General features: G+C 43.9%; 1 protein-coding gene and 1 non-coding gene across 9 annotated transcripts; one reads left to right on the top strand and one right to left on the bottom strand.

Annotated features, from left to right (window-relative positions):
• Positions 1–96557: 96557 nt before the first annotated feature.
• On the bottom strand, positions 96558–96659 carry LOC133240809 (U6 spliceosomal RNA). The gene has a single exon (XR_009734405.1). It is a non-coding gene; the product is annotated as a U6 spliceosomal RNA (small nuclear RNA).
• Positions 96660–187103: 90444 nt separating this feature from the next.
• SIPA1L2 (signal induced proliferation associated 1 like 2) lies at positions 187104–434400 on the top strand. Of its 8 annotated transcripts, none has more exons than XM_061404830.1 (23): positions 187104–187364; positions 252791–252836; positions 315908–317623; positions 336456–336589; positions 338363–338551; positions 346258–346432; positions 351325–351428; positions 361820–361977; positions 365284–365860; positions 369825–370099; positions 384861–385118; positions 387179–387262; positions 388921–389021; positions 389378–389481; positions 391158–391543; positions 399764–399988; positions 405181–405334; positions 407535–407754; positions 415553–415684; positions 428015–428068; positions 428589–428712; positions 429854–429935; positions 433149–434400. In XM_061404830.1, the coding sequence occupies exons 3-23, from the start codon at positions 316147–316149 to the stop codon at positions 433293–433295; spliced, it is 5160 nt and encodes a 1719-aa protein (XP_061260814.1). In that variant the 5' UTR covers positions 187104–187364; positions 252791–252836; positions 315908–316146; the 3' UTR covers positions 433296–434400. The 8 variants fall into 8 exon arrangements, with proteins under 8 accessions (XP_061260814.1, XP_061260820.1, XP_061260813.1 ...); XM_061404836.1 differs by lacking the exon at positions 187104–187364 and adding an exon at positions 189045–189325 and having other exon boundaries at positions 387182–387262; XM_061404829.1 differs by lacking the exon at positions 187104–187364 and adding an exon at positions 189045–189325.
• The last annotated feature ends 142316 nt before the right edge of the window (positions 434401–576716 follow it).

Genomic DNA, 576716 nt, shown 5'->3' with positions numbered 1-576716 from the left:
TGTGCTTTGCTGGAGCAGCCGTGAAGAGATACTCCAGGTCCAAGGAAAAAGAAACCCAAGTAAGACAGTAGGTGTTGTGAGAGGGTCTCAGAGGGCAGACACACTGAACCCATAATCACAGAAAACTAGTCAATCTACTCACATGGACAACAGCCTTGTCTAACTCAGTGAAACTAAGCCATGTCGTGTGGTGCCACCCAAGACGAGCGGGTCATGGTGGAGAGATCTGATAGAATGTGGTCCACTGGAGAAGGGAATAGCAAATCACTTCAGTATTCTTGCCTTGAGAACCCCATGAACAGTATGAAAAGGCAAAATGATAGGATACTGAAAGAGGAACTCCCTAGGTCAGTAGGTGCCCAATATGCTATGGAACAGTGGAGAAATAACTCCAGAAAGAATGAAAGGATGGAGCCAAGGCAAAAACAATACCCAGCTGTGGATGTGACTGGTGATAGAAGCAAGATCCGATGTTGTAAAGAGCAATATTGCATAGGAACCTGGAATGTCAGGTCCATGATTCAAGGCAAATAGGAAGTGGTCAAACAGGAGATAGCAAGAGTGAACGTCCATATTCTAGGAATCAGCAAACTAAAATGGACTGGCAGGGGTGAATTTAACTCAGATGACCATTATATCTACTACTGTGGGCAGGAATCCCTTAGAAGAAATGGAGTAGCCATCATGGTCAACAAAAGAGTTCGAAATGCAGTACTTGGATGCAATCTCAAAAACAAAAGAATGATCTCTGTTTGTTTCCAAGGCAAACCATTCAATAGCACAGTAATCCAACCAAGTCTATGCCCCAACCAGTAATGCTGAAGAAGCTGAAGTTGAATGGTTCTATGAAGACCTACAAGAACTTTTAGAACTAACACCCATAAAAGATGTCCTTTTCATTATAGAGAACTGGAATGCAAAAATAGGAAGTCAAGAAACACCTGGAGTAACAGGCAAATTTGGCCTTGGAATATGGAATGAAGCAGGGCAAAGGCTAATAGAGTTTTGCCAAGAAAATGCACTGGTCATAGCAAACACCCTCTTCCAACAACACAAGAGAAGACTCTACACATGGACATCACCAGATGGTCAACATACAAATCAGATTGATTATATTCTTTGCAGCCAAAGATGGAGAAGCTCTATACAGTCAACAAGAACAAGACCAGGAGCTGACTGTGGATCAGATCATGAACTCCTTCTTGCCAGATTCAGACTTAAATTAAAGAAAGTAGTGAAAATCACTAGACCATTCTGGTATGACCTAAATCAAATCCCTTATGATTATACAGTGGAAGTGAGAAATAGATTTAAGGGACTAGATCTGATAGATAGAGTGCCTGATGAACTGTGGACGGAGGTTCGTGGCATTGTACAGGAGACAGGGACCAAGACCATCCCCATGGAAAAGAAATGCAAAAAGCAAAATGGCTGTCTGAGGAGGCCTTACAAATAGCTGTGAAAAGAGGAGAAGTGAAAAGCAAAGGAGAAAAGGAAAGATATAAGCATCTGAATGCAGAGTTCCAAAGAATAGCAAGGAGAGATAAGAAAGCCTTCCTCACTGATCAATGCAAAGAAATAGAGGAAAACAACAGAATGGGAAAGACTAGAGATCTCTTCAAGAAAATTATAGATACCAAGGGAACATTTCATGCAAAGATGGGCTCGATAAAGGGCAGAAATGGTATGGACCTAACAGAAGCAGAAGATATTAAGAAGAGGTGGCAGGAATACACAGAAGAACTGTATAAAAAAGATCATGACAACCAAGATAATCATGATGGTATGATCACTCACCTAGAGCCACACATCCTGGAATGTGAAGTCAAGTGGGCTTTAGAAAGAATCACTATGAACAAAGCTAGTGGAGGTGATTGAATACCAGTTGAGCTATTTCAAATCCTGGAAGATGATGCTGTGAAAGTGTTGCACACAATATGCCAGCACATTTGGAAAACTCAGCAATAGCCACAGGACTGGAAAAGATCAGTTTTCATTCCAATATCAAAGAAAGGCAATGCCAAAGAATGCTCACAGTATGCACAATTGCACTCATCTCACACGCTAGTAAATTAATGCTCAAAATTCTCCATGCCAGGCTTCAGCAATACGTGAATCGTGAACTTCCAGATGTTCAAGCTGGTTTTAGAAAGGCAGAGGAACCAGAGATCAAATTGCCAACATCCGCTGGATCATGGAAAAAGCAAGAGAGTTCCAGAAAAACATCTATTTCTGCTTTATTGACTATGCCAAAGTCTTTGACTGTGTGGATCACAATAAACTGTGGAAAATTCTGAAAGAGATGGGAATACCAGGCCACCTGACCTGCCTCTTGAGAAACCTGTATGCAGGTCAGGATAGACAGTTAGAACTGGACATGGAACAACAGACTGGTTTCAAACAGGAAAAGGAGTATGTCAAGGCTGTATATTGTCACCCTGCTTCTTTAACTTCTATGCAGAGTACATCATGAGAAACGCTGGGCTGGAAGAAGCACAAGCTGGAATCAAGATTGCCGGGAGAAATATCAATAATCTCAGATATGCAGATGACACCACCCTTATGGCAGAAAGTGAAGAGGAACTGAAAAGCCTCTTGATGAAAGTGAAAGAGGAGAGTGAAAAAGTTGGCTTAAAGCTTAGCATTCAGAAAACTAAGATCATGGCATCTGGTCCCATCGCTTCATGGGAAATAGATGGGGAAACAGTGGAAACAGTGTCAGACTTTATTTTTCTGGGCTCCAAAATCACTGCAGATGGTGACTGCAGCCATGAAATTAAAAGACACTTACTCCTTGGAAGAGAAGTTATGAGCAGCCTAGATAGCATATTGAAAAGCAGAGACATTACTTTGCCAACAAAGGTCCGTCTAGTCAAGGCTATGGTTTTTCCAGTGGTCATGTATGGATGTGAGAGTTTGACTGTGAAGAAAGCTGAGCGCTGAAGAATTGATGCTTTTGAACTGTGGTGCTGGAGGAGACTGTTGAGAGTCCCTTGGACTACAAGGAGATCCAATCAGTCCATTCTGAAGGAGATCAGCCCTGGGATTTCTTTGGAAGGACTGATGCTAAAGCTGAAACTCCAGTACTTTGGCCACGTCATGGGAAGAGTTGACTCATTGGAAAAGACTCTGATGCTGGGAGGGATAGGGGGCAGGAGAAGAAGGGGACGACAGAAGATGAGGTGGCTGGATGGCATCACTGACTTGAAGGACGCGAGTCTGAGTGAACTCCGGGAGTTGGTGATGGACAGGGAGGCCTGCCGTGCTGCGATTCATGGGGTCGCAAAGAGTTGGACACGACTGAGCGACTGACCTGAACTTAACTGAACTTAACACGACTGAGCGACTGACCTGAACATTATCGGCCAATATGTTCCTGTATTCTTGCCTGGAAAACCCCCTAACAGAAGCCTGGCAGGCCACAGACTACAGGGTCACAGAGTTGGACACGACTGAAGTGACCCTGCCCACATAGACGCAAGTCTTTTTCTGCCTGTGGCAGCTCTGCCCCAGTTAGGGTTGAGCATGAATGTGGTGCAGCTGCTTGGCTTGCAGGGACCCTGGTGGCGCCAAGTGTGCAGGGACATGGACTGCCTCCACAGCAGGAGTTATGGCCATATCATAGTCTTTTTTGAGCCTCTTGTAGCTGGCAATCAGAAGACCTCTTTGGCCAGTCTTTCTCCGTAGCTCCACCCAATTTGGCACTTAGGGGGCTCCCTTGCCTGGGGTCCTTCTCTGTTGTTTGGTGCATCAGGCCCATAGAGGGCCTCCCCTGGGTGGGGTCCTACTCTGTAGTTCAGTGCGTAAGACGTTTGATGGGCCATCCTCTCTATTGTTCAGCTGCTTGATGCTGGCATAAGGAGAGAGAGAGGCTATGGTGGTAGCTCCACCCGCTATGGGTGACTCAGCAGTATCGCTTTGCTCCCATGGCTGCCTGGCTTTCCTCCTCCAGCATTTCCCACCACAATCTCCTCCCTTACATCCCTCAAACCATGTCTCCACAGTCAATAGCAGCCCTCACCCTGGGATCGCTCCGCAATCTCTAAACTCCAGCTCCCAGCCGCTGTGCCTTCCAGAGGACCTGTGTCCCTGTCCAAGGTATGTATGGCTGCAGCAAGGACTGTCTGATTCTCATTCCATTTAGGCTGCCACAGACCGGCTGTTTCAGTCCTAGCCTTAAATGTTTCTCCTCTGACTCAGAGAATTGCCCTGATGTGCGGGATCAGACCCCTGCTTCAGTTCCCCCACCCACCGAGGGCAGGTCCAGTCCTACTAACACTCCTGTTTTTTCCCCCTAGTTCCATCTTCCTACTGAGTTTTGCATGGTTCTATATATTCTTTCCACTGGTCAGGTACTCCTGTCTGCTCTCAGCTGGTGTTCTGCGTGCACTCCTGTGTCTGAAGGTGTATTCCTGATGTATATCCATGGAGAGATGTACTCCACATCCACCTACTCCTCTGCTATCTTCAGCAAACCCACTCTTAATCAGACTGTGATGTGTGATGAAAAGTGGACTTTCTAGACAACCTGGAATGACTAGCTCAGTGGTTGTACCAAGAAGAAGCCCCAGAATACTTCCCAAAGCCAAGCTTGCACCAGAAAAAGTCATGTTCACTGTTTGTTGGTCAGCTGCCGGTCTGATCCACTATAGCTTTCTGAATTCTGGTGAAACCATGACATCTGAGAAGTATGCTCAGTAAATCAATGAGATGCACTGAAAATGCAATGCCTGCAGCCAGCATTGGTCAACAGGAAGGGCCCAGTTCTTCTGCACAACAATGCCTGACTGCATATCGCACAACCAGTGCTTCAAAAGTTGAACGAAATGGGCTATGAAGTTTTGCCTCATCTGCCATATTCACCTAACCTCTCACCAATCGACTACCACTTCTTCAGGCATCTCGACAACTTTTTTCAGGGAAAACGATTCCACAACCAGAAGAAGGCAGAAAATGTTTTCCAAAAGTTCATCGAATCCCAAAGGATGGATTTTCTTGCCACAGAAATAAACAAACTTACTTCTTGTTGGCAAAAATATGTTGATTGTAATGGTTCCTATTTTGATTAATAAAGATGTTTGAACTTAGTTATAATGGTTTAAAATTGATGGTCTGAAACTCCAATTACTTTTTCACCAACCTAATAGTTCCCTGTGTCCTATACAGTAGGTCTTTTCTTTTTAATATAAATTTATTTATTTTAATCGGAGGCTAATTACTTTACATTATAGTATTGGTTTTGCCATACATCAACATGAATCCACCACGGGTGTACACGTGTTCCCCATCCTGAACCCCCCTCCCACCTCCCTCACCGTACCATCCCTCTGGGTCATCCCAGTGCACCAGCCCCAAGCATCCTGCATCCTGCATCAAACCTGGACTGGTAATTCGTTTCATATATGATATTATACATGTTTCAATGCCATTCTCCCAAATCATCACACCCTCTCCCTCTCCCACAGAGTCCAAAAGACCGTTCTATACATCTGTGTCTCTTTTGCTGTCTCGCATACAGGGTTGTCATTACCATCTTTCTAAATTCCATATATATGCGTTAGTATACTGCATTGGTGTTTTTCCTTCTGGCTTACTTCACTATGTATAATAGGCTCCAGTTTCATCCACCTCATTAGAACTGATTCAAATGTATTCTTTTTAATGGCTGAGTAATACTCCATTGTGTATATGTACCACAGCTTTCTTTATCCATTCATCTGCTGATGGACATCTAGGTTGCTTCCATGTCCTGGCTATTATAAACAGTGCTGCAATGAACATCCATTTATGATAAAAACTCTCAAGAAAGCAGGAATAGAAGGAACATACCTCAACATAATAAAAGCTACATATGACAAACCCACAGCAAACATTATCCTCAATGGTGAAAAATTGAAAGCATTTCCTCTAAAGTCAGGAACAAGACAAGGGTGCCCACTTTCACCACTACTATTCAACATAGTTTTGGAAGTTTTGGCCACAGCAATCAGAGCAGAAAAAGATGTAAAAGGAATCCAAATTGGAAAAGAAGAAGTAAAACTCTCACTGTTTGTAGATGACATGATCCTCTACATAGAAAACCCTAAAGACTCCACCAGAAAATTACTAGAGCTAATCAATGAATATAGTCAAGTTGCAGGATATAAAATCAACACACAGAAATCCTTTGCGTTCCTATATACTAATAATGAGAATTTAGAAAGAGAAATTAAGGAAACAATCCCATTCACCATTGCAACAAAAAGCATAAAATACTTAGGAATATATCTACCTAAAGAAACTACAGTAGGTCTTTATTTATTTTGTAGATAGTAGTGTATATCTCTTAATCCCAAACTCCTAATTTACCTCTCTCTTCCTTTTTCCCTTTGAAAGAAAGTGAAAGCAAAAGTTGCTCAATCATGTTCAACTTTTTGCTACCCCATAAACTGTAGCCTGCCAGGCTCTTCTGTCCATGGAATTCTCCAGGTAGGAATACTAGAGTGGATAGCTGTCCTCTTCTTCAAGGGATCTTCCCAACCCAGGGATCAAACCCAGGTCTCCCGCATTGCAGGTAGATTCTTTACCAGCTGAGCTATGAGGGAAGCCATAAATTGGCTTTCTCTATCTATGAATCTACTTCAGGTTTGTAAATAATATAATCTTTTAAAGAAATATGCCAGAATTATTATTCAAAAGGGCCTAATCAATTTACACTCTCACCAACTTCAGATAGTATCAGTATTTTTATTTTTTCAAAATTAGAGATACCAAGGGAACATTTCATGTGCAGATAGTCTCAATAAAGGACAGAAATGGTATGGACCTAACAGAAGCAGATTATATTAAGAAGAGGTGGCGCGAATACACGGAAGAACTATACAAAAAAGATCTTCATGACCAAGATAATCATGATGGTGTGATCACCCACCTAGAGCAAGACATCCTAGAATGTGAAGTCAAGTGGGCCTTAGAAAGTATCACCATGAACAAAGCTAATGGAGGTGATGGAATTCCAGTTGAGCTATTTCAAATCCTGAAAGATGATGTTGTGAAAGTGCTGCACTCAATATGCCAGCAAATTTGGAAAACTCAGCAGTGGCCACACGACTGGAAAAAGTCAGTATTCATTCCAATCCCAAAGAAAGGCAATGCCAAAGAATACTCAAACTACTGCACAATTGCACTCATCTCACACACTAGTAAAGTAATGCTCAAAGTTCTCCAAGCCAGGCTTCAGCAATATGCGAACCGTGAACTTCCTGATGTTCAAGCTGGTTTTAGAAAAGGCAGAGGAACCAGAGATCAAATGGCCAACATCTGCTGGATCATGGAAAAAGCAAGAGAGTTCCAGAAAAACATCTATTTCTGCTTTATTGACTATGCCAAAGCCTTTGACTGTGTGGATCACAATAAACTGTGGAAAATTCTGAAAGAGATGGGAATACCAGACCACCTGACGTGCCTCTTGAGAAAACTGTATGCAGGTCAGGAAGCATCAGTTAGAACTGGACATGGAACAACAGACTGGTTCCAAATAGGAAAAGGAGTTCATCAAGGCTGTATATTGTCACCCTGCTTCTTTAACTTCTATGCAGAGTACATCATGAGAAATGCTGGACTGGAAGAAGCACAAACTGGAATCAAGATTGCTGGGAGAAATATCAATAACCTCAGATATGCAGATGACACCACCGTTATGGCAGAAAGTGAAGAGGAACTAAAAAGCCTCTTGATGAAAGTGAAAGAGGAGAGTGAAAAAGTTGGCTTAAAGCTCAACATTCAGAAAACTAAGATCATGGCATCTGGTCCCATCACTTCATGGGAAATAGATGGGGAAACAGTGGAAACAGTGTCAGACTTTATTTTTTTGGGCTCCAAAATCACTGCAGACGGTGACTGTAGCCATGAAACTAAAAGACGCTTACTCTTTGGAAGAAAAGTTATGACCAACCTAGATAGCATATTGGAAAGCAGAGACATTACTTTGCCAACAAAGGTCCGTCTAGTCAAGGCTATGGTTTTTCCAGTGGTCATGTATGGATGTGAGAGTTGGACTGTGAAGAAAACTGAGTGCTGAAGATGCTTTTGAACTGTAGTGTTGGAGAAGACTCTTGCAAGTCCCTGGGACTGCAGGGAGATCCAACCAGTCCATTCTGAAGGAGATCAGCCCTGGGATTTCTTTGGAAGGAATGATGCTGGGGCTGAAACTCCAGTACTTTGGCCACCTCATGCGAAGAGTTGACTCATTGGAAAAGACTCTGATGCTGGGAGGGATAGAGGGCAGGAGGAGAAGGGGACGACAGAGGATGAGATGACTGGATGGCATCACCGACTCGATGGACATGAGTCTGAGTGAACTCCGGGAGTTGGTGATGGACAGGGAGGCCTGGCGTGCTGCGATTCATGGGGTCGCAAAGAGTTGGACACGACTGAGCAACTTAACTGATAGATAAAAAATGGTATCCCGTTTGTTTCTAATTTGCATTTTTATGATTACTTAAGGAAGCTAACAACTTGTGGTTTGTTTATTATCTTTGTCTACCCTTTTGACTATCTTCCTGCAGGTTTTCTTTTTCCTATTAATTTATGGTTGTTTTTTATAAACATATATGTGTTTATGTGTATGTCTGCATGTGTGTGTTTGTAATATTTTCAGTTTGCAGATTATGTTTTAACTTTCTTTATAGCAAACTTTTATGGACATCTGTTCTCAATTAAAATATAATCACATTTATCATTCCTTATGTTTTTATTAGTGATTTCTGTGTCATGTATAATAAATCTCTACTCTGAGGTCATAGATATTTTATGCTGTATTTTCTTTTTAAATGTTTTAAATTTTGACTTTTACACATGGTTATACCTAGAAGTGATTTTTGTGTTTAGCGTAAAATAGGGATCAAATTTTATTTCCTTATAGCTGGTTGTTCTAGTGCTGTTTATTTAAAAGTCTTTCTTTCCCCCCAAAACTTGTAATGCTGTCTCTGACATATATCATTTTATTGCACTCAAAGTTCTGTTTCTTAATTTTCTACTCTGTTTTGTAATTTATTTTGATCTGTTGTGTTGGTACCAATACTGTCTTAATTACTAAAACTTCCTAAAATTTTTTTTACTATCTAATAGGGAAAATTACATTTTTTTTCTTCTTAATAGAATGCTTTCTTCAGATTTCCCTGGTGGTCCAGTGGCTAAGACTCCACACTCCCAATTCAGGGGGCCCAGGTTCAATCCTTGGTCAGGGAACTAGAGGCCATGTGGTGAACTAAGAGTTTATATGCCTCAACTAAGACTCAGTGCAGCTAAATAAATAAATAAATGCTTCTTTAAATGCTTTCTCTGATTTTGGGCTTCTCTCTTGCACAAATATTTCAGAGTGGATTTAAGTCCCTGGAAAAGCATTATGGAGATTTTTATTGGAGTCTCTGCACCAGCTTGGGAAGAAGTCATGACATCTCAACTTTACAGAATCTTTCCATTTAATAGCATGCATTATCTCTCCATTTATGTAGGCTTTCTTTAATGTCTCAATGATTGTCCATAAGAACCTTTCACAGCTTTTCTCAAATTTATTTCTAGGCCCCCTATTTATTTGTTTTTATTATAAATATTAACACTTTCTTTTAATAAATTGTGCTTTTGACTGTTGCTGATATGTAGAAATCCAACTGGTTTTTGAATATTGATTTTATATCCAACAAGACTTGCTAAACTCTCTTACGAATTCTAATAATTTATTTTTTATTACTATAAAATAATATCATCTACAAAATAATATTTTTGTTACTCCCTTTCTAAGCCTTGTACTTTTTACTTTTTCTTATCTTACTGGACTTGATAAACCTCCAATAAAATGAGAGATAAATAAACAATTGTAGGTATATAACAATAGTTCTTACGAGATTATAGTCTTTTTAAAAAGGCAAAGATATTCCATCTGCCCACAAGCTAAGTAAAAAAAAATAGTAATATTACAATACCATGAATGCATGTGTCTTCCCCCTTTTTACTTCCTCACAGTTCTCTCTTAACCTGGAATATTACTTCTCAGAGGCTATAAATTACAGAACCCTGTAGAGGGCAAAGTAGAGCTCCCCCGCTGGGATTTGAGGTACATGCAACAGATTTCCTGTCTAGAATCATGGGAGAGCCAAACATATTAATTTTTTTAACTGTCCTATAGAATTTTTTTTCTTTTTAAAAAAAGTAAAATTAGAGATAAGTATTTTACCATGAAAACCTAGGAAAGATAATTCTCTAGAGATAGAAAATTGTCTGGCAGAGTAAGAGTCCAAGATTGCATTTTACTTGTGGTTCCAATATAGTTTTGCCTGGAGGCAGTGCTGACTCTCTGGTCCTTAGCTTTCTGGGGTACACACAGGACATAATAGCACACAAGATCATCTTACTTATGAATATGATGTGAAAACCAGTGACCTAAAGTTTGGAAAGGATTTCAATTCCCCAAGAAAGTGAGTATAAAAAAAAAAAATAGTGGTTATTATTACAGCAGTTATAATGATATATAATATGGCAAAGGCTATGCCATAGACTCGTGGATACTTACTAAATATTAATTGAATGAATTATTGAACAAATACAAGATTCACATTTAAAAAACAATCTATCACATCACCTTATTGTTTCCAAGGTTCAAAAGTATCACATTTATGTTGCTGTTTTTAAAATAGATGTGCTTTCACACAATCTGCTTAGCAAAATTTCTGAAATACTACCTTTGGGATTATGCTGTGAATATGAGGGCCTTACCATTGGCTAAGCTAATAATAGCTGTTCTCCCTTTTTTAAAAAAGTCTAAGTCTAAGCACACTTCAGTATATTATCCTTTATGTATCCATTCTAGGCTCCAATTAATAACCAAGGAAAGCAACACTGGGTTTGTAGTCAGGATCCTGTCGCCATAGGTACTTGACCACATATGGGTAACAGAGTCAAGCCTGGCTCAGAGAAGATGAGAAATGCATGATACTGGAGAAGCCATGACAAGATTATCTAGCTGGTGTTCTGCAAGCTTATCAAATTTGGAAACTCTTGTTTATCATGTGGAAAGATGTACTATACCCCTAGTGACAGCAGTTGTTATTTCACTTAAGAGGTCATATCATGAAGCGCAGTGGAGTCCCTGAACATCATCAGCATCATCACCTGGAAACTTGCTGGAGACGCAAATATTCCAGTCCCATCTGAGATCTGCCACATCAAGAGTCATACGAGGGGCAGTCCTCTGTATGATACTGGTGCACCTCAGAGATGGGAACACTGACATGGTGATCAGTATTGTGGACTCTGAGGTAAGACTGCCTAAATTTAAACCCTAGCTCTACCAACTCACTGTCTGGTTACTTTTTATGCCTCAGTTTCCTCACCTAAAAGAACTGGAGTAATAATAGTATTAACAATAGGGTTGTGATGAATTAATTCACATGTGTGTGTGCTCAGTTCTTCCGTCATGTCTGACTCTATGACCCCATGGATTGTAGCCTGTCAGGCTCCTCCCTGCATGGGATTCTCCAGGCAAGAATACTGGAGTGGGTTGCCATTTCCTTCTCCGGGGGATCTTCCCAACCTAGGGATCAAACCTGAGTCTCTTGAGTCTCCTGCATTGGCAGACGGATTCTTTACCACTGAGCCAGGAAAGCCCCGTTAATTCACAAATAGTGTAAATTTAAAACAGTACTCACCTCATAATAAGCACTCCATGCTGCTGCTGCTGCTAAGTCGCTTCAGTTGTGTCCGACTCTGTGCGACCCCAGAGACGGCAGCCCACCAGGCTCCCCCGTCCATGAGATTCTCCAGGCAAGAACGCTGGAGTGGGTTGCCATTTCCTTCTCCAATGCATGAAAGTGAAAAGTGAAAGTGAAGTCTCTCAGTCGTGTCCGACTCTTAGCGACCCCATGGACTGCAGCCCACCAGGCTCCTCCATCCACGGGATTTTCCAGGCAAAAGGACTCCATAGATGTAGGGTATTATAAGTTTTTGAGGAGAAGCACAGTACTTATAAGTCTACTCATCTGAAAATGCTTCTTGCTCTCTCTGTATCCCAGAGATCGCATCTGGGAATCCTTGAGCAGAGTATCTCAACGAGGCACATTGGACTGAGGAGGAAGTAGCAGGGCTGTCTAGGTGGCCAGGCAGGGTCAGCACACAGTGAGTGAGGCAGCCAGGAGAGCATAGGCAGTCTCCAGGAGCAGGCACTGAGGGGGAGTTAGGGGTGCAAAGTGTTTAATATGACATCAAACATGTGAGAGGAAGGGGGCACGTCAATTCTGCTACCATTGCTAAAACAGAACACAAGAAACTGGGTGGCTTATGAACATTCATTTCTTACGGTTCTGGAGGCTGGAAGTCCAAGGTCAAGCTGCCAAAAGATTCATTGTCTGGTGAAAATCCCCTTCCTGGTTCATACATGGCTGTCATCTCCCTGTGTCTTCACGTGGTGGCAGAGGTGGGGGAGCTCTCTGGGGTCTCTTTTATGAGAACACTAATCCCATTCCTGAGGACTTTGCCTTCATGACCCAAAACTTCCCAAAGGCCCACCTCCTAAGACGACCCCGCTGGGAATGAGGTTTCAACATAAAAATGGAGAGAGGACACAAACAGTCCATAACAAAGGAAGCTGGCAGGGGCAGAGGAAGGTGTGAACTGTGATGCAGATCCAGTGAATCTTATTTAAATTAATTTTGATTGGAGTATAGTTGCTTTACAGTGTTGTATTAGTTTCTTCTGTACAGCAAAGTGAATCAGCTATACATATACATATATCCTCTCTTTTTTGGATTTCCTTTGGCTGACTTGCCAGGGAGCTCCCATCACAGTGTCTCTGGCTGGTCAAAATGGTCACTAAGGGCAGGATATCCTAGGAAAGCCATAGTCCTCGGGCCAGACAGGCTCTTCGACAGACTCTACATGAGCTGGCTGCTGGGCAGCAAGTCCTTCCTTCTAGGAACATCTGGACAACCCACTCCCTGTCCACCATGGTCAATATCTGGAGATTCAGAGTGAATGGAGAGACAGAACTGAGAACCAGGGATACAATGAGTAAAACTAGGTTCAACTCAAGTGCTTTTCTGCCTTCTAGCAACTAGACCATACATAGACCATTGTGTTCAGTTCTGGGAGCTATATGTAGGGGGGTTGGCATTCAAAAGCCAAGATACTTGCCCTGCTTTCCATCCTGGTACTCTTGAGGAACATCAGATAGTTCACTGAATGCAGATTACTGTGGCAGTGGTTCTCAACATCCTTTTGGAGAATGTGTCTCCTAAAAGGCCATTTCAGAATGCTAGGGGCATCTTCAGGGATGGACAAGGCCCCTTGGATGATTCTAATATACCTCCAAAGAGCACCACCCCCCATTTGGGAATCCTGAGTCCAAAGAAACTCAGAAATCTGATCATATGAAAGAAGATTGAGAGAATTATAGTGTTTAGCTTTGAAAAAGAGAGTGGATCTCAGATGAAATGGATAAGTTAGCAAGGCTTCTCGAAACTAAATATTGTATGGATTCTCTTATATAGAAAGAATAGTCAGGCATAGTATTGGTTAAAATTATTTTTACTATAATGTTGGCAAAATACATAAGCCATAAACCGAGTATGCAATTGCCTATGAAAGAAAGTGAAATTGTCAGTCACTCAGTTGTGTCTGAGGAGAAGGCAATGGCACCCCGCTCCAGTACTCTTGCCTGGAAAATCCCATGGAGGGAGGAGCCTGGTGGGCTGCAGTCCATGGGGTCGCTAAGAGTCGGACACAACTGAGCAACTTCACTTTCACTTTTCACTTTCATGCATTGGAGAAGGAAATGACAACCCACTCCAGTGTTCTTGCCTGGAGAATCCCAGGGACGGGGAAGCCTGGTGGGCTGCTGTTTATGGGTCACACAGAGTTGGACATGACTGAAGTGACTTAGCAGCAGCAGCAGTTGTATCTGACTCATTGCAACTCTATGGACTGTAGCCTATCAGGCTCCTCTGTCCATGGGATTCTCCAGGCAAGAATAGTGGGGTGGGTAGCCATGCAATTACCTAAGAAATATATTAATAAATCAAAATGTTTACTTATTAAATACAGAAAGATCCAGTAAAAACCAACAAATCAACAAATAAATTGAGCAAACATTAATTTAACGTGGTGCTGATAGACTTTTAGTGGAACTACTAAAAGTCACGTTAGCAGTATGATTATATTGTGGTACTGATGCTGTAAAGGCGTTGTTTTTAAAGCTGGCATGCTAACATGTGCCATGAGATCATAGTTTTACCACCACTTCTTTTTATTCAAACTACTGCGAAACCTTTAATTATATACCATGCTGCAATGCCATCTGGCATTCATTTAGCTCAAATGCATCACTTCTGATTTGTCTGCTCTGGTTTCCTTTGCCTGTGGTACAGACCAATGGCTGATTCTTTTCTGAGTATCCCTTCTTTTACATAACTCTCATTGCCCACCTCTGCCCAAGGATAAGCAGCAAAGCTCAGTGACTCAGCCTTCAAAGGAAAGCCCATGTGATCTGGATTTCGATCCTAGTACTCGACTTTCTGGCCCTGTGGATGGAAAATGACCCAAGCAGGTTAGAGCCCTACCCAGTATCACTGTCGTTTAGTTGCTAAATCATTACCAACTCTTTTCGACCCCATGGACTGTAGCCCACCAGGCTCCTCTGTCCCTGGGATTTCTAGGCAAGAATACCAGAGTGAGTAGCCATTCCCTTCTCCAGGCAATCTTCGTGACCCAGGGATCAAACCCACATCTCCTGCATTGGCAAGTGGAGTCTTTACCACCGAGCCACCAGGGAAGCCCCACCCTGGTATCATACATGGATTCTCAAGGGACAGGCTCTTTCCTTCTTCTGAGGTGGCTTCAGGTGGCTGTGATAAGTCTTCTGCTATTTTTTTTTTAAATTATTGAAGTAAAATTGATTTACAATGTTGTGTTTAATTTCTGCTATACAGCAAAATGGCTCAGTTAAACACACACACACAAACACACACACACTCTTAGCTGCAGTCATAAATCCAAAGGCAAATCCAGGCACATGGATGTGTGCACTCATGCTAAATCACTCAGTCATGTCCGACTCTTTGTGATCCCGTGGACTGTAGCCCACTAGGCTCCTCTGTCCCTGGGATTATCCCAGCAAGGATCCTGGAATGGGTTGCATTTCCTTCTCCAGGGATCTTCCTGACCCAGGGGTCAAACCCATGTCTCCTGCATTGGCCAGGGATTTCTTTACCATTGAACCACCTGGGAAGCTGGTGATATTTAAGTTTAAGATGACCATTCAGATGGTCCAGAATATGCAGAGCTCACAAATATGGTTCTGATTACCTGCTGTGAAAGCATGAACAAACACCAACAAATACACATAGAGCTCAGAGCCCTACGACTCTAACTATATGCCTGGTTTGAGAAATCCTGGGCTAGAAGGAAGAGAACACACTGTGCCTGGAGTTCTAATGAAAACATTCAGTCACACTCACCCAAATGTCAAGATAATCATGGTCCATGCACTTACACCTTGTTGCTTTTTTTTTTCCCCCCTTAGCTCATTTTCAAGTATAAATGCTTTCATTTTAGAGCATTCAGTTTAGGAGAATTCTGGTCGTATCAAGCTAGATAGATCTCAAAAGTTCACTTTATGAGACGGTAAAGTTATTTGCAACTGTAGGGGGATTTGGATTAGGAAAATTCATTTTTTCTTTTTCAAGGGCAAGAAGACAAAAGTTATGTTCTGAAAGAAATGTCTCTGTGTTATAATTTTAGGATTTTAAAAGTTGCCTTGTGTCTGGGTAGGAAGTGCTTTCTAAGAATAAACTGCAGGTTTAAGCCAAAGTTGGACAAGACTGGCAGGAAATTAATAATCTGAAACTTTCCCTTTGACATAACCTTAAAGTCAGTTTGGGGGAATTTTAGGTTAGCACCAATGTACCTTTAATATTAGCCTGAAATCTAAAGTTCAGTTATTTGTAGAAACAAGATATTTCTAAGTATAGAGTTTACAAGAGTAGAAGCTATTAACCTAGTCAATCCTGGCCCAATTCTAACTTGAGGATATATTTGGAAGGAAAAGGTCAATGTAGCAGCAGTAAATGCAACTTGGAGTTAGAAAACCACAATTATATTCCTCTTTCACCTCACACGACTGTGGACAAGTCAATTAAATTATTAAGCTGATTATTTCAAAGTGGGGTTATTTATGTGTCCTTGGGATGATGTTTTGGGGTGAGGAAGAACAATATCAGTATCTCTAGTTAGATCCAATTCCATTGCATCATTTGAAAGTTTAATATGTGTGCTGTGTTTTATAAAATACATTAACTTTAATAAGTAGAACATGAATATGATTCAGAAATATTATATACATACCCATTTTTATTAAGATTGTGAAATAAAAAAATATTTAGAGACTATAGTCCTAGCCTCAATTTCTTCCTTTGTAAATTAAGGGTGTTTCATTAAGGATCTTTAATATTTGGAAAACACACACACACATAGTCATATAATAGTATATTTATAAAATACACTTATATATTCTACTCTTTTGTCTTTTTAAAAAATTTTTGGCTGTATTGAGCCTCCACTGCTGTACGTGGGCCTTTTCTGGCTATGGTACCCAGGCTTCTCACTGCACTGGCTTCTCTTTTTGCGGAGCACGATCTCTAGGAATGCAGGCTCAGCAGTAGTGGCCCACGGGCTTAGCTGCCCTGTGCATGTGGAATCGTCCTGGATCAGGACAAATCCATGTCCCCTGCATTGGCAGGCAGATTTCTTGACCACTGGACAGCCAGGGAAGCCTTACATTCTACTCTTTTCATTAGCAAGAGAACCAGGGATTCTGTGGTCATAATATAATGTACCACATAACCGAAGTTACTTTATGGTTCACCCACAACCATATTCTCACCAGTAAAAACTGATTTTACTTCACGATTTTGTAGCTGACAAGAAATATAACTTTAAGATGAAGCTATTGATACTGAAATTAAAAAACAAGTGGAGCAGCATTGTTTTATATATATATTTTCTCACTTGAAAGGCTAAAACCCAGGACTTCTTCATATGTCTGAACTTCCTAGATTTCAGTATTTTGAGAAAATAGTTTCCAAATGATGAAAAAAAATTTGCCCTTGTGGTTTCAGTTAAGCCTGGGCTTAAGGAAATATACTCATTTTTTGTGCTTTTGATAAATTCTGTAAACTAATTTAATTCTACTTCTTCCTACAATTTTAAACTTGAATTGAAAACCTTGATTGCCCAGACTTGCTTGTGTATCCTTATCCACACGGCAAGAGGCCCTGGTACAACAGACAACTTAGAAACATAAAGTTGACCTATAGCAAACACCCAATAAACTGTATATAGATTAAAGGTGAAGCCATAAAAGTATTAGTATTTGACTATGCAAGAATTTTGCAGTTTTTTAAAATATATTCTGACAAGTCCATTGGGAAAATGAGCAAAATACAAAACAATTCCCCAAAGAAGCAATAATAAGTGATATTTTATGATATATGAACATGTTCAATCTCATGGTAATTAAAGAAACAAAAATTAAAACAAGATTCCATATTTGCCAATATAAATGACCAATTTTAAGAAGCTCTAACTTATCCAAAGTTGGTAAAGAAAGGGAGTAAAAGCTATCTCACATATCTCAGGCAAAAGTGTCTGTGCTATATTGTTAATATCCCTTGATGAAACCTTAGAAATACCTAACACACTTTTATGTATATACCTTTGATTCAGCTACTTTGTCTTTAAAATTTTATTTTAATCAGGACATCATAAATGCACACAAAAATTTATCTACAGGTATGTTCACACCAATATATTGAATAAAATTAGCTACCGTTGATTCTTGGAGAAGGAAATGGCAACCCACTCCAGTGTTCTTGCCTGGAGAATCCCATGGACAGAGGAGCCTGGTGGGCTACAGTCCATGGGGTCACAAAGAGTTGGACACGTCGAAGCGACTAAACAAACAAACAAACAAACCATTCATTCAGGACTTACCATGTGCCCAAGTGTTATGCTAAGACTTTTATATACATCATCTCATTTGAAGCCTGGTAAAAACTTCATGAGGTGCTCTGTATAACTTCCATTTGACAAAAGAACACTTAGTTTTCAAGGTTAAGTGAGTTAGCCAAGAATGCACTGGTAGTAAGTATGCAAATTCAAGCCATGAATCTCAAGAGCCTGACATAACAACAAAGAACAACCGGAAGAGGGACTTCGCTAAAGGAATTCTGGCATATCCAGCAACGGATGACTAGGAAGCACTGACAAATGATAATGCAAAAAAGCAATTGGGAACATTGGAAAAACATTGACAGTGTGTCATAAATGTGTTACAATGTGAAAAAGGATGATTCAAAATAATATATACTCTGTAACCTTGTTGTGCTCATTCATGTTCTACTCTTTGGGGCCCCATGGACTGTAGCCTACCAGGCTCCTCAGCCTATGGAATTTTCCAGGCAAGAATACTGGAGTGGGCTCCCACTCCCTTCTGCAGGGGATCTTCCCTACGCAGGGATGGAACCTGCGTCTCTTGTGTCTCCTGCATTGGCAGGTGGATTCTTTACCACTAGCGCCCCCTGGGAAGTGTTGCTAAAATATGCTACTCCAGATGTGCTACTCCAAATGTTCTAGCTCCAAAAATGTTTATAGGGAATTTTACTATTTTCTGTACAGTTTTCTGTATTTCACATTTGCTACAATTATACTTTGGTTTTTATAATTAGATACAGTGTTACTAAAAATAAGATGAATGAACTTGTAAATAAAGTACAAAGAGCATTTATTCCCATGGACTTTCTCCTGGGATACCTTCTAAAGTGGCACATACTAATGCAAAATGTGGAATGCTGAAGTTCAAAATCTTCATACCCAGACTTTTCTTCATATTTGACTTGTGCCTTTTTAAAGGGATATTCAAATCTTTCTTGGCTTCTTAAAAATGTGTATAATTTTTTGTTATTTGAAAAGAAATAGATACACATCCTAAAATTTTGACAGAAGGGGGCAAAATCAGGTTAGAAATTGTCCCTTCAATCTCACTACTGATCCATCTGTTTTCACTTCTCTGGTTTGTTACCTGCACAGCCCAGATAATATGCTCCTGTGTCTTTGAAGCATTTTACCACCTTCAAATAGGTGATAATTCTTTTGATTCTCTAATGTGAAAGATGAGGAAAATGGCTGATCCAAAATAACCTATGCTTTGTAATCTTAGTTTTTGTAAAATATACAACACAGTTTTCATAAGTGCTGTCTCCAGAGGTGGAAATTTACTTTTTCTTTGGATACTGCTCTCTATTTCCATTTTTTTCTATGATAACCAGGCCCAGACAGTTTTATAGGTATATTTCCAAATTGGAAAAACTATAGTTGATGTTGAAGAAGTTATTGTAAGTTATCTGAGCTAAACTGCATAAAAACACACAAAAACAAAACTAATTCCCACCCCCCATCTATCTATCTGGAACCAAAACTGCCACAAATTAAAATAGAAACACAATTACTATAGAAATAAAACAAAATAGAAATACACAAAATAAAATAGAAACACAGTTCATCATATTGATATATCAAGTAGATTTTAAAAAACAGGATGTTGAATATTTCAACATATTACTATAACATTAATTATATATATTTGAGGTAAAAGCCTGAATACTTAATGACTGATGAACATTGGCTAATCAACACAGAAGCCAGTCCAATTGAAATGATGCCAGCCAGGACGTCTTCACCAGGTAGGCCAATTAGAATTTCGGTTTGAGTTTGGCTATAGGTCCCACTCCAGTGTTCTTGCTTGGAGAATTCCAGGGACGGGGGAGCCTGGTGGGCTGCCGTCTATGGGATCGCACAGAGTCGGACACGACTGAAGTGACTTAGCAGTAGCAGCAGTTAGAGGGGCTTCCCTGGTGGCTCAGATGGTAAAGAATCTGCCTGCAATGCGGGAGACCTGAGTTTGATCCCTGGGCAGGGAAGGTCCCCTGGGGAAGAGCATGGCAACCCACTCCAGTATTCCTCCGTGGAGAATTTCATGGACAGAGGAGCCTGGTGGGTTACAGTCCACAGGGTTACAAAGAGTTGGACACCACTGAGCGACTAAGCAGACATAGGTCTAGAGACAGTGAAAGGTGGTGGAGGCAGTCCTGAGGAAGTTTACCCCTCCTCTCCTCAAGGCAGCTGTCTCCAAGGCGGTCATTATGCATTCCTCAGGGAAAGAGAGCCTAACCTCTTTAAAGGGTAATCATAACCTCCTACTGTTACTCATTAAGAAGACTTGGCAGAGTTTAGAGGTTCAAGAAGGATGGAAACCAGAGAGTGTAGCACCTGCTTTGGGTGCAAATTTTAAGAGGGCACCAATAATTCAATAATAAAAATAAAGAACATTTTAATGTAATATTTAAAATACCAAAGCTGATGCAGAATATCTATGATGAACAAAATATCAAAAATTTTAATAAAGACAGAATCAATATAAATGACTTTATCCTTTTGCTTTAAGCTTCAAAATAGCTCAGCATGGCACTAGATTCAAGGTCTCCAGGTGCATAAAATTGTCCGTATTATCCCAAACCAATATTCAGTATACCACATCTTCCCAAACAATACTCTGACTTGGAAATAAGAGATCCTGCTAGATTAGGAAATGAATGTGAGTTGTAATTCAGCCACCTGATAGATTAGTCTTCAGGTTTGGTTTTCAGAAATGATAGACCACTGGCTATAGGAGAAGGGCTTCCTTTAGGGCACTCATGAAACGTGCAGGGTCCCCACAGAGTCCTTAAAGTACAAAGTTAAAGCCCTGACATCATTATTTCCTTCCCCTAAGTTCTCCACAATACTTTGGACCAACCAAGCAGCCCCATTATCCTCCTGTTTTCACCACAGTGCTCTATGGCAGCAATTACTTGATGCTCAGAGTCTTATCTTTTCTAGGCACCTGATTTCCAGTCCAACAGCCAATAATTTACATAAGTGTTTTGTCACCCCATGCCATGGCCACCAATGTCCTCTTCCCATTGGAATAAGGGTCAATAATAACTTTAATTCAGATCAGAAGATGAATTCCACAGAACCCAGAATTAATTCCATTAACCCAGAGAACTCATCCTTAAGGTTCTATTCTTCTGGAACTACATATGTGCCAAGTTGCTTCAGTGGTGTCTGACTCTGTGTGACCCTATGGACCATAGATTTTCAGCCAATAAAGGAAAATAATACAGAGAAATTAGTAATGAGAAAAAAAATTAGCCTCTCCATCTGTGGGAGAGGTGTCTCCAGTCCTGGAAGGCTCAGTCAGATAACCTGAACTTTCAGCTATCATTAATGGATACTTCTGCTGGTTTCTCATATTTTCTTTTTCCAAAATCACCTACCTATGTTTACCTGCTTGTGTTTTCTGATAGACTTTAAACAAACAGTTTTACATTTCAGTTCAGTTCAGTTCAGTCGCTCAGTCGTGTCCAACTCTTTGCAACCCCATGAATCGCAGCACGCCAGGCCTCTCTGTCCATCACCAACTCCTGGAGTTCACTCAGACTCACATCCATCGAGTCAGTGATGCCATCCAGCCATCTCATCCTCTGTTGTCCCCTTCTCCTCCTGCCCCCAATCTGTCCCAGCATCAGAGTCTTTTCCAATGAGTCAACTCTTCGCATGAGGTGGCCAAAGTACTGGAGTTTCAGCTTTAGCATCATTCCTTCCAAAGAAATCCCAGGGCTGATCTCCTTCAGAATGGACTGGTTGGATCTCCTTGCAGTCCAAGGGACTCTCAAGAGTCTTCTCCAACACCTCAGTTCAAAAGCATCAATTCTTTGGCGCTCAGACTTCACAGTCCAACTCTCACATCCATATATGACCAATGGAAAAACCATAGCCTTGACTAGATGGACCTTTGTTGGCAAAGTAATGTCTCTGCTTTTCAATATGCTATCTAGGTTGGTCATAACTTTTCTTCCAAGGAGTAAGCATCTTTTAATTTCATGGCTGCAGTCACCATCTGCATTGATTTTGGAGCCCCCCAAAATAAAGTCTGACACTGTTTCCACTGTTTCCCCATCTATTTCCCATGAAGTGATGGGACTAGATGTTTTCTGAATGTTGAGCTTTAAGCCAACTTTTTCACTGTCCTCTTAGCTATTTAACCAAGACCTTAAAACATTCATACCTTGGAGTAATAGGCAAATATATCTATATCAATGGATGATATAAGGAATTCAGTACTAGAGCCATGTGTGAGAATTATATTAATAAGTGCTAACATTTATTAAAGGTCTACTTTGAACCAAGATTATTGCTATGTCCTCTACTTACATTACCTAATTTAATTCTAGAACCTGGTTTTGAGGTACTGCTATAGTATCCCATTTTATTGATGTGGATATGAACTCGGAGAGGTTAGGTAACTTGTCTGAAATCACAGAGGTAGTAGATATTTGAATTGTGATTCAAATCACAATCCAGGTCTTTCTAACATCAGAGCCCTAGCTGTTGATAAAGTTCAGTTCAATTCAGTCACTCATTCGTGTCTGACTCTTTGTGACCCCGTGGACTGCAGCACGCCAGGCCTCCCTGTCCATCACCAACTCCCGGAACTCACTCAAACTCATGTCCATTGAGTTGGTGATGCCATCCAACCATCTCATCCTCTGTCGTCCCCTTCTCCTCCTCCTTTCAATCTTTTCCAGTGTCAGGGTCTTTTCAAAGGAGTCAGTTCTTCACATCAGGTAGCCAAAGTATTGGAGTTTCAGCTTCAGCATCAGTCATTCCAATGAATATTCAGGACTGATTTCCTTTAGGATGGACTGGTTGGATCTCCTTGCAGTCCAAGGGACTCGCAAGAGTCTTCTCCAACACCACAGTTCAAAAGCATCAATTCTTTGGCACTCAGCTTTCTTTATGGTACAGCTCTCACATCCGTACATTACTACTGGAAGAACCATAGCTTTGACTACATGGACCTTTGTTGTCAAAGTAATGTCTCTGCTTTTTAATATGCTGTCTAGGTTGGTCATAACTTTTGATAAAGTTAACATTTTACATTACTGGGGAAAGGATGGGTTTTTAATGCATAGTGTTAGGAAAACTGACATTTCATTTAGAATAAAATTACCTCTTACACCAATGATTTGTAATAATTTTCAGTTCATGAACCACTTTAAGCATCTGATGAGAGATTGAAACTTTTCTCTCTTTCACATACATGCATACACACACCACAAACAAACACATCTATATACAAAGACATGTATGTATATACAGATTCTTCTATGTAGTTCCAATTGGTTTTAGAACCAGGAAGCCATGAACTTGAAAAGAACTCCTATCAAATGGTAATGTGAATTCCAGATGGATTGAAATTTTAAAACTAAAATTAAACATAAAAATAGCCTTGTGTGCATGAAGAGATAAGGCACCTAAATCTCCAGCCTTGGTTCCTTAACATGCAAAAACTCGAATGAAATTTTTGGCCAATGCAATATGTATTCTATAAATATTTCCAAATAGACATATGCATTGGTGAAAATAACTTCATACATTTGGAGTTATTAATGAATTTCTATTCATAACACCAAAACAGACACCATGGGGAAAAGGTGAATAGATGTAACTATTTTAATTGTTTATTTGTTTTAATTTTAAAATTATTTTTGTAGATGAATAAGTATACATTGTGTTGAATTTCTCATTACTTAATGTGACTAATTACCTAACTGTGTGATTAATGGAATTATTTTTAAATGTACATTTTTGTTGTTGTTGTTAACAACATAGCACCCCAGCATGTCTACTTTTCTCCTTTGCTGCTGCTAAGTCGCTTCAGTCGTGTCCGACTCTGTGCGACCCCATAGACGGCAGCCCACTAGGCTCCTCTGTCCCTGGGATTCTCCAGGCAAGAACACTGGAGTGGGTTGCATTTCCTTCTCCAATGCATGAAAGTGAAAAGTGAAAGTGAAGTTGCTCAGTCGTGCCCAACTCTTAGCGACCCCATGGACTGGAGCCTACCAGGCTCCTCCATTCATGGGACTTTCCAGGCAAGAGTACTGGAGTGGGGTGCCATTGTGAGCATTGACTATCTTCTGAGCTGCATTCTAGACATGATGGTCAATAAGCTCAGGTCAACCTGGGGTAGACAGGCACACATCGGATGGCCGAGCCTGAAACCTGCCCTGTGCCCAGTGAGTGCAGCGAGGATACCTGCCGATGATTCAGACCGGGCAGAGGACGGCTCTTGGGTTTGTCTCTCGAGGGTGCTGAGGGGTGAGTCCCCACAGGGAGAGCAGCAGAGAGAATTGAAACACAGAGGAGACAGAGTTGCAAAGTGAGGCAGGCACAAGCCAGTGGGGTGGTGGGGGCTGACTGTAGGGTCTGTGCTGTGTGCACAGAAGCAGACAGTAGGCAGGCCCAGCTCTCAGAAGCACCTGCTTCCTGAAAGAGGTTTATGGAACGTTCTGCTCAGAGGAGGGAGGTGTGGGGTTAGAGTAAAGCCATCTGCTGCTGCTGCTGCTGCTGCTAAGTCGCTTCAGTCGTGTCTAACTCTGTGCGACCCCATAGACGGCAGCCCACCAGGCTCCCCCATCCCTGGGATTCTCCAGGCAAGAACACTGGAGTGGGTTAGTCCTGGGTAATAAACTCGGATTTCAGATGTGAATGTGCTTGGGGACTGAAATTTACTTGTTACAGGAGTTGTGTCCTTGGAAGAAGGTGGGAAAAGCTTTATGTGAGCCTTAATGAGTTTGGTTATATAGGAGTTTGATTTCCATCTCATAAATAATAAACAGCCCTCAATATGCTAATTTCAACTTCCTTTCAATTGCTCGTGTTCATCTTGCAAAAAAAGTAATCAAGAAAAATATGGGAAATGCCATCTCCCTGTTGGAATGAAGCATCTCTTGGTTGGTACAATATGTTTGCTCCAAGGCTTCTAGAAGCTTATTAACTGTCTCTGCCTCATTGGTTTTTCTATTTAGACAATTCCTCCCCCATAATCTAATCAATGTTAAAGTGAAACATGACTTTAATTGAACAACACATAATAAGATTTGTTAAATTTGAAGTAGAATAATATGAGTAAGTTCGAAAGTGAGAAACAAACTGAGAAATTATTTCTCCATATTTCCTTTGCATGCCTGTGCTCAGTCAGTCAGTCGAGTCTGATTCTTTGCAGTCCCATGGACTGTACCAGGCTCCTCAGTTCATGGGATTTTCCAGGCAAGAATATTGTAGTGGGTTGCCATTTCCTACTCCAGGGGATCTTCCCAACCCAGGGACCGAACTCGGGTCTCCTGTGTCTCTTGCAGGAGGATTTCTTAGCACTGAACCACCTAGGAAGCCCCTATAGTTAGTCACATATCTTTATTGATAATTTTTTAAACATTTCAAGCATTTTTACAATTGAAGTAGAGTTCATTTATAATGTGTTAGTGTCAGATGTACAGTAACGTGATTCAGTTATACATGTATATATTCTTTTTCAGATTCTTTCCTTTTATAGATTATTACAAAATATTGACTATAGTTCCCTGTGCTATACAGTAGATCCTTGTTGTTTAGCTATTTTATACATAATATAGTGTGTATCTGTTAATTCCAAACTCCTAATTTATCCCCCATATCCTCTATGGTAACCATAAGTTTGTTCTCTATGTCTGTGAGTCTATTTCTGTTTTATAAGTAAGTTCATTTGTCTCTTTCGATCATTTTTACCGTGGTATCTTTTATAAGAAAGATATTCAATGTGTACAAGGGATAGATTAACTTTATCATGTCACTTGGGAATACAATGGAGATGGAGAAACAGGAAACCACTAGGTTTTATTTATTTTTTATTTCCACAGTGTTTGACTTGGTCCTTTTCTCTTCATCCCATTTTAACTGCCCAAGGTCAAATCTATTGTAAAACTCCCAAGCTGGTTTTCTGTTCAAGTCCTTGTGATGTGACCCCATCCTTCTTGCTGGTCATGTTGTCCACAGTTAATTCACCTGGACTCTTGCTGAGCTATAGGGCTTATCTGGTGGCTCAGTGGTGAAGAATTCAACTGCCAAAATCAGAAGATTCCCTGGAGGAGGAAGTGGCAACCCACTCCAGTATTCTTGCCTGGGAAATCCCATGGACAGAGGAGCCTGGCGGGCTACAGTCCATGGGGCAACAAAAGACTCAGACACAACTTAGTGACTAAACAAAAACAACAGCTGTGGGTTCATGGAATACTCACAGCTCCTCAAGCAGGATTTGCTCTGGTATCCTGTTTGTCTCTGCATGTACTTTTTTTTGTTTTTTTTTTTAAGGCTTTATTGAATTTGTTGCAACTTTGCTTCTGTTTCATGTTTTGGTTTTTGGTTTTTGACTGTGAGGCATGTGAGATCTTGGCTCCTCAAACAGGAATCAAACCCCCAACCCCTGCACTGGAAGGCGAAGTCTTAACCACTGGGCCACCAAGGAAGTCCCACACTATTTCTGCTATCTGAAATTCTCACCTGTCTCCTCTCTGTCCGTCTCATAGTGTAAGAATTAAGAAGATGTTAATTTTGCAGCTGACGGTCATTATTCAAATCCCTGGACTGCCACTGCTGAGCTCTGGATGCTTGCTGCTGCTAAGTCACTTCAGTCGTGTCCGACTCTGTGCGACCCCATAAACAGCAGCCCACCAGGCTCCCCCGTCCCTGGGATTCTCCAGGCAAGAACACTGGAGTGGGTTGCCATTTCCCTCTCCAATGCATGAAAGTGAAAAGTGAAAGTGAAGTCGCTCAGTCGTGTCCGACCCCCAGCGACCCCATGGACTGCAGCCCACCAGGCTCCTCTGTCCATGGGATTCTCCAGGCAAGAGTGCTGGAGTGGGGTGCCATTGTGGATGCTTAGGCACGTTCATCTCTCTGGGTCTCATTTTCTTCATCTGAAATTGGAATAATGAAAAGATTCACTTCACAGAATTATTTTGAAAGTGATATTAGACAATGCATGTGATTGGGTCAGTGCATAATGCATTCTAAATAGCCAATACTGTTTCACTCTTAGAATAATTACAATTATTATTGCTATATTTAAAAATTAATTTTTTGTCAGAATATAGTTGATTTACAATGTTGTGCTAGATTCTGCTGTACAGCAAAATGAATCAGTTATATAATATATATATATATATATATATATATATAAATATATATCCACTCTTCTTTAGATTCTTTTCCCATATAGGTCACCACAGAGTATTGAGTAGAGTTCCCTGTACTATATAACAGGTTCTTATTAGTTACCTATTTTATAATAGTAGTGTGTATATGTCAATCTCAATTTCTCAATTTATTGCCATTTATCAATGATCATTTTATTTCTCCTGTGTATCCATTTTGTTCCCTAGGTGTGCTCAATCGCTCAGGCATGTCCAACTCTTTGGGACCCCATGGACTGTAACCCACAAGGCTCCTCTGTCCATGGTATTTTTCAGGCAAGAATACTGGACCGAGTTGTCATTTCCTATTCCAGGGGATCTTCCCAACCCAGGGATCAGTGGTAATAGACTCAGGAAGAAGGGAGATAAGATGTCTTTGGAAGGTTGGTTCATCCCTGTTCAGTCCCTACAGCAGCCCTGAAATTCCTAGAGGTGCAGAGACCATTTTGGTGGTAGGGATGACGGCTGATATCGTATCATATCATTTATGTCTCTCATAGCATTTCTCTGGGGCTTGGGTTCTCACACTTGTCTTAAATTCAAACAAGCAACATCCTGCAGTGATGGAAAGCTTCCATACTGAAGGAAAGGAAATTTGACCACAAGCTTTAACTCATCAAAAATCAGGTGATATCCTTGGACAAATGACTTCATCTCCCTGAGCTCAGCTCCTGATTTATTAAAAAAAAAAAAAAGAAAGCAAAAAACAAGAGGATTACCTTATGTGGTCTCTAAGTATCTTTCCAGTCCTAGGGTTCTGTGGTTCTACATGGGGAAACTCACTGTTTCTGCTGTCTGCATACTCAGGCGGCTTCATGGTGTGTGCTGAGTCAGACCTACTCCATCTGGGGGCACACTGAGGCCACTGGTATCACTTCAGCTCAGCAGAGGACAGTGGCTTCAGAGTCTGTGGGAGAGAAGGCCTCAAGCTTTCTAAGAGGCTGTCTTTCAGATGTCTGTGTGTACAGACATATATAATATACCTGTTTTAAAATACAGTTCAGAGCCTAAGAGGACGTCGCGGTTGAGCCATTGAGAAGAAAAACTGCCATGTCCACTGCTTTGGCAAAACCTCAGATGTGTAACCTCCTGGCCAAACGTCTGCAATTTCATATTGTTGGAGCATTCATGGTCTCCCTGGGGTTTGCAACTTTCTATAAGTTTTCTGTGGCTGAAAAAAGAAAGAAGGCATATGCAGACTTCTACAGAAATTATGATTCCATGAAAGATTTTGAGGAGATGAGGAAGGCTGGTATCTTTCAGAGTGCAAAGTGATTTGGAATATAAATAATTTCTTTGGGTTGAGTTCCCTGGAAGTTTGTCACTTTCCTGTGTTCCTGAACTAAGAAACTATGACTATCTGGGGTGAGAAATAGTCGCTCAATAAATAAACAATTAACAAATACTGTGGACAAAAAAATAATAATAATGAAATACAGTTCAATACTATTTAACTAAGGTTGAATATTTATCCTCTATAGAAGTTTCCAGAATCTTTTTTTTTTTTTTAAAGGAGACTCTTGAGAGTCCCTTGGACTGCAAGGAGATCAAACCAATCATTCCTAAAGGAAATCAATCCTGAATATTTGTCGCAAGTACTGATGCTGAAGCTCCAACACTCTGGCCACCTGATATGAAGAGCTGATTCTTTGGAAAATACCTTGATGCTGGGAAAGACTGAAGGCAAAAGAAGAGAGGGGGCAGAGGATGCGATGGTTAGATAGCACCACTGATTCAATGGACAGGAGTTCGAGCAAACTGCAGGAGACAGTGAAGGACAGCTGCAGTCCATGGGGTCACAAAGGGTGTCACACAGCTTAGATACTGAACAACAATAACGCAATACAGGAGAACACCAATATCTTTTATATTTAATTCAATTTTTATTTTACTCTGTACTTACTTGGCAGTCCCTCCTCAGAAGAGACAATAGAAATGTTTTATCATGCTATTTAAGACATAAGGAATCAAAATAAATGAACACAAACATATAAGAATAACAAACAACTTCTAGACACACTTTTAAGCATCCAGTAAACTACGTTTCTTGAAGGGTACAGAAGCTTTAGGAGGTGTGAATTTCCCATCAGAGTTCCTTGATGTTGGTTTTCTTGATTCTAATAAAGAAGAGTGAAAAGCCTGAAATACAAAACCACTTTGAAGACGCTCAGGGGTCCTAAGTGCTGGTTCCCTCTTAAGACGTCTTTATTAACACTCAAAATCCTCCCAGGTCCCTCTCCTACAGACCTGACAGATGCCTTTGACCGTCTCCTCACAGTGGGGAGACTTCTGTAGATTTCTTTCTGCACTTCGTGGAGTTCACAGAAATGACACAAGTAGCTTCCACTGTATTTATCAAGCAAAAAGTAATTGAAAACAGCGGGTAGTGCCTTAGTCCCTGAAAGAAGTCTGTTTGCCAATTGATCCATGGAGTGCTGAGGCTGGGAGCTTCCATTATATCTCCTGGGTGGTTATTCAGGTTCAGTAAACCCCAGTGTGTCTGGGTAACTGGATTCCTAAATCTTAAAACTATTTTCATTTGCTAACGAAAGAATTGAAGTAGAATGGAATCTACTTAGAAAATGTGTTTTGCTTCTAAACATTTGTGAAATTGAACATTATTGGTGTGATTCTCAAAGGTCTTACTTAACTTTACATAAAAAAAAAAAATCCTCTTTCTTCCTTAGGTAGTAAGATTCGAAATGAAACACTCCAACTAAAAATCTTAATTTATCTACTTAAAACAAGCAATTGTAATATATAGTAGAACTGTAACTTGGGTCTATATTTTCCAAGTCACCTGTAAATGTGTTATCATATTTTCATACTTTAAAAAAGAAAAAAACCCAAAATGAAACATAGCAAAATGCAGCAATTAGGTTCAGAAACACAGCTGGAGTAACATGTCTAAAATTTCCTGGCCAGTCCTATTTCCATTTACAGGATTGGATATTGAAGTCTCACAAATTCTTATAATAGCCAAGGAATTCTAATATAACAGCATCTAGACTGATTTTGGCTGCCTCTTACATACAAATATGATATATAAATTCCTTGTTTAACCTTCTTCTCTGATATGAGAGTCAGAAAAATATGGTCACCACAATGGGAGGCCAAGAAAATGACTTTGGCTAGTCCGCTAAAGGTACTGACCAGGAGAACTAAACCTTATCCCTTTGAGAGAGAATGGATACATATGTATGGCTGAGTCCCTTTGCTGTTCACCCAAAACTATCATGACATTGTTAATCAGCTATACTTCAACACAAAATAAAAAGTTAAAAAAAAAAAAAAAAACACCTTAGTCCTTATGGGTCATCAGTTCAGTTCAGTTCAGTTCAGTTGCTCGGTCATGTGTGACTCTTTTCAACCCCATGAATTGCAGCACGCCAGGCCTCCCTGTCCATCACCAACTCCCGGAGTTCACTGGGACTCACATCCATCGAGTCAGTGATGCCATCCAGCCATCTCATCCTCTGTCATCCCCTTCTCCTCCTGCCCCCAATCCCTCCCAGCATCAGAGTCTTTTCCACTGAGTCAACTCTTCACATGAGGTGGCCAAAGTACTGGAGTTTCAGCTTTAACATCAGTCCTTCCAAAGAAATCCCAGGGCTGATCTCCTTCAGAATGAACTGGTTGGATCTCCTTGCAGTCCAAGGGACTCTCAAGAGTCTTCTCCAACACCACAGTTCAAAAGCATCAATTCTACTTAAAGTAAGGAAGAGGCAAAACTAAAAAAATTTGAAAGATGATTCTAAGCAGAAAACATCTTTGGGATATTTAATCTAGAAAAGAGGATATTTTTAAAGATATGTAATAATTTCCATAAACAAATATTGTTGACAATGAAACCTGTTATATTGATTATTAGCTTGATGTTTGGTTGGCAACATTAACACAGTGATGGATTCATGCAAATTCATACTCACGCGCTCAAGCTGGTTGCTTTACGACTATCCATTTACCATAAGGGTTTAGCTGAGGGGTAGGGGCTCTAACTCTGGAGCAGAGGTACTGGCCCTTCAGATGCTGGCTTCCAGCCTTACAGACAGCATCCTAATCACACAGGCAGTGGATCTTCATTCACATGTAAGTATAGGGAGAGAAGTTACGGGATTCACTACAGCAGAGAAAAGTAGTGTAAGTGTTAGGAAGAAATTCTTGGCCATAATGATAGCAAAGTGCAGTTCCAAATGTGACGGGGGATTTCTCACAGAGTACTTGTCCATCACACAGGAGGAGGGAACATACGGTGCTGGGGTAACCTCTAGCCTTATGTGCTGTGATATTTTGAGGAAGAATAATACAACTTGGGACAAAGGTCACTTAACAAACAGCAGTTCTTGATAATATTGCCTTATCTGTGGCCGATTTTGTGGAGAAAGGACAATTAGAATCGAGCTCAAGAGAACAGGATTGGGACTTCCCTGGTGGCCCAGTGATCAAGATGTCACCTTCCAATGCAGGGGGTGCTTGCTCCATCCTTGGTCAGAGAGCTAAGACCTGCAAGCCTCGGGGCCAAAAAACCAAAACGTAAAACAGAAACCACATTGTGACAAATTCAATAAAGACTTAAAAATAGCCCACATCAAAAAAAAAAAAAAATCTTTTAAAAGAAAAGAGAGAGAGAAGAGGGTCATGGGAGAAATATAGCCTTAACGCCTGACAGAGCTGAAGAATCAGGCTTGCCTGGACTAGAGGAATTTGAAGAGCAAATACTGCTAAGAGTCCAAATCTGAATAGCCCATATCATTAGGGCTGTGAACCAATATTGACAGTCTGGTGCCAGAAATGCCCATGGGAATACATAGGCACTTATACTCCATACATTAAACATAAACAGTGTTTTTAAGCAAGGTTACTAACCTTTTCAGGTGGGACATGCATTTTTTTAAAAGACACATATGTAAAAACTTAACTTCAATTCCTGATGTTTGCTTTTCTTCAAAACCACCTGATTTTGGAAAGTTCTCCCCAGCCTTTAGCCTGTCCCAAAGCCTGGTGCCTACTTTTTATGGCTCCTGCCTTTCCTAAAACTTCTAAGACTTATGACTTGGGGCTGTGCCTGGGGTGTTCTTACTTCCTGCTGGTGATAAATGCTCCCTGAAGATCACAGAACCATCTTCACAAAGGGGCAGACAGACTCCCAGGACCTTGCTGCTCTTGCCCTGGGGCTGAGCTGACGGCCCTGCGGCTCAGAGAGTGCTTTGCAAACAGCTATTGCAACCTGCTTAGCTGCTGGCACTTTAAACCACACAGTAAACCAAGCAAAGAATAAGTGATTTTAAAAACTTTAATTTCACTAAACTTCTTTACAGATATAGGTATGGGGACATTTTAGAAACTTTTGGGAAGGAAGAATAGAAACTAACTCCATTAAATGTGTCAAGGAAAAACTAGGTGAAACCTTTGCTGCAGACCCATTGGCGGTGACCCTTTTTTTGCCTTTTGGATCTGTGTATTGCTTGAAACTCAACATTCAAAAAACTAAGATCATGGCATCCAGTCCCATCATTTCATGGCAAATAGATGGACAAACAATGGAAACAATGATAGACTTTATTTTCTCGGGCTCCAAAGTCACTGCAGATGGTTACAGCAGCCATGAAATTAAAAGATGCTTGCTCCTTGGGAAGAAAAACTATGACCAACCTAGACAGCATATTAAAAAGCAGAGACATTACTTTGCCAACAAAGATCCTTCTAGTTAAAGCTATGGTTTTTCCAGTGGTCATGTATGGATGTGAGAGTTGGACTGTGAAGAAAGCTGAGTACCAAAGAATTGATGCTTTTGAACTGTGGTGTTGGAGAAGACTCTTGAGAGTCCCTTGGACTGCAAGGAGATCCAACCAGTCCATCCTAAAGGAAATAAGTCCTGAATATTCATTGGAAGGACTGATGCTGCAGCTGAAGCTCCAATACTTTGGCCACCTGATTCGAAGGACTGACTCATTGGAAAAGACCCTGATGCTGGAAAAGTTGAAGGCAGGAGGAGAAGGGGATGACAGAGGGGGAGATGGTTGGATGGCATCACTTGATGGACTTGAGGGACATGAGTTTGAGCAAGATCTGAAAGTTGACGATGGACAGGGAAGCCTGGTGTGTTGCAGTCCATGGGGTCGCAAAGAGTGGGACACGGCTAAGCAACTGAACTGAACTGAAGACCTGTGTTACTGACCAAGGAAATGAAACCATTCTGGACCCCTCCAAAGGTGGACTTTTCTTTTCTGCCCCCTCTTGCTCCTCTACCAGGCCCTCTGACATCTTGCCCAGCCTGACACACAGATCTGACTGGACTTCTAGACCATCTGGGCAGCCACCTCTTCCCCAGCTCTCACCAGTCGTAAGTCCTTAACTGGTCCTTTGAATTCCAACAGCTTTCTAGCTGGGTCTTTCTGTCTTGCTTTACAATGAGTCTAATAACTCCCCTTGGAGACATTCACTCCTTGAGGCTCTGGTCTGGATTCTGTTTGATTCATTCTGTACCTTCTCAGCTTCCCAGGGCTCCATGAAATATTTGTCATGCAAATTAATGTGCCTGTGATATCCTACTTGTGGATGTCCTTAAAATAAACTGTTGGGGATAAGCAAAATGAAAAAGAATGCATTTCACTCTAGCAGGGACCCCATTTGTCCAGAGGATGTTTTGTTTTCTCTTGTTCAGAAGATTTATTTTCATTTAAGAGCCAAGGTATGTTTTCTTTCCTGGGTAAATTATGTGTATGGTTCCTGCAGCAACAGCTCCAGTGGATGTTGACTTACTGCTGAGAGCAGGAGAGGAGGAAGGGGGACAAGCCCAGAGGAATGTCACAGTCAGCTGGGTGCCCAGAATCTGCCACTGCCCCATGGGGTGGGGGGTGGGGTGGGGATGTGACCAAAGGCTGAGATCACCAGTTGAACCACACAGGAGAGGGCTGATTTGGGTCAAATAATACTCTAGTGGAAACATGAGCCAGAAATGCATGGTGTTTTAAAACAGCACCATGGGAATTCCCTGGTAGACCAGTTGGTTAGGGGCTTTCCTGGTGGCCCAGATGGTAAAGAATCTGTCTGTAATGCAGGAGCCCTGGGCTTGTTCCCTGTGTTGAGATGATCCCCTGGAGAGGGGAATGGCAACCCACTCCAGTATTCTTGTCTGGAGAATTCCGTGGACAGAGCCTAACAGGTTACAGTCCCTGGGGTCACAAACACTGGCACACGACTGAGCACCTTTAACTCTCCAGTGGTTAGGGTCCTGGGCTTTACTGCTGTGGGCCAGGGTTCTGTCCTTGTTTGGGGAACTAAGACCCCGCAACCTGCATAGTCAAAAAAAAAAAAAAAAAAAAAAGGAGGAAAACTTCAGCACCACCACATCTGGTAAATGATGAAGCTCCCTGAAAACTCAAGAGTTTTTCTCCACAGTGATTCCAACACAGGCCTTTTCCATTCAAATCTCTTCATATTGAATAGTAAATACAAAAGAACTCAGCACAAACAAGGAGTCAGAACAGATCTGTATAGGAGGGAAAGGGAGAAAGATTTTTAACAAAGAAAGATAAAGGGACTTCGAGCTATGACTGGAGCCTGAGATTTGCTTCTGGCCCCATCCCCTATTTCTTGTTTGTTTCTAGAAGCTCTGCTTCCTGAAAACAAGGTTCTTTATTATTATATTATCATCTGTGACTCAGGCTATAGACTGGACGACTTTTAATATCCCATGAAGGAAGTGGGCTGGTAAAATCTGCCACTTACCCATGTCACGGAGGTAAGGAAGTGGCTTAGAACTCTTCCAGGCCTCAGGGTGCCTGTTTGTGAGTGACTTAAAAGTACTTAATGGCATCCTAGCAACCTGCTCATTTTCCAAAATAGGAAATGCATTCTTGAGAAAATCCTTCACATTCAGTTTTCTTGGGGAGAAAAAAATTCCTCTAAAAATGTTCAGTTTCAGCATGAGACTCGCTGCTTTCCCTGACAGCTGGAGGTCACTCTAGTGATTCATTGGGTGCATTAAGTTAATATGTAACTTGAATAGCAAATGATGCCCAATGGCTGAGGTCAAAATGTTCTGTTTGCATGAGCTAATTTGCTGTAAGTTAATAGTTAAATCATTAGAAAATTGATACCCACTAAGAGACCTGAAAGAGAAGGTCCCGTTTCCAAAAGGTCACATTATTTCTCCAAGTCTAGAGTGCACACTGGAGAAACCCGCAATCTCAGAGGAACAGGAAATGCTGTGGGCTTTCAGCTTTCTGCTTCAGTAGGTTTTACAGCAGACACTCAGGAGTTAACTGTGAGGGTGCTCGAGCTAGCTGAAAGCAAAGCATGGCTTGTTCCAAAAAGACACAGTGGATGATGCTGAGGCTGGGTGATGTGAGGGCAGAATGAACACCATTCGGCAATATGGTATTGCTGCAATGATGATAACCCGTTTGTCTGTACAAGTGCCTTCTGTTGCTATGAGATCATTAAGCTTAACTGTATCGGTATGTTCCCAATCATGTAACTAGTAGAACTGAAGAATATCCTGCCACCGAGAAACATGCTGGAGGTTCACACCTGAGAGGTTCTTCGGGAAAGCTCCAATCCTAATAACCCAGTCTCAATGCTTACAACCACCCAAGGTGCTGTAAAGAGAGCTGGAGGGAAGGCTGAGAAACCCACAATTAATAAAATAGAAACTAAACAAGGAACTCAGCACTCAGATCTTGCCAGACTAAGCCTCAAAGTCAACATCCAATCACATATATTTGAATAATTAAAAAGCAAAAATAAACCTCATAGAAAAACAGCTGAAACTGCCAAATAAGAACCCTGAACAAACTTCCTCGTACTCGGTTCCCATACCAAATTGGGAATTTTCCCCAGAATTTTTTTCAAAGCCAAGATTGGTGAGGGTAAGCCAACCTTTTAACATAGGTAATTTTTACCTGGTTTTGGTTGACATTGCTGCAATAACATACAAATGGTATCTGGCAAACTGGCAACACATGTTTAAAAATTAGCTTTCCAAAGAACAGCCTGGATAATTGTTAAATACTTCATTATATAATTGAAAGGGGACAGTCTGGGGGTGTAACTGTCTCTGCCTGCATGGATAAGGGAATTAGACATCGACAGAAATGGACCAGGTAGGAAAATTAAATGGCAATGCAATTTAATATGTTTTTTTTTCTTTTTCTTAAATGTTGCAACAATATGAAAAGCCTTTTGGTGTTAGGGTTCTTTCCTTGTTCTTGAACTTTCTGCCTTCCAACTTCCTAGAACAGAAAGGAGGAGATGCAGGAGGAGCAGCATGATGTGAACATGGATCTGTGATCTTCTGAAGATCCTACTTCCCCACAACTGGCTCTGTGTCTATTGATGATGCAAATACACTCTGAACTTCAGTTTTTACATCTTGAAAAATCTCAGAGATTAGATGAGGTGATCCAAATCCTTTCTTTTTGTAAATTTCTCCCAGCGCTGTCTTTAAGAACATTGATGGACAAGCAGGCAAGTTCTCAGACAGAAACCAAGGTCTCATCCTAAATCATCCTTTCTCAAGTTACAACTTCCTCCACTTCTTTGTTATTTAATTCAGGAATAGAGAGTCTAACTTGTGATTTCAGGATCAGCTAAGAATTTTTGAAGAAGCTTGGGGTAAAAAGAGGCTGTCTGCACTGAGAATGACCTCACCTTAGGAAATGGTGATTAAAGAGATCACTCTTTATGTATATGTACATATATACAATGGAATATTACTCAGCCATTAAAAAGAATACATTTGAATCAGTTCTAATGAGGTGGATGAAATTGGAGCCTATTATACAGAGTCAAGTAAGCCAGAAAGAAAAACACCAATACAGTATACTAACACATAATATGAAATTTAGAAAGATGGTAACAATAATCCTGTATGCGAGACAGCATAAGAGACACAGATGTATAGAACAGTCTTTTGAACTCTGTGGGAGAAGGCAAGGGTGGGAAGATCTGAGAGAATAGCATTGAAACATGTATATTATCATATATGAAACAGATCGCCAGTCCAGGTTCGATATATGAGACAGGGTGCTCAGGACTGGTGCACTGGGATGACCCAGAGGGATGGGATGGGGAGGGAGGTGGGAGGGGGGTTCACGATGGGGGACACATGTACACCTGTGGCGGATTCATGTCAATGTATGGCAAAAACCACTACAATATTGTAAAGTAATTAGCCTCCAACTAAAATAAATAAATTTTAAAAAAAGAGAGAGAGAGATTACTCTCACTTGAGCACTTTAGTAAATTCTTTAAAATTTTTTTCCCTAGAAATATCTTGTTGGTTTGCTGGTAAAACAAGAAGAGGTACTAAAGTCTGCAGAGAAAAAACAAAAGGGAAAAGATGTCAGGGAACTTAGTCTTATGGTTGAGGTTTAGTTTTGAATCTACCTGATGGCTTTAGGAGAATAGGCTTGCAGCCTGGAGATATTCTGGGAGTTAATGATTTACCTTTTTAATTTCATCTCTGCCAGCAAAATGAGGAGGTTAGTTTCAGATTGGGAGCCTAGGGGTAGCAGAGTTATTCCATCTGAGAGTTATCCTTACTGAGATACCAGTAAGGAATGAGCCTGATGATTGGTTTGTCCAATATGTACATTAGTTAAGTTTTGTATCAATAGTTTTCTTCAAGTATATACTGTACATTTTTACTTAAGACTCTAGGTCTCTTATAGATTGCTAATATGAATGGCATCCATCTAAATGATAATTTCTTTGTTCTCAGCTATTTTTTGGCTTTGCCACTGGATTGGAGGACAGAGGGCAATGAAGCAAGAAGAAAATAGCAACAAAGAAAATGCCATATGATCATTTCCATCTTTTATCTTCTTTATAATTTAATATTTCCTCCTAAATTTTGTATCCCATTTTTTATTCTTGATGCAGTGTATTTATTTTTTCTCTCTTTTCATTGATGAGTCCTTAGAACTTATGAGTGTTATACTTTTAAAAATTAATGGAAAGAGTTTTTTTTCATACTTAAAAAATTAGAAAGTTATTCTTTTGTTTTGGGGGTTTTGTTTGTTTGCTTGTTTTTGGCTGCATTATATGGCTTGTGGAATATTAGTTCCCTGACTGAGGATTGAATGGGGGCCCTTGGCAGTGGAGTCCTAACCACTGGACCACCAGGGAATTCCTGAAAGTTATTCTTTTACATTCTCATTGATTTTCTTGCCAACCAGTATATATAATGTTACTCATTGACTGTATGTCCATGATCTTAAATCTAATTCATAGAAGGAAAGGAAAAGAGAAGAGTTCTTGAATTTCCACAAAATTCTTTCAGGAGCTGGCTGGAAAGGTGAATGGAATGGAGTAAAAACGGTTAAGTAAATATGTAAATGTGGTTTAAGCTAACATAGCTTTGGGTCCCAAATTCTTGTTTATGGACAAGAACCCACCTGTAGTGAAATTCTGTCAGCACCATTGCCAAGTAAGAATAAGGATATTATGATGAGTTTTTAATAAATGTAAATGTATTTGCATTAAAGAACTGTCCTTTTAAAGTATCTTTGTATTTTAAAAAAGTCCTTTTTATATGAACTAGTGATAATAAATGATAGTTTTTTTTTTTTTTCATGTCATTTTGGGAATAAAAATCGAACAACCCAGTGTCAGATCATTTAAAAATGACTTAAAATGTTAGATAATTTTTTGAAATTTCACTCAGGGATAATCCAGAATCTGGAGACCACTGCCACAGCCACAGATAGGGGGATTACATGGGTTTATGTAGTATGTATTCATCTACGGTAGAGGTTAGAGGTGTTGTATCACACACTTCCGTGGCTGCTGTAACAAATGACCATAAAGTTGGTGGCCTAAAGCAGAACTGTATTCTTTTGTAGTTCTGGAGGCCAGAAGTCTGAGATGGAGGTGCCAAAGGGCCATGCTCCCTCCAGAGGCCCTGGAGGGGAACACTTGCTTGCCTCTCCCAGTGATACAATGCAGGGCTCTGTGGGGCTCTTGGACACAGAGACTTTCTGTGTCCCCATTTCTTTGATTATGGGTAACAGCCTTCATTCATCCTCCATGACCTTCCCTGAGTTCCAATGGGCAGATTCAAGTAGTTGTTAATTAGGGAAGGAAGGGGATGGGAGACTAAGGAGAAGCAAACAGTCAAGAACAGCCTTGGGGCAAGGTCCTGTTTCCCCATCAAAGGATACACACAATGATATCTTTGAGTTATTTTGCAAATATTGAAAGCCCCTCCAGGTGGGAGACGTTAATGATTAACAGTGGTATGCTGCCCACAAGACTGTAGACCCCAGACCAGGTGGGTCTGAAGTTTGATGATGTTGATCTCTGCTTGCCTCATCACCAACCCATGAGAAAAATGTCAACGGAATGATCAGTCCCTCTTTGAACAATTACTATAAAACTTCTCACTACCCTCCCCAGGATTTTGAGGGCATGAACCCTCTGTATCCCCCTTTGCCTGAGAAAGCAATAAAACTATCCTTTCCTTCTTCACCCAAAACTCTGTCTCCTAGATTTGATTCAGCAGCAGTGTACAGAGAAGCTGAGCTTTAGGCATCACCAGCTGCTGGGGGTCACCGTATGCTAGACTTCCTCCGTGTTCTTCATCCTCTGCCTCCATCTTTACACTGTTGCCTCTTCTGTGTGTCCCCTTGGGTCCAATCTCCCTCTACTTTTTTTTTTTTTTTTTAATTTTTTAAGTTTCCACATGTGCCATGTGGCAGGTAGAATCTTTTTTCCCGGACCAGGGATTGAACCCACACTCGTTGCATTGGAAGTACCAAATCTTAACCTTTGGACCAGGGAAGTCCTAACTCTCCCTTTTTCTTACATGGCTAATCTTTCTGCGTCTAATCTCCACTCTCTCATAGGGATACTTTCCATGATTTCCCTTGTCTTAAGATCCTTAACTTAATCACAACTGCATAGATCCTTTCTCCAAACAATATTTATACATTCCAGGGATTAGGGTGTGAACATAGTTTGGGGAACAACTTTCAGCCTACCTCAGGCATCCAACTTGACTTATTCTAGCCAAGCTCACTCCCAGGTCACCTGGATGTGGCCTGGACTAGAGAGAGGCAGATTTAAGTGCTAGGATGGAAATGTCTTCAGGTGGTACCATAACCGGTTTTTTAAAGGTCAAGTTATGAATTTTCTATTTTGGTTATTTCTGGATGATAAAATTATAGAGGGTTTCTTTTCCCTTTCTCAAAATATTTTTATTTAATATTTTAAAATATTAAAATCAAATAAATACTATTAACAATATTTATTATTGACTATTATTAGTAAACAAATATTTAATAAATATTATTAAATAAATAATATTTTAAAATTAAAAGTTTTTCTGTCACTTAAAATTTTAACCTGGGTCTCCTTCATTGTAGGCAGATTCTTTACTGTCTGAGCTACCAGGGAAGCATCATTAAATATTATTAAGTAAATAGTATTTACATTATATTGTTAAATAAAATTAAATACAAACACTATATTAGCAATAATATACTACAATTAATGTATTTTTTTGTTTGTTTTTTTAATTTTATTTTATTTTTAAACTTTACAATATTGTATTAGTTTTGCCAAATATCAAAATGAATCCGCCACAGGTATACATGTGTTCCCCATCCTGAACCCTCCTCCCTCCCCATACCATCCCTCTGGGTCGTCCCAGTGCACTAGCCCCAAGCATCCAGTATCCTGCATCGAACCTGGACTGACGACTCATTTCATACATGATATTATACATGTTTCAATGCCATTCTCCCAAATCTCCCCACCCTCTCCCTCTCCCACAGAGTCCATAAGTCTGTTCTATACTTCAGTGTCTCTTTTGCTGTCTTGTACACAGGGTTATTGTTACCATCTTTCTAAATTCCATATATATGCGTTAGTATACTGTATTGGTGTTTTTCTTTCTGGCTTACTTCACTCTGTATAATAGGCTCCAAAGAACTAAATAGACATTTCTCCAAAGAAGACATACAGATGGCTAACAAACACATGAAAAGATGCTCAACATCACTCATTATCAGAGAAATGCAAATCAAAACCACTATGAGGTACCATTTCACGCCAGTCAGAATGGCTGCGATCCAAAAGTCTACAAGCAATAAATGCTGGAGAGGGTGTGGAGAAAAGGGAACCCTCTTACACTGTTGGTGGGAATGCAAACTAGTACAGCCACTATGGAGAACAGTGTGGAGATTCCTTAAGAATCTGGAAATAGAACTGCCTTATGATCCAGCAATCCCACTGCTGGGCATACACACCGAGGAAACCAGAAGGGAAAGAGACACGTGTACCCCAATGTTCATCGCAGCACTGTTTATAATAGCCAGGACATGGAAGCAACCTAGATGCCCATCAGCAGATGAATGGATAAGAAAGCTGTGGTACATATACACAATGGAGTATTACTCAGCCATTAAAAAGAATACATTTGAATCAGTTCTAATGAGGTAGATGAAACTGGAGCCTATTATATAATGTATATTTGTGATAGCAGCAGTTGATCATTTTAAAGATTATGTTTGAAACATGCTCCAAATAGTCACCATACTAACTTCAGTTTGTGGATGAAAATGGTAAATTAACCAGATATGAAGCAGAAAGAACTCTGTGTTTGTCTAGGCTAAGGGAATATGCAGGAGATGAGGGTGGAGCTAAGCTGGCTTAAAACTCAACATTCAAAAACTGAAGATCATGGCATCCCATCCCATCACTTTGTGGCAAATAGATAGGGAAACAGTGGAAACAGTGAAAGACTTTATTTTCTTGGGCTCCAAAATCACTGCAGATGGTGACTGCAGTCAGGATATTAAAAGATGCTTGCTCCTTGGAAGAAAAACTATGACAAACCTAGACACCATATTAAAAAGCAGAGATGTTACGTTGCCTACAAAGATCCATCTATTCAAAGCTATGGTTTTTCCAGTAGTCAAGTATGGATGTGAGAGTTGGACCATGAATAAAGCTAAGTTCTGAAGAACTAATGCTTTTGAACTGTGGTGTTGGAGAAGACTCTTGAGAATCTGTTGGACTGCAAGGAGATCCAACCAGTCCATCCTAAAGGAAATCAGTCCTGAATATTCATTGGAAGGACTGATCTTGAAGCTGAAACTGCAATACTTTGGCCACCTGATTCGAAGAACTGACTCATTCGAAAAGACCCTGATGCTGGGAAAGTTGAAGGCAGGAGAAGGGGATGACAGAGGATGAGATGATTGGATGGCATCACCGACTTGATGGATATGCGTTTGAGCAAGCTCTGGGAGTTGATGATGGACAGGGAAGCCTGGTGTGCTGCAGTCCATGGGGTTGCAAAGAGTCAGACACGACTGAGCAACTGACCTCACTGAGGGTGGAGGTGGAGAGAGGTGGAGAGAAATAAGCTGTTTATGAGCCATACAATGGTTGTACGCTAACATTCCTCAATTTTAAAAAAAATATAAAATAGATGACTGTGGTCCCCATGTGTAAAATGCAACATTACAAAAGTCCCTGTCAACTTTTAACCCCTAGCTTTCATTCCTATGCCCTCTGATTTCCAAAGATACTCTCTATAAATAGCCCACTCTAACGTTTCAAAAATTTTCAAGGCTTTACACATGTACAAAATTTGAAAATGTTTGACATTTAGCCTATCTACCTTTATTATAATTTCTAATTTGTCATCTTATTTTATATTAGTTTTTACACCATGATTTCTTATTTAATTTCCCTTTTCCTCCTTTTGTTAGATGGCTAAAACTGTGGTACTATTTTTTTTTTTTCCCTCTAGGAGGTTTAAAAGTTATTCCATCTTTTTTCTATTGTGTTAGTTATTATTCTTACATTTTTATCATGCCCATTTCAACACATATTAATCTAAATTAAGTTTTATCTCTTTCTTTACTAAAAGGACAAATTCTTAGCACACCATTATTTTCCCTTTCTCTCCCATTACTTTCTATGTCATATCACTCAAGACTTTAGTTTTAGATTTGTGAACTTTATTATTTACTACATATTTCAATTTATCTATATTTTCCTGGGTTCTTTGCTTACTATTTTTTAGCTTACATTATATGTGGGTTCTTCCTTGGGTTGAATTTTTATTCCATTGTAAATAATCCTTGAACAAGCAACTCTAGAGCAGGTTTATTTCTGAGGGCTTTCATGTCTACAAGCTTTGAGAAATCACTATTCTACAGCTCTGATTATTCATAAAGATACATCTTGGCAATTTATATTTCTCTTACATGATACTAGTGACCCATCCTATGTAAAAATCTGTGTCTTTCTTCAGTTAAGATAAATTTTCATTTATTTTTCTTCATATTTTCCTCCATTCAGTCTTCTCTGTTTCTGGAATTCCTATTAGAACCCACAATAGAACTCTTGAAATGTTTCAACTCTTTTCTTTAACTCTTTTGACTCTTAACTTTCAACTCTTTAAACCCTTTTAACTCAACTTTCAACTTTTTCCTCAGTCTGACCTTTTATGGAAAACCTTTGCTAGCCTGCATTTTAGATCATTAATTTGTCCATCACTGTGCTCATTTCTCCATTGACTCCTTCCATTATATCTCCTGTCTTTATAATTTTAGAACCTCCAGAATTATTACTTGCTGTTTGGTTGTTTTTCCTAACAGCATATTCTAGTTATACTGTGCAAGATCATCTCTCTGATGACATGAATTTTAATGCTTATAAGTTCATTTCTTTTTCACAGATTTTCCCTTGAGTCAAGGTTCTGTCTCTTCTTTTTGTATTTTAATGGTTTTCTCCTGAACTTCTGGTGTTCTGACTCCCTCTAATTACACCTAAGGAGGAAGAACTAGATGAACCAGTGCCCCACGAATAGCTAGTTTGGATTTGCTGTTCCGCCTGGAGAATCCCAGGGACAGGGGAGCCTGGTGGGCTGCCATCTATGGGGTCACACAGAGTGGAACACGACTGAAGCGACTTAGCAGCAGCAGCAGCAGAGGAGAGAGTAGCTATAACTGACCAGAGTAGTTCTTTAATTACCCTGATGGTCACCGAAGAACCCTCTGCTCCAATTGCTTACAGTGAGCTTGGGTTTCTCTGTCTGCTCTTATCTTCCTGCTCTTCTCTCTGTGCGTAAGCTGGGCTGTGGTTTCATTAATTCTTGACAATTTAATCCATGTGCTTTCTATCTTTTAGAAATTCCTCACAATTTCAGGACCCCTTCGTGTTACTCTCTAGTCTCCCAGTGCTGTCATGAATTTAGTCTTTAAAAGATTTATTTTTCCTGTCTTAAAAGGATTTGCGGGGGAGGTGTGGGTCGATAGACAGGCGCAGTCAGCCCTTCCTCTTCACCCACTCCACCATATCTGCAAGATGCAGATAAAAAACATTATATGGCATAAGCTCTTTTATTCTTCAGTTTTAGGAAATGTTACTTTCCATCAAAGAATTTTATAACTAATTAAATTATACTATCCAAAAGTCAAAGCTTTAACAATTGAACCACGTGGTTGTAAATTGCATTGAAACACACATTCCTTTCTCTGGTTTGGTAATTGAGGGAACTTCCACGGAACCAACCACGTGTTTACACGGATGGCTGTGGAATGTGTCCTACTTTCTGGGTGGCTCTTTTCGGGCCTCCTGTTGTTTCTGTTGCTTGGTCCCTTTGGCCACATCAAGCAGTGTTCCGCTCTTAGTTTATGACTGCTAGCACGTTTGCTCTTCTTTCGACTTCCCTCTCAGTTTTCTGCGGTATGGAAAACCATATGACAAAGCATCTTCCAAAAGCACATGCTGTAGATAATGGCCTTTAGGGCCAGGTGCTGAAGAAAAGGTGGCTTTTTGTACACCATTTCAGAGATGCACAAAAGTTTTGCTTGTTTCTAGACCCAGGATTTTTCTCCAACTACATTGTTTACTAGGAGTATGACTTACAGAGATATTTGTGTGAATAGCCTTGTCATTAAACAAAAAGATCACCGTATATATGTGAAAGTGTTAGCCTCTCAGTCATGTGCAATTCTTTGAGATCCCATGGACTTAGCCCACCAGGCTCCTCTGTCCATGGAGTTCTCCAGGCAGGAATACTGGAGTGAGTTGCTATTTCCTTCTCCAAGGGATCTTCCTTAACTGGGGATCAAACCCAGGTCTGCTTCATTGCAGGCAGATTCTTTGCCAACTGGGCCACTAGGGAAGCCTCTAGTGGCTCAGTTACAATAAGTGCCCATTTACAATTCTGAAAAGACTTAAAACAAAAGGGCTTATGGGATGAGCCAGTGGCGGGAGGCAGCAGTTGGGCTTGAAACCGTAATTAATATTCATCCACTCCTTTTTCTCCCATCCATATGTTGGATTCTTCTCACCCTCCAGACTTTCCTACTGGACTAAGTTGACTTGTCCAGTGGGACCCAGACCTGATCCCTGAGGAGTCTGAACTCAGGTCACCTCATTCCTGTGTCAGGCTCTTGTTGCCATGGTTATCAGCAGACATGGAAACTGCAGGAAGTACCCCAGTGTGTCTCTTGAGCTCCAGACACACTCCTCCCTGTTTGTTTGTGTGTCAGCATTTCTAGTTTCTCATGATAACCATGGCCATCACTAACATGAGAGAGTAACTGTTTTCTTTGCTGCTGTGAGCACAGAGGTCCAAATTAACCAGGCCACAGTGCATCTTGGAGCTCAGTAAGACCCTTACTGGTTTGCCTAGTGGAAACATTCCAATTTCTAACACAACAGACCTTAAAGTTGTGGGGGCTGATGCACAAAGTCTGAGAATGGTGATAGGACCCCACCCTACTTCTACTCCTTGATTTCCGGACTGCGGATTCTTGCTGTTGGGGACATGGCATCTTATGATTTTTGTTGGGTCAAAGTATACCATGTCTTGGAGGAGGGTGCTCCAATCCCATCTGAGGTCATCCCAGCTGGTCCTTTAGCTGAGCCTCTTGGAAGTCATTCCAATATTCCATCAGGTGGACGACTTCTGAGGTAACAGAGTTCTTGATAGTACCAGTGGATTCCATGGTGATGTGCCCATTGTCAAACCTCCTTCTGTGTAAAGTGGATCCTTGGGTACCAGGCAGTGTTACTTGAGATTCCCACATTGGGAAATGACCCTGCAATCCTCAATTAATGGTACTGAAAGAAGTAGGGCAGGCCATGAAGCCTAGCCCATGCCTGGGATAGAGCTGAACATCAAGGACAAAATACAGCCCCCTTCACTAAGGGTGGAAGTAAATTTGGGGGATAGTGCCAGACTGTACTGTGAGTGCCTGACATGAAGCTTTCAATTGCTGAGGCACCTATTCAAAGACACCCATCTCAATTATAGGCATTGCCAGCTGCACAGCTAGGTAAAAAGCCAGGTGGCCTCATCCTTAAAGTTCCCCTTTCGAAAAGCCCTAAATAACTGACCACTTGACTGACACCACCTCACTTCCTGGGCTTTAATTCCCACTCTTAAACTCATCCACAAATGGTGAACCTATGGCATAGGCATCTCAACCTCAGCCCTAATCAAGGCAGAAGCCCAGGTAAGGGTGCTCTCTCTCCCTCCAAACTCACCATGTGGTCCTGACTGTGCCGTGCACCCTTCAGTAACTGTGAGTAATAAATCTTGATCCTTCAAGTTCCCTGATAGTTGTTGCTGAGGTTCATCCTGCCATTATACTAAAAACCACAAGGGCAGGTCCAATCACAATATTGACTCTGAAAGGAGAAATGTCCATAGTGGGCGGGGGTTGGCGGGGATGGAGGCAGGTGAATACTTCAGGCATTGCTAGCTGATAGCATTACTATCAATAGGCTGGAACTGTTGCAGTCACAGACCTAGGGCTCACCTGGGCTGAATAAGAACAAGGTCTTTGGTGACATTAGAAGCAAAACTCTAACAGTGACCTGGAGGGTACAGAAGCCAGAGTACAGAGTGCAAGAGTGGTCAGATGAAGGTGGCAGAGGGCAGACAATTCTGCATGATGGCGAAGGAAATGGGAGAGGTACTGAGAGTGTCTCATGAGGAGAGTGACGTGCTTGAATTTTTTTTTAAGACAAGTGTGCCCAGAACACATTTAAGTATTGATGAAAGTAGTTTAGAGCCTTGAGGGAAACTGAGCATTCAAGAGAAGAGGAAGATAGATGGAAAGATATCATTGAGGAAGTACACAAGATCTAGAGTGCGGCGGAAGGACTCAACTTAGATGGAAGAGAGACCTAGGTTGCAGGTGATAGAGACACTAAGTGGGTGCAGATATAGAGGAACTTGTGGGGAGACAGTTATGGACACAGCCTTAATTGAGCCTGTAGGATGTGAGGATTCAGGCCTCAATAGGAATCGTGAAGTAAAGAAGTTCTTGAAGATTCCTTTAAATTCATGAATACAAGAGCAATAGGTGTCTTGTTAGCTCAGTAGTAGGGACTTACCTGGTGGCTCAGATGGTAAAGCATCTGTCTACAATGTGGGAGACCCAGGTAATAGTAGATTTTTTTTTTCAGCTTAGCAGAAGTCAGTTAATTATAATAATAGGCACCATTTACTGTGCTTACTGTATGCCAGGCACTGTACTCTGCATTTTGTATTTTTATTCCTTTCATCCTCACCGTAACTCTAGGAAGTAAGCTTGTAGACGTTATTATCATCACTGACAGACAAGAAAATTCACAGAGCCGTTGTCATCCCACCACACCAAGCCCACGGACCGTCTCTCACTTGGACTGTTCTCTGTCCCCTTGGTTTTGTTCTTTACTCCCTGACTCCTATTCTGCACGCAAAAAAAAAAAAAAAATATATATATATATATATATATATATATATATATATATAAAATTTATCTCCCACACTGTGAAATCCTCTAGAAAGCTACCACTGATGACTGAATAAAATTGAATTTCCAACAAGACCCTACTTGACCTGGCCTGCTTATTGCTTCGATTTCATCTCATTTCCTGCTGCTCAGCTCAACATGCTCCAGTGTCCAGGCCTCTGGTGTTCCTCAGACTCCTTGAGTTTATTCTTGCATTGTGGAATTTGCACTTAATGTTTTCTCTGCCTGAAATGTTCTTTCCCTAGGTTTTTGCAAAGCTGGCTCTCTCTTGTCATTCCAATCCAGCTCAAATGGCATCTCTTTGAAGAGGCTTACCCTGCTTGGGAAGAGAGAAACCAAGGATAATTCCCAATCAGCAACCTAAGCTGTCTCCCTAACATTGCTCTGTTTTAATTTTATTAAAGCTGTCACTCACAGCTATTTTTTTGTCATTTATTAACTGCTTTTCTCTTACTAGAGTTAAAGCTCTGTAAGAACAAATGCAAAAAAGCAAGACTTTCTTACTTTCTGCTATATAATGTTGGCCTTCCCTGGTGAGTCAGATGGTAAAGAATCCACCTGCAATGTGGGAGACCTGGATTTGATCCCTGGATTGGGAAGATTCCTGTAGGAGGGCATGGCAACCCACTCCAGTATTGGAGATGGAAGAATCTCTTGCCTGGAGAATCGCCATGTTCAGAGGAGCCTGGCGGTCTAACATCCATGGAGTTGTAAAGAGTCAGACTCGACTGAGCAACTAAGCATAGCATACAACACAGCTATACATTATCATTAGAAGCTGGCCTGACACATAACAGGCACTGGGTAACTGTTGCTGAATGAATGAAAGAATGAACTCAGTGAATGAATGAATCAAGTTGCATATTCTGCGTATCTTTTGATGTCAGCACACCTTTCATAAATGACAAAACTAGATCCCCTCCCCTTTTTAAAATTTTTTTTTATGAGAACCATTTTTAAAGTCTATATTGAATTTGCTACAATATTGCTTCTATTCCATAATTTGGCCTTTTGACCATGAGACATGTAGGATCCTAACTCCCTAACTAGGGCTGGAACCTGCACCCCCTGCATTGGAAGGCGAAGTCTTAACCGCTGGACCGCCAGAGAAGCCCACTAGAGCCCTTTTTCACTCCATGACTTTAGTGTCACGTGCCTCTAGTCAGGGCAAGTTCCACCTCTGTTATATTAGGAAGATCTGCAGAGTCCACTGATTGCCTACCAGTCACACTAAGGCTCGTTTACAGCAGATATTATCCTTGGAACAAGCCGCCTTCACGGGTGGTATTTTGTCAAGGTCTGCTGGGAGTCAAAACAATGGAGTGGCAGCACGTAGAGAATACCTCTGTCATGCCCTGAGAGACTGATGTCATTACTTCCACGCCACAGACTTTCACTAGCCACATAGCTGGTTCCAGCTCCTGTGGGTCTCTCTTTCACAGGCACGAACTTGACTGTAAGAAAATAAAGATTTCTGCTGAGAGAAAAATAAAAGAAATTCTTTGAAGAAAAAAAAATAGTATGCAGGAGACGTCATGGAGGCCAAGGGAATTAGAAATGGTCCAAGTTCTTTTTTGATTTCTTGATATATTTCTTATCTGATGAAGCCAAGTGATTGATAACTGCTGAACACTTCTTTATGATCTGAGATGGATATCGTATCTGCTTAGAATTTTAAAAGAACAGTTAACAATGATTATTTCCTCATATTAGTGGGCCCGAGGATTTTTCTAAAGTGAATGGATGCCCTTTAGCAGCTCTTGTTTTGGAGGGGCAAAACATCTGTTCTGATTCTTTAGCTGGAAAGACTCAACACTACCTTCTTTTCCTCTTTAAATTAGTATCTATAAGGAAGGAATCAGATCAGATCGGATCAGTCGCTCAGTCGTGTCCAACTCTTTGCGACCCCATGAATTGCAACACACCAGGCCTCCCTGTCCATCACCAACTCCTGGAGTTCACTGAGACTCATGTCCATCGAGTCAGTGATGCCATCCAGCCATCTCTTCTTCTGTTGTCCCCTTCTCCTGCCCCCAATCCCTCCCAGCATCAGAGTCTTTTCCAATGAGTCAACTCTTCGCATCAGGTGGCCAAAGTACTGGAGTTTCAGCTTTAGCATCATTCCTTCCAAAGAAATCCCAGGGCTGATCTCCTTCAGAATGGACTGGTTGGATCTCCTTGCAGTCCAAGGGACCCTCAAGAGTCTTCTCCAATACCACAGTTCAAAACCATCAATTCTTCGGTGCTCAGCCTTCTTCACAGTCCAACTCTCACATCCATACATGACCACTGGAAAAACCACAGCCTTGACTAGACGAACCTTTGTTGGCAAAGTAATGTCTCTGCTTTTGAATATGCTATCTAGGTTGGTCATAACTTTCCTTCCAAGGAGTAAGCGTCTTTTAATTTCATGGCTGCAGTCACCATCTGCAGTGATTTTGGAGCCCAGAAAAATAAAGCCTGACACTGTTTCCACTGTTTCCCCATCTATTTCCCATGAAGTGGTGGGGCCGGATGCCATGATCTTCGTTTTCTGAATGTTGAGTTTCAAGCCAACTTTTTCACTCTCCACTTTCACTTTCATCAAGAGGCTTTTGAGTTCCTCTTCACTTTCTGCCATAAGGGTGGTGTCATCTGCATATCTGAGGTTATTGATATCTCTCCCAGCAATCTTGATTCCAGCTTGTGTTTCTTCCAGTCCAGCATTTCTCATGATGTACTCTGCATAGAAGTTAAATAAACAGGGTGACAATATACAGCCTTGACGAACTCCTTTTCCTATTTGGACCCAGTCTGTTGTTCCATGTCCGGTTCTAACTGTTGCTTCCTGACCTGCATACAAATTTCTCAAGAGGCAGATCAGGTGGTCTGGTATTCCCATCTCTTTCAGAATTTTCCACAGTTTATTGTGATCCAAACAGTCAAAGGCTTTGGCATAGTCAATAAAGCAGAAGTAGATGTTTTTCTGGAACTCTCTTGCTTTTTCCATGATCCAGTGGATGTTGGCAATTTGATCTCTGATTCCTCTGCCTTTTCTAAAACCAGCTTGAACATCAGGAAGTTCATGGTTCACATATTGCTGAAGCCTGGCTTGGAGAATTTTGAGCATTACTTTACTAGCGTGTGAGATGAGTGCAATTGTGCGGTAGTTTGAGCATTCTTTGGCATTGCCTTTCTTTGGGATTGGAATGAAAACTGACCTTTTCCAGTCCTGTGGCCACTGCTGAGTTTTCCAAATTTGCTGGCATATTGAGTGCAGCACTCTCACAGCATCATCTTTCAGGATTTGGAATAGCTCAACTGGAATTCCATCACCTCCACTAGCTTTGTTTGCAGTGATGCTTTCTAAGGGCCACTTGACTTCACATTCCAGGATGTCTGGCTCTAGGTCAGTGATCACACCATCGTGATTATCTGGGTCGTGAAGATCTTTTTTGTACAGTTCTTCTGTGTATTCTTGCCATCTCTTCTTAATATAATCTGCTTCTGTTAGGTCCATACCATTTCTGTCCTTTATCGAGCTCATCTTTGCATGAAATGTTCCTTTGGTATCTCTGATTTTCTTGAAGAGATCCCTAGTCTTTCCCATTCTGTTGTTTTCCTCTATTTGTTTGCATTGATTGCTGAAGAAGGCTTTCTTATCTCTTCTTGCTATTCTTTGGAACTCTGCATTCATATCTTTCCTTTTCTCCTTTGCTTTTCACTTCTCTTCTCTTCACAGCTATTTGTAAGGCCTCCCCAGACAGCCATTTTGCTTTTTTGCATTTCTTTTCTATGGGAATGGTCTTGATCCCTGTCTCCTGTACAATGTCACGAACCTCCGTCCATAGTTCATCAGACACTCTATCAGATCTAAGCCCTAAATCTATTTCTCACTTCCACTGTATAATCAGAAGGATTTGATTTAGGTCATACCTGAATGGTCTAGTGGTTTTCCCCACTTTCTTCAATTTAAGTCTGAATTTGTCAATAAGGAGTTCATGGTCTGAGCCACAGTCAGCTCCTGGTCTTGTTTTTGCTGACTGTATAGAGCTTCTCCATCTTTGGCTGCAAAGAATATAATCAATCTGATTTCAGTGTTGACCATCTGGTGTCATTCATGTATAGAGTCTTCTCTTGTGTTGTTGGAAGAGGGTGCTTGTTATGACCAGTGCATTTTCTTGGCAAAACTCTATTAGTCTTTGCCCTGCTTCATTCCATATTCCAAGGCCACATTTGCCTGTTACTCCAGGTGTTTCTTGACTTCCTACTTTTTCATTCCAGTCCCCTATAATGAAAAGGACATCTTTTTTTGGTGTTAGTTCTAAAAGGTCTTGTAGGTCTTCATAGAACCATTCAACTTCAGCTTCTTCAGTGTTACTGGTTGGGGCATAGACTTGGATTACTGTGATATTGAATGGTTTGCCTTGGAAACGAACTGAGATCATTCTGTCATTTTTGAGATTGCATCCAAGTACTGCATTTCGGACTCTTTTGTTGACCATGATGGCCACTCCATTTCTAATAGGAATATTTTAAAAACAAAGAAACAAACAAAGATACATGCCTCTTCTCTCAGTATATCATCTAGGTTTGATCAAGAAAACAGTGCACAACCCAGGGAACTCAATGGAAAAAATTTAATACAGGGAACTAGTTAAGAAGGTGCTGGAAGAGCAGAAATGGCCAACAGGGGACAGTAAAGGAACACAGAAATAGAAACAGCTGTTGGCTACCACCACAAAGGAAGAAGAGTGTTATGGATTCAACTGTGTTTCCCCAAAATGATATGTGAAGTCCTAACCTGCAGAACTTTCAGTTCAGTTCAGCCGCTCAGTCGTGTCTGACTCTTTGCGACCCCATGAATCGCAGCACGCCAGGCCTCCCTGTCCATCACCAACTCCTGGAGTTCACTGAGACTCATGTCCATCGAGTCAGTGATGCCATCCAGCCATCTCATCCTCTGTCATCCCCTTTTCCTCCTGCCCCCAATCCCTCCCAGCATCAGAGTCTTTTCCAATGAGTCAACTCTTCGCATCAGGTGGCCAAAGTACTGGAGTTTCAGCTTTAGCATCATTCCTTCCAAAGAAATCCCTGGGCTGATCTCCTTTAGAATGGACTGGTTGGATCTCCTTGCAGTCCAAGGGACCCTCAAGAGTCTTCTCCAACACCACAGTTCAAAAGCCTCAATTCTTCGGTGCTCAGCCTTCTTCACAGTCCAACTCTCACATCCATACATGACCACTGGAAAAACCATAGCCTTGACTAGATGGACCTTTGTTGGCAAAGTAATGGCTCTGCTTTTCAATATGCTATGTAGGTTGGTCAGAACTTTCCTTCCAAGGAGTAAGTGTCTTTTAATTTCATGGCTGCAGTCACCATCTGTAGTGATTTTGGAGCCCAAAAAAATAAAGTCTGACACTGTTTCCACTGTTTCCCCATCTATTTCCCATGAAGTGATGGGACCAGATCCATGATCTTTAGAAAGGAATCATACCTACGTGTAGGGTTATTGAAGATATGACTAGTTAAGATGAAGTCATCTTGGAGGAGAGATCTGAAGTTCTTATAAGATGAGGAGAGACCCAGAGACACACCCAGAAGGAAGGAGCCATATGATTGCAGCAACAGAAACTAGAATGATGCAAATAAAGGAAGGCACAGGATTATGGCTAGCCCCAGAGGCTAGAAGATAAGAAGGATTCCATCCAGAGTCTCAGGGAGAGAGTGTCTCTAATAACCAACACCTCGATCTCAAGTGTCCAACCTTCAGAACTGTGAAAGAAAAAGGTTTTATAGTTTTAAGTCACTCAGTTTGTGGTTCTTCCCTAACAAAGTTAAAGGAACTAATATAAGGGGCTTCCCTGGTGCTCCAGGGGTTATGAATCCACCTTGCATGCAGGGGACACATGTTTGATCCCTGGTCTGGGAAGCTTCCACATGCTGCAGGGCAACTAAGCCCACGTGCCACAGCTACTGAGCCTGCACCGAGAGCCTGTGAGCTGCTGCAAGATAAGCAGCTGCAACGAGCAGTCCACACTGCAACTGGAGAGTAGCTCAAGCGCTCCACAAGTAGAGAAGCCCGTGCAGCGACAGAGACCCAACACAGCCAAAGATAAACAGATAAATAAAAACTTAAAAACAAACAAACAAAAATAAATCAGTGTAGAGATCAAATGTAAGAAATCACACCACGGACAAACCAATATGGGCTTAGCAAATATTAAGGCTCAGGAGGAAGCCTTTGACATGCATGGAATCTTAGTGAGTTCACAGTCACTACATCTAATGGGTTTTGGCCTTCCTGACTGAAGGGCAGATTAGAGGTTATTATAAATAGAGTTCTCTGTTGTGAATGCTTGAGTTGCTTGAACAAATTCAGCTGTGCCCTATTCAAACCACAACAAAGTAAACGTGAAACATGGAAACTTGCAAAGAGGCCTTGAAAGACCCTACAGGCCTGCGTGGAAATGATGCTAATCACAGCTCCAAACAGCCCAGCTCTGCACAGAGCACAGCAGGACACACAGTTGGCCTCTGTGCATGAGAAAAACCACTCTATGTCTACACTGCTTACTTGTAAACTAAGAGAAGGGAGAAAAAGACAATCTGAACTGGTAGTGGCCCTCAGGAACAGAGTGTCAGGAATACAGTCTTGAACGGAACCTTCAAAAAGATCGGGAATCTAAGAGGAGGAGAATAAATAAATGTGGTTGCAAATACAACAAATGTAAGCCAAGAGAGCAGACTTGATTTTTAGGTATAATAAGGAAAATGTGTATTTCTCCCTGGATGTCTGTAACTGTTTCCCCTGGAGAGTGCTATGGACACTTGCTTACACACCCCTGTAAGCTACGTAGCAGGCAGTGTATTTTAGTGGTCAGATCAGCATAAGGTAGGTAAGTGTTTTCCCCAAAACAACCCAACAGGTTAGCCACGGAGCTAAGACGAGCCTTCTCAGGACTTTGATCATCTGTTTGAGCCACGCTGCAGCTCTCGAGGGGCCCAGAGCATGTTATCAGCCTCATGAGGGATGCTGCCAAAACACAGAGACTACGTGTGTGCAGCCCCTGTTCCTCAGGGTCCCTGTACAACTATCATACATTTTTATTGCTAAGAGATGGAAAGGGAAGAATTGACACACATGAAAAATCAAGTTGTCAGAGCACTGCCTAGGTACTTAAAAACATATATATTCCTAGCATTTAATATCTAAATGCCTTACTGCATTTGTCTCTTGAGAAAACATTTGAGTATAAAAGCCACATAAAAGATATCCTGGAGATCCTTATATAAAATAAGAAGTCACAGTTACCATCTCTTAGAAAATACAGAAGCAGAGGCACTTCTATTGGGCGGCATGCTCCCCACTTAACTAGAAGGATAGTGAACTCATTTACGATTTCCAAAGGGTATGGAGCAGATACATCCTACAGACAAACTCATGAAATCTGAAGACCAAATACTGTGATAAAATAAAGGCAGTATTAACCTTTATTATTAACCTAATAACCAATATTAGGTTTCATGTGAAATAAAGTTTGAGCAACAGGGTGGAGTTATCCTGTGGACTGGTAGAAGACCCTGTAAATGTTTGTTGACTATTTAGAAGGGAGACCAATGGAAAATGGTTACCTATTTTTTAGTACATCTGAGAGTTTCGTTAGAAAACTCACTGGTAATTCATTGACATTCTCCCACAGTTGTGGCGGAGAAGGCAATGGCACCCCACTCCAGTACTCTTGCCTGGAAAATCCATGGACGGAGGAGCCTGGTAGGCTGCAGTCCATGGGGTCACTAAGAGTCAGACACGACTGAGCGACTTCACTTTCACTTTTCACTTTCATGCATTGGAGAAGGAAATGGCAACCCACTCCAGTGTTCTTGCCAGGAGAATCCCAGGGACGGGGGACCCTGGTGGGCTGCCGTCTATGGGGTCCCACAGAGTCGGACACGACTGAAGGGACTTAGCGGCAGCAGCAGCAGCAGCACAGTTGTGGCCGTTGTGCTGTAGTCACTGCTGGGGAGTGGCCTGGAAACAGGAAGTGAAATCAGACACCTGTTGTCAGGTTCCATTTGTACTACATAATCCAACTAACCGTCCCACTCTGTGTACATTTTTTCCCATTTTTAACACAATAGGATGTTACTTTTCCCATCTCTACATTCTTGGAATGTTACTACTGTCATGCCCTTTGTAGGGCTTCCCTGGTGGCTCAGGGATAAATAATCTGCCTGCCAATGCAGGAGATGTGGGTTTGATCCCTAGTCCAGGAAGATCCCATATGCCATGGAGTAACTAAGTCTGTCCTCTCTGCTTCTTAATGAGGAATCCCTAAACACATAATATGCTCCCATGAAGAAAAAAAAAAAAAAAAAAAACCTTTGCAGTTATGTGAAAACATAGGATTATGTAAACAAAAAATAAATCTTTTTGGAGTGTTTAAAATAGTTACTTAGCTATATAAAGGTAAATTATTTCAAGTGATTCTAAAATAAAGTAATTTTGACTGATATTCCCTAGCAAGATATATACTAAAAGTGAAAAGAAACCCCAAAGAAATTAACTGTATTGAGTACTTATTTTGTTACTAGTAACATTGGCATTGTTTTTTTGAAACAGACACACATAAAATGAAATAAAAAAGTAATTATGTTAACATCACTAGGAACAAGATTTTCATCAAAAGTGATAAGAGTTACAAATATAAAATCATGAAGTAAAAACTCCTTAACTTCTATTTCACTATGCTATACCATTATGCTCATGGAGTAGTCTTTTTTTATTTTAAAAATGCTTATTTTCTAGTTCTGTCTATTGAAAGAGCCAAATAAATACACCTAGGAGCAATGAGTAGCTATGATCTCTAGGTTTTCCTCTTGCAAATCTCATTGGAGAAACAGCTACTTCCCATCTGGTCTAGGAAATAGACAAGATGAGCCTGGAACAACTTATCTCTTCAGGAAATACAAGAATCTAAGACCACTGAGGTTGGGTCTGCGGGGCTTAAGATTCAACCCGACAAGATCCCCACTCACCAAGGATGGGCCACTTTGTTTTCAAAATGAATAATGCTTTAAAAAAAGGTAAATGTATCACATATCTTATTATTCATGAATTCAAAATGATACTGAAAATAAAAACCACCATTGGTTGTTGCTGAGAGGTGCTAGGAAATTGACTCACCCTTTTAAAAGTTTAAGAGTCTAACATGTATCTTGTTTTTCCTGTATGGTCCTGATCTTTCAAGACAAGACTGGGACAGGAAAAGATCAGGATCAGGGCAGCATTTAGTAAGGTCTGTAGACAGTCTCCAGGAACCAAACAGATCTTTCGTCTTTCTCAAGGAAGACTCTGATCATGGCAGTTATTGTGAAAAGTAAAAAATGATCTATATGTGCATGCTAAGTCACTCAGTTGTGTCCGACTCTTTAGGATCCTATGGACTGTAGCCTCCTAAGCTCCTCTGTTCATGAGATTCTCTGGGCAAGGATACTGGAGTGGGTTGCCATGCCCTCCTCCAGGGGATCTTCCTGACCCAGGTATTGAACCCTGTCTCTTAAGTCTTCTATATCCGCTGGAGGGTTCTTTACCACTAGTTCCACCTGGGAAGCCCAGAAAACAATCTATGGTTCTACCATTAAGCCTCAAAAATATCTAGAAATTATAATCCTGGAGACCCCAGTTTGATTCCTGGGTAGGGAAGATCCGCTGGAGGAAGGATAGGCTAGCCACTCCTGTATTCTTGGGCTTCCCTTGTGGCTCAGCTAATAAAGAATCTGCCTACAATGAGGGAGGCCTGGGTTCAATCCCTGGGTTGGAAAGATCTCCTGGAGAAGGGAACAGATAACCAGTCCAGTACTCTGGCCTGGAGAATTCCATGGACTGTGTGGTCCATGAGGTTGCAAAGAGTCAGACATGATTGAGTGACTTTCACCAGGATGAGGGAGAGCCCTGCTCTCTCCAGGACTTCTAGTGTTTTTTTCAGCATCCACTGATGTATCCCAGAAATTCCACTCTGACAATGTTACATTCTCAGATAAATATTTTTTTTTAGGTTTGGGTTTGGTGGTAAAGCTACAATCATGATCAAAGTCCCATAAAATGTCAGGATGAGAAAAGTGGCCCAAGCAAGCATCTGTTTCAAATCATTTTAGCACTGCAGAACTCTTTGAATACATGATGGACACTGTGGAAAATAAAAACACATAGAGAACAAATCAGACACAGTTTTAAGGGGTTTGAAGAATCCTTGCTATCCATGGATCTATTTGGGGGTCAATGGATTTCCGACCAGGACTTTCAGGTCCAGGAAGTCATGTAAGATGTGCTTTAACTAGCGAGGCCATCTGAGGATGAACAGCATCTTTCATGCATCACCTTCCAAGATATCCTGATCATGGACAAAATTACAGGAAGGGGTGTTCATATGGAGCAGTTCCAGGAGCTCAAAGATCCTCAGGAGAGAGTAATCATCTAGCTCAGGTGGAGATGGTAGGGAAAGAATCAGAGTCACCTTCTTTAAAATCCTGAAGGTCCCCAGGAGCCTTAAGGAAGAAGGTGAAGCATGAGCAAGGTCCCACGTACTAATGTGCTCAGAGTTGCTAGGCATCAGCTGGGTACATAAAGAGAGCACCCACCTGGAAGGGATTCACGCTTTGGCTTTGTGTAAGTTCTCTGGCTTTCTGTAGCGCCTCTCTCCATCTGAGAATTTGCCTGAGTGATGTTCTTGCCAGGACCCCATGGCACAGAGGCTGGAGGGTCCTAGGAAGTGCTGCTGACAAAAATCCAAAGTGAAGCTGAAAGGGACTTCGGTGGTTCCCTGCTGATGGTCATGGACTGGACTTGGCAATGAGCAGGACATCTTTGCACTCTTGGGGATGAACCAAAATACAAGACCAAGTAAAGGAGAGTGGAATGCAGAAGAAAAAAAAGGCTTTTATCAAGATGTACAGGAAGGAGCCAGTAAGGGCTCCAAACCCCCCTTTTCAGAAGAGGAACAGGATTGTACTTCCTTCTCACCCAGCGATGCCAGGAAACCCATGAGGTCATGCCAGAGAGAAGAAAGTGAACTCTTTCTAAGGATTACTTCTGAAAGCCTTTCACAGTGCCAGTGAACTAAGACTGACCCTGGTGGTTAAATCATTTCAAGCTTTATGACTTACTTCCAGGTAAACCTGCTCACTACTTTCTCTGTGCATTTCCCAGGGAAGGAGCATCCTAGAAAAGTTCAAGCTATTTACAAATAGTGTGCACATGCTTTGTTGTTTCCCAATCCTTTAAGGAGCACACAGAACTACAGAACACATGACTTAGATGTTCACGAAGCAACACGGATCTTGCAGGTGTAAAATGCAGGATAGGATAACTTTTTACTGAACTTTAAGGAGAGCTAGTTAATTTTTTGAAATAGTTGCCTTTGATGAATGAGAAAATGGAAACTCGGGCCTGGGTAGGATGGGATTCTAAATTGAACTTCCTTGGACAATGAGAAGTTGTCTGTGGTGAAGATGCATTGTGATGGTACAATTTGGCCTCTGTGAGTGAAACTAATGTACAGGACTTTGGATCACTCTGATTTACTACTGAAATGAATCTGGACCATCTTTCTTATGCCCAATCCTTCAGTTAAATGCACATTGAAAATACCTTTCCTCCTCTTGGCCAGGGAATTTAGGAAGACATTGTCTGAGGAACTCATTCACAGCTTCACAGCCAGGAGAGGTAGCAGATAATATAGGGGTGAAAGTGTAGGCTGCAACAGGCAATGCTAGGGTTATGTTGAAACCAATGGGAAAAAAGGTTTTCTGTAGCAAAAATGAAACATCATTTTATTTTACTGCTCTGTTGAGGCCCCTTCCTGAGAAAACAAGCCAGGTCTGTGATTCTGGAACTGGGTAGTTCCTGAGAAATGTGTTCATCCGGGGCCTGAAGGAGGAGGTGAAGAGCAGAGGGTGTTGCCAACTCACATGCTTTGTTGTTTAGAGCTGCCTGGGGAGCAATTACAAACATACACCTGCAGATTACAAGGCGAGAACTCCCCCAAGTGATGTGTGGTGGCACGCAGGACCTGCGTTCTCAAGAGTCTGCTTCCTAGGAATACTTCCAGGTAGAACATTGCCTCCCTGGGAGGCCCATGACTCCAGCTTAGAGAGTTGGTCCACAGAGTGTGTATGACTCACCTTAAGGACTAGAGACATTTAGAGGCAAGAACAATGAGCCTGTGAGTGTGAGAGAAAGAGCCAGGTCATCTGCAAATCTGGATCCCATGCTTCCTACAAGTCCGAGAGCTTCTGACAGTTCAAAGCCTTCCTTTCAACAGCTCAGGATGGAAGGCATACTATGTGTGGAACCACTCTGTTCTCAGGCCGGGAGAGGCAACAGAAAGTTCTGTGTATCCCAGCAACACAGATTGTCTTCAGTTCTTCCTCCAGATTTGTATAAAATGCATACATTCAAGGGAACAACTTTGAGTGTCCACCATGTCTGAGGCGATGTGCCAGGTGTAGGTGAATTGGTGGCCCATGAAGACAGCCCGAGTGGCCACAAGAAGGCACGTGGATGTAGCTAAGCTGCTTCTTCTCCCCAGCCATGGCCCTTTATAGCCCTGCAATTCTGACCTTGGAGAAAACTAATGCTCAAGAAGGAAGGTGGGGACCAAGGTCGCCCTCTGACTGTCCCCAGGACAGTTCATGGAGAGCCATCTTGAGCCATCACTACAGGAAACCTCCACTCAGGAGGGCAAAGCACACTTGTCACAAACATTTTGATAATCAGCTTCAAAGAACCAATGACCTTAGGGGAAGCCACATGATGAGAACCTTGCAGACTTGGGTGAACTTGATTCCCTGGCTGCCTTTCCACTCTGCTGCCTTGGCGGTCACTGAATGCCTCCCCATCACCACCACTCTTGCTCCAGGGGGCTGTCTTCATGTCCTCGACACCATTGCAGGGGGCCCTGTAACCATCTGACAGGACCCGTTTTTCCAGACCTCTTGTCAGAGTCGGTCAGCTGTGAACAGGGCTGGCTGAGCAGAAGAAAGGAGAGTGAAAAAAGTTTTGGAATTGCTGATTTCCTCAGAAGTCATCCAAAATTCTGTCTGGTTTCTTAAGAGGATTTCAGTGACTACACACATTTATTTTAAGCACTTTTTTTTCAAGTTTATTTTTGCAGATCAGCATATTATCTTAAGATCTCATTTTTACACAGTGACAGAAAGTAGTAAATGGAAAAATGACCATAAAATCAGAGAAAACAGAGGATGCCAAAATTCACCACTTTCTTTTGCTAGTGTTTGTCCAGTTCATATGATATCTTGACATCATTATAGAGTCTATAATTTCAAGAAATGCATGACACACGGTCTTTCATTGCTGATTATTATTTTTATTCATTTCGTTTAAATGTTTAAAGACAATATATAATAGTAATATGAGGTAAATAGATAATCAATAAGAACCTACTATACAGTAAAGGAAACTCTACTCAGTATTCTATCTTATCCTATATGGGAAAAGAATCTGAAAAAGAATGGATATATGTATGTGTATACTGAATTCCTGTGCTGTTGTAAATCTACTTCAATATAAAGTAAAAATTAAATTAAAAGTAAGTACAGAATTTTTTAAAAAAAGAAGATGGGAGATAATCTAAAATCCCACCAACTGTGCTCTACAATTTCCAATCTTTGTCTTTCTTTCCACATATGTTATTTAGACACAACTGTAGGCTATGCTTGGTGCTTCACTGGTGGCTCAGATGGTGAAAAATCCACCTGCAATACAGTAGACACAAGTTCGATCCCTGGGTTGGGAAGATCCCTTGTAGAAAGGAGTGCCTACCCATGCCAGTATCCTTGCCTAGAGAATCCCATGGACAGAGGAGGCTCGTGGGCTGCAGTCCATGGGGTCACAAAGAGTAGGACACAACTGAGTGACTGACACAAACACAAAAGTTATGCTGGACATTGTAATCGTTTATTATTTACTTAATATTGTAACAAATTACACTACAAAAAGTCCTATATTGCCTCATCAGTTCAGTTCAGTTCAGTCGTTCAGTCATGTCTGACTCTTTGCAACCCCATGAATCGCAGCACGCCAGGCCTCCCTGTCCATCACCAACTCCCAGAGTTCACCCAAACTCATGTCCATCAAGTCAGTGATGCCATCCAGCCATCTCATCCTCTGTTGTCCCCTTCTCCTCCTGCCCCTAATCCCTCCCAGCATCAGGGTCTTTTCCAATGAGTCAACTCTTCACATCAGGTGGCCACAGTATTGGAGTTTCAGCCTCAGCATCAGTCCTTCCAATGAATACCCAGAACTGGTCTCCATCCTAGGACTGGTTGGATCTCCTTGCAGTCCAAGGGACTCTCAAGAGTCTTCTCCAACACCACAGTTCAAAAGCATCAATTCTTCAGTGCTCAGCTTTCTTCACAGTCCAACTCTCACATCCACTGAAATCCATAGCCTTGACTAGGTGGACCTTTGTTGGCAAAGTAATATCTCTGCTTTTTTATATTTAATATGCTATCTAGGTTGGTCATAAATTTCCTTCCAAGGAGTAAGCACCTTTTAATTTCATGGGTGTGATCACCATCTCCAGTGACTTTGGAGCCCATCCCCAAAAAGTCTGACACTGTTTCCATTGTTTCCCAATCTATTTCCCATGAAATGATGGGACCAGATGCCATGATCTTTGTTTTCTGAATGTTGAGCTTTAAGCCAACTTTTTCACTCTCCACTTTCACTTTCATCAAGAGGCTTTTTAGTTCTTCTTCACTTTCTGCCATAAGGGTGGTGTTATCTGCATATCTGAGGTTATTGATGTCTCTTCCGGCAATCTTGATTCCAGCTTGTGCTTCTTCCAGCCCAGCGTTTCTCATGATGTACTCTGCATAGAAGTTATATAATTAGGGTGACAATATACAGCCTTGACGTACTCCTTTTCCGATTTGGAACCAGTCTGTTTTTCCATGTCCAGTTCTAACTGTTGCTGCCTGACCTGCATACAGGTTTCTCAAGAGGCAGGTCAGGTGGTCTAGTATTCCCATCTCTTTCAGAATTTTCCACAGTTTATTGTGATCCACACAGTCAAAGGCTTTGGCATAATCAATAAAGCAGAAATAGATGTTTTTCTGGAACTCTCTTGCTTTTTCCATGATCCAGCGGATGTTGGCAATTTGATCTCTGGTTCCTCTGCCTTTTCTAAAACCAGCTTGAACATCAGGAAGTTCACGTTTCATGTATTGCTGAAGTCTGGCTTGGAGAATTTTGAGCATTATTTTACTAGCGTGTGAGATGAGTGCAATTGAGCGGTAGTTTGAGCATTCTTTGGCATTGCCTTTCTTTGGGATTGGAATGAAAACTGACCTTTTCCAGTCCTGTGGCCACTGCTGAGTTTTCCAAATTTGCTGGCATATTGAGTGCAGCACTTTCACAGCATCATCTTTCAGGATTTGAAATAGCTCAACTGGAATTCCATCACCTCCACTAGCTTTGTTTGCAGTGATGCTTTCTAAGGGCCACTTGACTTCACATTCCAGGATGTCTGGCTCTAGGTGAGTGATCACACCAGTGTGATTATCTAGGTCATGAAGATCTTTTTTGTACGGTTCTTCTGTGTGTTCTTGCCACTTCTTCTTAATATCTTCTGCTTCTGTTAGGTCCATACTATTTCTGTCCTTTATCGAGCCCAACTTTACATGAAATGTTCCCTTGGTATCTTTAATTTTCTTGAAGAGATCTCTAGTCTTTCCCATTCTGTTGTTTTCCTCTATTTCTTTACACTGATAGCTAAGGAAGGCTTTCTTATCTCTCCTTGCTATTCTTTGGAACTCTGCATTCAAATGGGAATATCTTTCCTGTTCTCCTTTGCTTTTTGCTTCTCTTCTTTTCACAGCTATTTGTAAGGCCTCCTCAGACAGCCATTTTTCTTTTTTGCATTTCTTTTCCATGGGGATGGTCTTGATCACTGTCTCCTGTACAATGTCACGAACCTCTGTCCATAGTTCATCAGGTACTCTATCTAGTCCCTTAAATCTATTTCTCACTTCCACTGTATAATCATAAGGGATTTGATTTAGGTCATACCTGAATGGTCTAGTGGTTTTCCCCACTTTCTTCAATTTAAGTCTGAATTTGGCAATAAGGAGTTCATGGTCTGAGCCACAGTCAGCTCCTGGTCTTGGTTTTGCTGACTGTATAGAGCTTCTGCATCTTTGGCTGCAAAGAATATAATCAATCTGATTTTGGTGTTGAGCATCTGGTGATGTCCATGTGTAGAGTCTTCTCTTGTGTTGTTGGAAGAGGGTGTTTGCTATGACCAGTGCATTCTTTTGGCAAAACTCTATTAGCCTTTGCCCTGCTTCATTCTGTACTCCAAGGCCAAATTTGCCTGTTACTCCAGGTGCTTCTTGACTTCCTACTTTTGCATTACAGTCCCCTATAATGAAAAGGACATCTTTTTTTGGTGTTAGTTCTAAAAGGTCTTGTAGGTCTTCATAGAACCATTCAACTTCAGCTTCTTCAGTGTTACTGGCTGGGGCATGGGCTTGGATCACCATGATATTGAATGGTTTGCCTTGGAAACGAACTGAGATCATTCTGTCATTTTTGAGATTGCATCCAAGTACTGCATTTCAGACTCTTTTGTTGACCATGATGGCTACTCCACTTACTCTATGGGATTTCTCCCCACCGCAGTCGATATAATGGTTATCTGAGTTAAATTCACCCATTCCAGTCCATTTTAGTTCACTGATTGTTATAGAATGTCGACGTTCACTCTTGCCATCTCCTGTTTGACTGCGTCCAATTTGCCTTGATTCATGGACCTAACATTCCAGGTTCCTATGCAATATTGCTCTTTACAGCATTGGACCTTGCTTCTATCACCAGTCACACACACAACTGGTTTTTGCTTTGGCTGCATCCATTCATTGTTTCTGGAGTTATTTCTCCACTAATCTCCTGTAGCATATTGGGCACCTACCAACCTGGGGAGTTCCTCTTTCAGTATCCTATCATTTTGCCTTTTCATATTGTTCATGGGGTTCTCAAGGCAAGAATACTGAAGTGGTTTGCCAATTCCTTCTCCAGTGGACCACATTCTGTCAGACCTCTCCACCATGACCCGTCCATCTTGGGTGGCCCCACATGGCATGGCCTAGTTTAATAGAGTTAGACAAGGCTGTGGTCTGTGTGATCAGATTGGCTAGTTTTCTGTGATTATGGTTTCAGTGTGTCTGCCCTCTGATGCTCTCTGGCAACACCTACAGTCTCACTTGGGTTTCTCTTACCTTGGACGTGGGGTATCTCTTCACGGCTGCTCCAGCAAAGTGCAGCCGCTGCTCCTTACCTTAGATGAGGTCGCCCCTCCTGACCTTGAACATGGAGTAGCTCCTCTTGGCTCTCCTGCACCCGCGCAGCCGCCGCTCCTCATAGTAATTCTTAATTCTATATTGACTCATAGTAATTTCTTAATTCTAATTTTATTTACACTCACCTGTGTTGCTCATGTGTCATTTTCCTCTAATGGGATGATGATGCACATGCAGGGTGTTCTGAAAGCTGACTTTCACCTTCTCTTTTCTTCTCCTCCTCTTCCTGTCTTTGTCCAACTGCTGACCCAGTGACTTGCTTCAAATTTAGCTTTCTTACCAACATGATGTGCATTCCTCCCTGCTTTCCTCCAGGCTCATAAAATATAATTGTACTCACACATAGTCCTCTGGCTTTGTTTTACAAAAATAGAACCATATTTCTTTGCATCTTTTCCTGCTCAGTAGAGCTCTAATTCATTATTTGTGATGGCTTTCTAGAACTCCACGGACAGGGTGTCTCATAAATTATTCAACAATTTCTCTACTCATAGTTGTACTGTTCATGTTTATATTTTTTAACTCTACAAACACCTTATACAAGCATTCTATACATCTAGCCTTATGATACATTGATACTTTTTTCCAGTGGAAAATATTGCCATTGGTGGGATTGCAATTTATTTTATTTTTAAATAGGTATTGCCAACTGCTTTCCCCAAAAGGCTATAAACATTCACATTTCCACTATCAAGTTGGAGAGTATGCTCTTTTCTTCGTTCCTGTCAGCAAAAGGCTCCTCTTTAAACCTAGCATTGTGGATGTAAGTCATATGTCACTGCTAATTTAACTTGCAATTTTCACGCTAGTGAGTTTGAAAGTTTGTATAACTTACACATCTAAAATATTTGGAGTTGCTTTCCTGTGAATTGCTTGTTCATACACTTTGCCCATTTTCTATTGAGTTGTAGGTCTTTTCCTGTCAATGTGTAAGAACTGTTTGTATAGTATAATTTTTATTTTGCCATCAGATTTCAAGTATAATTTCTCTTTACCTACATTCTATCTTTTCCTGCATAAACTTTCATGTAAATATATCTGTTTTTCCTTAACAGCTTCTGAACTTCCTGCCTTGGTTAAGAAGGAACTCTCAGTTTTGAACGTGATCTCTTAGATTTTTTTCTGAAGGTTTTTATGGTTATATATTTATAGTTCAGTCTTTGGTCCTTTTGGAATTTCGATGTCCATATGATTTGAGCGGGGGTGCAGTTTTACTTTTTTTCATGTAGGTAGGCAGTTGTTGCAGTTCATTGACTAAGTCAAACATTTTCCACATGTAACTAAAAAAAGTGACATTTGCTTATTTTGCATTCTTATGTAAACTTGCTTTTCTAGCTTAACTACATTGTTTCACTGATCTGTTTCTATCCCCAAACCATTGCCATATTTATTTAATCAGATGCTTTATATACCTTTTCAGTTTCTTTTCTTCTTTAAAAAAACAAAAAAGGTTTTTCTACTTTTCTATTGGTATTTATTTTCCCGTTTAAACTTGCATACGATCTTATGTAATGACTTGAAAAATCATTGAGATTTGCTTGCTGTAATTAAGAGCAAAAGTAACTGTGACTTAAACAAGATAGGAGGTTTAGTTTTGTCTGTGCTTTTCTTACCAAACATGAAAATATAAGCAATCTAGGGTTGGTGTCTCAGATTTAAGTGTAAAAGACCAAGTTTTTTTTTTTTTTACCATCTTTCATTTTACTACTTTGTATACAAGATGTTGTGCTACTCGCCTACCTTCCAGCAGAAAAGACAAAATGGGAAAGAAGAGGTCAAGCCACGCCACCCGCTTTTAAGAATGGAGGCTGCGCAAGCTGTAGTTCCACATTACCCAGAGGGGATATGTTTCAAGACCTCAGCGGATGCCTCAAATTGCACCAAGTACTGAACCGTATACATACCATGTTTGTCTCTGTACATACATGCCTATGACAAAGCTTAATTCATAAATCAGGCACTGTAAGAGATGAGCAACAGTAGCTAATAGTAAAGTAGAATGATAACAACGTACTGTAGTAAAAATTATGTGAATGTGTACTCTCTCAGAGTACTGTACAAATTTAATGCCTTTTCTATCTTAACCAAGCACTCATCAAGCACCGTGGCTGTAACTTTTGTGGTTTGAGTATGACAGCAAGCCTAACACTAATTTCTTCTTCCTTCTTCACAATTTCATAGAAGTTTCATTCTTACTGTCGATCTTAGCCACTTCAGCATATGATTGTTTTGTTCCTTTTCTTATTAAGGCAGGAACTTCCACTTTTTCACTTAAAGGAAGCTTTCTATAGCTTCTCTTTGGCATATCTGAATTGCCTCCATCATCACACGTGCACTTTGGAGCCACTATTAACTAAAATAAGGGTCACTTAAACACAAGCCCTGTGATAAGGTGACACTCAATCTGATAACCCAGACGGCTACTCAGAGTCTAATGGGTAGGGTCCACCAGGCAAAAGGACAGTCCACATCAAAATGGTGAGAAATGTAAAACTTATGACTTGTTTATTTCTGGAATTTTCAATTTATTTTCAGACCTCAGTTGACAGTGAGTAACTGAAACCATGGAAGATGAAACCACAGGTAAGGGAGGACTACTGCATAACTTCTGTCTGCACCCCACTGGCCTCAGCTTGATCACAGAAGAGTGTCCTGTTGCAAAGGAAGAAAAAGATACTATAATACTGTGATTTGTAATAAGAAATATATATTTGATCTCTGTCCCCAGTCCCTGACACAAGGCTTCTAAAACTCTTGTAGGCTCCTAAGTTCTAAGAGCACTAGGAGCATTGTTCATTGCTTGAGGTGACTCTGGGTGGGCTCCTAGTTGGCTCCTGGAAGGGGGCTGGCCACCAGCAGACAAAGCCAGAATTATAAGCTTGGAATTTTCAGCCCCAACCACTTACTAGAGAGAGAAGATGGGATGGAAAAAGCGTTAATGTTTGCTCATGCCTTCGTGAGGAAGCCTCCACAAATCCCAACAGTATGGGGTTGGGGAAGATTTCATGGGGTGAACACAGGCATCTACCAGGAGATGTTCCATGTTCCCGGAGGGTAGTGCACCCCAACTCCATGGGAACAGAAGCTCCTGTAGTCAGGATCCATCTAGACCTCACCCTATGTATCTCTTCATCTGGCCGTTCATCTGTATTTTTTGGCAGATCCCTTAATAAACTGGTAAATGTGTTTCCCTGAGTTCTGAGAATTGTTCTAGCAATCAACCAAATCCAAGGGCAGAAGAAGTCAAGGGAACCTCAGATTTGTAGCAGGTAGGACAGAAGTTGTGAGTAACCTGGGGACGTACTACTTGGGGTGACATCTGAAATGGGGGGCAGTCTTGTGGCACTGAGCCCTTAACCTGCGGGATCTGATACCACCCCCAGGTAGATCACGTTAGAATGGAGTTAATTGTAGCACACCCAGTGAGTGTCACAGAGAATCACTAACTGGTGATTCTAATCACTAACTAATCACCCTTAGTATGGGAAAAGTTCCTATACTTTTAGTGACCCAGAGGTGTCAGAAGGGAAGTGTTCTCTGTGAAGGTAGAGGAGAAAGAGGAGAGAATCATGGGTTTTTCCAGAATACTGGCAAATACAGTGTTGTTACAAATAGCCCTGGGTACTTATTAAGACAGGAAGAAGCATGCATACTAGAGAATGAATTCCTCTCTACCAGAGGATTTTTTTTGTTTGTTTGTTTTTTGAATGTTGAGTTTTTTATTTTATTTTATTTTTAAACTTTACATAATTGTATTAGTTTTGCCAAATATCGAAATGAATCCGCCACAGGTATACATGTGCTCCCCATCCTGAACCCTCCTCCCTCCTCCCTCCCCATACCATCCCTCTGGGTCATCCCAGTGCTCTAGCCCCAAGCATCCAGTATTGTGCATCGAACCTGGACTGGCATCTCGTTTCATACATGATATTTTACATGTTTCAATGCCATTCTCCCAAATCTTTCCACCCTCTCCCTCTCCCACAGAGTCCAAAAGACTGTTCTATACATCAGTGTCTCTTTTGCTGTCTCATACACAGGGTTATTGTTACCATCTTTCTAAATTCCATATATATGCATTAGTATACTGTATTGGTGTTTTTCCTTCTGGCTTACTTCACTCTGTATAATAGGCTCCAGTTTCATCCACCTCATTAGAACTGATTCAAATGTATTCTTTTTAATGGCTGAGTAATACTCCATTGTGTATATGTACCACAGCTTTCTTATCCATTCATCTGCTGATGGATATCTAGGTTGCTTCCATGTCCTGGCTATTATAAACAGTGCTGCGATGAACATTGGGGTACATGTGTCTCTTTCCCTTCTGGTTTCCTCAGTGTGTATGCCCAGCAGTGGGATTGCTGGATCATAAGGCAGTTCTATTTCCAGATTCTTAAGGAATCTCCACACTGTTCTCCATAGTGGCTGTACTAGTTTGCATTCCCACCAACAGTGTAAGAGGGTTCCCTTTTCTCCACACCCTCTCCAGCATTTATTATTTGTAGACTTTTGGATCGCAGGCATTCTGACTGGTGTGAAATGGTACCTCATAGTGGTTTTGATTTGCATTTCTCTGATAATGAGTGATTTTGAGCATCTTTTCATGTGTTTGTTAGCCATCTGTATGTCTTCTTTGGAGAAATGTCTATTTAGTTCGTTGGCCCATTTTTTGATTGGGTCATTTATTTTTCTGGAGTTGAGCTGTAGGAGTTGCTTGTATATTTTTGAGATTAGTTGTTTGTCAGTTGCTTCATTTGCTATTATTTTCTCCCATTCTGAAGGCTGTCTTTTCACCTTGCTGATAGTTTCCTTTGATGTGCAGAAGCTTTTAAGGTTAATTAGGTCCCATTTGTTTATTTTTGCTTTTATTTCCAATATTCTGGGAGGTGGGTCATAGAGGATCCTGCTGTGATGTATGTCAGAGAGTGTTTTGCCTATGTTCTCCTCCAGGAGTTTTATAGTTTCTGGTCTTACGTTTAGATCTTTAATCCATTTTGAGTTTATTTTTGTGTATGGTGTTAGAAAGTGGTCTAGTTTCATTCTTTTACAAGTGGTTGACCAGTTTTCCCAGCACCACTTGTTAAAGAGATTGTCTTTAATCCATTGTATACTCTTGCCTCCTTTGTCAAAGATAAGGTGTCCATATGTGCATGGATTTATCTCTGGGCTTTCTATTTTGTTCCATTGATCTATATTTCTGTCTTTGTGCCAGTACCATACTGTCTTGATAACTGTGGCTTTGTAGTAGAGCCTGAAGTCAGGTAGGTTGATTCCTCCAGTTCCATTCTTCTTCCTCAAGATTGCTTTGGCTATTCGAGGTTTTTTGTATTTCCATACAAATTGTGAAATTATTTGTTCTAGCTCTGTGAAGAATACTGTTGGTAGCTTGATAGGGATTGCATTGAATCTATAAATTGCTTTGGGTAGTATACTCATTTTCACTATATTGATTCTTCCAATCCATGAACATGGTATATTTCTCCATCTATTAGTGTCCTCTTTGATTTCTTTCACCAGTGTTTTATAGTTTTCTAAATATAGGTCTTTAGTTTCTTTAGGTAGATATATTCCTAAGTATTTTATTCTTTCCATTGCAATGGTGAATGGAATTGTTTCCTTAATTTCTCTTTCTGTTTTCTCATTATTAGTGTATAGGAATGCAAGGGATTTCTGTGTGTTGATTTTATATCCTGCAACTTTACTATAGTCATTGATTAGCTCTAGTAATTTCCTGGTGGAGTCTTATCAGAATCCAACAACACATTAAAAAGATCATACACCATGACCAAGTGGGCTTTATCCCAGGGATGCAAGGATTCTTCAATATCCGCAAATCAATCAATGTAATACACCACATTAACAAATTGAAAAATAAAAACCACATGATTATCTCAATAGATGCAGAGAAAGCCTTTGACAAAATTCAATACCCATTTATGATAAAAACTCTCCAGAAAGCAGGAATAGAAGGAACATACCTCAACATAATAAAAGCCATATATGACAAACCCACAGCAAACATTATCCTCAATGGTGAAAAATTGAAAGCATTTCCTCTAAAGTCAGGAACAAGACAAGGGTGCCCACTTTCACCATTACTATTCAACATAGTTTTAGAAGTTTTGGCCACAGCAATCAGAGCAGAAAAAGAAATAAAAGGAATCCAAATTGGAAAAGAAGAAGTAAAACTCTCACTATTTGCAGATGACATGATCCTCTACATAGAAAACCCTAAAGACTCTACCAGAGGATTTTAACTGTAATTGCACATCACTTCATGGCAAAGAGATGGGGAAACAATGGAAACAGTGACAGGCTTTATTCTCTTGGGCTCCAAAATCACTGAAGATGGTGACTGCAGCCATGAAAATAAAAGACCCTTGCTCTTGGAAGAAAAGCTATGACCAACCTAGACAGCATATTAAAATGCAGAAACATTATTTTGCCAGCAAAGGTCCATCTAGTCAAAGCTATGGCTTGTGTAAGTGAGATGTGAGAGCTAGACCATAAAGAAGGCTGAGCACTGAAGAATTGATGCTTTTGAGCTCTGGTGTTGGAGAAGACTCTTGAGAGTCCCTTGGACTGCAAGGAGATCAAATCAGTCAATCCTAAAGGAAACCAGTCCTGATTATTCATTGGAAGGACTGATGCTGAAGTTGAAGCTCCAATACTTTGGACACTTGATGCAAAGAGCTGACTCATTAGAAAAGACCCTGATGCTGGGAAAGACTGAAGGCAGGAGGAGAAAGGGATGACAAAGGATGAGATGGTTGGATGGCATCACCGACTCAATGGACATGAGTTTGAGCAAGCTCTGGGACATGGTGAAGGACACGGAAGCCTGGGGTGCTGCAGTCCATGGTGTCACAAAGAGTTGGACATGACTGAGTGACAGGGGAGCAAAAAATGCAGTATAGTAGTAACACAGAACTGCAAAGATGTACTTCATATGGAATTATGTTTTTCTAATTCAAAAAGTTTATGCCTTCTCATTACTCAGCATTTATCTTCTCCAACTGGTTTTATAAGTTTCTTTATTTAGACCTCTGTCTTTCATTTTACATTTATTCCTAGCTCATGCAAATTTTGGGGAACTATTGTAAATAAAATAATCTTTTTTTTTCTATTTTCATATGCAGGTCTTCATTGCTAATATAAAGAAAAGCTGTTGAATTTTGTATTTTTAACATCCATCCAATTTTCCAATTTTTCTCTTTTATTAAAGCAATTTCTTAAGGGATCTTTTGGGTTTTCTAGGTATGAAATTCAGTGAATAGAGATATTATTATTGTTCCTTTTCTAAGTTCTTGTGAATTATTCTATTGCCTTGTTACTGCACTTACTAGAACCTACATCATATTGATTAATAACATAGATAGAGGGGATTCTAGTATATTTATGATTTTAACTGAAATGGTTTTCTTTCATTATTTGAAATATTTTCTGTTGGTTTTGATAGGTCAGTTTTTCAAATCATCATCAAGTGGTCACCATTTATTCTTACTTTATTCAAAGCTTTTACTAAGAATGCCTATTAGATTTTCTAAATGCCTTTTTAGGATTTATTAATGTGATCATATTTTCCCTTAATTTATCAATGTTATGAATTTTGTTGATAGATTTTGTAGCATTGAAGCACCCATATAAGGCATGTATAAATCCCAATTGGCCATAGCATATTAATCTCTGGAAACATGGAAGATATTGAAGTGTGTTTGGTGTATTTTGGTTATAATTTTTGCCTCCATAGTTGTATATGATATTGGTTGAGATTTTGAAAATATTAGTTAACATATTTAAAAATACTTATCTTTACCAGAATTTGGTACTGAAATTATGTCAGCTTCATAACTATAGTCATGACAGCCTTTCCATTCTTTTCTTATGGTTTAGAGTTAGAAGTTTAAGGAGCAGTAAAAACATCTGGACATGGAAACTTTAGCGATGGTAACTCTCTTTAAACACTTTTCCAAGTCTTCTGTGGCAATTACTCTGTTCTCTATCTTGGGTCAATTTTGGAAATTTATGGGAATGCCAGACCCCCTGACCTGCCTCTTAAGAAACCTATATGCAGGTCAGGAAGCAACAGTTAGAACTGGACATGGAACAACAGACTGGTTCCAAATAGGAAAAGGAGTACATGAAGGCTGCATATTGTCACCCTGTTTATTTAACTTATATGCAGAGTACATCATGAGAAATGCTGGGCAGGAAGAAGCACAAGCTGGAATCAAGATTGCCAGGAGAAATCTCAATAACCTCAGATATGCAGATGACACCACCCTTATGGCAGAAAGTGAAGAGGAACTACAAAGCCTCTTGATGAAAGTGAAAGAGGAGAGTGAAAAAGTTGGCTTAAAGCTCAACATTCAGAAAACAAAGATCATGGCATCTGGCCCCATCACTTTATGGGAAATAGATGGGGAAACAGTGGAAACAGTGACAGACTTTACTGTTTTGGGCTCCAAAATAACTGTAGATGATTATTGCAGCCATGAAATTAAAAGATGTTTACTCCTTGGAAGGAAAGTTATGAACAACCTAGACAGCATATTAAAAAGCAGAGACATTACTTTGCCAACAAAGGTCTGTCTAGTCAAGGCCATGGTTTTTCCAGTGGTCATGTATGGATGTGAGAGTTGGACTGTGAAGAAAGCTGAACGCTGAAGAATTGATGCTTTTGAACTGTGGTGCTGGAGAAGATTCTTGAGAGTCCCTTGGACTGTGAGGAAATCCAACCAGTCCATCCAAAAGGAGATCAGGCCTTCAAGGACTGATGCTGAGGCTGAAACTCCAATACTTTGGCCACGTCATGCGAAGAGTTGACTCATTGGAAAAGACCCTGATGCTGGGAGGGATTGGGAGGAGAGGGGACAACAGAGGATGAGATGGCTGGATGGCATTACCGACTCGATGGACATAAATTTGGGTAAACTCCGGGAGTTGCTGATGGACAGGGAGGCCTGACGTGCTGCGATTCATGGGGTTGCAAAGAGTCAGACACAACTGAGCGACTAAACTGAACTGAACAGATGGTATATAGGAAGTATTTCCTCTAGATTTTCAAATTTGTTACTGAGAAGTGGTATGAGGTATTACATTGCTGCTCTTTTTAAAAGTTTCTTCTCTGTCTATGGTTGTTATTTTTTTCCCCCTTATTCCTAATCAAGTATACTTTTCAGTCATTTTTATTTCAACATTAAAATTTTTATCATGATTACATCCAAAAGTGTTTGTTTGATATTTTCACAAAACTAGCCCTTGGGTTTAGTTACTCTTCAGTTATTTAGTTATTCTCCTATTTTTTATTGTTTATGGTTATTTTTATTTTCACTTTTATCTTTATTAATATCCTCCTCATATTTTCCTTTGGTTGCTTTTATTGTTATTCTAATCTTCTGTAATACAGAATAAGCTCATTCCTTTTAATCTTTCTTTTTAAATAAAACATTTAGGTATTTAACATTTCATTTAGTACAACTGGGAGAAGGCAATGGCAACCCACTCCAGTACTCTTGCCTGGAAATCCCATGGCCGGGGGAGTCTGGTAGGCTGCAGTCCATGGGGTCGCTGAGAGTCGGGCACGACTGAGCGACTTCACTCATTTTTCACCTTAGTAGAACGGGGCTTCCCTTGTGGCTCAGCTGGTAAAGAATCCACCTGCAATGCGGGAGACCTGGGTTTGATCCCTGGTTTGGGAAGATCCCCTGGAGAAGGGAAAGGCAGCCCACTCCAGTAGTCTGGCCTGGAGAATTCCATGGACGGTATGGTCTATGGGGTCGCAGAGTCGGACACACTGAGCGACTTTCACTCACTTAGTACAACTTACGCTATCTTCAGTTTTGATTGTCTCTTTGTTCTAAAATTTGTCTGAGATCATATTCCTTCATTTCTAGGTAATAATTGTGTCATATTTTATTATTTATTCTAACTCTGTTGAATAGTGATAAGAAACATGGACTTTAAAAATCTCTTCTTTCTTTGTTCCATTAATTTAGAAAATACTTTTTATTATCTATATGCAGAGCTATGGATTCATAAATTTCTTTATGTTTTCAATTTTTTTCTGTCACTTATGACTGATTTTTAAAGGGTTGGATTAAAATCTCTCACAAATATTACTGTTTTATATAAATCCTCTTCTAATAGGTTTTGCTTCATAGATTTAGCTGCTATTTTTGTGTGTGTGCACAGAGGTTTATGAGTTATTATAAGCTTTTTAACAGTTTGTCTGGGTTATCTGAGAAGCAGACACCAAGACAGAATTAAATATGGCAGAATTCTATTAGGGGAAATGCCTGGGAGAGAAAGTGGGAGGGAGCTGGGAAAGCCTGGAAGAGCCATCAGATCCTGCAAGTCTGACCCCCAGTACAGGAGAGACTGAGGAACCTTCTAGACTGCCTGAGTCTGAATTATCAGCTCAGCAAGCCTGTCTGAGGAAATCCCTGAGACAACGTTGTCAGTCAGGAGAGTCTTGTGTTTTCCAATAATGAGCCTACCTCAGACCCTGTTCTCTGGGTCAAGGTCACTGTCTGGGTGCCGCCTTGGGGACAACGGGCCTCATCACACGCGGAGGATAGCTGTGAAGGGCAGCAGTGCAGGCTCGTGGTCAGTTATGCTCTCTGTAGTTGGAGGTCAGCTAGGTGTATTCTAACAACACCCAGTTTTAAGAAGTACATTTATTTAAGAAATACATTTAACTTTTTATTAACTGAGTGTTTTATTATTTTCTAAATCTATTTGCTCATAGAATCATGTTTTCCCCACCAAGCCCATGAAGCATACTCCGGGAGATGTTCTTCCAATTGCATGTCTTTACGCGTCGTCCTTGGTCATGTCTAAAATATCTTACCAGTGATATTTATGAAGGCAGAGAAAGCATTTATATCAAGTTTGCAGCCAATATAGAAAAAATGGAAAACAAATTCAATCGATTCACAGATGTTCCTCTTCCTATGCACCAATCCCATTCTAAAAGGCATTTTGAAAAGCTCTTTGCTCATAAATTCACAGGGAGGGAGGCTGTTTTAAATTTTAAATCCCTGGATCCATCCCTACCGAAACAGGCAAGGAACATGCCTCTGAAGCATTATAATTAGGCATCTGTTTTCTCCTAGCTGATATTTGCTGTGGGCATTAAAAGTTTTAGAGGCAGTTAATATCCATTCTAATCCCTGAGGATCTTTGAAAGTGGTTCTGTTAACTCCTTAGATGCCACACAACATGTATCTGCCATGGCTGTCATTGCACACCTTGCTTTTGTGCAGATTCAAGGGGCTCTTAACTCCCCCAACCATCCATGGCTTGTGGCAGAAGTTTTCTTGGCAGCATCCCCACCGTGCTTTCCCTTTAAGTCCTTTAACTTTGGACAATTTAGTCAAATACAGTAAAGCTAAAAAGCCTACTCGGTCGACTAATAGCATCTGATCTTTCAACAACATCCATCTCTTTTCTTCATCTTGCCTGTTACCGCCAGTGACTCACTTCATCCCCGAGAATCATTTCTCCTGTCGATGACTCACCCCAGGTGCCTGTGTTCTGCGTTTGTCATTTCCTCACCACTTTCCATTTCTAAAAGTCACTTCCTCTGTTTTCCTTGTAATTGTGAGTCTCTGTTATGAACGCTTTTGATATTTTCTCAGTGATGCTTTAAAAATATTATGGTTTTAATGATGTTCTTAAAAGAGCTCAATAAGAAACAGACTGTTGAACAGCATGGTGTCCGAGTTGAAAAAGAGTATGCAGATAACTAATGTTGTTTGTTGGTGGCACCGGGACCTGAAAAACTAAATAAAGAGAGGTGATTCTGTATTCATTTATATGGCTAAAGGATATATATAGAGAACGTCACATATGGCTATCTGGTCCCTCTGAGAAACAGATCCTTTTAGAACAAAAAAAGGGGAAATGACACCTATGGACTTCAGACAACAAACTGGTTCACCCTTAAAGTCTCTTTTAAAACACCTTTAGTCTGCTGGTCCTGGTTAATTGGTAACCTGGATCTTATTTCTAACTTGATTCAGGTAGCTTTAGCCTTTAACTGAAGGGCACCAATTCACTACTGCTGGTCTGACATTGATACATGCAATTCCTGATTTTATTGTGGACAAATCATAAATCCTAACCTCAACTGGGTTGGTGATATCTAGCCTGAGGTCCCGGATCTTCCTTACTAAAAGGCAAGAATTTCATGAACAGATAATAATCTTAACCTGGGTTCCTAGTTCTTCCAAGACCTATATTTGGTTGTATGGTTCTTTCAAAAAATAATAAGAAGAAGAAATATTTATTTAACTGCATTTTGTCATAGTGGTTTGTAGCAGACTCAGTAGTTGTGTGTGGGCTTAGTTGCTCCATGGCATGTGGGATCTTAGTTCTCAGACCAGGGATCAAACCTGTATCCTCTGCATTGGAAGGCAGATTCTCAACAACTGGAGCACGAGGGAAGTCCCAAACTGTATGATTCTTAGGTGTCTCCTTGAGTACCTGGTGGGATTATCCCAGATACTTCTTACCACTTGAATAGTGGTTCAAACCTCTTAGAGAAGAAATGAAACTAACTTTTGGTCTTCTATATATGACTCAATAAAAGAGGCTTAAATAAGTCTCAGTTCTGGTGTCCCTCCTTTTTCTATTCCTGGGATCAGCTGTGTGTGTGTGGATGTTCAGTCATGTCTTCTCTCTGCGACCTTATGGACTGCAGCCCACTGGGCTCCTCTGTCCATGGGATTCTCCAGGCAAGCATACTGGAATGGGTTGTATTGGGGAAGGGAACGGATCTTCCCAACCCAGGAATTGAACTCTCATCTCCTGCGTTGGCAGGCAGATTCTTTACCACTGAGCCCCCTGGGACTCCCCCCTGGGATCACTTGACCGCCACCTATTGGCTTATGCCTATCTCAGTCTCTATGACAAATAAGTACTCTAAGCAGGAAAACATTAAGTGTCTCCATTCCCACAACATTCCCCTACCCTGGGGCTCAGCATCCACCCCCTGATACAATCCTTGGCCCTGTGTGTCTGTTCCGATAACTGGGCTCTGGTTCTTTTGCCATGACTCCACCTATGCTTTGCATCACTTCTGTAAATAATCCTCTAAAGAGACCATTCAAAATAGTGTCAGGAGTCATAGGACACTGTGATCAGAGTTAAAGAACGACCTAAGGAATGGGAGAAAATATTTGCAAATCATGTATCTGTTGAGGATTAATATCCAAATATATAATCTCATTACAATAAAAAATCACACAATCAATTAGAAAGCGGGCAAATGACTTGGATAAACAGTTCACCAAAGAAGATATGAAAATGACCAAGAAGCACATGACAAGATGTTTCATACTACTAATCATTAAGGAAATGAAAATCAAAGCTACAGTGAATACTACCTCACACCCATTAAGATAGCTACTATCAAAAAGTAGAACAGTGTTGGCTAGAATGTGGAGAGATTAGCTCTATTGTGTACTGTTGGTGGGAATGTGAACTGGTACAGCTGCTATGGGAAAAGTATGGTAATTCTTTAAAAAATTAAAAATATGATGACCACGTGATTCAGCAGCTCCACTTCTGGATATATACCCCAAAGAATTGAAAACAGGGACTCAAAGAGATATTTGCACACTCATGTTCACAGCAGCATTATTCACATTAGCCAAATGATAGACCCAAGCAAGTGTCCATCAACAGATGAATGGATAAACAACATTTGATGTATACTTATGATTGTAATAGATACAGATGATTGACTATATACACAGCAAAAGGGAAGGAAGTTCTGATATACGTTACGACTTGAATGAAACTTGAAGACATTATGCTAAATGAAGTCAATAACAAGAAGAAAAATAGTGTCTCATTCAACTTACATAAGATACTCAGAGTAGTGAAATTCATTAAAATACAAAGTGGAACAGTGGTTGTAAGAGGCTGGGGGGCAGAGGGAATGAAGAGTCATTTAATTGGTATGGAGTTTCCATTTTGTAAAGTGAAAAGAGTTTTGGGGATTGGTTGCATGACAATGTGAACTTATGTAAGGCAACTGTACACTTAAAAAACAGTTAAAATGATAAGTTGTATGCCATGTATATTTGCCACAATTTTAAAAAAGTACCAAATTGAATAAAAAAACCTAAATAGATGAACTGACTCTGGTCTTATTGTGCATTTCACTAAATTCTTCAGAACTTAAGTGCTTTATTATAGAATGGGGAGCCAAATTTATTCCTAATCATATCCCAGGAACATGGAGAGAGTTAAATGAGACAGTCTATGAAAATTACCTTGTAAACAATTTAGGATTATTTTAGTGTGAGATATCAGTTAGTAAAGTATAAAGTTTGGGATGTTTAGGATGTCTCTAAGAAGCCAATGGAATTTGAAAGAAATGTATAGAGTTAAAAGAATCCAAGGGACCGGAAGTACAGCATGGATGTGCAGCTTGAGTCAATATATTTCACCGAGGACTTACCCTACATCCGGCTCATCCTAGACACTACTTGGAACAGCCTCTGTCTTTGCTGAGAGTATTGAATTAAAGATGAAAACCCAAACATTCATAACACACCATGTTAAGGAGGAAACAGTGCGGTAGGGGCAGGCAGGGGAGCTTGAGAGAATGCTGGCTTCCAAAGGAGGCAGACAGACTTCTCAGAGGAAACATCTGAACAGAGGTCAGATGTTTGTTTGTTTCAGAAAGTTGAGCAAAGAGAAAGGAAAACATGTTCCAGGAAGAAAAAATAACTTGTGAAAATGTGTGAAAGTAAGACAACACCTGATGACAACACCTGAGGTGCTAGAAGAAATTCCTCAAGGAGTTTGGGACGGGAAAAGCTAAGGGTCAGCAGGGATCAGATCACCTGCGAACTGGTGAGCCATGTTAAGGCATCAACATTTAATCCAAAGGGTGATTAAATGCCACTGAAGAGTTTTAAGTAGGTAGTGGCATCATCAGATATCCATTTTATGAAGATCACAGGTTATAGGGTAGAAAAGTGTACTGGGGTGAGGGTGGAGGAGATGCTCAGACAGGGCGTAGAAAAATCATGCAAGAATCCAGATAAGGATGGTAGAAAACAACACAGACCTTCAAGGCAAATTTAGGAAGTAAATTTGACAGAACACCACTTTACATTGGAAGCTGGGGAAGAAAGAGGAGCGTCAAGGTGATAGGCTGGCAACTGTGAGGTTGGTGATACCATTCCTGAAGCAGGGAAACACAGAGCAGATGTTCAGTTTAGGGTACACTGGGTTTGAAATGACCAAAGGGCATGCAGATGGGAGGTCTGGGTCAGCTGAATGCAGAGGTGTATGATCAGGACAGGAATTAGAGCCAGAGATAAGGATGCGGCAGTCTATATATACGGAGAGTAGTGGGAGCCACGGATGTATAAAAAGACCGTGGAGAAGTGAAGATGATATAGGAAGGTCAAAAACGAGGTATGTGATATGGAAACTATATAATGGGAATCAAAATACACATAACCGTTCATGAGCAATAATACAAAATATGTATAAAAGGGAATGAAGAAGAAACAGAAATACTGGGAAAAGGGAAGGACATGGTTTCTTAAGAAGTTAGGTGCAAATAATTGCTTATGTTTTTAGTTGGGAGAAAATGCTGCATAGCTAGTATAAAATAGGAAATAAAGGAAAAATATTAAAGGTATAGTAAATGGGAAAATGTTAAATATGGTGACAGGAATATGTTCTAATATAGTTCAAATACATAGAGTGAATGTAAATGGATAGAAAACATCTACTAAAATTGACTCTGGATTTTAAAAACTAAAATCTAATTTGTTGTTAGCAATAGACAAACTTGAAATAAAAGCAAACAAATGTTTGAAACACAGTGGGTTTTTTTTTTCTATAGCTTCTTACTTCTGCAGCACTTACTATGTGCCAGGCACTGTCCTAAGCACATGGCAAGAATTAACTCATTTAATCCTCATAATGATGTTATGAGAGAGTTGTTATACTATTAATATCCTCACTAATGGATCATTAAATCGTGGAGGTTAAATAATCAATCCAAGTTGAAATAACCAGCAAGTGTCAGAGCTGGGATTCAAACCAAGTGATAAAGCAAGATCAAGAAAGTTATGCAGATAAGGATGGAAAGAAAACAGTGTTCAAATTTTAATATCTGACAAAATAGAATTCAAGACAAAAAATATCATACTAGCCAAAAAGGAACATCAGATACAAGTGAAAAGAAAAACGATTATATGTATCTTCAAAATAAGAGCTCAAAGACAAATAAACAAGCATATAAAGATACGTTTAAATATCACTTTCTCAGAAAGATCTTCCTGACCCACCCGTTATGGATTAACTCTTGTCTTGTACACCCTAAATTCTCTATCACCCTCCTGCTTTATTTTTCTCCAAAGCATTTATCACTACTCTGTGGGTGTGTATAAGTTGTTATTGTTTATTTATTATTAGCTACCCTAGAATATAAAGTCCATGAAAGGCAGGGATTTTGTTTTGTTTAACACGGTATTTCTAATGCCTAGAAGTGTGTCCAGCAAATAATAAGGTGTGGAATAAATGTTCACTGAAAATATAAACAAGCAAATGAATGTAAATAACACAATTAATAAGATTGAAGTACTGCATATATAGGGGCTTCCCAGGTGGCACATTGGTAGAGAATTTGCCTGCCAATACAGAAGATGCAAGAGATGTGGGTTCTATCCCTGGGTGGGGAAGATCCCTTGAAGTAGGAAATGGCAACCCTCTCCAGTATTCTTGCCTGGAAAATTCCACGACAGAGGGGCTTGGCAGAGTACAACCAATGGGGTTGCTGAGAGTCAGACATGACTGAGCACACACACACACACACACACACCCTGTGTATACAGCTTACTATGTGTACATGTCCATACCCAAAGGATGCAGAGTAGATACTCTTCTGAATCAAAATGGAATAGTCACAAAAATTGACCGTATGTGAAGTCATAATGAAAGTTTCAAAGAAAATTTCAAAGAAATACATGATGTTTTATAAAACTAATGTAATAGTAACAAAAACAATCATTATAAGTCAATATAAAGAATATTCAAACATTTAAGCAATGTACTAAAAAATGACACTAAAATAAACTAAATAATCTTAAAATCTAAATAACTAAAAAACTGAATAAAATAAAAAGTAAATTGGTAACCAACTAAGAAGTAATCTCTGGAGCAGGAACTGGCAACCCACTCCAGTATTCTTGCCTGGAGAATTTCATGGACAGAGGCGCCTGACAGGCTATAGTCCATGGGGTTGCCAAGAGTTGGGCACGACTGAGAGACTAACACACACACAAGAAGTAATAGTTAAACTATACTAACAAACTAAATGAATATACTACATGAAAAGAAATTAAACAAAGCTAAATGACTTGCCTAATAATAATGATGTAATCATATGTTAGCCATCTGAATGTAAACCTTCAATCTTGATTTGAACAAAGTAAGACTATAATTGGGTGCAGGGACAGTAGGGTGTGTGTGTATGTATGGGTGTGTGTATGCGTGTATATATGTATTGGGGTGTGTGTGTGTGTGTGTGTATGTATGTGTGTTTGGGGGACATGAGAGAGACTCAAGCCCCATTTTTGTAATAGAAGGTTAATAGGCAATGTCTAAACTTGAAAATAAAAAGAAAACTTTTTCTTATAGGATGCTGTTTTGAAATAGCGAGATATAAACCAGAAGAAACAGCCAAGAGAGTATAAAGTGAGTCCATCTGGGGAGTGGGAACTAGGAAAAAAACAATCATGGTAAGGGGACTGCTCTTTTATGATAAGCCTTATGGTACTGTTTGACTTGCTGAGCTGCTTCTGGGTTACTTTGATAAAAAATTAAAATTTAATTACAATTAGATGAAATTGTGGACTTACTGATAATGAATCATAGTCATACTCCTAAAAGATCTACCCTAATTGGTTCCAACTTCTCGAATGAAGAAAATAAAATAAGCCTTAACAGTGAAGTAATATGTGACATATTCGGAGAGAGTGATGAACTAGGTCTTGAAAAAGAACAGCTAGGCAACTCTGTCGTGTTCTCCACCCACACAGGGACTAGCCAGTCATTACACATGTCCTGTTTTCCTAAGAAATATTGGCAGAGGAAACATTGATTTATCACTATTTTATGAGGAGATAAATTGGCAAAGGCTATGGAGCAAAGAGGATACAGAATATAGGTCTGAAACTGGAAATTTTCCAGCTGGATTTAAAGAGAATTGTTGTAGCTAAAGGGGATAGTTATGCATTCAATAAGAACGTAAGAGTACCTAAGTAAGCATAAAGCACTGGGCTAGACTTTGGGTGGGGAGGTGTTTGTAGAGATGGATGGGTTGCAAACTCAAGTCACTTAACAACCTACTGAGGATGATCAGAACACATGAAAATTAAATAAGATGTCACAGTCAGTATATCAAGTCACTTTGGCAGGGTCTCAGGAGCAGCTTAGTGGGATATATTACACAGTGATGCGTTTTTACATTTTCAATATGTAGGTCTCAAGGAAAACACAGTGGGAAAGAGTGAAGATACATTCTGTAAAGTTGAACTGAACTGCTTGCATGGAAGAAAAGAGAAAGAAAGTCGAAATCTAAAACATGGAAGAGGAAGAGGAATCAAAGGGAGAGAGAGACCTTTAAGACAAGAATAAGAACCCTGAGCCCTAAGGTTGATAAACCAGTGGTTACAACCCACAGAACCAGTTTTAGGAAGTAAGTGGATGGAGGGGCTGGACTGCCATGCCTGTGTGTGTTGATATTTATTTCTACAAAGCATCACAATGCACCACAAATAAAGTCCTGGCATGATGGACAGCTGCCAGGGTGATTTCTCCATACCCTGAAATCTTCATGTACTGACTTTTTGCTTAAAATAAACAGGCTGTATATGATGCTAGCGTGGGATTGCTAGGAACACATACCAAACAGGCTGTATATGACCTAGCAATCCCACCTAGCGTGGAACCTAGGAATACATACCAAGTAAACCAGAATTGAAAGAGACACAAGTACACCAGTGTTCACTGCAGCACTGTTTACATCAGCCAGGACATGCAAGCAACCTAGATGTCCATCGGCAGATGAATGGATAAGGAAGTTGTGGTACAGATACACAATGGAATATTACTCAGCTATGAAAAAGAACACATTTGAGTCAGTTCTAATGAGGTGGATGAAACTGGAGCCTATTATACAGAGTGAAGCAAGTCAGAAAGAGAAACATCAATACAATATATTAATGCGTATATATGGAATTTAGAAAGACGGTAATGATGATCCTTTTGAGAAATCTGTATGCAGGTCAGGAAGCAACAGTTAGAACTGGACATAGAACAACAGACTGGTTCCAAATAGGGAAAGGAGCACGGCAAGGCTGTACATTGTCACCCTGCTTATTTAACTTCTGTGCAGAGTACATCATGAGAAACGCTGGGCTGGAGGAAGCACAGGCTGGAGTCAAGATTGCCGGGTGAAATATCAGTAACCTCAGATATGCAAATGACACCACTTTTATGGCAGAAAGTGAAGAAGAAATAAAGAGCCTCTTGATGAAAATAAAAGAGGAAAGCGAAAAAGTTGACTGAAAACTCAGCTTTCAGAAAACTAAGATCAAGGCATCTGGTCCCATCACTGCATAGCAAATAGATAGGGAAACAGTGCAAACAGTGTCAGACTTTAATTTTTTGGGCTCCAAAATCACGGAAAATGGTGACATCAGCCATGAAATTAAAAGACGCTTGCTCCTTGGAAGAAAAGTTATGACCAACCTAGACAGCATATTAAAAAGCAGAGACATTACTTTGCCAACTAAGGTCCATCTAGTCAAGACTATGGCTTTTCCAGTAGTCATGCATGGATGTGAGAGTTGGACTTTAAAGAAAGCTGAGCACTGAAGAATTGATGCTTTAGAACTATGGTATTGGAGAAGACTCTTCAGAGTCCCTTGGACTGCAAGGAGATCCAACCAGTCCATCCTAAAGGAAATCAGTCCTGAATATTCATTGGAAGGACTGATGCTGAAGCTGAAACTCCATCAGGTGGCTGAAACTTTGCCACAGACTTATTTGAAAAGATCCTGATGCTGGGAACGATTGAAGGTGGGAGGAGAAGGGGATGACAGAGGATGAGATGGTTGGATTGTATTAGCAACTCAATGGACATGAGTTTGGGTAAACTCCGGGAGTTGGTGATGGACAGGAAAGCCTGACGTGCTGCAGTCCATGGGGTCTCAAAGAGTCGGACATGACTGAGCTACTGAACTGAACTGAACTGAATGATGATCCTGTATGCAAGGCAGCAAAAGAGACACAGATGTAAAGAACAGACTTTTGGACTATGTGGTAGAAGGCAAGGGTAGGATGATATGAGAGAATACCACTGAAACATGTATATTACCATATGTGGAATAGATGACCAGGGCAAGTTCAATGAACGAAGCTGCTGCTGCTGCTGCTGCTAAGTCACTTCAGTCGTGTGCGACTCTGTGCAACCCCCTAGAAGGCAGCCCACCAGGCTCCCCGTCCCTGGGATTCTCCAGGCAAGAACAGTGGAGTGGGTTGCCATTTCCTTCTCCAATGCATGAAAGTAAAAAGTGAAAGTGAAGTCACTCAGCCGTGTCCGACTCTTCAAGACCCCATCGACTGCAGCCTACCAGGCTCCTCCGTCCATGGGATTTGCCAGGCAAGAGTACTGGAGTGGGGTGCCATTGCCTTCTCCGCAATGAATGAAGCAGGACACTCAAATCCAGTGCGCTGGGACAACCCAGAGGGATGATGTGGGGAGGGAGGAGGGAGGGGGCTTCAGGATGGGAGGACACATGTACACCCATGGCTGATTCATGCTGATGTATGGCAAAAACCAACACAATATTGTCAAAGTAATTATGCTCCAATTAAAGTAAATAAATTAACATAATAAACAGGCTGTAAATGGGTGCTTGCCCGCTTTGATGTTACTTTCATATTTTTGTTGCCACAGATATTTTAATCTGGATTTTCTTTAATATTTGAGTTGTATTTGGAAAAAAAATTTTCAGTTTTTTACTTAAGTAAAAAGATAAGTTAAATGTGGCTTTCGGCAAAGGAGAGAAGACTCTTAAAATTGTAGCTTTAAAATCACAACGTCTGAAGATAAAAAATGGTAATCAAGATGACAATCTTTAAAAAGGAAAAACAAATGTAACCACATTTGTGGGACTGGGTAAGAAGTAGTGCTGGAAAGCCTTGAGAATTTGGGAAAATATTTGTTTGACCAAGAAGTATCTTGGTTTGGGGGTGAGAGAAAAAGCCAGGCTAACAGGGTGACTCAGAAAAGGGTCACAGAATGTGGCTCCAGGAAGGAAAGATTTGGTCAAAATACCAGGGAATTTCTAACATAGATTAGAAAAAGGCACCTGACAACTATTTAGCTAAAGACTTTATTCAGCAACAACAATACAAGCATGTATACAGCAATTTCAAGAAAGAAATGCTGTTAACTTCAAAAATCTAAATAGCACTCTTTCCTGGTGGCTCAGATGGTAAAGAATCTGCCTGTAATGTGGGAAACCCAGATTTGATCCCTGGGTCAGGAAGATCCCCTGGAGAAGCACTCCAGTACTCTCGCCTGGAGAATTCCATGGACAGAGAGAGGAGCCTGGCAAGCTGCAGAATCGCAGGGAGTCAGACACGACTGACAGACTAACATGTATACACCCACATCTCTCAAGGATAACTGGAATTACAGAGCTTTTAAAAGTCACAGCCACAGGGGCCATCAGTTTACCCAAAGTCAGAAATGAATTAAGAAAAACAATAAACTTGTCAATCAGTACAAACCAAGCAGTCATGATAGTAAGAAAAAAAAAAAAAAGGCAGTGTTGGGAAAGTGCTTCGTGTTATTGTTTTTGTTTTGTTTTCCTGTTGTAGCACTTCAGCTTTTCTCTGTGGTGTAGAGAATCTCAGAACAAAAATATGTGGTCATTGGAATCAATATAAAATTCATATCACACTGATAGGGACTAAGTCACTTTGAAGAGTAGTGTAGGGTTACAGGTGCCTCAGTGGTAAAGAGTCTGCCTGGAATTCAGGAGATGAAAGAGACACAGGTTTGATCCCTGGGTCAGTAAGATGCCCTGGAGGAGGGCATGGCAACCCACTCCAGTATTCTTGCCTGGAGAATCCCACAGACAGAGGGGCCTAGTGGGCTATAGTCCATGGGGCCGCAAAGAGTCAGACACGACTGAAGCGACTTAGCACGCATGCATAGCACGCTGTTAACCTGATTTGAACCATCATTTTATGACTACGTTTAAAGGCCTGATCGATTAACAAAATCCAGTTTCGTGGGCTCCTCCAGTGGAGCAGCTGAGTGGGCACCGGATGTGAGGTCAGGCTGGACCAGCAGATTCTACTTTAACATCAGAGCCTTGGAAATCAGGCACATAGTTGGACTAGGATGCAAAAGCTCCAGGAAGAGCCCAAAGTAACCACTGCTGATGGCCTGAGAGAAGGGAAATCATCTCTCGGTTTCTCAGTGTCCTTGCTTGGCTTCCAGGGCTTTCTGCTTGCTTCTGTCTCTACCCTCTTCTCCCCGCACCTCATCCCCTGATCTGGAAGCTCCCATCCTCACTGTGGAACTGATTCAGGGTGCAGCTGCGCCTCCCAGGGCCGCCGTTGCCCCGGGATGCACCTGGTTGCAGTTATCCAACAGTCTTCCTGGAAGAGGTCCCTAATGTTTCTCTCACTCCCCCAACTGTGAATTTGTCCAGGAAGCCAGGAAATGCCCTGTGGAACTTGAACTGAACGATCAGATGAAGCAGGTCGCACAGGTCAAGTGATGACTCATGCTTTGGACCTCATTTCATCCCAAAGGGAAAATCCATACTCTTGTCCTGAATGCTCTAAGATAAATTGCAAAGGTTTAGAAAGGCTAAAAATAAATGCTTCCCTGGTGCAGAGTTGTCGCAAGGAGCAAATCCCTAGATTGGTTTTAATTTCCTGTCTTGTAACACTTTCTAAATTTGTGAAACCCTCTGCCATGGTCTTCAAAAGCTGCCAACAAACCTTGCTTTGTGTTTAATGAAGAGACTGAGTCATAACAGGTCAACTGATGTTTCCAGGGTCACACTTACATAAGAAAAGGGACTGGAATTTTTGCTCAGGTCTCTCTGCCTCTTTCCTCCTTCTTCAAGCCACCTTCCCCTGATTTCTATCTGCATTATCCTTTGGTTCTTAGAATGACTAGACACTTACAGCTCATACCACCCAATCTGGCTTCCAGTGTCTGTGGGTCTATGCTTTTTCTTTTGTTTGACTTTGGTTTTCGCATCCTTGCCATGGGGGATCAAGAAGGATGCAGCCTGAGGCCTTAACCAGAACCTAAGTTAGATGCAGTTGACGGGTCTGAGACATTACCTGGCCCAAATCCAAAAGAAGAAGCAGACTAGGGGCAAGTGACTGTCTCTGATCACTTGAACCCTAGTCCCCTCAAGGGCAAGAATCACCGCTTTCTCTGCCACTAGACTCTACTTGGTATACATTGCAGTGCCTGGCTCAATGGGCTCAGGTGGCTCACTGGTCAAGAAGCCACCTGCCAGTGCAGAAGACAGGTTCGATCCCTGAGTCAGGAAGATCCCCTGGAGGATGGCGTGGAGACCCATTCCAGTATTCTTGCCTAATGAATCCCATGGACAGAGGAGCCTGGCAAGCTACCATCCACAGAGTCACAAAGAGTCAGACACAATTACTATTCTAATTGCTTTACTACTGTAAATACAAATACAGTAAAGTGACCTACATATGAACAAGTTCTGTTCCAAGAGCATGTTCATAAGCCCAATTTGTTCATAAGTCCAATGAAGTTAGCCAAGGCATCCAACTAACACAATCAGCTTTATACTACTGTACTGTAATAGGTTTATAATACTTGTCACTCAAATAATACATAAAAAGCAAACACAAAAAGTAAAGGAAATGTTTTTAATCTTACAGTACAGTATCTTGAAAAGCACAGTACAACAGCTGGCATATAGGGGCTGGCCCTGAGTGAACAGGCAAGAAGAGTTACAAACTGGAGGAGGGAGAAGAGGCGGAAGATGGTAGAGAAGGATCGCCAGCAATAGGAGACGGAGGGCAAGCTGCAACGTCATTCACACCTGATAGAACGCATCACATCTTGATAGAATGGACATCCGCACTTTTGAAAGTTCACAACTTGAAGTTTCGTGTGTAGGGGACTTACTGTAAATTCCATTATTGCTCTAATTTCAAATACACTTTGACTATTTTAAAAAATGGTTGTTCTGTTCAAGATGCTGAACTCCTTGAGGAGCTGTGTTTCAGAACGCGGGCTGCTGTCTCGTAGAAGGCACTGGGGTCTGTTTCTCTGCCGGCAGACAGAACACGGGAATGCTGGTGGGCTTGGTGCTGGCTGGTGTGCTGAGTGCATCACACCACCAGCTACGTACACATTATTTGCAGGATTCCCGGAGTGAGAGCCCCCTGGAAGCTCTGCTTGCCTGGCCTGGTTCACCAGATAGGGCTGTGGGAGAGAGAATGCCCAGAAAACGATAAAAGTTTCAATCAAACTTTGAAAACTCTGTCCCAAATATTGGCAATTATATTTCCTTTTATGTATTTTTAAAAATTTATAGTAATTTTTATATTTCCTTTTAAATGGCAATGGAAACTTTTCTTTTTCACGGTGCTACCAATAATTCTTTCAATAGGACAATGTGCAGATCCTTTTCTGCTTCCTACTTTCATCATTCAGAGCAGACGTGTGAGGCATTTGATGGTCAACAGACTTCATTGCTTTTTAACGCTCTAGAACTGTCAAATCACAGTCTGATTGAGGGCAAGTGCTGACCGTGGCAACTGGCTACAGACTTCTGATCATCAGTGTACTAAATCTGTGATGGCCCTAAGCTGCTGTGCTTTCCAGCACCCCCCAGGAACCATCAGCAGGCCTTCAGCATAGTTCTGATACTCTGTTCTGTCTCCTGTAGGGGTCATTACATTTTTTTGCAGACATTTGATTTTGGAAAGGCTTGAGATCTCTGTCTTAGTTCCTCACCCATAGGTGCTTTTTTTTCTTTTCTTTCCCTGGCTTGTTGGTATCCCCACTTCAGTTTCCAAGAATGTTCTCACTTTCCACGTCTCTTTCTTTTCATATAAACTTTGCTCTTACAAGAGATGGGGCACTGCATAAGGAAAACTGGATTTTAAGTGACAGCTTGCCACTTGCCAGCCAGTGCGTCTAGCCAAGTCAGCTCACATTTCTGAGTCTTGATTTCCTTGTCTACAAAGTAAAGATCAAAATATGTTTCTGAGAATACATTAGCTCCAGTTCAGTTCAGTTCAGTTGCTCAGTTATGTCTGACTCTTTGCAACCCCATGGACTGCAGCACTCCAGGCTTCCCTGTCCATCACCAACTCCCAGAGTTTACTCAAACTCATGTCCATTGAGTCGGTGATGCCATCCAACCATCTCATCCTCTGTCATCCCCTTCTCCTCCTGCCTTAAATCTTTCCCAGCATCAGGGTCTTTTCCAATGAGTCAGTTCTTCACATCAGGTGGCCAAAGTATTGGAGTTTCAGCTTCAACATCAGTCCTTCCAATGAATATTCAGGACTGATGTCCTTTAGGATGGACTTGTTGGGTCTCCTAGTAGTCCAAGGGACTCTCAAGAGTCTCCTCCAACACCACAGTTCAAAAGCATCAATTCTCTGGTGCTCAGCTTTCTTTATAGTCCAACTCTCACATCCATACATGACTACTGGAAAAACCATAGCTTTGACTAGATGGACCTTTGTTCCAGTGATGTACTATTTGAGAGTGTGTGTGTGTGTGTGTGTGTGTGTGTATGTGTTAGTTGCCCAGTCATACCTGACTCTGAGATTACATGGACTATAGCCCTCCAGGCTCCTCTGTCCATAGAATTCTCCAGCCAAGAATACTGGAGTGAGTAAGCCATTCCCTTCTCCAGGGTATCTTCCCTATCAGGGATCAAATCCAGGTCTCCTGCATTGCAGTCAGATTTGTTACCATCTGAGCCATCAGGGAAGCCCCACTATATATGAATACCTTTAAAAATTATAGAGTGACCTACAGATGGCATGAAACATAACTTTATAAGATCTTATCCTCTGTGTGTGTGTTAGTCGCTCAGTCGTGTCCGACTCTTTGCGACCCCATGGATTGTAGCCCGCCAGGCTCCTCTGTCGGGTTGCCTTTCCTTCTCCATACTTACCCTGCATGAATTCTTATTAACAACAGTCTCCATGAGGGTCGTCGGTGAGACCCTATTGGGCGTGTTAGGGATGAGAAAATTCCTCTGCTTTTCTTGTTTCCTCTTTCACTTCAACTGTTAATCGTATCCTCTTCAACCATATTCATTTTTGTGAGCTACCACAAATCTTTTGTCTGTTGGGGGTGATAAATTACTTAATAAATAAGTAATTAGTAACATAAATACAATTAGTTAATGATAGAAGGCACAATCCCTGCTTGTAAGTGGTATATATAGGGTTGGCCAAAACGTTTATTCAAATTTTACCATAACATCGTATGGAATAATCCAAACAAACTTTTTGGCCAATCCAATATATCATAATGGAGAGACATCTAATGACTCTAGCGATGTTTTTTGAGGCTCTGAGTGAGTGGGAGAGATGGCAGGTGATAAGGGTGGGATGTGAGAGATCCCCAGGCATGGGGAAAGAGAGAAGAAAGGGCGGCAGGAAGACCTCCCTTGAAGAAGTCTTGAGGCCAAAGGGAAAGAGTGAAGAGGGGCTTTGGGGCCAGGGAAGGAGATGAATGAAGTTGCAAACACAGGAACTGGGGAACATGTTTGGGAGAAAACAAGGTAGCTTGGTCTGGCTGGAATTGAGAAAAAGAAAACTGAAGTACAAGACAAGGAAGTGACTTTTTAAAATTTTTGATTTATTTTTAATTGAAGGATAATTGCTTTACAATATTGGTCTCATTTCTGCCATATATCCACATGAATTAGTCATAGGTGTACATATGTACACTCCCTCCTGAATCTCCCTCCCACCTCCAACTCTTTCTCACACCTCTAGGTTGTAACAGAGCCCTGCTTTGAGTTCCTTGGAGTCACACAGCGAATTTCCATTGGCTATCTATTTTACATACTGTGCATTAACACATGTACGTGGAACCAAGACAGATGGTACTGATGAGCCTATCTGCAAGGCGGCAATGGAAATGCAGACATAGAGAACAAAGGCGTGGACACGGGCAGAGGGGAGGAAGGAGAGATGGTGAGATGAAGGCAGAGAACGTCATGGAAGCATATAGACCACCGTATGTAAAAGAAAGGGACTTTTCAGAGTCGGAGCTTCTTGAAACCGACGTGCTGCTGGTCCCTGTGTCTGTGTAAAATCCGTGGTGCTTGGAGACAAGACACTCAGGTTGGAGTCAGCAAGTCTGCTTTCCTTTCTAGCTCTGAGTCATAAAGCATCCTTGAACTTCAGTTGCTTTTTTTTCCCCAGAAAAAGAGTTCTCACTCAACATCAGTGTTGCAACACATCAGAGGGCTGTATAAGTAACTGGTGGCTATGGTGATGGTTTAAAGTTTGTGGATACTTTTATTTCATTAGAAATCGCTTGTTCCAGTATTTCTTGGGTGAAAGGAAAGGGATGACCCACAGACAGAGAACAGATTTTGGTTGCCAGCAGGGAAGAGAGGTTGGGGAAGGATGGATTGGGAATTGAAGATTATCAGATGCAAACTATTACATAAAGAATGGATAAACAACAAAGCCCTACTATATAGCACAAGGAACCATATTCAATATCCTGTAATAAACCATAATGGAAAAGAATATAAAAAAGAATGTAAATATATGTATAACTGAGTCACTTTGTTGTACAGCAGAAATTAACACATATTGTAGGTCAAACTATCCTTTAATGAAATATTTTTTTAACACTGTGCTTGACATCATTTAAAGGGACCCTTTTACCATGTAAAGCATCTTATTGGTGATAAGATTAACCTTTTGCTAACTTAATAGTTGTGTGTACCACATTGAATTTTCTTTGAGAGCAACATGTCAGAAACTGCTTAGCATCCATTACATAGTAAGATTTCCACCAATGCTGACTGTTCAGCTATTCCTGACTTTTTTATCCCACCATTGGGGTCCCGTGTGTGGCTGTGGGTAAGTCCACAGCCCCAGCTTACCCAAGCCTAGCCATCTTCTGTGTCTTTTACCAATGGAAGGCAATACACAATGACACATTTTACACAAGAAGGAAAATGAGACTTTTCAAGTTCACCAGACAAAATCCAGGTGTGAGCATTGTGAAGTGAGGAAAAAAGAAAAACAAACACCAAGAACTTTGACCATTCCTCTTGGTTTCATAGTAGTCAACTACCAAAGACAACGACTCTACTAAAGTAGACTGAGTTCTTTTTTTTTTCCCCAGCTTAATTGAGATATTTTTGATCTGTGCATATGTACATTTAAGGTACATATGCACCACATATGTGTGTAGCTCATATGCACACTGTGGTGAGCTACACACATATTGATTGTGAAATGATCACCAAAACAGTATTAACACCTTCATTCCTTCACATAATTATCATTGTGTGTGTGTGGTGATGACATTTAAGATCTATTGTCTTAACAGGTTTAAAGTATGTAATAAGCTAATTTTAGTCACCATTCTGCCCATTAAGCCCCTAGAATTTGTTCACCTCTTGAGGGAAGGTGTGCATTGCTTCATTTCCCCACTCTACTCCCCAGACCTCAGCAACCCCTATCCTACTGCCTATTCCTCTGAGTTCAACTTTTTTAAATTTATTATTATAAATATTTTATCTTGAAGAAATTTACAGGAAAGCTAGGAAGAGCACAGACTTCCTTATATCCTTCACCCAGATTCCCCCAAGTTTAATACCTTATGTAACCATGGAACATATATCAAAAGCAAGAAATTAACATTGGTGCAGTACTATTTGCTGAACTACAAACTACTTAGACTGCACTAATTTTTCCACTAATGTCCTTTTTCTGTTCCAGAACTCAATCCAGAATACATATTGCGTTTATGACACATGCACACACACACACACACACACACACACACACTTTTACTGTATCTCTCCATTTCTTTCAAAGAAACCCAAATCCAAACCTTTCTCTCTCTTCATCTCCATATCCCTCTATTTCTCTACTTAAATTGATTTCATCTTTTATTTTCTATTGGAGTAGAGTTGATTAACAATATTGTGTTAGGCTCAGGTGTGCAGCACTGTGATTCAGTTATACATGCGTGTGTCCCTTCTTTTTCCAATTCTCTTCCCATGTAAGTCATTACATAATATGAGCAGAGTTCCCTGTGCTATACAGAACGTCCTTGTTGCTAATCTGTTTTAAATACAGTAGAGCATACGTGTCAATCCCAAACCCCCAATTTGTCCCTCCCAAGTTCAGCTTTTTTAGACTTCACAGACATGTGAGATCAGGCAGTATTTGTCTTTTCCTGTCTGACTTACTTCACTTAGCACAACACCCTTAAAGCCCAACCAGGCTGTTGCAGGAGGGAGGTTCTTGAAGGTGGGATGCTTTGCACAGTGCGCTAGGTCACGAGGTCTCAGCAGGAACCAAAAGGGACAAACCCTCAAACCATGGCATCATTTTCCTCCAGCAGATTCAGAGAGGAGTGGGTCTGTCTTCTGACTGGAGCAATGCTGAGTCACTGAGAGGCTGACCCATGTGCAGCCATGAGCCAACCCAGGCCTTCAGAGAATGAGGACAATTGTACAACCTTCAGAGAAAAGAACTTATAAATTAGGATTGGCAGCCAACCTGACAGACCTAGGACTATTATGAAACAGAAAGACCTTCTGCCTGCTGACTGTTTAGGAGACTTGAACCCAGCAACGTGAGTGTTTACACCCAAGAAGCTATTGGTCACCATGGATGGTCAAACACGTCTCCTTTAAATTGATGTTTCTTTGTCTCTTTCTCTGTTTGCGCCTCATGTGAGACTATGCAATTATATACATGTGCTAGGCAGACAGTTGATGTTATTTCGCTCTGATTTCATTTGGCCTCTTAAACAACAGCCTATATACCAATAGGATGATTTTAGTGCACATCGACTCTCTGTGTGTCATGTCAAAACATCAAAAGCCGTGGGAGACACCAGGCTGAGCACACATGGCCGGGTAGGATCCCAGAAGGATGTCTTTCATCAGGGGGCAGTAAATGAGAGCCACAAAGCCAGCTTAAGTTCCGTCTGACCCTTGCTTTTGAAAGCCTGAAGTCCTAGCCTGAGAATCCCTAACTCTTCATTCTTCTCTCTCTGGGGCCAGCTTTTACTTGATCCATGCCTTCCCTCATGTTGGAACTTTGCTGGCAATTAGTCGGTTAGATTTCTGGCCAGTTCTGCCCCTACCTTGGTACCCCCTCTCCCCCAGCATCTGCTTTCCTGTCTGGTCGCTTGGGAGCTCGTCTGCCTGGCTTTGATCCTGACCCATCTCTTATCAGTCTTCCCTGGTAGCTCAGTGGTAAAGAATCCACCTGCCAATGCAGGAGATTTGGATTTGATCCCTGGGTCAGGAAGATCCCCTGGAGAAGGGAATGGCTACCCACTCTAGTATTCTTGCCTGGAGAATTCCATGGACAGAGGAGACTGGCAGGCTACAGTCCACAGGATTATAAAGAGTTGGACACGACTCAGTGACTAAACAACAACAACGTCTCTTATCAGCCAAATGACCTTGGACCAGTCAACCTCTTTAAGGCTTTGTTTCTTCATCTGTCCAGTGGAGAGACTACTAACTGCATCAGTGTTGTTGTAAGGGGTGAGCAAGTTACCACGTCTGCACTGATGGGCCCAATGATACTTGCCAACCATTACTCAAAGTGTTATAGTTATTGGGCAGTCGGCATCTGCCTTTCTATAGTACAGCCTGTGACTGCAAGACAGATGTCTGCTCCAGCTATGTTTTAACCAGCACCCTGACTTTTTTTGTAATGATAATAACACATTTTATTTAATTGAATATATCCAAAATATTATCAGCTTAACGTGATACTTTTATTGTGGTAAAATACATATCACACAAAATTTACCATTTTCACCACTAAGTATACAACTCAGTGGCATTAAGTATAATTCACACTGTTGGGCAGCTGCCACCATCATCCATTCATAGAACTTTATTCCTCTTTTCCTCAAAATATAGAATGCTTCACAACTTTGAGTGTCGTCCTTGAGAAGAGTCCATGCTAATTTTCTCCACATCATTTTCAATTATCCCCTGCTACCCAAAACAGCGCAGCACATGGAGGTTTGCTGATGACCTGAAAGTGACCAATGTGTGCGAAAGCACCTTCCAGAGTAACTACATTTAAACATAATGCAATTCCTTTGCGACAACACACCTCTTCAGAAATGCTGCCCTGTGAATTCTGTGGCCACCCATTTTAGAGAGACAACTGCAGCTGCTAAGTCGAGTCAGTCATGTCTGACTCTGTGCGACCCCATAGACGGCAGCTCACCAGGCTCCGCCGTCCCTGGGATTCTCCAGGCAAGAACACTGGAGTGGGTTGCCATTTCCTTCTCCAATGTGCGAAAGTGAAGTCACTCAGTCGTGTCCGACTCTTAGCGACCCCGTGGACTGCACACTACCAGGCTCCTTCACCCAAGGAATTCTCTAGGCAAGAGTACTGGAGTGGGGTACCATTGCCTTCTAGAGCCTGAATATTTTAAATGTGCTTTATCACCAAGTAAATTCTTGGTTAGTTGGAGGCACTGGTTAATAAATTCTTCCCAAACAAAATAATGCCATTTGCATCCTCGTGGATAGACCTAGAGATTATCATACTAAGTGAAGTAAGTCAGAGAAAGACAAATACCAAATGACATCACTTATATGTGGAATATAAAACAATGATACAAATGAACTTACTTACAAAACAGAAATAGACTTACAGACATAAAAAATAAACTTATGGTTACCAAATGGGAAAGGGGGAGGAATAAATTAGGCGTTTGGGATTCATTTATATATACTGCTGCTGCTGCTAAGTCGCTTCAGTCGTGTCCAACTCTGTGTCCGACCCCATAGACGGCAGCCCACCACGCACTCCCATCCCTGGGATTCTCCAGGCAAGAACACTGGAGTGGGTTGCCATTTCCTTCTCCACATATACATACTACTATATATAAAATAGATAACCTACAAGGATCTACTTATAGCACCGGGAACTCTACTCAGCATTTTGTAATAACCTAAAAGGGAAAAGAATCTGAAAAAGTATATCTGTATCTATGTGCGTGCATGCTCAGTCACTTTAGTCGTGTCTGACTCTTTGCAACCCTATGGACTGTAGCCCTCCAGGCTCCTCTGTCCATGGGATTCTCCAGGTAAGAATACTGGAGTGGGTTGCCATGCCCTCCTCCAGTGGATATTTCTGATCCAAGGATCAAATCCATATCTCTTATGTCTCCTGCATTGGCAGGCGGGTTCTTTACCACTTATGCCACCTATCTATATCTATATCTACATCTATATTTATATCTGTATCTGTACCTATATCTGTCTGAATCAGTGTACTGTGATTCACCTAAAACTAACATGACATTTTAAATTAACTATATTCAGATACATAAATAAATAAATTCTTTTTCAAACAAGCATATTCTTTCCATAGATTTTAGACATGTGTCTTTTGTAGAGGACACTTTAACTCTGTAGTGTAAATATGGTTGTTCAGCTTCAGGTCAGATTTAAAAAATGGTTATTTAATGCCATTCTTCCAAATCTTTCCCTCCTCCCTCTCCCACAGAGTCCAAAAGACTGTTATATACATCTGTATCTCTTTTGCTGTCTCACATAATATCATATAAGAAATGAATTGCCAGTCCAGGTTTGATGCAGGATACAGGATGCTTGGGGCTGGTGCACTGGGATAACCCAGAGGGATGGTATGGGGAGGGAGGTGGGAGGAGGGGTTCAGGATTGGGAACACGTGTACACCCATGGCAGATTCATGTTGATGTATGGCAAAACCAATACAATATTGTAAAGTAATTAGCCTCTAATTAAAATAAATAAATTTAGAAAAAAAATAAATAAATGCATTAGACTTTTAAAAAAATGGTTATTTAGATGAAGTGCAGAAACCTTTGGTTTTGTTTCTTTCTATGCCACATGACTATTTGGAACTCATCTCAGGATAGAAAAGAATGCAGACATCCTTTGGATGCAGACAGGATTTGGGGATTAAATACCACCCAAGGTATCCCTGCCTCTCTTGATGCTGAGTTTGGCCACGTGACTTTCTGTAGCTGAAAGGAATGCAAACAGAAATGACCTCGCTCCAGCCAACTCTGAAAATTGTGTGAAGCTGGCATTTTCAGGAAATGATGAAGCCCCCACCAGCCTGGGTCCTTTGGCAATTCTGAAGATCAGAGACCCCTTCTAGTCAGTGGTAACTGTAGTATAAGCAGAAATACACTTTTATGGCTTCAAACCGTTGCAATTTGGGAATTATTCATTACAGCAGCACAACCCTATCCTGACTAGTACTCATTTTAAGTAACAAATATGAAAAATTCACTAAATCACTGAAGGTTTTCTTCCCTTCCTCCTGTATCTCCAAATTCTCCCCTAGCCATCACCAGAAACAACTGAAAAAAAAAAAAAAAAAAAAAACCAACAACCTTTGGAGCATAATTCTAATATTACTAGTTCTTTCATTTGTTTCCCAGCTCAGAATCTGTGAGGTAATGAGCATTTTAAAGTGACTATTTTAGTGATCCTCCAAGGTAATATAGTTACGGTGGGGATTATTATATGGGAGCATCTGTCTTTCAATAGTCTTCATGACATTCCCTGTCATTCTCACTTGACAGATATATTTTAGGGCTGAAAAGTGATTTTCTTTTTTTTTTTTCAAGTTAGAGAAAATGCACTCCTAAGTGAGTCAATTCTCCTGATTTGAAAGTACAGGTTAGACACCTTCCAAAGGTGGAGATGTGAACACAAGGAGGTCTTGGGCATTCTATCCATTCAGAAGAGAGGGAAGGAGACTCATTTGAGACCCAGGGAGCCTCTCCCTAGAATATGTACATGCACAAAATATGCATTCAACTTCTAAAGACTCACGGTACTCCTGAACTCAGCTGGCACATTTCCACTTGCCCGAGAAAGATGTCCTGTGGCACAACCACATCATGTAAAGAAAGTCACACCCAATTAGAAAACCTGAGCCCGGGCTCCAGTGCCACCACTCACTAGTCATGAGATCAGAGCCCCACGCTCTTTTAGAGAGGAGAAACCTCTCCTGAGGGCACCGTGTGTCACACAGCCGTCAAACGGGGCCGAGGCTACAGAGGTGCTTAAGACTCCAGGCTGCCCTCGGCACCCTTCTGGGTTAGTGTACAGATTTCCCATCTCCCTCTCCCCAGTTCTAGTCCCAGGGGGCCCGTTTCCAGGACACTGACCGGGCCTCCTTTGCCAGTGGGTAGGGCCACCGGGTTTTAGAAAGTCCCATATGGGCTGCCCTCTGATCCTTCCTGATCCAAACTCATTCTGCCTCGCTGAGTGAGAAGGAGCTGAGAAAGAAAGGCAGAGCCCGCCCTGCTAGGGTGGAGTCTCTTATTCTCTTTTGTCTTCTTCACCAATCAACGGGCTTTTTGCTTGGAGTTAAACACTAGGTTTATGTTAGGAAGTAGAAGAGGTCCTCTCTTCATGCTGCAGGTTCATCCGTGTGCTGGAGCTCCACAGGAGCTCAGCTGAAAATAGAGGGGGCCTGGAGTCCCTCATCTGTTACATCTTATCTCTACTTCTCCCTCCGGGGATCAGGAAGGAGGAAGGGTGCTTGGGGATCCATGTTAGGTATTCCCGAGTTCTCCAGCCAAGCGTCAACATGCCCCAGCCCCACATGAGTGCTTTAGGAAAAGTAGCCAGAGCACAACCTGGGCACTGCTCTGGAGGCAGCGATGGGGGAACCATTCACTGTGGGATTATGGTGAACCAGCCTGGTTCACCTCCCTGCTGTGTGAGGAGGGCATGAAAGAAGCTGTGCGCAAGTGTTTTACAAACTGTAAAGACAAAAGGGAGACAGTGCTGTCATGCTCCAATGATGGCGGTGGTCACCCCAACTTATCCCAAGAAGGATGGGGCTGTCTTGGGTGCCTGCTCCATTCCCTCCCCACATCTGAGGTTCTGCACGGCCTACCCTCTGTCTGTGAGGACTGTTCTTCTGTGCAGGGAAATAATTCCCTGATCTCCAATATGCTTTCCAGGCCCCTTTGAGATTTTGCTTCTTTCTTTTCTTTTGGGAGTTAAGAATCTAGGTCAGAACATCTTCTAAATTTAAAGAACTTACTTGAAGAACGTCTTCTTTCTTTGCTCAGGCTAAAAGCAGGCCCGAACACCAGTGCTGGGTCATGTTTGGAAACTTCCCCTGAGTGGGTGGGATAGGAGGGACTAACTTAACTGGAAGTAGATTTTGCTCAAATGGTATGCAAACTCTTTAAGGCAATGTGTAACTCAACCACAAGTTTTCCTCATCTTTTCTCCCTTCCTTGTCTGTTCTCCTACAGATTCCCTGGGCTGTTGGGTTATATGACATTGGAAAAAGTCACATCACGTCACAAACCAAGATATGCCTTCTCTTTAGTCACTTGTGACCCAGCCAGCACTCCCTGACTCTCACCCCCTGCTCCACAGAGACCAAGGAATTTGCACCTCCTCTCAGCTCTTTATCTTTGGCATGGCTTCTAGGATTCACTAGCCTCTGATTTCTCAGATCAAGGGGTTCATCATTTAAATGCTTGCATGTTCTTGCCTGGAGAATCCCAGGAATGGGGGTGGAGGGGGGGAGTTGGGGAGCCTGGTAGGCTGCCGTCTATGGGGTCGCACAGAGTCGGACACGACTGAAACGACTTAGCAGCAGCGTGCATGCTAAGTCATTTCAGTCATGTCCGACTCTTTGTGACTATATGGACTGTAGCCCACCAGGCTCCTCTGTCTATGGGGATTCTCCCAGCAAGAACACTGGAGTAGGTTGCTATGCCCTTCTCCAGGGGAAATTCCCGATCCAGGGATTGAACCCATGTCTCTTGTGGCTCCCGCATGGCAGGTGGGCTCTTTAGCACTGAACCACTGGGGAAGCCTCATGCTTTACATACTTGGCCTTCTATTAATACTCTCTAAAGAGTTCTTATGCGTCAGTGAGAAGCAGCCCTGTTTATTCATGTGTCAGTCTGGAAACCTAACCGCAAATAATTTTAGCACGTGTGCAGAATTCTCTGAAGCCTGTATGTGAGCCTAAAGACTCCTCGGATGATTTTCTAGTACAGTCTGCACTTTTGCTTCCAGCAATGGAAGCCCTAATTTCAGGGCCCAGCCGGGTGGCATTGCATTCTGCCCAGAGCTGATGGCACAGGGAGAAGAGGAAACAGCTTTGTGTTTTTTTGTTTGTTTGTTTTTTCATCTCATTCTGCAAAACAGGACTATGTCTGTTCCTGTCCTTTTAAAATTAGAGAATTTGAAAATTTACATTGGTTTGCAAATTGATTGTCCAGAATGTAAATAGAAAGCTATATATATTAGGCATTTCTGAGGGTGGACACAGAAGTTTTGTGAGTATGAACACAGCTTAGGAGGGTATGAACTCCCTTGTGTGAAAAATGATTAAGACCAAAAGCCATCTTGGCTCAACTGAGAACCTTAGTGCAAGCCCAAGACCCCCCTGTATCATATCAAACATGGTGTCCATTCCTTCATTCATTCAACTGAAACTTTAGCACTGACTTGTGCATGCCAAACTGGTAACAGAGTACTGCCAAGACGTTCAGTCACCTGGAAGATCTAGAAATGTGGATAGAAAATCACAGTATAGGATATTGTGATTATATTGTGATTTATATTGTGATTTATCTTATTGTGAGATAAGAATCAGATGATGAGCAATCAAGAAGGACAACAATTTTGAGACAGGAACAACACTACTCATTTTTATAATTAGAAAAATTCCAAGGCAAAGAATCCATAGACTGCTTATAGAATCCATGAAGTTAAATGTATATCTGTTCACACATGTGATGTATAGATATCTGTTTCTCATAGATTATTACTTATGTGTTTATCAAAATGTTCATAAAAGCAAATGTTAAAAAGCAGATGCTAAAACAGACTTTTGAGGTTCAGAGCGGTGCTCTGCTTACTACTAGTGACATCATCTCCCATTTATTCAACACTATCAACAATCCTGCCCCACCCAGGCATTTCCAACCAAGTATCTGTAATAACATGCAGGAGGCTTGAGTGGGGATTAGCAAAAGTGGAGCCTTAACTGGAGGAAGAAGAGATTGCCAAGTGGATTTGACCACACACTCCAACCACTATGTGGTTGGTCCTATAAAATGTTCCATGTTCACTTGAAAGGAATGTGTATTCTGTTTTTTTGTTTTGCATGTGATGTCCTGAAAATATCAATTAAGTCTAATTGTTCCATTGTATCATTTAGGATCTCTGTTGCCTTATTGATTTTTTTGTCTGATCTGTCCCTTCATGTCAGTGGGATATATAGTATTCTACTATTATTGTATTCCCATCAATTTCTCCCTTTATGTCTGTTAGTATTTGTTTTACATATTTGGGTGTTCCTATTTTGGGGGCATGGGGTTTTCCAGGTGGCACTATTGGTAAAGAATCTGCCTGCCAATGCAGGGGATGGGGGTTCAACCTCAGGGTCAGGAAGATCCCCTGGAGGAAGAAATGGCATCCTACTCCAGTATTCTTGCCTGGAAGATTCTGTGCACAGACTATAATCCCCTGGTGGACTATAGTCTATGGAGCCACAAAGAGTCGGACACAACTGAGCGACTGACAACGCATACACCCATATTGGGGGCATACTTGTTGATGAGTATAATAGCCTCTTCTCTAATTGATCCTTTCATTGTTACACAGTGTCTTTCTTTATCTTTCTTTATGTCCTTTGTTTTAGAGTCTATTTGGTCTCATACGAAGTTTGTGAGCCCTGATTTTTCGTCATTTCTGTTTTACACCCAACCACTATGGACGGTCATATATTTGAGTCTCTGTTGCCTGCTGGGAGAGAGATGATCCCTGATTGGGCAATGTGCCGTCCAACACACCAAAGTGAACACTAGAGCCCGTGGGCTCTGGCCAGGGCAGGGTGTCCCTCTGCCCCTAGGTCTCCCCAGAGTCCGCCCCACAGCTCCCTAGTTGATGTGATCATGGTCACATGGTGGATTTTCATATTTCCTCAACACCTCCTGTTCCTTGGAAGAAAAGCTATGATAAACCTATACAGTGTATTAAAAAGCTGAGACATTACTTTGACAATAAAAATCCGTATAGTCAAAGCTATGGTTTTTCCAGTAGTCATGGATGTGAGAGTTGGACCATAAAGAAGGCTGAGCACTGAAGAATTGATGCTTTTGAACTGTGGTGTTAGAGAAGACTCTTGAGAGTCCCATGGACTGTGAGGAAATCAAACCAGTCAATCCTAAAGGAAGTCAATCCTGAATATTCATTGGAAGGACTGATGCTGAAACTGTAGCTTGAACACTTTGGCCACCTAATGTGAAGAGCTGACTCACTGGGAAAGATCCTGATGCTGGGAAAGATTGAGGGCAAAAGGAAAAGGGAGCAACAGAGGATGAGATGGTTGGATGGCATCACTGACTCAATGGACATGAGTATGAGCAAGCTCTGGGAGATGATGAAGGACAGGGAAGCCTGGTGTGCTACAGTCCATGGGGTTGCAAAGAGTTGGACACAACTGAGCAACTGAATAACAGCACCTCCTGGGAGTACTACGGGGTCTGAAAGCTATACTCTAGCACTTTTTTCTTTACTGGGTCGTGGTGAGGAGCTCCTGTTTGAAGAGGTAAACTCTCTTCGCGTTTACCTACGAAACGCTTTGGCCCGCTTCCTGCTGGTTGGTCCTCTGAGCACCCCTGAGGTCTCTCCATAACGCTCCTACTCGGCACAGAAGCAGGCTGCCTTTGCACTTACAGTTCAACTGCAGGCAGGTGATTCTGCTCAGCGACAACACGGAGAGTGAGAGAACAAAGGCGGGATTAGTTTTTCTCTTCTGGGGCTTCAAATCTAGTTTTAGACACCAAATATTTCCAAATTAAAGAAAGGCAAAAATGCAAAACCAGTTCCAACTCATAAGGAACGGAGTCATCTTCTCTGCTGCCATGGCTCTTTCTGCTGCCCTGAGACCCTGGTGGTAATGTTGTCACCCTGGAAGGCTTAGCTCTTCTGTCTTGACTGTAGATTCTCTCCATGAGATTAGGAACCAGGTATTTTCTTAAAGATTTTTTTTTTTTAATGTGGATCATTTTCAAAGTCTGTATTGACTTTGTTACAATATTGCTTCTGTTTTATGCTTGGCTGTGAGGCTTTAAGGATCATAGTTTCCCGCCCAGGGATCAAATCTGCACCCCCTGCACTGGAGGGTGAAGTCTTAACTACTGGATGGCCAGGGAAGTCCCCAGAACTAGGTCTTTTCAATTTCGCATCCCCAAGGCCTGTCATGGTATTTCCTACTGCTGGGTGCTCCATATGTGTTTGAGTGCACACATGCTAAGTCGCTTCAGTTGTGTCTGACTTTTTGTGACCCCATGGACTGTAGCCCGCCAGGCTCCTCTGTCCACGGGGTTCCCCTGGACACCACGGGGTTCTCCTGAGTTGCCAGGCCCTTTTCCAGGGATCTTCCTGACACAGGGATTGAACTCACATCTCTTGAATTTCCTGCATTTACCACTAGTGCCATCTGGGAAACCCTCTTTATGTGTTTGCTGCTGCTAAGTCACTTCAATCGTGTCCGACTCTGTGCAACCCCATAGACGGCTGCCCACCAAGCTTCCCTGTCCCTGGGATTCTCCGGGCAAGAATACTGGAGTGGGTTGCTATTTCCTTGTCCACTATATGTGTTTACTGGGTGCTAAATTTTCTAAGGGCTAAATTGGTGGAGCCATCTTCTTCACATTAACTGCCATGGAGCAGTCAGGGTTTCACGATTCAGTTACCTAATGATTCAGAAGTCCCTGGCATGATGTTAATAAAGCAGAATCATATGAGCATCACAAAGTGAACGTCAGCCAAGATTCCCTCACTCTCCAGAAAGCATCACTTGTTCAGGGTAGCAAGATGGCAAGGACAGTTCTCCTCATTAACCATGAGGTGGCATATGTATTATGCACATTTGTGTGTGTGCCTGTGTGCAGAGATTACTGTGCCAAAGTACAGTCAAACATATGCACATGTATAGTGTGATTTTGGGGAAATACTGAGACAACCAGTCATAAGAACACATTTTGTGTGTTTTAAATATAATTTACCTCCCCGCAGTCAAGGGGTAAATGTAAGGAGTGGTTCATATGAGGAAGAGAGGTTGATATAGAGAGCCAGGAGATGGATGCTCAGGAGTGAAGACACCATTCTAGGAAAGAAGAACAGGGAGGAAGGGACTCCCAGTAAGGACAAATCCTCGATCTCTTGCCCTATATTCTAGGGATCCAGTGGTGAGGGCTGCCAGAAGTTCTGTGTCTGTAGAGGTTCTTTGAAGAAGAGAGTCAGAGCGGACCCCTCTGTGGGCCACTGAGGGGCTCAGGGGCCTCCTGCATCTGCTCACCATCAGCTCCCGCTGCTGGGTGAGAACCACAGCTACCCAACCAGGCTGGGCTCTCAGCAGAAAGCAGGCAGAACCATCAAAAGCCTGTGGTCTGGCCCTCTGTTTCTGTGAAACCAGCTCTGCCATCCATCCACGGGGGGGAGTTAACCACTCTCAGACTTCCCCCTTCATTTCCAAGATGGAGCTACTAACAGGATTTCCCTGGCAGTCCAGTGGTTATGGCTCCTCCTCCCAGTGCAGCGGGTATGGGTTTGGCCCCTGGTTAGGGAACCAAGATCTCACATGCCATGCAGCATGGCCAAAGTAAAAACAATAAAATGGAGCTACTATTTGATGTCATGGTCTTCAAGAGAATGCACGCAGTGCAGTGCCTCCCATGCAGACAGAAAAGTGATCCGCGGCCGTCCTTGCTAGAAGTTATCACTGCAGGGAGAGGCTGGATTCTCACTGAAAACAGCTGAGATGGGGGTAGGCCTGGGCCAGGCAGAAAATTTCAGGAGATGAAAATTTCAGGAGAATTTCAGACACTTGTTCACATTCAGACTCCTAGGAAGAATAACGTGCAAAACTTAACATCTTGGTTGGGAAGGACCTGAAAGCTGTTTTGTGTTGTTGTTTCAGATTTTGCTTAATTGAAGTATAGTCGATTTACAATGTGGTGATCATTTCTGCTGTATGGCAAAGTGTCTTGGTTATGCATATATATATATTCTTTTTCTTTAATATGTATATATATTCTTTTTCTTTTCTTGTTCATTGTGGTTCACCCCAGGACATTGAATATAGTTCCTTATGCTACAGCAGGATTTTGTTGTCCATCCATTCTGTAGATGGGACATGAAGTATGAGAGGTGCTGGTCACTGGAGGGGGTGACATCATAGGAGAAGGGTTAAAGTACAGGATGTGAAGGGTGGTCAGAAGAAAAAGTAAGCTGCAAATGAGCTCCTCCTCCCTGATCATTTAGGGGTGGAGGAGAGGGGGGCTAGCCAGTGCCTCCCCTGCCTCCATCCCACTGCAGTCTGCCCAGTAAACAACTCAAAGCAAGACTTATTCTTGTGAGGCCCATACCATCAGTGCCTGGATGGCTTGGTTAAACCCACCCTCTGCTGTCTTCTGTGCCCAGATGTGATGCAGAATACCTCAATTCCCCCTCACTCTCCTGTCCCAGGCTGGAATTAGGACTGAACAGATGGAATGCAACCAATTTGAATCTCTGCCAACTTGGAGGTCAAATCTTATGATATTTTCTTGGAAACGGTGTGAAAAACCCAAAATACTCAAAAGACAGTTTTTCTTGGGATATTTCTGATTTATCTGGAGCCAGAAAGTTGAAGACATTTACAAAAGGCAGATTTCTATGAGGAAAAAAGAAAAGACTTTTATTTTCTTCATCATGGCTTTACCTGAAAGCCAGACTCTTTTCAGAATGTGCAAATTGGAAGCAGATTGGGTAAGTGCTGCTGTTTACCGCTTGGGCCTTTTGAAGTTGAGAAAAAGCCCAAATATGAACCAATCGATTTGTCTGCTCTTAGGAGGCTTATCTGTCAGGAGCCATTATCTTATATTGTAGTAATAAACGCGCCTTGCCTACTGATGAGAGAGGAGTGGAGCTCTGCACGCTTCCAAGAGGATATACATCAGGGCAACATTGCCCAACAGATGTATTAAGAGAAACCAGTTCCCTGAGATGAAAGTACATTATCTGTGATAACCAAGCTTGGACACAAACCAGATTAAACAAAATCAACTTGGTCTCTTTTCCTTGGGGAAATTCAGTTTTTGGTATAAGCTTAATATTATATATATGCTGCTGCTGCTGCTAAGTCGCTTCAGTCGTGTCCGACTGTGTGCCACCCCATAGACGGCAGCCCACCAGGCTCTGCCATCCCTGGGATTCTCCAGGCAAGAACACTGGAGTGGGTTGCCATTTCCTTATATATATATATATTCCATATCTTTCACTATGGTTTTTCAAGGGTGAGAAGTCAATACTTAGCATTTCCTAAACTTATCTGATGACATTTTTCTCTGAAAATAATTTTCACAGAACACATATTGGGAAATATTGCACAAAAAATCACTCATCAATTTACTGACAATTGATGCATGGTCAGATATTTAAAATAATAAATTTGGTAGCCTTCTGTAACCTTTAACCTTCAAACTCTTTGGGAGACAAAAGCCCATCACTAATTCTAACCAAATTAGCTGCCATTTATTGAAGCTGTGTGTGTGTGTGTGTGAGCTTAGTCACTCAGTTATGTCTGACTCTTTGTAACCCTATGGACTGTATAGCCCGCCAGGCTCCTTTGTCCATGGGATTTTATAGGCCAGAATGCTGGAGAATACTGCCATTTTCTTCTTCAAGGGATCTTCCTTCGTATCAATCCAGGGATTGAACCCTTATCTCTTGTGTCTCCTGCATTAGCATGTGGATTTTTTGCCACTGTGCCACCTGGGAAGCCCCTTATTGAGGCTAATAAATATTAGCCTCAAATATTAAGGAAATATAAAACCAACATGATTTCTGCATGGAAGAGATATAAAATAAATACATGAAATATACAAGGTATATAAAATAAAATAGAAACAACTCTTGTTTTGGTCTGTGGACGGGCTGTGTTAACCAGGCAGTTATGAACTGAGCAGTTGTAGATGATTTCATCCTGTAGAGACATACGATGTGCCTGTGCTTAGTCACTCGGTCATGTCCGACTCTTTGCGACCCCACGGACTGTAGCCCACCAGTCTCCTCTGTCCATGCGGATGCTCCAGGCAAAAATACTGGAGTGGGTTGACATATGATAGATAACTTAAAATCCAAAAGGCAGGAATTTTTTTTTATATCGATTAACATTCATTTCAACTCTAAAGGAGAAATGGAGGGTAATGTCTATTCCTGATTGAACCAAGAAGTATACAGACTTACAAGTCTCCAAGATGACAGTTGTTGGAATAACACTGCTCAAAGATAAAATGCTCTCAGATCACCATTGTATAGTGGGAAACAGTGAGCAAATGCACAGATGGGCACACATGCATGCAAGTGCACGCGTGTGCACACACACAGACACACACACACACATGCGCCATTCCAGGCTGAGAAAAGTAAAACTTAAACATCCTGGCCATTGGAGTAGAAAGAGATGGGATTTTAAGCTCAGTACATCTGATTCTCATTCCAATGAACGCAGAGTGTTTCTCTTAGAGATAGCCATCTCACAACAAGTTAGAAACATTAAAAGCGAGAAAACCTCAGTGTTTTTCTTTCTTTCCTGCTCAGTGGATTGCTCTGCTCCAACTCTGTTGTCAGATTCCAGGAGATGCCACTGGAGGAAGAGAAATGGATAAAGTTTGCTCTCAATGAGATCCACACCCCGAGGTAAGTTATGTGCAGGACTAAATCATGTCATAGAAACAAACCAATCCCTGGTCTGGAGGAGAGAGGGAGCAAGCCAGCTATGGACAGCGAGTTTGTCTTGAAAGTTGGGTTGAGTACAAGATGTGAGAGAAGAGGGTGCTAGTTTGGCAGCTGCCCAGAAGGGCACTAAGTCAGAAAAGAAGTGTTTTCTGCATTTAGGCTTGGAACATCACTAGGGACTGACCAAACTAGCCTGAGAGGTGAAAGGAGGTGCTCTGTCCATCCCCGGGCACTTAAGTGAAAGCTAAGAGCTCGTGTCGGGGCGGGAACAACCTTGATGCCTTGGGAGTGAATCCCAAGTTACAAATGGCTTAAGAGCCGGGAGGCAGAGAAGACGAGTACATGGGCAGGAAGGTGATGAGTGCCTGGGGGTGGATAGCTGAAGAGATCAGAGAAAGAGAAAGCCACCCAGCTGGGTTCCTGGCTTGGTCTTGACTTTAAGGAACTGGCTGCTCATTCCCTCTCTCTAAGGCTCCTTCAAGCCAGCCCTGGGGAACTTCTGGGACAAAGGTATATTCAGAGATCTAGGAGTAAACTACCAGGCTGGGTCCTCCTCTGCTCTAGAAACAAACAAACAAGCGGCATATGTCTCTAAGAGAAAATAGTGAAATTACAGACTAGAACCAGCCTCTGCCGAGAGAACGACCCTCTCAGACCTCAGACCTCTCTGACTCTAAGCCAGGCGACCCCAAATACCTTCTCCCCGACGAGCCTGCACCAGAAGCCAGCTGCCTTCATGGTGCCATGGATGACCATCACACCTGGGCTCTGACTCATTTTGGAGAAGTGAATGCCATTATTTAGAGTAAGAAAGTCCTGAGGGAAATTAAGAACCCCTACCCGGCCACATGGGTGTGAGAAGCCTTGGAGAACAAGCCCAGTCTGCCCCAGCTGTCATCTCTCCCAGCAGAAAAGACGTGACCAGTGGACTCACCGTGAAATACTGGTCGTGGCTTAGGAGAGCCTCCTCTCAGCACTTAGTGTGGAAAGAGAGCAGGAAGAATTCAAAGGATGAGTAAAGAGACTTCAGACATCTGACTCAGGGGTAGGAGTGGACTGATGGGGTCAGAGTCATTCCAGTTGCCCAGTGAGAGCTCGGCCAGCCTCAGGACAGTCCTGCTCCCCCAACACTTGGGCACAGGGGCCAGGTGCCCTGGACTCTGCACACAGGCTCAAAGAACGGGGAAGAGGTGATGATCAGAGTTTAGCTAATGTTGCCTTTGAGCCACAGTGGAGGCTGCTGAGCTGAGTCACAGCCCTGAAAGGAGCATGGGGCTGACAAGAATGGTCTTCAGGACAGAACTCCTCCCCAGGTCTGCATTTCCCTGTCAGCACTGATTCGGGGACAGGTGGCCCCTGGGGAGGCCTGGAACATCAGGACCACAGTTTCCTCTTTGCTCTCAATTATTGTGGATAACTCTTATTGAGTGTGCTCAGTGTGCACAGAACAGCACCAGTCAGCCCAGATCAGCTTCCTAAGGGAAGAATTCAGGCTTAGAGGAGAACATGGGGATCCAGACTCAGCACTCTGCCTACCAGCCAAGAAAAGTGTTCTGGGTCTCTGGGCTCTGTGGGTTCCTATTCTATAGAGATAATGTGTTTCAGTCATGTCTTAACCAAGAGACACGACCATCAAAAAGACTTGCAACCAGGCCACCTGGACACATGGTTTCCTTGAGGTTTGTTAATGAAAGGAGGCTGGAAAAATCAGCACGTGGCTGGGACATCTGGCCGCCACTCTAGAGTCTTGAAAAGGACAGCCTGTAATGACTAGTTGTTCCTTGCAATTACAGTCACGTCTCTGCCAAGAAACACCTCTCCTTTCTGGAACGTGTCATGTCCAGAGCCATTTTCCAAGGCAGTCAAGTTCTTTCTTATGAATGCCTATTGTGTTCTATTTGGGGGCACAGTGGCCTGGGGTCCACATGGGAGAGCTTCCACAGTCCCCTGATGACATCATATGGATGTGAAGCACTTGCACCCACCTTTGCCTATTGATTCTAGGTCTTGGACCAGATGGAGGCTTTCTACGCATTGCTACCTTGACAAAAGGGAACCCCTTAGAGGGGGCCCTGGAAATCCCATGGGCGGCCGAGTACCCTGCAACACCGATTTCTGTGTCCGATTTCTTCATTCATTCACTCAACATACACGTGGCAAGCACCCACTGTGTGGGTAACTGTTCTGGGTGGTAGGAACTCAACAATAAATAGAACATAGTCTGTCTTGAAACAGCTTGCACTTGTATACTTTAAAAAGGTAGTGAAGTCTTTCCAGTGAAGAAGGTATTTGATGATGCCAACCAGGGCTGGATTTAGAAACTGAGAAGCATGTTATTCACCCTGCAACCAGCATAAACTCCCAGGGTTAGGAGCCAGCTCTTTCCTTTTTCAAAACAAGGTCACTGGACTATACGTGATCTCCCTCAGACCTTCAGTCTCTTCAGTCCCACCTGTGCCCCTGGGAAGGCTACTGCCAAGGAGGGACTGTCACCCCTTCAGGAGGAAGACCCCGGGGTGGCACTGGAGTTTCCTGTCATCTCAGGAGTCTGGCTGGGCACCTGCCCTCTCCTTACATGAAGAGAGACTCATGGGTGCCAAGCAGGCCTCAGACACCTGAGGGGCTGGCTCCTTAGGAAATGAAGAAGTTTATTGAACCCCTCCTATGTGCCAACCAAATTCCTTCTTCCCTTGGCTTATTTACATGAACATCAGAGACAAGAAAGCTGAGGCCAGAGGGGTTAAGTCACCTGCAGAGAGTCAGGCAGAGCTGTGAAGCCCTGGAGACGGGGATGGGCTTCAACCACTGCAAGGGAATGAGTGAAAATTTCATTAGTGAATGAATGAGTGAGCTGTGGGTGACGGGACAGACTGCGGACTGCTGGGCTGCAGCTACTGCCATGGAGTCCAGCAACGCATCTGCTCTGGGTGAGGGTAGAGATGACAGGTGTTACAACACCAGGTTGGAAAAGCAGATGAGGCTAGGCTGAGACACCAGGTTGGTTTTGAGTTTCTCCATGATCGTTGGGAGCTGCGGAGGGTTGTGAGTGTGGGAGCCGCAGTGGTGGTTAGGTCACTGTAGGGTCTAAGAAGCTCACCTGGCAGCACTGGGTGTGAGGGAGGTGGAGAGACGGGGAGAACGCTTCTGAAGCTGGAAAAGAGGGGCTGAGTCAGGGACAGAAGGGTGGCCAGAGAAGAAGCATCCAAAGCCAGACATGTTATGGGTCATTCATTCAGAATTCATACTTGCTGTGTGCGTGCCTGCTCAGTCGTCCCCAACTCTTTGTGACTCCTTGGACTGTAGCCCGCCAGCCTCCTCTGTCCATGCAATTTCCCAGCTAAGAATACTGGAGTGGATTTCCATTTCCTACTCCAGGGGATCTTCCTGACCCAGGGATCAAAGTCACGTCTCTTGTATCTCCTGCATTGGCAGGCAGATTCTTTACCACTGCACCACCTAGGAAGTCCTTTCTTCTGTATGTCCTGAGCAAGTAGGAAATACAGGGGAGAAAGTGATCAAACCTAGCTGGGTGGTTATTTCTTTCTTCTTTTTTAAAGGTTAATTAATTTATTTTATCTGGAGGATAATTACAATATTGTGATGGCTTTTGCCATGCATCAGCATGAATCGGCCAAAGGTATACATGTGTCCCCCTCATCCTAAATCCCCCTCCCACCTCCCTCCCCACCCCATCCCTCTGGGTTGTCCCAGAGCACCGGCTTTGGGTACCCTGCTTCACGCATCAAACTTGCTCTGGTCATTTATTTTACATATGGCAATATACATGCTTCAGTGCTATTCTCTCAAATCATCCCACCCTTGGCTTCTCCCTCTGAGTCCAAAAGTCTGTTCTTCACATCTGTGTCTCCTTTGCTGCCCTGCATGTAGGATTGTCAGTACCATCTTTCTAAATTCCATACATATGTTAGTACACAGTATTTGTATTTCTCTGACTTACTTCACTCTGTATAATAGGCTCCAGGTTCATCCGCCTCATTAGAACGGACTCAAATTCATTCCTTTTTATAGCTGAATAATATTCCATCAATATACCACAGCTTTCTTATCCATTCATCTGCTGAGGGACATCTAGGTTGTTTCCATGTCCTAGCTGTTGTAAATAATGTGGCGACAAACTCTGGTGTACACGTGTCTCTTTCGATTCTGGTTTCCTCGGTGTGTATGCCCAGCAGTGGGATTGCTGGGTCATATGGCAGTTCTAGTCCCAGTTTTTAAAGCAGTCTCTGCACTGTTCTCCATGTTGGCTGTACCAGTTTGCATTCCCACAAACAGTGTAAAAGGCTTCCCTTTTCTCTACACCGTCTCCAGCGTTTATTGTTTGTAGACTTTTTGGTGGCCATTCTGACCAGTGTGAGATGATACCTCATTGCGGTTTTGATTTGCATTTCTCTAATAATGGGTGGTGTTGAGCATCTTTTCATTTATTTATTAGCCATCTGTATGTATTCTTTGGAGAAATGTCTGTTTAGGTCTTTTGCCCACTTTTTGACTGAGTTGTTTATTTTTCTGGAATTGAGCTGCATGAGCTGCTTGTATATTTTGGAGATTAATTCTTTGTCAGTTGCTTCGTTTGCTATTATTTCTCCCATTCTGAGGGCTGTCTTTTCACCTTGCTTATAGTTTCCTTCATTATGCAAAAGCTTTTAAGTTTAATTAGGTCCCATTTATTTACATTTGTTTTTATTTCCATTACCCTGGGATGTGGGTCATAGAGGACCTTGCTGTGATTTATGTCGGAGAGTGTTCTGCCTATGTTTTCCCCTAAGAGTTTTATAGTTTCTGGTCTTACATTTAGGCCTTTAATTCATTTTGAGTTCATTTTTGTGTATGGTGTTAGAAAGTGTTCTAGTTTCATTCTTTTACACACAATTGACCAGATTTCCCAGCACAACTTGTTGAAGAGACTGTGTTTCCTCCATTGTATATTTTTGCCCCCCTTTTCAAAGAAACGGTGTCCATAGGTGTGTGGATTTATCTCCGGATTTTCTATTTTGTTCCAATGATCTATACTTATGTCACCACCGGGGGGCCTGCCTCTCACCCCCAACACTTCAGGAGCTAAATTCTCCATTGCCCCGCCCCTGCTCCGCCTCTTCGTTTCCCTGTTTGAATTAACACCGTCGTCATGGCCAGAGCCCAGGAGCAATGAGCTCGGAAGAAATGTGCCAGGCGTGTCCTGTCATTGTGTGTCTCTGAGTCAGGCACTGTGTTAGGTGCCAGGGATACAAGTGTGAAAGGTGTTCTCCTGGCCTTCAAGACGGGATGCTGGGGGACAGCGGACGAGTGTGCCCAGTCCACTGTGGGGAAGAGACGGGGCAGGTGAGTTTCCAAAGGGGAGCCGGTGCTCCCTATGCTTCTTCTCTGCACTCTGCCCCTTGATCACAATGGTGCCATGCAGATAAGCTCAGCATTTTCCACCTGCCCAACTCTACCTCCAGTTTCAACTCCTGAAGCAAATACCACTAGAGGTTCAAAAGAAACCTGCTGCTGCTGCTAAGTCACTTCAGTCGTGTCCAACTCTGTGTGACCCCATAGACGGCAGCCCACCAGGCTCCCCCATCCCCGGGATTCTCCAGGTAAGAACACTGGAGTGGGTTGCCATTTCCTTCTCCAATGCAGGAAAGTGAAAAGTGAAAACTGAAGTCGCTCAGTCGTGTCCGACCCTCAGCGACCCCATGGACTGCAGCCTTCCAGGCTCCTCCGTCCATGGGATTTTCCAGGCAGGAGTACTGGAGTGGGGTGTCATGGCTTTTTAAAGCCTTGAGCAATTCAGTTCCTGCAAAAGTGTTCAAAGAGAGCCACAAATTTGATGAATAGGCAGCTCGGGTTTTAATGCCTTCATCACTGTAGTGCCTCTGAGAGGCATTCATTTATTTTCCACTGATGCCCTGCCTACTTCCAAAAATGTTAAAAGCACAAGTACAATAAAACTCTTTAAATGACATGTGTGGATTAAGCTCTGAGTAATGGAGTAGGGAGGATGGGAATCTCAGAAATCTAGAACTAAAAGGAAACTACTGAGCAGAGGCCTTAGCTCCAACCTTTCCGGCGGCCAAGAGGAAAAGAAGAAAAAGGAAGTTTAAAAGAATCAACTAGGGCTTCTCTGATGGCCCAGTGGTTAGGACTCGCCTGCTGAAGCAGGGGACACAGATTTGATGCCTGGTGGGGGGAAGATCTGCCAGGCACCAGGACGACGAACGCCACAACTGCTGAGCCTGAGTGCTGCAACTCCCGAAGCCAGTGCACGTAGAGCCCAGGCTCTGCAACCACGGAAGCCGCTGCAGTGAGGAGCCAGACCAGCACAGCTAGAGAGCAGCCCCTGCTCGCCACGATGAGAGAAAACGTGTGCGCAGCAGTAGAGACCCAGGACAGGCAGAAATAAGTACATAAATACTTTTTTAAGATAAAAATTAACTAACAGTTTAAAACATTTTTATTATAGTATTCTGGTTCCATCACTTCATGGCAAATAGATGGGGAAACAGTGGAAACAGTGACAGACTTTATTTTTTTGGGCCCCAAAATCACTGCAGATGCTGACTGCAGCCATGAAATTAAAAGACGCTTGCTCCTTGGAAGAAAAACTATGACCAAGCTAGACAGCATATTAAAAAACAGAGACATTACTTTGCCAACAAAGGTCCATCTAGTCAAGGCTATGGTTTTTCCGATAGTCGTGTATGGATGTGAGAGTTGGACTATAAAGAAAGCTGCTGCTGCTGCTGCAGTCACTTCAGTCGTGTCTGACTCTGTGCGACCCCATAGACGGCAGCCCCGCCAGGCTCCCCCGTCCCTGGGATTCTCCAGGCAAGAACACTGGAGTGGGTAAAGAAAGCTGAGTGTCAGAGAATTGATGCTTTTGAACTGTGGTGTTGGAGAAGACTCTTGAGAGTCCCTTGGACTGCAAGGAGATCCAACCAGTCCATCCTAAAGGAAATCAGTCCTGGATGTTCATTGGAAGGACTGATGCTGAAGCTGAAACTCCAATACTTTGGCCACCTGATGTGAAGAACTGACTCATTGGAAAAGATCCTGATGCTGGGAAAGAATGAAGGCAGAAAGAAGGGGATGATAGAGGATAACATGGTTGGATGGCATCACTGACGTGATGGACATGAGTTTGAGTGATCTTCAGGAGTTGGTGATGGATAGGGAAGCCTGGCATGCTGCAGTCCATGGGGTCGCAAAGAGTCAGACACGACTGAGCGACTGAACTGAACTCAACTGAAGAATTCTTAACATGAGGTGTACCCTCCTAAAAATTTTTAATGTATTTTATTGAAGTATACTTGATTTGCAACATTGTGTTAATGTATGCTGTACAGCAAAGTGAATCAGTTATACATGTATACATTCCTTTTTAAAATTATTTTCCATTATGGCTTATCACAGGATATTGAATATAGTTCCCTGTGCTATACTGCGGGACCTTGTTGTTTATCCAGCCTGTATATACTAGTTTGTGTCTGCTAATCCCAAACTCCCAACCCTCCCCTCCCCTATCCCCCGATTCCTCGGCAAACACAAGTCTGATCTCTATGCCTGTGATTCTGTTTTTTTCTCATAGATAAGCTCATTTGTGTTGTATTTTGTTTTTTAAGATTTTTTTTTGATGTGGATTATTTTTAAAGTCTTTATTGAACTTGTTACAATATTCTGTCTGTTTCATGATTTGGTTTTTTGGTTGAGAGGCATATGGGGTCTTAGCACCCCGACCAGGGGTTGAGCCTGCATCCCCTGCATTTGAAGGCAAAGTCTTAACCACTGGACCACCAGGGAGCTCCCTGTGTTGTAGTTTAAGTTCCACATACTAGTGCTATCATATGGTATTGATCTTTCTCTTTCTGACTTACTTCACCTAGTATCATAACCAGGCTGCTGCAAATGGAATTATTTCATTCTTTTCTGTGGCTGAGTCATATTTCACCTCCTAACAAAAATTTTAATGCATAGTACAGTATTGTTAACATGGATACAATGTCATACAGCAGATTTCTAGAGCTTATCTTATTCATGTTACGTAACTCAAGCTTTGTGCCCATCGATTAGTAACTCCCCATTTTCCTTTCTTCCCAGTCCCTGGCAATCACCATCCTGCTTGGATTCTATGATCCTGACTATTGAAATACCTCGTACAAGTGGAATCAGGCAGTATTTGTCTTTCCAAGATTGGCTTATTTCACTTAGCATTATGTCCTCAAGATTCATTCATGTTGCCACATGTGGCAGAATTCCCTTTTTTTAAGCCTGATACTAATTCCATTGCACTTATTTAACCACATTTTCTTTAGCCATTCATCTGTTGGTAGACATTTATGGCTGTTATGAATCATCATACTGCTAAGACTATGGAAGTACAGATATCTCTCTGATATCGTGATTGCATACTTTTGGATAAATATCCAGACGTGACATTGCTGGATCAGATGGCATTTCTAGTTTTAATATTTTGAGGAACTTCAATACCCTTTTGCATAGTGGCTGCACCGTTTTGCATTTCTACCAACAGTGTACAGGGCTTTTGATTTCTTCACATTCTTACCAACACCTATTGTCTTTTGTTGGTGACATCCAACCTGACAGGTGTGAGGTAATATCTCATTGTGGTTTTGATTTTCATTTCCATGATTAGCGATGCTGAGCATTTTTTTCATGTACCTATGGGCCATTTGCATGTCTCCTTTGGCAAAATGCCTGTTTAAATCCTTAGCCCTTTTTAAAATCAATTTATTAGATTTTTACTGTTGAATTGTGAGAGTCACTTATTTTTCTAGATATTAACCCTGATCAGATATGTAATTTACAAATATTTTCTCCTGTTCCTTAGGTTGTCTTTTCATTCTGTTAATTGCTTTCTTCGCTGTGCAGAAACGTTTTAGTTCAACGTAATTCCACTTGCTTGTTTTTGTTGTCTGTGCTTTTAGTGTCTTCCTCATGAAATCATTGCCAAGACAAACGTTATGAAGTTTTTTCCCTGTTTTCATCTAGGAGTTTTATAGTTTCAGGTCTTACCTTCACATCTTACCCACTTTGAGTTGATAGTTGAATATGATGTAAGGTTAGGGTTCATTTCAGTCTTTTGCATGTAGCTATCCAGTTTTCCCAAATGGAAACAAGTCTTTGAATCGGTAGAAGCGAATCTTTTCCCAGCTCTGAATCTTAGGACACGCTGTCTCCTTCACTGGTTTTACACCAGCAAAGATGTCTGTTCACGTGCCATCTCCTGCCAGACGGGGAACCCCCTGAGGACAAAGACTGTGCCTTAGTTCCTTTTTTCCTCCAGATATTAGTGCATAATAGACATTTGATAGATACTCTGATGAATAACTGAACATATACATTTTTGTATGAGGGTCTTTAAACAGCAAAGGATAGAAATTTAGGTAAGAAATGTTTGGGGAGCTTCCTGGGTGACTCATTGGTAAAGAATTCGTCTGTCAATGTTAGGTCCCTGGGTCAGGAAGATCCCCTGGAGCAGGAAATGGCAACCCACTCCAGTAGTCTCGCCTGGAAAACTCCATGAACAGAGGAGCCTGGTGGCTTACAATCCATGGGGTCACAAAAGAGTCGGACACGACTGAGCACAAAAGAAATATTTAAAAATAGGGACATTGTTAATTTGGCCATATCTGATGTGGATTCTCACTCGACAGCTGAGGGATAACATTAACTCCTAGGTCTTTAATCCCTTTCACTGAAGCCATTGAATTTGATATGCAAAGAGTTATGTTATGCAACTAGATTTTAGTTATGTAACTAAAGAGTTACATATGTCTCAGAAGCTACTTTTGCCAATTATTTTAAAGATTTTTGAATGGCTTTCTCTTCTAGTATGGTGCTTAACCCCATTTTTTCAAAAGAAGAGCCATAAAATTTAGTACCATTTCTGTAGCTAATGCTAAAAAGAAATATTGAATAAATGAAGGAGCATGAGAGTGGTTAGATGAACAACATGCTTTCTTACTTCTCTGGGTATTAGAAAAAAAAACTATTAAAGCTGCCTGAGTAAATTTGTATCCCCTTTGAGAATAAGCCAACCAGACACATGCATATGAAACTGTTATTTATAGTTCCCTATGTGTAAATATATATATATATATATATATATATATATATATATATTCCTTTTCCCTATATATTTCCATAGAGCCTGCAGTTGCCCCAGCCTTCCAATAACCCCTTTTCCACGATCAGCCTGGCCCATCCTCTCATTCTGCTTTTTGGGTTTTTTTTGGCCACGCCTCTCAGTATGCAAGATCTTAGTTCCCCAAGCAGGGATCGAGCCCTGCCTTGGAAGCTCAGAGTCCTAACCAATGGACCACCGGGGAAATCCCCATTCTGCAACAGATATGTATTAAACATCTCTTATGTGCCTGGCCCTGTTCTAGATATTTGGTATACATCAATGGGGAAAATGTGGAGCTTATCTCCTATTCTTTCTGAATATTTTCCTGTATGCATGACCACAGTATCCTGAGGCTTTTCAACCTGATCTGCCCCTAGAAGCTGAGCACATGTTGGCCTGGTCCTAGGATGCATGGAGAACTTCAAGATGCTCCAGCCATCTGGGGCATCTGCAGAGCAGGTCAAGTAAAAAATATTCTCTACTGACCATGTGCATCCCCAGATTCTGGTCCAGTCTCTGACCAACTCATGCTAACTTCGAGCAATTTACTGACCTGAGTTGGATTAGATAAGACTTGAATTTTTAACTTGGATTCATGGTTTCTCTGGAATCATACAGGATGTTTTTCTGCAGCTTTTTCCCAGTGGAACAGGGCTAATAAGTGAGGGGAGAATGAAAAGAGTCCAGATTGACTTGATCTGATGCACACTGAAAACATCAAAGGGTTTTTACAGTGGAAGAGAGTTGAATAGAGCTGATTGGAAGATGGTGGGAGTAAGAAGAAAGGTGGGGCAAATTGAGTGGGTGGACAGCAAATTTGGGGAAGTCTGAGAGAGAAGGGAGATTTTGGTTGGCATTACTGTCTGTGTGAGAAATAAAGAGGCAGTCCAGTAGTTCGTTAAGACTCCATGCTTTCATTGCAGAAGGCACAATCTCAATCCCTGGTCTGGGGACTAAGATTCCACAGGCTGTGCAGCATGCCCCCCAACCCCGCAAAAAAAGAAAGAAAGAAAGGGAAAGAGAGATGGTGAAAGGAGATTACTAGATGTTTTCTTGAGTAAAAGGAAATTTCTTTTAATATTTGGTGAGAAACCAATAATGAATTGAACTTATTTATAAAATCTTTGTTTTCTCAAAGCTTTTATTCCTCAGGTTGAGATTTTACATCAATTCTGGATCAATATATGTGCATCAGACAGGATTCTTGGTTGAAGATAACAGACCTCAACTCACACTGATCAAGCACAAAAAGGGTTTAATGAAAGCATTTGGGATTCTCATGAAACTGCTGGGAAGACCAGATAACCTGACTTAGGCTAAAATTCCAGGAACATTGGTCACAATTATGCTGTAGGCTTGATGAGAAACCTTTACAACCTCTGCCCCACTGAATGCCAAAGGATGTTACAGTTGTCATCCATGGTACTACTTCTGACAAAAGTCACAATCTTACAAATAATTCCACCTTTGAAAGCTGATGGTTCTGCCTCTGCACTTACAAAACTCATTGACAGTGTACTATTTCTCTGGCGTCCAATAAAGTCTACTAGAAGTAGGTCTGATGGGTGAAGAAGAGGTCTCACACTATACCTTAGCTTTAAAGAAGTAGATGCAAGGTCTGTAAAACTGGATATTCTCCAAACGTAGCTTCTAGGCAGCCTACAAATGCCAAGACCCACTAGTCTCATTGGGGTTTCCCTGGTGGCTCAGTGGTAAAGAATCTGCCTGCCAGGCAGGAAACCCAGGTTTGATCCCTTGGTTGGGAAGATCCCCTGGAGGAGGGCATAGCAACCCACTCAGTATTCTTGCCAGGAGAATCCCATGGGCAGAGGAGCCTGACGGGCTACAGTCCACAGGGTTGCAAAGAATCAGATACAGCCGATGAGCAACTGAGCACACGCTAGCTTCATTGATCCCTGAAATCCTCTATGGAGAGTGTTACCCTAGACAGATAGTGCGGATGCTTGCATTAGACTCATAGCTACTGAGGATGCTTAACAGCTGTGTCTGGGCTGAGAAGGCACCAACCCAAAGCAATCTGTGATGGGAATCCCCTGGTGGCACAGTGCAAAGAGTCAGACATGACTTAGCAACTAACCAATAACTATATAACAGGGGAAAGGGCAGCTCTTCTCAGTTCGGCCACTGACCTCTAAGCTTAGACCTGAGGTGAGGTTTTAGGAAGTGAGAATGAAGCAGAAGGAAAGAAAGCTCCGGGTGGAGGTCTGGGCTCTGTGAGGCAGTAACAGCCTCTGCTCAGAACTCACCTCCCCCATTGAGAACAGCCTCCTGACCACACTGAGACTCCATCCCTGGGTGCCTTTGACCTTGACACACATCCCTAGAACTACAGAAATGATTTTCCTCATGGTACTGAGACAGGCACCTGCTATTCTTTGATAAGTTTTTTCCCATCACTAAAAGAAAAGGGGCAAAAAGCACTTACCCGCCTTGATTTTCTCCCCAACTGTTTTCTTCCCATCTTTGTGTGCCCAAAAAACTCATTTTTGTTTTGCAAAACCCACTCCCTCAGAATAAAAACCATTACCAACATTCAAAGCAGTTTTTAAAGGGAAACTTTTCCACAAATAGTTTCTGATGACTTTAGCCAGAATTAATTACTGGCTTCCTCTATGCCATCTTAGTACTTTTTTTTTTTAACCTTTGATCATAGCACATTTCAGCATTCTGGCACTTACTGCACTGTCTTAGCTCTTCTCACTGTAGTTCAGGCGTCCCAGGCTAGATAAGCATGGGGGACTGTGTTTACCATCGACGTTACTTTGCAACTCATTAACCTCGGGTCAGAGTCTAACTCCATTATAAATGGTCAAAGAAGGTGACATGGATTTTAATGGCCATTCCACACAAGGAGTTCCAAATTATATTTAGAAAAAGGTCAGCAGTTTGAGATTAACTGGAGAACTCCTCAAGGAGACTCTCTTGGGAGACCCGACATTTGTTGGAATATACAAATTTGGGGTGTGTTTGTCTGAAAAGAAAGAGGTCTTCGTACCTAAGGTCCTTACTGTCATTGGACTCTGTTCAATGACAAGTGTGAGGAAGGCCAAAATTCTGACTTTCCTGCTAAAGCATCCATGAGAGACCCCTGAGTGCTTTCTCCACTCCAAGGGGTGGATGGGAGCAGACCACAGATGCACTGAGATCTCAGAGACCACTCTTTTCCTGTTCCCCAAGCACTCCACACCACTTAGCCAGGAGTGAAGGGCAGACAGCCCTCCCGTCTCATTTCTGCTTTCTTCCAAGATAGGAATTCTTCTTAAGCAATGGGTAAATGAAAGGGCAGACCACCTGGGCAGCTCCCCACGGGCAAATCAGAAGAGGACATAGAGCATCACTAAGATAAATTTAAACCGTAGTGCTTATTAACTCAGGTCTCTCTGCACAGCTTCTCCTCCAGCTGGTGAAATAGAAGTTGGTCCTTTGTCACTGAACTCTGACAGAGCCTTAGGGGAGAAAAATTTTAAAACAGCTTTTTCCGATGCTCCCATGACTACTGAGAATTTTGAGATGAACTCGGGACAAATCGGCTTAAGTTTTGCAGTGAGCTGAAACCCTGAAACCAAGTAATGCATGGCTTAGCACTGTTTTGGAGAGGGACTGTCTACACATTCAATCATTGTGTCTCTCCAGAAGTACTCAGATCAGAAGAAATCTGAGAATAGATTTTTTTTTAGAAAAAATGGAAGAAGACTTGACAACCATTTTGAGACTGTTGATTCAGCTTGGGGCATTCAGAGAGTGTTGATTAGTAAACTAACATGTTTCTATATATATTTAAAAAAAAAAATTTGGCCATGCCACGTGACTTGTGGGATGTTAGTTACCCAACCAGAGATGGAGCTCGTGTCCCTTGCCACAGAAGCATGGAGTCCTCACCACTGGACCACCAGACAATTCCCTAAAAGTTTTACTAACGGAAAACGAGTTTCTTTCTGTTTCCCATTCATGAACATTGAAGATAACTTTTACAAATATCAGGCTCCAAATTGCACACTCTGGCTGGGGTCTCAGTACACCTCCACCCTCTAATCCACAGCCAGGGCCATTCACGTGTGCAAGTGAGAGACGCCCCCTCTGGCAGAGCTGCAGAGCCCAACTCCATCCTGCCAGGCCTTTCCTGTCCCTCATAAAGCCCGCGGGCCTGCCTGTCTGATGCCCACAGACCCTCACCTCTGTCCAGCGTGGCCCTATGGGGACTTGGTCATCCCACCTCAGAGCCCCTCCTTGTCTGCTGTTACTCACCTGTGTCCGTGTCCTCCTGCCTTTGCCCATCCCAGCTTTTTGAGGACAGGGAGGCTTTATTACTTTTCTGTATTCTCCCCAAAATCTAGCACACTGCCAAAAACAGGGTAGACATGTGTATTTTGAATTTAAAAAATAAGCAGATGAATTAGTGGTATAGGTTTCGACCTCTGCCTTCTGACACTTGTAGCACCTGCCAAACCCTCCTACATCTCAGTGACTTCAGTTCTGCTTCCCAGCTACCTACCTGCCTGGCCTTGTCGCCGTCTACACCCTGGATAAACATAGCCTTCAACCGAAGGGAGTGGTGGGCCTCCAGTCATGCCTTCACAGATGGTGAAGATTTGGATGGGATGGGAATGGGGGTAGGGAAGGGAAGTGGGGACAAGCTCCCAGGGTCCTTGACAGGCTTTCTTGGCATTGTTTCCTCTGCTTCTAATGCATTTTCCGTCTCCTCCCATTACCTCTCTGCTTCTTTCCCAACCACCACCAAAAAAAGCCCCCAATAGTATTGTTCTTCATAGCTTTTATCAAGTGACAACTCTTTCATGAAGCTTCCCTGATCCCCCAGACAAACTTAGGACTAACCTCCTTCCTTAGCCACCTAAGTATCTTTTCTGAACTTTCCAGCTCTGATCTCAGGGCCTGAATTGTCTGTGTTCATGTCTCAGCTCCACAGCAAGATCACGGCCTTCCTACAAATGGATATTTTTTTTTTATCTTTTTCTTCCATAAGTGCCCAGCACAGTTGATATTCAATAAATATTTCTTGGATTCAATTTAGATTTAGATTTCAATTTAGATTCAGCTAAACCTTCCAGATTGACTATTTTAAGGGACAACCCTTGACTGGACACTGATGTGTTGTTGAAACCCATCTTGATTTGTATACCATGATTTGTTACCCCACTGTTGGGTTATTCATGCTCTAGTTACACCGTCTATCAACTAGCTTCTAGTTACCCCATCTTTCAAGTTTCAAAGAATCTTAAGTATTTTAATGACTTTGCACATTGCATTAGACTTACAAGTGAAACGACTTCTTCCTTTCAAATGCCGAAATGGGTACCTGGCAGCATCAGGAACCCAGGACCCCTGAGTGAACTTCCCAAGCCCTCCCCCCTCCCACCTCCTCTGACAACTGCAGCTCAAGAGGAGTAATAATATCCTCCACTTAGATAGCACCTTGCCCCATCGGCTTTTCACTGAGTTTCATAAACAGTAATTAATGCAGTTTAGACGTTAGTCTCAACTGTTTACCCTGGCTCTCAATTAATTACCTAATTGCCAAGCTAGGAAGACATGGTTTGCATATAATTTTATCAGCATGTGCACACACATGGGTGACTCAGATTCACGGAGCTGCCCTTTAGTGAAGCAGGAGATACACACACGCTGTGGCAACAGAAACAATGGAAGGGCCAGCCTAGCCTCTCAGGGCCTCGGAAGGCAGGTGCTGTTTATTATAAACTCCCCACTTCACAGTGGGCTGAATGAGTCACCCCGAGGCCAGACAGCTTTTCCAAGGTGTGAGGAAACCTGGCTCTAACTTTGTTTAAAAACTTGTGTTTGTGCAAATGTGCTTGAAAGCTTTCAGAGGAAAGGGCTTGTCCTCTTAAAACAACCTGTTTTAACAGAAAACAAACTGTCCGTTCCGTTCCCTGTGTGGCTGGACGGTGTCCATGGAGCATTCATAAAGGAGGAGGAGTGAGGGGTTGCTAGCTGAGACACCTTAGTCTCAGGGGAGCTGAGACTCCATGGGGTCTGAGGATGTTGGTGTGGGTGGGGGATGTTGGGAGGGCGGGACAGAATGTCAATCAGAGTGCCCAATGGGCTCCAGAACTCATTAGCCAGACCAGAAGGCAAGGCTCTGCCTGAGAACTCTTTTATTTTATTTGTTTATTTTTGGCTGGGCTGGGTCTTCGTTGCTGCCTGGGCTTTCTCTGGTTGCAGGCTTCTCATTGTGGTGGCTTTTCTTGCTATGGATCACGGGCTCTAAAACTTGGAGGCTTTGTTTTTTTGTGGCTTAGTTGCTCCATGGCATGTGGGATCTTCTTGGACCAGAGGTAGAACCCATGTCCCCTGCACTGGCATGCAGATTCTTAACCACTGGCCCACCGGGGAAGTCCCCTGAAGAGTCTTTTAAAGTGGGGCTGTGCTGAGTGTGTGGGGCAGAGCAGAAGGCTCTGGGCAGGTTGACAATGGGAATCGGGGCCAGTGGAGTGAAAATCAGGGGTGAGGGTGTGGTGACTTTAAATCTTAGCCCTGCATCTGTGTTCTTTTACCATGAGTATTTCATTCACAGTACCAGCGATGACATCAAGCTGATTTTAATATTAATATATTTCACATTGAGCATTTCAGTGCTAACCATTATGAGAAACAAATTATAGATATAAATATAGATGTAGATACAAATACAGATATAAACCGAGAGGAGATGATGAGGATTCTATTATCTTACTGAATTCTTGATTATTGTCTCTAGCTCTTGACAGCATTCTGCCTACAGATTTCGTTCGGTATCATGCTGTTTCCTTTTCAGAATCAAGCACAGAGAAACCTTCTCAGCTCCTCACTCTTCTGGATCTTACTTCTGAATTGATGGGAGGGATGTTGCTATGGTAAGGACATGTTATTTCATAAATGTTGACAAATCATCTCCCTAATACCCCATTGCATCATCTTCTAGGAGATTTTCATAGCTTTGGCGAGCTCGGCTGTGCTTCAGGGTGCCACCTCACAGGCCTGAGTGGGTAGAGACACAGAGGGAGACAGGGCAGGACTCAACTGTGACGGCAGAATCAAGCCAGCTGTGGGCTTGGCCCTTTAGCTGGAGTCAGTCTAATCTCCATGCCTGAAGCACGGGCGCTTGGGCCTGCTTACACTCGCACAGCATTTAGGGCCGTTCAAGTTAGGGGAGGATCTGGGCAGCACCGGTGGGGTACATGGCCCTCCATCTCAGGCAGGAAGCACTCTTAGGGTTCTGAGTAAGAAATCTGCCAAGAGCAGGACCTCAGCGGGTGGCCCTGGGTTCAGAGCATGGAACTACGCTGCCCGAGATGGGAGGCTGGCCAGAGTTAGGCCAACTATCGAGAGTCTCATCAAACAGGTTATGGGTCTCAGGGAGACTCATTTGAATCAGAAGCTATGTATACACATGTCGAAGGCTCACCTTCTGGGTCCTGGAGACCAGCTCCTGGGCTCAGAATCTCAACCCACTCACTTCTTTTTTCCTTTCTTTTTTGGCAATGTTACTGTTTTTATTTGGAAATTGAGGTCTTATGGTGCTCTGTGACTCTTCTCTGGTGGCTCAGTTGGTAAAGTATCTGCCTACTGTGCAGGAGACTTGGCTTTGATCCCTGGGTCAGGAAGACCCCCTGGAGAAGAGAATGGCAACACTGTCCAGTATTCTTGCTGGAGAATCCCATGGACAGAGGAGCCTGGCAGGCTACAATCCATGGGTTGCAAAGAGTCGGACACGACTGAATGATTAACACTTTCACTCTCATGGTGCTCTGTATTTTTTTTTTTTTGAAATATAGTTGATTTACAATGTTGTGTTAATTACACATGTTACACATGTTAGTTTCATGTGTACAGCAAAGTGATTCAGTTATACACACACACACACACACACACACATATACATATATATTCTTTTACAGATTCTTTTCCCTTATAGGTTATTATAAGCTATTGAGTAGAGTTCCCTGTGCTGTACAGTAGGTCCGTATTGGTTATCTATTTTTATATAGTAGTGTGTATGTCAGTCCCAACTTCCTAATTTATGTGCACCCCCTCCCCCCTTTGGTAACCTTAAGTGTATTTTCTATGTCTAAATTGGCACACTCACTTCTGATGTCCTGGTCAGAGCTGATAGGGGGTGGAGAGGGCTAGTGGAAGCAGAGGCTGGCAGTGATTCATATCAAGCCTAAATTCTCTGCCCTTTCACTTCCTTGAGAATCCAAACAATATTTAACCTTGCGCAAATCTAATTTTCAGCTGCATCTTTCTTTAACAGTTGTTAAACAAAGACAGCTATTAGTGTTTAGTTAGTGATGTGATCTTAGTGAAGGGTTATATTTTAATAGAGATAGTCATAGTGGTTGAATCAGAGACCACTATTGCTTGCCTCTGTGAATTGCACATGAAGAAAACAGATTTGCTGGGTAGATGCATCTGTTAACAGTCCCCACTGGCTGTTCACCTGGGTGACACTCTTCAGAAATGGAATTCCCCAAATTAAACGTGTTTAGAGACAGCAAGTTTGAGTGTTGAGCGTGCCCTTCTTGCTTTTCTCTTCGTTTATGCTTTGCTTCTCGTCTTTCATTCTTTCCCTCTCTCCTTTCCTCCCTTACCCTGCCCTCCCTCCCTTCTGTCCTTCCTTTCTTCCTTCCACTTCCTTTCCTTCTTTCAGTGACTCACTTATGAAAACCAGGCACGATGACTTGCCTAATCAAAGCTGATGTAGGGAGCCATTCCCTAAGTAAGACTAGAAAAGGAACAAAGATATCTGTCTCAGTCTGGGGGGTCAACATAGGCTGATTCTAGGAGAGCTGAACTGTTCGAAGGTGTAGGATTTAGCCAGGTGGAGAAGGGTGTTCCAAGTAGCAGGCATCACAGATGTGGAGACCCAGCAGCGTGAGAGAGCCGAATGCATTCGAAGACCATCAGGTGTGGGCAAGATCTGGCACAAAACAGTGCGAGGGAGTTGCTCTGGCCATCCAACCTATGATGCGGGGGATCTTAAATCCAGCCCTGACTGAGGCCCCCTCTCTTCCTGCTAGTCTCTGAGTATTAGCCTCTGTGATCAATAATATCTTCTCTGTGTCACATTTACTCATGAACGACACAAGGAAAACGTTCCCAGGACGGAGGACAACTTCTCTCAAGTCCGGAGTTATCCTTATCTGAACAGGGAGCTCTCTGACAAACCTGGTGCGTCTTATGGACTTTGGGTATGATCAAGACACAGTGAGTCAGCAACTTCTTTCCCATGACATGCAGCAACCTGGCCGCACACTGCTTTCGTGTTGATGAATACTTTCTGCAGGTCGGGGAAGAACAGGCTTGAACTTAAAGAGCACGCTGAGCTCCTAAGGGTCAGGAGTGCCTGGCAGTATTGGCACCTTTAGTCCTGTTGGGTGGTATTCCTGATCTCCAGATGCCAACGGCCCACAAGTGGATAAAGGGAAACCCAGAGGGGAGCACTGAAGTGAACAACCAAATGATGTTGTCTATTATCTCTCTAGACAATAGCCCCCACTCTGTAACTGGGAGTGAGACGTGCTGTGGGCAGGAAACTATGGATTAAGAGGGAATTGCAAGTAACATTATGATGTGGACAAAGATGTCATCTGTAAAATCTCTGTGCAATTTTCCTTCTTCTCAGGTGTGCCTGAGCTGCTGCTGCAATGTCTGCTCTTTTGATGTTACCTGGCTCTGAAGATCTTTTCAGTTTCCCATAATTTACCCTCAAGACGTAACAGAAGCGAGGACCACTGAACAGAGGAGACTGACATCACTTACAGAAGGTTTTGGAGCAGGGGTTGGAGCTGGAACGTCATAGATGATTCATTAGGAGACACAGGCAGGGACCAGATCTAGAAGAAGGATTTCTTCTTCTCTGAAAGATTTTTCTTTCTTTCTTTGGTATCATCACAGTTTCAGACTGCTTATAACAAGAAAGAGAATTTGGAGTAGGGATGAAGAGGTTCATTTCCGGGATAGCATTCCAAGGACAATGAGAAAAGAGTAGTTACTGGGATTCATTAAGGTATAATCCCCTCAACATTAATGACCTGTTACTTTGGCCTAATATTTCTTCAGATTATTATGTTAACTTGCTTTTCAAAAAGAAAAACCAAAAAATAAAACTATAGGTTTAGGTTTACTACTCCAATATTTGGAGAAGGCTATGGCACCCCACTCCAGTACTTTTGCCTAAAAAATCCCATGGATGGAGGAGCCCCATAGGCTGCAGTCCATGGGGTCGCTAGAGTCAGACACGACTGAGCGACTTCACTTTCACTTTTCACTTTCATGCACTGGAGAAGGAAATGGCAACCCACTCCAGTGTTCTTGCCTGGAGAATCCCAGGGATGGGGAAGCCTGGTGGGCTGCTGTCTAGGGGGTTGTACAGAGTCGGACACGACTGAAGAGACTTAGCAGCAGCAGCAGCAACTCCAATATTTTATTTGAGAAACAAGAAGATTTTGAGAATAATTAGTCTTCCATCGGCCATCTTTGCATTTTCTATAAATTTTCAGAGAAATATTGAAAAGAACAATACAAGATAATGCCACTTTTCATGACTTTTTGTCATCTTTTGGCTCTGATACCAGGAAAAGGGTGTTTATTTTTAAGCTAGTATAAATCAAAATTTTAATGGCATTGCAAATGTCAGGGTTGGCAAGAACAGATTTATGTTACCAGTGGCAGAAAACAAGGCTAAGTTCAACTCCTTTCTGTTTTACTTCCTTTTTAATGATACGAAAGCCTTCCATGGTGGCTCAGATGGTAATAAATCCACCTGCAATGCAGGAGACCTGGGTTCAATCCCTGGGTCCAGAAAATCCCCTGGAGAAGAGAATGACTACTCATTCCAGTATTCTTGCCTGGAGAATCCCATGGACAGAGGAGCCTGGAAAGCTACAGTTCATGGGGTCATGAAGAGTCAGACATGACTGAGCAACTAACACTAATGATATGAAATCACTCTCAGATTAACTGGACACATAGCCTCTGTCACAGAGAAATGGAAACAATATCTTCCCATCTGCCCATGGAACTTCAGAAATGTGTCTCAGGAGGCTCCGAGGAGCTAGGGGTCTTTATGTCTTGGAGCAGAAATAATTTGGTGAGAGGCAAACTGATAGATAAAAAGTGATTTATTAGAATAGGATGCTTGTGAAGCTTACAGGCAGGTGAGTGAGAGGGTTCTGCACCCAGAAAATTTGGTGGACTAGAGTCTTACAGTCAAAGGAGAAGTGGAGATGGGAAGAAGACCACCTTCTTCCTAGTTCTTGAGTAGATGTCAAGCTTCCATCGTGAGCTCCCCCTCCACGTTGGGCAGGGGAGTTTTCTTGCCCCTATGTGGTCAAGCCAGGAGTTCTTATAGCACAATGGAAATAAACAAGAATGTGGTGGTAACATGGGAAAACGGTAAATCATCTCAGGTTTCAGCATAATGTCTTTCCCTTATTTTTTTGCTTTTAGTGTGCCCAGAGAGCACGTCTTAGGAATCATTAACTTGCTGAGCTCACTGGGCAGGATGTGAGTCTTATTCCACCATTGTTTTATTGTTTGGGGGCATGTCATATGCTTCTATTGCATGGCTTTGTTGCTAAGCAAGCCTGCTTGGTTTCATGATTAAGCAAACCTGCTTTCTTGAGTGATCATTAACTTATGAGGGTCTCCCATACTTTTTTCTCTCCTTACAATCCCCCAGTGGGATTAACTATTTAATTACCTACTTTGTCTTTTTACTCTGTCTGTATCACTCAGGTTAACCAAGAGCAGAAGATATGGATTCTGATAACTAACTTTTTCATAAAGCTGGCTTGAAACCCATCATCCTTTAATATAAGCATGATTAAGGAGAGGTTTTGAGAACTGTTAGTTTTAATCAACTAACTTCCTGAACACTGTTGTTGGGTGGGTTGCCTGGTGGCACATTTTACAGCTAATCGAGGCTGATAGATTCACGACAGACATTTCACAGAAACATTTTTAAAGATTTTCCCAGAGCCCTGGAAGGGACTGATGAGTAAAAATCCATTTTGAACATTTTCCAATACAATGTCATCTGAGCCTTGCTCAGCACCACAGCCCTACAGAGACACAATCAAACTCTTGTTCATTTGCTAAAACAGACTCAAGACTGCTTCCTGAAGAAAACTGTGGCCTTACCTGCAGAAAGAAAGGGTAAAGGCATTTGGGGGCAGAAAGCCAGAAGCTCAGAATAGATCATAAATATCAGGGTTGCTAAGAAGTTTAGAGCAGTTAGAGTTTTAAGATACATTTCTCAGAGGAAGAGGTTAGTATTCTGTACTAGGTTTAACACTTAGAGAGTTAGTCAGTCACAGGTGGTAATGGGATTCTTGGTGGTAGATGAGACAGCCTGGAGCAGGACAGATTATAAAATTTGTGGGATCCAGTGCAAAATGAAAAGGCAGAGGCCCTTGTTCAAAAATTAGGAATTTTAAGATGGCAACCCCAGAGTGTCTGTCTAAGGCAGGACTCTTCTGAGTACAAGTAACTGCACAGGTTGAATGCCCATCAGGAGCCTGCAGGGAGGAGATAGAGTGAAATCAAGCCTTAATGATGGGATCCTAGGGGAAATCAACTGTTAAAGAGAAGAGACAGACATTGAGACAGGGAGGTCAAGGAGGTAGAAAAAGAGGCAAGGGCAAATAGATTCTCAGAAGCCAAGAGAAGTCATACAGAAACCACATGAACCTTCTTCCTTGTCCTGGTACTTCCAGAATGCTGGCAGAAAACACATATCCAATTGCTGTGGGATGTAGTCACCTGTCTAAAGTTCTAATGCTATAAGGATTCAAAAGCACCCTTGGCATTTTGCAGACAAGAGGTCATCATTGACCCGATTAATAAAATTGAAACAGCCAGATGCCAGATTCTCCTGAGAATGGACAGGGAGGTGAAATAGTGGAGGCAACTCCAAGGACTGTCTGCTGAGCAAGAGGAGAGGATTGAAAAGATGACAGTACTTCCCTGGTGTTTCAGAGAGTAAAGAATTTACCTACAATGCTGGAGACATGGGTTTGATCCCTGGGTCAGGAAGATCCCTTGGAGAAGGGAATGACAACCCACTCCAGTATTCTTGCCTGGAGAATTCCATGGACAGAGGAGCCTGGTGTGCTACAGGCCATGGGGTCAGGAAGACTTGGACACAACAGAGTGACTGATGAACACACCTGTTGGAGATGCTCAGCTATGAGAGGTGGTGGTGGTGGTGGTGTTTTATGTTCTTTTTAAAGATGGGAGGCAAACCATTCAATATCACAGTAATCCAAGTCTATGCCCCAACCAGTAATGCTGAAGAAGTTAAAGTTGAACAGTTCTAATAAGACATTTTAGAACTAATACCCAAAAAAGGTGTCCTTTTCATGATAGGGGACTGGAATACAAAAGTAGAGTCAAGAGATACCTGGGGTAACAGTCAAATCTGGCCTTGAAGTATAAAACAAAGCCAGGCAAAGGCTAATAGAGTTTTGCAAAGAGAACACACTGGTCATAGCAAACACCCTCTTCCAACAACACAAGAGAAGACTCTACACATGGAAATCACCAGATGGTCAACACCGAAATCAGATTGATTATATTCTTTGCAGGAAAAAATGGAGAAGATCTATACAGTCAGCAAAAACAAGACTGGGAGCTGACTGTGGCTCAGATCATGAACTCCTTATTGCCAAATTTGGACTTAAATTGAAGAAAGTAGGGAAAACCACTAGACCATTCAGGTATGACCTAAATCAAATCCCTTATGATATACAGGGGAGTGAATAGATTCAAGAAACTAGATTTGATAGACAGAGTGCCTGAAGAACTATGGACAGAGGTTCATGACATTGTACAGGAGGCAGTGATCAAGACCATCCCCAAGAAAAAGAAATGCAAAATGGCAAAATGGTTGTCTCAGGAGGCCTTACAAATAGCTGAGAAAAGAAGAGAAGATAAAGGCAAAGGAGAATGATAAACCCATTTGAATGCACAGTTCCAAAGAATAGCAGGGAGAGAATAAGACAGCCTTCTTCAGTGATCAGTGCAAAGAAATAGAGGAAAACAATAGAATGAGAAAGACTAGAGATCTCTTCAAGAAAATTAGAGATACCAAGGGAGCATTTCATGCAAAGATGGGCACAATAAAGGACAGAAATGGTATGGACCTAACAGAAGCAGAAGATATTAAGAAGAGGTGGCAAGAATACACAGAAGAACTGTACAAAAAAGATCTTCATGAGCCAGATAACCACAATGGTGTGATGACCACCTAGGGCCAGACATCCTGGAATGTGAAGTCAAGTTGGCCTTAGGAAGCATCACTATGAATAAAGCTAGTGGAGGTGACGGAATTCCAGTTGAGCTATTTCAAATCCCAAAAGATGATGCTGTGAAAGTGCTGTGCTCAATATGCCAGCAAATTTGGAAAACTCAGCAGTGGCCACAGGACTGGAAAAGGTCAGTTTTCATTCCAGTTCCAAAGAAAGGAGATGCCAAAGAATGTTCAAACTACCACACAGTTGCACTCATCTCACATGCTAGCAAAGTGATGTTCAAAATTCTCCAAGTCAGGCTTCAACTGTATGTGAATTGTGGATTTCCAGATGTTCAAGCTGGATTTAGAAAAGGCAGAGGAACCAGAGATCAAATTGCCAACATCCATTGGATCATAGAAAAAGCACGAAAATTCCAGAGAAACGTCTATTTCTGCTTTATTGACCATGCCAAAGCCTTTCACTGTGTGGATCACAACAAAATGTGGAAAATTCTTAAAGGGATGGGAATACCATACCACCTGATCTGCCTCCTGAGAAATCTGTGTGCAAATCAAGAAGCAACAGTTTGAACTGGACATGGAACAACAGACTGGTTCCAAATTTAGAAAGGAGTGCATAAAGACTGTATACTGCCACCATGCTTATCATGTGAAATGCTGGGCTGGATGAAGTACAAGCTGGAATCAAGATTGCTGGGAGAAATATCAGTAACCTCAGATACGCATATGATACCACCCTTATGGCAGAAAATGAAGAAGAACTAAAGAACCTCCTGATGAAAGTCAAAGAGGAGAGTGAAAAAGTTGGCTTAAAACTCAACTTCCATAAAACTAAGATCATGGCATCTGGTCCCATCACTTCATGGCAAATAGATGGGGAAACTATGGAAAGAGAGAGATTTTATTTTTCTGGGCTCCAAAATCACTGCAGACGGTGATTGCAGCCATGAAATTAAAAGATGCTTGCTCCTTGGAAGAAAAGTTATGACCAACTTAGACAGCATATTAAAAAGCACAGAGACATTATTTTGCCAACCAAGGTCCATCTAGTCAAAGCTATGGCTTTTCCAGTTGTCATGTATGGATGTGAGAGTTGGACTATAAAGAAAGCTGAGCACTGAAGAATTGATGCTTTTGAACTGTGGTGTTGGAGAGAAGACTCTTGAGAGTCCCTTGGACTGCAAGGAGATCAAACCATCAATTGTAAATGAAATCAGTCCTGAATATACATTGAATGCACTGATGCTGAAGCTCCAATACTTTGGCCACCTGATGTTAAGAACTGACTCTTTGAAAAGATCCTGATGCTGGGAAAGGTTGTAGGCAGGAGGAGAAAGGGATGACAGAGGATGAGATGGCTGGATTGCATCACTGACTCAATGGACATGAGTTTGAGCAAGCTCTGAAATTTGATGATGGACAGGGAAGCCTCTTGTGTTGCAGTCCTTGGGGTTGCAAAAATCCAACATGACTGAGCGACTGAACTGAACTGAACTGAAGATGGGAGAGAATTACACGTTTTCACGCAGAAGGAAAGGAGCCAATGGTACAAAGTAAAACGTTGGAGAAAGAGAGGAGAAAGAAAAATGAAGAGGGGACAGGAAATGACCAAAGCTTAGAGGAGAACACTCCTATGGGTTGAATGGCATAGGATTCTGAGATCTGGCGAGGCTATTCACTTTGGGAATAAAGGGATAGTGTATTGAGGAAAAATAAAGTAGAAATGGAGGTGGGTATAGATACATTTTCAGGGGGATAGACTTGGAGATGGGAACATTCCTCCAAAAAGGAAGCTTTTTGCTTCCTTTATCTTCTGTATGAGGTAGGAGACCAGGTCATTTGTGGAGGTTAAATACTGAAATCCTTGCCTGGTAATAAAAAGTTGACTTTGATTTCTATAGTTCCTTACTGCAGACACTTCAAAGTCCTTTAGTAACTGCTACTCTTAAGCAACCTCTTCTGGTATTTTGATAGACCTTTTCATTGTGGTATTAATTTCTTTTCCAACTAATTATTTCTTTATATCAAAGAAAAACTTAGAAACTTGAAATATTTCTCCAAAGTCTTAACCAATATCAGAAAGAGATTTTCTTTCTATAGCATTTTATAGGGTAATCGTTTCAGAGCATAGAGAACAGAATCAGAGCACGATGGCTGAAAATATAAGACTACTGGGGCAAACCCTTTGCAATGCTAGTTTTCTTGAAAAAAAATATTCTGTTTGAAGTATAACTCTGGTGTGGGGATTATTCTGTTAATTTTCCTCCCATAAAACAATATTTTCAGTTTCTTTCTGGCAGAAGGACTGTATCTTAGTCCAAATGGCAGCTCAACCACGCCGGTTTAACATGTAAAGTATGCAAAGTAAAAATTGCAGCCTAAAAGGTTACCCTGTCAGCATTTCTTATTGAGTCTTTGTTATTATCTGATTGAAGTAACACCTTTTATAGGCTCAGAAATGTTTGTAAGTTTGTTGTTGTTAAGTTGCTAAGTGTTTCTGACTCTTTTGCAACCCCACAGACTATGATCCGCCAGGCTCCTCTGTTCATGGGATTTCCCAGGCAGAATATTGGAGTGGGTTACCATTTACTTCTCCAGGGAATCTTCCCGACCCAGAGATTGAACCCTCATCTCCTGCCTTGGCAGGCAGGTTCTTTACCACTGAGTCATCAAGGAAAGGAGAAGGCAATGGCAACCCACTCTGGTACTCTTGCCTGGAAAACCCCACGGATGGAGGAGTCTGGTAGGCTGCAGTCCATGGGGTCCCTAGGAGTCAGACACGACTGAGCGACTTCACTTTCCCTTTTCCCTCTCATGGATTGGAGAAGGAAATGGCAACCCACTCCAGTGTTCTTGCCTGGAGAATCCCAGGGACGGGGGAGCCTGGTGGGCTGCTGTCTATGGGACTGCACAGAGTCGGACACAACTGATATGACTTAGCAGCAGCAGCATCAAAGAAGCCCTAATGCTATCACACAGAATAGCATTAGTTATAATCTATAGTCAGACATTGCTCAAAGTGACACGAAACAGTTTTGAGCAATGACTGTATCCAGGTTTTCAGAGGAGGAGTAAATGCCTCTTTGCGACTAGAGGGAGATAAACTGAAGTCAGCTCTACCATTGGAGACGCTGATAACATCTGCAGCACTGGGCTTCTTGGGTGGCTCAGCTGGCAAAGAATATTGCCAATGCAGGTGACGCAAGAGACAAGGGTTTGATCCCAGAGTTGGGAAGATCCCCTGGAGAAGGAAATGGTAATCCACTCCAATATTCTTGCCTGGAGAATTCCATGGACAGAGGAAGCTGGCGAGCTACAGTCCATGGGGTCACAAAGCATTGGACATGACTGAGCACGCACGCACACACACACAATATCTACCTTGGGTAATATCTATAGAGTGAGCTGAGGGGGATCCTTTTTTTCTGACTTCATTTCTACAACTGCTATGGTAGGTTTCTTTACTCTGGTTTTTACTTTTCAAGATGATGTTGGAATATCAGCCATTACTGTTACAGGGTGTGGCTGATTTACATGACTCCAGCACGTAGCATGGAATCACTATTACTTTGGGTTTGTCCTGAAAGAATTGCCATAAGAATTAGATGACTTTCCAGGGTACCTGAAAAAGTAGGCATTTCCCAGCTTAGGCTGAACAAATACTGCTGATTATAAGGAGACAGTGTAGTAATGGAATATTGAGTTTAGAATCCATTTTTGTATTTTTTTTTTTTTTTTGGCATGAAAGTCAGTTTGTGTTCTTATTGCCTTTAACTCATTCCATTACTTTCGGTCCCTGTGACCTGGACTTAGGAGATAGAGAATTTAATCTGAGATATGGTCCTTTTTAAAGAGTGCTATGATGACCTTGATAAACTGGTTTTCCATAGATTTGTAACATATAAGCCTTGTCCTGGACCATTGTGGTTGCTTTCAGAAACCCTTCTTTTCTCTCTTTCTGTAAGCTTGTATCTAGTTATGGGTGGATTTCCAAAGTGCTCCTCTTTTTTTTTTTTTTTTGAGAATGTTTTTGAGAATGCTTTCTTGGAATTAGAGTTGTTTTCAGCTTTATCTTATGTGTTTGTTTTAATATCTTTATTCATGTTTTGAGCTCTCTTGGTCCTTTGATTCTTCTGATCAAATCTCTTCCGTTCATAATCTTTTCTTGCCAGTTCACCTCAAATATCTGCAGAAACAGCTTTAATCCTGTCGTTTAGTGTTTTTCTCGTCTGAATCTCCTCTGACGTCTGTCGGTAGATAAAACATTGAAAAACCAATATATGGCAGCTCCATTCTTTAACTTCCAGGTTTTCTTATGCACCTTTTTATACTTTGTACTCGGCTCAAAATCTTCTCAGCATCTTTCAATACAGATCTCATATTGGTTATTTTAAGCTTAATGGAATTCTATGGAAGATCAGGGAGGCCCGACATCCGAGATTCTTTCAACTGAAGTACGTCCTTTGTATCTTTTCTCTTTTGGCCAGTGATGAATATCATCAGACTTCTGTGCAGTTGCTTTAGCCGTTCCTTGTCCTTCACAGGTAGAACATTTTTGAGTGGACAGTGTGTCAAGGCTGTTTCTCCTCTGAGGATTCCATCTGATTTTTTATCTAGTTAGTGAGTTTTTGTCTGAAGATTCACTTATTCTTTTCAGAGAATCATGGTTATTCAAAATTTGTTCCAAGAGTCCTACATTTCCTGTATGACATGACAGCTCCATTATTTTTTTTTTTCAGGAGCAAATCTGCAAGTTACCAACATATATAACATTCATTCATTCAGCACTCGCAATCCCTTAATTGTGCTATTTTACAGACTTATCACCTTTTAATGTATATACATATATGTATATATATATATAAAACTTGTATATGAGCTTTCCTGGTGGCTCAGATAATAAAGAAACTGACTGCAATGTGGGAGACCTGGATTAAATTCTTAGGTTGGGAAGATCCCCTGGAGAAGGAAATGGGTATCCACTCCAGTATTCTTGCCTGGAGAATCCCATGGACAGGGGAGCCTGGCAAGCTACAGTCCCTGGGGTTGCAAAGAGTCAAACATGAATGAGCAATTAACACTTCATTTTATAACTTGAATACAGATTAAGTTCTCTGTCCTCAATACCCGAAGGATTTCTGGTTACCTTAGGTAGCAGTGAATATTTGTTGAATGAATATAAAAAATACACAAGGAATGTTTTCTATTTCAGTGTATCACATCCACTTGCATATGGATAACATGCAGGATAGTTCTCCATTCTGATCCAATTTTTCTTTGCTGAAATCTATGACTGTCAGCCTTTATAAAAAAATTTTAAAATACTTATGCTGTTTATGGCCATGCTGGGTCTTCGTTGCTGCATGTAGGTTTTCTCTAGTTACAGCGAGCAGGGGCTACTCCTTAGCTGCAGTGCACAGGCTTGTTATTGCAGTGGCTTCTCTTGCTGTGGAGCACGGCCTCTAAGGCACATGAGCTTCTGTAGCTGCAGCTCTTGGGCTATAAAGCACGGGCTCAGTAGCTATAATGCACAGGCTTAGTTGCCTTGAGGTATGGGGGGTCTTCCTGGACCAGGGATTGAACCCACGTTCTCCGCATTGGCAGGCAGATTCTTTACCACTGGACCACCAGAGAAGTCCTGATAGCCAGCGTTTTGAAAAACTCTGGGCTAAGAGGTAGTTATCCCAATTGGTTCGCCACCTCCAAGTCACAAGCGATAGAGGAGGTTCAACTTGGAAAGGGACCCTTATGTTTGTTACGTCCATTATTTTTTTCTCCCAATAGCACGATGAGTTAATGATTATTTCCATCTTATTGGAGGTAAAAAGTGGAACCCTAAGAGGTTAAAGTTAGAAAATTAAAAAGGAAAAACCTGATTTTGAGCACGAACTTGTTCCCAAACCAGAACTCTTCCCAAAAATGTTTTAAAAATTATTCAGTGACTCATGTTGTGTTGAGAAAGAAAGAAATAGAACAAACAAGATGCATTTCACCTTTAAAACAGAAAAGGAGGTGGGGAGAAACCAATGTCTGCAGTTTTCATCAGTAATTCCAACACGGGAAACAAATCTATTTCCAATTTGGCAAAATATCCAGCTCTCTTAGAGAACTGATATCTTGGCTGGGATCTGAGAAGCCGTATAAATACAATTTAAAAATCATGAGCAATTGAGAAATAATTTCTAGATACAAAAAAGTCTCAGGCAATCTTCCATTTCCTCTCAGTACAACGAAGGTCATTCCTCTTTGTTTGGGGCTAAGTTCCAAAATGTATGAGCTCTTTAACTTTACCTTCTCATAATGATTCACACCGACTCATCCCCACAGACTCTGAGGAGATAGAGGATGCAAATTGGTGTTATTGTTCAGTCGCTAAGTACTGTCCAACCCTTTGCAACCCCATGAATTGCTGCATGCCAGGCTCCTCTGTCCTCTACAATCTCCTGGAGTTTGCTCAGATTCAAGTCCATTGAGTTGGTGATGCTATCTAATCATTGCTACGTCTTAAGTCCCTGCTCACTCTGTGACCCTTTTTTCTTTTTCTTGGTTTCTGTTTGGCTTTTATTTATAAACCACCAAAACATCTGGCCAATTTACTTATTATCCAGATGTTTTGGTCTAATTTACATTGCCTTTTTTTTTTTTTTTTTTTTTTACTGAACGTATTGACTTTTTGGGTAAATATAGCCTGAGTGAAAGTGCATGAAGGTTGCCAGCTGATGGAAAAAGGAACTAGCTGGCAATCAACAATCAACATCTGCTCCTCATTTCTCTATTGCTTCCTGGCTCAATCAAAAATAACGTGCCTAATCTTTGAAGAAATTCTTAGAGAAGTGAAAAAAATCTTTTGACATCTTTACCTTATCAGTGTCACAATCATAGAGAAGCTAGACACAGCCAGAGGCAAAAACAGGATCCCTATCTGGGAAATTGCCTGAGGAGCTGCACTCATTGCACCATGGGGATAAAAGTAAGATGAGAATTCAGATCCCAAATGGTCAAAATCATTTGTCACGCCAACCCCACCATTCATGTTTCCTTCCCAATGTATCCCATCATGTTCATGATAAACGTCTTTAAGTGTCTTGGTAAAATGCCATCCTGGGGGAACCACAGACAAGTGCTTCTCTCCTCTCTTGACCGTGACTTGAAGCATCACTCCATCCTTCAGGTCCCATGTTGTAATGAACATCCTGTCCTGCGTTCTATGGTGATATTAGTCCTTGACCCCAGAGCCTGGCCCAGGCAGACAATATGGCAGCTGGATTGAGTACCAAGGTCCAAACTACATCATACTTCATGCCCTTCCACACAGTGTAAAGGCGGTAATTAGATTGACATAGGTGTGACCCTTCCTATTGCCATCAAGGTAATGGATTTCTGGTTGATAGATCACAAATCAAAACTCATTTCCTATATAAATAATGTTATCATTATAGTTCTGTTTCTAGAATCACATTTAATGACACAAATACACCAAGCTGTACCAAAGAAAGTCAAAAAGGGAAAATAACATACATGATTTTACAACTATTTATTAATATTGTAAAATGAAATTTATCTATTTACTTTCTGTGAACTTTGTATGTAGATCAGATCAGATCAGTCGCTCAGTCATGTCCGACTCTTTGCGACCCCATGAATTGCAGCATGCCAGGCCTCCCTGTCCATCACCAACTCCTGGAGTTCACTCAGACTCATGTACATCGAGTCAGTGATGCCATCCAGCCATCTCATCCTCTGTCGTCCCCTTCTCCTCCTGCCCCCAATCCCTCCCAGCATCAGAGTCTTTTCCAGTGAGTCAACTCTTCGCAGGAGGTGGCCCAAGTACTGGAGTTTCAGCTTTAGCATCATTCCTTCCAAAGAAATCCCAGGGCTGATCTCCTTCGGAATGGACTGGTTGGATCTCCTTGCAGTCCAAAGGACTCTCAAGAGTCTTCTCCAACACCACAGTTCAAAACCATCAATTCTTCGGTGCTCAGCCCTCTTCACAGTCCAACTCTCACATCCATACATGACCACTGGAAAAACCATAGCCTTGACTAGACGAACCTTTGTTGGCAAAGTAATGTCTCTGCTTTTGAATATGCTATCTAGGTTGGTCATAACTTTCCTTCCAAGGAGTAAGCATCTTTTAATTTCATGGCTGCAGTAAGTACAACATAAAAAACAGAAAAATGTAAAAATCATATATTTGCCACTTGAATTTCATAGTTGAATATGCCTGAGTCACTACCACCGAGGTCAAGAAGTAGAAGCCCCTCAAAAGAACCCTCTCCATTGTCCATATTGTCTATCCTTCATTTCTCTCAATAATGTTTTATGGTTTCTGTATATAGGCCTTTCATATCTCTCTTTTATTTATTACTGTTTGATGTTTTTGTTTTTTCTTTAAATTGGAGTATAACTGCTTTACAATGTTGTGTTAATTTCTAAGTTAATTTTGTCTAAGAATGTGTCCAATTAACTAAATTGCCAAATACACTAGCATTGGATTGTTCATTATATTCTCTTAAAATTACTTTAATATCTGTATTATAGGTGGTTTTGTTCTGATATGGGTTAGTTGTGGGTGTTTGTTTTTTTTTTTTTTTCATTCTTTTATCTGTGTTTTGAGGGTCTGGAATTTATGAAATTTTATTTTCTTTCCAAAGCTCTCCTCCTTGGCTTTCTGATTCTTTGTATGGTGTGTTTATTTTCTTCTTAAATTCTATCCTTATCTTTATTATTTCCTCCCTCAAACTTTCTTTGAGGTTTTCTAACTTCTTCAGATAGATGGCAACTTGTTTGTTTTTTAGTTTCTCTTCTTTAATAATTCTAAATCTTAATTTTTCCTTGACGTGTGGTTTTAGTTCCATCCTAAAAGTTTTGCCACGTAGGAATTTCTTAATCATTTGATTCAAAATATTTTCTAATTTCCATTGTGATTCCTTATTCTACCAATGTGTTCTTTAGACATTAATGCTTAATTTTTGTACATATAGAGATTTTTCTAGTTTACTAACATCCTGCAGAGATCAGAGGACAAAATCTGTAGGACAGACCATCATAATTTGTTGAGATTGTGTTAGGCCCTCAGTTGTGCCCAACTCTTTGCGACCCCATGGACTGTAGCCTGCCAGGCTCCTCTGTCCATGGAATTCTCCAGGCCAGAATACTGGAGTGGGTAAGCCATTCCCTTTTCCAGGGGATCTTCCCCACCCAGGGATCGAACCCAGATCTTCCGCATTGCAGGCATATTCTTTACCATCTGAGCCACCAGGGATTGCTTTATATCTAAACTCATAGTTGATATTGGTATTGTTACATGTAAACTTGAAAAGGAAGTATAGTTTTCAGTTGCTGGGATCAGTGTTCTATATATGTTATAAGGTCAAGTCTGTTAATCACATCGTTCAGATTTTCCATATCCTTACAGATTTTTGTATGTGCATTCTATCAGGTATTGAAAAGTGTTAAAATCTTTTAAAATCTTCTACTATGATTTCAAGTATTCTATTTCTATTTTTAGTTCTGTCAATTTTTGCTTTATAGATTGAGACTTATTATTGGGTAGATATGACTGTCAAACTTTTATAACTTCCACATCATCTCTTTCCCTTTGGTAATTCTTCTTGCCTTTAAAGTCTGTTATGTCTGATAATAAAATAGTTACCGTATCTTTCATTTGCTTGGAGTTTGCAGTTTATCTTTCTCCATCCTCTTACTTTCAATCTCCCATGTCTTTATTAAGTTTGTACTGTCCCTTGTAGTGAGTATGTTGGTCGCTTGGTAGTGTCTGACTTTGCGACCCCATGGATTGGTACCCGCCAGGCTCCTCTGTCCATGGGATTTTCCAGGCAAGAATACCGGAGTAGGTTGCCATTCCCTTCTCAAGGGGGTCTTCCTGACCCAGAGATCGAACTCGGGTCTCCCACATTGCAGGCAGATTCTTTACAGTCTGAGCCACTAGGGAAGACTTACAAGCAGACTAGTGTCCCTTGTAAGCAGAATATAGTTGTTTTTATCCAGCCTCAGTACTTTGGTTTTTCAACTGAAGCATATGCTGTATTTAAATTTAGTGTAATTACTCTGTTTTCTATCTGTCCCAGCACTTTTCTGTTCTTAGTTTCTTCTTTATTATGTACTTTTGTATTAAATGCTTTTATTATATCTATCCCCTATCATCTCCTTGTTTTACTAGGAGTCCGACACGACTGAGTGACTGAGCACGCACACCGGAAGTGACCATGCTCTCATGGTAACTTCCGGTGTGCGTGCCCAGTCACTCAGTCGTGTCGGACTCGTTGCAACCCCACAGATTGCAGTCCTCCAGGCTTCATTGCCCTTGGGATTTTCCAGTCAAAATAGTAGAATGGAGTGCCATTTCTTTCTCCATCCCAGACGACTATCTAAAGATTAGAACATCCCTCCTTGGCTCATTAAAACTAATTATAAATAAGTCCTTTTCCCACTTCCTAAACAATATAAGGAATTTAGGATTCTGTAACATCTTTTACCCCATCCCAATTTGTATGCTATTGTTCTCAAATCTTCCATATATTTTAAACCATATATCACTGCTGTTGATTTTTATAGCCAATATTCAGTTAGATTTGCCATTTAGATTTATTTACTTACCATTTAGATTGTTCTTCACTCTTCCTGAATCTCTAAGCTATCACGTAAAATCATTTTCTTCAGAATTGCTTCCTTTAATATTTACTCTATTAGGAGTCTACTGGTGATGAATTCCCTCAAATTTTTGTTTATCTCAAATTATGTTATTAGCTTAATTTTTGAAGAATTTTCACTGGCTATTTTCTTCCAGCACTTTGAAAATATAATTATTTTACTGACCCAACAACTGATTGAATAAAGAAATACTAAATGAACAAATAAATGGATAAAGCAGTGAAAGCATAGGATTATATAGGTGACAATGAGTAATCCCACTTGTCTGGAGTGTAAGGAATTCAGAAAAGGAGGCCACAATATGGAGAAGTATACACACACACACACACACACACACACGTGTACAGGAGCAAGGTCTCATATCTAATGCATTCATCAATGAAAAAGTCAAAGTGTTAGTTGCTCAAGTTGTGTCCAACTCTTTGTGATCCCATGGACTGTAGTCCACAAGGCTCCTCTGTCCACGGGGATTCTCCAGGCAAGAATACTGGAGTGAGTAGCCATTCCCTTTGCCAGGGGATCTTCCCAATCTGGGGATGGAACACAAGTCTCTTGCATTGCAGGCAGATTCCTTACCATCTGAACCACCATAAATGTTCATTAATTTATTACATAATTTATTTTTGTAATTAAAATCTTATTATAATAGATTCTGGCTATACAAAATGCATAAAATGTTTCTTTAATTGTTCTGAGGGGGGTTTATAATCTAGCAGATAAGTAAATATTTGCTTATTTAAAAGGTAACTTTATGCTACTTTGAATCTTTCTTAAGGACCAACCACACTTTCATAACTTTCAGAAAAGTCACTATATGTATTTACATAGACCTATATGGCAAATCTACAGACTAAACCAGGACAAATATCCCCCTAATTGTGCAAGGAAAAAGACAAGTAATTTAGTATCTAGCTTACATGAGACAGTCTGCTACTTGGAAACATAATAATACAAGAAGGAAATAAAACAAATAGAATGAAACTAAATATGTTCTAGAAATGAAAAATATAATGTATTTATTTACTTTTGAATTTTACTATGCTTTTATTTATGCAGGTCAGGAAGCAACAGTTAGAACTGGACATGGAACAACAGACTGGTTCCAAATAGGAAAAGGAGTACGTCAAGGCTGTATATTGTCACCCTGCTTATTTAACTTATATGCAGAGTACATCATGAGAAACGCTGGACTGGAAGAAACACAAGCTGGAATCAAGATTGCCGGGAGAAATATCAATAACCTCAGATATGCAGATGACACCACCCTTATGGCAGAAAGTGAAGAGGAACTCAAAAGCCTCTTGATGAAAGTGAAAGTGGAGAGTGAAAAAGTTGGCTTAAAGCTCAACATTCAGAAAACGAAGATCATGGCATCTGGTCCCATCACTTCATGGGAAATCGATGGGGAAACAGTGGAAACAGTGTCAGACTTTATTTTCCTGGGCTCCAAAATCACTGCAGATGATGACTGCAGCCATGAAATTAAAAGACGCTTACTCCTTGGAAGGAAAGTTATGACCAACCTAGATAGCATATTCAAAAGCAGAGACATTACTTTGCCAACAAAGGTTTGTCTAGTCAAGGCTATGGTTTTCCCAGTGGTCATGTATGGATGTGAGAGTTGGACTGTGAAGAGGGCTGAGCGCCGAAGAATTGATGGTTTTGAACTGTGGTGTTGGAGAAGACTCTTGAGAGTTCCTTGGACTGCAAGGAGATCCAACCAGTCCATTCTGAAGGAGATCAGCCCTGGGATTTCTTTGGAAGGAATGATGCTAAAGCTGAAACTCCAGTACTTTGGCCACCTCCTGCGAAGAGTTGACTCATTGGAAAAGACTCTGATGCTGGGAGGGATTGGGGGCAGGAGGAGAAGGGGACGACAGAGGATGAGATGGCGGGATGGCATCACTGACTCGAAGGATGTGAGTCCCAGTGAACTCCAGGAGTTGATGATGGACAGGGAGGCCTGGCGTGCTGCAATTCATGGGGTCGCAAAGAGTTGGACATGACTGAGCGACTGATCTGATCTGATGCTTTTATTCAGAAAGATAGTTTTTACAAATGCTTCTCTTTGGATAAAGAGAAGACAATGTGGAAAAAGCTACATGGAATATCTATGTTCAATAGTTAACTCATACTTGCCCAGATAAACATTGAGCAAAAATGTGGTGGATACATACTAGATATATTGATGTTGGAGAGACAAAGAAAGAATATTCAGACAAGATGAAAGAGAGCTAATGAAAAAAGCCCTCGCAGAGGGAATGTGTTCAGAGCAGGCCTTTCCTTATGAGAGGCGCACTGCTGGCCTAGTAGAAGATGCTGCTGCTGCTGCTAAGTCACTTCAGTCGTGTCTGACTCTGCACGACCCCATAGACGGCAGCCCACCTGGCTCCCCTGTCCCTGGGATTCTCCAGGCAAGAACACTGGAGTGGGTTGCCATTTCCTTCTCCAATACATGAAAGTGAAAAGTGAAAGTGAAGTCACTCAGTCGTGTCCGACTCTTTGAGACCCCATGGACTGCAGCCTACCAGGTTCCTCTGTCCATGGGATTTTCCAGGAAGAGTACTGGAGTGGGGTGCCATTGCCTTCTCCGAGTAGAAGATGAGAGGCTTCCAAGTAGAGGGCTTCCATCCTGTTTTCTTTCTGTGGATGACTGGCTGCAAGGGGACACATCAGTGGTCTTGAGCATTACACAATGGCCCCTTGGTTCTCACCTGCCTAGTGCACAAGTCTTTGTCTCTGTTCTCAGTTTATCTCCAACCCTTTGACCCTGTGCTCTAGTTTTTCCAAACCAGCACACACCCTTGCTTTTCGTTCCTCATTTTGGGCGCTCCTCTAGCACTGACTGTCGACATTCTGTCTTGGACACAATTTGGTATTTGTTCCCTGGCTTCACGTACTGTGGATACAGCTAAAGATACACATCTGCCTTCCCTCCTACCCACATATGCTTCATGGGGAGATGGCTTGGAAAGTCGGGGTATGTGTTTACAAAAGACTTTTCCTAACGCGATAGCTTGGATATGGGAAAAATTAACACAGATTTCATCTTTTGCTTATTTTTTCCAGGTCTATGAAACTAATATCCTTTTTCTGGGCCTTACTATCAATAAAAACATATGTTAGACTCATGTAATCCTACTGTCAAAGATATGAAAACAACTGAATATAAAATCCAGTAAAGAAAAAAGAAGACTTTAATGATGGAGTTGTATTTTCTTTACAAGTAAAAATTCACATGAAGAAGACAGAACAGGCTTTAAAACTAATCATCTTTTTTTCTTCTACCCTGTATTTAGGTTTTAGTGAGCTCTTTCAAAAATAAAGGATAAGAATCTACAAGCCCTACCTCACATTGTTTTAATAGCCTGGATTCTTCTGTTTCCTCTTCTCCACAGTTTTACGGCTCTCTCCAGGCCCATAAATTACATGGTAGTAATAGGCCCTTCCAGAAGAAAGGGACAAAATGAGATAATTGACATCTCCCCCAATCTTGCTGCACTTGGGTTCAATTATTCTCCTCTTTAATGGCCCTTTCCCCCAGTCCCCCTTCCCCTAACATAAATCATATACTCTATGAATTTTCAATTAGCTGTTGGTGGCCAGCTTCTGGATCTGTAGGAGACGAGCAGAAGGAGAGCTGATTCCTAGGCTGCCGTTCAGAACATGCCTTTAACAGGTATCTGATAAACCTGCTCTGTGTCCACCAGCCTCACGTCAGATGTGCTTTCTGTTTGGTGCGTTGGGAAGCTTCCCCTTGCACCCTGGGCAAATAGCATGACACCATTGATAGAGGCCCTTGATTATCTTCCCAAGCATTAGTGCACAGGCACACAGAAATGTCAAGGATTATTCATTACAAGGGCTTCCCAGGTGGTACTAGTGGTAAAGAATCTGCCTGTCAATGCGGGAGATGCAAAAGAGACTCTGTTTGGATCCCTGGATCAGAAAGACACCCTGGGGAAGGAAATGGCAACCCACTCCAGTATTTTTGCCTGGAAAAATTCATGGACAGAGGAGCCTGGTGGGCTATACAGTCCATGGGGTTGCGAAAAAGTCAGACATGATGGAGGACACACAGTTCATTATAAGGAACTCCAATCAATTGGGATGGATATTGCAGCTCAACAATAACCATTTTTCAAGTGGCATGTTAGGTTCTTTTTTTCTTTAGTGGAATATAATTGCTTTGCAGTGTTGTGTTAGTTTCTGCTGTACAACAAATTGAATCAGCTATGCATACATACATCCCCTCCCTCGGGAGCCTCCTTCCCACCTTACCCCCCATTCCACCCCTCTAGGTCATCACAGAGCCCTGAGCTGAGCTCTCTGTGCATGCCACATGCAGTCTAAATAGATAGCTAGGTTCCCACTAGCTGTTTTACACATGGTGCATGTATGTCATATATGCGTATGTGCATATATGTCAGTGCTGCTCCTCAATTCGTCCCTCCCTCCCCTTCCTCCTCTGTGTTCCCATGTCCACTCTCTGTGTCTATGTCTATTCCTGCTCTGCAAACAGGTTTCACATAGACTGTTTCAAAGTTCAGGTTTCTCCCTTGAGTATCTTACGCTACAGGGGGAGAGGATGGGGGCAATCCACTCTTCTGTTATTATTACTGCAATGTGACATCGCTTGTGCCTGAGTTTAGGAAGGTAAATATCTCTGACTTGAGGTCATTCACATATTAGGTGGTTTTGTCTATTATAATGAATAATAGCTATTGGCCAAGCAGCACTTTGGTTATTTAAAATATTCTTCAACTCAATAGTAGTTGCACTACAGAAACCCCTTAGGATACTTGAGCAGTAGAGTCAAGTCAGGTAGATAATCCCTTTACTATCAATTATTAATGAGCTTATATCAATGCAATGGTCCAGGGGATAATGGCTTACAGTCTGAGACATTACTGGTTACTAAATCATCTATGTTCACCGTCTGAGAGCTCAGTCTAATATATGTCACAAAAAAAAAAACTACCCAAAGCCGAGGTCTTAAAGTTACAAAATGGCAGTTAATACTTTAAGTGATAAGGTTTCCCATCTAAGCCTACACTTACAGTTGCTTTTAAAAATGAAGAGTTCCCGTGGCATTAGGCAATGTAGCCTCCACCAGCAGAAGGAAGGAAGACACCATCTCCTCCAGACAGGCTTGGGCTGAGGCCACATGCCCGGCTTCCCTGGACACATGAGGTTGTGATTGCCATAACTCCCTTCCTGAAGTCCAAGTACCAAGGATGAACTTGACTGCATAGAATCAGGGTTTCTGATAGTGTATAGGAATGGACAGACAGGCATTAAATCCTTTACATATGTGTGTGTGTGTGTGTGTGTGTGTGTGTGTATAAAATACATGCTTTTTTTTTTTCTTGGCTGCTCTGGGTCTTCGCTGCAGCGAGTGGGCTTTCTCTAGTTGTTACATGATGGCTTCTTTGGTTGCAGACCTGGGCTTCCCTGGTGGCTCAGACAGTAAAGAATCCTCCTGCAATGCAGGAGACCTGGGTTCAATCTCTGGGTCAGGAAGATCCCCTGGAGAAGGGAATGGCAACCCACTCCAGTATTCTTGCCTAGAGAATTCTACAAACAACGGAGTCCTCCTTGGGGTCACAAAGAATCGGACATGACAGAGTGACTAACACTTTCATGGGTTCTAGAGCACCTGGGCTCTCTAGCTGTGCTCTACAAGCTTAGTTGTCCTGTGGCATATGGGATCTTAGTTCCCAGACCAGGGATTGAACTCACGTCCCCTGCATTGGAAGGTGGATTCTTAAGCACTGGACCACCACGGATGTCCGTGGGCATTAAATCTTGAACTTTGTCTCAGGTTCTACCCATAGGATTTGACCCATTGTGACTGAATCCTCTAAATTCTCTAATGGAATTACAGAATCACAGAGTTCATTTAAATCTCCCCATCCCTCTTCCACATGTGGTATCGAACCTCACTTTGATTCTCTGCCATAGGATTGGATCCTCTGCTTCTTTTCCAGGTTATTCGTGCATGCTAGCTTTGCTGTTTTTGACAGAAATACAAATTGAGGGGGTTAGAAACTGTATCAGACAGTTCCTTTGTAACTCTCATATTCCTTTGTTCATTTTAAATGTTCACTAGTTTTTGAATGGGTTGATTTAAGACAAGTGACTTTAGTTTTCAATGTCTCAGTTTATTTGCTCACAAAAGAGAATGTTACCTTTCAGCCTCCTGAATATTATTTAAATCACTGAACTTATGAGCGACGCAGCAAGAGATTATTTTATAGAAATTGCCTCTTTACTGAGTTGCTTCATACATGCAATACGTTGTATTAAAAATAAAATCTGGTATTTCAGTAATAATCTCTGGTCTAAAGGCTCTGGTGTTTAGAATGAATCTTAAACGTGGAGGGAAAACGTGATTTTTGTGTTCATTTTGAAAAAGAGTCAATCATCCTAGAGGAAATAAATTGAAATAATGGGGGAAAGTACCCCCCTAGATATTTAGAAGATTTTAAGTGTGGGTTGTAAGAAGCTTTTCGGAGGGAAGAAGAAATGGATGGGGTGAAAGATTCACCAAAATTTGGTGAACAAGGCTTTTGTATGCCTTCTTTGCCAAAGCTCAGTTCTTTCTGGGTCTAGCCTGGATGATGGCTATAAACTTCAGTGTACAGATTTAGATTCTTCTTCTGTGTTTCAAAGTGTAAGGTCAAAAGCTTAGACCTGAGTGGGAAATCTCATGTCACTTAGTAGTTCTCCCCCAAATAAGCTGGACTGTTACTCTGCAATTATTGTCAAGTTGATGTGGAAGCCTGTAAAAATCATCAGTTACCACAGGGGAAAGCGGGCTCACTGAGCCAGCAGCTGATCTGAAACATCTCCCCTGTGTTAAGTGAAGCCATTTTTCTTCTTTTCATTCAAAGCATGTGGTTTTCACTGAATTAATAAATCAAAGTTTATTTCATTTGTTAACAAGGTTGTAGTGGTTAGAGGTTGGAGACAAAATGGAGAAAGGATACATTTCCCCTGCTCTCATCATAAGCGGCTATAGTCATCAGCCTGTTGCTCAGTTCAGTTATGGGGAGATGTCTCTTTGTGCCTGAGTAAGTCACTCTCCCTTCTCTCTGAAAGTGAGCAAAGGATCAACTCAAAGCAAAAGAGTAGGGGAGGGATAAATTAGGAGTCTGGAATTAACACAAACACATTCCTTTATTAAAAAATAGATGACTAACAAGGGCATACTACATAGCACAGGGAACTATACTCAGTATTTTGTAATAACTTATAAGAGAAAAGAATCTGGAAATATATATGTGCATATATGTATAATATGCATATATATTTTATATCTGAACCACTTTGCTGTATACCTGAAACTAATACAACATTGCAAAACCACTCTACTTTAACTTTTTAAAAAGTCAGTATTGAATCTATTCTACTTAATGGTGCTGTTCAGTCACTAAGTCCAGGGGACTCTTTGCGAGCCTGTGAACAGCTGCACGCCAGGCTTCCCAGTCCTTCACTATCTCCTGGAGTTCTACTCAATATGTATTAACTATTTGACTTACATCCCAGAAAAACTCCCTTTGAAATTGCCTTAAAGAAGACAAAAGTCCTGGTTAACCACCAAACGAAGTTTTCTGAAGCGTGAAATTGGTCAGGCTAATCGAATCCTTTTCTCTGACAATAATCAGCCAGAGAGAGAACCAGGGAAAACCACAGGTATTTTATTTTAAACACAGACTTTTATCCTGAACTATGTACTATACTAAATAGTAGGACTACATGAGCTAAGTTACATAGCTATTATGTGACCCTACACTTGATGAGAAATTCATACATGAAAGTGATTTTTTCAAGATGGCAATGCTAACTTAAAATTGCATAACAACTGTGTCCCAGGCTGTTGGTTCTAGACTCAGTACTGCATAACCCCTGAATACTGGATGAGACCACCTTTCACTCATTTTCCAGTTAACACTGAGACAGATGGGACAGAGGCCTTGGAATGTAGGGACTCAATGTGTGCTTGGTAAATTTGCAACATGAACTGAGAAAAGTACCACAAGGACAGAGGAAAGTGCGTATGTGTATTAATGGCAAAAACATGAAGAGGTTAAAATAGATAAGGAGCTGACACTGTCAGTAGTGTAAGAAGGCTGAGAGGATCACAGGTTGGAAACAAGAAGTGCTACAGCCGGACAAGAACTGAATTCCCACTCGTGGAATCCTAGGACCAGGAGAAGACGTCCTGGAGAAACTGGAGGGGGTCTGACATGTATCTACAGGCACGATTGTAGAAATGGAGTTTTGACAACATTCTGTCTCTAAAATGGTTAAGAAGTGACTCTACAAGCTGCATGAACATAGAAGCCATAAATTACATGGTAACTTCCCTGTCTTTAGATGAGAAGAAAAGAATAAAGACAAGTTATGATGTGAAGGATTTGAACTGCACATATTTGGAATGTTACCAGAAACTTTCTATTGCAGCTCCTTTTCTGAACTTGGTTGACTCAGTCCATGAAAACTACGATGTGATTCTGCTGAGAGCTGGAAGGGTGGCTAAGATGATTTTCCATAGTCTTTTTTAGAGCAATATTTGCATATTATTTTCAAGGCCTTGGAACCTTTAATCCTCACGACATCTCCATTGTATAGGGATTATTAGTCTCTAGGTATAAATGTGGATGCCAAGTCTCAGAAAGATTAATTTCTTACTTAGCCTTGAATCCAAGTTTAGTGAGTGCAGTTCTCATGCATTTCCAACTGTGTCAAGTTGCTTACAATTATGTGAAAATATATGTGTCTCTTTCTCTTTTTATAAGCCCATGCAAAGAAGATATAAACTGTAGTATATTTCAAGGGAGAAATTGCACCCATTGGTTTCTTTCTCTAAGGCAGGGAGTGAGATAACATGAGCAAGTGGATAGCCTTCTGGTTTAGCAGAAGTGCTAATGGAATGTGGGCTTTAGAAATATGCTATTTATTTCTGCTTATTTGTTCTCCAGCACAATCTTTTATTGGAGCAATCATATTTTCTATTCTTGGAGGACATTCAGGAATGAGATGTGTAGTGCCTATACCTGACTGAGGGGTGTATTTACCCTCTCAATTTGTATTGCAGTTTTGTTTTTTTAAGTATTTTCCTCCATTTCTAAAATTTAGTGATCCAGGTTCTGTCTAAACTATGTGACCTCATGATGTTAAGTATGCCTTGCATGGCACATGGCTGTGCCAAAATTGCCACATCCTATTTGTTTACTTGGAATTGATCAGAAGATATTAAAACAGTTTTAAAAATTATCTCCACAATTACTTTCTGGAGAATTCAAAGTGTCCTATCATCTATTTTGGGAAAATACCAGTTGAAAAGGAAGTTTTTGCTTTTGGCAGAGAGAGCAGCACAACTTGAAATGCCATCTTGTTACATTTAAGGAAAGATTATATGATGGCCATTTCCCTATCTCCAGTATGCAGGGGAATCGATTTTCCTTTCACAGCTTTCCTTTCTAATACACATACTGCAAATATTCTAAATTGACAATAGGCTGCCCGCTTAAAATCAGACCTTGCATAATTCATATTATTATAAAATCTTTCTTTTTAAAAAAAATTGTTTATTTTGACTGCACTGGGTCTTAGTTGCAGCACTTGGGATGTTTCGTCATGGCATGTAGGCTCTAGATCCCTGATCAGGGATCAAACCCACACCCCCTGCCTTGGGAGCTCAAAGTCTTAGCCACTGGACCATCTGGGAAGTTTTGATATAAAACCTTTCTGAATAATTATGTTTTGCTGCTAGCCTTTTTTTGTGCCTGGAAAGTGACCATTGTGAATGATAATATAGTTGACTTTCCCTATCCATGGATTCTGCATCCATAAATTCAACCAACCATGGATGGAGAATGTTGGGGGAAAAATCCAGGAAGTTCTGAAAAGCAAAACTTGAATTTGCCAGTCACTGGCGACTATTTAGGAAGCATTTACTTTGTGTTAGGTATTATAAGTAATCTAGAGATGATTTACGGAGAAGGCAATGGCACCCTACTCCAGTACTCTTGCCTAGAAAATCCCATGGATGGAGGAGCCTGGTGGGCTGCAGTCCATGGGGTCGCATAGAGTCGGACACGACTGAAGCGACTTAGCAGCAGCAGCAGAGATGATTTAAAGTATATGGGAGGATGTGCATGGATTATATGCAAGCACTATGCCATTTATGTAGAGACTTGAGTATCCTCTGATTTTGGTATTCCCAAGACAAGAGGTGCGGTGTGGGGTCTTAGAACCACTCCCTCTCGGATACTGAGGGAAGACTGTACTTTAGAACACTGACAGTTTTGGGGCATGAATGTCCACAGAGGTGGGCTCCGGTTCCTGAGCTCACATCAGCTTCTTTGGTAAAGGACCATCCTTTACCCTGGATCTGGGCTTGGCCTCTAGTAAGTACACAGTTGCCTAGGAAGTTAAAACTGGAGATTGACTCATCCCGGTATGATACATCGTGGTTGGAAGTTTATGGGGAAAAAAAAAGCCACCAACAATGAATATGCCTTTTTGGATGTTTTCCAATTCTGGGAATCTATCATGCTTCACAGAATTTGTTAGGAACAGAAGGTAGAAATAAATTGAACAGCTTCCTCCAATCTTCCTCAGTTTGGGGTCAAATAAGAGACTGTCTCCTCATTTTATCTTAAGATTTTGTTCCATAGTAACATGCATATCTCTTGAGTAATGTCACAGTTCATTTCCTTGGAGGGAGTTGGCTCAATATCACCATTACATATTTACGTGGTTTTGTGGGGAAGTGAAGATCAATAGAGGTCTTTCCAGCCACGTGACCACAATGAGGGATTTCTTTTCCTGCTCTATTTATTATTTATGAATACCTCCTTGTGAGCAACACTGTCCTCAATGTTGAATAGGAGAGAATGAGAGGACTGTGTATAAGCTTAACCCAGAGCAGTGATATTACTGTGAAACTTGGTATTTTACTGAAATGTGCCTAAAATTATGGAAGCTATTCTCATGAAAAACATTTTATCAGTCACTATCATGTTTCAAGATAACATCCAGACCCAAATTTAATGCAGTACATCTCATCTGTATATATTCTTTGGAAAGAAACCAATATTATTTTGAAACATTCAAGCCTTTTCTAAGGTCATCATGAAATTCTGACTGGCATGAAGTGGTACCTCATTGTAGTTTGATTTGCATTTCTCCAATAATTAGTGATGTTGAGCATCTTTTCGCATGTCCACTGGCCATCTGTATGTCTTCTTTGGAGAAATGTCTATTGAGTCTTCTGCCCAGGTTTTGACTGGGTTGTAATCAAACAATCTCACTCTTGGGCATGAGCCTGGACAAAACTATAACTCAAAAAGATACAAGCACTCCTATGTTGATAGAAGCACTATTAACAATAGCCAAGACATGAAAACAACCTAAGTGTTCACTGATGGATGAATGGATAAAGAAAATGTGGTACATATATACAGTGGAATACAACTCAGCCATAGAAAGAATGAAATCATGCCATTTGCAGCACCAAGGAGGCAAATAGAAAGTATCATACTGAATGAAACAAGTCAGAAAGAGAAAGACAAATAGCATACGATGTCACTAAAATGTGGAATCTAAAATATGGCACAAATGAGCCTATCTACAAAACAGACTCACAGAATTAAGAACAGACCTGTGGTTCCCAAGGAGAGGGGAGGGAGAGGTATGGAGTGGGAATTTGAGGTTCAGTTCAGTTCAGTCGCTCAGTCGTGTCTGACTCTTTGCGACCCCATGAATTGCAGCACACCAGGCCTCCCTGTCCATCACCAACTCCCGGAGTTCACTCAGACTCATGTCCATCGAGTCAGTGATGCCATCCAGCCATCTCATCCTCTGTCGTCCCCTTCTCTTTCTGCCCCCAATCCCTCCCAGCATCAGAGTCTTTTCCAATGAGTCAACTCTTCGCATGAGGTGGCCAAAGAACTGGAGTTTCAGCTTTAGCATCATTCCTTCCAAAGAAATCCCAGGGCTGATCTCCTTGCAAACTACTACATTTAGAATGGATAAACAAGGTCCGACTGTATAGCACAGGGAACTATATCCAATCTGGGATAAACTGTAACAGAAAAGAATATTTGAAAACTGTATATATACATATATATATATATATGTGTGTGTGTGTGTGTGTATAACTGATTTACTTTGCTGGTACAGCAGAGATCAGCACATTGTAAATCAACTATAGTTCAATTAAAAAAAAGAAAGAAAGAAAAAAGGGGGAAGAAAGTACACAGGCAGAGAAATAGTAAATGCCCAAGACTGAGCTAAAAGATGTCTCGTGTCTTTGGACCAGACTTCTCGTCAAAGGTATACACTGGATTCATTCAGTGTAGGTTTTACTCCAACAAGCATAAGGGAGAGGGTCACATTTTCACCAGAAGTTGGGGAAAGAAGGACATGGTGGTGGGCCTGACATGAGAAGGTGGGAAAGCTTAGATTTACAAACACCCTAGGCACACACAGCGTGACCTAGTATAAATCACTCACTGGGTCCCCTGGGGTTGGAGAACTAGACAGAGAAATTCAGGAACTGGAAAGTTTCCTAAATGGGCTCCAGCCTTCCCCCAAGAGTAAATGGAAGAGTTTGCATGGGGAAAGAGCCATGAGTGAAGTCAAAATGAGAGAGCTTTTCACCAGGTACTATGGCTCTGGTAGCCACCCTGGCTTCTCTGGGGCTGGTGCATCCCTGGGACGGTGGTCACCCTTACACCTGCTCTTTCAGGGCAAGATCTCTTTTGATCTCACCCTTGCTGAGGTGATGGAGCCACTCATCAGTGGAAGCCTAAGAGTCATTTCCCCTCCAGGGCTACGCGCACTGAAGTTTCACAAAGGGCTGGACTTAACAAACATGACATACAATCAGATCTCCAAGTCAGACGTGACTTGTTTGGCTTTATTTACATGTTGTATTGGTGCTGCGGGGGGAGGAGGAAAGGAAGGGAGGGGAAGACAGTTTTACAAAGATGATCTCATCAGTCCCTGACAGCCCGAGTGGAGGCGAGTCCCGCTGCTTCCGAGTTTATTCTCTCCTGGTGATGGCTTGCTGCTGACAGGGACACGTCCAGCTTGCCCGCACTTTCCCCTGGACATGAAAGGCCTCTCTCTGGTGCTCTGTGCCTGTCCCTGTGGCTGTCTCTGCAGGTCCTCCCAGGTCCCTCTGTTGCCATGGTTGCTCCCCAGCGCACACAAGATGCTAAAAATAAATGCCAAGTGAAACTTTCCAGCTGCCTGGGAAAAGAGAGTTTTCTGTTCTCTTTGTACTTATATCCAATTGGCTCACAGCTGATGTGCTCTGAGAAGCTGGGTCGAATACAGATGCCATGCCCAGATCAGCAGATGGGCTGGGGGTGGAGAGCAGCTTTATGGGTTAAAAGCTGCCAGGGAAGTCAAGAGCCTAAGTTCCATGACCTTGTCTCCACTGTGCGCTTCTGAACAAATCAAGTCATTGCTCAGGGTCTTAGTTTCTTCGACTGGAAAAGGCAAAGAGCATCCAAGGAGCATTCTCACTTTATGAGTGTGCATATGCTTTCTGATTTTGAGTTTGAAACATTTCTGCGTAGCAGACCCAACTCCTACGTCGACTGTGTGAGCTTTGGCAGCTGATCATGGTTGCCTCGAATCGTTATCAAATAGAACTTAAAAAGTAAGTCTTGTGTGACCTGATGTTATAATTCGTATGACCAAATTACACGCAGACTCTAGTCTATTTTTGTGTTAATGTTGTTGCTTTTGTTTTCATTCACTTTTTTCTTCATTCAACAAATTATGACCAAGTTCTCACTGGGCATTTGGCTTTAATACAGCCAACACTGAGCTCATTGCTGTTATGAGAAGGAAGCGCTGGAAAGCCTTGTTGTTTAGTCACTAAGTTGTATCCAACTCTTTTGTGACCCCGTGGACTGTAGCCCGCCAGGCTTCTCTGTTCATGGGATTTCTCAGGCAAGAATACTAGAGTGGGTTGCCATGTCCTTCTCCAGGGGATCTTCCCAACCCAGGGATCGAATCTGTATCTCCTGCATTAGCAGGGGGATTCTTTACCACTGAGCCACCTGGAAACCCCTGGAGAGCCTTGCTGCTGCTGCTGCTGCTAAGTCACTTCAGTCGTGTCTGACTCTGTGTGACCCCATAGATGGCAGCCCACCAGGCTCACCCGTTCCTGGGATTCTCCAGGCAAGAACACTGGAGTGGGTTGCCATTTCCTTCTCCAATGCATGAAAGTGAAAAGTGAAAGTGAAGTCACTCAGTCGTGTCCAACTCCTAGCGACCCCATGGACTGCAGCCTACAAGGCCCCTCCGTCCATGGGATTTTCCAGGCAAGAGTACTGGAGTGGGGTGCCATTGCCTTCTCTGTGGAGAGCCTTAGATATCAAATAAATAGAACATGGGATTAGGAATAAGATGAAATTAACATCACAAGGATAAAATACAAACATACAACATTAAGATGTTTCCTGATTATAAAAGACATCTGTGTCTGGAAAACCTCAACATTATTTAATTTTCTGCTGGTAGTGTTCTGACATTATGACATTTAATATCTGAGTTATAGTAATTATATTAGCCTGAACTATAAGAAAAAATGTTTTTTAAAAAAGCACAAAACAAAACAAAGTATAATGAGAAACACATTCATGAACTATTGCAGAGACCATGTCGTATAACTGATTCGTACCAATAATATTTAATACACACCAAATGGGAATTAGTCAATGATAAAAGTAAAATCAACCTTGTAATCTGTAGCAGTGCCTTTCAGGGAAGTGGCTACTAGAATTCTCTAGTTACAAAACAGAAACAGAGGCAGAAATAGGATAACTAAGGTTTCTTCCATTACCTGGTATTGTCTTTTGCTTTTATATGCTCTGTATCCTTATGAGGAGGAATGATTGCCATCTTTTAGAGACAGTGCAAGGGATGTTCTTCTGTATTTAGCTGTATGCAAAGTAATTTTAACACGGTAAGCTGGCAGCCTTTGTGTTCTGATATTAACTCCTCTGGGCTTGGAAAACTTTTCTAAATTGTGAGGACCCAAGACAGTATAAAAATCTCAAGAGGATGCAGTGTATAGACCTTGTACAGGATAGAGCCTGGAGACCTCATGGATTTGCAAGAAAATTTAAAAGTAGGGAATTCCTTAAGAACTTTGAAAAATATTCAAATGCAAAGTCATGCTTCTAAACAGGGAGAAGCTGGAGTCTTCTGTGAGCTGCTGATATGGGGCAGAGGAGCTGCAGAGAATGAAGGTTGGCATCTCCTATATCTCAAACCACAAATAAGCCCAAGTTGCCACTGTGCCTAGTTGAAAACCAGAGCAGAATAAGCTGAATTAATTTAGGGGTTGTATCCACTTTATGAACTAGCTAGTGAATCTGCTTCAGTCATGAAACAGGTTAGGGCCAAGGCAGGAACTCAGAGGAGCCTCGTGCAGAGGCCCTGCATGCAGGAGGCATCTGGATATGTAAGTGACTTCCCTCCAAAGTTCCCATGACTTGACTTCTGTTGCGGTATTAGGGCAAATCCTAGAGGAGGTGCCGAGGTATGAATATGCTTGATGTTTGTAGTAGTGGGGAAATGCGCAGCACAGGAATGAGTGGTGATCACCTTGTAAAGCACAGAAATATCAATCACTATATTTTGCACCTGGAATGAACAGTGTTGGAGGCCAATCACACTTCATTTTTAAAATCGATATGAATGACCCGTGTGTGATTGGTCAGTAGTCTATGTCAGTGCAAGCACCATGAATTGTGATGCAGGACAAATGCCTGTGTACAAAGTGGTGGCGGCAGCATCACCGACTACAGAGAACAATTCGTTAATCAGGCAATCACTGCGAAGGCACGTGTGCTCAGTCGTGTCCGACTCTTTGAGACCCCATGGACTGTAGCCCGCCAGGCCCTTTTATCCATGGAATTCTCCAGGCAAGAATACTGGAGTGGGTTGTTGTACCTTTCTCCAAGGGATCTTCCTGACCCGGGGATCAAATCCATGTCTCCTGCATTGCAGGCAGATTCTTTACTGCTGAGCCACAGGGGAAGCCCAGTCACTGTGAACATCTTGTAAATCAGAACCTGTTTGGGAAATAGCTGATAGATAAAGGACCTTAAATTAACTTTTTCCAGCAAATATTCACTGAGTACCAAACTTAAACAAGACATGATGATAAAACTCAGAAAGAAGTGGTTTCTTCCCTTATAAATTATTTAGATAAATGAATAACACTTCCATGACCTCACACTTCTTTTGCACTGAATTTTGTTAAGTGGGAGGAAAGTGGCTGAAACGGAAGAAGCAGTCTGTGAAAACCACTGGCACACTGCCTTGGAGGGGTGAGGGTAGGCGGGTGGAGAGAGACGAGAGTGGAGATGAGGAGAAGGTGAGACCGGAGAAGGCGTGCCACCGGAGATTTGTGAGCAGAAAAGGGGCAAGGATGAGCTGGACTCAAACTTAACCTGAGAAAGTTGTATATCAAGTAAATTTCTTCAAGTCTTTCAAGTTGAAAAAATGGAGGGAAGAGGGGGTAAAAACGATTCACCAGGTTCCCAGACTGAAGTAGACATAAGGGTTATTTTTGGACACTTCAACCATAAATGTACATCTGAATAAGACTCCCCCACTAATATGGGAGAAGATAACTTAGAGAAAAGTCAGGCATTCCCTTTCTCATGTGAAAGATCATGCTATCGGTATGTGTTAGCTAGGATAGAATTCCTTAGTTGGGAAGGCATTTCAGTAGTAGATTTACTTCGCCTCTCTGCATCCATGTTTTTGAGGTAGGAAAGGTAACTCCACTGTTGCACCCTTAAGACCTGGCCTGAGACCTCTTGATGAGTAAATGATGTGTTTACTTACAAAAGGGCAGATGATGTGGCTGGAGAAGCCACTCATATAGCCCACATTATCTTCCTAGGAAATTACAAAACTATATCAAACCATATAAAAGTCATTCCTAATATCCCAAATGAGTATAGGATAAATTAGAAGAAGGAGAGAGAGCAGGGGTGAAAAAGCCAAGGGGTTTATTTCACTAGTTCTAGATAAAATTAGTAGAACCTAATCTAAGTTGGTGACAGAGAAGACAGAGAGGCAGAGATTTCTCATAAAGTTATAAAAAAGGGAAAATAGGGGTAAGAGGGCTTAAAGATGGCTAAAGTTTCACATTAATGGGGGAGACAGATGAGGAGGGATTTAGTGGGTGGTGATGTCAGTTAGATGACACCTCTTTAAGGCAGAAAGTGAAGAGGAACTTAAAAGCCTCTTGATGAAAGTGAAAGAGGAGAGTGAAAAAGTTGGCTTAAAGCTCAACATTCAGAAAATGAAGATTATGGCATCTGGTCCCATCACTTCATGGCAAATAGATGGGGAAACAGTGGGAACAGTGTCAGACTTTATTTTTTTCGGCTCCAAAATCACTGCAGATGGTGATTGCAGCCATGAAATTAAAAGGTGCTTACTCCTTGGAAGTAAAGTTATGACCAACCTAGATAGCATATTCAAAAGCAGAGCCATTACTTTGCCAACAAAGGTCCATCTAGTCAAGGCTATGGTTTTTCCAGTGGTCATGTATGGATATGAGAGCTGGATGGTGAAAAAGCTGAGCACCAAAGAACTGATGCTTTTGAACTGTGCTGTTGGAGAAGACTCTTCAGAGTCCCTTGGATTGCAAGAAGATCCAACCAGTCCATCCTAAAAGAGATCAGTCCTGGGTGTTCATTGGAAGGACTGATGTTGAAGCTGAAACTCTAATACTTTGGCCACCACATGTGAAGAGTTGACTCATTGGAAAAGACCCTGATGCTGGAAGGGATTGGGGGCAAGAAGAGAAGGGGACGACAGAGGATGAGATGGGTTGGATGGCATCACCGACTCAATGGACATAAGTTTGGGTGAACTCCTGGAGTTGGTGATGGATAGGGAGGCCTGGCGTGCTGCGATTCATGGGGTCACAAAGAGTCAGACACGGCTGAGTGACTGAACTGAAGTGAACTGAACTGATGTCAGTTAGAGGCATTGGTTTGGAAGTGGTTGGGAGGCCAACCACCTTGAGACTCTGACAAATAGGGAATTAGAATTCAGGGAGAGGCTGGGCGGTGGAGAGAAATTTGCGAAAGATTTGCAAAGATATATTTGAAAAATTGGAGGAAAATGGATATTGCTCAAATGGATATGGAGTTTTACCAATTTTTGAAAATATTAAATATTTACCAACAAAATCTAAATTGTATTTTTCCTTGAGTGATAAAACTGGTCTGGCTTCCCATTTAATTTGGCTTTTGTTTTCGGAGCCTCCTTGCAGCTCAGCTGAGGTCTCCTCATCTCATGCTGGGACCTCTTGCAAAGTCCTGGGCCAAACACTTTGTTTCATGTGCCAGAGATTAACCCAATTCCCTCTCCTTTGTCCCCTTCTCTGTACCGGGCTTCCCTGGTGGCTCAGATGGTAAAGACTCTACCTGTAAAGTAAGAGATCCAGGTTCAATCTCTGGGTTAGGAAGAGTCCCTGGAGAAGGAAATGACAACCCACTCCAGTATTCTTGCCTGGAAAATCCCATGGACAGAGGAGCCTGGTGGGCTACAGTCCTTTGGGCCGCACAGTCTGTCACAACTGAGCGATTCACACTTTCACTAGCACTCTACAGGGTGCAAAGGCAGAAGCTCATTATTTCTGCCTCTATTCCAGCTAGAGATGCACCAAAATGAAACAAATGCATTTATTTCTGAGCAGAAATAGGCTCACAGGCATAGAAAACAAGATATGGTTACCAAGGAGAGAGGTGGGTAAATTAAGAGCTCAGGATTAATATATACATACTACTGTATATAAATTAGAATAACAAGGACCTACTGTATAGCACAGGGACCTAAACTCAATATCTTGTAATAACCTATAAGGGAAAAGAATATTAAAAAGAATATATGTTTATGTATAACCGAATCACTTTGCTGTACACCCGAAACAAATACAACATTGTAAATCAACTACATTTCAATAAGAAGTTTTAAAAATAAACAAACAAAATTGGGGACAAAAAGATCCATAGGCAGAGAGAGCTGGAGGAGAAGGTTAAAGCAGCAAATGGGCTAACGTGGCCTCTTTCCCTTCTGTTTCATCCTGCCTTGTACATGGACATGGCACCTGGAGCCAGGACCAGTTACAGTGAGGCAACAAGCATGAGAGAAAGGGCAGGAGAATTCCAGAGGTGACAGCTGTGGTGGAGCTGATCCTCCAAACCAAGGCCAGCAGCATTCTACCTCCAGTTTTCCCTCCATGTGAGCAAAGCAATCCTTGCCTGGGTAAGCCAGTCAAGTCAGGGCTGCTGTCCTTCCGGCCAAGCCCATTGCTAATTGATGGACTCTACCTCAGCTTTGGGGGAATTCCCCAAAAGCTGTGCTCAGGTTTTCTATTGCTGCGTAACAAGCCACCTCAAAGCCTAGAGGCTTAAGCAGCAACAACACCATTTATATTGCTCACAAATCTATAATTTGGACAGGGCTCAGAGTGGATGGTTTGTTTCCATTCCAAGTGGGGTCAGCTAGAAAGGCTCAGCGGGAGACTGGAGAATACATTTTAAGATGGTGCACTCATGTAGCTGTTGGTTGGTCTTGGCTCTAGGTCTTGGTCTTGGCTGTTGGCTGGGAAAAATTTGGGTTTGGAAACAGTGGCCCCTGTTCCCCTCTCTGTGGGCCTCTCTGCAGCTGTCTGGGCTTCCTTACAACATGGTGGCTGGATTCCAAGAGTGAGCATAAAGAAAGAACGCGGTGCACATGTGCAACATTTTTATGATCTAGCCTTAGGTGGCAACCTGCTTAAAATTGCATTTTCCAAAGGCAGCTGTAGCAGAATCTTTCATTCATCATGCTCTAGGCACTTGTCGCGTCCCTATTAAGCCCTGTTCATGTCCACTCCCCTTGAACCTGGGCAAGTGGTAGTAACTGCCTCAACCAATAGAGTGTGGTGGAAGTGACACTATATGACACGTGTGGAGAAAAGGGAACCCTCTTACACTGTTGGTGGGAATGCAAACTAGTACAGCCACTATGGAGAACAGTGTGGAGATTCCTTAAAAAACTGGAAATAGAACTGCCTTATGATCCAGCAACCCCACTGCTGGGCATACACACTGAGGAAACCAGAAGGGAAAGAGACACATGTACCCCAATGTTCATCGCAGCACTGTTTATAATAGCTGAGACATGGAAGCAACCTAGATGCCCATCAGCAGATGAATGGATAAGAAAGCTGTGGTACATATACACAATGGAGTATTACTCAGACATTAAAAAGAATACATTTGAATCAGTTCTAATGAGGTGGATGAAACTGGAGCCTATTATACAGAGTGAAGTAAGCCAGAAGGAAAAACATAAATACAGTATACTAACGCATATATATATGGAATTTAGAAAGATGGTAACAATAACCCGGTGTACAAGACAGCAAAAGAGACACTGATGTATAGAACAGTCTTATGGACTCTGTGGGAGAGGGAGAGGGTGGGAAGATTTGGGAGAATGGCAATGAAACATGTAAAATATCATGTAGGAAAACGAGTTGCCAGTCCAGGTTTGATGCACGATGCTGGATGCTTGGGGCTGGTGCACTGGGACGGCCCAGAGGGATGGTATGGGGAGGGAGGAGGAAGGAGGGTTCGGGATGGGGAACACATGTATACCTGTGGCGGATTCATTTTGATATTTGGCAAAACTAATACAATTATGTAAAGTTTAAAAATAAAATAAAATTAGAAAAAAAAAATGCAGTTAGCAATGGGCTTGGCTAGAAGGACAGCAACACTGGCTTGACTGGCTTACACAGGCAAGGACTGCTTTGCTCACATGGAGGGAAAACTGGAGGTAGAATGCTGCTGGCCTTGGTTAGAACATCAGATGGTCATTGCTTACTGTTACTTTCCTAGTTGCAGTCTAGAGATTAATAATTTGCCATTTATATTATGGGCTTCCCAGGTGGCTCAGTGGTAAAGAATCTGCCTGTCAAGCAGGACACATGGGTTCAGTCCCTGGATCAAAAGATCTCCTGGAGAAGGAACTGGCAACCCACTCCAGTGTTCTTGCTTGAGAAATCCCATGGACAGAGGAGCCTGGTGGACTTTATCTATAAGGTCACAAAGAATTGGATATGACTTAGTGACTAAACAACAATATTTATATTATAGAAAAGAGGAATAAGTAAATATCAGAGTATTGATTTATTGCAAAAATTCTGCTAAAGTTTTTGAGCAAAAGAAGTCACAATGGCTTCACAGACTTCCCAATTTATCAGTGAGGTATTTTTTAAATTGACAGTATTTTGAGGTATTTCTTTGCATTAATTACTGAGGAAGGCTTTCTTATCTCTCCTTGCTATTCTTTGGAACTCTGCATACAAATAATGTATATCTTTCCTTTTCTACTTTGCCTTTAGCTTCTCTTCTTTGCAATGAAATAGAGGAAAACAATAGAATGGGAAAAACTAGAGATCTCTTCAAGAAAATTAGAGATACCAAGGGAACATTTCATGCAAAGATGGGCTCGATAAACGACAGAAATGGTAGGGACCTAACAGAGGCAGAAGATATTAAGAAGAGGCAGCAAGAATACACAGAAGAACTGTACAAAAAAGATCTTCATGACCCAGATAATCACGATGGTGTGATCACTGACCTAGAGCCAGACATCCTGGAATGTGAAGTCAAGTGGCCCTTAGGAAGCATCACTATGATTTAAGCTAGTGGAGGTGATAGAATTCCATTTGAGCTATTTCAAATCCTGAAAGATGATGCTGTGAAAATGCTGCACTCAATATGCCAGCAAATTTGGAAAACTCAGCAGTGGCCACAAGACTGGAAAATGTCAGTTTTCATTCCAATCCCAAATAAAGGCAATGCCAAAGAATGTTCAAACTACTGAAAAAATTCACTAATCTCATATGCTAGCAAAGTAATGCTCAAAATTCTCCAAGCCAGGCATGAACCATGAACTTCCAGATATTCAAGCTGGGTTTAGAAAAGGCAGAGGAACCAGAGATCAAATTGCCAACATCTGCTGGATCATCAAAAAAGCAAGAGAATTCCAGATAAACATCTATTTCTGCTTTATTGACTATGCCAAAGGCTTTGACTGTGTGGATCACAACAAACTGTGGAAAATTCTGAAAGAAATGGGAATATCAGACCACCTGACCTGCCTCCTGAGAAATCTGTCTGCAGGTCAGGAAGCAACAGTTAGAATTGGGCATGGAACAACAGACTGATTCCAAACTGGGAAAGGAGTAATCAAGGCTGTATATTGGCACCTGCTTATTTAACTTATATACAGAGTATATCATGAGAAGTGCTGGACTGGATAAAGCACAAGCTGGAATCAAGATTGCTGGGTGAAGTATCAATAACCTCAGATATGCAGATGACACCACCCTTATGGCAGAAAGTGAAGAAGAATTAAAGAGCCTCTTGATGAAAATGAAAGAGGAGAGTGAAAAAGTTGGCTTAAAACTCAACACTCAGAAAACTAAGATCATGGCATCTGGTCCCATTACTTCATGGCAAATAGATAGGGAAACAATGGAAACAGTGTCAGACTTTACTTTGGGAGGCTCCAAAATCACTGCTGATGGTGATTGCAGCCATGGAATTAAAAAACGCTTGCTCCTTGGAAGAAAAGCTATGACCAACCTAGACAGCATATTAAAAAGCAGAGACATTACTTTGTCAACAAAAGTCCATCTAGTGAAGGCTATGGTTTTTCCAGTAGTCATGTATGGATATGAGAGTTGGACTATAAAGAAAGCTAAGAGCTGAAAAATTGATGCTTTTGAACTGTGGTGTTGGAGAAGACTCTTGAGAGTCCCTTGGACTGCAAGAAGATCCAACCAGTCCATCCTAAAGGAAATCAGTTCTGAATATTCATTGGAAGGACTGATGCTGAAGCTAAAACTCCAATACTTTGGCCACCTGATGCTGAGAACTAACTCATTGGAAAAGACCCTGATGCTGGGAAAGATTGAAGGTGGAAGGAGAAGGGGATGACAGAGGGTAAGATGGTTGGATGGCATCACTGACCTGATGGACATGAGTTTGAGCAAGACCTGAGAGTTGCTGAAGGACAGGGAAGTCTGGCATGCTGCAGTCTATGGGGTTGCAAAGAGTCGGAAAAGACTGAGTGACTGAACTGATACTTGATATGGACACGACTAAGGGACCGAATTGATATTTGATGTATAATATTATATAAGTTACAGGTGTACAATACAGTGATCCACAATTTTTATGGTAATACTCCATTTATTGTTATTGTTTTATTCTTTGTTTTATACAGTGTATCCTTGTTACTTTGTTATTTAGTGGCTAAGTCATGTCTGACTCTTTGCAACCCCATGGACAGTAAGTCTGTGGGGTTTTCCAGGTAAGAACACTGGAGTAGGTGGACATTTCCTTCTCTGGGGATCTTCCTGACCCAGGGATCAAATCTGTGTCTCCTGCATTGGCAGGTGGATTCTTTACCACTGAGCCACAAGGGAAGTGCATATCTTTGTAGCTTATTTTATAACTAATAATTTGTTATTTTTTAATCCCCTACCCTTTTTATCCCCTCGCTCCTTTCTTCTCCCCACCGGTAACCACAGGTTCGTCATCTATATCTGCGAGTGCTCCCTTTTTTGTTATAGTCACTAGTTTGTTGCATTTTTTAGGGTCCACATGTGAACTGATACCAGACAGTATTTTTCTTTCTCTATCTGACTTATTTCACTCAGCATAATGCCCTCCAAGTATATCCATGTTGCTGCAAATGGCATAAGTTCATTCTTTTTTGTAGCTGGGTAGTATTCCATGCATCGGAGAAGGAAATGGCAACCCACTCCAGTGTTCTTGCCTGGAGAATCCCAGGGACGGGGAGCCTGGTGGGCTGCCGTCTATGGGGTCGCAGAGTTGGACACGACTGAAGCGACTTAGCAGCAATAGCAGTATTCCATTATATGTGTGTGTGTGTGTGTGTGTGTGTGTGTGTGTGTACACATATATTGGGGATTCCCAGATGGCTCAGTGGGTAAAGAGTTCCCCTGCCAGCACAGGAGATGCTGGTTCAATCCCTGAGTCAGGAAGATCCCTTGAAAGAGGGCATAGCAACCTACTCCAGTGTTCTTGCCTGGAGAATCCCATGGACAGAGGAGCCTGATAGGCTACAGTCCATAGGGTCTCACAAAGAGCTGGACATGACTGAGCAACTGAGTGTACATTTTCTTTACCCATTTACCTGTTTCTGTGAAAGGTATCTATATCCTAAGACTTGTCTTGATGATCTAATGCAGTTTGGGAGTCAAAGCTGGATCGTTATTTAGTTAAAGTCATCCTCTCTGAGGCACAGCTGTATAGGTGCTTGGTTTGTCTTGCCTGCTCCCAAACGTGTAAGAATAATCTATTGTGAGGGCAAAAACTGAAGGCTGTGTGTATATGCATGTGTGGGTGTTGGGGGATCTTTGATCAGAAGAAAGGTATTACAGCATAGGGCCACCTTACAAGAGAGCAAAAATAATACCCTTTGGTTTCATAAAGAGCCACATTTATCCTTAAATAGTCCTCTTTAGGATAGACTGGGGACTTCCCTGATGGTTCAGTGGTTAAGAATCCGCCTGCCAATGCAGGGGACATGGGTTCGATCCCTGGTCCAGGAAGATCCTACGTACCATAGGGCAACTAAGCCTGTGCACCAGAACTACTGAGCCTGCACTCTAGAGCCAGTGCACCGCAGCAGGAGAAGCCAGCATAGTGAGAAGCCAGTGCACCGCAGCAGGAGAAGCCAGCACAGTGAGGAGCCTGGGCACCGCAGCAGGAGAAGCCAGCACAGTGAGGAGCCTGGGCACCGCAGCAGGAGAAGCCAGCACAGTGAGAAGCCTGGTCACCGCAATGGAGAGTAACTTTAGCTGATGCTCACTGCAACTAGAGAAAGCCCATGCACAGCAATAAAGACCCAGAGCAGCCAAAAATAAATACGCAAACTTTTTTTTTAAAGATAAACTATGTGTCCAATTACCTCGGAAAATATGAAAGGATACTATGCCAGCCAGTAGCCAGTCTGCTCTGAGACCCATTCCTGCCCTTGCCCTGCTCCACGGTATGTAGCACTCAGAACTGCATTTCCATGACGCTCCTGTCTGTTGCAGGCCTATGAGAAGGTGAGAGAAAGGATGAGCTAGGATGGTTTCCCCTGCTCTGCTTTCTCTGCTGTCATCAGCAGGGGCTGTACCTCCCTGCACCATAGGCAGCTTCTGCTATGGCCTCCCAAGAAGCCCTCCCTCCTTGCAGTCACACTCCTGTATGATTCCTCATCCTTGAGTGTGAGCTGGACATTTCTAAGGGGCAGAGCACGGCAAGAATGACAAGATGTCACTTCCAAGACTAGGTGAGGATAAAAAGACTGATTTCTGTCTTGTTCACCGCCATTTGCTCTCATGTTGTAAGTTGCTCTGTGTGGCAAGAAGCAGACAGAGACCTACGGGCAACAGCCTGGGAGGAGCTGTGTCCTGCCAGCAACTGCTTACATTGGGTATTCAGGTGATGGCAGCCCTGGCCAATCCCTAGATAACAGACTTGACGGAGCCACAGCCTGGAGACTCTGCTAGGACCCTGCCTGGATTCCTCACCCTGGGAAACTGTGAGATAACACATGATTTTTAAACCACAGTGAGTTTGGGGTGATTTGTTTTGCAGCCACAGGTAACTGATACATATGTCTCCAGTTCCCAACAGCAGCTTCTTCCTTTGCTATTAGCAGACTTGATAAGGCCTGGGCTCTGGATTCTTTAACCCTTGTCACTCCTTCCCTGGGGACAGAAGTGGTGTCTGCTCTTGTTAATTACTATGCCGCCTCCCTCTGCTCTGTTTAGGTTTTCAGATCACTGCTGGGAGGGATTGCGGGCAGGAGGACAAGGGGACGACAGAGGATGAGATGGCTGGATGGCATCACTGACTCGATGGATGTGAGTCTAAGTGAACTCCGGGAGTTGGTGATGGACAGGGAGGCCTGGCGTGCTGCCATTCATGGGGTTGCAAAGAGTCGGACACGACTGAGCAACTGAACTGAACTGAACTGAATCTCGGGTATAGTGTCCCACCCTGGATAGTCTTTGTCTTTCTAGGTGAATCCTGACTAAAAAGGGTACAGCTCCCATGTGTGGAGAAATGACTCCCTTTTGCATCCACGAGGCTACTTTTTTTTTTTTTTTAATGTATGCATTTATTTATTTTGGGGCTGTGATGGCTCTTGGTTGCTATGCAGGGTTTTCTCCAGTTGTAGAGGGCGGAGGCTGCTCTTCCTTGCAGTGTGAAGGCTGTTCACAGCAGTGGCTTCTCTTGCTGTAGAGCATGAGCTCGGGGCCATGTGGGCTCAGTAGCTGTGGTGCATGGGCTTAGTTGCTCCATGGCATGTGGGATCTTCCTGGACCAAGGATTGAACCCGTGTCTCCTCCACTGGCAGGAGGATTCTTTACCACTGAACTACGAGGGAAGCCAATCCATGAGGCCTTTTCTCTTTCCATTAAAATCAGAGGCTTGAAGGGGCTGGGCTAGGCTTTGTATCCTTGTAGGATTGAGTCCCATGGTGTTCAGCACCAAAAGCAGGTAGGTAGTGGCAGAAAAACTAGGTACTCTTTCATACCTACTTTCCTGTTTATAATTTCATGATCTTTCTGTTAAAGGGAGCACCCAAATTTATTTAAGCTTTCATCTGCCAATCTGAGTCTGCCCCACTGCTTCAAATACATTGGATACCAAAACTGTTGAAGGCCTAAAGAAACTATTTAATCCAATTAAAACAGCACTTTAATCAAGAAAAAAACCTAGAATAATTGTTTTACTGTCACTTCCCAAAATCTTTCAGTCTTTTTTCATTTTCCTCTTTTCACCACGGCTTTCAGTGTCTATTTTCATGTGAGTTGGTCTTAAAAAGAAGCACATCACAACATAAAAATCAATAGGATTAACCTTTGTTGTAAGGGATAAACTCATATACTTAGTCATTTTCTTTGGATGACCAAAATTATAGGCTTTTGCTCAGAGAAGCAGATTGATAAACCTTCTTACTTGTCATTTAGCAAGTCTGATTTGCAGTTAAAGTCTCTTTCCTTTAGGGATAGGTGGGTAACTAATAAAATAAGAAAGAGTGAGAGTCAACCCCGCTCCCTGGAAAAAATAGGAGTCACTGTAGGAGAAATTTCCCTGTGACAATTACTTTCTTAGTGACAGACTAGGCCAGGAGATACTGTAAGTATTGAGTCCAGTACTTTGACAGAGAAGATTTTTGCAGGCACAGGCCAGCAGCAGATTGACACAGATCAATACTTATGAAAATAATAATGAAAACATACCACATTAAAATTTATTAAGAAAAAATAGTATTTTAAATTACCAAAAAAGAAAATGACTATAAAGTTTCTTGTCAGTCTTGAAATTGTTTCCTGGAGCAACCAGGAAACCTTTGTAGTTTTCATTTAGACTTTCAGATTCTGTAATCTATGACTCCTTTGCTCAGAAATAGCTTCCTCTCCACCCAATCATTAAAATGAAATAAAAATGATTGCATAATCTATCTGCAACTGTTTTAATTTGTAGAAAATAAAGTCTCAAGGAGGCAAACTCAACTGTTTTGAATCTTTGGTTTTTAGAAATGTCCTGCCTTCAATATGCTTTAGCAGAATAAATGCAGAAGCACAAACTAATTGTATTTAGAAAGTGGCATTATGTTGAAGAATCAGGAATATTCCCCTTCTGTAATTGAGCAGAAACCACTCAGAGCAGAGTAGCTTCTGCTAAACTGGAAGGATTGCTTAAATCCTATCCCTTCCTTATAGACTCGTACAAAGTAAGAGCCAGGAGGAATCTTAGAGATTATTAATTCCCCCTGCATTGTTGGCAGCCTCCTGGCTCAGTGCTCAAACCTCCTGGCTCCCAGTTCAATGAGAGAAGTAATTTCATTGCCTGCAAATGTGGTTATAGGCAAGGTTGACTCAGTGGCTGTTATTTTCCCTTGGAGGCAAATTGGAGACTCCAGGTAGGAGAGCCTCCGTTTTCAATGTTTGGGTAGTAGGACCTGTCTTACTTGAATGATAGAAGCTCTGCCATGAAGAACAATAATCGTGGGAGTGAAAATGGTCACAGATGAATCATTGGATTGCAACAAAGATGAAAAATATTGTCATATTCTCTACGATGTCCAAACAATTCCTAAGCTGGAAGCCAGATTGCAGTCTCTTTCTTTGATGTGCTTTATTGTCTTTTTAATGAGCCATATCTATTTTCCTACTTATAATGGGATAAACTTTAAGAGCAACTACAAAAAGAAAAAGACATCATATCCTAGGTCTTATTTCCTTTAGAAAGAACCAAAAAAGCTTAGTTATCCAAGTTGTATGTTCTTAAGGATGGTGGAAAATCAGGTTGCTATTGTTGTTGAGTTGCTAAGTTGTGTCTAATTCTTTGTGATCCCATGGATGTAGCCCACCAGGCTTCTCTGTCCTCCACTATCTCTCAGAATTTGCTCAAAAGCATATCCATAGAATTGGTGATGCTATCTAACCATCTCGTCCTCTGCCGCCCCCTTCTCCTTTTGCCTGAGATCTTTCCTAGCATCAGGATCTTTTCCAGTGAGTTGGCTCTTTGCATCAGATGGCCAAAGTATTAAAGATTCAGCTTCAGAATCAGTCTCTCTAATGAATATTCAGGGCTGATTTTCTTTAGAGGTGACTGGTTTGATCCCCTTGCAGTCCAGGGGACTCTCAATCGTCTTCTCCAGTGCCACAATTTGAAAGCATCAGTTCTTTGGCACTCATGCTTTCTTATGGTTCAACTCTCACGTCTGTACACGACTACTGGGAAAACCCATAGCTTTGACTATATGGACCCTTATTGGCAAAGTGGTGTCTCTGCTTTTTAACACGTCTAGGTTTGTCGTAGCTTTCCTTCTAAGGAGCAAGCAAACGTGGAAAAGCAGGTTAAATTTCTATAAATACAAAACAGTACAATCTGCAAACAGCAGTAGAAATAAAATATAGATTCTCTTAAACTAAAATAGGGCTTCCCTATAAAGTTCAATAACTCTGTTAGTAGAAACCCTGACTGAAAATTTTAAGAACAAGAGGTTATGCTAAGGTTTCTAGGTTTATTTCTGTTTGTTTGTTTAAAAAAGTACTCATTCAGATTGAAATCACTGAATGGATTTATGGTATTTAAATTTAAGGAGGGTTGAAAATTATAGCCATGCCATATAGATGGGGTTATACAGGACTCAGAGAATTAAGACTAAAAACATTTTCTCATCTCTGTCAATTAAATTTGACTTTTCTCGCTTTCTTTCCAGCCAGAGTGCAAAAATGGATGAAATGATAAAAAAGAAAAGAAAAATATATAATCTTAGTGTAACAACAATTTCAGATAGAAAACCAACTTAAAATCTTTAGGTAGTAAATGTCAATTCAGGTTCAGGAGATGTCATCTTAAAGAGTATAAGATTTCTTTTTACATTATCTCAAAACTGGAAAATATTTCCCTGGATTTGGTTTAAGAATAACCTTGATATATTATAACCTTGAGTGGAAGCTGGTGGTAAAGTTAAAATACAGGAAACTGTTGCCTTGATCAGAGTTAAGGAGTGAATAGGCGGTGAATCAGTGAAAACTGGAGAAAAGTGACAGCTAAAAAGAACTGGGAAAGGCATCTTAATCCAAAACAGGCTTCTTCCCCACCTGGTTAAGTATCTGGTATTTTAGGGAGCTGACTTTCACATGTGTCTCTTCCTGACTGCTGGAGTAGATTCAAATTCCAGAAAGTATCCTATTTAAAATAAATATTAATATACTTATTTTCTCTTCCACTAGTGACTGAGCTCTAGCTAATTTCTCTTTGGAACCACAGTACCTGGCACCATGCTTGGCATAGAATAACACACCAAGACTGCTTGATGGATGGATGAGTGGGTGGATAAATGGGGAAAATGAGTGAATAGACATTTATTCAAGGGACCTTGTCATATGCCCTATCCTCTTGGGGTTTTACAGACCCAAACTAGATACGAGCCAATTTCACCTGTGAAATGGACCTGTGGCATGGCACCTCTCCCCCCAGGAAGGTCCTCAAGGTATAACAAGAGTTCAATACATACTGACTTGATCAGTGACAATGCTAAGGAGCGATTCTCTCATCTCCAAAAAAACAAATAAGAAACCAGAGCACTGATATTTCTTTACAGGGAAGAGGGGAAACAGACAGTTTGTAATGACTGATCTCAGTGACTTAACTATGTGTTTACAATCGCTACAGATGCCCTTTTCTTGCTGGTGTCTCCCCCCTGTACACAGTGACATCCCCTCTACCGGATCCGCTCTTTGTAACCATGAATTGGGACTAAAGTGCCAGCAAATTTGATTTTATTGTTCTGCATGAACACCAGTCAATTTTCCAAGTGGGGCTACTAAAGATGATAATTGTATGTTGTCTAATCTTGTCTGGATGTGTCCCCTCTAGTGGTTTCCCGCTGGTAAACCACTGAAAACATCAAAGGATCAGAACAAGAGCAAATGAAATGTAATGCCGTCTGTTCTTTGAGCCAATGTGAGCCTCCTGTTTGAAAAGATCACTAATGTGTATACAGACGTATGGACAGGCATACATAGAGGTATAATTTTTTCCCTCTAGGGCAGGATTTACTCAGGGAGTATACTGAGTAATAGCCAATAGAAGGTATGGTAATAAATGATCAGATTGCACTTTTGGGGCACTTGACTGATTATCTGGATTGTTAGATGTTGTATTTTACCTGTCCTGGTGCTGAAAGGTTTGAGGAATTCCTTCCTTTCCAGGGGAACCCAGGCTACCAGAGCTGGTCATTAGTGGGTAATTACCAGAAATCAGAAACCATCTTGAACAACACATTAATGTAAAAAGTCTCATCTGAGACTTGTTTTTGTGCTTTATCTCATATAACTTGTCTTTTGGGAGGAAACAATCATAGTTTATTATTGATGACTTGTGCTGTTGCATGGAGAAGAGATGAGGAAAATGAACCTAATATGTGACCCTATGGAGAAGGCAATGACACCCCACTCCAGTACTCTTGCCTGGAAAATCCCATGGATGGAGGAGCCTGGTAGGCTGCAGTCCATGGGGTCGCTAAGAGTTGGACACGGCTGAGCGACTTCACTTTCACTTTTCACTTTCATGCATTGGAGAAGGAAATGGCAACCCACTCCAGTGTTCTTGCCTGGAGAATCCCAGGGACGGGGGAGCCCGGTGGGCTGTCATCTCTGGGGTCGCACAGAATCGGACATGACTGAGGCGACTTAGCAGCAGCATGTGACCCTAAAGCAATTGCTTTCTGTTATGAGAATGGAGTTAGAGAGCACATTTTATCATAATTACTCGCCCACATACACCTTCAACGCTCGCTCTTCACATCCTGCTCCTCTCATTGCCTATGGGAAACAGTCAAGTAGATAATGGAGAGAAATGACCATGTTTAAAACATAGCAAGATCATGCAAAAAGTGGGGTTCTGGCCCTAAGTACTCAAAAGACAGAAAGCTCACTTACAGACATAGCTTATTTTACCAGGGTTCACTTTACTGTGCTTCTCAGATGCTGTGTTTTTCGCAAACTGAGGGTTGGCGGCAGCTCTGTGTCCTGCACGCCTGTCAGCACTATTTTCCCAGCAGCAGTTGTTCACTTCGTGGTTTGGTAATTATTGCACCATTCCAAACTTGTTCATTATTATTCTCCTTGTTATAGTGACCTGTGATCAGGGATCTCTGATGCTGTTCAGAAGATGGTTAGTGTTTTTAGCAACAAAGTATTTTTTCCTTAAGGTGTGGACCTTGTTGTTTTAGACATAATGCTATTGCACACTTAATAGACTCTGTAGAGGGTAAATGTAAATTTTACATAAAAAAACTGGGAAATCAAAAAAGTCATGTGACTTGCTTTATTGCCCTATTTGCTTTATTACCATGGTTGGGAATGAAACCTACAGTGTCTCCAAGGCGTGACTGTACATTTTCAAGGTTTTACACCCTCAGAGGGGCAAAAACATATGAGTCCTGCCTCCCTCTGTATTGTATTCTCAAAGCAATACCATACGCTCATCGCATTCTTCAAAGCTCCCTGAACAGAGGCCAAGTTATAAGACTGATTTATCTCCATCACTTATCAAATGCAGTTAGAGACACAAGACATAGATTGTACCTGTTACAATAATAACCAAGAGTTTGAGATAATATCTACAAAATCCAGTGACACACACACTCAATTTGGACATGACTGAAGATTCCCTAGATTGGGTTCAGGTATGAAAAGGGCCATGTTCACAGCGATCATTTGTCTTCCTTGGGTTTTCACTCCCATCTGCTAATACAGAATACCACCTCTGCTAAATTACCGGCTGACTCACATGTTTCTGAGCATCTTTGAGGTTGAGTCTTAAGTACATATGACTGATTCTATCTTGTATCTTCCACCAAGTGTACTGTGGCTTCCCTTACCGGGTAAAGCCACACAGCCAGACACCGCCACCTGAATGAGTCCTTTTCATCCTCTTCCTCCCGGCCCAGCCCTTGGTACCCTGTTGCTGCTTCTGTCACCTCCTGCAGGGCACTGCTTCAGATGTGCCACTGCTGTTTGCCTTTTTTTGTTTTGTTTTGCTTTTGGGTTTTTTTGCTTGTTTGTTTTTGGTCATGTTGGGTCTTTGTTGCAGCGTGGAGGCTTCTCTTGCTGTGCTGCAGGGACTTCTCTTTGCAGTACTCAGGCTCAGCAGTTGTGGCACATGAGCTGAGTTGCTCTGCAGCAAGTGGGATCTTAGTTCCCTGACCAGGGATTGAACCTGAGTCCCTTGCATTGGGATGCAGTCTCTTAACCACTGGACCACCAGGGAAGTCCCACCAGTGCTGTTTGGAGACCAGGGATGAATCTAGGGACAATCTTAGTGTGTTGGGTCACAGTGTAATAGAAGAAAACAAGTGCAGCTTGCTTGTGCCACATTGGATTTCAAATGATAATTTTAAAGTGTAATGCTATTTCTCCCTAGAATACACTATGGATATATGGAGGTGGGTTCCAAGATAAATTGATATGGGTGATAGCCATCATTTTATCCTAAAATACACTCTTCCCTTGGACTCTGAGGTTCTATAAGTGGCTAAATGTGTCATTTTCCCTTGGATGAACTAGTTCCCAGCAGGCACATACAAACCTCTGGAGAGTCAATACATCCCCCTTGGGGCTATCTTCTCATTCAACAGATGCACCACTAGAGACCTGTATGGGGCTCCGGCTGGGATCTTTGGTAACAGCTCTTAGGAATTCAGATGTAGATCAGGCCGTGACAGAGCATTCCATGGAGGAGATGATCAAGGCCCTAGACACTCATTGCATGCACAGAGTTTCCATTCTAGGGGGGAAGAGAAAGGCCACGAACACAAGGATGCAGGGGGAGGTTTGTGATGGGCCAGCTTGGGAGGCCACAGGAGACACAATGTGACCTGACCTTACCTAATTCAGGATCAAGGAGGGTCTTCCTGAGGGAGTGCTTTCTGAGACCTGAAGGATAGATAGCCGTTAACTAGACAAAGGCAGCACGAAAAGCCTGCTGGGGGCTCTGAGGTCAAGTGTGAGGAGCAGAATGAACTGAGAGGTGCTTGGTAGAGAACAAGGCGAGAGGGGGCCAGATCAAGGAAGTAAGGTTTTATTTTAGTTTAATTTTGAAAATTATTGAAATACAGTTGATTCGCAATGTTGTGTTAGTTTCAGGTATATAGCAAAGTGATTCAGATATATTTATATTATACTTGTAAATATCTATATATAAATATATAGATATATACACACATATTATGCGTGCATGCTCAGTCACTCAGTCACATCTGACTTTTTGTGGCCCTATGAACTGCAGCCCACCAGTAGAGTCTGTCCATGGAATTTTCCAGGCACAAATACTGGAATGTGTTGCCATTTCCTTCTCTAGGATATGTACACATATATATTTTTTTCTTTTTTAATATTTATTTCTTTTTTTATTGAGAGGAGTTAAAGTTGTGTCTTGGGGGCAGTAGGAAGCCTCTAAATCTTTTTTTTTTTAAGTTTTATTTTATATTGGAGTATAGTTGATTAGCAATGTTGTGTTAGTTTCAGGTGTACAGCAAATTTTTCCAAGTTCTTTCTCCATGTAGGTTATTACGGAATATTGAGCAGAGTTTCCTGTGCTATGCAGTAGGTCCTTGTTGGTTATCTGTTCTATATATCACAGTGTGTATGAGCAGGAAGGGGAGTGATGTGACTCGTGTGGATGAAAAACTGCAGCGGGGCAGATGGACTGGAGAAGAGGGACACAGGAGACAGGAAGACAGACTGCATAAGAGACTGTTGCTAGGGCCTTGGCAAGATATGATGGTGCAGAGGACAGGAGGGGCACATAGATGAGGGAGAGACTCAGGGGTAGAGTCGAAGACCAAGTCATTGGCTGGATGAATGCATGAGACCGAAGAAGGAGTTCAGGGGAAGTCCCAGGTTTCTGACATGACAAATATGTGGGTGGAAGTGGCATTACTAAACAGCGTCACAGGAAATAAGTGGTTGGTCATATGATGGTCATATTGGGAGTGTATTCTGTTTGAGGCCTATTTGATTTGGGGCCACCTTTGAGGCATGCAGACAGATGTTGACTTAGAGCTGAGGTTCATAAACCGCAGGAGGAGGGTAACTATAAACACTGTAAGGATGGGATTTCCTAGGCAGAGGGGAAGGGTAGGAAGTAACCCCATGGAGCATCAAACAGGAAGAGAATAGGAGCTTCAGAGGGTGTGAGGAGTGGGCAGAGGGAAGAGGGGTTTCAGGAGCAGGCGGCAAAGGTAAGCGTGTGAGAAAACATTGCCATGAGGGCCAGAAGCTCATGTTGGAGCCAGACTGTGGAAGATCTAAGTGTTAGTGAGGTGAGGGGTGGTGGCTCAGATGGTAAAGAATCCTCCTGTAATGTGGGAGACCCGGGTTCGATCCCTGGGTCCGGAAGATCCCCTGGAGAAGGGATTAGCAACCTAATCCAGTGTTCTTCATGGCTTAGCTGGTAAAGAATCTGCCTGCCATGCAGGAGACCTGGGTTCGATCCCTGGGTTGGCAAGATCCCCTGGAGAAGGGAAAGGCTACCCACTCCAGTATTCTGGCCTGGAGAATTCCGTGGATTGTATAGTCCATGGGGTCACAAAGAGTCGGACACAACTGAGCGGCTTTCACTTTCACTTTCCAGTATGCTTGCTTGAAGAATCCCATGCACAGAGGACCCTGACAGGCTAGAGTCCATGAGGTTGCAAAGAAGTCAGCCACAACTGAGTGACTAAGCACGTGTGTACGCGCACACACACACACACACTGTGAGGGGAACTTGGACTTTATCCAGTAGGCACCACGTAGCTCAGGAAGGACTAGGGCCTGGAAATCTACATACTTAAAGTAATGTACATCCAGTGGTTAGAAAGTTGAGGGGTAGGAAACAAAGATCTCATTTAGGAGAGTTGTCTTGTGGAGAAAAGCACCTGGGGGAGGGGGTTACCCAGGGGGAAGGGTGACCAAGGAGCCTGGTGTGAGAGATCTTGGGGGAAACCAGAGTACTTCCACGTTGCAGGGAAGGGCAGAGATAGAGAGTGGTCCAAGGAGACCCTCCTGCGTCTGCTGTTTCACGGACTGTCAGCACTGTTGTCACAGATGTGAGGGCACAGCAGCCAGCCTTGGGGGAGACTGATGGACTTGGCTTTAGGTGTGTTGAGATGTGGGCAATGTTGCAAAATGCTGATGGAGGTTATCTGTAGGTGAATGAAAATGGTGCTGCTACTGGCCCTCTGCTCCATCACATCTCTGCCATTCTAGAAAGAAGTAAAATTTCACACTAGTCTAAGTTCATTCTCCACTCCCGATTTTACAATTTCTGGAAACATTGGATTTAGAAATACTATGGTGTTTTGATTTGGTTTTATTGTCTTTTGGGCCTTACTTTTTTATCTTAAAATATGGTCTTATTCTCTCCACATCAAAGATTGAAGGTTCAGATTTTGTGGCAAGAATTTACACGGTTTATTCTTGGCCACTCTTCTCATATTTCCCTCCGTTGTCTCCTCACCCATTGTTCCCTTTATGTTCCTGTCTCTCTTCCCTTATTCTTTCTCTGTCTGCTTAGGTCTCTCCCAAGGATGTTCAAGTGCAGCTATTCTTGGCCTAAATGCCACAGAGAACTGAAGGTCAGAATGGAGAAGCACACCTTTTTAATTTCCTGGGAAGCAGAAAGCAGAAACTCTCTGGTCTTGATCAGAAACATTTGGAATTTACCTCTATTTCTCTGTTAGAACTCCTAACAGTTTCTGAGAAACAACTGTCACCTTATATGATATAAATGTCATTTTATAAACATCTGTCTCTAAAATTCTGATAGTTTTTCTTTATGGGAGAACAAGTAAGTCTCAAAAGTGAGTCTTATTTACCATTATACCTCAGTGCTTTATACAGTTCTGGAGCCCAGTCCCCAGTTGTTCAATAAATAAAGGGACAATAAAGACAGGCAGAAGACCTTTTTATTTTCTCACTAAGCTTTCAGCTTTTTCTAATCTTTTCCCCAGGGGGTAAGTTGTTCCACCAACATGACAGAAAGACTTGGACAGCAGTCACCAGGTACCTTGAAATGTCTTGCACATTGAGGCTGCTTAGAGTTTAACAATTAAAAATGTTATAGGAGACTGTTGAAATTAGGAAAGCAAGAGTTTGCCAAACTGCAGGCAGCTTTAAGTGTTTTCTGGGTGGCACTAGTGGTAATAAACCTGCCTGCCAATGCAGGAGATGTAAGAGACGTGGGTTCGATCCCTGGGTTGGGAGATCCCCTGGAGGAGGGCATGGCAACCCACTCCAGTATTGTTGCCTGGAGAATCCCACTGACAGAGGAGCCTGGCGGGCTATAGTCCACGACTGAAGTGACTTAGCACGCCGGCAGCTCTGAATTCATAACCAATATGAGAAAGAAATTGTATGTAAAAACTAAATATATTTGCAAATGTGCGTGTGCTTATATACCTTTTCTGTATTCAGTTCTTATTACCTAACAGCAGAGTGTGCCTGGCGCTTTTTGGTGTGATTATTGGTAGACGCCATCTAGTGGTGGAGAGTAGCAGCTGTTCTTAGAGCCATTCAACTTCTATGTTAATTATCATTACTTTTTTATTTCCTAAAGGTAGAATCCAAAACACTGCTTAAAGTCTAAAGTTAAGTCTCAAGTAGGAATAAAATTTGGAGGATTAGGTATAAACTTTGGGGACTTCTCCGACAGTCCAGTGCTTAAGACTCTGCTTGCCAATGTGAGGGGTGTGAGTTCTCTCCCTGGTGGGGGATCTAAGATCCCACAACCCACAAAAAATCAAAAACATAAAACAGAAGCAAAATTGTAACAAATTAAACAAAGCTTAAAAGAACTGTGTGATCCATTCACCTGCTCCTTTATTCATTCATCAGATATTCATCAAGCCCTTCCCCTGTGCTAGCTTTGGTATGAAGGACTCGAAGTAAAATCCCAGTGCCGACCTTAAACAGTAAGAGGAAATGGTAAACGTTGGTGATCCACTGTGTTTTTGGCACTCAGTAATGCCCCACATCATATGGAATCATCACCATGGCCCTCTGAGGTATGACTATCTCCGTTTTTCAGATGAGGAAAACGGAACTTTGAGATATCACTTATCTATAGTTCTGTATCTAAGAAGCTTGCGAATTAGATTTAGAGCCTGCGTTTTCTGACATCAAAGTGGGTGAGCTCCTAAAAAATCAACAGTTCAGGCTACAAAAGACAGCACAAAGTGGGAGAGGTTTGTGAGTTACATACAGTTTAGGCCTTTTTTTGTTTCTTTTTTCTTGAAGTGAGATGAAGCAAAAAGGCAGAAGACCATTTTAAGGGTGGTAATGTTTGTGCAAGTCATTTAGCTGTGGGTCTGGACTAGAGAAGATAAGGGTAGAAATATGAAGAGATGTGGCCAAGAGTTTGAATCATCAGAAAAGAAATAATCCATCTGTCTTGGACGATTCTTGGAGATACACTGGATTGGGAACATTACAACAGAGACCAACATATAGGAAGGATATTGGTCCCTAATCTTTGATCACTCCAGCCAGTATTGCTTTTCCAGATATCTATAGCACCTGTCTATACAACATGACATTTTTTAATGTGTTGCCTTTCCACTGTTCTTCAAATTGTTTCCTGTGTAAAAATCCCAGCTCAGCTCTCTCTTGAGGACAGTCTCATTTCTATGTAATGATCTTGTGTTGGAGAAGGAAATGGCAACCCATTCCAATATTCTTGCTGGACAATTCCATGGACAGAGGAGCCTGGCAGGCTGCAGTCCATGGGATCACAAAGAGTGGGACACGACTGAGCGACTAACACTACTAGTACAGGGCGGAACACAGTAGGCCTCGAAATACACTTGCAGAAATGAGGGTTCTTTTTTTTTCCTAATTATTAGATGGGTTTCTTCTTAGCTCCTGGGGATAATATGTGGCAACAGCACACTGTTTAATGACTCTTACTTTATTCTCCTGGGTTCCACTTGAAGAGGAACATGTGCTGTATTTTTATCAGCACTATTGGCATAGTCATGACCAGGATCAGTAACCCAGCTTTTTGAACTGCAGCTTAACTTTTCTGAAATTGCTGCAGAACTTGGCACTTCTTATTTTGCTTCACAAGGCCATATCCTACCAAGTTTCTGTTTCCATTTGGAAAGAAAGGAGAAGCATGCCCAGTGCGCGTCCACATGGGAGGGCTTCTCCTCTAAGAAAACAGGACTTGACGCGGACGAGGCACCCAATAAGTGTTTGTTACCGAAGTGAGTCAGCCTGTGCTAGACTTCAGGGCGCAGCTGTCTTCACAGCGTGCCTCGCATAGCCGTTTCCGGTGGGCTTGTCCTCCGTGCTTCCTCTTGCTGGGAGTGCACCCTTCTCCCCTCCTGGCTCAGCCAGTCTGACGGCGCGTGGTGGCCCAAGCTTTGTTACCTGCAGACAGTTGGCTCTCTTACCCTGCCTCTAGGTGCCTCTCATCGGTGGTCCTGGAGCAACCTCTCATGAACTTCACATGCTCCAGTGTACAGCCCTTTGGAGCCTTCCAGTCTAACATAATGGACTGAATGTAGCATGGAATTAATATATATTTGTTGCAAATTACGAATATTCATTTGACTTAAAAGAAATACTTAAAAAAGAGAGTTGACTTTAAAAGAAATACTTTTAAAAAAGTAGGGAAGGGAAAAAGAAATGAGGGTGGGACCCGAAAGCTTTACTTAACTTAGACTTAGGTATTCAGGTTTATTACAGAACATGCATATCATCTGTAAGTAGAATCTTTCTGGAGTGTGTCAAGGAAGTCAAACTCCCGTTCTGCTCAGTTCAAAGGTAAATAGATCCAAGTACCAGCCAAGGTCAGCCAACAAACTCACAATCTTGGAATGGGGTAGACAGCTGGTATGTCTTTGAACTCTGGGCTTCTTTACACCTTTTAGAGGAAGATAGGTAAGACTGATGTTGGAATTATTTCAGAGGGAGTTGATGTGCTAATTCAGAATTGTAAAGAGCACTACTCCCTTGAGTTTGTTGCTGTAGGTACTCTTAGGATATTATGAATTCATAGGAGAAAAAAGACTTGAAAGACAGAAGTGAGGCTTAGAGAACAGGGAATCTTGACCTGAGGGAAGGTGGAGGTGAAGAGATGAAATTCAGGATTGTTCACTCTGGCTTTTATGCAAATACATTTTCATACTTCAGAGTTTATATTCTTCTTTAAAACTTCAGGGAAGTTTATAGCTTTAATAGAAAAAAGAGTTTTTTTCAGTAAGATATTCTAAGGCCAAAATGATGAGCTGATGTATTAATGCATGCATGCATGCAGGCTAAGTTGCTTCAGTCCTGTCTGACTCTTTGCGACCCTATGGACCATAGTCTGCCAGGCTCCTCTGTCCATGGCATGAATACTAGAGAGGGTTACCATGCCCTCCTCCAGGGGATCTTCCCAACCCAGGGATCAAACCCGCATCTCCTTGCAGCTCCTGTATTGCAGGCAGGTTCTTTACTGCTGAGCAAATGGGGAAGCCCCGATATATTGAAAGATGCTATAGTTCCACAGGCTTTAGCCTAAGTTTCCTTTCCCTGAAAAAGCAAGAAACAGATGGGCTGCAGGAAAGAAGACCAGGGAGGGGAGACACACACATTACATCCAGTAGGATTTCCAGAATATGTTCTTTGGTGAAGAAGATCCCAAATCATCCCTAGGCTTGGTCTCTTGAAGATCTCAAGGTCTGCCAGAAGGCGAACACCTTGTAGGTCTGGCCTTGGGTGGGATCACTGCCATCCAGAATTGGCCAGGCCCGGCCAAGGGACTTTGTCATATTTGCTACGGCCTAGAATGTTCTGGAAGGCTGCATGTGACCTTGGTTCTGGGAATGCAAGAAACTCTGAAGGACTTTCATAAATGCTCACAACAGTTTACTGTCAACCATAAGCATTTTAAAAAATGCTGCCAAATTTGATAGTGGCCCAAGGGCTTGTGAAAGTGAAGTGAAAGTCGCTCAGTTGTGTCTGACTCTCTGCAACCCCATGGACTGTATAGTCCATGGAATTCTCCAGGCCAGAATACTGGAGTGGATAGCCTTTCCTTTCTCCAGGGGATCGTCCCAACCCAGGGATCGAATCCAGGTCTCCTGTATTGCTGGCAGATTCTTTACCAGCTGAGCCACAAGGGAAGCCCAAGAATACTGGAGTGGGTAGCCTATCCCTTCTCCAGCAGATCTTTCTGACCTAGGAATTGAACCAGGGTCTCCTGCATTGCAGGCAGATTCTTTACCAACTGAGCTATGAGGGAAGCCCACTTAGGCTTTTTCAATTTGAGTTTGCAAGACTAATGACCAAATCACTTTGCTGTATACCTGAAACTAACACAACATTGTTAATCAACTATACTCCAATATATTAAAAAAACGTTAAAAACCAAACTAGCCTATGGCTAAGGTTTATATATATATATATGAAATTAACCACTGATGTCCTCTCGTAAGATTTTGGACACTCCTGGATTTCATATCTTTAATAGTTTAGTTATGCTTGATGCACTAATAAATTTTGTCTGTAGGCACTTTTCTTTAAACTTTCTGTAGACATCTTTTAAACTAATGTATGTCAGAGCAGTCACCTCATCACTGGTTATATTTATAGCTTTTTCATAAGCATTGTTTATTTTCTATCAAAATATGTTTTGGTTGTTGATCAAAACTACAATAAAGGCTTCCTTATTAGATCATTATGGACATTCAGGAGTAAGTCAAGGCTTCTTCTTCATCTATCAGACAGTGGACAGTGCAGCCTCAGCACCAAGAGCCACCTTGGTGACAATCCATCGACTCACGCAGTCACTGCCTTAGGAGTCCAAAGGCTGAGGGGGGCATGGCTCTTTTCCTCAAGGCCCTTAGAACAGTGGGAAAAATGACAACGCGAGCAGTTCTGTGAAGAGTGAGGAGAACTATGGTGTGAAGGGGGGGGGGTCTGTTCTCCCTTGGCTCCTGCAGGAAGCGTCCGTCCATGGCTGCTCCTGTGTCCACATCTCTAGTAGAATATCTGCCATGTGTGGGGATGGGCACAGGTGAGATGGAGAGATGATGAAGAGCAGGGCCTAGTCCTCTGAATGTTTATCCCCAGCACCTGTTGGAACATCACAGGGTCTCCACACGTTTGTTAATAAACTGCAAACTTGGTATATACTGCTAATGAGGTGGCAGGAGAACACAGAAGTTTGGTCATGTCACAATATTGCTCTCTGGCATGTTTTATTAAACGCATTCCCATATTGTATAGCCCTCTTTTACAGAGATATAAAAGGCTGTACAATGTTTACATGCTGTAGATCACAGAGAAATATAGCATGGGAGGGACCGCCCCTAACTTTTAAGAGGGTTATGTTCTAGGGTGTGTTTGGGATGGGGAAGTACTGAGAACATTATCTCTCCAGGAAGAACCTCCAGAAAAGGAGGAACTGAAAAGAAAACTCTGAATTCAGTCTCAGGAAACACAATCCCAGCGGCTGGGCCACAGTGAAGCCGGCTCAGGAAACCCAGCGGTGGGACTGGAAGGTACGGTATCGTCTACATAGCAGTCTATTCCTGTTACTGAACCTTTAGGCACAGTCAACTCCAATATAGCTTCAAAAGTCCTCAGAGATCCTTTAATCTTTTAGCAACCAATTCAAGTGTCGAGCAAATTACAGTTTCAAGATAGTTTCAGGTAAAGCTTCCTGGGTGATCAACATGTCCTAACAAAGTAGAAAAGGTGGGTAAAAAAAGTTCATTTTCTCTCCATCGAGATCAGGATCTAAGAGCAGTTCTCCTCTGGGTGGAGGGCGGCCTGGAGGCGGAGTGGGCGGGCCCGGGGGCTGGGCTGGGGCTCCCGGACCGCACGCCTTTCCCAGCCCCCTTCCAGACTCGGAACGCTCTGTTCGCAGCATTCCTGCGCGCTGGCATCGCCCCACCTCTTGCATGTTTCTCAGTGCATCCCCCCACTCCAGCTCCTGGGGGCAGAGGGCCGCCGGGGACGTCCGGGGAGCCCTGGGAGTGGGCACACAGTAGAGTTCGCCCCTCCTGCCGTCTTCCCGTGAACCAGCGATGCGGCAATCCTGGAGCAGGTGCCTGCGTAGCACCCGGCAGCTGTGTCGTCGGCCGGCGACGCTCAGGCTCTCCTGGGAGGTGTGTGTGTGGAGGGGGGTGGGGGGCGGGGACCCGGCGCTGTGGGGGTGGGGCAGGGTGGGGCGCGATTCCGGAGAGTGTAGGCCCGGCAGGGACACTGCCAGGGGGCGGCGCGGAGCCAGATTCGAGGGTGTGTATGCGTGTGTTTCTCCCTGACTCTTTGGTCAGGTCTTTATTCAAAATGAGCTGTCCAAAATGAGTTGACCTTCAGGGGATAAACAGACAAGTTTGTGCAGCAGGATTCTTCTCTTCCGTGGTGGGTTTTCTGCGGGGCTTCCCAGTGGCCGGTTTCTTGGTTTCTGCAGCCTCCCCCACCCCCACGCCTCCGCCGACCTCCTCCCCCTCCACCCCCCACCCCGCCAAAGACTTCTTCAGTTTCTTTACAAATACAGCCTCCTTTCCTTTCTTCCCTACTAAAGGCTTCTTGCCTGGAACCCCTCCCCATCTGACCTGGCTTCTAGATCCACTGCTGCCCTATCCTCCTGGAGGTTTGATTCTTAGCCTGCCCAGGTGCATGGCCTTTGCACGTGGGTTTAGTTAGATTCAACATAATTCTCAGGCTTCTCAGTGGATTCTTTTTCAGGACCCTGCGATAACTCTCCTTGCTTGGTGCTCTGGGACTTTTAAGAATTCTCCCAAGGTCTGTGTTGAGCATCTCGTGCATGGGAAGGTTGTAGTTACTCTTGAAAGAGGTGCCATACAGATCATCTCACTTGCTGAAAGCAAATTCGAAACGGTGCCCACCAGGAGCAAGTTTCAAAATGTTCAGTTTGTCTACATTAAGCAGAGTAATTCCTTTTAAGGGGAAGGGAGAATTAGGGAGCCAGCGATGTTCCTCAAGGCCTTGCTACCATCTTCCCAATGATACGAGATAAGGAGTCCCCTGCCGTGCGCACAGCCCACGCTCATCTGCTCAAAGGCGGAGACCTGCTGATATTATTCCAGGCCTTACGTTTCTGAAGAAGCCAAAGAGCCCCCTTGTTCCTCTCATCGCCTTCAACATCATCTTCAATCAACAAATGAAGTTCAGGACTTCCTCAATACGGTGACCTTTAGCCGTGACCAGCCCGGTAAGGCCGAGGCAGCCAGGGCAAAGCAGATGGCACACCACTGCGGGGCCAACGTGCCAGGTTTGGTTGGCTCAACGTGCGGGCCCCACGACGCGTCAATTTCCCCAGTTAAGAATCACATTTCTCAAATTGTAGGAATTAAAAAAAGATTATGTCTTGCTCAGTAAGAATTTTCGGCAACTGTCGCTGAGAACCCAGTAAGACGCCAATTACGACATCACTGCAACAGATTTCGGGATTTTTAACTTATCGCTGCCAGAGGGGCGAAAACGAATCCCAAGGAGGACGGAGACAGCGTTCCCGCACCGCGGGTGCAGGTAGGCTGCCCCTCGCCTGAGGTCGCGGGCGCCGCGCCGCTCGCAGCCCCCTCCCCTCAGGAGGAGCGCCGAGCCCCTCTGGGCCGCGCCGCGCCAGTGCACCGCGGGGCCTGGGAACCGCGCACCGGCTGCGCGCGGAGTCCCGCGGGGCGGCGGGACGGACGGCGCCCGCTCCCAATCGCGGGGCGGGGCCGAGGGGGCCGGCGGGCGGTGGCCAATGGGAGGCGGCGGAGCGGACGGGGGGCGGGGCCGCCGGGCGGGCGGGCCGCGGCGTCGGGAGCCGGCGCTGCAGAGTGGGAGCCCGGGAGGAGCCGGCGGAGCCGGAGGAGGACGGAGGAGGAGGAGCAGCGCCGCGCCCCCGCCCCGACCGCTCGCCCGCCCGCTCTCTCAAGCGCAGGCCGATCGCTCCAGCCGCAGCCGGCGGGTCCCGGCCGCCTCCCGCCGGAGCCCGGCGCGGGCAGGGTCCGGGCCGATGGGCAGCCCCGGGCAGCGGCGGGTGGCGAGAAGGCGGCCCCGGTAGGCGCCGCCGCGAGCTCGCGGGCTGCAGCAGGTCGCGGCGGACTGCGTCTCCGAGGTGCGTTCGGGGCGACGAGCGACGGGAGGCGAGGCGGGGTCCGCTCGGGAGTCTCCGGGTCGTGTCCCGGGACCGTCTCGAAGTGAGGGGCTGCCCTTGGGGGCACCTCAGGGGGCCGACCGCGCGGCCGGGGCGCGGGGCGGGGGTCCGACTGGCAGATGCGACCGTGCTCCGGAGTCCGGGGTGAAAGAGGAGCCGTCGCCGTTCGTTCTCAAAGTTATCGATCGGCTGAAAGGTTATCCCGGTCTCTTTGACGCGAGCACTAAACGAGGACTCTCCGGGCGCGCAGCGACTCCTCCGTGACTAACCCGAGAAAAGAGAGAAAGGTTGCCCGGCGCGGCTCCCCGGCGCGCCGGGCGGGGTTACTTGCTGAACTTGCTGCAGGGTTTATTCCCCGGGAAGACGGTGTGCCCGGGGCGCGAGCCCTCGCAGCTCCCGCCGGTCTTTGTAAGGTCCCAAGCGGCCAGCGAGCTTCCTTCCTTGTGGCCCGACGGCTCCCCGGCTCCCCTGGGTCCGCAGCTCGCTCCATCCTCCGCTCCCGGTCCTGCTTGGGGGCCCGCGTATCCTTGAAGCTAGTTTGGCCAGGTCCTGGGAGTATCCCCTTGAGCACCTATAGATTAATTTCAACCGCGCCGCAAACCCAAAGAATCAATCTCGGTTCATCATCTGTGAGCGAGAGCCGATGCTTCTCGGGAAGAGAAAACAAGTTGGCATGGCCCCTCTGGGAGATATTTGTCATCATTAACCTGCTTCAGTTAAATTAATTCAGCCCAAGATGACTCCAGCGTGAGTACTGGAAACATCAAGTGCATTGGCCACGGAATTGTGGTCACCAAACAATCTGATTTTGGTCAAAACGCAATTGTAGACTTTTTGAATTTTGTTTAGACTTAGACATGGTTTTTGATAAGGATGGCCTTTTTTAAACAAAGAATTTTGGTGATTCTCATAGGTTTGCTCAGTAAGTTCCAAATAGTCACTTAGATTTTTCTTTTCTTTGCCTCTTTTGTCTGCAGTTTTCATTTCTAAATGTTAACACTAGATGGCTTTCTTATGACAGGCATTTAGTAAACTGCGCTTTTGAGTTGGCTGTCTGCAATCCAGGTTGTAATTTTTCCGGTTTTACAGTCAGTAATGGGAGAAAAAAAAATCCCCAAAACTGTTGCTTTCTTTGAAATATATTATTTCCCTGTAAAACTAATATTTATGTAGGTGTCATAAAGTGGTCTGTTACTTCTGGTGTTTCTAAAGATGTATTTCAGGAGACAACTTGGTTACTGTTTTTAGTCACAAATTTAAAGATGTCTGTTTTTACTTGAAAAATTTAAAGTTCTACCATGAGACTTAAAAAAAAATTCTATTTATATAACATTTCTACTAAGGATGTTTTCTGCTTACCTTAGAAGCTAGTTGCTTGATTCAAAACAGTATAAAAGAATGTAATTCATGAGAAAGTGCAATCTTTCTTGAGTTTTTGGTACGCATAATATTGATTCTTTCTAAAGACTCTGTGGATGCATTTTGGGGAAGAGATGTTGTTGAAATATACATGTATGAGTCAAACATTGTGTTGGGGCCATTTTTATTTCCGCAACTGATATTGGATTGGGTGTTTCATTTCTAAGCACAACCCTTTTTTTCAAAAGTACCATGACTTGTAGTTGGCCATTTAGGTAGCAGCAGGTTCTTAATTTTGTGTTTTCAGGACTTTTTCTCTAAAGTAAGACCATGGCAGCCTGTCCAAATCTTGCCTAGGCAGGCAGACTCATTGAGAAGCTGGAGAAATACCTCAGCATTTCTCATAGCTGTTACTTATTGTGTGTGTGTCTTACCCAGCTTAAAATATGATATGTTAAATTTGTTGGTTCTAAATTAGAGCATATTCACAAATAGCTGGGGGAAAAAAAATAGACCTCTCTCGCAAACATCTGGGAAGTATGGAATGAAATGAAATCAGAAACAGCTTTTATCAGTACCCACATGCTACCTATAGATGGGGTGAAATGAACTTGGATAAGAAGCAGTGTAAGCATTTGGTGTAGAAAATAAACCAGGAGATAAATTGCAGGTGTGGAAGTGGAGCTTCTGGCTTTATAGTATGGGCTGCACATTTTCTGTAGTTGATTTAAGTGTAAATTTTCCATCAAGTGCTTTTGATGTGTTTAAATCTTAGCCTTTCTCAAAGAGCTATAATTTTCTGGAATGAAAGAAGGAAATTGTCAGCATCATGATTTGACTTTTATGGTACTTATTGTAGTTAAAGCTGTGTAATACCGTTTGTGAGTTTTATTTTCTTTTGAGACTGGAATGGTATTTAGAAGGCTTCCCTGATACCTGAGCTTGATCAGCACCTGTCCACCTTGAGGCATCTCTTTACCTGAGGTCAAAGGGTTATTGGGTTATTCTTTTTGGAAATCTATCTATTCTTCAAAGTGAGGAAATAATAGTGAGGTATCTTGAAAGGGCAATGGGCTGGTAACTGAAACTGGTTTTAGAGTTCTGTGTTTGGTCATCAAAACTCATTTAAAGGGGTGCGTTTCCTGCATACTTTCCAGAGAACTGTGTGTTTATGTAGATACAGCCCCCTCGTCCCCAGTCGTAATTGATAGATGAAAAGGGTTTTTGTGTGTGTGGTTTTTTTTTTGAGATTGAGGAAGGCATTGTGTCTTTGAACTTATGATCTGCTTAAGGTGGTGGTTTAGAATTACAAATCCCTTCAAAGACATGATGAATTTGAAGAAAATTTAGACTATTATTGTCAACTGAAAAGCAAAGTTTTTTTTTTCCTGTTTTGAACTTGAATGAAATATGAAATACATGCCTAAAGAATATAGGGAACCATATTCCAGATTTTCTCCTTCTATTAATGAACCTGTTCCCTTACAGGGTGATGTGACAGGAACCTCTGGCTTCCTGCTTCTAGGGCCTGGCACAGACGAGCTTGGAAAAAGTTTTTTCATGATCCCTTTCAGCACCAAATTTTAGGTTTCTTTAATGTTTTAAATAAATGTATATATAGAGTAATGAACATGACTGATTGGGTTAGCTTATGTTTTTTCATGATTGTCTTTTCTTTCTTTGATTTATAATAAGTTGGTATGGTGGTTTAGTGCCTGCCAAGCAGGAGACCTAGGTTCGATCCCCCAGTTGGGATGACCCCCTGGAGAAGGAAATGGCAACCCACTCCAGTATTCTTGCCTGGGAAATACCAGGGACAGAGGAGCCTGGTGGGCTACAGTCCATGGGGTCACAAAGACATACCTGACTTAGCATCTAAACAGCAAAGCTGGCACGTGAACATTCATGAGAGTTACACCTGACTTAGTTTACACCTGGAAATCTGGGATTCAGAAATTGCTTTTCTGTTACAGTGACATTTAGCTGTGACCCCCTTTTGAAGGGAGGATAACAGTGCGATAGGAATTAAATACCTCGTACATTCAGAGATAAATTATTTTGATCCTTTGTGAACTTGATTCATAAACTTTGGTTCCAAAGAGTGGTCCAAGGAAGCCAGATCTTACAGGAGAGGTTCTGCTTCTTGAGAGGTTTCACATTTAGTGTGACCCACTTCTTTTATATACATGTGTATGTGCGCGTGCATGTGTGCTAAGTCGCCTCAGTCGTGTCTGACTTTTTCTGATGCTATGGACTGTAGCCCACCAGGCTCCTCTGTCTATGGGATTCTCCAGGCAAGAGCACTGGAGTGGGTTGCCATTCCCTTCTCCAGGGGATTTTCCCAACCCAGGGATCGAACCAGCCTCTCTTATGTCTCCTGCATTGGCAGCAGGTGGGAAGCCTCTGTGTGTGTGTGTGTGTGTGTGTGTGTGTGTAGTAGTAGTAGTAGTAGTAGTAGTAGTAGTAGTAGTAGTAGTTGCTCAGTGTGTCCCAGCCCAGGGATCAGGCGAATTCTTTACTGTCTGAACCACCAGGCAAGCCCCACGTGTGTTATGTGTGTGTATGTGTGTGTGTGTGTGTGTGTGTGTGTGTGTATATAAAATCTCCCCCCCCCCCGACCATACAACATTGTATAGCTAATTTGGGTGATAGCAAAGAAGAAGATGTGCAGAAAGTTGAGTTTAGTTGTCATAGCATCTCTTTACCACATAAATCCATAAGGTTATCCTTTCATGTCATTCCTATACTTTTTGTTTCTGTCTACTTCTAAAATTAAAAATCAGAGACAAAAATTAAATTTTATAGGTTGTCAGATTTGCCACTTTTTATGTTGCTACGTACATATATTGAAAATTAACAGCAGCAATTCCTGTCTATTGTCAAGGTTTTACATCAAGATACACTGATATACCAAGAAGAAATGAACAAAAAAAGGGAGGACATGTATGTATGTTTTCATTACTGATGTAGGGAAAGTTCTTCGTTCAGAGAGGGCATAGGTTAAAATTACTCCCACAGGTGTATATACCACCATACGCAGACACTTTTCCTTTTGCATAGATCAGTGAAAACTTCACTATGGACCAGGGTTTGGAAATCACTGACCAACTCAACTAACCCTTCTTTGATGTTGGGATCCCTTTATATATCCACACGTGGCCTAGTAAGGTATAGAGAGTTCTACCCTTCTGATGTTTTGACCAGAAGGTGGTTTTCTCTCTGTCGAGTTGAAATCTAATTTTACCTGTTAATAGGAATTCTATCCCCTTGGTGGCCTCCAGAACTAAACCTTCTATAGAGGTGTTCTAGTTGCTCACTGGACAGTACCTGTCCAGGTACGGCCTGGAGCTGAAGTCTTCCTTCTCACGACCTGTGCAGAGTAGAGTAGGGGTGACCTTCCTTCAACTTGCAGGTCCTGTCAAGTTCACATTCACCTTTTTACTCAAACTCAGAGAGTTTCCTGTTCACGCGAACCTCTAGTTCTTAGTCACATGCTGTCTTGAAGCCATGTCTTCCTGTCCTATGCTCATGCAAGACCTAGCATTCATTGGACTTTTTCTAATTTTATTTTGGCTGATTCTTCCCATAGTGCTTTTGAGAATTTGATGCTATTATCAAAGCACCTTTGCCAGCCTTCCCAAATAAATGCTGTCTGCACATTAGATATCTTACCTAAGTTGCTGGCTACACTGTGAATGGTGTCTCTGGAAGTTTCCTTCTAGGATTGGTTGTGAAGTAAAAGTTGCTCAGTCGTGTCTTACTCTTTGTGACCCCATGGACTCTTCATGGAATTCTCCAGGCTAGAATACTGGAGTGGACAGATACCCTGAAAGATCATGTCAGGCCTTCTTTGTGGGTCCTGCTGACCAAGTTACTCCAAGAACTGAGTTCATTTCCAGTGTGTCCCTAGTAACTTGAACCATGCTCTGCATGGTGGGGAATTGAGAAATAGATGTTCAAAGATGACTGAGGGAGGGACTGAGAAGCTAGGGCTGTACTGTGACCTGTGACCTCTGGAGGTCTTAAACACTAAAAAGATGGTGGGAAAAAGCAGAATGTTGTGGACTTGCTTAAACACATCTTGCAGTCTGGTACTGTCTCATTTTGAATGGCTTTCAGATATTTGGGGACAGGCACCATCTTTTCCCAATTCCCTGTGTCTTAATTAGTTGATACTCTTTTCTTCCTGTTTCATAAATAATCATTTAGCCGTAAGGGGTGTCTTGAGTGCTACCAATTGGATTACCCTATGCGTTTCACTTTTGTGTAGTTGCTAAATCTTCCAGGAGAAGCTCCCAGTTAGTTGAGCTGTTTAAGAAATCAGAGTAGTCTAAAGTAGGCTATTTAGTAATGTGTTCAAGTACTTTGAAGTGAAAGGAAAAAAAAAATCCAGGTAAAGAGCCAGTGTTAAAAATGGTTACTGTGGAAAGTAATTATGCTTGGGTGAACACAAAATTATGTATGCTAAGATGAACCATCATGAAGACATTAAAAAAAATCTCTGACTGTAATGCTTAGGGCACAGTAGCAGGTGTGGTCTGCATGATTGCTTTCACTGTCTTCAGGGGACTTTGATAATTGTTGTACCCTTTGGAAGGACTTCCCTGGTGGCTCAGATGGTAAAGCATCTGTCTACAATGCGGGAGACCCGGGTTCAATCCCTGGGTTGGGAAGATCCTCTGGAGAAGGAAATGGCAATCCACTCCAGTACTATTGCCTGGAAAATCCCATGGACAGAGGAGCCTGGTAGGCTACAGTCCACGGGGTTGCAAAGAGTCAGACATGACTGAGCAACTTCATTTTCTTTGGAACAGTGGATATTCACATGGTTCAGAAATAGGGTAGGGGTACAGTCCTCTTTGTATTGAAGTTTCTAATAAGTAATTTTAGGAATTATGCTTCTTCATACAGGGCACATGCTGTTGTTTAGAGTATTTAATGATTTAATCTAAAGAAGAATGATTTCTTTGTAGTAGGGTCTCTAAACTTTTTCCAGTGTGCATCCCAACTATACAGAATTTCCTGTGCTTAATATACATATGTGCACATACACGTTTGTCTATATGTGCTTGTGTGTGTGTATGTTTAATATAGTGTGTGTAAAGAAGTGAAAGTGTTAGTTGCTCAGTCGTGTCTGACTCTTTGCGACGTCATGGACTTTAGCTCACCAGGCTCCTCTGTCCGTGGAATTCTCCAGGCAAGAATACTGGAATGAACTGCCATGCCCTCCTCCAGAGGATCTTCCTGACCAAGGGATCACATCCATGTCTCCTGCCAATATATATATGTATATATATACATATATATGTATATATATAGCGCAAACAGTAAAGAATCTGCCTGCAATGCAGGAGACCAGGGTTCAATCCCTGGGTTGGGAAATTCCTCTGGAGAAGGGAATGGTAATCCACTCCAGTATTCTTGCCTGGAGGATTCCATGGACAGAGAAACCTGGTGGGCTGTAGTCCGTGGGGTCGCAAAGAGTTGGACACGACTGAGCGACTCACACACACACACGTGTGTGTGTGTGTGTGTGTGTGTGTGTATATATATAAAACTTTACATGTTAAATATAGACATTGTAAGTGTGTGCTCTGTTGCTCAGTCATGTTGACTCTTGCAACCCCATGGGCTATAGCCCACCAGGCTCCTCGATCCTTGGGATTTTCCCAGCAAGAATATTGAAGTGGGTTGCCATTTCCTCCTCCAGGGGATGGACATTATAAAACATAATAATATACATTTTAAGAAGTCTGATAATAAACCTAAATGAATATTGGAGTGTTTTGATTCTTAAGAGTCTGCTTGTTACCCTTTGAAATGTGTGGCCCGGGTCCTGAGACCACTGCTGTCTCACCCTCTCTGTTTATAGTTCAAGGTTGTTTGGAAACAGTTTCTCTGGGGCCTGCAGGGTCTTGTGAATGGAAGCATAAGACAGACTCTACCTTTCATAGGTCTTCTGTTTACTGTAATTGTTGTTTATTCTGAGGACAGTTTTTACTTTGGTCAGTTTTCTTCCAGAATTGGTTGTGGGTTGCTTAGTGAAGTCGTGAGCCATGTCCGACTCTTTGTGACTCCATGGACTACCGCCTACCAGACTCCTTTGTCCATGGAACTTTCCAGGCAAGGATACTGGAGTGGCTTGCCATTTCTTTTTCCAAGAGATCTTCCCAACCCAGGGATTGAATCTGGGTCTCCCTCCTTGCAGGCAGATTCTTCACTGTTTGAGCCACCAGGGAAGCACAATGGGTTGCTTAGCTTGAGGTTTCAACTTAGGAGTGGGGTGGGAGAGTGATGACATGGTGGAAGACACCATTCTCCTTGCAGAGTTTCTGGTTGAACTCAGCTGTCTGGGGAGCATCATATTATTGAAGCATAGAGGACACAGACCCGGAATGAGGATAGAAGGAAGTCACTAATCACGTGGTCATCTAGAAACTTCTAACTCAGAGAAAACCATAGTTCAGAAAGATACATCCACCCCAATATCTATTGCAGCACTGTTTACAATAGCCAAGATAAAAAAACAACCTAGATGTGTATCAACAGAGGAATGGATAAAGAGGAGGTATAACATAAATAAAAGTGGAATATTACTCAGCCATGTAAAGGAACAAAATTGGGTCATTTATAGAGACGTGGATGGACCTGGAGACAGTCATACAGAGTGAAGTAAGTTGGAAAGAGAAAAACAAATGTTGTATATTAACATGTGTGTAATCTGGAAAAATGGTGTAGATCATCTTATTTGGAAAGCAGAAATAGACACAGGTTTAGAGAACAGATGTATGGGCACCAAGGGGGAAAGGGAGGGGTGGGGGGAATTGGGAGTGGCACATGTACAGTATTGATGTATAAAACAGGTAGCTAATGAGAATACACTGCACGGCGCCAGGAACCAAAGCGTTGTGGTGACCTGAATCGGAAGGAATTCCTAAAGGGAGGGTACACATGTGTGTGTATAGCCGATTCACTTTGCTGTACAGTAGAAACCAATACAGCGTTGTAAAGCAACTATGCAAAGTGAAGAAGTGAGAAGCAACCATACTGCAATAAAAATTAATGGGAAAAAAAAAGAGCAAGAACAGTTTTGAAAGTGTAGGTTAATATTGGCTAGGACAGTCACCCCAGGTGCACGACGGGCCAGGGTCCTAGCTTCTGGAGAGCATGTGGGCTGGAGCGGAGGAGGGGAGGGCCTGGTAGCCGCCAGCTCCGCCTGCACTGCCTACCCCACCCCGCCTCCCCGTGTGCTGAGCCATTTTACTCCATAGCGTTTACTCTATAGCCTGACATGATGTTGTACATTGGTTTTCCTGTGTTTATCTTCTGCCTCCCCTCCACAGAATGTAAGTGCCCTATGAGTAGGGACATTTCTGGTCATTACTGCTGTATTCCGTGTACCGCCCTGGTTTCTGGCACATAACAGCCTCTTAGCAAACAAATGTTTGATAAAGGCGGGATTGAAAGCCCCGGGTTTAAACACGAAAGCACTGTGTGTCTTGGCTTTTGTTGAACTAAGGAAGTGTTGCCTTGAGGTTCTCATTATTTCTATTGTAAATGATCTACCCAAACAGCCTTTTATGCCTCATTTTATATCTTTTCTGGGTCACTTGAAATGACCTGAATTGAACTCTGATATCAAAGTGCTGAAAATGGAGAAGTCGTTTCTGAAGAGGGTGACAGCGGAACTCCACCTGTTATACCATTATTGCCCCATTCCAAGGGGTGTGGTTCGGGGAGGGTGGGCACCCCAGGGTGAGAGGGTGTGCTTTACACCTTTCCCAGGTTTCAAAGTCTGATACCACCTCATAACCGCATGGCCTTGGCCTTACTGGGATCAGATGAAGCTGCAATTCACTTACAAGTCTGGTTTGGACTCCTTAATAAAGATAACTGGAAAGAGAGGATTTCTGAATTGTTCCGCATTATCTTTTCTCTCTCAATTGATGATAATTTCTACAGGAAATAAGGATTTTGTAAAACCGATCAGTAGTGTATGTATACCTTCTGCTAACGTCGTCCTTTTACTTGAGAATTGCAGAGTGTGTTGGAATATTACTTGTGCCTTACGGGCAGTAGGTGCTTCCTAAGCATAGGTAGAAGCCTTCTATCTTAATATCCTGACCTGGTCCTAATTCCTATAGTGCATGAGTTCAGGGGGATGCCATTGTAACTCCTGCTTGTTTAGATGTGTGTATTAAGGTTTGCTATAAGAGCTGAGGGCGAGGCTGAGAGATTAAATAATAGTAAAATCACCTAATCTGTCAGCAACTTTGTTATTTGAAGATCATTGGAAGTCATTTGCTTGGGATAATGGATCTGTTTAAAAGGTTTACTTTTTTTATTAAAAAAAAAATTTTATTGGAGTTAAGTTGATTTCCAGTGTTGTGTTAGTTTCAGGTATATAGCCACGTGAATCAGTTTTATATATACATATATCCGCTCTTTTTTAGAAGAAGTTTTAAGTGAGAGGAAGGAGCGAGGGAAGTTAATGCTTTTGACTTAGGAACAGGATAAAGAACTGGGGAGAGAGATTCCTGAAGGTAGATTTCAAAACAGCCATTGTGCTTGAACTTTTATTTGTGGTCTCCTGCAGACTGGAGAACCTTACAAGGCTGATGCGATTTATAACCCCCTGCCTGCTGCCCCACCAACGATGTGAAAACTGAGATTTCAGACAAGAACACACGTGATTTTCTGAATCTTAGCTCTTAAGAGTTTAAACTTGCCTTTCTGCTCCCATGTGGGACCCTAGGTACCTTGTGGGGTCCTATTGATCTCAATAAATCATAAAAAGAATGGGGGACATGGGCAAAGAAACTGTATTCAGAGGAGAAAGCCAGAATTATGTCACTGCTGCCCCTGTAAGAGGGAAGTGGTAGCCAGGAACAGGCTGCAAAGCCATTGTTCTAGCCTAAAATCCTTCTATCAGCCAGTGGATCCTCTGTTATTCATGAGAAATTTTGTAGTTTAACAGTTCTGCTGATTGAACCAGGCTCTCTCCTCTCTGCTGGGAAGCGAGAGGGCTCTCCTGCGATCCTGCGGAGAACATTTCTTTCTCTCCGGAGTCTTTGCCAGGATGAAAAGAAGGATCAGAGGAAACCGATTTTCGTTTTGCATTTATACTTCGCTTGATTTGCATCATCTTTGTTTAAGTCAGTTGAATGTGAAGCCCTAAATAAATTTCAGGCATTTAAATATTTAAAAGGATTCCTCCACCATACTAAAGTACTCATTCAAAGAATGAGTACTTGCAACAAAGAAAATAACCCCCTTACAGACGTAGCCCATACAGGCTCTGCTCACCTTGTCACTGAATTATAAAACATTAATAGTGGAGTGAGAATGGAAACAGCCGCAGAAATGCTTGGCTGGCTCTGTTCCAAAATATTGTTTCCCTGGTAGAGAAAGCAGGACGATTTGTTTAAAACTGGCAGTCGGCCAGTCAGAAGAGCTCTGACGCCATCCGTGCAGTAACTACTCTGCTCCGACTGCTAATTTTAGGCTAGTTAAATCTGGGTGATGTCTGATGGCTGTTGTCGCTGTGTGTCTGGCTATGTGGAGCTTTCTAAATCTATCCTCTAGGCCTGGCATCACAGCATCACAGCTCACACTTCTTTCCCAGACGCACCGTAGCACAGAGGGGATGTTGAGTTGGCCCAGGATATGTGGACAGAGTGAGGAGCAGGCCCTGGGAGGGTGTCAGGAGGCACTGCCTTTCATCTTACGATTTCCTTTGCTGCTTGGTCCACAAACGCTTATCGTGCTTGCCTTCTGCTGTGGGAAGCGTGGAGGAGGATGCAGAGAGGCCCAGCCTCCAGGCAGCAGTCTAGGGACAACATTTGCTTGTTTTCTACCTATTCCTGCAAGCTTTGGGGCTTTTCTGGTGGCTCAGATGGTAAAGAATCTGCCTGCAATATGGAAGACCCAGGTTCGGTCCGTGGGTCCAGAAGATTCCCTGGAGAAGGGAATGGCAACCCACTCCATTATTATTGCCTGGAGAATTCCATGGACAGAGGAGCCTGGTGGACTAGAGTCCATGGGGTCGCAGAGTCAGACACGACTGAGTGACTAGCAGTTTCACTTCCACTGCAAGCTTCCACCTGTTTACCACGGACCTTTCTGGGGAATTTGCTGATGGTCCAGTGGTTAAGACGTGGCACTTTCACTGCCATGGGCCTTGAGTTCAATCCCTGGTCAGGGAACTAAGATCCTACAAGCTATGTGGCGTGGCCAAAAAAAAAAAAAAAAACAACGAACAAAAAACCTAAAAGCCCCCAACTGGACTTTCTGGAAAAGGTAAAACTAAGGAGAAAGATGAGAATTTTTAAAAAAGCATTTGGGACCTCCCTTGGAAGAGCAAAGTAGCATTTTTTTGCTACTGCAGAAGACGGAGGTGGGATGAGGGCTTGGTGGAGTGGTTCAGTGTTGCTGGTTGCGCCTGATTCTTCTGAAGCCGTGGAGCCTGGCAGGCTCCTCTGTCCATGAATTTCTCCATTATCATGACTGGAGTAGGTTGCCATTCTCTTCTCCAGGGGGATTTTCCTGACCCAGGGATTGAACCACATTGTAGCTCAGATTCTTTACCACCTGAGCCACCAGGGCAGGCTGGAGTGGTTCGGTGTCTGTGTCTGGCTTACTTTGCTTCCAGGGCAGTGAGTAGGAGCCAGTTTTCAAATGGGGATGGCCACACAATCTTAGGTTCTCTTTAAACTCTGGCATCTGAGATTTCCAGGTTACCAGGGGGTGTCCTGGGGGTGAGGCCTTGAGAGCAGGGATCTGATAACTCCATCCCAGGCTTCTGGCCCAGGGAAGTGCATGGCACAGTCAGCAAATGACCAGACTCAGCGTTTCAGGCCACAGGGGAACCTTGAGGTTATCTTGGAATCAGTCTTCCTCTTGGTACCAATTTATAAATAAGAGAATGTGAAGAGAGTGGTTTGCCACCTAGGCCCACTGTTTTTGGTAGAACAGGCTGCCCTGTTAGGTGACCTGGCCTGGCTGATGGCCATTCATCACATATATTAGAAGATTCCTATGTAAGAGGGACTCTTGGGTTGATGGGCACTGCAGCTTCTTTCAGAGTGAAGACTCTGGGTGATGGAGTGCATGGTGTTTGGGCATATAGTCAGGAGAACATTCAAGGAAAAGGTAGGATCCGGATTAGGCTTTGGAAAATGGTCAGGTTTGAATTTTTGTTGAAGGGCTCTTATATGCAAAGCCACTCATAGCTCTGTATGGAACAGCAGATACAAATTAAACCCTGTCTCTGTTAGCAGTTTCTCAGATCATAATACTGTCTCCATCAACTTACTCTGCCTAGGACCAAACTTAGATCCCAGCCTGGTTTGGGTTTTGCAACCTCTCGGAGAAGGCAATGGCAACCCACTCCCATACTCTTGCCTGGAAAATCCCATGGGCAAAGGAGCCTGGTGGGCTGCAGTCCATGGGGTCGCTAAGAGTCGGACACGACTGAGCTACTTCACTTTCACTTTTCACTTTCATGCATTGGAGAAGGAAATGGCAACCCACTCCAGTGTTCTTGCCTGGAGAATCCCAGGGACGGGGGAGCCTGGTGGGCTGCCGTCTATGGGGTCGCACAGAGTCGGACACGACTGATGCGACTTAGCAGCAGCAGCAGCAGCAGCAACTGGATTTTATTAACAAAAACAGCTTTAAGAAAAGTGATGGACAGTATTTTCAGAGTGATTGATTAACTTATCTGTCATGTAAGATGGTCAATCTGATTCCCCTCCCCCATTGTAATTTGCTAAAGATTATAGAATGTATCTGTAAACCTAAAGCAGGAAATACTCTGGACTCATCAGAGATGAAAAGCCAACATTTTAAAACAAATTGAGATGTAATTGACATATAACATGATTCTAGTTTCAGGTATAGAACATGATTCAATACTTTTATGTATTGTCAAATGATTATCACAGTAAGTCTAGTTAACATAATCTATTGCCACATAGAGAGATACTGATTTTTTGGTCTTGGCGTTATAACTTTTTATTTATTTTTTTTGGTTATTTATTTGGCCATGCTGGGTGTTTGTTGTGGCACTTAGGATCTTCGGTTGCGGCATGTGGGATCTGGTTTCCTGACCAGGGATTGATTGGACCCGGGCCCCGTGCATTGGGTGTGCAGAGTGTTAACCACCAGACCACCAAGGAAGTCCCAGAATTTTAAGATCTACTCCCTTGGCAATTTTCAAATACACCTTACACTGTTACCAACTACAGGTGCCATGCCGTACATTAATCACATCCCCTGGATGTAGCCATCTCACTGACTGAAAATGTGCACCTTTAGCCACATCATTTTGGTGTGAGGTCACTGACTTTGTTTCAGTTGTTTGTTCGAAGAATACCGCACAAGTATTATATTTGAAATTCAAGGTCATGTTGTTTTAAGACTTTATATTTAGAAACATGACTTTTGGTAATTCATGTACCAAAGTGATTTACTTTAAAATAGTTTTGAGCAATCAGTGTTCAACTGAGGCAGCCTTAGGAAGCATGGCAGTGGACAGTGAGAGCTTCGGTTGCTCAAACACCTCGTCCACCACTCCGGCATCCCTGGGACCAGCGTTCAGTTGCTATCCACGAGCTCTTTTTACATCCTGTGAAGTAGTAGTAAGTGCTGAGTAAGATTCGCATACTCCTTTACGCTCTAAAACAAGAGATATCAGCATAATTAGCATATACTTTCCCTCAGCCTATTTTCATGCCAAATTTCACATAGGTGAGGTTGGACTGTGAAGAAGGCTGAGCACTGAAGAATTGATGCTTTTAAACTGTTGGAAAAGACTGTTGAGAGTCCCTTGGACTGCAAGGAGATCCAACCAGTCCATTCTGAAGGAGATCAGCCCTGGGATTTCTTTGGAGGCAATGATGCTGAAGCTGAAACTCCAGTACTTTGGCCACCTCATGCGAAGAGTTGACTCATTGGAAAAGACTCTGATGCTGGGAGGGATTGGGGGCAGGAGGAGAAGGGGATGACAGAGGATGAGATGGCTGGATGGCATCACGGACTCGATGGACGTGAGTCTGAGTGAACTCCGGGAGTTGGTGATGGATAGGGAGGCCTGGCGTGCTGCAATTCATGGGGTTGCAAAGAGTCGGACACGACTGAGTGACTGAACTGAACTGAACTGAAGATTAAAGAAAGAATTATATAGTATCCTGGACACGTATACTCACCACTTAGATTCTGCAGAATGTTAGCATTTTATTGTATTTGCTTTGTATATTCCTATCCATCTCTGTCTACCCATCAATGCTTTTTTTTGTGTGTGTGTGTGGAAGTGTTTGAAAATAAGTGGCACACGTCAGTATACTTCACTGCTAAGCACTTCAGCACACATGTCATAATTGAGTCTAAAACTTTAAAATTTTTTTGAGGCAAAGTTTATACAGGGAAATGCATTGTATAAGTGCATTTTGAGTGTATCATTCTAGGAGTTTAGGCAAATGCATGTAGCTAGTAGGGCTTCCCTGGTGGCTCAGATGGTAAAGAATCCATCTGCGATGCAGGAGACCCAGTAGTGGTAAAGAACATGCCTCCCAGTGCAGGAGACATAAGGGATGTGAGTTTGATCCCTGGGTCGATCCCAGGAAGATCCCCTGGAGGAGGGCCAGTATTCTTGCCTGGAGAATCCCATGGACAGAGGAGCCTGGAGGACTATGGTCCATAGGGTCGCAAAGAGCTGGACACGATTGAAGCAGCTTAGCATGCACTACACAGGTATCTGTGTAACCCATACTTCTTTTAAGATATACCTACCACCCCAGAAAGTTATCTCAGGTCTCTTCCCAGTGTTCCCTCCCTATACCCAGCCTAGGCAACCACTGTCCCTTTTTTCTGTTTGTTTTGAGTAAGTTTCGCCAGTTCTTGAACTTCGTATAAAGGGAATCCAGCCATATATACTCTTTTGTGTAAGGCTTCTGTCTCTCAGCAAAATAATTTCTGCTTTCCCACCCACTTTTAAGTATATTATACCAGGCTGGCTTACCTCGGCCTTGGTCACATGGTCACATGCTCTTTTCAAGGATCCTATTGTCAAGTGATATCAGGAACAAGTTTCTCTTAGGTATTTGTATATTTTTCGTAAGTCTCATCTTTCCCAACAGTGGTGTGGTTTTCACATCTGAGATGGCCGTTTTCTGAGTGGGGCTCTTGAAAACCCAGCGCTGCTTCTTTCGGTTTGCCGGCGTGTGCTGCAGGGCTGCAGGCCAGCTCCAGGCATTCAGCCGGGCTCTCTGGCTTCTGAAGAGATGGACCCAGACCCTCCATATGCATCATCCCATTTATTGTGTTTGCTACTTGGAAACCTTTAGGTAAAAGAGAGCACGTCTCTTTATTTTTGCAAACCTATTCTTAGATTTGTGATAAACTTCTTAAAGAAGTTTGAAATAGAAAATAAGTTTTTGTAAGGCATCTTTGAGGAACAGAGTTGATCTTCTGTATTCATAGGGATTGTTTTCAGGACAATGCCCCCCACTCAGAAACCAAAACCCAGGGATGCTCAAGTGTTTTATATGAAATGGTATAGTATTTGCATATAATTTACACACATCCTTCCATATACTTTAAATCATCTCTAATTTACTTATACTACCTCACACAATGTAAATGCTATGTAAATATTTGCAGGTGTGTGGCAAATTCATGTTTTGATTCTTTGGAAATTTAAAAATATGTTCAATCTGCGATTGGTTGAATCTGCACTTGTAGAGCCTGGGGAATGCAGAGGGCCATCTGTAATTTCTAGTTCAAATGCAAGAATTCTGAAGCCTAAAATTTCCTGACTTTTGTTTTATGACACTGTATAGAGGAAACTAACCAAGTAAGGCTGAAATATTAGGAGATTTTAAAATCATCTGTGCTGAGGAGATATTTGCTGGCAAAATAAAATCCTAGTTGACTTAAGAATAAAATGCCAGGATTAACTGCCCCCATTGCTCTGCCCACTGTTATTGGCGTTTCAAGTTGCTAAACCTCTCCAGCTATGATCAAAACCAAGAAAAAAGTTCTCCTCAGTAGTACTGGTCTAATATTTATACAGAGTGTACACACATCCCCCCACACGGTGCTGTCAGTGTATGAAGACTTTTCTTTAAGGCTGTGTTGGGTAGGGTAGTTCTCCCTGCTCTAAAAGAGACTCCAGAATGCAGTATCAAACGAGAGAGAGGCTGGCTCCTTTCTTGAGTGACAGCTCGAGGTCTGAGCAGGTGGGCTGCTGACACTCAGGGACCCGGGTTCCTTCCATCTTGTTTCTCTGCTTCCAGTCTTTGTCCTCACTGATTGGTGGGAATCCACTGGGCACGTCTGCCCTCAGGCTGGCCGAAGGGGAGGGGGCACTCAGGAAGTGGTCATCCGAAGACCCCAGAAAGAATCTGTATCACTTCTGACCTTGTCCTCCGGAGAACTCAGTGACCTGATCATGGCTCACACTCGGGTTGCTGAGCAGTGTCCCCTTGATGCTGCAGAAGTGGCCTTGCCTTTGACATAGAGCATGCTCATGCAGAGTGACTTACTTGTCAGATACTTCCTGCCTACTCTGTCCTGCCAGGCACCATCCTAGGGAGGGACTCAGGTTCTAGGGTGGGTAGGCAGAGGGGGGTGTTGCTGTTACGGCTTATTCGTTCTGGAAGTAGAGTCGGTCTCCTGGTAGTATTTGCTTTTGGTGGAATTCTCTTTAAATTGGAGCCAGTGCTGTCTTCTTTTTTTATTTTCCACTTCTCAGGCAGTTATCTTTTTTTATATATAATTTATTTTTTAATGGAGTATCATTGCTTTACAATGTTGTGTTAGTTTTCCCCCTACAATGACATGAATCAGCCATGTGTATACATGTGTCCCCTCCCTCTCGAGCCTCCTTCACATCCCTGCATCCCACCACTCTGGGTTGTCCCAGAGCACTGGACTGAGCTCCCTGTGCTATACAGCAGCTCAGTACTGGTCTTCTTGAAGTGCAGTCCTGGGTGGAGGATGGGAGGGATTAAGTCTGATAATAATGAGGTTGCAGGCAGATTCTGTAACTTGGAAAGAAATGTTCCTGGGGACATGGATTAGGGAATGTAATAAAGGACTAGTTCCCCGTTTAAAATTCAATCTCATAATAGAAGGCTTAAGAGACACTTGATGAATGGAACCCTGGTAATCATTTATTCAGGAGCCCGAGAGCTTCTGGGGAGCAGAAACCTCCCCAGCGAGTGCAGGAGCTCTGGCTTATGTGTCATTCAGAAGGCGGTTGCATGGGGTCCTGGGGCGTCTCCAACTCAGAGAGGAGCTGTGGGGTCTCGGGTGCAGCCTAAGGACGTGGCTGTGCGTGTGATTCCCCCTCTTCTAAGGAGCTAACATCACACTGTGTGTGTGCGTGCACATGTTAGTTGCTCAGTCGTGTCCCAACTCTTTGAGACCCCATGGACTGCATTCCTCCAGGCTCCTCTGTCCATGGAATTCTCCAGGCAAGAATACTCCAGGCAAGAATACAAGAATTCCCTTCTCGGGGGGATCTTCCCAACCCAGGTATCGAACATGGGTCTGCTGTATTGCAGGCAGATTCTTTATCGTCTGAGCCACCAGGGAAGCCCTAACATCACACTAGTGAAGTGAAGTCACTCAGTAGTGTCTGACTCTTTGAGACACTGTGGACCGTAGCCCCACCGCTCCTCCATCCATGGGATTCTCCAGGCAAGAATACTGGAGTGGGTTGCCATTCTCTTCTCCAGGAGATCTTCCTGACCCAGGGATTGAACCTGGGTCTCCCACATTGTAGGCAGACGCTTTACCATCTGAGCCACCAGCGAAGTCTTAATATCACACTGCTTTCCCCTAAAATAGCTGGTAGACTCTGCGAGCACCTTGAAAGGCTCTTGAAGTGATAATCTGATCGATGGGAATGGCAGTCTGAGGGACCCAGGGGAGCAGATGTGAGTCTGTCTGGACTCCAGGGGCCAAGGTCACTGCCCCCTAGGTGCCAAGGGTGGTGATGGCGGGGAGTGGTCACCCTACATGGGCTCTGACTTCTGTGTTCTCTGGCCGTCCTGTGGGTTTCCAAGGATGTGCAGAGTGAGCCTGGTGGTACCAAACATGGCTGTTCCTTCCATGCGGTCACCTGGGACTGTGAGAAGTTCAGGGACTGCATCCAGCTTTGAGTTTATTCAAACTTCTGTTCTTTTCCTGGAAGTTGGAGTGTTCATGTTCTTGAATGACAATCTGAGTGATAGAATTGCCTGCGTCATTTTCCAGTAACCAATGAAAGGCGGGGAAGTGAAACTCCTGAAATAAATGATGCTTGACTTTTTAAGGCTGGAGAGGCTGAGCAGTTTATTCTTTCAGCAGGAACATCAGGGCCTCTTGACAATCTGGGAGTCGCCTCGGTTTCCTTTCACTGGCTGCTGTCTGTTCAGGCTGCGGTGCAGATGGCTTGTGCTGAGTTTGCTAGTTTTTGCCAATAACTTAAGCGTGGAAGGAATCAGGGAACCTCCCGAGCGATGAGAACACAGCTGCTGAGGATAACGTGGAGCGAAGGGGAGCGCTCCTCAAGCCTTTCACTGGCTTTGCGGGCAGTAGCTGTGGCTGAGCAGCTACAGATGGTGTGTTTGCAGCTCGCACTGTGGCAAGTTTGGGGTTTTTTTTTTAACATCTTTTTATTTGTAGTGAACAAAAGAGCCCCATGTGGAGCCTAATCAGCTAGATCAAGTGTATATAACTTCAGAGGACGGTGCCTCTCTCTTGACTGAAATATTAAACTCCTGTGTAAAGGAGGAAAACTAGCCTGGTGATTTATTGGCATCTGGCTAAACCTGACATGCCTCCAAAATGTGTGCACTTTGACTTTCAGTTAATGGGTAAACATTTGCATCTTTGCTCTTATAAGTCATTATTCTATCCGCCCAAATCCTTCATTTTTTTTCAGCCTGCGCTGTTGCACGAAGTATTTGGCAGCTCCTGTGGGGAGTGTGGGCCTGTATCTCATGTATTGAGTGAGTTTAATTTGTAGGCAGAATGATGTGAAGGAAAAGGGAATGCTTCTGGAGAGGGTGCTGGTGTCTCAGGGGTTATGTCTTTCATGGGAAGAGTGGGAGAAGATGCCAAAAAAATGGCAAATATCCTAATAATTCTCACAGAAGTGGCTTTTTTTTACCTACCACCTCCCACTTAGTTTCTTCTGTTATCTTTGGACTCAAAATAAAGACCTGTCATGCCCTGCTTTGAACCTGGGGACAGTTCTTAGGTTGTTGTGTCCCAAACCATCCTGGCTTCCTGGTGTTCACCTGCTGTGGATTGAACAGGCACACAGCACCTGAAAGATCCTATTCAGTGCACCCTTACTGGAAATGAACCAATTTGATCCCCATCAAGAATTATTTTTGCCATTATGTCTTTTCTGTTCTCGAAGTATAACTTCATTTGGAGGTGTTCAGATCCTTCTAATATTGTCTCTAAAGTGGTATCTTGGTTTTGTTCACAGTTTTAAATCCTTGTTGCTTTCTTCTGAATGTTTATTTTTTATTTTATTTAAATTGTTTTTAAATCTTACTAATTTCTTAATATTTGATGACTTGTTAAAATTTTGGATGTATTAGGTTAAAATGACTATATTATTAAAATCAATTTGATCTTTTAATTTAAATAAGCAGGGTGACAATATACAGCCTTGACGTACTCCTTTTCCTGTTTGGAAGCAGTCTGTTGTTCCATGTCCAGTTCTAACTGTTGCTTCCTGACCTGCATATAGGTTTCTCAAGAGGCAGGTCAGGTGGTCTGTTATTCCTATCTCTTTCAGAATTTTCCACAGTTTATTGTGATCCACACAGTCAAAGGCTTTGGCATAGTTGATAAAGCAGAAATAGATGTTTTTCTGGAACTGTCTTGCTTTTTTGATGATCCAGCGGATGTTGGCAATTTGATCTTTGGTTCCTCTGCCTTTTCTAAGACCAGCTTGAACATCTGGAAGTTCACGGTTCATGTATTGCTAAAGCCTGGCTTGGAGAATTTTGAGCATTACTTTACTAGCGTGTGAGATGAATGCAATTGTGTGGTAGTTCGAGCATTCTTTGGCACTGCCTTTCTTTGGGATTGGAATGAAAACTGACCTTTTCCAGTCCTGTGGCCACTGCTGAGTTTTCCAAATTTGCTGGCATATTGAGTGTAGCACTTTCACAGCATCATCTTTCAGGATTTGAAATAGCTCAACTGGAATTCCATCACCTCCCCTAGCTTTGTTTATAGTGGTGCTTCTTAAGGCTCATTTGACTTCACATTCCAGGATGTCTGGCTCTAGGTGAGTGATCACACCATCGTGATTATCTGGGTCGTGAAGATCTTTTTTGTACAGTTCTTCTGTGTATTCTTCTATATTCTTGTATATTGTGTGTATACTTGCATATTCTTATATGCAGAATACATCATGAGAAACGCTGGGCTGGAGGAAGCACAAGCTGGAATCAAGATTGCCGGGAGAACTATCAATAACCTCAGATATGTAGATGACACCACCCTTATGGCAGAAAGTGAAGAGGAACTAAAAAGCCTCTTGATGAAAATGAAGAAGGAGAATGAAAAAGTTGGCTTAAAGCTCAACATTCAGAAAACTAAGATCATTGGCATCTGATTCCATCACTTCATGGGAAATAGGTGGGGAAACAGTGGAAACGGTGTCAGACTTTATTTTTTTGGGCTCCAAGATGGTGCAGATGGTGATTGTAGCCATGAAATTAAAAGATGCTTACTCCTTGGAAGGAAAGTTATGACCAACCTAGATAGCTTATTTAAAAGCAGAGACATTACTTTGCCAACAAAGGTCCATCTAGTCAAGGCTATGGTTTTTCCAGTGGTCGTGTATGGATGTGAGAGTTGGACTATAAAGAAAGCTGAGCACCGAAGAATTGATGCTTTTGAACTGTGGTGTTGGAGAAGACTCTTGAGAGTCCCTTGGACTGCAAGGAGACCTAACCAGTCCATCCTAAAAGAGATCAGTCCTGGGTGTTCATTGGAAGGACTGATGCTGAAGCTGAAACTCCAATACTTTGGCCACCTCATACAAAGAGTTGACTCACTGGAAAAGACCTTAATGCTGGGAAGGATTGAGGGCAGGAGGAGAAGGGGACGACAGAGGATCAGACGACTGAATCGCATCATCAACTCAATGGACATGGGTTTGGGTAGACTCCGGGAGTTGGTGATGGACAGGGAGGCCTGGCTTGCTGCGATTCATGGGGTTGCAAAGAGACGGACACGACTGAGTGACTGAACTGAACTGATCTTTTAATTTACTTAAAAATTAGTAAAATTTTAAACTTGGTCACACATTAGGGTCACACTGTATTTTTATGGACAGTGCAAGGCTAGGCCTGGTCATGATCAACAGTCGTGTCATCTCTGAATGTTTAGATTACAGGTAATTTCCAGAATTGTTGGAAGACAGTTCTATATTTGATGCCTCTGGAGAACATATAGACCCCTGTTAGACTTGGAGGTCATCCCCTTGACTCCATTGGTGGCGTGTGTGACTGCTAGAGACCACCTGAAACTTTGCTTTTTGCCTCTGATCTGGGACTTCTGAAGCCTTGATCAGCATACCTGTGAAAAAAATCTAGTATGAAGTCTTATAAAAATGATATATTTTCAGTATAATACCTTTTGGAATAGAGACCTTGTCAAGTTTATTGGAAAAGTACTGCTTACCATCCTGCTCATTCAGCTTCTCAGCTGAAGTTTAAGCTGAAGGTCAGAGAGCATCCTTGGCCCTCTGTGTTTTGGGTCTTATTTGTTAGCACATATAGCTTTTTTAAAAAACTCATTTTAGAAGTGTGAGTCAAAGTTGCTTTCTGGACAGAGGTGCTTCCTCCAGTTGTATTGCCTTTATTTCTCTTTATGTATTCACTTTATTCTGCTTTTATCAGACACTTGCCCTGGTGTTGTGATGAGTTCAAGCTTGTAGAGACTGGTGTTGGAGGTGGGGGGCTCCCATGCTGAGGGGGCCTGAGCCCTGAGCTGATCCTGGGACCTGGGATCCCATCCAGGTGCCAGGGGTGGTCCTTGTCAGGGTTGTGTGTGGAGTTGTGTGTGTGTGTGAGATTTGAAGGCAGACCCCAGAGAGCTTATAAATATTTTATTGTTTATTAAACTCAGTAGAATTTCTCATGTGTTTCATTTTAAAAAATCTGTAGATATAAGCAAATCTCTCTCCTTCCTGTCATCTTTGATAGTCCTTAGACTTAACCCAGAAAACGACACTCCTATGAATGCAATCATAATACACGTAGGAAGAAAGAAAGTCATTTAAAGAATTGTGCAGTTCATTCACTGAAACTGAGCATTAGGGGATTAAAATGATGAGTCACAGTTACACACGCAACATTGTCTTGTTCTGTAACTATGACCAAACAAAAGTAATGCAAAAAGGAGCAGTTTCCCATGTTAAGTGCAACTAATTTCAAACAAATACCACTCGTATCAGTATTTAAAGGTTGTAATGTGGTAAGTGAGCTTGCTTGCTTCTTGCTTATTAATTTATCTAGTCAGAGTCAGATTGATGACATGCTGTTTGCAGGAGATAATATATATCTAAATAGTTTCTGCTTTAAAAAAAAAGATTTATCTACTTACTTATTTTTGTCTACACCGGGTCTTCCTTGCTGTGCGTGGACCTTCTTTAGTTGTACTGCACGGGCTTCTCATTGCGGTGGCTTCTCCTGTTGCAGAGGCAGGCTCTGGGTGCTCCGGCTTCAGTAGTTGTGGCTTTTGGGCTCTAGAGTGAGGGCTTAGTAGTTGCAGTGGATGGACTTAGTTGCCTGTGGCATGTGAAATCTTCCCCAGCCAGGGATTGAACCTGTGTCCCCTGTATTGGCAGGTGGATTTTCAACCTCTAGACCACTAGGGAAGCCCTCTGTTTTGTTATAGAGAGACCCTCTCATGGAAGACATGCATTTTTGCATTGATAGAAATGGAAGAAGAGATTTTAAAGCACTTTCAGTAAATTCAGTTTATTCACTTTAAACTTTTATGCAAAAAGTAAGCAAATTATGTATTTCACAGTTTATCTTTGAATCTGTCACTGGTGGCCAGTTTATTCTCTAAACTTATCGTACATTTGTCTTTTGGTGAACAAAACGGATTCTGGATTTTGTGTACTTCTATGTCACAGTTGACAACTAACTATAAAATATCACAGTCCTAGTACTCGTAATGGTCGTGATTAGTCATGAGTCTCACCATACCAGTCCAACAGCTTCCAAACTGCACTGCAGGTAGTTGATGTGGGTCATTACCCTGAGTTAGCTTTCAGAGAAGCGAAGTTAAATTGTGAAATACAAGCCATTAGAAAAGGGATCACTTTAAAATCAGCTTCCTCTTCTTAAAAGTGGGGGAATAGCATTAGGTAACATCTGACTTCATGAAGACAGATCTATAGTTGGTGGAGGGAGTAGTTGGTGGATAGGATGATCTTTGGAAGAGTTCTTTTTTTTTATTAAAAAAATTAAAAAAAAAAATTTAGCTGTGGCTGCACTGTGTCTTCATTGCTGCACTGGGCTTTCTCTAGTTGCGGTGAGTGGGACTACTCTGCATCGCAGTGCAAGCGCTTCTAATTGTAGTGATTTCTCTTGTTGCGGGGCGTGGCTTCTGGAGCATATGGGCTTCAGTAATTGTGGTGCACGGGCTTAGTTTTCCTGTGGCATGTGGGATCTTCCCCGACCAGGGGTTAAACCCCTGTCCCTTGCACTGGTGGGCGGGTTGTTAACTGAAGCACCAGGAAAGTCCTGGAAGAGTTCTTTTGTGCTGGGAAATGAAGGCAGGGCAGAGGACGTCACAGCGCCTCTGGCCAGGTTGGCCTGCCTGGCCCGCCTGGCACTTGGTGGGTGTTTCTGCCTCGAGGGCTTGTCTTAACCAGGAGTGCTGGTCAACCCCTAACTCTACATGGACCTCCTCCTGTTTGCGATCTGTGCATGGAGATACAAATGTGCAGCAAATACAGAAAACTTTTATTAACTTGAGTCTTCTGACAGTACCTAAATGCAAAGATAATGTTTTAAGTAAGAGAAGGATCATATATAATTGGCTGAGGTTGTGTTAAGAGGGTAGGACAAGAGAGAGAATATTGAAAGCAGTGGACAGCCCATTTGTTTGCTTTCCAGGTGGTCTGTCCTCTGCGCCATCTCTTGCTGGACCTTTGTCCCCTTGTGAGAATCTGTACCTGAGATTCTCTGTCTGTTCCTCTCCAGAGATGAAAGGTGGGGTCTGGGTGGGAGATGGAAACTTTACCAGGTAACCCTACACCTGTGCTGGAAGACTTCAAACAAAGCTGCTCCTCCAGGGCTCTGGGTCAAATGTTAACAGGCCAGAGGAAAAAAGGGACGATGTAGATTTCCTGTATATTCCAGTCACGCCAGTCTGCTAGGCCAAGCTCTGTGCAGTTTCTAGTGAAGTAGGAGATTAATAATTGTGCAGGGATTTGAGGTGGGGAATTTACCCCAATGACATAATCACAGTTGCTCTAAAAGACATGTAGAAAGATGCTCATGCAGTATTAGTTATAGCGTACGAAACTGAAAAAATATTGGCAGTAAGACATTAAATTATGATTCTCCATATGATCAAGTAATTTAAATCAATTAAATAGCTTGTTTTATAAGGCCGCTTAATGACATGGGAAAGTGTGCATAGAATATTAAATGAAAAAATTTATTGCTAAGCAGTATATATAATAGATCCCCATTTCACAGGAAAATTAAGTATGCATATGCATTAACAGAATAGGATACATTAAAAAATTTACGGTGGTTATTACTTATGATTGTGTTATGTCTAATTATCATTTTTTCTCTTTTGCACTTTTTCCAAGTTTTTTCTAAAACGAACATACTAATTTTATAACAGGAAAAACATAATATTAAAATATTTGAATTATAGAGACAGGTATGGTGGTGGTGGTTTAGTTGCTAAGTCGTGTCTGACTCTTGTTAACCCATGGACTATAGCCCACCAGGCTTCTCTGTCCATCGAATTTTCCAGACAAGAATACTGGAGTGGTTGTTATTACCTTCTCCAGAGGATCTTCCTTATCCATGGATTGAACCCAGGTCTCCTGCATTGTGGGTGGTCTTCTGCATTGATGGTGGATTCTTTACTGACTGAGCCACTTGGGAAGCCCTCTGACAGATATATGTGTCCTTTACAACTATTAGTATGTTTCTGTATAGTTTTTTGGCTTAATATGTAAATTTGGTTTTATTTTATTAGGAATCTTTTTTGATTTGTATTTTTGAGTTATGTTTAACAGAAGTTTTCGAGACAAGTAATTAGCAAACATTTATTAGATACTTCTATGTCTAATAAATATGTTTTTAGTACATGTTCTTTACCATAAAGGCATTTATAATCTAAGTTAATATCATGTAGGTAGATGTCCTTTGCAAATTATTTGATCTTGTATGTTAGAGTTTAAGCATTAGATTCATTTAACCCTTTGACTGCCTTCTTTCATTTAAACTTGTTGCATGGGAAAAAATATGTATACTTTAAAGGCATTAAATTCATTCATGGAATTTACTTTTTAATATTAATAATGTAATTTATTTGTATGGCACTGAATGACTTGCGTTTATATACATTATTTAGTTCTCACAGCTATCTTTCCGTGGTTGTGGAGACATTTTCCCCAGTTGTTATTAAGAGTTAAATTAGAGAGTTTGGTGTTTACTTTAAAAATACCATTCATACTCTGCCTATTTTTGAGAGGGAGGCTCAGGAGGGAGGGGATATAAGTATACCTATGACTGATTCATGTTGATGTATGGCAGAAACCAACACAATATTGTAAAGCAATTATCCTTCAGTTAAAAATAAATTTAAAAAAAGCTCTGCCTATTTTTGAGAGTAGTGATACCTTGACTCAGATAACATGCATGTCTTTTTTAGCATTATATTAGTAATTACTGGCCCTTTGATATTATGCTTTTTGACATTTACATTAAAAATAAAAATTAGCTAATTTGTAAGTTATAAGGTCTCAAAAAAAATAGTTCATTCTTCTTGCATGCCTGTTAGTGCTCCTATTAAAATTCTGAAATGACTTATTAAATTAAGTGCAGTGTCAAAGGCTAATTGTCTCTCTGTGAATTAGTCTACATGACTTATGAGAGAATGATTTAAGAATTATGTTTGAATAGCAACTCTGGAGTCAGCTTTTAGTATCTATCAAATTGTAATGATTGTAGATGAAGAGTATTAATCAGTTATGAAGTCCATTCTCGTGCTGTTATGAAAGATGCCTCTAAAATACATGCAGTGTTAGTGTCCTTGAATTTATTTCAGTTGTGAGCATCCCACATCTGTGCCACAGATGTGTGGTCTGAACACGCTGTGTCTAGAGCAGCCTTCCCCAGCGGTCAGAACGCAGTGACCGTCTCTGGCTCTGAGAACGGTCAGTGCGTGTTTGTGTGTGTGGGTTGGGGGAGGTGATGGATTAGTAGAGAATCAGAGATCCTATATCTAAATTTTGTTTATAGTTTGTGAAATTGTATTTCATATGTCAGTGCGATCTTAGTGGGGTGAGTGTGAAGTGTGGCGCCGCCTTTCTTCAGCCTGTCTCTTGAGCACCTGCCACGGTGGTTTGGGCACTGTGGCAACCCTGAGTTCGAATCAGTGTTCACTGCCACCTTGGTAAGTTGCAACTTGCTTTACACGTCTCCTAATGTTTTTCTATGATTTTTGACCATGGCCTTGGCATGTGGTCTTAGAGCTCCCTGACCAGGGAGTGAACCTGTGCCTCTTGTGTTGGGAGCATGCAGTCTTGACCACTGGACCGCCATGTCTCTAAATGTGATGGAACGTGGTGCCTGTTGGGAAAGCTGGTTGTGAGATCACTGAGGATGCTTGTGCAAGTGCTTTGCCTGGCACATGGTGGGTGCCCAGTGACTTCAAGTCACTGTTCCTCATTGGCATTACTGAGCACCTAGTGTGAGCTGAGGCAGCTACCTCATGTGTGGGCATGCTAAAAGCACAGGAGAGGATGTTCTGGTGAGGAAACATACTACTGCCTGCCAGCTTAAGCCAAAACCCAAAAAATCAAGGATCTCTTCAAGGATTACTATTCCTTTCATGAGTGATTGGGTTCGATCCCTAGGTCAGGAAGCCCCTGGAGGAGGGCATGGCAACGCACTCCAGTATTCTTGCCTGGATAATCCCATGGACAGAGGAGCCTGGTGGGCTACAGTCCATAGGGTCTCAAAGAGTCCGACACAGCTGAATGACTTAGCACACATGAGTGATTGGAGGGTTGGAGACAAAGTTGATTGGAAGAAACTTGGCTGGAATCTTGCAGGGGAGGCTCCCTCAAGCTGAACAGCCTTCTGGAATCCTTTGAAGAATCCTGAACTTGGCTGAGGAAGCATAGTGCGCTGTGTTCTGCTGGCTGGAATTAAGCCCTGTATGGAGTCAAGTCAGTTTGCTTGAGGAGTACCATTTCTCAGATGTAAAGAGAGAGTATGTAGCTGACAGGTATAGGATGACCAGAGACATTTTGTGGATGGAGTTTCATGTTCATTCCTGTTTAACTTCCTGGTCACTTAACTTCTTGGATTTCAAAGGTGTCTTTTGCCAGATACCCTTTTACTTCATGGGAAACAGGTAGCTACCTACCTTTCTGAATGCTTCTCTTAGGACCTAGAAAAGGAAGTTGTGCTGATAAGAGTGGTGAGGTAGTCTTGTGGCTGGTGTTAGGGTGGGCCTGAGGGCCTGGCTGCATCTGAATGTCACTGTGACCTCCCGTGTGACTGGCCGCGCTCCTGGCCTGCACGAGCGCTCCCATCCTTCTGGTCCTTCCCATCCAGCATCTGTCCTCCCCCCACACTCTGCAGTTCCTGGCCTCACGAGCAGTCCCCAGCTTACCCTCAGGCCTGTCCTTGTGCTTCCACTGCTTGACGCCGATGGACACGCCCACGTGTTGGAACACCTTCATCTCCCTCCCCGCAGCTTCCTTGGGACCCCTTTCTTCCCTTGCTCCTCTGGGTGCGTCTGGTCATTTTCCCTCTGCCATCCATGCGCTCTCCTGCCCTCGGTACCTTTGAAGTGTTGGGAGTCCTTTGGTCTTCTCCCTCTGGGTGACCCCACCTTCCTGGTAGCCTGTCTTACTGTCTCTGTGATAGAGACCTCTACAGAGTTACCTGTCTGACGTTTTTCTTGCCACCTTCTTGCCATCTTCCCTGGATAATCTTGATACATTTCAAAGTAGATGAGCCCATTCTGGAGCTTTTATCTTCCCCATAAATCCCTTGTATACTCTCTTCTTCCCAGTATGATGCTATCAGCACCAGCCTAGTCTTCTGGTTAGACCAACCTTGCTGTCCACTCTAACTTAGTCCTCACTCCAGTCAGTCCAGTCGGTCACCATCATCTTCTGCTTCAGAAATAATTCTTGAATCTCTTTCACCTCCAGTGCTCCTGCCTTACTTCTGGATGAATTTTCCTTCTTAGAAATAGCTCCTTAGCCTCTGTGTCTGTGTGGTACTCAGTAGTCACATGTCCCCTTTTACACTGAAATTAGTTAAAATTGAAAATGGAAATTCAGCTCCCCAGCCTCACGAGCCGTATGTCAGGTGTTGGGGAGCCTCGTGTGGCTGGTGGCTGCCGTGCTGGAGAGCACAGCAGGACACTCCCAGCTGTGTTGGACGTCACTGCCCAGCTGATGGATGGTTCTCTTGGACATCACTGTCCAACAACTGACCTCTCTGTTGTGAGTTCTCTCCTTCTTCATCTCATCCTTCTTATGGTTGCCCGGTGCTTGCTTTGTAGAAACAGGGAGTCAGTTACGACACACTCCTGCTTGAAAATGTCTGCTGGATACTGACATGTGGTCTGTGCCCCTCAGCACAGCACATGAGTCCTTCACTGCTCACTCCCCCACTCCGCCCTGACCTGCCCTCCAAGCTCAGAGACCCCTGCTTCTCTCCCTTGCCTCATCCCTCTCTGCTTGCAGTAGCCCCCTTCATCTCCTTCAGACTTACAGGCTTATCATCTTTTTCTGGAAGTGACACTTCCCCACTGCCCTGCAACCTGTGTTTGCTGCCCTGACCCCCTCATTTGGGGGGTGTCTCTAGGGCACCATCTTCCAATGTTCTTATCCATGTACCTTCTGAAATAATCTTTTATAAACTATGCACTCCTTCCCTTGGGAGTGCATATGTGCCTTACATTTTATGTAAGGTGATGTCAACTTACATTTTCAGTTGATTTCTGACCTTTTTTTAAAAATCAAAAGTTCAAGTGATTTATTTTTGTGAACAAGAAATAGAAAACATTAAATATCAAATAAGATGAAAATAATATGAGAGTTGACTTAGTTGGGATACATCTTTGGCAGTATGACTTGAAAGAATTTTTGCATTTTGATTTTAACCACCTTATATAGGTGATTGGAGAAGGCAATGGCACCCCACTCCAGTACTCTTGCCTGGCAAATCCCATGGATGGAGGAGCCTGGTGGGCTGCAGTCCATGGGGTCTCGAAGAGTCGGACATGACTGAATGACTTTGCTTTCACTTTTCACTTTTATGCATTGGAGAAGGACATGGCAACCCACTCCAGTGTTCTTGCCTGGAGAATCCCAGGGACGGGGGAGCCTGGTGGGCTGCCGTCTATGGGGTCTCGAAGAGTCGGACATGACTGAGTGACTTCACTATCACTTTTCACTTTCATGCATTGGAGAAGGACATGGCAACCCACTCCAGTGTTCTTGCCTGGAGAATCCCAGGGACGGGGGAGCCTGGTGGGCTGCCGTCTATGGGGTCGCACAGAGTCGGACACGACTGAAGCGACTTAGTAGTAGTAGTAGTATACAGGTGATTAACCACCACTTGCATATAGTTCACGTATGTTTGTTATCTGTGCTGTATCTCTAGCTTGGCTTGAACAGCTTATGCTTAGGCATAAAATTGGAAACCTTTCTGAGTTTAAGCAGTTGTGGTTAATCAATAAGGAGACTCCCTGATAATCATTATTTTGAATTACCCCCTTTGTTTGGTGTCTCAGAGGTTTCCGAACTTTGGAACAATGCATCAGGGTAAGATTTCAGTGAAAGGGGAGCTTTTGGGAAGATAGGCATGTCCTTTCATTGGCAGGTGGAGATCTGGAAATTGATTCCTTAAATCAGCTTTCAGTTTAGTTCAGTTCAGTCACTCAGTCATGTCTGACTCTTTGCGACCCCATGAACCACAGCATGCCAGGCCTCCCTGTCCATCACCAACTCCTGGAGTCCATCCAAACCCATGTCCGTTGAGTTGATGATGCCATCCAACCATCTCATCCTCTGTCGTCCCCGTCTCCTCCTGCCCTCAATCTTTCCCAGCATCAGGGTCTTTTCCAATGAGTCAGCTCTTTGCATCAGGTGGCCAAAGTATTGTTGGAATTTCAACTTCAACATCAGTCCTTCCAATGAACACCCAGGACTGATCTCTTTTAGGATGGACTGGTTAGGTCTCCTTGCAGTCCAAGGGACTCTCAAGAGTCTTCTCCAACACCACAGTTCAAAAGCATCAATTCTTCGGTGCTCAGCTTTCTTCACCATCCAGCTCTCACATCCGTACACGACCACTGGAAAAACCATAGCGTTGACTAGATGGACCTTTGTTGGCAAAGTAATGTTTCTGCTTTTGAATATGCTATCTAGGTTGGTCATAAGTTTCCTTCCAAGGAGTAAGCGTCTTTTAATTTCATGGCTGCAGTCACCATCTGCAGTGATTTTGGAGCCCAGGAAAATAAAGTCAGCCACTGTTTCCACTGTTTCCCCATCTATTTCCCATGAAGTGATGGGACCGTATGCCATGATCTTAGTTTTCTGAATGTTGAGCTTTAAGCCAACTTTTTCACTCTCCTCTTTGACTTTCATCAAGAGGCTCTTTAGTTCTTCTTCACTTCTGCCATAAGGGTGGTATCATCTGCATATCTGAGGTTATTGATATTTCTGCCAGCAATCTTGATACCAGCTTGTGTTTCCTCCAGCCCAGTGTTTCTTATGATGTACTCTGCATATAAGTTAAATAAGCAGGGTGACAATATACAGCCTTGATGTACTCCTTTTCCTATTTGGAACCAGTCTGTTGTCCCATGTCCAGTTCTTACTGTTGCTTCCTGACCTGTATACAGGTTTCTCAAGAGGCAGGTCAGGTGGTCTGGTATTCCCATCTCTTTCAGAATTTTCCAGTTTATTGTGGTTCACACAGTCAAAGGCTTTGGAAAAGTCAATAAAGCAGAAATAGATGTTTTCCTGGAACTCTCTTGCTTTTTCGATGATCCATCAGATGTTGGCAATTTGATCTCTGGTTGCTCTGCCTTTTCTAAAACCAGCTTGAACATCTGGAACTTCACGGTTCACGTATTGCTGAAGCCTGGATGGAGAATTTTAAGCATTGCTTTACTAGTGTGTGAGATGAGTGCAACTGTGTGGTAGTTTGAGCATTCTTTGGCATTGCCTTTCTTTGTGATTGGAATGAAAACTGACCTTTTCCAGTCCTGTGGCCACTGCTGAGTTTTCCATATTTGCTGGTATATTGAGTGCAGCACTTTCACAGCATCATGTTTCAGGATTTGAAATCACCCTTCAAGCTACTCCTTGAACTTTGCTCATGGACTCCTGAGAGTCTCTGGGGCCCTTGGGGCTTTGCACCTTGCTTGGAAGACCGCAGCCACGGGGCAGGCTGGTCTCCATCATGCCTGGCCTTGGCAGGGCAGCCTGGTGTTCAGATGTGGCTGAATCCCATTTTCACTGGCTTTGGCCTGCCCTGGGCTCTGCTGTTTTCCTTGGAGGTGCTGCTGGGGACCGCAGCTGAAGCCCTCTTACTCCTTGTGGGTTTGTCTCGGCCACCGCCAGCCACAGGAAGCAGGTTCCTTGCCTTATGCTCAGGGAGGAGTGGAAGTATTTTGGTCGTTGAAAACAACTGTTTTTATAGAGGCCTACACGATTCTGTGGAACATTACATAACCAGCCTGAGAGGCCTGGGAGGATGATCGTGTTCCCTCTGGCTGGCTGCAGGGCTGTGGCGTGTCCTGAGGCTTCTGTTCCTTCCTGATGTGACCCTGGGCCTCCTGTTCTGGCACCAGCAGGAGTCCAGGACCAGCCTCTGCTTGCTGCCTGGCCAGCTCAAACCTTGCCGTGTCAGCCAGCAGTCTCTCTTGTTAACATAGATTGTCATCTCTTTTAGGAAATTATATAAACACACACCCCCAGGCGATAGAGAAAAAGAAAAAGTCAGTTTCAGGCAGTGAGAGTTTGATGCCGTCATCCTAGCAACTCACCCCCTCACCCCTTCCCACCCACAGCTTCCACCTCACCAGGGGTCGGGCATGTGCCAGGATGAGGCGGTCTTGCCCTTACAAGCATGAAGTAACCAGAATACGTTAGAAATGCCTGATTGAAAATAAAAGGGCGTGTTGATTTTGGCCCTACCTTATTAGGGAGGGTAAACTTAATTGTATGCTTTGTGTTTTCAGATTGTGCCTTCTAATTCTGATTAATACAGCACCTCACAGATAGGCAAAGAGATGTTGACTTTTTTTGAGGTGGGGGATAACCATCACCAACACTGAAAACTCAAAGTCGCTTTCCTGCTTATAGTTCCTTCCAGAGCTGAGCTTAAAGTTCTCAGCATCCCTGGCAAGGCTGATGAGGGATTATTGTCTTGCTTTCAGAGTCAGTGTAGGCCAGGAGAGGCAATAAACTCTGGCCTGGATTATTGCCATGGTTCAGGCAAGAGCCTTGCACAGATGCAAGCAAAGCCCAAGCGTTTGCTTTCTAATGCCTAGTGCAGTTTGTTGTTAAATTTTTCATCCAATACATCTAACATACCTTCAGGAAGGTGCTTCTCATCTCAGACCGGAGGTGCCAGTGTAAAGATGGGATTACTGCATGGTTTGGGGAGGACTTGGGGTGCATTTCTGCAGAGCCTGCTGAGCTTGTGCTGTGGCCTCCCTCCAGCCCTGGTGCATGTGGTGACATTCATTTTCGTGGGACACTTAGGCCTGGCACAAAGAAAGCTGTTTTGCCTGGATCTGCTGGGAGTCCAAGAGGGGGTTTATGTTAGAGCCCAAAGGGATCAGTGCAGCCACCCTTACCAAACAAAAAGCCATCAAGGCTACTTCTTGCTAGGGAGCCACTCAGGGTGGGCACCCAGGGGCGCACACCATGGATTGTGGGTCCCCCCAGACCTGCCAGCACGTTGTGATCTGATAATGTACAGAAGGGCTTCCCTGGTGGCTCAGTGGGTAAAGAATCTGCCTGCAATGCAGGAGACTCAGGTTCGATCCCTGGATTGGGAATATCCCCTGAAGGAGGAAATAGCAACCCACTACAGTATTCTTGCCTGGAGCTTCCCATGGACAGAGGAGCCTGGTGGGCTACAATCCAAGGGGTCGCAAAGAGTCGGACACAGCTGAGCACACACACGTTCATTCAGTGTACAGAAGGTGATGCAACTTCCAGCAACAGGTAAAATTTGCCCTTGGCTAGAATTCTTCTTGGCAGAGTTTTGCTGAAAAACTGTCTGCAATTCTGTTGTCCTGAATCCTCCTGCCAAGTGGTGCAGTTCGTGGGAGATACAAGGTGTCAGGAAACAGCCATTGGATGAGGTCCACCATGGAACGTGGAGCTCTTACTGGCTTTGGCAGAACAGGTACCTTTGCAGCCTGCTGTGTTCCAGGCGACCAATCGCAGCTCCCTGGGTATTTTAAAAAAGAATGTATCTGTAATCCAGGTCCGGAACCCCTACCCCACCCGCATTCTGTTGCAGTCCAGGTATTAAAGCCTGTGACCTTGTGCTGTTCGCCCAGCGGACAGCTTGTACCTCTTGTTTGTTCAGGGAAGTGACGTTATAGGATCTGATAGACTTCAGGTCATCCAGGAAATTGCCCAATCAGCAATTGTTGAATTAAATTTAAATGAGTGTATTAAAAAGCAGAGATATTACTTTGCCAACAAAGGTCTACCTAGTCAAGGCTATGGTTTTTCCAGTGGTCATGTATGGATGTGAGAGTTGGACTGTGAAGAAAGCTATGCGCTGAAAAATTGGTGCTTTTGAACTGTGGTGCTGGAGAACTCTTGAGAGTCCCTTGGACTGCAAGAAGATTCAACCAGTCTATCCTAAAGGAGCCCAGTCCTGGGTGTTCATTGGAAGGACTGATGCTGAGGCTGAAACTCCAATACTTTGGCCACCTCATGCGAAGAGTTGACTCGTTGAAAAGACCCTGATGCTGGGAGGGATTGGGGGCAGGAGGAGAAGGGGACGACAGAGGATGAGATGGCTGGATGGCACCACCGGCTCGATGCACATGAGTTTGAGTGAACTCCGGGAGTTGGTGATGGACAGGGAGGCCTGGCGTGCTGCGATTCATGGGGTCGAAAAGAGTCGGACACGAGTGAGTGATTGCACTGAACTGAACTGAGCAGGCTAAAAATCCCAAGGCTGAGAAGTCTTTTATTTGGGGTGGGCATGTCACGTGGTCATGTCAGGGACCAGCTTCTAGCCAGAGAATAAACTTGTTTTACTGAATGCATCACACTGACCACCTTTGTCCCAAGAGGTCAGGGACAGTTTCAGGGTTGAGATGCTTCTGAGGCCTGATTGTCTTGGTTCATCTCTGAGTCTGGCTCACCGGTCTCTACTGATGCCTTCTGGATGAACCAAAGAACAACAGATGTCTTTCAGTTGGGCGCAAGTTGTCTTTTAAAGGGACAGTGACACAAAAGAGCAGCAGGTCTCTTACCCTTTGAGAGCTAGGAAAGGACAGCTGGGAGTTCAGGGCCAGGCTGAGGATGAAGGGGCAGTGATCAGAAAGCCTCGTCAATTTTAGGACCAGCTGCAGTGCAGAGGCTATGGGTCTGGCTTTAAGAAAATGGAGGGGACTTCCTTGTCCTTCCAGTGGTTAAGATTTGACCTTCCTATGCAGGGGATGCGGGTTCAGTCCCTGGCTGGGGAGTAAGATCCTACATGTCTGCAAAAAACATCCCACATCCCATGTGTCTCCAGAAAACCCAAACATAAAACAGAAACATATTGCGACATATTCAATAAAAAACTTTTACAGTGGTCCATAAAAAACAAACAAAAAAACCCCAAGAAAATAGAGATGTGAAGATCTTATTGCAGAGAACAGTTTTGTGAAATGAGGTGTTTATTTGCCTTACAAAAGTTTTCTTTCAGATACCCCAGATGTAGCCTGTCTAGAGGGAATTCAGTTTGGGGTTCTCCTCTGAAATTTCTAAAGTCTTCACTGCTGCTACAAAGCCAAGAGGTTATCTCCCTTGACTGGATGGCTGTATCGGTATCCTGAATTCTTTTGACTCCCAGATCAACTCTTGAAGTCCAGACCCCTCCAGGCCAACACAGAGGCTGTTGTCACCTGGCTTCTGCTGAATCCACCATCCGTACTTGCACCTTCTCACCCAGACCGTTTGTCCTGCAGCACTTCTCCCTGGGGGTGGCCACTTCCCTGACTTTTCACTCTATGCTTGCTTGCTTGGTCATCTCTGCTCATCCTTCAGTTCTCCAGTGACACCAGTGCCGAGCACACTTTCCTGACCACGCTTTTCTGATCCCCTTCCATCCTGCCCTAACTGCAGCTCACTGTGCCTGCCTGGGCTTGCCTCTCTTCCCAGGTGGGCAGCAGCACCTGCAGAGACCACGTGACCTCCTTCTGGCCTGGTTGTCAGTACAGTTCTTAGACCTCACAGTCAGGTTTGTGGAATGAATGAGGATATAAGTATGTCTTTAAAATTGTAACCTTTTCTAATATATTTTAAAGCCAACTTGCAAATAAACCAACTGTGATGCAAATTCAGTTATCCTGATGGAGGGGTGTGCGTGTGTATAGATACCACATGTTAATTTTAGCTGTGTTCCAAGACTCAAGAATGTTAGATCGCAGTGTCCTTTATGGAAAGTGGACTTGATGCTGTCACACATTCACAGATGTCGGGGTCTTTGACAGACTCAGTAAGTGGTGCCCTCTTGTCCTGCCCAGGCTTTGATGGAATTGGGAGCTATACACAAAGTAATAGTACAGGCCAAAATACTCATTTGTCACTGATGGAGGTTAAGTTGGAGGGCTCAGCTTGGGGTGAAAAGCGAGCGGTTCTGCTGAGAGAGTCTCAGGGTTAGGCCATGTCCCCGCAGAGCATGGGGCCCACGTGGGGCCCTGGGTCTGGGGAAGCTGCTGCCCCATCTGATCAGCTGCTCCATCTCAGGAGGGGAACAATTCCAGACCCATATGGGAGACACCCTCCTCACTAACAGTGGGCTCCTTCCAAACTCTCCTTCCCTCTATCGATTGTTTTAATATCTTGAAAGAAAATGTTAGTCTCTGAGTTGTGTCCTACTCTTTAAAACCCCATGGACTGTAGCCCTCCAGGCTCCTCTGTCCATGGGATTCTCCAGGCAAGAATACTGGAGTGGGTTGCCCTGCCCTCCTCCAGGGGATCTTCCTGACCCAGGGATCGAACCCAGGTCTCCTGCATTGCAGGCAGATTTTTACCATCTGAGCCACCAGAGAAGCTCTTTGATATCATGTTTTTCCAAACAGATAAACTGTGTTTCATAGGTGTTTGTTGAAGTCAAATAGTAAAGCAGCATTCCCTTTCTCCGTATGAACATAGCTACTTGTAGTTGACCCCAAAAAGAGGAAACAAGCGATGGTTTTTATTTATTTGTTTTTGGCTGTGCTGGGTCTCCGTTGCTGCACGCAGGCTTTCTCTGGTTGGAGAGGCTTCTCTTGTAGGGCGGGAGCTCTAGGCACACCGGCTTAGTTGCTCCTCAGCATCTGAGATCTTCCCAGACCAGGGATCGAACCCATGTCCCCTGCATTTGCTCTCATATTCTTAACCATTCAACCACCAAGGAAGACCAACAAGCAATGCTTTAACAGTTTATTTTTCTGGGGCCAATTTTAAATGTTTCATGTTAGCATGAATAAGTTCAGTGACCAAAGAATTATGTTAGGGTCCTTCCTGGTTTGCGATTTGGGACCCAGCCGTAGTCTGCTTAGGTCCAGTGCTGAGTTTGAGTTACTGTTAGCAAACCAGGCAGCAGTGGCTGTGGAAATATAGAGTTCATTTCACGTAGTAAACACGTGGGGCAGTTTTCCTGGGGCCATGAGAATGTAGGAAGACTGTTCCCAGGAATGCTGTTCATGTTTGGTGCTCTGTCATTAGGGAAGGCAGGTGAGTAAGACAGAGAGAGGTGAACTCAGAACATTGCGCTGTGTTCTGAGGTTGTCTGAACGGAGCATGAGTAGATCTGCTTCCAGACTCGCCCCTTGACTGGCTGGAATCTGGTTGGTGTTAAGGAAGACCTTTCTGGCTTTTCTCCCCCGCTGCTTCTGTGTACAGGCACCTCCCTCACCCCCCACCCCCAGCTTAAGACCTGGCTGGTGTTATAAATAACTTTTCTTCATAAAGGTGGCCCTCTGAGGGCATCATTAGGGAATCAGAGCAGTTGTAAAGGAGCAGTGAAAGTTGCAGGTCGTGGGATGTGCCAGCCCCCACGGAAGGCAGCGTGCACATTTACACTGACTGAGTCAGTGCTGAGGTTGCTGGTATTTGTGGATCCATTCATAATGAAACTAGGATTTTTCCTTTGAATTTTTAAAAAGAATACAACTCAAATTTCAAATGTCTCTGAAAGTCAGATGTTCCTCTTTTATTTTGAGAGCATGTTATTTGAGGGGGGAAAAGGTCGTTGCTACACAAACTCTAGTCCGATGGATGGAAATATATATGAACATAGTCCCTCCCCATCCCCCAGCCCCTCATGGAAAACTTAGACAGTGTATATGAAAGTCAGGATTCTGACAGCCCCTATTGTGGTGGGAGCACAATAGATTACTCTGGAAACCTCAAGTCCAGTTTGAGTTGGAGAGAATGAGATTAGTTAGCTTGCAGGGAAAGTGTCCAGGCCACCCGCCCTCTCTCCTTTATGAGGAAGGTGACAGCTGAAAAGAGCCAGGATCCGCCCTGTGGCAGCAGTGACAGTTGAGCACAAAGAGGGTGTGCTCCTGACCTCTGCCTGTCCTTGGTCCCTGCTCCTCCACGCGGTGGGGGTGGGGCTGGAGCAGTAGGGGGTGGGGGTAGGGACGTGGGGGTGGGGGTGGGGGTAGGGAGGTGGGGGTGGGGGTGGGGGGTGGTTGTTGCAGGTTGAAACTTTTCACTACGTCTTCAGTTGTGCTTAGGGACCCAGACTTGGGCATTTTTCTCTTGGATGGTTTAATGTTCTTAGCCAGTTGATCAGAGGAAGTCTTTTGCTGCCCCAAGGCTTTGTGTTCTCTGGAAATTAAATGCAGGCGGGGTAGTAGTCTTTGTATGAATGAAAGGGAAGGACCCTGAGATCCAGCCTGACCCCTCCCTAGCCGGTCAAGCAGTGATTTCCACCAGCAGGGTGGATTTATACGAAGTGAAAAGTGGTCAGTGAGGTGACGCAGTGATGGACAGTGTGAGCGCCCAGCAGGAACCTGTTGCTTTCAGGTCGGAACTGGGCTTTGCTCATGTTTCTTTCGTGGGATCACACTTGGCCGCACACTGGAAGCATGAGTGGGGTGCCCAGGCCCTGCCCCAGAGACTTTGATTAAATGGGATGAACCCCGTTCTGGCCCCAAGGGCCGCACCGCACCAGGACTGCCTGCGGGAGCTCTGGGCTGTCTTGTTCTGAGCATCCTGGCTCATTGCCTCTCTTCCTGGTTTTCAGACTTGAAGGTTTTCTAAAAGTTAAATGCTATTAGGTAATTTCAGGAAGCATTCTGACTAGCTCTGACAGAGAGCTTATTTGGGACTGTCCTGGTGACCCAGTGGTTAAGGATCCATGCTTAACAGAGCCCACTCCAGTACTCTTGCCTGGCAAATCCCATGGATGGAGGAGCCTGGTCGGCTGCAGTCCATGGGGTTGCTAAGGGTCAGGCACGACTGAGTGACTTCACTTTCACTTTCATGCATTGGAGAAGGAAATGGCAACCCACTCCAGTATTCTTGCCTGGAGAATCCCAGGGACGGGGGAGCCTGGTGGGCTGCAGTCCATGGGGTCGCTAAGAGTCAGACACAACTGAGCGACTTCACTTTCACTTTTCACTTTCATGCATTGGAGAAGGAAATGGCAACTCGCTTCAGTGTTCTTGCCTGGAGAATCTCAGGGACAGAGGAGCCTGGTGGGCTGCTGTCTATGGGGTCGCACAGAGTCGGACACAACTGAAGCGACTTAGCAGCAGAAGCAGCTTAACAGAGCAATCTGTTTGGCAGAGGGCACAGGTTCAATCCATGGTCTGGGAACTAAGATCCCACATGCTGTGCAATGTGGTTAAAAAAAAAAAAAAGAGGGCGCCTATTAAATTGAGGTGACTTAGGGCGTTTAGGGTTGTCAGCCTGGGAGGAACTGGGGCTGTTGATACAGTGGGCTTGATGTCCATGGGCTCTGTGCGTGTGGGGCTCAGTGGGTATGGGGCACTGTCTGTGAGGGCCTTGAGCATCCATGGATTTGGGCATTCTGGGCAGGGGACGTCCTTGAACCTGCACCCCATGGTATGAGGGGTGACTCGTTAGAGCAAAGCTGGGAAACGGGGATTTGAACTCCACTCCCTTCAGCACTGCTCCAAGGTGGTTCGTCCTGGAGGAGACTGAGGATGGAATCTGGGGGAGCAGCAGTTAGTTATACTGCGCCGTCTCCAGACAGAGCTGTTGGGGTGTGTGGCCCTGGAGCTCAGCGTGGGGTTGCCGTGGGAATCCCTGCCCTGCTCCTCCGAGTGCTGGCCAGTGTTTCCCCCGATCTGTGATCTTGGACGCCAGCTCTGCACTCAGCTTCATGTGTTTTCATTCTCTTCTGAGACCAGCTACTCAGTTTTATTCATTCACTTTACCCCTGTGGCCCACTTCACGGACTTTGCCGCTTTGGGCTCTGGCTATGATTTCCTTTTCCGTCTCCTTTGGTTCATGTTTTATACTCTTTTTTGTGTAGGTACGGGGAGGTCGTGGGAGGGGGCGATGGAGTGAGAGGGTTGGAAAACCAGAGGGGAGTGGGGTATTGAGAAATAACGGGACTGGAACCAGGCCGGTGCTTGATGGGAGGCTGGGGCCAGAGGGCAGAGGTCCCGCCCTTGGGCAGAGGGTCAGTCAGGGCAGCAGCTGAGCAGGGTTGACAGAGGGGCCTGAGTTTGCCTGTGTACGCTGGCACTGACCATTCCCATGAGCTCAATGTGCCTGCCTAGGCAGGGTCTCTGCCCTTGAAGTATCCACAGAGAGAAGACACCCCTTGGGTCAGGTGGTCCAGATATTTGCTTGCTGAAAGTCAAGTTTTCTAAAGCTCATCCTTCTAGCTCTGTGAATATTGCTTATTTCATGGGGAGGAGTCTTTTTTTTTTTTTCTTTAATGAGATATCTTTATGTTGTTCTCTGTTTGGCTGAGAATTTCTATCTTTTCCTTTTATTTTGACAACTCGTTGGAAAATTCTTACCACTCTGCTAACTTTCAAGATGCCTAGAAACATTTTATAGACAGTATGGAACGTTGCTGTCTGATCAGTTTAGTGAAACCATAAGAAATCACTTTATGAAAAGCACCCTAGAGACAGTAAATCTTTCCTAAGAGTTATTTCAGAATTCCTTAGTTTGCAGAGCTACTTTTTTAAAAACTATAATGTAGTCTGTGGGTCAGACCTTGAAAAGAACACCCCTAGTTAACGTCCTGCTGATGCTCAGAATATCTCAAAAGGAGGGCTGACGTTTTAGCCATAGGCTGAATGCATAGTCTGCCTGGCTCAGGCCACAGCAAGGACCCGGTGTACTCAGCCATCATTAGTGCTGCCATTAAGCAAACGTGCATTTCTTGACTGTCATATGGGAGTTTGACCAGATAATTCAGCGTGGCATTTTACAGACATCTTAATGAGAGAGTGGAATGTTTGATTTTAAACTTTTTAGAAAGCCATCACCTTGTTTTTCTTAAACAAGGTGCTTTTGTATTTGTTATGAGTGTGTGAGATGAAATGTGATCATCTAAGTAGCCCCAGAGAAGACACGTCTTCAGAGTCATTTTGGAACTGGTGTCTGATTTTCTGAAGTCAATTTAGATTTACCTGTGTAAGTTCAGGCCTAGGATTGGGCCACTATCCTGAAAGTCTGAAGTCTTCAAGAAACTGAAAGTCTCTTGGCATTAATAGAATTAAATTAATAATAGAATTAAAAGGACTTGGGTCTTTCCCCGTGGTCCAGTGGTTAAAACTTTGCCTTCTGAAGCAGAGATGTAGGTTCGATCCCTGGTCAGGGAGCTAAGATCCACATGCCTCATAGCCAAAAATCCAAAACATAAAACAGAGACAATATTACAACACGTTCAATTTAAAAATGGTCCACATTAAAAAAAAAATCTTAAAAATATTACAAGAAACTTATTTTATTAGTAACTGTCTTTGTCTTCTCTTCTGTTTTTCTAGTTGTAAAACAACAGAGAAGTCTGAAATACATGATTTAAGGAGAGAGGCATTTTCATTTCAGTTTTTTTTTTCCCTTCTTTTGCTCAGAACATATGGAAAGGATAAACTCAAGTTTGAAATATTAGTGCTCATTTTTATTTTATATCAGAAATTAGTTGTTGCTAGTTTCCTAAGGTTCTTTAAGGAATAGTTGGAAAGGTTCTGAAAAATAACATTTTTTCCCTAAATTCTAGAAGACTTATCAATTGACCAAGCTTTCGGTCAACAATAAACATTCCTTTCTTTGATGATTCAGAGTTTTTCTTAGTCTTCTGATGCCATAGGGCCAGAAGTGCCGAGACAGCTTGCTGAACCAGCTTTTGTTTTACTTTCACATATAAACCAAAGGCTATTTTGATTTCAGGTCAGCAGTCTCGATTTATAATAGAATATGACTTACTTTTTAGACGTGAGCATTTTAGGTGGCCCACAGTTGTTTTGGAAAACAAGTGGCAGGTGGTCCCATTCAGCTTTACCCGTTGAGATGCATTTACCTCCCCGAGATGGAGCGAAAGTAATTGTATCTGGCAGAGAGCAGAGTCAGATTGTCTTCACTGCTAATTATTCACCGACTTCCATCTCTGCAGCTTCCCATTTTAATTCAGACAGTAAGTGTCTGCAAATGTCTGTGCTAAATATTCTCTTGCTATCAGACAGCCTCGAAGAGTGTGTGTGCACGTCTGTGTCTAAGAATTGATAATTTTCCTTCTTTTCCTTCTCTTTCTCTGCTGGTTTATTTGTAGTAAGTTAGTGGAAATAGATAATCACGTCATCTTTTCCCCCCAATTCTGGTGGCCACTTTCCAGCACTGATTAGTCCACTGAATTAGGAGGATGTCCCTCTTCCAGAAGCACCCATGGAAGGCGGGGCTTGGAGACCTCAGCTGTTACCATTTCAACTGTGTTTATTTTCTCAAAGAAGAGTCTCACTTAATATATTCTAGAAATGAAATTCTCATGTGACTTTGGATCCTCTGGAGTAAGGATCATTTAGATTTGTAGCCCAGGCCCATCGGTTGTTTAAATAGAAATCACCTCCGTCACTGACTTCCTGGTCAGCTTGGAGTCTTGGTGCAAGGATCCTGAAGCATTTGCTCATCTCATGTCTATCAGGGACCATCCCTTTTTGACTTTCTTAGACTCAGTCCTGTTGTGGCCTCACTGGGGAGACTTGAAGGCTGAGAGAGAGCCACGCCAGTGGATAAACTGCACTGAGACGGCTTAAGGCCAAAAGGCAGAGGTGCTAGACAGCCAGGCAGGGCCAGGTTAAAGGTTAAGCTGGTGTCTGTCTGGAGACCCAGCTGGAGGCAGCCACAGCCTTGTGGGCTGGGAGCGCCTTCGTGGCAGGTCCCTGCATGCCTTGCTGTCCTGTCTGGGCCAGTGGGAGCCCCTGGCCCCCACCCGTCCCCCGGTCCCCTGTGCCTGGGCAGACTTGGGGTAGAGAAAGAGGTGACAGGCAGCGCAAGGCCAACTTGTCCCCTTGCTTAGGACTGATTCCAGCCCCATGCTGACCAGCATGGAAAATTTCAGCTCTTCTTTTTTCCTTTTTTTTTAAACCACCTCCCTGAAATGTAAACAGTTGAATTATTTTCCAGTTTGGTCAGGGAAGCAGAGAATCACGTGTGTAATATTTTTGTAATAGGCAGAGTTACTCATTTTTGTTTTACTAAGTCTTTCCCTTCAAATAACCCTTGGCTGTTTTCTCATCCTTCCCGTTTGGGCTGAAACCTTCACACAGGACACCGGAGGGGCCAGCACGTCCAGGAGAGATGGAGACCACTCTGCCACCAGCTCTGAAAACAACCCCAGTCCTTTAAGTACCATGTTCTGACTCACCGGCTTTGCCTTTAAGTAGACTTTCGGCTTGTTCAAGGGTTAGTACCTCTTGTTTGTGAACTATATTGAGGACACAACAGCACAGCTGTTCCTGTTTGTATTGTTGTGGTTTAAATGATGCATTTCAGTTCTCTCTTTCAGGGGTTACTTCTCTCTCTACTCTGCTTCCTCTAGTGCCTGGTAATGAATTTGCTGTTTGATACTGTGATTTTGGTATGCTGTTATTTGGAAGAGAGTTTTTCCTCTTTTGTGATGGTGCACGTGTAGGAGGGAAGGCAGCCATGACCTTGTGTGTGACAACTTCTGTGACCTGGGCCCAACCCTGCCAGCTTCGGGGAGCCAGGCTCCTTTTCAGGAAGTTGGTAGGGCTGGGCTCTGAATTAGCATCTGACATCAAATCCATTGTGTTTTTTCTCTATACCTTCCTCTTTCTAGAAAGGAATGTGTATGAACTCAAAATGTCCCTCTTCCTCCAGCAGTTTCGTTGATACTGATGCTTTCGCTGAGTTGTGTTTCTTTTCCTTCTTCTTTCTCTTTCTTTAGGTTTTGAACTGTGGCTTAAATCATTTACACTCTCCACCCTCCTCTTGGGCACAAAAGTAAATCGAGCCTTATGGAATCTCACTGCTCAAACTGGTGACAGCCACATTTTAGAGAACTCAAGAAGAGCCACGATGGGCATTCTTGAGATAAATTGTTGGGGCTGTGAGTAGCAGGCCTGATGGAACCCCTGAGATGGGGGTGGGCGAGTGTCAGGCCATGAGGACAGCGTCGTGTCCCACTGTGTGGTCCCATAAGGTGTCAGGGGACCTTATTTCCTTGGCGTGAGGGGATGGAGAGGTGATGTCCCAGGCATGCACGGGGCTGGCATCCCTGGATTGCAGATGCTTTCACGTGGGCTTTAGAGACCTGCAGAGGAAGCCTCTGCCTGTGCAGTGATGACCTTACTGTATTGCTTGAGGTGCTCATTCCTAAAGTAGTGAGTCTTGAGCTGCTGCAAGAATGTCCACTTAGCTGTGCAAGTATTTCAAGAATGCTTTCCTGTGTGTGTGTGTGTGTTCAGTCGCTCAGTCGTGTCCGACTCTTTGTGACCCCATGGACTGGAGCCCATTAGACTCCTCTGTCCGTGGGATTCTCTAGGCAAGAATACTGGAGTGGGTTGCCATTTCCTTCTCCAGAGTATCTTCCTGATCCCCCCACCAGGGATTGAACCCGAATCTCCTACACTGGCAGGAGGATTCTTTACCATTGAGCCACCAGGGAAGCCATGCTTTCCTAAGATAATGAATGTTCTTTGTTAATCTTCATGGACTTAAAGCATTCCACTTTTACCAGTGAAAATATAGGAATATGCTTGTAGTCTTGGGCTGAGTTTAGTACAGCGGATTCATTCTAAGATCCCATAGTGATGTTGTTGAATTGTCAGAGAACTGGGAAAAGACCTAAGTGAAAAACAGCCAAGTCTGAAATCCAGTGGAAAATAGATTCTTTGCCCAGTTAAGTATCTGATAACTGAGTTATTTGTTAGTTATATCAACGGTATTTTTAGGAGTCAGTATCTATCTCATCCTTAGGTTTCCAGTTATTTTGATTCTTCAACAGACGCTAAAGGATACAAGGACCATGGGACTGGAAAAAAATTTTTTTCTACAGAGATTAGACTAACTGAATCTTACTATGGTAATTAATTGGCAGAAAATCAATAATTCATCAAGAAGTCTCTCAGCCAGTGGTGGCAAAAGACAGTGCAGTGAATGCTGGTGAATTTAGGAGAATGTACAAGTGTCAGTGAGCTAATTGGGTGAATTTACATACAGTGTACTGTATTGTCAGACAAGACTAGTCATTTGGGAAATTTGTAGGAGGTTACTGGAGACCGAAATGTTAAAATACTTTAACTATTTGTCTGTCCCTAAAGAGAAGCTTGGACTGCAAGGAGATCCAACCAGTCCATTCTGAAGGAGATCAGCCCTGGGATTTCTTTGGAAGGAATGATGCTAAAGCTGAAACTCCAGTACTTTGGCCACCTCATGTGAAGAGTTGACTCATTGGAAAAGACTCTGATGCTGGGAGGGATTGGGGGCAGGAGGAGAAGGGGACGACAGAGGATGAGATGGCTGGATGGCATCACTGACTCGATGGATGTGAGTCTGAGTGAACTCTGGGAGATGGTGATGGACAGGGAGGCCTGGCTTGCTGCGATTCATGGGGTCGCAAAGAGTCGGACATGACTGAGCGACTGAACTGAACTGAAAGAGAAGCCTCAAGATGTGCGTATTTGGCTAAATGAGTAAAGTGAAACTGCCGTTTTTGCATTGTCCTCTGATTAAGAAATGTTAGTTTATTTGTTTTAAAGAAAGCAAGTAAATTTTTTTCTCAAATTTGTTTTCTTGTGTGAGTTGCCATCTAAAAGTTACTTTTTTTTTTTTAAGAAAATTTAAAGAATCATTTATTTTTGGTGGCACTGGGTCTTCTTTGCTATGTGCAGGTTTTCTCTAGTTGCAGCCACTGGGGCTCCTCTTCACTGCAGTGCGCGGGCTTCTCAATGCCGGGGCTTCTCTTCCTGCAGAACTCAGGCTCTGGGCGCGTGAGCTTCAGTAGAGGTGGCTCTTGGGCTCTAGAGGGTGGGCTCAGTAGTTGTGACACACAGGCCTAGTTGCTTCGAGACATGAGGAATCTTTCTGGACCAGGGGTAGAACCCGTGTCCCTAGCACTGGCAGGTGGATTCTTATCCACTATGCTGCCAGGGAAGTCTTAAAAGTTCTTTTTAAAATGTTTTAGTCTTAGAATCTTTTTATACTCTTAAAAATTATTGAGAGCTTTAAGGAGCTTTTATGTATGTAACAAATATCTTTTGATATTTATTCTGTTAGGAATAAAATCCAAGAAAAAATTTAAAAGGTCATTATTAAATTTAAAAAATAACAAACCAACTGCTTGTTAACGTAAATACCAGTTTTATGAGAAGTAACCATTTTCTGAAACGAAAGAAACCTGGTTGAGAAGAGTGCTTTATAATTTTTTGCAAACATTGCTAATATCTGGCTTAACGGAAGACAGCTGCATTATCTCATCTTATACCTACATTCATTCTGATATAATGATTGTTTTGGTTTTCATGTATGAAGAAAATCCAGCCCCACACAATAATGTAGATGCACAGGGGGAGTGTTTTAATACCTTTTTAGAGTAATGTGGATTCTTTAATGCTGTGCTAAACGAGTGATACTTTCTTAAAGGTTGGTTGAGATATAAATTTTGAAACCTGATCTATGAACTTTTAAAACCCTATTCCATATATGATTGTGAATATCATGCGTTGGTCATTTGGAAAATCTCCCAAATGTTGATATATATAATTTTTCATAAATTTGCAAAAATATCATTTTGCAAAAGTTATCTCACCAGTGAGAAAATATATATAGGGAAGTTGTCAGTTCAGTTCAGTTCAGTTTTTCAGTTGTGTCCGACTCTTTATGACCCCATGATCCACAGCACGCCAGGCCTCCCTGTCCATCACCAACTCCCGGAGTCCACCCAAACCCATGTCCATCGAGTTGGTGATGCCATCCAACCATCTCATCCTCTGTCATCCCCTTCTCCTCCTGCCCTCAATCCCTCCCAGCATCAGGGTCTTTTCCAATGAGTCAGCTCTTCGCATGAGGTGGCCGAAGGATTGGAGTTTCAGCTTCAACATCAGTCCTTCCAATGAACACCCAGGACTGATCTCCTTCAGAATGGACTGGTTGGATCTGCTTGCAGCCCAAGGGACTCTCAAGAGTCTTCTCCAACACCACAGTTCAAAAGCATCAATTCTTCGGTGCTCAGCTTTCTTTGTAGTCCAGCTGTCACATCCATACATGACCACTGGAAAAACCATAGCCTTAACTAGACGGACCTTTGTTGGCAAAGTAATGTCTCTGTTTTTTAATATGCTGTCTAGGTTGGTCATAGCTTTGCTTCCAAGGAGTAAGCGTCTTTTAATTTAATGGCTGCAATCACCATCTGCAGTGATTTTGGAGCCCAGAAAGATAAAGTCAGCTACTGTTTCCACTGTTTCCCCATCTATTTGCCGTGAAGTGATGGGACCGGATGCCATGATCTTCGTTTTTTGAATGTTGAGCTTTAAGCCAACTTTTTCACTCTCCTCTTTCACTTTCATCAAGAGGTTTTTTAGTTCCTCTTCACTTTCTGCCATAAGGGTGATGTCATCTGCATATCTGAGGTTATTGATATTTCTCCCGGCAATCTTTATTCCAGCTGGTGCTTCCTCCACCTCCATGTTTTTTTACCTTTTGGCTGTACACACGGAATGTGGGATCTTAGTTCGCAGACCAGGGATCAAACCTGTGCCCCATGCATTGGCAGCAAGGAGTCTTAACCACTGGACCACCAGGGAAGTCCCCCTGGTTTGGTTTCTTTTCTATAAAATGTCTTCCAAAGAGCCATGTCTGAATCACCCCGGTTTGTATATCATGCCTTCAAGTAAAAGTGGATGTTTCATGAAAAAGTGGCTCATTTGCCCCTCCGCGTGGTCTCCCAGGTGTTTTTCCTGGAAACCCCTGCTGCCTGTGGCATGTAGCTTTTGCTGTGTGCTGCCCTTTCATGCACAGAATGTTGAAAAGCTTGCACTCCAGGACTGAGCTTTGATAAAATTATTTTTCTTCTTTATCAAGGAGACCCTCCTTTTACCTGATCATTTTAGCTGCCGCTGTGCAGCACAGTTACCGGCACAGTTTGGACCACTGCCTTGTGCTAACATGCCGGCAGTTTTACATACGGTTACTTCTGTACTGTGGATGCAGCCAAACAGGCAAATAGTGTCTGAGGGTCATCATGAAAGTATTTTGACCTCACAGATCTCTTGGACGAGCCTGTAGGATGCCAGCAGGGCCATGCTGCTGCTGCTAAGTCGCTTCAGTCGTGTCCGACTCTGTGCGACCCCATAGACGGCAGCCCACCAGGCTCCCCCGTCCCTGGGATTCTCCAGGCAAGAACACTGGAGTGGGTTGCCATTTCCTTCTCCAATGCATGAAAGTGAAAAGTGAAAGTGAAGTCGCTCTGTCGTGCCCGACTCTTAGCAACCCCATGGACTGCAGCCTTCCAGGCTCCTCCATCCATGGGATTTTCCAGGCAAGAGTACTGGAGTGGGGTGCCATTGCCTTCTCCGAGCAGGGCCATAGTTTACACTTTTGAAGGTTGTTGCTTTAAGACCTTTGGGGAAATTGCCAAAGGCAGCAGGAGCTAGACCTGGCTTGTCCTAATTGAGGATTCCAGAAATGAGATGGATCACATACAGTGTGCTGGGTGGTGTAGGGGCAGGCGAGGCGTGCAGATTGCTGGAAAGTGGAGCTTTTGTTGCGGACATCACTTCATGCACCCTGAATATCTAAGTCAGTGCCTGGTATGTTATGCAAGAAATATAGGTAGTCCTTTGATAATTAGACTAAGAGTGAATAGTAGCTGACTTTATTTTCTGGGCTCCAAAATCACTGCAGATGGTGACTGCAGCCATGACATTAAAAGACACTTACTCCTTGGAAGCAAAGTTATGACCAACCTAGACAGCATATTAAAAAGCAGAGATGTTACTTTGCCAATAAAGGTCCGTGTAGTCAAGGCTATGGTTTTTTCAGTAGTCATGTATGGATGTGAGAGTTGGACTATAAAGAAAGCTGAGCACTGAAGAATTGATGCTTTTAAACTTTGGTCTTGGAGAAGACTCTTGAGAGTCCCTTGGACTGCAAGGAAATCCAACCAGTCCATTTTGAAGGAGATCAGCCCTGAGTGTTCACTGGAAGGACTGATGTTGAAGCTGAAACTGCAGTACTCTGGCTACCTGATGCGAAGAGCTGACTCATTGAAAAAGACCCTGATGCTGGGAGGGATTGAAGGCAGGAAGAGAAGGGGATGACAGAGTATGAGATGGCTGGATTGCATCACTGACTCAATGGACATGAGTTTGAGTAAACTCCGGGAGTTGGTGATGGACAGGGAGGCCTTGCGTGCTGTGGTCCATGGGGTCGCAAAGAGTCGGACATGACTGAGTGACTGAACTGAAATTGAATGGAATCATAAATTCAGTGTTTTTTTTTAAATCAAGTTTATTAAAGTATGCACATACATGCTAAGTTGCTTCAGTCGTGTCCAACTCTTTGCAACCCTAAGAACTGTAGCCCACCAATCTCATCTGTCCATGGGATTCTCCAGGCAAGAATTCTAGAGTGGGTAGCTGTTCCCTTCTCCAGGTCATCTTCCCAACTCAGGTATTGAACCCATGTCTCTTACATGTCCTGCCTTGGCAGGCAGGTTCTTTACCACTAGCACCACCTGGGAAGCCCTATCAAAGTACATCTTTTACTTGTATATTTTATAGGTAACAAAAAAGTTGAGAAATATTAGTTGCACGCCCTTCCCATCCCAGGCTCTGCTGTGATACCATAATCTTACTTCGTCCTCTGGCCTTTGCGGTCTGTCTCCTGCTCCATGGAGGTCCCCATCCCAGCTGTGCAGACCCACCTCAGCAGTGATAACTGCAGCCCTGGTCGGTTTTACCTAAAAGAGCTGACAGTGGTTTTTCCCGATTGGGGGATGCACCCCAGCGTAAAGGCTGGGTCAGGTTGCTCGTGAAGTCGGTTTTGCTGTGTGGCAGTGCCCTTCACGCCTGTGTTCCCGGTGTTCTTGCTCTGTGGCTAGGTGGTTTGGCAGTTTCCTTTGTTTTCTATGTGTGAGGTATCAGAGGTTTGTTGTTCCTGGGTGTTTCCAGAAGAGAGGGATTTCCCTGCCCAGAAGAATGCCTTGTTGTGTCTGTCAATGCTTTTCTTTGTTCTCCCTTTAAGGAAGTTTATCTTGGTGATAGTGAGGACTAATTTATACTCACGTGGGTTAGAATTACTGCCTTTGGAAGGTTATGTGTGTATGCATGCATGTGTGCTAAGTCGCTGCATGAAGCGAAGTGAAGTGAAGTCACTCAGTCATGTCCAACTCTTCGCAACCCCATGGACTGTAGTCCACCAGGCTCCTTGGTCCATGGGATTTTCCAGGCGTGAATACTGGAGTGGGTTGCCATTTCCTTCTCTAGGGGATCTTCCCAACCCAGGGATTGAACCCAGGTCTCCCACATTGTAGGCAGACGCTTTACCATCTGAGCTACCAGGGAAGCCCGCTAAGTCACTCCAGTCGTGTCTAACTCTTTGTGACCCGGTGGACTGTAGCCTGCCAGGCTCCTCTGTCTGTGGGATTCTCCAGGCAAGAATGCTGGAGTGGGTAGCCATGCCCTCCTCCAGGGGATCTTCCTGACACGGACTGAACATGTCTCCTGCATTGGCAAACAGGTTCTTTACCCAGTGAGCCACCTGAGAAGCCCTGTGTGTGATTATATACATAAACACACATATATGTATGCATATGTATATATGTATGTTGTTGTTTAGTCGCTAAGTCATGTTTGAATCTTTAGGACCCCCTGGACTGTAGCCTGCCAGACTCCTCTGTGCATGGGATTTTCCAGGCATTCTTGGAATGGGTTGCCATTTCCTTCTCCAAGGGATCTTCCCAACACAGGGATTGAACCTGTGTCTCATGCATTGGCAGGTGGATTCTTTACCTCTGAATCACTTGGGAAGCCCAATGTATGTATGTATATATAAACAAATAAATTTAAATTATCCAGGATAGCTGGTTATTAGTGAGTTGGTATTTTGCTCCATTTTATTTTTCTCTCCAGTTTTCTGATTTTGTGTGATGATTTGGGGTGCTCTTCCTGTGAACCAGGAATGCTCAGGTTGGAGTGAGTCTTTTAGAGCCTGTTGAGATAAGGCCCCATTTCCGTCTGCTCTTCCTATTAGGAATCCCCAGTCAGAGAGGCATCATGAGGTGATGCAGTTGTCTAGATAAAATTAAAATATCCAATGAAATATGAATGAGTACCTTATGGGACATCTGCTCCTGAAGATGTGTACAAGAGAAACCTAGAGACATGCTGTGTTATGACTGTCTTTTTGGTTGATTTCACTGTGATAAAGACAGGACCCAAGTGATGGAGAAAGTAGCAGAGGACAGTGTGGACAGAACTGCATCCATCCCCACTGTCCTGTCTCCTCATTGTCCTAAGCAAACAGACAAGGTTTTCAGGAGGAATCAACTCTTGTGTTTTTCTTTCCTGTGAAATTTTTCTGAATTAGCTGATGAAGCCAAGCTCAGTAAATATTATCTTCATTTTGGGTTGTTCTTTTGTTTTGAAATGTCATTCCAACTCTATTCCCTATGTAGTTTTCTCTTTATTACTATTATTATTTTTATAGATTAGAGGTACTACCTTTTTCAGTCTTGCTTACCACATTTTTCTTCCTTTGATCCCATAAAATGTTTCATTCAGTTCAGCGGACCTATGTGAAGTGTGTACAAGTCAATAGCTATGTATGACCAAGCCTCACATCTTTGTGTTCCACTGCAAGCCCTGAGATTTGCATGTTCAGTACCAGCACCCCTTTGTCTGTGCTTTTTTCCCTCATTTGGTTATTGGGATGAAGGGAACCTTGTTGTAGAGAATGAATCTCTGAGGACAGTTTCTTCCTGCTTGTCTCTTTGTATTGTTTCATTGTTGTAGTTATTTACTCTTTTGTTTGTGCACAGGGTCTCAGGTATCAAGTTGTTGGCTCCTTTGGAGTAGAAAGACATTTTGGAGGTGAGAGAAATAGTACAGAAGGGAGAGGAGGAGAAGGGATATTAGAGAAAAAAGATTATTCCTCCTTGATCAGTTTCCATTTATGCAAAATTCTCAACCTTTGGCCTGTCTCTCCCCAGCCCCCATCCCACTTAACTTAGAAACTGTACCTCTTCATCTCTGCTTGTATAATAAAGCCTATATTGTTCTGTGATGATATATAATATCATTATGACTTTCCTAGATACGCTTGTAAAATAACTCCTTTATTGGAGAAAATAGAGACTTAGCTAGAAAATAAGCATTAGCCTCTAGAAAAGCACAGTTTGCTGACTGTTCTAGAACTGTCACCTAAATATCTGATATATTGGACTGAGAAAACTGATAGATGTTAGGTTTTCTTGAAACCAGGGGATAAACTAAGTGGATGGTTAGAGGGTAGTCGCTTTTGTTACATTTCAAGTGGTTTCATTGGATGTTTTTCTCGAAATTGTGTATCAGTTACAGGAGTTAGCTTTGCATTTTCTGTTTTTATGTATATAAAATAAAGATCTATATCTTGGTTGAATAGATACATAATTGTTTAAAATCTGGACAATTTGAAGTAATGGGGCTTTAAGGAAATACATCCTTATCACTTAGTAAATATTTGATACATATCAGCTATAATACCTTCCTTTTCTCTCCCAAACATGACAGCATAGTTATTATGTAACTTAGCACTGACAGATTTATTTCTTCTGCCCTAGATGTGGCCAAACCTGTAACAGATACATCCATACCAATTTATTTTCCCTCCCTCATTTTCCTTCTGTCTGGCTTGCCCAGCTCATCATAGATTTCCATCTTGTGTATTGTGTTAGTAACAATTTAAATGTGATTCAAGAAATTTATCTGAGAATGGGTTCTGTCCCTTTCAGTGTAGGAGAATAGAGACAACACTCCTAGCAAAGTTACCATTTGGGACATTTTTATCTTTTATGGATGCCTGTAGTCTTTTGTTTGAATGTAGACTTTCTTAGCTTATTAATGCTTGCTAACTGTATCTGTTTTCAAAAATAGAGGATGTACTTGAATTGTACAGATTTGTTTAATCCTTTCCTCCTGGCTTCACAGGTGGTGCAGTGGTAGAGAACCTGCCTGCCAGTGCAGGAGATGCAGGAGACGCAGGTTTGATCCCTGGGTTAGGAAGATCTCCTGGAGAAGGAAATGGCAGCCCACTCCAGTATTCTTGCTTGGAGAATTCCATGGACGGAGGAGCCTGGCGGGCTACAGTCGATGGGGGCTCACTGAGCTGGACACAACGGAGCACACAAGAGTGTGCTTTACCAAGACACCAAGTGTTCATAATAGAGGATCCCCCAGTCTTAAAATCACATCCTAACATCATTAATGAGAACTGTGTTCTACCTGTAGAGAGTGTGGGAAGTCACGGGACTGTGAGTAGGCTTCATTTGGTAATGGGTGCTCCTAAAATTGGATCAATCTTTAACTCCTAAAATAACTAACATAATTCATAGCAGCACTATTCACAATAGCAAGACAGGGAAGCAACCTGAATGTTCATCAACAGATGTATGGAGATGTGGTAAGGGCTTTCTGGAGGTCCAGAGTTAAGACTGTGCCTTCCAATGCAGGGGGTGCAGGTTTGATCCCTGGACAGGGAGCTAAGACCCCACAAATCTTGAGGCCCAAGTGAAACATAAAACAGAAGCAGTACTGTAACAGACTCAGTAAAGACTTTAAAAGTAGTCCGTGTTAAAAAAAAATCTTAAAAAAAGATGTGATATGTATGTATGTATATATGTGTATACACAAGAGAATATTCAGTTCAGTTCAGTTGAGTCTCTCAGTCATGTCGGACTCTTTGCGACCCCATGAATCACAGCACGCCAGGCCTCCCTGTCCATCACCAACTCCCGGAGTTCACTCAAACTCATGTCCATCGAATTGGTGATGCCATCCCGCCATCTCATCCTCTGTCGTCCCCTTCTCCTCCTGCCCCCAATCCCTCCCAGCATCAGGGTCTTTTCCAGTGAGTCAACTCTTGGCATGAGGTGGCCAAAGTATTGGAGTTTCAGCTTTAGCATCATTCCTTCCAATGAACACTCAGGGCTGATCTCCTTTAGGATGGACTGGTTGGATCTCCTTGCAGTCCAAGGGACTCTCAAGAGTCTTCTCCAACACCACAGTTCAAAACCATCAATTCTTTAGCGCTCAGCTTTCTTCACAGTCCAACTCTCACATCCATACATGACTACTGGAAAAACCATAGCCTTGACTAGACGGACCTTTGTTGGCAAAGTAATGTCTCTGCTTTTCAATATGCTATCTAGGTTGATCATAACTTTCCTTCCAAGGAGTAAGTGTCTTTTAATTTCATGGCTGCAATCACCATCTGCAGAGAATATTACTCAGCCATAAAAAACAATGAAATAATGCCATTTTTAGCAACATGAACGGACCTAGAGATTATCATACTAAGCAAAATAAGCTAGACAGCCTAATACCTTATGATATAAAGTATATCTAAGTTATCTATAAGTGCAATCTAAGTTATGTTAGAAATAAATGTATCTACAAAACAAAAATAGACTCACAGATATAGAGAATAGACTGTGGTTGGTGATGGGGAAGGGATGGATTTGGAGTTAGGGATTAGCATATGCAAACTACTATGTATAGGATGTATAAACAAGATCCTGCTGTATAGCCCAGGGAACTATATTCAGTATCCTGTGATAAACAATAATGGAAAAGAATATGAAAATTTATATATATTTACAACTGAATCACTTTGCTGTCCTGCAGAAATTAAACAACACTGTACATTATACTTCTGTAAAATTAAGTTTAACAAAAAGATAATGAACATAAAACACCACCTTAAGAAATGATGTTTTCTTATTTGTAATGTCTTGCTTGTCTTCATGCAGATGATACTGCATACTAGCCAGTGATGGAACAAGAATCTGTTTCAGTTGAACATACCGAGTTCAGTGTCCTGTTTTCCTGAATAGGTATCCTTATGGGGATGCACATGAATTCATCATGTACGTCTTTCTGATAGTAAAATTGTTGCTGGTTCCCATGTTAATATTATCTTATTATTCATTATGTTTTACACACTGGGTAAAGGAGAGCAGTGTTCACCGAAAAGTGTCAGGACTTTCCGCTGCTCCACCCTCTACCTAAGCAATCGGAAAACAATTCTCTGGGTGTATGAGCAAGGGTGGAAGTGCAGGGACCTGGAAGGCTGGCTGGAGAGATTGTTGGTGGCTTGGTTGCCTTGGCTGAGAGTTTGGACTTTGTGGTGCTGGAGCAGTTCAAGCTTTTTAGCTTTAATTAGCAGGAGGTATATTGGCTCCCAGGCATCTTCGTTATTTATCTTATTTGTGAGAAATATTGAAAGATCCCAGAGTATTTCCTCCACCATATCAAGGCCATTCTAATAGTCATGGTAATTTTTTCTTCAGCGTTACAGAAAAATTAATGTAATAAATGTATGGCAAGGGATACAGACTTTGAATTAATTGTACCATCATCCTCAGCAAATGTAAGCTTATCCACTTTTGAGTATTCATTTCACCAACTGTTCATTGATTACCTGCTGTGCCTAAGGCTTCTGCTCATTAAATTGACTTTTTTGTAAATAAATCACATATGAGACAGACTGAAAAATGTTAAGAGCAAAAGCAGAAGCTACAAGTAATGATCTTCTGGGGGCATAGAGAGGAAGCATTGTCTAGAAAGTTTTCTTGGAAACTTTCCCCCCTAGAGATGTCTGAAGAAGTTCTATGAGAGTGAAGGCTGCTGGTAGTTTGGGTGATGGGAACAGTTTGATAAAAGGGGCAGAAACAAGAGACCTCAGGACATATTTGTTTGGGAAAGGTCATTTACTGCAGGCTATGACTGTCAGATCAAAGGTGCTTGGGTCCACCTTATATAATTATTTGAAGGTTATTTTGAGGTTGAAGTTATGCATGGTGCAGTTGTGAGCAGGTACACTCATCTGGACTATTGGTTATGAATGACAGAAACCCAGTTTATACCATCTTAGGCAGAAAAGGAAAGGTTTTACTCAAGTGATTGGGATGGTTTGGGAGCAGCATACTTTAGATGCTGCTGGATCCAGGGGTCCAGCATTGGCCTGGAAACTCTCTCTCTGTTGTATCTTGACTCCCCTCCTCTGTTTTGCCGGGTCTTGAGTGCTTTCCATGGGATCAGCAGGATGGCGGCCAGTAACTCACATCCTCCTGGCTTAGCTTCCTCAGTGGAAACTGACTTCCATGTCCCAAGATCTCTGCATTATCCCAGAAAACATGTAGACAGCTTGCTTTGGTTCTCCACCCTGATCTAGCCACTGAGGTGAAGGGGAGAGCTTGTTCCCTGAGTGGCCCAGGGGCAGGGGTCCCTTTCGGTGCTAGAAGATGGGGTGCTGGGCAGACAGAGCCTGCGAGCCTAGTGTCGGTGGTGCGGGCAGGCATGTGAGGGACAGTAGGCTGATACCCAGGTTGTGAGCAGGGATGGAGCAAGGGCTTGTGGGAAGGGTGTGAGCTCTTTTCTAAGTAGAGTTAGGGGTACCGGTGGGTCTTCCATGTGGCAGCTGACTGATGGGGCTCAGAGAGACGGGAATGGCTGGTGTGGTCCCCAAATAAGCCACTGATGAAAGACATAGATGTAGAGTAGGCAAGCCCACTGGGGAGGAGCAGATACTAGGTAGAATCATGTGCAGCCTTTTCAGGCTGCCGTGTTGGTGATTTCCTGTGGCTTAGCCTGTCCTGTGGGAATTCCATTTGAAAATGCCAAGTGTTTTCCCTAGGCACACACCTACCCCTGTTCTTACTCTCCCTGGCGCTCAAGCCAGTAACTTTTTCCTTTCCTCTTTCCTGCTTCTTCTCTTCTTTACCCCTTCTACTCCTCTTCCCTTCTTTCTTCTCTTTCTGGAAAATATTTACCAGGTGCTTCTAAAGTGAAAAATACGGTGCTTAGTACTGCCTATGCTGTCACGAACCAGACCTGGTCCCTGCCCTCCTGAGGGCTTCCCAGACGGCGCTAGTGGTAAAGAACCTGCTTGCCAATGGGGGAGACCTAAGAGACTCAGGTTTGACCCCTGGGGAGGAAATGGCAACCCACTCCAGTTTTTTTTTTTTGCCTGGAGAATCCTATGGACAGAGAAGCTTGCTAGGCTATGGTCCATTGGGTTGAAAAGAGTCAGATACGACTGAAGTGACTTAGCACGTATGCCAGTCTCCTGAAGTCTAGACTCAGAAGCGAGTGTTTAGGGCTTGATGGAGTTCTCTGTGAGCAGTGGTGTTGGTGTTGTGGGGTTTGTTTGGGATTTTCCATGAGGTTTGCAGAGGCATCCAAGTCCTAAATTCTTCCTCACTCACCCTTGGGCTGGGATGGGGGGGAGGAGAAAGCCTGCATGGATGTTGGATACACGTGTACAAATTTTCCTGACAAAATGAGGGAGGGGACAGAGCTCCCCTGACTCCCCACACCCTTGCTGTGTTCCAGCTGCTCCAGTGTTAGCTACTTTCTCCACGTCTCTCCTCCCAGCTGAAGTTTGGCCTCCTCCTCAGTCCTCTCACAGTACCTCCCAGAGACTCTTCCATTATATTCTGTTGACACTTGGTCCCTGTCTTCTATGGAGTGGTTGGCTTGCTCCATCAGGCAGAAAGCTTCATGTGGCAACAGCTCCTAATAGTGCTGAGGAAAGGGTTTGAGTGCTGAGGTGTTAAAGGAATAGTGTTAAATGTTAGAGTAACTGCAAAGGGATTCTGTTTCCAGTTTCTTTCTCTGTTCTTATCTCTACCCAACTTAGAAAAAAACCCAAAAAACTGGGGTAAATATGCAGTGGAATATTATTCAGCCTTAAAAAATGAGGTCATCCTGTCCTGTGACCACATGGATGAGCCTAGAGGACATCATGCTCCCGGAGGACAAGAACTGCGTGAATCCACTTAAAATAATCAGACTCAGAGAAGCAGAGCAGGATGGTGGTTGCCAGGGGCTGGGTAGGAGAGGAAACAGGCAGTTACAGTCCAGTGGGTCTAACGTTTCAGTCACATACATACAAGGAATAAGTTCTAGAGTCTGCTGTGCAGTGTTACGCTTGTAATTCAGTATTGAACTGTGCACTTAAATGTGTTATGATGGTGGATCTCATGTTAAGTCTTCTTTTGTTGTTTAGTCGCCAAGTCGTGTCCAACTCTTTGTGACTCCATGGACTGCAGCACACCAGACGTCCTTGTCATTTGGTAATACCATCCAACCATCTAATCCTCTGTCAACCTCTTCTCCTGCCTTTAATCTTTCCCAGCATCGGGGTCTTTTCCAATGAGTCGGCATTCTTAGCACAGTTAGAAAAAAAAAATGTGTGTGTGTGTGTGTGTGTGTGTGTGTATAAGCAGCCACCAAAGGGGGAAAATAAGAACAGTCCCTGAGCGACAGCAGTGCTTTGTGTTGGGCACACTGAAATCACAGTGTGACTTGAGGGGTGAGGAAATGTCTCGGGTTGAGAGTCTCATTGCACTGACCTGATTCACAGTGAAAACAGACTCCTCTGACTGGCAAGTCATTTGCTCAAAGTTTGTAGCATATGTTTTAACACTGAGCTGACATCGTGTTCGTGATTTAGACATCGCTGTGGCCTGGACACTGGTGTTAGAGAGCACTGGGGCTGTGTGTGTGTGTGTGTACAAATATTGAGACAGGCCTGGTTACTGGTGCTGCTGAGTGGTCACTAGTGTTGAATGCTGGACACTGACAGGTGAGCTGATGTCCAGAATGCATTTCCGGGAGCAAGTGGCATCATCTGACATTTATCTACAGAATCCCCCATGATTCAGAAGTTCTCTCCCTGTGTGATTGGCTGTTTGAATCTGGGCCTGGGTGCATATCCATGTGGACTGTGCTTCTGGAGTGGGTGAGGTTTGGGTTTGGGTTCTTGGCCTACTGATGATGGGGAGGTGCGACCGTGGCTCATGGCCTTGGCAGAGGTTCACCGACTGGCCCCCGGGCCCTGATGCAGGGCAGTAAGAGGCGGGAACCCTGCTGCTCAAGACCAAAGGTCGCAGGTGCATGGATAGAAATCCGCGTTGATGACTTGGACCCTCGAAGGCATCTCATTATTTTGAGAGGAGTTTTTATTTTTAAGTTAAAAATGCAAGAATAAAACTTGGCCATTCTCTGATGCTGGCTGGCTTGCTTGCCCTGGAGTACTAACAAGCATGTCCTTATAGTCAATGGAGAAATGGTGATTTTTGAGCCGGAGGGAATATTTGTATTCTTCACAGTGGAAAGAAAATATTTGCCTTCACTTTCTCAGAACCTGGTTTCACTAGGGAAACAGCTGAAGAACCTGCTGGTGGAGACAAAGGGCCGGGCTGCCCTGCGCCTGCAGACACAGTTTTCTGGCAGAGCTTCTGGCTGAGGTGTGAGGGGCCTCTCTGGGCAGCGGGTGGAGGAGGAAGGTCCCTCTTCCTGATCCTCTGTGACGGCCCCTGCCGAGGTCTGCGGCTTGGGAAGGCCGCGCTGCAAGAAAAATGTCCTTCTTTTTTTCTCCAGAGCCAAAACAATAGCTAGTTCCCTCATATAAACCACCTGCTTGGTAGGAAATGGAGCACAACTCTCAAGTCCCCAGTGCCACTCAGAGGATTTGTGGTTTCCCTTCCTGTCTGTAAACAAAAGCAGCTGGTTACAAGAGCCGGGCATTAATTGTTTACAGGATGTTTGCTGTACCAAAGGAAGGAAAAGTGCCTTTTACAGAGTTGCAGTCATTGTGTGTGGGGTATTAGCACATAATTTAAGGGTGAAGAGAAATTAACTACATGATACTTAGTCATGAAACACAGATGGTTTAATCAGGAGGATTTTTGAAGACTTATTTTGTACACTAAAGTTGAGGGTTTTATAGTGAATCAGCATAAAAAATGTAGAGCCTCTGTAGAGGAAAAAAAAAGATTCTTAAAAGTTTGAAAAATCGTGAGGCTTGGAGACTTGAAAATTTTTGCTGTTGTACAAGTTCGTGCTTTGTTAGCAAGAAATTGTTAGCTTTTGTAGTTCAATTGTGTCTCCCACGTAGGCTGCCTTTGGGTACTTTGTGGTATAAGGACTGCTGTGCCTGGGTGCCCTGGTGTGTGTGTGTGTGTGTGTGTGTGTGTGTGTGTGTGTGTGTGCGTGCGCGCGCGCGCATGCATGTGTGCAAGGGGTAGACTGACTGTCTCCTTCTCCAGCTCCTACCTAGCATGGGAACTCATAACCAGGAGATGGGTGGTTGAACATTTGCTGAGTGGATGAATGCATGGATGGGTTTAATACATTAGTGAAGATCGAAACCATGTGATACCCATGAATACATTGTTTTCTGATTATCTGGTGTGAGGAAGCCTTTTTGATGAATGCTATTTTTGTTTTAAATTTATATGTATAAATTCCTTTATTTATTTAGGCTGTGCTGGGTCTTTGTTGCTGTGCACGCATTCTCCAGTTGCGGGGAGTGGGGGCTACTCTTTACTTGCAGGGCTCCGGCTTCTCATTGCGGTGGCTTCTGTTGCTGTGGATCATGGGCTCTAGGGAGCACGAGCAGCCGTATTTTCTGCACGTGGGCTCAGTAATTGCAGCTCCCGGGCTCTGGAGCACAAGCTCAGTAGCTGTGGTGCATGGATTTAGTTGCTCCTTGGCACGTGGGATTTTCCTCAATCAGAGATTGAAACTGTGTCTTCTGCGTTGGCAGGTGGATTCTTCACCACTGAGCCACCAGGGAAGCCTGACAAATGGTATTTTTTGGATTGTGGTGAAATAGATATGATATTTTACCATTTTAAGTGTACAATTCAGTGGCATTAATTTATATTCACCTTGTTGTACAACCATCACCACCATCCGTCTTTGGAGCATTTTCACCTTACCAAACAGAAAATTTGTATTTATTAAACACGAACTCCCCATCCTCCGTCCCCAGCTTCTGGCAACCACCGTTCTCCTTCCTGAGTCTGGAAATTTGACTCCTGGTTACCTCGTATAAGTGAAATCATACAGTACTTGTCCTTTTGTGCCTGGTTTATTTTATTTAACAGAATGTCCTCAAAATTCATCCATATTTTGGTGTATGTCTCAATTCCCTTCCTTTAAAAGGCTGAATAATGCTCTGTTGTATGGATAAAGCATAGTCTGATGGTCACTTGGATTGTTTTTACTTTTTAGCTGTTGTGAATAGTATTGCAATGAACCTGGGGAATAAATATCTGTTTTAGTCTCTGTTTTCAATTCTTTTGCGTACATATCCATATATGTCCAGAAGTGGAATTGCTGGATCATATGGTAATTCTATTCTTTTTTTTTTTTTAAGAAACTTTCCATACCGTGCTTTAGATTTTTAAACTCAGAATTGGCTATATTGGCTGCATAAGTTATGTCAATGAGAATTTCTTTCCTCCCTCTTCCTCTTGCACATAATCTTAAATTCAGCTGCAACTGAAGGACAAGTAATAGTACCTCTTCACCCACTGTTTCAATTCTTCATGCAAATTGAGGCAGATTAGAAAAGGAGGCTTTCAGAAGCCGAGACCTATCATAGCCTTTTTGATAGGTGACCCTAAAATGTGTTAGGGGCGCCATTCATACTGAATGGGGACAACAGATGTAAAGCTGGCGTGGAGCGGGCATCTTGCCAGCAGCAGCGAAGCCCGGTCAGTAGTGCTTCATCCAGGCTGTGCTCACCTCATTGCACATGGAGTCCGTTCAGTGTCATGTGGGAGAGTGGGCCCCAGCCACTTTGCTCCAGTTTAGTTTGCAGAAATTCTCATGCTTCCTTTTTAAAAAAAAAAATTATGTATAATAAGAGATCATGGTCTTAGCAGCCAGGCTGACTTGAGTTCGTACCCTGTTCTTTGTGACTTGCTTTGGGTGCTTTGGGCAAGTAGCCAGTCTTTAGAGCACCAGTCTCCACTCCAGGGCTGAGGCGGGAAGGCTGGGGTTTTTTTTTCTTTTTTAATTAAAGTGTATTTGATTAACAATGTTGTGTTAATTCCTGCTGTACAGCCACATATCTCAGCTATACATATATATTTATTCTTTTTTATATTCTTTTCCATTATGGTGTAACACAGAATATTAAATATGGTTCTCTTGGGTTTTTTTTTAAGATGATTGTGAATTTGTAAGTGACACATATTTAGTAGGGTGCCTGGCACATAGTGCTGTGTACTGACCACTGCTGTTCTTCAAAGCAGATACTATTTAATAGAAAGTGCAAAAAGTGAAAATGTTAGTTGCTCAGTTGTGTCTGACTCTGTGACCCCTAGGACTGTAGTCCACCAGGCTCCTCTGTCCATGGAGTTCTCCAGGCAACAATACTGGAGTGGGTTTCCACCTCCTTCCTCAGGGGATCTTCCTGACCCAGAGATCGAACTGGGGTCTCCTGCATTGCAGGCATCCGAGCCACTAGGGAAACCTGTTGTTTAATGGAAGTTGGCACCAAAATAGCCACCTGGAGCAGCAGTTCTCAAAGTTTTGGTCTTAGGCCCCCTTTACCCTTAAAAATGACTCAGGATCCCAAGGAGCTTTTGATTACACAATCAAAATCTTATCTCTATTTATACTTATCTCTACTGATACTCACAGTATTGGAACTAAAGTCAAGACATTTAAAAATATTTCTTAATTTATTTGAAATGGCAATAAGCCCTGTACTTTTTATTATAAATAATGTGTCTCATGAAATCACTGTTTTCCAAAACAAGAGACATCAGTGAGCAGATGACCTTTAAATTTTTTGCAAATCTCATATATATCTGGCATCAGAAAATAAGCCAAATACCCCTCTCTTTACACCATGATGTGTCTGCCTCTAGGAGACTGCACTATATTTTGTGTCCTGGTTTTGGTTTGGCTCTGAATTTGGCTTTTGGATTTGGATTTGAAAATGGCTTTGACCTGCAAACCTCTGGAAGGGTCTTGGGAAGCCCAGGGTCCTCAGATCACACTCTGAAAACTTCAGAGCAGGAGTTTCTCTGTGAGTCTGAGCTGGGTCTCTTTCTTCTCTTGCAGGATCTTGCTCTTGGCTGTGTGAGCAGGAGCCCACCACCCCAGCCAGGTAAGCCTGCCAGCAGGCCAGACCTGCGAAGCCATCCTTACGTCCACAGCTGCTTCCGGTTTGAAAGTGTGCTTTTCAAAAAAGATGCTTTCTGTTCCCCTTGGCTTGCAGATTGAATGTTCTGATTTGTCCCTCCTCCTGGGCGGGCAGACAGGACTGCCCAGGTGGCTCAGTGGTAAAGAACCCACCAGCCATTGAAGGAGACATAGGAGACATGAGACTCGGGTTCAGTCCCTGGGTCTGGAAGATCCCCTGGAGGAGGGCATGGCAACCCACTCCAGTATTCCTGCCTGGAGAATTCCATGAACAGAGGAGCCTGGTGGGCTATAGTCCAAGGGGTAGCAAAGACTCAGACATGACTGAAGCGACTTAGCACACACGTACAGCAGACAGGGGTGAGCATTCCTCTGAGAAGCCTCTTTGGTTTGGAGTTGCCTACATTGGGGGCCTCAGGAGGAGTCGCTTGCAAGTTCCAATTATTAGTTTTCTTTCCTTCCTTCTTCACTTCTTCTTTCCTTTTCCTTCCTTCCTTTCTTTCTTTCTTTCAGCTATTCAGCTATCATGTGGATGCAGTTAGAAAAGTCTGTGTTGAAATCCTCATAGGGTTGTTTTAACATGGGTTATCATTATACCCAATTCAAGGCAACATCAAAATCTATTCAACAAACCTGTTGTTTAAAAAAAATATGAGTGGAGTTCATTTGTTTTGATTCTTTCTTTTCTCTTCTGCAAAGCCTTTTATTCTCACACATTTATGTGTAATGAGAACATTGTAATTGATGAGCTGCTTTGCTGTTGTTCTGTTGCTAAGTCGTGTCTAACTCTTTTGCAACCCCATGGACTGTAGCCTGCCAAGCTTCTCTGTCCATGGAATTTTCCAGGCTAGAATATTAGAGTGGGTTGCCGTTTCCTTCTCCAGGGGATCTTCCCGACCCAGGGATAGAACCTGCATCTCCTGCATTGCAGGCAGACTCTTTACTGCTGAGCCACAAGGGAAGGGTTGCATAATCCTGTATAGATCATTTTATCATTCCATGTCCTCGTTTCGCATTGATGAAGTTAGGACTTATTTAACCCTCATCCAGGCTTAGAAGCCTGTTTATCAGAGGATTAGAAGACTTGTTATGTGGGATAAGTCAATTATGATCATTAAGGGATTACTTAGAAAAATTTGGGCTGAGCTCCAAATTGTTATTCTTACGAAGATGAATAAAATTCTCCGAGACAGCCGGTACCATGGTGTGATAGTGGTGTGCATTTCATTCGTCCTTCAGATTTCTAGTAAAAAATTTTTAACTCCTTTGGCGTCTTCTTATCAGAAAGCAGCTGTTTTGATGCCTGGACTATTATCTTGTTCTTCCTTTCTCTGCTCTCAGCTTCACATTCAACCTCCTGCCTTTCTGGAAGGAAAATAAATATTGTCAGGGTGGTGCTAGGCTTCCTTGTGAGCCTGTCCTTTTTTCTTTTTGGCCAGTTTTGTTAAGGTCAATAGAATTCTAGGACTCCATGGACGTCCAGAGCGACCATCATTTGTTTCCATTTACTTAAAATATTCTCAGACTGTTAAGTTCCTCATGGTCTTGCCCAAGTTTCTGAGTCAAAAGCCTAGTTTCTGAATTTGATCTATTAGGAAACAGCACCATTGAGTGTGGGGTGTGGGGGCGGGGGTCATTTGCTTGCTGACGGCAGCAACAATACCATATGTTGTCAGGACCCAGATGTCAAGAGTGAGGTGGAGACTGTGCTGCTTGGGCATCAGGAAATGCATTAGCTTATATGGAAGACTAATCTCATCCTCAGGTTCGTCTTTTTTGCTCCTATATTCATGAAAGTTAAAGGGGCATTAACATTTTCCAGATTATGTTTAAAAACATTTATATGCCACTAGCAGCCAGACTTAGAAAGGCTGACCCACCTCAGGGAGACAGTCTTAAAATCTGAAGACCTAAGGGGAGAGAAACCCTGGATCCTCCGGTTATACGTGTCCTGGAGCGGGGTTGGGTTCAGTAATTGCTTATTAGATACTTTCTATAAGTGGAACCCTCTGGTAAGTGCCAAGGGGAAGAAGATGATTAAAATGCAGCCCTTCCCTTTCAAGAGTTTACAATCTTAACGGGAAGGAAAAAAGTATATACAAGTAGCTCTAATACAGGGCTCACATCCTGTAGGCATCAGATGCTGAGATAATGCTAGTGAGCTGAGATGACCCCTCCACGATGCCTGGCATGTCCTGGGCACTTAATACACACATTTCAGTGGACAAATGAATGCATTTAGACATGTCCATTTTGGTGTACTTTATTCACAGCAAAGAAAAAAAAGGATGTGCAGAAAGAGAGGATTTGAGAGATTTCATGGGACCCAGAGATTATGAGAATTTGGTGAGGTCTCCAAGGGCTTAGGGCAGGCGAGTCAAAGTCCCTCACATAAGATGCCTTTCTGCTGTGTCCCAGGACAGTCCTACTGGTTCCTGGCCTCCTCTTCCCAAGCCTGGGAGAACGCTTATTAGTTTTCTGTTTTCCCTGAACCCATCACTTGTTTTCAAGTGATGGCTTGACCAGAATAGGATTTGGTCCTTAATTTGATAGGTCTAGTACCTTGGTTTCTCATGGACTGGTTCAGTGTAATCAGATTTAAAACACAAAACCAATCCTGCTTTGTACTAGGAATTCTTTTTCTTAAAAAAAAAAAATCAGTCAATTAAGTAAGTAATTTCTGGCTGTGGTGGGTCTTTGTTGCTGCCTGGGTTTTTCTGCAGTTGCTGCAGCGTGGGGGCACTCACTAGTCAGTGTGCGGGCCGCTCAGTGGTGGGTTCTCCTGCTGTGCAGCACAGACTCTAGGGTGTGTGGACTTGAGCAGTTGCGGCACACGTACATGGGCTCAGTCGTGGCAGCCCCCCGGCTCTGGAGCACAAGCTCGGTAGTGGTGGTTGCTCTGCAGCATGTGGGATCTTCCCGGAGCGGGGATCAAACCCACGTCTCCTGCCTTGGCAGGCACCACTGAGCCACCAGGGAAGCCCCTTGGAACTATTTTTTTTAACGGACGAAGTGACACAACTAGGGATTTCTTTCTTTTCCCTCTTTTCCAGTTTCTTGTTCTTCCCATTAATTTCTGTCTGGTTGACTACGTGACAGTGTGCTCATTATATTACAAATGATTTTTTCCCCCCTAAAATTTAATTCTGATCAATTTGATCACATGAGGGGGACTTCATGATCAAATAGTCTTACTGTATCTGCAGCCCATTCCCTTTTTCTTCTAATAATTATGGTTGTACATTATTGCAGCTTTATCTGCTTTCTCTTTACTGTATGGTAGGTACTGTTGAGTACTCATTTCATGTTCCAACAGCACTGAAGTAGGTATTACCATTCCCCTTGTAGAAATAAGGGAACTGGGTCCAAGGGAGCAAAATGGTTTGTTCAAGGTCACAGAACTAGCCATTTATGGAGCCCTGAGGACCTGGGCTGTCCCAACTCACTATGACCGTGGCCCCAGGGAAGGGTGTCCAGTTGAAGGCTGAGTCATCCCATTAGTCTTATAGAGATGTCTCAATGTGATCTCTTCTGCAAGCAGCTATGAGAAGAACAGAAAGAAGAGTTTGTACAATCAGATTGATAAGATGGCCATATATTGATCATCCATAAAGATAAGCCTACTGATACTGTGTAAAACCGCATGGAATCCTAACATCACTTTAAGGATGTGTGGTGGGATGACATTGAACAATTACTGCATATTCTCAAACTGCAGTGAATGCTGAGTGAATGACCCACCCACAGCCTGAAGACCTACTTGTATCAAGCCTCTTAAAACACACTTGTCCTTAAGGGTTATGAGTAGTAGATCTTTGACAGCTTTGTGGGTGTTTTGGTGGCTTCTCAGTTTAAATGATAATTTGGCACGATTTCTGAAGGGTGAATGTGACCATTATGAATATCAGCGTATTAGGGATTATCATTGGGAAATATTTAAAATGCGTTATGTCAGACATTGTGTATGCTATCTGCAGCGTTACCATTCATAAAACGCCCACAGTTCTGTGCTGTAAAGACTGCATTCCCTTGGTGACAGGCTGCTCACACCCATCTTGGTTCAGGAACCTGAGAGTCAACACAGCTTTTTTAGAGAACATGTAGTTTTGTAAGTTTTCTTTCCGTTGTTTATTAAAAAAAATTTTTTTAAATTTATTTATTTGGCTGTGTCTGGTCTTGTTTGTGGCACACAAGCTTCTCTCTAGCTGTGGCTCACAGGCTAGGTGTGGGATCTTAGTTCCCTGACCAGGGATCGAACTCACATCCCCTGCATCGTAAGGTGAATTCTTGACCACTGGACCACCTCCTTTGTTTTCATTAAACATTACTCTTTGGAGAAAATATCAGTGGAAGATTTCAATGGAAGCGTTCCACATTGGAACAGTGGATGGTGTTAAGATCCGGATTCTGAGGTAAAATATTGTTTTTCCTTGATAAAAACAACTTTCCCTGGGAATTAGTTGAGTGTCTGATAGAAGCAGAGAAGCAAAGCAAGTGTCCCCTCTGAGAATCACTCCAAATTCTGCAGTCCTCCTGCCCTGCATTTTCTATGACCTAGGAGGCTGTAGATGAGGCTCCTTTGTCCCCTTTACACCTTGAGACACAGTAGGAGTCAAGGCATGGCAGCCTTCCCTTCTGGAAGGTTGTTTAGAGAAAGGAGTAGAGTCCACCCGTTTGGTGAAATGTCCCAAGTATCTGTATTTAATAACCTGCTAACAAATGTGAACATGTTTTTTTTTTTTGGCTGCTGTGGCACTGAAGCTTCTCTCTAGTTGTGATGCTCTGGCTTCTCTAGTTGTGGCGTGCAGGCTTAGCTGCCCTGTGTGGCATATGGGATCTTGATTCCCTGACCAGGGATTGAACCTATGTCCCTTGCAATGGAAGGTGGATTCTTAAACACTGGACCACCGGAGAAGCCCCTAAACACATTGTAAAAATCAGATTCCTCGATTCTGTCTTCTCCTCAATGTATAGAGGCAGCTGCCAACCCTTTCTGTTTCAAGCTTCTCTTTCCTTCAGTGGGAACAGCTCTGAGGTCGTCTTCCCACCGTGCCGCTGAGAGTACTCCAAGGACAGAGGTGACCCAGACACTTCAGGAGAGTCGAGCTCTCAGTTGCCTGAGCCAACTCCCAGGTATTTGCAGACAAACATCTGGAAAATGGAAAAACATAGTTTAGTGACAAGAACATTAAAGAACCTTCATTTTAAGGTTGGACAATAACAGGGTTTACTCTCCAGGTGGTGAGATTATTAACTTAATGTCACTGTTGCTGAAAAGAAAGTGGGTCAGGAGGATGGTCAGGTCCCAGGCCATGTCAGAGTCCCTGGGACGGCTGCCAAGTGTGGTTTCTTGGCTTTGTGCAGGAACAAATTCAAGAGTGAGCTGTATTAACGTGAAAGAAGATTTATTCAGGGAGGAAACACACTGCATAGACAAAGGTGGGCCACCTCAGAAGGTGAGAGTGGCGTGGGGTTGTCAGTTTTTATAGGGGTGGCTGATTTCATAGGCTAATGAATGGGGGAAGTATTCCTGCTATTTTGAGGAAGGGGTGGGGATTTCCAGCAGTTGGGTCACTACTCACTTTTTGCTGTTTTATGGCAGGCCTTAGAGCTGTCATGGCACCGATGGGGTGTCCCTCAGCTTGCTGATGGGTTACAGAAAGCATGTACTGAGGCTCTAGGTCTAGTGGGAGTCAGCTCATCTGCCATCTTGGACCTGCTTGGTTCTAATCAGTTTGTGTTTCCTTGGGTTAGGTCATTCTTTTAAAGGTTGTGCCCTGCTCTTTCCTGTCTTATTACCTTGGGCAATTCACTTAACCTTTTATGTGTCACAGTTTGGATATTGGCAAAATGGAGATGATAACTTATCATAAAATTTTTATTTGAATTCAAAGAGGCAGTGTTTGTTATAACCGATCTAGCTATTTTATTAATTTCATTTTGATTTTACCTGATAAATGTACTTAAGTCCCTTTGTAAAACACTATTATTTATTTTCCCCCTCTCAGCTTTATCATCCCCACAATAAAACTCTATGGTTGTTGTTGCTCAGTGTGAGACCCCATGGATCGTAGCCCGCCAGGCTCCTCTGTCCATGAGATTTTCCAGGCAAGAATACCGGAGTGGGTTGCCATGCCCTCCTCCAGGAGATCTTCCAGACCTAGGGATTGAACCTTCGTTTCCTTCACTGCAAGTGGATTCTTTATGGTGTGAGCCACAAGGAAGCCCTTGTAGAATCCCCTTTTTATAAATATATTGAGAGAAAGGAAGAAGAAAGCAAATGCCAAATTAAAATCGGAGATTAAGGAGAATTAAAATTTGGATTTTAGTTTTTTCATTTTCTCACGATCTTACCGGAGTTTTTGGAAGCTGCCTGTGGTGCCTTGATTTTTATTCTGTCCAGCAGTGGTTTCTGGAAGAGCAGCACTCATGACCTCTGGGTGGCCCATCCTTTGCAGGCTTCATCCCTGGTGCTCATGTAAGCAGATGGGTTAGGGGTCCCTGGAGAAAGAGTTCTTGACATGAGTACCCCTTTTTGCCTAACCTATTTTGTGATCTAAGCCTGGCCACAATGCTTGCCCTTGAACAGGCCTCAGTGATTAAGGGAGGAGATGCAGAAACTAGGGAGGAGCAGTCAGAAAACAATCGTGTAGGACTTCCCTCTTGGTCCAGTGTTCAAGGATTTGCCTCACAATGCAGGGGACATGGGTTCCACTCCTGGTCCTGGAGGATCCCACATGCCGTGGAGCCACTCAGTGTGCCCAAACCACCGAGGCCGCCCGCTTAAGAGCCCGTGCTCGGCAACCAGAGAAGCCACCACGATGAGGAGCCCGCTTGTCACAACCAGGGAAAGCCTGCACGCAGCAGTGCAGACCCAGCGCAGCCCAAAACAAATACATAAAATTTTTTAAAAAGAAAAGAAACAGTCGTCCTCCCCGGGGCAGGGTCCTGGTTCCTTACACCTTTGAGTTCTGCAGAAACTAAGGCCCATCCAGTTGGAGGGTGGAATGCTGATGCTGACCCTTCAGACTTCAGTCAGTTAAAGCTTGGACTCTGTTGACTTTTGCCCCCAATTCTATGCTGAATTCTCCTCTACTCAAGCCCCTTCATGAACTTGCATGTACCCTTGGCTTAAAATTTCTCAAATTTTCTGTTCAGGGAGACACTGGTTTGGGAAGGATCCCAGTGTTCTCTTTACTTCTTGTGAGTAATTATAAATCCTTCCTTCTCCCATGCTTTGACTTGATTGTGTCTGTACCCACCAAGAGGTGAGCCCAGTTTGGGGATCACACTTACCCCCACCCTCTAGGTTTCTGTTGGCTTCCCCTCACCTTGACTGGCTTCCCTGGTGTCTCAGTGGTAGAGAATATGCCTGCTAATGCAGGAGACACGGGTTCAATCCCTGGGTTGGGAAGATCCCCTGGAGAAGAAAATGGCAACCCACTCCAGTATTCTTGCCTGGGAAATCCCATGGACAGAGGAGCCTGGCGGGCAATGGACCTGACTTGGCATAAAAACTTTGTTGTCTTAAGCAGTGGTTCTTAGCCTCATCAGAGAAGCTTTTAAAATTGTGAGGTATATAACACTGATACTTAAAAACTGAGTTGGAAACTAAATTTCTGCTATCTATATCTTTCAGAACTTCCCCAGGGGAAGACTGAGAACTCTGCTTTAGTGTAAGGGACTGTGAAAGCAGTACAAGCAATAATCGCTATGATGTGGTCCTCACTTTCCTATTTATGTGGGGGAAAAAAGATCTCCGAAAGGTGACAGGTGGTGCAGTGGTAAAGAATCTGCCTTCCAGCGTAGGAAATGCAGAGAGACACAGGTTGAATCACTGGGTCGGAAAGATGCCCTGGAGTAGGAAATGGCAACCCACCTCAGTATTCCTGCCTGGAAAATCCTATGAACAGAGGAACCTGCCTGGCTACAGTCCATGGGGTCACAGAGCCAGACACGACTGAGCGACTGCACACACGTAAAGGTGACAGTGAATATTAGAGAAATGGGGGCCTCAGCACCACCCCCCCACCACCACGAAAGGTGACAGTGAATATTAGAGAAATGGGGGCCTCAGCACCCCCCCCCACCACCATTTTCCTGTAAAGGCTGTTGGGCTAAATTGGCTTGCTGGGTGTTCAGCCGAGGTGGGGAACCCAGGGAGGGGGGCAGCCGCGGGGACTTGTACTGCCCCCGAGTGCATTTGGTGTTCTTTCCACCGCTTTGTCTATTGTTTGGAAGTTGAATGTGTAGAGGTGATTCCTCCGTGTGATCTGCTTGCTGAACTGTACTATTTTTAGGCACTAACCCACACAATAGCTTTATAAAAAGGCTATTGAACCTTTTGAGGCTGCTGGATTTTGTCTGACAAGGGCTGAGTTACAAGTAGGCTCTCCCGCCTCCCAGTTCAGGCATGTTGGATTTTTTTTTTTGGTTTCTTCTTTAGAAAGCTGCTGAATAGCTTCAGAATACAGTGGTTTGGCAGCCTGACAGGTGAGGCCAGATGTCTGTGCAGTTCTCCTCCCTGCCCCTGCTCTCCAGACATAGAGTTTCATAGGTGTGTGTTGGGTTGCTAATTTTTATTTTGTCTCCTTTTCCTTTTAAAATGTGCTAAAATATGCATAGTTCATAGTGCTGGGGGGAAAAGTGAACTCATGAAGCATTTTCTTATTTTTGAGCCTCTGCCCTCCGTCTAAAAAGATGTGTTTTCCTCCGTCGAGGGGATCCCCTTGTCTGGGTCTGCTTAACAAGTGGGATTAAACAGCAAGCCAGTATGATGTTATTGTAAATTCGTTTTAAAAATGATAGTCAGACCTTACTGGTTCCTAATCCAGGCTCAGTCTATGCATCCATCCGTTAGGAGGCAGAAGCAAGAGTTACTAGTAGTTGTAGTGGAAAAACAATTGCTCGTTGTGAAATAATGTGATCCCCTTAATGTGTCCACATAATAGAGTGGATATTGTTTGTGATTCTCTTCTTCCTTTTCTCTATCTCTCTTCATTGAAGTCCTGTAATAGGCAGTGTATTAGAGTTGCCCCTAGATGGCTTTGACTTTTTAAAGTATGTGTCTTCATAAAGTTCACTCCCATACTCAGTTTCCACCAGGCGGTTAGCCAAGTGAAGATTCCCTTCCCTGGTGCTTGGTGATGGGTAGACTCCAGCTTATCTATGACAACATGCATGATTAATAGGGATGGTGTTAACTCCTTTGTGTCAGTGTTATAAATGTGTGATTCTCCTTGGCTCTTGAACTGTGCTGTTAGGATCCATGTCCTAGGTCCTGTCCATGTCCTATCCGTAGGGATATGCCTGGCCTGTCTTGATAAGGGGAACATTTTGGTTTTCCCCAGATACATGTGGGTCACTTCCCCTATTGCGTCTCATTAGTATTTCTCTAGGATCTGATACCCTTCAAACCGCCCTTGGGGGTTGTTGCCGATTTGGGCAGCTCATCCCTGTTGCTGCCATGGTTATTCTGTCAGAGTCTCTGGAGAAGTAGGAACACTGGGACCTCTGCAGGGGCTGACTTTCTGGCGCCCTTTCACCTCCATCCCTGAAGGAGCCTGCCCGCATGCTAAGTCACTTCAGTCATGTTGACTCTCTGCAACCCTGTGGACCATAGTCCACCAGGCTCCTTTGTCCATGGGATTCTTCAGGTGAGAATCCTGGGGTGGGTTGCCATGCCCTCCTCTAGGGGATATTCCTGAACCAGGGATTGAATCCATGACTCTTAGGTCTCCTGCATTGGCAGGCAAATTCTTTAGCACGAGTGCCACCTGGGAAGCCCCTGAAGGAGTCTAGTCATTTCCAAACCTGCTCACTACTTGAAGTCTTTTTTTGGTCTGTGACATGCAGGGTCTTAGTTCCTGACCAGGGATTGAACCCGTGCGTGCCCCCTGCAGTGGAAGTGCAGAGTCTTAACCCCTGGACCCTGGGGAAGTCCCATCTGACATCTGTTTTGAACTAGCCATTCCCAGGCCCCCTCCACACACTTCCCCATGTCCCTTTATCTCCTGACCCTGGATTCTGGTTGAGAAGGTTAAGATGGAGGCTCCTGTTGTAAATAGGATCCTTCTCCTGCAGTTGTCCGAGTGGAGCTTGCATGTTTGGGAATCGTCTTGTCATTCAGAGTGCCATTGTATAGTCGAGGCCTTCCAAACCCAGCATGATAAGGAACCTAGTCAGGGTCCCATCTAAGATGTGCCAGTCACGGGTGAGGACTGTCCTCTGTGTCTGTGTCATATTGTAAATACGGCAGAAATAACCAGCAGGATCACTGGGCCGTTTCTCCTGGATGCACGCAAATTGCCTTCCTGCTCATTTTCCATCTCTGACAGATGGGGCCGTGGGATGACTATGTGATCTCTGTATTCAGCCAACCTAGGGCCAAACTCAAAGGTAACCAGTGTAAGATCCAGCTTGGATTCCTTGTACAATGAGACTTACTGTTAAGCGTATCACTTTGTCATTGTTGTGGTCTCATGTTTGTGTTGAGTGGGGATTTCGGTTACTTTGCATGCTGATGGGTTCATTTGCTAAGTCGTGTCCAACTCTTTGTGATTCCCGTGGACTACAGCACACCAGGCTTCCCTGTCCTTCACCATCTCTCAGAGGTCATTAGCAAGTTTTATACAACAAAGCAGGATCATAACAGGGGCCCTTCGGAGTCCAGCCAGTCAAGGCCTAAATGTAGTCCTTATTCTGATGACATAGTGACAGACCAGTGCATATTTAGAAATTCACTTAAAATAAGCAAAGCTCACTTCTTGAAATTTATGTGAAATTTCTATTTCCTTTACCCTGATAGACTATGATGTGGAGTTGGGAAGACAGTCTAGGAGGACAAGGTGGTCATTTATGTTATTAAAAGGTGAAAGAAAGGTCCAGGAACTTGTATTTGCCTGACTTGACCTTGGTAACAAGGAGATTGCGATGTAGCTCCTAGAGACTTGGTCCATATAGGAAATGTCTGTATCAGCTGACTCCTTATACGTGTGAGCAAACGTGTAAGACTCACAAGGTATTTTTTATTTTATTTTCGCTGCACTGGGTCTTCATTGTGGTGGGCTTCTTTCGTTGTGGAACAGGGGTTCTGGAGTGCACAGGCTGTCTAGTTGCGGCTCAGGCTCAGTAATTGTGGTGCGTGGGCTTGGTTGCTCCACTGCATGTAGGATCTTAGTTCTTTGACTGGGGATTGAACCTGTGGCTCCTGCAGTGGATGTGCAGAGTCTTAAATGCTAGGCCACCAGGAATGTCCCAGGGTTGTACTTCCTACCAGGCTTGTGCATTTGGCTGTGGAATGCAAAGCACTCTGCACCTATTGCATCCGGCTGAGCTGAGTTTATCTCATTATTTGCCTGTATCTGGAACATCCCTTTTGTATGAAGATGTTGAGGAAAAGTTTATCAAATGAGATGCTGGTGCCCCGTGATGGTGCTCTGCATAATGAAGTACTTTTCCTCACTGGGCTGATTTCTGTGTCACCTTTTCATCCCCTGTGGGCTGGCAGGAGGGAAGCTGGGCTCTGACTCCCTGTGGGGCTTGGACAGCTGATGTTGCAGATGTCCAGAAATTTGTGTGAATTCAGGTACTCCCCTACTTTGCATACTGGAGATCACCAACATCCCTCTCCTCTCGCCTCCCCTCTCCAGCCCCTGCCCCCCACTGGTAGGATGAAGACTCTAGAGTGTGAAATTAACACATCAAGGGAATTTATATCATGGTAGCCTTGGGCTGGGTTTTGCAAATTAAATTTTTTGCAGACATTAGCCTCAGCTCAGCCCCAGCCACTATTAATTTCATACTGGAGAAGCCAAACTTGTTTCAGTGACGTTTCTACCCTGAGAGGTGAAGAATCTGGTTTACATTAGGATGCTGAGTCTTGCTGAGTAGATTGTTGTCTCTTTTGTAAAAACTACTGTTCACCGAGAGAGTGATTACCCTCAGTAAAACTCCTATGACACGGTGTGGCACTTTGAGGAGAACATGCGTAAATATCCAGAATGGTGCGTCAGCCAGCCAAAGTGCCAGCCAACTTTTTCAGAAGACTCTTGTGGGTAATATTCATTATTTGGCATTCAGGAAAAAGAAAAACAATTTTCCCAGCACACTCTCAGACCCAGTTTTTTCATTATCTCTGAGACCCATAATCACATTAACCGTGTTCACTAAGCTGAGTATGCACCAGAGATGCCCGATTAGTAATTTACAAAAATAAATATAACCAGCATAGGATCCTGAACACTGACCTCTTCTCGGTCCCCATGTTCACTGCCTCCAGGTAGGCAGAGGTCAGAAGGTTGCTGGGCACCTTTGCAGTGGGAAAAGGGGAGAGGGGTGAATTGAAGGATTGCTGGATCCTGTAGTAACAATTAAGAGGAGATACCCTGCCTAGTGGGCTTCCCTGGTGTCTCAGATGGTAAAGAATCTGCCTGCATGTAGGAGAGCTATGTTTGATCTCTGGGTCGGAAAGACCCCCTGGAGAAGGGAATGGCAACCCACTCCAGTATTCTTGCCTGGAGAATCCCATGGACAGAAGAGTCTGGTGGGATACAGTCCATGGGGTCGCAAAGAGTCAGACACCACTGAGCGCCTAACCCTTTCCACCCTGGTTAGGGGTCCTTTGCCCAGGGATGCTTGAATTTGCTATAGGTTTCTTCTTTCGCCATACCTCCATTCCCTGACCAAAATGCTTTCTTTAATTATATTTTGACATTATTTAGACCTTTAACGGAGAAGGCAATGGCACCCCATTCCAGTACTCTTGCCTGGAAAATCACATGGACGGAGGAGCCTGGTAGGCTGCAGTCCATGGGGTGCTAAGAGTCGGACACGGCTGAGCGACTTCACTTTCACTTTTCACTTTCATGCATTGGAGAAGGAGATGGCAACCCACTCCAGTGTTCTTGCCTGGAGAATCCCAGGGACGAGGGAGCCTGGTGGGCTGCCGTCTGTGGGGTCGCATAGAGTCGGACATGACTGAAGCGACTTAGCAGCAGCAGCAGACCTTTAACAGTTAAATTTTACAGGCCTCCAGGCTTCTTGTTCTTTTAAATTTGAATCTTGGTGGTGGTGGTGGTGGTGGGGTGATGGATCCCCTTGCTTCTCATGTCCCTGGGGAAGGTTCTCTGTTCCAGATGAAAGCCCATGACCGCCAGTTTCCAGGTAGGGTTCTGTTTGAACAACATTGTTACGACGTGCCACTTTTTCCAGTAGGGCTGTGTCTTTGTTTTGGCTTACTCTCTATACCAACATTGCTTCATTGATGTGGATGGAACAGTTTATATAAAACCATTCTGCCTGAACGTTTTAAATGTGGGGTTTATCTGTCATCTGGTCACGTGGCACTTGGTCTCATGCTGGTACAGGGTGTTGGGCATGGTGACACTTGCTAGCTCTGGGCTGCCTGGCATTGTTTCATTTAGCTGACAGTTTTTTGTTTGTTGGTTGGTTTTTGTTTTGCATTTTCACTGTGCCAGGTACCTTGTTAGGCACAGTGAGAGAATATGAAATTGAATAACTTTCTCTGCTTTTTGGATTCTTAGTCTAGCAGGAGGACAGAGAACATGTAAATAAATAAGTAATGATATTGGGTAGTGTTTGCCAGGATACAAAGCGGGTGAGAGCCATGGTCCCAGAGGTGGTAAGAACACAGGAAAGACTCATTGCCTGGAGAGAAACTGTTCTTGCCGAATTTAGGGAAGTCTGTAGTGCCTAGGGTTTGGGATAACCAGGGCTCAGTGGTAGCAAATGGAAATTCTTTTTAAAAAAAAATATTTATACTTATTTATTTACTTGGCTGTGCCAGGCCTTAGTTGCAGCATGCGAGATCTTTAGTTGTGGCACGTGGGATCTAGTTCCCTGACCAGGGATCGAACTCGGGCCCCCTGCATTGGACATTCAGAGTCCTAACCACTGGACAACCAGGGAAATCCCTGGGATTGGAACTTCTGGTTGAAGTCATCGTCTTGTAGGGTCTAGCATCCTGTGGGGTTAGGAGAGTCAATGGCATGCATATTAAAGAAACACACAGGAAGAATTTTATAGACCCTAGACTAAAATTAAACACCTACCCCTGGAGTATAGTATGTTGCTTCCACAGCTGAAAAGCTGACTAAACTCTCTGAGTCCCGTATCTCACATTTAACAGGGATGTTGATAACCACGTCATTGGTCGTCCTACCCTAAGTTGAATGCCTCAAGTGGAGCCTGGCCCGAAGCTGGCATTCAGTGTGCTGTGTCCTCCTGTCCATCTGTAAGCCTCCTGAGTCTGTTCAGTGCACTTTTCCACCAGCACCTCTGGTGGACTTGACAGGCACTGACCTTGCCAGCCTCTCACCTCCTTCTGCCCTTTTTCTTTATTTAGCGGTCGTCTTTAGTATTTGTTCATCTTTTGCTGATGGAGCACAGGTGAAAATTTACGTTTGTTGGATGTAGGATTTTCTCTCCATTCTTGTCTGTGGTCCCAGAATGGTCATAAGTGTCTCTCTTGTATCTCTCTTGGCTATTCTGATTTCCTCCATTCTGTACTCTTTGAAATTTGGTATCTGGATCTAAACAATGGAAATGAAGTGGACTTAAAAAAAAATTATTTGTTAATTTTATTTGGAGGATAATCACTTTGCAATACTGTGGTGGTTTTTGCCATAACATCCGTATGAATTGGCCATGAGGTACATATGTGTCCCCTCCATCCTGAATCCTTCTCCCCTGAAATGAACTTTTAAAAAGAAGCGTACTTTGAGTTTTTTGGGTAGATCATCTTATTTGTTGCTTTGCAGACCAGAGTCTGAGCTTCGTGTTCATTAGCTCGGAGCCTCTCAGTCTTCTTCTATTTTTAAAACACTGTTTGTAGAAGAGATGGTAAAATGTTTTACAAAGCAGAAGTTCAAGATTCTCAAGTGTGATTGAAAATAGCTCCTGGTGACACATCCTTTCTCTGGACTTTATCTTGTTCTGTCTCTGAACTATACGCTTACCTGTCCAGTTTTTCCATATCTGCATGAAGTTTGTGTCCCATTTATAGCTGCCTCCTCAGTGTCAGGGGTCATATTCCTGTTAGGGTCTGCAGCACATTTACAGAATTTATTTTCACCGGGTGCCGTTAAAACTGCACTGTGGCCCTACCTATCACTGAAGGGAGGGAAGGGAAGTTTTGGATTTCAGTCTTTCTTTTAAAATGTAAGCGGAGGAACTTCCTAGTGGTCCAGTGATGCAGACTCCACACTGCCTTTGCAGAGGGCCTGGGTTTGATCCCTGGTTGGGGGAACTAAAGATCCCACATGCCATGGGGATGGCCAAAAAAGTAAAACTAAATTAAAAACAAAAGTGAGTGATGTTCACCAATTGGATATCTCTACTTGAGCAGCAGTGGCAGCCCCACCACCTCCAAAAAGCCCTGCGGCCCCGACACTGACATGGGGCCGACACTGAAATCGATTTGGAGGAGTTAGGTGGGTCTACCAGCATAAGCCTTGATGACAGAGACTGGGTTTGGTTTAGTTCAGTTCATTCTTTTGTTGGTACAGTGGTAAAGAATCCGCCTGCCAGGGCAGGAGATACAGGAGATGTGAGTTTGATCCCTGGTTTGGGAAAATCCTCTGGAGAGGAAATGGCAGCCCATTCCAGTATTCTTACCTGAAAAAATGCCATGGACAGAGAAGTCTGGCAGGCTGCAGTCCACGGGGTCACAAAGAGTTGGACACGACCGAGTGACTGAGCACACACACATTCCTTTGTTAGTTTCTAGAACAGGCAAAGTTATCAGCTTTAATCACAGTCTGCGCACGAAACATCGTTGAACAGCGCAGCGGACCCTGAATTCCTGAGGCCAGCACTTCAGACTGAGCGCTTGAGCTATCTTTGGTTGGAATGTCGTGTCTCAGAAATCCCATGTTAGCTCCTCAGGGACTCTCACCATGTGGAGGCGATCCTTGACCTGTTGACAGTCCTCTGCTCTTACTTGGGCTAGTCTCTGCTTCAGAATGCTGTTCAAGGACATCGTTGCCAGGGAAGCAGGTTTTCAATTAATACCCTTGTGATGGATGAACACACCCCCCCGCCCCCACCCCAACTCTTCTACAATGGAGAATTCACAGAATGGCTTCATTTAGAAATGGTTTTTGGTGTTTTCTAGGACTGAGACCGTGGTTCAAAATCTCTCCTGCTGTTTCGTCCTTTTCATCCATTCATTTATTTGGAATTCCCAAAGACCCAGTGGGCTAGTTGGTGCTTTTCGAATCTGCTGATTTTCTGTGAGGCTGATGTCATGGTCTAGAGCTTTACCCTTACATATGCTAATTATTAGATTACATTGGCAGTTGGGGGGCTTTGTTGGAGGGCCTTGAAAAAGGTGGATTATATGTGGCTGTCTTCTCTGTCTTGGAGATATTTCCATGAGAGCCTGTGTATGGCAGAGCAGCGGTGGGATCTGCGGACTGTGGCATGTGGTTAGAGCCAGTCTTTAGGATGTGGGCTGAGTGGGGGTCTCTGTGTCACCCTCGTTGGGGTGTTAAGTTTGGAGAGTGTTCTGTGGCTTCTCTAGCCCCAGGTTAGCGCCAGGTTAGGGTTAGGGTCAGGGTCACTGTGAGTCAGGTTACCTCCAGACTTGCCTCCAGGAATGCCTGCTTTCCAGATCTGGCCTACACACTGTAGGGGTGTGTTTTTCAGTCTAAACACTTTCCTGTTTAACTCTGTCTTGGGGCTACCACAACCACAAGACAACACAACACATTTCTCTGGACAATTTCCTTTGTTCAGTGCAAGTGTTGCCTGTTTCCCTAGTCCTAATGAGCACATGCTCTGTGATTTAGAGTCTTGAGTAGAGTTTGTGTTATATCTGACTTGCAAGTAAAAGCCTCGGCCAGAATTGACTAATGAGTATACATCCATTTGTTTTGTTTTGGGCCACACCTTGGGGCATGTGGGGTCTTAGATCCTCCATCAGTGACTGAACCCTCACCCACTGCATTGGAAGCCCAGAGTCTTAATCACTGGACTGCCAGGGAAGTCCCTGTGCATCCGTTTGTAAATGCAGTTTCTGGTTTAACCTGTGTGCTTTTCTTTCATAGGCACTTATTATAAGGATGCAAGTCAAATCCTTAATAGGGAGAGAAGAGAGGAGTTTTGGTTTTGTTAATTACAGACACTCGCGGACGGTTCGCAGCCTCGCTCACATAGACACTCATTGTTGGAAATTATTTCCCCACTGTTAGTTTAATAAAAATAAGTGAAACTTTTTTAGTCTGTTAGTTAAAATTAAACCGATGAACCCTGTGGAATTCCTGGGAACATTGTCCAGCTCGCTGTGACAGCTGCGGGGCCAGGGTGCACCTCAAACACGCCTGGCTGCAGATCCCGTTTCTAGAAAGAAAAACATCCCTTCGTGTGCCATAGTGTCAAAATATGTCTGCGTTACATAAATGGCACACTCCTTGAAATAAGGAATCCTTTCATTCTTCCTTAGACTAGCCTTCTTGCAAAAGCAAACTGCAGGGAACTCGAAACAGTATCCTGAGAAAGAATAAAGGAAACGGATTTGAGGTAAGCTTTGTGGCAAGGGTTTTCCTATTGAAGTCTTCCTTATTTGAGAGGTTGGATTAAGGTAAATTTGTTAAAAATAGAACTTTGTAAATATTCTATTTCATAATCCCTTCTTTTAGCAAAACTCCTTCCTGTGACTTTTCCTATGTGAGCCAGTCTCTCACTGGAACATATTTGTCTTGTTACTGAAGTTCCAAAGCAATCTTGCCACTGATGTGCTTTATTTCACTTAAGAGATTTCTCCTTCTTTTCTGACTTTCTCTGATAACTGCATTTAAATAATTTTTGCATTTGTTAACATCTGTCACCCAGAAGTACAGACTGATAATCAAGATAGAAATTTAAAATCGAATGTATCCATTTTGATCCTCAATAGTTACTCTGTTGGGGAAAAAAAATAAAAACAAAAACAAACCCATATTCTCTAGAGAAGAAATTGAAAGCAGTGTTGTGGGAAGATTCCTTTGTTCATTTGCCTGCTTGAGTGGATTTTAAGTTTCCTTAAGTCAGAGCTTTTGGTTTATGTATCTTTCACTGCTTGCCATGGGGCCTTGCCCATTAGTAAATGCTTAATGAATGCCTGATTCAGGAATGAAGAGGTTAGTGGAAGTTTGGCTTTGTTGATGCCTTATCTGTTCTTAATCAGAAAATTTTTATTGCGGTCACTCATTGATGGCTCCAGCTCCATAGTCAATGGAAATGTTACGTGTATGCTAGGAATTCAGAGTCTGGTAACAGAGAGAGGAGATATTCACAAAAGTCAAATTTTAAAATGAGTTTTATAGTTGAAGAGGATTTAAACGTATATATTCTCTAATATTCAAGAAAATTAGAGATACCAAGGGGCCATTTCATGCAAAGATGGGCATAATAAAGGAAAGAAATGGTATGGACCTAACAGAAGCAGAAGATATTAAGACGAGGTGTCAATAATACACAGAAGAACTAAACAAAAAAGATCTTCATGACCCAGATAATCACAATGGTGTGATCACTCACCTAGAGCCAGACATCTTGGAATGGGAAGTCAAGTGGGCCTTAGGAAGCATCACTATGAACAAAGCTAGTGGAGGTGATGGAATTCCAGTTGAGCTATTTCAGATCCTAAAAGATGATGCTGTGAAAGTGCTTCACTCGATATGCTAGCAAATTTGGAAGACTCAGCAGTGGCCACAGGACTGGAAAAGGTCAGTTTTCATTCCAATCCCAAAGAAAGGCAATGCCAAAGAATGCTCAAACTGCTGCACAATTGCACTCATCTCACATGCTAGCAAAGTGATGCTCAAAATTCTCTAAGCCAGGCTTCAACAGTACGTGAACTGTGAACTTCCAGATGTTGAAGCTGGATTTAGAAAAGGCAAAGGAACCAGAGATCAAATTGCCAACATCCTCTGCATCATCAAAAAAGCAAGAGAGTTCCAGAAAAAACACCTACTTCTGCTTTATTGACTAAGATCACAACAAACTGTGGAAAGTTCTCCCAGAGATGAGAACACCAGACTATCTGACCTGCCTCTGAGAAATCTGTAGGCAGGTCAAGAAGCAACAGAACTGTACATGGAACAACAAACTGGTTCCAAATCAGGAAAGGAGTACGCCAAGACTGTATATTGTCACCATGCTTATTTAACTTCTATGCAGAGTACATCATGCAAAATGCTGGGCTGGATGAAGCACAAGCTTGAATCAAGATTGCCAGGAGAAATGTCAATAACCTCAGATATGCAGATGACACCACCCTTATGACAGAAAGTGAAGAAGAACTAAAGAGCCTCTTGATGAAAGTGAAAGAGGAGAGTGAAAAATTTGGCTTAAAACCCAACATTCAGAAAACTAAGATCATGGCATCTGGTCCCATCACTTCATGGCAAATCAATGGGGAAACAATGGAAACAGTGAGAGACTTTCTTTTGGGGGGCTCCAAAATCACTGTAGATGGTGACTGCAGCCATGAAATTAAAAGACGCTTGCTCCTTCGAAGAAAATCTGTGACCAACCTAGATAGCATATTTAAAAGCAGAGACATTACTTTGCCAACAAAGGTTCATCTAATCAAAGCTATGGTTTCTCCAGTAGTCAAGTATAGATGTGAGAGTTGGACTGTAAAGAAAACTGAGCACTGAAGAATTGATGCTTTTAACTGTGATGTTGGAGAAGACTCTTTAGAGTCCCTTGGACTGCAAGGAGATCCAACCAGTCCATTCTAAAGGAAATCAGTCCTGAATCTTCATTGGAAGGACTGATGCTGAAGCTGAAACTCCAATACTTTAGCCACCTGATGCAAAGAACTGACTCATTGGAAAAGACCCTGATGCTGGGAAAGATTGAAGGTGGGAGGAGAAGGGGATGAGAAAGGATGAGATGGTTGGATGGCATCACCAAGTCAATGGACATGAGTCTGAGTAAGCTCCGGGAGTTGGTGATGCACATGGAAGCCTGCCGTGCTGCAGTCCAGGGGTTCGCAAAGAGTCAGACTTGACTGAGCGACTGAACTGAACTGATAAGTATGTATATTATATACATTTGTAAGGGGAGGAAATGGCTTACCAGGTGGTGCTAGTGGTAAAGAACCCACTTGCTCATGCAGAAGACTTAAGAGACATGATTTGATCCCTGGGTCTGAAAGATTCCCTGGAGAAGGGCATGACAACCCACTCCAGTATTTTTGCCTGGAGAATCCCAAGGACATAAGAGCCTGGCAGGCTGCAGTCTGTGAAGTCGCAGAGTCCGACTCAACTGAAGTGAGTTAGCATGTATGCGTGCATGCTTGCAAGAAGAGGAAAACACCTGGTAATTGCCAGAGAGGGGAAGAATGTAAATATAGTAACCAGTAGGGCCCTGCCTGTGCCACTGTCTGGGTGGCCCCGGGCAGTGCGGCCACCTCCCATCTGGAGCTGGGCCTGGGGTGAGGGGTGGGCCCCGGGCGGTGCGGCCACCTCCCATATGGAGCTGGGCCTGGGGTGAGGCCTTGTGCTCTTGTGTCGCCTGGAGCGTGTCACTTCCAGGAATTCACTTTCGATTTCATTGGTCCTGCCTCTTCCCCTCTTCTTTGTCCTGTTTTCTTCCCCTGACACCATTTCCTGAGGTAACCCATGTATTTATGCATTCTTTTATACAGCAAATGCTTATGAAGTCAGTGAGAGCCACCCTGTCTTGGTTTCAGCTTTGTTCCTCAAGAGTCAAGAGAAACGTGATGTTATTTATAGGCATGTTGTTACTGATACTGATGAAAGCTTTTTTTTTTTTTTGATGTGGACCATTTTTAAAGTCTATTGAATTTGTTACAATATTGCTTCCGTTTTATGTTTTGGTTTTTTGGCCTCCAGGCATGTGGTACCTTAGCTCCCTGAACAGGGATCTAACCTATACCCCCTGTGCTGGAAGGTGAAGTCTTAACTACTGGACCACCAGGGAAGACCTTGAAAGCTATCTTTTAATCACTGATTCCTCTTTGTCAGGCACAGGGCTAAATACTGTTTATAATCAGAACCCTTCTCTGACTTGAAAACCTGGGCTTTCAAGATAAAGTTACAATTCCTTGACTTTGCGCTTAATGCTCAGTGCTTCTGCTAAATAGTCTTTCTAGCCATAGCTTTTACTGTTCGCTTAAACATGGATTGATTGCTCTGGCCAGACCTGTTTATGCATCACCCTCTGTGAGGCTTTGCCCAGCCTGGAGAGCGCGGCCCTTCTCTCTTTGAAGATAGAGTAGAACCATTATTTGAGGCACCCTCGCATCTCCCCTGCGCCCTGGGCCCTGAGCCTCTTTCCTCTCACAGCTCGTGTGTGAGGACTGCCCACCTCTCCAGTCTGGCACAGGGCCTGGTCTCCACCACTCACTCAGGTGCCTGCTGCTCGGCCCCCTCGGTTTGAGGTATGCCCCCAGTGCCTCGTGGGGCAGTCAGCACACAACAGCCATGCTCAGTGTCCCTCTAGTCTTTGGATATTAAAGTTCTGAGCGACCCTCAATTGTGTAGTGTTTTAGACCTCACCTTTTCATCTTGTAGGTGGAGAAAAATTTGTTCTGGGTCATTTAAAAAGCAGAACATATTCAAGGGGAGAATGAGAGAAGAAATCAACTTAATTGTTTCTTTGGAGGGCCAAACACAGGCATCATATTATCTCATTGAATCTTCTTGCCTGTCATACTACATCTTTTATTATTCCTTTATGAATGGGGAGGCTGGCTCAAAGATTCAGGGTAGTTTCTCCAAGGCCACCCAGATAGTAGGTGGAGGGAAGAGGATTCCCCTTCCTTTCAGGATGCTTGTTCTCTGAAGTCCTTGCAGTTTCCACTGTCTTTGCCTGTCTCTCAGTTTTGTGCTTTTGTTTAGCTGTTCCTCATCTACACCTGCTACTGTAAGCTGGAGCCTGATAAATTGGTTTAACACCATCTCTTCCATGTTGCCCTTTCCCCCCAATTTCCTTTTCCTTCCTATTTCCATATTCTTGAATTTTTTCCCCTGAAATATATATATACATATACATATACATATACATATTATTATTATTATTATTATTATTATTTTGGCCATACTGGGTCTTCGTTGCAGTGTGCAGGCTTTTCTCCAGTTGAGGCACACGGAGTTCTCGTGTTACAGCACAGGGGCTTCCCAGTGTGGTGTGCAGGCTTCTCTACTTGCGGACCGTGGGCTCTAGAGCATGCAGGCTTTGCTGTACCATGGCATGTGGGAGGGATCTTGTTTCCCTGACTGGGGATTGAGTCTGAGTTCCCTGCATTAGAAAAGTGAAGTAAAATGTAAACGTGTTAGTCGCTCAGTGGTGCCTGACTGTTTCAACCCCATGGACTGTAGCCCGCCAGGCTCCTCTGTCCTTGAAATTCTCCAGGCAAGAATACTGGAGCGGGTAGCTGTCCACCTTTCCAGGGTATCTTCCTGAACCAGGGATTGAACCCTGGTCTCCTGCTTTGCAGGCAGATTCTTTACCATCTCAGCCACCAGGGAAGCCCTCCCTGCATTGGAAGGCAGACTCCTAACCACTGGACCCTCAGGGAAGTCCCATCCATGTTTTTTAATATTGTAAAGGACGTTTTGAATACAAGCCCTTTTGTTTGTTGTCGTTTGTCTGTTTTAACCCACGTACCTCTTGAGTTTTCTTGCCTGGATCACTTGCCCAGGTGGCAAAGAGTTTGCCCAGCAGTGCGTCCTGTTATCTGCATTACTGAGATGACAGGGGTGTTGGATTCCTTGAGATGAGACCGGCAGAGCTGTGACGGCAACTGATTTTGCTTGTAGCGGCAGCAACAATGACCGCAATTATTAATGCTCAGAAAGGCAGAGTCAGCTGTTTTGCCAAAATGTTTTTGTGCTTTGTGTAATACTGGTGAACTGCTTTTCTGCTTGAAGATACTGCTGCTTGTTGGGATTATTTCTTGTCTAAATGAAGGTGCTGCACAGACTTGTGGCTGGCAATCCTGTTTGCCTGAGTGAAAGCTACCCTTGCCATTTCTATATTAGTTTGAAAATACAGAGGATAAAAATAACAAAAGAAAAGAAAGAAAAGGCATAGTAATTAAGACTGACTTGTGGTAGATGGCGGGGTAGGAATGTTCATATTTAAAATACTGAGAAATGTAAATATTTGACTTGATATAATGTGACCATACATTCTTCACTAGATTGTGATTATTTAAACCTTCTGTTGAGCTCTTAGACAGATGGTCTTTTGAGTAATGAACAGGCTTTTGAATACAGCAAGATGCCATTTGGTAAACTGATGAAGTGGCATTATTAATATTTTATGCAACAAAAAACCCAATGTGAGAGTAGGTAGCTGCAGATTAGAAAAACCCCAAACTCCATCTTATACATAGCTAAGAGTTTTCTGGCATTTCAACAGCTATTCTGTTTTTGTGAAGGAATGAAAAAAAGACTCATTGTCACAGTTACCGTTATCCAACTGTGTTTACTAAGAGTCTGTGTGTGGCTGGGCTTTGCAGTGACCCAGTCTGCCTTCCTCCTTGCAGGTTATTATGATAAGACAACAGGATGTAGTGAGTTAGGGACATAGGGAAACAAAATTAAAATGATCAAGAAGAACAACAATACTGAAGAACAACAAGAACAATCAAGAAGAACAACAAAATAATTATTTTCGTACATTTCAAGCTGAACATGTAAGCTTGATCTTTAGCTTTAAAAAAAAAAAAAAAAGGCTTAGTTTTTCTTCCCACGTTTGTGCCCAAGCCCCTTCCCTTTATCCCCTAGAATTTTAGACACATGCAGGACCTCAGTGTTTTGTAATCATTAGGAAAAAGTGTCCTGTTTGAGTTTCCCAGATAATAGAAGCTCTCATCAAATACCACGTGCATCTTAATCACTTGGCATAGTTTTTTAAATGAACATCGTCATGTTTATATAATTTACAAATACATTAGAAATTGACGTGGATCCCTTTACTCAGATATCTGGGCTCTCAAGGGCATCTGCTTTATTTTTTAGAAATAGTTTTATTTTGACTGTGCTGGGTCTTTGTTTCAGCCCACAGGCTCTCTAGTTGTGGCACATGGGCTTCGTTGCCCCGTGGCACGTGGGGTCTTAGTTCCCTGACCAGGGATTGAATCCTCATCACCTATATTGGAAGGTGAATTCTCAACCATCGGACCACCAGGGAAGTCCTCGGCATCATCTCTCCATTGTTGTGTAGGTAGAGAATCCACTGCTTACTTGAGAAGGATTTAAAAAGGCCAAGTCCTATCTTAGTATCATTATGAGAAGTTTTCACCTCGTAGGAAACCTGGAAGGGTCTCCAGGCCTTCCTGGTCAAGAAACTATGAGGTTCTCAGAGACCTGCCCACACTCGGGTGCCTTCTGTGATTCCTTATAAACTGCATTGGGCACGTGGCTAGCAGAGTGTTCTGTTCCTCTGCTGACACTTAAGGTGCAGTTCCAGGGTTAAACACTGTGCCCAAACTAAACATTTTCATACTGTCCAGGCTTATCTTCCAAAAATAGTGTATTACTTTACCATGCTTCTGCCCAAGTAAAGAACCAAAAGCACTAAGTGTTAGCTGCCAAGATGTTAGATGAGGCTCCTCTTCTCTCCCCATGTCAGCTTACTTGCAATCCCGAGCAAATGCTATAAAATGAGGCAAGTAAGAGCTTAATCCAGTAGTGCAGCAAAACTGATTAAAGCACACTTCCATTCACGTTGGACCAACCTGGATCCCAGGAGATCCAGCCCCTGCATGGACTCTGCCCCCTTTCCTGCCTCTGCACACTCCACTGCAGCCGACGCCCTTGCTTATTTAGCACCTGGCCCAGGTGTCGTGAGAGGCCCCGCGAGGACCTGGCTGGGTTGCAGTCCAGACCAGTTCAGGGAGCTGGAATCCCGTGGGACAGTGCGTTCCTGTCATCACCAGACCAGACAGAGGCCTGTCTGCGTCCCTCGCCCCGCTGCCCCTGTGGGGCTTAGCTACACCTGCCCTGCGCTAGATGCAGAGTGAATGGCGGATTCATTTTGATATTTGGCAAAACTACTACAATTATGTAAATTTAAAAAAAAAAAAAAAATTATAAAAAAAAAAAAAAAAAAAAAAGAATACATGGATAAAGTATGTCAGTTGAGCTGATCACTCTTGGGGGTTATGAAACAATGTTTTGTCCTCCATAAGTCTTAATATCGTAGAAAGGCAAATGCCAAACAATACAGCTATTCCGGCTTTCGTCCTGATTATGAGTTGAGGAAAGCATACACAGGGTAGGAAGCAAATGGAGGTGGTGAGTGGGGTTGTTTGTTGTGTCTCTGAGAATATTTCCCGGGGAGGTGGGGGTGGCTCTTCAGCTGTGTTTGCTTATTCTACCAAACCCCAATCTTGTGAGCCTGCTGACAGGGCAGCTGCAGAAGGAAACCATCCAGTTTTCGAATCTGTGGTTTATAGACTCTGTGAGCACCCTTGTGATTCAGGCTCTACTTCCAGTGTATGCATGATTATTAATAGCAATATTCATACTAATATTTATTTTCCTTTGCTCGAGTAATTGCTCTGTAGAAAAGCTTGTCTGTAAAACATGTATTGCGTAATTACTTCTCTAGAAAATTGGCTTCTTACTTACTCTTGGGAGGATTGAAAAGAAGAGGAATCACATTTGGGGACCACCAGTCAAGTGTCAGGACTTCCAGGTGGCACTAAAGAACCTGCCTGCCGGTGCAGGGGACGTAGGAGGTGTGGGTTTGATCCCTGGGTTGGGAAGATGCCCTGGAGGAGGGTATGGCTAGCTACTCCGACATTCTTGCCTGGAAAATCCCGGGACAGAGGAACCTGGCAGGCTACAGTGGGTCACAAAGAGTCGGACACGACTAAGCGAGTAACAACACACAGTTTGTGTCAGGCCCAGTGCAGGCCATTCTGTGTGGCCTTTGCACAGCACAGATGTTAAACCAGCCACCAGCAGAGTAGTTTGTGCCTTCATCTGATTGACAATCAGCCACAGCCCTACAGGCAAGAGATCTCGGCCAGATCTGTAGCATTTGGGAGAAAACTGCATGAAGACTGAGGAATTTGAAAATGAAATGTGGACTGTTGGTTCATCACTTATCAATAGGAATTGTTTCAATAAACACTGTAGAAGGCCTCCAAGAAAATCTTGGTAATAATGTGGTTCAGATGATGGAGGTGCTGACACTCTTAGATTGATCTTTTTCATGGATTTTACTTTTCATCACTCTGCTCTGTCCACCCTCACCAAAGTGATCCTCAGAACACATTTTGAAAACGAGGTTCTAGACACACATGACTAGAAAGAGACCTGTGATTCTGTCCCTTGCAGTGACTGATGGTCATGCACTGACCCCTCATCCAGAAAGGCCTTGTGTCTGACAGGGGCTGTGTTCCCACACTGGGGTCACCTGATGACTCAGAGAAGCTAGCTTCTTGCTAATGTAGATACTAATCTCCTGTTGTTATTTATTCCAGCGGTGGATCCTGCATACAAAAATCTGTTTTCTTTTAGGCGAGGCAAGGCAAGGTTTGGGGCAAGAGTTTGTTTTATTTATTACTTATTTATTTAGCATTTTATTTATTTGGAGAGATGTACTCCCATGGTCCCAAAGCACATTTGGTGAGATGTTTTTCTCTCACTTCCCTTCCTTGCAGCATCTGGTGCCGTCAGCCTCTCACCCGTCCTTCCAGAGATATGTCACGCACATTCATGCAGATACTAATATTCTTTATGTCTAGTCCTAAAATGGTAGCCTGTGAACAGTACCTTGCATCTCTGTTTCTTAAATTCCTTAGCTATATATAGAAGTTAAGTTGATTTGGAAAAAGGCATTTGTTGATTTCTGTTTAAATAGTTCTGGAAGTCCAGGTGAGAGAGTGACTGCTCTCTTGGCAGTATACCTGGCACTCCTGGGGGTGAGACAGACCTGGTGCCTGATGTGGCAACAAACCCTCAAGTCCAGGAAACATTTCTTGACTAACCAGCATTCTTACTCTCTCCTTGCCCATTTCCTCAGACACTGTATGATTCATTGGCACACTGACAGAAAGTTCCAGACCATTCTTCCCTCTTGCCCCTGCTCCTTGCCCCGGAGAACACACCTCACCCAGTGTGTGCTTGCCAGTGCTGACTCCCCACTCATCTCTGACCATGCTAGCCTTATACGGTCTGTTGGCCCAAACTTACCATGTAACTTTATATGGTCCTTTATCGTCACTGGACTCATCAAAGTTAGACTGTGAGTTTGAGGACAGACACCCCAGCTTACGCATTTTAGAGTTGGGTGATTTGGGGGTAAGTGGTAGTTTATCAGTAAACCTGTGCTGGAATCTAGAATCCTGTCTCTGAGTCCCTATAGAAGACTCTTCCTGAATATTTCTTGGGTCCCTGTATGACGTCTCCAGCCCCCAGCTTCCATGACCCCTTCGCCTCCAGCACACCCCTCCCTCTCCTGAGGTGCCCTGGTGGCTTCCTCTTTCTGGTCCCTCATCTCTGGCCTCTTTCTGCCTCCTGTGCTTCACTCAGCCACGTGTTCATTCATTTGTTCAGCAGATAGCACATACCTTGTGGTGGTCAGTTTAATATGTTGCCCTGGCTAGACTGTGATGCCTGGTTATCCAGTCAAGGGTGCTGGCCCAGTGCTGCCGAGTAGGTATTCTGTAGACGTGACCCACTTCTAAGGTCTTAACTAAAAGAGACTTTAAGTAAAGAAGGTGATCTGGGCGGGCCCCATCCCACAGGTTCCAAAGCTTTCGGAGCCAACCCAAGGCTTTCTGGAGGAAGAATGCATTCTGTGTGTGGACTGCAGTCTCCACTTGGCTCTTGCCTCCAGTTTCGAGCCCATCCTTGGAATTCACACTTGCCAGGACCCAACCCCCCCCACCCCCCACCAGTTGTGTAAACCAGCTCCTCCCCTTCCCTGTATGTGTCTGCACAGGCACTGCTCATTTTTCTTTCCCTGGTGGAACCCTGACTGATCTGCTGCTGGAGGCCTCCTTCAAGGAAATATCCAGTCCTCCTGTTTTCCTAAGAGTCAGTCTGCATGGATTCACCATTGCCTGTGAAAGCACACAGCACAGACGTGAGATACAGCCCTGGGCCATATGGCTTCTTTTTAAAGGATTTTGTTTGTTTGTTTTGGCTGCACCACAAGCCGTGTGAACTCTTAAACTCCAGTTCCCCAAGCAGGGGTCGAACCTGTGCTCCCTACGTCGGAAGGCAGACTCGTACCACTTGACTGTCACTGAAGTCCAGTCCTCTCTCTTGAGAGCCCTGGTCCTGTCGGTGGCAGCCAGCCCCCAGCCCTGGCCACGGCTCTGCTGCTCTGTCCTGCCTCAGGGCTGTCACCCGCTCCTGCCGCCCAGAAGGCACATCCTTTGCCTCCTGCTCATCCTCTGTGTGAAGGAGGTTTCACTGCTCTGAGCATCTGTCCTGACCAGCCCCATCTCTGTTTTCTTGTGGCAGTTTTCTTCCTGATGCTTCCTTAGTGCCGTGCAATACCCACAGCAATACTGTAGAACTCTTTGCCTGCCTCTCCCTTTCCTGGACTGCATACTGTTTTGTGGAGCTGAGTTTTGTCTTCCAGAATGCCCACTGCCTGGCATAGTCCCTGGCACAGACTGAGTGGAGTGACTTGTGGTCATTAGAGTGTCATGCTTGGGGCTTTCCGTTACCCCATGAGGAGCAGGTTGAAGTGTGTTGGGTCACACCTGGTCATACGTGGCACCTTCCTGAGAGCCAGGCGTGGGGCTGTGCGGGGCCACGTGACCAGTCCTGTCACTGACTGCTGGTTGGGCAGCCTCTGCCTTCCACATCTCTCACCAGACAAAGCAGCAGGTTCATAAAGTCACTGACTCTAACCAAGGAGGAGTGGGCCATGAAACTCTTTTGTTAAAGTAGATGAGAAGTGATAAGTCGATGAGGGAGGAAATCTCAGAGTGACCTTTTAGACTTTCTCTCTTCTCAGGGCAGTGGGAAAGGAAAGTCTTGTATCAAGAGTTGAGATACTTTTTGAGATGAGAGGGACATCTTCACAGGCAAAAGTGAGATCATGTTGTGGATCAGCTGGCGGCAGGGAGCCTGGGAGCCGCACCCTGCACTTTTCTGGTCTTCAGGAGCATGGGACTACTCCATGCTCCTTGTCTGAATCCCTCCAGCTTCTGTGAGCCCTGGGATTTAGACCTGGCTCTGGGTCTGCTGGCAGATCAGAAGGATTTTTTCATTTTTGTGATCTGAGAGTTCCTAACCGACCTGCAGTTGGCCACATAAGGACAGCGTGGCTGCTGGTCTTCCTCTATCAGTGATACCAGAAAAAGGAGGGAAGACTGGAAGCCCCACTCAGCCTGTAAATAGTTTATGTTCTGAAACATTATCTGACACTTTGGCATCATAACTTTAGCTCTTAAAGGAAGCCAACAATCACTTATTAAAAGAAGTAATATGGCTGTTGATTGACATGGAAAGAAGTCATGGAGATACTAATTGAAAAGAGAACACTATTGTGTCTATAGTATTTATATAATACTGCATCTGCAGTGTGGTGAGATTCTATTATTGTTACATTGTGAACATGTAAATCATTATTAGAAAACTAGAAAGACATCTTAATAATAGTTTTTCCTTTTTCTGGACAGTTTAAATTTTTTTAGAAATAATTCTCATGCTTTATCAGAGTCAAAAGGAATTATGACTTCTCAATTTTGGGGCGAGGGAAGCAAGCGATTAGAAGAAAATGGACAAAAATAAAAAGCCACAGCTTCTGTGAGAGTGGTGATCTTATGTATGATTACTGATTTTTCTTGTGTTCCCATTTTTTTTTTTTTTAAGGTAAGCAGATTACTCATGAAAAACCAAAGTCAACTGTGATTCTCCTAGGGTACGTAGCTCCCACCTGAGCCTGTTACATATATGAGCTTTAATTTAAACTTTTGAATCACATGCCAAAATTAAATGAGCAATGTGTATGAGAAGTGAGAAGTTGGAAATCAGTTACACTGTTTGAGGCCCCAGATTCTCAGTGTTCCCCTGCAGGGAGCTTTGTACCAGTGCGTGCTTCCTGAATCCCTGGGTTGCCTGCTCAATATCCCTGGGCTTAACAATTGCTCCAGCCTTCTTGTGATTGTAATACATGCTTGCAAGTGGAACTACCGTGGTTTTTTTTTTCCTTTTTTAAGATTTATGTATTTAATTTTTTGGCTGTGGTGGATTTCTGTCACTGTGCAGGCCTTCTCTAGTTGTGATAAGCATGGCTACTCTGGTTGTGGTGCGCAGGGTTCTCGTTGCAGTGGCTTCTCTGGTTGCAGAGCACAGGCTCGAGGCACACTGGCTTCAGGAGCTGGGGCTGACAGGCTCCAGAGAGTGGGCTCAGGAGTGGTGGCTCACAGGTGTAGTTGCTCCACGGCGTATGAGATCTTCCTGGACCAGGGATTGAACCCGTGCAAAGTTGATTCTTAACCATTGGACCACCAGGGAAGCCTGGAACTACCTTGTTGTAAAGTAGAGTTTGAAAAGGAGCACACAGCCTTGTTGCTGGGCCTGGCCTGTGTACAGATGTGTGAGTGCTGATAATTCCTTTAAAAAGAATGCACATGCTTACCCAGAGTGCAGAGGGGTCCATGCTCACATGCAAGGAGTGCGTACACTACAGCCTGAGAGAAAGGGGGCCTGTTTTAGGAACTTTTTTTGATTGAGATAAGAGCCTGAGAATATTCCAGGCACTGGGGTGCTTTTGTCTCTTTTCCTTTAGGAAGACTTGGTACCATTGCTGTGGTTGTTATTAGGCGCCTTTTGATAGTGAAATAGGCTGACTCAACAGGTGGTGATGTTTGCGCTGTTGTTATGATTCCCACCATCATACTTCTTAACTGCATTGACCAAGCTTGTTTTATGTATGTCAGGGTAGATATTATTTTGGAAAGGTTAAGGTCGTTATTGTCATTTAAGCACTTTTATATTTAGAAAATAAATCATGTAAAACATTAAATCATGTAAAACATTCCCTGTGTCCCAAGATGTCCCAATACGTGGAAACAGTTCAATGCCTTTTCCATGTAGATGAGGATAAAAATATAATTTTTATAGCAGAAAGAAGGAAGATTTGTGATGGGGGCTGGGTTTACATAAATAAATGCATATGCTTTTCTGTATCCCTCTACGTGGATGGTGGTGGTTTAGTTGCTAAGTCATGTCTGACTTTTGTGACCCCATGGATTGTAGCCCACCAGGCGCCTCTCTCCATGGGATTTCCCAGGCAAGAATTCTGAAGTGGGTAGCCATTCCCTTGTCCAGGGGATCTTCCTCACCCAGGGATTGAACCCAGGTCTCCTGCATGCAGGTGGTCTCTTTACTTACTGAGCCACCAGGGAAGCCTATGAGGTGAAATGAAGTGAAGTCGCTTAGTCATGTCCAACTCTTTGCGATCCCATGGACTGTAGCCTACAAGGCTCTTCTGTCCATGGAATTTTCCAGGCAAGAGTACTAGAGTGGGTTGCCATTTCCTCCTCCAGGGGATCTTTCTGACCCAGCGATTGAACCCGGGTCTCCCACGTTGCAGGCAGACACTTTACCGTCTGAGCCACCAGGGAAGCCCTATGGCCATATGTAAAACATTTGTTAGGAAAATATTAATGGCAAAGTTAGAAATTCCAATCTTCTGAAGCTTCAATTTTTTTATATCATGATAAAAAATATCTTTCAGGAAATCATTCAAGTTATGCTTATTTATATACGGTACATTTTTCTCTTGTTAATTGGATAGATGAAAATGGAAGAGGGCTGCTGTGGCTTTACCGTGGTCTCTCGAATCTGGTCGCCCAGCAGCCGACTGTGGGCCAGCCTTCGGACACAGTGGCGGTCGGCCGGTGCTGGACAGAGATCCTGGGAAGGGCTGCTGCAAGCCAAGCAAGCGTCCTGGAGGAGCACACGTTTATGAAATGTACTTAAAATAGCTTCTTGCAGATTCTTGGAAAACATAGCTGTTTTGCTGTCGCCAAGGGAATTAGTAGGTGGCAAAGCCTGATTTTTGTCATGTGCAAATGCCAGTGTGTACAAACAAGTCTGTTCTGTTCTCAGCCCTGGGCGGTTTGCGTAGACTTTGGGAGGACTACTTGTGAGTAGGAGAAAGGGGCAGTTCTGGGGGGCCTTCAGTGGCTTCCTGGATATGAGGTGGCTATGCCCAGACCACCAGACACTGGCTTGATCATTTCCTAGTCGTGTGATCTTAGCTACTTTTTTGCTTTTTATCTATTTCTTCCTTTGTACACATGATGTTAATTCTTTCTGCATTAGATTGCTGTGTGAATTAAATGAGACACCTTGATAGGACTTACCATAGATGGGAGGTAACTGTGTCTTTTTCCCCATCCCTCTGTGCAGTTTGGCTTAAGTTCCTTTGACTGATACTCTGGCTTCTTGGATAGCCAGGAATGCTGTAGGTTGGGGTTGGGTTGTTGGGGATACCGATAGCCATGCTGAGAAATTTTCGTTCGATCTGTGGCAAAGGGAAACAACCAGAGGTTTTAATAAGTTGTGAAGGACTGTGGTGATCAGACATGTGCTTCATGAAGGTTATTCTGGTCCTGTGTTTATTATCAGAGGTTGATGCATTTTAGAACTTTATGACAAAATAATTCTGAACTTCTTTAAAGGTGAACTTCTTTATAGAAGAACTTTTTATAAGAGAACTTCTTTAAAGGTGCACTTTGCTTCCAATCATCATATGATTGGACCTACTAGAGATGAATAATTTTTAGTGGATGAAATGCCCACACTTTCAAGCATGTTCAGTTCAGTTCAGTTGCTCAGTCATGTCCGACTCTTTGCGACCCCATGAATCGCAGAACGCCAGGCTGCTCTGTTCACCAACTCCCGGAGTTACTCAAACTCATGTCCATTGAGTCGGTAATGCCATCCAGCCATCTCATCCTCTGTTATCCTCTTCTCCTCCTGCCTCCAATACCTCCCAGCATCAGGGCCTTTTCCAATGAGTCAACTCTTCGCATGAGGTGGCCAAAGTATTGGAGTTTCAGCTTTAGCATCATTCCTTCCAATGAACTCCGAGGACTGATCTCCTTTAGGATGGACTGGTTGGATCTCCTTGCAGTCCAAGGGACTCTCAAGAGTCTTCTCCAACACCACAGTTCAAAAGCATCAATTCTTCGGCACTCAGCTTTCTTCACAGTCCAACTCTCACATCCATACATGACCACTGGAAAAACCATAGCCTTGACTAGACAGACCAAGCATGACATAGGTTTAAATTTGAATTAGTTAACTGCAGGATCTGTATTTACATTGTGTATCTTTGAAATGATCTGATTGCAGCTTAACTCGCTATCAAATGAAATTTACCCTTTTTAAGCAGTAGAAAAGTAAAAGTGTTAGTTGCTCAGTCATATTCTATTCTTCGCGACGCCATGGACTATAGCCCACCAGACTCCTCTGTCCATGGAATTCTCCAGGCAGGACCACTGGAGTGGATAGCCATTCCCTTCTCCAGGGGATCTTCCCAACCCAGGAAGTGAACCCAGGTCTCCTGCATTTCAGGCAGATTCTTTACAGTCTGAGCCACTTTCCCAGGATGATGTAAGTAAGTGGTAGCAGTGCTATTTATATTTATCATAATAGCTTTAAATTATCACATCTTTGTTTTTTGGGTTTTTTTTGGCTGTGTCATTCAGTACACAGTATCTGCGTTCCCCAACCAGGGCCCCCTGAATTGGAAGTGCTGAATTCTAACCACTGGACTGCTGGGAAATTCCCAAATTACTACATCTTTAACTACAAATGCTAAATATTCAGAGGGTATTTTCTTAGATTCAACATGATTTAAAAAAAGGAATGACGGCATTTTGTGTTGTCTGGTATGGGTTTGAGTAGGTGTTTTTTAAACAATAAACAGAAATAGAGATTAGAGGCTCAGCTGAAGCCTGCACATTCCTTCCCTGCCCCGTTTCCTTCTTGTTTATCTGTAGTATCAAGGTTGTCTTTCCTCCAGGTCAAGCAGATGGACTGTTCTTAGATAGGAAGTGATCCTGGTGATAGCTTGTTTGTGAGGTATGCTGAAGACTGGTTTCTCAAAGTGTTAATGTAATTTTCTTTCACAATTTCTTTGGTTTTTGAAATTTTCCTCTTCCCTTCTACATTCTTTTGGTTGGTCTAATAATCAAATTGACATAAGAGAGATTAACAGCAGAAAAACAAATTTAATTTCATACACAGAGGCCCCATAGGTATGGGACCTAACAAGTAACCAAAACATGCTGTTTACATGTCTTTTTATTTTATTGTTTTAAATTGTATTGGGGTATAGTTTATTTACAATGTTGTGATAATTTCTACTGTACAGCAAAGTGACTCAGTTATATACGTATAAATACATTCCTTTTCATATTCTTTTCCATTATAGCTTATCACAGGATACTGAATATAGTTCCCTATGCTATACAGTGGGATCTTGTTGTTTATCCAGCCTATATATAATAGTTTGCTTCTGCTCACTCCAAACTACCAATCCTTTCTTCCTCCACTCCCTTCCCACTTGGCAAAGTCTGTTCTCTGTGTTTGTGAGTCTGTGTTTCATGGACATGTTGATTTGTGTAGTAATTTAGATTCCACATATAAGTGATATCATATAGTATTTGTCTTTGACTGACTTCGCTTAGTATGATAATCTCTAGGGCCATTTATATTGCTGCAAATGTACATGCCTTTTTAGACAAACAATTATTTGTGAAGGTTTGACAGAACAAAAAGAGTCTAGGCTTGGAGTAGCAGATTAATGAAGAAGTAACGTGGTTGTTTATGCAGCTTCCTCTGCCCGAGTTCCCGCTCTCCCGCGATAAGGATGCCCTCCATCCTCCGGGCACAGGGAGGATGTTTCCCATGGAAGCTTTGTTTCTTGCTTTCCGGGGGACAAAGGAGGGTCAGAGTGTCCTTCTTGCACTGGCTGTTTCTCAAATAACTTTAATTCAAAATAATACAATGCTGAAGTGGTATTTTGGGGGGCAGCCTGCCCTAAACTTCATCAGTGTCAATTAGAAGCATCAAAGGAGCAGGTAAGTTGATGGAGGAATAAAGACTGAATCCTGCTGAACACTTTCATTGTCTAAGAGTTATCGTGTTAACTTACTACTTTAATTCGTAGATTCAGATACGGGCAAGAAAATAATTTAGGGGTTGTCCACTGTCAGTAAACTTGATAGTGTTTTAGATGAAGAAAAACAATCAATTCTTGATATCATTTCTTAAAGAAACTCTTATTGGCCCTGGGATCTTAGAATGCAGGAAACTGTTAGGGGTTTTACATGTTCAGATGTGTTTTGGTTAAGCTTATCTGGTACGCTCCAGAGCTGTTTTCTTGGAACTCTTCTGGGTATCAGCGGAGACACCTGGCTGGCTTCTGTCCTTATATTTCTTTTCCTATTCACTTCAGGGTCCTTGGCCTGTGGGGTTTCTGTCTGCAGGGAGGGAACAGGTGGTGTCTGAAGCAGCAGTGCAGGGGTGCAGCCGGGCAAATGAAAGTGGGGAAAAGAATTCAAGGGAATTTAGACTCCTATGCATTTCATTGCTCTTTGGCTCTCCCAGTGGGTGCTGTTGATATGACCTTGTGCATTATAGGGAGAAAAGAGGCTGATGCCATGGACTGCCCAGCTCCAGCCTTGGCACTGGGGCTTGGCTGGGCTTTTTCTGCCATGGCTCACCCAGGGAGCACATGCAGGCCTTCAGGTGCACCACGGGTCTCCAAGTCGGTCCTCCTTGGGCCTTCCCCTCTGCACAGAAATAGCAGTTCATCTCAGAACCGGGTAGAATCAAGGCAGTTCTGGTTGCCAGGTCACTGGGGCCTTCGATGCCTGAGCACCATCCTCAGGCTCCTGGTGGGTGGACACGGAGCCCCAGGGTGCAGCTCCTGGCCTCCAGCTCTATTTCCAGAAGGCTGGGGATGGGGCATGCAGAGCTAAGGAAGAGCAGCTCCCTCAGTCCTTTCAGTTTCTCTCTCGCACGTAGAGGGAGAGTGTTCTGCTCTCCGTCCAGCTCAGGGTTGAGCGCAGTGATGCACAGGCTTTCTAAGGTTATGGTTCAAGGCTAAGGCCATCTGGGCCCTGATTCCCTCCGTGGGGTACTGAATCACCCAAGAAGTTCCTTTCTAAGTAGTACAGAAGGGAAATCTCTTCTTCGGCCCTCACCGCTCCTCATAAAAGGGCTTTCTGGGTTCAGCGTGACTAAGGAATCCACTTCATTTCCACCTCGTCTATCAAATGAGGAAGTTAAACTGAGATTGACTATTCTGGCCTCACCTTTGACGAGACCCTCAACCTCAGCATCTTTACCCCTGGACAGAGTACTGGGAGGGACTCTTTTTGAACCCTCAAGGCCTTGCTTGAGAAGTCAGCTGGTCACCCTGAACCAAGAGCTATGATTCATAGCTGGGACCTTTGTCCAGGGCTTCTGCTGCTTTCCTTACAGTGACAAACACAGTAGAGGGCTGGAGACTGCAAACCAAAGATGCCAAAAGGATGAGCTGCGTGTCTGCTCTGCAGAGGAGCCCAGGGGGGCGGCTCCTTCCAGGGTGCCATAGACAGAACTGCGTAGCTAGCACTCGCATCCAAGGTCAGACAGGTTTAGGATGCCTTGAAAGCAATGCAGACAAAACTCGTATCCCTGGAGTATCTGTCACTGGTCTGAGTAGATGAGAAAACTCGAAAAATTACTTCATATTCTACACGTTGCAGATTTAAACACCAAGGTCAGATTTTGTCTTTCTCATGCCTGGTGAGTCAGCCCGCCCACTGTGGCATTCTTAGTGGACTGGTAAAGTAAGTCAGGGAGAGGTTGAGCTCTCTCCCCCAAATTTAGGCAACCCCTGGGTCTCATTCTTTTGTGACCCCATGGACTGGAGCCCACCAGGCTCCTCTGTTTATGGGGTTTCCCAGGCAAGAATACTGCAGTGAGTTGCCATTTCCTTCTCCAGGGGATCTTCTCAACCCAGGGATCGAACCCACATCTCCTGTGTCTCCTATATTGGCAGGCAGATGTTTTACCACTGAGCCACAGCCCCTCTAAGGGTCACAGAGGTCTGGAAATAGCTTTTTCTTCTCAGTTGTGTGTGTGATATGAGTGTATGTGTACATTCTGGGGTTTATGTGCAGTGGCAGCACACTAAACGTAGGGGATTTCAAGTTTATACAGAGTAGATACGGGCCTAAGGAAAGCTCTGACAGATTTTCTAGACTGATTCTCTGTGTCTGGGCAGCTTGACACCAGCAAGATTAGATACTGAGTTTTAGGTTATACTGGTTGAGTACCGTTGGAGGAAAGTGGCTGTGGGTTTTTTTGAAAGGCGGTCTGTGCTTCCCAGAGGTGTGTTCTCCTGGAAGAAGGTGCTTTGAAAGGAGCAGAAATCACTGTGACAGCAGCGCTCCTCTTCTGAGTCATTCTCTAGGTGTGAGCCCTTACTCAGGTCAGTTCCTCCCCTCCGCCACCTTTGACAAGGGGGTGTCAGGGTGTGGGGTTCAGAGATGGTCCCGGGCCACACTAGGCTGGCTGCGCTAGAAACAGCCAGAACCTCCTCTGGGCCCCTTCCTCTTCCGCCTCACCTGTGGAGTCTGTCCTGATACCCTCATATCAGACAGGTATGCCAAGCCCTTCCTGGTGACCAGTGCTGGAGTGGAGTGTTTAAGCTTGTGCTGTTGCGCATGACATTACTGAGGCTTTTCGTGATTCATATTTGGCAAGTGTTAATGGGGGCTTCCCTGGTGGCTCAGTTGGTAAAGAATCTGCCTGCCATGCAGGAGACCAATGGGTTTGGTCCCTGGGTCAGTAAGATCCCCTGGAGAAGGAAATGGCAACCCACTCCAGTATTCTTGCCTGGAAAGTCCCATGGACAGAGGAGCCTGACGGGCTACAGTCCATGGGATTGCAAGTGTCAGATATGACTAAACTAACGTCTGCAATGGGGATTGAACCCAGCATTTAGTCATGATGGGGATGCAGGAGACTGTCACAAGTAACTTCAGTGATACTTTACTAAAAAGGGTCACACCCAGAATATTTTTGCCCTATTTTTGCCAGGGTGACTTGAATGAAACCACTTCTTTTAGAGGTAGCTTGTCACATGTTAGGTGAGTGTAAGGCTCAGGAGGAAACTGAACTGAGGACTGTTGAACTCATTGCTCAGGGGAAGCACTGTTCTGAGCTCCATTTGCATCACCAGGTTTAATCCTCAGGTCAATTTTGTCATTACCTCCATTTTACAGATGAGAAAAGTGAAAGTGAAAGTGAAGTCTCTCAGTCGTGTCCGACTCTTAGCGACCCCATCGACTGCAGCCCACCAGGCTCCTCCGTCCATGGGATTTTAAACTGAAGCTCAAAAACTTCAGTTACTTGCCTAAGTCACACAGTCAGTGACTGCAGAGCTGGGGGTCTAACCTCTGCTGACTCCACAGCCATTCTTACACAAAATCTCCTGTCAAACAAGGATGGTGGGCGGAAATGTTAAGTTTTAGGAATTTTTAAGTCAGGAAAATTAAAAATGTTCCTAGTTCAGGAAGTATCCTGTTTTACTTCATGTTTTATATCTGGGAATGTCAGTGTATATTTAATATAGGAACTATAAAAAGAAGGATGAGGGCTTCCCAGGTGGCACTAGTGGTAAAGAGCCTGCCTGCCAGTGCTGGAGACACAAGAGACTCGGGTTTGATCCCTGGGTCAGGAAGATCCCCTGCAGGAGGCGTGACAGCCCACTCCAGTATACTTGCCCAGAAAATCCCATGGAAAGAGGAGCCTCGAGGGCTGGAGTCCATGGGGTCACAAAGGGTTGTACACCACTGAAGCGACTTAGCATGAACACAAAGGCCAGTGGATTGCTACTTTTGTTCTTTTTAAGCAACTCAAGGGTTTTTCTTGTTATATTATTGGTTTCATCTTGTGTTTGTCTATGCATGGATATTTCTTAATTTTATTGATCAAAATAGGATTTGCTCCAAGAAACAGGAGCTTCTAAAATTACAAATTGCTCGGTACCACCATATTAACCTCCAGTTAATATTAAAGCACAGTCTTTATAATGCTAACATTTAAGCCGTTAGATCTTTAGAGCTTTGCACACAAGAGAGATTGGTTTTTAATGTTTTCATCTATGTCACTTTAACTATTGCTTCTGTCAGTCAGCTCAGGTGTTTTTTTTTTTTTTTTTTTTTTTTAGGCAAAAGAGCTTTTTATTTCATTTGTTAAAGTGCAGTCACTCACAGGAATATTGCAGTTATGAGAGAAGGGACTTAGAACTTAGGTTTTGGGGTTTGTTTTGATAACTTTTCACTAGTCTGCATACAGATTTTTATCAGTGTTGTGAGCTACCAGTCAAATGACTTGTTTATTTTGTAGCCCAATTCCTCTTAGGTTTGACTTTTGCTTTCAGTCTCTGGGTTTTTGTGACTGGCATTGAGTACCATTCGAAGTAGAGTGCAGGGAGTGTTTCTTTACAAGCTGTGACAGAGACATGGTGGGGAGGGGCTTTGTTTTGGTTCCTTAGATCTAGTTCATGGTGTTGACCATCGTGAACTCCTTGCTGTTAAGTTGGATTCCCTTCAGTTTTCCTTAAAGAATCTTCTGTATGTGGAAACCATCCTTGTGTGTAAGGAACTGGTAAGGACACCTTACTTAATGAGTATTGAGGCAGAGCTGTGAAAACCATCCTCATATGTAAGGAACTGGTAAGGACGTCTTACTTCCTGAGTATTGAGGCAGAGCTGTGAAAACCATCCTCATGTGTAAGGAACTGGTAAGGACACCTTACTTCCCGAGTACTGACTCAGAGCGGTGAAACCATCCTCGGGTATAAGGAACTGGTAAGGACGTCTTACTTCCCGAGTACTGAGGCAGAGCTGTGGAAACCATCCTCGGGTGTAAGGAACTGGTAAGGACACCCTACTTCCCAAGTACTGGGGCAGAGCTGTGTTGCCAGTGCGGGATGGGGGTGATGGTGGGAAGCCTGGCAACAGGAGCTAGACGGTGGCACCTGGTTCCTGGGTCCCATCATCGGTTTCCTCCCCTTTCCAGCCCCCATCTCTCCGATGGAGGGCTGTCTCTGGGTCTTGAGAGCGCCGGCCTCATCCGCAGGTCCAGGCAGCATGTGTGTGCCCTTAGCCTTGGCTCCCATCACACGCTGGGTGTGAGTGTCAGAGCGTTCTCTCCTGCTGGAGCTGCAGGACGTGTCCCTCGGGGAAGACTTTCAACACTGTGGTATTTGTAACTCTGACTGAATGTTAAATCGCTTTTATGTGGAGTGTGCCTCACTTATTTTTCTGCTTTAATGTGTGTACAACTAGGGCTTCCCAGGGGGTGCTAGTAGTAAAGAAGCCATCTGCCAATGCAGGAGATGTTAAGAGATTCGGGTTTGATCCCTGGGTTGGGAAGATCTCTAGAGGAGGGCATGGCAACCTGCTCTAGTATTCCTGCCTGGAGAATCCCATGGACAGAGGAGCCTGGCAGGCTCTGGTCCATGCAGTTCCAAGGAATCAGACATGACTGAAGTGACTTAGCATGCACACATGTGTAAAACTGGTAACCCTGATAAAAATGACTAGTAGAGGTTTTGTTACTGTTGCTTTTCAACATTTGTAATGCACACAGTACAGAGTACTTGTGAAAAGAACTGTCACGATGATGTGGTGCTGAATTCCTTACTACTAGGGGTGTGTTTGGTGCCAAGCGTCATGACTGGCATCTGGCAGCACTGGGCCACTGTTTCATGGTGCGGTATATACCTAGCAGAAGTTTTTTTTTTTTTTTTAAGAGTGAGAAAATTTGCAATTGAAGAATACGTTAAAGAATTTTATTTTTTGTTTTGCTTTAGACTAACTTTCAGACATTTGGTTTGCAGAAAACTGTGATTTTGGTTTTGTAGTAAAACTGTTTTGCCAGTGAAGAGCATTAACATGCAGGCTTCTGCTCATGTCATATTTCAGACTAAAGACGTTTTACAATCAAACCAGAAAAATGTGAAAATAGAGATTTATAATAGAAATGTTGATTCGATTTGAGCTGAAGCCAAACGTGCATGAAGGAAAATTAGATTAAACAGTAGATGTTTAGAGAGACTTTAAATTATGACAGCTTTAACAAAACACATGCTGTGGATGTTTCCCAGCCTCTGGGAGTCCTCTCTCTGGCAGTTTTGGAACCTAGCTTCTTGATGTTACAGCCATTTATTAAATTCTTTTATCTTTCTTTGGACTCACAGACTCACAACTTACAGCTTAGAGTCTGGTGATCAGGAACTCTTATTGGACACATTCCTGTTGGATCAAACCCTGGTGTTGTCAGTGGAAATAATTCCCTCCTGTCATATCATATTATATTTTTAAGGGTCAATTGCCATTTTAGACTATGGGTATAAAGCTACCAGTTACAATTGATTTATTCCATTTGTCAAAGCTCAGCAGATACTCTATGCAACTAATTTATTTTCATATACTATTCAGATGTGGGGAAGTTCTTGACATTGTAAAAAGGTGGAAGCTGGGTTGGGGAGCATGTGATGGGAGGGTTCATTGAGTGGTTGCATGTAGATGCTGGAACAGAGGGTCTTCTTTCTGAAAGATCCACAGCCCTGGACTCTGCCCTGCAGATGAGCAGGACCCCTCTGTGGTGGTGATAGCCAAGGCTCATGCCAGCCTCTGGGGTCAGTGCGGATGTTGCGTGCTGTTGGCTCTTCCTCATCAGATGTATGATTTGCAAATACTTTCTCTCATTCCTGGATTGCCTTTTCCCATCAGTCTGCCGGTAGTGTCCTTTGATGCCCAAGCATTTTTGGTTTTGATAAAGTCCAACTTTCATAGTTTTGCTTTCATTGCCTCTTTTGATGTCCTATCCAAGAAATGGCTACATCTAGTGCCGTGAAAATGTTGACCTGTGTTTCCTTTAAAATTCTGTGAATTTTGTAGCTCTGACTCTTAATGTTTCTGTCTCTCATCCGCGCTGAGTTAATCCGGGTGTATGGTGTGAGGTAAGGATGTGCATTCCTTTGCCTGTGGGTGTCCAGTTGTCCCAGCACCGTTTGCTGAGGAGACTCTGCTTTCCCTCTTGAAAGTCTTCCTCTTGAGAGGTCGTTGGACCCGTACATGCGGGTTTATTTCTGGGCTCTGTATCTGGTCTGTGGATCTACATGTTTTTCTACCAGAACCACACTCTGTTGATTATTGTAGCTTTGTAGTAAGTTTTGAAATTGTATCAATATGAGAGCCCTCCAGCTTTCTTTTTCTTCAGGAAGAAAAAGAGGCTATTTGAGGTCCCTTGAGATGCTCTATGAATTTCAGGATGGATTTTTCTAGTCACAGAGCACATCATGGGGATTTAGGTAGGGGACTGAATTATGTCACATTGGGTAGAATTCATATTTTAACAATATTCAGTATTCCAGTCTGTGCACATGGCATGTCTATTTATTTCAGTCATATACTTTTAAATATGTATTTTTTGGCAGTAGTGCAGATTTGGGTATAGCCAGGCAGACATGGTTAGACTCTTGCTCTGCCACACTTAACACGTTGATGTCAGATGGATCTCTTTGGGGTCTCAGAGCTGTGGCTTCCTCGTCTTTAGGTGTAAGTTGTGTAAATATTTGTGTATTGGGATCAAGGTCTAGCAGAATGTGTGTGACATCGTTTCCCTCTCTCTGCGCCTCTCTGCCCACCGTGGCCATCTGTATGTGCACCAGCTTTGTCCTCTCTTCTACCTACCACTTTGCCTGTTCCTTCTCTTGTTTTAGGCTGGACACTGACCCCTGGACACCTAACTCTGGTTTAAACCTGCTTTCAGTCTTCAGCTTTCTGTCGAGGTCATTCCCTGCCACACTGTTTGGTGTGTAGGCGTGGACCAGCCAGGATCCAGCCCTTGGAGAAGTATGGACTTGGGTGAATGGTGAATGTCATCACTGTGGAGAGTGTGTGGGTGGCTTTAAAAGGCAGCCATTAACACTGCTTTTGAATTAATGGTTTAATAACACGATATGCTTGTGTCATGTTTTAGATTTTGCAAAGTGCTTTCCTACCCCATGGATCTCAGAGACGAATCAATGTGAAACAGCTGAGGAACTTGTTAAAAACAGTCTAGGGGCCCCACGCCCAGCTGCATGAGTCACAGTTCTAGGAGAGTGGCTGAAGGATTTGGGATTTTAACAGACTCTCCTCAGCCAGTTTTCCAGCAACTGGTCTGGGGCAGGTCCACAGACAGCCTTTTGGGAAGCCCTGCCTGTCCTCTCTGCCAGTTCTGAAATCTCCAGTTCAGAATCTGACAGGCCAGACCTGGGCACAGACAGAGCCCTGTCCCCAAAGGCAGGGTTGGCCCTAATCAGGCTCATCTCCTGTTTTTTACTCTCAGGACCTTGCTTCCAAAGTCCTTCCTAGTGTTCCTCTGTGAGGAAAACAGAAAACCCTAACTTGAAGGAAAAAAAAAAGATACACTCCAGTTGTAAAATTTGTTGAGTGCTTTTTAAGTACCAGGCGCAGACATGAAACCTGGGTATTTGTTGAGAGTATAGCAGCTAAGCCTCAGAATCTTTTTTTGCAGAATATACACCCCAGTTCTCTAGACACTGCAGTTCATTTTAACAAGTATTATGGGCTGTGCTTTATCACCCTCAAGAAGTGTGTGAACAATTTTGGAGGCTGAATTTACTTTTCATCCCCTTCCCCGCCATCCCCAGGAAAACTGCACAAAAATTGCATGGCAGGGCAGTGTGTATCATGTGCCCAGGTGAGTGGGACATGTAATGGTTCACAGTTAAGGAGGGACCGGCCTGAGCTGGGTGGGCAGGGTTTGAAGCTTGGCCTGCAATGTTGAAGACAGACACAAAAATCACTGTTGGTGTGGATCAGGTTCTCAGTGTGTCTCAGGCCTGTGCTGCTAAGAATTCTGCGCACATGATCGCATTTGACCCTAGAATCCCTGCTCCTCTGATGATCGTCTCCATCTTAATAACTTGTTGCCTTCCTGTTAATCAGGGGCCCACATCTCAGAGTCGTCCTTGACCTTTCTTGCTGAGTCCATTTATCAGCCTGTGCTGCTAGGTCTGAGTTCTCATTCCAGATTTCCCCTCCCAGAGTCTGCCATTCTTAGCAGACACTCTTGCCCCGTCACCCTGTTGTGCCTGATGATCGCAGTGGCCTGACCTTTGTCTGCTGGAGCCTGTTCTTACTGGAACAGGTTACCTTCACTCGTCTGCTCAGAACCTTCTGGAATAAAATCCCCTCTTAGTCCAGCTACCTTCCTAGCTCCTTTTCCAGGCTCCTTGGTCTTGGAGTCTGCCCTCAGCTCCAGTCTTGCTGTCCCTGATAGGAGACCCTCTCCCTGGCCTCCTCCTGTCCTCCTGTGTGGGCCAGGCCCTCCTCCTTCCCTCCAGCTCTTCCTGCAGCCACCTGACCCTTCTGGTAACATCACACCCGCACCTAAACACCCCAGCCATTTTAATCCTGCCCTTATGGCACTCACTGCTGACAAGTTAAGTGTTTATTTGTCCTCTTTATTATGTGACTTCCGAGACTAGATATTCTGTGGAAGCAGGGCCTTTTCTGGTCCATCCATCCTACAGCAGTGCCCAGAATGGAGCAGGCCCTCAACTCTCTGTGCAATAGGTACAGTAAACCTTTTACATATGATAGACCCGAGATTGTAGGGGTTTCGGGAACTTGCCCAAGGGAGACACTGTAAGTGACTCAGCCAGGCTGAACTTTAGTCTAATGTCAGCGTCTAAGTTCTTAATGGGAGGGAACTCCCAACAGGAAAGCATGGCGGTGGGAATGGGACGGTGTTTTGGGGAGACGGAGGGGATTCTAAGGGTTGTCTTGGTCAAATGCAGCTCAGTTTGGGAAGAGTTTTAAATGCCGTATTTGGGGGCTTGAACAGTTTTGTTTTAAATTGGGGATAAAAGTGATTCCTACCACATAAAGTTATTGGAGGTAATACTTGATAAGAATGTGCTTGGCACTTAAAAAGTCCTCAATATATATTGTGATTAGAATATATCTTTTTAAAAAATGTGACATGGTATCTTTCTTGGTGCTTCCCAGGTGGCTTAGTGGTAAAGAATCTGCCTGGCAGTGCAGGGGACATAGATGTGGGTTCCATCCCTGGGTTGGGAAGATCCCCTGGAAAAGGAAATGGCAAACCATTCCAGTATTATTGCCTGAAAAATCCTATGGTTAGAGAAGCCTGGTTGGCTGTAGTTTCATAGGGTTGCAAAGAATCAGACACTCCTGAGTGACTGAGCACACATACGCTATATCTTTATTATTTTGTATTGAACTGTAGTTAATTTATAATGGGTTAGTTTTAAGTGTACAGCAAAGCAATGCAGTTTTATATAAGTATATATATAGCTGTATATATATGTGCGTGTGGGTGTATATATATTCTTTTTTAGATTCTTATCCATTGTAGGTTATTACAACATATTGAGTGTAGTTCCCTCTGCTATACAGTAGGTCCTTATTGTTTACCTACTTTATATGTAGTAGTGTATATCTGTTAATTCCAGACTCTTAATCCCCCCCACCCCACCCCCTTCCACACACACACATACACCCCAACCCGAATATATCTTGTCAGCAGAGCAGACTTGGACTCTGGTCACCAGAGTAGAAAACTTCTAGTGCTTTGAACTTATGTAAATGGTTTCTAGAGTTTTCTCAATTTTAATTTCATTTATCCTCCTTAAACCTAACTAAAAAATATTGTGAGTAAATAAATTGCCAGCTGTTATATCTGAGTAAGATATTAGTACTTGAGAAAGGGGAACATAGAAACATTTGAGAATTATGCATTTAGCTTTATTTTTCATCCTTTAGAATTGTGTTTAAGCCAGTAACTTCTGATCCTAATTGTGTTTGAGAATCACCTTTTCAAGCTACAGACTGAGGGTTCCCCCAAGGCCCTCTGAACCAGGATCTTGGGGCAAGAGAATCCAGGTATCAGTCTCTCTTAGGTAATTTTGAAAAGTAGGAACCGCACTCACAATGTATTCTTAGAGAGAAGGAATATTTTGCCCAGAAAGAGGTTCTGAAGTTTGAAGAAACCTTTCTAGTAACACTGCATCTTTACAGAGGGACTTAGGCCTGAGCCTAAAAAAAAGAATGTGTGGCTAAAATAAGACTGGATCTACTGGCAAGTAGAATCAGTGGTGATTCATGTTGAGAGTTCTGGTTCAACAGGACAGAATGCAGGAAAAACAGGTTGGTTCCCCTTCGGTGATCAAGAGGTCAGAGGAGTTCTGCTTTAATCACCATGACGACTCATCCCTGAGTCTGGGAACCAGTGCAGCTTCCCCAGGTCACCCAGCCTGATGGTGCAATGCGGCCTCCGACACATGGCCCCGTGAGAGCAGAGGCTGGGCTGCCCTCAAGATGTGACGTGGGCCCCTAGGGCTCACTCTTGCCTTGTGTTGGCCAGAATTGGCAACACCTACGTTTTTTTCCCATGAGAAAAAATGTAAAATTTGCAACTCTTTACTCCCTGTCTCTGAGGTGAGAGAGAAAGGTGATGCTTTGCCCACCATTCTTACCTGTGTCCTCTGCTGCTTCCCAGTTTTAGCGATGGGTGGGCTTGTAAGCCTAGTGACTGAAATAGGGAAGGTGCACAGCTCTGAACATGATTTTAGGTCATCTGAACCAGGAGCCAAAGCAGGAAGCCCTCAGTGGGGGAGTCTCTTGGCTGTTCTCCTGAACCCTGGCTCAGCAGTTGCTTTCCCTGGAAGTTTTCATTGGTCTTCTCCCAGCCAAGAGCTGTGTCATCCATCCTTCCGTGCCCAGCTTGGTGTTTAGTAGGTAGATAGGTGGGTGTTTGTCACATGGATGAATCTGATGGAGACTATGATACAATGAAGGAACGGAGCGTCCTTTCAAAGTAAAGTTTCAGGGTAAACAAGAGTGAGTTACAGGCAGATGGAGTCCTAGGTGGTAGCTTTGAATGCGCTAGATTTTGTTCACATCTGATGGAAGAAGAGAGACTTTGCAAGCAAGGGGATTTCATAAGCAAAAACGTAGTGTGGGGAGGGCCCAGGGGGGTGATTGTGCAGAACCTAGCCTTAGTGAGATGCATGAACCAAAATTGATCATTTCCATTAATATCACATTCAACTAAAAAAGGAAAAAGAGCAGCTGCTAGCAATGAGTGTTTGGGGACCCCAGTAGAAGATCCGTTTTGCTCCGAACTAGTTGTGTGGCCTTTGGCAAATCGGTTAACTTCTGGGTTTATAGAATGGGGGTGTCAGAATAGATTCTACGTCTCCCTTAAGATCTAATGTTGTGACTGAGTGGGTGGTTGATGTTGAAAGCACTGGACAGTGGTCTTTGGTATAAAGGGAGAGAGGATGTTTATTTGCAGCAAAACCTAAAGGACCAGTAAAAATGCTGTTGGTGGTGGTGTGGAAATTTTGAGGTTATTATTTGATGGTATTGTGGCTAGATTATGTGGAATCTGCCCTAAGAAACACTGCAGACTCCCTCAGGATATTTAGTAATGGGCAGGATGAGATGGTTGGATGGCATCATCAACTCAATGGACGTGAGTTTGAGCAGACTCCAGGAGATAGTGAGGGCCAGGGAGGCCTGGTGTGCTGCAGTCCACGGAGTTGCAAAGAGTCGGACACGACTGAGAGACTGAACAACAAAAGAACCAAGTAGGACCACTAGCTTACGAGCTGGGCCCATGCACAGGTATCCTTAGTACAGCTGGGCCGGGGGCACTGCCACCTTCCTCAAGGCCTCTCGCCCGTACCCCCTTCCCGTCAACCATACCTTCCCGTAGGCTGCAGAGCAGGGAAGAGAGGTACTTTCATTGTGCTTGAAGTTAGCAAATTTGCCTTAGGTTGACTTCTTTTGTATAAAGCCAGTCATTTTTTTTATTGCTTTTTATTAAGACCATTTGTAACTTTGAGAGACTACCAGCGATGGTGGGAAGAATGGAGCCACCTGGATTCTAGTTCTGATCTCCGTGACAGTCTTTTGATTATACTATATTAGCTGACCTAAGATTTCCTTATCTGTGAAATGGGAGGGCAGTCTCTCTCTTTTGTCTTTCACAGGTCTTCCTAGGATCAAATGAACAGAAAAGGATTTTGGAAATGGTAAATCCTTAAATAAATGTAATGCATTCCTATTGACATTTTACGATAAAGGATATTGGTTAGTCAAACAAGTTCTCGGGGCCCACCCAGGATTTTTAGGGAGCCTCTGATGATACAGACGATTGCCTTACCAGCTGACGTGAGGTCAGTTTTCCATGGCTGTTGTTCTGTATAGGTCTCAGAACAGCTGGTCATCAGACCTGCCTGTCTTCATCTCTCTCTTACTTGTTAACCTGGAGATTCAAAAAAAGTAATGATTTCTGTGACCATCATTTTTATAAGGAAATAGGCTTCCTAGTATTCTTTCTGTTATTTTAATAAACTGTTATATATTATATTAGGTGGTCATTCTTTCTTTTAAAAACTACTTTATTTACTAATTTTAAATTAATTTTTATTGGCGTATAGTTGCTTTGCCATGCTGTGTTAGTTTCTGCTGTACAGTGAAGTGAATCTGTTATGCCTATAGCTACATTGCTTCTTTTTTAGATTATTTTCCCTTACCGGTCATTATAGAGTATTGAGTAGAGTTCCCTGTGCTGTACAGTAGGGCCTTAATTGTTGTTTGTTGCTGTTGGTCAGCCGCTCAGTCCGGTTCAACTCTTTGGAAACCATGGACTGCAGCACACACACCAGGCTTCCATGTCCTTCACTATCTCCCAAAGTTTGCTCAAATTTGTGTCTGTTGAGTCAGTGATGCTGTCTAACCATCTCATCCCCTACTGCCCCCTTCTCCTCCTGCCTTCAGTCTTTCCCAGCATCAGGGTCTTTGGTAGTGTCGGCTCTTTGCATCAGGTAGCCAAAGTATTGGAGCTTTAGCTTTAGCATCAGCCCTTCCAATAAATATTCAAGGTTGATTTCCTTTAGGATTGACTGGTTTTATCTCCTTGCAGTCCAAGGAACTCTCAAGAGTGTTCTCCAGCTCCACAGTTTGAAAGCATCAATTCTTCGGCACTCAGCTTTCTTTATGGTCCAACTCACATCCATACATGACTACTGGAAAAACCATAGCTTTGACTATACAGACCTTTGTTGACCAAGTCCTTATTATTTACCTATTTTATATATAGTAGTGTGTATATGTTAGGTGGTCATTGTTTTACTTTTTTCTTCAGGTAAAGATCTTGGGTCTTAGGTACTTTATTAAATAAATAATCAGCCCAAGTTAATTATTATGCATCTGTAATTGGAAGTGGTTTATAGACTTGGCATTCACTTCATACTTTTGAAATTCCAAATGAAGTATGTTGAGGGAGTGTTTCCTCTTCAGTGCACTGGAATCCATTCTCTGTGACTAGTGAAATGAAAATGTGTCACCCTGGAAGCGAATGCCTTATTAAAGAAGTATGTGATGGGGAACAACTTCCTGAAGGAGTCATCGTAGCATCACCCCTGACTTTGAGTTTGCAGGAATCTTCGTGGTCTAGAGTGTTTTTCTTTACATTTTACTTATTCATTTTTGGCTCTGCTGGGTCTTTGTGGTCTGTTTGCTTTTTTCTCTAGTTGTGGAGAGCCGGGGCTACTTTCTAGCTGGCTTCTCATTGTGGTTGCTGCCCTTGTTTTGAAACACAGGCTCTAGGGCATGCAGGCTTCAGTAGCTGTGGCACGTGGGCTCACTAGGTGCGGCCCCTGGGCTCCGCTGCACAGGCTAAATAGTTGTGGTGCATGGACTTAGTTGCTCCGTGATGTGTGGGATCTTCCCGGATCAGGGATCGAACCCGTGTGTCCTGCATTGGCAGGCGGATTCTTCACCACTGAGCCACCAGGGAAGCCCTAGAGTTTTGAGTGCACTTCGTAACTTCGAGGCAATGACATTAGGACACTTTGGGGTGAAATCAGACAGTGAGAGGGCGTGAAGGAAGCCTCCTCTGTGGCCCTCCCCTCCTCTGTTTCGCTGATACCAATATCTGTGCTGCAGGGTTCCTGTTTTCTCTTAGGATAAGTGTATTGACACATAGAGATGGAGAATTCGGACTAGACACTGGTATTAGCAGTATTTTTCCTTACCTGCTAGGTCCTGGGTTTATCATGGCCCGGGCTTTTGGAAGCTGAGCTGTTTTCTGTTTCTCCCCCTCCCCCAGTAGGTTGGCTTCATCCCTCATCCTAATCCTCCAGCCCCAGAGCCTGCCGCCCTGCAGGAGAATCAAACAAGCAGCATGAGCTTTTCCCTCCGCTTCCTTCCCGCACGGCATGCGGTAATACTCATGTCTTGCCTTTATGTGGTTCAGTATCTTATGTAAGCTCTCACTTGGTCTCCCGGTGCCTGTCTGAGGTGTGCAGAGCAGACCTGATCCCCATCATATACATGATGTCAGTGGATGCGTGGATGATTGAAGGGCCCACAGTTGATCCTGTCCTCAGAAGTGGACACCGCTCTCTTAATCCTGAGCCCTTTATACTGTCTTGCAGTGTACCCAGGGTCACAGGAGGTTGTAGGGATATGAAAAGAGATGCAAATGTAAGCCATTATTTTTCTAACCAGAGTAATTTCCAGTGTGTGAGAATGGAAGGCACCATCTTTGTGAATATTTGCTATTAAAAAAGCCATATGCTCTTTAAGTTAAACAACAATAGGCATTGCTCATCTAACATTAATATCTGTTTCCGTGTTTAAATATCTTACTGTGAGACTTGAAGGAAAGGAAGTTGATGGTCACCTCTGCTTATGTAATAGAGTAATATGCTCTCTGTAACTTAAACATGCATTGATATTATGGGGGATTGTTTTTAAAATATTCTATTTATGGAGTTTAGGGCTTCCCAGATGGTGCTAGTGGTAAAGAATCCTCCTGCCAATGCAGGAGACCCAAGAGACATGGGTTCGATCCCTGGGTTGGGAAGATCCCCTGGAGTAGGAAATGGAAACACACTCCAATATTCTTGCCTGGAAAAATTCCATAGACAGAGGAGCCTGGCGGGCTACAGTCCATAGGGTCACAAAGAGTCAGACATGGCTGAGCACACGATGATGATTTATGGAATTTAAATTGTATATACTTGGATTTACATATTTATATATAGTTATGAAGTTTGGAACTTCAGGAAAAAATGCAAAGAAGAAAGCAAAACCCAGCTATTAGCCTACCTATAATAGATGCTCACTATCATAATATGGGGATTCTCTGGTGGCTCTAGTGGTAAAGAACCTGCCTGCTAATGCAGGAGACATAAGAGATGCAGTTTTGATCCCTGGGTTGGGAAGATCCCCTGGAGTAGGAAATGGCAACCGGCTCCAGTATTCTTGCTTGGAAAATTACACGGGCAGAGGAGCCTGGTGGGCTGCAGGCCACATGGTCTCGAAGGGTCGGACATGACTGAAGCAACTTAGCATGCACGGCTCAGTGGTAAAGAATCTGCCTGCGATGCGGGAGATGCGGTTCAATGCCTGGGTCGGGAAGATCCCCTGGAGAAGAGAATGGCTAACCCATTCCAGTATTCTTGCTTGGGAAATCCCATGGACAGAGGAGCCTGGCAGGCTATAGTCCATGGGGTCACAAAAGAGTTGGACATGACTTAGCAACTAAACAACAGAATTTCATTATAATATGGGGGTGTTTCTTTGCAGTATTTCTATGTCTATAGGTTTTTAACACAAAGTTTTGTATTTGACCCCTTTCACATATTGTAAATTCCCAAAGCCATCCTTGTTTTTCAGAACTTTGGGGATTGTGTAATATTTCATTGTACCATATTAACTGTATTTACCCCTGAAACTTCCCTGGTGGCTCAGATGGTAAAGCGGCTGTCTACAATGTGGGAGACCTGGGTTCGATCCCTGGGTCGGGAAGATCCCCTGGAGAAGGAAATGGCAATCCACTCCAGTACTATTACCTGGAGAATCCCAGGGACAGAGGAGCCTGGTAGGCTACAGTCCATGGGGTCGCAGAGTCAGACATGACTGAGCGACTTCACTTTCTTTCACTTTTCACTGACTGCTAGGCTTCTCAGGTGGCTCAGTGGTTAAGACTCCACCTGCCCGTGCAGGAGACACAAAAGGTATAGGTTCAGTGTCTGGGTCAGGAAGGAAGGAAATGGCAACTAACTCCAATATTCTTGCCTGGCAAATTCCATGACAGAGAAGCCTAGAGGGCCACAGTCCATAGGGTCACAAAGAGTAGGACAAAACGTAGGGGTTGGGTATGCATGCACACACTGGCTGTTAAACTTGTGTCATAATTTTCTGTCTTAAAGTTCTGGAGTGAATATCTCTCTATACATGTTTTCTCCCACATCTCTTATTTCTTAGGGAGATTTTTCAGGTGATGAGTATGAGTCAAATGTATTGTACAGTTGTCTTTAATGGTGTTCAGAGAGGGTGCCTTCTGCAAATAGTGTCAGAAGTGGGGTCCTGTTTTTTTAGCTGCTTTTCTCCTATTACTTGTAATGCATGTGCATTTCTCACCCAGCTAAAAAGCTTCTTGAGGATTAAGAAGCTCTGTCATTCATGTTTAATGCTCCCTCAGGCCCCCCAGCATCCAGTCCAGGGCCTAATAAAACTGAATACATTTATTTACTGGAGTAACAAAAGGGTTTTTGTATCACACAATAAACCTCATAAAGCTGTTCAGCAAAACTCAGTATCCTGTAATTCAGATAAACGAGCACAATGAGAAGATAGCTTGGAGAGTGTGTGATTAGTGAATGGAGTTTGTTGTGTATTTGCTGCTAAAATTACTATTTCTGAAAAATCAAATACTACACTATTGTCTAGGTTGGTGCAGTTTTCTTTTCATGTTCTTTATGTTCAATTGAAAGGAAGCATCCTCAGATTGAATGGTTTTCTGGTCTACTTGTTGGGTTTTAACAAAGAACGCATTGAAGGTAGCAGCTTTGTACACTTAGTTCAGTTTTCAATAGTATTGGTTGATTTTAGTTTTGTTGAGCGAGGTGAGACAGATCCTTTGCTCTACAAGAGTTTTCACTGTGGATTCATTAGAAAATACCAGGAGTGAGAAGAAAGTGAGAAGATTGCTTCTCTTTCAGGTAAACAATAGGAAAGATCCCTAAATGTAGTTTTTAAGGCTCCAGCCTCCCAGGTTTTTATTATAAAATGCTCAGGTCCCTGTCTTGGTCACCTAGTGTCATTAAACCTTCATTTAGATAATAGAACAGATTATTTTCTATGATATTTAAATGCAGATAACAGAGGTACAGTCTAAATCACTTGGCACCAAATAGGAATTCTTTTCTTCTTTTCCTATGTTTTCCTAAGACACAAATGCCTCAGCTTAAATTATTAATTGGACCGTCTGATTTCCTACTGTGTCATCTGTAAGTCAGGGGCCACATGACTGAAAAAATGCCATAACTAATAACCTCCTGAGGGAAAGAGGTGCAGAGCCATCTCTTTTTATCTCTTTCTGATTTAAAAGATTTAATGGGAAATAGTCAATACCCACAGCTGTTCATCTGTCTCCTTGGAAAAATTCCATGATCAAAATATTCCATTTCAGAAAATGGGTCTTTGTTTATTCTCTCTTGACATACACATGCGTGGATGGAGGGATGGCTGAAAGTTGCTTACTATACCAGGAGTGAGTTACTATTTTTTATTGACACACTGGAAGTTCCAACTCCAGAATAATCTTGTTGTAATACAGTTGTGAATCTTCCCAGATGGTAAAGAGTCTGCCTGCAATCCAGGAGACCTGTGTCCGGTCCCTGGGTTGGAAAGATCCCCTGGAGAAGGGAATGGCAACGCACTCCAGTGCTCTTGCCTGGAGAATTCCATGGACAGAGGAGCCTGGTGGGCTTCAGTTGTGGTCTCTAAAATAACTTTTTAAATATGTGTTTATCATTTATTTGGCTGGTCCGGGTCTTAGTTGAGGCACCCCAGAATCTTTGATCTTTACTGTGGCGTGCGAAATCTTTCATGTGGCGTGTGGACCCGTAGTTGTGGCATGTGGAATCTAGTTCCCTGACCAGGGATCGAACCCAGGCACCCTCACAGGGAACATGGAGTCTTAGCTACTGCACCACCAGTGAAGTCCCCCTAACATTGTTTTAATTAGCAGTTGTAGTTGGGAAGCAATTGGCACATGACTGAAGATTGAGATCATCTTCCAGAAGCTTCTGTTTGCCTCTTGGAGAATCAGCTTAGCTATTGCAGTTCAGTTTCTGCTTTGTGTTCTGTTAGTCTTTGCACGTAAATCTGTTAACAGTAGCTGTGTTAGGTTTATAACCATGACTGTACTCTTTGGGGACAGTGATGTGTTGAACTCGTTTTAGCTGCTTGATTTGAAGTCAGTTTATCAATAAATATTCATTGAGATATAGATCGATTCTTCCCACTAATATTCTTTCAGACTTTGAATTTAGGAAACATAGAGACAAGCACTTGGCATTTGGATCTAATCAAATCTTTAGGCTGATACTTTGATATCAAAGGATTATTCCCATTATACAGATAGGAAACTGAGGGTCAGAAAGGATAAGTCACTTTGCTGTGGTCTCAGCTAGCCTGTGGTAGAGCCTGGCTGCTTGCTGAGCATCGCGTACAAAGCAGTCTCTCTGCCTGCCTAGAACTGAGGGTCTAGAGGGGGTTTGTGACATGTGAGCAGGCTGGTGTAAAATAGTGTGTGTGGTGTTAATATAGGGTGAGAAAGGAGGCAGGTTGCTAGGGGAGCCTGCATTGAGATAACTTTTGAATCAGCGGTAAAATTTGAGAAGGCTTCCAGAGAACTAATCTATGAACTGAGCTCTCACTTCTGACACCTATTAGTAGAGTGGAGGGAAGAAGTCTTGCAGAGGGTTTGGGCAGGGGCCACCCTGTGCAGATCCCCCTGAGCAAAGTCAAATGAAGGGCTGCATGCGTGGGCCTGGGGTGGGGTTCGAGCCGCAGGACAAGGGGCTGGATAGCTACTCATGGGCCAGACCCTGCGTGACCTGTGTTGAGGAATTAGTGATGCATTTTAGGATAATCTAGGAAAAATAAGAGTGGTGGTGGCAGTTGAGACGGCATGGTCTGCGTGGATTTGAGAACAGTCAGAAAGTCAAGCCGACAGGTCGCAGTTTACACGCAGACTGTGAGCAGAGGGCTGGGTGAGTCCTGGCTGCTTGGCGTGGGCCTTGGTGGCTGGCAGTGCCATCCCTGAGCTGGGCATGGGGCGATGGGGGAGCAGATGCTTAGGGGCTGTGCGGGAGGGTGTGAGCTGTCACAGCTCAGCGTGGCCCTGTGGTCATGGAGACATCCCTCAGCATAGAAATTTGCATGAAACTGCTAGAGTTGCCAAGAAAAATGGACAAAATTAAAAGAGAAGGCAGCCTCGAATAATCCCTGAGGAGCATCAACTCTTGAAGAAAATCAGAGGAGGGGCCAGCCAAGAAACCAAAAAAAGAGAAGAATCCAGAATCACTGTGCCCTGATAGATGTGTCATGATAGTATGTTGAGTCAGTACTTTGGGGTAGTTTGATTTGCAACCATTACAGTTTAGATGGATGGATGAAGCTAATCATGAGTGCCAGCTAAGTGCCAGGCCCTGTTCAGCGGTGAACAGAGTGGGCCAGAACCCTTCTCTGGTGGAGCATGTGACCACTTCACTTGGAAAGTCACATAAGAGCTCCACCTAAGAAACCTTTGGTTTGACCCTTTTATGGAGCGCAGATTTTTTTTTTTAATCATTAAAAGTCATTTTTATTGATTAAAGAATTTGAGGAATTAGAATAATTACAATTGATATAATCTTATTGAAGCATAGTATATTTACAAAATTATGTTAGTTTCAGGTATATAACATAGAGATTGAGTGTTTTTACAGATTATAATCTATTAAATTTATTATAAAATAATGGCTGTAATTCCCCCTACTATGCAATATAGCCTTGTTTCTTAACTAGTACATAGTAGTTTGTGTCTCATACCCCTGATATGCCCCTCTCCCTTCCTCTTCTCCATTGGTAACCGCTAGTTTGTTTTCTCGGAGAAGGCAATGGCACCCCACTCCAGTACTCTTGCCTGGAAAATCCCATGGACACAGGAGCCTGGTAGGCTACAGTCCATGAGGTTGCTAAGAGTCGGACATGACCGAGTGACTTCATTTTCACTTTTCATTTTTAATGCATTGGAGAAGGAAATGGCAACCCACTCCAGTGTTCTTGCCTGGAGAATCCCAGGGACGGGGGAGCCTGGTGGGCTGCCGTCTATGGGGTCGCACAGAGTCGGACATGACTGAAGCGACTTAGCAGCAGCAGCAGCAGCAGCAGCAGCAGTGTTTTCTATGTCTGTGAGTCTGTTCCTGTTTTGTCACGTACGTTCATTTGTGTTACTTTTTATTCCATATTATATGTGAAACATGGATTCTGATTCAGCATCAGGTAGAGTCACAGTACAGAGATCCAGTGGAGACTGAATCCTTCAGACATTTTTTACTTTACTTTGATGAAGAAGTCCTTAACTACACCAAAGGTATTGCTTTTCTAAGGCCATCACTTGAGAAAGTCTTCCAAATAGCAACATGGAGTGCTTTGAAAAGTTGTTTGACATCAGTGTGAAAAGTACCCCTTCCAAAAGAATTATTCTCCACAAATTGTAGGGTACTCCTATGTTATGAAGCCTCAGGAGATGAATTTTTCTCTTTTTTAATATTCTTATTTCCCCAAATATTTATCTTTTGTACCATCCCAATGTTTAATTCAGTGGAAAACAGTGGAAACAGTGGCAGACTTTATTTTGGGGGCTCCAAAATCACTGCAGATGGTGACTGCAGCCATAAAATTAAAAGACGCTTACTCCTTGGAAGAAAAGTCTTGACCAACCTAGACAGCATATTAAAAAGCAGAGACATTACTTTGTCGACAAAGGTCCATCTAGTCAAGGCTATGGTTTTTCCAGTAGTCATGTATGGATGTGAGACTTGGACTATAAAGAAAGCTGAGCGCCAAAGGATAGATGCTTTTGAACTGTGGTGTTGGGGAAGACTCTTGAGAGTCCCTTGGAGTGCAAGGAGATCCAACCAGTCCATCCTAAAGGAAATCGGTCCTGAATATTCATTGGAAGGACTGATGTTGAAGCTGAAACTCCAGTACTTTGTCCACCTGATGGGAAGAGCTGACTCACTGGAAAAGACCCTGATGCTGGGAAAAATTGAAGGCGGGAGGAGAAGGGGTCGACAGAGGATGAGATGGTTGGATGGCATCACTGACTCAGTGGACATGAGTTTGAGCAAGCTCCAAGAGTTGGTCATGGACAGGGAAGCCTGGCGTGCTGCAGTCCGTGGGGTCACAAAGAGTCGGACACGACTGAGAGACTGAACTGAACTGAATGTTTAATTCAAGATAAATGGCTAAGAATGAATTTTCATGTCCGTACGTGCTGTGTGTTGCTAAGTTACTCAGTTGTGTCTGACTCTTTGCGACCCCATGGACTGCAGCCTGCCAGGCTTCTCTGTCCATAGGATTCTCCAGGCAAGAATATTGGAGTGGGCTGCTATGCCCTTCTCCAGGTCGACCAAAATATGGTTATTATGAACTGTCTATATCCATTTATGATCATCATTATGGGATAGTAGCCCATTTGTCAAATTTTTTTCATGTCCTTGATGTTCTTGGTCTACTATGATAAAGATTCAGGTTAATGGATTGTTTTATAGCTCCTTAGTCATGGCTTCACTGATACCAGGCTGAATGTGCTTGAACATAGTGATATGAGATGTGTGCTTCAGGTGCTTAGACCTTGTGCATGAACTCACCTCACCTCTGTCGTCTTCCTGGTCACAGAGAGGATGGACTACTCAGATATACATGTTAGTGTTAGAATCCATAGAATATGAGCATGAAAGATGCATGTTTTTATGGTAGTTATATTTTATTATAAATCTGTCATATAATTTTAACCGTTTTTTCCCCGAATGAGGCTTGCAATTTGAGTATTTTGTGGTTTTCAATCCATTTGCTACAGATGCAGTCCTGGTAAGTGGCTCAAATGTAACTATATTATTGCTCTTGAAGACTCACTGATGTCTCATGGAAAACTTGGAAAAACATTCTATTTAAACACAACTATGCTTAAATATCACATTTTCTCCATTTCTGTCCTTGAAAAATTATTACCAAGACCATTAGAATGAGAATACCTTGGTCCTTCTGGCTCTGAAATTCTTTAGTTTCTCTGAGTGGCCTTTTGCTGGGTCTTCAGCCCTCTCTCTCAAGGCTGCCCCACCACCTGTGAAGTCAGACAGCTTTGCATGTAGATTTTAAAACGCTCACAGAGTACTGGTTACACCTTCTGATTTTTTTTCCCCCCTCAAGAGTAAAATCCATAGAATTTAATGTCATGTAAGAATAATTGGAAACTATTAGGGGAGGATGTCCTTGACATTAAAAATGCACTCAAGGAAAGGGAGCGTGCTGTCTGGGGAAACAGGGTCAGAAGAGGGTAAGTTCATTAAGTGATGACAGAAGTCAAAAGAAATGGGTTGGCTTCTTTGTCATCTAAGAAGTAAGAAGCTGCAGTTTTTGCTGAGATGCTGGGGCAAGAAGGTCTTTCAGCGGCTGCTACGGGGAATGGGACAGGGGATGACAAGGACAGGACCAACCTTGATAATTGGCTTGTATTTCACACTAGTGTCACAGACTAAACACCCCGCTGCACGACTTTGGGTAAAGAGAGTTCGGTGCTTTGTGGGTTGCATTTTCCCAGTTCTGAAGTGGTGCTGGCCTGTGACTTTGTGCTCTCTGCTTTGTCTGGAGGCCAGTCAGAGCCCTCGCATTTCTGCAGGCTACCGTTTCAAGACTCTTCTCTGAAATGTCATCCTTTTCCTATCCCTTCCATCATTTTGGGAATCATGACAGTCAGCTGCATGGCACGCTGCCCTACTCTTGAAATTCATTGTAGATTTGAGCACTGCTGCTGCTGCTGCTGCTGCTGCTACTACGTCGCTTCAGTCGTGTCCGACTCTGTGCGACCCCAGAGACGGCAGCCCACCAGACTCCCCCGTCCCTGGGATTCTCCAGGCAAGAACACTGGAGTGGGTTGCCATTTCCTTCTCCAATGCATGAAAGTGAAAAGTGAAAGTGAAGTCGCTCAGTCGTGTCCGACTCTTAGCGACCAGGCAAGAGTACCGGAGTGGGTTACCATTGCCTTCTCTGAGATTTGAGCACAGAGAATTATAAATATTTGATCAGTACAAAGAACAGAGTTGCGTGCAGGTGTTTCCAGGATGCTTCCTGGATCACACCTTCATGGCTTTCAGGTACTTGCTACTAAGAGTGTGAATCCCTGTCTTTTAGAAACGTCTGAACTGCATGCTCTATGAAAACAGGAAGAAGGCTAGAACTAGGGAAAAAGCTAAAAATAATGAGAAACAGAGAGGTCTTGTGTTTCAGGCTCCTATCTATAAGCCAGACAGCTTGATCCGGGACCCTTCCTTTCTCATCTGTGGGGTAAAAGACACGCAGGGCTGGTTCCCTGGTATAGCGTGTCCTGTGTATGTGCACACACTTGTGCCTGGCTCTGTCTCCCTCTCACCCAGAGTGAGAAATCCAGATTCTGGACTGTTCCAGAGGTCACTCCAGCTCATGCTTTGGCTTTTCATTCTCTCCATTGTTTTCTCTCTGCTCTTCACCCGCTTCAGTGCCTTTGCCATTCTGTCTGTCTTGACATCTGCTTTTCAAAGACACTGGTTTCAGTTCTTCCCCATGAACCACAGTACTTTTGTAATTACATGATATAACGATTTCTCACTTAGCTTACTGAAAAACAAATGCTGTCATTGTTTTGAGGTGTTTTATTTTTATCACAGTGTTAAAATATATGACTATTTTAGTAATACTCTTAAAAGAAAGGTGCCCTCTATAGTTCTGTCATTAGAGATTCATTTGGGGAACTACGGCAAGCTGGAAAAGGTGGCCAGGAGTACAAGGTGGCAGGAAGGGATTGGCAGGAGTTCTGCTGCAGCTTTAGATTAAGTGCATTATTCAGTTACTATGTCAAGAACTGTCTGACTTTGAGCACTTTGAGTTGTTAGTGGAAAACGTGAAACGTGGTGTGTGTGCTGTGTGTGTGCTCACTCACTCAGTCGTGTTCAGCTCTTTGCCGAGCCGTGGACTGTAACCCGCCAGGCTCCTCTGTTCATGGAATTCTTCAGGCAGGAATACTGGAGTGGGTTGCCATTCCCTGCTCCAGGGGAATCTTCCCAACTGAGGGATTAAACCTGTGTTTCCTGCGTTACAGGTGGGTTCTTTACCACTGAGCCACCAGGGAAGCCCAAATGGGAGAATAAAGGGGTGGTGATATTTCTGTCCTCTTCAGTGTAATCGCGTTGTTTAAAATTTCCATTCTTGGATCAGTTTAGGGAGTTTGTATTTTGCCAGGAAATCTTAGTTTCTTCTGTGTTTCTGAATTTGTTACTGTAGAGTTGTTTGTGGTACAGTTCTTTTTCATTTAGTTTTATTTCACTTAGACATGTGTGTGTGTGATCATGTCTCCTCTCTCATTTCCAAACTTGTGTAAGATTATTCTTTCTTTCCCTTATTTCAGATTTGGGAAGGAGTGTATCCATTTTCTTACTCTTCAAAAAAAGCTTGGGGGAGAACGGATACATGTATACGTATGGCTGAGTCCCTTCGATGTTCACCTGAAACTACCACAAAATTGTTAATTGGCTGGACCCCAATACAAAATGTTTTCGGTGTTAAAAAAATTAAAATTAAAAAGAAAATAAAGACTAAAAAAATCCCCCTTTTGGATGTGTCTGTTTTTTCTATCCCCATCCCATTAATTTCAACTTTTATCTTTTTTCATTCCTTTTTTCCTGGTTTCTTTTGGTGCATTTTGTTATTGTTGAGGTGGTGAGCACTTAGTTCCTGATTGTATTTCTAGAAACATCACAGTTCAGTGCTTGGAACTGGATCCTTAGTAGGGCATGGTTCTTTATTCTGTAGCAGGGATACAGATTAGTAGTAGATACTGAAAAGGAGGGTCACATTAATGCCTCTAGAATTCACATAGCTCTGTGCCAACCGTTAGACGTCATTCTTACCTTTTCAGGTTGTGTTGAGTGTTCAGGAAGCCGCGGACTTATCAATAGAATGCATACCTCACGTAGACACCTGCTACAGTAAATCAAGTACCATTTCAGCAGAGACCTAACAGGCCAGAAGTTGTTTTCTTTGATTTCTCAGTTGTCATTTTTTTCAGTTTCCAGGAAAGGATTTGGTGATAATATAAATCATAGAGGGCATAACTATAATTCAGAATCATCTGTGGTTCTTTGAAATATAATACTTGTAAGTGAAATAGAAAAGATGCTTTCAGCTCTGGTCCCTCTCTGAGCACCCTGGGCAGACCCCGGGCTGTTGAGTCCATGGAAAGCATCTGTCTGCTCACTACCCCTCGGTTTCCCCATTCTAGAATATCATTATTCCCTCAGTTATGAAGCTGCCCTGGGTGCAGACAGCATGTTGTCATGCCCACTCTAAGTTATTATTATTTTTCTCCAATGGAGAAGAAAGCAAGCTGCCATCATAATATCTGCTATTTCTGGAGATCACCACATGGTCATCAGAAAGTCATTAAGAACCCATTGGAATGAGTCCTTACACTGTTTAGCTATTCAGAATTTTAACATTACTCCTGACTGAACTGCAGTTGTTTTTTATGCTTTGGTGAAGGCTGAGGGAAAGCAGCTAGCTATATTATGCCTTTATTCTCGTCACTGTTTTCAGAAGAAGTAAAATCATTCTGTTTTTTTATTCCTTATCCAGCAGTAAGATACCTTGACAGCCATGAGTTCAGGAAATATGTAATACCTGGAAAATATTTTTGTTTAATTAAAAACAGAATAAATTGAAAAATTATTTATAATTAAAGAGGAGAGTTAATGAGGTCAAGTTTTCTACCGGCCACAAAGGTAAATCATGTTTTAAGTCTCTAAGCTTCTATTTTCCCCCACACATTTGTCAAGTTGCTATTGGCATAATGAACTAGAAAGCTGTACTTGTTTAGGCACCAGATTCTTTTTTTCTTCCTTAACATTTTATTTTTTACTGCAGTAGAGTTGATCAACAGTGTTGTGATAGTTTCAGATGGGCAGCAAATACCGTTTTCGCAGAGAACTATCAGGCCAGAAGTTGTTTTCTTTCATTTCTCAGTGGTCATTTTTTCTGTTTCTAGGAACAGATTTGATGATAATCTAAATTATAGAGAAATTAATACATGTATTGCATCACATGTATTACATACATGCCATATATATATGTGTATCCATTCTCCCCTAAACTCCCCGCCCAGCCATGCTGTCACTTGACATGGAGCAGAGTTCTCTGTACTATCCAGTAGATTAAGAATCTGACACCAGATTCTTAGAAACTCCTCACAGTCAGGAGAGTGTGAGTTCCTATCTGCTTGCAAGAAAACATTCTGAAAACTCATTGTTAATGCCTGATACAGACCTTTTTGCTGCTGGACATTTTGAGTTTACCTGTTTCAGTTTAAGAGTACTCAAACAATGGCATTAAGATTGTGTTACTCTTGTAACTAATTGAAATGTTGCTTGGTTAACTGAGTTAAGCCCAGCTACATCATTAGATAATGTTGATATGGAGATGAAGGGCGTGGCTCCTGGCTTAGGGGAGTTTCCAGTTCACTAGTGGAGGAGACTGATGGGTAAACCAGAAGAGTATAAGAGAAGCTGCTGTGGCAGTGTGAATGCGGGTGTTATGGAAACAGAGGAAGCACTCTTTGCTCAGATGTGGGCCCATGGTGGGAGGGTGCTGCTTGACTGTGTGATGTAAATTCTAGGCTGCCAAGTAGAGTGAGAGGGCAGAGTGTTTGGAGAAAAGAGGAGCATGATATGGAACCGTGCAACTTCCTGACAGTTTGGGGGGAATTGGAGAGAAGGGCAGATAAGAAGCTGTATGGGGAATGGGTTGAACTTGAGCTGCAGTGATTGTTAATGGCTATTTTCTGTTTTTTAATTCAGGTGAAGGAAGCACTCCTGGCCAGTTGTCTTAAGGGATGCTGTTGGAGAGGATGGAGGTGTACAAAATTATTACAGACTGAGAAGCAAGTTGGTTTTGGGGGAACCATACTCTGAGGATGTTGTTTGCTTTTGGTTAACAAGAGGAAATACAACTCTAGAAGAAGCCTTTGTAAATAACAATGTAATTAGATCTACAGCAGTCTTTCTGGTGGGACTTGGAGCTCCTTGCTTTGGCAGACATGAGTGACCCCAGGCAGTCACAAGAAGAAAAGCACAAGCTCGGCAGGGCCTGTTCGAAGTTCAAGGATCCTCCCAGAATCATGCAGTCAGATGATTATTTTGGTCGAAAATTTAAAGCCATCAATGGCAACATGGGACCCACCACTTCTTTAACTGCCTCCAGTTCCAATGAGAGTGGTGGTCCAGCTAATGGTACCCCGGCCGTGCCCAAGATGGGTGTGAGAGCAAGGGTGTCTGAGTGGCCTCCTAAAAAGGACTGCTCCAAGGAGCTGACCTGCAAGACCTTGTGGGAAAGCCGGTCCCAGACCAGCTATGAAAGTGTCACGTCCATTATACACAATGGGCAGAATGATGGGAGTGAGGGCCAGCAGGAGGAGCCGCTCGACCTGGACTTCGTGGAGGCAAAGTATACCATTGGGGACATCTTTGTGCACTCCCCACAAAGAGGACTGCACCCCATAAGACAGAGAAGCAATAGTGATGTTACCATCAGTGACATCGACGCAGAAGACGTCTTAGACCAAAATGCAGTGAACCCCAATACAGGGGCTGCCCTGCACAGGGAGTACGGAAGCACGTCGTCCATCGACCGGCAGGGCTTGTCAGGGGAGAACTTTTTTGCTATGCTTCGAGGGTATCGGCTGGAGAACTATGACCACAAGGCCATGGCCCCTTTTGGGTTCCCTGAGTTCTTCCCCTGCGACCCAGCGATCTCCCCCAGCCTTCACGCCGCAGCACAGATTTCTAGAGGCGAGTTCGTACGCATCTCAGGATTAGATTATATGGACAGCGCCCTCCTCCTGGGGAGAGACAGGGACAAGCCTTTCAAACGGAGGTTGAAGTCAGAGTCAGTGGAAACGTCCCTCTTCCGCAAGCTGCGGGCTGTGAAAAGTGAACATGAGACATTCAAGTTCGCCTGTGAGCTGGAAGATGGGCGTCTTGAGAGGGGGGTCCGCCCTTGGAACTGCCAGCGCTGTTTTGCACACTATGATGTCCAGAGCATCTTGTTCAATATCAACGAAGCCATGGCCACGAGGGCGAACGTGGGCAAGAGGAAAAACATCACCACCGGGGCCTCGGCGGCATCCCAAACTCAGATGCCAGCCGGCCCGCCGGGCAGCTGCGACTCCCCGCTGGGGAGCAAGGAGGACCTCAACTCCAAAGAGAACCTCGATGCCGATGAGGGTGACGGGAAGAGCAACGACTTGGTCCTCAGCTGCCCTTACTTCCGGAATGAGACAGGCGGGGAAGGCGACCGGAGGATCGCCCTGTCCAGGGCCAACTCGTCATCCTTCAGTTCTGGGGAGAGCTGCTCCTTCGAGTCTTCGCTCAGCTCTCACTGTACCAACGCAGGCGTCTCAGTCCTGGAGGTGCCCAGGGAGAACCAGCCCATCCACAGGGAGAAGGTGAAGCGCTATGTCATTGAGCACATCGACCTGGGGGCCTACTACTACCGAAAGTTCTTCTATGGCAAAGGTAAGACACACCCCCGTGTGTCCCAGGGTCCCTCCCTGGGGCCACTTGGAACCTGTGACTTTGTGTCAGATCATCACCGTCAGGGGGTCTGAGGCCGTTGTCCCCTGGGCTTGAGCTTCTTCTGTATCATGGGGCCTCCACCGTTGTTGGAATGATCCTTCCTTATTAAAAAAAAAAAAAATTTAAACCTTTTGGCCACACTGTGCAGCATGCTGGATCTTAGTTTGCCAACCAGGAATTAAACCAGTGCCCCTTGCAGTGGAGACTCAGAAGTCCTAACCACTTATTGTTTGTTGTTCAGTCACTAAGTCATGTATGACTCTTTTGTGACCCCATGGACTGTAGCCCTCCAGGCTTCTCTGTCCATGGGATTTCCCAGGCAAGAGTACTGGAGTGGGTTGTCATTTCCTTCTCCAGGGCATCTTCCTGACCCAGGGATCGAACCTGCATCTCCTGCATTGGCAGGTGGGTTCTTTATCAACTGAGCCACCAGGGAAGCCCCCTAGTCACTTGACTGTCAGGGAATTCCCTTATCTCTTCTTTAGAGATCCCCAGTTCCCTTCCTTCACTGATTCCTGGTCCCTGATATGGAAACACCTACTCTTTCCTTCTCGCAGCCAATTTGTGAACATCACAGACCCCAGACTCCATTTAAGTTTACTCCGTTTAGGGTGCCTTCATTGATGGAGTCTATTGCTCTTTCATCCTCTGCATAGTCTTTCATACTGTGAACAATGAATAATTCTTGTTCTTTTGCCTCTAGCTTTTTCTGTATGTTTCTCCTGTGCCTTGGCTTCATCTTTTAAATTTTATGTCTTCACAGCTCCTGCTGCATTGTTTTGCATATTGGAAGTGTTGAGCAAATCTTGTTGAAAGAATGTATGAATGTATAAATCAGTAGGACGGGCAGATTTAGGTTTCTTGTGTTTTTACAAATAGGCTTAAAGGTTAAGATACAAATAATTCTTTGCTATTGTTATTTTAGAAATTCTTTACGTACATGTAATATCTGACAATTCGTGTTTGCTTTTGTTTGTATGTCCTTGAAGGATACGTCCCTCAGAAGTCACGTAGTTGAGGACTTCCCTGGTGGTCCAGCGGTTAGCGCCCCATGTTTCCAATGCCAGGGGCATGGGTTCGATCCCTGGTCAGGGCATTAAAATACCATGTGATATTTTAGGATGTGTGGCATGGCCAAAAAAAAAAGTACAAGAAATTATGTGATTCAGTCTTCAGCCTTTCAATGTGTCCTCAATTATTCCAGAGACATGAGAATCCACTCTGTGTCAGAGACCTACAGAGAAACATGTTTTAAACACACACAAGTAAAACATGTGGAGTCAAACACCCAGGGACTCTCACCCCACCTTCTTAGTGGGTGTGACTGCCTTCCTTTCCCCTTCCTTCACGACATACTGTCTGGGGCTTCTTTTTCTGTACGAGGTTCCCTTGCCACCCCCTCCACCCTGACATTCCCCTTAGAGCGCTGAGGTGGTGGAGGTGGCCCAGCCAGCTGGGGGAGGCTCTCCTCCTGTTCCTTCATGAGGAAACCATCCTGCCACTGGCATGAATAAGTTCGGGCTGACTACACTCTGAATTTGTTTAGTATCGGTTTCTATCTTCAGAATGCTTGTCTGCAGTCTGACTCCAGCTATTTTGGGGTTAGGTTTGGGGTTAGGTCAGTGAATACTTACTGCCAGCATTTCATTTGCATTCCTTTGCATATCTTAAGTGTAGTAAGCCTACACAATGTATACAGAGTAAAGAGCCGATGTTTTCTGTGCCCAGGCTTGCCACCTTCTCATCCATTTAATGTCCTTAGGATCTGTTCCATGAGATGATGTAATTCTGACCTCAGAAGGTCACTCCATCCACATAGTCCCTGGGGCCTTCTTAGGGACTACATGCTTACATTTATTAAATGAATAAATGAATAATTATTAAATGAATAAATTTCCCCTAATTTTGCATCAATCTAAATTTAACCAATCCATAATCACAATATTATGAAGTCATATAAATTAATGAAGTGAATGTAATGTTGATAAGTACCCATAGCTAAATAAGCAGACACTGAAATGGTGACTGGTCATATACTTTGAGTTGTTCTTGTACTGATGACGTGGTATGACTGAAATAATTCTGTCAACATGTTGGTTCCCTGGCTATGTCCCCTGCAGTCCCATCTCAGCCCTGGTCCCTCAGTATCACCAATGTGAGCTGTTGCCTTAGAGCCATTGAACTCACAGGACCCTGGACCTTCTCTTTAGTCTATGCCAGAAATAAATCATGGCCCTCAGGGGCAATGCATTATAAAACTCTGCTCATGGATGCTCTCAAGGTAGAAGTGTAGTTGTTTTTGGAAAGGGATAATAGACTGGTTCCAAATAGGAAAAGGAGTACGTCAAGGCTGTATATTGTCACCCTGCTTATTTAGCTTCTATGCAGAGTACATCATGAGAAATGCTGGGCTGGAAGAAGCACAAGCTGGAATCAAGATTGCTGGGAAAAATATCAATAACCTCAGATATGCAGATGACACCACCCTTATGGCAGAAAGTGAAGAGGAACTAAAAAGCCTCTTGATGAAAGTGAAAGAGGAGAGTGAAAAAGTTGGCTTAAAGCTCAACATTCAGAAAACTAAGATCATGGCATCTGGTCCCATCACTTCATGGCAAATAGATGGGGAAACAGTGAAAACAGTGTCAGACTTCATTTTTGGGGGCTCTAAAATCACTGCAGATGGTGATTGCAGCCATGAAATTAAAAGACTCTTACTCCTTGGAAGGAAAGTTATGACCAACCTAGATAGCATATGCAAAAGCAGAGACGTTACTTTGGCAACAAATGTCCATCTAGTCAAGGCTATGGTTTTTCCAGTGAGAGCTGGACTGTGAAGAAAGTTGAACGCCAAAGAATTGATGCTTTTGAACTGTGGTGTTGGAGAAGACTCTTGAGAGTCCCTTGGACTGCAGGGAGATCCAACCAGTCCATTCTAAAGGATATCAGCCCTGGGTGTTCTTTGGATGCTAAAGCTGAAACTCCAGTACTTTGGCCACCTCATGTGAAGAGTTGACTCTTTGGAAAAGACTCTGATGCTGGGAGGGATTGGGGGCAGGACGAGAAGGGGACAACAGACGATGAGATGGCTGGATGGCATCACTGACTCGATGGACATGAGTTTGGGTGAACTCCGGGAGTTGGTGATGGACAGGGAGGCTTGGCGTGCTGCAGTTCATGGGGTCGCAAAGAGTCGGACATGACTGAACAACTGAACTGAACTGAACCATGGAGAAACAGACTTCCTGCTTAAGCTCTTTTTTTTTTTTTTTTTTAATTGATGAAGCTATGGCTGTCGATGCTAGTGATAAAATAGTCTCTTAGAATTATTACACCCTGAAATCCTTAGGCAGTGAGTCATGCTGGCAAATTGAGTTTAGTAAGTAGTTTTTGTGATTCACCCTTTAAAACATCAGAATGTAAAAAAAAGGATATATATGTGTTTATGTATGATGCATATTTATACAGATACTTACTGCTGGCATCTCATTTGCATTCCTTTGCATATCTTAGTGTAGTAAGTCTACAGAGTGTATACAGGATAAAAAACCAATGTTTTCTGCACCCAAGGTTGCCACCCTCTGATCCATTTAATGTCCTTAGGGTCTATTCCAAGAGATGATTTAAGTTTGCCAGATTCTGTTAATCCTCTTAACTGCTTTTTGTAGTTTTTCTCTTGAACTCTTACTGTCACTTCCCTGATGATTAGAAAGAGCTGTCTGTGAGTGGCTTATTTTCTCCACTTTTTCTGATTTGCTTCTCAGGATTTTCTTGGACTTTAGAAATGACACCATTAAACTTGGTGGATTTGAGTGTGAAATAAAACATAAAAAAGAAAAAAATCTGAGCACAGAGGACCTGTGGGTGAGTTGTAGGTCAGCGTAGACGTGTGGCTTGAAAGCTCGGGCTTGCTGGGCTCCCCCTGGGTCTGCGAATGAGCCAGACAGCTAAATCCTAGACTACTCAGCAAAGCCTGCACAGTGAGGGTGCCGGGCAGCTATCGCCAAGGCCCTTTGTCTTGTGTGCTGCAGTTCTGTACTGGGCACTCTGTTTACAACTAATGGGACCTGGGGCCAGGAGGGAGCAGGAGGAGACAGAATCAGAGCCTGCCCAGCCCTGGTGCTCAGCTCGCTCCTGTAGCCATGGATGGTGCTTGCTTCCTCCTATATTTAGCTCTTTCCTGTGGGCCCATGAGACTTCAAATTGCAGTCAGTAACAGTAGCTGCTGATGCTCTGGCTGGTCTCTCTATCTAGCCATTAAGGATTAAAGGCAGAGGCAGCAGCCCGGGTTTCTGGTGGCCAGGTGGCTAAGGCTTCCTCTGTGTGGGAATGGAGCCAGGCTTTTTCCAAGGACCACATGCTTAAAAGCATATGTCTGCCAGATAAAGTGCAATGATTGAATTAATGATTTCCCCTCATTTTTGCATCAAGCCAGATTCATACCAGCTTCAACCATTGGAATAACCCCCAACATGTCACACATTAGAGGAACAGCATTGTTCAGGAGCAGGGGCTCCGGGCAGACTGGCCCAGAGAGGGAGGGTGTTTTTGTAGGTAGCTTTTTTCTTACCCCTTTCTCTTTTCCCTTTGCTCAGTTCTCTTTGGAAGAGGGCTGTCACGGAATCTTTTGACACTTTCCAGAATGCCTTTTATTTTCCTTCATGATTCTTCATTGTTCTCTGTGAAACTTCATTTTCAAAAGAATGACATGGCTCCCAGTCTCTGGGAAAGGTTTAAAGACCCAACCTCTAATAAGGTGGTGGACTGTCTACTGAGCAGTTAACAGGAAATGGCTGTGTTTTGTGCCGACGTGTATTCCTGTGACACAGAGTCACCGAACGGCTTTGAATAACTTTGCAAAAGGATTTACGTAGGGGAGTGGCCTGCCATGGTGCCCTGTGGGTAGCATTGTTTGTCTGGGCAAATCCGTCTGTAGCCTTCAGTGAAGCAGCTTTTGGAAAGAGCATGGGGATTGTAGCCAGCCTGGTGAATGCTCCCTAATGTCCCTTCCTTCTACTGGTGATGACCGGGGTGCTTTGGGCTAGGCTGCTGTTCACATCATGGAACACTAGTGAACTTATGGTTTCCTCCTGGGAACTAAGGCCCCCTGGATGGAGGGAGATTCCTGCTGTGGACTTGGTGGGAATTCCCTTTAGCTTTCCTTGGAACACGGCAGACCCCTGGGGGCTTTGAGCCACGTAGAGCCGCTACTGAGCAACTGGCTGTCCCCAGTGTGGCTGGAGCCACAGCCACTCGCACAGCACAGAGAGGCTGTGGATTTCTGTATGTCCTGTGCTTTTTAGGTAGTTGTACACCGGAGAGTTGCTCCGATGAGTTCTAAAGCTGTTCAGTGCTTTAATTCAGGTCACACACACAAGAATGACTCCAGAAGGTGAAATAAGTCACTTCGTGGTGAACAGAGGCCAAATAGAAGGATAAAACCGCACTTCTTTGATGACTCAGGAGTGAAGTGAGAAATGACAGAATTGTGTCTGAGCCTTTAGGAGCATTGTCTTGGGAGGCCACTTGTCTGGTTTAGGAACGTGTGTTTCTATGAATGTGGGGGAAAAATACTAAGATTGACAATATTTATTCTTTTTTTTGGTGGGGGTGGTTTGTTGTTGTTGTTCAGTCATTAAGTCGTGTCTGAGTCTCTGCGACCCCATGGACTGCATGGACTGCAGCACACCAGGCTCCCTGTCCTTCACTATCTCGCGTAGTTTGCTCAGATTCCTGTCCATTGAATCAGTGATAGTGTCTAACCATCTCATCCTCTGCCGCCTCCTCCCTTTGCCTTCAGTCTTTCCCAGCATCAGGTGTTTCACAGTGAGTTGTCTCTTGGCTTCAGGTGGCCCAAGTATTGGAGCTTCAGCTTCAGCATCAGTTCTTCCAATGAATATTCAGGGTTGATTTCCTTTAGACTTGACTGGTTTGATCTCCTTGCAGTCCAAGGGACTCTCAAGAGTCTTATCCAGTACCACAATTTGAAAGCATCAAGTCTTGGGTGCTCAGCCTTTTTTATGGTCCAACTCTCACATCTACACACGGAAAAACCATAGCTTTGATTGTACGGACCTTTGTCAGCAAAGTGATATCTTCGCTTTTTAATATGCTCTTTTGGTTTATAATTTTTAAATGGCATATAAATGTTGTATGATCACTGTGGGAAAATAAGAAGTGGTAGAGAAGCAAAGAAAAAAGAAGGAAAACTACTCCAGTCCATGAGAGCGAATTCCCGGGAACAGTTCCTCTTTATCCTGCTAGGCCTTTTCCTTTGCAGATAAACGTGTGTAAAGGTATCCTTCTCCGCTGGGTGCCGTGGAGCTTGCCTTGGGTGCCCATGCTTCTTCGTGGACACTTCTGTCATTGTGTACAGAGCTGCATTAGCATGCTGAGTCATGGTCAGTGATCATAGTCCCCTGTGGGCGCATGGGGAGATGCCAGGTGTTTGCCAGCCATGCCCTGGGCAGGAGAGTTAATGACTGTATTTGCTTTACTTTAAACAAAAAAGACCTATGAACTTGCCAGGAGCACAGAAATAGACATTTATGTCTCATATCTATAAACCTACTCATGTAAAACATATTGATGAATATTCATGTTAATAATAGATCTTTACTTGAAAAGCAAGTTATTATAAAAATGTTTACATTTTATAAAATTTGGAACATTATAAAAATTTAAGTCATAGCTTTCCCCTTCTCTACTTAAATGTGGGCTGTGCTCACTCACCTGTAAAGGGCAGGGTGTGTGAAGAGGAAACGAGTCTGACACACACTACCCCAGCAGGTGATCCAGGTCAGCATCAACAGCAGTAAACCGTGTGGGTGGTTTATACCCTTGATGCAATGGGAGTGGCATTTCTGTGATGTTCCTCTCCAAACACATAACCTCAGTCAGTTTAAGGAAAAACGTTAAACAGATCACAGCTGAGGTACATTCTAGAAAAATCCCTGCCCAGTACTTCTCAAAACTGCCATGGTCATCAAAAAAAGGGACGTCTGAGAAACCGTTACTCTAGAGGAGCCTAAAGAGACAGGATGACAATGTCATGTGGTGTCCTAGGTGGGATCCTCAAACAGGAAAAGGACATCAGGTAAACAGTAAGAAAATCTGAGCAAACTATGGACTTCGGTTAATAATGATATATCACTGTTGGTTCATTAATTGAACAAATAAACCAAAGTTTGTAAGGTGTTAACAGCTTGAAAGCTGGGTGAGTGGTATAAGAGAACTCTCCTATCTTTTCAACTTTTCTGTAAATCAAAAAATTTTTAAATCGTTTACCTAATTTAAAAAAAATTTTGTTATAAATTCTCATGATATATTTACAATCAGAATCTTTAAAATAAGAAAGAAGAAACAAATATGGTTCTTGAGTAGCAACCCTACAGGTTTTTGTTACTTTATCCAACTGCCATAGGATTCTGCAAACTGCTGACTCCACTGTTTAAAATAGAGTGAAAACTAATAAGGTGTCCGTTCTGTACAGCCCTTCCTGTACATACTTGCCATGAGTATCTTCCTCAGACTTGAGAGGCAGGAGGATTGTCAAGCTGTAGGATTTCCTATTTCTGCTATCTGTATTGAAATGCACAAGACGTCCCCTTTAAATCTCCCCCCACCCCTTGAAATCTTCATGTTAAGGTGAGGGACTATTTGGGATGTCCTTGGTGCTGTGGCCCCCACATCTTCACTGAACTCTCTGAAGGAGGCTTTTGTGCCCTACTCATTTTTTTCTTGTGATTTTTGGTGACAAGTACAATGAAAGAAATATGTATCTTGTAGAAGTCCTTCATGAGGAACTGGGTGGGTTTTACAGGGCAGACTCTGTAGTGAATATGAAAGAGTCTTAGTTGTCCTCATTTTCTCCCCTCTTCCCTTCCCCTTTTTCTCCCCTCCTTCCTATAGTAGGAGAAAACACTATAAAACCTAAAGAACCTATAGAACTTATAGAACCCCTAAACACTTAGGGGTCCTAGTGTTTATAGTTCCATCATGTGCTCCTGAGTATGACAGAGAATTTCTTTGATTTCCCCTTCCCATCTTAGATTTACAAGAGTTCTTAGGTGTAGGCAGATTGAAATTCTTTTCAAAAAGGTTGGAACTTTCCAAAAAACAGTGTTCAGCTGTTTCCAAGTGCACCGGGTATCCGACAAAAGCTGTATCCATACAACAATGTAGGGTATTTCCTGGCTTTTCCAAGGTCCATTTCTGCCCATTGTAGAGTCCAAGCTCGTACAGCTTACCGCACAACAGGCTAACAAATCGAGACAAATTGTTAGGGCAAGGAATAGTGACTTTATTCAGAAACCAGCAGGCTGAGAAGACGGACTAGTGTCCTAAAGATCCATCTTAACTGGAGTTGGAATTCCGGGTGTTTTAATACTAAAAGGTGAGGGAGGGGTGTTTGGCTGTTGTAAACTTCTTGCTGGGAATCCTTTGTCCTTGCGCCCGTCCAGGTTTGTCAGGTCGTGACATTCCTGTAACCCTCCAACAAGATAAATGTTATTCTCTCTAATCTCTGTACGAATGGGGAAGTGTTATATCCTTAAATGTCAGAGCCTTGAGCCTGGGCTGCCCTGTATATGTCCGGCTGTAGGCAACATTCTTAACTTGTAGCAAAAGCAATAGGATACAAAGGTTAAAGTAAAAGAAACAGTACCAATATGAAATCAGATTTACTCTCACCTATTACACCTTAAGATACCAGCTCTTCAGCTTTGAAGGCCCTTCCTATGTCTGGCCCATCCCTGGCCAGCAGATCTGTCATACCTCCAGCTGATCTTTCTAGGGTCTCTTTTCTATAAAAATCTTTAAGTTCCCTTATTTTTTTAACTGCTCTTACCCTGATCTATGTAAATTTACCCTTTTCTCTGATGCCAGTCTTTGTCATTGATGTTTTAACTGAAGAGTCATACTTGTTTTGTACATCTGCTGAATGAGCACATAGTAGGAAAGGATTCTTCTGGAATATGTGTGACTGCTAACTCACTCCTCTTGATATCAGCTAATGGTTTTATGGCATTGGGAGTGTCTTTTTGCCAGTGGGCAGAGGCATCTGTCCACTCTTGTAGTTGGGGCCTATGACTGGTGGGCGGAAGTGCTGTATCTTTTTTTAAAAGACTTTTTATTTTGTATTGGGGTTTAGCCGATTAGCGATGTTGTGATAGTGTCAGGTGAACAGCAAAGGGATTCAGCCATAGATATATGTGTATCCATTCTCCCCCAAACTCCCTTCCCTTCTAGGCTGCGAGTTGGCCTATCTTGATGGAAAGAGCATAGACTGAAATCAGGCTCTTGGGTTTACATCCCAACTCAGTTTGGGGCAAATTCTTGAACTTCATTGTACCTCAGTTAATCATCTACAAAATGGGATCATTAAAAAAAACTATCTCCTATAAAGAAAGGGCTTAGAACAGTGCCTGTTACATTCTGTGCATTCTTGTCCTCCCAAGAGTTCTTAAATGTAGGAGACTTTCCTCTAAAAAGGAGCTATTATCCCTACCTCCGGTACAGCAGTTAAAGGGCCGTATTTTATTTTAATTGTTAAAAGATGGGAAAAAAGTAGAGCGAACCAGATGGGAGAGTGGGCCCCAGGGAAAGGTATCTGGTGAAGTCTGCCACTCCATTCCAAACACATTCACTTAAGTTTCACTAATGTGGCAGTTGTGGGCATGAGGATAATTTTACATATGAAATGAACCCCATGCCTTAGTGATGCATGGTTGCATTTGCTTTGAATTTCATGCCTGGTGGCTTCTTTTTTTTCCCCCCCCCTTCTGGTTTTATACAGTCACTGAGGAGAATTAATAGGGAATTGGACACTATTATATTCATAAGGGTGAACTGAGTACCACCTAACAATACTACTATTCTAAGATGCAAATTCCTCCTTTAGTGGACACAATCACCTCAGTTCTTAACTTCAGTGCCTGGCCAGTGCCTCCACAAACAGAGTTCCCACTGAGGTCCAGAGGGGCTCTTAGCAGGGAAGAATCACCCAGCTACAGCCGAGATTCAGCCTGTGGGTTACGGTCATACGGGTTCCATGTGGCAGATGGGGTGGGGGGCGTGGCTGGAGAAACATGCATGCCGTGCTGGGGAGGTCACAGCTCCCACCCACCGCAGCATCTTAGAACTATATGCTAGTTCATGTATCCATCCTCTGGCCTCAGGAGTGTTCTCAGTCAGCTACTGAGGAGTAACGCTCTCATATTTCTCTTGGATGAGGTATTAATACTCTAATATTTCTGCATAGCTTGACCAATGTGGCAGTTAACTGGGAAATCTTCCTTACATTTTGCTACTGGTGTAACAGGGAAGAATAAATCTGCCCCCATATTAGATTTGTTTCTTTTACTTTAACCTTTGTATCCTATTGCTTTTGCTACAAATTAAGAATGTTACCTAAAGCCTGAAATATACAGGAGAGCCCATTCTGGAGGTGCTAATCTTTAAGGGTATAATACTTTCTTATTCCTATGAAGATAAAAAGTTGCAGAAGAGAGAATAGCACTTATCAGACATGACTGAGCGACTTCACTTTCACTTTTCACTTTCATGCATTGGAGAAGGAAATGGCAACCCACTCCAGTGTTCTTGCCTGGAGAATCCCGGGGACAGGGGAGCCTGGTGGGCTGCCATCTATGGGGTCGCACAGCGTCGGACACGACTGAAGTGACTTAGCAGTACTGGAAGTCTACAGGAACATCATGATCTGACCTATGTGGACAGCTGTAAGAATGAAGGATTCTGAACCCCGAGAAGTTTACAACTAACCACACCTCTCCCTCACCTTGCATTTAGAAGTGCTTTTCTAAACCCCTTTGGGGGCGTTTAGGACTTTTTGAGCACAAGCCTCCCGTCTCCTTATGGCACTGCTGCTGCTGCTAAGTGGCTTCAGTCGTGTCCGACTCTGTACGACCCCATAGACGGCAGCCCACCCCTGGGATTCTCCAGGCAAGAACACTGGAGTGGGTTGCCGTTTCCTTCTCCAATGCATGAAAGTGAAAAGTGAAAGTGAAGTCACTCAGTCTTGTCCGACTCTTAGCGACCCTATGGACTACAACCCACCAGGCTTCTCTGTCCATGGGATTTTCCAGGCAAGAGTACTAGAGTGGGGTGCCATTGCCTTCTCTGTATGGCACTGCAGTAAACCTCTACTCCAAACTCAGGGTTTTGGTTTGTTTGGCCGCACTGTGCTTAGGTCACTTGAACTTATTTGTGGTAACACTGATACAGTAAAGTTGGAAATTAGGGTCTTTGGAAATTAGGTCTCAGAGCATCTGCTGCTGCTGCTGCTACTGCTAAGTCGATTCAGTCGTGTCCAACTGCATGCGACCCCGTAGACAGCAGCCCACCAGACTCCTCCGGCCATGGGATTCTCCAGGCAAGAACACTGGAGTGGGTTGCCATTGCCTTCTCCACCTAGAAGCTTATTAAAACCCACCAACCCTGTGTTTGTTTAGATCCAAAATTTATTTCATTCTTTGCCCCACTTAAAAAAATTAAAGGAAAGCTGGACAACTACTCCCCTCAGCAGTGGCTGGCCCTCTCAGCTTTTATGCAGAAACCTTTCTTGCTCTTGTAGTATTTTCTTTCTCCTTCCCATTCTCATAGCAGATAATACTAAAATTTATACCTTAATTTTATACCAATGAGGAACTCATTGGTAGCTACCTTACTTCGCAAGTTACACTTTTTATTCAAGGCTTTCTTAAAATTGTGTCTCCTAAGATACCATCCTTACATTCAGGAGAGTTTTGCTGTCTCATCTTTAAGTTGTGTTCATTTTACTGTGTATGAGTTGATTTTTACAATTTAAATCTTTACAGTAATGTCATCACCCTTGAGTTGCCTTATTTTTTTTCACTTTTTATGTTGTATTAAAGTATAGCTAGTTAACAGCACTGTGATAGTTTCAGGTGGACAAAAAGGGACTCAGCCATACACATACATGCATTCTTTCTCCCCCAAACTCCCCGCCCATCCAGGCTGCCACGTAACACTGAGCAGAGTTCCCTGTGCTATACAGTAGGTGCTTGTTGGTTATCCATGTTAAATATAGCAGCATGTACATGTCCATCCCAAGCTCCCTAACTATCCCTGCTCCCCATCCTCCCTGCTGGCAACCATAAGTTTGTTCACACTTGAGTTGATTGACATGAAGGAGCTCTAAAGCCAGACTGCCTAGCTGTGCATCCTGACTCAGTCATCACGGGCTTCTGACTTTGAGCATGTCATCAACCTCTCAGCTTCAGTATTGCTTTCTGTGAAATGGGAATACCTGCTCACAGGCATGGAGATGAATGAGTTAATTTATGTAAGGTATCCTTAATACTGTTATTTTCACTGTAATACACTGGATTTTTTAAGCTTCACTGATGCTTTGGTTAAATTTTGGTCAGAAGAGCCTTCATATAACCAAAAAGCATCATTTTCCTCATCAAATTTCGTAATTTAATCCATGAAACATTAGCAGGGAGTTTGAGGTTCCTTGAGGTTCTCTAATGACTCTTAATGTTATTATCTGTGAAAGCAGATCCTATTGTTTTCTTCATTCATTTATGAATTTGTCATTCCTTATTTATATCTGTATAACTCCTGGAACAGAGGAGGTGATTAAACAGTGGTTTGGAGGGGAAGATGACAGAAGATAGGAGTTTAGGTAGGAGTTTAGACAGCAGTCACCTGCAGCCATGGGTTTAACCCAGATAGGCAGTGAGCTGACAGTGAAATCAACAGCTGATTGTTGAAAGAACATGGAACCATTAAAGGAAAGCTTTGCTGTGTGTACTGACCAATGCAGAGGGAAGGGGCCCGACCCAGTCACTGGTGGTTCTGGTGGATTTGCTGATGGCACCATGGCCAGGGTGAGAAACCTCATGAGGGAGAGGCACAGGGCTTCTCTTACGTGCTGGCCTCCACAGCCTGGAGCGTTGGGATCCTTGCCTCTTCAGTCCATGAGATGAGCCCAGTACATCTACCGTCCAAGATTTGACAGTGCCTGGAAACAGCCTTTGGACTAAGCTTCCACATAGCCCTTAAAAAAAAAAAAAACTTCCAAATTAGAATCTTTTCTTTGCTTTACTGAACAAAGTGCACCAGAGCTATGTGCTGAATCTCATTTCCTACATTGAAATCTTGTTAATCGATTTAAAAAAAAAATCTAGCCTTTTATTTGCATGATATATGGATTTTCATTCAGCTTTCCCACAGTCTTTTCACAGCTTCTGTTCTGCCAAGGAAGGATTTTATTTGATTCTCTGTTGCAGCAGTTTTATGGAAATCGGGTGCTTGGGATGAAGATGGGCCCCTTGGGTGAGGGGCTCATTGTCCTGTCCCCCAGAGGGCAAGGCTCTTGTGATGCACATGAACAGGCTGAGCTGTCCTGAAAGGGACCAGGTGTCATCTGAGGGTTACCTCGGCTCCCCCCTGGAGACATAGGGAGCACCTTTCCTGCGCTTATCTTCATGATATGTGGAACACCCTATATAAAAGCTAGACGGAGTGCTCCAGTGTGCAGCAGAAGATAATCTTATTTCCTTAGAAACACATCCAGGTAACCTGCTTTATTCCTTGGTGAAACTGAAAGCACAGAGAGATTCCTTAGAAAATAGCTGCAGGGACTCAGAACTGGTGAGTCCAAAGGTCGAGTCGTGGTTGTACCTAGCCGAAAAGTCACCTCTGCTTGCGTTCAGAAGCGTGTGTCTGCACTGCTGTATTCAAAATGGATAACCGACAGTATAAGTATCGCACAAGGAACCCTCCTCAGTGTTATGTGCCAGCCTGGATGGGATGGGGGTTTGGGGGAGAATGGATGTATGTGCACTTATGGCTGAGACCATTTGCTCTTCACCGGAAACAACCACAGCGTTGTTAATCGGCTGTACCCCGATACAAAATAAAAAGTTTGAGGTCTGGGAAGAAAAAGATAGTGTGTGTCTGTGAGAGATGGAGACAAGAGTCAAAAACAAGTGTGGCGCATGGCTTGGAAAGATAGACCCAAAGGAAAAAAATGGTTTTCTTACTAATTTGCCATCTTTGGTGGAAAGGGTAATATACACATTAAAAAAAAAAAAAAAAGAATTCTTGATAGAAATTACTCAGTAAAATATTATATATGCCACTGCTTTCTTCAAAAGACTATCCTGAATATAATATAATCTCTGATTACAGATTAACTTTTTGAGATTAAAAGTATGAATCTTGTTCAGTTTGACTCTTAAGCTGTGTTGGGCTCAAAAATCAAAATGCCCATAATGCTGTTCATTTGATTTTTTGTTTCTCATTGAGTTTTTTGTCAGTAGGATTCCTGCCTTCAACTATAATGCTTTTCTCAGGTTATTGATGATACATGTATTATATTTTTATATATATATATATATTTTGTAGTGGGGCGTTGGTGCTGAGGTTAAGAACTACCCAAGGTTATTAAGTAGGTAATAAGTAGGAAAGCTCAGATTCAGAAACTGATTATCAGGCTCATTAGACTTATAGATGCTTATGCTAAGTCGCTTCGGTCATGTCTGACTCTGGGTGTCCCATGGACTGTAGCATGCCAGGCTCCTGTGCCCATGGAATTCTCCAGGCAAGAATACTGGAGAGAATTATAGATATTTAACAGTAAATGAATTTAGGGATGCTAGTTAAACTTGGTCATTTTTACATACATGTTCTCTCTCTCCCTTCCAAACAACACTAAAAAACTGATGGTGAAGGAGTACAAAAAGGGCATAAAGCCACAGAGGAACAAACTAGGAAGGTGCCACATAAGGCAAGGTATGCCGGAGTTAACTGATGAGCAGGGCGGTTCTGCAGCTTGGAGGATGACTCTTCCCCCAGCGCTGGAGGGCAGTGTGTGGCGGGGACAGGCCATCAGAAGATAGTCTACTCCACAGAGCAGGTTGGTGGAGTGAGCTGCAGTGGAGCAGCCTGTAGAGAGCTTTGGGCTGCTTCTAAGATGCTACTTGAGTAAATGCCAGCAGTGACTGCTGCTGTCCCACCCAGGCTCTGGGATTGGGTCATCACTGTATCCCATAGCCAAAGCTTCTCCCCAGTCATGGCCTCCCCACATCCACCTAAAAATATTAGAACTAATAAGTGAAATCAGCAAAGCTTCAGAATACAAGATTAATATACAGAGATCAGTTGCTTTTCCATAGATTAGTAATGAACTACTGAAAGAGAGAGTTAAAAAAAAACAATGCTATCTAAAATTTCATCTGAAAGAATAAAATATTTAGGAGTAAACTTAACTCTGAAAACTATAAAATATTGATGAAGGAAATTGAAGATGATACAAAGAAATGGAAAGATATCCTGTGCTCTTGGATTGGAAGGGTTTTATTAAAATGGTCCTACTCTCCAAAGCAGTCTACAGATCCAATGCAGTCTTTATCAGGATACCCATGATGTTTGTTTTTTGTAGAACTAGAACAGATAATTTTAAAATTCCTATGGATCCACAAAAACCAAAACAATTTTGAGGGAGAAGAACAAAGCTGGAGGTATCACCTCCCAGACGTCAGATTATACTACAAAGTGATAGTCGTCAAAACAGCATGGTACTGGCACAAAAACAGACATGGATCAATGGGACAGAACAGAGAGCTGAGGAATAAGCCCACACATTTATGGTCAAATAATCTATGATAAAGGAGGCAATATACAGTGGAGAAAAGACAGCTTTATCAATAATTGGTGCTTGGAAGACTGGACAGCTGCATGTGAAAGAGTGAGATGAGAATGTTTCCTTATACCATCTGCAGAAATAATTCAAAATGGATTAAAGATCTAAATCTTGCAGACCATAAAGCTCACTGAAAAGAATACAAGCTGAACACTCTTTGACATAAGTCATAGCAGTATTTTTTTAAACCTGTCTCCTGAGGCAAAAGAAATGATAGCAAATATAATCAAATGGAGCCTCATTAAACTTAAAAGCTTTTGCAAAATAATCCATTGACAAAACAGAAAGACATTCTACCATATGTGAGAAAGTATCTGTAAATGATGACCAATAAGGGGTTAATAATGAAAACATATAAATATCTCATCCAACTCAATATCACAAACCAAACAGCCCAGTCAGAAAATGGGCAGAAGACCTGAACAGACATTTTTCCAAAGAAGAAATACAGATGGGTAATCAGCACATGAAGGAATGCTCAACATCACTAATTATTAGAGAAATCAGAGTAACAATGATAGATCACCAGACACTAGTCAGAATGGCCATCACCTCAAAGTCCACAAATGGGATATGTTGGTGAGGATGTGGATTAAAAGGGAACCCTCCTACACTGTTGGTGGGAATGTAAATTGATACAGCCAGTACGGAGAATAGTATAGAGGTTCCTCAAAAACTGAACGTAGAGTTGTCATGGGATCCTGCAATCCCAGTCCTGGGCATATGCCTGAAGAAAACTATAATTCAAAAAGATACATGCACCCCTGTGGTCATAGTAACACTGTTCACAATAGCCAAGACATGGAAACAACCTGATGAATGGATGAATTGAATGAATCCATTCAGTAGATGAATGGATAAAGAATTGGTACAGTCCTTTTGGTCCTGACTGGTTCAAAAGGAAATTATGTCAGTATTTATCTTTATTATTCAGCCATAAAAAAGAATGAAACACTGCCATTTGTAGCAATGTGGTTGTACTTGAAGAATATTATGTTTAGTGAAATAAGTCAGAGAGAGACAAGTAATTACTGATTGGTATGTAGAATCTAAAAAATAAAACAACTGAATATATATAGCAGAACAGAAACAGGCTCGCAGATATAGAAAGCAAACTAGTGGGAACCAGTGAGGGAAGGAAGGGTAGAGGGTTAGGGTAGGGATGAAGAGATGCAGATTGTTTTGTATGAAATAGATAAGCAACAAGGATATATTGTACAGCACAGGGAATTATAGTCATTACTTTGTATATAACTTTTAATAGAATAAAATCTATAAAAATACTGAATCACTATGCTGTATGCCTGAAATGAACATAATATTGTAAATTAGCTATACTTAAAAAAAAAAAAAAAAAGAAGTTGAAAGCATATAGAATCTTCCTAGACCAGGGATTGAACCTATGTCCCCTGCATTGGCAGGTGAATTCTTAACCACTGGACCACCAGGGAAGCCCTTGACTTTCTTTTGATTTGTATCACAGGTTTTATCAAAAGCCTACCAAGAAACTGATTTGAGCATTTTTGCAAGTCACTTCTTGAAATATGTTCTTAATGCAGCAGGCTGTTAATAAATAACTCGTTGGTAAATAATTCATTTTTTGCAATGTATTTTTAATTTATTATTTATTTTTAATTTCACTGGAGTTGTGCATGTTTGTAACAGTTAAGCAGACTATTATCAGTACATAATTTACAAGGATGAGGGATCCATGAAAAACGAAGACTCACTTCCTATTGTATAAGCCCAGGACTGAGGCAATAATTCACCTTTTTAGTCCCTAAAATAGGGGACTTGCTGCTTCTAGTCCTGACTGGTTCAAAAGGAAATTATGTCAGTATTTATCTCATTTGGTTACAAGTAAAAAGTAAATGATCTGCCTTTGAAGATGTAGTCAGTGTTCATTAGTGGCTTTGGATAATGTTTTCCTTGAGTGATACAAGTACTGTTTTTCTTTGTTGACCTTAACCTATTTTCTACTTTATGAATAACATTCCTTATTCCTTCAGAAATTACTGTGGCAGGAGATGTTAGCATAGCCCAAAGCCTTTGGAATACCTATGGCTTTTTTCAAGCTTACAAACATGTGATGGAGCATGTTTCTCTTTAACTGAAAACTATACATCAGAAAGATTGGCCCAAACTACTAAGGTGACATTGAAAAGGGATAAAAGTGAAAAAGGAGGAGGTTGTTAAAGTGATTTTGCATACAGGGTGAAAAAAACCAGCTTTGTAAGTGCGCACCTTGGAGAATGGACTGGGCAGCAGTTCATTAAGAAGTAAATGAATAACACCTGGGGCTTTGTGTGGCTCGCTCGCTTAGCGTGGATTATTGGTATGAAGGTTTGCTAAAATCGAGAAGCAGCATGAATAAACATTTGTGTATTTGCACCGTCCGTGTTGTATGGGTTGGACCACATCTGAGTGTTGTGTTAAGTCTGGGTCCTTGCAGAAGAAGACACTTAAAAAGTGTGGTTGGAGTGAAGCTTTTATACTTCTTTCAGCAGAGCTCACTTACGCATCCAGAAGGGCTTCTCCCAGAGCTGAGCTTGCTGTCACTGGCAGCGTTCAGACTGGAATATATGCTTCATGACGGGGAAGTTTTTCTGGGTTGTGACTCCATGGCCAAGACCATGTCTGGCACACAAGTGTTCTGTGAGTAAGAGACTAGTGATCATGTCTTAGGAAGAATGTCCTTGCAGATCCCTATGCTAGCTGCCTCATAGTCACCTACCAGGTGGGCACTCAACCCAGTGCTCTGTGCCGTTCTAGAGCACTGCCTGGGGGGATGGGGCGGGAGATGGGAGTGGGGTTCAGGAGGGGGCAAACATATGTATACCTGTGGCTGATTCATGTTGAGGTATGGCAGAAACCAACGCAATATTGTGAAGCAAGTGTCCTCTTGCAATAAAAAAGAAAAGTGTGTCTAAGTTGGAGATAAAAAAATTGATCATGTTTGTGGGAAATCCTGCACCAGAGACGCTGGTGCATCTTCTGGACTAGATAGATACACAAGTTGCAGGATCCCCATCCTCTTCCTGCTTCCTTCTTCTCATGCCTCCACTTTCTCCATCACAGAGCATCAGAACTATTTTGGAATCGATGAGAACCTCGGCCCTGTGGCAGTCAGCGTGCGGAGGGAGAAGGTGGAAGACCCCAAGGAGAAGGAAGGGTCCCAGTTCAACTACCGGGTGGTTTTCAGGACAAGTGAGGTACTGGGCGCGTGTGGCGTCTGCCCCGGGCTGGGCCTCGGGTCACTGCTTGGGTTGTTGCCTACAATGTGTGGCTTTTATTGTCAGTGTTGCTCACACCAGTTAAGATGACTGAAAGGGCTTACACTATTTGGTTCCGAGTGAAATATCTGCAAACTTGTGATGGGTGTTAAGTGGCAGCGATTTTACCGTCACCTTACAAGACAGAAAGGATAAAATCAGCAGAATGCAAGGTTCTTGGGCATAGGGCAGAGGACAAATCTGAACTATATGATTCATGTCAAAATTGAAAAACAACTTTAGAATCAAATGCAGAAAACCAGGAAGCCACCCATGAGGTGAGTGTTGGCTTAGTGTGTCTGTGGGTCCAGGAGCTCCGTGGACCCACACATCCTCCCACCAGCAACCAGGTTACTCCCCCACTGGTCTTGCTCTGAGTGAAAAGTGCGGCTATAACACAGATGGCTGATGCACGTAGATGGGAATGTTGATTTACATAAAGACCCAGATCTGATTTGCACTTTAGTTTTTATCCTCTTGACCATTGTAATTAGATGGGAATGTGTTGGTCACACAGTCCTGAATGTGTATTTTGGTGACTCCTGGGTCTGAGTTCAGAGAGCCCCTCAAAGGCTTTGCCCAAGCCTAGTGCTCAGTGTCTACTTGCCTGTGCATTGGTATCTTATGGCCCAGGTTCTGTGCCATAAGTAGGAGAAACAAGCCCTCTCTGAAGATGGCATATTTTAAGCTGTGGACCTGTGCCATCCAGTTCAGTAGCTGCTAACTACAGGCGGCTATTTGAGTTTAAGGGAATTGAATAAGAAATAAGTTTCCACTGTCACACCTGTAACAGGTCACGTGCTCCACAGCCACTTGGGGATGATGGCTCCTGGGCCAGCCAGTGCAGCAGGAGGACGACCTCATCACTGCAGAAAGTCTTGTTGGACAGCGTGCCCTGCAGAAAGTCTTGTTGGACAGCGTGCCCTGGGCACTGTCAAATGCTAGGCGCCACTGTGACCTCCATCACTACGGCTGCTTTGTAGCCAGAGTGGAGGGTAGGGGGTGGGGTGGGATGAGAGCCAGCCCTCTAGGCTGGCAGTGCTGCTGGGTTTCCTTTCTCGGCACATTAGACCTGGGGTTAGATTTGCTGTGTCAGAACAGTGACTCCATGAGGACATATCACAGATGGGGAGGAAGAACCTCCTTGGACCTGAGTCACTTGCCTCTAGAGGTCTCAGAGTGGCCCCACCCAGCCTTGGGAATTGTCAGCAGTGGGAAGTTAAATAGAAGAACATGAAGAGTAGAAGAGAGAAAAAAATAAGAAAACAAATGAAAAGGAAAAATACAAAAAGAAACAAACAAAACAAAAAGAGTAGAAGGAAAGAAGATGATGGTCCATGGGAGAACGGAAAGGGAAGGACGGAGGAGATGGCTACGACTGGCCCAGCCCTGTGGCTCCTGGCTAGTCAGCACTGTTGGCTCTGATTGCGGTGGGTGTGTCTTTATGTCTGCTTGGTGGGGCATTGCCCCCTCCTCCTCATGCCTTGGGCACATCTGGTTACATCAGCTCCACCCAGCTCCTTCCTGACTTCTGTATACCTCTGTGTAAAGACTGATGAAGGTTGAATCTGCTTCTTCAGATTGAGAACTGTAGTCTCTTGTACTCACTTAGAAAAGAGCTTTCTCTTTCTTGCTCTTTTTTTTTAAGGCAGTTGAAACATTATGCTTTAAAGAGTCAAGGTTAACTGAAGTGTGTGCTATTTTGCCCCACAGCTGACAACGCTGAGAGGAGCAATTTTGGAGGATGCCATACCCTCTACCGCCAGGCATGGGACTGCACGTGGGCTCCCGCTCAAAGAAGTTCTGGAATACGTCATTCCTGAGCTCAGCATCCAGTGCCTGAGGCAAGCCTCCAGCTCACCCAAGGTCTCAGAGCAGCTGCTCAAGCTCGATGAGCAAGGGGTGTGTATCACGTATGAGACTGAAGTGTGTGACGCTTGGTGTCCATGGTCCTGAATGTTTCAGTGTTTTCCCATCCATCTTCCTTTTAAGACTATTTATTTTTAACGCCTTAAAAGCATTTTCTCTCCAGTTTTTCTCAAATGTGCCTGTATTACTAGTTAAGATGCCTTTATTATTAAGTAATGCATCTCCTGCTGAGTTGTGACTTGCATTGTTTTTTTAAAGATGATTGTGTACTTGTTTTATTTTTAAAATTATTTATTTATTTTTGGCTGTGTTGGGTCTTTGTTGCTACACGGGTTTTCTCTTGTGGCCAGCAGGGACTACTCTCTGGCTGTGGTGTGATGACTTCTCATTTTGGTGGCTTCTCTGGTTGCATGCAGAGCACAGGCTCTAGGCGCAAGGGCTTCAGTAGTTAACGTATGTGGGCTCAGTAGCTGTGGCTTGCAAGCTCTGGAGCACAGGCTCAGTAGCTGTGGCTCAAAGGCTCAGTTGCTCTGCAGCATGTGGAATCTTAGTTCCTAGACTAGGGACTAAACCCCTATCCTCTGCATTGGTAGGTGGATTCTTAATCACTCGACCACCAGGGAAGTCTGTGACTTGCATTATTTTTGTCAAGGTCTGGTATGTCCCAGCCAGCAGGAGCAGATCTGATTCATGACTGTTAGGGATCGCTGGTGTCTTTCCCCAGGGTTTTTGTAGTTGCTGTTGTTGTTTTTAAATTTATTCATTTCATCTGTTTATTTGGCTATGCCTGGTCTTAGTTACAGAATGTGGGTCTGTGATGTGGCATGTGGGATCTAGCTCCCTGACCAGGGGTCAAACCTAGGCCCTCTGTGTTGAGAGCATGGAGTCCTAGCTGCTGGGCCACCGGGGAAGTCCATCCCCTGAGTTTAAAGAACTCACATTGGACCTTTCCCTGAACTATTTCCCTGAATTTATTGTTGTTTACTGTGTGTAAAACATCAGGTTTACGGATGGCAGTGAACAGCATGCATCAGGAAAATCAAGATGCTAAGACCTGGTCCTTACTCTTGGGGAGATCACTATGACAGAGCACAAAGGCCCTTGCAAGGCAGAATGTGGCCGTGGTGGGTTTGAAGAGGCAGAAGTGCAGTGTGTTCTGGGGAAAGAGATTTGAGTAGAATTCCAACAGGGAGATATGAGTACTTAGCTCTTTTAGAAACTATGACTCTTTTCTTTTCAAGGAAGGGGCACACGCAGGGAAGCTGAGAGTTAAAACAACGACAATAAGCATAGAAGAATGAATGCTGGGCTAAGGCTTGTGCACTTGATATGGAAGGCAGGAGGAAGCATTGAAGGTTTTCGAGTGGGACAGGACATGATGGTAGCTGTGCTTTAGGAAGATTATCTCGTAGAAGGGAATTGGACAGTCAGGTGAAGGTAGAGCTTCATAGTGGCCTGGAGCTCAATTATGTGATTATTGACATCATCCGGGAGAGAATGATGGACAGGATGTACCCAGAAGATGGAAAGAGGTCTTTTAACTTCAGATGCAAGATAATTTGTAGGCAAAACTGAGAGGTAGGTGCCCAAGAGTATGCAGTTTGTTTTAAATGAGTGGATTTGTGTTTAAGTCCCTCATGGCTTACACAGTTAAGAATCTGCCTGGAATCCCAGAGACCTGGGTCAGGAAGATTCCCTGGAGAAGGACATGGCAACCCACTTCAGTGTCCTTGCCTGGAGAATCCCATGAACTGAGGAGCCTGGCAGGCTACAGTCCATGGGGTCGCAAAGAGTTGGACACAACTCAGCGGCTGGCACTTTTCACTTTTCTTTCACCTGGTTTAAACAAAAGAAAAAGACAATTGTGATGTGGTTCCAGAATTTTCCAAGGAAAATATTTTGGCACATTTTGGAGGGAAGATATGGTACTTCCTGGTTGACCTAGTAACACTCATTATGTTGTATTGGTAGAGTGTTTGATACTTGGATGGCTGGAATTCTAAAAGAGATGAAGTTGTAATTTTTCTAGCAAATTAACACTGCATTCTCATCCAGAGGAAGCAGACACCATGATATTCGGAATGGATAATCCTGAGATCTGCCTTTCTCAACATTGAGGCCTGACATATTCAAACCAACAACTAAACCTGAGTAGTTGACTTCTAAAATTGCACAGAAGCATTCACCATGGTTATCACTAGTAAAGTGTGTGGTATGTAATGGCCATGAGGCAGCTGAGAAAATCCTGTTGTCATGGAGGGGCAGAGCAGGTGTGTTGCTGCTGGTCTGGGGACTCAGGGTTCAGGTGGGCTTGGTGTGAAGCATTTGTCACTGAGCCAGACTTGGGTCCGCTTGCCTGCACAGAGTCAAGCCAGGTTGTGGTGAGGGTGAGTGCAGTGTTTATTTTAAGGAAACCAGTCCATCCTATAGCCCCAATTATATGTTTCCAGTGCTTTTTCTTTTGAATTATATTTACTTGACTCTGCTATACTTTAATAGTGTACAATATGATGTCTTGACTTCCCACAACTCTTAATGATATCTAAAGGTATCTTAGTGGTGTCTTATCTCATATTCTAGTTTCTAAAGGGTCTTAAAAGTTACACTCATCGGTTGGGGTGTTTGAGAGTTTCTTTCAGTTAGTGCTGTTTTTATCCACTTTCCTAATAGAAAGCTGCCCAGGGAGGGAATGGGCCAATTTTATGTTACTATTCTTAAGGGGTTTTAATATCAAAAAATTATTTAAAAAGGATAGATTGTTGTTTCCTGCTTTCTTGGAGTTTGGAATCTATTCATGGTTTGACACTGAGTTTATCTGCTCTGTACAAGAGATGCTGTAATAGAGGTATAGTAGGTCCCAGATCATTCATTCCATTCTTTACGTTTGGTGAGATGTGTTGAGCAGGAAGACTCCATGCCATGGAGAATAATAAAGAAAGTAATCCTGAGTAGTACTTGAAAGTTTTGTTACTTTATCTACATAAATTCATCAACTTCTAAGATCCCATTTTTTTTTAAGACTATCCTAGTTTTTCTAACAAGTGAGTTCATAAGATTATATAGATTGACTTTTTTTAAAAAATTGGAGTATAGTTACAATGTTGTGTTAGTTTCAGATGTACAGTAGAGTGATTCAGTTATGCATATATATGTATATATATTCTTTTTACTGTAGATTATTATGGGATATTGAGTAGAGCTCCCTGGCTATACAGTAGGTCCTTGTTATCTTTTTTATATAGTGTGTGTGTGCTTCGTCACTTCAGTTGTGTCCAGCTCTTTGTGATGCTATGGACTATAGCCCTCCAGGCTTCTTTGTCCACGGTATTTTCCAGACAAGAGTACTGGAGTGTGTTGCCGTGCCCTCCTCCAGGGGATCTTCCTGACCCAGAGATTGAACCCATGTGTCTGATGTCTCCTATATGGATGGGCAGGTGGATTCTTTACCACTTTTGCCACCTGAGAAGCCCATATATAGCACTGTGCTATGTTAATCCAAAAATGTTAATTTGTACCTCCCCACTAAGTTGACTTTGTAAAAAAAATAATTCAGGTTGGTAATGACAGCAGCAACCCACTCCGGTATTCTTTCCTGGAGAATCCCATGGACTGAGGAGCCTGGTGGGCACAGTCCACGGGGTCGCAAAGAGTCGGACATGACTGAGTGACTTCACTTTCACTTTCATGACGGCTTACTGACTTAGAATATTATGGCATCTTTGGATTCGTTTGTTCTTAAGCCAACTACCCCTCCAGATATATGTTCACTCATGCACCAGTTTGCTTGAAAGGAAATCAGAGAGGTCTGAACACATGCGACTACACACAGCACAGGTGGCTGAGTTTAGAGAGGGCAGTGGCAGGACTTTCCTGCACACTTGAATTTATTTTCAAGGCCATTCTGAGACTTTGTCTTTTGCTGCCTTCCTTTAAATTTAAATTTTCTGCTCAATAATTACAGAGTTTCTGGCCTTGGGTACAGAGCGTGCGGTCTTGATCCATTCTCAGGAGGCTGGGGATCGTCTGCCTGTCTATGCAGGGTCTGTGTGTTCAGCCCTGGACACAGAAGCAGTATAGAGTTTTGACAAGTGGGTGTTTTTAGTTTTTGACTGTGGTGATGCCCAAGGTTCCTGGTTCCCTGAGGTTCCCCCCAGGACTGTGAGCCTGGTGTAATTTGCATCAGAACAGTTAAGGAGGGTCAGTGGGAGTGGAGGTATGGTTAAAGGTGACCTCAGGTTTAGGTGTAGAGGCCTTAGAGACGAAGCTTGTTCCAAGAGAATTGGGGATTTTCGTTCATGGAGACCTGGGGGTCTGTCCTCCCCTTGGAATCGTGCCAGCTTTCTGATAAACCGTGGGTGGGAGGGGTCAGCCTCAGTATATTGCATTGCTGTTGATTTCATGAGGTTTCTAAGAGACCGAGAGCTGTGTCTTCCTCCACACAACGTCCCATTCTCTTCTTTTATTGGAATTGTGCTACACTGGCCACAGCGGTTAGTTCTCAGTTGCTGGAGATGGTTCTGTCCCAAGTCCCATCTCATGTCCTCTCCCACTGGCACCACAGGTCACAGAGGCCAAGCTGCTGAGTGTGTTGGGGGGCGGCCCAAGTGGTGTGTGTGTAAGAGGGCATCTCCACTGGAGCAGAGTTCTGGGGCTGGGAAGGACACCTGGGGGCTTTGAAGTCTCTCCTAGTCGCATCCATGGGCCCAGGGCTTCTTGGATGAAAGGCGAGTCCTCTTCCCAGTTGGGATGTAGACTCACTGGTTTGTCTGGAAGCTGGAAGAAAGGATATGTGAGCGAATAGCCCTGCACTCAGCACAGAAGCCCCAAGGGGGTTTCAGTTATCTGGGTATTTGGCCTCTGCCTGGGCTTCCCTCATGGCTCAGCTGGTGAAGAATCTGCCTGCAGTGCAGGAGACCTGGGTTTGATCCCTGGGTTGGAAGATACCCTGGAGAAGGGAATGGCTACCCACTCCACCCCAGTATTCTGGCCTGGAGAATTCCATGAACTGTATAGTCCATGGGGTCACAAAGAGTCAGACAGAACTCAGCAACTTTCACTATTCACTATTCTTGAGTCACAAAAGCATCATGTCCACAAGGGTAGGGACTGGAGAGAAACTATGTGTGTCCAGAGAGGGCCCTGCTTCAGCCACCGGGGCCACCCCAGCCGCAACCCTGGGGCCAGAGATGGCTTTGCCCTGGACTTGCTCCCCAGAGGTTGCTGCTGGGGATGGTGGGGCACCCTGGGACAAGCCACAGCTGTAGGAGGCACAGAGAAGGCAGGGTGGTGCTGGAGGAGGTGACAGGGCTCCAGGGGAGTAGCGAGCAGGGTCCCTGGAACAGTGAGCTCCTAGGATGCGGTTGATGGTGCAGCCACCCCTGCTGGGTGCAGAGGAGATAGGGGTGCGGGAGTGTGTGGTCCTGGGGATGCTGGGTATGCGTGCCTGCTGATCACACCGCGGAATTTCAGGGGGACTCGCTGTAAGGCTGGGGCCAGACAACTGGAGAGGGTAGAAGAGAGGTCAGAACATCACAGCTCTGAGGAGGTGGAGAGTCATCCAGGGGTCACGCTAGAGAACTAACCCAGATTCTGACCGTCACCAATGTCATCACATTGGCAGTGTCAATCCCAAGTGTTTCCTAAAGTACTTTAAGTCCTGCAGTGTCTTCCGGATCACTCAGAACAATGAGTGTTTATAGTGAAATGATGAGGCATTTGTCTTATACTTACTTTTTTTTTTTAAGATGATGGTCCCTTTGCAATAAATGTGGTGTCTCATTTGTTTCTTTACTTGAGTTGATCAGAAATGTTTATTCCTCAGTCCCTGGGTGCATGGAAATGTTTTTTGTCTTAATGTTACTAAAGACCCAGTAAGTAAATGTTAGTCGCTCAGTCATGTCTGACTCTCTGCCAGGGTCCTCTGTCCATGGGATTCTCTAGGCAAGGGTACTGGAGTGGGGAGCCATTCCCTCCTCCAGGGGGTCTTCCCGACCCAGGGGTTGAACCTGTGTCTCCTGCATTGCAGGCAGATTCTTCCCCACTGAGCCACCAGGGAATCAGCACAATTCATAATACTAATAGCTTAAACCCAGCATCTCACAGGCCCACACTCGGCGCCTGGAACCTTGTCCTCACAGTGTGATTTGGGTGATTCAGGCTCAGACAGGAACATCAGGCCTGTGTGCTGTCTCCGCCTCCCTTCCCCGAGCCCTAGGAGCCATCGCTATAGGTGGCGCATCGGGTCAGATGGTGAACAGGGAATCATCTCTTTGGTCCCTCCCCTCCCCTGTAGCTCTTAGGGTGCAGCATGTGTACTGGTGCTCTGCTGCCTGCTCAGCTCTGAGCTTCCCCAGCATCTCCACTGAAATGCATAGCAGGCGGATCCCTCCCTTTCTTGGATTGTAAGTGTCATAGGTCACTCGGATGAGACTGCTGTCATCACTTTGCTACTCAAGAGAAATTAGTACCATTTTGCCTTATTTTACTGATACAGTCATCTCTGAGTTTTGATTAAAGGCTCTGTTTTACAGTTTGGTAATAAAAGTGAACAGTGTTGTGGACAGCTGTCTTTAGGGAATTGGGGAGGGCTGATAATCTGTCAGTCTTTGAGGCTCAGATTGCTGCTATAGCAGGAAAAAGTGCCCTGCTTTTGTGATTGATGGGTACTTCCTCTTTGGGGAAAATAAAAAAGCTGTCTCCCCTGCCTTAGGAGGAAGTAGTGTGATACCTTCCATCATGGCATGGATGGACAGAGAGACAGAATTATAGCCGGAACCCTTCAGTTGCTATTAAAGTTCTTTATGGTCTATTGTATATTTAGCAGATGTTTTCAAGATAGTCAGAAGTGTAGAAATGACTGTAATGGCTCAGCCAGAGTTACTTTTATGGAAATAAGACATTGTTCTGTCAATGTACATGGATCACAATTTGCAGTGGGAGTCTTTCCTCCCCAGACCGTAATTTGATTTGTTTTTTCCATTACAGTCTTTCATATTTCCATGAATGTTCAAATAATGACAACAAAAAAGCATTAAGAACCAGAGAGGGAAAACTTCTGAAAATATACAGCTCTTTTTTTCTTTCTAACTTCGAAGATAATGCTATTTACTATATAGAGGGTATAAGATGTTTGCACAGCTCTATTTTTAAATAAATGCTTGAACCTAGCTGTCTGTTTTGGAAACCTGCAAACTCCCATGTAGGCAAGGCCATTCACTGTATTTTTTAGGTTGTCTGACATTTCTCCAGCTGTTATTTTCAGGTCTCTGGGTTTGTTATGATTTTGTAGGGTTTTGCAGAATGACAGTTGATTACTTTTTTTAGCTTCTGGAAGTTGTCCTGGCATGCTTTCCTGTGAACAGAATTCTCAGCTCCTGTAATTTTAATTTTACTGAAGTTAGCTTGTGTGATGCTTTTTAATTTTTTTAATTAATTTTATGTTTTACATTGAAGTTCCCTGGTGGCTCAGACGGTAAAGAATCTACCTGCAATGCGGGAGACCCAGGTTCATTCCATGGGTCAGGAAGATCCCCTGGAGAAGGGAATAGTACCCACTTCAGTATTCTTGCCTGAAAAATCCCATGGACAGAGGAGCCTGGCGGGCTGCAGTTCATGGAGTCACAAAGTGTCAGACATGACTGAGCGACTAACAACATAGTTGATTTACAATATTGTGTTAGTTTCAGGTGTACTTGTCTGATACTTTTTGCCAAGTAATTTACCTTTCTCCCTCGTTTCAGCTGAGCTTTCAGCACAAGATTGGGATTCTGTACTGCAAAGCTGGCCAGAGTACCGAAGAGGAAATGTATAACAACGAGACGGCAGGTCCAGCTTTTGAAGAATTCCTTGATCTGCTGGGCCAGAGAGTGCGGCTGAAAGGATTTAGTAAATATCGAGCTCAGCTGGACAATAAAAGTAAGCTTCAGACTTGGGTGTCTGCACAAATTTAATTCCCCAAAGGTAGGCACACCGCAGACATCTAAGTGAGTAGTCCTGCGCCCTCCTGTTCCTGACCCCAGCAGCGGCTGAGCCAGCTTATTGGGGATGGAGTTGCGATTTCCTCAGATGAGCAGGGGGCTTCCCTGGTAGCTCAGGTGGTAAAGTATCCGTCTGCAATGCAGGAGACCTGGGTTCGATCCCTGGGTCAGGAAAATCCCCTGGAGAAGGGAATGGCTACCCACTGCAGTATTCTTGCCTGGAGAATTCCATGGACAGAGGAGCGGGTGGGCTACAGTTCATGGGGTCCCAAAGTCGGACACGACTGAGCAACTAAGCACACCCATGCACTCAGATGAGCAAGGAAAGCGCATTTCCCAAGGGCATTGTGTCTGACATACTCTCAAAAGGTCAGTTCTTCTTCCTTTGTAACAAGAGCAGAGATCCCCCCAGTATTCTGTGAAGAATCTTTTAGTATGTTCTTTTTTCTTTTCGCCTCACCTCTGTGTTCCATCCTGTCCCACTGCAGCTTGACCAAACCTTGCATTCATTTCTGAAATGTCTAAATATTTCCACATCCATGCAGGCCATGCTTGCAGCCTTATCTTGTTCATAGCCTATTTCATGGTATTACCCGGGGAGCTGAAGCTCTGATTAAAAAGCTGATACATCCTGTTTTCCAAGGACCTTGGTCAGATTCTCTCAAGTGGGGCACCTGTGGGTTCCCTCCTGTGTGTGAATTTGTCTTGTCCCTTCATTTCGATAATCCTGTTCCTTATGGTCCTCATAGACTAAATATTCAACCTTTGTATCTGTGTTGTTACTTAGTTGCTCTCAACACACCTGAAAACACCAGGTAGGGTAATTTTGTGTATTTGGGGAAATTCTGCTTATTGTCAAGCAGTGATTTGCTTCTTGCCCTTTTACTGAAGAGTGAGTAAAAGATGGATCTGTGAGGGCATCCAGCCCTCTAGGAGGGGTCAGTGGGAACCTGTCCCGGGGAGCATCAGCCAGGGTTGGAACCAAGGCCCTGTGGCCCCAGGTCTGCTCACCTTGCGACCATCAGTGATACTTGCCTACAACAGAGTGGTGCCACTCTCCCTGTGCCTGGCTTGTCATCAGTTCTGGGGTTTCGGTCTTTGTTTACCTGGAAGATAATTGCTTTACCACATTGTGTTGGTTTCTGCCATGCAACAGTGTGAGTCAGCCATAAGTATACTTATCTTGAGCCTCCCTCCCTCGTGAGCCCCCCTCCCATCCCACCTTTCTAGGTCATCACAGAGTACAGGCTTGAGCTCCCTGTGCTGTACGACAGCTTCCCAGCGGCTATCTGTTTTACACGTGTGCTCTGTTGCCTCAGTCGATCTGACTCATTTTTGACTCCATGGACTGTAGCCCGCCAGGCTCCTCTGCACATGGGATTCTCCAGGCAAGAATGCTGGAGTGGGTTGCCGTTTCCTCCTCCAGGGGATCTTCCTGACCCAGGGACTGAACCTGAGTTTCCTGCTTGGCAGGCAGATTCTTTACCACACATCATTGTATATATTTGACAGTGCTACTTTATCAGTTCCTCCTCACCTCTCCTCTCACTGCGTCCAGTCCATTCTCTATATCCATGTCTCCGTTCCTTCCCTGCAGATAGATTCATCAGTACTGTTCTGCTAGATTCCATTTGTAAGTGCTTATATGCAATATTTGTTTTTCTGTTTTTGAAAGTGACACTTAGAGGATAGATCACAAGATCTGGAGAAAAGTTGGCTCACGTACAGGCCCTGTGTGTCTTCCACTGATGTCAAGGTTGGGGCTTGACTATTAAGTTGAATGTGCATTGCTCATGCCTCAGAAATGTAAAGGTTAGAAAGTAATATATGATACCTATTGTGAGTGTCCACTTCTTTTAAGAAAGATCATTGAGGCCTTTTCTGAATTTTCTTTCTTTTTTCTCTGCCAAACTCCCCTTACCTACAGACTACCATACAACCGCCAGCAGTGCTAGCAAGCTGCCCTTAGGGACGCCTTCCTGCAGAATGAGCTCATTCTTCATGGGCTCATTGCTGCTCTGCATGTCTGCTGTCCTTCTGCTGTGGGAGGGATGAGGGAACATTTTAAAAGCTCCTGGTGTATACATTCTATAAAACTACAGCGTAGGTAGTGCAAATACTTTTTTTCCTTCTGTACAGAATTGACATCAGCTTTGAGTTTTTATGACCTAGGAGATATCTTTTATACATTACAGATGTCATGCTAATCATGTTAGCTCAAGGAAATAAGAACAAAATTTTGACATGTTGATTCATATTGTTATGAGCAAGATGTTCTATGAGAGACAAAGAAATCATGGCACGTCTTCCCTTTAGAGGAACTTTCTAAGAGTTGTGTTTCATAGAATGGTCGGATGAAAGTTATGCCTTTTATGCAGTAGGCAAGAAAACCTTAAGTTCAGGAGAATTGTGTTTAATTTTTTAATGTTTATTTATTTATTTTTGTCTGCAATGGGTCTTAGTTGTTGCATGTGGGGTTGGCATATGAGCATCTCCAGTTGTTGCCAGTGGGCTTAGTGGCCCAGAGGCAGGTGGGGTCTTAGTTCTCCAACCAGGAATTGAACCCACGTCCCCTGCATTGGAAGGTGGATTCCTAACCACTGGACCACCAGGGAAGGCCCCCTCTGTTTCAGTTTTAATTCTGCCTGCTGCAGGACCTTGGTAAAATCTGGGCCATATTTTATTCACAAAGAAAATTCAGAGTATTTGGGCTAGAGTATATGAGATGTCCCCTCCAGCTTTAAAATGAGCCGTTTCTCTCTTAAGTACAGAATGACGTGGGGTAGGCACAGAAGGGCCATGAGCCGCTAAGTTGCTTTGCTGAGCTGTAGAAAACAGACGCAAGGCTGTGGCCACTTTCTTTAGTTAGGTGCAGAGATAAAACCGAAGACTGCCATAGATGACCCTGTATCTCTTTTTTAGTAGAAATATTTGCAGCAAACCCCACCAAGCTTGTGAGTTTACCTTTCCCGTTGCCATGCTGATAGTTGAGATGAAAACTTTAAAAATGCTTAATTTCTAAAATTCATCCTTCAGTATGGGCTTGGGATAGACAAGCTATGACCACATTTTTTAAAGTGTTTCTCCCCCTTCCCCTCAGAATTGCACTTTTCTTTTTTCACTGCAATTTCCTGAATCTGAAGCCCGCTAACCAGACTCTTAAGCATCTGTCAGCATTTCTCGTACTGAGTTTTAAACATCTGAGGAAGTGTTATGATGGGAGTCCTTGAACCTGCGGGTTAGTTCATCCTCTGACCTTCACTGTTATTTCTTCATGGAGAGAACAGTCATCGTTCCTTCGTGACTGGTCTGCTCACTTCCAAAGCCACTTTTACTGTCAAGATCCTAAGAGAAGACAGTTGAAATGGAGGATTACTCCCTAGAAAGTCCTATGAAAAAATAACAAATATGCGTTTAATGAATAGTTAGAAGAGAAAATGTCTTTATTTGGGGACTAGATAGTATACAGCTTATTAGATGAACATCCTCTCTGACCATCTGCGAGTTGATCTACCAGTATCCATAGATAAACATTCTACATACTCCCCTTACTCATGAAATTGCCTTCTATGACTGCCTTTTCGGTGCAAAACTGTATATTTTTTTTCTAAAGTATTTTCAGGACTATTTCTGAATTGGATATAAATGCTGGAAATAAAAAAAATATTACATGATTTAGAAAGAAAATAATAAATGCTCATGAAGATTAAGTGTTTTAATATTTTTAAAGTAAAAAGTTTTAAATTTCAGATTAAAAAAAAAAGAGTTAGCCCTAGGTAACTATTTAGAGTTTTCCCAATAAACCCAATAGAATAAACTTCATTTTAAATAATATTGAATGGTATTGTTCCTTGTTCTTTAAAAGGTGGAAAAATAGATATAGATTAAGGATTGTGAAAGACAGTAAGAATTGTTTACCTCTTAATTTCTGTTTATCTTTTTATCTTTATCCGTATGCAGGGTGGTTCAAAACCCCATCCTAAAATCATTACTTAGGTGTTTTATAGTCGCCATGTTGACTTGGGGTCTGAAATTCTCAGTGAGGTAATCTGTTGATGATACAGATGGGTCTTGAATTTGCAAAGAATCATTCTGCTTTTGAAAAGATGAATAGCTGTATGATTAACAGGGATTCAGATGTCATAGTTTTTTAACATGTGTCAGTGCATAATATACAGTAAGAGATCTCATTCATTCTCCTTGGTCTTAATCATATGACTGCATCGTCGCATTGCCTGTTGAAAAGAAAAGAAAATTAGTTCCATGATTCAGGAAAGAAATCCTTAGTATCTTTTGTCCTCATTTCCATACGAAGTCAATCCTGTTTCATTTTTCTGAGTTCTGGAGGGTCAAGTGCCCAAGAATAAGAATTAACTGTAAACACACACACACACTCGCGTGCGTGCAACATGGGGCAAGGACAGCTTCTGACTAGCTCAGCCCCATTTAATCATTGCACCCAGACCTGCGCCAGACCATACCTCCTCCTCTTCTCTTCATCTGTATCCCTCGTGGCTGAAGCATCTCTCCCATGCGGGTCATCAGCCCTGGGAAGGCAAGAATGCAGAAGAGCAGAGAGGGGAAACCATGTGTTCAGTAGAAAGCACGTGTGCGAGCAAATGAAGAAAACCCAGGCAGCTGCCACGGGCTGGAAAGTGGTAGAAACAGTGCCTGTGAGCGCAGCAGGGCCGCCACCGAGACACTGCTCCTTTATACTTGGGCCGTCTGTTCCTTTCAGTTGAATTGCCTTTTGTGATAATGACCTTCTAAGTGTTGAATTGCTAATCTGCAGTGGCCTGACTTGTTCTTGTAATTAATCTTTGTTTTCAGCTGATTCTACAGGAACGCACTCCCTGTACACGACATACAAAGACTACGAGCTCATGTTCCACGTGTGCACCATGCTCCCCCACACGCCGAACAACAGGCAGCAGGTACAGCCTCCCCGCCACTTCCACAGCACGTGCCAACCCACGGGCAGCTCTTTGATGGTATTAGTGTATTCAGAGTTTGCAAAGAATTGCTGGGGTTTTTTTTTTTTTCCTTAAATGGCATTAATAATCTTTGACTCTTATCATTGGGAAGCATTTGGGCTTTAAAGTGATTATTACTGCACAAGTTTCATTGCACTTTTTTCTTACAAAACTTAAATACTCTCCCACACTCACCTGAATTGCTTGCCAAGCAAAACTTTAATGGGAACCAGTGTCAACCTTATTAATTACAGATCGCAAAAAAAGTCGGCAGATGTAACCTGAGCTTTGATTTCTGCATGTGGGTAGATAAGAAGAAAGTATGTTATAACTCACTTGTGGCATTCTTTAATTTTAGGAGTTTGATTATATTTGGGGGCAAACCCAGAGTTAAAGCAAAGTTTGTTTTCATGTTTAAGAAAACTGTGTTTTCCTGATGTCACTTAACTGCAATCCTTTGCTCTAAATTAAAGCACCAAAGACTACATAGTAGCTGTTCAGTAAGTATCTGTCAAATGAATGAAACTTAATTGTTGCAGAGAACTGGCCTTTTTTTTTTTTTATGTGTTTTCTGAGTGCTCATGAAATTCCATGAAGGTTGTCAAAGGATGCTTCTTTCCGAAGAGGCTACTTGTCCTGTCCCCAGGCGGCAAGAACCACCTTAGATCTCACAGCCAGGAAGAGAAGGAGGTCCCCGGCCCCCAGCCTCATTTGTCCTGTTCGGGGCTGCAGCTCCTCTGTTTATTCATCTTCTTGGAGTAATTGCTAGATGGGTTTTTTCTTCCTAACACTTGACCTCAGCCCCTTGTCCATCTTGTATATTCTACAGGGTTTTCTAGTAATCCGAGCTCTGCCCACTACCTTCAGAGGATCTATCTTTTGATCACATGTCTATGTTTTTTATGAGATGGAGATACAATCCCTAGATCACGTGTATGAATTTGTATACATATATTGTAAACTAAGGGATTTCCAGCTCTTAAAACATTTATTTGGAATAATGCCATGTGGACTCACTAGATATTCAGTTCAGTTCAGTTCAGTCGCTCAGTCACGTCCGACTCTTTGCGACCCCATGAATCACAGCATGCCAGGCCTCCCTGTCCATCACCAACTCCCGGAGTTCACTCAAACTCAAGTCCATCAAGTCTGTGATGCCATCCAGCCATCTCATCCTCTGTCGTCCCCTTCTCCTCTTGCCCCCAATCCCTCCCAGCATCGGGGCCTTTTCCAATGAGTCAACTCTTCGCATGAGGTGGCCAAAGTACTGGAGTTTCAGCTTTAGCATCATTCCTTCCAAAGAACACCCAGGACTGATCTCCTTTAGAATGAACTAGTTGGATCTCCTTGCAGTCCATGGGACTCTTATTAAGAAGCTCAATTTAGACCATGCAGTTGTCCTGCAGATACTTAACGAATCATCCAATAATTAAATTCGAGGTGAGTTGCTGCTCAGAAATCTCGCAGGGCTTAACTCAAACCCAGAGAACTTGTCAACACATTAGTAGAAATAGAACGAGTGCCTTTGGACCCCACTTACGGAGCGTTTGAACCCCAGGGTCCTGCCACTCCCCAATTACCTGAGTCACTTAAAAAAAATGATTTATCTACTTGGCTGTGTCAGTTCCTACTTCCAGCACCCTCGACCTTCTGTTGCGCACTGGCTCTCTAGTTGCGGCATGCAGGCTCAGCAGTTACGGCCTGCGGGCTTAGTTGCCCCGTTGCATGTGGGATCTTAGTTCCCGGATCGAGGATCCAGCCCCCATCCCTGCATTAACCATGGGACCGCCGGGGAAGCCCCTGGTGGACTCCAAACTGAATCCACTCCATTGTTTCTCAGGTGGCAGCCTCTGGAATTCCAAAGCTCATTTCACTTTGCTCTTATCAGAGCTCAATACTAGATTCCTCTACCCCCTTTTTATTGAACTGTAATTAAAATGGTGGTTTTTTGAGTTCTTTATACCTGACTTTCTTTCACTGAAACTATCCCTGAAAGGTCCTACACACAAAAATGTGGATGGAATACATGAATGCTTTCAGTTTCCCAAATGGGAGATTTAAAAAAAATAATCCCTTGCATTGAGACAGTACATCACACACTGTATAGCCTAAAGACTTATTTGGTTCCATTTTCATTTATCTTTTTTAACTTGAGTGAGAATCCATGGCATTGAATAAGTTATGCTGATAGATTAGAGTTAGAGAATTGTTTAAAAAAAAAAAGTTATGCTTTTTTCAGTTGCTTTTATATATATGGAATATGTATGGTCTTATATGTGGTTCATTGGGAAATTTACGTATTCAACATAGGTAATCACGTAAAAAGGATGAGAATGTAGGGTGTGGGATAAAAATCACTGGACTTGCATTCTGAACTTAACCGTGGCCAGTTACTTGCCTTGTGGCCTTGGCAAAGATTCTTAGTCTCTCAAGAAATGTGATAACTATATAATGAGGATGGAGAAGGAAATGGCAACCCACTCCAGTACTCTTGCCTGGAGAATCCTGTGGACGGAGGAGCCTGATGGGCTGCTGTCCATAGGGTCACACACAGTCAGACACGACTGAAGCGACTTAGCCGCAGCAGCAGTGTATAATGAGGATGTGGTCTAGGTAGCCAGTCGTGGGTGCTTGGAACCTTGTGCCGAGAAGGAAGGAGTCTGTACCCGGGCTCAAACAGACAGGATGCGGTATGTTTGTGATACCTTCCAAAGGTCTGGACCTGAGGAGATTTGACGCACATGAGTATATCTGGACAAAATGATACATAACATCTTCCTCTTGGTGTTAGAATTCTGTGATTCTAGGGCTTTCTTTGAGGCTTCCTCCTTCTAGGTTGGATAAAATCTTCAACAGAAAAATACAGTCGTAAAGAGCAGGAATTCTAGAACCGCATTTCCTAGCTACTATCTTTGTGACCTTGGGTCACAAAAAAAATTTTTCTATGCTTTATTTTCCTTTATTGCTGAAGACAGAGACTTTTACCTCTTCTCTTTTCCCGAGTATTGTATGCATACAGAGACATGCCCGGAATGCAGAGAGCAGTGTTACCATTTGTGAATGAATTAATGGACGTTTCTTAGTTGACAGAATCAGAGGAGTTAATGTGTATAAAGCACTTAAAGTAGTGCCTGGCACAGAGTGTGCTCAATAAATTTGGGGGGTTATTACAATTTATAACTTATGAGATATAGAGGACAAGTATTGTAGATGACTTAATTTGCATTTCATCATCCTGTTCCCAATCCTAAAGATTTATTAGGAAAGGCTAAGGCCTGAATAGCTAAGAAAATAAGGGACTAATTTATCAACAATTTCAGAAAACTATTTTAACTTTGATACTTAATATTTTGCTAATTGTGAGTTGTCATCAGAATATTCTGGTCATAGATCAGTGATGGCTCTTCGCAGTCTTGGAACATCGACTTTTCAGCTTTCTTGTGGGTTGTGCTGCTTTGCCAAATCCTCACCCACCCACCCTGTGCCCATGGATTGTGTTAATACCAAGGGCGTAAGTGTCTGAAATGACCATCTGGGCTCATGACTGCTCTTTGAGGCCACAGCTTAGCACAGTTAACTGTACATGAATTGTGCCTCTGACATCAGCCTCATCAACACCATGATATCTGTGACTGTTTAACTGGTCCAGATGCGTCCACATCACATAGAATTTCTTGTGTTTGTTCTTATAATAAATCAAGCTGAAAGCTTATTCCAAAATGTAGTAAAAAGTACGTAGAGAGTTCACCACAGTTGCAGAAGAGTTCAATCTTTGGAGTGTCTGACTCTTACAAAGAAAACCTCGCCAGACCTGGGGAGTGATGAGGAAGCCCGTTCCTGAATGTTTTCCCTCTTCAGTGAAGTCCCCCAGGTCTGTTTGGCAGGCAGTCCGCTTTTCCCAGGGCTGTTTCCCCTGGGTGCTTGTTCCTCTCCCACTTGTCCTGTAGACAAACCATAGTTAAGCTATCCTGGGGTGTTATCAGTGGAAAGATCCCCACAGGTTAGCTTCAAACATCACGTTGGCAGAGAAACCTTTTTCTTCAAGCTAAGTATATAAAACAGATAAAGGTAGCATGGTCCTGGCACAGAGTAAACCTCCTTTAAAAAAAAAAAAATGCTTTCATGTTAGAACTGCTCTGTTTGCAAGGGGTATCTGAGATCCATGGAGGTCCCTAAGGAAAAAGACCGAACCCCTGGGTTTCTGAGATTCCATCTGAAGAATCCTGGTCTTTTTCCAGGGATGGGCTTGACATGTACAGCAGTAATAGTGACAGAGCTTCTTAGGCTGGAACCCTTCACCATGTAACTTAGGCAAGTGGCCAGCCCTGCCTCAGAAGGCGTGTGTACGTACTTCTCAGTCCCTCGTTGGTATTGCTGAGGAACTGAAGTGAAAGTCTTAGTCGCTCCGTCATGTCCTGCTCTTTTGTGACCCCACGGTCTATAGCCCGCCAGGCTCCTCTGTCCATGGAATTCTCCAGGCAAGAATGCTGGAGTGAGTTGCCATTTCCTCCTCCAGGGATCTTCCCAACCCAGGGATTGAACCTAGGTCTCCTGCATTGCAGGCAGATTTCTTTACTGTCTGAGCCACCAGGGAAGCTGAGGAACCATTCAGCTTCATTAAGTTCTTCATTAAGTTCCACTGCATTAAGTTCTATACAAGCAGGTCCTGACTGCTGTTGGATTCACCTATAAATAGGCATCTAGACTATTTTGGAAGCATAAGGTGCTTATTCAGCTTTTCATGATTAGCTCTATTCCCAGGCCAGAAAAGGGGATATATACTTATACAGTAAGAATTATTGCTTTTTGAGTAGGCTGGCACTACTCATTTTCAGAAGAGAAATACTTGTATCTTCATAATCCTTTCTTATCTTCACTTTGTTATTAAATCATTAAACATCCACATTCATGGTTTGTTTCTCCATTTCCAAAATATTCAGCTTTGCTGAACTGGTTTGTACATTTATTCTTGTCGTTGGTAAAATATTGTATGTAATATTTTTACATTCGTTATATGGTGAATCAGCAAATGCATCTTTGGAGTGGCGATTAAATTTGGTATCTTCTTGCTGATCTGAGATCAGAGTGGTTAATTGTGGTCACTTTTTTATGAAAGTGAAGAGGCAAGGTTTTCCTTCTCTAAGTATAGATCCTCTGTATTTATGTGGTAACTTGTGTGGGTTTTCCCTCTCTTTCTTATTACTCAGACTACTATTTCGTGTTCACTTTTTCCATTTCATTATACAGGAAGCTCTATAGATGTCTCTTAAAAACGACAGTGAAATTCTACCCACTGGTGTATGCGTTTCTGAGTATAGAGTATATGGGCGGGGGCAGTGTGTTGTTTGCATGCATGTGTATCGTGTGTGTTCTGTGTGCATTGTGCAAAATTAGGGGAGTCTCTGAAGGAGGGGAAGCTAGCCTTGCAGGTAAAGAGCAGACACTTCTAAAAAAAAAAATTGGTGGCACTGGGTCTGCGTTGCAGCATGAGGAATCTTCAGTTTCATTACAGCATGTGGGATCTCTAGTTGCAGCATGTGGGATCTAGTTTACGACTAGGGGTTGAAACGTCCCCCCACCCGCAACTGCACTGGAAATGCGGAGTCTTAGCCACTGGACTGCCAGGGAAGTCCAAGGGCAGACACTTTCTAAGCAAAGTTAGCAGACACAAGGTGCCTACTGCAGTGACTAGCAACAGGCGGCTCTCTAGAAGGGGGTTGTGACCAGTCAGACTGTCTGATCAGTCTGGAAGGATCAGGCCAGATCAGTCTTTATCAGCCCTGCTCATCCTGCCAGACTTTCCGATGACACCTGAAGGACTGAGATCCAGAATTTATGATTATTCTTTTGAACGGGAACACATTTCATATTTTGCTCACTTCTGCACTCATCTCTTTGAATTTCAGAACTTGTGATTGTTAAACAATGCAGTTTTCTCTTTGAAATCATGCTCATTTTCACCTGTTTGCTTTTTAAGACAAGAAACTCTATCTGGAGATCTGCCTTCTCCAGTTTCAAATTAAGCTTTCACATCACTGACATTTAGAGGCGTTTTCTGAACCACATCTCACCTACTTTCTTATGTATGTGTAGCCTCTTCTCCCCTTTCTTCCAAAATTAGGTGTAACGTGTTTTGTTTTGTTTTCCTATCTTGCTAGGCTTTTTAAAAAAGAATGTAACAAATGAACCTATTTGCATAGAGGCTAGTAGATCTAACCAGGTTCAACTTTATGCCATTTTTGATGCATACGAGACTGCCTGGAGATTGTTTTCACTTGCTTCTGGTTGTTGCACCAAGTTAAAACTGGACCTGTGAAACTCTGAAATTTGTTGAAGGAATTGAAAATTTAAACCCACATGTTGCTATTTCTGTAGCATCTGTATGCTTTTCCGTCATGGAATTGGGTGAAGAATCACATTTTCACTTCCCTTGTCATAACAAGAGCTTATTCCTGTCTCACAGCTTGAATCCAGTGTTGGGAATTTAGCAGAACCGACTATGTAAATCTAATATAATATTTATTAACTCACTCTTTCAGTTGAAGACACTGAGTTGGCAGTCTTGGTGCCGAGCAAGTGTTAGGAGCTTCTTATGTCTAGAAGGGCCTAGAAGACGTCATCATTCCTTAATTCCTGAAATAGTACCAGGGACCTCTAGTGAACAGCAACCTGCCTTCCTGTGTGGACCACTGTGGTCTATGTAGGCTGCCACGCCCTTTCCCTTTCACTTCTGGAGTCCATTCTACAGAGTTTCATTGACCAGTTACAACAGGATATAACTAACTACAAAAGAGAACCCTTACCTTTGTATAAGAAGCCCAAGAATTGCTTAGGTTATTTAATGTCCGACAATGAGTAATGTTTCTGAGAATTTGCCAGATGTATTACTTTAGTCTCTGAAGAGACTCAAGTATCCTGTTAATGGGCCAGGTGTTCATTTTCTTGGGCTGTTCTCTACAAAGAGCTTGAGATGTTATTTTCCTCTTCTTAATGAATCTGCATGTTTCCCACCCCCACTTTTTCTACAGAATGCATTCTGTGATCATGGTTAAATTAACCAGAATTTTTAAAATATTTCTAGCCCGTTTTACAAAGCAAAAGAATACATTTTTAGTGGTAACAAATCCACCTACCATTGCAGGAGATGTAAGAGGTCAGGGTTCCATCCCTGGGTCGGGAAGATCCCCTGGAGGAGGACATGGCAACCTACTCCAATATTCCTAGGAGAATCCCATGGACAGAGGAGCCTGGCGGGCTACAGTCCACGGGGTCATAAAGAGTCAGGCACAACTCTAAGCGTCTGAGCGCAGCCCATTTTACAAAGCAAAAGAATATGTTTAAAAAGAGATAAAAGCAGACCGGCATGTTATCAAAATAAGTACCCTTAAATTTTCCTTTAACTTGGGCTTTAAATATTGCGCTTCCCTAAGTGAAGTGTGGGATCAGACCCAACATCTTCCTTCAGGAGGGAGAGAAATGGGGAGGAATAGCTACCTACACTTCACTGAGTAATGCGCCAGACCACCCTGCAAGATTGGCCAGGAGGGTGGTCACTGGGGAAGAGGGGCCCAGAGTCCCCTGTGTGCCTTGGCCACCATGAGCCCTGTCTTCTCACCAGTCTGAGAATTCCTGTGTTTCGAGTAAAGTACAGCATAAGCCACTGTATCTGCGCTCAGCAAATACACTGAAGACATTGTGAGATATTTTTGTTTATTTTTTTAAACTTTTCATTTGTTCCTGAATTTTCTTGTCCTATTACAGTACATGTAAATCATATGTTTCAGTTTATTGGGGATATGAAGGAAGACTATCTTAGCCTTGTACCATTTTCAGCTTGTCGTGGTGTTTGTTTTGTTTTATTAATTTAAAAAGTTTTAAAATATTTCTTTATCTGCTTGCTTATTTGGCTACTTCGGGTCTTAGCTGTGGCTCGAGGATTCATTGTCGCAGCATGAGGCTTCATCATGGCATCTTTCGGGATCTCTCGTCGGGGTGCTTGAACTCTCTCTAGCTGTGGCACGAGGGCTTAGTTGCTCTGCGGCATCATGTGGGGTCTTAGTTCCCCAACCAGGGGTGAAACCCATGTCCCCTGCACTGCAAGGCGGATTCTTAACCAATGGACCACCGCAGAAGTCCTCATTTTATTTATTGTATTTTATTTCTTTGGCTGCACCACTTAGCATGTGGAATCTTAATTCTGCGACCAGGGATGGAACCCGAGCCCCCTGCAGTGGAAACACAGAGTCCTAACCACTGGACTGCCAGGGCATCCCATGGTGCTTGTTTTAGATATATGTCCCTGCCTTCTTTTCTTTTCTTTCCGTGAAATGTTTACTGTAGCTAACATCTGTGTCCACGAATGAATGGGTAAATAACACAGTGAATATATGACTAGTTTGCTACTGATTTTTTTACATGTTTCTGAAGTGGCACCTCATACTTAAATATCCAACAAACATTTTTGAAACAACAGATGGCTCATTAATGGATATTAATATATCTTTCAAAACTTCACTTGGGCAGTAAAACAATTTTCGTGTGTTTATAACTTTAACCGTGGGGATTTAAATAGGAATTTTCCAGCATATGAATCAGCAATTTAACTGGCAAGCAGTGAATTCTGGAAGAATGGACATTTCGTTCCCACTTTTCCAGGCCTTTTATCATGCTAAATCACAAGTCAGGGGCCTGACAATGAAATCCTTTTTGTATATGGGTTTAAAAGGTTTTAAAAGTCGAACTTAATGCTCTTTACACTGAAGTATGTTCTGTAGGTGCCACATAAATTTGAACACAAGCTTGTTGCCTTTGTTATTGCTCGTAAAGAGAGATTTACTACCTGAGATTACCCTGTTCCTGCAGTGACATCACCGACTCCTGTAAAGATTACTGTCTCTATGAAAGCCGAGGATCACAGACTCTGAGCACAGATCCAGTGGCTTTAGGTGCATCAGCTTATGGGGTGTATGGGTTTATCAGCATGGATTCAGAGGTGTTCAGTGTTTTATTGTGCAGTGTTGTGTGGCTGTGATTGTGTATTTGTATCTTTGGTTATTCATATTGGGTAGGGGGTGTCTGCTGTGTCCTGGGCAGGCCGTTAGAACCCAGGAGACCAGAACTCAGTCAGACACGTCTCCTGCCCTCCTGATGATTATGACCTGACACAGGAGAAGGAAGCCAAGACTTAAAGAGGACAAGACAGCCAGTGTTGTTGCCTTGAGCTTGGAGTGTGGCTGCAGGGCATGCGCAGTGTTGCCAAGAACATTTTTCCTGGTGTTGTGGTAGCTCAGACCTGAGTGGTCTAGGAGAGACTTGGGGTGAAGGGAGTGTTCTTGGCAGAAGGAACATCTCAAGTGAAAACATTCAGTGTTACCACTATGGGGTTCTGTCTCTTCTGCATTTGTCATTTATTGGGCTTTCCAGCTCTTAATCTGGTGGATTCTGTGTTTCCAACATACATTTTAAAAAGGCCAGATTTCAGTTAATTAGTTTGAAAATATTAGCCACCAAAATAACAGCCTCCTGTACTGTTTTTAAATTTGTATATATGCATTTATGGCTGAGCAGGGTCTGTGCTGCTGCACGGGCTTTTCTCTAGTTGTGCTGAGCGGGCTCTGCTCTCTGGTTGCAGTACACGGGCTTCTCATCGTGAGGGCTTCTCTTGTGCAGCATGGGCTCTTGGGCCACGTGCTTCTGCAGTTGCAGCACGTGGGCTCAGTAGCTGTGGCTCCCGGGCTCTAGAGCACAGGCTCAATAACTGTGGCATGTGGGCTTAGTTGTCGCACAGCATGTGGGATCCTCCTGGATCAGAGATTGAACCTGTGTCTCCTGCACTGGCAGGCAGATTCTCTGCCATGGAGCCACCAAGGAAGCCCCCAGCCTTCTGTATTTTTGTCGCAGAAATGCACGTGTCTGTGGACGCACGGACGGAACGAAGCCCCTGATGCACTAAGTGAGGACTTGGAACTGCTGTGCCTTCGCTTGGATGCCATGCCATCTCCTGCCTTTCCGTTGGAGAGCTTAACCTACAAATCTCCTTAGAGCGATCTTAGCTCTAATGGGCTATTATTTCAGGGTTAAAAAAAAATGATACAGATGAAAAGGAGGGAGAATGACATTTTAAAGTTACATTTTAAAGTAAAAGATGAACTTAAGTATTGAGGCTTTTCTCTTCGTCGGTCTTTTAGCGTGGCCACATCGAGGAACCTGACCTTCCTAAGAACAGCTCTGCTTCTCTAAAACAAACTCCTTGAAATTGAAAGCTGAGTGCACTGTATATATTTACATATCTTGTTTTTACAGAAAACCTTGTCTGTAACTCTGTGTGTGTGTGTTCACTTCCCTGACCGCAGCTCCTGAGGAAAAGGCATATAGGAAATGACATCGTGACCATTGTCTTCCAAGAGCCTGGAGCACTTCCTTTTACTCCAAAAAGCATCCGGTCCCACTTTCAACACGTCTTCGTCATCGTCAAAGTGCATAATCCATGTACGGAAAACGTGTGCTACAGGTGAGTCGGCCGCCCCTGGCGCTCCGTGCTCCCAGAGTTGTTCCAACAGGTCCTCCTTTCCCAAAATATCTTTGTTTTCCAATTATTCTTTCTCAGCCCCTAATTATACTTTGATTTGTTTTTTCTCCCTAATTACATTTCCCATGGTCATCATTCAGGTACTTTCTGTAAGGAGTAATTGCCTTCTTCCCATTTTGAAAGAGTGCAGTTCCTAGCAGTTCATGAGCGTAGGTGGCGCCTTTCCTCAGCACTCAGGACGTCATCCAGCCCTGCCAGCGCCAGCGCTTGGTTGTTGGCAGCCCCAGACGTGGATGATGCGGCCACATCAGTGCTTCCCTGAAAGAAACATATGGTGATGGCCCAGTATCTCTTCTTGTCCAAGGTCTTGGAGACACTCACACTTGTGGGGCTCTCAAGACGGGCGTCTGATGCTTTGGTGCTCTCAAAAGGCCAGCCAGGTACCCAAGAATCCCAGGACAGGCTGGCAGGGCCTGCCTTTCCTCCACCCCTGCTCTTCTTCAGGCAGCAGCTGTCATGAGGCGACTGTCTAGTGGGGTGTTGTTGAAAGAGCGGTTCCCTGACCTGAGTGAGGTCCAGGTCTCCTGCCGTGTCTACAGCTTGGCTTATTTTTGTGTGTTAGTTGCTCAGTCGTGTGACCCCATGGACTGTATAGCCCACCAGGCTCCTCTGTCCACGGGAATCTCCAGGCAAGAATACTGGAGTGGGTTGCCATTTTCTTCTCCAGGGGATCTTCCCAACCCAGGGATCGAACCCAGGTCTCCTGCATTGCAGGCAGGTTCTTTGCCATCTGAGCCACCAAGGAAGTCCTTACTTTGGGGGCCCTTCAATTCCTTCTCTGAAAACTAAGGATAACAGTATTGACTTCAGTGTGTAGTTAAGAATGAATGAATGTTCAGAACGACTTTTATTTAAAAAAGTGATATTTGAAAAAAAAGACATCTAGCCTGTATAAAGGATATGTGCTTAGTTGCTCAGACATGTCCCATTCTTTGTGACCCCGTGGACTGTAGCCCGCCAGGCTCCTCTGTCCTTGGGGATTCTCTAGGCAAGAATACTGGAGTGGGAAGCCAGGCTCTCCTCTAGGGGATCTTCCCAACCCAGGGATTGAACCTATGTCTCCTGCACTGCAGATGGATTCTTTACCGTCTGAGCCACCAGGGACGATATGCCTAAATCCAATAACGTTAGTGCAAACATGCTCATTTGGCTTATTCTTCTGGGATCTCCCCCATGAATGGTAATTATGAAGAATCATCTTAAATGAACTTCCCTAATGGATTGGAAACATGAGCCTAGGGCGTTCTTGTATTTGGTGTTATTTTATCTGCTGCTATTTTTAGGTCAAATTGGGTATTTTTAATTACTTTCTATTTTTAGTTTATTCTTCTATCATGAGGTGGTTGATTAGCACAAAAAAAATCTTAAAAGATAAGTAATACCTTTTCGTTTTTATTTCTTTAGAGCTTTCTGGGTTTAATGAGATTACTGAGGGGGATGCCTTTGATATAGATCTTGCTTATAAACAAAGCGGCTTGCATTATGTTTTCTGTGGTAAAAGACAGTGTATACAAATGGTTCAAAGACAGGGTCATTGCCTTTTGAGAAACCACATGTTATTGCTAAGTTATCATTTACTAATGAGGTTCAAGTGTAAAGCAGCAGAGTGCTTCAAGGTTTTAAAAGTGCCTCATAAACATTCATGGGCTTCCCATGTGGCTCAGTGGTAAAGAACCTGCCTGCCAATGCAGGAGACGTGGGTTCGATCCCTGGGTCGGGAAGATCCCCTGGAGGAGGAAATGGCAACCCACTCCAGTATTCTTGCTTGGAAAATCCCATGGACAGAGGAGCCTGGTGGGCTACAGTCCTTGGGGTCACACAGAGTCGAACATGACTGAGCATACACACACGTGACAGAGTTTGCTTATCTGTCCCAAAGACAGGCAGTCCTTCCCTGTCCTTTCACACTAGCTGAGGCCCCGCCCAGACTGTCTTCTGGCTTATAGCTCATTTTCCCAGAAACAATTAACTCTGTTAAAGGGTGTGCAGGTTACAGCAAAGGTGGGAGATCCCTGGGGACTATGATCTATTTAGAGTCCCACCAGCTACATCCCAGAAGATTTCACACCTGTTTTCATTTCTTAACTCACTTCTTCCAGGATTTTCTACAGTGAAGAAAGTGAAGCATAGATGACTTCCTTTATTTATCTTGACACAGAAAATATCAGTCTGGGCAGATGTGGGATTGGTTCTCATTCTCGGTCTGCAGAAGCTGCTCAGTAGTTGGGGAGTAGATATTGGAGGGTTCATTCATTCACTCACTCCAGCCTTTCATCTGCTAATTTATTAATTCACTCTTATTCCAAAACAGATTTGAGACAGTGAAAGCTTCTGTCTGATACAAGGGAGCATTATTGGTTTTGCCATATTAAAATGATTGCTATCACTCTATGTTTGAAATATCGTAAAACTTCGGTTTCCATAAAATCTTCATTTAGGCTTCCAAAATGTGATCAAGTGAGCATTTCCTTGAAAAAAAAGGGACATTCAAAAATGTTGGCTCTGTAGGGATGGTCTCTGTGCCCAGTAGCTCGCCATGAGGGCAGATCTCACTGTCAGCTGTTGGAGGGTCACTGCCTCTCAGTGGTGACTAGCCACGGAATCGAAAGAGCACCAACCTGGCTGCACATCCATCGCCCCTGCCTTAGCTCGCACAGTCATGGTGCAAACCAAAGAACTGGTAGTTGATACGGCAGACATTGATTTCTCACAGTTCTGGAGGCTGGAAGTCCAAGATCATGGTGTTGACAGGTTTGGTGCCCCCTGAGGCCTCTCTCTCGCCTTGAGGATGGGCATCTTCCTGCTGTGTGTTCACGTGGTCTCTGTTCTGTGTGTCTGCATCTCTGGTTACCTTTCTGTGTGTTCATGTTTCACTTTATAAGGACACTTGTTAGACTGGATTAGGGCCCACTTTCATGATTTCATTGACTTAACTATCTCTTCAAAGAAAAGACCCAGTCTCCAAACACAGCCACTTTCCCAGTTACTGGGGTTTTGGACCTCAGCATACAAATTTTGAAGGGAGGCTACTCAGCCTGTAACTTCCCTTCCCTGCACCAACTAAATTTGAAAGTTTTGCTTAAAAACAAACACTTGATATCCAGAGGCGTGGAAAAGAAGAGGCAGTGAAGTAGACAGCTTCAGTTGGAAGTGTGCTCTGCAGTTACATTTCTGAAGGTAACTATTATGGCATCGCAGTTCAACTTGTTTCTCCTTTTCCTCCCTCAGCGTTGGAGTTTCTAGGTCGAAAGATGTGCCACCATTTGGTCCACCAATTCCCAAAGGTGTCACTTTCCCCAAGTCAGCAGTATTTCGGGACTTCCTTTTAGCCAAAGTCATCAACGCAGAAAACGCAGCCCACAAATCGGAGAAGTTTCGAGCGATGGCCACTCGGACGAGGCAGGAGTACTTGAAGGACCTGGCGGAGAACTTTGTCACGACTGCCACCGTGGATACCTCCGCGAAATTCAGCTTCATCACTCTGGGCGCCAAGAAGAAGGAGAAGGTGAAGCCCAGGAAGGATGCCCACCTGTTCAGTGTGGGGGCCATCATGTGGCACGTCGTGGCGAGAGACTTTGGCCAGTCCGCGGACATCGAGTGTCTCCTTGGGGTTTCCAATGAGTTCATAATGCTGATCGAGAAGGATTCCAAGAATGTGGTCTTTAACTGTTCCTGCAGGGATGTCATTGGGTGGACATCTGGGTTAATGAGTATCAAGGTGTTTTATGAACGAGGAGAATGCATCCTTCTGTCCTCAGTGGACAGCTGTGCTGAAGACGTCAGGGAGATCGTCCAGCGTCTGGGCGTAAGTACAGGTTTTGTTTATCCCCCCGCCTTTAGGCCTTCAACTTCATATTCATAGCTTCCGCTGTGGAAGTTCCACCCCAGATGTGTTACCTGGGGAATGAAATACTTTTCCTCATGGGTAGAACTGATTTTAGTCCTTGTGAGCGGTTACTGAAGCCATGAATGGTGGAGAAGCATCCATTAACAATTGATTAGAAATGAAAAGTGAAGCCAGCTTTCCAAAGGGAACATTGGGACTTATTTTTATAGTGGTTGAAGGAGGGACAGAAGAATTGACTAGACGTTGTGTGTGTTTGTAGAGACTTGCATGACAGCACCTTACCAGGAGGAGGTTAATAGGCACAGAATCACCGTTGACCATATTGATGGTCAGTGTAATCGTATTTGCCCCTTCAACTCTGTGCGTTTTTATGCAGTATTTCTGTTTAGTCTCCCAGGTTAAATATGTTATTAATCTTGCAGCCAGTTTCTTGCAGAGGTTTTATAGAATTACCTAGTAAGTTAGAAAGATTTAAAAGAAAAAGTCATGAAAGAGATTGTTATTTGTGGTACAAAGCAAAATCCTTCAGTGATGCCCATGGTATTTAGCAGTTGTATTTATAAGTCTTAGTATAACAAGGGAAGATACACATTTTAGTTTGAGTATATACAATAAAATTATAAGAATAAATCAAATGAACAAAATATGATTTGACAAAAGAATTTTTCAGTGTAAATCTTCCCCCAAGGGGATGTGTATTTGATTCATTAGAAAAGATTTAGTCAGTTATGGATCATGAGAAAAAGGAGAAATTATACCCATTTCCTTCCCCCTTTCCTGCCACCACATATAAATCTTTTGTTATTCCAGACCACATAGAAGAGACAATGCAATCAAGGCAGTGTCTGCTGGCTTTGGAGAAATAATGTTGTTATTTGCAGGCACTCTTTACAGGAAGGGCCTCAGAGTGTTCAGCAGTATTGAGGGCGTATGTGCACAAACCACGATGTGATTTGGGGATGATTAAGTGTGTGATCAGATTATGTATCTGGAGAATTGAGTTATCTGGTGAGTCTCAGGACACGTGCTTTCGGTAATCCTGGAAGTACTTCTTTTTCAGAGACCCACTGAGTCATTATAATCTGTGCTCTGGAAAATACAACACAAACACATGTCCCTTCACCAACCAGCAAAAATGCATGTCCCAAAGGGTGTGATACATTCACTATTCCAAGGACCCCATTCTACCATCTTTCTAGAAAAGTGACTGTGTGACTAAGCTGCCTGATAGCTGGAATATATTTGAGGAAATATTGAGTTAACCAAAAAGTTCCTTCGGGTTTTTCCATTAGATAGAGCAGAAAAACCTGAATGAACTTTTTGGCCAGTCCAATATGCTGTATCTAGGATGACTTATAACGGGAGATGGTAGAAATAAACCAACCCAAAGACCACTGGGGGCTTAAGGCTGGTGCCAGGCAGGAGAAGTAGAAGTGGAAAGGAAGAGGATGAGGCTGTCATAGTAGAGAGGTTGGGAAGGGGCACTGTTGGACAGATGCTGAACTCTGCATTTTCTAGTGGTGAAAACAGAAGTGCCTATTATGCAGGTAAAGACACAGGTGGGACATGAGAACTCCTGCCTAAAGGGACAAGCAGGGCGGTCACTTTCTGAAGAGCCCAGGCTTGGTTGAATGCTCTGCTGTTGCCATCTTGAAACTCAGAAAGTTTTGTCTAAGGGGCCATACATTTTTATTTTGTACCGGATTTCACAAATTATGTAGCCAGTCCCAGGTGCAGAGGTAGGAGGCCACCATGTGATTATTGATCATGTAATTATGTGAGGAACTCCAAGTCAGTGGAGAGCATGATCCTTCAGCCTTTGTAAATGTTAACGAGCAAGGAACAGAAGGGAGAAAGAAACTGTAAAAAGTGGGGGATGTGACGGGTGGTTGGAAGAAATAAGAGGAAGAGACAGAACATGTGGGACTCAGGAAAAGCTTGACGGTTCACTCCTCAATCTGATATATGGATGTTAAATTTCAACTGAGAATTATGTTCCTCTTGTAAAGAAGGCCAGGCACATGTCCTCTGTGGTCTTTTGGTCAGCGAGCTTAGTTGAAACAAAGCTGAAAAAAAGAAGTGAAAGAAAAATGTATTCATGTTGTATAGATTACAAAAGTACTTGTTCAACAATTTTGAATTAGTTCAGTTCAAAACTTTGGAAACTTCAGTCTTTCAAAACTTCACCACTAAGACCAGCAATCCCTTTCCCCATTTTCCTAAGCCCCAGACTGTCCCTGCACCTACGAGAAACTGATTGGCAGTGTGAGCACTGGGGTGGTAACCGTGGCAACGTTAGCCACGCGGGTGAGACACTGCACCAGTCTGGGCCCCACAGCTGTGTATACAGTCATAGGTCTTATTAAATAGGAATCTGTGTATTCAGAGCACGTTTCACGGAGAATTTATTTTTAAAACTGAAACTTCACACATGAGCTCTGTGCTTTGGAGGATACGGGTATGATACCTCCTGGTTTTAAAGTACCCACAAGTAAGTGATGCCATGGTCACCAAAGAGCTCCTTTGGTGGCTCAGTGGTGAGGAATCCGCCTGCCAATCCAAGGGACACAAATTAGATCCGGTTGGGAAGATCCCCTGGAGAAGGAAATGGCTACCACTGCAGTATTCTTGCCTGGGATGTCCTACGGACAAAGGAGCCTGGCGGGCTACAGTCTGTGGGGTCGCAAATAGTCCAACACGACCTAGCAGCTAAACAACAATGACAATATGTCATCAAATTATATCTTCAGTGACCCCGTGTTTCTCTTCCCGTTCACGTGGGCTATTCTCAGTAGGAACTTCTGAGGGTGGCGCTAACGAAGTGCTGCTGCTTTAGTGTACCTAGTGAGATGCTTCCTGCAGGAGGGCCTTTCTGCATGCTGCCCTCGTCTGGAGACAGTGAGGAGGCTGGCTGGCTGGCCCACGTTTGATCTGGATGGTCCTCACCACCCAGGCAAGCGCGGGCAGGCAGTCCCAGGAGAGGGGTCCCAGGGTTTAGAATAGGATGTCCACAGGTTGCTACAGAGGACACTTCCGGTTTCTTAACCTTTGGACTTCCTGCTGCTGCCCATCCTCGGGGGCAGGTCACTAAGTGTTAGCTTGGAAAGGCATGGGGCCATTTTTCTTTCATTGTTTGTATATGCCACACTTTGTGTATCCATTCTTCCATCCATAGGCACTTGAGTTACTTCCACATTTTGATTATTGTAAATAACACTGCTAAGAACATGTGTGTATGCATACCTCTTTGAGACCCTACTTTCAATTCTTTTGGGTATATACCCAGAAGTAGAATTGCTGAGTCACATGGTAATTCTATTTTATATTTTTGAGGAACTGCCATACTGTTTTTCATAGCTGATGCACCACTGGGCCATTTTATAAGTTGAATTACATTGTCTAATAGGGAATTTCCTGGCATCTAGTGGTTAGGACTTGGTGCTATGACTGCTGGGGTCCTGGGTTCGACCCTTGGTTGAGAAGTAGGATCCTGCAAGCTGCACAGTTGGGCCAAAAATAATAATAATAATAATTGCCTAGTGGGCTTTATTGCTTTGATGGGTGACAGGCTTCATGTTTTTTCAGTTGCTTCAGTCTCTTTGAAACAATGGAATTTAGATGCTTGAGCACCAAGTCAGGTGACATAGCAAGGGGAGGGGAAAGTTTTTAGAGCCCATCTTAAGCTCTCAGGCTCTGGATCATTGGCTTCTAGGAAAAAGCAGGACACCTGTATCCGATTTGGCTTTGAAGAATGAAACCATCATTCTTATGTTATTTTCTCTGCGGCGGATGCCAAGGATAATTACGATAAAGTTTGGGTTGAACCGTGTCCCTGCCTTGTTTTCTTGTCACTGGGGTAGCTGGAGGGCAGGGCCTTGGTGCCTCCCGTAGCCCTGCCTCTCATCGTCCCCTTCCCCCTTAGATCGTGACCAGAGGCTGTGAGACGGTGGAAATGACCCTGAGGAGGAACGGGCTGGGCCAGCTGGGCTTCCACGTGAACTTCGAGGGAATTGTGGCAGACGTGGAACCTTTCGGTTTTGCGTGGAAGGCCGGCCTTCGCCAGGGTAGCCGCCTCGTGGAGATCTGCAAGGTGGCCGTGGCCACGCTGACCCATGAGCAGATGATCGACCTTCTCCGGACCTCGGTGACTGTGAAGGTGGTCATCATCCAGCCCCATGATGACGGCTCGCCTCGGAGGTAAGGCTCTCGTGCATGAGCGCTCCTCCTTGGCCTCTACGGCAGGTGCTGTCCTGTAAGACCCTCAGAATACAAGGTCATATGCATCTTCCACCGAAGTTGTTCGGACATCCATCATTAGCACAACTTAAAAGATCTATTAAAAAATCATTAGTATATAATAATGATCCACTCTCATTTTCTAAGCTCTCCTTTGGTACACTGAAGCCATTGGGTTCAGAATATTTACTTGCATGTGTGATGGAATACTGGGAAATCAGATACACTGTTTGGTGACCACTCCATTCTGGTTGAACTGGTTCAGGGCTTTCTCATAAGCTATCATGGGAAACATAGAAGAAGTGACTGGACTTGGCAAGCTCAGAGATGGATGGGTGTGAGGAATAGGAACAAGAGTGGAATTAGAAAAGGATACTGTGGCATTGTAAATAGAAAGTTCTCAGGCTCAACATCAGAGGGGTATTAGGCCAAAAGGAGAAGGAACAAGCCACCCACCTGGCTGTGGCCCGCCTGTACGGTAGGTAGTATGAATAGTGGCATCTGGAGCATCCTTTCTCTGCCTCCATCTCAAGTGGAGGTCCTACTGGCCCCCCCAGAGCTCTGGCTTAGGAGGGATCGGCGTGCTTGAAATCCAGGCCAGGCACTAGCTATGTGACTTTGTCACCTGCCAGTTCTTATTTTCAGTCCCTCAATCGTGTCTGACTCTTTGCAACCCCATGGATTGCAGCACGCATGCCAGGCTTCCTTATCCTTCACTATCTCTTGGAATTTACTCAAACTCATGTCCATCAAGTCAGTGATGCCCTCCAAATATCTCATCCTCTCTTGTGGCCTTCTCCTCCTGCCCTCAGTCTTTCCCAGCATCAGGGTCTTGCTCTCTCTAAGCCTCACTTAATGTCTGTAAGGTGGGATTATTATATTGCCTACTTCTTACTGTTGATGAAAGTTAAAGAAGGTGATAATATGTAAAGCAATCTGCACCTCTGGCATAGTCAAAACCCCACACATTTAGTGAGAAACAAACACACAAAAGACTAAACCTTTAGGATAGTCATTTGAATTTTTTCATGCTGTAAAAGAAATTCTTACTCAAAGATAGCAGAATGACTGTGTCCACTCCCTGATCTTGTTTCTGTGGTAACCGAGGTCCCTCTCTGTACTCTGTCCATTTCCTTTCTCCCAACCTCCAAATCAGCACCATCGAATAGCACTTTCTCTGAGGACATGTTCTACATCTGTACTGTCTAAACAGTAGCCACTAGCCACATGGGTAGCTTGAAATGTGGCTAACGCAGCTGCGAAAATGGAGTTTTTATTTTAATAAATGAACTAAGACTGTGTTAGCCACATCTGGCTTGTGGCTGCCATATTGATTGGATGGTGTGTGTGCCTGTATGCTCCGTCATGTCTGACTCTGTGACCCCCTGGAGTGTAGCCTACCTCATGGAGTTTTCCAGGCAGGAATACTGAAGTGGGTTGCCATTTCCTACCCCAGGGGGTCTTCCCACCCCAGGGACCGAACTCGAGTCCCCTTCATTGGGAGGCTGATTCTTTACCACTGAGCTACCTGGGGATACACCAGCTCTAAACCATGATCTTTTTTTAGAAAATACACCAGTGGTAAACCACCTTCCTCTCTGGTTAATGTACAGAATTTTACAAAACTGTGTTTCTGTTGGTTATCTTACCTTTTGCTCCCTGCTTAACTTTCTACGGTCTGATTTCCTATATCTGCCTAGTAAGGTTATAGAGTAAAAGTTAATGAGCTGAAATTTTTGAGAGTAGCAGCCACATGTCACAGGAAATAACAAAGTTATTTCTTGTTGCCTTGCCAGATTCTGTCCCATTAAATTCATTTACTCCCCAAGAATCCTGTGAATCACTCCTTGGGGTATGAGTACAAGGAAATCAGATAGAAAAATTACTTTCCTAGAAACAAGACTTGGACATAACAGAAAGCAAATCCTTTAATCTTTGAAGCTAAAATATTTGTAAGTGAAAGTTTTTTTAATAGATTTTATTTATTATAAGTAAATTATACCCACTTATTAGAAATTTTACCACATGGTAAGATTTTTTTCTTCATTGACTGGAGGTATAGATTTATAAATTTTGTGGTGAGAATCAAATTTTGTGCTGTCTTCAAGGTTGATTACTTCTGTTGAATTTGATATAACTGTTACCATGTTCTCCCCAAATTAAAAAAAAGCAAAACATTTTTCTCCTATTTTTAGTTTTGGTCTGATGTTACTCAGTAAGACATTTTTTTTAAGCTTTCAAGAGATATCGTTAATAAAAATGTTAGAGTTATCATTATATTTGGTATTTAAAACATATGATTTAGAAAAGTAGAATTTCTTAAGTAATACCAAATTGTTTTTCAGCTAAAGCGAATAAACAAAAGCTACCACTTAAAAGTTCTGCCTGCTATTTTTCTATCCAAGGACTTGTTATCTGCTTTGGTCTGCACATAATTCTTTCTTTGTTTTAAATGTAAATTCTCTTACTGAAACTGTTCAAGATATTTAGAGATTTTGCTTTTGTCTCCTCAGAATCTCCTTAATGTTATTCCCTGAAGATACAAATTTTTCTCCTGATTAATCTGAAATAGCTATCTTCTATATTTTTAACCTTAGCCAGGATGAGAATAAGCTGTTTACCTGGTAGTGACTCTCCAGAAGTGGTCCACCTATCATCCACATTTCCACAAGTCAGGAAGCTTTTAAGCCTAGCATGTATCATTTAAGATGCTTGCGGTTCAGGCCTCCAATTTTCTGTGAATTTGAATCCGTAAATTTGCAGATCTACATTGTTGTTAGTTTTGGATTCATGTTCTGTGCCAGCAGCTCCCTGGACACCCTGATAAAAGGACTCATCATGATCTGGCAGCCTTACGTCACTGGAAATTATCCTTGAAGTGACAACCCTTTGCTTTAGACTCTCTTGCTGAGTATGAGGGCTTCCCAGGTGGCAGTAGTGGTAAAGAATCCACCTGAAATGCAGGGAACACATAAGATGCAGTTCGATCCCTGGGTTGGGAAGATCCCCTGGAAAAGGGCATGGCGGCACACTCCAGTATTCTTGCCTGGAGAATTCCATAGACGGGAACCTGGCAGGCTACTGTCCATAGGCTCACAAAGAGTCAGACATGACTAAAGTGACTGAGCATGTACACATGCATGCTGAATATGAAATGTCTTACATTTCATCCCCACCCTAAGCAAGCCTGGGCTTCCCTGGTGGCTCAGAGGGTAAAGAATCTGCACGCAATGTGGGAGACCTGAGTTCGATCCCTGTGTTGAAAAGATCCCCTGGAGGAGGGCATGGCAGCCCACTCCAGTATACTTGCCTGGAGAATCCCCAGGACAGGAGCCTGGCAGGTTACAGTCCATGGGGTTGCAAAGAGTCAGACTCAACTGTAAGTAAGCAAGTAAGCACAGCACAGCTGAGCACCATCAGCCTTCTGTGCTATTAGATTTTATTAATGACACTGTGGAGGAGGGTATAGAAGGAGAAATGAGCAACACTTCACTCATTTTGAAAATTAAAGTGCAAACCTTTTTTAAATTTAGTTTTTATTTTATATTGGATCATAGTTGATGTATTAAATACAATGTTGTGTTAAGTTTCAAGTGTACAGCTAAGTGATTCAGTTATCCATATACATATATCCAGATTCTTTTCCCGTTTAGGTTATTACAGATCTCTACAGAGTAGAGTTCCTTGTGCTGTACAGTAGATCCTTGTTGATAAAGTACAAACCTCTTAAATGAAATATCACTTAGTACCTTTATTCCTGCAGCAAAGTATATAAAGATGGCCCTTTAGGTAAAACTACTCTTTTGATTTGTGGCGTGGAAAAAGGCGCCATCTTTCACAAATCGGCTCTTACTTGTCAGTGAAATGGCCAAATGAAAATATTAATTTAAATGGATGTGTGTGTAATTTTTCCTTTTAAGTTGTCTTTAGTGTAAGAGCCATAAGGACTACTAAAATGGCCAAGTTCATGAGTTGCAAGATATTTCAGCCTTTATAAACATCATGAATAATAGAGTGAAAAATGCTTCAGTTAATTTTTGCCATTTGTCAGCTTTTTTTTTTTTTTTTTTGCCCTGCACAATATCAAGGAGAAGAAATTCTCCCCGGAGCCCATCTGCTTCTGTCAGGAGTGGGAGAGGCCTGTCATTTAATAGACTCGCTCCTAGTCGTCTGTAGGTCAGAAGGTATTTGCTTATGACTCAGAAGCTGCTGGATTAAATGAAGTCTTTAGTTGGGAAAGTATTTATGTTGAATCAAAAGGCATCCCACATTTTGAAGTCCTTTTCTCAAGCCTCGGGGTGATGATAACTCAGCTGTCCCCAGGCTTGAAAGGAAGGCAGAGCCCAATTTTATTTTCCTTGTGGAGTTCCAGCAGGCATGGAGCAGAAAGCTTCCCTCTGGGAATGCTTATTAGCTGATCTCCTGCTGCGACTGGATCTGGGAGAGGCTTCATAGCGATTGGGAATGAGTGGCCAGGAGCAGTTAGGGACTAGTGCTCTTCAAATGGAAATGAGGTTTTCAAGGGAGTGAGGGCTTTTCCCAAGCAGACAGTCTCTGTGGCAAAAATGAAGAAGAGTTTCCAAGACGCTTAATTAAGCATTTCTTGGTTTTCTGAAAGGCAGGGCATGGCCTCAGTCCCTAGCCTTCAGAGGTGACTGACATTCTATCAATGTCACTTTAAGGAAGGTGCATCAACTTAAAAGGCTGATATAAAGGAAATAACAGCTCATCAGAATTATGCATGAGTTGTGATACAATGTGAGTGATTTAGTAAATATGTCCAATAAAAATGGAAATGAAATTCCATGCTGTGGTGCATCTGTTTTGTGTGATTTTTCATACTTCATTGACATACTGTGCAAGACGTATTTTTCTATATAATGCAAAACAGTGGGAATTATCTCATGTTGTCACGAATCTAAATTCTTGTTCTCTGATCATTCTGTACAATTGAAGCCATAGCCGCCAGGACCTTGACCATTCAACTCCCGGAAGTACACAGAGTGGGGCATAGAAATAGAAATGGAGAAGAAAACTCAATTTTGTCAGGTTAGCAATTGATAGGTAGGTATAAATAGATGAATAATAGAAGGTAGAAACATCGACTATAGGTAGATAGGGAGACAGAAAGAGATGATAGATAGATAGATAGGTGGTGAGTTGAAGTCTGGATTAGAGCGAGGGTTTAGATTAGGGTTCCTTGTATTTGTTTGGATAAGTAAAACCAGTTCTACCTGATATTGTCTCATAGACTCTGATGAGTCTATGAGAATGTGACTATAATGAATATAGAATATTCATTACAATAATGAATTGTAATGTGAACTGTTAAAGTATGAAACTTAAGGTTCTCACAGTAAGCTGAAGCGCAGTCACTATTCCGTGTCCTCTGCGTCCTCTGATACAACGTTTAGATTATCTTCTCCCTCCTAGGAGTAAGAACACTGGATTATAGAACGAATATAAGTTAGGTTATGTACTAGTCATTCATTCTGTCACTCTGAACCAGCTTGTCCAGGGCTATTAAACATGGAAAGAACAGACATAACCTTTGCATTCTTGGGCTCCTTTTCATCTTGTGGCATTCGGTAGTACTTCCGGGACCTCCCTGGTGGCCCATTGGTTAAGACTCCACACTCCCAATGCAGGGGACGTGGGTTTGAGCCCTGATTGAGAGACTAAGATCCTGAATGCCACAGTGCGGCCAAAAATAAATAAAATACTTCCCGTTTATATTTTGTCCTGATCATTGTCCAGTGATGCTGGGCAATGGTGATGAACAGCCAGTGAATACAGTCTCTCAGGGAAATTTATGTGTCAGAAACCAGGTGTTATGTAGCTATTGAGTCTTCTGTTGATCTTTGGAATAGAATGCTTTTCCTCAGGAAGCTTTCTCAGGAGGAAAAAAAAAAAAGGAAATGGTTGGCTTCATGAAGAACTTTTTGGCCCCCCCTTTTTTTTTTAATATTTTAAAAAATGTATTTATTTTTAATTGGAAGGTAATTACTTTATAATATTGTGTTGGTTTCTGCCTTACATCAACATGAATCAGGTTCAAAAGTCATCTCCCTTTTGAACCTCCCTCCCACCTCCCACCTCATCCCATCCCTCTAGTTTGTCCCAGAGCACCAGATTTGAGCTCCCTGCATCATACAGCAAATTCCCACTGGCCCTGTTTTATGTTGAATGCTGTGTTTGGTCTGGGGTGCAGTGGGTGAAGACACACTCCACCCCATGTCTGGTGAGAACGAAACACAGGAAGCTGATGACTTAGTACGAGCCAGCCTCACTTCCTGTGTAATAGACACGTACCTTGTCAATTCAAAGACCTTATTCAGAGGGCTTGGTCAAGTAGGTTTCTGGATCTCTTTTACTGTAGTCTCAGGGTCTCTCTGTTTCTATCTATAAATTAAAGAAAAGTGAATTACTATTTCATCAAGTGCCTACCTATTTCAGATGTGACACTGCCTTTACCTTTACAGTCAGTTACACTGTGTGGTTATCTCCCTATTGGAAGCGTTTGATTTTTTTATGCAACAGAAGGAGTTTGTGATTCGAGTGAATGAGCACCAATTATCCCTGTCACCTTGTTGGATAATTTGGAAAGAGTCTTTTAGCTATTAGCAGGCTATTAGCATAACAGACATTAAAATGATGAAAATATCGGTGATTACTTCAATCCCTCAGGCTATAAGGTCTCTTTGACAAAGTGCATAATGTAAAAGAAGCAGATATTTTGTTTGAGGGGATCTATCTGCCTTTGTTGCCAAAGAGAATCTTTCAGCTCCTAGTGGGCTCATTAAATGTCCTTTGATAGTTTCTGAAGGAGACGGGTGAGTGTGTTGGAAAGAGTGCTGAGCTAGGAGTCAGCTTCCGTGTTCTAGGGTGAAAGCTGTCTCACCTTTCCAAGTCTGTGAGCCTTCTGCAAATTGTCGATGTCCTTTGTACTACTGCAGACATTTCTGTGAAATTGAAATGGTGTAGTGTAGGTGGAAACCTGCAAAGGGCCGTACAAGGGAAGTGTGGGTCAGAAGTAAAGGACTGCATTGCAGTATGTTGGAAGGCTTCATGAGATTTGTGGCTTGAGGTCAAGGTTCACTGAGATTCTCCCAACAAAGTGAAGCCAACAGGCAATTTCAGAGTAAATGCAAGTTGTAATTACGTGATTTAGCTGCGCTGTGGCTCCATGGTTTACCCAGTCCACACCTTGCCAATTTGTTCAACTCTTTTTTTTTTTTTTCCTGGTAAGAATGCATCTCATTCCTTTAAACTTTCCCAGTTCTCTTTCTCAGTTCTTTGGGAGTTTGTTATTGCGCCTCAACGGTATTTATCCCTATGTAGTATCCCTAGGATTTCTCCTACTTCTTCATTTTTGAAAGTCATACGTCCAACTTTGGTATGAGAGTAAAGAACAAAGTATCAAAATAATGATTCATTGTTCTATCGATGAATGTGCACAGGGAATTTTACAGCTCTGAAATTTTCTGTGCTTCTGGTTATTACATCAAGTTAAACTTCCCCGTTCTATAGTTCTGTAAATATATATTACCTAGAAAGAACTTTCAGCAAAGTATATGAGCCGTTTGCTGTTTTATATTGTCTTTCTTTACAGAAGCGAAAAGTCATATTATCAGTTTGAAACTAATTTCTTTCCTTGACGCCTCCGCTTTGGGAAGCTCGCATACCTCCATAATTAATCTTGACACGCCCTCCACTGTTGCTGGTCCACTGGCAAGACGTAAAACACGGGTCCAAAGAGTCTCTCCCCTCTCTGAGCTGCGTATTGGCAGATCCTTTCTGAGCTGCGCATTGGCAGATCCTTTCTGAGCTGCGCATTGGCAGATCCTTTCTGAGCTGCGCATTGGCAGATCCTTTCTGAGCTGCGCATTGGCAGATCCTTTCTGAGCTGCGCATTGGCAGATCCTTTCTGAGCTGCGCATTGGCAGATCCTTTCTGAGCTGCGCATTGGCAGATCCATTCTGAGCTGCGCATTGGCAGATCTGGGTGTTGAGCGCAGGGCACTGACTTCTCTCCCTTCGGTGGAAAACGGTTTGACTGCTGTAGAGCATTTCTACTGATAATAAAGAAAACTGTGCAGCTTGGCTGGGCTCCAACAGTGAGAGTCCTGATGGTCAGGCGGTCCAAGTTGAAGCTCCTTTAGAGCTGAGATTACAGCCTGGCCAGCAGTGATTCTGGTTTCAAGCACCCATTTATTAGTGGTAAAGGGAGGGTCCTCTTCCAGAAAACCGGACATGTCACTTGGAAGGGATGATGTTGCCATCTTGGCGACCTTCCCGGTTGTCTCTGAAGTCCTGGGTCCATGCTACAGTGCTGAACAGTGATCGTGAGTGCCTGTCAGCTGTGAGCCAGAGGGCACACAACCTCTGCGCTGCTGAGCCTAGAAGCTGGAAAGTGGGAGCAGCCACAGACTGGAAATTTACAGGCGGGAACCCCTGGTGTAGGCAGCTTCTGGAAGCAGGGAGAACATCGAAGAGTGTGGATGTAAGGAAGTTACTCAGTGTCCCTGGTAGAGGAGTAAGCTGTCGCACGGAGTCCACAATGCCAAGTGCAGAGGAGTAAGTGGGGTTGTTTGTCAGAATAAAGCAGTCAAACCTAAGATGCTCTGAGGGCTCCAACTAAGGGAGCCACTTGTTATTCTGATAGTTTTGTAGCATCACATTTTTAAACCAGCACGTTGTTTTTGATGCTCTTGGTCTACAGAATGTTTTCCCTTCCAGGCCAGATGACTGGGAGAGATTATGAGACTCAGAAAAGTCATTCTCTAGACAATCAATGTTAAAAATTAAATTCGTTTTGATCCCTGAAGCTGAGTTTGTTTTGATCCCTACCTAGCATGGCAATTAGAAGCATAAGTAGATGATGTTTGTTACGAAGCAAAGACGTAGTCGTGTAAGTGCTCACGTGCTAGTGATACCCCAGCCTTATCTATGCCTTCGAGTGCCTTCTTTTGGCAGGCACACCATGAAAACAGTGCCAGAAACTAGAAATACAGTTCAAATCCACTGACTCAGTTTGGTGTATTGAAAGGAGATGGAGCACGTTTATCAGTGAGGTCTGTGATTTCTCCACTAATGTAGGAAAGTAAAAGATGGAAGTCTTTTCTTCAACAACAGCTCAGTTACACACGAGATTAGCAGCTCACTTGTTCAGAAGTGGGCTTTCCTAGTAGCAGTTGGTAAAGAATCTGCCTGCAATGCAAGAGACCCAGGTTCAATCTCTGGGTCAGGAATAGCCCCTGGAGAAGGAAATGGCAACTCACTCCAGTACTCTTGCCTGGAGAATTCCATGGACAGAGGAGTCTGGCAGGCAACAGTCCATGGGATCACAAAGAGTTAGACATGACTGTGCGACTATGTTCAGAAATGACTTCTTGGATCTTTTTTGCATTTCGTCAGTTTGGGTCTGAATTGTCCTTTATTCACTGGCCAGAAATGTGTGCCAAGTGCCCTTCACCAGTGCTGGATATTCCGATGAGTGGGGCTCTTGCCTGGCATCCTGTGCTCAGACCACACAAGGTGGACAGAGCAGTGTGCCCAAGGGCAGGGACAGTTTCTGCTACCTCTTGCACCCTGGGCACCTCTGAAGGCTCATTTGTAATTTTATTTTACACCTCTTCCCATTTCCCTAAAAATCGGCTGAATTTCCATATGTATCCTTCAAGGATTTCCTCATACATATGGAACAGAACTGAATTTGACTAGGTTTGATGATATGTTATAGTCATATTTATTTGATGTCTTGGTCATAAAAAGTAAACAAAGCAAATATCTAGTTTGTGAGAGTAGTTACCATAAAAGTGTCATGGCAGAATTAATTTTGATTTTAAAATAAAGTCATACTTTAAGCTTATTTTCATGAGGGCAAAAGAATGCCTGTGTTTAGTATTAAAAGATCATTTACATATGACCTTGTGCAAGAGGATGGAAATGAAATATTCAACCCCCATTCTCTCTTCAACCTAATATGTGGCACAAATTTTTGTCAGTGGTCTCTCAAATATTAGTCATGATTATGCATTTATATAGCTTTTTTTACCCAAGATTGAAGCTAAATTACAGCCTCTTACTAAAGACTATAGTCTGTGAGCATGAATTAAAGACGCTGTACCCAGCAGCCTGTCTTTTCTTTTTTTCTTTTTCTTTTTATACCAAACCCAATAAACTGGAAACACAGAGCAACCTCTGGAAATGCAAGGTGTCCTTTCTTCCCTGAGATTCAAGGTTCACATGCGTTTCATTCAAAACACAATTACAGGACTTTTCACTGTTAAGAGATTCCTTGACTTGGATGATGCAGGCAGCTTTAGCCTTTGAGACCCGAAAGCCTGAGGTTCACCTGAACGTCCAGTGACTTGCTTACAACATAGGTTAGGGTGGAAGACAGGATTCTGTGTTCTTGATGTTTTCATGTATGCTAATATCCCACCTTTATGATTTTTGATTAGGTCATTGGCCATATGCATGAATCAGTAGTCCCAGGGGATGTTGTATCTAATTAAATAGAAAGACACTTGGAAACAGTATAAATCCATGGGCAAAAACGTGTAGCGTCTTAGCACTTTATTTTGAAAAATGCAACCCAGTGTAAATCTCAGCTTAGCAGGTTTGGCCAGTTATTTAGCACATTCATGAAATCCAGAGTAATTTAAACTTGCCTAGGTAAAAGAGCACATTTGGAAAACTCAGCAGTGGCCACAGGACTGGAAAAGATCAGTTTTCATTCCAATCCCAAAGAAAGGCAATGCCAAAGAATGCTCAAACTACCACACAATTGCACTCATCTCACATGCTAATAAAGTAATGCTCAAAATTCTCCAAGCCAGGCTTTAGCAATACCTGAACCGTGAACTTCCAGATGTCCAAGCTGGTTTTAGAAAAGGCAGAGGAACCAGAGATCAAATTGCCAACATCCGCTGGATCATCGAAAAAGCAAGAGAGTTCCAGAGAAACATCTATTTCTGCTTTATTGACTATGCCAAAGCCTTTGACTGTGTGGATCACAATAAACTGTGGAAAATTCTGAAAGAGATGGGAATACCAGACCACCTGACCTGCCTCTTAAGAAACCTATATGCATGTCAGGAAGCAAGAGTTAGAACTGGACATGGAACAACAGACTGGTTCCAAATAGAAAAAGGAGTAGGTCAAGGCTGTATATTATCACCCTGCTTCAGTTCAGTTCAGTTCAGTTCAGTCACTCAGTCATGTCCAACTCTTTGCGACCCCATGAATCGCAGCACGCCAGGCCTCTCTGTCCATCACCAACTCCCATCTGAATGCAGAGTTCCAAAGAATAGCAAGAAGAGATAAGAAAGCCTTCCTCAGTGATCACCCTGCTTATTTAACTTATATGCAGAGTACATCATGAGAAACGCTGGGTTGGAAGAAGCACAAGCTGGAATCAAGATTCCTGGGAGAAATATCAATAACTTCAGATATGCAGATGACACCACCCTTATGGCAGAAAGTGAACAGAAACTAAAAAGCCTGTTGATGAAAGTGAAAGTGGAGAATGAAAAAGTTGGCTTAAAGCTCAACATTCAGAAAACGAAGATCATGGCATCTGGTCCCATCACTTCATGGCAAATAGATGGGGAAACAGTGGAAACAGTGTCAGACTTTATTTTGGGGGGCTCCAAAATCACTGCAGATGGTGATTGCAGCCATGAAATTAAAAGAGTCTTATTCCTTGGAAGGAAAGTTACGACCAACCCAAATAGCATATTGAAAAGCAGAGACATTACTTTGCCAACAAAGGTCTGTCTAGTCAAGGCTATGGTTTTTCCTGTGGTCATGTATGGATGTGAGAGTTGGACTGTGAAGAAGGCTGAGCGCCAAAGAATTGATGCTTTTGTACTGTGGTGTTGGAGAAGACTCTTGAGAGTCCCTTGGACTGCAAGGAGGTCCAGCCAGTCCATTCTGAAGGAGATCAGCCCTGGGATTTCTTTGGAAGGAATGATGCTGAAGCTGAAACTCCAGTACTTTGGCCACCTCATGCGAAGAGTTGACTCACTGGAAAAGACTCTGATGCTGGGAGGGATTGGGGGCAGGAGGAGAAGGGGATGACAGAGGATGAGATGGCTGGATGGCATCACCGACTTGATGGACATGAGTGTGAGTGAACTCCGGGAGTTGGTGATGGACAGGGAGGCCTGGCGTGCTGCAATTCATGGGGTCGCAAAGAGTCGGACACGACTGAGCGACTGAACTTGAACTGAGGTAAAAGAGGTGAATTTTGCTTTGGGGGAAAGAGAGTTAAAAGATAAGTCAAGTTTACTAATAAAGAGATAACCCCTACTCATTCTCTACAACAGACATCTTATCTTTTTATGATGCTTCCTTTAGTTCATTCCTTCTGTTCTCAAAGGGTAGCTAGCACCACCATTCATTTGGCTTCCGGATCCAAAAAGCAGAACACTGTTTTTGATTTCTCTCTCTTTCTTCATCCCAAGCTCCAAGCACTGTTGATTTGACAGATTAGAACTTCTACCCCACTTTGCTGTTGCGAAGAATGAACTTTTCTGTGTCCTGCCTCTGTGTGGGGCCTGTGCCCTCCCTTGCCTTCTCCCCTCCGGACACTCAGGATCTCTGCTTTAACCCAGGAGTCTGAATTCTACCGTAATATGTCTTGACACACCTTTTTTTCCCTTTAGTTCTGGAAATTTTTGTGTATTATTTGTTGATCATTTCCTCCCCACCTTTTCCTCTCCTCTTTCTCTGTTAGGTGAATTTAGACTTCATAGATTGAACTTGGATTTTCTGGCTTTTAAGGAAAAGCTCCTCTGTTTACCTTCCATCTGTCCTACTGGATTTTTTATTTTGAATTTCAGTCATCCTCGTTTTAAATTTCGGGCTTCCTTGGTGGCTCAGTGATAAAGAATGTGCCTGCAATTCAGGAGACCTGGGTTTGATCCCTGGATTGAGAACATCCCCTGGAGAAGGGAATGGCAACCCATTCCACTATTCTTGCCTGGAGAATTCCATGGACAGAGGAGCCTGGTGGGCTGCTGTCCAGGGGGTTGCAAAGATTGGACATGACTGAGTGACTAACACATTCAGAGGTTCCTCCTCTTTCTCTGAGGGTGGTGAGCCTCGTGGCAGGGTGATTGGGTGGCTTGCACCTGCTGGTCTTCATTGTGGAGAAAGATCCCTGTTCTTTGCAGGGTGATCCTGAAGCTGGGTGTGAAGAACAAGGACTAACCTGGGGATCTTGTTTCCAGCAAGGCTTTCCCTTCACTTTTTGCTTTCATCTCTGCTCTTCTGGGTCCCTCCTGGCTTTGAGTTCCGCCTTTCATGTTGTGTTCCCTTGACCATTGCTGCTGCCCCTTAGAGGTGGCGGTGGGTATTGCCTGAGGGGCCCAGTGCTGGCTGGGGGCTCACTGTTCACTCCTTCCCTTTCTCTTCCACCCTCTGTGGCGCCTGATGCTTCCTGTTCCTGCACCTGCTCAGGTGTGCAAGGGGATGGACGTGCTTCTCCTTGTCTTTCTCTTTGCACATCCTTGGGTTTGCCTTTCCCTGCTCCACTACTGGCGTTCCACCATTTGCCTCCTATCCTTATGTACTGTGTTTTGGTGTCTCCAAGCTTTGTTGATGATCAAGTTTGTTTATGGTTTTTCTTGTCTTTGTTCCTTTGTAATGATTCTGAAAAGTTCTACTCCACTGTCTTGAGGATGCAATTCTCCTTTTTAAAGAGTGACACCTTATTGCCCTGATAGATTTCTTAGAGGGTGAATATGAGAGTTTTTCTGTTGACTACAGAATGTCTAGGGAGAGGCAAGTCTTCATCCACATGCTAAATTGGGACAGTTTACCCCGACACTCAAATTTGAGACTCACCCAGTCTTCCTGTGTCCTGGCCAAACACCAGTTGGCTTTGCAGGTCACTTTAGTCAAGTCAGTAGTATCAGTAATGTGTACACAATGTAACTTGAGGGATATCTGACTTAGATCACATTTTTCAGGCTAAAGGGTCTTACATCCCTGACCGGTCATTTGAGCCTGTGGGAGATAATTTGTGGGGAGCTGTGACACTAGTTCAAGGAAGTGACCATGGCAACTAAGTGACTGACTAAGTAGTGACTAAGTAAGTGATAACTAAGTAACTAACTAATGTGACTTCAACAGGATGGGCATTCAGGCTTTTCCTTGACTTGTGACAGCTTTTGTTGAATTTGTTTTTTACTTTTCTCGGATTCAGGAGAAACAAGTGACATGTGACTCAAATTCCTGATTATATGACTGTACTTTCATGTATCTGTTCAGATTATATATGAGGTGTTTTTAATCTATTAACGTGTATTTATCACCCAGTTTCAATGCAGATAATTCCGTGTATGCAGATTGGTTAAAGATCAATCCCAATCTGCCCAGGGATTGATTTTGCAATCAGTAGTAGTTTGCAGACTACTTGGAGAGACAGAGCCTATGCATGAAACCCTGGACAGCCAAGGTTAACCAGACAGAGCCTATGCATGAAACCCTGGACAGCCAAGGTTAACCAGAGCCACAGGCTTGAGACCAGATCCTCCTGGTCTGTGCTGTGTGACACACAGATGAGGTCACTGTCAGCCAGGTCTACTGCTGAGGGTGGATGGCCTCGCACCATCATCCTTGAGTCCCGAGAAGCACATGCGAGGCTGTGCGTGAGTCGAGCTAGTGGCTCAGTGCTGAGCACCCCCTAACCATCTCTTCTTGGCTCACAGAGGGTGTTCGGAGCTCTGCCGGATCCCCATGGTGGAGTACAAGCTCGACAGCGAGGGAGCCCCCTGCGAGTACAAGACCCCTTTCCGGAGGAACACCACGTGGCACCGCGTGCCCACGCCCGCCCTGCAGCCCCTGCCCAGGGTCTCCCCGGTGCCCGGCACGCCTGACCGGCTGCAGTGCCAGCCCCTTCTCCCGCAGAGCCAGGCCGCCATCCCCCGCAGCACCTCCTTCGACCGGAAGCTGCCCGATGGTACCAGGTAAGTTGGTGGCCCTGGTAAAGCCCTGGCTTGGAACTTCGCGTGGTTGGGGGACTTGTGTGTGTCTTAGTCATTTCTGAAGTAGCGTGTTCTGACCACGTGGGCAGCAGGGCCGCCGGGCAGGCCCCGAATGCGGGGGCACTCGTGGTCCCAGCCAGCGACGGTGCTGATGGCGCACAGGTCTCCCCCATGGACACCACCCCCAGGGCCGCCACTGTACCTCTCCACAGTAATCCTCCTGTCAACTCACTCTCCAAACCACGTTGGGAAACCATTCTGCAGGAGCCTCTAGATAAGCATGAACAGTTTTGAGTATAAAGAAAACAAAGCCACAAAAATCATTGATGAAATCCCGTCATCCTAATGGTCACAGTATTTTCAGAGGTCCTAAGATCATTGGCATCTCTTTGCTTTTCTCTCTCATTTTAAGCAGAAGGAGTTGAATTTAAAATTAAGTTTTTCCCTGAAAGGGTGCACCTGTTTAAGAGTGAAATCCAATAACATTAGAAGCTGCTGAGAATTTAGAGACGTGACCTGGAGAAGTAGTTTTAAGTGAACAGCATAGTAGATCTGTTGTTGCTATTGATTTTTACTCCCTTTGTTTTAACTTTCACATAACTTATGGGCTGTGGAGACACCAAGAGCTTCCTCAAAACTCCTTGTTAGGCTTTCATCTAATAGAGCATATGTTGTAAGCAGTCACTGAGCCAGGCTGCCCGCTGAACGTGTCATCACCTTGTCCTGTTCCTTGGCCTCTCCCATTCTCCAGTTTCCTCCTCTGAAAAGTAAACTTAGCTATAATAGAGACCTCCACAGGGCCTTATGATGACTGAATCAGTCCACAGAGGTTAACTGCTTAGAACACTCCTGGCCCGTAGGTGTAAGTCTCTATAGGTGTTAATAATAATTACTAGGATTAAAACATGTGGGCTTCCTCTGACTTCTCCAGTCTGTTTTTCCATGAATGAGCGCAGGAATGGTGTTAACTAACTTGACAGTAGATCATCTGGGCTCTGGCTCTCCCTTCTCAAAGGTCTGCTGAGTTTATAGTATTCAGAGAGATGCATACAGTAGGTAGCCTGGGTGTAAAGGGGTGACATCGGAAGGGAAGGGGTCTATAGAACCTCCCTTGCCGCTGCTGCTGCTAAGTCGCTTCAGTTGTGTCCGACTCTGTGCAACCCCATAGACGGCAGCCCACCAGGCTCCCCCATCCCTGGGATTCTCCAGGCAAGAACACTGGAGTGGGTTGCCATTTCCTTCTCCTAGAACCTCCCTTATTAACGTATAATTTAGTAAATTATAAGGAATTCTTCTGGGCTTCCCAGATGGCGCTAGTGTTAAAGAACCCACCTGCCAGTGTAGGATACGTAAAGAGACCTGGGTTCAATCCCTGGATTGGGAAGATCCCCTGGAGGAGGGCATGGAAACCCACCCTAGTATTCTTGCCTGGAGAATCCCTTGGACAGAGGAACCAGTCCATAGGGTTGGCAAGAGTTGGACAGGACAGAAGCAACTTCGCATGCACACGCACACTCAAGGAAGGCTTCTAATAGCAAAATGAAAAGTTGGCAAGCACGTCTTCATCAAACGAGTTCTCACAAGCGTCACTCATTTTTGTGTGTCTGAAATAAATAGGATTACATTCAATACATGTGCAGAAATAAATGGTTTTGCCAAATTTAGAGTTTTCTCTCTGCCTCGGTTTTAAATATAGAACCACAACGTCCCTTGCATTGTCTCATAGACCAAGTAGTAGTGATGTTTTCTGTGTATTCTATTGTTGTCCCCCATGTTTAACTGGGATCTTTAGCTGTGCTTTCAAATTTTAGATGGTAAAGCCTTGTTCCTGCCACATCTCCTCCTATAATAAATTACCAACCATAATACCCCTGAAATCGCATGGCATCACCAATTCTCAGTTTATTTGTCCATGATCACAATGTGTGTTTCCCCTTTTCTTCGTCACTGAAAAATGAATTCATTTGTAAGTCAAAACAAGCCAGGTCTGGATGCTGGCAGCCCACCTCCGTGCCTGTTACTGATTGTAGTCAACCTTTCAGAAGTTCGCCCAGCAATCAGTCATCGTCCAGCGACCCCGGACCGGGCAGCAGCGGACCCTGGAGACCGCAAGTTGGATACGACGGGTACCACTCCTTTTCCCCTTCTGTGGGCTCCTGGGGGGACGTGTCTCCAGGGCACATTCAGAAGCGCTTACTGTGCACAGGACCACTGGGGACAGAGAGACTCAGATAGCACTGTCTTAGGACAGTGCTTCCAGACTGGGTAGCTCATCATTTCTGTGAAAGTGGACTCATTTGTGTGTATTCTGAACTTGTCTGTTTTCTTTTTTTTTTTTTTTAATAAGGGAGAATCTTTTTGAACACATGAAAATTAAGGATTTGGAGACTCTGTGGGTGATGGCCCTTGGGAGTTTCCCTTCACTTACATTGCTGACGAGGAATAAATTCACAGCCTTTCTTGAAAGTGTTTTTCTCTCCAAAACACAGCCCAGAGTCTGAGGAGGCAGATTTAGCATGGGACACATTTCCTCTGCCTCCTGTGAGAGCAAATGGAAGCTGGGTGCAGGGCCGTACACACGGCGCCCAGGGGCCTGAGGGCACCTATGGACAGGACCCAGGATGGACGGACGCAGTAACAAATAGCCGTACACTCTTGGGAAGAGGAGGGCCGCCCCAGGGATGTGGCTGTATTTTTGCAAGGAAATGCAGGCGTTGCCCCCGGCAGCAGTGCTTCTGTGCATTGCTGCAAGCCAGCGTCGCCTCTGCCGCTTGAAGGAGCTGGGCGCACTGCTGAGACGATGGACCGACCAGGCAGCCAGAGGGGCTTGCACCAGATGAGAGATACTTCAGTTCCTCCTCTCACATGTGCCCAGGGAAACCCTCTCCCCGCACCCTCTCTCCTTCTGATTTGGGCTGAGAAGTAGAGATTTATAGTCTGAGTAACATGCATTCCCTGCCTTAGATGCTGGATGGGGTTCTTAAAAGTTGTACTTTTTTTTTTTTTTTAATTTTTGAGATGGTTAGATAGCATCACAGATTCAATGGACATGAATTTGAGCAAACTGTGGGAGATAGTGAAGGACAGGGGAGCCTGGTGTGCTGCAGTCTATGGGGTCACAAAGAATTTGATATAACTTAGAGACTGAAAAACGATAACAAAAAAGTTGTACCTAAAGAAATCTTTCTCTTTTGAGTTGCATTTTTAAAGTGGATGGGGGAGGCTTTATGTCAATGGAAAAACCATGTCTTGGCTTTTTCTGCAGATCAGGATTTAGAACTGGGATTCTAGAAGAAAGGGTCCCTTGGTAACATAAGTAAGTTTTCTGCAGTTTCCTTTGGAAGAGTGAATTGTCCTATTTGAGGATTTTCATAAAACAAAAGTCCAGCCAGATATAGTCTAGCAGCAAATGGATCTGATTTTCTTTTTCCTTAAAAAATTTGATATGAAGAAGCATCAGTACATGTATGCTGGGCCCAGGAGAAACAGTGACAGCAAAAGCAGCGAGCTCGTGCTCAGCCCATCAGGGACCCCACAGTCCTTTCAGCCCCTGGTGGTGGCCTCCTCCTTTATCTGTAAATGGTGTCATCCAGGTGCCTCTTTGGACCCAGGCGTGACAGGAGAGCCCCCAGGTCCAGATGCTTTAAGCTGCTCTGTTGGGCAGGGCTGCGGCAGCAGAGAGTCTCTGACTAGGGATCCCTGGGATTGCCCCTTGGAACCAGCACCCACGGGGGACACTGGCGGGACAGCATGCGGGCAAGCCTCAGCTCTGTGCTCTCTCCAGGTGCCAGTCTCCCCTGCTGCTGGAGCACCAGGGCTCCGGCCCCTTGGAATGTGACGGGGCCAGGGAGCGGGAGGACACCGTGGAAGGAAGCAGACACGCCGGTAATACGGACCCCCGCCCCTCCGCATGCCTCTCTCCTGCCCCTTCCTCCCCCTTCACTGGTTCATTCATCCATTCCTGTCTGGTCAGCGCCATCCTGCCGTGTACAGGGTGGCTGCTGGGCCCCTCAAGGTCATCCGGGATGTGCTCATAGCTGGTGGTGCCTGGGAAACAGACCGTGAGCATCATGGGGTGGTTCTGTCTGCTCTGAGGGCCTCTCTATGGGTAGGACCAGAAGGTCCTACAACCGCAGTCCTAATCATGGTCACTGAACCATGTGTTTGGCCCCTGATTTTCTCTGCTCCTTTGTTAACACTAGAAATTAGATCTTTAAGGCTTCTCTTTCTGTGTGTGACAGAAACCAAATGGCATGGCCCACCTTCCAAAGTCCTGAGCTCCTATAAAGAAAGAGGCCTGCAGAAAGATGGAGGTTGCAAGGATTCTCCCAATAAGCTTTCTCACGTGAGTCTTGTCATCATGAACTAATGCTTCTGTTCATCTCAGCACTCGTGATTTATTAGCATTGTTGCCAGGGATTCTCAGTGGCATCACTTATCTCATAAGGGTCTTGGGTGAAGTTAAAAAGAAAAAAAAAAAGGTTTTCTTTTTATCTCTCTCTGCTTTTATAAAGAAATACAGAGAAAAGTCATCCAGTGAATTATTGGCAAAGCCAGGATTGTAACCTCAGCCTTTGATCCTTGGTAGTTTTAATCTGTTGACTGTTATCCACGTGTGGACAAAATACAAAATCAGAACCTGTGCAGCAGGGTGTGTGGTGGGTGCTGCTGTGCCTGGTGCTGGCCGCTCAGGGAGCAGCTGCAGACGGCACGCAGGAACACCGGCGGCAGCCAGCTGACAGGCTTCCCATGGTCCCACAGCGCCCATGTGGTTCTGTTTACTTTTTGCAGAAATGAAAAGGAGCCATGTAGGTGACTGTAGCTCAGTGAAATGAAACTACCAGTGAAATGTGCAAACAGGAATTTTAGTTGTTGCCAGATGAAGCCAACCTTATAAAGTAGCTCATTTTTCAAAATTTGCAGACGTCTTATCAGGTCCTGACCCAAGTTGTTCCTTTTCTTCTCCTCCTCCATGTGTCATTGGCCAGCCTCAGAGCTGTTACCTGCACACATGTGGCCTCCATCTCTCAGCTGTATCCTAACCTTGTCTCGAGCCGACCTCATGGAGCCAACTGATGGCACCAGCACAGGGAGAGTGGGGGAGGGGAGGGGTGAACTTGAGAAGATCCACTCGTGATAACAAAGGGCATCGGGATTTGCTTAAGGATCTGATAGGGTGGAGGGAAAGAAGGAAGAAGAGAGGGATGGAGGGAAGAAAGGGAAAACGGAAAGAAGGAAGGGCCAAACCACTTGAAAATCACAGGTGGCTGGATCTCATGACTCCACAGCCCTTGGCTGACCATCCAGGCTGAGAGGAGGGGTCGTGTCTGTCCCATCATCAGATGGGACATTTAGTCTGCTCTCTTGGTTTCATCTTCTAGGGACCTCAGTGCACCCCCAAGAGCACCCCATCTCATCATCCCAGGTCTTTCCTGACTGGGGCTCTGGGGGGTGGGTGTGGCTCACGCTTACACAGTGCCTCTGCACACGTGAGCTGGTTGGGTCTGCACAGTAATCCCTGTGCTCAGCGTAATAAGTGCAGACAGGAGCTGAGTGACTGGCCAGGGTCCCCCCACTGAGATTCAAACCCAGGTCTTCTACCCCACACCCAGGACTGGCCCTGTCCCTTGTCACAGGATCATTCTCTGAAGAAAGGCCGCTTTCCTCCTCTTAATTCCCCATGTACTTCCCCAGCTTCTAGAACCTTCGTTAACTACTTTCCGATTAGTGACAGGGTGGCAATACTTTTGTGTTCATGTACAGATAATTGAACAAAGACTTGAAAAGATACCCATTTAACTTAAGATGAATGATGGGAGGAATTATGACTCAGGGACTTTTGCATGAAACCAAGATGTTTTTGAAAAGTAAATTCTTGCCTTGCTTCCCGCTGACAAGCGAGTAGAAAGGGTTCGGGGAAATCATCAGGTCTGTATTCGTGAATCTGGGGAGAATAATCGCCTTCGTGTAGAAGCAGAGTGTGGGGTTTGTCTGAAGCCTCCCCGTTTCTCTCTTCTCAAGATCGGAGATAAAAGCTGCTCCAGCCACTCCAGCAGCAACACGCTATCCAGCAACACCTCCAGCAACAGCGACGACAAGCACTTTGGGTCTGGGGACCTCATGGATCCCGAGTTGCTGGGGCTGACGTACATCAAGGGGGCCTCCACGGACAGTGGCATCGACACGGCCCCATGCATGCCCGCTGCAGTCCTGGGCCCCGTGCACCTGGCGGGCAGCCGGTCCCTGGTCCATGGGCGGGCAGAGCAGTGGGCCGACTCCGACATCCCGGGGCCCGATGATGAGCAGGCCAAGATGTATGCGGTCCATGGCTATGCGCCTGGCATCTCCACCAGTGGGGCTGCTGACGGCAGCCTGGGCGACCTCAGTGAGATTTCGTCCCACTCCAGGTAAGGACCTCCCCACGCTGTGACCAGCAGCTACTTGGGGCACCCTGGGCACCATCATCTGCTGCTGGGGTGGGGGCAGGGGCCTGAAATAGGACCAGAAGGTGCCTGAGATCATTGTCTCCTGTGGGCCAAACTGCCTGACTTCAGATGGAGGGCTTGTGTCCAGCGGCTCATTTGAAATGTGCATGTGAACAAGTTTGTGATTACATCTTCTTTTCTCTTTAAATTGGAGAGAAAACGAAACAGAGGTGCTCACGGCTGTCATCAGGCCACTCATGTTTCTCTGTCAGTTCAATTTGTTGTCCCTGGGACTTCCCTGGTGGTTCAGTGGTTAAGACTCCATGCTCTCACTACAGCAGGCATGGGTTTGACCCCTGGTTGGGAAACTAAGATCTCATGTGCCCCCCAAAAAGTGTAAAGTTCAGTTTGTTGTCCCAGATTTTCAGGAGGTGTGGTAACAGCTGGACGGTACTCAGATGATGACGGACGGTAACAAGGGGTGGTCTCTGTGTTGTCCGCCTGAAAGCCTGTGCCCCATTCTCCTGTTCCACGACCCCCTTATACAACTGTGTACTGGAAATGTGTTCAGATTGATGATCCACTTTCTTTTTCAATATAATGACTAGTTACATTTAAAGGAATTACGTTCTAACTGTAGGTGTGTATATTTTTATGAGTAGTTTTCAATTCCCATATGACAAAAGTGTACAGTGACTTTAAAACACCTCACTGGTGATTCCTCCCTTCAAAGACCAAGCAAAGAACTGCAATGATACAGGTTTGGCCGTGGCTAGAATTTCCTGCACACCAATGACCCCTGTCATTTTCCTTCTTGTCTGCAAGGCCTTCCCTCCTTCAGCTCTGAGTCATCGTCTAACTTTCCCCCAAGTCTTCCAGCTGCTGGAGGGTAGCCAGATGAACAGTGACAGGACTGTCCCTCCAGGCATCCAGGGCCATGGCCAGTGACGATGCTCAAGGCCGGCATTGGGTTCAACACACGGGCCTCTGTGCTCCTTGGCCCTGCCCTTCACTCTACCTGCCCCTCATCCTCACATGGTCTCTGCTGAGCCTGGAGGGATGAACCGATGGACCATAGCGAGGCTCTCTGTGACCTCACACAGACACGTGAATTGCTTCAGCCATCCTCTCAGTTGAGGCAGAGACTTCATCAGCAGTGCCTTGATTTTCATGACTGATATCATGGGATATGTCTCATCTTGTTGAAAAAAGTTTTAGACTTCTTAGTCCTGGAAATTAACATAAGTTAATTTTTTTACATAAATTGAAAGCACGAAGATGCCTGTAACACACACATGCTCGCTGCTGCCTCCTGCTTTTCTTTTCCTGTCACTAACATCATCATCTGTGTCTTAGTAGCACAAATGATCATTTTGTAACCTTCTAATGTTTGTTCAAAGTGTAGAAGATTTGTACAGCGGCTGGTTTTCTGATAACCTTGCTGGACAAGTGTAAATGGCATCACAAACAGAATTTTATATTACTGTTGAGGAAAATTTCTGTGAAAACTGCTTTCAGAGCACCTTCATTTATGAGTCGAGTCGGGATATTAACAGGGATTTGAAGTAGATTTTCTGGAGTACCGTAAGCATCCATTAATGTGATGGGTCAGATGAGTAGAAAGCACTGGGAGGTGCTAGATTGCGTTTCTGATCGATGTTTCTCCTTCCCCGCCCATGCTTCACACTGAACATGTGCACAGTGGTTGTAGAAGGGCCATGGGCTGAGTGAGGGTCTTCTTTGCCATCCAGAAGCCTTTTTCTTGCCATTCTTAGTGGACAGTGACTTTAAAGCCACATTTCAACTTCAGTTGCAGCTTTGGTTCGTGTGGAATTTGTCAGTAAATTAAATCTTTTGAGCACGTCCTCCTCCTGTCTGTCCCCTGCAGAAGGGCTAGAGAAAGTAATAATTTAAATACTCTAATTTTTTAGTTTTAAATTTTTTTAATGATTTTTAACTTTAAAATGTTTTTAAGTATTTTAAGTACTATCTATATTAATATTTTATATTTAAAATAAGATTTGAAATGTTGGTACGTCGAGGCAAAAGGAACTTGGCTCATTAGAGCATAACGGACCTAGCTACTGCAGCAGTGATGAGACTTGGCAGATCCAGAAATGCTGGGGCCCAGCCTGGGGCACCCATTCTCCGTGGTGATGAGTGTCGTCAGCTGTGCACTGTCCTCGTCTGCTTGTGTGGTCAGCTCAGAGCTGAGGCCCACCGCCCAGGGTCTCAGTTGTGACCAGGAGTGGTCCAGGGAGCAAAAGAGGAGAAGAGGCTCTTAGGGGCTGGCATCGGCACTGAGCATCCTGGCTAGTCACCCCCAGCCCTGCACAGTCTATCTCACCATGTCTCAGCTGCTTCTCAGCACTCCCGCCCTGGGTGATGTCGACCAAATAAAGGAACTCTCTGCTTTCAGCTTGTGACAATCCTTTTGTTGTTCGGGGAGCCCTCGTTCACCTCTGGAGGCCAGAAACCGCTGATGGCTGTGACGTTTCTTGCCCACCGACGTGGCAGCAGATCTTTTCATTCCACAGTGAGGTGGTCTGTGCTCACAGCTTATCCTGTCCCGTCCACATCGCCCCCCTCCCCGGCTGCAGTCTTCCCTTCACTCAAAAGCCTGGACCTGTCTGCTTCCTTGTACCTGCAGCACTTAGCACAGGCTCTTAAACGTGGTAGGCGTTGCAGTGTTTGTTGAATGCAGGAAGGAAGTCTAAGAAGACTGTTGATACGCATTTGTTGATTGAGTTAGTCAACCAGTGCGTGGTAGCCTAGGGAAGTCGGAGGTGCAGAGGTTAACTGTTCCCAGTGTCAGGAGCCCAGACCTGTATGTGGAACACCCTTCACGCTCTGATTCTGGATTTTCATCACCAACGACCACTACCATCCCCACCAGCCCCGCCACACACGCGCGTGCTCCGAACAGCCATCCAGGAATAAAGCAAGTGTGAGTTGTGTATGTGGTATTTTTCTGGGATTGTACTGAGAACAGGGAAGAGATTTACAACTCATGAAGACAAGCTGCACTGGTGTGAGCGGGGAACAGGGTACACTGTGGGTGTGCAGGAATCACCACCCATTAAGCAGCACCAGCATATTCCCAGCCTGTTCTCTCCTGCTTCTCCGGGCTTCTAATTCAGCAAACCCGTTTGGGTTGGTTTGTTTTTTTTTTCCTGCAACGGCAGGGCACTTAGATAAGAGCTCAGAATACAAAGCTGTATTCATCTGAGCCTAACCAAGCTTTTGCAAAGTGAAATAAATCAACTGCCAAAAAAACAAGACAAAAAAACCCATGTTCTGTATTCTCCTGTAAATGGCTCATGTGATTATCTGTTGCTTACCCTTATTCATGTCATCACACTCTTAGTACAAAGGATGGGAAGTTGGCAATAAAACTCGAAAAATAATAACTTGAGTCTAGAAGGAAAAGATTCCCCAAAATTTTATTGCTAATAGTCTAGGATGTTTACCAGCTTCAGAGAAAAACGATGCTACTGCTGCTAAACACAAGTTTTTGCCATATTGCTTGTCCAATGGATTCAGTACCTTTGTTCTTAGAGTTTAACTTTAAAATTTCTTACTATTGGGGTAAAAGACATTTTTAATCAAGCCTAAGAATTGATGCTTTTAAACTGTGGTGTTGGAGAAGACTCTTGAGAGTCCCTTGGACTGCAAGGAGATCCAACCAGTCCATTCTGAAGGAGGTCAGTCCTGGGATTTCTTTGGAAGGAATGATGCTAAAGCTGAAACTCCGGTACTTTGGCCACCTCAAGCAAACAGTTGACTCATTGGAAAAGACTCTGATGCTGGGAGGGATTGGGGGCAGGAGGAGAAGGGGACGACAGAGGATGAGATGGCTGGATGGCATCACTGACTCGATGGACGTGAGTCTGAGTGAACTCCGGGAGTTGGTGATGGACAGGGAGGCCTGGTGTGCTGTGATTCATGGGGTCGCAAAGAGTCGGACACGACTGAGTGACTGAACTGAACTGAACTGAAGTGAGGAAAATCTATTTTATAAACAAATGGAAAAACACATCAGGCTTGGACCATACTATTGTTATTCACAACACATTCTCCACAAGCGTTCCATTTGGTGATTTCAGAAGATAAATTTGGGTGTTCCATGCATCATATTAATTACATTAGACTAGGGATGCCCTGGGCTTCCCAGGTGGCATTAGTGGTAAAGAACACACCTGCAGTGCAGGAGACATAAGAGCCACGGGTTCAGTCCCTGGGTCTGGAAGATCCCTTGGAGGAGGGCATGGAAATCTGCTCTAGTATTCTTGCCTGGAGGAGCCCCGTGGACAAAGGAGGGCTACAGTCCATAGGGTCACCAAGAGTCTGAGATGACTGAAGCGACTTAGCACACATGCATGCATGGATACCCTAGACTTTAAAATATCTCAGGGATAATCAAAGGCTTTGAAATGCATGATAACTGAAGGCAATGCACAGTCCTGCCCGAGTTCTGAATGGGGAAACTGAAGCCATAAGCCATGTTGGACAGCTGAGAAATGAGACTGTGGAGTGGGTATTAGGTAATAATAGTGCCTTAATGCCTGATTTGTGATTATCACATTGGTCCTCTGTGGGAGAGTATCTTTATTATTAGGACATATGTATGGAAATATGAAAGTATGATGTCATAAAGTCTACAGCTACTTCTAGATGGTTCAGAGAAAAATGATGCAGCTGTAGCCAGAGAGTAACAACTATTACATCTCGATGATGGGTATCTCCTGTCTTTATACCGTTTCTGTAGATCTGGAGTTTTTCAAAATAAGGTTAGGAGAAAGACATACAGGCCTTCAGAGCCCATTGCCAACAGAAGGAGTTTTCCTGTTGGGGGATTACTAACTGGTATACACCCAGGAAGTGGAGAGAGTTCATTATCATAGCACCACCTCTTCAGTTCAGTTCAGTCACTCAGTCCTGTCCGACTCTTTGCAACCCCATGAATCGCAGCACGCCAGGCCTCCCTGTCCATCACCAACGCCCAGAGTTCACTCAGACTCACGTCCATTGAGTCAGTGATGCCATCCAGCCATCTCATCCTCCGTCATCCCCTTCTCCTCCTGCCCCCAATCCCTCCCAACATCAGAGTCTTTTCCAGTGAGTCAGCTCTTCTCATGAGGTGGCCAAAGTACCGGAGTTTCAGCTTCAGCATCATTCCCTCCAAAGAAATCCCAGGACTGACCTCCTTCAGAATGGACTGGTTGGATCTCCTTGCAGTCCAAGGAGTCTTCTCCAACACCACAGTTCAAAAGCATCAATTCTTCAGCACTCAGCCTTCTTCACAGTCCAACTCTCACATCCATACATGACCACAGGAAAAACCATAGCCTTGATTAGACGGACATTTGTTGGCAAAGCAATGTCTCTGCTTTTGAATATGCTATCTAGGTTGGTCGTAACTTTTCTTCCAAGGAGTAAGCGTCTTTTAATTTCATGGCTGCAGTCACCATCTGCAGTGATTTTGGAGCCCCCAAAAATAAAGTCTGACACTGTTTCCACTGTTTCCCCATCTATTTCCCATGAAGTGATGGGACCGGATGCCATGATCTTCGTTTTCTGAATGTTGAGCTTTAAGCCAACTTTTTCACTCTCCACTTTCACTTTCATCAAGAGGCTTTTTAGTTCTCTTCACTTTCTGCCATAAGGGTGGTGTCATCTGCATATCTGAGGTTATTGATATTTCTCCCGGCAATCTTGATTCCAGCTTGTGTTTCTTCCAGTCCAGCGTTTCTCATGATGTACTCTGCATATAAGTTAAATAAGCAGGGTGACAATATGCAACCTTCCTTGCCTGTTGCTTAGGTTACCTTGGGTCAGGGGACGGCAGTACAACATCTTTCCCAGGGCACAGACCTGGACCCCAAATTGAGGGAGCCTCGGGGGCTTCCCTTATAGCTCAGGTGGTAAAGAATCTGCCTGCAATGCAGGAGACCGGGGTTCGATTCCTGGGTCAGGAAGATCCCCTGGAGGAGGAAATGCCAACCCACTCCAGTATTCTTGCCTGGAGAATCCCATGGACAGAGGAACCTGGCAGACTGTAATCCATGGGGTCACAAAGAGTTGGACATGACTGAGTGACTACACCACCGCCGCCACCACCACCATCCTACTGAGGGACACCAGACTTACCACCAGGAACCAAGTGATTCAGAGGAGCAAATAGATGCAGTGTTTTATTTGTTTTGTTTTGTGTGATAATTTTTCAAATGCCACCATGTCTCCAACATACAAAGACCCAAAGATGGGTTATTTTATTGAGTTTTGTTTTACCTTCAGAGCCTTTATAAAAAGTCCATTTCAAAATCATTTTTAATATTAGACTTTTTTTTAGCTTGCGTCATTGAATGATCGTTGCTTTATATACAGGTTTGATTTCAGAATAAGATTTTATTTTATCTAGGGGCTATCATGTGAGGAACCCTGTGGTAAATTCTCCCAATGGCAAGAACTTGTGAATAATTCTTTGATGCACCACTCTAAAAAGCAAATTAACGGCATTTACTTCACTAATATTAATTCAGAAAAATCTTTGGAGCAATTCTGAGGTCAAGAGTATTTATCAGGTTTTTTTGTTTTGTTTTGCTTTTAAAGTTTTTATTTTTTTGATGCGGACCATTTAAAAAGTTTTTATTGAATTTGCTACAATATTGCTTCTGTGTTATGTTTTATTTTCTTGGCCCCAAGATGCGTGAGATCATAGCACCCCAACCAAGGATCAACCCACACCCCCTGCATTGGAAGGTGAAGTCTTAACCACTGGACAGGCCTTGTATGCGTTTTACACATCAGAAAGCTGAGCTTAGTAAACGAGTCCAGGGTCTCCCTGTTGTGACAGCAGTCTGGCTCCAGAACCCTTGAGGCACACCTGTGTGTCAGGGTTTCCGAAAGCGATGCTCACCTGCCTTCCCAAACTCTGATGTTAGAACTGTAACTGAAACATTTACGACTTCATAAAATGATTCCTGATCTCTGTTCTTACTTATTTTTCATAAAACATTAGAATCTTGATTTTCCTGAATTTAAAAAAAAAGATCTTTAGGTTTTTATATTTCTAGGGATGGTCATACAGCCCATGGGAGTCATTAGTCCTTCTGGCTTCAGCTGACCTTTAAGTTGTTTTTAGGGATTTTGTCTTTTGAATATTATTTCATATCACACAGTAATACAGCAAGCATCCATATACCCACACTGGATTGAGGAATCGACTCTACTGTGTCAGGATCCCCGAGTATTGTCCGGTCACAAGCCCTTCTCTTCCCCCTCAAGGTGGCCCCTGGCCTGGCTTTGGCAATGACCATCCCCCTCGCTTTTCTCTACATTTCACTACGGATTCGTACATTCCTGAACAACATATCCTTCAGTTTCACCTGTTTATGAACTCACTTTAAAAATGGAGCCATGCTTGATCCTTTCTGTGTGACCTGCTCCTTTTTCCACTTTGTTTGGGAAGTTCACCCCAATTGTCCACAGCCTCTGCCCAGTCCTTCCTGGTGTTTCCCTGGAGTTTTTCGTTTCCTCACCCATGTTTGCTAATTAACCCTCCGTTCAGTGCCGATGCCTCTATGGGGGAGCTGTTCGAATCAGTGCTTCTGTCAGCACTTCCGTTGCCTGTTTCCAGCCACACCCATGCAGAGGCTTGGCCCGGGTGTGCACTTAGGAGAAGAACTGCTGGCTCATAGGCTAAGCAGCTGCCCACCTTTACAGGTAATGCCTAGACTGCTTTCCAAACTGTCTGCCACTCTCACTCCCACCAGCAGTGGGAGGAGTCGCTGCCCCACATCCTGGTGAACACTGGGCACTCATCATCAGACTGTCCCATTTTTGCCAATCTGGAGAACATGCCTGATACCCTGCTATGGTTTGCATGGGCGTTTCCCTGGGTTGAGCCCCTTCTCTTATGTTTATTTACCATTGGAGTTTCTTTTCTTTGGAGGCATCGGTGTGGCGCCCATTTTTCTATTAGATTTCTCCTAATTGTGCTTGGAACATCCTTCTGGCCACAGGCGTATAGTTTTGCACATGAACATCCTCAGCCTGTGGAAAGAAAGGCTCAGTAGACAGACAGCCACGCCTGCCCAGTTTTGCTCACAGAGGACAGGAGTCATGGTGGCTCCAAGGTTGGTAACGTGCCCACTGCTGAGATCCGATCGTATCACAGCTTCGGTCTGTCTGTCTCCCCAGTGGCTCACACCATTCAGGAAGCCCCTCGGCTCACTGTTCGAAAAGCAGCGGGTCTCTGGATACGTCCAAAGTCTACATCGTGTCTCACGGCAGTGGTCAGCAGGCCCCGGGGTCCATGTCCAAGGCCTACCTCAGGCAGGGGGCAGTGAACAAATACATCATCGGCTGGAAGAAGTCGGAAGACAGCCCACCACCTGAGGAGCCTGAAGTGGCTGAGTGTCAGGGGTAAGGTGGTATCCGGTGGCAGCCTTGGGTGTCTGGGGCGTGGACTAAGCTAATGTATTTTTTCCCCAGTAGAAACAAATCTTCTCAAACAGAATAATTGAGAAATGTCTTTCTAAAACTCTTTAAATGTTGGCATTTATGTTTGCCTTGAAAAGTCCTCTCTTTCCTTGATATTCTCATGTAATTTTAAAACAGATCTCTATTCCTCGTTTTTATATTCAAAAAGCTGTCTGCAATAGAAAAATCAGGGTTGTGTGCTAGTGATGGTGTGAATATGCTTGCTAAATTGTTTCAGTCGTGTCTGACTCTTTTGTGACCCCACGGACTGCAGTCTGCCAGGCTACTCTGTCCATGGGATTCCCCAGGCAAGAATACTAGAGTTGGTTGCCATGCCCTTCTCCAGGGAGTCTTCCCAACCCAGGGACTCAACTCAGGTCTCCTGCATTGCAGGCAGGTTCTTTACCATCTGAGCCACCAGAGAAGCCCGTGGTGTGAGTATAGATCCTGTAAATAACTACGGTCAAGGACAGTGTGAATTCCCACAAAGCCTGTGTGTTTCCTAAAGGTGTTGTGGCTGCTGCTGCTAAGTCACTTCAGTAGTGTCCGACTCTGGGCGACCCCATAGACGGCAGCCCACCAGGCTCCTCTGTCCCTGAGATTCTCCAGGCAGGAACACTGGAGTGGGTTGCCATTTCCTTCTCCAATGCATGAAAGTGAAAAGTGAAAGTGAAGTCGCTCAGTTGTGCCCAACTCTTAGCAACCCCATGGACTGCAGCCTACCAGGCTCCTCCATCCATGGGATTTTCCAGACAAGAGTACTGGAGTGGGTTGCCATTACCGTCTCCAAAGATGTTGTGTGATAGCACGAAAGAAAAAAATCCCACCTAATTTTTTAAAAGTTAATTAATCAAGTGACTGATTTGGCTGCATCGGGTCTTAGCTGAGCGCCCGGGATCTTTCGTTGAGACGCGTGGACTCTCCAGTTGGAGCATGCAGGGTCAGTTTTGCTGCCCTCAGGCTTGGTTGCCCTGAGGCATGTGGGATCTTAAGTTTCCCAGTCAGGGATAGAACCCATGTCCCCTGAATTGCAAGGTGCATTCTTAACCCTAGCCTTACAGAAAAGTCTCTATTCCCCCGAATTTTAACATGACTTTGATTTCCCTTTCAGCTGTCACATTTGTGGGGGCAAGTAGGGAGGGCTGTTTTGTATCTGTTGGAAAAAAGAAAAGATAAAAAATACTAATAACCAGTTCCGTAACATGTGTGAAAACTTCCATGTCTTTGAAGAGACAAAGCAATCACATTTTGAGAATGCAAGTCAAGGCTGGTCAGGGCCATTTATAGTAGCTGGTGATTTGCTTATTCTTTGATGTGAAAAAAGTGGAAGTTGCTCAGTCGTGTCCAACTCCTTGGGACCCCATGGACTATACAGTCCATGGAATTCTTCAGTCCAAAATACTGGAGTGGGTAGCCTTTCCCTTCTCCAGGGGATTTTCGAACCCAGGTCTCCCACGTTGCAGGCAGATTCTTTACCAGCTGAGCCACAAGGGAAGCCCAAGAACACTGGAGTGGGTAGCCTATCCCTTTTCTAGCGGATCTTCCCAACCCAGGAATCGAACCAAGGTCTGCTGCATTGTAGGTGGATTCTTTATCAACTGAGCTATCAGGGAAGCTCACATTTTTAAAGGACAGCCTTAAAAATTAACCTTCACATGCACTAAATGATGACATCAGTCTTTTGCTATGTCGGCTTGTGGCATCAGCGTGAACAGTGCACGAGACCTACAGCTATCTTCAGAGAGCTCTTCTAGATCTTAAGTTTAGCCCATGAGCTAGGATCACTATTTCCCTTAAGAAATGACCCCACTTTTTAAATATGTCTAGCATGATATTGCCTTCTAAATTAAAATTAATTTTAATGCTAAACTTGAACATAGAGGACTTCCCTGGTGGTCCGGAAGTTAAGATTCCACGCTACCAATGCAAGAGGTACAGGTTGATCCCTGGTTGGAGAATCTCACATGCCATGCATCAAAACATAGATAAGTAAAAGATCATCATATCACTCATTTTTTAAAAAATAATAGGAATTTAAAATAAAATGAAAATTGAATATGCAGTCTTTTTCTTTCTTTCTTTTTTTTTTTTTTCAGGAAAAACCCATCATGCCAGTAATTGCAAAGAAGTTGTTTAGAAAGAAATTTTTTAGAGATGACCACATTTTATGAACACATGTTCCTGGGGTCACATTGGTACTTCTGTCTGATACTCTTCCGGTGCTTCACAGGGGTCCGTTCTGAGGCTCCTGTGTTCCACCAGTTATTTGTAGAAGTTCTCTGCACATCATTGAGGGGCTGTATCTTCCCTAAGGGTCTCCTTGAAGAGCCAGGAAAGGGTGAAGGAACCCACTTGGACATTTCTCCCTAGAGAGCCTCAGCATTGGTGCATTGTAACACTCGTTTAGCAGCACTGACTTCGTAAAATAGAGCCAGCATGGGGAGTATTGTGAGTGAGGGGTTCGTGTCTCTGGAGGGCAGAGGGGTTATTTCTCCTCATCACACCAGCTGGGTGCTGGGACTCGAACCCAGGCCTCCCCAAGGCTTTTCTCATGGGCCCTGCTCATCCTGTCAGATGTACCGTCCATCTCACGCAGACATGGTAATGTATCATGACTGTGGCCCTCCAGGACTTGCCAACTGTATTGAGATTTGTCAAAATAATGTGTTACCAAATCACTGAAAGATATACTTTAAAAAAGATCAGCCAGCATCATGTGTGTCCCTCTGAGAACTAGCAAATATTCGTGTCTCAGTGTACACAAAATATAAATAAGTTGTGCCCCCTTGAAGTTTCTCATGATGCAGAAATTGCCCATAAAGTTATATTCTGGGGCTTCCCTGGTGGCTCAGTGGTAAAGAACACACCTACCAATGCAGGAGACACAGGAAACTCAGGTTCAATTCTTGCGTTGGCAAGATCTCCTAGAGAAGGAAATAGCAACCCACTCCAGTATTCTTGCCTGGAGAATCCCACAGACAGAGGAGCCCGGCGGGCTATAGTCCATAGGGTCACAAAAGAGTTGGACGTGACTTAGCAGCTAAATAACAAAATCATATTACAGGTAGACCCTTGTTGATTATTTTTGTTAATATGGCACCCCACTCCAGTACTCTTGCCTGGAAAATCCCATGGACGGAGGAGCCTGGTAGGCTGCAGTCCATGGGGTCGCTAAGAGTCAGACACGACTGAGCGATTTCACTTTCACTTTTCACTTTTATGCATTGGAGAAGGAAACGGCAACCCACTCCAGTGTTCTTGCCTGGAGAATCCCAGGGACGGTGGGGCCTGGTGGGCTGCCGTCTATGGGGTCGCAGAGTCGGACTGAAGCAACGTAGCAGCAGCAGCATGTTTTAAAGTGCAGCAAACGAGAGCTGCTTCCTGGCTCATTATTAAGCAGCCGTGAACGTGTGCCTTGAGCACAGTGCAGCTCATACCATCTGCAGACCCTCAATGTCCCGAGAATACTCTAGATACTTGGTAGTGGTCACCACCATGCTGGGTTTACCCACGTGGAGAATTACACTAGGCATTAGAGATACAAAGCTAATTACATCCAACGTCCCATTTTCAAGAATACCCCATCTCAGGGAGGAGAGAAAGTGTAGCAGTTACTAACGGCAGTATTTCATAGGCAGTTCACAGATGTGTTATTTCACTGCAGCACCTGGGAAGCCCACTCTCTGACATATCGTTTGGTAATTTTAATAAAGGCACTTAAGTTAGCAGAAAACGCTAGCAATTTTATTCAAAAACATGGGGAAACTGGGAGAGTACATGTATCAGCAACTCTAGGTATTACATTTTCATTTAGCAGTTACTGGGAAGACCTGGGTTTGGGTTTTTCTCCCCTGTGTCTTTCCCAGAGTAAATAGGGCCTGGAGCTCTTGCATGCCTCCACCCCAAATCTTAGGGCCCACAGCTGCGCACATCTGAAGCCCTCTTCACAAAAACTCTAGGGTCTGTTTTCCCACATGGCTTTTGCGCAGAACCCCTATCCCCCCGGGTCTTGGGTTCTTTTTTAGCTCCATCTTCATGCCCTGCCATCCTGCAAGCCAACCAGATCTTCAGTCACATTTAGAGATTTTTATAGTTTCTGCCCCAGTCGCTATATGCATGTCATCAGCATTGCTGGTGCTTCCAGAGCCAAAAAGTTTGGGACGCCGCACCTAACTCGAGAACAAAGCAAGAGCTGTAGCAATTTCAGATAAATAGTTCTTAATTTTGAGCATGTCTGTGTGTGTCATATCCTGATAACTTCTCAGCAAGCCATTCCCCTGTGACGCAATAGCCTTGCGTTAGAAATAGGGTCACCTCTGTGACACAGGACGGTGACACAGGTCATCCTCTGTGGCCTGCCTCCCTGGACCAGCATCACATTTCTGGGTCACGTGGCCCATCCATCTCTGCTGACAGTCCAGCCCCTGGTTCTATACTCACCATGTCTTCAGCAATGTTTCAGACCAAAGCTTTTAAAAAATAACTCCCCAGTTTTTCCCCTGGAAAAGCAGCAAAAACAGTAATTCAGCTAGATAGTCTTTTGTTGTCCATAAATACATTTCTATACACTGATAAGGGAGACAGCTTCTTTAGTTATTGAAGCGGCTCTGTGAAATTGCTGATAATAAAAATGCTTGGCATGTGCCCAGATCGATTACTCTTCAGTGTCAAGTTCCCCAGAGTCCTGCTCTCTGTGTTGCTGGATGGGCGGTGGGGTGTGTTTGTCCAGCCACAAGAGAAAGGCTCTCTCAATTTCCTGAGAAGCATCAGGCTTCCTTCAAAGAACACAGGATAATCTCTGATGAATTATTGAAACTGTGTTTTCTGATACAGATTAGGAAAGGGAACACACAGCCTTGTTTGAAAAGTTGACTCTGTTTTCTCATTCAGGGCTTTGGGGATCTGATTTGTCTCTGAATTATTCAGAACCCTAACTCTGCTGTTGAGCTCATTTCATACATGTGAGATAGCATGGGGATCCAGAGGAGATGTGGCTAAAGTGAACTCGCTCAATAATTAAGAGCTGGGTGTGTGTGTGTGTGTGAATGTGGTGGTTGAAGGTGGAGACTGGATTTTAGTTCGTAAGGGTACAGGCGCTTTACATGTGCCGATGACCCATCTTAATTTCCTCCCAGGCTGTACAGCGAGATGGACCTGCTGTCCTCGGCAGCTCAGCAGCAAGCAGTGGTGGGAGATGCTGTCTCAGAAACTCAGCACGTGCTCTCGAAAGAAGACTTTCTGAAACTGATGCTTCCCGACAGCCCCTCGGTGGAGGAGGGGAGGAGGAAGGTCAGTGACTTTTGTGTAGCTTTGAAGTTACCAGAAACACTAAGGAAATGCCTAAAGAGACGCCAGGACTCCCAAGGCCATTTTCACACTGTTATTCCACCAGGAAGCGGAGTAAGGCTGCGAGAGGTCAGGAAGGGAGACTTCTGGACGGATAGAGGGAGCTCCAAACAGGCAGGCATGGCCTCACCTCTTAGCAGCGAGGACAGTCGGCCATGTGGCATGTCTTTTTTCATTTTTCTTTTTCCTTTTCACCATGTCATTTTGTACATTGGCTCTGTGATTTGCTTTTTTATTTTTTAGCCATGTGATTTTGTACATGTGACTTAACTTCTTGGCCGAGTGTCGTCCTCTGCAAAAAGGAGGCAATGATAAGTGTACTGCAGAATTTACAGGCTTATAGCGGACATAAGAACCAGCCTAGCACGGGACCCGTCTGTGACGGGTAGTCAGAAACAGGAGCTGTTAAAACACACCGTCTGACTTTTTTGCTCCAGAACTGTACCAAGGGTGGGTTGTCTAAGCCATCCTGCTGCGTTGTCATCCTGTCCCACAAATGGGCAGGAGTTACGTACTCTGCCGCCTGTTGCTACCATCAGATCACTTAGTATCCTTACTCGCTTTAGCGTTGTCACTCATTGTTACAGTCCCTCAAGCCTCTTGGTTAATGTGTGGAAGGTACGAAAAGGAGCTCACAGGCAGTCTAGCCCAGTCTCCTCTTTTGGCAAGTACCTGAGGGCCCGAATGGTGATATGTGATGTGCCCATAAGTATTTGGCGGCAGTGAGCAATGGAGTGCAGCCTTCTCCCTGCTAATTCAGCACTCTCTTGTCCAAATGAAAAGAAAAACGTCAGGCACTGCCATCTTGACTGTGATCAGGATAAACAGCAAGTCTTCGTGCTCCCTCTCTTCCCTATAATAAAACAGTGCTGCAATTAACCTAATTGTGTTCTGAGAGTAACAGTCTAATGAGATGCTACCTCAAAGCTGCTTTAATCTAATGGGTCTGTAATCGAGTTCTGAAGAGCCTACTGGTCGTGTGTGAAGAGGGAATCCCAGCAGAATTCAACAGAATGAGTCTTTTTTTTCTTTTAACTTGTATCCAATCACGTATATGGTACTGTATGAGCTTGGGTGCAGGCTGTTGTACCAAAAATGCGAATGCCTTTTCTTTTAATAGGAACGAACTTCTCCTTGACATTTTTCTTTTTTTCTTCTAAGACAAACTGCCTTCTTTTCATGGTGTAAACTTTGTAGTTCATACACACTCTGGTTCCCATTCATCAGTTGGACAGCGTCGACAGAATGGAAGGAACACATACAATAGAAATATTTTTAGCCTTGTGGCTGCATTGACACACGTAAATAGCCGTTTCTATATTTGCTTGATGCAAACTTTCTGGCTTTTACTAGTATTGATGCAAAAGGAATAAGGAATGTGGTTCAGAATATGAGTTAGAAACTCAGATTTGATTAAATTTTTCTTGAGTTTTTGACTGCTTGCTTCACTAGTATGAATTTTCCTTACTCCATCTATGATTTAACAATACTTTTAATGGTTTCTTTAAATCCAATTATGATTGATTACTATAACTCAATTTTCAGTAACAGTAATAAACTTTTATGAGTGTTACTTTAAAGTGCATAGACAATAAGATTTTCCTGGACTGATACTGTCTTTCTTGAACCTTTTTGTTCGATGTAGAAAGCTGCTCTGCTCAAAAAATTGATGTTATTACCTAGATTAGATTGAAGCTCACATGTAGGTGATTGGTACAGAAATCACCTAATATTAAAATGCAGTCATTTCTAATTAAAATCAAGCCAGCAGTCGGTGTGGTTTCAAATAACTATTGCCTTGAATGGCAACCTTCTGTATTTCCAGAAGCTGCCGTGGCTATATGGTAATGGAGCTGCCATTTAACATTTCAGAATTAATAAAGCTGTGCATGTCTAATTCCTGGTAATATTTCACAGAACGTCAGAGGAGGAAAACATTCAAATCCAGTAACTGCAGGAAGCCTTTGTTTGCGTCTGTGACCCAAGTGCCTGGTGTAACATCGCTGAGCTGCAGCCCTGCGCCTTCCTGGGGACAGCTCAGAGATGCCCACAGGGCAGGTTCGGGACCCACCCGAGTTAGGTGAGCTCCACGCTTCCAGCTTTCTGATGTCTGTTCTCCTCTCTCCCCCGTGTGAACCCCTAGTTCTCGTTCTATGGGAACCTGTCTCCACGGCGCTCACTGTACCGCACCCTCTCGGACGAGAGCATCTGCAGCCATCGCAGGGGCTCTTCCTTTGGCAGCTCCCGCAGTTCCATCCTTGACCAGGCACTGCCCAACGATATCCTGTTCAGCACCACCCCTCCCTACCACAGCACATTGCCACCCCGGACCCAGCCTGTGCCCAGTGTGGGGAGCCTACGCAGTGAGTGCCCGGGGCGGACCGCGCCAGCCTCGCGGGCTCTCTGGGGTGGGTTTCTTACAGAGGCTGGGGGGACTTGCTTATTCTTTAATCTATATATATCATTTGGTTGGGTGTTTGGGTTTTTTTAGTAATTTTTAAAGGTGTAAAGACCCTGATGCTGGGAAAGATTGAGGGCAGGAGGAGAAGGGGACGACAGAGAATGAGATGGTTGGATGGCATCACCAATTCAATGGACATGGGTTTGGGTGGACTCTGGGAGTTGGTGATGGACAGGGAGGCCTGGCGTGCTGCAGTCCATGGGGTTGCAAAGAGTCAGAAACGATTGAGTGACTGAACTGAACTGAACTGAAAGGTGATAAAGCCCCAAAGTGGACTTTTTTCAAAAGTTAAGCACTACTGCCAATTTTGCAGAAAATTGAAAATCCCACATTAAACATTTTTATCAAGGCAAAAACTAACCTCTCTACTATAACTGGGCCATTATGTCTATAAAGAAAAAAATGTCTAAAACTCGATTTTATAAAGAAAAAATGGTGGCATGGGGCAGATTTCCTGGTGGTCAGCATGCAGGGATGAAGGTTGATTTCCTCACCTTCTGTGTCTGCTGCTTCCTAATCTTTGAGACCTGCTAATGGTGATGGTGAAGGTGGCGCCGGGACATCAGGATGCATGGGCCCAAGCCCCACCACTTAAATTCTCTGTGTCCAGTTCACTCTTTATATATTAGCCACAGTTGACTCGATACTTTCTAAATGATTTTCCTTCAGATCCTAAAATCTTTCCTTTTTATGTAGTGTTAGTTCCTTATTAACATGTCAGTGTTGAAGGGTGATTTTTTTTTTAACATTAGTTAGCTTTATTTTCTTTGTTCATAGTTAATTTCTGTTGTACAGAAAGAATGAGGATCTAATCAAATATATCTGTCATCAGGGGTTTTTTGGTTGTTTTTTGAATTTCATCATAGAAAGCATTATCTTTAGAATCCTTTAGAACCAATTTGAACTTCATATGTAAATCCCAGGCTAAATGACATAAAAGCTCTAATAATCTTTCTAATGTTTAACATAATTAGGAATGAACCTGGTCTCATAAAATTCTTAATCTATTTCTTTAAGTAACATAATATCCTGCTTGTTACGAAAAGTCCTTTTGCCCAAACTGGAGAAACCTTTATACTCTTTCTTGATAAGGATATGAAGGTCAGACAGACATATTCTAATACCCTAATATTTCTGCAAATGTGTGTCCTTTTTTGTAAATAGATGACTTTAATGGCCTCTTGAAAGCTCTCCTGAAACCAGTGAAACTATTTTCTTGCAAATGTTATATCTTCCACTTAAAATGCTTGTGGTGTGATGGTGAAATCTACAGAATAAATGTTAATATAGTTCTCACATTCTTACATTCATTTGCTTCCACGTGGAGAACGCACAATTGGCCCTTAAACATCACAGATTTGAACTGCAGGCATCCACTTACACACAAATTTTTTTCCAGTGTAAATATCACAGTCGTGTATGCTCCACGGTTGGTGGAATCAGGGGATGTGGCACCTCGGATGTGGGAGCCAACTATACAGTTATACACAGATTTTCTATTGCATGGGAAGTCCACACACCTAACCACCACATTGCTCAAGGGTCAACTGTATATGCTCTTTTTTGTTTAACTTTTTTTCTTAATGAACATTACTTACTTAGAGCCATCTTAGTGTCACAGCAAAAGCGAGCAGAAGGCACATAGATTCCCACATACACACCCCCGTCCCCACAGGCACAGTCTCCCCATTATCAACACCGCTCATCGTGGGGGTGCGTTACGGAATATTGACACATCCTCATTACCCATAGTGCATAGTTTTCGTTAGGGTTCACTCTTGTCGTTCATTCCATGAGTTTGAACAAATGCATGACGACACGTATCTTCCGTTATGGTACTATACAGGATACTTTCATCTCCCTAAAATTCCTTTGTGCTCGCCCTGTTCATCCCTGTCTCCTAACTTCTGGTAATCTCCATAGTTGTATCCTTTCCAGATTGTCGTATAGTTGGGATCGTGCAGGAGGTAGCCTTTCCAGATTGGCTTCTTTAGCATCTCACTTAGTAAAATGCACCCAGTGTTCCTCCATGGCTTTCCACGGCCTGATAGCTCACTTCCGTTTAGTGCTGACTACTGTTCTATTATCTAGATATGCCGATTTATCTCTCCACTTACCTCCTACAGAACTGTATTCTTTTTTTACTATGTTCAAAGGCACAGTTGAAAACAGGCAGGAGAGACTGTTCGCTATGCAAGTTTAAAACTGCCTGACTTGAATTCATTGTCTACTCCCCTAGGAAAAGCAGTGAGAATGGCCCTTGCTGTTTGCTCTTCTCAAGGGAAATCTTATCTGGCCGTGTTGTTGTTGTTTTTTAGTCGCTAAGTTGAGTTCAACTCTTTGTGACCCCATGGACGAGAGCCCGCCAGGCTCCTCTGTCCATGGGGTTTCCCAGGCAAGCATACTGGAATGGGTAGCCATTTCCTTCTCGAGGGTATCTTCCAGATCCAGAGATCTAACCCATGTCTCCTGCATTGGCAGGCAGCTTCTTTACCATTGAACCATCAGGGCATGTGATTCCTCCAGTTTCTAAACTTAGCAACCTACTCAGAAAAATATTCTGTCAGTTTGATGGATAGAATGACAAAATGTCAGTAAGGTAGCTGGGAGTAATTTGAATTAGTTTGTCTTCCCCCCAAAATTTGGGACTCTCTCCTCCCTTCCCACCAAGAGACGCAGCTCTAAGGACCTGGTCGTTCTTGGGAAGATGCTCACCCCTGGGGTCTCTGACTCTCACTGGTTACTGCAGTGTGGGATGACCTGTGTGGTTATCTCTGTTGTGTCTACTCAAGGCAGATGTCCATCATCCTTTGCCTTCTGTGATTTCTAATCACTCAGCAGAGCCTGGCCCAGTAGGCAGATCTGTCTCTGAGAATAGTTCCAACAGGCTGACCCTGGAACACACTAGAGAGTGGACACATGAAATCTTGTGCCCAGCAGACATCTTGAGCGAGAAATGAGGACTACTTGGGGTTGCCTAGGTGTTTCACTTAGCTTCATGTCTTGGACTGGAAGTTAGGTTAGTGCTGCCAAAGCGGGTAGCACCAGATATTTAAATAGCAACAGAGGTGGAACTAGAATATGCAGAAGGCATGTGTATTCTCCTGAAGTTTCACCATCATTATTCCTGCAAGCATCTGACCTTCTGTTCACAGACTCATTTGGATCTGGTTCCTAATTTGGACCAAGGACAGTGCGAGGAAGGGTTGGCAAGCCTATCTTTTCACAGTGAATCTCGTGAGACCTCATCACTGCCCCTTTTCTCCATGTAATTACCAGTCACAGGCTTCTCCTTCTGATAGCTTTAGCTTCTCCATGTCTCAAAATTGGGCCTGTCTCAGAATCTTTCTTCTCCTGAGACCAGAATCTTAATCCAGCCTTGGGAGACAGATGACACTTAATAGGCACATTTTAGGTGTGATTCATGTCACAATTCATATATATTTCCTAGATCGGGGAGGACCCTGAATGTGCTGCATCGTTCTGTCTTCAACTTGGAGGTACAAAAAAATGACTTGCTCGAACAATTGAAAAAAATCTGAGATGTTTCTGCATTACATTTAGGGCCTTTGTTTCCATCACTGGTTTCAGAGTAAAATTCCTTTAGTGGGCCAGGTAGAAAAAAAAGTGGGAGATTTTGACACACAGTTCACAGGTCCCCAAACCAAAGATACCGAAAGGTGCTCATAGCATCTTTCTCCTCCGAGACCACGTGGTCACCTGGCTTCACTCAGCGCAGTCCCAAGCGTTGGCAGGTTTAGAGCATGTTTAAAGAGAACTCGTGATTTTTTTATGGAATATATAAAACCCTCCAGGGAATGGTAGCAATCTTCATAGGTAGGTAGACAAATAAGAATTCTTAAATTTTGGAAAATAAAAAGAGTATTAGGTTCTGTGTGTTCCCACATCCTCTAGTTGTGACACCTAAGCGCCTCACAAAGGATGATCCTTGAAGTTTAAAAGGCCTGAGGAAGATTTAATACAAGTAAAAGAAATCAGTAATTTGCTTCTAATTTAGTAGCCACTCAAGATGCCGTAGACCCCAGCAGGAGACTCGGTGTGTGTGGGCTTTCGCTCGCCCCACAGACAGTGTCCACAGACATTAAAGGCAGGGTGTTCTCTGACCCCATGGGGCATTTGTTTCTCTATTTTAAATGTTCTCAGTCTCCCCCGTAATGAAGAGCCCTCGGTTTCTGGAGAGTAATTGTGAAACCACAGCTGTTTGACCACCAGGAAATGCTGTCAGGAAGGCTCCTCAGCATTTATAACAGTAGCAGTAAAGTCAGATTTAATAGATGGTCCCCGAGATTTCAGGGTCTGGATGAACAAACAGGAAGCCACATGATCAATGTCCAGGCCAGAGAGTGGAGGCTCAGGCAGCACTGCCTGCACTTCAGCCGTCTTTCGGAAATCATGACTCCCTTCGTGGGTTGGCCAGAAGAGCAGCAGGGACTCCAGAGTAGCACTGGCTTGAGAGAACTGGCCCAGAAGTAGCAGGCTTTGGCACCTAAGTCATGTCTCGTCCTCCCCACCTGGAAAGCTCAGGGAACAACCTGTGATACCTGCTGTGGTTCACCGAGCGCCGGGGCTAGCTCCTGCATGTACTTCCCCAGACTGCAGAGCAGCAGCTGCACGACTCATCTGCTCCTTGATGGCTCCTCAAGGGCAGAACCCGCATCTTGCGGATATTCCATCCCTGGGTGCTGGTGATAGGGTACCTGCCGGGACCTGGAATACAGCAGGTGCAGAGTAAACATCACTGGGGTGAGCCTAATGTCAGTTACAAATATTGTAAAGAACTTTTGGGGGTTTGAAGCCTTACCCAATTATATGATTTTCCAAGCATTAGAAAAAAATAGGTATTTTTTAAAATTGTTTTATATATATTTTTATTTATTTTTTACAGTAGGTCCTTGTTGATTATTTTAAATACACCAATGTGTACGGTGCTTTTCAGACTTCCCTGGTGGCTCAGTGATAAAGAATCCGCCTGCCAATGCAGGAGACAGATGTGGGTTCGATCTCTGGGTAAGAAGATCCCCTGGAGGAGGGGCATAGCAACCCACTCCAGTATTCTTGCCTGGAGAATCCCATGGACTGAGGAGCCTGGCAGGCTACAGTCCATAGGATCACAAAGAGTTGGATGCTACCGAAGCAACTTAGCATGCGCACATCCCTTCTTTCCTGGTTCTCCGTCAGAGTTGGAGGAGGTTCAAAGGATGTCCTGGCTTTGCCTGTTGCTGTGACGAGCCCTGCTGTGGGATTGTGGGGCCCACTCACCCACACCTCACTCACTCTGGGCAGAAGCTTCTGACCACAAGCTTCAGATCTGTGCCGCATAAAATCAGAGCCTAATCTTTAGCCCAGGACAACCAGGTCTCCTTTGTCAGTTACCCCGTTGGGCTTTTGGGAAAGATGCTCTTTGAGCCCACAGAGCGATAGGGACAGGACGAGGGTACGATGGACTCTAGCCCAGCACTGCTCTCTCCCTGCGTTTGCCCCTTTTTCTGTCTCTGCTGTTTTTTCCTTTCTGCCTGGCTCCAATTAGAACAGCAGTCCCCGGCCTTAATGGCACCAGGGACTGGTTTCGTGGAAGACAGTTTTTCCACGGACCAGTGGCGGGGGTTTGGGTGGATGGTTTCAGCATGGTTCAAGCACGTTACATGTCCTGTGCACTGTATTTCTATTATTGTTACATCAGCTCCACCTCAGGTCACCAGGCATTCGATCCTGAAGGTCGGGGACCCCTGGGTGAGAGCCGGTCGGCATCGTCTGGTGGCCCCGAGGAGAAAGCACACAGAGTGTATTGCGTCTGATTTTAGGCTCTAAGATGCTAAACGCTCAGGTGAAGGACTGTTTCTTTACTAAGGCAAAGAAGATCCTCAGCTTGACATTTCTTAGCAAAACGTGACCAAGAGAGTATACTTTCTGTAGAAATGTTCATTCGCCTGAATAATTTTTCACTCCCTGATGTTTTCCTCTCCAGTGAGGGAAGGAGAGGCAGCGGGTGAGGGGGTGCCTCATGCACGTTGGGTTCCGGCCAGCCCTGGGGCACCCTTCCCAGAGCTGCCACATGCATGTAAATATATATATATATATATCCGTGACACACTCAGCTGCAGGGAAATCAGTTGCGAGAGTAATTGCCACCAGGTCAAATAATTTTTTTACACTTGGTGCAGAAAACCTATTTCAGCTGCTGTCTCTAGATAAAGGAAGTGATTGGCAAATGACTGAAGGTCCCCAGGCTTCCTGATCTTTCTCCCTGGGGGGTTGAACCTTAAACTCTGGGTAAAGATGGGACCTGGGTGGAGTCCGTCCAGCCTCTGCCCTGTGGTGCCTCCATGGGTTCAGAGGGGCCATCAGGAGAGGAGCAGACAAGGACAGAGAACCTCATGCACAGAACACGCTGAAAGGGTTGTTCGTGCAAAGCACGAGCAAGTGGAGGGGAGGGTGGCAGGAGCGACCTTGATAAAGTACCTGTCACTGGGTTCCCTGCAAAATGGACTGGGCAGGGCTTCCCTAGCGGTCCAGTGGTTAAGCCTTCACCTTTCAATCCAGAGGGTGTGGGTTCTGTCCCTGTTTGGGGAGCAAAGATCCCACATGCCTCACAGCCAAAAAACCAAATCATGCCACAGAAGCAATATTGTAACAAACTGAATAAAGACTTTTAAAAAATGGCCCACATCAAAAAAATCTTTAAAAGTAATAAGTGGAGGGGATGATGGTTTCACATCTGAGTGGGGTGGTATTAAGAGCAGAGTGGCTCCATTGTTAACTGCAGCTGCTGGAGTTAGGCTAAGAGCTCATGTGGAAGGTGCTGGAGAGGGAGTGTTCGTGTCTTTCAAGGGCAAATCCCAGGCTCCCTCCATCCTGGTCCAGATGCCAGCACTTCACAGCCACCCCATAGGATGTGGGAGCTGAAATTACAGGTGCACTTGGTTAATTACGGCCCCCCCCCCATAACTTAATTGCGGGCTCAGACAACCAGGTGGTCATTATTTTGATTGGTCTAATTAGTCAGATGTGTCCGTGAGCAGCTGTGTGCCATGGTTCTGGGCAGGTCCAGAAGAGGCGTGTTAGAGGAGCTCTAGCCTTCAGGAAGCGTGTCTGCAGATGCATAATGACTTCTTAACAGCCAGTATTACTGGTGACGTAAGTGCTTCACGTCCTGTGATGAGAGTTCAGGAGAAGTGTACAGGGTGTCTTTGTACAGAAGACTAGCAAATACTCAGTGCAGGATGGGGAGCGGGTTCTGGTTTAGCCACTGATCAGACCATCTCATTGAGTCACAAGCAAAATTCAATCACCACTTTTATACATAGCGAAATGTACAAGAGAGATTGTACCAAACCGTTTTTACGGTAGAGGCTTGCAACACTCTTCCCATGGGGAAGTCATCCCGAGGAAAACAGGACGTGATCTTCAGGGTGGTCAGACCCAGGTAATGTCCTTCAGAGGAGCCCACCCAGGAGGAGCTCACCTCTGCTTTTCTGGTTTGTGGGAACCTCAGCCCTGATCTTGCACCGGCCCCTGCCTATTGGCGACCCCTAAGTGAGCCTGGCAGTTGTGGCTCTTTCACAAACAGCGGTGGGATGTGTGTTTCTTACCTGGGACAAGAACCCCCCTGGGCCCTTCTGAAGGCCCGGCCAGTACCCACACTGCTATCTGACTGACGCTCTGGGTTTTTTCCTGTCTAGATGAGTTCTGGTTCTCCGATGGGTCCTTATCGGATAAGTCCAAGTGCGCAGATCCTGGCCTGATGCCCCTCCCAGACACGGCCACAGGGTTAGATTGGACCCACCTCGTGGATGCTGCCCGGGCATTTGAAGGTAAAGACATTCAGCCTCCGGGGCTAGGGATGGCAATGCAGGGGTCGTCTGGGTTAGCCTTTGGATGCTCTGCACATCTTCCAGGAGGGAAACGAGGGGGTGGCTTGGGCTGAGACTCGGGGCATTTCCTTAGGGAGACCCAGGCATGTGGTGAAGTGAGCCCTAGGCAAAGAGACCCCAAACCTGCCAGGTCAGGTACCAGCTGTGGTCTGGCATGAGCCACTTTTCCTTTTCCACCTGTTTTTCATACATGGAATGTCAAGGTGATGACCTAGGACGCAGACTGTATGTTTCCGCCCAGCTTGATGAGGTGAGACAGGATGGGAAGGCCCTGCAGAGGTCCGGGCTGCCCAGTTTAGCAGGACAGGTGCAGGCCTGGGAGTCCAGTGGCTCAGAGTCCATGCAGACTCTGGTGGGGCCTCCTTGACCCAGAGAGTCTCTCCCTGTCTGGCCCTGGCTTCCCCCTCTAACCCTGTGGTTGGGGACAGTCCTGAGCTGGCTGATCTCTGGGGCCCTCCAACTGCCTCACTGCCTCCCACCATCTCTGGTGAATATTTCAGTGAACTTCAGAGGGGAAGCTGCTCCATAGCAAGCATGTTTTCTCCAACCTAAAGATAAAGGGGCCACAGACAGGGGGCATGCCTGTCTCCCAGGCATCCTCAGGACCTTGCTTGTGGACCCAGGGGCCCCCAGTGACAGGGTTCCTGACTTTCTTCCATTTGCTGCCAAACTCTTTCCATGACTACAGCCTTGGCTCCTGGGTAACAAGCAGGATCTGCAGAGGGCAGACCATTCTGGGGGCCTGTATGAGGATCTCCCGTGTATCTGAGTTATAGCAACGGTGTTCACTGCCACCACCCCCCACCCCCATAGAGGGGCAAGGCCGCCTGATCGGCTCTTCTCACCCCCACCCTTTCGCTGCCTGCTCGGGTAGTCAGTCCTCATCACCTGTGATGTGCAGGCTTCAGGAAAGGAATCCACATTCTTTTCCCAGGAGGGACAGGTACACTTTGCAGTCAGACTGCTTCCAGTGGAGTCTGCTGCCTTGACTGCCTCTCTTAACAAGCTGCTCTGCTAGTCAGTTTCACTCATCAGCTGGGATCAGTGCCTCTGGTCCTAAGCACCTTTTAGGGTGGGGTCTAAGGAGAAAGTGAGTTAGTCTGGGCTCTGGGATATTTAGCTGTGATAGATGAGAGGGGGAAACTTAGAAAGAAATTCCTGCAAAACACATGGGCTGTTCCTGCTCCCTTGATGGGGAGAGGACAACTGTTTTGGACCTGCCAAGTACTAATGGAGTTTGCATTTGGATTTACAAAGTAGTTGTTCCGTGTGAAAACTTGAGAATGCTCCTGTCTGCTTGGTAACGCAGCCTTCATTTCTTTCAACCAGAAGTTGATTAGAGTGGGCTATGAAAGCTCTAGTGATTTCTCAGGCTCCCAAGACTAGCCTGGTGGGACAGAGCCCCAGAGGCATGCCAGGTCTCACCTCTGTCCAGAGCAGCCTAGACAGGAGGGAGCTGCATTTTCTCTAGCATATCCTCTGTACGCTCTTGTCTCACTGCCCACTGAGAATCTAAGAACTTCTATTCTGTCTTCTCTGTTCCCCCACCGCATAAATATTTGCGTAGTACCTACCACTCCCTTCTGCATTATTCATATCTCTGTCACTTCTTATTGAGTGATGAGTTTCTTAAGGGAAAACTGTTTCTTAAATTTATCTTATCTTTATTTATCAAGCGCACAGCAAGGTAACCAGATGAGGAGAGCTAGTACAGAGCAGCCAGTAGGTATAAGATGCACAAGCTCCCTGCACCTTTGAGCTGCTGCAGCTCACGGCATAGATTTTAACCTCTGAGATCCTTTTGCATTTTGTATTCATTATTCTGATTTACAGCAGTATGTGTGTGGGAATATATGGGAATCCCTTGTGGCTCAGCAGTAAAGAATACACCTGCCAATGCAGAAGATGCAGATTCGATTTCTGAGTCAGAAAGATCCCCTGGAGAAGGAAATGGCAACCCACTCCAGTATTCTTGCCTGGAGAATTCCATGGACAGAGGAGCCTGGCGGGCTAAAGTCCATGGGGTTGCAAGAGTTGGACACATGGACACAGCTTAGCGACTAAACCACGACGACCATATATATATACTTCATGTTGGTCTCCACCGTCATTTGTCTCTTTGCTTGGTTCCCTTCTACCTCTGCAGAATAAAATCACTGCTATGAAGTGGGACTTTCCGGGGAGCTGGTCTGTGGGTGGGAGGTCCAGATAGCACAGTGGCACAGACAGCAGTGGCTGGATTATCCATCCATGGACTGTGATTGTAATTGCAGCCCTACTGATGGGCTGCGGGCCTTTGGACAAGTCAGCTACGTGCTTTATTGCAACACTGAAGGTTGATCTCCAGTCCTCTGAGGTACACACTTGTGCTGGGCTTCAGCCTGCTCATCTATGAAATGAAAACCTTTCCAGAGACCTGGCAAGCTCCTCTCTCAGCCCTACCCTCACATTTCTTTCATCAGGGTGTTTCTGAGCTGATGTTCGAGGCCAGCTGGGCATTGGCACTGTCAGACAAGGGAGGAAAAAGCAGGGACATCCCAGCTAGCCAGTGACTCAGGGCAGGGGTGCCTAAGTTGAACAGATAGAACATGAGATTCTCTTTGCTAGGGGAGCGGACTTTGGTTCCCTGCCCTTTCTAAACTTTCCAAACAACATTCTACAGAAAATACGGAGGGAGTTGAGGTCATGTTTAAAAGTTCCAGTCACTTTTCAGTGCCAATCCATAGGGCAGTATGCCATCTTGAGACAATAGTCAGTTCAGGAAGATTCAAAAATCTGCAACTCCAGACCTTTGGCTAATCAGATTCTTTAGTATCAGCGTCAGCTCCACTGTGATGTAAATGGACACGGTGGTGACCAGATGCAATCCATCCCCTTGACCACTTTTTTTCTATTAATTAGTTTTATTGAAGCATAGTTGATTTAGAATGTTGTATTAATTTCTGCTGTATAGCAAAGTGGTTCGGTTATATGCATATACACACATGCTGTCTCATATTCCTTCTCTCCATTGTGGTTTATAGTTCTCTGCTCTGTACAGCAGGGCCTTGTGTTTTATCCGTCCTATATATAATATAGTTTGCATCTGCTGACCCCAGCCTCCCAGTCCAGCCCTCCCCTGACCTTCCCCCCACCTTGGCAATTCCTAGTCTGTTCTCTATGTCTGTGAGTCTGTTTCTATTTCATAGATAAGTTCCTTTTGTCATATTTTAGGTTCCACATATAAGTGATACCATATATTTGTCTTTCCCATTCTGACTTACTTTACTTAGTATGATAGTCTCTAGGTGCAGGCACATGGCATTACTTCCTTCTCTTTTATGGCTGAGTAGTATTCCATTGTATCTATGTACCCTATCTGCTTTATCCATTCATCTGTTGATGGATATTTAGGTTGTTTCCATCTCAGTTGTCATGAATAGTGCTGATGTGAGCATAGGCATCCCTCAGCACTTTAAAAAGAAAGGTCTTTACCAGGATGACCAGTTGCCCTGCTTGTGACTTTATCTTTCTGTGCCAATTCTCAAAGCTATTCCTGAGCTAGACTCAACATCATGAAGAAAAGATAGTCCAGAAAGCTCCCATGTGCCTATTTAATCATTACAGAGTAATCAAGGCAGCTTAAGATGCCTTACTGAAGTCAGACCCCTCTGGAAAAAGTCTGGGCCCACATATGATTAGTCAGCACGTTTGAAGACAGGCTTTAAAAAATAGAATGTATCTGTTGGGTTGAGATACCATGAGCCTTGTATCATGCCATACTGTCATTTATCCCTAGCAGGCATGACTCTTCCCTGCTGTTCTGCCTCATTTATGTCCCATGCCTTTATCTAAGAGCTAAAATTGACACTGGACACACGGGTTTAAGAATTTGGTTTTACTATCCTGTGCCGATTCCTATTTCCTCTGGTGTTTTAAGTGAGAACTAACATAAGTGAACATTGTCTACAAGTAGTGCAGACGTGGGCTTCCCTGGGAGCTCAGCTGGCAAAGAATCCACCTGCAGTGCAGGAGACCCTGGTTCGATCCTGGGTTGGGAAGATCCCCTGGAGAAGGAATAGGCTACCTACGCCAGTGTTCATGGGCTTCCCTGGTGGTTCAGATGGTAAAGAATCTGCCTGTAATGCGGGAAACCTGGGTTCAGTCCCTGGGTTGGGAAGATACCCTGGAAGAAGGCATGACAACCCACTCCAGTATTCTTTCCTAGAGAATCCCCATGGACAGAAGAACCTGGCGAGCTACAGTCCATGGGGTCACAAAGAATCAAACATGACTGAGTGACTAAGCATAGCACAGCACAGTGCAGAAGAACCTATACATTGGCCTGATCCAATCTGTTGTGACCGTATCGGTTGGAATTGGAATTGCACCATTTTGTAGATAAAGGGAAACTAAGTATATTCCTGAACTTCTCAGTTTTCAAAATAGTGTTGAAAAATTGCCTTTTTTTTTTTTTTTAACGCAGTTAAAAGGAACTAAAACAGTCTTTCAAAAGAGGCATCTAAAGCGTTCCTAATTTTGTATATGGGCTTGGGTTTTGTAACCAAGGGAAAAGCTCCTATCAAATATGAAAAAAAAAAACAATACAGCAGCATTACCAAATTAATCAGCCCCCCAAATTAAGCAGTCTTGATTGCTTAAACATGTTTGAGCTCTCCAGGTACACAGTGTACTCTTGGGGTACACAGAAGGTATCATTCACAGTGTTGTAAGAATACAAGATTCTCCAATGCTAAGATTCAGTGCTGTGCTATCCTGAGCATAGCATTCCCCAGGGGTCACTAAGAGAAGGCACCTTTCCCCACACTGCCTCCACAGGCATGAAATGGGAATTAAATCAGAAAATAGGAGCAAAACATAAACCAAAAACTTTAACATTTCAGACAGTTACTAAATATTAGTCTAGTGATAATTTTGCCTCCCAGGTGGCTTAGCAGGTAAAGAATCTACCCACAGTGCAGGAGATGCAGGAGACGTGGGTTCAGTCCCTGGGTTGGGAAGATCCCCTGGAGAAGGGAATGGCAACCCACTCCAGTATTCTTGCCTGGAGAACCCCATGGACAGAGGAGCCTGGCAGGCTACAGTTCATAGGGTTGCAGAGAGTTGGACATGACTGAAGCAAGGAAGAATTAAGGACTATGATAAGAGCATCTTTTTCTTTTCTAGTAAGTGAAGATGAAGAAGAGGTTACCTAGAAAAGTCTTTGGACTACAGCAGGGAGTAGGCCTTAAACAAAAAGACTGCTTCAGAAACTTATATTTAAATGGAAAAACAAAGTGAAAATTAAGTAACTGTACTTTAAAAACATTCTACAAAGGTTGTGAAAGAAAACAAAAAAAAAAAAAAAGTAAAGAAAGAAATCAAATGATTTTCTTAAAAAACTTGCAATTGTAATTTCTGTGCAATTTGTAAATTTAATTAATGATCATTTTTTCTTTGAATATTGGTAAGCCAATATAAATTGGTTCAGAAAATGAACACACAAGTGAACAAAATTAGAAATGAGGAAGGAAATTAATATTAAATAGATGAGAGATGATAGCATGATTAAGGAATGTCACTTTATTCCTATGTTGGGATAAATCTGATGAATAAGATAATTGGATATTTCCTGCAAGAAAGTGGGGAGGGGGGACGGGAAGAGCATGAGAAACAGTAAGTAGAAGTCAGAGTGTGGAGGCATTGAAAAAATTAAGCAAGAATATTTACAAATCCCAAATATCACCCAAAACTAATGTTTACAGTTCATTACTTTCAAAGTTTCAAAGAGCGATAATGCCCTTGCATAAATTTTTCTTGAAATGTATTAGCAGCCTCATTGCATAATAGGATTCTTTCCTCATAGCACATAGAAAAGAAAAATTGTAAGACAATCTTAGTCATTAATGTTGATGTGAGACAGCTTAGATGAAGCTCAGTCATAAATTGAAAAGATATTCATTGGTATTAGCAAGAAGTTAGCTGGTTTAATAAAAGAAAACCTTTAATCATAATAAGTTATAATAGATGAAGTCATTAAAAGTTGTCATATCAATTTCTCAGAAAGGGTATGTATAATAGAATTAAGACCTATTTCTAATAACAATTAAGAATTGAGAGATACCTTCAAACCCTAACAAAGAATATCAGCTTTATTCCATAATACTTTTAAAAGTTCAAGTGTAGTTGATTTACAATGTTATGTTACTTTCAGCTGTACAACAAAGTGATTCAGATATATATATTATATATACAAACGTGTATAAATATTTTTTTCTTTTTCATACTCCTTTCCCTTATATAATATTATAGATGTTGAATATAGTTATATGATATTATACCAAATAACACTTAGTGGAAAAAAATTTTTTTTAATGTTGAAAGTGTATCACTCAAGTCTAGAGACTAAACAAGGATATCCTCAAAGATCATGTCCTGTAATTTTGTACTGGGATCCAGTATTCAAAAGAGTAAATTTTGAAAGTAAGGAAATATTTGTGGATATAATTCTACATCTAGAAAATATAAATCAAAAAGAAATTATTTGATATTATAAAGTAGGTATTCTAAAGTATAGTTCATATTTTTATAATGCATATTTTTCAAAGCATTGTTAGCCTTTTCAGTTGTCTATTTCTGTATAACAACCCACCCTAAAATCTATGGCTAAAGACTATAGTTTGTCATGTCTCATGATTCCATGGGTTGGCCAGGCTCAGCTGAGTGGTTCTTCTGTTCCCTGTGTTTTCAGTTGATGTCAGTCATGCAGCTGTATTCAGCCGGAGCCCAACTGGGTCTGGAGCATTAAGGTGACTCCTCCTATATGCCTGTACCTGGAACACTGGGATCTGGCTGGAGTCAGTCTTGTCTCCAGCAAAGTAATTGTACTGCTTCACATGTGACTTAAGGAGTCAGGAGAGCATAAGCAGCAGATATGTGATGTTTCAAGACCCAGAATATTATATCCACCACATCCTATTGAGTAGAAGAAGTCCAGGGCCAGCCCAGACCCCAGGATGGAAGTAGGCTCTTCCTCCTGGTGTGAGGAGTGGCCTGTGCAGCAGTCATAAAGGACACCTTGGCAAGATCAAAATAAATTCCTTGGGAGTTCACCTATCATTAGAATCGTAAGGAGAGAAAGCACTGGGCCCTTTGATACCTGAAAAGTCCCGATATATGGAAGGATAGGAATGGAGAGAAAGCACACAGGAAAGATGAGAGCACTTCCTGAGTTAATTCACAGATTTTGTACCATTTCATTTCAAATATCTGTAGGATACTTGCATCCATTTGGAAAAGAGATGAATAATGGTCAACAATAAAAGTTTACTGTAAGTAATAATTAAAACAACGTAGTAATGATACAAAGAATAGAAATTAGTCCTTTTGAAGGAAAATAAAAAGAGCCTAGACCAAAATCTGTGTATATTTAAGGGTTAAATGGGAGTGAGGTGGGATTTCCATACTCCATTTGGATTTAGGGACTTGGAAAAGTTGATTCTAGAAAAAGTAAAGACAAAGGTGAATGTTTTAGAAGCATGCCTGGACCATAACTATGGATTTGTGAGAGAACATGCAAAATGTAATGGGACCAGATAAAAGTATTTAAATCTTTGATGAACCTGGAAGAGAACGTTAAAGGGGGAACTGGGGAACATGGGTAAGATTTATAATAAATTTGACAGGTGAAACCTAAGTGTCTCCAGTGAATGAAGGAACATGACCACCAAAAACTACCAAATGCCTGAGAAACAAATGGTCAGGACATATGACACACGGTCTAAGAGAAGGATCACACAGTAAGTAAGGACTTGAAAGTGTTCAGCCACACATGTAAATGTAGACAATAATGAGCTACTTTGCGAGTATGAAAAACCGCACAGCAGCTCTGAATAGTTATGAACACTCTCATCTGATATCGTTACAAAGATTATAAAACAATCCATCTTTGTGTTCAAGCAGTGTGACAGCATATAACTAGAGCCAGAAAATGTACCCACCCTTTGACCAGAAATCTCACTCCTGAGAACTTGCTTACTGGCAGTGATTCAAAAGAATAGAAACCGTTCAATACAGAAATGCTATGCAGCATTGTTAAACATTACTTAATAAGTGAATAGATGTGTTATGCAGCTCTGCTCCAAAACCAGTGTCTAAAAATTGAGAACTCCTTCATAAACTTGTGAGAGAGAAGGTGAGTCAAGTGCAGAGTGCCTTTCTCACCAGGGTCCGTGCCTGCCACTCCCTTCTCCTGTGATAGTTTGAAAACTGGCTGGGTCCCAGTCCTGGCTTGCTGCCGTGTGGGGGATTGTTCTGTTTTCAGGGAAAGGGGTGAGATGTGACCCTCTGCCCATCAGAACTCCTACACAGCACCTCTCATCAGTGTTATTATACACTGAGACCATCATCTGTCACCCTTGCATACTTTTCACTTCCTTTGTATAAAGTGAAAGGAATAATATCGGGTAGAGAGGGACCAAATGATAGAGACAGAGATCCTATCCCCCCAGTATGGTCAAGTGAACAAACCCAACTAGCAAAGCTGGCTGTGGGTTGGACAATGAAACAGGAGAAGGAGAGTGGAGTCTTTTTAAAAGTCCTAGGATTTAAGGTAGTTCTCATTTGTCAGAATATCAGGGGTGGCCAATCGGTGTGTTCTTGGGCATTTGTTAAGTGGATGATGTTGTCTTAAGTGGAATGAAGCGTTAAAGGCTGCTTTATATACTGATGATCAGAGACTAGATGTCAGTATCCCACACAGCTCCCTGCAGGCCTTTCCTCCCCTCGGGATTTCAGCTCTTCCCCACTGGTGGTAATTATTGCAAGCGGATGTGTGAGCTAGTGGCATGTGCAGAATTAACTCATTTATCAGACACCACTGTGGAAATGAAATAGTTCATGTACGTGTATTTTCCGGAAAAGTACAAGTTTACACTTTTATTAGGTTACCTATGCCCTTGGTTTCTTGAACAGAGCATGAAAAGCATACATTTTAAACAAATTTTTAATTGGAGGATAATTGCTTTATAATTTTGTGTTGGTTTCTGCCATACAGTGACTCAAATCAGCCATAAGAGTATGTGTGTATATATGTATATCCCTTCCCTCTTTAGCCTCCTTCAAACCCACCCCAACCCACTCCTCTGGGTCATCACAGAGTGCCGGGCTGGGTTCCCTGTATTATATAGCAATGTGTGCGTGCTTACGTGTAGCTAGAGAGCCCCAACTTTTCTATAATGGGTAGTGTAGCAAAGACATTAGAACAGCTCTGTTTGTGGAAATGGGTTTCATTTAATTTAGCCTCCCGCATGCGTGTCCTGTATGGCATGCATCTGGGGCGTATCTGTTCTCCTGTTCCTGGCCCTCAGCAGACATGGCTAGTTGATCAAGCACTCGTCCCTCACGAAGCAGGCTTGGCCTTATGGGGTTCGTTGCTCCACACAGCTGGCCTGGGGTCATGGGGATTATTTGCAGGCAAATGTTAGGTCAGCCATCTCAGCTCAACACTGATATGGAGTAGCCTACAGACTGTGCATCCTCTTGCTCAGTGCTAAATGCACTGAGATGAGAAACTGACAATAAACAAGGTCCTACTGTGTAGCACAGGGAGCTATATTCAATATCCTGTAATAAGCCATAATGGAAAAGAATATCTCTATCTATATATAACTGAATTGCTTTGCTCTACAGCAGAACTCAACACAACATTATAAATCAACTATGCTTCAATAAAATAAACTTTAAAAACAAGAAACTGACATTGCAATCAGGTTTTTTAAAGATGATTTCAAGGGAAAACATGTACAGTGTGGGTAATTGGATCCTCGCTGAGCTCACCATTTACATGAAGTTCATACTCTGAGCCTCCCTTTTTCTTATAGTCTTGTCTGTGCCTTTCGGTTCAATGTCAGTAATTTCTTGGTTACTAAATATTTTATTATTACCGAAATAAGCTCTGGAGGAATAAAGCTTCTACTGGAAACTGTCACTAAATTAGCCATTTTACAAAGTAGTTTAGTGTCTGTACTTAATCAAGTAGCATTCTAGTTGCATTTCAGCCTCCCAAGCTTTTTGGATTCAAAGTGAAATCTTCTTTGTGAAATTACATTGTTGGCAAAACTCTATTTTTGGCTTCTAGCCTCCTGACTGGTAGGACCTTGTTTCTCCCCAAGGAATGTTTGAATGGCTGCCAGTAGTAAGTTCTATTTCTTCAAATATGTGGCTATTTTATCAATTCAGGTAAAAATAGAGGAATCAAGCCAAGATGTTTTCATTGAGATATTTAGACTTGATGATCAGAACCAACTATATTAAGAAAGATAGAAACTAACTGAATTATCACTGGGTTGCATAAAATGTGGATGAGTCAACAAAACTTTTAAAAAGTGAGAAAAATAAATTCTTTCTTTCATTCACTTTGTTCAGTAGTTAAATTCGCTATGAAATAAAAAATGTGTCTGCTGTTTTTTTTTTGTTTTTTTTTAAGTGGTAATTGTTTCCTGATACAGGGCTGTCACAGGACAGAAGGTTATCTTGGCACCCTGGCAGCCCAGACCCCCCACCCTTCCCCAAAGCCACTCGCCCCCAGCCTGTGCGCCCGTCCTTCCTGCCCCATCTCTGCTGGTCACATCTCATCAGGCGTCAAAGCAGGCAATGCCCAAATTATGCTGTTAATCTATTTTCAAAAGCTTCTTTATTTTATATTGGAGCATAGCCGATTAACAGTGTTGTAATAGTTTCAGGTAGACAGCAAAGGGACTCAGCCATACATAGACATGTATCCATCCTCCCCCCAACTCCCCTCCCATCCAGGCTGCCACGTGACATGGAGAAGGGTTCCCTGTGCCATACAATAGGACCTTGGTGGTTATCCATTTTTAATATAGCAGTGTGTACATGTCCATCCCAAACTCCCTAACTATCCCTACCCCCCAATCCTTCCCTCCCCAGCAACCATAGATTCATTCTCTGTATGCTGTTAATCATAATTAAATTACAAATTATTTCATCAGATGTATAAATCCTACTAGTCTATCAAACTGGGAACATGGTCATCTCTTGGGAATGTATAGTTATAGAAGGTCTGTCATCCTATAGAAGGTGCTAAGTGTGGAGCGGGCCCCTAAGCCTTTCTGGAATGTTGACTGAAGGACACCTGAGTGCCTGTCAGCAGGCATTGAGAGTCATGATGGAGGAAAGGGATGTGCGGCTGGGAACCTGCTGTATGCTCCTTCAGGTGGGGTGCTCAGCATGGCACCCTGGCCCTGCAGCCTGGCTCCTTCCAGGGCTCCTGGCAGCTCCGCCATCCTCTCTAATTAACGGGCTGTGTGGGACCTTCCAGAAACCACCAGCTGAGCAGGTAGCTTCATTAGGAGATGCAGCCAGCAGCCAGGGAGAGACATAATAGGTTAAATTAAGCACAGAGCACCCATGACACGGACCCCAGTGTGGTTTCTCAGCCATTAATCAAATCGTGTGAAAAAGCGGCTGCAGCGCTAACGCACCTGCTGCATCCCTCGGGCACGGCGTGTAGAGGGGGAGCCAGCGTGGGTGATGAGATGCATCCCCGGTCCTCACCTCCACCTTGCTGAAAAGCAGGGTTTTCTCTGCATGCCTTTTGGCATTTCTGGGCCAGTGTTCTTGTGTTCAGCCCTCAGAGCTGGGTCAGTCTGGTGCCCATTTCGAAGAATATCACATTCCCTTTCCTGTCCAGCTCCAGACATTGAATGTGAAGTCACTGGTGCCGGGAACAGAAATGGCCCTCTGCTGTTTGGGGGCGAGGACAGGGGAGGGAAGGTAGTCACACTGATCATTGCTCCCCGTGCTGCAGATCTTCCTCTAAGGGTTTTAGTGAAAATATTTGCTAATCTCTCTTGTTACCACCATCTTCACCTTCAGGGAGCGGGTCATTCAAGCAGACCCAAAATGCTCACACCTTCCTGCAGCTGGATTGGCATGTGTGTGGCATGCAACTTAACTGCTGTACATGACAGCTGTGTGTCCAGCCAGGACCATCACATGTGAAACGGACAGTCTGACCACATTCTTTGGCATTGTATTACAGTCTCTCAGGGCAGTTCTTGGCTTCACACAACATATACACACTGGCAGACACGCACAGACACTTATCACACGTCTGCAGATATGCACACACGTGTACACATGTGGCCCTCTCACACCCACACATCTGTTTTTCATAGGACCCGTCACCTGAGCCTTACATGTACCCCAGAGGCACTCCAGTGAGGAGAGATATTACTGTTCAAAGGAAAATTCTAAATCTTATTTCAGGTCTTGACTCAGATGAAGAACTTGGGCTGCTCTGTCATCACACATCCTATCTAGGTGACTGTTCGGGGTGATTGTGGGTGTTCCATCCTCCATGACCTTTCCTTTCTGTTTCGTTATCTGCACGTGTGCATGGTTATAGGCGCGCGGAGGGTTGGGGATGCACAGGGTGACATGTTCGGGCCATCGGGTCTCAAGGATGCTCTCCAGGTTTGGAGAGAGGTGCCTCTCCTGAGTTCTGTTCATCACCCAACACCGTTCTTTCACACCCAGTGACAGCTTTGGCATTTCTTGGGATGTGCACAGAAGAAAGATTGGCTGTAGCAAGTCCAGTGTCTGCTTGTTTCCCCATGGCTGTGGTGTCTGTGTGCTATGCAGCCCAGCAGGACGGCCAATCTGAATGCTTGCTGATTGTCAGCAGCTTGCCTGAGTTTGTTTTTCTTTGTTTTCTTTAAAACAGGGCAATAAGTGGTGGGGGAGAGGGGCAGATTTTATTTAGAAACTATTCGTTTCCACAGGGAGCCAGTGCCTTGCAGCTATTCCTAACCTTCTGTCTGTGTGTGTCTCCCCTTCCCAGACCAGAGAGTGGCGTCCTTCTGTACCCTGACGGACATGCACCCCGAGCAGGACCTGGAAGGGGCCCAGGAGCTGCCTTTGTGTGTCGATCCTGGCAGCGGCAAAGATTTCATGGACCCAGCTGGGTATGTGACCCCTGTGGTGTGCCTCCTTCCCATGTCCCAGGCCCCAGCAATTACCAGAAGCTCAGCCCAGAGCAGCCAGGAAACCATCTCCCCTGTCTTCACCTCGTCCTAAAGGACCCAGAAAAGGGACTGAGCGGACCTGACTCTGCTTCCTGCCCTGCTGGGCTGGATGGAGCTTGTGCTCCACGGGCAAGTCCTGCCTCCAAGATGCGTAGACCTCCTGGATGGTGAGGTTGAGTTCCCGCATGGGAGGGGGTGGCCCCAGTCAGTGTCTGCCACCTGATCACAGCAGCAGCACTGGACAGGACACCTTGCTGACCACCCTCCCTCTGCCAGGCTGCACGCACTCAACTCCTGAGCACACATACTCCCCTCAACCCTGGGCCTCCAGCCAACCCCTCACCTCCCAGCTGTCTCTACCCCTGTGTTCTTCTTTTTTCTTTTTTTTTTAAATACTTTTTGCTGCACCGCACAGCATGTGGGATCTTAGTTCCCCAACTAGGGATTGATCCCGTGCCCCTTGCATGGGCAACACAGAGTCCTAACCACTGGAGCACCAGGGAAGTCCCTCTGTCCCTGTGTTCTTGATGTGTTCGTCACCCACAGGGTGTTACTTTCTTTCTCAGTGCCATCCACTCCTAATTCCCACTCTTCTATCAACTTGAGTGATCAATGACTTGCATGATCATCTTGGTGATGAATTTCTTGATACGAGGCTCCTCCATCCATGGGATTCTCCAGGCAAGAGTGCTGGAGTGGGGTGCCATTGCCTTCTCCTCTTTCTTGATAGAGAAAGGCAAATTGGGGAAGTTGAGTCTCTCTCTGGTTCCCAGGACTTGATTCTGGTCTGCCTAATCTTGGCTGCCTAAACACATTTAGGTCATCTATCTTTTGTTTTCTTACCAACGTATATGCCAATAGAGATTCTGAAGTCCCTTTTAAGTCAAAAGCAACCCAGGAGGGATTTTCCACCGAAGCACTGACCTGCTGACCTTCAACATCTGACACAATCTTATTTATTTCCTTGCTGTGCTCTCAGCACATGATAGAATGTCTCCCATGAAAACATTGCCAACTTTCTGGATGCCCTGGCCTGACTTGAGCACCCTTGAGTTGTTCTAAGTCATTCCTTCCTTGCTAGGGAGCGCTCTCCATCCACACTGACTGGGAAAGTCAACCAGCTGGAGCTGATTCTTCGGCAGCTGCAGACAGACCTTCGGAAGGTAAAACAATCAATTGGAAGTTGCTGCTCAGAACTCTTTCTCTTATGCAATCAACCCCTTTTAACTACTAGGAATAAAAAGAAAGACCCTTGAGAATGCTAAGTGCCTTAATCAAAGCCCAGCAGTAAATGGGAATGGAGATGCCCAAGGTCTGACTCCATCTCTTGCCCACAGCTACTATATTTTATTGTAGGAGACACAAGATCCGGTAGATCTGACTGAACGACAATGAGCCTTTGGGTGGCCGGTCTTCAGAGTGAGGTAGACACGCAGCATAGTAGCATTTGTCAATTCAGTGGATTATCAGTTATGAGTTGACCTAACAGGAGTTAGTTGGTGCCAGGAAGCCTAGTCTCCCCAAGCTATGTCCCCTCAGTGAGTCAGAGTCTTCTCTACCCGTCAACCTGTGTGTGCTCAGTCCTCAAAAGACATGACGTTGTTTATTCCATGGACGTTTGCTGAGCTCTTGTTGAATTACCAGTGCCGTGCTGGGTAGCTGCTTCACTCTCCAGGAAAGTGAAATGGGGCACAGTAGCTGGAGGGTGATAGCTGCGTGGGGAGGGTTTTGCTGGTGAAAGAAGGGAGAAGTAACAGCTGACACAAGTGCTGGTGGAGATGACCCAGTTGGGAGGGAAGTAACAGTGGGAGTGAAGAGTGTAACATCCTCAGCCTAACAAGGCGAGTGTAGCCCCAGAGCAGGGACTGTTCTCAACACTTACCAGAGCAGAGTGTGTATGAGTGATCCACGCACGAGTGCAAGTCTACCTCAGAGATACTGCAGGTTTGGTTCCAGACTACTGCAATAAAGCTAATATCATTGTAAATTGAGTCACATGAATATTTTGGTTTCTCAGTTCATATAAAAATTATGTTTACACTGTACTGTACTGTAGTCTATTAAGTGTGCAATAGCATTATGTCTACAAAAACAATGTACATACCTTAATTAAAAAATACTTTATGATAAAAAATGCCAAAACAATTAGAGTAGTAATACTGAAGATCAGACATCTCCATAACAAATGTAATAACAATGGAACAGTTTGGAATATTGGGAGAATTACCAGCTGTGACACAGAAACATGAAGTGAGCAAATGCAGTTGGCTAAATGGTACTGAGAGACTTGCTTAATGCAGGGTTGCCGCAAACCTACAAATTGTAAAACATCAGTCTCTGCAAAGCCTAGTGAAGTGAGGTACGGCTGTAGTCCAAACAGAGAGAGGTTGACAAAGTTCTCCTCTAGTTTATTTCTTTATTCCAGAACTGAGAGTGAGCAATGGGAAAGAGGGTGAGAGATAAGGATGGAGGGAAGGTGTAGAATGGAGGGTAATTGGGTATTTAGTGGGATTGTAGCATAAATTAGGTGTTTCCGCCAGCATGGATGACCAGCTATCCTAGTTTACCTGATGGGTTTAGAGCTGGCACCGGGAACATCTCAGACCAACTGGGATGGCTGGTAACTCTGTTTCACAATAGGTGTAGGATAATTGGAGAGTTGAATTTAACCAGTATTAGAGTTATGCAGTTTGTAAAGGATATGATTAAACTGAGAGACTCAGAGTCTAAGCTGGGTGAGGAGGAATAATGTCCCTGCAGTGGGTGTCAATGGACATTGACCATAAGGCAAGATTGCTGGATTAAGATCATTTTTGAGGGGTGGATACTAGATAAATTATTTTAAAAAGACAACAGGCAGTGATCAGGCAGTCAGGGCTTGAAACATTTAGGAACATGTGCAGTTATCAATTATAGCTTGAAGGTCCAGGATATGGCTGAGGCGGGGTGAGGGGTAGTGAGGAGGATGGGCTTAAGATCACAGAAAGGCTGAATCATATGGATTGTCTGTTGGGTCTTGAAATCATTAACAGACATGATGAATGGAGAAGGAAAGAAGAAAAGTGAACCATGCTCTAGAATCTTCTGGAGATATAGTTGACCATGGCAGAGAGCAGGGCTCTGTCATGCTCTCACAGGAGCTGGGATTTTAGGGGAGAGTAGTTACCTGCCCTGGGCAGCAGGGGCGAGGTGTTGGCCTGCCTCGCCTCTAACCAACGTGCTCTTCAAAACAAGCCCTCACCATTCTGAGCTGCTGGGAAAGCAGCATCCCCGAGAGAGAGCCAAGACTCATTTACAGCTGAAATTAAAGGAACAGTCATGGAAGAAGGTGTTGAGAGTATAGAAGGTTTTAGTGACAGGACACACTCCGTGGGTAGAGGAGAAGGACTGAGGGTCATGAGAGGCTGGCAGCTGGGCTACAGCAGGGTTGTCTGAGCTGTGTTGGGAATGAGAGCCCCAGAGCTAGGGGAGAACAGGAGCTTGAGCCTCTTGTAGTGACCAAGAGAAAACCAGACTTGAGTGGGCTGAGTTAGCAACCAGTCCTCATCCAAGCCTCCTCTTGAGACTGGCGTCTTTGTTCATTAGATGAGGCAAGTGGTGTTGGGAACAGGTTGTGGAGGGACAGGAAAAAGGAGCAAACATCAAGGACAGGACGAGACATGCTGAGGGGGCCAGTGTCCTGAAGAGCCTGAGCTCCCAGCTGCAGGTGTGTCTGTGGTGTTGACAATCAAGTCACCTCCCTTTAAAAATAGCGCTCACCGTGAGGATGACCTCCTCTTTCTCTCTTGGTCAAGACATCCCTTTCAGCATTTGGGAGCTCAAATTTGTGTCTATTGGACACAAATTACTGTCTATTGGAAACTCTGTGATTCTTCTGAAAAATCTTGATTATTTAAACAGTTTTAGTAGCACACTTTGAAGGTTATTATGGAAATACACCTTCCCAAGAAAGCTTTCAGATGAGAAGAGATGGTGAAAACCAAACCCACAATCAGCAGCTCTGCGGATTCTGACTTGTCCAGGAAGAAGGCATGCCCTGGAAGCTCTGTCCTCCTATCCAAGGCAACACCTCTTCCCAGGCCCCCTTTTTCAGAGAGAAGATGATCAAAACTGCTTTATCATCTTCCCATGTAACAGCTGTCTTGGCTCCTACTGGGAACAAAGTGGGAAGACAGGAAAGAATATTCTTGTTACTTACTCTCACCCTCGTTCTTAGGGAAGCCAGAACAGGCAGTCAGATCCCCTCTGCCCCCAAGAAATAAACAAACACATATGTAAACTACATAAATAGGGATAGAAGCGCTCAGACTGCAGCTGGGAGGAGAGCCTGTGCCTAGCAAGTGCATGACTGTTTGTCTCCATTCCCCCTCTCCCAGGAGAAGCAGGACAAGGCAGTGCTGCAGGCGGAGGTACAGCACCTGCGGCAGGACAACCTGCGGCTGCAGGAGGAGTCGCAGACGGCTGCGGCCCAGCTGCGCAAGTTCACAGAGTGGTTCTTCAACACCATCGACAAGAAGCCGTAACCAGGCCACCACCCAGCCGGGGACCCTGGGGAAGCCCAGAGTCCCTTCATAGTCGCCAACGTGTGGTTTCTTGCTGTGCTTCTGGCCCATCGTAGCTGTGTTCGCTGTCCCACTCTGTCTAGCACCATGCCCCCAGCAGGACAGGGAGCCACTGTGTGACCGCAGAGAGCAACACCCGTGAAGATGAATGTAACGCTGGTGTCGAGATGAATGTAACGCTGGTGTCAATGTGGACCTTTCAGGCTCTGCTGAAACGGAGCTCTGTGTGGGCTTACCTCACGAGGAACGATGGTCGGGCTTTATGTATCAGGTGACCTGGTAGAGATATTAAAGCAGTTTACCATAGTTTGGGCTTTAGAATTGTAAAATAAACATGAGAACAAATAATCAGACATATACTTTAATGTTAAAGGTGCTCTATTTTTTTGGATGTACAGTAGTTTTATTTCCACAGCCACATTACCATAGCAATAAGAAAGAAGCAGATGAAATAGTTGGAAAAGCCGTGTCGGGGCAGGGGGTGCAGAAAAAACACTGATGTGTCTAACACGAGTTCAAATGCAGTTCCTTTAGAGACTTATTTATTTGCAGGAGCAAACGGTGCCTGAATATTAACAGTGTTCTGATTCAGAAAAAAGATTCATATGCCTTGTAAATGGCTCACTGAGTAGTCACTTCAACTCTTAGTTCACTTTTGTATAGTTAATGCTCTGTTGAAAAAAAGCATCAACCTGCTTACTTACGAGAGCTCTCCTGTGTGCCATGAGCCAGCAGAATCACTTGTACAATGCCAAATTTGTTTATCTTTGTACAGAAGCTTTGATGAAGTGTCTTGTATTTAACACCCTTATTTAAGCTTATTTAACCTTAAACTGTTAATTTTATAAACTTTGGTTTCACCTGCACTATGACGGAGGGCGGTGTAGGTGGCAGAGGGCTCAGAAGAGGCTGAGCTTGCCAGAGCAGAGTGAGGAGTGGGGCCGGACCTTCTAACAACTGGATGCTGCTAGTAACAAGTTGTTTGTATTGCTTTACCATTTTTAACTGTTCTATTTGAGATGAACGTACATTTTGCTTTTTTTAATAAATGTTTAAAATGAGTCCACACGAGGAACAGTGTTGTCAGGTGAATGTAGACTTTGATGCTCTGATACGTCAACAATCTGAGTGTATGAGAATTTATTCTGGGTCATTTAGGACCGTAATCTGTACTGAGTACTACTTAGCCTTCTTACAGAATCCCAACCTGATTTAAAGAGTTACTAGTAGCAGTTAATGGTTGCCACGTGCCAGACCCTGTTCTTTGCACTTTTCATCCATCTCACTGAACCCTAGCATTACCCTTCCTAGTTGGGTGCTGGGATTCCCATCTTACAGCTCAGTAAACTAAGGCTGAAGCCATGCAGATGCTTTTGCTTTACAGGGTAACCAAGCAGATACAAAAGTTGATGTTATTTAGAGAAAACAAAGGAACCTGATCTAACCTCCCTGAATGGACAGTCTTCCCGCCTTCCTAAGCCATACCTATAGATGAGACCAGAAGGGTTCTGTTTGTTTTTTGGTCAGGCCACATGGCATGTGAGATCTTGGTGTTCTGGCCAGGGGTGGAACCCATCACTCGTACTAAGCACAGAGTCTTAACCACTGGCCTGCCAGAGAAGTCCCACCAGAAGGTTTCTGTTTTGTTTTTGAAGAAATACTTCTCTGTCTATACTAGGGCTTCCCTGGTGGTTCAGTCACTAAATAATTCACCTGCAATGCACAAGACCTGGGTTCAGTCTCTGGGTTGCAAAGATCCCCTGGAAGAGGAAATGGCTATTCACTCCAGTATTCTTGCCTGATACTAGCAAAGAATGAATCATCTCTCAAGTCTTCCCCCAAAGGCCGTGCCAGAGAACATGACCATGTGTTGGCCTATAGGACTTTTGTCAAATGAATGTTTCCAGGCAGCAGCCAAGCTGTAGAAAATCACTGTCCTCCCATAGCGCGTGTGGTTTTGAGCAACTTGATGTCCTCATGGACATGTGTTAATTACAAAATGTGCCCTTAGCAGCTCAGCACAGTTTTCTGTATGGACTTACTGTGTATAAACTAAATATTAGACTGTATCCACTATAAGTCATTTTTATTTCAGAATAAGTAATATCAAGCAGGTTTTTCCCTAACCATATGCAGTGATCTATTATGTGTTAAGGCCATTTTCACATATGACAAAGTTAATTTGTATTTCATAGGCTTTATCCCACTATTCTCAGTCTTAAGGAGCAGATTTATCATTAAAAATATAAATTACTTGGCATGGACAGAGAATATAACAGTACAGTCCTGCCTTCATTGATATCACAGTTAGCTTTGAAATGCCAGGAATCGTCTGTCCTGCTAACCCATTAAAATGCAGAAATGATGACATGTCATTAACTGAGTCTCCTTCAAACTATGAAACCATAAACCATAGTGCTCGTCTGCAGAGCCAAAGATCAAAGAGATATCTATAAAAAACAGTAAGAAGCATGCTCTTCATAGATTTCTTCATGAAGAACTGTGACAATGGTCAGTAGTGGAGAACATGGATATTAACATCACTTGTTCCTTGTGTAAAATGTGGGCCTGGGAAGCCTGGATTGCGGTTTAAGAAGAGAACAGACATGAAATTTAGACTGACCAAAGAACTCTGGTGGTAGAGAAGCCGTGAATATGATCTTTTGAACAGTTGACCCTACTCTTTTTCCCACAAGGAAGGTGAATCACTAGAACAAGCACCATCTATGGCAAAGCCACTGTCTCTGCCATAGTCCCTGTGAACTAGACTCACGCAAACCTTTCTGAGAGACAAAGGCCCACCACTTCTAGTCCCAGCCCCTGAAAGTTATTGATTCATCTCACATCCTCTGAAATCAAGCCAATGTTTGCTCTTCAGAATTTCCAAGTTGGGGGATGGAGCAGAGGAAGGGAGGGTTGCAGGAGGAGGTGCTTTGTCCTTTTGGGTGACTGGTTAGTAAGAATCAGTTCCAGTTCACTTGAGCATTTGTGGATTTGTTGCTTACAAATTTAAAACCACTCCCCTAGTTCTAGCCAATGCAGTTTATGCATATTACACACTAGCAGAAAGGAAAGTAGATAGAGTTGACTGGGTTTAATTCAACACGCGCTTAAAGGCAGGTGGGAGGGAAATGTGTTTGTTGATGCTCCTCAGAACATGGTCAGAGACATGCAAAAATCCAAGGAATGCATTGGGTTTCTGACCTATGACCTCCAAGTTAACCTAAAGACCTAACTTCCTCAGTTCAGTTCAGTCTCTCAGTCACGTCCAGCTCTTTGCCACCCCATAGATTGCAGCACTCCAGGCTTCCCTGTCCATCACCAACTCCCAGAGCTCACTCAAACTCATGTCCATCGAGTCAGTGATGCCATCCAACTATCTCATCCTCTGTTGTCCCCTTCACTTCCTGCCTTCAATCTTTTCCAGCATCAGGGTCTTTTCAAATGAGTCAGTTCTTTGCATCTGGTGGCCAAAATATTGGAGTTTCAGCTTCAGCATCAGTCCTTCCAATGAGTATTCAGGACTGATTTCCTTTAGAATTGACTGGTTGGATCTCCTTGCAGTCCAAGAGACTCTCAAGAGTCTTCTCCAACACCACAATTCAAAAGCATTCATTCTTTGGCACTCAACCTTATAGTCCAACTCTCACATCCATACCCTAACTTCCTGACTGCCAATAATAAGACTTACACACAAAAGCTTAAGCCCAAAGAAAGTCTTCTAGTGAATTTTATAAAAGGTTTAAATGAGCATCACTTCCAAAAGTGACATTCTTATATTTTGACTTGTAAGATTCAGGAACTGTTACTTAAAAATATATATATTTTTTGTTCCCTCTAGTTCATCTTAATATCAGAAAATTCAACTATTCAATTAGCAGACTCTGAAACATACCACCCTCTGTTTTCCATCCCTAATATCCGACCTACTGAAAATTCGCAGAGCAGCTTGATTTTCACAAGTGCAGATAAGAAAATCATCAACCCCTTTGACATGTAAATACCATTTGGCCACTTATTAGAGAACAGGATTAAGGGTTAGACTACCCATGTCTTGGCCATCAGCATCCATCAATCAGTCCCTTGGGTGCTGATGTAAAGGAACTTTTGTTGTTTAAATATCAGCTTCTCCCCTCGCCTTTCCCTGTGCACTGAAATGGGGAGGAAGGCCATGTACAGGAGGGGATTCAGAGTCATAGCATTTCGGTAAATCATCTGCCTCGCCTAAATTGGTGCTGACTTGGAGAAAATGGCTATAAATACACACCTGCAGCTGGACATGTCAGCCCCTGGGAGAGCTTCTCCATCGTCGTGCAGAGCGTCAATGTTGGCCCGGGCGTCTGGATCCTCGCCTCTCTTCCCCATGACCGTAATCATTGATCGCAAACCAAGTGGGATCTCGCTGAATGCTCCATTAAACCGCAATAATTAAACATGGCAGTCGTGGACTCTTCTAGGATCTGATTAAACACCTTGCAGAAAGTCATTACTGAACCCCATCTGGGCTGAGGGCTTGCCAAACAGCAGGCTAAAACCCACAATTCCCGTTGCCATGAATAGAGAATTCTGAGACTGGGCTTTCTGTATCTCTGTAAATTAAGCACTTGAGAACTCAGCACTGTTCAGGGAAAAAAGGGACATCAGGGTGCAGGGGTCTGAGGGTTTAACTCCTCAACTCCTAGAATCTTTTTTATCACTGCTCTTTAACTATTCAAAGACCACCATTCAGTCAACATCATCCTAAAACCATTTCATCTGTTAAGTTGCTGAGCTCTAAATAGAAGGAGGCATGGTGGTAACCTAGTTAAAGAGAACAGCATATGGGGGACATTCTGCTTATACTAACTTCATTGTGGAGATGAACTCTGAAATCCAGTGTTTCTTCCTAACTGAACAGGTTCTTGTTCTATTCTTTCAAAGCAGGAGCCTCTTAAGAGATTTGCCCTGAAATGTAAAATTTAACTAAATTTGGCTACCCTAATGGTCTGATGTCTCAGTGTCTGTATGAGGATTCTTCCTGTCAGTGACACTGATTTCCAAATGAGAAATTATATTGTTTAAATGTTCTCTAATAATGTAGCCATGTGCAGAAAGATGCCTAAAAAATCCCACCTTCACTCATTCAAAGAACAGCTTGGGTGAATGAGCTTAGTTCTACCATATAAATACATTACATTAATGGATGCTAACATCTAACTTATAGATGCACATTGTATTTATAAAAACATTTGCCAATATATATGACCATTTTCAATACCTTGTTTGGAAATTTTGACACCGCCAGTCCTTCTGCGATAACCATTGCCTCTTATAGAAACCTGTTACCTTTATTCTTCTCTGAGATTTCATCATGCATGGCCTTGTCTCCTCTTGAGTTATACCTTGTGATGAATTGTATCATAAATGAAAAGGATAGGGCTGGGACAAGTGTTGGCAAGGATGTGGAGAACCTGGAACCCTGATGCATAGTTGATGGGAATGTGAAGTGGTGCAGCCACTATGGAAAACTGTATGAGGGGTCCTCAAAAAATTAAACAGAAATACCATGTGATCCAGCAATTTCATTCTGGTCATTACTCCCCGAAAATTAAAAGCAGGAACTCAGATATTTACAGATTCATGTTCACAGTAGCCCGGATTCAACAGAACCAAAAGGAGGAAGCAATCCACGTGCCCATTGAGGGTGAATGGACAAACAATGCGGTTTATACCAACTAAGGGGCTTTATTCAATCTAAAAAATGAATGACTTTCTGGCACAGGGTACAACATGGATGAACCTGAGGACATCACACTAGATGAAATAAGCCAGCAAAAAAGGACAACCTCCACTTACAGGAGGTACCCAGAGTACTTAGATTCATAGACACAGAAAGTCGAATGATGGTTGCCAGAGGCTGGGGGAGGAGAATGAGGTGGTGTTCATGGACACGGACTTTTGGTTTGGGGAGATGTGGATAGTGGACGGTAGTGATTGCACAAAATATGAGTGCACTCAATGCCAATGCACTCGGCACTTTATTTTTTTTAATATGAATCTTTATTTTAATTGGAGGTTAATTACTTTACAATATTGTATTGGTTTTGCCATACATCAACGTGAATCAGCCACAGGTATTCACGTGTTCCCCATCCCGAACCCCCTCCCTCCTCCCTCCCCATACCATCCCTCTGGGTCGTCCCAGTGCACCAGCCCCAAGCACCCAGTATCATGCATCGAACTTGGACACTTTAAAATGGTGAAAATGGCCAAGTTGATGTGTAATTCATCACAATAAGAATAAATTGTTTATTTAAAAGTTGGGGGTGGGAACCTGAATGAGTTCGTTATCTTACCTCAAAGGCTTGTTGGAACAAATGCAGGAAAATATAACACCACCAATGTGCTCTCTGGATGTCAGAGAGCAGCCAGACTTTGATCGATGGCCATCTATTCAGACAGACGTCATTCCAAGAAGCTGAGTTCTGGAGGCCCGCAGGAGAAGCAATGGGGGAAGAAGCCCTCTCTCCAAAGAGTGATTAATTTGGTAATTAATGCAAAGCAGAGGAAGAACGATTCTGAAATGTTTGCTCCAGGCCCTAAATTTTCACAGTTAGCTCGGCAGTTGTAGCATCTGGTAGGACAGGGAGATTGGATGAGCTAAAGGGTGAGATCAGACGCCAGGGCAGCAGGGAAAGGATTAAAGATGAATAGCTTCAGGGGTGCTTGAGGATTCTCAAGCCTGGAAACCATGCTTCAAAGGAAGGGAAAACAAAGGCCATTATGAGAAGGCCCTGGTACTGATTGGAAGGAAGAAGAGCCATAGAGCTCGAAGGGACCAACCCCTTCACTTTATATAAAAAAGGACTCTGTGCTGGATGGATGGACTGAGGGCTGGGAAGCCAGGCAAGGCCAGGTGTATTAACAGTCTGCGATAAGGTGATTCTTCAGTCACAGGGAAGGAAGTGCTGTGTTTGTGAATTTCATATACTGTTTGCATTTTGGGTAAGGATACCTGTACCCAAGATTTTTGAAATATTTTCATTTATTTATTTGCGTGCGCTGGGTCTTAGCTGTAGCACAAGGCATCTTTGATCTTCACTGTGGCCTGTGGTTATCTTTTAGTTGCACCTCGAGAACTCTACATTGTGACACATGAGATCTAGTTCCCTGACCAGAGATGGAATCCAGGCCCTTTGCATTTGGGAGTGCAGAGTCTTAGCCACAGGACCACCGGGAAGTCCCTGTACCCAAGATGTGATTAATGTCAGTCAAGTTAGAACAAGACAGAGAAGTAAAAATAAGGAAGCCTCACTGGATACCTTTGAGATGAGGAATCATTGTGGGAGCCCTAATATTTCAACACTGCCTGAAATCATAAACTCTACTGTACTGAACCTGCTGATAGCCTGGCTCCCACAGTAATTTCCGCCCTGACCATTGAATCCTTGAGCAAAATCAAGGCACAGATGCAGAGCAGGTCAGATTCAAGACTCCAAGCAGAGGTGCTAGGAGGATTGACCAGTTTCTCGTTCCTCAAAAAGGAGAAATATCCAGCCTAGCCCTGCACCCGAGCCAACGGAGTCCATCCAGAAAGTCAGATGGATGGCAAATGTGCTCGTGGAGGACACAGGGTCAGTGCTCCCCACTTCCATTCAGAACCTCTGGGGCTTCCCATTGATCAGTCATGGCACCTTTACCTGGAGAGGTCATGGTTAGCCAGTGCCTTTGGCAGTTATCAAAGGGCTAATCAGGTCTTTGTTTTCACAGAACTTCTGTGGCCAGTTACAGGCCTTGGCTAGCTGTGAGGGAGCTGGGAAACAACCCTTGGTGCCCTTGAGTATTACGTAAGCAGAGGACAGAGTTTTAACATGCACGCCCCCAAATTCTGCTTCCTTTCCACTCGCCAGCCTTGGCAGGAAGAGAAAGAATGCTGAGTGTTCACATGGCCTTGGCTGACCCCTCTGCTTAGTGTGACTCAGTTCTGCAGTTAAGAGGTAAATTCTCTTAAACAGTTGCCTGGACCGGATATGTCACCCCACAGTGGCATACCCCGCTGTCCTTCACCAGGAACACCCCCACGCTGAGTTCTGGAGAAGGGGCAGAGCCTGCCCGAGAAGGCTGAGACTAACAGTGAGTTCTTGTTCAAGACGTTCTCTGCAGGGACTTCCCTGGTGATCCAGTGGTTAAGAATCCACCTGCCAATGCAGGGGACATGGGTTCAACCCCTGGTCCGGTAACTAAGATCCCATATGACGAGGAGCAACTAAGCCCACGTGCCATGCCTAGAATTTGAGCTCTAGAACCCTCGACCAGCAACTACTGAGCTCACATGCCGCAACTACTGACACCTCGCATTCTAGAGCCTGTGCTTCACAACTATTGCAGTGAGAAGCTTGAGCACCGCAATGAGAAAAACACCGTGTGCAGAAACGAAAAGCCCTTGTGCCACAATTAAGACTGAGTGCAGCCAAAATATTAATTAATTAGTTAAAAAAAAAAAAGAGAGATGCTCTCTGCCCATTTTCCACCTGCAGGAACCAGGTAGCCACAGTCTGTGTTTTTAAGAGTGATAGTTGGGGGCTTCCCTGGTGGCTCAGTGGTAAAGAATCTGCCTGCCAATGCAGAAGACCCAGGTTCGATCCCTGATCTAGGATGATCCCACATGTCAAGGAACTGCTAAGCTCATGTGCTTCAACTATTGAGCCAGCGCCCTGGAGCTGAGGAGCAACTACGGAGCCCACACGCCACAATTAGGGGAGCCCACATGCCCTAGAGCCTGTGCTCTGCGACAAGAGAAGCCACCACAATGAGAAGCCTGCACGCCTCTGATAGAGAGTAGCCGCTCACCACAACTAGAGAAAAGCCCATGCTGTAATGAAGACCGAGTGCAGTCAAAAATGAAAAATATTTTTTTTTTTTTAAAAAGGGATCAGATCAGATCAGTCGCTCAGTCGTGTCCGACTCTTTGCGACCCCATGAATCCCAGCACACCAGGCCTCCCTGTCCGTCACCAACTCCCGGAGTTCACCCAGACTCACATCCATCAAGTCAGTGATGCCATCCAGCCATCTCATCCTCTGTCGTCCCCTTCTCCTCCTGCCCCCAATCCCTCCCAGCATCAGTAGTTGAGTCAAATTTCTCAAATATCAGAAAACCCTGGAAGAACCATCTCATATCAGGACCTTTTTTTCCTTAGCAGAATCTAAGATCTAGATAATTTATGGATAATATGTACAATGTTAGTACTTTGGGGAGTTTTGTCCTGTAAATGGATAATCAATGGATCATCTCCCACTGATACGTAACTCCTAACCACCCCCAAAGACATGCTCTTTCTTTCCCCAACCCCTTCCTCCCCTGACCCAGACTATTTGCACTATCTGCTGTGGGGCAGACACCAGGGTGGGCATTGAGCAGACAGCCTGAGTCTCCAAGGGAAAGAGGCTGTGGGAAAGATGACTTTATGACCAGATAACACAATTCGCTGTGGAGTCTGTAACAAGGACCAACCAAGCGATATGGGGTTGGGGGTGGGTGGGCAGGGGAAGGGCTGCTAGGAGGATGGTCCCAGGACCACCAGTAGGCTAGCCTTTGCCCCACAGTTCATCTGGTCTTCATTCCATCTCCCACTTGTTGCTGAGAGAAGCACAGTGATTGACTCTCTTCCCAGGCATGATAGGAAAACATCTTACACCCTGGGTACCAGAAATCAAACAAAATTTGCGGTTAACTTCACAAAGTCCTTTTTTCCCCATTTTGACAATTTCTTTGTCAAAGAGAATGATATTTAAAGTAATAGACTCAACCTCTTTTTGAGGTCCTCAAAGTTGAGAATTCTTGAAATGATCCTATGATATGACATAATTCCACTGTTTTAGATCATTTCTGTCCTCCACACCCATATGGTTGGCAATATATAGAAGAATGTACCAAAATATCATTGACAATCTTTAAGAAATAAATAAAAAAGCATGAGTGATACTTAAGATAAAATCAATCTTGTAGCAATTATTTTTAGAAAAGAAAGAAAATGCATCTTATATACTGCTGCTGCTGCGGCTAAGTCGCTTCAGTCGTGTCCAACTCTGTGCGACCCCATGGACTGCAGCCCACCAGGCTCCCCCGTCCCTGGGATTCTCCAGGCAAGAACACTGATCTTATATACTAGTGCTGTCCAATAGGAATATATACATATATTTTTAATTGAAGTACAGTTGTTGTAAAGTCACTTTCTTTTCCTGCCATTGTGCACCTCTATGATGGACTATTTTCTAAATTCTATATAGGTGATGGCTGCTTTCAAGTTGGGCAGTGCTGGTGGAAATTGCATGCTCAGGCAGACAGTGTAAATCAGCTCGTGTGTGTGTTCATGTGTGTGTGTGTGTTGTCTTCTGGGACTTGGGCATCAGTGGCAGAAACCCAATGGAACAACAGAAGGAGGCAGGTCATACCATGGAGTTGGGAACCCCAAGGCAGCCCAGGTGCCCAGAGTGAGGGAGCCACATTAGTGCCCCTAGGCAGGTGAGACTCACCTGGGCCAGCCCAGATTATCAGCTCTAAGCAGCGGCAGCCCCTTCCTGGTCTGGGTCACTCAGGGACAGATTAGAAGAAGGAGGCTGAGCCTGGGAGGAGGCACGGGGAAGTCCCAGATGGCTGACTGGTCATCCCTCTCTGCATAGAAAACCCAGGACATGGGAGACCTAGCTTCTGGGTCTCAGCTCCAGGCAGCCCTCGAATCTCACCAGGGCAGAGTGGGCTGGGGCACCCTGGGCTGTGAACGGAGCTACAAAGAGACCTAATAATGCATTTTCCCAGTGAGGCGCCAACTCATTTTAAGGGATGCCAGCCTGTCTCCCTTGCCAAAGTAAACTCCTGCAGTGAAAGCATTTCCCACCCTCCTCCCAAGTTTTACATTTTTAAACCTGGCAAAACAAAAGCGATCTGAGCTTGTGCCTGGCTCCAGCAGATGTCCAGAACTGGTTTCCCTGGGCGGGAGTCCCTGCAGGGGCCCAGGAACGACCGGCAGGCTGTTTCCTGTTTGTGCTGCTCCACAAGACTGCTGCCTGACCTCCACACTGCTGGGGATTGCGCCAATCAGGTCAGCCCCATGCCCCGCACTGCGGCTCAGCCAGCTCTTCTGCAGGGGAGGTTTCCAAGCTTCTTCCGTGGAATCGCATGAAAGATGGAGACGACATTGTCAGCACATGGTGAGTCCATGCCCGGGTGAGTGGCAGAGCGGGTATCTGGATGTTGGGAGGCACTGAGACGGACTTCCCTTCTTGAGTCTGGGATCCTGGTTTCCCCATTCCGGATGAGATCTAACACGTCTGCTAAGCTGGGCACAAAGTACACTTGGCTTTGGGGTCAAAGCTCCAGATTTTGGAAGGGGATCTTCCCAACCCAGGGACAGGTTGGGAAGACACCAGGGAAGCCCACCCAGGTAGCACCAGTGGTAAAGAACCTGCCTGCCAATGCAGGAGATGTAAGAGATGTGGATTCCATCTCTGGGTCAGGAAGATCCCCTGGAGAAGAGCGTGGCAACCCACTCCAGTATTCTTACCTGGAAAATCCCATGAACAAAGGAGCCTGGCTGGCTACCATCCATGGGGTCCCAAAGTGTCAATCATGACTAAAGTGATTTAGCACGTGTGCAGGAAGCAGGTAAGAGGTGAGATGGGGCAGGAGCGCATAGTCGGATGGGTGGATGGCATTTGTGCATGTGGGCCTTGGTTGGGGGCACACAGGATGGTCTTTGCTTCCTGTGGAGTTCATCTCTTCCCCACAGCAGTTACCCACTGCCAAGGCCACACCTGGATGTGCCTTCTTCTCCTTTGAAATTGTGAGTTCTGACACCCCGTTCTGGCCACACCCTGCAGGCTTTGCCTCCGTGTCTCTGCCATCCTGAGACTCCTTAACCTGCCCCCTTCCTGCCCATCTTCCTCCTTCTGCCATCTCGGAAGGCGAGCAGTCCCTCTACTCTTCCCAGGCTCTCCATCCCGGTCTCTTCCTCCTCTCTTATCTCAGTCTCTTCCTCCTCTCTTAAGGGCACTGTCCATCCCTCCTTATATTCCTCCTTATATTCCCACCCTCTTTTTCACTACAATCTCCTTCCATCAAGTTTGTAGATGTCACTTGCCTTCTCTTTTCTTGAAAAACCCCTTTGCTAACAGCTGCCTTTCTTCTCTCCTTGTCTGATCTGTGTTTGATGATGAGGTGTTCTCCCCAGTTGTCTGCAGGTTCACCCAAGATGCCCCAGAATCAATCTCCACTTCCACTGCTGTCCTCCATCCTGATGGCTCTCATGAGGGTCACCAGTGGTGGCCAAAACAAGTAGACATTTCATTTTCCAAGGAGAGTTACCTTTCATTATAGGTTTTCCACATGCCAGCCACTGCCACAGGGTGATTTAATAGCTTTTCAGGATTTCCAGACCTTTCTCAGGACACTGGCCATGGTGTTTCGCTAATCACTGCTCCCCCACTGCCTTCCCTTCAGGATCCCCTGGCCAGTCCTCCAGGAGCTATCCCCACTCCATCCTACTCCTGCAGGCCCTGATGGTTTCAAAGCCACTTCTATGAACCACCCTCTATTTGTGAGGGCTCACTGGCTCCACTCACCTGGAACAGAATCTTTGCTCATTGCACCTCCTTCTCTATGTCAATTCCCTCTCCAAGCTTGAGATTCCCCAACCAGGCATCTGCTCTTCTATGTCAATTAGGACGCTTTTAATTATAATTAACAGAAACCCAGTTCTAACAGACTTGAACCCTAAGGGAATTTTTGGCTCACAGAACAGGGAATCAAGGTCAAACAGGCTTCCGAAGGGCTTACATCTAGTGGCACAGCCATGCTCCCCAGGCCCTGGCTCCTGTCCGTGTCTCTGTCTATCTCAGCAGGTCCACCTCCTTATAAAACTGACTCTTCTGCTGCGCCAGGGTGGCTACCCCAGCCTCCCAGGGTGACCTGTTTTTTTCCTTACTTCCAGAAAGAAAGAGAGAAGGAGAATCAGAGATAGAAAGAGAAAGAGAAGTTACATGTCAGCGCCAAGGATCCAGCAAGACTCAGAAGGTTCACTTCAGCTGGGCAACTGGGGACTGCATCCTCATCTCAGAGCTCATCACAGCAGGCAGGGTGGAGTTAAGACTTTCAGAGCCCACTAGAACTGAAATAGAACCCAGCTAGCCAGAGCCAACTTCCAGCAAAGCACATGAAGCCTAGGGAAGGGGTGACTATCCAGGCTTGAGTCAGAGAACAGTCTTGCAGGGAAGAGAGAATCATCACTAGGTATCATCACTGACCCCCACCACCTTCCCAAACAGCTCCTGCCCTGCATCCCATCCCTATCTCAGTGGGCGATGGCATCCACCTGGTACCCAGGCCAGGAGTCTGGAAGTCAGCCTAGGTCACACTGCCTCTTCACTGGCTACATCTAATCCATCATCAAGATACACTTCAAAGGAGTTGCTGCTGATTTAAAGTCCCAACCCAGAAAATGTGTCCTCGAGGTTCCATACTCTATCCCAAGCAACACCATTGCTACTGCCTACCTGGAATTGGGCACCTAACCCCTGAGTGGTCCCCTGGGCTCTCCCCACCCTGTCTCCACGTGACCCCAGTATCATGCTGCAGGAAGGAGGGTATTGTGAGACATCCTTCTTGCCTTGCCCAGCTCTTAGTGCTGTGCTTAGTCACTCAGTCATGTCTGACTCTTTGCGACCCTCATGAACTGTAGCCCATGGGGATTCTACAGGCAAGAATACTGAAATGGGTTGCCATCCCCTCCTCCTGGGAATCTTCCCAACCCAGGGGTCAAACCCAGGTCTCCCACATTGCAGGCAGATTCTTTACCTTCTTAGGCACCATGGAAGCCCAAGAATACTGGAGTGGGTAGCCTATTCCTTTCTTTGGGGTATCTTCCCACCCCAGGAATCACACTGGGGTCTCCTGCATTACAGTGGATTCTTCACCAGCTGAGCCACTTGGCAAGCCCCCAGCCCCTGGGCTTCAGCATGAAACCCAACCTCCCAGCCCTGACTTTTCTGGCCAGCGTCTCTGTGCCCACCTGCATCCTCACACACCCACTGGCTTCTTAAATCCACCACACCATCTGGCTTCTAGTTCATTTGTATGTCTCCTCCCATCTTCCTCTGCCTAATGGTCTCATGCTCTTCCTTCAAAGCCACACCCAGGAACAACTTTGCTTGTGAGTTCCCCTGATGCGTTCCTCTCTAGACACCTCCAGTCACAAGCCCTTCTTCTTGATTTCACTGCCTTTGAGCCATCATATGGACCTTGATGATATCACTCACCTGGCTGACCTACCTAAAAAAGAGACATCAAATAAATTGACTCATGTTTTCAACTACTCTCTTAATCATCATTCACTCAACAGACACTTATTCAGTGCCTCTCATTCACTTGACAGCACTTTTTTTTAATCCCTTACATCGTTTGACCCAGAGTAGGTGCCTAGCTCACATTTGTTGCTCCAAAAACTGAGATTATAGGATGCCCATTCACATTAACACATGCTAAACTGTGTCCTGGATGTCCCTTTACTTTGCCACTGCTGCCAGGAGGACACTTGAATTCTAGAGAACTATATATGTTCTCCTCTGGGTTCCTTCAGCACAGGTCTCTTCTGAGGGGCCATACCACAGGGCTTCTGGCACCAGACTGCGTGTGCTGTGTATGTGCAGTCACTTCAGTCGTGTCCAACTCTTTGCGACCCTGTAGACTGTAGCCGCTAGGTTTCTCTCACCATGGGAATTTCCAGGCAAGAATACTGGAGCAGGTTGCCATCTCCTTCTCCAAGGGATCTTTCTGACTCAGGGATCGAACCCACATCTCTTATGTTTCCTTCACTGGCAGGCGGGTTCTTTACTACTAGTACCACCTAGGAAGCCCATGGCACCATACTTCTTGGGTTCAAATCCAGGATACTGACACTTATGAGCTGTGTGACCTTGAACCAGCCACATGTCTTCATTTTGCCTCAGTTTCTCCACATATAAAAGAAGGATGGAGACTTCCCTGGCAGTCCAGAGGTTAAGAGTCTGCCTTGCAATGCAGGGGATGCAGGTTCGATCCCTGGTCAGGGAATTAAAATCCCACCCGCCATGGAGCAACTAAGCCTGCAAGCTACCACCACTGAGCTTGTGTGCCACAACTCAAGAATCCACTGCAATGAAAGATCGCCCATGACAAAACAAAGAGCCCACCTGCTGCAACCAAGACCCGATGCAGCCAAATAAACAAATAAAAAGGATGATAATATTGGGTTGGCCAAAAGGTTCGTTTGGCCAACAAACAAGTGCAGACAAGCAAAACACTTAGAAAAGTACCTGTCACATAAGGAACCACTCAATAAAAGCTAGCTCTAAATATCATGACATATCCCTTCTAGATGGAGAGCTCCTGCCTCATCCTCTGTCCTGACTCCTATACTCCTGTGGCGTATGCCAGGGGCTTGGCAAAGGCACATTGACAGTGGCAGCCATCACACTTATCAGATTGTATTTTCATGTGCCCATCTCTGCAACTGGCACACGAGTTTCTTATTCAAGTGGTTGCTTGTTTCTTAGCATCCAGTCACCAGGTATCAGGTGCTGGGTGGATGCTTGTGGGAAGGATCAAGGAAGTAAGGAAGTTGGAGTCCTACTCAGAATGGCCACAGAAAGTGCATGACATCCCAGCTGAGACCCCCTAAGCCCCTGGAGTTCTGGTATTATCAATTATACAGTTCCTTGCCAGCCTCCTTTGTGAGACTGAGTGCAGTCTGGACCGCTGCAGGTAAGCAGATCCCAATGGCTGTATCCTCAAAAAATGAGAGGATCTGGAGTGGGGAGTGACAAGCCAGCCTGTGCCAGAGACAGGGCAGCCCTCCAGGCTCACAGCTAGTGCATGCCCTATGTGTCTGTGTGTGAAGAGGAGACCGGCAGGCCAGGCATTGCCGGGCCTCACATCAAGTGCTCAACACGTCAGAGGATGACAGAATATAAGACAAGGGACAGAGACCTGGTTACAGAGGAAGCTTAGGATAAAAGGGAATCCTACCTGGGAATCCTTAGCTTGTGTAGGGATGCTCTAGGAGCATATAATTGCCACATTCTAGGCTATTACAGCTCATCACCAGTGTGGGAAGACAGCAAATGGGCCAAGATGGCATGTTCAGGCTCTTGCCCCACATTTTTTAAATAATGACTATGTAACAGCTGAGACACCCTCGAATGTGAAGTCGAGTGGGCCTTAGGAAACATCACTATGAACAAAGCTGGTGGAGGTGATGGAATTTCAGTTAAGCTGTTTCAAATCCTGAAAGATGATGCTATAAAAGTGCTGCACTCAATATGCCAGCAAATTTGGAAAACTCAGCAGTGGCCACAGGACTGGAAAAGGTCAGTTTTCATTCCAATCCCAAAGAAAGGCAATGCCAAAGAATGCTCAAACTACCACACAATTGCACTCATCTCACACGCTAGTAAAGTAATGCTCAAAATTCTCCAAGCCAGGCTTCAGCAATACGTTAACCATGAACTTCCAGATGTTCAAGATGATTTTAGAAAAGGCAAAGGAACTAGAGATCAAATTGCCAACAACTCCTGGATGATCCAAAAAGCAATAAAATTCCAGAATAGCATCTATTTCTGCTTTATTGATTATGCCAAAGTCTTTGACTGTGTGGATCACAATAAACTGTGGAAAAATCTGAAAGAGATGGGAATACCAGACCACCTGACCTGCCTCTTGAGAAACCTGTATGCAGGTCAGGAAGCAACAGTTGGAACTGGACACGGAACAACAAACTGTTTCCAAATCGGGAAAGGAGTACATCAAGGCTGTATATTGTCACCCTGCTTATTTAATTTATATGCAGAGTACATCATGAGAAATTCTGGGCTGGATGAAACACAAGCTGGAATCAAGATTGCTGGGAGAAATATCAGTAACCTCAGATATGCAGATGACACCACCCTTATGGCAAAAAGTGAAGAAGAACTAAAGAGCCTCTTGATGAAAGTGAAAGAGGAGAATGAAAAGTTGGCTTAAAACTTAACATTCAGAAAACTAAGATCATAACATCCGGTCCCATCACTTCATGGCAAATAGGTGGGGAAACAGTGGAAACAGTGGCTGACTTTATTTTGGGGGGCTCCAAAATCACTGCAGATGGTGATTGCAGCCATGAAATTAAAAGACGCTTCCTCCTTGGAACGAAAGTTATGACCAACCTAGATAGCATATTGAAAAGCAGAGACATTACTTTGCCAACAAAGGTCCATCTAGTCAAAGCTATGGTTTTTCCAGTGGTCATGTATGGATGTGAGAGTTGAACTATAAAGAAAGCTGAACACTGAAGAATTGATGCTTTTGAACTGTGGAGTTGGGGAAGACTCTTGAGAGTCCCTTGGACTGCAAGGAGATCCAACCAGTCCATCCTAAAGGAGATCAGTCCTGGGTGTTCATTGGAAGGGCTGATGTTGAAGCTGAAACTCCAATACTTTGGCCACCTGATGGGAAGAGCTGACTTATTTGAAAAGACCCTGATGCTGGGAAAGATTGAAGGCAGGAGGAGAAGGGGACGACAGAGGATGAGATGATTGGATGGCATCACCGACTCAATGGACATGAGTTTGGCTAAACTCAGGAGTTGGTGACAGACAGGGAAGCCTGGAGTGCTGTGGTCCATGGGGTCGCAAAGAGTCAGACACGACTGAGCAACTGAACTGAACTGAACTGAAGAGCTGAGATCATTTGCATGCTATGCGTGTGCATAGCACTGTGCGTGGGCCACACACAGTGCTCACTTGCTCATGGGTTGTGTGTGGTGTGACTGTATAAGCTCCATCCATAAAGTGGTGGCCATTACTGGTGCCCTCGCAGCTGTATCCCTTGAGTCAGCCACTAGAGGAGAGAATAAACATGTCTGCAGTTCTGAGGGCTCCTCGAGTCTTATTCCAGCCTCTTGGCTAATGCCTTGCCTACCCTGGGATCAGCGAACAGCGTGGACAGTTTCCTAGTCCCAGCCCTTCTCTCTATGGGCTCCTTGGAGCTCCATCCACTTTTTCTATGTGTGTGCAAAGTTGCAGATTTATAGAAGGCCAATCCTGGACTTCACACAATTAAAAATTTAAAAACTCTAGATTCATGAAATATCTAAATATAATGGACAAATCTAGGAAGCTAGAAAATAGATTTAAAACTATAGAAAAGCATTGGGACTTTCCTGGTGATCCAATGGTTAAGAATCTGCCTGGTAAATCAGGGGACACTGGTTCAATTCTTGGTTGGGGCAGTAAGATCCCACCTGCTGCGGAGCAACTAAGCCCAAGCACCACAACTACTGAGCCCGTGCCCTGGATCCTGGGCTCTGAAACAAGAGAACCCACCACAGTGAGAAGCTCCGCTCTCACCACTAGAGAAAGCCCGCATGCAGCAACAATGACCCAGCACAGCCACACACGGTTAAAAAACAAAAAGCCAGAGGAAATGTAGGTGCATCTCTTTTAAACCTTGATAGGGAAAAGCTCTATTGAAAAACTACAAAAGTAAAAGCCGGAGGAGAAAAATGTGATTAATTTTGCTAATTTGAAAGTCAAGGGTGGAGGCATAGATTAGGAATATGGGATTAACAGATACGTACTACAGACTGGTTCCAAATAGGAAAAGGAGTACATCAAGGCTGTATATTGTCACCCTGCTTATGTAACTTCTATGTAGAGTACATCGTGAGAAATGCTGGGCTGGAAGAAGCATAAGCTGGAATCAAGATTGCCAGAAGAAATATCAATAACTTCAAATATGCAGATGACACCACCTTTATGGCAGAAAGTGAAGAGGAACTAAAAAGCCTGTTGATGAAAGTGAAAGTGAAGAGTGAAAAAGTTGGCTTAAAGCTCAACATTCAGAAAACTAAGATCATGGCATCTGGTCCCATCACTTCATGGCAAAGAGATGGGGACACAGTGGAAACAGTGTCAGGCTTTATTTTTCTGGGCTCCAAAATCACTGCAGATGGTGATTGCAGCCATGAAATTAAAAGACGCTTACTCCTTGGAGGGAAAGTTATGACCAACCTAGACAGCGTATTGAAAAGCAGAGACATTACTTTGCCAACAAAGGTCCATCTATGGTTTTTCCAGTAGTCATGTATGGATGTGAGAGTTGGACTGTGAAGAAAGCTAAGCACCGAAGAATTGATGCTTTTGAACTGTGGTGTTGGAGAAGACTCTTGAGAGTCCCTTGGACTGCAAGGAGATCCAACCAGTCCATTCTAAAGGAGATAAGTCCTGGGTGTTCTTTGGAAGAAATTATGCTGAAGCTGAGACTCCAATACTTTGGCCACCTCATGCGAAGGGTTGACTCATTGGAAAAGACTCTGATGCTGGGAGGGATTGGGGGCAGGAGGAGAAGGGGACGATAGAGGATGAGATGGCTGGATGGCATCACCGACTCAATGGACATGAGTTTGAGTGTACTCCGTGAGTTGGTGATGGACAGGGAGGCCTGGTGTGCTGCAGTTCATGGGGTCGCAAAGAGTCAGACATGACTGAGCGACTGAACTGAACTGAACTACTCTATATAAAACAGATAAACAATGAGGATGTACTATATATAACAGAGCTACTCAATATTTTATAATAACCTAGGATGGAAAAAAACCTGAAAAATATATATATATGTGTGTGTATAAACATATATATGTATATATATATATATATAATTTGAATCATTTTGCTGTACACCTAAAGCTAAAACATTATAAATCAACTATACTTTAACAACAACAAAATATATATTGAAAAAAAGGAAAGTCAAGATTTCTGTTCCATGTCTGGGATCTGAGACCAAAAGGAAAAAAAAGGAGATAAGGGCTGAAAATATTATCGGGATAAGTTCTATGCATGTTCTATAATGTATAAATGTTGGTATTTAGAATATGTAAAGAACTCTGGCAAATTAGCCAGGAAAGAACATAACTAGAATAGAAAACTAGGCAACGTATCTGAGTAGGCAAGTCACAGCTGGGGAAACCCTAACTAACAAGGATATAAAGAGGTTCTCAGCCTCGCCAGTGATCAGAGCCAGACAAATGGAAATCACAGAGAAATACAAATCACCCACGCTGGCTCAAAAGCTGGGTGGTAAAATTGGTTATGAGGGACAAACTGGGGTCCTTATGCACGGCTGGCTGGAGTGGGGCCTGCTGCGGCCCCTGGGGAAGCAGCCAGGCAGTGAGCATCTGCTGAAATGGAGCAGGGAAATACCATTGTTTGGTGTGTGCTAAGTCGCTTCAGCGGTACCTGACTCTGCAACTCCATGGACTGTAGCCCACCAGGCTCTTCTGTCCATGGGATTCTCCAGGCAAGAATACTGGAGTGGGTTGCCATTTCCTCCCCCAGGGGATCTTCCTGACCCAGAGCTCGAACCCGCATCTCTTATGTCTCCTGCACTGGTAGGCAGATTCTTTACCACTAAAGTATGGGAAGCCCATACTACACATTATACGTCTATTAATACATGCACACAAAAAAGTGTGCACATTTGTGTACAAGGGAACATGTCCAAGGAAAGTCATCATGGTGCTGCTTGTGACAGTAAAATTTTTGGCAGCCTTGGTGTCTATCACTAGAAAAAGAGAAGGTCAGGCCTGATGCTGTTCACATGGGAAATCCCTGTCAGCAACTAGAGGGCATCAGCTAGGTCTGCAGGACCAAGAATCGGGCCTCAAAGGCACAAGAGTGAGTGCAGAACAAAGCAAAAAGGAAGAGCATTATAGCACAATACCATTTGGATAAAATTTGCAATAAATAGTAGAAAATGACTAAGGATTTTTGGATGCTTGTTCACAGATATAAATGAGAATCTCCCTGGTGGTCCAGTGGTTAAGACTCTGCACTTCCAATGCAGGGGCCATGGGTTTGATCCCTGATTGGGGAACTAAGATCCCAAAAGCTGCGCAGTGCAGCCAGGTTTGTTTTTTTTTTAATTTGTTTGTTCGTTTTGTTTTAAGCATCAATTAACAAGTAGAGGATGGATTGGATGGACCTCTGTGAATCTCGTGAAGGTGGATGCAAAGTGCAGGTGGGAGATGGAGGTAAATGAAAATAAAAGGCCAACAAGGGGTTTTCCATGATGGGGTCAGCCTTGAACTTAGGATTGTGGTTACGCAGTCCTGGCCTAATGAATTCTGTTCTTCCCTGGCTGATCAGGGCTAGAGACGGGTGCTTACCAGGGCCAGGTTCCTAACTGGCAGGCCCGGGGCACCGTGGAAATGTGGATCTCCTTGTCCAAACAGCAGGGAGACAGTGCTGTTGACACTACAATGGAAAATTTTTCTTCTCTATTCTCTCAGGAGGAGAAGGGGACGACAGAGGATGAGATGGCTGGATGGCATTACCGACTTGATGGACATGAGTTTGAGTGAACTCTGGGAGTTAGTGATGGACAGGGAGGCCTGGCATGCTGCAATTCATGGGGTCACAAAGAGTCGGACACGACTGAGCCACTGAGCTGAACTGAACTGATTCTCTCCTCTTGCTACCTACCACGTTGTTTTGTATTCGCTATGTGGCATCACGCCCTTGGAAACAAGAATACCCCCTGGGGGAGTGCAGACACTTAGAGGCTCATGGGGTCTCCACTCAGGGGCTCAGCAGGGCCAGCCACAGTGAGGGACCCTGGGCCAGCTCTCAGAAGCTCCTAAGGGACTCTGCTAAGTCACTTCAGTCATGTCTGACTCTGTGCAACCCCAGAGACGGCAGCCCACCAGGCTCCCCCGTCCCTGGGATTCTCCAGGCAAGAACACTGGAGTGGGTAGCCATTTCCTTCTCCAATGCATGAAAGTGAAAAGTCAAAGTGAAGTCGCTCAATCGTGTCCGACTCCTAGCGACCCCATGGACTGCAGCCCACCAGACTCCTCCATCCATGGGATTTTCCAGGCAAGAGTACTGGAGTGGGGTGCCATTGCCTAAGGGACTACAGACTCAAAAACCAAGACACGCTTGGTACCTGGATCAGGGCGAGCAAGGGGCTCACCTTCATGGCCCCCTGCTGTCACGACCTCCCAGCCTGGCATTCCCCAGTGCTGCACTCAGGTCTCCACAGTGAGAGGATGACAGTGGTTGTTGAGCGGGGCCCAGGGGAGGCCAGCTGGGATCTGAGATGCAGGGGGTGAGGGGGGTCCAGCATCTGAGGACCTGTCCAAGGGACACTTGACCTACAGCCAAATGATGCATGGGACAGGCTTCATTCTCACCCTGAAGACTTCATTTATGTAACACAAATTAAAAACTTAGTTATTAAGAATTTTCAGGCAATGACCACAGAGTTATAAACCTCTGTGCCATTCATGGTTGCATAGCCATAGAGCTGACCTTAACACTCACCATGACCAGTGGATTTCCTCCTCAGGATCAAACTCTGAATCTCACCACAATGCCCTGGGCACTTCCTTGCCTCCTACAAGCCAGCTGATACGTTTAGGGAAGTTGCAGGATGGTTGTTATGCCATCAGGGACTTGAGATGGGCCATAATGGGAACATCTACATCATGCATGGATAAATCAGGGCTTTGCATTTCTAGGAAAGCTGGTTTTCCAGAACATTCTGAGTGTTCTTCCAAATTTTCTTCCCTCCATACAACCATCCTAAATAAACATCATGATGAGGTTGGAGGGACTGCAGCTTAAGATACAGCCCCATCTCCCTCTATGATCCCAGGAGGAGAGGGATGGTAGAGCGACCACTGTCAGTGGGAGGCTCCCCAAGCTCAAATTCTAGGGCTAATTTGTCCCACCCAAGGTATCCCTTTGGCCTGAGTCCTTCATTTTACAAGCAGGAAGCTGGAAGCACATGAATGAGTGATTCATCCAGGTGATGTCCAGTAAACATCAGAACTCAGTTGACCTCTCGGTGGGCTCATCAGACTCACAATTTCATGACATATGAAAACATGTTGTTGTTGAGTAACTAAGTCATGTCCAACTCTTTGTGACTCTGTGGACTCCAGCACTCCAGGCTTCCCTGTCCTTCACCACGTCCTGGTGTTGCTCAAACTCATATCCATTGAATCTGTGATGCCACCTAACCATCTCATTCTCTGTCAATTGTTTGCCAGTTTTATTTAAATTCCACGATAAAATGATCATATTGTTGGATATATTTCATTAACAATAAAAATCATTAAAATGAATTTTATCTGTTCCTTTTAGTTTTTTAATGTGTGTGCTAGAAAGTTTTAACTTGCATAGCTGGCTTGCATCCTGTTTCTATTGGAGAGGTTGGTCTACAGATTACACAGGCCCATAGACCCAATGGGACCCATTTGTGTGTGTGTGTGTGTGTGTGTGCATGCATGAAGGCGCATGGATGTGTGTGTCCACCTGCTCTGTGCAGGGATGTGAAGAGCAGGGTACTTCCCCTGCGCCCTCCTGAAAGAGGCAGCCCTCTTCAATCCTCCAATGTCCAGGAAAAGCTGATCATCAGCTGCACACTTACTGAGTCTCCCTCTCATGCTATAAAGCTGGTGGTGCCCACAGAGTCCAGGCCACAGGTCCTCCCCCCTTCACCTCTGCCTGCATCTCTCTACACCCTCTTTCTCATCCAACCCCTTCCCAAAATCATGCTACTATTTTGTTAGCACCTTTTCTGGTTCAAATTTAACTAGGTTCAAATTTTCACAGCCTGGACTCCTGTCTGCTGGTCAATGGCAAGTTAGCCCCAGCTTAGCCCAAGGCTGCATGCAGGGTGAACTTCCTGGGGAATCACATAGCAACTGGAATCTTGGCTCCATAAAACTGTTTGACAGCTGCCCCAAGGGCTCTTCCCAGTGTAACCCTGTGAATCAGAATACAGGCTCCGGTTTCCTTCTCCATTGTCCACCCCACTGCACAAACCAGACCCGTTGCTATTTGTTCTGCAAAGTGAGTCCCTGGGTAAAGTTTGGAACCATGCTGTTACCCAGGACCAGCCCTAGCTGGGAGCACAGAGTGGTGTGGGAGGAGCAGGGAGCGTGAGCATCATCTGCCCCCCATCACTCAGCTCTGTGCGGAGCTGGAGCTCAGGCAGCTCTGAGAACTGTGCACACAGCCCAGCAAGCTCGTTCACTTCCGACAGAGCTTCTGTCTTCAGGCTCCAATCTGTGAGCACTGGCCATGGCCTTGGAGAGGCAATGAGTGCCCTCCTGACACAGCAGGGCTGGAGAAGTCTGCCTTTGTAATCCTGGGCTGTGAACCATTAGTGATGGGAGAACTTCCAGAGGCCATTGTGCTTGATCATGCGTTTGCTAACACTCGTAAAATTATCTCATTTCCACTCAGATGATCTTTCTTTGCTGGAATCCATAAGCAAAATTGTTTTAAGGGTAGAGATTGTGTCTTATTTATCACTGAACCCACAGTGCCTAGCATTATGCTAAATGTTCAAGAAAAGGTTTATTGTGAACTGAAAAAATGATGGTACATGGGAAAAGGAAATGATGGTATATGGGAAAAGGAAAAAAAAAAGAAATATTTGGATTTGGTATAAAAACTGAGTTTCAATTCTGCTGTGTATCTTTAGACAAATCAGTTACCCTCACTGAGCAGTTGGATTTCCCTGGTGGCTCAAATGGTAAAGAACCTGCCTGCAATGCTAGAGACCTGGGTTTGAGCCCTGGGTCAGGAAGATGCCCTGGAGAAAGGAATGGCAAGCCACTTAAGTATTCTTGCCTGGAGAATCCCAAGGACAGAGAAACCTGGTGGGCTACAGTTCCTGGAGTGCAAAGGAGTTGGACACAACTGAACGACCAGCACTTTCTCTGAGTTGTTGGTCTCTCAATGGAATAATGAGTATAGTAACAGGAAATGCATCGTCCTGCGGTGGAGCTTAAATGATAAGCTGTCTTTAAGACATCCAAAAAGTAGTAGGCACTCATGGAGTAGAACTTCCCAACAGGCTCAGGTGTGTGGTTAGAGTCTCTTATGATTATCATGTTATCATTCTTTGTGTGTGTGCTGCCGGGCGGCGGTGGTCAGTCCCCCAACTCAGTCCCTTTCCATCTGGCCGAGAGGACAACTGAAGCCCCAGGGAAGCTCAAGGCCAGACGGAAGTGGTGAGAATTCTCAAGCCTTGTCTTCCGAGGCCTTGGCTGGATATTTTGGAGGACACAGAGGCAGCTAGTTCATGAGCATGCTGGGCAGGTAAGGCTTAGGCACAAGTAACTGGAGGCTTTAGCATGAGAGGCAGATTAAGGGCTGGGAGTCTAGCAGAGGGGTCATAGATCAGACTCTGAGCTCTTCAGGAGGCCCCTTAGGATGGGACATTTAAGGGAGGGACTCCTGCCCAGCACAGGTCTGCGAGGCCCCTTCTCACTCCTAGGTTTCTGACTTGTACCCCAGGAGACATCTGTGTGTGTCTTGGGGTGGAAGCCAGGGGCAGAGGTGAGGCCTTGGGGAATGTTCTCTGGTGGACACACCTACTGGCAAGGCTGCCCCTGGCTTCTGAGGCATCTTGGTATGAATTAGGAAGGGTGTCCCTCGGGAAGGCCCTTCTTCAGATCAGACTCACAGCGAGGCCCGAAGCACCAGGGCTGGATTCCAGGGCCCTCTCACCATAGTCCCAAACTGCACCACACATGGTGGGAGGGTCAGTCTGCATCCCGGACACCAGCGTATTGATCAATCTGTCCACAGGCAGGGTTTAGCCCTCCCACATGGCCCCGGCATCCATCCTCATGCCCTGGTGACCATTCCTGACTCCAAGCTTGGCCTCTGGCTTTGGACCCTGACCTTAACCGTTGGTTCTCACTTGACCGTGTCTGCTCCTCTGTGGGACCTGGCCTGTCCCCTATTCTCTCCCCTATTCTCTCTCCCCTCCCCTGCCTCCCATCTTGGATCCTCTGGGTGATAGACCCAGCTCTTCTGTGATTGGACTTGAGTGCCCTCGAGTCATGGACGGCACCCCACTGATCCAAAGGTTGACACGGGGTTAGATCGGCTGCAACACCATCTGTGTAAGGACTCCACTGGTGTGGAAGGGGCCTTCCCTCCCTTACCCCCTGGTCTCCATTGTGGCTCCACTTCCTGTCCACTGCGTGCAGCTCTGACCTCTGACATTTGCAGGCAGGGCAGCACCTTCCTAATCTGGCAGGTGCTGCTGCTGCTGGAGGCCATGTTTATGCCTGGCACTAGAATGACATGATTGAAACCACCAGTGGCTGACACTAAAAGAAAGCAGGATTGACAGAGGGCACTCTGTGACCTAATGAGAGCAAAACTGCCGCAAGGGGACTTGAAGAAAGTCACCACCCAGCCGTGTTCTGGCAGGAGGGCAAGCTCCCATCTGCAGGGTTAACAAGGGGACATGTGAATGCAGCCGTGGGGTGCTCATGCATCTGTGGCCATGGACAGGGGCAGTCCTACGTTTTTAGACCTTTGCTGGTCTCAGGGCAAAAAAGTTAAATCTGCAGCATCACATCCCCTCTCTGCCAGCTACTGCTGTGTTCTCTGGGCCTCAGTTTCCAGATCACTGAATCGGGATAATAATCATCTAATTCACAGAAACACTAAGAGAACTGAGAGGATATATTTTGGTTCTCTGAACAACATAATGTGTTAGTAGCTCAGTCGTGCCCAACTCTTTGCAACCCCATGGACTGCAGCCCACCAAGCTCCTCAGTCCATGAGATTTTCCAGGCAAGGACACTGGAGTGGTTTGCCATTTCCTTCTCCAACATAGGAGAACAGCATAATAGAGAGGAACAAATCTGACTCCAACTTGTTGCTACAAGTTAAGAATGTTACCTACAGCCTGAAATATGCAGGATAGCTCATCCTCAAGTCTCTGATCTTTAAAGGTATAATACTTTTCCATTTAACATTTTATTTATTTTTGTATTTTTGATTGTGCTGAGTCTTCATTGCTGTGTACCGGCTTTCTCTAGTTTCAGAAAGCAGTGGCAATTCTCTTGAGGTTCTGGGCTTCTCATTGAGTGACTTCTCTGTTGCAGGGCATGGGCTCTGGGGCATGAAGGCTTCAGTAGTCGCAGCACGTGGGTTCAGTAGTCGTAATACATAGGCTTAGGTATCCTGTGGCATGTGGCATCTTCCCAGACCAGGGATAGAACCCGTGTTTCCCATGCATTGGCAGGCAGACTCCCAACAAATGGACCACCAGGGAAGTCCTATTTATCTATTTATATACAGATAAAGAGTTGCTGAACAGAGAACATCATTTGTCTTGTTGGGGGTTTATAGAAACAGCCTGACCTGATTTACATTGACAGCTGCAAGAACAAAGGTTTCAACATCTCGAAGTTTGCAACAAACAACCAGACTTCATCTCCTTTTGGTATAAAAGAAATCTGAATTCTAACTCAGGTAGGATGGTTCTTTGGGAGACTAGTCCAACATCTTCTCAGTCTGCTGACCTTTCAAATAAAGTGTCTATTCCTTGCCCCAACAACTCATCTCTTGATTAATGTCTGTCATGCACCAAGCAGTCTGAGCCTGGACTTAATAACAACAGAAGGGATTACCTGTTTCCTCCTGGAGTTAGTTCTGGCCATGTGACTAAACTCTGGTTAATGAGACGCAAGTGGAAAGATGGAGGGTGTGGGAGAAGATGCCCTTCTTTCCACCTGGAGCACATGCTCAGATGGATGAGCAAAGAGTTGAAGTGGGACCCCCACTGTCTGCACAACCACCAGGGTTCTTTATCATGGGAGAGTTTTTGGAGCTTATTTAGGTTTTTCTGTTATCCTGCTCAATTCTATAACGATATTCAAGTAGGCAGTGTGAGACCAGGGAGGAAGACCTGTGTGCTGACAGAGAAGACTGAAGGTGGAATGAGGAAGGCAAGACTTGCCTACTTGTGCAAGGGCTGGCCCCATGAAAACATACTACTTTTACATCCTTATACCTTTATTTTGCACAGAGTGGCCAATTTCAAGGTCTCCTTATACTGGGAGGAGCTCTCCCTACCAGATTCTGGAGTCTCTGGGCTGCTGGCCTCACTCACCTGGTTATTGTCTCTGCACTGATGTTTTCTATTTAAGTCTGAATTTGGCAATAAGGAGTTCATGATCTGAGCCACAGTCAGCTCCTGGTCTTGTTTTTGCTGACTGTATAGAGCTTCTCCATCTCTGACCGCAAAGAATATAATCAATCTGATTTCGGTGTTGACCATCTGGTGATGTCCACGTGTAGAGTCTTCTCTTGTGTTGTTGGAAGAGGGTGTTTGCTATGACCAGTCCTTCCTCTTGGCAAAACTCTATTCGCCTTTGCCCTGCTTCATTCTGTACTCCAAGACCAAATTTGCCTGTTACTCCAGGTGTTTCTTGACTTTATACTTTTGCATTCCAGTCCCCTATAATGAAACATCTTTTTTGAGTGTTAATTCTAGAAGGTCTTGTAGGTCTTCACAGAACCGTACAACTTCAGCTTCTTCAGCATTACTGGTCGGGGAATAGACTTGGATTACCGTGATGTTGAATGGTTTGCCTTGGAAATGAATGGAGGTCATTCTGTTGTTTTTGAGATTGCATCCAAGTATTGCATTTCAGACTCTTTTGTTGACTATGATGGCTACTCCATTTCTTCTAAGGGATTCTTGCCCGGAGTAGTTGATATAATGGTCAACTGAGTTAAATTCACCCAAGCTGGATTTAGAAAAGGCAGAGGAACCACAGGTCAAATTGCCAACATCTACTGGATCACTGAAAAAAACAAGAGAATTCCAGAAAAACATCTACTTCTGCTTTATTGACTATGCCAAAGTCTTTGATTGTGTGGATCACTACAAACTGTGGAAAATTCTTAAAGCGATAGGAATACAAGTCCACTTGACCTGACCTGCCTCTTGAGAAATCTGTCTGCAGGGCAAGAAGCAACAGTTAGAACTGGACATGGAACAACAGACTGGTTCCAAATCAGGAAAGAAGTACGTCAAGGCTGTATATTGTCACCCTTTTTATTTACCTTATATACAGAGTACATCACGAGAAATGCTGGGCTGGATAAAGCACAAGCTGGAATCCAGATTGCCAGGATAAATCTCAATAACCTCAGATATGCAGATGACACCACTCTTATGGCAGAAAGTGAAGAACTAAAGAGCCTCTTGATGAAAGTGAAACAGGAGAGTGAAAAAGCTGGCTTAAAACTCAACACTCAACTAAAATCATGGCATCTGGTCCCATCACTTCAGCAAATAGATGGAGAAACAATGGAATCAGTGAGAGACTTTATTTTTGTGGGCTCCGAAATCACTCCAGATGGTGAATGCAGCCATGAAATTAAAAGATGCTTGCTCCTTGGAAGAAAAGCTATGACCAACTTAGACAGCATATCAGTAAGCAGAGGCATTACTTTGCCAACAAAGGTCCATCTAGTTAAAGCTATGGTTTTTCCAGTAGTCATGTATGGATGTGAGAGTTGGACTATAAAGAAAGCTGAGCACTGAAGAATTGATGCTTTTGAACTGTGGTATAGGAGAAGACTCTTGAGAGTCCCTTGGCCTGCAAGGAGATCCAACCAGTCCATCCTAAAGGAAATCAGTCCTGAATCTTCATTGGAAGGACTGATGCTGAAGCTGAAACTCCAATCCTTTGGCCACCTGATGCGAAGAACTGACTCATTGGAAAAGACCCTGGGAAAAGACCCATTGTAAAAGATGCTGGGAAAGATTGAAGGCAGGAGGAGAAGGGGATGACAGGATAAGATGGTTAGATGGTATCACCGATTTGATGAACATGAATTTGAGTAAACTCTGGTAGTTGGTGATAAACAGGGAGGCTGGCTTGCTGCAGTCCGTGGGGTTGCATAGAGTTGGACACAACTGAGTGACTGAACTGAATGGAAGCTCTGGGAGTTGGTGATGGACAGGGAAGCCTGGCATGCTGCAGTCCATGAAGTCGCAAAGAGTCCAATATGATTGAGCAACTGAACTGAACTGGTGTTTTCATCTTCAGGTAACTTGCATAATCCATGCATAAGCTGCTCATCACCAGTGCTGGACCTTTAGACAAAGGGAAGCAGGTTTGGGGGAACAATCGTGCAGCATAACTTCTGTAACTTTGTTCCTACTGAGAATTGTGTCTTGGGTTGCAAATGCTGACCTGAAAACCCCATTGTAGAACTGGAGCTTTGTGAGATGGAAATTGCTAAAATAATAGGTGTTTCCCTGTGCTTCATGCTGACCTTCTCTTTAGAGTGCTGGGACTATGTACAAAACAAACGTGTCTGCCAGAGTTCCTTGAAGACACAGGACCTCCACGACATGTTCTGAGTGAACTGGATCTGAAGGGGGAGGTTTTATTCCAAACTTTCTCTCCCCTCCCCCTCTGAAAGCCACACTTGGGGAGTGTAATAAAGGGTATTTCTTAGGATGGTGGGAATGGTTATGATTCTGGGACATCTTGGTCTGAGAAATCACATATTGCAACCAGTCCCTACAGTTTTGTTTCTTGGAATGTGTGAAATCAGCCTTGAAGATGGTTCTTGAAGATACACATTTTAAATGACATCTGAACAGGACTGAGCTATGTACAATCAATTGCAAGAACCTGAAAGGCTATTATGCCAAAGAGTGTGGTCTATGCCCTAATTAGATGTATCACTGTACCTAAACAAGGACCACGCCCTTCATATCATGGTCAGGACAGGTATAGAAAGTTAGAAAATGCAAAGTCATAGAGACAGATGTTGGCAGTGCCCATCTGAGCACTGTCAGAGAGCATGCTCAACTGGGTGAAGGCAAGTCTCATCTGGCTGTATCCTAATTTTCTTATTTTGGATACAGACTTACTGGGCTTCTAGAGACAGATGCTAAACTACGAGTTCAAATAAGGCAGGCGTAAAATGTACAACTTATCCATAGTAGGCAATGTTACAGCAATAAATTTACTGACTCTATTAAACATTCAAATCATTCACAAACATACATAAGAAGATTATATACTATATTAATCATGCCTTTCTATTCTATTATTCTATAATCTTAGCTTTGCTGTCTTGGGGCCTTCGTAACCCTGGATGGACTGCTTCTCCATCCTCTCCCAGGGTTTAACCCATTTCTAAGGAAGATGATCAAGATGGTCAATGGTCAGTTTTCAATACTGAAATCAGATTGATTATATTCTTTGCAGCTAAAGATGGAGAAGCTCTATATAGTCAACAAAAACAAGACTGGGAGCTGACTGTGGCTTAGATCATGAAATGCCTATTGCCAAATTCAGACTTAAATTGAAGAAAGTAGGGAAAACCACTAGACCATTCAGGTATGATCTAAATCAAATCCCTTATGATTATTCAGTGGAAGAAATACATTCAAGGGATTAGATCTGATAAACAGAGTGCCTGAAGAACTATGGATGGAGGTTTGTGATATTGTACAGGAGACGGGGATCAAGACCATCCCCAAGAAAAAGAAATGCAAATGGCTGTCTGAGGAGGCCTTACAAATATCTGTGAAAAGAAGAGAAGTGAAAAGCAAAGGAAAAAAGGAAAGATATACGCATTTGAATGCAGAGTTCCAAAGAATAGCAAGCAGAGATAAGAAAGCCTTCCTCAGTGATCAGTGCAAAGAAATAGAGGAAAACAATAGAATGGGAAAGACTAGAGATCTCTTTAAGAAAATTAGAGATACCAAGGGAACATTTCATGCAAAGATGAGTTCAATAAAGGACAGAAATGGTATGGACTGAGCAGAAGCAGAAGATATTAAGAAGAGGTGCAAGAATACACAGAAGAACTATACAAAAAAGATCTTCATGACCCAAATAATCATGACGGTATGATCACTCACCTAGAGCCAGACATCCTGGAATGTAAGTCAAGGGGGCCTTAGGAAGCATCACTATGAACAAAGCTAGTGGAGGTGATGGAATTCCAGTGGAGCTGTTTCAACTCCTAAAAGATGATGCAATGAAAGTGCTGTACTCAATATGCCAGCAAATTTGGAAAACTCAGCAGTGACCACAGGACTAGAAAAGGTTCATTTTCATTCTAATCCCAAAGAAAGGCAATGCCAAAGAATGCTCAGACTACCACACAATTGCACTCACCTCACACACTAGCAGAGTGATGCTCAAAATTCTCCAAACCAGGCTTCAATAGTATGTGAACCATGAAATTCCAGATGTTCAAGCTAGATTTAGAAAAGATAGAGGAACCAGAGATCAAATTGCCAACATCCATTGGATCATCAAAAAAGCAAGAGAGTTCAAGAAAAACATCTATTTCTGCTTTATTGACTATGCCAAAGCCTTTGACTGTGTGGATCACAACAAACTGGAAAATTCTTAAAGAAATGGGAATACAAGACCACCTGACCTGTCTCATGAGAAATCTGTATGCAGGCCAGGAAGCAACAGTTGGAACTGGACATGGAACAACAGACTGGTTCCAAATCAGGAAAGAAGTACATCAAGACTGTATATTGTCACCTTGCTTATTTACCTTAGATGCAGAATACATCATGAGAAACACCGGGCTGGATGAAGCACAAGCTGCCAGGAAAAATATCAATAACCTCAAATATGCAGATGAAACCACTCTTATGGCAGAAAGTGAAGAAAACTAAATAGCCTCTTGATGAAAGTGAAAGAGGAGAGTGAAAAAGCTGGCTTAAAGCTCAACATTCAGAAAACTAAGATCATGGTATCTGGTCCCATCACTTCATGGCAAATAGATGGGGAAACAGTGGAAATGGTAACAGACATTATTTCTCTGGGCTCAAAATCACTGCAGATGGTAATTGCAGCCATGAAATTAAAAGATGCTTGCTCCTTGGAAGAAAAGCTATGACCAACCTAGACAGCATATCAATAAGCAGAGACATTACTTTGCCAAAAAAGGTCCATCTAGTCAAAGCTATGGTTTTTCCAGTAGTCATGTATGGATGTGAGAGTGGACTATAAAGAAAGCTGAGCACTGAAGAATTGAACTGTGGTGTTGGAGAAGACTCTTGAGAGTCCCTTGGACTGCAAGGAGATCCAACCAGACCATCCTAAAGGAAATCAGTCCCAAATCTTCATTGGAAGGACTGATGCTGAAGCTGAAACTCCAATCCTTTGGCCACCTGATGTGAAGAACTGACTCATTTGAAAAGACCCTGCTGCTGGGAAAGATTGAAGGTGGGAGGAGAAGGGGTCGAAAGAAGATGAGATGGTTGGATGGCATCACTGACTCAATGGACACAAGTTTAAGTAAAGTCTGGTAGTTGGTGATGGACAGGGAGGCCTGGTGTGCTGCAGTCCATGGGGTAGCAAAGAGTCAGACACGACTGAGAGACTGAACTGAACTGAACTGAGGGAAGATGAACAACTCACCTGGAAATGTACCTTTCAAATGCAAATCAATGAATCTAGAGCCCACGTCCCAACCACCTTCTCTATCAGGCTGTAACCCTAACCCTATCCATCTGCTTTAATCATCCCAGGGCCAGAGGGATGTGTCTGCCCAGGCACAGACAACTAGGGCAGCCCCTCTCCCCCAAAACCTGCTGAGAATTGGCAAACTAGCCAAATCTGAGGTTGCTGACCCTGCCTCACTTGTCCCTTCCCATGGAAATCACATTAAGCCTCTTGCTCACATTTTCCCTGTTCCCTTTGTCTCCTGATCAGCCCTGGTCTTTCTCTACATGTCGTGCTGTGGCTCCTGTTTCTAGGGATCTGTGAGCTCTATACTTATAGTTTTTATAACTTCTTCCTTCATTTTTCTCTGTGTGTGCTATCATACCTGTTTGTAAATATATACCTCCTGCTCTAGCTCTATTCTCACCGAATATCATTTTCCTATTTCACTTCTCATATAACTTGCCCACAGGGAAAGAAAAATGTTAGCAGTCAGAGCAGTGTGAACATCTGGTCTACCTGATAGTTCAATTCCTCATTCTAAAATTAAAAACAGACATTCTGGTTGTATACTTAATTTTCTAGTGAGTTTTTTCAGAATGAGTCAACCTCCCCAGACCAAATGGTTCTCAGACCCTAAAGGGACAAGATGGAGGTCACAATGAGAATGGTGATTAATTCCCTAAACCCAAAGCTACTTTGAGAAGACAGATCTGCATGGTCATCTGCCCTCCTCAATAACATCCATGCTGCCTGGGTGTGGCCTTTCCTCTACACCCTATTCTGAGCTGGTTGATGTATAAAAGCCGGCACCATTCTTGTTGGTCCCATCACATGTCCAGAAATACATATGCTTACTAAGAGCCCTGCCTGTGGTCAGCCTCTTGGATCTGTAAATCGCTCTGGTTGTTGTTTAATCTCTAAGTTACAGTGTCTGACTCAGTGTAACCCCATGGACTGTAACCTGCCAGTCTCCTCTGCCCATAGGATTTCCCAGGCAAGAATACTGCAGTGGGTTGCCATTTTCTTCTCCAGGGCATCTTCCTGACCCAGGGCCTACAACTCCTACTTGGCAGTTGGATTCTTTACCACTGAGTCACTTGGGAAGCCAAGTTGCTCTGGGTGAAACATCAAATAGAAAGTCTGACCAGTGGGGAGAACCTTAGACTTAACTCATCTGAATGGTTGTTCCAGAGAGGACCAGTGAGGACCAGAAAGCCCAGCCAGGACAGGAGTGGACCAGCCTTCCTCCCCATCCTTGTCTCAGCAGCAGGCCCTTTGTTTCCTGGCCACTGGGTCAAGGTCACTCCCAGAGCCAGAGGCAAATGTGCCCTACCCAGCTGCCTGGAAACACCTCCCCGCAGGCTGTTTAGGGAGTTCATTTAAACTGAAGCCTCCAAATAAGCTGCTCTGTCTCTGTGATGCTGTCACTGCAGAACAGTGTTGGAGCCACTGAACAGCCCCATGGGGCATCAGAGGACAGGCAGTTCTCCAGGTAGTCAAGGGAGGGAGCCCTCTGCCCTGCACACCCTGGCCCTCAGTTCAGTTCAGTCCCTCTGTCGTGTCTGACTCTTTGCTACCCCGTGGACTGCAGCATGTCAGGCTTCCCTGTCCATCACCAACTCCTGGAGATTGCTCAAACTCATGTCCATCGAGTCGGTGATGCCATTCAACTATTTCATCCTCTGTAATCCCCTTCTCCTCCTGCCTTCAATCTTTCCCAGCCTCAGGGTCTATTCCAGTGAGTCAGTCCTTTGCATAAAGGTGGCCAAAGCATTGAAGCTTCAGCTTCAGCATCAGTCCTTCCAATGAATATTCAGGATTGATTTCCTTTAGCATTGACTGGTTTGATCTCCTTGCTGTCCAAGGAACCCTCAACAGTCTTCTCTAACACCACAGTTCAAAAGCACAGCCCTCCCCCATCTGTGGGCAGGTTTTCATCATCGCTCTTCCCTTTGCTGGCTGGTAGCCTTGGGAACCACCCTTACCAAGTCTCATGGGCCCTTGTGAAGCTAGGCTGTGGCAAGACCCCTGGGGCCCAGGGCTCCGGGTCTGTTTGTGCACAAATAAAGACCCAGCCACTGAAAAGCTGCTCATCTCACAATGGGGCTGCCAGAGCCTGGGTGGGAATGAACAGAGATTTCTTTGGGCCAGGGACCTTCTAAACAAATAATTAATGGGATGGGTTGGGGCTAAGGGTGCAGGGGGACAGGATCTAAGCCTTGGAGGCCAGTCCCAGTTAACATCCCGAGGGAAGAAAACAGACATGCCCAAGGCAAGCCTGCAAGTCTGGGTCCCCTGCCTGGGGATCCCTGTTAATTATTGTAAATACAAAATACTGGACACACCCAGGTAGGATCTGCATCAGCTTCAGGCAGCTCTAGGACCTTTGAGACAGGCTGTGTCAACTACCCTTCATTTGCGGGCTTGGATGAGAAGAGAGAGGAGCAGTGTGGTACAAAGTGAATGGTCTGGAATCCAGTAGTCTGATGATGCCCTCTCTGTCCCTCTGCCTTGGAGAGCTTTGGACTCACCCTACAGGCATGCAGCTCCAAGGACCACCCTCATATTGGGCTGCAGCTCTGAGCAGATGGGTTTTGATCAGCTATTTTTGAAGGTGTCACTATTCATTATCAGAGTCGTGCTCTCATGCATCATGATTCCTACACTGGGTTCTAATTAGAAATTGGTCCCGCTGACGCTGTCACAGAACCACCACCTACTCCCCCCAGGAGGCCTGAGAGCCCGGAAACTCATCCGCATGGACAGGTTACAGCCAACAAAGGAGTGAGGGAGGAGGAAAGGGTAATAAAATGATAGCGTCACGGAAACATGGTGGCTGGATTTTGAAACAGTCTCATTTCCCCCAAATGCCAAAGATAAACATATTTACTCAAGACGTGTTATTCACAAAATGATTGTTTGCATTTTGATTGTTCCACATTTATAAAACAGTGAAGAATTATACTATCTACTGGAATCTTAGTGAGCTAGGGTTTACTCTTCAGCAATACAGTAAAAGCTGCCCACAGAATTCTAGTTAGAATTACCACAGACTTCAACTTAGACATTTTTTTTCCATTTAGAATTTTGACATCTGTATTTGGATGTTTCCCAAGCATCTCTTACATATTGGGGCTCACACTGAATTTATGACACATCTACACTCTTACTGTTCTTTGTCTCAATAAATATGACTCACCCTTCTCCCTCCCCTTCCAATTACAAAATCCTCTGCCTTCAAAATATACTTAAAATCTACTGAATTTGATGTTGTTCCAACTCTACTGTCTCTCCTGCTCCCCACCACCCTGGTCCAAGTAGCTCTAGTCTGGCGATCCAGGGTACCTCCCACCTGCCCTTCTCCTGCTCGTTCTGTCTTCTCTCTAATTTACTCTGCACAGCAGATAGGGTGAGCTTGTAAAAATAAAAAAATATGGCCACTCCATTGCCGGCTTGGAGTCTGGCAGTAGCCCTCCCCATTCCTCTGGCTGTGCCCCGCTAGCTTTGCTGGCGGCCTCCTCTCTCCCCATCTCCCTCTCACTCACTAACCTCCAGGCAGACTGGCCTCTTCCTCCTGCCTCAAGTTGGTCAAACTCCCACTGCCTCTGGGCCTGCACAGGCTCCTCTCTGTCCCAAGAGGCCTCCCTTCCCACTGTAAATTATCCTGCCTGCTACTGTCCACCAGGACTTCCCTGGTGGCTCAGATGGTAAAGCATCTGTCTCCAACTCGGGAGACCTGGGTTCCATCCCTGAGTTGGGAAGATCCCCTGGAGAAGGAAATGGCAACCCACTCCAGTACTCTTGCCTGGAAAAGTCCATGGACAGAGGAGCCTTGTAGGCTACAGTCCATGGGGTCGCAAAGAGTCGGACACGACTGAGCGACTTCACCTCACTGTCCTTAGCCTGGGCCCCGCTTCCCGAGAAAAGACGTTCTGATCACCCTGACCCAGTTGGCCCCTCTCTGCTACTATCTCCCAGTTCCTAGTTTTTCTTCACAATTCTTTCATCCTGTGAATGATATGTACGGTTCTTTTTCTTCTTTTATTGAGGTATACTCAATTTACAGTTTCTGGTATACAGCAAAGCGATTCAGTTCCACACACACATAAACATATATGCACTTTTTCAGATTCCTTTTCATTACAGGTTATTACAAGACATTGAGTAACATTCCCTGTGCTGTACAGTAGGTCCTACTGTTCATCCATTTTATATATAGAAGTGTGCACCTGTTAATCCCAAAGACCTGATTTATCTCCCCCTCAGAGAGGCCTGGTGTGCTGCCGTCTGTGGGGTCGCAAAGTGTCGGACGTGACTGGGCGACTGAAAAACATTCCCCTTTGGTAACCATAAGTTTGATTTCAAGATCTGTGAGTCTGTTTCTGCTTTGCAACAAAGTTCATGTGTATCATTTTTTGAATTTTTATTTATGTATTATTGGCTGTGCTGAGTCTCGGTTGCTGTGCGTGGGCTTTGTCTGGTCCTTGCTGGGCTTTGTCTGGTCCTTGCTGTGCGTGGGCTTTGTCTGGTCCCTGCTGTGCGTGGGCTTTGTCTGGTCCCTGCTGTGCGTGGGCTTTGTCTGGTCCTTGCTGTGCGTGGGCTTTGTCTGGTCCTTGCTGTGCGTGGGCTTTGTCTAGCTGCAGTGAGCAGGGGCTACGCTCCAGTGGCAGTGCGTGGGCTTCTCACTGCAGCGGCTTCTCTTGCTGTGGAGCACGGCTTCTAGGGGCTGGGCTTCAGTAGTTGTGGCGTATGGGCTTAGTTGCCCTGTGGCATGTGGGATCTTCCCGGATCAGGGATGGAAAAACTGTCCACTGCTGTGGCAGGCAGATTCTTAACCGCTAGACCACCAAGGAAGTCCTGTATCTTGTTTCTATTACAGTCCACATATAAGTGATATCATATGGTATTTGTCTTCTCTGTCTGACTCACTTCACTGAGTATGATAATCTCTAGGACCATCCATGTTGCTGCAAATGGCATTATTTTATTCTTTTTATGGCTGAGTAGTATCTCATCTTCTTTATCCATCCCTCTGTTGGTAGACATTGTGCGGTTCTCTTTCTAACACCCTTCTCTTCATGAGGGCAGAGATATGTTCCTTGGTCAAACTGTGCGCCTGGTGCCTGCTACAGTACTTGGCACACAGTGCTTTGCTGTGCTTAGTAGCTCAGTCATGTCCGATTGTTTGCGACCCCATGGACTGTAGCCCACCCGCTCCTCTGTCCATGGGGATTCTCCAGGCAAGAATTCTGGAGTGGCTTGCCATGCCTCCTCCAGGGGATCTTTCTGACCCAGGAATCAAATCAGTGTTTCGTACTTTGCAGGTGGATTCTTCACCAGCTCAGCTACCAGGGAAGCCCAAAGTAGACATGCAGGAAATATTTGTTGAATGAATGAATGGATGCCTGTGTGAATTAATGAATTCCAGTTCAGCAACTAGGCCAACAGTCCACCAAGTGGACTGAGTGTCAGGATAAAGGAGTGTAAGAACTGCCTAGACAGAAGGGGTGCTTTTCTTCACTGATTTCACACCAATTTGTGGAAATACAACTTTCAGGCACATACTCCTACAAAGTCTTCCAAGAATTGATGGTCGTAACTCTCAGGAGTTGGCATGACTCCCACAGAGAACATAGTGTAAAAGGCTGGCAGACATACGGAAGGAGGGTTCAGAGTCAGTACCAGGACTCTAGTCCTGGTCAGTGTTGCTTTAAACTGAGATTAGCTGCAGCAAGGAGCCCCTCCACCCACTCCCCACCCCCCACCCCGGAACATTCTGGCAGAGGCTAAACCACAAATGTGAGGAAGGTCACGTAGGAGAACCTAGGAAGGAAGCTGTGTTATTCCAAGTGCCCTTTCAATCCGAGACTCTATCGTGTCGACTGATCCAGCCCTTTTCTGACGATGGCCTTCCTCCCAGAGACTCTGAGCCCAGGCTGCCCACAGCTTTTGCTGCCTGCCTCTCTCTTGCTTCCTTACTGCTCAGATTAAGAGCAATTACAGGGACCTACTGAGGCCCAGTTCCTAAGCTGGTCTGAGACAGCCAGATCTTTCATTTCTGATTTAGAATGCAGATATCAAAGTCTGAAGTCATGGTGCTTATCTGAAATAAATGGTTATTGTGGGCTTCTGAAAGTTGAAGAAGCCCACTGATTGAGAGACAGAAAGAGAGACTCAGACAGATGGATGGACAGAGAGAAGGCAGGAAGAAGGAAAGATGAAGCAGAAGGAATATTTGGTCCCTCAGAAGTGATAAGAGCTGTGTGTGTGTGTGTGTGTGTGTGTGTAAGAGACAGAGAGGAGAGGAAGGGGTGGGGAAGGCAAAGTTGGTCCCAACGCCTCACCTTTGTATTCCAGTTTTATTCTGTATGTGGCCCAGATATAATTTTGCATTTTGTATGTTGAAGTGTGAAATGAAAGCTTGAGAATTTTTCTGTTCTTTGCCATCCGTTTCCTGACCAAGGTGGTCTATGCATGTCGTGGGTCTAAGGTCTCTGCTTAGATTTCTGCTGACACCGCCCGAGTCTACCTTAGACACAGTTGATGCTATCGGATGGGACGGTTGCCCTGCTTTCTCTTGCTAATCCATGTGTCCTCTGGAGCAGGGGCTGAAGGGCAGGTGGGAAGGGTCAACAGCACTCCCATCCCCCTGTCCACGATTTCCTCTTTGGCACGTGTGTGTCCAGTTTCCCACAGCCGATACAGCTAGAGAAAAGCAAAGTGAGCACTCTCTTCAGCCTCCAGGCACCCCATTGTGGACCATCTCCTGGGTCGTGCCATCAAACACAGCTTACTGTCAAAGATAAGCTTACTGCCTCACAGTCTGACCTACAACCAGATGTGTTTACTCTGGAAGGTGTGGGTTAAAGCAAAATTGCTAAACCCGTGTATTTTATCAGATTGGAGGTGGCTTCAAGTCACAAAAAGCTGGCAGGGCTCTCTTGTCTGCCTCTGTCGGGGTGAAGGTAGATTGAGGCGGCAGCCACAGATGCTTCTGTGGAGTCGTAGAGTGGGAGAACTGTAAAGAAACTGAGGATTGATCTAACCTGTGTCCCTTATTAAGCATCAGTTGAAATGAACTATATGTAAATACAGCTTCATTGAAAACAAGTAAAAAGTAAGAGAAACTTTTCCTTATATCACATGCCCCACAGTAATTGTGTTAAACACTGCTAAGCATTTTGTATATTTACATAGACATTTTATATAAATGGAATCTTTCCATGCTTATTGTTTTGAGATTTGCTTTTCATTCCTTAAGAATTTATCTGGGATGTCTTTCCATTCAGTATACATTACTCTAACAATTGCAAAATATTCCATGGTAGGGATGTACCTTAGTTTATGCAGTAATTCCCCAGCAATATAGTCCTTTAGTTTGTTTCCAACATTTTATTATTATGAACAGTGTTGCAATTGTCTTTACTTATAATTTTGTAATTATAACAAGCATTTTTTCAAGGCTAGATTTTTAAATTGGAGCTACCATGACAGCATAAATAAAAAATTAGGTATATATGGCCAAATTTTGATCCTTCAAAGATTAACAATTTATCTCCTAGGAATATTGAATGAGAGTGAATATTTTACCACCAAAATTAGGTATTTCCAGTTTTTTAATTTTTGCCAATCACACAAGTAAAAAAAAAAATTGTTGTTTATATTAACTTCTATGCATATATGTCAGGTGTTTATTGGCCTTATATATAAATTATATTATATATAGTTATATATAATATAAATTAATGTTAGTTAATTATCTGCTCTTATCTTTTCTAAAATTTTTTCTATTTATTGATTTGTAAGAACTCCTTCTATATATTATTCATTAAATATTTGTCCATTGCCATATTTTGAATAGTCTTGCTTATTTTTTAAATTTTTACCATTTTTTGTCATAAATTGTTTTAATTTCCAGGTATTCAGAATTGCTTGCCTTTTTCTTTAGGACACTCAGTTTTATTTCTAGTTTAGAAAGGCCTTCTGCATCACAAATTCTTTGCCTATTTTTTAAACACTTGTATATCATTTTGTCCATTTACCTCTTAACCCATTTGGAATTTGTTTTTATATTGATACTGTGAGCATAGTATCTAACTTTATTCTTCTTTAACAGGCCACTTTCTTTGCATAATTTACCGAATAATTAATAAAATAATTTCATTATTTCACTACTGATTTGGAGTGCAAATTTTATCACATATTGAGTTTATGGTATATTTCTTGCCTCTTTTTTAATCCATTGATTTCTTGTTCCAATCATCTAGTCTAGGCTATTAACATTCTGAGTTTTTTCTGGGTTATTTCTTTTTCTTCTATAATAGTTTTATTGAGATATAATTCACATACCATATAACTCACCCATTCACAGTGTGCGATTTAATGACTTTTAGTATAATTATGTATGCTTAGTCTCTCATTCACGTCCGAGTCTTTGCAACCCCATGGCCTGTAGTCCGCCAGGCTCCTCTTTCCATGGGATTCTTCAGGCAAGAATACTGGAGTTGGTAGCGATACCCTTTTCCCGGTGATATTTCTGACCCAGAAATCTAACCCAGGTTTCCAGCATTGTAGGCAGATTCTCTGACATCTGAGCCAGCAATCATAAGCTTGTGCGATTGTCAGCAGAATTAATTTTAGAACATTTTCATTACCCCCCAAAATTCCCCCACCCAATAACAATCACTCTCCATTTCCCCTGAGCTCCCCAGTCCTAGGCAGTAATTGTTTTGCTTTCTGTCTCCATAGATTTGTCTGCTCTGGGCATATCATATAAAAGAAATCATAGAATTCAAGGTCTTTTATACCTCTTTTTTCACTTAGTATAACATTTTAAATTCTCATCCATATCATACACAGCTTGCATCAGTACTGCATTTATTTTTCTTCTTTTAACTTCATTTCATCACCAAATAATATTGCATTATATGAATATACCACATGCTATTTAACCATTCATTGGTTGATGATCTGCTGAGGTTATTTCCAGATTTGGCTATTATGAATATGCTGTGCTTGGTTGCTCAGTTGTGTCTGACTCTCTGCAACCCCATGGCTGTAACTCTCCAGGCTCCTCTGTCCATAGGGATTCTCCAGGCAAGAATACCTGAATGGGTTGCCATGCCCTCCTCCAGGGAATCTTCCCAACCCAGGGATTGAACTCAGGTCTCCCACACTTTAGGCTGATTCTTTACCATCTGAGCCACGAGAGAAGCCCAAGAATACTGCAGTGGGTAGCCTATCCCTTCTCCAGGGGAACTTTCTGACCCAGGAATTGAACCAGGGTCTCCTGCACTGCAGGCAGATTCTTTACCAGCTGAATACTGCTGATAATTTAAATATAATTATGTTTTTCAACACCAAAAACATTTTGCATTGGGGTACAACTGGTTAACAATGTTGTGATAGTTTCAGGTGAACAGCAAAGGGACTCAGCCATACATATATGAGAATTTTCATTTTTTCTCGAGTATATTACTAAAAGCGAAATTTCTGGGTCATATGGTAATGCCATATTTAACCTTTTTGAGGCACTTCCAGACTGTTTTTCTTCAGCATTGTACCATTATCTCCAAGTGACATGGTGGTAAAGAATCTGCCAACCAGTGCAGGAGACGCAGGAGACATGAGTTTGATCCCTGGGTCAGGAAGATCTCATGGAGGAGAAAATGGTAACCCACTCCAGTGTCAGACACGACTGAGCACTCACCCAAGCACAATTTTACTGTTCTACGGGTAGGGTATGAGGCTCTCAATTCCTTCACATCCTGGCCAGCATTTGTTGTGGTCTTATTCATTAGAGACGGTCTCATGGTCATAAAGTAGTATTTCACATCTTATTCATTAGAGACATTCTCATGGTCATGAAGTAGTATTTCACATGGCTTTGACTTGGGCTAATGCTGTTGAGCACCTTCCCATGTGCTGATTGAATGGATGGCAGAGCACACATTGGATGAAAGAAGAGAAACACAGCAGACTGGAGATGCACAGCTGAGACGCGCGATGACTTTCATAACTGCCTGACAATAACAGCATTTACATGTGCTTGAAAAAAAATAATAATGACATCTATTTCCAAGTCAGGCTAGTTCTTAGTCTTCAAGGTCATAATATATCGTGGGCCTTTGTAAATACTCTGTGATGTAAATAATTGAAAATATTGACTTAAGTCCTTTAATTCATTTTTACTTCCTATTCCTTCCCTCTCAATGTACAGATAAGAACTAGGATTCTGGTTTTGCTGCAGCAACTTGCCCATGACACTGGATTATCCAGGAAGAAAGACATGGCCAATGTTAGAATTTTTTTTTTTTTTGACCATTTAATGTCTTACGGCCCCACATACTCTTACAAGATCAATACACTTGCCCAGTCCAGCAAACCTCAAGTGAGTAGTTTCACCATCTTGGAACTATATTTTTAAGATCAACACTGCAAATAACTTGATAAAGGAGGTGGCATTCACTAAAATTAATTTTCGGGTACACTTAGAAACTACCCATTTATGTCGTTAACTGCTCTTCGTCCGAGGGCTTTTCCCCGCTTTTGTATTAGAATACAATTTACAACCATCTGTGGATAGTTGCTGAGGGTTATCCCACTTAATACTTTGCAAATTCTCTTACACAAACCCTCTGTGCCCAGGGCAAAGGGTTAGCACCTCGATCTGAGGGTGCCGAGTGCTGAAGGCTTGGTGGGCATTTAGGCAGATCTCTTCCCAGGACCGTAACGAAGGGTCTTTCTTTTCCCGCCAGAAGAGAGTCTCTATCCTAGCTGACACTAAGTCACCTCATGATCACAATGATAAATTTCTACTGCCTGAGATTGCTGAGTTTGGCAAATCTCTTCAACACAGTAACAGTTGCTAAGCAAAAGGCCCAGCTGTGGCCTTTTTTTTTTTTTTTTTTGGCTCCTGGAACAATACAGCGGGCATTATTCACCCCTTAGAAAAAGGCTATTAAAACATCCCACAAGACAGTCAATTACACGAAGCAGGGGCCTGCAGGAGAAGACTAAACATTCCACAGCCAAATATGATGATCTGGTACTAACCCCTGTTTCCTGAAAGCCTAATTTATTTCTCATCTCTCAATTAAAGTGAAGCTTTAAGCAAAAAGTGATGTTATCCTGGCTGGGCTTAGTGTTCCAATACCAGGGATGTTACTCTCACTTTCTCTGCTGAGTTTGGTTGGGGCGATTTTAATAATTAACCACAAAATTCTTCTCAAAGTCTCAATTATTATATAGCTTTTTAGTATTTTACCTCCAAGATTTAACATCATAGACAGAGATGCTAGGAGGAATTCTAAGATCATGTAGCAAAAAGGTTTGCTAAAGAGAGTAAAACTGGAGTCAGGCATCTCTGTCTGGTTGAGTCTGAAATGTTCCCCATTACCTGTTTATCATATTTGTCTTCCAGACAAGATGATATTCATTGGGAAGCCTGTCTACCCTTTGCACCCCTGGCAGACATTGCTAATCCATCACAGATTTCTCTATTGTCATAGAATCCTTCCCTCCATTAGGCCCAGACAGCCACTATAAATTGGTCAAATCTGTCATGCTCTGTGAAACTTATATGCTTTGAGGGACATACATTCTTTTGTTTTTTTTGATGGAAGTATTCCAGGTGTTAAAAAAAAGTGTAAAACCACTGTTCTATTAAAAGTCTCTCATTTTAGATATTAAAAAGAAATACCAGGTCAAGAACACACAAGTTTATGGCGAAAATAAAAATTTCAGCTATGACCTCAGACTAGGACATTTTATCTTGCCTCTTGTCTGAAGCCTCACTACATCTTTATGGCTGTCTACAAATGATTATCTCTTTAGAATGATCTGCCCAATGCGTAGAATGCTTTTACCTGCATGGACAGTTGGCCCTCCAAAGCCTCCACGTCAGTGAGCTCAGCCAACTATGGATTAAAAACATTGAAAAAAATTCCAGAAGGTTTCAAAAAGCAAAACTTGAATTTGCAGCATGCTGGCAACTATTTACATAGTGTTCACACTGTGTTTTTCAACTACTTACATACCATTTATACTGCAACCCAGAGGTGATTTAAAGACTACAAGAGGATGTCCATAGGTTATATGCAAATACTGCAACATGCTATACAAAGAATTTGAGCATCTGCAGATTTAACTTATATGCAGAGTACATCACGAGAAACGCTGGGCTGCAAGAAGCGCAAGCTGGAATCAAGATTTCCGGGAGAAATATCAGCAACCTCAGTTATACAGATGACACTTCCCTGGTGGCTCAGATGGTAAAGTGTTTGTCTACAATGTGGGAGACCCGGGTTCAATCCCTGGGTTGGGAAGATCCCCTGGAGAAGGAAATGGCAATCCACTCCAGGACTATTGCCTGGGAAATCCCATGGACAGAGGAGCCTGGTAGGCTACAGTCCATGGGATCGCAAAGAGTCGGACATGACTGAGCAACTTCACTATACACTATATCCACCCTTATGGCAGAAAGTGAAGAGGAACTAAAAAGCCTCTTGATTAAAGTGAAAGAGGAGAGTGAAAAAGTTGGCTTAAAGCTCAACATTCAGAAAACTAAGATCATGGCATCTGGTCCCATCACTTCATAGCAAATGGATGGGGAAACTGTCAGACTGCAGATGGTGACTGCAGCCATGAAATTAAAAGATGCTTACTCCTTGGAAGGAAAGTTATGACCAACCTAGACAGCATATTAAAAAGCAGAGATATTACTTTGCCAACAAAGGTCTGTCTAGTCAAGGCTATGGTTTTTCCTGTGGTCATGTATGGATGTGAGAGTTGGACTGTGAAGAAAGCTGAGTGCTGAAGAATTGATGCTTTTGAACTGTGGTGTTGGAGAAGACTCTTGAGAGTCCCTTGGACTGCAAGGAGATACAACCTTCTAAAGGAGATCAGTCCTGGGTGTTCATTGGAAAGACTGATGCTAAAGCTGAAATTCCAATACTTTGGCCACCTCATGTGAAATGTTGACTCATTGGAAAAGACCCTGATGCTGGGAGGGATTGGGGGCAGGAGGAGAAGGGGACGACAGAGGATGAGATGGCTGGATGGCATCACCGACTCGATGGACATGAGTTTGAGTAAACTTCGGGATTTGGTGATGGACAGGGAGGCCTGGTGTGCTGTGATTCATGTGGTCGCAAAGAGTCGGACACGACTGAGTGACTGAACTAAACAGATTTGGGGATCCATGAAACAATCCCTTGCAGATTCCAGGGGTCAACTGTAAATGGTTCATCCTTTGACTAAGAGTGGTAACTGACAAAGCTAAAGATAATTCTCCTCTTGCAGTTCCACAAGTTCAGGACACACATTTGTTAACACAGACCTTGCACCCAGCTGAGAAGAGGAAGACGTGGTGGGGGAGTGGAGAGAAAAAAGGAATGACCTCACTGAACATGGTATGTCCAGTACTTTACACGTGTTGCTTCATCAAACTCTGACGTAACTCCGACAGAAACTGAATGACTGCACAGGGAGACCAATATCCCATTTAACAGAGAAGGGAACAGGCTGGACAGATAAAGAAACATGTCTAAGATCACATAGTTAGTAAGACCTTTGTCTAGATTTAAACCCCAAATGATTATCACAGAGCTTGTGCTTTTGCAACTTTAAGTAATGTACAAATTTGCTTTCAGAAAAATAACTTTCCATAATTTTGAGTATAAACTCACAAATCTCCTGGTTTCTGTGGAGCCCAACTTGAGAAACCCCACATAAGGAAGTGACATGCTATTAGCTGGTAGAACAAAATAGCAAAGTAGTTAGGAGCTACTAGCTCTGAGGTCAAATGGCCAGCTGGGTCCAGCTCCAGCCCTTCTGGCTGTGTACCTCAGGGCAGGTCACATAGCATCTCTGTGCCTGTTTCCTTCTCTGTGAAAGGCAAGTGATAATAGCCAACCTGCAGGGTTTCTGTGAAGATAAAACCAGCACCTACATTAAAAGTTATGAAGAAAGATACCTAGTGTGCTGTGCTATGCTTAGTCGTGTTCAACTCTTTGCAACCCCATAGACTGTAGCCCGCCAGGCTCTTCTGTCCATGGGGATTCTCCAGGTAAGAATACTGGAGTGGGTTGCCATGCCCTCCTCCAGGGGATCTTTCCAAACCAGGGATCGAACCCTGATCTCCTGCATTGCAGGCATATTTTTTTTTTTAACCATCTGAGCCACCAGGAAAGCCCAAGAACACTGGGGTGCGTAGCCTGTCCCTTCTTTGGGGGATCTTCCTGACCCAGGAATAGAACTTGGGTCACCTGCACTGCAGGTGGATTCTTTACCCGCTGAGCTACCAGGGAAGCCCCATCTAATGTACCATTAGGGAAACAAATGTATGCAGCGCTAATGTTTAACTGGGAACAAAATGAAACACAGAAACCAGGCTGGAGTCATGAGCTGATGATCAGAAAGTACATATCGATTGTTTTTAATAGTATTAGGAAAATGGTTACACAATTAAAAAAAAAAAGTTAAGTATGGGAGAATTGTGACAAATAAGACAGTCTCAGCATTCTGATTGCTGAGAACATATCTTCCTAGCCTAATTTGAGAAATACTGCAAAGAATTTATTTGTTAAAATATTGAGCCAAACTTAGCTCCCATCCATTAAACAGGAGGCTTGCACAATTCACATCCTCTTGCTTATGACTGTGAAAGAATTCTGAAGAGACAAGTTCAGCCCTGGAAATGAGGCTAGTCTGCCACAAACAAAAGCATAGAACTCTAACTAGTGAGCTGATTGTGCAGTGTGGCCTATTTGCAGACATGGGCTCAAGCCCAGCATTGACAGAATTCAGAGCCTGAGGGAAAGGTCTGGATCCCAGGACACTCATACCAGTCACAGTGTTGGATGCAGACTCCAAGCTCCTTGCCCCTCTCTCAGTCCTGGATCCTCGAGTCTTCCTGCAAGTTTTCCAGCTCTTTGTCACCCAAGAGATCCAGGAAATGTTATGTTATGCCAGCTCTATGGCTCTGATTGGAAGCAGAAACCATTTCACCTATTTGAAACAATTGATGATTATACAACAAAGAAAAAATACAAGAAGCAGGATAGTGGGCACTCAATTACCCAGTCACCAGCGTCATTTGCCTCTTCTTCAGCACTCAGCCATCTCGGTTCATACTTATTTCTAAGTTCACTTGCATCTAGAAAACAGTTGGAGAGCATCGGGAATTTTCGCAGGAAAATTCAGAAATTTAGCAGCTTGTTGATGGCAGTGGGCAGAGTTCAAGAAAATTTTGGGCACACGATAGTGTGTGGAAATCAATGAGGTGGAAATGAAAGCGTCCTCATCATTTCAATCGGGTCAATCCATTCACTGAGCTAGCTGGTTGTGATGTAGAAAGGACCCCAGAAAACCTACCGGTGCAATTGGCATTTGAGAAGGTGTGATATAGACAGCTAATATCAGCCCCCAAGGCTAAGGCCAAATACTTGTTTTAACGGCCAGGAATAAAGGGCATGGCTCTTTACATCTTCCCTCACAAATTGAGGGTTATCTGCCTCCTTTGTCTTCCCTATAAGGCCTCTTGTTAAAAATTCAGGAATGATGCCAGCTACCAAGGTAGACAGATCTGGAGTATATGACAAATAAAGTAATCTAGCACTATTATTCACTGCAGACATGTTGCTTCTAGGCTATTTTATGGCTCATTTTCAAAGCATCATCCGTATCCAAAAAAGGGAAAGGTGGTTCTTATGTCTAGGGTAGTTACAATGGTCTGCAGCGAATGGGGTTCCTGTGACAAAGCAATCAACTTTTCCATGGTTGGCAGGTGAGTAAATTGGGTTTTACTAGGAGTTATTAAATATGGTTTTTGACTGATTTACTACCTTCTGGGTTTCCATGGAAGTCAAGCATATAAACACAGCCAGCCAGCAGCATTAATCTTTTCCTCTTAATTCGTTGTCATTTCCAAAGTGCAGACAGACAGGGAGCAGCCATGATGATGAGACAGAGATGTGGAATGTTGGGGCTGCCCCTTTAACACAGACCAGAGCATCTGTGGGTGGCAGGCATTGCCCCAGCTCTTGCAGTCATAGCAGAGCTGGTCCAGTCTTCCTCTTATCGAGATGTACAGTGGTCCAGGGCTTCCCTAGACAGGGACATCCTGGGATCTTCTGGTTGTCCCTTGCAAAGGTGGTCCCCACTCTGGGCCCTTGTACTCCCTGCCTGTGCTGACCTGCCTGTGCTGAAAGTCTGTGCTGACCCTTGAGCCCCATTTGTCCTGATAAGATGGCCCCATGCTTGTGTCTGGGAGGTTTACTCTCCTTCTGGTCAGGCCACCATGCCCTTTCCCCTCTGCAGCCCTCCCATCTCCAAGTTTCCTTCCTTATCTCTGCAGAAAGACCAATGCCAGGAGTAAGATAAAATTAGAGTGATGTTTCATCCACTCTTGATCCCAACTGACCTTCAGCTCTCTTTGCCACGGTTGCTGTAAGAACCTGAGCTGCACTGTCCCACCGTGGCTGGGCCATTCCCCCATCTTACTCAGGACACCGAAGCCCTGCCCTCTGGAGATCAGGGCCAGTCAGCAGCAACCCCTTAAACCTCGACTTCCTGTTGGAAATTCCTCTGTCATCCAGTTAAAGCAGACCCGGCCCTGTCCCAAGGACCAGAGATGCGAGTGTTTCTCTGTCTTCCCTGACACTCACTCATGTCACCAGCCCCAGAGATGACACACATACTTCATCCAACATCCTTGTCCCTGATAAAGATCTTGTAATGAATATTTTCCAATAAACAGTCATTGAAAAAAAGTCAGTGGTTGGTTGAAAGGACAAAGCAGATGTCTCATGGTTGGAATTTGTTTAATTAGTTTTAATAATAATAATAATAATTAGAATTGTGCCAAGCACTTTACCTTTATATTTAATCCTTCTAAAAACAAGATGGCTACTGTTATCAGGCCTATTTAACAGACGAGGGAATAAAAGCACAGAGAGGCTGAAGACCTTGCCCAGGATCACGTGGCAGGTCCACGGCAGAGCTGTTTTGGACCCCAGGCAAGCCACCTTCAAAGTTCATAACCATATGTTAGGAGGGTCACAAGTGTGACACTTCATGGATATTCACAACCAGGGATTTTTCCGTCTTCTCCATGAATGAAACCTGCTGAGAGCAGGGACTTCAGAGGATGCTTGTTCACTGTACCCCTCTTTGACTTAGCCCTGCCCACTGGGCTGCTGCCTGAACGCCTGCAGGTGGAGCTGCTCCCGGGGTTTGGGCCAACAGTCCCAGGGCCCTGCGGGCATCAGTCATGCCCTCTCCAGGGCCTCAGACCAGCTGGCGGGCCCCGGCTCCAGGCCTCCTGCCTGGGTCACTGGTTTAAGTGTTCACCTTCCCCTGCGTCCTCAGAGCTTGGTCCCCTCAGACAACTATTCTGGCACCAGAACACCTGTCTGCAGACCAATCAGTCAGCCTAATGATCTGACTCCCTCATCCCCCAGAGCCGGTGGCCCCCTCTTGAGACAGGCTGGGACTTGGAACCTGGAATCGTTTGCTGCATGCTTGCACCTGGACAAACGTCTCCTTGAGCTACACAATACAAAGAAACTACATGGGACTAAAGACAACTGAGTGTGTACACAGTTAAGACAAATTGTGGACAAGATACAAAAAGACTGAAAACCAGCTGTACTTCCAAGAGCTGGGAGCCAAAACAGGGTCCTGAGCATGCCCACTGCACATAGCACCACCAAAGGGGTGGGCAAACCACCAAGCTACCCCTCCCGCCTGACCCCTGGACACACCCCTACACTCTCTGCATGCAAGGAACCAGCTGGCCCCTCCCCTCAGCAAGCAAGCCAGGGAACCTGCTGTTTGTTCTCATTCTCTGCTGCTGTGATAAAGCCTTACTTGAATTTCTTGTCTAGCCTCTGGTGAATTTCTTGTCTAGCCTCTGGTAAATTTCTATCAATTAAGGAAGCTGGGAACCCTGGTTGATAACACTTTTCCGAAAGTCCCAAATGCTCTCCTCCTGGAAAGGCCCATATTTGCCCATGAACCTCGTTCTGGATTGTCCTTGAGTTATTGTTGGTATTAATATTATTACAGCTAATGAATTACCCTGTGAGACAGACTCTATTATCATTTTCATTTTATCAAGGAGAAATCTGGGGTTTGGGAGCAGTTACCCAAACTGTCAATTACCCCCGGTCACCCATGTGGCATGTAGCAGTGGTGGGGTTCAAATCCAGGCAGCCTGGCTCCAAAGTCACTACTCTGCTTCTCGAATCTTCATTATTAGGTGGTAGACCAAGGGTTCCCTACTAAAGAATGATCATCCACCCCTACTGCCCCAGGAGGCTCTCCAGAAGCCTTACCCAACACCTACCCAAGCTTAGCCAGTGCTTGTGTCTGGTTGGGGTAGGGACCTCCAACCTGCCATGGATCCAGGGCAGATCCATGACTGTCTGGCTCCTGCCACTGGGTGGCCTCTTTGCCCTGAGGCCAGCTGATGGTTTACCTTTGTTTCCTCCATAGCATTTGATATCTGGTAGGTGCTGAAGAAACTTTGTTGAATGAATCTTCATCACCTTATTAAGAGCATGGCTTTGGAGGGAAAGTTACTTGTTGTAAAACAAACTTTAGAAAGGTAAAAGTATGACTAAGTACTTTTCTCACTCCTAGTAAGAGAAAAAGTGAGAAAAAATTATTTAAGCAAACTGAGAAAAAGTTGGAAGAATACAGGAAAAAGAGAAAAAGCGTAAAGAAACCCCATAAATCACAGCAGCATTATTTGTACCTACATTGTCCTTCTTTCTTTTATGTCCTTGGCACCAAACAATTCATCATTCCTGTTTCATGCTTAGTGTTCAAAAATAGCACCTGGCCCAAAGTTTGAATGGGAGATAGTTTAGAAAGAATAGCAAAGTATTGAACCATCTGAAGATTCCCAACTTTTCTGTAGTGTCCCTGCCCTCATCCCACCTGGCGCCATTGCCCTGCATTGATAGAGTAACAGAAAGTGGGGGCTTCCCTGGTGGCTCAGCGGTAAAGAATCCACCTCTCAGTGCAGGAGATGCAGCTTCGATCCCTGGGTCGGGAAGATCCCCTGGAGGAGAAAATGGAAACCCACTCTAGTACTCTTACCTGGAAAATCCCATGTGCAGAGGAGACAACAGGCTACAGGCCATGGGGTTACAAAGAGTCGAACACAACTGAGCGACTAACACTTTGATTTTTGTTCAGCACAAGGAAGAGATTTTAATTCATCTGTGTTTGGCCCATGTAAACAATTACTCAGTTTTAGAGTCCAAGACTCTCTGATGCTGATGAAGACATGATTAACATTTTAAAGATTGCCTCCTCTCTCCCCTTATTCTTTGATTATGAAGGATTTATTGCTAGGAGATGACAAGCACAAACCAGAGGAAACAAAGTAAAGGTTGATGGTGCCGGGTCACTGCCACTGATGCTGGCCTCCAGGGACTGCCCGGCTAGAAGCCAGTTTACACTCTGAAAGCTCAGAGAAACTTAAGCCCTGCCAGGTGAGAAGTTAAAAGTGGGAAGAAATGCAGAACATTTTGTGCACCGTGTAAGGGGGCCCAGCTCCCTGAGCTTTAATTATTTTAGAAGGTGTTCCTCTCCCCTTATCCCCCTTTGCAAGGTGGGGCCCCATGCCCTGTCTCTCCACTTGCAAAGCAGGCCATCTATTTCATGGTAGACAAAGCTCTTGGAAGAGGAACAACAAGACCAGATAATAAACCATGGCAGTAAAGTTTCCAGAGCTAAATAGCTTAGATTCATGACTCACATAATCTGCCCCGGCCACAGAGTATAGTCCATCAACAAGTTCGTTTTCTTCCCACTTAAGCACAAACTTCTAGTCTTTTCTGATTGCTGTTCAAGTTCAAAGTGTCAGTGCAAATGTTAATTGCCCCTTCAGATTGTATGTGTAGATTTCTTCCTAGTTCTTTCCCAGCAGTATTAGCATTCAACAGGTGCCGAAGTATAGCTCAGAAAGTATAAAACTACTGCCTCAAGGCAGCAGTCCATAAGTGCAGAGAATAGATGTCCTTCTTAAGACCAGTGAACAGAGACTGAAACTTGTCTGTCTCCATGCACACAAGACTCTAAAGTGCTTCTCAGCACTGAGGGTATTTGTCCAGTAGCCATTGCCAAGACTTCACATGACAAGTGCCCTGTATAATTTACAAAGTCCTGGGTGGACATCTATTATCTGTCCATCTACCACCCTCTGGTTCTACTACTCCATCTTCTGGGATTTTTCTAACCTCATCTCCCCCATAAGGTTCCTGTAGGAAAACCCATGTTTCACAGACCATGTCCCTCTGCCCTGCAATTGATTGAGTGAAGGTTGGTCACCTGACCTTAGGTGGGCCAAACAGAGGCCTTTCTTGTAATTCTGGGGAGCAAAGTCAATTCTCTGTTGGTAAAACAATCGATGTGAAAGTTGGGAGTTGTCACTGACTTTGGGTTCTGACATATGCAGGAAATTAATCTCTAGGGAAATCTCCAGAGAGGCAAGAAGTGAAGAGAAAGTTCTGGGAGCATTTCAGCCCCTGGTTCTAGGAGCTCCTGGGCTTGGCTCTCCTCTCTTCTTTCAATTACAGTGCATGAGATCTTCCAGCATTCTTTTAAAAAATTCCCCATTTTGCCTAAAAATGGGAGTTTTGCATTTTGAAACCAAAATAGCTTTGATGGTATCTCATTTTAGTCTCCCAACAGTCCTGTCCAGCATGTATTAATTTTGGAAATAATAAACACAAGGCCCAGAGAGGTCGAGTTTGTATGGGAAAGTCATGTAGCTCATACAAGGCAAAAGTAGGACCCAATCTGGTCTGGACATTTCAGGTCCAGTGTTTCTCTCTTTCCTTCCAGCTGTGTCCTGAGAAGCCCTCTGCCTGCTGCCTGCAGTGCAATGCCCTTGGTTCTCCAATCCTTGGCAGCCTGCAGGCTTGGACAGGAGTGCCTCTGAGAGCGGTGCAATTATAAAAGGAGGGTCTATTCCCTCAGCATGCTCTTCTGTCAGCCTCATTTGCAAGGTTCTCTCCAGCTCCTGCCACCGTCACTTAGATTTCCATTCATCAGCTCGGCTGCAGATGGTGTCATCCGCTGGGATGTTGCTGGTTATTAACTATCTCCAGTATTCTCACCTGGGAACATGTGCCAGCTGACTTAGACTTTGGGTGAATTATACATCCACCCAGCACCATTTCTCTGGGCCAGATCTTTCCCGAGACCCCATAAATGTAGGCCCATTCCAGTGCCCACGTACCCTGACTTAGGGTTTCTAATTCGACTAGAAGTTCTCTGTGTTGTCTTCTCTTCCAAAGAAACTGCAGGCTTGTCCAAGGAGAGCTGAAGCCTGTAGCTACCTGGGCTCCAGCTGTTTGGGCACAGCCCGTCTTGCCCTGCAGCCCCTCCCATCTGTCCAGGCCACTCCCATCTGCCCTGGTCCCTCCTGCTTCTCTGGGCCCCTTCAACCTGTCCTGGACTCTCCTGTCTACCCTGGCCCTTCGCACCCTCCAAGGAGCGACAATAGCATCAGCAGCCAGGGAACAATACAGCTTTGCCCTCATCACAGCTCATTAGGAACTGAAGAGAAACACCTTGGAAAAGGTGGCTTTGAAGGATCAAGTCTGAACCTGAGGGCAATGAGCCCATTAGAAAGAGCCTGCCCTATCCTTGGCTCCTCACTCTCTTTCCCCTTTCTTTCTGGTTGGGAATCTGGCTGAGACCCAGGAAGGGGCTGGCCAGACTCGCTATTTCTGGCCTGTCATGGTGAGGAATTAGGACTAGTATGGTTCAGCCGAGGGGAATGAAAATTAGGATATTTTGTGGATACTTTGTCTCTTTTTCAAAGCTCTATGCTGGGGGAGAAACAAGGATTAACCATACACTTTCAAGCAAAGAAGATCATTTTGTAAAAGAAAAAAAAAATCCATATAGTTACTCTTTCTCAGTTTTACTTTATCTATGGAGATCCTGGTCCTTCTTGATCCTCTGTACATCCACACTGGTGAAGCAATATGACTTCAGTTGTCCAAGGGTGTCCTCCAGAGCAAGTCAGCAGTGAAGGAAGAGAAGCCATGCTCCTCAGTCAAGGACTCTGGTCCATTTGTAAATGTGCCTGGCAGCCTTCAAATATAGGTCTAGGTCACGTGTCCTGCCCACCAGTGAGATAATTGTCCTTTCTTTGGATGAAATCTCAAGTGTTTCCTCATAGTCATACAGTTTCACAAATTATAATTATCCATTGGAGAACTTGGTAGGGAAATTAAAATGGAGGTAGTCTTGTTCAGGCTTCAGAAGTAGGAAAGCAGGCCTCTGACCAACTTCTGACCTTGCCTGGTGCCTACCTGGAAGACATGCCTGCCTGCAAGCATACCAGTTGTCACCAGCAAGTCAAGCAGCGCCTTAGACAAGAAAGAGAGTGGGTCTTGGAATCTCTTAAGCTCCTCAGGTCCTGCCCAGTGCCCCGGGGTCTAAGAAGTCTTATGATTCACACGGTGAAGCAAGAAGCATTGTAAAAGTTAAAACCAGAGCTGCATTTTTGCAGGCAAACTGATGATGATACAGGTTTGAAGCCTGGAATTATAAGCAGGAGCCCCCTAAACTGCGATTTGAAGTCTCACTTGTGGGATGGATGCACCACCCAGGACCCTTTCCCAGCTGGGACTCCAGATTGCTGTCATTCTGGCCTTTGCAACAATGTTCAAGTTTGCATGTAAGTTGACACAATTTGGTGTTGTGTACACTGTTAGTTCTGTCTATTGTTTCTGTTTCTTTTCTTTTAATGACTGTATATTGAAATTAAGTCAAATAATCTTCTTTTAAAAAGTTGAAATTGCTTGTTTGTGTGTTATGAGTGGTTTCTTTTGTTAATGAATCCTTTGAACCTAAAAGGAAAGCTAAACTTTTGAAAAAAACAGAGCTGAGCCTTGAACTCTGCTGCTGCTGCTAAGTTGCTTCAGTCGTGTCCAACTCTGTGCGACCCCATGGACTGCAGCCTACCAGGCTTCTCCATCCATGGGATTTTCCAGGCAACAGTACTGGAGTGGGGTGCCATTGCCTTCTCCTGTCTTGAACTCTAGCTCTACCCAAAAGGAACTGAAGGACCATCTGGTGCCAGACTACAGCTTAAAATGACAAAGTTACGCTGCTTCAAGACAGGATGTCCAGAAGACAGAACACCATATTTCATGGTGATATTTGGAGAAAGGAGATCATTCACAACCCTGTGATCTTCAGGAAGTCCAAGAACCAAAGGTCCATGTTCTTTGGTTCCAAACAAAGAACAGTCACTGTTCTGAGCAGCTTCCAAAGGTCCCACTGAGCTCTCCTTTCATAGCTCTTAGTGTATCAGAGATGTGACTTCCCCTCCAAACTTCCATCTTAGACATTCCTGGAAGAATGATCTGAGCCCAAATTTCTAATGTTTGCATGCCTCTCACTTAGATGATGCACAGTCAAACCTCAGTCGCATGGAAATATGAAATAGGGAGATTAGGCAAGCAGTTTGTTACAAGAAGGCTAGAAATCAGAAGCAGCAACAATAATACTAGTTAAATTTACTGAGTACTCACTTTATGCCTTATGACTTCACTGGTGGCTCAGACAGTAAAAGCGTCTGCCTACAATGCGGGAGACCCAGGTTCAATCTGTGGGTCAGGAAGATCTCCTGGAGAAGGAAATGGCAACTCACTCCAATAGTCTTCCCTGGAAAATCCCATGGACGGAGCAGCCTGGTGGGCTACAAGTCCAAGGGGTCACAAAGAGTCAGACACGACTGAGCGATTTCACTTTCACTTTCACTTTATGCCAGGCTATCTATTGTGCCAAGCAGTTAACATGCAGAATTTATGTAATCTTCTCTGTAACTGTATAAGGTAAGTACTATTATCATTTACAAATTGCAGGCAAGGAATTAGATGGCAGGTTTGAAATCGGATTTGTTTTGTAGAAAACGAAATTCTTAAAGTTGAGTTTCAAGTAAGTATGACAATCAATGGGTACTGAAAGAAGCAAAGTCAAGTGAATTTTGAGTCAAGACTACATACCCTGGGAGTTTCAAAGAAGGAACAGACAGGAGGTCTGCCCTTAGAACATACAACTCTGAGGATTAACTACGCAGACTGTTCTAGAAATGTCCTGTAGACAGATTTCATTGATTTAAAAAGAATTTGTGTAGATGTTTATCCAGGCCCTGCTCAGCATTTGCTTCTCAGTTATAGATGTTAAAACAGACAGAAAATAAGTTAAAGCCTTCAAGGCAGCCCATAATTAAGTGCTGCAATGTGTGATACAGAGCATGGGTGTGTGTGGAGAGAGGCATAGTGTGTGAGGCCAGAGAAGCCTGGAGGGGCATGTGGGAGGAGAATGGACTCGCTTCAGGCCCTGAGAGGTGGACAGGAGGTGAGGACCAGGCATGCTCGGAGACAGGGAGCAGAAATATCATGCAAAGATGCAGGGAGGTGGGAAAGGACCCTACCAGAGCATGGAGAGGGTGACACTGAGCTGGAAGTGGGTGGTTAGGGAGGCCGGAACTGAGGAGGGACTGACTCTGTCACTCCCCAGCACCCAGCTTCCACATTCCTCTAGAAATGAATACAGGAGAAAGACAGCTGGTCAATATCAAGTAGTCAGTCAGGCAGGCTCTGCCTCCTGACATGGTTTCTTTGGAGCATTTCCTTCAGGGCTGTGACAAGACGAGACTAATACCAGCTCCCTCCATCTTTGCAAGAAAGAGCTGATCCCTTAAAGAGATGGATTGGAATTCTCTTGCTTCTTGGAAAGAGACTTGGTTGAAAGGTATAGTTGAAAGAAGGAGGAAGACAGTCTAGAATAAGAATCAACCCAAACAAGCAACACACACATAATAATTTCAAACATTAAAATACTGAGAGAAAGTTGCAAGCTCCTTCAGTTCAGTTCAGTTGCTCAGTCGTGTCCACCTGTTTGCAACCCCATGGACTGCAGCATGCCAGGCCTCCCTGTCCATCACCAACTCCTAGAATTTACTCCAACTCATGTCCATTGAATCGTTAATGCCATCCAACCATCTCATTCTCTGTCATCCCCTTCTCCTGCCTTCAATCTTTCCCAGCATCAGGGTCTTTTCAAATGAGTCAGTTATTTGCATCAGGTGGCTAAAGTATTGGAGTTTCAGCTTCAGTATCAGTCCTTCCAATGAATATTCAGGACTGATTTCCTTTAGGATGGACTGGTTGGATCTCCTTGCAGTCCAAGAGACTCTCAAGAGTCTTCTCCAGCACCACAGTTCAAAAGCATCAATTCTTCAGTGCTCAGCTTTCTTCATAGTCCAACTCTCACATCCATACATGACTACTGGAAAAACCATGGCCTTAACTAGATGGCTAGTCATATTTATTTGTTTAGTTTAGTTTGCCTATGCTGAGTCTTCGTTGCTGCTTGTAGGCTTCTTCTGGTTGTGGCAAGTGGGGGCTACTCTTTGCTGCAGTGCTCAGGCTTCTCGTTGCAGTGGCTTCTCTCAGGTGGAGCAACAGCTCTAGGTGAGAGGCTCAGTAGTTGTGGTACATGGGTGCAGTTGCACCCTGGCATGTGGGATCTTCCCAGACCAGACATTAAACCTGTGTCCCCAGCGTTGGCAGGCAGATCCTTTTCCACTGGAGCACAGGGAAGTCCTAGTCATATTGATTTTTAATGATGCCTTCTGCCCACACCAGCTGCCTTGCTGATGACTTGATATCTAATACATCCGTCCTGCTTCATATCTACTGTAGACTACTACAGGATGTATCTACTACATCCTGGCATCACGCAGACTTCGATTAGGAACTCAGAAAGGAGGGAACAGTCATACTTGAGAGAGTGGCCCAAATCACACAGGTCATTTCTCTGACACTGCCCAGCTGTGCCCACTACTGCATACTGAGGGGAGCCACTGAGTGCTCCAGACACCTCCCATTCAAGAGATGCATCTCTTGTGGTGAGTCACACCCCAGGAGGGGTGGGACTGCAGGAGAACTGGGTGTGTTCTGGGCAGTCAGGTGACTGGGGGCAAGGACCAGAGGTGGAAGTGGGCAGAAAGCCAAGTCCACTAGAGAGAGAAAGGCACCTCTGGGTATCAGGGGGAGGCCAGGGGGACAGGAAGTCAGCACACTGATGACATCTGTAAACCATTTAAGCGGACCCTGCCCACTCCCCACAAATCCTGTAATTTGTGGGGTACAGTTATCACTGGGACAATGGATGGGTTTGGAGACAGCTTCTTATTATAATCCCCACGAAAAGCATCTGAAGACTGGAGAGACAGAAGCTGGGCACAGAAGCGAGTCACTTTAGGTTTTATGGAGACTTTACTTTCCTGGGACTATTATCAATAAATATGTATATTTGTTTCTGGGGGAATCTGCAGAACTTCACAGACAACATCTCACAGGATGATTCACAACTTGTGTCAGAGAAATCTGTACCAAACTGATATTCTGAGTCAAATTTTATATTAGAGATGCTGGGGTTATAAACATTTATGAGGAAATATGTGACAAAACAAGGAGACAGGCTCATACTTTCTGTGTCTCTGTCTAATATGATTGCCTCAATGAGTGTTTTTATACTACATGTTTTAAATTCCATAAACATTCTCTTTCATATAAAAGCATGTGCATATATATATATATGTGCATACACTCAGACCCTTGTACACACATATACTTCTTGGGCTTTCCTGAGAGTAGCACCTTTTGTTAGAGGCACATCATTTCCTGTTTTTGTATGATTTCATGATAGAGAAGTTGGGGAAAAACAAATAGTGTTCGTTTCAAGTATAATATCTTCTTAAAGGTCCTGTGTAAGCACAGCTTTTATAACTCTCATCACATTTTCAATTGACTTGTAGATTTAGCTACTTAAAGATGGCTTTCCTGAAATACATAACACCTCTTAATTACCAATTGGATGCGCTCTTACTTCTGTATGCTGAAATAATCAAAGAGAGAGGCTGTGCCATCCCCGGAGCTGGAAGAGTCTAATGGCTCTCCTTGCCCCTCCCCTAGGTCTTCCCAGCTTCTCAGGCTCTTCCCCCACTGGGGGTGTCTCCACATCCCTGGGGAAAGGAATAAACAAGTGTGGGCACCAGAAGGCTGATGCTCAGTGTGAACACTTCCTGCTGGTGAGCTGGTTCTCAAATGAATATCTGTTAACTGGCTGTAGATTTGGGGCTGTGGAGCCAGGTTTACCAATCTTCACGTCCCCTGGGACAAACATGACAAGGGAAGCAGGGAGGCGCTGATCTCACCAGGGGATGCCTCACCTCACCCGCTCACCCCACCCGCTCACCCCACCAACACCAACACCTCCGGCTGTGAGGGCAGTGTGAACTCCTGGCGTGGGATCCACACAAAGAAACCTGCTCAGCTGCTTTACATCCCGCCTTCTCTCTGTGTGACACTGCTGCAAAGGTTTGTTCCCTTAAAAACAAAGGAATCTGGGGGAAAAGTTTCTACTTTAAAGTCCCAGCTCAACCACATGGACTTCCATCATAGGATATAACATGACAAGGCTTCCCTGAAACTCTTCTTGGACTTTTAAAAAAAATTCAAATGTATTTATTGTCTTGCTGCTTTCCAAACAGGCCTTGAGACAAGCATTCCTAGTCTTAGTATCTTAAAATACATCATGATAAGATCTTACTTTGCTCACCTGACACATTACCCAGGTGACATGCCTTCTCCTCTGGAGCATCTCAGATCAGAGATGCTTTCAATGACTTGCTCTAAAAGTTGAAGGCACAGGGTACGATGCCTCTTGTCTGCAAACCCCTCCTTGGATAGTTAAAACCTACCGGCTAACCTTGCCCGTCCTAGGAGCACCCCCTTGATCAATGGGTCAACAGAAGGCACTTCTCTGAGAAGCCCCAGAAAGAAGGACAGAGAAGTAGGGGGTTGAGGATGGTCAGTGCCTTGCCCTGCTTCCCAGCATGCTGAGTTCACTCCCAAGACACCCTGACAAGAGAAGTGTATATAGCCTCACCCAACACCCACCCACCAAGGAGGAGCAGCTCCAAAGAGGTGAGCGACTTGGCCATGGTCACGGTCATGGCTGTGATCCCAGAACTGGAGCCGGCTGGGCATCTTCACTGACCCTCACTGGTCCTCTGGCATGGGGAGGCTTCCTGGACTCCAGGTCCTGCCTTGGGCAGTTCCTCTCTCCACCCAGAGATGCATTTAGCTATGATCTGACAAGTCTTCCAGCAATATCATCAGCAGAGACAAGAGCAGGCCCAGCTCTCTTTTTTGTCCATGAGCATGTGGGCAGAGCAGGGCAGGGCTTCAGCTGTCCTTTTGTTGGGCGAGTCGAGCATGTTAGAGGCTTCTCCCCAATTAAGCTTGGCTCAGAGTCAAGGGGAAGCACTCACCCTTTCTTAGAGCCCATCTTCAAAGGCCCGAGGCTCAGAACACATTGCTCATCTTTCCCTGGGTGGGCGGACTTCATAGATGCGGGCATGGAGCCCAGGGGGAAGCGTGTGTGTGACTGCAGCAGGGAGGATCAGACCGGGAGGGTGGGCTGCAGGCCAGAGGGATGGATGGATGAGGGACACAGGGGCCAGGAGGAGGAGGGGGATCTAGAGGGGAGAAGAAGTACGGGAAGGATTAGAGGGTGGAGTGGTGAGGGGAGAGGGAGAAGAAGGGGAAGGGGAAGAGAACAAGATCCAGAGTGAGCAGCTGAGAAGTGGTCAGGAAGAGGGGATCAGGGAGATAGACGCCCTGGCCACTCATGGGGGTGGTGACACTTCCGGGAGAACAAATTTGGAACAGCCTGGCCTCTGTTCCTACATCATCACTCCCTCTCCCCTTTGTCATTTTTAATTCTGTTCCAAGGAAATACACCAACTCTGTTCAGAGTAGACTAGATCACACAAACTCTCCAAGGGGAAGAGGAAGATACACCCGTCAAACCCCAACTTAGCTTCTGGGTAGAAAACAGACCATCTGGTCCCAGTTCTGCTGTGCCCTGCTGAGTCAGGGTCTGTGCTCAGAGTGCCTGTGGATTAGTGATTAGGTTTTTAAGAGCTTGTAAAGTTTTTTCTTTCACCCTGACCAGCAAAGTGTGAGTCAAAAGAAACCTGCCTAATGGCACCCTCCTTTTTCCTGCCCTCCCCCTTTCCATCTTAACAAGCCTCAGGGGACTGTGGTTCTTTCCTCTGGGAACTGCCTCTTGCCTGCCCCACCCCACCCCCAACCCTGCACAGGGAAACGTGCTCCCTTCCTCTGTCATTTGCATCTTAATGTTCTGAACCTACAATCAAGAAGCCTTGTGTGAAAAAATAAAGAGGGAGTTAGAGAAATCTGGGCTAATTCTCAACCTTGATGAATTATACCTAACTATAGAAGCTTCGTGATGAGGCTTTGAAAAAGATACCGAAATCAGTTTACCACCGAGAAAGGTGCCAGATAGAAGCAGAAACAGAGTACTGATGTTGTCTTTAGCCACAGTGGAGACATTACAGTGTGTGTGTGTGTGTGTGTGTGTGTGTTGGGGGGTGGGGATTATAACCGCCTGATACAGAATCTTTGTTTCAGATTTGGGTTTGGGTTGGATTTGTGTGTGTGTGTGTGTGTGTGTGTGTGTTGCAGGAAGGGGGACCCCTTCCAGGGCCTGACACTGGGCTCTTGTCTAACACTCTGAAATGAATTGTCCGAGGAGACACATGTGCTGACAAAGCAAGAGATTTTATTGGGAAAGGGCGCCCAGGCAGAGAGCAGTAGCGTAAGGGCAGCCAGGAGACCTGCTCTGTCACGTGGCTTGCAGTCTCAGGTTTTATGGTGATGGGATTAGTTTCCGGGTTGTCTTTAGCCAATCATTCTGACTCAGAGTCCTTCGGTGGTGCATGTCTTGTTCAGCCAAGATGGATGCCAGTGAGAAGCGTTCTGGGAGGTGGTTGTAAGGTATAGTTCGGGCCCAAGCAGAAAAAGGAAAGACGACCTCAACTGCGGGGAGCTGCCCGTGAGAACGGGGTCCTTTGTCTGAAGGACACAGCTCTGGGAGCTGCCTCAGTCCTTGAGGGTTTGCTTGCAAACATAGCTCTCTGTCCCGCCACCCCAGAGATTAGGTGCTTATTTACTGCAGGCACCTGGAGTTCTGTGCAAACTTCTCACGCACAGAGAAATGTTATCTGGTGTAAGAAATAATAACAGGGAGCCATTCCCATGCTCTCAAGATTTCTTGTGACTGTTTGTAAGATGTATAGGCCAACCAAGAAAAAATGTCAACTGTCTTGTCTTTCTCACGCTTTTCTGTATAAATATGAGATGTTGAATAAAGTTGGTGTCAGACTGCGTCCCTTCGTGGTGACATGTCTGAACCTCTCGACCCCATCTTTGTAGTCTCTTGCTTTAGTTTCTTTCTTAGCCCCGCCGTGCACGTTCTCGGGACCTGATCGACTTTGCCGGCTGGCTCCGGCACTCAACAAAAGTAGGTTACTTTATTCAGGCAAGGAGGGACGACAGTCAGCCTAACAACCAGGTTGAGCACGGAGAGGGATCAGGGAGGCTCCATATTTATAGGGAGGTTTGTGGAAGCTATAAGGGAAACGTTAATCAGGCGGGGTGTTTTGGGTATTCCTTAGTTGAGATGGCATTTGTAGTTGGGCAGGGGGTGATAAGTCTTCTGAGCAGGTGTAGGGGGTGGAAGGTTTCCAGACAGGGGGTGATAAGTTTTCTGGGCAGGTGTAGGGGGTGGAAGGTTTCTGGACAGGGGGTGATAAGTCCCAGATAGATGCAACCAGCCTAGAGCATCAGGGCGGGACCTAAAGTTCTGTTTTGTTTTCTCCGAAGTTAGATGATTCAGCAAGGGCTTTTGAGACTGTTGGTTTCTTTTCTAGGCCCAAAAGACTCCTTCAGTGGTCCGATATGTGGTGTCTCCTTTTGACCTTTCTTGAACTTGTCCGGTTGGTGGAAGCTTATTAGCTCTATGTTCCTAACCAGGACCTCCTGTCATAAAACAACTCATGCAAATGGTTACTATGATGCCTGGCCAGGATGGGCGGTTTCAGTCAGTGTGCTTCCCCGAACATGTGTAGCAAAGTTTTATAAAAGTATAAAAAGGACAGAGAAAGCTTCCGACAAAGACATCAGAAAGGGGACAGAGAGTGCCCCATTGCTAGTCTTATAAAGGCCTTATATATTTTTATCAGACCCATTCCCACAACACACATCTTAAATTAATAAGATTAGAACTAACAATAGAAAGGTCTTACCAAACCCTCAGATAATGAACTCCTTATTGCCAAATTCAGACTGAAATTGAAGAAAGTAGGGAAAACCACTAGACCATTCCAGTATCACATAAATCAAATCCTTTATGATTATACAATAGATGTGACAAATAGATTCAAGTTATTAGACCTGAGAGACAGAGTGCCTGAAGAAAATATGGATGGAGGTTCAAGACATTGTAAAGGAGGCAGTGATCAAGACCATCCCAAAGAAAAAGAAATCCAAAAAGGCAAAATAGTTGTCTGAGGAGGACTTACAAATAGCTGAGAAAAGAAGAGAAGCTAAAGGCAAAGAAGAAAAGGAAAGATATATTCATTTGAATGCAGAGTTCTAAAGAATAGCAAGGAGAGATAAGAAAGCCTTTCTCAGTGATCAGTGCAAAGAAATAGAGGAAAACAATAGAATGGGAAAGACAAGCGATCTCTTTAAGAAAATTAGAGATATCAAGTGAAATTTTCATGCAAAAAGATGGGCACAATAAAGGACAGAAACAATATGGACCTAAGAGGAGCAGAAAATATTAAGAAGAGGTGGCAAGAATACACAGAAGAACTATACAAAAAGATCTTCATGAACCAGATAACCACGATGGTATGATCACTCACCTAGAGCCAGACATCCTGGAATGAAAAGTCAAGGGGGCCGTAGGAAGCATCACTACAAACAAAGCTAGTGGAGGTGATGGAATTCCAGAGGAACTATTTCAAATCCTAAAAAATGATGCTGTGAAAGTGCTGCACTCAATATGCCAGCAAATTTGGAAAATTCAGCAGTGGCCACAGGACTGGAAAAGGTCAGTTTTCATTCCAATCCCAAAGAAAGGCAATGCCAAAGAATGCTCAAACTACCACACAGTTGCATCCACCTCAGTAAAGTTCAGTTCAGTTCAGACACTCAGGCATGTCCGACTATTTGCAAACCCATGGACTTCAGCACACCAGACTTCACTGTCCTTCACCAAGTCCTGAAGCTTACGCAAACTCATGTCCATTGAGTTGGTGATGCCATCCAACCATCTCATCCTCTGTCGTCCCCTTCTCCTCCTGTTTTCAATCTTTCCCAGCATCAAGGTCGTTTCCAATGAGTCAGTTCTTCGCATCAGGTGGCCAAACTATTGGAGTTTCAGCTTCAACATCAGTCCTTCCAATGAACACCCAGGACTGATCTCCTTTCGGATGGACTGGTTGGATCTCCTTTCAGTCCAAGGGACTCTCAAGAGTCTTCTCCAACACCACAGTTCAAAAGCATCAATTCTTCACTGCTCAGCTTTCTTTATAGTCCAACTCTCACATCCATACATGACTACTGGAGAAACCATAGCTTTGACTAGATGGACCTTTGTTGGCAAAGTAATGTCTCTGCTTTTTAATATGCTATCTAGGTTGGTCATAACTTTCCTTCCAAGGAGTAAGCATCTTTCAATTTCATGGCTGCAATCACCATCTGCAGTGATTTTTTGAGTCCCCCAAAATAAAGTCTGTCACAGTTTCCACTGTTTCCCCATCTATTTGCTATGAAGTGATGGGACCAGATGCCATGATCTTAGTTTTCTGAATGTTGAGCTTTAAGCCAACTTTCTCACTCTCCTCTTTCACTTTCATCAAGAGGCTCTTTAGTTCTTCTTCACTTTATGCCATAAGGGTGGTGTCATCTTCATATCTGAGGTTATTGATATTTCTCCTGACAATCTTGATTTCAGTTTGTGCTTCATCCAGCCCAGCATTTCTCATGATGTACTCTGTATATAGGCAGGATGACAACATACAGCCTTGACGTACTCCTTTTCCTATTTGGAACCAGTCTGTGTTCCATGTCCAGTTTCAACTGTTGCTTCCTGACCTGCATACAGATTTCTCAAGAGGCAGGTCAGATGGTCTGGTATTCCCATGTCTTTCATAATTTTCCACAATTTATTGTGATCCACACAGTCAAAGACTTTGGTATAGTCAATAAAGCAGAAATAGATGATTTTCTGGAACTCTCCTGCTTTTCCATGATCCAGCGGATGTTGGCAATTTGATCTCTGGTTCCTCTGCCTTTTCTAAAACCAGCTTGAACATCTGGAAGTTCACAGTTCATGTATTGCTGAAGCCTGGCTTGGAGAATTTTTGAGCATTATTTACTAGGGTGTGAGATGAGTGCAATTGTGCAGTAGTTTGAGCATTCTTTGGCATTGCCTTTCTTTGGGATTGGAATGAAAACTGACCTTTTCCAGTCCTGTTGCCACTGCTGAGTTTTCCAAATTTGCTGGTATATTGAGTGCAGCACTTTCACAGCATCATTTTTTAGGATTTGAAATAGGTCCCCTGGAATTCCATCACCTCCACTAGTTTTGCTCGTAGTGATGCTTCCTACGGCCCCCTTGACTTTGCATTCCAGGATGTCTGCCTCTAGGCAAGTGATCACACCATCGTGATTATCTCAGTCATGAAGATCTTTTTTGTACAGTTCTTCTGTGCATTCTTGCTACCACTTCTTAATATCTTCTGCTTCTGTTACGTCCATATGATTTCTGTCCTTTACTGAGCCCATCTTTGCATTAAATGTTTCTTTGGTATCTCTAATTTTCTTGAAGAGATCTCTAATCTTTTCCATTCTATTGTTTTCCTCTATTTCTTTGCACTGATCACTGAGGAAGGCTTTCTTATCTCTTCTTGCTATTCTTTGGAACTCTGCATTCAAATGGGTATATCTTTCCTTTTCTCCTTTGCTTTTCTCTTCTCTTCCTTTCACAGCTCTTTGTAAGGCCTCCTCAGACAGCCATGTTGTTCTTTTGCATTTCTTTTTCTTGGGGATGGTCTTTATCCCTGTCTCCTGTACAATGTCATGAACCTCCATCCATAGTTCATCAGGTATTCTGTCTATCAGATCTAGGCCCTTAAATCTATTTCTGACTTCCACTGTATAACTGTAAGGAATTTAAATCATAAGGGATTTGAATACATGAATGGTCTAGTGGTTTTCCCTATTTTCTTCAAGTTAAGCCTGAATTTGGCAATAAGGAGTTCATGATCTCCGCCACAGTCAGCTTCTGTTGTTGTTTTTGCTGACTGCATAGAGCTTCTCCATCTTTGGCTGCAAAGAATATAATCAATCTGATCTTATTATTGACCATCTGGTGATGGCCATGTGTAGAGTCTTTTCTTGTGTTGTTGGGAGACGGTGTTTGCTATGACCAGTGCGTTCTCTTGGCAAAACTCTATTAGTCTTTGCCCTGCTTCATTTTGTACTCTAAGGCCAAGTTTGCCTGTTACTCCAGGTGTTTCTTGACTTCCTGCTTTTGCTTTCCAGTCCCCTATAATGAAAAGGACATCTTTTTTGGGTGTTAGTTCTAGAAGGTCTTGTAGGCCTTCATAGGATCGTTCAGCTTCAGCTTCTTCAGCATTACTGGTCGGGGCATAGACTTGAATTACCCTTATTTTGAGTTGGTGATGGACAGCGAGGCCTGGCATGCCACAGTCCATGGGTCACAAAGAGTCAGACATGACTTAGCCACTGAACTGACTGAACCAGACCCACTCCCACAACTTATGTCTTAATATAGCAAGATTGTCAGAAGGTTCTTGTTAAGGAGAAACATGTCCTGGAGCAAGATACATTGTTAAATTGACAAAGACAAAGCACTGTAGGAAAAAAAGTTTATTCTTTGATCTAACCTGAGAGCTTCAGACACCTTTCTCCTCCTTGAGAACCCTGGACCTCTTCCACCTTGAGGGCCCTGGACTCCTTATCAACCTACCTAACAATTTCCTCTCTCATTCTTCCCTTTTTCTTGTAGGAGAAGTATGTTGCCAAGGGAAAGGGGTGGCATTTTTATTCCATAACTACTTCCTGCTGCTGAGGGACATTGTCCCTAAATTGTTGAGGAAACCTATTCTCCTAACTCTCATATTGAGGGTCTCTGATCCAGGGGCCCCAAGTAATAGTTGGAGGAAGCTGTGGCACTTGCGGGAGCTTGGACAGCTGATTGTAATCTAAAAGCTTTCACAGTTGGTGATGGACAGGGAAGCCTGGCGTGCTGCAGTCCATGGGGTCACAAAGGGTCAGACATGACTGAACAACTGAACTGAGTTCAAGATTCATGAATAATAAATGAGACTGTGGTTACAGATGTAAGGCAGATGTGGGCTTCCCTGGTGGCTTAGAAGGAAAAGCATATGCCCACAATACGGGAGACCTGGGTTCAATCCCTGGGTTGGGAAGATCCTTTGGAGAAGGAAATGGAAACCCACTCCAATACTCTTGCCTGGAAAATTCCATGGATGGAGGAGCCTGGTAGGCTCCAGTCTCGGATTGCAAAGAGTCACACACGATTGAGCAACTTCACTTCTCATGTATGGCAGAATAGTCATTAAACCAAGTTAAAACATAACCAAAATTAAAAGTCACATTATGTCCATAGTTAAGGTACAATGTGTTATATCAGTCCATCTTAGATATCATCAGATCAAGAAGAGGCATCACATACGATTGTTGTTGGTGAAGGTATTTGCAGAACTGAAGAAAGTATTTTTCTTGAAGTGGAGAAATCTACCATGCGAAGCCTTCAATTGATGAGGAGCCTGAAAGGCTGAAAAGCTGAAAGCTGAGTCACATAGTTAGTTAATTCTAAGGATTAATTTACTTTCTCTGGAAGGGAAGATCAGTTCAGTTCAGTTCAGTCACTCAGTCATGTCCGACTCTGCGACCCCATGAACCGCAGCACGCCAGGCCTCCTTGTCCATCACCAACTCCGGGAGTCCACCCAAACCAATGTCCATTGAGTCAGTGAGGCCATACAACCATCTCATTCTCTGTCATCCCCTTTTCCTCCTGCCCTCAATCTTTCCCAGCATCAGGGTCTTTTCCAATGAATCAGCTCTTGATATCAGGTGGCCAAAGTATTGGAGTTTCAGCTTCAACATCAGTCCTTTCAATGAACACCCAGGACTGATCTCCTTTAGGATGGACTGGTTGGATCTCCTTGTAGTCCAAGGGACTCTCAAGAGTCTTCTCCAATACCACAGTTTAAAAGCATCAATTCTTCTGCTCTCAGCTTTCTTTATAGTCCAACTCTCACATCCATACATGACCACTGGAAAAACCATAGCCTTGAAAATGGACCTTTGTTAGCAAAGTAATGTCTCTGTTTTTGAATATGCTGTCTAGGTTGGTCATAACTTTCCTTCCAAGGAGTAAGCATTTTTTAATTTCATGGCTGCAAATTGGCAGGGTTTAAGTTCACACAAACTCTAAGTTTAGTTATTGGTCCCTCCAGTAATAGCTATTGGTATTTAAGAAGCTGACTATCTGATTGACTCATTTAGGAATTTCATACAATAAAGTATAAGGATGAGGCATCATGGGGTGTAAAGGAACTACAGCCTCATTTATTATTCATAAATCTTGAACTCAGTTCAGTTGCTCAGTCATGTCTGACTCTGCAATCCCATGGACTGCAGCACACCAGGCTTCCCTGTCCATCACCAACTCCCAGAGTTTACTCAAACTCATGTCCATTGAGTCAGTGATGCCATCCAACCATCTCATCCTCTGTCATCCCCTTCCCCTTTCCCACCCTCAGTCTTTTCCAGCATCAGGGTCTTTTCTGGTGAATCATTTCTTCACATCAGGCATCCAAAGTATTGGAGTTTCAGCTTCAGCATCAGTCCTTCCAATGAAATTCAGGACTGATTTCCTTTAGGATGAACTGGTTGGATCTTCTTACAGTCCAAGGGACTCTCAAGAGTCTTCTCTAACACCACAGTTCAAAAGCATCAATTCTTCACTGCTCAGCTTTCTTTATAGTCCAACTCTCACATCCATACATGACTATTGGAAAAACCACAGCTTTGACTAGATGGGCCTTTGTTGGCAAAGTAATGTCTCTGCTTTTTAATATGCTGTCTAGATTGGTCATAACTTTTCTTCCAAGGAGTAAGTGTCTTTTAATTTCATGGCTGCAGTCAACATCTGCAGTGATTTTTGGAGCCTCCCAAAATAAAGTCTGTCACTGTTTCTATTGTTTCCCCATCTATTTGCCATGAAGTGATGGGACCAGAGGCCATGATCTTAGTTGTCTGAATGCTGAGTTTTAAGCCAAATTTTTCACTTTTTTCTTTCACTTTCATCAAGAGGCTCTTTAGTTTGTTTTAACTTTCTGCCATAAGGGTGGTATCGTCTGTGTATCTGAGATTATTGATATTTCTCCTGGCAATCTTGATTCCAGCTTGTGCTTCCTCCAGCCCAGCATTTCTCATAATGTACTCTACATATAAGTTAAATGAGAAGGATGACAATATACAGCCTTGATGTACTCCTTTCCCAATATGGAACAAATCTTTTGTTCCATGTCCAGTTCTAACTTTGCTTCTTGACCTGCAAGAACTTGAACTAGTTTCCATTTATCATTTGACTTTTTCACACCCCAAATTGGAGTGCTGTATGTACTGTTACAGGGAATTAATAGTCCTTCTTCCTTTAAATGTTCAATGATAAGCTTTAACCCTTCCTTAACCTCAGGCTTTAGTGAGTACTGCTTTTGGTGAGGAAATAGGTGAGGGTCTTTGAGCTTGATAATGACAGGAACAGCATTTTGTGCTCAACCCACAGTTTTTCCATCAGCCCACAGTCTGGGATTTACGTTTTGTTCAGTTAAAAAGAGTGGGCTCCATATTCATAAAAAAGAGGCCTGGACCTTGCTCAGTATATCCCTCCCCAGAAGGAGTGAGGGAGAAGCTGGAACAATTAGAAACTCATGAGAAAACACCACAGAGTCTCAGTTGCAGCTTAAAGGATGACTGAATTAATAGCATTTGGCTCATCCAGACAGCCCCAGTATGTAGTGGATTGGGGGGAAAGCAGACCAGGGACTTCAGTGAGCACAGAGAAAGTTGCCCCCAGTGTCCAAAAGGAAATTGACTGATTGGTCCTTACAGTTATTAATACCTGGGGTTCCTCAGGTGTAATTAGAATGGGAGCTTGTGTGGGGACCCCTGGGCACCTTCTGTCCTGAGGGTTGGCTTTTTATACCTGCTGTGTGAACATTGCAAACCCTCACATTCATCCACCCATCCCCTGAGTACCCACTGTATGTGAGGCCTGGACCCTCCCGAGCATTTGGCTCCTGGGCATCACATCTGGTCCAGCCAGGTGTCACCTCTGCCTTCAAGGTCATCCACTGGTCGTCCCAGGTCTTCCCAGCCTCTGGAAGTATCCTCTACTGGAGCCACCATACCTGATGGCCATCACCACCTGTGACTGGAGCCACTGTGTCTAATGGCCATCACCACTTGTCCTGGGAGCCACAGCCCATTCCCCGCAAGCAAAGGGCTTTGCAGGCTCCCCTCTCAGTTGGGCCACTTGGCTTCTTCCAGCCCCAGCGGACCCTAGCCTGCAGCCAGGACTGCCCTGGAGCCCACACAATGCCACAGCTGCTGGAGGGCATAGTCAGTCCTGGTGACTCTGGGGAAGACATCTGCCTTCTTTGATTTGCTCTCTGTAAGAAGGGTCCCCAGGTTGTACTTGTGTCCTGATGTTTTATTTTTTCGGTGGGGATGAGGGGTGGATGGATAGCACTTCTGGATTTGTTCCCACCTATTAATATTATTAACTTCCTAGCTCTCAGGCTTTGGGATGGCAGCCAAGTGGGGAGCCCTGCAGTCCTCATAACTGCCTCTCTTCTCCTTTCCTGAAGTATGTGTTCCCTGCTGGGCCCAGCTCCTCTTGTCTTTCTTATCCCCTTAGAATGAGATCTTTCCGCTATAAATAGACACAGACAGGGCCTGTCCCCCAGTTCACCGGTTCAGCAATTTCAAGGTTTGTCCAAGGACAAGAATGTCTTTGAAAGCCCCTTTCCTCAAGCTGTAGAGGGGGGCCTGCTGGCTTTAGAAGCAGGGAAGCCCACTTAGCCAAGGTCAGGCATGATCAGTCCTTAGCTAGAATCACTGTGGACCAGTTTTGGCTGCCCTCCCTCCCAAAACAGGCCTCTCTGGCCTTACACCTTGTATTTAATGGCTGATTTGTTTTGAACTGCTTTGAAAACAAATCCTGGACATTGGCCACCTGCATGACTCTGTTTCATTTCTCAGATGAATGGATGGAGCACAGCCTCGTTAAATGATGCAACATGCTGAGGGGAGACCTTGGGACAGGCAGTCTCCAAAGGCTCTAAGTATAGACCGTCTTCCAAGCAGAGCTGCCAGACTTCACAAAGACAAAACCAATACAGAAATCCCAGTTGAATTTGAATTTCAGATAAACTGATTTTAGTATGCTGCTGCTTTTAGTCATTTTGTTGTATCTGACTCTTTGCAACCCCATGGACCATAGCCCGCCAGGATCCTCTATCCATGGGATTCTCCAGGCAGAATACTACAGTGGGCTGCCATTGGCTTCTCCAATTTTTGTATGAAAGTTTCTGTATGAGTATGTCCCAAATTTTGCATGGAACATACTTGTATTAACATTAAATATGTTGTTCATTGTTTGTCTGAAATTCGAATCTGGGCATCCTAAAATCCATGTGGCAACCCTTCTGCCAAGGACAAGTCTTATTTTCCCATCTCTTGATAAAATCACTGTCTTCCACTGAGTTTTACTTCTGCACATTATGAAACCAGTGAAATTTAGGAGATGAATTTTGCTCTTTAAGATTGGAGAAAGAGGGATTTCTTTGGCATTCCAGTGGTTAGGACTCAGCTCTTCCACTTCAGGGAGTGTAGGTTCGATCTCTGGTCAGGGGACTAAGATCCTGCATGCCACATGGCATGGCCAAAAAATATATCAAATAAATTAGGAGAAATAAAAGCCACATGTTTTTAATGTTGTTGTTTAGCTGGTAAGTCATACCAGACTCTATGACCCCAGGGTCCTCTGTCCGTGGGATTCTCTGGGCAAGAATACAGGAGTGGGTTACCATTTCCTCCTCCAGGGATCTTCCTGACCCAGGGATCGAACCTGTGCCTCCTGCATTGGCAGGTGATGCTTTAGCACTGAGCCACCAGTGAAGACCCATGGTTTTTATACTGATGTGCTACATTTTCCCCTTGACTTTTTTAACCCCTGGAAGTATGTTTTGGCCTGTCCTTCCCAGCCACCCCTCCATCTCTCCTGGTTTAGCAATAGAATCAGTTTCCAGGAAGGAACTAGCGGTGAACTTGATTCTTCTCCACCCAGAGGCGTCCAAAGAGATGAAATACTCACACTTGCGAAAGTGCATCTTCACCATCAGAGAGAAGTCAGTATATCGGCTCTAAGCCCACTGGTTCGACGTCTCTAGTCAGAGTTTCCCCCAGCACATGAAGCTTTGACTTGGGAGCAGACGGGGTTGTTGTTGTCTGGTCAAACTTCCCTAGACTCAGACTTGCTAATGAGAGTCTTCCATTGAGTGGAACAAGTCTCCAGGGACTAGAGATGTGTCAGCCTCCCCAGCTGGCACAGGCTATCAGTCCCTGGGAGCTCACTCCTGTTTCAGAAGACACCCACACATAGCCTGGTAGAACCCAGGCCCATCCCTGAAGCACACCTGTTGCTGGCCCGATGGGAGATACTGCTGATTTGGAAACAGGGACTCCACAGCAAGATGCGCACTGAATACCCTCTGACAGCACTCCCCAACGGGGGTGTCAGCCTTCCAGTGTGGCACACAGGAAGTCATCTCTGCAGCTTCCTGGAGGAGTGGCTTCAGAAGGACCGCAAGATGCTCTGACCATCCGCGTCACTTGACCCTGCCTTCCTACCTGGGTTCCCTGTGTCCTGAGGTGTTCAGCATGCTCGCATCTCCCCCAGGTGTCTGCAGTGATCCTCGCTCTGCCACATTCCTGGGCAAACTGAGTAAATCCTCCCTCAATTCATTTTCTGTTGGAGCTCTGATCCCTGCTGGAGCCCCTGCAGGGAGAGGGTGGGTGAGAGGCTGAGGGCCCTCCGCCCTGGTCCAGGGGTCCTGCCCATTCCCATTCAGAACCTGTGTTGGCCCCGAGTTGCCCAGAAGACAGCAGAGGGGGGCATCTGACAATTTCCCTGTTGCCAGGAAGAGGTGGTCAGTGTAACAGACCCTTCACTCAGGCTACTCATCCACCCTCAGGCTTCTTCCACGAGACTGCGCCTCTTTTAGTATCTATTAAGTGTTTACGAGGGCTTCCCTTGTGACTCAGTGGAAAAGAACCCACCTACAATGCAGGAGACCCAGGAGACACGAGTTCAATCCCTGGGTCAGGAAAATCCCCTGGAGGAGGGCATGGCAACCCACTCCAGTATCCTTGCCTGGAGAGTCCCATGGACAGAGGAGACTGCCGGGCTACAGTCCATGGGGTCACAAAGAGTCGGACGTGACTTAGTAACTGAGCACGTACGCAAGCATTTACTGTCCTCTCTCAGTGCTGTTTGGAATGACCTAGACCTTTGCCACAAATGGCTACAGACACACCCTTTTAGAAAGGCTGCACAGGAGTGTGTGGTCCAGCTGATTTTGGCCTGAGGTGTTGCTTAGTGCATCCCTCTTAGGCCAGATACAGTCCTGGACCTAATAATGTTAACAGCCTCATGTCTATTTGTGACCATAGGGATAAAGAGAAGGTCATGTCCCTCAGGACCAGAGAGGAGAGCCTTCCCAGTTCTGTGGATGGAGTCAGTCTGCGAGAGGTCTGCTAATCCCCACCCTAGCCTGATTCTCATAGACTGGAGATATTTTCTGCATTTGATTGACTAGGCTGACATTTACAAGCCAAAAGATAAACCTTATCTCAATTGGACTCTTACGACTGGAAAACGCCACCCATAAGCTCTGAGGGTATATTTGCAGAAGTGAGTACAATGAATAAAAAGAGATGAACATCCTCATGTGAGCCTGATTTATTGAACTGTGGGTTCAGGCAATGGCCTTGTGTTATCTGCAGGGGGGCTTCTCTGGGGTGATGGTTAGGCCCCCTGAACCATCTTCCCCAAGTGGTCCATGAGACACAGCTGACTGCTGAGATGCACACTCCTCCCAGGGGATGTGGGACTCACGAGAACCTGTTAGACTCCAGTCCTGGCCTGAAAAAGTGTGGGCAGGGTAGGCAGCTTACTGACCAGGACAGCATCTCTCTGATATGTCTGTACCATCTACTTACAACTTGTTTCTAGGCTGAGAGATAGTCAGCTCTGGGGCACCGAGGGGGCCTAGGATACACGCTCTTTTAGTCACTCTAAGTCATTGAGCCCAAAGATGGACCCCACATGGTACAGATACTGAGCTGAACTATTTCTGAAGGATTCAGGGCCACACCCTTAACAATATGCAGAAATCCAGAGGGCAGGTGTGATTGGAGCAGCCAGTCATAAGCATTTGTATTTTTGTTTTCTTGCAATGTGTATTACTGAGGATCCTGGAAAATTTGACCCAGAGAGCAGTGAATCTGGGCACCTTGAAGGGGGCTGGCCACAGTTGAGCATCAGAGCTGTGTGCTGAGCAAGGGCTTGGAGAACCAGGGGGAGTGAGGAGGTGCTGGGAAAAACACACATTATCTGTGTCTTATTATCCTTCTTGATGATAAATTTGTACCATTTACTTTTAGATTGTCAGAAAAAAAAAACCCCAAGCCCAAATAGATCTAACATTTATTATTTGCAATTTACACAGTTGAGTTCATGTACTTTGAGGACTTCTGTCCTTTCTGACAGTTAAAAGTGTTCTACCCTTGGAGATTTGGGAGGGCAGATCCTCTATCTCCTAGACAGTAATTGGAAACACATTATCTAATTGAGTAGAGAAAGCAACTCTTCCCGGAAGCAAAAGCCTACTTTGAATGTTGGATGGTGTGGGGGTCTTTTGTGGCCTGCCTGACTATATTTCCAGAGAGCTGGAAAGGCTGGCCCCAAATGTCTCCTGTAGTGTTTATTCAATGGAACCCCAAATTTCATCATTCTGTATGCTCCCCATCGTCCCTTGTGTGTGTGACAGGGTCCTTTCTAACATGCACATACTTCTGGGAGGCCCAATACAATTCTGCATTTGGAGTGAACGATTCTGCCTGCATTACCACCTTCAGATTCTTCTTTCTTAGATGGCATCTGCAGAATAAAACTAGAAGACTACGGATTGCTACTGGTGTTCTTTAACTTCACCATGATGAATGTTTGGCAGGCCATTCTGCCTTGTTGCCTGGTGACGTGTCCCTGCTTTCTCTGCTTTATCCCATGCAGGTACCCGGGCACAAACTCCTGCAGCAGCACTGTGCCAAACAAGTGATTAGTGGGCATTCTTGTTTTGTGAGTGTGTGTGAGTGTTCAGTTGCTCAGCTGTGTCTGACTCTTTGTGACCCCATGGACTGTGGCCTGCCAGGCTTTTCTGTCCTTGGAACTTCCCAGGCAAGAATACCGGAGCGGGTTGCCATTTCCTACTCCAGGGGATCTCCCCAACCCAGGGATTGAACCTGCATCTCTTGTGTCTTTTGCATTGCAGATGGATTCTTTACCATTGAGTCACCAAGGAAGCCCCTCGTGAGTAAGTGAATTAGGTTAAAGACAAAAAGATGGTGGCACCAGCCCAGTGCAACAGTATTCATGCTATGGTGATTTCCAGCATAATTTCACTAGGGATTGAATTTTGCCTACCAAAAATGATATGTTGAAATATTAAGCCCCAGCACCTGAGAAGGTCACCTTATTTGGAAATAGGATTGCTGCAGATGTAATTAGTTAAGATAAGTCATACCAGAGTAGGGTGGGCCCATAATCTACCTTAACTGGCATCCTTATAAAAAGGAGAAATTTAGACACAGAGACTCACAGCGAAATTGCCTTATGAATGTGAAGATGGCCATGGGCAAGCTGAGGAGAGAGGTCCTGGCAGACCCTTCCCTCACAGCCCTTGGAAGGAACCAGCTCTGCAGATACCCTGATCTTGAACTTCCCAGACCGTGAGCCTCCCAGACTAACAGTGACACTTGGTTGCAGCAGCTCCAGCGAATGTACCTGACTTCTAAGCCTTAGTTGCTCTGTGACTTCACAGGCTAGGGGCTTCCCTAATAGCTCAGTTGGTAAAGAATCCCCCTGCAATGCAGGAGACCCTGGTTTGATCCCTGGGTTGGGAAGATCCGCTGGAGAAAGAATAGGCTACCCACTCCAGTATTCTTGGGCTTCCCTTGTGGCTCAGCTGGTAAAGAATCCGCCTGCAATGCGGGAGACCTGGGTCCAATCCCTGGGTTGGGAAGATCGCCTGGGGAAGGGAACAGCTACTCACTCCAGTATTCTGGCCTGGAGAATCCCATGGACTGTATAGTCCATGGGGTCGAAAAGAGTCAGACCTGACTGAGCGACTTTCACTTTCACTTTCCATTCACTTTCTTTCACAGGTTCTTCTGTGAAAACTGAGCACTGTTGAAATTAAGTTGATGATTTTCAGGAAGAGCATGACTAAAACGGTGAATAAAACAAATAAAAGACAGGCAAGAGCACAGAAATAAGTGATTGTTACAAAGCGTAGATCTGCAGGAGCAGAATGTTGCCTGGCCTCACAGTGGGGCTACAGGCACTAGTCTGCTAGTGAGGTAACTTTGTGGGAGCCTCAGAATGTTGAATTTTCCCCCTCTTTTTTAAAAATTGAAGTATAGCTGATTTACAATAGTGTGTTAATTTCAGGTATACAGCAAAGTAATTCAGTTATACATTTTATATATATGTATATATACATCTGCTATTTCTCAGATTCTTTTCTATTATAGGACCTTGTTGGTTATCTATTTTATATATAGTAATGTGTATATTTTAATATATTAATTATATTTAATTAATTAATACAATAATTTAATTAATATAATAATTAATAAATATATCAATTATATAAAATAAAATATATTTTAATACCAAACTCCTAATTTATTCCCCTTCTTTCCCCTTTGGTAACTACAAGTCTGTTCTCTATGTCTGTGAGTCTGTTTCTGTTTTATAAAAAAGTTCATTTGTACCTTTTTAATTTTTTTTTAGATTCCACATACAAGCAATATCATGTGGCATTTATCTTTCTTTCTTTTTTTTTTTCAGCATTTATCTTTCTAATTCACTTCACTTACTATTACAATCTCTAGGTCCATCCATGTTGCTGTAAATGGCATTACTTTGTTATTTTTTTTTTTGGCTGAGTTATATTTCATTATGTGTGTGTGTGTGTGTGTGTGTGTAGATATATACACACCATTCATCTGTCAATGAACATTTAGGTCAATTTTTAAAATTTTGTAAAATAGAGTTAAAATATTCCAAAACACAGACTTGTAAAACTTACATGTTTTTGCAAACTGTCAAGTGCTAATAGGGCTTCCTATGTGACACCAGTGCTAAGAACCCGCCTGTCAGTGTAGGAGACATGAGAGATGTGGGTCCGATCCCTGGGTCAGGAAGACCCCCAGGAAGAGGGCATGGCTACCCACTCCAGTATCTTTGCCTGGAGAATCACAAGGACAGAGGAGCCTGGCGGGCTACAGTCCAGGGAAGCCGAGAGTTGGACATGACTGAAACGCCTTAGCTTGCATGTACTCACTAAGAATGTGCAGAGTTCTCCTCATCCTCTTTCTACAGCTGGAGGGTAGAGTTTGGCCTGACCGCCCAGGAGTCTGGTTCTTTCCTGTGAAGTGTCAGAGCGCGCATCTGAGCCTGGTGTTACACTCAGGCTCTCAACTCTCTCCCTGTCCCCAAATCCTTCAGTGAAAGGTTCATTAACTAATTTTCTCTAAATTAGTCAGTTCAGCTTAAAGCTACCTCACACCAGCGGATCTTATTTTTGACCCTGTGTCAGAGTCCCCTGGGCTTGTGACAGCCCCCCAAAGCTGGGTCCACCCACAGGGCTTCCGATTCATGAGGTATGGATGTGGCCCCAGGATCTGCATCTCTAACAAGTCCCCAAAGATGCTCAGGCCACAGTTTGAGAATCATCGTCTTGGTCTGATACTACCAGATTTTTTTTTTTTTTTGCAAAGTTTTCTTCTTATTATCACAATCATTATTATCATTCTGGCATTTTCTAAACGTGTATGACATAAACAATTTTCACTCACCCTTAAAAAACCAGACAGTAGGAGGAAGTATTTGCAAAAAATTGGATTAACACTGGAAAGCTCTTTATTATTTTCCATGAAACTTCCTCAGCACCCCAGAGCAGACACTGAGAAGAGCTTGGCTTCTCCTTATTGGTCCTGCAGTTCCCTGGAAGGCCGAGGAGGTGGGCCTCCAACTCCTGCCTCTGGGCCAAGGATACTGCTGGACCCTGCCCTCCTGGGAATGGCCAGACAATATCTGAAGTCCTGCTGGCCCGAGGATTTCCTGATTTTTTTCCTTGCTAAGATGGTATGGGAGTTAGGGTAGAGATGTGTCCAAGTGTGCATGAATTCCAAATGAAAAGTTATGTAAAAGTTCTAAATGTTAGGAATGATCCCATTTGTACAGTGAAATGTTCTTCTCCTTCTGCCTCTAAAGGGCCTGCTGGCCCAGTCAAGTGCTGGGTACAGGGTGGCAGTTCTATATAGATATAGATATAAATATAGATATAGATATAGTTATACATATGGATATATACAATGTCAGTGTAAGACAATTATATATGTAATGCAGTTATATATAATGCTTATATATGTGTATGTGTATATTAATATATAATGCCTTTATGTATACACACACACAGACACATATATATATTTGCATTTTTAGAGAACTCATTGTATTAGGTCCCTAGAAATCCTATTATTACCCATGCCTGGCTTCTCTGGAACCTACTTTCTGGGTGGTTATTAAATGCTGGGATGCAGTTCATCTTCATCTGTTGTTCCTGGTTAACCCCCAGGCCAGTCTTCAGCATAAATAAGACACTATCTCTGATAAAAGTATGCCTTGTGCTATTTCAAATGCCCATCATCCCAGAGGAGCTGGTCTTCAGTCCTGGCTCCCAGATGGCTCAGGTTATTTTCCAAGAAGAGGGGATTAATTTAACCTCATGCTGTTCTTTAAAAAACTAAAAATAGAGCTACCATAGGACCCTGCGTATATCGAGAGAAAAACATGATCTGAAAGGATATATGCACCCCCATGTTCATTGCAGCCCTGTTTACAATAGCCAAGACATGGACGGAACCTAAATGTCCATGCTGCTGCTGCTGCTAAGTCGCTTCAGTCGTGTCCGACCCTGTGCACCCCCATAGATGGCAGCCCACCAGGCTCCCCCATCCCTGGGATTCTCCAGGCAAGAGCACTGGAGTAGGTTTCCATTTCCATCTCCAATGCATGAAAGTGAAAAGTGAAAGGGAAGTCGCTCAGTCGTATCCGACTGTTCGTGACCCCACGGACTGCAGCCCACCAGGCTCCTCCGTCCATGGGATTTTCCAGGCAAGAGTACTGGAGGGAGGTGCCATTGCCTTCTCCGAAATGTCCATAGACAGAGGAATAGATAAAGAGGAGGTGGTACATATATACAATGGAATATTACTCAGCCATTAAAAAGAATGAAATAATACCATTTACAGCAACACGGATGAACTAGAGAGTGTCATACTGAGTGGAGCAAGTCAGAGAAGGAGAAATATCGTGTGACATCCCTTACATCCAGAATCTAAAAAGAAATGATACAAATGAACTTACCTACAAAACAGAAAGAGACTCACAGACTTAGAAAATGAACTTATGGTTGCTGGTGGGATGGGATAGTTAGGGACTTTGGGATGGTCATGTAAAACACTGCTATATTCAAAATGGATAACCAACAAGGACCTATTGTATAGCTCATGGAGCTCTGCTCCGTGTTACATTCCAACCTGGATGTGAGAGGGGTTTGGGGGAGAATGGATACATGTGTATGTATGGCTGAGTCCCTTCTCTGTAGCTCTGAAAGTACCACCATTGTTAATTGGATATACCCCCACTACAAAATGAAAAGTTAAAAGTCTAAAAAAAAATAAGAAAAATTTAACCTCAGGCTCCGTAGAGATGTGGTTATGAGGGACCCCTCTTTATCCAAGTGTTACCTGCTACACTGATTCCAGAGGCGTCGTAAGATAAAGGTGTAATTATTTCAAAGCTACATATCAAAGTCCTGTAAACAGATAGTAAAGTACAGTGTACAGGATGAAAGGAGGCGTTTTCTCTTAAGAAGGGCTGTGGACCGAGTGGATGCTGACAGCCCTGCGCCCCTGTCTTTATCCCTCAATGACAGCTGGGGGCCTCCTACTCCTACCAGCCTTTCACGGACCACCAGGAACAGGGGAGATTAAGGAAGGGAGATGAAGGAAAGTTGTAACAGAAAGAATGACCTCAGTAGATGAGTCTCACACAAAAAGAGGGCATGAGGGACACAGTCTCTGAAAGGCTGCTTATCTTTCTGAATTTCATTTCATCTCACACAAAATCCAGGTGAATGTGTCCCTCTGATGTCCAGTTGGTTCTGAACCTGTGTCACTCTCCCAACTGAGGGTCCACTTGGCGGAACAGCTGGATGCCCTGGACACAGGAAAGGACTTGGACTCAGAAGCAGTCTTTCCTTTCCCCGTAGGTAGAGAGTTACTGAATCTGTTCTTAGTAGAGGACTGGATACCAGCTGCCCCTTCTCATGCATACAATTTCCTACTCTCTCCTTCCAGACTCCCGTGTATGGTGGACTTTGTGCTTGCTAGGAAAACAAAATAAATAGTCTTATTTAGGCTTCAGAGACAAAGCAGAGCAGGCATCTGACTTTGCTTCTACCTGCCTGGACACTGTCCTGATTGTGAGTGACTGTAAGACTTGCAGCACCATAGATAAGATAGCGGCCAAATCTTGAGATTGTTGAGCCCCCAAGAGGGGGATTGGCCAATCAAGCCCCAGACTTAACAACATTCCAAGTTTTATACATTAACATGAAACCAGAGCTGCTATTTTCTCACAGATTGATGACGATACCAGTTTGCATGTCTTGGGATTACAGGCAGGAACTAAAGCTGCAGTCTTTGAAGTCTCACTCATGGAACAGATGTGCTGCTTCGGACCTTTTCCCGACTGGGACTCCAGATGTGCTGTGATCGGGACTTCCCAGTGCTGTTGAGTCTTGACACTGGTCAAAACCCAACTGGTGATGCATCCTCTGTTGTCTCTCTTTCTCTTTTCTTTTAATGCTAGTGTATTGAAAGTAAGCTAGATAATTCAATGTTGGTGGCTAATTTTGTTAACAAATCCTTTGAACCCAAGATTGAAAGTGAAAACTTTCAGCAAAACAGGACTGTACAAATTTTATTAAATAGGCTTAGTTTTAGTTTAAAAGTGTGTGTTTCTTTGGGAAGGAAATCTGTACCTAGTTTTACTCTTCAGAGCCATGAGAATAAGAAGACTCCCACCACACTACCTCACTCCAATGGCCCTTCATCTGTTGACACAGCTTCTGGTTCCTGTTCAGTCTCATCTTCTCCAGGCAAACATCTCTGGTATTTTTAATCTTTCCTTCTTTGTCAGTATCAGGAGAGTTTTTCACCACCCTGAGCACTGTTTTCTACTAGGGCATTAAAGAGGTGCATTTTCCAAAGTCATGCTTACGACCCTAAACCCAGGATCACACGTTATGCTCCTGATGTGGACACACCAGCCCAGAGTGAGCCCGTGTGGGCAGTGGTACATTGGTGCAGGCTGAAATCTCACTGGGCGTGTCCTTGGGAAGGCAAGGGAAAGTTCATCAGGGGTCATGCTGAGCTCCTTGTCCTCTCCTGCTGTTTGTTTTTTTTTCATGATGTTCAGTCAGATGTGGCCACAAGAGGGGACATGAGGGAGGGGTGCAGACAACAAAATTTATTATACTCAGATCCATGCCATGAGCAGGCTACCAGGGTGAGAGTGAGCAAGAAAGCAGGCATACCCAAGCAGATGGGGAGCCGAGAAAGTGAGGACCTGTGGGCAAGTGTCTTTATTTGGGGTAGGATGGAGAATACAACCAGAGGCATGAGGGCATTTCACTATTGTGTTTGAATGTCAACACTGGGTCACTGTTAGGGGAGGGTAAGAAGGGGAGCTTGTGACAGGTACCAGCCGTGTCACCCGAGTGCACCTAGTCATTTTGGTGGGATGCTCCTAGCCTGTTTGTGGGGCTGTTGAGGCATCAGAAAATATGAAGTTTTGGAATGTACAACACCCTAACCCAAGGTTGATGCCATCAAAGTGTTGCATTCAACATGTCAGCAAATCTGTAAGACCCAAGAGTGGCCACAGGACTGGAAAAGGTCAATCCTCATCCCAATTCCCAAGAAGAGTAGTATTGAAGAATATTCTAACCATCAGACAGTTGCACTTATCTCCCATGCTGGTAAGGTCATGTTTAAAATTTTGCATGCTGGGCTTCAACAGTACGTGATCCAAGAACTTTCAGATGTCCAAGCTGGGTTTGAAAAAGGCAGAGGAACCAGAGATCAAATTGCCAACACTTGCTGGATCATAGATAAAGCAAGAGAATTCCAGAAAAACATTTACCTCTGTTTCATCAACTATGCTGAAGCCTTTGTGTGGATCTTAACAAACTGTGGAAAGCTCTTAAAAAGATGGAAATACTAGACCACCTTACCTGTCTCCTGAGAAACCTGTATATGGGTCAAGAAGCAACAGTCAGAATCCTGTATGGAGCAGCTGATTGGTTCAAGATTGAGAAAGGAGTACAACCGGGTTGTCTGCTGTCCCCTGTTTGTTTAACCTGTATGCTGAGCACGTCATGAGAAATGCTGGGCTGGGTGAGTTGCTGGGTGAGTTACAAGCTGGAATCAAGACAGGTGGAAGAAACATCAGCAACCTCAGATATGCAGATGATACCACCCTAATGGCAGAAAACGAGGAGGGACTAAAGAGCCTCCTGATGAGGGTGCAGGAGGAGAGTGAAAGAGCTGGATTAAAACTAAATATCAAAACAAACAAACAAACGAAGATCATGGTATCCAGCCCCATTACTTCATGGCAAATAGAAGGGGAAAAGGTGGAAGTAGTGACAGATTTCCTCTTCTTGGGCTCTATAATCACTGCAGGTGGTGACTGCAGCCATGAAATCAGAAGATGATTTCTTCTTTGCAGGAAAACTATGACAAACCTAGACAGTGTGCTGAAAAGCAGAGACATCATCCTGCCAACAAACGTCCATATAATGAAGGCTGTGGTCTTCCCAGTGGTCACGCACAGTTGTGAGAGCAGGACTATAAAGAAGGCATAATGCCGAACAATTGATGCCTTTGAACTGTGGGACTGGAGAAGACTCCTGAGAGTTCCTTGGACTGCAAGGAGATCAAACCAGTCAGTTGTAAGGGAAATCAACCCTGAATACTCATTGGAAGGACTGATGTTGAAGCTGAAGCTCCAGTATTTTGGTCATCTGATGCTAACAGCCTACTGATTGCAAAAGTCCCTGATGCTGAGAAAGATTGAGGGCAAAAGGAGACGAGGATGTCAGAGGATGAAATGGCTTGATAGCATCACTGACACAATGGACATGAACTTGAGCAAACTTTGGGAGATGGTGAGGGACAGGGAGGCCTGGTGCAGTCCATGGGGGTCACAAAAAGTCAGACACGACTGGGTGACTAAACAAATAAACCTAAGTTTACACCGTGAGCCGCTGGGGCATCTCTTCCAACTCCGGGTGCATGGTGTCAAGATTTTCTAGGTATTTTGGGGGCGGGGGGTGTGTGTGGCATGCATGTCAGCTTAACTAGGTCTTGTTGCCCATTGACTTGACAGGTAGCTGGACCTGCCTGATTTTCCAGCCCTGGGATGCAAGCAAAAGCTTGATTTACCTGGGCCAGAATGGTTTGTAAAGAATTCGTCTCCAAATTCCTCTGAAGCTCATTGTTATAGGCTTGGCCTAAGTAGTCAACAGCCATGCTACTGTCATAAGGATCTGCTGCTGCTGCTAAGTGGCTTCAGTCGTGTCCGACTCTGTGCGACCCCAGAGACAGCAGCCCACCAGGCTCCCCTGTCCCTGGGATTCTCCAGGCAAGGACACTGGAGTGGGTTGCCATTTCCTTCTCCAATGTATGAAAGTGAAAAATGAAAGTGAAGTTGCTCAGTCGTATCCTACTCCTAGCAACCCCATGGACTGCAGCCTACCAGGCTCCTCCGTCCATGGGATTTTCCAGGCAAGAGTACTGGAGTGGGTTGCCATTGCCTTCTCCATAAGGAGAGCTGGCATCAAAAAAAACATTCCAATGGCCATTCAGAGGCAGGGACAGAAGGAAAGAAACATCAGGCTCCCAAAGGTAATTGAGGTTGTAAAATTTCAGTGTCTAGGGGACTTCCCCGGTGGTCCAGTGGCTAGGACTCTGCACTGCCAATGCAGCGACTCTGGTTTGATCCCTGGTCAGGGAGCTAGATCCCACATGTCACAAATAAAAATCCCACATGCCACAATAAAGAGCAAAGACGCTGCTTGTCACAACTAATACTTAGCACAGCCAAATAAATGAACAAAAATAAAATTAGTTAATTAATCAAAAAAGATTCAGTGTCTGGAATTCATTTCTCTTTAAATTTCACACTGTCAAACGCTCACCATCATCAGGAAGGCTGAATTAACTGAATTAACATTGCATTTCTCCAGGGGTCTCTTTATCTCTATCTCCATTCAACCAAGATTTGAGGAAGAATTATATGAAAGAGCGGAGAAGGCAATGGCACCCCACTCCAGTACTCTTGCCTGGAAAATCCCATGGATGGAGGAGCCTGGTGGGCTGCAGTCCATGGGGTCGCTGAGGGTCAGACACGACTGAGCGACTTCACTTTCACTTTTCACTTTCATGCATTGGAGAAGGAAATGGCAACCCACTCCAGTGTTCTTGCCTGGAGAATCCCAGGGACAGGGGAGCCTGGTGGGCTGCCGTCTATGGGGTCGCACAGAGTCGGACATGACTGAAGTGACTTAGCAGTATATGAAAGAGAAGTCTTTTATTTATTTATTTATATCCGGTTCCTTTGGGTGAAGATACAATTCAACAGCTAATCTCCATTAGTTGTGTAACTAATTCTATAGTTTACTTAGTACAAGTCACTTTATTTTTGTGGGCTGGTTTCTTAACTGTAAAATAAAGCCATTAAACTAGAACATTTCTAGGCTTCCTTTTAGCTCTTAGGTTTTAGGCATGTTCTCAGGCCCCAGGGTTTGAGTTTCTGTGGACCAGTGTCACAGGTGTTAAAAGCCTGTGTCCCCTCTGTCTGTACTTGCTCCAACGTGGGCAGGGCCTGGGTCCCCACCTCTTTTTCCTGTCACTACAATGACTCTAACTGGAGGAATTAATGACAGAGGATAACCCTCCGGTTACTCTGGTCACAGGGACGTACTGAAGGTCATTGGTCATTGCTGGGGTCAGGGAATGAAAACCCCTCCAGTTACTCTGGTCACAGGGACCTACTGAAGGTCGTTGGTCATTGCTGGGGTCAGGAAATGAAAACCCCTCCGGTTACTCTGGTCACAGGGACCTACTGAAGGTCGTTGGTCATTGCTGGGGTCAGGAAATGAAAACCTGCCCTACATACGGTTCATTGCTCTTCGTCCTTCAGTGGATGGAGGTCCTAAAACAGGCCTGCCATGTCAGATAGTCACACAGAGATTGAACTTGTGTGTGCTTTCTCTTTGGCCCGGCTGGGCCAGGATTTTCCCAGATGTGACAAAGTCACACTGCTCAGTTCCACACACTGTATCTGCCCCCTTCCATGGGCTCCAAGTCAAAGAAGATTCTGCAAATGCTTCTTCTATGGTTCACCTGCCTGATGGCTTCAGACGTTTCTCTGAGTGCCAAGGACCATCAGAACGGCAAGGACAGGGAAAGAGAGAAAGGCCCTCGGGTGGGGATGGCCGAGATGTGGGTCCTGCAGCTGGCTGAGTGCTCGGGTGATATTAGGATGTCACGGGGCCTTAGCCAGCCTCCCTTGGGACCTTCCATACGAATACCAACGTGTGTGTGGTGGGGCCATGGCACATAAGACCATCACTCGATATTTCTGTGGAAATCATAGAGTTTATTTTATTTTATTTTCAAGAGAAGCGTGATAAAGCAGAATGCTCAGATGGCTGGACCCAAAGCCACTTTCAATTACTCTTCTATTAGGTTTTCTGCCATGGATCCACTTTTAAAACATTATAATTCTGTGAATATGGATTATCTGCAAATGGTAAACTGCAAACAATGTTCCGTAGCCCACCTACATTGGGATCTTCTGGATGTTCATTAAAAAACAGATTTCGGTTCCCAATCTTTGGCCTTTGGAACTGGAATGCTTACGGTCCTGGCACAGAAATCTGTATTTAGAAGCTCCCCTGTGATGCTTACACCATCAAGTTTGAGAATCGAGACTCATTAAAATTTGTATGTGGCCCCCATCTCTTGACTTTGTGGATAATGAAGGATCTACTCTGCCAGGAATGCAATGAGCTTATCACATAAAAAGCCTTTTAAACAGATGAATCGTAAAAACTCTTCTTCTCAAACCCCTCAAATAGAGGATAAATTGACTTTTTGAAAACATTTATTATGTGGATTCCTTCATCACTAGCCATTGGTTGAGAAAGGCTTTAACTGGTCCTTCTCTCTGGGTCCCTCAAAGTTCTTGATCAAGCCAGCCCACTCATCTCCTAAATCTGAAATCTGTGGCAGCTGGGGGTGTTGGGGTGCCCATGGGGGTGAGGGTGCTGGAGGTGTGCACATGTCCGTAAAGAGGCCAGTTGGTAGCGGGGCGTGACCTGCAGAATCCCAGCTGGAAAGGTGGGGACAGGGGACTGTAGTGGGAGGAGCAATGTCTAGCTGGGAAGCACTGGTCATTCCTCACCCCAGTATTGCTCTTTTATTCTGCTGCCAAACCCAAGGGTGACCAGGTGAGGAATCGATACAAACTTGAGTTTTTTTGAGGTCAAAGATGATTTCCATCAGATAGGTCTCTTGGGGGGAAAAGAACAAACAAACAAACAAAAAAAACAGCTGCTGAATTTTGTGCCTCATCCATCTGACCAGTCAATCACAATGGAATCTGAAGTTTGAGGCCAAAGAGTCAGCATTTTGTCTTTTTATAGTTGATAGACAGTGACCCTTGCCAAGACTCCAGACACATGAAGGTGATACCACAACCCATTAAATTTATTATGGGACTGGGAGGTGACAAAACTGCCCCTAAGGTCAAAGCCTCATAAAGAAGAACAGAGCTCTGCTTTAGGTCTGAAATCACACACAATATCAGCACTGCATTGCAGGGTGGGAGGTTAAGTGGTTGCTTTGAAATCCAGAACTGCTAAGTAAACCAACCTGTTCATATTTTCCCGTGTTCTTTCTTGCTTCTGAGGAGGGTTCTGAGCAATTCATAGTGTAGGTCAGGATTGCAGAGGATCTTAGCTGGGCTTTTGTGCGTATTTACACATGTGTCCTTTCCAGCAGATGCTTTAGTGTTCAGTATGTAAGAAAAGAGTCAGAAATTGCCCCTGCTGCTGCTGCTGCTGCTAAGTCGCTTCAGTCGTGTCCGACTCTGTGCAACCCCATAGACGGCAGCTCACCAGGCTCCCCCGTCCCTGGGATTCTCCAGGCAAGAACACTGGAGTGGGTTGCCATTTCCTTCTCCAATACAGGAAAGTGAAAAGTGAAAGGGAAGTCGATCAGTCGTGTCCGACTCTTAGTGACCCCAGGGACTACAGCCTACCAGGCTCCTCTGTCCATGGGATTTTCCAGGCAAGAGTACTGGAGTGGGGTGCCGTTGCCTTCTCTGGAAATTGCCCCTAGCTGGGCTGAAATAGCAGTGACAGGTCAGAAGAGCTGGGAGAAGGATGCTTGGCTTCATCAGTTTAGGGATCAGTCTGGTACGTCCAGGTTCCTAAGCCAGTTTGTGCCCAGGGTTTGTGCCTAGCCCTGGGCACGTTATGCATCATCTTTTGAGAGTGGCCTATAGGAGGGAGGGAGCAGACAGAGCTGTCCTCTTGCAGAACCCCCCTGCCACCTGGCAGGGACAAGGTCCCCCCTCGACCCTTCTGTCTTATACTCCTTGGCACAGAGAAATCTTCAAACTGGGGCCACCATCAGGTTTGTTGGTGCCAGCAGGGGAAGGAAAAGCTTCCTTTCAGACAGGGGATTAATCTCAGCTCTTCATTCTGAGATGAAAAGCAAGGGAAAAAAAAACAGGTCCGCCATCCTCTGCTGGGCCCTCAGTGAATCAGAGTTGCACCAGGAGTCTGACCTTCCCCAGCTGACTCGCCCGTGACCCGACTTGGCAGACCCCCTGCCCTACCCGCTGTCTCTCACTTGTCACTAGGTGAGTCTGGCCACTGTCAGTTCACGAGGTTCCTGTGGAAACAGGTGCTCATGACTCCTCAGTCTGTCAAAAGTCTGAAGAGCCGGGGGCAAAATTTGCTTCATGCAGACTGCTATGTAGAGGGTGTGATGGAGCCTTCTCAGCAGAATGTGCGTCCAGAGAGGGCTGTTCCCCAGACTCCCGTGAGCTGTTAGCAGACATCTGCTCCTTGTGTATTAGTAATAGAATGGTCAGTTTCACTTTTTTTTTAAACTTGTTATTTTGTACTGGGGTATAGCTGATAAACAATGTTGTGATAGTTTCAGGTAAACAGCCAAGGGACTCAGCCATACATATACATGTATCCATTCTCCCCCAAACTCCAGGATGGCTGGGTTTAAAATTGGGTCCATGGTGGGGGAAAGTTTGTGCCTTTTCCTTTGCACAAAACCGCTGAGTTCATTTCCTCAAAGCTTCTCCTTTTATGAATCTAGGAAAGATTTCAGGAAGGAGCTGCTATGGGGATGAAACAAGGAAGAGATCAAATTAGCACACCGTTTTCCTAATAGATCCACATCAGCCTTGGTCCTTGTTCTCTAGTAAATTACCATTATGAATATTTTACCACATGCAAATGAGAAGCCTGTGTCATCTGATTCATTTAAAATCTGTAGCCCACAGATCAGAAGATCCTTCCCAATCAAACCATTTGGTGTAAAGCAAGGTGGGGGGCGGCTTCCCAGGTGGTGTTAGTGGTAAATAACCCATCTGACAAGGCAGAGGATGTGAGAGAGGAGGGTTTGATCCCTGGGTTGATGAAGATCCTCTGGAGGAGGGCATAGCAACCCACTCCAATATTCTTGCCTGGAGAATCCCATAGACAGAGAAGCCTGGCGGGCTACAGTCCATAGGCTCACAAAGAGTCAGACGTGACTGAAGTGACTTAGCGCAACACAGCACAGCAAGGGAAGCAGCTGGGATTTAGGTAATATTTTTTCCTTTGCATTCAAACATCGAATGCTTTGCCTGTGAGATGGAGAAAGCCTCAGCGCCCTTGGAATCTGATGTATAGGACATGAGTTTGCACTGCATCCATCTAGATGCCAAGTTGCACCAAAATCTACTTAGCAGTTAGCAACTCTGGCCTCACGCTCACTGAACTACATTGTGCAAGCTCCAAGCCCTCCAACCACTCGGATTCGCCCTCCGACCAGAGCATGCTCTGGGGGCCCTTCTAGTTAGACGGGCTCCCACCCAGTCCCAACTTCGCTGACTTCCAGTCTGCTCTCCCGCAGTCTGTACACTGAGGCTGACCCCCCACACACCCCCGGACCACCCTGGAGTTGAAAGCCTGGAGAAAGATGGCCAGATGCATGTATTACCCTCAACAAAGGGCCGCTGAACTCCTCACTCCCCTCGCCATCTCTGATCCACCCCCATAAGTGCCCTCAAGGCCACCCTAGTCAGAGCTCTTCCCCAGATGACTCCCTCCCCTCCCCCAGGGTCATCACCCCTGCCGCTGGTCTTCAAGAGCTGACTCCGTCTCCCATTTATGGTCTCTCCATCCTCTGACCTCAGTCCTTTTCTGTGTAAATCTCTCTGCCCATTTGCTTTTGAGTCTCAAAGTCTCAAAAGTACTCTCCCTTTATGAAGGTAGTGACTTTATGCAAAGGTTTTTCAGTAAATGGAATCCTTTTATTTTTTTAAACAGAATTTTCCACAGAGTCCAATTTGTGAAGCAGATAAAAGGAGACTTTCCCTGGCTTGACCTCACCTTACCTGTGCACCTCTTCTTTTTACAAAATCTTGAGTCTCTTACATGTCATTGATTCTTTTCCATTATGTCTCAGCTTTTTCAAAGAACCTAAGTAAGAAATAAACTCATCTTTGGCCCTCCTGATCACTGTAGCCTCCATTTAATTTTTACCATTTCTTTTAATGCATTTCTCAGAGAGGTCATTTGCCAGCTGGGTACCCTTTCCTCACATGTACTCTACCGTGGCTCCACTCAGGGGTCTGTGGGTGGTGAAATGTGGCCCAAAGTTCCTCCCGTCCCTATCTAAATGCCTCTTTGCAAAGTGACTACCATGATTATTTATGTGACCTGGCCATTCTTCCCATTTCCCTAAATCTGGGCGTGGCAGTGTGGCTTTAGCCCATGGTACATAAACTAGTGTGATGTGATCCACAATCTGAGGCTTGGAAACGCTTGTGCACTGGGGCTTTGCCTCTTTTACTGCTAGAAACCCTTGCCTCCACATGAATAAGACCAAGAAAACCTGAAGAACGAGGAGAGACATGGAGCTCAACCGGCACCAGTGGACAGCCAGCCCTTCTGGCCAGATATCCGAGTCAGTCATCTGAGACAAAGCACCAGCCAGCTCCAGGGCTGACTGCAGAACTGCTCAGGGAACCACAGACTTGGGAGCAATAGGAAGAAAGTTAAATCTTTGTATTTGGGTTGAAGTGTTACACAGCAAAAACTAATTGATACACCGGCAACGACTGGGTTTATATCAGTATCATCCTCGCGCTCAGTTGCTGAGTCTTGTCCCACTCTCTGCGACCCAGTGTACTGTAGCCCACCAGGCTCCTTAGCCGATGGAATTCTCCAGGCAAGAAGACTGGGGTGGGTTGCCATTTCCTCCTCCAGGGTATCTTCTTGATCCAGGGAATGAACCTGAGTCTCTTGACTGGCAGGCAGATTCTTTACAATGAGCCACCAGGAAAGCCCATATCAATATAGGGACCTTTATCCTTTTTTGCCTCAATATCTCTGTCCCATTTGAGGTCACTTGCTTTGCTGGAGGTCTTTAAAATGGATGCATATGGGGTGTTCAGGTATCACCTTGCTTCAAGCAAGAGTTAAGTATCTCCTGAGAGGTCTTAATTTACATAGGTAACTCTTGATATGGCAGTTAAAAAAAAAAAAAAGACAGTGTAATTCAGGAAAATGGTCTTAGAATATGATTTCTGTGCCTTCTTTTCAGTTGTGGACAAACCTTGATATCAGCAGTGACTCAGTAGTGGACAATAAGCCCAGCCGATCAATGGTTTATAATTGCGAATTAGACCCTACCTTTTCGCATTAGTCAGGGATCTGCAGAGAAACAGAACCAATAGTGTGTGTGTGTTGTGTGTGTGTGTGTGTGTGTGTGCATGTGTGTGTATAGACAGAGAGTTATTTATCTTAAGAGAATGACTCATACAATTTTGAGGGCTGATATGTCTAAAATCTGGAGAGCAGATGGACAGGCTAGAGATCCAGGGAGGAGCTGAGGTTGTAATTCATGTTCAAAGGCTATCTGGAGGCATAATTCCCTGTTCATCAGGGGATCTTAGTCTTTTTCCTATTATGGCTTCAACTGATCTGGTGAGGCCCACCACATTATAGAGGGCAAACTGCTTTACTCAAAGCCCACTGATTTAAGTGTAAATCACGTCTAAGATGCCTTCACCAAAACATCTGCCATAATGTTTGACCAAATATCTGTTTACTGTGGCCCAGCCAAGTTGACACATAAGATTAATCATCACACTCATCCTGTTGCTGACTGACTCCCCAGACAAAGTCATCATACCTGAGAAAGTCACTTGTCCTTGACCATATAGAACTGTCTAGCCTAGGAGGCTGGATATAGCAGATTTCTGCATGGTTATGATCTGGGATGTGTGCATTGTTTATGACTAATGAATCATAGCAAACATTCCCTCCATTTGCTTCCCTCCTTAATTCTCACTGATGAATTCTGGAGGAGGGGAAGCTATGCATCTGAGTAGTCGTCTAAATGAACAGAAATTTAGGAAATAAAAAATACATGGAATTCCACTTTGATAGGATAGTGTTAGGGACTGCAGGAGTGGAGTTTCCACTTTTTTTTTTTTTTATTAAATTTGGTTGGAATTACAATGATGTGACCAAAGAGTAGTAAATGTGTCAGAGGTAGAAAGTGTGATTTCACATCCTTTGTTTACAGGCTTTAAAAATCTTTGTCAGTTTATGCAAAAAGCTTCTAAAAGTAGAAGGATTAAAGCCACAGGATATAAAGGCTGGGACAAAACAAATGAATGTGGTTAATAACAGATACGTAGGCTCTCAAGGATATTAACATAAATAAAAATTCATCATGAGAAATAATTACATTCCCCATTTTGGCCCACCCTCTAATTCTCCTGGGCATGGAAAAATAATGGGAAGGTTAACACATTTCTCACATTTCTAAGCATGTTATTATTTCTTGCTTACACAAAAATTACATAAAAGCAATCACTTGGAATCTGAGAGTAGATGACATATACTAGACTCGGATAAAAGCTTAACCAAAATAGAAAAGCAATCTGGTATTGCTGACAATATTGTCACAAAAATATTACATTTTATGAAGGGGATTTCTCAGAATTCAATAACAACATGTTTAGCAGTTAAATTGAGTCATTTGCATATAGTGGCAAAGTGAAAATACAATAATCTCATTTTTCCTGCCTAATAGGATTTCCTGGGGCTGGATTGCTGGGGACACACTCATCTCCTTGCTTTCTGCCCATCATATTCCTCCCTCCGTATTTTTTTCCTCTCCATCAAGCTTTTTCTCTCTTTTTGCTCTACCTTTATTTGCATTATTCTTCTCCACCCCACACTCTCTTTGTTTCTCCCTTTTCTATCAGTTTCTTATTCACTAAAAGTGACCCCCCACTGACTACCATTAACCCATTCCTGGGTATGAGCAGAGAAAATGAATCATCATTTTTCATCTCTCTTCTTATGAGACCTTTTCCCTCCAAGTCTGCCTTACTATTGTTATTATTATTGTTTCTATCCTGGCAACTTTTTCTAGACCAGATCGAAAGAATTGCAGGACTTGACTGTTCACTAGAAGATGCAGTTAAATCCCGCAAAATCTGGAAAAGGAGGATTATATGCTTATTGAAGGTATGTCCGTGTGTGTGTGTATACAAACATTCACATATGTTTTGATTATTTCTTTCTTTTCTGTATAAATTATTTGGATAAACTTTAAACCATCAGAACCAGAAAGGCATGGTGATTAAGAGGGAGGGCTCTGACATTAAATTTGCTGCTGCTGCTGCTGCTGCTAAGTCGCTTCAGTCGTGTCTGACTCTGTGTGACCCCATAGACGGCAGCCCACCAGGCTCCGCCATCCCTGGGATTCTCCAGGCAAGAATACTGGAGTGGGTTGCCACTTCCTTCTCCAATGCATGAAAGTGAAAAGTGAAAGTGAAGTCTCTCAGTCACATCCCACTCTTCGAGACCCCATGGACTGCAGCCTACCAGGCTCCTCCGTCCATGGGATTTTCCAGGAAAGAGTACTGGAGTGGGGTGCCATTGTCTTCTCCCGACATTAAATTTAGACGCACACATTTGGGGTTTTTTACTTGGAGTCTTTTTGAGATTCTGAGGCTACATGTGAGTCAAACACTGATGGTGACCCCTGGTCATTGTCACCTGCTCACCCAAGTTCCTGCTGGGGTGTCCATTGCTCTCCCACCAGAGGCTCTCCAAGGTAAGTGCCTCTTTGGACATGGAACTTAGGGAGAACCTGGGAGCTACTGCCCCTGTGATCTCAGGTTTGCCCTTCCTTCTGGGAGCTTGCTGTGCCTCTGGAGGCAGTGTGGGTACCTGACCATCACACACCCATCTCACTCCTCCTCCCCAGTCCTGGGAAATTCTCTCTCTCTTGCTCTCTCCCACTCTTTTCTTTTACATCAAGTGCCTCTTTGCCTTTAACTTCTTCCAAGTCCCTCTGCTTCTTTCAGCCAAGCCCTGGTTCTCTTCTACTGCCTCTGTGAATCCTCTTTCTCCTCTGAGCTTACCCAGGACAACTTACAGGCACATTTCCCCTGGAGCAATGGAGTGCAGGACTTTATTCCATTTGAATGGCATGGGGAGGAGAGCAGCCAATGCGCAATGGGGGAAAAAAGAGAAAATATAGGAGGAAAAACTTTCAAATTAATTTCAAAACATTATCTAGCTACTAGTTTGTTTGTTTGTTTGTTTGAATTAAACAAACATTAGGATTTATTTTTCAGCTTGCTGAAACTGAACACTTCTTAACAACTTTTCTCAGCCCTACCTTATGTGCTTTCATTCTTGAGACAGTCTCATCTGTGACTTGGCCATCTCCTAGTTTCCCCATATTTTTCTTCTAAGACCTTTCTCCATAGTTCGTTTGGGCTGCTAACACAGAGCACCATAGACCAGGTGGCTAAGAAACAATACAAATTTATTTCTCACAGATGCAGAAGCTGGGAAGTCCAAGGTCAAAGTACTAGCAGATCTAGTATCTGGTGAGAAGCCACTTCCTGATTCATGGACAGCCAGCTTCTCATTGTGCCCTCACAGGAGAGCAGAAAGCCAGCTTTCATATCTTTTCTTATAAGGTCACTGCTCCATTTTGTGAGGGCTCTGCCCTTACGATTTAATCATTTCCAAAAGCCCCTACCTCGTAATATTATCACATAGGAGGTCGGGATTTTTTTTATTGAAATATAGTTGGTTTACAATGTTGTGTTCTTTTCTGCTGTACATCACAGTGATTCAGATACACACACATACACATTTTCTTTTTTGGGCTTCCCTGGTGGCTCAGCAGTAAAGAATCTGCTTGCAAAGCAGGAGATATGGGTTCTATCCCTGAGTCAGGAAGATGCTTGGAGAAGGCAATGGCAACCCACTCCAGTATTCTTGCCTGGGATATCCTATGGACAGAGGAGCCTTGCAGGTTACAATCCATGGGATCACAAAGAGTAGGACACGACTTAGCGACTAAACCACCACCACAGCATTCTTTTCTATATATAGTTATATATGTACTTTATATATTTATATATATATATATATATATTCTTTTTCATATTATTTAATATACTGTGGTGTTGGAGAAGACTCTTGAGGTCCCTTGGACTGCAAGGAGATCAAACCAGTCAATCCTAAAAGAAATCATTACTGAATATTAATTGGAAGGACTGATTCTGAAGCTGAAGCCCCAATACTTTGGCCACCTGATGCAAAGAACTGACTCATTTGAAAAGACCCTGATGCTGGGAAAGATTGAAGGCAGGAGGAGAAGGGGACGAGAGAGGATGAGATGGTTGCATGGCATCACTGACTCAATGGACATGAGTTTGAGCAAGCTCTGGAGATTGGTGATGGACAGGGAAGCCTGGAGTGCTGAAGTCCATGGGGTTGCAAAGAGTCAGACAGGACAGAGTGACTGAACTGAACTGATTGAATATAATTACATGGGGATTAGGGTTTAAAATATAAATTCTGAGTGGCCACAAAGTTTCAGTCTATAGAATCACTTGTTACCTTGTTTGGTTCCTTCTTCATGTAATAATGTTGACTAAGTGATTGCCATGTGTCAGCCCTGGGTCTACATTGGTCAAATGAAGTTGTCCCTCTAGCCCCCTTGATTGTTCCCGCTCTAAGTGTCACTTACCACAGACTGCCTTGTGTTATAATAATTTCTACAGCTAATAATAGTAGATTCAAATTATAAGTTTAGCAAACTCTCCCAGTACACTAGGTCTTAAATTCATCTTTGTAGTTTCCAGAGCACACAGGTAGGAATACAATAAATATTTGATGAATTAATAAGTGATAATGATAATGCTATAAAACATTCAAATATATTTGTAGTGATAAAATTTTATTAAAATATTACTAAAAACACCATGTTTGCTGTTAATAGCTTCATACCTGGGGATGAAATACAACTCTAGGTCTCTGAAGTTAATTAGCAAGTGAAAAGTGAGTGTTTGTCACTCAGTTATGTCCAACTCTTTTTGATCCCATGGACTGTAGCCCAAGAGGTTCCTCTGTCCATGGGATTCTCTAGGCAAGAATGTTCGAGTGGGTTGCCATTCCCTTCTAAGCGGAATTTCCTGACCCAGGGCTTGAATCCAGTTCTCTTGCACTGTAGGCAGATTCTTTACCGTCTGAGCCACTAGGGAAGTCCCACAATTAGCGAGTGAACTAGTGCAAATTTCATTAGAGGAAAGAGACAGAATGGAGACACACAGCAAACACACTGCTGCTGCTGCTGCTCAGTCACTTCAGTCGTGTCCGACTCTGTGCAACCCCATAGACGGCAGCCCACCAGGCTCCCCCATCCCTGGGATTCTCCAGGCAAGAACACTGGAGTGGGTTGCCATTTCCTTCTCCAATGCATGAAAGTGAAAAGTGAAAGTGAAGTCACTCAGTCATGTCCGACTCTTAGCGACCCCATGAACTGCAGCCTACCAGGCTCCCTTGTCCTGGGATTTTTCAGGCAAGACCACTGGAGTGGGGTGCCATTGCCTTCTCTGCAGCACACATATTACCTTGCCCTACTTCTTCTTCTGAAAATTCACTGATTTGTGTGTGTGTGTGTGTGTGTGTGTGTGTGTGTGTGATTTGTTTTGGGGAAGGTTTAGCTCTCCTGACCCAAAGCTGTATGTGGTATGGGTTCAGTGGTGCACGCTGATGCCTGTCTTCTCCTTATCTATCCACAGGCTGATGTTTGAGATTTCGTTGTCAGAAAGGACTTCGTCCACTAAAGATTTGATCTGTGTTAAATGACAATACTTATTAGTGGAGCACGGGGTGAGAACTAGGGCTCTGGAGGGAAAAGTCTTTGAAGATAATGTTCAAGTTTATAGATACTTTCAATGTTCAAGTTATAGATACAGGTGGTGCTAAGTGAAAGAGGAGAGTGAAAAAGCTGGCTTACAACTCAACATACAAGAAATGAAGGTCGTGGCATCCAGTCCCATCACTTCATGGCAAATAGATGGGGAAACAATGGCAACAGTGACAGACTTTATTTTCTTGGGGTCCAAAATCACTGCAGATGGTAACTGCAGCCATGAAATTAAAAGATGCTTGCTCCCTGGAAGAAAAGCTATGACCAATCTAGGCAATGTATTAAAAAGCAGAGACAAAGTTCCTAGTCAAGGCTATGGTTTTTCTAGTGGTCATGTATGGTTGTGAGAGTTGGACCATAAAGAAGCCTGAGCGCTGAAGGATTGATGCTTTTGAACTGTGGTGCTGGACGACTCTTGAGAGTCCCTTGGACACCAAGGAGATCAAACCAGTTAATCCTAAAGGAATCAGCCCTGAATCTTCATTGGAAGGACTGTTGCTGAAGCTGAGGCTCTAATACTTTGGCCACCTGATGTGAAGAGCCGACTCACTGGAAAAGACCCAGATGCTGGGAAAGATTGAGGGCAGGAGGAGAAGCAGGTACCAGAGGACAAGATAGTTGAATGCCATCAAAGACTCAATAGACATGAGTTTAAGCAAACTCCAGGAGATGGTGAAGGACAGGGAAGCCTGGTGTGCTGCAGTCCACAGGGTCGCAAAGAGTCAGACACGACTTAGCCACTGAACAAAAACAACCATATCCAGGTGGTGCTAGTGGTAAAGAACCCGCCTGCCAATGCAGGAGACATAAGAGACATCCTGGGTCGGGAAGATCCCCTGGAGGAGGGCCTGGAAACCCACTCCGTATTCCTGAAAGAGAATCCCCATGGACAGAGGAGCCTGGCAGGCTGCAGTCCATAGGGCTGCGAAGAGTTGGATGTGATTGAAGCAACTTAGCACACACTTCCTTTGGGAGTTTAACTGAGTCTTCCCTAGATGGCTGAGATGTTTGGTGGAGAGATGCTTTACCAAAAAAAGCCACTCTTACTGAACTTAACTGGACATTAAAATGCTTGTTTTTCAATTTGTGTCTGTGAATAGAATTCTAAAAAAATTGTCCTAAAAATTTGGAGAGCTTGAAAAAGTTACAATAACCAGTTTCTGTTTTTAGAATTGAATTTTGCAGCAGGTTTCCTATTTCTGGCTAATACATTTTGGCTTATTAAACTCAAGTTTCTCTGCATCTTCCCCAAAAGAGGTTTTTTTCTTCCTGGCATTCTGTGTGAATAGGAAACTTTCAGGGTTTCTGTTCCTTTGACATTTATGGATATGAGGGCAATTAAAAGAAAATTGACTGTTTTTTCTTCCACCTCATCTTCCTTTGACTTGTTTGCTCCTATTTCCAAGCCCATTTATTATTGATAGAGTGTTTATTTTCAGAACTTTGGTGCATTTTGTAAAACCGACCCACAGCTCTTGCTCCTGAAAGGGAGGAAGGCAGCAGTTGCTATTAAACCAGTGGCCACTCACTTTGGCTTGGGTAGCACAGCCTGTGTGCTCTTGGGGTCTCTGGGGTATAGGGTAGGGCGTGGTCTCCTGAGGGGTTGGAACAGCGGGTGGTCTCCTTGAGCACCAGGCTAGAGGGTGGTCTCCAGTCATTCAAGGTGACTCACCAACCCTGAGAGTGGTGCCATTTCCAGGGTCGCAACCCTCTCCGGTTGACTTGAGGGCATTTGATCACATCTCCTGGGAACACTTACTTTGCAAGCCTTTTTGTTTCCTTGAAGAAGGGTCTGGCAGCTTGCCCTGTCTAGGCCCTGGAGAACTGGAAAGAAGTTTCTATTTTCCTCTAAGTGGATAATGAACAAAGAGGAACAAAATCACTCACTGGGAACAGCCAGGATGTCCCAAACCATTCATGTCTTCAGATTTTCAGTAACGCTTGCTGTCCCCACTCACATGGCTGCCTTCCCAACAATTAGTGGGTGTGAGTGCCCGAGAGGCAAAGGCATAAAAGTGCCCCGGTGCCCCAGCTCTGTGCCCCCACCGTGGTGGTCTGGATGACTGAGGGCTTGGGCTCCTTCCTCATGGACGAGAGATCTGAAGGTCTCCCTGGGAATCTCAGCAGCCAGGCACCTCCCACTTCCCTCTGGTTAGAGGCCCCTGCCCCCCAACCCAGCTGCTTTGCCCTTTGGATCATGCTGCTGCTGCTGCTGCTAAGTTGCTTCAGTCGTGTCTGACTCTGTGCGACCCCATAGACCGAATGAGGTCAATACAAACTGTCCTCCCTCCGGCGCCCACTCTGCAGTGGTATCTGGAGACTCCCTTCTTCGGCTGACTGCCAAATGGCCTGCTGGACTGCCTGGCCACCAAGAGGAAGCAAACACAGGATGCTATTTTTGTTCTCAGGGGACGAAGTTCACAATCACAGCACAGAGTGTGGGAAGGGAGGTGGGGGTGCCTCCCTCCTATCTGGCCATCAAATGTCTTCTCCATGGGGATATCATTTCCCAAATGGGAGTCAAGGAACTGGGCCCGGGCACTGGGGTCCTACCGGGATCTCTCAATGAGAGAACCAGCTCTGGGAGATGTCAGGAAGTGTGTTTGGTTCAAGGAGATGCTGAGGCCCACAGGCTCAGCTTGCCTTAGGCCTTTGCCCTCAGGGCGAGACAGGCAACACCCAAGAGCCCCAAGGCTGGGAAATCCCCGACAACACACACAGGCACACCTGGAAATGAGTTCTCATTGGCAGCCGGCTCAGTGGAAGGTGAAACTCACCTGGGAACAAGTTTTCAAGGTATCTGCTAGAAGAGAAAATCAAGGAAGCTTCTAGAATACTGGGGCTGAAGGGGAGAATCAGGCAGGGCCCAGCTGCAGGTCCAGATGAAGATTTTTGGTCAACATTCTAGGATTTATTTATTTTATTTATGTTTGGCTATATTAGGTCTTCATTGCTACAGGCATGTTTTCTCTAGTTGCGGCAAGTGTGGCCGAATCTCTAGCTTCCACACCCGGGCTTCTCATTGCATTGACTTCTCTTGCTGCGGAGCACAGGCTCTAGAGTATGGGCTCAGCAGTTCTGGTACTCAGACTTAGCTGCCCCATGGCATGTGGGACCTTCACGGACCAGCGATGGAACCTGCATCCTCTGCATTGGCAGATGGATTCTTAACCACTGGACCACCAGGCAAGTTCTCTAGAATTTATTTTTGACCATGACTGACTCCTTCCAGAAGCAGCAAGCCAGTTGGCAGGAGGTGGGGATAGGGGGTGGGGTACAGAGCTGGGCAGCTACCAGCCCACTTGCCCTCTCCAGCTATTAGACTAGGGGAAATTCAGCTTCATTCTTCCCTCAATGAGTCTGTATGGAGCACCTCTGTGTGCTGGGTTCACTGAGGGGATGAAAAGGTGAAAGGACATAAGGTCCCTGACCCAGAGGATTCTCTCTCTGGGAAAGGGAAAAAAATAAACAGATAAAACACTTTAGAGAGCAAGGCACATCCTGAGGAGCTTCAAGAGAGCAGGTTGTGGGGCAGAGCCGTGTATCGGTGGCCTGTGAGGACACCAGGTGATGATAAGAAGGTGCCAGGTACACAGGGGCCTGAGGAAGAATATCAGGAAAAGGGAGGGACAAGTTCAACAGCCCAATTCAGAACTAGGGGCTCACAGACCAAGCCTCCTCTCTCTCCTCATCTACACAGTGGCCTCACCAAGCTTCCAAGAAAGAGCCAAGCACATCATGGGCTGTCAAGTGTAAGTCCTTGAACTTGGCTGACAGCACAGTCCATTCAAGGACCTAAACTCTGGTAGCTCTCGATTTCGACAGCACAGACCACCTCCCACTCCCCACTGCTATTTCAGTCCAGTTCCCCACGTGTCCCTCCTGCACAAACCTTCCTGTCTCCTCTTCTCACCAGTTCATTAGGTTAAGAGACCTCACAAGAGCCTGCCTGCGCGGAGCTCCCTGAGCACAGAGAGTGACATGAATGGGTGTGTGTGTGTGTTCACCCTGGTTGACTTTCTGTTCTGAGCATATATCATACTAATGCACAGGAAATCTTTGGGATTTTGGCCTCTAGAAACCATGGAATCATGAACTGAAGAAATCCTCAGAAATCCTTTGGCTCTGGCCCCTGTTTTGTAACAGATCAGCTACTAAGCATGAGTGTCATTCCCGCATTTAAAGGTCTCCTTTAACGGTATCCCAGATCCCTGGACTGACATCCTTCTATGATCTGTTCGCCTTCTGAGCAGGAAGCTCTTCTTTTCACTGATGCTCCCTCCTCCTGCAAGTCATCCCTGTTTCTGGTCCCTGTGGAGACAGAGGAACGATGGGGGAGAGCATGGCTAGGCTTCCTTAAGACGCTTTTCTCCGGCGGAACAACCCCAACTTAATCTTCCCAGGAGGCTCTAAGGAGCAGTGGGAGGAGGTGCCCATAGCACTAGCTTCAGAGATGGGAGCCAGAGAGGCAACTCACTGAGCCCCACTGTAATCTCCTCAGGTCCCACGGGTTCGGCCTTTGTAAACAAGTCAGAACAGCAGGCAGCGCTCATCCAGCTGTACCTCTGGGCTGGACTCGGGGCAAGTGTCATTTCATGTCCACTGTCACAGCTGTTGTGCAGTGGGCACTGTGGCTCCCACTCAGACCATGAGTAAGCTGACATTGGAAAAGAATACACGGTTTTCCCAGGACTCATCCTGGAGCTGAAACTTGAACTCAGCTTTGATGCCTAAGTCAATTGCCATATTGTAACATTTTAAAATAATGATGAGCTATTTAGAAAGAGCTTCCCTACTCCTCCTCCCTCCCTCTGCCTTCCCAATCCTGTATATGGAGCAACTTTTGATAAGGAGGGCTTCCCTAGTGGGTCAGATGGTAAAAAATCTACCTGAAATTCAGGAGAAACAAGTTCGATCCCTGAGTCAGAAAGATCCCCTGGAAAAGGGGATGGCTACCCACTCCAGTATTCTTGCCCAGAGAATTCCACGGACAGAGGAGGTTGGCAGGCTACAGTCCATAGCGTCATAAAGAGTCAAACACGACTGAACAACTAACACTTTTGATATGGAGGGAAGTGTCAATTTCACTTAAGTATAAAATTTAAGTATAAAGGGAAATAACTCCAGGATAAGGAGAATTGCTACCATTGACAAAGAATCTCTTTAGGGCCAAGACCTTTAGTCTATCATTTAGTATTCATAATGTCCCTGCAAGATAGACATTGCTGCCCCCATAGGAAAGACAAGGAAATCAAGGATCCTATTGGTTAAATAACTTGCCAAGTTGAAGGGCTGTCGTGGTAACTCTGGAGGGTCTGCCTTTGAAATTCTTCATCTCGACATATATTGACTCTGAAGGTCAATTCAGATGGAAATGGGGGGCCAACCCCATTCTGCCATCATAGACCATATGTTACAAGTCCAGCTGATAAAGTCTTGCTCATCATGTATCAGCTGTACACATAAAGGGAAGAAAAAAGTCAGGACTTGACAGTGAAGACTGCAAATAAAAGGAACAAGAAGAATCAGTTTTCAACCTCTGCCTCCTCCTTGAAAGTTAAGAAACAAGATCTATAATCAAGCCAGGGAACTTGCTATTTGACCTTGGCGTTACATATGCAGCCAAAACCTACCAGACAGAGAGCTGAAGGTCTGGCTTGAATCCTGGTTCTGACACTGACTATACAAACATAAGTAAGTTGTGTCACTTCACTGAACTCTAGTTTCCTCCTGGATAAGACTGACGTAATACTAATATCATGCCGCCGTATTAAGTATGTCATACTATTGCATAATGGGCTTCCCAAGTGGCGCTAGTGGTAAAGAACACACCTGTCAAGTAAAGAGATGTGGGTTTGATCCCTGGGTTGGGAAGATGCCCAGAGGAGGGCATGGCAACCTGCTCCAGTATTCTTGCCTGGAGAACCATATGGACAGAGGAGCCTGGTGGGCCACATTCCATAGCGTCACAAGGAGTCGGACATGATTGAGGCGACTTAGCACACACATTATTGTATAATAATAATCCATAATGTTACCTGCCTTGACTGCCTCACATGTTATTATGAAGATCGGATGGAGTCACATGTGTGAAAACATTAAAGCTTTAAACAGATGTATGACTATGAGGCTGGTCATGACTGCCGTTTGGAGACTTGTCACAGCTATGGTCCCAGTGTTGTCACTCCCAGAAGACAGCCCCGAGAGCCTGTGAAATCAAGGCAGTTTTCTCTGGAATCTCAGCAGAGTTGGGAAGAAGGGCCTGAAATGGGTCCCATGGGTTGCACGGCATGGAGCGGTTCTGAATCAACTGCCCTTTGAAGTTAAGTGCATCTTCTCGTTAGATATCTACTGTGTGGGCATTTTGGATGGTTTCTAATGCATCCACCCTCAGTCAAAATCAAACACTAATAAAATAATTTATTCCACTTGGGGCTTGGCCTTCTTTCTGTTTTTCCTATTCCCTCTTTCCCACCTCCCCCACATTTTTCCTTCCGCACGTTGGTCCATCTGTTTAGACAGGATGTGCCTGGCAGTCAGGGAGTGTATTTATTTCAGCTTTCTGGCACAAGTGCTTGGAGCCATGAGAGAAGGTGAAAACGATCAGGTTCAGAATAGACTGCAGGGATCGCCTTTGATACCATAACCGTAACTTACCTGTCATGTGTGTGATGTGCTTTGCAGACTGGTCGTAGATGGACATTGGGTATAGACATGCATGTTCCTGCTACAGAGAACAGTCACAGTGTTGGAGCCAGAGAGACCTGGGTTGCAATCTTGTCCTGCCACAGACCAGCTGTGTGACTTAGTTACTTGACTTAGTTACTGTGTTACTTAGTTACTTCTCTCTGGGTGAGGAAAGCAGGCTTGTCTGATTGATAACAGTGAGATCTGAAAAGCAAAGAACCTGGTGGCCATTGCTTCTCAAAAGACACTTGCCTCCTTTAAACCCATTCAAACGATGCTGCTCTCGGACCATCTGAGTGGACCTTCTGCACCTCTATACTTCTGATGAGGTCAGTTACGACCTATCACCCTTGTGGATGAACACATAGCAGGGATTGGATGCAGGCATCGGCAGACTTGCATGGCACACATTGGTTTGGAGGGAGATCTGAAGAGATTTTCCCGCTTTCCCACAAACCTCTTCTGTGATGATTGAGAAGGACACACCGCCGGCTGGCCAGGGCTTGGCAGTTGTGGAAGGACCGCTTTCAGAGGGTGGGTGGGACTGGCTGGGGACCAGGGAGTGGGTGGGGCGTGACTGGTGGTGAGCAGGCCGAGGCCACTGCAGAGCACAAGGGAGGAGGCGTGGGTGCCTGCCCTGCCAGCTCTAGATGCCAGCAAGAGCTTTGCAGAATGTGTGGGCCAGGTCGTCACTGCTGCTAACTATTATTTAGTCCCTGCTTACTGGTGCTATAACTCAGCCTTGTTGGGAGGGCAGTTTGGGGCTTTCTTTTTATTTTTAAGAAGAGGACTTTTGCTTTGCTCCTTCTTAAGCACTCCATTCCTTTACTATGTCCCCACTCCCTGGATGCTCCAGCCCCAGGGGAGTATTTTAATCCCAAGCACCAGCACCTGCCCATCTGGGAGATAAGTACCTTGCCTGCCTGAGGCTTTGATCTGAAGATTGCAGGAGGACAACCTGCAGCAGCTTCACTTTTTCTTCCTTGATTCTTTTCCAACACCAGGTTTTCTAAGTCCACTCCAGTTTAATCTCATTGAAACCAAGTCCTGCCTTCAGGGTGTCCTCTTGGGGGAAGCACAGAACCAGAACGTGGACAGTCCTGGAAGGACTCGTTTCCCTCCCCTTGATCACCTGTGCCTTCTTTCTGAGGCTCAGCCACAGCCGTGCTGTGCAAAATACAGACTGTTCTATAAGCACCATTCAAGAAGCTGGTGTTCTGCTCCGCTGGGCCTGAGAGGATGTCACCATTAGCTGCAAAGGATGGCAGAGGAAACACCAGGGCAACTACAAAGATCACTCAGTTTTCTTCTCTAATGCGGTCATTTCCCCTTATTACCAAGTCAGCCTAAGTACACTGTTGGCTAAATGAAACAAGGTGTTGATGTGGTGTGTTGACTCTGATTTGCACCCACCTACAGGACTGCAAGGAGATCCAACCAGTCCATTTTAAAGGAATAAGTCCTAAATATTCATTGGAAAGACTGATTCTGAAGCTGAAACTCCAATACTTTGGTTACCTGATGCAAAGAACTGACTCATTTGAAAAGACCCTGATTCTGGGAAAGACTGAAGGTGGGAGGAGAAGGGACAACAGAGGATGAGACGGTTGGATGGCATCACTGACTCGATGGACATGAGTTTGGGTAGGCTCCAGGAGCTGGTGATGGACAGGGAGGCCTGGCGTGCTGCAGTTCATGGGGTCGCAAAGAGTTGGACATGATTGAGCAACTGAACTGAACTGAAGGGACTAGTCTGAGGAAGAGGCAGATGGTATTTCATTCTTTCTGTTTGGAAAGAATGTGGCCAAACTTTACAGTACAACACAGAAGGACAAAGCAAGGGGCATCAAACCCCATTAGAGACTGTTGCAATCACTCAGGCTAGAAACCATGGCATCTGAACTAAAGAACCCAAGGTGAAGAAAGAGATAATAGGTGCATCAGGGTAATGTTTAAGAAGCAGGATCCCATAGTTCTGTGACTGAAAGGCAGAGGGAGATGAAGGCCCTGGAGGGAAGGATGTGTGTGTTAGTCACTCAGCCATGTCTGACTCTTCGTGACCCCATGGGCTTTAACCTGCCAGGATCCTCTTCCATGGGATTCTCCAGGCAAGAAGACTGGAGTGGCTCGCCATTCCCTTCTCCAGGGGATCTGCCCAATACAAGGATCAAACTCGGGTCTCCTGCATTGCAGACAGATTCTTTCCTGTCTGAGCCACCAAAGAATAACATGGAGGAAAGGATAGTAGTGCCTTTTTAAGATAAGAGACATTCAAGTGGAAAGCTCCATATAGGGATCTGTTCTGTTTGAGATGGCTGTGAGACACAGAGTTGTGAAATGCATGGTTGACAGTTTCGAAAGCCCCAGAGAAGTCTGGGCTAGAAATCTGGGAGTGTGTGTGTGTGTGTGTGTGTGTGTGTGTGTGCATGCTCAGTTGTGTCCGACTCTTTGTGACCCCATGGACTGTAGTCGGCCAGGCTCCTCTGTCCATGGGATTCTCCAGGCAAGAAAATAGGAGTGGGTTGCCATTTCCTTCTCCAGAGATCTGGGAGACTTCCCCACAAAGATCATGAATAAGTGGTAGTAGTTAAACCCACCTGGAGGAATATGCACTCTATGAGCTGGGAGGAGAGATGAGGGGAGATGAGATGAAGGCAGGGGTGTACTGAGGCAGAAATAGAAGTAATAAGTGATGAAATGACTAATGATAGATATCCAACAAAAAAAGATGGGAATAAATTCAGAGTTTAGATTAGTAATAATTAGTGCTTAGGGCAAGTTTGGTATGTAAATACGTTTTCTCTACAATAGCTTTATGCTGATGTCATAATATTTACATCAGTATCTGTTATTGGAGTTTTGTTTATTTTGTGTAGATATTTTAATAAGGGGGCATTTGAGAAATTCACAAGATTCTGGGTGACTGGCTTCTACTTCAGATGTGCCAACTTGAAGTCTGGATTGACTTGTATGCTCTTGCCCTCTTTGGTAGCCACAGGTATCCTAGGAAGAACCTAGGTGGGGCTTGGGAAACGAGTCCAGAAAAATCTGCCTTGTCTCAGTGACTCCTCGTGTCCTCTGCCTCTCTCCTCTCTCACTACAACCACTTCTGAGTGTCTGGATCTCTAAATGCCTGACCTCCATGGAGGACATCTGACGCATACAGGTGGGCTTGGAGAGCTTATGAGCAATCAGGCTTGGCAGGAGCACAGGGCGTGTGTGGGAAAAAGTGACTCACTGAGGACGAAATGGTAGCAGGAGCCGGGACTTAAAAGGTGGCAAACTAAGCACTTTATGAGCTAGAGAGACATGGCTTAGACATGTGCTTAGCAAGACAACTCAGGGGATTTCCCTGGTGGTCCAGGGATTACGACTCTGTGCTCCTAGTGAAGGGGGCCTGGATTCAATCCCTGGTCAGGGACTAGATTCTGCATGCCATAACTAAGACTCAGCTCAGCCAAAAAAAAAAAAAAAAAGATACCAAAAAAGAAAAAGAAAGATACCTCAAGTCATAGAGTGGAGGATGAGTTGTTGAGATGTGAGATGGAGGGAGGAACCCTAATCAGAAAGATGTTAAACCATCCAGCACCAGATAGTGAGAGCTGTATTAGAATCGGGGCAGTGGTAAGGATACCAGTTTATTAGGATCTAGAATGTGGATTCCAGACATGTAGCAGTTACAGTGAGAGAATGGGTACCTGACTGACTTGAATAATCAGGATAACAGAATTGTTGGAGATTGTTCCCGCTGAAGTCATTCATTGAATGTAACACCCTTACCTTAAAAAATGGAAAGTAATAACTATACTTTCTAATATTTGTGTCTACACTTAGAAAGGATTTTCCTCTGTTGTGTGCCCTTGTCTTCCTCCTACTCTCCATGAAAGCTGCCATCATCATAGGTTATTTCTATAGCCATTGCCCAGCCTCAGCAGAACTCACTTTCCATCCCATGTAACCCGGCACTGGATCTTAGACCCCTGACTTTGGGAAGAGTCACACATACTTTATTGGTGGTGATGAGGCCAATACAACAGAAAACCAATGGAGTGCTTCCTAGTTTCTACAATTATTTTTGTAGAACGTTCAATAAGTTCACGCTGCTTGAATGCAACAGTGAGATGCTTCATGACTGACAGCCTCAGCAGTGCTCCCCACGCTCCACACGGATGCTCTGGAGGACATTCTAGTCTGCATACCCAAAGGCTATTACAAAATTCATGTTTTATTGCCTCTTCTTTGTCTAGGCTAACAGTCAAATGGATGTGATGAAATCGTATCTCTGACTCTCTCTCTCTGTCTCTCTTCTGTCTCCTCTCAGCAGATGGGTCTGGACAAGCGTGACTCAGGGCACACAGTCATCCCAGAGGCAGTTTGTAAAGTCATGGTTGATGTGCAGTCTCCTGGCCAGCACACATATCATTTTACCTACTCTTCCAAACAACCCTCAAGGTTAAGTAGGGCAAGTTATTTCTATTATTCCTGTTATTCCTGAGACTTAAAACTGAGGCCCAGTGTCAAACAACTGCACTATTAATAGTACCTGGAGTAGATTGGGAGTTGGGCAGAAAGATTTAGTTCTAGACATACTGAGATTGAGGTGCTTTTCCAGATGAAGACAGCAGATAGGCAAATAAATATTGGTATAAAGCTCAGGATGTAGACTGTGAGGGAAGATACAGAATCAGGTATCTTCCTGATTACCAGTTTATTAGGGTAGTTATGCAGAAAGACAGGAGCAAACACTTTGAAATGAGGTGATTTACCAAACTTGGGTTTTCATCTAAAGTAGAGATAGAAAACAGGTGACCTATGGGTCAATTTCACCATACAGATATGGCTTTAGGAATGGAATTAGAACAGGGCTGTAAAAATTAAGAATCACCACATAGACAATTGATTTCCAGCATTTCCTTTAAATGCAGTAACTGTAGCATCCCAGGGTCCGTGGTCTCACACCTTGACAATATCAAGGAGTTGAGATGCCTTCATTCCCTTCAGACAGATCATTCTCTTCTGGTTTGCCACAGGCCCCTCTACTCCTCATTGTATTCTTGACTTACATCATTAATTGACCTTTATCCTCTACAATGTTTTGAGCTTGTGACCATCATCAGTTTGGCCAGACTGACCAACCTCTGGCTAAGTTCCTTCCTACAGTATATGCCAAAACTAGGCAGTTTCAGAGACCCATCTCCAACTGAAGAAACCTTCAGAAATGACTGACTCAAACTCTTCAGAATCCTCATCTGACCCTTGGGAAAACTGCCTTAGTACTGCAATGATCTCATTTTTATAGCTTATCTCTCTTACCAGGCTCAGGCTCTATGAGAGCAGCACCACACCAATCACATGTCGATGAGTCCAATATTAACACGGTGGCCACACAGAGCAGACATGCAAAGCCGGTGTTGGCCATTGTTCAGTCACTAAACTGTGTCCAGCTCTTTCTGACCCCATGAACTGAACCACGCCAGGATTCCCTGTCCTTCACTCTCTCCCAGAGTTAGCTCAAACTCATGTCCATTGAGTCGGTGATGCCCTCCAACCATCTCATTCTCTGTCACCCCCTTCTCCTCCTTCCCCTCAGTCTTTCCTGGCATCACGGTCTTCTCCGATGAGTCAGTTCTTCTCATAAAGTGGCCAAAGTATTGGAGCTTCATGTTCAGCATCAGTCTTCCAATGAATATTCAGGGTTGATTTCCTTTAGAATTGACTGGTTTGAACTTCTTGCTGTCCAAGGGACTCTAAAGAAACTGCTGGTGTGATGTAAAATCAGTATCTTCAATTCACAGTTGACAAACTCACCTAGACTCATTTCTCCTCAAACAGCCCAATTGACCCACCTCCTAATTGGAAAGCCATCACTCCAGCCAAGTGTGTAGAGTCCTGAGGGGTTCTTACAACCTTCGGGCTTGCTCTGTGGAACCTCCAGAAGTCACTTATGGGCCACAGCAGACGTGAAGGTAGAATACTCTGCCTACTGGGTACCAGGGTAACCTCAGGATAAACTGATTAAAAGTGTCAGAGATCACTTCTGATGCCTTTGAGAAAGAAAAGAATTCAATTCAACAAACATTTACTGGGGGCCGACCACGTGCTGGGGACAGTTGGCCTAGGGTTACAGCAGCGCAGAAACAATAGACAGAGTCCTGGAAAAACCTAACTGCAGTATCAGGAATGCTACAAAAGCAAAAATGTAAAGGATATTTGACGTAGTGGAGTGTTCCCCCTGGGAAGTCCCCTTAGGAGAATTGATGCTTAGTTTAAAGGTGAGTAGAAGATAGCTACTGAAGGGTATGGAGGTTATGGAAGAAAAGGATTCCTGGCCGAGGGAGCAGTGTGTGCAAATGCCTCACATCAGGGATATATTATTGGAGGAACTGAAAGATTCTCAATATAACAACAGTAAAAAACGTGAGAACGAGAGGGAGGCAGAAGCCAGATCAGATGATCATGGAAACCATGATGGATGTCCTGGATTTCATTGTCAGGATTCTGGGTTCTGAAAGGGTTTTAAGTAAAGGGGGTGGGGGCACAGTCAGATACTAATCTTTAAAATAGCATTCTGATGGCTGTGAGAAAAATAAATTGGGGAATCATGGGCCCTAGGTTGTTGAGATCAACCCTTCCAATGAAAGCACTCAAAAATGTTAGATAAATATAAATAGATCTTAAATGGCATCAAAAATCTGACAAGATAATAAAGAATTATCAAGCCAAGCTTTGAGATGAAGCAAGATAAACAGAGCATCAAACCACTTTTGCCCTGAGGTAATTTATCAGCCCAAGGGGGCTTGAAACTTGATTTTGATGCCCTCACAGAGGAGACCAGATAGAATTTAAAACTCAGAACTTCACAATGAAGGAGGTTTTCTCAGACAAGCTCCTCCTGAAAGCAGAGCCAGGGCAGCTCTAAGGTGATTTAAGAGGTGCAGGCCCAGGCCAGTGAAAGTGAGGAAAGTGAGATAAGAAAAGATACATTCCATGTTGGTTACAGCATCATAAGGAGCTGATACTAGGCACCGCTGGCTACACAGAAGCTGTGTTTAGGTAGTATGTGGGACTCCTGGAAAGGGTCATAAGAATGACCCACATCTTGGAATTATCCAGGTGAAAGAGAAATTTACCTGTGTGCCTTCGTCCCATCCTCCACTACAAGGAGGGTCAAGTTTCATCCCATCAGGAAGAAACATCCTACACATCTGTGTTGCATTATCTGGTCCTTCAGAGGCCAACCAGGAAATAATCCTGCCCTTTCCACGTGGTGGTCATGTAGATTCAGTAGAGAGGACAGCCCGGAGTGGATAGAATGCTAACTGAGAGGGAAGGAAGAGGAGTTGAGATTGTAAGAAAGTACACCAAGGTGCTGTCCAATGCTGGACTCTAACAAAGGACCCTCTTCCCATAACACCAAGAACACAAAACGCTACGTAACTAGGTCTGGGTGAGCCGACACTTCCTGCACCACCGCAGTGTGTGTGTCTGTGTGCTCAGCCACTCCAGGTGTGTTGACTCTTTGTGACCCCATGGACTGCAGCCCGCCAGGCTCCTCTGTCCATGGGATTCTCCAGGCAAGAGTACTGGAGTGGGTTGTCATGCCCTCCTCTAGGGGATCTTCTCGACCCGGGGATCCAACTCACGTCCCTTATGTCTCCTGCATTGGGAGGCACGTTGTTAACCACTAGTGACAACTGCCTGCACCCAAAGGCTGAAGGAACGTATCCTTGGCACGGAGCAAAGCCAGAATCAGCAAAATAAGTCTTTGGGAAGTTGGAGCTACAAGCAGTCCTTCTTGTGTATTCCCAAACCCTATCATATCATATATGTCATCTCCAAACCCTCAAGCTGTGATTTTAATTTAAAATGCTTTTAGACAAATAAAGATACTTGGCAACTGGCAAAGCCAATGCAAACTCCTTTTGAAGAAAGGTGCTTTTATTTGAAATCCAAGGATTTCAAATGTAGTTTTCCATAAAACTGAGCAACTTACAATAATAAGTGACTATGTATCATGAGACTCAACAGAAACAGATGAATTAAGATTTCATATAATAGAATAATGCAAGTTATAGAAACTCTAAAGCAACCACATTTAACACAATGAAAGGAAAGTTTTAAAATATATGTAGGAAATAGGGAAATTTTTGAAAAGACTTAGCAGGACTAAAATGATAGAGCTTTCAGAAAAATTTTAATAGTTGAAAGTTTAAAAACAATAGATGTGTATAAAAACATATTAAACCCAGATAAAGAGAAGTTTTGTATACTGAAAGACAGAACAAATTAGCCAGAGTGTAGTACACACACCAAAAAAAAGTAAGATTTTTTTTTTAATGAGAAGATAAGAAATATGGAGAAAAGAGGTCTAACATACATCAAATCAGACTTCCAGAAGGAGAGGTGAGAGAAAATGGGGCCAAAAATCTATATTTATGAAAATAATATCTGAGGACTTCCCAGAACTGGTTAAAGACACCAGTCCACAAATTCAAGTATCCCAGTTAATTTCCAGCAAGACAGATAAAAGGAAAGACAATCTTAGGCACATTTTCATGGAAATGCAGAATCCCAAAATATAGAGAATCTCAAAAGCAGCCAGCAAAAAAACATTATTTTCAAAGGAATCATAATAAATCAGATTTATATCTGATTTATACCAGAAGTTAAATGACTTCTCTACTGTTACAATGAAAGCCAGAAAACAATGGAATTATATCTTCAATATGCTGAAAGAAAAGTGAAAGTCACTCAGTTGTCTCCGACTCTTTCAGATCCCAGGGATTATAGAGTCCATGGAATTCTCCAGGCCAGAATACCGGAGTGGGTAGCTGTTGCTTTCTCCAGGGGATCTTCCCAACCCAGGGATAGAACCCAGGTCTCCCACATTGCAGGCGGATTCTTTACCAGCTGAGCTACCAGGGAAGCTATGTGCTGAAAGAAGCATCTTATAATTCTATACAATATATTTTGTTAAAAATAGCAAAGTAAAGACAGATAAGCAGAAATTGAGTTTGCCACCCATAGACACTCACTAAGAAAATTCTAAAATATGCCTCCTAGTTAGAAGGTCTGTAATAGGAGACAATGAAAAACAAATAAAATGTAAATATATATATATACATATATATATATATGTATATATATATAGCCCAAAAAGGCTGAGAAGTAGAGAATAGAGGAAGGGAAAGAATCTTCGGGGAAGAAATGGTGGTTCTGAGAAGAAAGATGGTGAAGTCTTTTATTTTGTTTTGGAGGCAGTACTTTACAGGTGGCAATTGGACCTAAGCAAACCCTAAGGAGTAAGGAAGGTAACCAATCAACTGTAAAGAGGAAGCTACCGTTCAAGTGAGTTTGTTTTTCTTTAGATAGATTCCTGCCTCTACTGTTTTTTCAATAATTTTGTCACACTTTATAGACTTTCCCTAGCCATTAAACTAGTCATTCCTAAAGGAAACAACCTTGAATATTCACTGGACGGATTGGTGTTAAGCTGAAGCGCCAATACTTTGGCCACCCTATGCAAAGAGCTGACTCATGGGAAAGGACCCTGATGCTGGGAAAAATTGAGGGTAGGAGGAGAAAGGGGGCAACAGAGGAGGAGATGGTTTGATGGCATCACCGACTCAATGGACATGAGTTTGAGCAAAATCTGGGAAATACTGAAGGACAGGGAAGCCCAGTGTGCTGCAATTCTTGGGCACATGAAGACTGAGACACGACTCAGAGCTGAATAACAATGAAAACAACAGCTAGCATTCTTTGGAGATGATTGGTCAATGTCTTGGGTGTGTGATTTGGGAGAATGTGGCTGAAATATTTGCTCAGTTGGCTTAACTTCCTGCTTCATTTTACTAGGAAAAAAAAAAAAATCATGTGTGTCTTAGTGCCACAGCCCACAGCTGGAGACCCGGTGCCCGAGGACTGGCTGAAACTCACCATCAGTCTCATATCCCAGCATGGAGCGTGGAAGGAAAGCATCGGCACACCAGCCTTATGTTGCAATGGTTGCTGTTGGCAGCCTCTCATCCCAGATTTTATGTGTTTCAGCTCATGCTTGGGAGGTCAGTGAAGAGCAAAAGGAAGGTGAAGGATCTGCATCTACTGAACAAACCTTCTGCTTGAGTTGGGTCAACTTCTAGCTACTTCTCTCTGGGTGAAGCTGAATTATTGGAAGATGTTCATCTCTGATCCAGTGGATCCTCAAGAAACCCTGAGAGGGGATGGCTCTATCCCAGACTTTTGTGGTGCTTTGATTTTAATGATGCTGTCTCCAAATCATGGCTCTCTTAAATATGCTAGAAAAAGTGGCTCCCTGTAAATTTTCTTTCAGTGACAGGGGAGATAAACAGTGAAGAAACACAGAAGGGAGGGGTTGGGAATAGTCATGTAAGTAACTGCAGGAGGACAGAGCTGAGGCTGCCTGCAAGAGAAACTTAGATTAATTAGCAAAGAAAAGGGAAACAGTTTGGAAGTGGAGGGATTAACTCTATTTGGGAAGATAGAAGAAGAAAGGGCAGCAAGCTTGGGAGGTTAGTTCCTCTCAAACTGAGTATTTGCCAGTAACACTAAGCAGACTGTCAGCAAGAAGCAGCTTTGGGTGGGGAATAGGCAAAATGCCTAAAGAGGGCCAAAAAGCATGTATCTCCAGTTATCAAATGAGTAGATGCTGGAGATGTAGTGTACAGCATGGCAACTAAAGTTAATAATACTAGGTTGTACTTTGAGAGTTACTAAGAGAATAAATCCTAAAAGTTGTCATCATAAGAAAATTCTTGAAACTATTGTGTGAATATTTCACAATACATGCAAATATCAAGTCATAATGTTGTACATCTGAAACAAATACAATGTTATATGTCAATTATATCTCAATAAAAAAGAAGGAAGAAGACAATAGTTCTTTTTAATATTAACATGCATGTGCAAAATTTATCAAAAATAGTTTTGTCTATAAGCATTTTGCACACCAAAAGTGTTATCTCTTAACACACGTGTGTGGAAAAATGGACATTTATATTACATATTCCACATGCTAAAATTACAGTGCAAATTTTTATATAAACTATGTTGAAGTTCCAATTTGGGGAGAGACAGTATCCCCAAGGTGAGTGGAGAAAATACTACAGAGATTCAGTATGAGCCATTTCTTAATTAAATGATCAACAATTAAGTGACTCACAAAGATGCAAATGAAAAGTAAAATGATTTGTGTATATAAACTGCATCTCTAACCAAAGTTTTGAAATAAATAATACAGAGCAACAACCTCTCACCCTCCCCTTAGAGTGAAAGAGTGTTTTGCTTTATTGGCAGCTACACTTATAAGTCCATTTAATTTGTCTCCTTTTACCAGCTTCCTCAGTTCATACATTGCAGCCTCCATAAAGCCTTTCAGAAACTCTTTAAGTGCTTGTGATCCTGACCATGGGATATGCTTGCGCATTCAAATTTAAGACACTTTTCTCAAGCATCCCAAAGGAAGGGCCTTAAGGTAAGAGAAAGCAATGAGTCAAAATCTGTTTTTATTTTAACTTTTTTTTTTGTATTGTGAAGGAAGATTTATTTATTGTAGAAACAAAAGCATTTGGGTACATTAAAGAAAAATGGTGGCTAGGATAAGCCTGACCTGTTTCTGATAGCTTGATTGATGGAATTTGAGCTAACAAATTTGCCATCAAACAAACTCCTCTGAATTTCGAAGGCTACCCATGAGCTTGACTGTTGCTGCTGTTCAGTTGCTAAGTCGTGTCCGACTGTTTGTGACGCCACGGGCTGTGACACACCAGGCTTCCCTGTCCTCCACTATCTCCCAGAGCTTGCTCAAGTTCATGTCCATTGAATAGTGAGGCTGTCTAACCATCTCATCCTCTGTTGCCCTCTTCTCCTCTTGCCTTCAATCTTTCCCAGCATCAGGGTCTTTTACAATGAGTTGGTCTTTGCATCAAGTGGCCAAAGTACTGGAGCTTCAGCTTCAGCCCTAGTCCTTCCAATGAATATTCAGGGTTGATTTCCTTTAGGATTAACTAGTTTGGCCTCTGAATTTCAAAGGTTACCTGTTAGCTTGACTATCAGGACCATAATGCAAGTTAAAAGAAAATGAGCTCATATTTCTTTGTTTTTTCTATAATAAAAGTTCCCTCAGTTTGAAGAAGGGGGAAGGAGTTGGCTGAATTGGCAGTACACCAGGACACATAGCTAGGACGCTCTGAACACTGAGATTAAGATTCCAAGAAGAGCAGAAAGAGTAAATCATTCTCTAATTTGGTTCTCTCAGAACATTGTTAGATGTTATTATGCCTTTTCACCTTGTGGTTAAGTCAAATGAGTGCCAAACTCAATAAAAAGGACATTGCTCTGAGTTGCCTTGAGATATTTCTTGAGTCTTTTTTTTTTTACTTTCAGTTTTATTGAGATATAATCCACACACAGCACTAGGCAAGCTTAAGATATATGGCAAAATGTCCTGACTTACCTATATTGTGAAATGATCACAACAATAAACTTCAGTTCAGTTCAGTTCAGTTCAGTTGCTCAGTCGCGTCTGACTCTTTGGACCCCATGAATCACAGCACTCCAGGCCTCCCTGTCCATCACCAACTCCGGGAGTTCACCCAAACTCACGTCCATTGAGTCAGTGATGCCATCCAGCCATCTCATCCTCTGTCCTCCCCTTCTCCTCCTGCCCTCAATCCCTCCCAGCATCAGGGTCTTTTCCAATGAGTCAACTTTTCACATGAGGTGGCCAAAGTACTGGAGTTTCAGCTTTAGCATCAGCCCTTCCAATGGACACCCAGGACTGATCTCCTTTAGGATGGATTGGTTGGATTTCCTTGCAGTTCAAGGGACTCTCAAGAGTCTTCTCCAACACCACAGTTCAAAAGCATCAATTCTTCGGCGCTCAGCTTTCTTCACAGTCCAACTCTCACATCCATACGTGACCACTGGAAAAACCATAGCCTTGACTAGGCGGACCTTTGTTGGCAAAGTAATGTCTCTGCTTTTTAATATGCTCTAGGTTGGTCATAACTTTCCTTCCAGGGAGTAAGGGTCTTTTAATTTCATGGCTGCAGTCACCATCTGCAGTGATTTTGGAGCCCCTAAAAATAAAGTCATCCACTGTTCCCCCATCTATTTTCCATAAAGTGATGGGACCAGATGCCATGATCTTCGTTTTCTGAATGTTGAGCTCTAAGCCAACTTTTTCCACTGTCTTCTTTCACTTTCATCAAGAGGCTTTTTAGTTCTTCTTCACTTTCTGCCATAAGGGTGGTGTCATCTGCGTATCTGACGTTACTGATATTTCTCCCGGGAATCTTGATTTCAGCTTGTGCTTCTTCCAGCCCAGCATTTCTCATGATGTACTCTGCATAGAAGTTAAATAAGCAGGGTGACTATATATAGCCTGACGTACTCCTTTTCCTATCTGGAACCAGTCTGTTGTTCCATGTCAAGTTCTAACTGTTGCTTCCTAACCTGCATATAGGTTTCTCAAGAGGCAGGTCAGATGGTCTGGTATTCCCATCTCTTTCAGAATTTTCCACAGTTTGTTGTGATCCACAGAGTCAAAAGCTTTGGCATAGTCAATAAAGCAAAAATAGATGGTTTTCTGAAACTCTCTTGCTGTTTTGATGATCCAGCGGATGTTGGCAATTTGGTCTCTGGTTCCTCTGCCTTTTCTAAAACCAGCTTGAACATCTGGAAGTTCACGGTTCATGTTTTGCTGAAGCCTGGCTTGGAGAATTTTGAGCATTACTTTACCAGCATGTGAGATGAGTGCAATTGTGTGGTAGTTTGAGCATTCTATGGCATTCCCTTTCTTTGGGATTGGAATGAAAACTGACCTTTTCCAGTCCTGTTGCCACTGCTGAGTTTTCCAAATTTGCTGGCATATTGAGTGCAGCACTTTCACAGCATCATCTTTCAGGATTTGAAATAGCTCCACTGGAATTCCATTACCTCCACTAGCTTTGCTCATAGTGATGCTTTCTAAGTCCAATAAGCTTAATTAACTTCTATTTCCATTTCTGTATACACAAAAAAGAGAAAAGAATAAAGATATTATAATATATGTTGAAATCCAAAAGTGTAATGTCTCCTGCTTTCTTCTTCCTCAGAATTGCTTTGGCTAGTGAAAGCTTTTTTTTTTTTTTGGTTCAATACAAGTTTTAAGATTATTTTTTCTACTTCTGTAAAAAAAAAGTCATTGGAATCTTAATAGGGATTATATTGAATCTATAGGTGGCTTTGGATAGTATGGACATTTTAACAATATTAACCCTTCCAATCCATAAACATGGTATCTTTCCACTATTTGTGTCTTTTCTTTCTTGCATAAATGTCTTGTAGTTTTCAATGTGGAGATTTTTTCCTTCCTTGAATAAGTTTATTCCTAAATGTTTTATTGTTTTTGATGTTATTGTAAATGGAATTTTTCTCTTTATTTCAGATAATTTATATTGGAGTATAGAAAGGCTACTAATTTATATGTTAATTTTGTATGCTGAAACTTTACTGAGTTTGTTGGTTAGATCTGACAGTTAGTTAATGGAGTCTTTCATATTTTCTGTATATACAAAATCATGTCATTGGAAAATAGAGACAGTTTTACTTCTTTTCCAGTTCTGATTTCTTTTATTTCTTTTTCTCATCTGATTGTTGTGGCTAGAACTTCCAGTACAATCTTGAATAACACTGGTGAGAATGGACTATCTTGTTTTATTCCAAGGAATAAAAGCTTTCAGCCTTTCACCATTGAGTATGATGTTAGTTGTTATATATGGCCTCTTTGACATATATTTCATATATGGCTTTTATTACTTTGACATACATTATTTCTATACCTAATATGCTAAATGTTATTTTTTTTAAATCATGAGTGGATGTCAAATTTTGTCAAATCCTTTTCCTGTATCTCTAGAGACCATCCTATGATTTTCACTTTCATTCTTTTAATGTTATATATCACATTTACTGACTCGAGTATGTTGAACCATCCTTGCATCCCAGAGATAAATCCCACTTGATCATGGTGAATGATACTTTTAATGTGCCACTGAATTTGGTTTGTTAGTATTTTATTGAGTTTTTTGCACCTATATTCCTCAGGAATATTGTGCTATAGTTTTCTTATAGTGTTTTTATTTGGCTTTGATATCAGGGTCTTGTACAATGAGTTTGGAAGTGTTTCTTGAGTTATTTTGAAATCCATATGAATCCATATGAACAAAGTGACAGCAGCAAGCTAAGAAGTGTGGTGCTAGCGTAGTAGCACAAGCTAAGACGACTGAGTCTCCTGCTTTCTCCCACTTCCTAGGGGTTGACCCATGCGTCTCTGAACCCGTTTCACACAGAGACGGAGAGAGCACTGTAGTGATTAAGGACACAGGCTTTGAGTCTAACAGAGGTGCTTTCAGGTCCGGTTACACTACTGAGTAGCAAGTGACTAGCATGACTTTTTAATCACCAAGTCTCAGTTTCCTCTTCTGTAAAACGGGGGTTAGGATAGTGTGTCGGGGCTGCTGTGGGTGGTTAAGTGCAGTCATACATGAGCAGAGCTTAGCACACAGAATGCCTGGCACACAGAGTGGAGAATGAAAATAAGGAGAGACAGGAATGGTCTCTGTGAATAGAGTCACAGTGCAAACATTAGTGTTTATTTTACACATGTACACGTGTGTTAAACTTGACAACGTGTGCTATGAGGCGTGTAGGAGTGCATTCTGAAAAGGGGGTTTGGGAGAACTTTCACGCCTGTCACGGTGCAGGGGTCCACGTGGCACAGTCCTTTTCAACTAGACAATTGTCCAGAGGCCAATCACATGGGTGTGAGGTTTACAGGCTGGACCTGGCCACTGACCTCACCCAGTCCCTGGGTGGACCCAAGGTCTGTGCACACTGTCCACCCTCCTTTGGAAGAAACGGGCTTGTTTTTCCAACAAAAGCACAAGCCGTCTCTAGTCTGGCTGGAGCTAGCCTTAGACAGTCAGAAGTCCAAAGAGTGAGACCTTTAAAGGTAGCCTTAGACAGTCAGAAGTCCAAAGAGTGAGACCTTTAAAGGTAGCATCTCATGGTTTAAAAGCCTGTGGCACTGAGGATGTTTTCTCACTCCGTCGTTCTCACACCGTGGAAATGCTGAATAAGATGATTATATAAATGTTTTCCTAGTTAAATTGGACTTGAGGCTCTGCGGGACTCTTACCAAGTGCAGAGCGTCCTCTTTTTCATCACCCACAGTCTCTAGCCATTCTCAGCAAATTTAAGTAAACATTGAAGAGTCATCCCAAGGAGAGCTGCTCAGAAAGTTTTATTAGTTTGGATGGATTTTTCCTTTCTTACTTTTTTGGGCTTTGTTTTCGGTGTTAAAAATTTAACGCATATTTCCTGTCCTGATGTAGTCTTGTTATTTTCCACTGGGCAATAAAAGAGAACCTCTTGCAATGCACACGTTGTTTGAATGACCTGTTTTCCGATGATTTAAACAGTTGATCATCAGAAATCTGAGGTGCAATGACTCTGCAGTTGTCTTATTAGGGTACAACTCTACCCAGTCACCTTGGGTCTCTGGGCCTCAGTTTCTGGATCTGTAAAATGGAATCAGAATTATACTCTCCTTGCTTTCCCTTCTACATAAAGTGTTAAACAGGAATTTAAAAATTATCTTTCGTGAGCTGTTAGGATGGCTTGGAGACTGGGGCTGCAGAAACGCAGTCAACTGTTACCATTTCTTCTGAGGAATTTAGGTTTGAAGATCTCCAATTCATCTTTACCAAATGCCTGCAAGGCATGTAAACAAGAGCGTTACTCAGGGAGAGAGCACCAGCTTGATTTTTAGTTTGAAATTTAGGAAGATGCTCGTGCCACATGGAAGAGAGGTAGGCGTTTGTGACTGCAGTGTCCTGTAGGTCCTCCTGGAACTGGAGAGGAGGGTGGGGATGGTGCTGAACTAAAGCTGGAACCATCCCATCCCTGTTTGTTCCATGGCTGTTTTTATCGGGCAGGGGGTCAGTTCTCTTTCCTACCAATCTCCCATTGGAGAGATGGTTCTCTTCTTGCCCCACGGACTACCTTTTCAGTCTCTATCACAGGATCCCCTCCCACACAGTTCTGACTCCAGATGTTTTCCTCGATGTTATCTTAAAGCTTAATGCAACTTTGTCTTGTACAGAGACAAAGGGAAATGGAATATGATGTTAGAATACACAGCTGAGATAGATTCATAGACTGTTAGAGGAACCAGCTGAGTTTAAGACTCTGGGTCACACAAATGGGCTTCCCAGCTGGCACTAGTAGTAAAGAACCTTCCTGCCAATGCAGAAGATGTAACAGACGTGGGTTTGATCCCTGGGTCGGGAAGATCCCTTGGAGGAGGGCACCGTAAACCACTCCGGTATTCTTGCCTGGAGAATCCCCATGGGCAGAGGAGCCTGGCAGGCTACAGTCCATGGAGTCGCACAGTCGACACAACTGAAGTGACTTTTAGCATGCATGCATGTCACACAAATAGTTAGAGGTGGCTCACAGGCTGGACCGTGGTTTTTGGTGCCTGACTCACTTCTGTTGCTCCCATCTACCTTGATCAGAAGTGACATTCAGGTTGCTGATTGGTGGTGATTTAGTTGCTAGGTCTGACTCTTTGTGACCACATGGACTGTAGCCCACCAGGCTCCTCCGTCCATGGCATTTCCCAGGCAAGAATACTGGAGTGGGTTGCCATGTCCTTCTCCAGGGGATCTTCCCAACCCAGGGATCAAACCCATGTCTTTTGCATCACAAGCAGACTCGACCACTGAGCCATCAGGGAAGCCCCAGGTTGCTGATTATGTAGTCTCAAATCTGACATCCTTAGAGGTGCTGGGAGCTGCTCTTTGTTGAGAATTGGCAGTGACCAGAGAAGAGCAAGTCACATTTCAACGCAGTGGTGAGACCTGAGCCAGGCAGGTCGTGAGTGCCAAACAGGGGACCACGCCACACCAACTAACTGGGGTTGGGGGGACAGTCAGCCCTGGGCTCACCATCCCAGCAAAGAGCAAGCACTTCAGAATGCCATCTGGGGCAGCATTCACTGACTGGTGGGCATGTGCTTCATGTTAGCAAGAGGAAACTCCTGCAGGATTGAAGATGGATGGAACACCCGCACTTGTGTCCTTCATGTATGGAGATCCTGTCCCTCCTGGATTTCACCTCCATTGATTAAACCCCACTCATATCTCAAAATTCATTCACTCACATTCCCTTCATGCAGCTCTGTCATCTACCTGATCCAACTCCTTACCCTTCTCAACTGTGGTGGTGGTGTATACTCAGTCATCTGTGACTCTTTGTGACCCCAAGGACTGTAGCCCTCCAGATTCCTCTGTCCATGGGATTCTCTAGGCAAGAGTACTGGAGTGGGTTGTCATTTCCTTCACAGGGGATTCTCCTTCTCCAGGAGGAGAAGACCCTCCTCCAGGGGATCTTCCCAACCCAGGGATCAAGCCAACATCTTCTACATCTCCTGCACGGGCCTAGCGCCTCCTGGAAAGCCTCACGGGGCCCCACACCACCCTGGGAATTTAAAGCATCCAGATTTTTTGTGCGTGCTCAGTTGCTTAGTTGTGTCCAACTCTTTGGAAATCCTTAGACTGTAGCCTGCCAGACTCCTCTGTCCGTGGGATTTTCCAGGCAAGAGTACTGGAGTGGGTTGCCATTTCCTTCACAGGGGATCTTTTTGACCCAGGGATCGAACCCACATCTCTTGTGTCTCCTGCATTGGCAGGTGAATTCTTAACCTTTTTGCCATCTGCCCCTCCCCCCCACCAAAAAAAATGAAAGCCCAGCTCTTAATCATTCTTCTCTTTCAGGAAAATGCTTCTTTTTGAGAAGCTCTCCTTTTATTTCTGATTTCTTGTCATCAGGACAGAACAAAGGGGCTCCTCTAGCTGGCAGACAGAGACAAATGCACTTTCCCTGCCTCTTTCCATCGCATCCTCAGTTAATTCTGATGCTTTTGGTCCTCACCTTTCAGGCCTTGGTTCATTTTCCATTTTGAAAATGACCTCCCCCAAGGAGACTCCTTTTATTTCTTCTCTCAGATGGGAGTCGAGGAATCCTTAGAGGGTCACTGGGGTGTAGACGGTGGGAAGTGGCCCCACCGTGCTTGGCAGTTATCACCTCCCTTTCGTCCTGCTTCCTGCGGGAGGGCATTTCTTGTAAAACCGAGTCATGAATAATGGATGCAGCGACTGAGCCTGCATTTCGGGCTGATTAGCATGCACCTTGTCAGAAATTGCTTTTCCCAGCACCATGGAGGCCGATTTGCCAACTCTGCTTTCCCAGGTGTGCAGTGGGGGCGTGGGGTGAGGGGCTGGGGGTGGGGACACTTTGATGTTGGTTTTGCATTCTTTCTTTCCGTCTCTTGCTGTCCCCTTGTCTTCTTCTGTTGTGGCTGTCTGCCTCATTCTGCTGTCATTTCCTCTGGGGAGTCTTTCCTTTTGTCTAAGCTTTTCTTTTTTTTTTTTTTCCCTCTCTAGTCTCCTTATCTTTGAAGAGAGTTTAATCTGTCCTGGTGATGTAGAACTTTTTTTTTTCATTCAGAAAATGCTAATGATGGAAATGATTAAGACTTTTCCTGTCCTGTTTTTGTTTGGTTGTTTTCCTCATTCTGGATTCCTTTTTCTTTCTTTATGAACTCTTCCTTCTGGAGTTCTAGAGATATGTAGAGTCACCTTCCTATTCATAGTGGTTTTTCATTAGTCACATGGTTTCTAATCATAAATCCCTTTCTGCCAGAAAACACTATGTCTTATCCAGACTTGAAAGAAATGCCCAAATCTGAGCGTACAGCACAGTCTTACAATTCTACGTAACTAAAAAGGAGGGCTGGCGTACTGCGATTCATGGGGTCTCACAGAGTCCGACACAACTGAGCGACTGAACTGAACTGAACTGAACTGAACATTTCACAGGCTGCCATCCACTTATCTCCAGTATTTAGGTGAACCGGATTCTAACACTAGCTATGCTTCTAATTAGTTATGTCACCAAGTGAAAATAAAGCAGATTTTCCAGGTCTGTTTCCTTATCTTCAAAATGACAGGGGCTGGATTAAATAATTGCCACAGGTGGCTCAGATGGTAAAGAATCTGCCTGCAATGCAGGAGACCTGGGTTTGATCCCTGGGTCAGGAAGATCTCCTGGAAAAAGGAATGGTTACCCACTCCAGTATTCCTGCCTGGAGAATCCCACAGAGAGAGGAGCCTGGCAGGCTTACAGTCCATAGGGTCACAAAAAAGTCAGACATGATGTGAGAGTGAGCAACTGTCACTTCACTTCAAGTTCTCTTAGTACTTCAAACTGCTAATTTTTTGTTGTTTCTTGGCATTGTAGTACTTTAAAAATTTGTTATGTTGTTGAAGTATAGTTGATTTACTATATTGTGTTAATTTTTGGTGTATGGCAATGTGATTCAGTTATACATATGTGTGTATGTGTGTGTGTGCACACATATCATGATTAATTGTGTCTGACTCTTTTCGACCCTATGGACTGTAGCCAGCCTAACCATGGTGCAAAACTCTCCTGATAGCAGCCTTGGTACCAACCAGCACGCAGGTCCAAAGGGATCTAGAAAGCCTTATCAAGGAATTTTCTCAGGGAAAGACAGTTCCTTTCCCAAGAGGAATTCTGGCGCCAACTATTTGGATCATAAAATGTTGCCAACTTGTTATATAAAAGTAAGAGCTGATGTTGTTTACAGCTCTTTGTTGTTGTTTTTTTTTCCTCCCATTTTGAGCCTCTTCCCAGTGAAGTAGGTTGATCAAACAAATGAGAAAAACTTCAGACAGAAGACCTTATTAATCAAAGAAGTTATAGGAACTCCCACCTAACTTGTAGGTTAGAGGGGTAAGCCTCAGACAGAGGGTTCTGATGCTCTACTGTAGTTAAAGCAAGACCATCAAAGCAATTGCTCTAAATGATCTTCCCGGGCCTTGTCTGATTTTCTCTAAGTCAGACTGCGACTCTTTGTGTAGGTCAAGAGTTGGCAAGCTTTCAAGGGCAGAGCCTTACGAGTAAGTCTGATCTGAATCCCACAAGTCTATGATGGGGAGCCCATAGTGAAAGTTGACCCTGGGTCATCAGACAGATGTCTCCAAAGTGCAGAAGAGCCTGACAGTGGCCCTCTCCTAAAGAGATCCTTTGCCTTCCTTAGCACTGAAGGTTGGATGTTAATCATAGATATGTCACATGGGCTCTATGTCTACTCATCCCCCTGGTGTATAAATTTCCTAGGGCTGCTGTAACAGAAAACCTCAAATGAGAGACTTCAAAACATCAGAAGTTTATTCTTACATAGTTCTAGAGATTAGAATTCTGAAATCAAAATGTTGGCAGGCCACACTCCTTCTGAAGGCTCTAGGGGCGAATCTTTCCTTATCTTTTCCTCGTGTCTGGTGGTTGTCAGCATCCATGGTGTTCCTTGGCACTGGCGATCACTGCCTCCATCATCTCATGGCCTTCTTCTGTCTGTCTCCTGCTGCTGCTGCTGCTAAGTCGCTTCAGTCATGTCCGACTCTGTGCGACCCCATAGACGGCAGCCCACCAGGCTCCCCCGTCCCTGGGATTCTCCAGGCATCTCCAAATCTTCTTCTCTTTATAAGGACACCAGCCATTGGATTTACAGCCTACTTTAATCCAGAATGACCTCATCTTAGTTACTTACATTGCAAAGACCCTATTCCTAAACAAAATCTCCTTCAGAGGGTCCCAGTTGGACATGCATTTTGAGGACACTGTTCAGCCCAGTAGAGTGGGTATTTATCTGTGTAGGTATGTAGGGTAACGATATCAAAAATGAATTCAGAAGTCTCTGGATTTTGCATTTTAATGAGGAACTCTTGTCTTGGGACTGCTTTTCCTAAATAGCATTTAAGAGTCCAAGTCTACTGACTCTCTGGGCATCAAGCCAGGCTTATCCTCTCAGGGTTTGAATTTGGCCTGAATTATTAACTCCAAACATTTACATTTGGCTTAGGAAAGAAATATCTCTTACTCAGCAACACTGAGACAAGGTTATTAACCGCAATATTAGATTTAAATTTTAGTGGGGCTTCCAAAGAAGTTCTAGAAGGTTGGAAGGCAACCTTCCATCTTTCTCCTATCAAATACCCACAGGGACTTTGCTTACATTTAATTTTTATTATAAAAGCAGAAGCAATGAAATATGCTATGCTCACCACATGTTACTAACCACAGTCAATAAAAAAATTTTATTCTGTAAAACTTAAATTCTATGAACATATGTTATGGTATGAAGTGAATATGAGAAAAATGTTTACAAATAATCACTTGCTAAACTTCCTTTCCCAGAATGTATCAACCAAAATCATGACTGAAATCTGAAAGATGGAGAGACTCAACTTGAGCCCCTACAATCCTCAGGGACTCTCATGCTGTCTTTTTTAGCTCTCTGTGGGGATATTCTGCTTTTCCTTGTCTTTTTCTTTGCTCTTGTGTTATTTCTCACTCCATCCCTATCTTTCTGAGAGTTTGAAGAGATGAGGAGGAGAGTCTGTCTTTACTGAACTTCAAGTGTTCTGTCCTCTCCTGAGAAACTCATAGCTTTGAATAGTCAGAAGGATCCAGATGTTGGATGAAGCACAGGCTACAACTTCCCTTTTCTCCTCAACACATATAAAAAATTTTTTAAATGTATTTATAAGCACATGCAAAAAAAACAGAAAAGACAAGAAACAAAGCAGTCACTGTAAATGACAGAGCCAGAAGGAACCCCACAATTGTAAGTGTGGGTTGGCGCATATTCATAAAAGGGACCAGGTCTGGAGCCTGGCACACGCATAGGGCAGGAGATGGGTCTCTGTACCAGCAGGAGTCATCCAGGAGAGGCTGGGGGTCAGAACTATTAATATATGCCCACCTTTGGTCTGGGCCTGGCAGCAAACCTCTCCCATGTGTCTGGGCTGGAGCCCAACTTCTGGGTGTGGGAACCCAGACACCCAGTCCTGCCAGAGCCCAGGCTGAAGCCACAGTGAGAATATGATCATCTCTCTAGAAACCCTCAGACCCTACATGAGTAAGGAAGAGACCCCTGGAGGAAGCAGAGCAGCGTGAAAGACAGGCAGGAAGTGCCCACAAGGACCAGCTTACAACGGAAGGAAGTATGGTTGCATCTTCAGGGAGGAGAGAGCAAAAAACAGCTCTACTGGGAATGAGTGGTTGCAGAAAAAATAAATTAGAAAGTTTGGAAATGAGGGATAGAGTTATTGAACAAAAACCCAAGAGATGAGCAGAATCTGAGTACAGCTCGAGAGTGAATTTATGAAAGAAAGATGAAACTGGAGGAATCTTCTAGAATGGATCACACAGAAGTAAAGAATAAGAAAATATGGAAGAGAGGCTAAGGGGTGTGGAGGGTTAATCTAGAAATTCCCATATTTATCTGCTGAGTTCTCAAGGTGGAAGACAGAGAGGATCTTTGAGGGGCAACATTTGAAGAGTGTCGCCTGGAAGTTTTCCAGAAGGAAAGAGAGAGGTCTGAGGCCTCAGGAAAAAAAAAAAAAAACCTCACAATGTGCTAAGCAGAATACATGTTTTCAAAAATCCATACTTTGACACATTTTAGTATAAGTTTGGGACATAAAAGTGTAAGGAAAAAAATCTTAAAATCTATGAGAGCAAGAAAGAGATGGTCACATGTACACACACAAAGCTCATAAAATTTCCTCCAGATATGCAAATTTAGAGAGTAAACAGTCCCTTTGCCTCAAAGTTGAATCTTTCAGGGAAACATTTTGCAATTTTAACTATCATTTCTCTTAGTTTCTGGGTCTCAGTGGGAGCAAGGGGCCACCAGCCAATTCTCGGACTTTGCTTCTCTGTGAATTGCTTGCTCATGTGTTAGACCCCTGCCTCCCTTTCCCCACCAACCTCAGGAGACAATACATTGCTCTGTTCAGGGTCTCAGTCCCGGAGGTCATCTTCTGAAACTGGGCAAATAAGTAAATAAATATTTCTTGAATCACTGTTTTATTAAAAACAACTTTCCCCCTCCAAATTCCCAAGACCTTTTTCTTCCCTTTTCTGTCTTATGGAGATGATTGAGTATATTTTTGAAGAAAATCTTCTCCCAAAAAGCATTTTTGGAAAGGTTTCCTCTTACTTTTTCTTCCCATAGCAAAGTATGGCACAACTCAAGTAAATGTAAATTTAATAATATTTAAGTAAAGATTTAAAATGTTTTTTCCTTCTCTAATTCTATGAACTTTTTTCATAATTGTTATATCTAAAATGATCAATGTGTTATTAGAGAAATAAAAAAAAGTTTTCAAAACATGAAACAAACAAGATTTTATGTACAATACTGAGGGGTGTTGTGCAATACTTAGAGAAACTTTCAAACACACAAACTTTGTAATGAGACCACTGGGTATATTTGTTTCATCTTCCAACAATGGACTGGGTTCAGGAAGGCAGTGGTAATGCGAGTCAGCAAAAGCAATGACTTCCTAAGCTCAGCTATTTAAAGAGTCCCCTCCTCCACTGTATCACACTTCTTGGGATCCATGGGGCGACATCATGGATGAGTGATCGTGGTCTTGGGGAGGTCACCCTGGGAGGAACCAGGATCCGGCATCCACAGATACCCTCTCCAACCTCCACACGCTCCTCCTGGCTGACGTCCAAGTGGTACTATTTCCCCCGTAGCTGGCAGGGGTGTCTGGCAGACCTGCTGGGAAGCCCTGCAGAGTATTTGCATGGTGGCTGGAGGAACTCATTCATGCCCAGAGGGACGTCGTTCAGCAGGAACAAAGCATCCAGACACAAACTCGATAAGGCGACAATTTTCAGTTATCAGAATAAACAGATGGTTTTGCATGTAGCCTCATGCCTGCCTTACATTGGGTGCCCTACAAATACTTGTGGAGTAAGTTCTTCAGTCAGTGAAGTTAGGGCAAGTATCAGAGAGTGAGAACCTCCAAGCTGTCAACAGAAAAAAAATGCACAACATGGGACTTGTACGTTTTATTTGGAGTAAAATGAGGACTATAATCTGGAGACAGCACTTCGGATAGCTCCGAGAAACTGCTCCAAAGAGGTAATGGGAAAGGCCCGTGCCATATATAATCTAGTGAAGTGGGGTGCATAGAGTCAAGCATGCATTTTGGCAGTCCTGCTGCTAGTCACAAGGAGCAGATGTCCCGTTAATGAGCTTAGTGCTCTTCTAGATATGAGAACATGCAACAATCGGGTTCATAAAATCTTCTGAAAATATCTAACTATGTAAAGACATATTCTGCCAGTTTTTCCCAGAGCACAGAGTGCCTCATTCCTGATCTTCTCCCTGAACCCCTTCCAGGGGGTGTTGAAGGCCAGGAGCTTCAGCACTGATGACTGAATACTTATAGAAGTAGACGGCAAGCATCAATCCATAGTTGGCAAAGTCTAACTGAAGAGCATATTTGTGCAACAGTCTCTGAGTCATTGGAAAAATACAGCAGGTGTGGCAAAGTGATACTGGGGTGAGAAAGAGATTCTTCCCGTTTTAACAGAAGTTCCCACTGTGCTGCCATATTGAGGGAACCAAAGGATGGAGGGCCCCCACAGAAGAGTTCCAGCAGAGCACCGGTTGGCACCTTCAGTGCCCTTCAGTTTCCAACAGCAGTGAAAGCAGAAAAGGGCCTTCATGGGCATCAGACATCTGAGCAGTAGGTGTCATTACAAGGAGCAGGAGGAGAAGAAAACTTGGGAACCATGACCATCATCACCTGGGAAGTGGGATGCTATGACTACAGGCAGACATGACATATTGGTTGGGACTTCCATATCTGATTAGTCCTGGAGAGAAGGAGTGCATATCAGTGAGGGTTCAAGTGCATGAAAGTGAAAATATCTTAGCTACTTTCAACACAAAAATATTCAATATCAGACAGAAAACAACATAATTCTGTAAAGCAATTATCCTTCAGTTAAAAAATAAGTTAATTTTAAAAAGAAGACTATAGAATCCTTGGGGGATTTAAAAAGTAGGATAGCTCCCAGAACAAAACCAAATTGGCCCACTGGAAAAAATGAATACCTCTGCTAAAGAAGTGGGGATCAAGAGACCAGCACTGAAGCAGCAGAGTTCAAGAACACGTCACCGGTTGCTGTCTGGCAGTTGGGAACCACACAGCAGTTCAAGAACACGTCACCGGTTGCTGTCTGGCAGTTGAGAACCACGCAGCAGTTCAAGAACACGTCACCGGTTGCTGTCTGGCAGTTGAGAACCACGCAGCAGTTCAAGAACACGTCACCGGTTGCTGCCTGGCAGTTGAGAACCACGCAGCAGTTCAAGAACACGTCACCGGTTGCTGCCTGGCAGTTGGGAACCACGGTGTCTTTTCTGCACCCCTGGAGCACGTGGCTGAGCCCTGGGTGTTGAGTCAGGCAGCCCAGTATTACCAGGACTGCCACTCCCAGGAGCTGTAGCTGAGGTCACAGGCAGGTAGCTCCTACCTCATCTCCACCTTCCAAATCATGAGAGTTCATCATAATGAACCATCCAGGCCCTTGCATGCAGAGTCTGTAAAATGGATATTCTGTCTTTCCAGCCCATGTCATTCAGGAAGACATACAAAAAGTAAGATAGAAGGGGCACTGTGCAACTGGGGTACTAGGCATGGATGTGAATTTTAAATCAAGGAATAGATGGTAAAACCAGGAACATCTAAGGTGTTATTATTAACTGCTTAGTATTGTAGACGGCTTCTTTTTTTTTTAGACTCTAGATGGTGTGAGCTATGAATGTGGAGATGGTACCTGCTTTACAAGAGTGTTTTGAAGATTTGTTAATTTACTGAGATGAAAAAGTGAAAAGTACAACTGTTATGCAAGGACAATAATTTGAAGTGAGGAAAAAAAACCCTCTTTCCTCTAATGAGTCAGAAATAAATCCTACTGAGCAAACTGACAAGAACCTCTAGGAGTTTAGTAGCAGTTAGGACTCGGCATTTACGATGATGAACATTCCTAGTAAAATATGAGTACTTGCCTCCAACTTCCACCATCCCAGGGAGATTTAATTAACTTTTAGCAACATCTCTGATGTACAGCCCCAATCTGCTCCTTCGTCTGACAGCTGGCATCATCCCCTGTCATGACCTGGAGAAAGGAACCATGCACCCCTAGATCACCCCCAGTGGAGAGTCTGCTCTGGATGTCCGCTGAGAATCATCCCTCCTTCAAATCCATCCCCATTCAAACGCTCCCACTTTTGAGGTTGCTCTGAACTGCCACCCTCCAGCCCCCACCTCTATCCCTAGCCAAAAGCAGCTACCAGCTGTTGAATTGTCCCGTGGTTTCTACAGAGAGAAATGTTTAATTATGTTAATTTACTAATATAATGAGTTACTCTCTCGGTTTTAAGATAGCTATGACACAGCCCTGGAAACCAATCTTAGAATTCATCTCTAGTAGGATTTTATATATTAAAAATGTGCTTAAAATAAGGGGGAACGGGAGGTAGAGGGGAGAGAAGGAGAGAACAAGAAAGACAAAAGAGAAAAAGAGCTTGATTCAATTCTTATGCTTTTTATTTAAAGACATGTCAGCCCAGAATGGGAAACAGAGCAAGCCTGTTTGGACAGATTTAGTTTAGATTTACCATGGGGAGCTCACTCTACCGGACACATCTTGACTCAGAGCCAGTTTCTCTGCCATCAGTCATAGCTTGGTTTACCCTCAGCTTTTTGGGTTGAACTGGAGCACCATCCACTGCTCTGATCACAAAAGATCAGTGAGAATAACAGAGTGAAGTGCATCTGTATTGAGCCCAGGGCTGGGGTTGCCAGGGTCTCCAGCCCAAACCATTCCCAGTAGACACCACAGCTCCCCTCAGTCTCATTTATGAAACTGTCCCTGGGGTTTTATACAAACGATCAGATTGGCTAGTGGGGCAGAATGTCTCAGAGTCTGATCTATGTATGGGCTTCCGGTTCAAGATGGCGGAGTAGCAGGACATGTGTTCATCTCCTCCTGCGAGAGCACCAAAATTGCAACTAGCTATTAAGCAGCCATTGACAGAAGGATGCTGGGACCCACCAGAAGAAGATACCACACGTCCAAAGACAAAGAAGAAGAGGCAGTGAGATGTTTGGAGGGGTGCAATCACGATAAAATCAAATCCTATACCCACCGGGTGGGTGACCCACAGACTGGAGAACAATAATACCAAAGAAGTTCTCTCACTTTTGTGAAGGTTCTGAACCCCACGTCAGGCTTCCCAGCCTGAGGATCCAGCAAAGGGACTGGGAATCCCCAGGGAATCTGACCTTGAAGGCCCGTGGGATTTGATTACAAAACTTTTCACAGGATTGGGGAAACACAGACTCTAGTCTTGGAAGACACAGAGGCTGATCTGTGTGTGGAAGAGAATCTGGAGAGATGTGATGGCCACCTCCTCCCACAAACCCTGAAAATTTGACTGGGTTTAGCTCTGCGCAGTGGGACTTGGTCCTGGGTAATTTTGTAGGCACTTTCCCAGTGCAGCACAGTTTTGCTGACCGGCCCACTTTCCCAACAACAGCATGAAGCACTTCAATAGCACTTTGCAGTGCAGTGTTTTTCCCTATTTCCATTTGACTTTCAAGCACACTGATTTGGAGAGGTGGTGAGTCATTCAACAGAAGTCCTGCCACCAATCAGTTGCTGAGTGTGGTTCTGCCATTCAGTGATTCAGCCCTACAACAGAGCAGAAGCAGCGGCATGAGCCCAGCACGAGGCCAGGGAAACAGACAAACCAAATGCTGGTGCCACCAGGGGGACAGAAAACACTTTCTGGTCTGTTTTGCCGGGGATGGCAGACTTATCACATGTGAATGTGTTTTGTTGTCCTCCACTGAAAGTCTTCCAGGTCTTTACTATAGGAGAGACAATACTGGCCTTTATCCCATCACAAACTGAGGCTGGTGTGGTGGTATGGAGGGTCAGCATCATTTAGAACCTCACCAAGAATGGTCAAAGGCAAGTCCAGCTGCAGCCTGTCTTTCTGCTGCAAGACATGGGGAGGTAGTTTCACTTCCCTGAGCCCCAGTTTCCTCACCTGTAAAGTAAGACAGTTAGAAATACTCCCACCTAGGGTTAAAAAGCAGTGGGATAATGTTTAGACGTATCTTAAACAGTAAAGCTCTATTGTTGTTCAGTCGCAAAGTCCTGTCTAACTCTTGAAGTGCATGACGTGACTCTTGAAGTGACTCATGACGTGACTCTTGAAGTGACGCCAGGCTTTCCTGTCCTTCACTATCTCCCAGCATTTGTGCAAATTCATGTCCACTGAGTCAATGATGCCATCCAACCATCTCATCCTCTGTCACCTCCATCTCCTCTAGCCCTCAATCTTCCCCAGCATCAGGGTCTTTTCCAATGATCTGGCTCTTTGCATCAGGTGGCCAAAATATTGGCGCTTCAGCTTCAGCATCAGTCCTTCCAGTGAATATTCAGGGTTGATTTCCTTTAGGACTGTCTGGTTATAAAACTATAAATAGTTATTACTCTTAAACTGGTTGAGAAAAAGAGCAAAAGTCACCCAAACAGACATTTCAGTGACTGAGAAAATCCAACACAAAATCATTAAATTTTCTCCTAGTGATACCCCTGAACTTTAAGGAAATTGTAAAGATAACATCGTGGCATTAAAAAGAGGGTGTTATTGATTCAAACCACAGGCCCTCCCCCCACAGCACTGTTTAACTCTGAGTAAATCTTGTTCTGTGAAATGGCCAGAGTTGCTACACAGGCTTACATGGCAGTGATCTGTGCTTAGTGTTAGGTGTGTTCAAGGAAGCCTGCTCTAAACACCAAGGGTGTCACGTGGGAAACTCCACTTTCCTGTTTCACGGTTCTTCTTTGTTTTGACACTTAAGCTTGCGTTCAGTTTCCTTGGTGTTTCCATCTCTCAGACCAGCTGCTGTGTTCAGTTGCTTCCAGGTGAGGCCCTTGTCCCCTGGGGCCCCATCTCCCAGGATCGATGCAATTGTAGGTGTCATTTCTTTTTTTAGCTGATTTTTAAATTTTTAATTAATTAATTAATTGATTGATTATGGCTGTGCTGGGTCTTCATTGTTGCACTCCGGCTTTTTCTAACTGTGGCAAGTAGGGGCTTCTCTTTGTTGTGCTGCGAGGGCTTCTCATTGAAGTGGCTTCTTCTTGCTGTGGATTATGGGCTCTAGGTGAGTGGGCTTCAGTAGTTTGGGTGTATGGGCTGAATTGCTCCAAGGCATGTGGGATCTTCTCTGACTGGGGGTCAAACCTGTGTCTCCTGCATTGGCAGGCAGATTCTTAACCACTGGACCACCAGGGAAGTCCAGAGAGTAATTATCCTGATGAAAGCATCCAGGGGCTCTTGCTCTGCAAACTCAAAGCCTGGCTTTGCTGACATCGCAATCATGGAGATTCTTCTCCTGATGCTCATTTCAGTCGTGTTGACTCTTTGTGATCCTATGGATGGTAGCCTGCCAGGCTCCTCTGTCCAAGAGATTCTCCAGGCAAGACTACTGGAGTGGGCTGCCATGCCCTCCTCTAGGGGATCTTCCCCACCCAGGGACTGAACCTGCATCTCTCGCATCTTTTATGCCTCCTGTATTGGCAGGCAGGTTCTTTACCACTAGCGCCACCTGGGAAACCCTGATTGTTCTCCTAGTTCTTTGCAACTTCTCTCCCATCAGAGCAAAGGAGTTTGAGATAAAAAACAGGGAAAATAGGCCTCTAATGGATGGATGATGGATGAGGATGGAAACCAGTGCTTACATGCAAGCAGCCCAGCCCATTAGAGCACCCTCACCTCGGCTTTCCTTGAAGCGGTAAATATTATTCAAACTCAGAGGTCACTGCCCGTCCAGGAAAGCAAATAGGATTTTTAATATGAACATTTCCTACCTCAGCTGGAGACTTTTCTGTTTTATTTTATTTTCTTCTGGACATAAAACAGGAAGTGAAACTCAAAAATGCACAAGTCGTTCAGGCAAATAACAGATCCAACCTAAGCCTCCGTCATGCTGAATTCTCTTATTCCTATGGTCAGATCAAATGTTAGAGACCACTTCAATTTCTATTGGAGAAGTTCTGTCTTCTGAGCCATATTGGTCTGAAACAGCACCCTTTCCAAGAGCCCATGTGTTTCATCAACAGGTACCCACTAGATATTCCTTCTAGCTTCTGCTTAACAGATGGAGAAAGATTACTTACCCTAAAGGATACCTAACTTCGCTGAGAGCTATGAAGGTCACTGACTATGTGTATGAAATTATATCAAGGCCATAAAGAAGGCTGAGTGCTGAAGAATTGATGCTTTCCAACTGTGATGCTGGAATAGACTCTTGAGAGTCCCTTGGACCCCAAGGAAATCAAACCAGTCAATCCTAAAGGAAATTAACCCTGAATTTTCATTGGAAGGACTGATGCTGAAGCTCCAATATTTTGGCCTCTTGATGCAAAGGGCCAACTCATTGAAAAGAGTTGGGAAAGCATCTTTCCCTGTTGCTGGGAAAGATTGAGGGTAGGAGGAGAAGGGGGCAACAGAGGATGAGATGATTGGATGGCATCATGGACTCAATGGACATGAGTTTGAGCCAACTCCAGAATATAGTGAAGGACAGGGAAGACTGGTATGCTGCAGTCCATGAGGTTGCAAAGAGTAGGACACAACTTAGCAATGAACAACAAGCGCCAAGTCTGGCTTTAAAAACCAGAGAATCAGAAGATTCTCAATCAGATTGTGTGGCCACTATCGCGTATAAAATGCCTATTATAGTCGAGGTGCTGCAGAGACTGTCAAGAAGATGAAATAGGCCCCTTCAAGGATTTACCATCTTGTTAAAGAATCAGCAGACTCACTCGAATCAGATCCTCTCAATATCCTCTTGTATTAATTAGTGTTGCAAGAACGGAATCCATTCTAGGTTGGTTAAGCAGAAAAAGGTATTTAGGAACAGATACCAAAAGACTCATGGAATTTCCCAAGATTTGAACTTGGAGTTTTCACAGCCAGGAAGAACACATATGCACTCTTTCCAGCAGGTTACTCCAACAGAGACCCTGAGTAGCCACTTTCGAATACAAATCATGGTCACCTTATGGTGACCCACGAGGTGGTCCATGAGGACCTCTGTCCTACAGCCTCTGAAATCATGGGACCACTCTGCTATACTCTATTACCTTGTCAGGAAAATGACATGTTCCTTCTCTTTTAAATGGATGCCAGATTAGCCAAGTGCAAGTCAGGCTGAACCCCAGATGTGAAGGAGAAGGGAAAGATTTCACTAACACTGAAGATTTAGGCTAAGCACTAACATTACGGAAGCACTAAAATTAAAGAACTCCTTATTGCAAAATTCATACTTAAATTGAAGAAAGTAATGAAAGCCACTGGACCATTCAGGTATGACCTAAATCAAATCCTTTATTATTACACAGTGGAAATAACAAATAGATTCAAGGTATTAGATCTGATAGACAGAGTGCCTGAAGGACTATGGACAGAGGTTTGTGAAACTGTACAGGAGGCAGGAATCAACACCATCCCCAAGGAAAAGAAATGCAAAAAGGCAAAATAGTTGTTTGAGGAGGCCTTACAAATAGCAGAGAAAAGAAGAGAAGCTAAAGGCAAAGGAGAAAAGGAAAGATATACCTATCTGAATGCAGAGTTCCAAAGAATAGCAAGGAGAGATAAGAAAGCCTTCTTCAGTGATCAGTGTGAAGAAACAGAGGAAAACAATAGAATGGGAAAGTCTAGAGATCTCTTCAAGAAAATTAGAGATACTAAAGGAATATTTCAGGCAAAGATGGGCACAGTAAAGGACAGAAATGGTATGGACCTAACAGAAGCAGAGAGATTAAGAAAAGGTGGCCAGAATACACAGAGAACTATACCAAAAAGATCTTAATGACCCAGATAGCCACGATGGTGTGATCACTCACCTAGAGCCAGTCAATTCCAAGGGAAATCAACCTGAATATTCATTGGAAGGACTGATGTTGAAGCTGAAGCTCCAGTTTTTTTGATACCTGATGTGAAGAACTGACTCATTGGAAAAGCCCCTGATGTTGGGACATATTGAGGGAAGGAGGAGAAGGGAACAACAGAGGATGAGATGGTTGGATGGCATCACTGACTCAATGGACATGAGTTTGCACAAACGCTGGGAGATAGTGAAGGACAGGGAAGCCTGGTGTGCTACAGTCCATGGGGGTGGCAAAGAGTCAGACATGGCTGAGGGACTGAACACCAATAATATTCTCAGGACAGCAGGCCCCAGGAAGGAAAATCTTGTTAACCAGTCAGAAGAAGAAGGTCTCCCTCTTTATGAGAGGGCTTCATCTTGGGGAGGCTCCACACTGTTACCTTCTCAGCCCAGTTTTGAGCTGAGAAGGTTCAAACATATTTTTTGGTCAAGCATATTTTTAAAATATGTTTGACATATTTAGGTCAAACATATTTTTTCCAAGATAGAGGAAAACTGGACAGAGAAACATAAGACTGGCTGTCCCCGAGTGAGTGATCCTCTGTTTTCTTTAAATGACCATTCAGGATCTCAGGTATAGTTTGAAAGACTCTTTAACTGATTTCATTCATCTTTTTTTTTTTTTCCAATAGGAGAGAAGCTGTAGCTTATAATCACTCAGGCTTTATGTGGTTTGGTTTCTCCTGTCTGATAGTGAGGCCGGAGTATGTTTTTAATTTTCCACCCACTTTCTTGGCCTCTCAAATTCTGCCTTCACGATGGAAAGCCCAGTGATCTCAGGTGCACAAGAATATTCATGCTGTGTTGTGGAAGGACCAGGGGGAGCCAATTTGGTGATCCTGCGTGCACGTCAGAGGCAGAGTTGGACTGGCAGCCGGGCCCTGAGCCTTCAGGGCACTTCTCAGTCTTGGTGCCAGTGCAGCTGCTTTGCTGCAAAGGAAAATGAGAAGATGCCTGTTCAGTCTGGGTTGGTCAGACTAACGCTGCTCTGCTGCTCCTTCTCATGAAGCATGATGGGATAGAAAAGATGCTCCAGAAACTCAGCCCTTCGTCTTCATTAGGGTCCTCATTCATTCATCTCTTACCTACCTGCCAGACACTGGAATAAAGAGGGGACATGCAAAAATGCTGAAGCTTGTGGAAGGAGGAGAGGAGCTTGACCTGTGGGCAAAGTGTTGTGCATGTGCTAAGTCACTTCAGTTGTGTCCAACTCTGTGCCACCCTATGGACTGTAGCCTGCAGGCTCTTCTGTCCATACGATTCTCCAGGCAAGAATACTAGAGTGAGTCGCCCTCCTCTAGGGGATCATCTTAACACAGGGATCGAACCCACATTTCTTAGGTCTCCTGCATTGGCAGATGGGTTTTTTACTACTAGCACCACCTGGGAAACTCATGTGAACAATGTGTTTGGTGGTAATGAAAAGGCAAAGCTATCCCAACCTTCTGGGTAAAAATAATAAAATAAAAAAGAATGAAAGGACCCTACACAGAAACCTGTTCCCTTCCTCCAAAACAAATTTGATCGTCCTTCCAAATGCCCACCCCTCACTAATATACACACTCTCACAGGCTCTCGCACATACCTCCTGTCCACCACTGGGCTTAGAATTTCAGAGGGTCAGGGATAGGGGAGGAAAGGAGGAAGAAGAAGAAGAAGAGGAAAAAAGAAGGAGACAAAGGCCCTCCTCAGCTTCGTGTAGGGCTCACAGTCCTAGAGGAGGGGAAACACCATTGCACCACCCCACCCCACCCCTCTTCTTCTTTCTCCCTTCTCACACTGAAAAGTGCTTCTGACCCAGAAAGAACCACAGACCTCCTGCCTTCACTTCAGGTTACATGAGGCTGTGTCACACTGTTACTGAAAGGTGTGGGGTGTGCTACTCGCTACCCAAAAGCTAATAAACAGGCCTGGTTGGTGGAAAGGAATGTTTGTTTTATTTCAGATGCCAGCAACTGGTGGGGAAGGTGAGCATCTGTCCAGGGGCCACCCCCGCCTCCCCCCCCAAGCAGCCACTACTGGCAACCAGTGGGGCAGGAGCTTTTAGAGACAAAAGGAGGGACTACATGCAGAAAGAGCACAGTCAGCTCCGACAGTCAGTCATCTTCAAGGTGATCATCGGTGGGCTGACCACTGTTGTCTTCGTTGTTTTAGGCACAGTTAATCTTCAGTCCCAGGGGCTGTTCATTCCCATTTCTTTGAGGCCAGTTCTCAGAATCGTGGCAGCTTATGTCGATACGACAAAGCCTTTGACTATGTGGATCACAACAAACTGTGGAAAATTCTTAAAGAGATGGGAATACCAGACCACCTTACCTGTCTCCTGAGAATATATGCAGGTAAAGAAGCAACAGTTAGAACCAAACATGGAAAAACAGACAGGTTCCAAATTGGGAAAGGAGTATATCAAGGCTGTATATTGTCACCCTGATTGTTTAACTTATATGTAGAGTACATCATGCGAAATGTCAGGTTGGATGAACCACAAGCTGGAATCAACATTTCCAGAAGAAATATCAACAACCTTAGTTATGCAGATGACACCATCCTTATGGCAGAAAGTGAAGAGGAACTAAAAAGCCTCTTGATGAAGGTGAAAGAGGAGAATGAAAAAATTGGCTTAAAACTCAACATTCAAAAAAAGGAGATCATGGCATCCAGTTCCATCACTTCATGGCAAATATATGGGGAAAAAATAGAAACAATGACAGACTTCATTTTTGGGGGCTCCAAAATCACAGCTGATGGTGACTGCAGCTTGCTCCTTAGAAGAAAAGCTGTGACCAAACTAGACAACATATTAAAAAAAAGAGACATTATTTTGCTGACAGAGGTCCGTCTAGTTAAAGCTATGGTTTTGCCAGTAGTCGTGTAGGGATGTGAGAGTTGGACCGTAAAGAAAGCTGAGCGCTGAAGAATTGGTGCTTCTGAACTGTGGTGTTGGAGAAGACTCTTGACAGTCTCTGGGACTGCAAGATCCAACCAGTTAATCCTAAAGGCAATTAGTCCTAAATATTCATTAAAAGGACTGATGCTGAAGCTGAAGCTCCAATAGTTTGGCCATATGATGGGAAGAGCTGATTCATTGGAAAAGACCCTGATACTGGGGAAAATTGAAGGCTGGGAAAGGAGAAGGGGATGGCAGAGGATGAGAAGGTTGGATGGCATCACCGACTCAATGGACATGAGTGAGCAAGCTCCAGGAGTTGGTGGTGGACAGGGAAGACTGCTGCTGCTGCTGCTGCTGCTGCGTCGCCTCAGTCATGCCTGACTCTGTGCAACCCCATAGACGGCAGCCCACCAGGCTCCACTGTCCCTGGGATTCTCCAGGCAAGAACACTGGAGTGGGTTGCCATTTCCTTCTCCAATGCACAAAAGTGAAGTCACTCAGTCGTGTCTGACCCTCAGCGACCCCATGGACTGAAGCCTTCCGGGCTCCTCCGTCCATGGGATTTTCTAGGCAAGAATACTGGAGTGGGGTGCCATTGCCTTCTCCGACAGGGAAGCCTGGTGTGCTGCAATTCATGGGGTTGCAAAGAGTTGGACACGACTGAGTGACTGAACTGAACTGCTGTCATAGGTACAGTGTGGTCATCATGTAGTTAACTTCTTCTACTTGGTGTTTGAGTATCTATAAGTCAGCTCACAGGATATGGCTCAGAATATTATCTGTAGCCCTTGAGAAAGAACTAGAGCATGTACTCATTAACTATGCTTAATGAGGACATTATTATTTGGTCTCCTTTCACTGTGTTCCTTTGTTTTCACTTGTTCTAATTTTTTTTTAATTAAACTTACTCTTGGACTAAACTTTTCCACAGACAACAGGCAGGCTGAGGATATGGGGGCATGTGCAGCAAGGACCACGGGGTCCTACTCCGTTTTAACACGCCCCACCCCAGGCTGCTGGCAGGTACATCTGTGTGGATCTTCTCCCATTGCTCTAAAGCTGGAGCTTCCTTGTAAGTGGCTAGAAGAGTAACTGGTGCAAAAGAGATTCATAGATTTGATGTGCTGTCCTTGTCTCTCCATAGTTCCCCTTTGGGGACATTATCCCGTCTGAGATTATATTAGAAGAACAGGTCAGGAAAGACATGGAGAGGAAAGTCTCTACACCCAGGAATGCTTGCTAATGTCCACCACATTCATTCAGGGATCTCTACCATCATTTCTAAAGCAGGCCTGCCCCAAACCCTGGAATCCACGTGGGTGATCCTGAGGGACTCTGGGCAAGCCTTTCAGCTGCTATCTGCATGATTCTGAATGGTATGTATCTGGCCATGAGGGAGAAATGAAGATTGGGAATATCCAGTTTGTATAAAGTGTCCCCATTTTCTGATTCTAGACCTTGCCCATTCTTGCCCTCTTTTACATCAAGAAATCGACGTCTTTCCCATCTCAAGGAAAAGAACTTGTGGGATCATTTACCTGCTGGGTCCTTTCTCCCAGACTTTAGTCTTTGTGCAGGTGAAGCTTGTATGTTCTTTGTTTTGGCCACAATCCCCTCAGAAGCTGGACATCCTGAGGTAGAAAAGAGGCAGTTCTTTTTTTTTTTAAATTTATTTATTTTAATTAGAGGTTAATTACTTTACAATATTGTATTGGTTTTGCCATACATCAACATGAATCTGCCATGGGTGTACATGTGTTCCCAATCCTGAACCCCCCTCCCACCTCCCTCCCCATACCATCCCTCTGGGTCATCCCAGTGCACCAGCCCCAAGCATTCTGTATCCTGCATCAAACCTGGACTGGCGATTTGTTTCTTATATGATATACATGTTTCTTTGGGACAGACTAGATGTACAGGTTGTTTGGAATAGAAAGAGAAGCATGGGTTGTTTGGACAAGAGGGCTGAGAGCAGAAAGGAAGGGAACAGAGGTGGGATCTGTGTGTAGGCTACAGTCCAACCCAAGAAAGTAGCCCCCTGCCTTCTATCCCAGGGTTAAATTGCAACAAAATAATTGTGACTCTAAAAGTATTCAGTTCTCCTTTCCTCCTTCACTACTCTCCTGGATACAATTTACCTGTGATTTCTAATATGTGATTTTATGTATTTGAAGGAGACATTCTTTAAAGTTCAAAATCTTAATTGTACATAGATTTCATCTTATAGTTTTCCTCCCAGACTTGAAAATAAAAATTCATGGCATTAATTTCTATATTATGTAGAAAACAGTCTGTCCCATAACAGCAATGTGAGGCTATCCTTTTAAAAATAAACATTTATCTCTTACTGCCTTACTTCAAAATCAATACACATTTTTTGAAAGCACTTAAATGTTGGTGATATCTC

This window comes from Bos javanicus, chromosome 28 (genome assembly GCF_032452875.1).
Source record: "Bos javanicus breed banteng chromosome 28, ARS-OSU_banteng_1.0, whole genome shotgun sequence".
In the NCBI taxonomy this organism is placed as follows: domain Eukaryota; kingdom Metazoa; phylum Chordata; class Mammalia; order Artiodactyla; family Bovidae; genus Bos; species Bos javanicus.
The sequence above is the reverse complement of the archived record's forward strand: the minus strand, read 5'-3'. Positions and strand labels throughout refer to the sequence as shown.

What these genes read in the sequence shown, in the direction of transcription:
- SIPA1L2 (XM_061404830.1), top strand. Translation starts at nt 316,147, where the DNA reads ATGAGTGACCCCAGGCAGTCACAAGAAGAAAAGCACAAGCTCGGCAGG. An exon ending in GATTTCATGGACCCAGCTGG is followed by an intron (nt 428,713 to 429,853) that starts GTATGTGACCCC and finishes CTTCCTTGCTAG; the next exon opens with GGAGCGCTCTCCATCCACAC. An exon ending in TGCAGACAGACCTTCGGAAG is followed by an intron (nt 429,936 to 433,148) that starts GTAAAACAATCA and finishes CCCCTCTCCCAG; the next exon opens with GAGAAGCAGGACAAGGCAGT.